At 38.3% G+C, this 576,716-nt stretch overlaps 2 protein-coding genes across 2 annotated transcripts; both read right to left on the reverse strand.

Moving 5' to 3' along the window:
* Positions 1-212,244: 212,244 nt before the first annotated feature.
* Kcnj2 (potassium inwardly rectifying channel subfamily J member 2) lies at positions 212,245-222,473 on the reverse strand. Its single transcript, XM_076870887.2, has 2 exons — positions 222,320-222,473; positions 212,245-217,268 (listed from the first exon to the last, which is right to left on the reverse strand). The coding sequence occupies exon 2, from the start codon at positions 217,052-217,054 to the stop codon at positions 215,771-215,773; it is 1,284 nt and encodes a 427-aa protein (XP_076727002.1). The 5' UTR covers positions 217,055-217,268; positions 222,320-222,473; the 3' UTR covers positions 212,245-215,770.
* Positions 222,474-253,564: 31,091 nt separating this feature from the next.
* On the reverse strand, positions 253,565-254,824 carry Kcnj16 (potassium inwardly rectifying channel subfamily J member 16). The gene has a single exon (XM_076871136.2). The coding sequence runs from the start codon at positions 254,822-254,824 to the stop codon at positions 253,565-253,567; it is 1,260 nt and encodes a 419-aa protein (XP_076727251.1).
* Positions 254,825-576,716: the final 321,892 nt, after the last annotated feature.

Below are 576,716 nucleotides of genomic sequence, written 5' to 3' on the forward strand. Positions count from 1 at the left end.
ACTCCCTGTTTGAGAAGGGATCTAATAACTGAAACCAAATTTCTGGATGAAATGAAGTCTCTCTCCTACAGAGTTACTATCTTACCTCTCTAGGTTTTATTTTGTTGTTATTGTTTCAACGTGATAGCAACACTGTATGTGAAATTTCCCAACATTTCCAAAACATCTTTTGACCTCCTTGCATCCAAGAGTATTCACATATCAAAACTAGTGTGGTATGGTGTTCTCGAACAATACAGAGAAGTTTGAAATCTAGAAGAATCTGTTTTATAGTCTAGTGAGAGCATTCTACCCCAATTCTATTGTTTGCATGTGAGAATGTTTCCAGATGTTGATTAAGCATGGCTCCTCTTAGTTGCTCTCATCCCAAGCCCTAAATGATTGAAAGAACAGACTCCTTCCACCTGGGGTTCAACTTGGCTCAATTTCAAAGTTACAGTGAAAAGTACAGGAGCCCCTTTGGACTGCCAGCTGAACCGAACCAGCCCATTATCCTGACATCCCCTCTGGTCCATTTGATTGTGAGTGAGCCCCATATGGGCACATATTTCCTTATTCCCAACCTGCTGGCTCAGTCAGTCCCCTGGATTTTTTGAAATCACGAAATTTCTGCGGATAATGTAACCATGTTGGTAATGTAGTTCTCTGTGTAGCTGGATTCTGTTAATTGTGCTTCCAAATGCAGCTTTTCTCCTGTGAATTTTGCCTCATTCTCAAGGACAAAGTGACAACATCAAGCACACATTCTCCCCCAGGTTTGGGCTGCCCTGTCTGAAATCCTAAATTTATTTCCTCAGTTATGAAGATTGGCCCAATCCAAACTCAGTTCAACCATGAACTTAGACTCTTTGTATTCATTCTCCTCTTCTCATACAGACTAACCCCTGTATTGTAGTCATACCATGTTATCAGTTCTGTCAGGTTCTACCTGACCAACGGAGCTGTGTTGTTATTCTGATATAATTTTGTTTCCAGAAATCCCTAACTTATAGGTCACTCTGTGCCACAAATAGCAAGCTATGGAAAATGAGATTTTTCTTGAAGCGTCTTACCAACAGAATATCTATCATGAGCTATACATATGTGGCTAATGTAAGAAAAAAAAAAGAACTTACTAAGACACTCATAGCTAAGAAAACCAGGTACCCCAAGTGGCTAATAACTAATGTAGGCAAGAAAAACAAGAATTGACCAAGATGGAAGGAATCATGGTCAAGACCACAACATAAGAACATTCTCATTAGGTGACTTCTGTGGGTACTACATGTATATTCCTGTCACCTTCAAATGCATGAGCCCACCACATCTGGATTCCCAAAGCTGCAGTCTTCACTGTACCTCTAACAATTCTCTGCCACTTTTGACATTACCACTATGAATAATGTTTAATCCTATGTGATTGAAGTGCTCCACTAATATTTAATACTCAGGATGGGTGTATCTAGTTGGCCTATGCCAAGGCTCAGGACAGGAGGCTGGTTCTTCTCTTTCTACCTCAGAAGGAAATGAGGTCCTCATGACACCTTGATTTGGGCCTAATTAGACTCTTACCACAGAACTATAAGCTAATGCATTTTACACTGTTTTAAGCATTGATTCTGTGCTTTTTAAAAAATAGCAGCAAGAGGAAAGGAACATGGGAGTCTTTATCTTTATGCTCTTTTAGAGCTAACCAAATTTTCTACCCTAGGTGGATTTTTTTTTTTTTTTTTACTCTGAACACCCATTAACTTTTTATGTTTCATTAACAAACAAGAACTTTAGTTATTTTGCTGTTGTGATTTTTCCCCCTCCTCAGAAGTATGGGAAAGGTTTCAGTTTTAAACACTTAATAAAAATATTCCTTAAAATAATATTTAATCAATGTATGGAAAGAGCTCATCACATTCCAAAAGCAGCTTCAGATGACAGTGATACCAACAGGCAAACAAGAGATTATTCCAAATACTCAGTACTAAATTACATATATTTGGGGGTATAGAGTGATGTTTGATAAATTGAATCAAAGTCATTAACATATGTATCATCTCATCTCTTTGTTTGCTTTTTGTGGTGAGAACTTTTAAGATCTACTCCTTAAGCAATTTTTAGATTTACTATATATCATTATTACTATTGCTACCATGCAAAGTATGTCACCCCTACACAATTCCACCACTCTAGCATGGATACATCCATATTCAATACACAAACATCCCAGCTACTGGGATTACAGGCATGTACCATTGAACCTAGATAGACATCATAATTTTTAATATTTCCCAGTGTGATTTTAAGTTCAACCCACGGTTAAAATCCCCTAGCTTAGAAAATTATCCTTATGTCTTAGTGAGCAATCACCAGACATATCTGGAGAGATACCGATACAGAGAAGAATTAAGTAAATTCCCAGCAACTCTTGCCATATATACTGATTCAGAATTTCTGAGAATGGGGTCAGGTAATATATATCATTTTTAAATGTTCTGTAGGAAACTTTAATGATGTACTATAATGTTTTAAAATACCATCTTAAAAGAAAGAAAATATGTAGCACTAATCATTTCTTCTTAACCATTTCTATATTTTTTTTTTGTATAAATAATAAATTTCTATAAGCACTGACAGTTTAAAAGAAAGACAAGTTGGAGGAGTTTTCTTAAGAATTTAAACATTCTAAATGTCCTTATATGGATCATGAAGGAGTATCAGGTGCATGGCTGAATACCCTGAATTACTTCCATGAAGTAAAAAGGATAAGGGTGAGCCCAGCTTTATTTAATGGAACATTCAGGGGGTTTGTAAGACAGTGACAGAGGACAGAGAATGGTACAGGTGAGAAGTGGAAGAGTTCTTTGGAATTTATGCTCCAATCTCCCTCGAGAAGATTTTAGGCAAACATTATCTTGCTGTGTGAACTCTCTTCAAACATATTGGTCTTTTTGTCAACTTTAACAGATGTTTCATTATGGGTATATATCTCATGTATTTGAGATTTATAGTTACAGAGCTTTTGTCTTTCAAAAAAATGGGATAATATTACTTATTTGTAAAGCCTGGAGACCAGGTCTTATTAATTTCTGAATACTAAGTTCTTAGAAAAGCTGCTAAAATCTAGTAGGCCTCAAAAAAAAAAAAAAAAAAAAAAAAAAAGACCATTGAATGAAGGAATATAGGGAGGAAGAAATTCTACACAGAGGGAAACATGCATTTTTTTGAATGAAAAAAATCCTGGAAGAATTTTAGAGGCTGGGCTGAGTCAATGGATATTTCTTTGTCCCAAAGTACAGGTTTGCAGACAAGTTCCACACAGGTTGTACTGTCTTTGAAGGAGCATGAACCTAACATCAGGTTACGTATATACAGCTGTATCATATGGTACCACCTTGAGATCCTCTGCAAATAATCTCCATTTCCTCCTTCCCACACCTTCAAAGATGAAAATCATGGATTCAGGATTGAGTGGGAAGAATTTTGCAGAGGACTTGATTGAATAATAGAGCATATTAAGTTACCTCCTGGAGCTTTTCTAAAACTAGTTAAAGCTCTCTTACCTTTGATCTGGAAGAGTAGCTCATTCTTATTTGGGTCTTGCAACATGGTGGAGAAACTGGCCCCTTTACAGAATTTTAGTGCCTTAGTTATTTATGGCTGCCTATAAACCCATTCTCCTTCACCTCCCTGGACAGCAATCACAAGCTCAGATGCCAAGCTGGGAAACGTATTTTTCCAGGAGCAGCTGGCTTCTTGGGAACACTTCTGGCATTGGCATGGTCCTCTTTGAAGTTGCCTAGTACTCAGATTGGTGTTTTTAAGATGCATGATGAACTGTTTGGGCTGCTGTGCTGTTGTACATGCAATTTTCCTTTTGACTCACCTCTTAAATGATGAGGAATTTATAACCACTTAATCCATTTGGAAAAAAGGCTACTGAGTACTACTGGAAAATAAGAAGGCCCATATATGGAATTTCCACAAATTTTAATCTTAATGCTGGAAGGCACAGACAGGCCACCTTATCCAACTTCCTACCAGTGCAGGAATTTCCTCCGTAATGACCTGAAGCAGAAGTAAGTCAACATCTGCTTAAAAGCTCTTGGTGACAGGGCGATTACTACTTCTTAAAACAAACCACTTTATCACTGAAGTTCTCCAATTGGTTAAAAGTTCATTCTATAACACTATGATGGGACTGGCCTTCCCAGATTTTTACATGAATCACAGCTCTGCTTTTGGAGTTTATGAGTCATCTTCCATTCAAGCATCTTTCAGATATTTCCCGCCAAACAATGTTCCATCTTCCAATGTCACTCTCTCTGGGTGTTCCATCCACTTCTATTCATTGGTCAGAAAACACTCCCACTGTATATCTTAATAGTTGTCATCTCTATTTTTCAGGATAGTTCATTAGAGTTTGCTCTGCTAGTTACTGGAACATTTTAATTCTATTAAATGAGACCTTGATTATTTGAATTTTTATGTTAGCAGCCACCCCACAACGTTGCCCCCCCAATTGATCAGGATCTGTGCTAATCCCTGCATGTCTTTGACTCCAGAAGATTTCCAATACCCTCAAGAGAAATACCATTAAAATTTTCAATTATATTTGAGGAAACTGAAGGTCAGAGAGATTAAGAAATTTGCTCAAGGCCACTTGACTAATTCTAATTGCAAAGCTCTCAATTAATAAGCTACATTTTCTCTCTTGAAATAAAGGTCAATTAAAAGTGAGTTAGTTTAAAAAATAGTTGCTCTCAGATCAGGATTTCTTTTTCCTTTTTTATCACTTGTTGTGTGGTTGTTTTTATTTTGCAACACAGTGACAATAATACAGTATATACTTTTATCACACTAATTAACTACCAAATGTAGTTAATTATTTCAACTCTTATAGCAAATCTGTGGGATTCACTTTTGTTTAACTCTATTTTACATGGTGAAAAGTTTACCCAAATGACATTGCTAGAAACTGGATTATCTCTGAGTTTGTTTCTATTGATCATTTTGTCTTTTGATTACAATATATGTTTTATTGCTTCTTTGAAATATACAGTCCCTTTTATTGCTAGTTGAATATTGTAGTAATATGTTACATAAACATAACCACTGGATTATGTTTTCTTCCCATAATTTTTAAATTTTATTTTGGTAGGCAGTTAAATTGATGATAAATCACCTTATCCTCTCATGTCTTCTTTTTAGACATTATTAAAAGTGATAGTTGGAGAATTAATATAGAAAATTGGCCATTCTCAAAAGTGTGGTTGAAGTCCCTACTATAGCTATGATTGAAGGTTATCTGTTCAGACTGCAGATCTCAGTGACATCTAGCCCTGCTCTCAGTCTTCCAGCAGATTTTCTCTGATGGCCTTGCTAATGTTGCCCCGAATGAACATGCACATGTATGGAGTGATCCAATTTGATCCTAGCTCCAGTATATTTGGTAGATATTCTTTATCAGATCGAGGAAGTTTCCTATCTATTTATAGTTTACCAAAAGATTTTATCATGAATGAGTGTTGGATTTTTCTTGAATGCTTTTTCTATAGTTATTGATATGCTTTTTCTATAGCTATTGATATGATCACGTTTTTATCTTTAGCCTGTTGATGTGATGGATTACAATAGTAGAATTTTTATACATTGAGCCAGCTCTTCATATCTGAAATAAATCCCACCTGATCAAATATATAATTATTCTTATAACATTGTCAGATTTTATTTCCTAATATTTTGTTGAGGAATTCTGTATCAATGTTCAAAAACTAATTCTTTTTACACCTCCAGAAATTAGTAAGTCTATCCCTAATAATAATTATGGAAAGTCAGGATAAAAGAGTCTGATAAGCAGAACATACTATGCATCTGTGTTTATTTAAGGAGGATAATTTCAGGCCCTTCGGGGAATGATAAGGAACTGCCCATGAAAGAGAAGTACACTCCATTAAAAAACAAAATCCAAGAAAAGAACCCAGAGAGTGCCAAAGGAAATTCAAACAATCTAAAAGGCAAGAGCTTTAGAAATAAAGTACAAAAGGGAATTCAATATGAGAATCTGAGAATAACATATTGATGAATCCAATCAATCAAGTGATTATTAATATAAATAACTCAGGAATGATAAAGAGTTGTTAATGAGTATCACAACCATTTAAACATAAACATTTTACAAACTAGAATTATAAGAAGAGAATATGAATGTACAAATCTTGAAAATATAAATTTAAATAACTCAGCCTGTTAAAACTTTTCATAGTGTTAACATTGGAGAGATTTTTTAAAAAATTCATCATTCTTGTGCTAAAGAAATATTTTCCTGAAGTTATCAAGTTCTTCATTTTACTTCTATTTTTCTGCTTCTATTGGATTCTAGAATACTAAATGTAATGCTTACTGTTGAAAATAACAAGTGTAGATTTTATTGGGTTCTCTTCCTTCTCTCTTGCTGTGCACCCTTCATCTTGTTCACTTCCTGAGACAGTGCGTCCTTGAAGGGGTACTGGGCTCCTCCACTGCTCCAAGGGAAATTTTGTTTAGTCTAAGCCATCATGGTGGTCTTATCTTTCTTGCCAAGTGCCAAGAAGAATCAATTCTGGAAAAGTCTGCTGAGAAAAACTCTGAGAATAGTTTCCATTCATTGAAAAATAACAACAGGTGGGAAATTCCATTTTCTCCCTCTAGAATTTAGAGCCCTATACTTGACTCAGCTTGGACATACTCTAAGTATAGAAACTTGGGTAAGCTGCAGTTGTTTATCATTTCTGCATTTGAGTTTCTTCAAAAGTTTACTTGGAATAGTAATAGGTAAAACAGACTTCTAGAGAGTGTAATGAGGATTACAACCCTTTAGAACAGGGCTTGGCAGACCCCAATTCAATGTGTTTGATATTATTTCTATTAAAATTATTACGAGGAGTCTAAGAAAATACTTTAATTAAAACAAATTAGCAATTACTATATCCTCACCTCAGGTGTTTCAAATTTCTCTCTGTACCTTGCATTTTATTTATCTATTGTTTTTTGCTTAAAGTGCCAAAAGTAAAATCCACTTCTGCCTGCTCTCTACCACTTGTGAGTTGGCACCAGTTTCTAATCAATGCCTGTAATGTCTTCTTATTTCTCTAAAGAACCTTCTAAATCTTTTAGGACTTCTTCTTGATTAAATTTAATCTCTACCCTTTCAATTTTGTCCTTTTTCATGTATGAGATCAGACTGTGCCTGGCATATTTTAAAAAATTGTGATGTATTTAACAACTATGATGAGCAATAATTCTGTCCTTAATTCATTTTCATTGGAATTATTTGTGACTTAAAAGTAAGAATCACATCTCTCTCTGTTAAAAAAAAAAAAAAAAAAAAAAGGATTTCTCTGCCATGGGATCATACTTATTTTTTCTCTATGAACATTTTGAAATCTGCTTTCCCAAAGCCAAGGTCACATTCAAATATGCCCAGCGAAGATAATTATGATTATAGGAAAAGCAGATGTCTGAGAAAATAGAAATAGTTTTAGGGAACTATCAATTTGTCTACTAAGCCACTGAGGGAAGGACATGTCGGCCAGTTTAATACTGTGTGCGGGTGGAAATTAGAGGATCAGTGGGGATTGATCTGATGACCTTCCAGGTTTTAAAAAAAAAGTGATTAAAAAAGAATGAATGAGTGAAAAACTTTAATTATTCTTTTTATTACAAGTTTCTTTAGCAAATACAGTTAGGAGCCCTGTTGAAATAAGAAGGGAGGGGTCTTGGGTGTGGTGGTAAAAAGCCTGTAATCAGAGTGACCAGGAGAGGCAGAGGCAGAGGCAAGAGGATTGTAAGCTTGAAACCAGTCTCAAGAATTCAGCCAGGTCCTCAACAACTTTAAGAGACCCTGTCTGAAAACAAAAATAAAACGGGATGGGGGAGTGGCTCAGCGGTAAAGTGCCCCTGGGTTCAGTTCCTTCCAAGCACTTAAAAAAAGGGGATGGGGGTAGGATTGGGGGTTGGGGAGTCTCTCTCTATTCAAATATATTTTACAAAGATGATTCCTCACCTGCAGAGTTGTGTGACAGGCAATGTACAGAGAGCTTTTATATTGATGGTTCATTCAAACCCTACTACAGGTGACCTTGAGAGAAGTTGAAAATCTTTTCAAGAGCAGGTGGCAGATCTGGAGCTGTGGGGTGGGAACTCAGCTATTCCAGCCTAGTGTTTGTGCTCTTCTCACTCATCACGTGCTTTATTAAAGGCTCATCTTAAGTGTACTTTCAAAAATGAAATCTTTGCTGGGATTGGTGGAAGAATGGAGACTGAGCACATCTTGGGCTTTCAAAATTTCATTTTATGTTTCTGACACCAAGTTTGAATTTTTCAGCATTGCTGGGTTCAACTCTGAGCACTTCATATGCAGTGAGTCCTGCTCATTAAATCCAGAATCAGTATAGCAAATGCAAAGAACAAGATCAAAGTTTCTAGTAAGAGAACACAATATAAAACATAAATTGCATGATTTTGAAAAATTACTATCATTAAAATTATGGGAAATGTCGGGCATTTTGCTTGTGGGGAATATGTTGGTATAAACTGGTGTACAAGTGTAAACAGTCATTTAAATTAGTGTAAAAACACAACATTAATATACTTTTAGAAATAAATAGCTCTGCTTTTGACCTTGGACATCCATGGCCAGAAAATTAAATCTCATTACAACTACCTGTATTTGCTGAGTGTTTGGATGTCCTTGGAAGAAGAAATCGGAAAAGCATTCATGGCAGAGAATTGGGTCTACATTTCACATTTTTATCTTAAGAATGAAGCTTGGTTTCCACTGTAGCTAGGCTTATTATATTTATCAGATTATATTTACACAAGCTCAACCACTGTTGTATAGCACACTATACCTAAGCAGGGAGTCAGGATGGGGAGAGAAAGAAAGAGAGATTTAGATAGGCAGAGAAAGAAAATAACATTATCTAATTTTAAAGTAGTGATACTGCTCTTTGGGCAGACAGAACAGGCTCCATCATTCCAATTGTCCTGAAATCTGGTTTTAGCGGAATGGCATTCTCTGTGCTAGACCATTTATTCAAGGATTTCTAGCCCAGCTTCTTCTGGCTGCTATAATGACTCACAGATAGGTGTCTGACACTTTGGATGATTGCAGAATTCATTGTGTAAAGTGGGACACTTTGGAGTGTAAACAGGGGGTGCTCTGGTTAACTAGATCAGGAGAACACATTCACCTAAAAAGACTTGGAAGAACAAGCATGCTCTCTTTTTTTTCACATAAAAGCAGAAGAAAAAACTATTTTATATTCTTTCTCATATTCACCTATCTTTATGTTTTGTGTGTGTTTCTGTAAATGACTATCTTTCCTTTTCTGTTTTGTACAAGGGATTGATCCCAGGGATGCTTAAGCACTGAGCCACATCTCCAGCCTTAAAAAATTATATATTTTTATTTTTTTAGACAGTGTCTCACTAAGTTGCTTAGGGCCTCACTAAGTTGCGGAGACTGGGGGGTTGAATATCTTTTGATATGTTTTAAGTGAACTGTTGTCACATGTCCAGTGCATGTAAAAATAGATAAACAGCCACCTCCAAATACAATGCATAGGTAATTTTTTCCTAAGCCTTAATTTAGCTAGTGGGCTGGAAAATGCCAGCATGCAAATGGTTAAAGAACAGCTGATGTCTAATGGAAACTTTGCAAAACATTCTATTTATAAACAATTCTATTTGGATATCACATTTTCTATAATGCTATTGGCTTGTTTTATTTTTATACCTTAGAAAGTTTCCATGAGAAGATACGGGCTGAGAGATATCTTTCTCTTAAAACGATTACCTATTTCTGCTTCCACAGTGAACTCCCGGGTTTATCTAGATTAGTTGCTCTAGAGGCTGAAATCTGTTGTCATGTGAATCACACAAGCTAGTTATAATATCACAATGAGGAACATCTGTGGAAATGTTGAATTCACATATCTATGTTATAGTTTTGACTAAGGTGTATCACATCAGGGCCATTTAAAAAATCCCAGGGATGTGATAGTAGATATGAATAATGATGGCTACCAATGAAGCTTCAAATATAAAGTATCATTCTCTACTCTGTGTGAATAATTAAGTACAATAAAAGCCAGAAAAATGAAATGTAACTTCCTAGGTAATGAAAACATCCCAGAATCTTAGAAGATTGCAAGGGCACTGATTATGTTTTCAATAAATTGGACAAATACAGTGATATCTTAAAAATGCATATTTCAGAATCCCTAAATGGGACTTTTTGAAGACTGGCAACCTATCATTTGAACGACACCCCTATATGAATATCATAACCCAAGTCCTGAACAGGTTTTAGGGTGTAATTGTCTATATGGTGGAACTGGCTCTTTGTTGTTTTAAGGAACTGAGGGGTAGAATCAACCTACCTTTGTTCACTGAAACCCCTGATTATTTTAAATTTGGGTCTGTAGTCTTATTTTCCACCACATCTCATATTCCAGTTTCTTCATACTCTTTTTGTCTCAAATTGTCTTTCTCATCTTGCTCTTTACCTCTCTTTGTGATGCTATTGCTGCAGGTGAAACTGGACTTCCCCTAAATGACACATACTTTCTCTCTCTAGGTCTTTGCTCAGCAAGTTTTTCTGCCAAGAAAAAAAAAAAATCTTACTGCCGGAAAATATCATTTCATCTCCTGCCATAATCTTCATGCGAAGATGTGTGGAATGATTTAGGTATCGCTCCTTCAGAAACCTTTTGGGGTCATAGCAGTTGACTTTCTCTAGGTTCATCTCCCTGACAGATGAGTCCTTAAGGGGAATTCAATGTGCGGAGATAATTATGTCAATAACGTAGAGAATGCTATTGAAAGCAACAGAGAGGAGAATTGAGTTGTTAAATATCTTTAAAAAATCAACTAGAGAGCAGGATCCACAGATTCCTTTGGTAACCAGAGAAAATGATCATCAGAAAAATTCAATGCTGAGAACTGACAAGATAGATCCAGCATATCAATTGAACATTTAAAAGAATAATTCCCCAAATTAAAAAATTGGAAATCTTTCAAAGAATCCTCTGAGGGAATATAATAGTCTTCCCCGCACTTCTGTTTTTCCTTCTCTGACACACTCAATCACACGCAAGTGCACATGTGTGTATACTCATACTCCTAAATGTTTTGAAGAACATATACTAATTTAAAAGAAAAAAAAACCCACAAAATTCTGGTTTATATTTTGACATCATCGAACCTTTGGGTATTATATTACTTATCTTCACTGTTTGTGAAGATACCTCACCTAAAGTTTTATGTTTTAATCCTTGATGTTCTTAACCAAAACCTCCAAGATTCAAATAATAAATATCAAGGGACTTTACTCTTCTTTTTTTCTGTTTTTGTTAGTACGGGTCATTTGTTTGGAAGGGAAGTTCTCTGAGCCAAATCCAGACCCCTTTCCTGGGGAGTTTAGTTCTTAAACCTTTTTCCCATGGTTCCATTATCACAGCCTAAAATTTATTCCTTAAAACGAAGTGATTCTTTGGGTATAGATTCTGTGTAAGGCCACTTTTCTTGCCACCAGGGTTGTCCTGTGCTTTGTGTGACTACGGTTTTCTCCCACGAGAGAGCCTGTATTGTTTGACACATTGTTCTTTTTGTTTTAGGTAGATTTCCCTTTTCTCAGGTTCCCAAGGGCTTAATTTAGGTTTGTAGGAACTGAATGAAAATTATCTGCCAAATATGTAAAAGAAAAGTACATGAAAAAATAAATGTGTTGCTTCCTGTCATAAATATTGTTCCTGCCTTCAAATACTCTCAGAATTCACCTTTATTCATCAAAGGCTATTTACTGTAAACACCTGTGAATTTTTGCCCCAGGGTTTATTTCTGGCGCAGGATATATGATCTGACTGTGTACAAGGTAAGGTGGAAGTTTCCAAAAGCAGCAATTAACCAGTGATTCACAGGGAATCGGTCCACTATATCCATATGCCTGTTCCAAGTTGGGAAAACTTGAAAGCGTGTCTGATATGTTTAGAAATACTCCCCAGAAGTACTCTTCTCCACTCTCCCCAGGTGGTGATAGGCTGAGAACACACCATTTATTGATTTTCTTCCCTTTCGGATTTGTATCCCCTCTCTCCCATCAGAGGTCCTTGGAACTAACTTACCTGTCCAATAATCTTTGCCTCAGGTTAGATTCTTAGGAAACCCAAACTATGACAGTGAATATTAGATATTGAGGTAGGATATAGTCCCTTAGGAGGGGATTCTGGAACTGTACCACTCAATAGAGGGCAGAGATGTGAACATCACAGAAATAACACTGTGGTTTCTCTGGGACACGGCAATCAGAGTCACAGGCGAAACCACTGGCACACCGGCACAAAGGTTGTATGAACAAAAGCAAAAGTCTTTTTGGTAATGTTTGCCAATGTTCATCATGTAGATAATCCTGTCAGGGCCAATGTCAAATTATCAACATGATGTCCTTCATAGAGCAGTTGGCAAGAGTTGCACACATTGGCTTTCACGAGACAGCACAAGTTCACCTCTAGCATATGACTGGGAAAACCATAGATCTCTGGAGCAAGGTCATGGCATATTCAGCAGAGAACTACTCGCTGGATAAAAAACAGTCACACAGCTTGTTCTGGCCCTTGCTAGGAACTGAACACCTAACTATGAAGCACCATGAGTCTGTAGTACAGGAACTATTCATTTTGAGAAGCTCAACAGGACACAAGATGTTTCAGACACCACAGAAACATATAGCAAGTTGAAGAGGCACATTCGGAATTGATACTGGGATATTCCAGAAGGCACAAATCAATTACATGAATAAGTTTCTCATGCCCCCATGTCACCTAAAGTTCTACACTAATGCCCCTACCTTGGCTCATCTCTATGACCTTGTTGATGGAGGAAGACAATTTAGATCTAACTAAACATGCTCTGGAAATAACCCAGTATGTAGACTTTATGAAAAACAGTGGTGAAGTGAAATCTTCCAAGCACACACACTTGAGATGCACACCTGGTCATTAATTTGGTATGGACCAACATCTGGCCTAAAGTAAGGACATATGTAGCTATCTGGGCACTGGCAAATGGCTTAGCTGCTTCAGTATGTGTCTGTAAGGTACAAAGTTAGAAAATTAAAGAAATGTTTGGAGTAAAGGCATGTGGATATGTGGATGAATCTCTTGGGTTGGGAAAAGAATGTGGAGTCCAGCTACAACAAATCAATGGCAACCAGGAGTGGTACTATAGGGCAGCAAATCCCTAACCTTGATTAGTTCAATACTTGCACAAATTGCTAAAAAAAAGCAATCACAGCAAGAGCAAGGACAAAGGCTATTTTCATAGCAATGTGATTTGTTTTCTTCTCACCAAGACTGATATTCTTACAGTTGCACAAATTGTTCATAGCTGCAATGTGGAATTGTGCCTTGGGGAGACCAACTTGCTACTAGAATCAATTCATATTTGTAGTTTTACATTCTAAGTTATAGGCACAAAAGGCAAACTCTCTTGTTTCCATAATTAATTGTTCAGCACTGTTATCTAGGGTACATAGAATATTCTATTTATATTTTGCTGCAGGCCAGCTGGCTGCAGCAAAATAAACGGGGGGGGGGGGGGGGGGGGGGGGGGGGAGGGGGGCGTGACGAACAACTTGTGTAGATTGATACAGTAGGAGTAGGAGCCGTTTATTGTAGGACAGGAGTGGTATTTATACATTCCACACAGCTTATCTTAATTAGCATAAAATAGATACAGCAGTCAACCAATAAGGAATCTCCACACTTAATGGCTCGCTTTTGTTACTTCACAAACCACTCCCTCTGGCATTTTGCCAGGCGCCATCCAGACTTGTTTACAGATTCAAACCATAATAACATCCATTTCCCTTCTATATACCATGCAGCCCAGAAGCTTCCAGTCAGATGTGAAGGACCACAATATGACTGTCCTAAGCTACCTCTGGGCACATTTTTCCCGGTTCAAATTTTAGAAACACTTAAATAGATGTGTACTTAATTATAATTATTTTGTTGATTTAAACTTGAATAGAATATAGACATTATTCAATGTTATGTATTCATTGTTATTATATTTATTTGTTTCTATTGATTTAAAAATATGTTAAAATTAAAACAGTTTTTGTAGCCCCTGTCTATTATGGTCCTGGACACTGTTGTGCATATGGTTAAATTGCACCTGTTGATGAGAATATAAGAATGGTCCCCGAAAGGAGCAGCTAAGGTCACTTATCAGTAAAAGGCAGTTTTACTTTTAAGGTACAGTTTTTTTTTTTTCTTTTAAAAACTGTCCTGTGTTTCTATGTCCCTGAAATCTGCAACACATAGAACTGGGAATCAAAGAGGCAGGTAGGAGTGAACTTTCTCCAATCCCAGTGATCCATAGTTCAGGTTACTTGTGTCTTTGGGCTGAAAAGGATGTTCCACCAACCTTGCTAATCCCCTGCCTCCTCCCTTTACCTTCCACCCCTCTTCCCTATCTAGAAGTCATCTATTTCTCCCATGATCCCCTTCCCTACCCCACAATGATGTTTTAGAGAATTCTAAAGCATCAGAGGGTCAGAGGGCTTTCAAGGTAATGAGAGAAATAAGTGGATGAGACACAGCCTAGCAATGGTGGGCTATTGCTACCATTCAGATCTGAAATGAGATAACCTAGTACTATGGCTCATGTTTGCTTGTTTGAATAAATTTCCTGAAGGGTATTCAGGAGCTCTGGAGTGACAGAAGAAACTTCAGATATCAATGGTATTCACTGATGAGAACTGAGAAGTCAATAAAACAAGTTATTGATCTATGTTTTAACAATGTGATATATTATCAAGTTTTAGCAACATCAAAGAAGAAGCAGAATTAAGAGGGTTGATAAGAGGATTCAAGGAGGCTGAGGATCACGGTGAGATGGGACCAGAGAGTGAGTGTTGAGAATAATAAGGAGGAAAGAGTAAGTATAGGTATAATGGATAGTGGAAATCAAGAAGCCATAAATAGAGGAGTTTGATATCATAACAACATCCAAATTGTGGCATAAAGAGAAAGTAACAGACTTAGCCTATATCTTAGCTGAGGTTCTTTTATTCCCTATTTGCAATACACAGAGATAAAGTTTATTTGTAAATATGAAAATTAAGGAAGTATGTGGCTAAATTATTAAAATGTTAGTTACATGAAATGCTCTGAGACGCTAAGGTTAGAAAATTATATTAAAATTGTAGTGAAGTTCATCCTCATTGATGGCTTAATTTGTCATTATAATTTGTCATTTAAGAACTCATGCATTGATCAAGAAACAATTGCTGATTCCTCTCAGGAAACTCTTCACTGAGCAAAGTTCCTCAGACCAAGTATTGCAAGGGGAGCCAAAAGATCTCTGTGCTATTTTTCAATACACAAATTCAGTTGTAGTTATTAGAAAACCAAGAATCAAATATTACACATATAGAGCATAGTTTTTTATATCTTTGTATATAAAGTATGTTCATGGAAATTAATGTCTTTATACGTGTACTTTTTTCATTACAATTCTTATTACACATATATACCACAATTTTTCATATCTCTGTATATAAAGTAGGTTGACACCCAATTCGTGTCTTCATACATGTACTTTGGATAATGATGTCCATCACAGTCCACCATCCTTGCTAATCCCCTGCCTCCTCCCTTTCCCTTCCACCTCTCTTCCCTATCTAGAATTCTATTTCTACCATGTTCCCCCTCCATACCCCACTATGAGTCAGCCTCCTTATATCAGAGAAAACATTTGGCATTTTTTTTGGGGGGGTGGGGATTGGCTAACTTCACTTAGCATTATATTCTCCAATGCCATCCATTTACCTGCAAATGCCATGATTTTGCTCATCGTCTCTAGCAATCAGAGAAATGCAAATCAAAACTACTCTAAGATATCTCACTCCAGTCAAAATAGCAGCTATTATGAAGACAAACAACAATAAGTGTTGGCGAGGATGTGGGGAAAAAGGTAAACTCATATACTGTTAGTGGGACTGCAATATGGTGTTGCCAATATGGAAAGCAGTACGGAGATTCCTTGGAAATCTGGGAATGGAGCCACTATTTGACCCAGCTATCCCTCTCCTTGGACTATACACAAAGGACTTAAAAAGAACATACTACAGGGACACAGCCACATCAATGTTTATAGAAGCACAATTCACAATAGCTGAACTGTGGAGCCAACCTAGATGCCCTTAAGTGTATGAATGGATAAAAAATGTGGCATATATATACAATGGAATATTGTAATTTTAGTCCCACCTGATATTCTGAAAAAGTTCCTTTGCTTCATATGTCAAACATACACCCCATTTAATTGGAAAACTTTGGAAGACAAGGGTCATTATTTCATGCATCTTTATGACAACTTCATCCTGGGCATTGAGCTGACCCATGATGTGTGCTCATAAGTGTCTGCTGAATTGATCAGCAGAGTTGAAGACCATTGGTCCAATTATCATGGAATGTCACAGAAATGGACTCAAGTGCAGATACTGTGTATGACCCTCATGGGAAAATGTAGCCACCCAGCTCTTGTGCCATGGTATAAGGATTCTTTGGCAAATGACTCGCTCCAGGAGCTCAGAGCTTTCTTGTAAAAAGGAAAGAAAAACAAACAAATAAATAAATAAAAAGAAATATCCTGGCCACTGGCTCCAGAAAAAAGTACATCAAACATTTTTTTCCAAAGAGCAACTTGGAATACAAAGATGGTCAAAAACAAATTCAGGGAGAGCAACTTGGTTCTGTGATAGCAAATATTAAGGTGGGATGTACAGACAAGTCAAACCCACAAGTTTATACTCTCTCCCTGATAAGAAGTCAAAATGGCTACTCAGCAGAACAACAATAAAGAATCAATTATTTGATGCTGTGTGTGTCGGGACAATAATTATACAACTTCCTCTACCTAAGGAAATGATAACAGCATACTGAGTATCTATATTTGTAATGGATGTGTTGCATGTAGTTACCATAGTTTATTTAACCAACCGTCTATATCAATGAACTTTTAGGTTGTTTGCAACTTTTTTTAAATATCAACAACTTTAATATACAAATAGCTTTTAATGGTTAAAAGTAAAGTCAAAAAGATTAATACTGAATAAATACTCTCATGATCATTTCCATCTACATATTTGAGCATCTGTTCTATTATGTCTTCAGGCAATTTTCTAGAAACTAGAGTGTGTGTTAAAGAATATTCGTAGTTTCCATTGTTAACTGCTGTCTAGTTACCCTCTTCTCCCACTCACACTCTGAACAAAACGTGTGTTTTTGTTTTTGTTTTTTTGCGTTTAAGATCTGAGGGACTAATCACAATGGTTCATTATTGTTACTTGTGTTAGTCACAGACAGAGTGACTACCCTGGTACAAGGTTCTTACTCAGGTGTAAGCTTTCAGATCTCCTCCTCAGAGATGCCTTCCCCAAATCTTCATCTAAAGAGCAGTCCCTTTGGTTTCGTCTCCCCCATCCCTCATTTTTGATGACAATGATCATGTGGAATTCCCTCAAGCCTTGTTGACAAAGGCAGATTGTTTGCATAGGATTTAACCACACCTATGTTACCTTGGATAATTATGGACCCACTTTGTGGATGACTTCCTACTCTATGTACTTTTGGAGTTATCCACCAAACAACCCTGGCGATGAGTACTGTCGCTATCTCCATGTAACAGAAGAGCGGGGAAACCTCTGCAAGATTAAGTGACTTGCCAGAAGATCACAGGGCGATGGTGCAATGCAGACACCACCTTAACCTCCTGTGCCGCAGTCTGGCTGGGCACAAATCACGAGCCACTCAAGCAGGAACAAACTTTATTTCCGAACTCCCCACAACGCCACCCACGCGGCCTTCTCCGGGACACACCACATATCAACCGGAACTCCCTCCACAGGAACTTCACCAACCCACTGGAACTCTTCAGGAATCCCCGCGAGAGCTCAACCGGAACTCAACGGGAACTCCGCGAGAACTCAAAAGTCATCATCTTAATGGCTCCCTGGCGTCACCTCTCAACCACTACTTCTGGCAAAAATGCCATGCGTCATCCCGACTCGGCTGTGGCCCTCAACACTGCTGCTCAGATAAGGTAAATTGCTTGTGAGGACACTCAGCTGGCTAGTTAAAGAACTGCCATTGAAATCCCAGTCTGGGTTCCTCACCTACAATTCAGCCCACTCAATGACTAATCATCATAATTTACCTGCAGATACCGCTTTTCTAGATGTCTTCACTTGATTTCAGAATCCAGTTCTGAAGAACGCTTTCCAAAATTCCCTATTCACTTTTCACCACAAGGGTATCTTCAGTTAAGAACTAATAATAGACTAGCAAAAAAGGGCCTGAATATTTTACTTAGCTGGTTATTTTCAGAGGTAAAGACTGGGAAAGGAGAGTTAGTGTATTCTACAAAGCTCTTCCTGTTGTAAATGATTTATATGCTACATTCAAGGTTACAAGGGGATTTTCAAAGAGAAAATAATCAACAGATCATAAATATGGCTTTCTCTAGTTTTTGATTTCCTTGTTCACTAACTGCTTCACTTCATTAAAAAAATAAGCCTGGGAAAAGAGTTTTGTTTTTATTGTTATTTTTTTTTAATTCCTATCAATCACAGTGTTAACCCTAGGGGTTAAAATAGATTATTTTGAAATGATTTTTTTTTTTTTTCCTAACAGGGAAGACTACAGGAGCCAGTAGGGCTTGGGTTTCCAAATGTTATCTCAACATCAAATGTCCATAAATCCTTTCCTTTGCTCTTTCCGTTTTTTTTTTTTTTTTTTCCTGTTTCCTCTTTAAAACACTGCCTATAACTTGCTTCAGTTACCATTCTGAAATTGTTTATATAAAGAAAATTCCATGTAATTGGTTTTCCCAAGTTGGTTTACGAGTGATTTCCTTGTCACCTGCCCAGCCCCAATAGCCTAAGAGTTCTTTACATTTAGGTCACACCATATCTCCTCCATGTACCTTCTCATATTACCTCAGAAGCACATGAAAATTCAGGTGGATAAAGAAACCTTCCTAGATTTTCATTGATCATCCACTTTTCAAAGCTTTATTTGCCTGGAATGACTGAGCTCATGCGACACTCTGAAAGCTTGGAAATCAGACTACTTTTACTTGCTGAGGGATGAGGGACAGTGTTACCTGTGTATCTCTGTAGATTGTCCTTGTCCATCCACCAGGGCCACAAAGAACTGCACACTCTCTGCACCACCTCTTCTTAATTCTACCCCCCTTCTTGCCCATGGAAGTCCCTTTCATAACTATTAGAAATAACTGAATGCCACACTCCAAGCCTTATGTAACTATAGACTGCACAGCATGGGCTTTCCAGGTAAGTGATAAAAATAATTTACATAATAAATCCCACAAACATAATTGAGCAGACCAGTAAAATTGTCTAAAACAAAAGTAGATGAAAATTTTGTCTCCAGTAGTGGAATTGCCCTAGTTTTAATATAGCACTACATGCTCCATATTCCAAAGTGTAATCCAGCATAATCTTAAAATTTATCAATGAGTAATTTCCATGAGTCAGTTCTCTGGATCTGGAAATGTCATTTGGTATGGTTTATACTTTAAGTCACCCAACATAGGATGAACAGCATTTCCACTAAGCCTCAAAATAATGTTGTTGTTTTTTTTTTTTTTTTTCCTTCATAGACTTTAAATTTAAAAGTGGAGTCATCCAAGAGTTTAAATAAATGAATTATCCAAACTGTGATGATTATAGACGTAGAGCTCAAATGATCACCTTACAACCTTTATATCCAGCTTGGATCAGTTCTACTGGGAACTATGAGGCCCAGTTCCAGTGATAAGCTGATTAAATGATAAGCATCTGCTGGCCTGTCTTTTCCTGACTTAAGAAAATACTGAGAAAAAAACCATTTCTACGAACATACTAATAACTGTGTTGCTGTTATTTCCCCTCCCTTTGCCTGTAACTCCAGACAAAAATGCCTCATTACCCTGAACCCTCCATCCAACTTCACTGGATTTTACACAATGACCGGCTCCCATTTAAATGTCTTTCTGACCTTCCAAAGCATTAAGCATTTGTTCATCTGTAAGTGAAGGTCTAATTATCTGAATCATTGCTGAATTCCCAGAGCACCTGCTTTTCTTCCTTTGATTGGCCGATTTGTGTGCTGATCTCTTCACTTTGACATCAGATGTCCCTGAGTCCTCTTGAACCCATATATTCAATTGGGATTCTATTTCTTCTTTCTCTGATTTTGTGCTGCCTGGATTTTTTTTTTTTCCTTTTGAAAAAATAATGCTATGACTTTCCTAGCCTGTTGAGCCCTAGTCAAGTGCACAGAAGAGCAATTGAATTTGAGAAAACTTAACCGAAATAGCAGACAGTACAGCTTCTTTCTTACTAAGAAAATGAGATTGACATTTATATGCTAATGTCTTTAAGTATGGCTTTGCCTCCTATCTATGTGATCTTGAACACGTTATTATTCTCTCTGCACTTTAGCTTCCTCATACCTAAAACAGGGTAATTAATTAACTATCACAGATCTGAGGGTGAAGCTCAGTTGTAGATGCTTACCTCACCTGCATGAGGCCCTAGGATCCACCCCCAGTACAGTGAAAATAAAATTATATGAAATAAAAAACAAACAAGTAGAAATAACTGTCTTGCAGAGTAACGGTGAGACACAGAAAGTCCACATTAATAACTTAGCACAGTTTTTTATACATCATACACTTTTTAAATGAATAATGATAGCATTTACAATGTATGGAAACATTGGGAAATGGTAAATTTCTCTGGTCTGTCATCTTTAACTTTGAATCTACTAAATATTTTCATGTACTGATTACTTGTAACATGTAAAGAAAACAAGTGGACTTCGCCTATATACTTGTCATTAGAAGTTTACAGTAGAAGATGATAAATCCATTAATGAGTTATTGAATTGATTATTTCAATATTCCTTTTTTTGTGTGTATATTACATGCAACTTAAGCCATTAAAAGTCAGAGTAGGAGACCCAAGGAATGTGTTTGAATATTAAATTGACTCACTAACAAGAAATCCATGACTGTGCCTTTTCATGTACTGTGGAATTCCAATAAATGCAACTAGGTGAAGAACTAGATGACTTTTAGAGAAAGTTCACTTTTTCCAATTTTTAGCAATCATTTTGGACCACACTGAATTTCTATAAGAGCCTAAAACACCAAATCCCATCTAGATTCGTATTTGGATTAATTTCATGATAGGCAAAATAACCACTGTTGAATTTAACACCCAGAAGATTGTAGAAAGGGCATGCCATTATTTATTACAGAAAGGAGAATACACTGTTCTCAGGAGTGTAGTGCTTTATTGAGGATACAGTTGTGAACACAGAATAATAAATATTAGTAATATCTCTACAGCTATTGTAATTTATAATCATCCAGTCACTAATACTGTGACTGTTCTTGCCTTTCAATGCCTAACAAACAGTCTTATTAATGTCAAAAGCAAAGTGTTCTCCACAAAAATACCTAGACAAGAGCTCGCCTAAAAGAAAATTTAAAATGAACCAAATATAAAATTTCTTCTGGCTAAATAATTGTGTTAAGATAAGGTTACTTAGGGTTGTAGAGAATTGAAGTTGGCATTGTTAAAATAATGCTGGTCTACTCTAAACAGGGAAATCTTCCTTGTTGTGTTGAATCACCTTGGACTCTCTACCTGTTTTTCATGGATATAATGATGCACATAGTAGTTTTCAAAAAACTGAAGATTTTATCAGTTTTTAGATAGGCACTGCTTTCTTAATATCTTGAAAATGTGCATATGCTATGAAATTTTGCCTTTGCCCACATTCTTTCTAATGTAAGGTGACTTTCTATGTCATTTATGTATCAAAAATTATTCTTCAATTTACTCAAGATACTTTGTATTTAAATTCTGATTTCCATCTATTGGTTGCTTGTTTTCCATGACCATTGGAATTCTGTTATTAACAAAAATATCTCTATTTGTCAAGTGATGACATAAAAACAATATAACGATCGTCATCTTTAATATATAAAAATCAGGTCCTTTGTCCTTTTTGCATAGAGAGCTTGCAATGACTCCAACGTCCATCTCCAAATAACACCAACACCTTGTGCTAATTGAGGAGGCCTCTAATTGAGTGAGGATTGTGAGGTCACAACCTTGTTGCTTCCTGTTTGCAAACACACAATGCAATCTAATGAGACTCCAGAGGAAATGTCGCCCAGGGAACATATTTGGAATCTGTGAAGGTGCTCAGACAACTCAAGGCTGTGATGAAAGAGTTGGTCTTGTTGTGTTACGTGATATACCTATTTTTATTTCCCTCCAAAGCTTTATGAAATAAATGAGGCTCCAACAAAGAATATGGACAACAGGGTGATTTCGGTTACATGCCCCAAGTATAAAGGAGATGAAATTTTCTGCGTAGAACACCTGCTCCATTGTGTATAACAAACAAAACTACCAAGTGCTATTAAAATGCATTCACTTTTAATTGCAATTGAGGGAACATGATCTGCAATGGTATTTGCCTTTGTAAAAAATTTTCTCCTTGTAATGATACTTAATCATTTTGGCATATAACATTTCAAGAGACATTAAATTACCATGGTGGAAGATTGACAATGGTTACTGAGTCACCCGATCAAGGACTGGAAAATATTCTTCAAGCTACCTTTTCACTCTGCTAATTAGAGAGAATTATAATCATCTCATATTATAAGGCATAGAGCCCACTAAAAATGTGTGAGTTGAACATCTCCTGTAATTATGTGGACTTCAAAGACCAGTACCTTCCTGGTAATGCGTGGTTTTGTGCCCCCAGGATACATGATTCAATGTGTAGGAAAGAAGTGAATAATTTTCAATCCACTGGACACAATTAATTCTTGGATGAAAAAATAGAATGCTGTTTCAAATGGACACCACAGTTCCATTGTACACAAGATTGGAAAGCCTCTAAGAACTTTTGTTACTCATCATTTTATCTACATATCATTTTGTCTACATATCATTTTATCTCCTATATGACAAATGATAGTGTATCAATATAGCAAACCACCTGTGTATAGAGTCTGCTTAGAATTCAGCATTGAAGTTTAATATTTGTTTGCTTTTCCAGATAACTATAAGGCATTGATTTTTATAAGTGACCGGTCTATTTTGATCTCTTAAAATTAATAGTAGAATTACATTTAAATCTTGTCTAGTTGGATCTGACAAATCAAGAAATCAATAAAAATTCAGAAAGTCTAGGTTAAAATTTACTTTTGCATTATATGTAGAGGAAACATTATTCAGTGGAAGTCAGGACCTACTATACAAAGACTTCTTAACTTTCCAAGTTGGCATTAACATTTTTTTCTCATCCATGCCAACAGTGAAGGTAATTTTTAAATTATTCTTATCTGAAGCAGGTCTGGCAAATAACACCTTAACAGTTACTGTATATATCAAATATTGTAGATTAGAAGTGAACTCATATTTTTTTTAAATGACAGTAATATGCAAACCAATTTAAAACAAACACACATGCATTTTAAGAGTAATTTATCTTCCACAGCTTGTTTTACATTAATTAATAGAAGCACATTTTCATGTTTTAGGGTAATATAAATTATCCATATCCAAAAGAATGGAAGTCAATGGTATGTCTTCTGGCCAAAATCACATTTCTTTAGTTCACGTCTTGGCTCCAACCTAGCTCAAAATGTAATTCTGACCATTCTCTGGAAGTCACCTTCCTAAACTGTAAAATGAAGGTAGTAATAATAGTATCTGTTTCATAATATTGCTATGAGGATTCTATCAATTAATACAGTCAGCCTTAGAAAAGGACCCAGAACATACTAATATGTGTGTTTGCTTTTGTGAATAACTGTCAGTAGTAAACATTAACAGAGAAAAGAAAAAGAACAGGGAAAGTAAGAGAAAGAATGGAAAGGCAGAAGAGAAAGCAAGAGAAGAAGACCTTTTTTTGAGTTGTTAACATTAATAAAAGCTTAGAGGAAGACCCATGTGTACTAGTGCCAGGATCGATACATTATTTTTGGAGTCAGTCTTAGTTTTCCATTTTATTTTGCTTTTAAGGAAGAAGTCCAGGTTTCCTTAAGGTGTGTCAGATTTCTGAGGATAGCAAATTAAAAGGGTCTGCTGGATTCTGTTTTAAATGGAATGTGTTTATTGAATCAGACCAATGGTGCATGACACATACTAATGGTGCTCTCATACATAAATAGATTATAGCTCTGATTCACCATCAGAAAGTAGATCTAATTTAAGGTGTGTGTGTGTTTGTGTGTGTATGCATGCGTGTAAACATTTGAGTGCATGCACACTGATCCCCTCACACTGTCACTCTTATATTCTCTCTTAGGAAACAACGACTGCATCTGAGAGATGTCCAGCAGGGGCAAAGGATGAGCCTTTTGTCAAAGAAGAGAACCAAGCTTGTGCTTGAACTGAACTTGCCACTTACCTGCATTGGTATGTTCCACTAGCCAATTGAGCTCAATGGCCACAGGCAACGAAATAGTCATTTGAGTTGCTTCAATTTATCTTAGGACGTCTGCCATGAGAGTGCACCAGTTAAAAAAACAACTTAATAATAGCTAATCACAAAATATGAAGCAAACCCTAATAATGCATTTTACTTACTAATTGTCTTCCCCCCGGATCTAGTTCAAATGGCACCGATGTGGTAAGTTTAAGCATCCATAAACTGACATAAAGCATTGCTTAACATGCAGTACCTTCTGTTTCTACAGCGCTTCATAAAAGAAAACAGAGAGGCAGCTATCTGGGCATACTGGATGGAGAAGCCCAGAATGATTGGCTTTTAGCTTTCATGTTGCTGAGAATATTTCCCATCCAGGGGTAGGGATTTAAATTCTAAAGCCTCCAAATGCAAACCTGCCTGAGGGTTCCTTTAGTCTTAGTATTCACAAATTAATAGTTGCTCAGGAGAGTCGAATATTCTTTATTCTTTCTAACCAACAGTGCCAACCAGAAATAGTTACAGGATCCAATAAAGAAAAATGAAATAATTAATAGCAATTATCCCTGCTGCTCTGACTTCTTTGTTTAATGCATTCATCTCCATTCCCCTTTCTACCACCTCTTGGTGTATATTTTGAATCCTCAACTTCCTATGTAGATAAATAAACATGAACCAATTTGTTGGCTGATACTTTTATTTAACCCTCTCTTGCATAGTTAAAACATAGGAATATTTTCCTATTATTTCCTATTTTTATTTTAACATCTGTATTTTCCTATTATTATCCTTAACTATAGGGAACAAATCTGTAAGCTAAGCAGCTAAATCCTTCTTGAACATTCTGGTGCATTCAGAAGTGTAAGAAGAAAAACTGGGATACCCATCAGTCTAACTGGCAGAATACTCATAATCAACCTATCATTTAATTTGCAACTTGAGAAAACAAACATGAGAGCAAAAACCCTCAGCTTTACCTAAGTTATTTTATTTTTTATTTTTTTGTTTCTCTGTGTACACATCTTCATCAAGACCTCAAAATTTTGGAAATAGTTCAAAACCCATTTATCCAAGAACAGGTTTACGTGTGCCCATAAAGTATGTCATTAATTTAGGCTTATTTAAACTTCTGGTGACACAAATAGCCTTGCAGAGAAAAGAGGCAAATGCAACATGCCACTGTGATTGCAGAAATCAATTTTTTAAAATAAGCAACCTTTGTGTAGTATGTTCAAACTTCCAAGCTCAGAGAATTTGAAAGACAGAGTCAATGTCATTTTGAGAAATCAGATGACTCTTTTATATCAAATGAAAAAATAAACTGTTTCCTGAATAAGCTCCCAGGCAAGGTACCAGAACCCTAATGCTCTAAATATTCAGTAAAATTCACATAATTATATGCAAATGTGATTTAAGTTTTAATTATATTTGTCCATGAGTTCTTTTTCTCCTAATATTTCTTAGTGAGAAGAAGAAATTATGAAAATTGATTTTACAAAATTGGCTTGTTGATCAAGGAGTTTGAACTGGATAAAATGGATAAGAATATATCTTAATATCAATGATTCCTGGACTAGTGCCTTTAGGGGAAACCACGTAACCTGGGGACAAAGATAAATGAAATCCCCTCCAAAGAACTGAAGATGTAGCTTGCAGATTTTGCTGTAATTGTGGTGGAGAATGTTGGTTGCTTACTCCTCCAAATTACTTCTGTGTCATTGTTATTGAGCTCTGTAAAAAAATAAATGATAATTCTTTATCTAATGCTTTTTGCTGGCATTGTAAGTTTAGCTACAACCCATAGATCACGTTGGATGGTTGTTTTCTTGGATATTGGGCTACATTTTACATAATTGGAAAACAAGCTCCTTCTCAAGGCATTAAATCAACTTATTCTCTGTTTTACTTGGAGTCTGAGTCATCCTCCATCAAGGGTTTTGCTTTAAGAAATGGCTAATGGCCAAAAAAAAAAAATTGACCCCAAAGCAATGATATATCTGCAGTTTGCACATGGTCGCAGCAGACATGATAGGACTCCAGGTTTAATCATTATTAATTTCAGAGCAAAATGCTGTGATTGCTAACCTCTGATCCAAAAATTTAAAGTATTAAGTCTAATTTTGGGTCTTAACCTTTGGGTCCTGGGTAAACAAGAGCTCTGTTTTACAAAGTTACCCAAAGTCCCAAGAATAAATAATGTTTCTTCTTCAAGAAGCCACTGCCTAGGGGTCTATTGGGCAATGATGTTACCCCAGGCATATTTAGCATGAACAGATAGATGGACATGCAATCCAATGAGCTCAAAATAAAACCAGCTAATGAGGACAGATTTTCAGGCCTGTGAGGGAGGATTTCAGCTTTGATTTTGGAGGATAGTTTTCTGGAAAATTATTTTAAATGTAGCTTGAACCAAGAGAACAATATTTCTTTTTAAATAAGGTAGAAATAAAGCAAAGCTATAAAACCTTTCTCTACATTGCCAGCACACAGAGCACCTTACATAATACTAATTATTCAATCCCACCATAAGATCCCAATATATTTAGCTGAGAGTACAATATGGGCATCAATGGCTGTTAACATATCCCCAGGTGATCCTAGCATGTAGTCAAGAATGAGAACTATTAAGATGAAGTGGGATCGGACATGACACACAAAGTAGAGAGAAGATAGATGGAGGAACTCATGGATTTAAGAAAAATGTTTCTAATAATGAAAGAAAAGCAAACTGGGACAAGTACTCATGTCCTTCAACAGCAAGTGGATTAATCAACTGAATTATATTCATAGGAATGCTATGCTGTTCAGTGGTGAAAAAATAAATGACTTTAGGTACACAAGTTTCATCAATAATCTTGCAAATGTAAAGTGGATTGGAAAAGAAACAAGAAAACAAAATTGCAGGAAACAATATTTAAAATGTTGTCATTCGTGTAAAGTAAAAAATTGGAAAATACCTGTCTCAGGGACACCTATATTTATGTGTAGGATATAAAGAAAAGTAATGTACTAATGAATGCAACATTTAGGATAGGGAAGACCTTTCAGAGAAGGATATTTGGGGGCTCCAAGACTCGTGGTAATATTCTATTTCTAAAGATAGGTGGAAAGTATAATCTTGAAAAGAGAATTAATCTAGAAAACTTGCTATAATTCTTTTGTGATCATTTTCCTTTGTCTTACCTTAAGAAAGTGTACTCATTGAAAGCATGAATTAACCTCACAGAAGGAAGAATAGCAAGGGGATTATAAACACGTGAAAGACAATCAAAACATCATGTAAGGTGAGAGATATGAATTAGAAAGTAGCTCTCATGAATTCTTGAGTGGTACTGTCCACTTAAATTACTGGGATAGCAGAAGAGAGAGAGACAGAAACAAAGAGAAAGAGAGAAAGAAATAGGAACAGGAAGGGAGAAAAGAAGGAAGAGAGTAAGATTGATATTTTAGTTTCTTCATTTCCAGTTGAAAATGAAAATGGATATTTCAGCTCTGAAGTGGCTGACTCTGGTGCTGGACCTTGTAGTTGAGTTGGAAAGCCTGGGTAGAGGTTGAAGCTCTCCAGGCCTTAGGTTTCCTTGTGTGTAAATGGCAACAATAATGGTTCAATAAATAGCAGTTATTATTTCTACTTTTCCCACTCAGATGTTATTTGGCTTCTCACCTGTCGACTCTTGTGTCCGTGATTCCCCACCCCTCCCAACCCAAGTCTGCTCAGACACATACTGAGAGACAGCCCCTAAGTTTTGCTGTGAAATCTTCACTGAATATATTGTATGAGCAACAGAGAAGAGTTTTCCATGGCAGACCTCAAATCAACAGCCTAAATTTCTTAGTTACCTATATAACACATGGGGCCTCCTTAATAACTATGGTGAGCATTACCCCAATTTTCTGACTTACATCTTTTCTAATATAACAGAACAAGTTAGACAAGAAAACTCACTCTCTTACCATGACTATCTCAAAAGTGCAGAGAAAATTAAATCCGTGACTTTCTCTCTATTTTTTTTTTAAATCTTTTATTGATTTTATTTTTTTAAAATGCACGGCAGCAGTGGAATGCATTACAATTCTTATTTCTCTAAAGTGGCTACTCAGTGTGGCACTTGGACTGGTAAAATCAGCATCACCTAGGAGTTTCTGAGAAATGAGAACTCTTAGGTATACCACCGCCATGTTGAATCAGAATGTGAATTTTTAACAAATCTCCAGATGTTCCCTATGCACTATAAACTTTGGAAAGCAGAGTTCTTCATCATTAAACAGGGTGGCCATATAGGTACATGAACTACTATTATTCCCCTTTGAATATTTCTCAGCTACATTTTTTTACTTTAATATGAGATAGTAGACTTAGACACAACCTTAAAAAACTAATCAAAATATTTTCAAACATAACTATAATCTGATTCCCAAGAGGACTTCAGAAAAACAAATCTCTCTCTTAATTTCATCATCATGAGATAAGCCTACTATAGAACCTGAAGCATTGGATAAAAGAAGAATTATGAATCACTCATTTTTCTTCTGTTTTGCTCTTCCTCCCGTTGACCCCATGTTATGATCCTAGCCAAGCAGGAAAGATAATCTTTAGATTTAGCAGCAGGTCAGAGGAGTAAACTCACTTTGCTCCCGCTGATTAAATCTGTTCAGCAGCTTACCCGGATCATCCCAATTGAGGTGACTTGAAGGTTGACCTGTTTAAGGTATAAATTTGATATTGAGAGGGAATGAAAGTAAAAGGGGTATTACTAATCTCCCTAGGGTAGAAAATCGTGTTTAAAGTGATGGTAAATCAACTTTTCTTTCCAGGAAGAAAAATTGATTTTGGAGCTTCCTTTCAGACAAGTGAATATTTATGCTTAACAACTTCATGGAATTTTACTTCTGATTAATCTTACCCTTTGGCTGCCTGTCAGTGCCAATTTTATCTCTCCTTATGCTGTTAGAAATAATAAAGGTAATCTGTGCCTCACCAAGAACACACTAAGGAATTTATCATTGTGCTATCTTAGATAGTACATGGAAAAAAAAGAAAAGAAAATTAAGTTGATTGAAGTTAATCATAAGAATAGTTTACTTTTATTAAAAATATGTGTACTTCTCCAATTTAATCTAGTTAAATGAGGATTTGGGGCTTTTTGCCTTTTTTTTTTTTTTTTTGGTATTATTCATTGGTTCTGAAAATTAGAGTAGAAAGGTTTTCAAGTAGACCCATCTTTTTAACAATATTTTTGCTCTTTTTTATCTAGTTCACTTTATGACCTTATGTCCATGAAACTCAAATTTACTTTCTGTATCTTGGAATTTGAAACCAGGTTATTCTTCTGCAACATCATTTCTCAAAGAAATCATGTAATTTCCAGCTCTGTGTTTCACAATAAGAGCAATTTGACCCCAAACCCTCAGAATATTATCTTAACTTTTGCAAAAATCTTTATTTTCATCCTCCTAGTCATAGAGACTAAGTGCTCAGTTTTTTTCATTTTTAAGCATGAATTAAATACATTTTCCCCCAAAAAACTTCATAAGTCTATTGAACATCCACTGTGTACCTGGTGCACTTGGTTCTTCCCAAAGGGAAATGTGCCTTTCCCACCCAGTTCATTCCTCTTGGCTGAGGCTTCTCATGGAAACTAATGGAAGGTGCACATGGCTAAATGTTCTCACCTTGGAGTGGAGCTGTTTTAATCTCTGAATGTTCTTTTCCTTCCCCTGACCTCCAAAGTTAAGGGCTGGTAGGAGACATACAAGGGAGGGAAGAGGGGAGGGCAGCTTGTAAAGTCCTCAGGATTCCAGGACTTAACATCTCCTAAATAAAGTGGGCTTTCAGCTCTAGACCTATTTAAAAATGAAAAAAAAAAAAAAATTCTTTGGCCGAGGAGACAGATGCCAGATGGAGACTGTTGTGCGGACTTTCTCCAAACAGGCCTGCAGCTGTTACTTCTTCCATGACTTTTTCCAGTGAAATTTTTAGGCTTCACCTGTTGACAGACATGACGGAATTCTGCTTCCTTCCCCCACCCCAGCTCTATTCCTTCCTCAACTTCCCTTTCAAAGGAGAGCAGTGAGCGTCCAGGAAGCCCCCTTCAGAGCGGCATCTCTGAACGCAGCCTGCTGTATCAGTTGCAGGTGAAGAAGGGGGAACCTGCCTTTGAGACGGAAGATGTTTCTTACAGCTTTGGTTCAGTGGGACCACTCTTCAGAGAGATGAACAAGCAGCAGAAAAGCTGACCAGGATCCTGCTGGTTGTATCTCTGTGTTGCTCTTTAAAAACACAAATATTCGGAACCTGGCTGAGGTTGTCCCAGGAGCTGGGGTAGAAGTCACCATTTCAGAATAACAGAAATAGACAGCAAATCTCAGGTTAGAAGATAACAGTAATACACAGGGGTATGAATCAGATCCATTTCAAAACACAGATTTTTTTTTTTCCCAACTGAAATTGACTTTAAGGAAAAAAAGAAATGGGGCAGGAAGAGTTTTCAGCAAGAGAAAAGAATCTTTGCCTTTCTCACTTAGACAAAATTGCTTTCGCCCCTGGCTTATATCACTGGGTATGGTTGCTTTTCTCTAAGATAATTAGTTCTATTGACACAGAATTTGACATTCAAATATGATCTCTTGATAGATCTCCAAGCATCTGCTATCATAGAGACATAAGTCAGGATTGGAAGACGGAGAGTTGAGAGATAACACATTGAAAATGAGCAATTCAATACAGTTAATTAAAACTCAATCAAATATTGGGGACAAGTTACGTAACATTCTGCAAGCCCTTCATGTAGCCTTCAATAATCTAATGTTTTTCATTATAAATTCCACTTAGATTTCTCTAGTTAACTCACTCCTTTGAATTTAAATGGCATTTAAAAATTTTTTTCATGCCTCTTAAATTAGCCAGCACTGCCCCCAGCCCCTCTACCCTGGGTGGATGATCTCACCTCCTACACCACAGGCAGAGCAGAAGCCAAAGCATGGAAAATCTCTGATTTTACTCCATGTGCCATGTAAGTCCACAGGCATGGTGAGCTCCCCTGTGCCAATCCAAGCCCCTTCTTCTAGCAAAGGGAAACACTAACTTCCTTTATACCTGTTATCCTGTTCACCCTCTACTTTCTAGTGACCTCAACTTACCAGTTCTCCCTTCCCCGAGTTGTATCATTACCCTCTCTGTCAGTGGGCTCATGTCCTCCTGCTTTGTGCATGATAATTTCTCTATTAAACAAGAGCAAATCTTTAATATCAACTTCCAGCTAATTACTCACATTGTTTTCTTATGGACATTTGAAACTGAGCATCTTAATCAATCTTATATATGTGTGTGTGACACATATATATGTATATAACATATATATATATATATAAACATATACGTGTATATACATATGTATGTATACATGTGTATATATGTATATCACATGTTTTATCAACCCATATATTTGTGTATATATATGTATATATATATACACACACATACACACACACATACACACACAAAAAAAACACACACACACACACAAAATTCTGTTAAAGGTCTTGAATATCTAATACCTCTTACTAAGAGCTCCACAAAGGTGAAGGATAGGCTTAGGAGATCATGCTAGGCATGCACAGCATGAAATGGAATAAAAGAACATAACTCCCTTCCACCAAGAAAAGACATAGGAAGATTAAATGCTTTCGAGCCTCAGAATATTCAAGAAGTGAAGACAGCCAGGGTGTTATCATGTACATGCCAGAAATATTGGACATCAACAGGCTGTAGGGGTAGAAACTGCAGAAGCCTCCCCAGCTGCTTGCTTTCAGGAATCCACAGGGCTGTTTTCCCTAGTTGAGCTGGCTGTGCTGCCGAGGGCAAGGCTCTGCTTCGTGGGATGTTTTACTGGGCTCTAGCTGACATAGAAACATGTGGAGCACCAGATACTGTGGCGGAGATCCAAAATTGCCTGCCTGTGGGAAGAAGCAAGGGCCATATCCCCAGGGAGACAGCATTCAGTATACCACCAGGACACCAGAGTGCTGGCTGGATGGAAAGGGGGAAAGGAAGCCCCAGCTACAAGCTATCAAGAGGGGCAGTTGGAACGGCCAAGCAGCTTTTCTGAGGATCAGAACCAACCTGAGTCCAATGCTCCTCTTCACAAATGTGGTTGATAATGATATTGCCTTACTTCTGGGATCATTAGTGGACACACACAGGTCACTTGGTGTCTGCCACTTATTAAATTCCAGCAGCATGATTTTATATAATTGGTGAATTAGGCAGGAAAACAGTGCACGTTTTATCAACCCTTTCCTACATACTGTACAGAGTGTCACAGTCCCACACATATACTGTATAGAGTGTCATAATTAGCAAAAGCAGGCAAGGGTCTCCCAGTGAGCTTTAACTTAACTCATGGAAATGAAGCAGTTGTCAGTTTGGCTGCATTGGGCAGGTATGGAAGTACAGGACATAGTCTTGGCTTCCAGGAGGCAAGACAAAGTTGTGAAGCAATAACTAATCATACAGGACAGCATAAGATTAAGCATAAAATAAACGTTAAAACCTTTTAAATGTAATAGGAATAAATAGAAGGGATATTCCTGGCCTATTATAAAGATTTAAGAGAGGAAGCAGGACTTAAATTTCGTTTGAGGGAGTGGGTAACAGATGAGGATAAAAAGGCTATTGGCTATGTATAGAATTATGAGGTCTCAGTTCCTGGCCATTGGGACAAATGAATTGTTTTTATCTATAATTATTTTGACTTCATGCTATTAAAACCCCAAATGGCACTATTGGCTTGACTAACTACCATGAGGTATGTCCTAGGTATCAGTTAATGAATACAATATTTGCAATGACAGGATTCTCATACAAATTATTCGAACCACAGAGATGGCAGGCCATGTGTATGTAATAAGCTTAATGTGTTTAGGAAAATCTTATTGGATTAAAAACCAGACATTTTTAATTTAATAGCTACATAGAAAGAGTCACAAATGACTCACCCAATCGCCTCTTCAGTGTGCCATGTTCATTTAATACCAATATTAAAATGGTAAAATATCGAACAAAGAATTTAATCTAAGTGCTTTACAAATGAGCATTAGAACAAGTTTTAAAGACGATACCAGGAGACATCATCGGAGAGATTATATAAACACTTTGGAGAAAATCAAAGCAGGACAAAGGGAAAGGGAATCACAACTAAAATGTAAACAATTAAATAGAGCAGTGCTCATTCGGGCATATGGGCTTAGATACCCTGCAGGTCCCTCTCCATCTGGATTTTTAATAAGCTTTGATTTATTGCCAATAAAATACCAACGAGGCCTCTTCCGGCATTCATGGGCATCTGCCCACATGGTTCAAACAGGCAGCTGATGGGTTACAGTTGCTGTCGAGGGCACTGTAGAGGAAGAGACCCACATTTCCAAGTGGACAGAGGTTTCACAAGCTATGCCTAGTCAGCTAGGCTTTTAGTTGACTCTACTCTCTATTAAAATTATTTGCTTGAGAATCACTTAAAGGAATTTTAAAGAACTTTGAATCCTCTCTCACATTTTCATATATATCTCCAATAGTGATGTACAGGCGAATATCAAGATGGAATGAAAATACTGATTTCAGGCATTTTTTGTTGGCAAAGAAAAGTTTAAATAGTATTTTCTGAGAAAGGTGTAAATTTTTTACAGTCTACAACATCAGATGTCATAATGACCTTTGAAATAAAGGCAAAGGAGACTTTAAAAAAAAATACATAGCATTTTAACCTAGTTTATCGTCTTTTGTATTAAATGATGATTCACATTCGTCAGGTTTGGGTTTTGAGTCTAGCTTTGAGTCTAGCTCTGTCATTCTTATGGTCTGTATATAAGATGTCCCCTGAAAGCTTTTGTGTTAATACAGCAATGTTCAGAGGTGAAATGATTAGATTATGAGAGCTGTTACCTAATCAGTGGATTTTTAATCCATTTGATGCCTTGATCATTTGAATGGATTAACTGAGGTGACAATAGGCAGGTGGGCTGTGGCTGGAGAACGTTAGATTACTGGGAGCAAGACCCCCAGGTTAATATCTTGTCTCCTAGGTTGCTCCTTCTCTTGTCTCTGCTTCCTGGTTGCCATCACCTGAGCCATTTCCCTTCACCTTGTCCTTCCACCATGAAGTGCTGCCTCATCTTAGGTCCAGAGCAATGGAGTCAGCTGACCTGGACTGAGACCTCTATAACCCTGAGCTCAAATAAACTTTTCCTCCTATAAATTGTTCTTGACAGGTATTTTGGTCACAGCAAGGAAAAGGTAACACAGTCACTCACTAATGAACTTATTTGTTTTTCAGGTTTACTCATCTGTACTGTGTAACACTGAAGGTGCTGAAATAACCAGATAACATCAGCTCTGCTCATATAAGGAAGACCAAGGTCATGTGCACAGAGTTCAGCCTGAACAAAGGCTTCCTTTCTGCCTATCCTTCTAAAAGTCTAACACGTTTATAAATTACACACATCTGTTTCTATTAACACACTGTCACATTTAAAAAAATACAATATTTATAATTACTTCATTTGTAAGTCAACTTTTTTTACTGATTTAATCCATATTATTTTGGAACCAATGTTTTATAGACATACTAAAATAGTTCTAAAAGATATTGGTTGGACCAGAAACTAGCACATGGGGAATAAAGGAAGGGAAAAAAGCCATGGCTTAAGGAAAAGTTGACCTAGTGAAGGCGAGTTATCTTTCAGTACTCAATGGGTTATTATATACAAAGTGAATTAGACTTGTTTTTGCTTCTAGAGATGGATGGATCTGAAGACAATAAAATCCATGTGAACAAAGTAGATTTATAGGAAGATTTGATGTAAATAAGGTATTTTTAAAGTGTATTTTCCAATCATATACTTCCTTTCCTTGAGGAAGATCAGGGAAAAGATGAAGGTGGGTGTTTGTTATCACATCTATGGGATTTGTTAAAGAAGTTTTTGGAAGATGAACTATTTATAGTAAAGACTAGATTTCCTTGTGGTGTAATCATCAATGATTTAATAAACAAGGGGGTATAAGTCCATCAGAAGTCTTCAAAGTGATGGAGGAGCTGATTATCTTTAAAGCCATAAGCCCTATTTGCAGAGGTAGCATGTGATCCCATTGACTACTTTTCTTTATTGTTAAGAACACATTGTTCGGGCTGGGGATGCAGCTCAAGCGGTAGCATGCTCACCTGGCATTCGTACAGCCCAGTTTCGTTCCTCAGCACCACATACAAACAAAGATGTTGTGTCTGCCGAAAACTGAAAAATAAATATTAAAAAATTTTCTCTCTCTCTCTCTCTCTTTAAAAAAATAAAAAGAACACATTGATAAAATGGATAGAAGGATTGACAGATGAACTTAAAAGCTCTAATAACTCAAGAATTAAACTTTAAAACTTCCATTGATATTTTATTTGACTGAGAAGAATGGAAACACAATTTTACCCATAAATTTAATGAAAAAGGAATTTTAAATAACTCATATCTGAAATTGGAAATCTAGTCTATTTCCTCATTCATTTGATACCTTCAAAAAGGATTTACTGCATTATGAATTGAATTGCATTCAATGCAACTTAGCATTCATGCTAAGTTCACATCTTGAAGTACTAACATTGAATACCTCCGACCTGGCCCTTGTTTAGACATAGGATTTTTGCAGAGATGATTTATTAGATTGGACACCAATCCAGTATGACTGGTGGTCTTATAAAAACGGATAATTTGGGTACAGAGGCACTCATGGTGAGAAGAAAACGTAAAAAGATGAGACGTGCAGAAAAGATGGCCATCCAGCCAAGGTAGAATACATCATTCCTTCCAACACCTTGAATTCAGATTCTGTCTTCCAAAGCTGTGAGAGGGTCAGTCTCAGTTATCTAGACCAATTTATAGTACTTTGTTTTGGTAGCCCTAGAAACACTGATAGAAACTTTAATATCCAATTCCTAGGATTCACTGTTAATTTAGAATTCACTTATAAATAAATAACTAGACATACTCACCAATGTCTACATATATTCACTTACTGAAATTTATCATTGTGAATAGTCAGTGGTTGGATCAAGAAGAATAAAATTTGGTCATTGAGTTTAACCCTAATTCTTCACTAAAATCTCAGAAAATTAAATGAGTGAGGAGGGCTATTTTTAGGCCCAATCATGTGGGAATTTGGATTCTTATAATGCAAATGGGGCCTGAAAGTGTTGCATGCAGGGTTTATAACACAGTGAGCTGTGTGTTTAGGAGGACCTCTGGACATACTTCAGTTGATATTCAGAATCTCAATTTCTTCCAGTTTATATACTTAATTGATAATATGTTCACTCTCATGATACAGTGAGGCAACATAATACCACTAAAAGTATCAGTTCTGGTTTAGGACATTATGAAGAATTTAGGATACTTACAAAAATAAAACAATAACCATAAACATTAAAAAAATATGAGCAAGTGTCTCTCAGAGGAGGCCATACAATCAATCAACAAGTACATGAAAAAATGCTCACCATCTCTAGCAGTCAGAGAAATGCAAATCAAAACCACCTTAAGATACCATCTCACTCCAGTAAGATTGACAGCCATTATGAAGTCAAACAATAACAAGTGCTGGCGAGGATGTGGGGAAAAGGGTACTCTTATACATTGCTGGTGGGACTGCAAAATGGTGAGGCCAATATGGAAAGCAGTATGGAGATTCCTGGGAAAGCTGGGAATGGAACCACCATTTGACCCAGCTATTGCCCTTCTCGGACTATTCCCTGAAGACCTCAAAAGAGCGTACTACAGGGATACTGCCACATCGATGTTCATAGCAGCACAATTCACAATAGCTAGACTGTGGAACCAACCCCGATGCCCCTCAATAGATGAATGGATAAAAAAAATGTGGCATTTATACACAATGGAGTACTACGCAGCACTAAGAAATGACAAAATCATGGAATTTGCAGGGAAATGGATGGCACTAGAGCAGATTATGCTAAGTGAAGCTAGCCAATCCCTAAAAAACAAATGCCAAATGTCTTCTTTGATATAATGAGAGCAACCAAGAATAGAGCAGGGAGGAAGAGCAGGAGGAAAAGATTAACATTAAGCAGAGTCATGAAGTGGGAGGGAAAGGGAGAGAAAAGGGAAATTGCTTGGAAATGGAAGGAGACCCTCATTGTTATACAAAATTACATATAAGAGTTTGTGAGGGGAATGGGAAAAAAATAAGGAGAGAAATGAATTACAGTAGATGGGGTAGAGAGAGAAGATGGGAGGGGAGGGGAGGGGGGATAGTAGAGGATAGGAAAGGTAGCAGAATACAACAGTTACTATTATGGTATTATGTAAAAATGTGGATGTGTAACCGATGTGATTCTGAAATCTTTGTAATGTTTTGAATAACCAATAAAAAAAAATATGAGCAAGTGTCTACACAAAAATAAGCAATTTGAAATTTGGAAAGAGCAATAGTTAAAATAAAAGACTTGGTAGATGGAATACTCTTAAAAAGATATTTCCAAAGAATGAATCAGAAAATAGTATGGATACATTTACCCACAATTCAGGACACATTTAACATAGGCATTTGTAAAATAAAAATCATGCAAGACACAAAATAATAATCAGAGTAGATATATGACAGGATTATATAAAAAGAAAATGAAGGGAATGGGGAGGGAAGGAAAACTCTAAAATAATTGCTAGAAATTTCCAATGAGACCATTGTTATAAAACGGGGGATCGTGAAGACTACAGAACTATCCAAAGACATTTAAATTTATTACTATTTTTATAAAAATAAAATAAAGGAACAAATTGGTAATACTTGATAAATTTGGCCAATGGAATTACTAGTTTTCAAAACCTTCAGGAAATATATTCCAGAAAACCTCACCCTAAATAGTATAGTAATAGTTCTTGAGTTTACATTTGTAGTATTCTAAATGTTAGTATCTTGGATTGACATGCATACTCAGCTATCCATAGAGGGCCTTATTTCATATAGAATCATCTGGTATGTTTTGAAACACTGCTGTGCTACAACAATGTAAAGGAGGGTCCTGTTATTAGCAGAGAAGCTCTGCAGGTATCCTAAACGTCTGGGGTCTAGGAGAGTTGATTTGCTAGAAGGAAACTAATAATAAAGACTTTCTCTCCTTTCTTTGCTCTCCTCCCACCTCTATTACATAACAGAGGAACTTTAAGCAGCTACTGGCCATGAACTCTGTGCAATAAAACAACTCTGAACTTTTGTTCCAGCTGTCTTCATTCATGAGAGTAATTTATGCTTGGTGCCACCAACATGAGTAGGGTTTTGAGATTTATAGATCGCAATTTACATCATATCAGTTCTATTTTTCCTTGAGACTAATTTTCTTTTTCTCATGAAAAGGAGCAAAGTCAGAGAAAGGGTAGAGTTTTAATAGGAAATTTGGGTCAACTCCAAATCCTTAAATGACCTTCTAAGTCAAAAGTATATTTCTTGAACCAATCATGGGTGGGTTTCCAAATTAAGTTAATTTTTTGCCATTCGTGAAGAACTGCTGATTTTATATACCCAAAATTCTGACTACGTGATACCTTTTGCATTTTTTTTCTTTATTTCCTAGAGTAATTAGCTGATGCTTGTTTCTGTAGTTCTACAGAACAGATGAAAGACCATATTTTTGTTCAAGTTCAGGATATTATCAAATTTTGTCTTTAAGATCTAGAGACTTACTAAACCCAAAATGTCTGCAGTCATAACCTATAACTACAGTTCAGAAGACTGAACCATACATACAAATTATTTAATTATTTTAAATAATTTAGAAAGTTCTTCTTTGAAAGGTATATGACAACCATGCCAATTTTGTAACTCTTTTCCCCCCAGAAAAAAAGAAAAGTGAAGAATGAAACAGGAAATGAACTTGGCTTAGAGTAAACTAATTTGAACACTGTGAGACACAAATTTTTAGTTGTAACTCTAAACATGAATTTTGAGTACTAAACCTGAAGAATGTGATTTTAATAATAACAAGAAGATTTACAGTGCCATAATCTTCCCAGAGTTCTTAATTTATGTTTTCCTTCTCAAATAAGATATATCCTAACTTTACATCTCTGGGAGAGGAACTTTTGGGCTCTGTACAATCCCTAGTACAGGCAACTCTCTATCTCTTTTAGGGCATTATTAGTTGAACAGAATCAGGAACATGGGTAAGATGGAAACTCACTGCATAATTGTCATTCTTACAATGCTGCAAAACATTACCTATAGGATTTACAGCAGCAAAGTTAAGCTCACTTATCAGATAAATCTGCATTTAAATGCTAATCAAGTGTGAAGACCTCCTCCCTACAGGTATAGTGGGAATATGAGATAACATGGATGGGTATAAGAATACCTACATAACTTACCAATATAAGTTATGTAAGTTAATTGCTAATTACAATTTGGATTTTACCCTTTTAATTTTGATGAATATTTTTTGAAGAAAAATTAATTTCAAAAGTATGCAAGGAATAATTTCCCTTAATATATAATTTGGATTAATTTAATAAAAATGTTCATTAGTTATTAAGTAGTTGTAAAATAATGAAAATTATTTTAAGTAAAATTTAAAACATAATTTTATATACTTTCATTACATATACATTTATTTTTAAGATTTTAAATCATATCTATCAATAGTATGCCTATTAGGGGAAGATACTCATTATGCATAACTAATTTCAGTAGAATAAAATCAATAAAATAAGTGGCATTAAAATATATAACTATTGATATATCACTATTATTCATTATTCATTCATTCAAAGACTGTTGAATATGAACTGAACACCATGAACAGTTATAAGTTAATTCACTCTTCTTTGGTATTTTGCCCACTTCCAGTTATAAAAAAGCTAAACCATTGAATACATCTTTCAATTTGTCATTATGAAGATACATTTGTCAAGAATAGAAGATAAAACAGATTTTATTTAACAGTTTGATATCTTGATATGTAACTTTTAAATATCTCACATATGGTATGTGGGCCTGGTTCTACTCTTGCTCCAGAATCTCCAAATGTTAAAAATTGAGCCTCATATTGAAGACTGAGAGAGTACATGAAAGGATCAATAGTTGGAAATCTATAAACTGGTATAACTATATAGAATGTGGCCAAGCAACTGGAAGGCATGCTAGTCTTTGCTTTATGTTCTATAATTTAGTTTATGCTAACTCAACTTTTACAAAAAAAAGTGAATTTGTTTTTTTCTCAAAAAACTTAATTAAAAGAAGGTTTGCAGTACATTCCAAAATATAATAGCAGGTTTCACATCTTAGTCACAATACAAATCTCCCAAGATTCTTTCTGTTTGGGGTATCCTATGTACCCTGAAGATCTACATGTTACCATTTATCCCACTTGCTGCGTGCGCTAGAAGCAGACCCATGCAGACTACGTGGATGAACTGTCATGTCCCCAGGCTTTAGGTTGGTTTTGATGATGGGAAGCATCAACAGGATGTGATAGTGGTGGGAGAGTGAGTTCCAGGTACTAAGTTCTCCTGCTTTCACCTGCCCTGTTCCTACCTGGTGGCTGCACACATTGACAGATGACCACAAGGGTTTTGAAGTATTCCATTGCTCTCCTCTCACATCCTGGTGATGGCTCCCTCCTTGTGCCCTTTAGTGCTTTGGTGTGTTTATGCGTCCCTAGTAACCCCAGAGTGCTGCATTAGCCTAAATTCTTTGTAAGTAGCCCCTTCTCCTATTTTTAATCATCTGCAATTACCTGATTTGCATGTGCCAACTATCTCCACCAGCACAGTGATTAATGTTCTTTCTACTAGCATACATGTAACTTTGATCATTATCCTTTAGTTTCTGAGCAGCATGCCCTTATTCCAAGTCATCAAACTTGTGTTCTACAGATAGATAATTTAGTAACAATAAAATAGAGTCTATCTTGGTAATGCATGCAACTTACACAGCCAAAGTCAGTTCTCTTTGGGGAGAATCTCTAGTTCACCATAGGCAGTAATTACTACATGAATATGGAATCAACAGGCAAAGACAAGACATGGCCTCCCAGGTCTGAAGGCAAAACTTGCATCGTTTCCAGCTTTGGTATCCTTCAGATACTTAAGTGTCTCCATGTCACCTTCTATCCTTATATGGACATGGGTGTTGGCGTCAATGTTCAAAAGAAAACCAGTCCAAGGGGAAGTTAGAAGCTTTTCAAATACATAATATCAAATTATTTGTGAAAGCCTGTCTTTGAGAGACCAGGACTTGAACATTATCTGACTGCCACACAATGGAGACTTCAAATAGAACAAATTATACTTTTCCTGGTCTTCCTACACCTTCATTAAAAATTAATGAGACGGATTTCCTTAGAGGAAAATGCATCTGCTGCCTACCTCTTTCTTTTATTGATTTTTCCATGTTAACTTTCATTTTTCAAGCTTAATATTATTGAATAGTTATACAATTATATAACATATTTCTCTTGAAAATAATTTAGTGCAAGCACATTTTTAAATGAAGTTACATTTCATGCTTATACATCTTAAAAACATTTTGCCAGTAGTGTTTTCATCATTCTTATTCCTAAAATTTATATATATTTAAGGATTACAGATATATTAAAAGAAGAAATAAAATTACCTTAGAAATATCATTTTTATAGTACTTAAGTCTTTAGTTTTTGATTTTCTATTTATGAATTTCTTCTTCCAATATTCTTCACCTCTTTCTTCTTTTTGAGCCAGTTCAGATAAATGTTTATGAATTGATTTTCATTTTATATGTAATTTTTCACAATGGAATGCTGGGAATTTTTAACCTTACCTATGGCTCACAGTATTCTAGTTGGTAATTACTAAATTGGTTATAATCACAGATTTTATTTTCTCAATGACATGAGAGTTATTTATAATTATTTTCTAATTCCTAAAAGGAAGAAGTTATTAGTTGCTTTAGACATTACATTTTATTCAGAAAACACTGGCTACATATTTGCTTTATAGATTATATTAACAGTTCTCTTCATCTTTAATCAATTGGTAAAATTCTATGGATATGGTTAAAGCTAGAATACACATTGTTGAGCTTTTTTAAATGCATTATTCAGATTAATTCTTTCTTCCCCTTAAAGAATGTGTGTGTGTGTGTGTGTGTGTGTGTGATGTGTGTTCCCTGCATCTGTTCTCCTATTACATGAAATTTTATTAGTATGATCTGGTGGGATCCCAAACCGATAGCTCAGTAGTTGCTAACCATACTATTCCCTTCAAGCTGCTTTACTTTCCTTATCATGCATCTCAAATACTATTAAAGTAATTTATATTAATATTTGTATTCTATATTTTGTCTTTAGAATGAACACAGTAGCTTGATTTTTCTTATCTCTGTTTCCGTAACTGCTAGTAACATTGAGTGGGTCACAAAAATACTCATTTTGTTCTGTCTTATTATTTGTTTTTAGTATTGCTTATTGTTAAATGAAAGAATGTGAGCCACTCAATATTCAACATATAAGTTTTGGTTGTTTCTTCAAGAGAATTCAGGTAATAGTCATACAAATTATTTTTAAAATTTGTTTTAATTAGTTGTACATGACAGTAGAATGCATTTATGCTCTTTGTTATATCATACATAGATGGGATATAATTTCTCATTTTTCTGAGTGTACATGTTGTAGAATCATATTAGTCATGCAGTCACATAATACATAATGTCACATATACATAATGTAATAATGTCTGTTTCATTCTGGTATCTTCCCTATCCCCACATCCTCTCCCCTGCCCCAACTTCCCTCTAAGGTAATGCTTTATTCTTCTCTAGTGCCCCCTACCTTATTTAAATTATCATTTGCATATTAGAGAAAACATTCGGCTTTTGGTTTTTCAGAAGTGGCTTATTTTACTTAGAATGGTATTCTCCAACTCCATTCACTTACTGGCAAATGCCATAATTCCATTCTTCAAAGCTGAGTAATATTTCGTTGAATATATATACCACATTTTCTTTATCCATTCATCTATTGAGGGACACCTAGGTTGGTTCAATAGTTTAGCTACTGTGAATTGAGCTGCATTACTGTAGTATGCTGATTTTTAAGTCCTTTGGGTATAAACCAAAGAGTGAGATAGCTGGGTCAAATGGTGGTTCCATTCCAAGTTTTCTTCAAACGGTACAAATTCTTTTTATAAGAGACAATGTCTAACCTAAATATTCTATTAAAAATTCTTTTCATGTATTTGGTTTGGTAAATGCCCATTTATTATATTCTTAATCCAATTCATTTAATAGAGCCTGAATTTATCTGACCTCTATTTATTTATTTATTTTATGCTGGGGATTGAACCCAGGGCAGCTTAACCACTGAGCAACATTCCTAGCCCTTTTTAAAAATTTTATTTAGATACAGGGTCTCACTGGGTTGCTTTGGGTCTCTCTAAGTTGCTGAGGCTGGATTTGAACTCGTGATCCTCCTGCCTCAGCCTCCAGAGCCCCTGGGATTACAGGCTTGGGCCATCACAGCCAACTTGACCTCATTTTTATTGCCTTGTTGACTTTGATATTCTTTATCCTTACAATGACTTCAATTTTTAATTCCTAGCTTCATCAAACCCTAAAACCTCTTCTTAACCCTGGCTCCTATCTTGTATACACAATATCCCAATCATTCATTGTAGAGAAGAACTGTAGTCATTTACCTGTCAAAAATCACTTCTCCATCCTTTTGATTATACTTGCATCCCCAGTTCTGAATCCATGCAACTAGGTGGAACCAGGCTGTACCATTCCTCCCACCCAAAGTTCTTAGAAGGAAATAATTTATCCAGACCTGACTAGTCAGTATATTATACATCATCATCTGTGATAATTGAGTAAGTGATGAATATATGATCCAAGTAATCCAATTGGGTATGAATCTGTAGGAACTGTCAGAAACATGGTGTTTTATGACACTATTATAGCAAAGGACATAGAACATAATTCTCCTATGAATGGGATTTTTTCTTAACTAGTGGAGAACAAATCTAATGAGGAGCAAACTCAAGTTTCTTAAAGAGATTGTGTGAACTTGCTCCTGGAATCACCATAGCTAAACTTTCCTCATAGATTATTCACTTATATAAGTTGATGTATTTCTTTTTTACTTAAGCGATCATAACTAGCAATGGAAAGTTCACACTTTGGAATTTATCATGATTTAGCCACTTTGGAGATCAGTGAAGGTATGACCACACCTGCTAAGGTCATCACATTCTATGCTGTCTGTGTTTGAACTGGTCCGAAAGAGCCAGTTTTTGTTTTTGCTTTTGTTTTGTCAATTTCCTCTCCACCACTGGGACTTATTTGATGCTCCAGAGCAGAATATTCAAAGCAGAGTTCACAGAACTTGTCACTCCATGGGAAACCCTTCCCGATTGGAACTGGATTCATTGTGCTTATGTGTCTCACCTTCATTCCTCAGAGGGAAAATTTTTTTAATGTATCTTGTGCACCTTCTCAAAAATGTTTTTATTGAACTCAAATTTAAGATGTCTCTAGCAGTGACCAATTAGTCTCTCAATTCTTAAATCATTTTAAAAATTCCTGTTTCACACTTTCTAATTTCTCCTACCTGCTCCCTAGGGTGACCCATTTGACTACATTTCCAAAATCAGTGGCTTGAGCCCTGCTTTGGAGGTTCCAGTAATTAGTAGGGGTCTTCCCAGAAAGCAGACTTTCAAGTGAAGATTCTGGAATTGTAGAACTTACTTATCAGAGGACAATGGAAACCCGACTGCTGGTGGTGGATAGAGAATCTTTTGGTAAGTGAGTGATTACAGTATCAAAGACTCTGACCTGCAGAGTGTATAAGTTTTCTATTGTGACCATAACACATTTCCACAAATGCAGCAGATAAAACTATACTAATGATATTATAGTCCTGTAGATCAGACGTCCATCAGGAAATCTCACCAGACTACAATCAAGGTATAGAAAAACCCCTGGTTCTTTCTGGAGTCTCCAGGGAAGAGTTTGCTATCTTGTTTAGATGAGCTAAAAGCAGAATTCCATCTCTTGCAGTTACAGGACCAAGGTCCCATCTTCTTGATGGCTAAACACAAAGGGCCAATTTCAGCTCCTAGAAATGCTGAATTCCTTGGATTGGGACTCCTTTCTCCTCCATCTTTGGAGCCACCAAGGTCAAGTTCTTCCAAGTCACACTTCTGTGACCCCTTCATTCATCATCACATCTCTCTCTGACCACAGCTGAAAAGGTTCCCTGCCTTAAGGGCTCCTAGCATTAAATTGGATCCCTTCTGGTGACCCAGAGTAATCTGTAGATCGCCTAAAACTTTAAGATTTAATCACAATTGCAAAGTCCCTCTTCTTAGAATGTAAGAATCTTTGGGGGAGGGACACTACTCTGCCTATCACAAGTAGATTGATGGAGGTGCACCTGAAGGTGAAATGTTGGGTTTATAGGATCACAACACCATGCACCCAGCACTTAGCACAGTAACTAAAGAACTCAAACATGGTGAAGATGATCACATGTTTAGGGAAGACTATGATTTTAAAAAAATCATTTACAGGGCTTCACTGTGAGTAGCAGAATTGCAAGGAGACTGAAAACCCAGGCTCAAGTCCTCTATGCTATGGTCAGAACCATATAAGAAGAAGAGTCGGAAGCTAAAAGTTCACAGAGGACATGTGGTCCTAGAGGGGGAGAATCACGAACCCCCACATTCTCCTGAATTCTTGCAGATAATGAAAGCAGACCTCTCTCCTATTATGTAAAAGAGCCAGTTCATTTTTAAATTCTAAAATTATTTTTTTGAATTCCTGTTTCACTTTTTATAGATTCTCACTCCTTGTTCCCTGGGGTGACTACACTGACTGCATGTAAAAATCAGTGGGTTGGTCCCTGCTTTGGAGGGAATCAGAGGTTCCAGTAATTAGCAGAGGTATTCCCAGAAAGAAGACTTTCAAGAGAAGATTCTGGAATGGTAGCACCCAGAAACAATGCAAGGACCTCATCTGAATAGGTTCCTTATAAACTCACACTTGCTGTCTATGAGGACTTTTTCTTCTTCATTCATCACCTCCAATAATTAGATGTGAGTGTTAGTGTAGCCTGAGAAGGGAAATTCAGCCCCTACATGAGGAGGCAATGCATTATACAATGAAAACATCACAGGATGTGGCTTACATGTATTCACATGGTCTAGGAGAACATTCGTGGGAATGGATTTTGAGGCTGATGGACAGAGAAAGGGCAGAATATAAGACTGGATAAGAGATAACTTATTAACACAGAAGCATATCCTGTGACTTTCAGTTTAACATTTTTGTCAAATATAGCTGGAGGCAATATTAAGTGGCTGTTAGAATGTCTCCTTGAACCTCAAACATTAGAGGGACAAATGTTAATGAGATGTAGATGGTACTATGGCTTTGGCAGGAAAAGGGGTCAAAAAGTTCAGCAACGTGGGGAAGTTAAAATATACTTACTATGTGAGAGGAAAGAATCCTCTCCCTAATATGTCCTCTGGTTGAACTCAAAGGACATCCACTTTACTGAGGCACTGGAGAGTGTACAAATAAGGGATCTCTGTATCTTTAAGACCCAGCTGATTGGGGATGGCCTCTTTTTAGAATGGGCAGTAGGAGATGCTAGGAATCTGGCCTCCTTGCTATTAATGAAGTTGTGAAATTTAATAGAGACAACATGACGTTATCAGTACAAGGGGCAACAAGAACAGAGGGGCAGTCGGGTTACCTTAACCCACAGGTATCTATGGCAGTGTCTAATAGATCGTGGAGTTCCAGGGTGAGATAGATGGATAGTTCACGATGAGTGGTATAACTGAAAAATCCTAGAAGCAATAAAGAAAAAGTCATAATGATATTTTTAGTTCATAGTCACTTCACAGACATTGAACCCATTGACTTGTCCCCTTAAAGGAGGACCATTTTAGACTTTTTAAAGTATCCATTGATTGCAACACTTGAATTGAACTTGATCGTGGGAGACTTGAAATCCCATCATAGTCCTTTTTATGTGCAAGCTTATGGAGAACAGAAAAATTATGTCCTTGATTTATTGGTGGATCAGTGGATCAAATGGGTCAGCAAACTCATCCTATGATGCTACTTAGGCTGTAACAAATCAAAGTCCTTGACTGTTTTGCTTCTTCCAACCAAGAGAGTAAATTATAATCAATGTCAGCACCACCCTCCAGGTATCAATAAAACAGGGTTGGTGTCCCCCATTGTATTCTAATACAATCTGTAATATTAGCCTTTTAGTAACCAAATGGTATGAATATGATTATAATGGACTACTACAAATTTAACCAAGCAAAAGAGTCAATCATAGTTTTGGTGGTTATGTTTACTAAACCAGATAAACACCTAGGATCCATCTTCTGACTTTGTGAATGTGTTTTTCACAGATCCCATAGTGATTCTGTTTTTTGTGGCATTGACTTCTGTGACCTTGGTCATCTTGGCATTCTGCAGACATCGCCCTGGCCATTATCATATGGACAAAGGCATGATGGTTAGAGCTGGTTAGCGGTAAGTGGAAATGGCCCTGGTATATATAACACATGTGCCAGTTTGTGAAAGGTAAAACTACAAATATCCAGCAAGCCACCTCATGGGTAAAATGCCTGAATCATGCCCAAACGGCCCTTGTCAACATTTCATGTAAATAACAAGTTGTTGTACCCTATGCTCTCTTACTAAAAACAGGAGGTACATGTGTTTACATACACATAAGGACACAAGCATGCACAAAAGGAATAGCTGACATTAAGATCTGAAGAGTGATTATTTTGATCCAATGGGAGTACTACCTTTATTTGGCCAATACCATGTGTTGAATATTCTGTTTTAGACAAGATAACAGAATAAAGTAGGAGACATTAAACAAAAAGAAGATGATAATATGTGATTTTCTCTTTCCTGTCAAATATTGTTTCTCATCATTAAAAATAAAATTACCTGATATTCCTATTTAAAATGGATTTTTGTCCAGGTGCAGTGTCACACACCTGAGATCCCAGCAACCCAGGAGGCTGAGACAGGAGGATCTCAAATTCAAAGCCAGCCTCAGCAACACCGAGGCTGCTAAGTAACTCAGTGAGCCCCGTTTCTAGATAAAAACAATACAAAACATATGACTGGGGAGGTGGCTCAGTGGTTGAGTGCCTTTGAATTTAATCCTCAGTACCACCTCAAGAATAAATTTTAAAAAACACATAAGTAAATAAATAAATAAATAAAATGTATTTTAATATCTGAATCATAATACCCATCATTCTTTCCATTTTTCTCATCCATGCTCTTGCAGTTAAACTCCTTTTTTGGTAACTTTATGTATTCTTATTAAGATTTTTCCTATTATGATTAAGATTATTTTACTTACTAAGATTTTTGTTTTGTAAAATGGATAATAATGTGTATGGTGCTATCATGCTTAGATGTCTATTTACATTTAATTGGAATTGAATATAATCCTTCAGTGGACAGCTTATAAATCTTCATGTTATATTCTTTTAAAAACCACTGAATGAAAGAGAACTTTTAATTGTATTTTCATGACTGCCAAATGACCAAAGTATAGAATTTTAATAATACCAATGATGAATTGTTTGTTCAAACTGTATTCAGACTGGTGAGAAATTTTCTTCGAGGTCTTCCAATACACACAGATTGGTTCCAGAACTCCTGTTAATGAGGTGCAAACTTTTTATGTATGGAGAGCATTGTTGTTCTGATCTTTATCCTGTTTAAGTCACACGTAGAAAACTTGGCCTCTAATTTCCTCCCTTCAAAAGGAATTGTTGTTGTAGTTTCAATTTTTAGCTAATTTCCTTTATTTATACTGCCTTTGTCATGAGTCGATAATGTTGACCAACTTTAGATATTTACAGATTTGAAACAGCTGCAAACATATAATTAGATCTTATCAACTTGGCCATATGTTTGTGAACAAAACTCTCTTCCCTCTGCCACCAAAGAGCTAAAAACACTTAGGAACTTGGCAAGTTTACAAACTTCCGTATTCTTAACTCTTCCTACTAGGATCTTAGATCTTAATGAGCTTCTTAAGTTTGATCTATGTAAAACGCTTTTCATTCAAGGAAGTCTAGGGATGATCTTTTCAGAATGATGTTACACAATTTAGGTAAATATTGTACTTAACCTTACCTAGTCATTTCCTCCATGTCAAATACTCTGCCTGGTGGCACTGTATTCATGACAGTGAGCATCCTCTGATGGGTTGAACTTTTCAGCAGCTATTTACCTCCTAGAAAAGGAGCAATTTATAGAAAATCACATACTTATTCATAGTTACCCATCATTCACTTTACAGGGAAAATTTCCCATTTCTGCCAACTACATGAACAGATCTGAGATTCTTTTCTCTTACTCCTGTTTGCCTTTGAAATTGAGCTTTGATTTTCATCAGTTATAATAGGACCATACATTTTCCTTTACTATTGTGAATATATGTAACATGTTTCAAGAGAATAGATTCTATGATGCTCACCTACTTAGTAAATTATATTTTATTCAGAAGCTACCATCTTCCTAACTACACCACTTACTAGTAGCTAACCACCGCGATTGTAATCAGCTTGCTTTGTTGGGTAAGTTTGTACTAACCGGTATGAGTCATTACTTTGTTGAGATTTTTATTCCTTTTTTCCTATTTCACAATCACTCCTTAGCAAAACTGAGTCAGTAATGAACTGCCTTTGAAAGCAGGGCAGAGACTTCCTACCTGCTTACTCTAACTCAGGTGCAATTCAAACTGCACAAGCAATGGAAATGAAGGAAAAGATTACAAAAAGTACAGGGCGATTTCAGAAACAAAGGCTTCACTCAAAATTAAAATATATATATTAAAATTTAAGTCAAAAATCTGCAATAAAGTAACCTGGAATAAATGCATAGGATTAAAATTATAGTTTTCATTAAAAAGTGGCATGCAATTTTGACCTGCGTAATGACTGTTAGAGGAAGATGGCGTTAGTTTGAATGAGGTGTTCTTTTCAAAAATCTATGAAAGAAGGAAGGGAGGAACAGTGTGAGGAAGTGTCAGTGAATCTTATCTATAGAATGTAGGAATACCAGGGTTGCAACAAATTTCTGGCCTTACTTGGGAAGATCAAGGAGCCATGGCTTTTAAAGAGTTTTAATAAATATTTGTGTTTAAATGTAACCCTCATATTAGTAGTTGATGAAGATATTAAGGAGGTCTACGAAGATTTCACGGCTCATTTTAATTTTAACCATGAATATATCCACACTGTCTTCCTCTCTTCCTGGGGTGTGGGTGGGATGGAGGATGGGGAGCAAAGACACTGACGGGGTGGAGGCCCACTTGAGCAAAGCTGAATTTAGCTTATATTCTAATTCACTTGTGTGGGTGCTCCTTTTTGGGAAGACAGAATCAAATGATCTGGGGAAATTTTAACCATAATGAAAGCAAGGCAAGATCTAGAACCAGCAGAATAAGTTGGACGCCTATAGCCCATTTCCAAGTGAACAGCTTGATCTGAGAGTATTCTCATTATTCACTTTGCCCCTTCGCTGCAGAATCCCTAAGTTAACAGTCCTTAATTAGATCCCCCACCTGCTTTAGGACTCAACTGAAGAGAGTTCCTTAAAGGAACAATCACTGGAAGATTGACGTGCTTTTTTCTCCTTTTATCTTTTCTTACAAATGATATCATGACATGTCTTGATTCCTCCTAAGCAGTCCCAGTACTTGTGACAGAAAACTGCCTTTGCAAATTCAGAATAGAGTATACATTGAAAGGAAACAGCAAACTTAAATTTTAAAAGAAAATCCCAAAGCGATAGAAAGTCGAGAGCTAATGTTTTATACAAAGAGCTTGTCCATCTTAGGTTTTCAGTCAGTAAACAGTGAAGAATCTGTGTATTGGAGGGACCTCTGCGGCTCAGGAAAGCCCAGGTTCTCGATCCCCTCTGTGTGCTCAGTCTCATGTTGAGCTCTGACCAATGGGTTGTGAGAGAAAGAGAAGGGTGTTCCTCCCAGGATGAGGCAGTGGAGAGCTGGCATGCTACCTGTCTTCCCCTAAACTGGTAACCCTGGAAGTCATGCATTTCAGTTGACAGAGCTACAAGCTGGCAACTGCCTCTTGTATGCACCTGCTTGGAAGAAAATACCCCAGAGAGCAGCTGGATCCCAAATGGCTTTACATAATTGAGGAATAAATGTTTCTGTGTAAAACCACTGATTTTCTATGGTTAGCACTTATCCCAGCATGACCCAATCCCTCATGATTTATTCAAAACATAAATACACAATTTTAAAATTCACAAATTCAGAAATATCATTACTAACCAACTATCCAATAGGACTTGTTAAAAATAGATGTGCAAATTAAAATAAAATATCTTAATTTATTACTTAACACCTTTTTTTTGAAGAATCACAGTAATCCTATATAATTACATGTGGTAAAATAGACTGTCATACATTCTTCCTGAAACCATAAGTAAAAGAAATATTTTCAGAATTTTTTCTCTAAAGGTATCAGAGCTTTGATTTAGCACATGCACATTAATGATTAAGATTAAAAAAATAGAGAAATCTTTATTTGAACAACTTTAATTCAGTGTAAATCACTGTAGTAAATAAAAAGAAATAATTTTAAATATGAAGTAATAGTATAATAAATCAATGTGCCAATGTGATTTATATGAATCAGCTATTGAAATAGATTTTCTGACAGTCATAAAGAATATACTTTTTAAAAATTATTATTTACCATTTCTTTCTGAGTAACAGTAACTGAAGGGTTGCTTTCTGGGAAAGCATGTTTACGATAAACCTAATTAAATTGCCCTGAACTAAAAAGGAGGAAGAGATGGAGATATGAATATCTGCCAGAAGGAAGGCAACGGATAACCTGAACATGGCCTGGGGTGAGGGCGAAGGAAGAGAAGAACTCCTGAGTGGCAGACAGGAGAGAAAATTAATGTGACGAAAATCCGAAGCATTCAAAAGGCAAAGTGCTACCTAAATCATCTTCTTCATTAACCAAGCAACACTGTCTTTCAATAATGCCACCTCTCTGCCTTTTACATGGATGGATTATTAGGGGAGTAGAGTAGTTTGGATGTTGAATGTCTTCTAAGGGCCATGTGTTAAAGAATTGATCTCTGGGTAGTACATTAGGGAAATGGTAGAACTTTTAGGAGGTAAGGCTTTGTGGAAGGTCCTTAGGTCATTTTGGACTTTCCCTTACAGGGGATTTTGTGACTGCAGCCCATTCAGCTGTTGCTTTGCTGGGTGGTTTGTGGTCAAAGTGGTTTGCTCCACCCATGCTCCCTACCCTTGCCATCCAGAGGCCCATAGCCATGGGTCTGCCCAGCCTTGGATTGGAAACTCCAAAACTAGGAGCCAAAATAAACATTTTATCTTCACAGGTTCATTTTCTCATATATTTTGTTATAGTGATAGAAAACAGAATCATACAGGGAAAAGGAAGGGAGAGATGCTGAAGTTTATGTTTAAATTGTACAGATGTGAAAACAGAGACAACATGCATAGGGTCTGCTTCCTGTAGCAGAAAACAAAATTGGAAAAAAAAAAGAATCAACATAAATCCCAGAAAAAATAAATAAAAAATATAAAAGTAGCATCAGAACTGTTTAGGGATTAGATCAGAACGAAATATACAAGCCAGAATGTAAATACCCTGCTTCCTCCTGGAGAACTAAATTGTCTCAGTAGGGACATACAGAAGGTTGAAACCTAGATGTTGTATGTAATCCTACTGAAAGAAATAGGAAAACAGATGACCTTGCAAAGAGAAGACAAAACTCGGCACAGGCAATTTCAGAGTTGAGAATGGAAGAGACTGAGCCTGTAGCCACATTGAAGGAATAGAAACACTAAAGAGAAAATAATCCCAGGTTAGGGATTGGTCTGGATGCGATTAGCTCAGGTAGGGCCGCTCAGACACAAGCAAGGACCTTATGGATTAAAAATTTTGCCACTGAGGGGAAGATATGAGGGACATACTGCTTGTTCTGGTGGAGCGGTATGAATAGCTATTTTTTTCTTCACTTCCACTTTTTTCATAGTTTTGCAAAATATAGTATTTGATAATAGAATGTAATTTTAATATTCAGGACCCAGTGAGGAGGGAGAGGGAGAATAAACCCAAAATTGAAAACGATAAAATTATGTTCACCTTTCCCACTCTCTTATTTTAGATACTGTCCTCAAATTTTTCCGGCTTCTAATCTCAGATGATCTCATCTGACCTTTGCCTTTAATAGTTTTATAGCCCAAGTATTTTCAAAAACAATTTTAACTGACAGGCACTAAATAGATATTTAAAGCAGGAGACAAAACAAACAGTTATTGATTGAGTTCAGCAACCATTAATGATCAGGGGGGCATAAAGATTTGCATGACTTCAGAGGTCACTCTGAAGTCCCTCCTTCTCTTCTAAAGTTCTTTTATCTTGGGAAGCAACACTTGAGTTGTTGCTGCGTCCTGTGTGACCTTGCAGTGACCATTTGCAACCTCTTGATCCAAGCTGGGTCAGTCTTTTTCTCTCTGCATAGAGTTTAGGCTTGGGACTGGAAGCTAGAATTAGGGTTGAGAACTGAAATTATAACAAGGTACAAGAAACGAGTGAAATGAGAGAGAGAGAGGCTAACTCAGGAATAGCAGCAAATTCCAGAAAGAACATTTCCTTCATGATATTTCTATTTTATATCCTTTGTTGAAGTCCAACACTAGACCCACAACTGAGTTTCCTGGTAAAAATCCTTTTACCTATTTTTTTTTTTCCATCAGAGGTTAATAAACCATGGTGAGAGAAAGAACTGTACCAGACACTGAAGAGAAAATGCTAATAAAATGCTAACTAATTAGGAAGCCTTTATAAGAGAGAAAAGCAATAGATTTTACATTCATATTTCATAAATAGTAACACAGAGGCTAAAATGAGTACAAAAATATAGAATAAGCTTATGATTTATTATCTTTGTATTTATTAACTAATACAAAAATTATAATGTAAATTTTCAAACATGAAATGCAGGATTTAAGTAATAATTTAACAAACACACAGAACAAACCAAAACATTTCTAGTGGTCTTCAGCAGGCAGTTTTAGAACTGGTTTCTGCCTTTTATAGCAGTCAAATGCTTTGTTTTGTCTACAAAATTGAAATTCAAAACATAATTTTTCTAAAGTACTAAATACTTTTCAAAAACCAAAAACAGATTTAAAAAACAAATTCAATGATTATCATTTTACTGAAATTATTAGGTAAGATCATTGGCAAAAAAGTTAAATATTTCAGTAGAAAAGAAGCAGAATTATTTCTTTAAAATACTGGTTAAGTAGAGAGTTTCATTTCCTGGGACAGTCTGAGTTTATTTTTATTTTACTTCTAAGGCCCTGATACTTTATCAGAATATTTCCATTTTATGGGAAAATGAATAAAATGCATTTTCCCTCATGGTATGTGACAAAAAATAGAGATAAATGATAACTTAAATTTGAATTACATCTGGTTCCTGTACCCTTCACATTTTTCCTTAGTCTCATCAGGCAGAGGGAAGAAAACATTTGTGAGAAGAAATTTCAGAGGACATTGTTAAAGACAGGGAAGATTTTAATCCTGGGATTAATTTGGAGTCTTCCTTTTGGAAATTGGACACTTTGTAAGCACTAATGTTTCAACTCTGAGATGCTGATGCTTTCTTTCCAAAAGTGTTTGGCACTTGAGCACCTTTTAGCATCTGAGCTAATGCATTAATGCATTCTCCTGCGTAAGGGAGCTGGAGCCTCTTTTTGTTTGTCTTGTAAGTTTAGTCTCCTGTTTATTACTAGTTGTTTCAGATCGACATTTGCTGGCTTTGCTTCTGGAATTTTTTTCTACTTTGTAATGAATTCTTCCCTCTCCCACCATGAAGTCTTCTACAAGCCATCATTTTATGGATTTGGCATAGAACATCTCGGTTTCCACTCTTTGCTCCTAAACCTGGATAACATTGGGCAGATTCTTTAATTCGCCTCTGATTGTTTAATTGCAAAATGAAGAGACTGATCAAACTTTTTTCATCAACTGTGTGGGGGTGAAATGAGAAAACACATAGATTGTCAAGTTTAGGGACACAATGTCAAAGAGCAAAGTGCACTTGCTCTTTGAATGTTGGCTGTTAACAGGCATAGACAGTGGTCAGAGACAGCTAATATCATCTACTGGTAATGGAGATCAAGGTCAAGGCAGAAACAAGTGGGGAATTTGATAAGAGTCTAAGAAAGAAGGATTTCAAAAGATACACGGAAGGGTTAAAAGAAACTCACAGGGAGGTGAAACACAGTGCTAACCACAGCGAAACCTGCTACCAGTGGAGGTCAAAGGGGTGTTTATGGAAAATTAGAGAGGACTGATGATCGGAGAGGATAGTATTAACTGACAGGAGCGAAAGCCTTTGGAACAGAAAACTAGTAACTGCCAGACTATGGTTTAGTAGGAGACACCAGGGAAGGAACAGCTGAGCTCACTTTCTTCTCACCCTCTGACTGCCAGCTAATGCCCCCATGGGCTGAACCAAGCTGGAAGTCAGAGAGTAAAGGAGACTTGGGAAGGTTACCAAAATCATCCTCCCAGGGCACAAACCCAGTGTGCAATGGAAAGAGTGAAACTGGAGGTGCCAAAGGACGTTCACTAGCCCATTCCTTTATCCATCCACTCTCCCCCTGTGGATTTCCCAACACAAAACATGTGACCTCGACAAGGAGAATCCACAGAATCCCTTCAATAATCACCATGAGCGTGATGGTTAATTTTTGTATCAACTAGACTGGGCTAAAGGCTTCCCATATAGGTGGTGAAGCAGTATTTTTAGATATGTCTGGGAGGGTATTTCTGGAAAAGACTGGCATTAGAATTGGTGAACTGCTCCATAAAAATGGCCTTCTTCAAGGTGAGTGGGCCTCACCCAATCCTTTCAGAGTCTAAATAAAATAAAGAGATGGAGGTAAAATTCTTTCTTTCTGCTTGAGCCAAGACATCCACCTTCTCTTGCCCCCAGACATGGTGGGTCCTGGTTCTCAGGCCTTTGACCTTGGATCAGCCTTGGATTCAGACCTGGTATTCTACCATCAGTTCTCAATTCTCAGATCTCAGTTCTCAGAATGAATGACATCACTGGCTTCCCTGGTTCTCCAGCTTGCAAGTTATAGATTGTGGGCTTTCTCATGCTCAATAACCATCAGAGCCAATGCCAATAATAAATCTCATAAATTTCTATACTCTGTCTACCTAGATCCTCTGTATCTCTATAATCCATATCTATATTTGCATCTTCTAATGGTTCTGTTTCTCTGGAGAGCTGTGGCTAATAAAATGGGTGATGTTAATTTGATTCAATCCCCTAAACACTACAGCTTTAGCAACTGCCAGTGTTATTGGTATAACATGGGGGGGGGGAGAAAAGAAACAACACAAAACACACCTGCTGGAGTTCCCATGTTTTCTAAGCATGGAACCAAAAATAATAATTCTATCAAGTGTTCCCAGCTGCTGTACTTTCCCTGATTTGGCCTGGGATCTACTCACTTCATTCTGCTACCATAACGAATTTGTACTGCTAATATGAATAATTTATTATAATGAAGATTAGTGATCACTGTGTAATGATTACCTCCCTAGATCCACCATCTATCTCTATCCATACCTATAAACTATGCATATATAAGATGATTACTACATCAACTTTAACATTCTTTACAGTTGTATGTTTTAGCATTACAATACCACAGGCTTTGCATTAGCCAGATGAAATGAGTTTTCCAAGTGGTGGTTTTCGGTGTTGTATGAGTACAAAATCTAATTAAGGATAAAAATAGTTTCTGATGCTTTCCAAATTATAGACCTCAGGCAGCCAACTGCACTTTCAGCTTAAGATCTGTTGAGACATTCTGAATGACACATAAGGTTTTATTTTATATTGAAAAGGTAACATATTTAGTGGTGTCTTTATTTGCAAAATCCTGGCCATCATATATCCCCTCTGTGAAATGGCAACTACTCCTCAGCAGGGGTTAGGGACTCCTTGACAAGAAGCACTTTTTTTCCTATTGAGCTCAAAGTTGAAGAAATTATATTTCTATTGTGTGCATGTACAAATATGTAACCACGGATCTCATTACTATATAAATTATAGTGCACCAATAAAAATATGAAAAAAGGAAAAGCTATAACCACCATCCTTATGATATATAGGAAGCCATCAATGCATACTTGTTGAAAATAGAGGTAGAATGACTAAACAAAAACACATAAATACAGGAGGATACTTGATAGGAAGTGACTGTGGTGGCATCCAGCTGAGTAATGCATACCCTGACCCTCAGTGTTCAAACACTCCTATTTTTATTTGTGAATCAAACAAAATATACCCATGGACCAAACCTGGCTAGTGGCTTATATACACATGACTCTACAGCAATATGACCAGGATCCTCCTTGGAGAGTGACCATGGGCATGCTTTATCACAATTGAAGCCCCAAACCTCTAAACAGTAAAATGGAACACAAGTAACACCTACATCATCAAGTTTATTAAAGGGTTCAATAACATTTAATACACTCCTAGCACAGAATTAGTGTCCAATAATGATAACCATAATAAGGCTAGCAATATGACTAACAGGTAATATTTGTGGGTCACTGATATATTTTAATCAATAATCTAGATTATTAGAGAAATATTAGTGTACTTAAATTGAAAGAACAAAACCAAAGTAGGATTGATGTGGGCCCAGGTTAAGAACTTGATCTCCTTACCACTATGATTAATATATAAAAAAAATAATTATCTGGATGATAACTTCTCCAAATGCACTCTGGTGACACATAGATATTCCAATAGTTTCTCCATTTGGGTTATGGGGAAGTTGGATCTCTCCTGAAAACTCTTGATTTGTGAAATATGTTTAAACAATACGTATACCTATAGGAAGAACCTCATTTGTGGAAGCAACTTGGGAGAATTCCTTGACCTCTTTTGGCCTTCTATGGAGCCACAAACACATCAAGTACAATGAAAGAGGAGGAGACAAGGGAAGAGGGGGAGAGAAAGGGAGGGAGAAAAGAAGGAAAAATGGGGCACACCAGGTCCCCTGTTCAGGTAGCGTCAATTGTCCCCTGGAGAGTGGTGGAACCTGCTGGCTGCTTCCTCCTCCGCTCCTGGGGCTGGTATTGAGCAGGTTAGTTTTCCTGAATCTAAGTATGTGCTGGAGCTTCACACTTGACCTGATGGCTGCTGTTATTCTGGCAAGGACACTAAAGTACTTTGGGAATTTTGATGCGAGACAATTAGGAGCCCAGAACACCATTAGCCAGACAGAGGAGCAAAACTCTTTTCCTGGCAGAAAGGGAGGCTGCAGAAGATGTTTATTGCCAGGCTTCTGCTTCTGTAATGAGGAGCTTCAGGCAGCTTTGCTCTGCAATTGAGATAGAGTGCACACGATGCCCAATTAGGAGCGAATGACTGCAGTCTTTAGTGGAAGTGATGAATTGGAATTCTCAGATGTAAACAGAAATGGGAGATTGATTATGATGTTTTGAAAAGGAATTTTGTATCATAGTATTATGAGTCTCAAAGCAAAAATTTCAATGAAAATGCTGCCTGTTCACTTCAGGGATTTTAAATTCACTTATGCAAAAGTAATAAATTAAAAAAAATCAAGCTACCTCATGTTTCAAAAGTTTCCTTGAGCTATAATGCAGTTCTCATAAGAGCTCCATTATATAAATAATTTGTTGTCGTGTATGTGAATTATGGACAGCATTAATTTTAAAACCAAGGAAAAGTCAAGAGATCTAATTATAATCTCTTAACCATAAACAATAAAATAATACTAGAAACTTCTACAGAGCTCATGTGGGGATTCAATGAGGTAACTCAAACATCCACTAAATATTTATGCAGCCTGCTCTGTATTAGTCTCTGTTTTAAGCACTTGGAATACATCAGTGAACAAAGATATTCCCTGTTCCCTCTTTTTAGTGAGGGCTCAATAACAATTAAAAGACAAATAAGTAAATAATTAAGCATATCAGAGGGGGGGTAAGTAATGTGATAAGTAGGGTAATAGGAAGAGAGTAAAGAGGATAATTCAATATTTAACAGTACTGGGCCTATTTGAAAAGGTAATACCTGACAAAACTGGCTCAAGGTGGCCAGAATGTGAGCAAGGTATTCCAGTGAGGAGACAGACAGCCAGTGTATGGGTCTTAGTGCAAGATGTGCCCCAGATGCTTTAGGTACATGGTGGAGACCAAGGTGTCTGGAGCCATGGAGGAAAGAGACTAGTGGGAAGGGATGGATCAAAGAGTGAATGGACAGTCATGTAGCTCATGAAGTCCTCACGAGCTGTGGAAAGGACTCCGAGTTTACCCAAGTGATAGAAGAAACAATCCATGTTCAGCAGAGGAAAGACATGATTTGATTTATGGCTTACAAGGATCCCTCCGATTCTTGGGTTGAAAGAGACTCAGAGACTAGAAGCAGGTATGTTGAGAGGTAGTGTAGTGAATCCAGCCAGAAATGCAGGTGATCCAGTCCAAGGTGGTAACAGAACCGAAACGAGAAGCCCAGTCAGAAATTCACACTCCATACGTCTCAGCTCTCAGTTACTATCATTTTAAGGAAGCAGTGATAAAAATGACACCCCCACGAGCCGCCTTTCCCAGAAAGGCTGGTACAGTTGTGAGTAATACAGAGACATTCTTGGACCACAGCATTCTTCTTCCCCTCTGAGATGTAGTTGACTTCAATTCTGAGTCTAATCAAAGTAAACGGTGTTTAGGATTTTTTTTCTCCTCTAACAACTTTATGATCACTAGATTTTATGACTCTACCATAAATTTCCAACCCAGGAGGCTGTATTTTTTTATGACCATTTGGCTCTAGACCATTGAAAATAATGTCTTAACTCCCATCCATATTTTTGGCCCCAACTAAGTTTTCCGATATCTTGCTTCTGCTAATTTACTACTCTTTCCATCTCCCCTTTTTCATTCTATTAGCTTTTTCATCATTCCTATCACATTAGAGATTTAAACTATTTTAATTCATTGAAACTATAACGTGGTATATTATCACTTAGTATCTTCCCTTTACATTAAATGATAGTAAATCTCTGTGACAGATGCTATCTCTCAACTCATTGTACCGATGACTTTAGGCATACATAAGGTGACACTTGCAAGCAGTGATCACTAGCTAACATGTACTAAAGTGGAACTTTAAGAAGGATTTTAAAAGTTGAAATGCGTGTGCTATTTTATACAGATATGTTTAACAGATGGATGAAGGAACACTAATTATTAAAATTTCCATCCTGGAAAAAAAATTATTGTGGCCAACTTTAAAAGGCAAAGACTTTGTTCTAGGCAGGTAATAGGAATTTGATAAATATGTACAGATCTGTAAGCTTCATGCATTTTCAAGGGGTCCGAAGAAGATGTCATGTTATACCCTAAATTCAAGTTATTTTCTTCATCTATTCACTTATTCATTTACAAACAATTACACATTGAATCCCTATTATTATGTTTCCGATTTTCTGGCAAAACACTAGCAATAAAATGTTTAACAAGTACTGAAATAGTTCTGCTTTCATAGAGTTTACAGTGTAGTGGAGGTGCTTGGGGTAGACATGTATAAAATAATCACTCTAATGGGCATGCCATTGTAAGTGGAGAAAAATGCTTCCAGAGGTGGAAAAAAGATCACCACCTTATGATAATAAAACATTTAAAAAATCCCTATTTGTGGATTCTTATTGGTTGGAACTTGGTTTTTAATGATGACTTACAAATATTTAAGAAACTGACAATGAGGAGTTCATTAACAATCTCCTTGCAAGTATTATGGTTGTTTGGGTATCAGGGCCCATGTGGAGACTCCCCACAATTGTATTTGTAATTTTTTTTTCTAAAAAGAAAGGACTCTGATAAGGGAAGAGCCAACTTTTGGGTTATGTAACGTCTATTCTGTTTGTGGGATTCCAAACCATTTGTCCATCTTGTTGACCATTTGCTAAGCTCTCACTCACAGAAACCTGTGAGACTCCCTCAGATTTCTGTTTTACCCCAATAGACAAAATATGTAAGAAAATTAAAATGTGCTTACTTCTGCCCAAAATGCCTTTAGCAAATCAAATGCTATTGTCTTTGGTAGTTTACTATGCTAGGTGGTGAGCAATGTCCTTAAAACTGAGGCAGCTAACTAAATAAAGTCCAAGAATCAGTGGTTCAGAGATATCCAAGGACTCCCCTATGGACTCACAGATCATAAGAAGGGGATCAGAAATTTCAACCTGAGGTTGGCTCCCTCTAAAGCTCCTGCATTTTCATATTTAACCTGATATCTTCATAATGAAGAGCACATATTCTTCCTTCCCAGGCCATAAGTATCTGTAAGGAGCACCTAGTTTACTATAATTAAAAATCAGAATTACCAAAAGCCAATAAGATGTACACCCTAAAGTTCACAATCCCTTTTATATTAAAAATATCTTGCTGACAAGTCACAGACCTTGTTTCAAAAGTGTTTATGCTCCTGTGGTGCCCCATGGAGCAAAAGAGAAGAACAAATATTTTGACTCAGGAAAGCCTCAAGGAAAAACTGGAAAATCATCGATGGTTTGGCCATATGCCCATCATTCATCCACTACATCTCTGCAATGTTCCCCTGCCCTCCTCTCCTCTTCTCTCCTTTCTTCCCGGCACAAGCGCTGGGCACTGGCTTCAACAGTGACCACCCACAACATAGCTTCAAAGACAGATTGTGAAAGGTATGAAATGAAACACACAAGAGAGTAGAGTGCAGTCAAATGTTGAGGCACAAATGAAAATGTATTCAAAAGTCTTGAGTGAAATCGATCAGAGAAGGAGAAGGTGAGAATTGGAGCAGACAGAGAAGGAAAGTCAATAAAGTTATCCAGGATCACACCTGAAGACAGTTGTGTGTGGGAAGACGTGAAGAGCATTCTCAGAGCAGGGAAGAAACTAAACTGAGAACATTAGTGTGGCTCATGGCATAGAAACATCAGATGTGCCCTCAAGGGAAATTAAGGCAACTGTACAATAAATGGAAAACTGTCAAAAGTTTTAGACGAAAATTATATGATGATCTTCTTTAATATCTGTTTGCATTATATAATTTCCACTGGGAAAGAGTGTCCCTATAATAGTAAAGGCAGTCCTCTTATAAAGAACCAGCACTGAAAGTGTACAAAATTCAATTATTGGAAATATTAGAGCAAGAGGGAAAAAAAAAACCTTTGGAAACTGTATAACACAAGCTCAAGTTGAAGTTTTCTTCATTACAGTTATGACTAAAGTGACCACATCATTAATTGGCAAATTAATAACTTTATCTGAGTTTAGACACGACTTATAAAAATTAAGTAAATGCCGGAACAAGATGTGAACATTCCAGCCTTGTTTTTAGGTCCCTTTTCTTTGTGAAGAAAGGAAAAAGAAAAAAGGGGCATTGCCTCTGGGTAGTATACCCTCCATAAGCAGAAACTGACTCTGCGTTTACCCAGGATTAGCACGGCATATAATTATGAGTTATTATATATATATAATTAAGGGAGTTGACTTATCAGCTGTTTGTTCCAAGTAAGGACATGTTTCAAGATGCTAAAAACTCTTATAAATTCTCTTCCCCTAAACTAAATATTTTCTTCTTCAACTAAAATCTAGGAATTATCGATGGGTAGAAAATGTACAGTGTTGGTCAACCAAGAAGAAATGTGTCAGGAAGGTTAACTCCAATCACTGTAGGGAAAAAAAAATACACACACACATACATACATACATATATGTCATTTCTGTAACATTCTGTTACTATAATTTACATCCTCTTTGAATATGTGCTAATCCTCCTTTGTCCAGGATCTTTTTCACAAGTAGCTCTACTTCTGCACTATCAATGGTAACTGGAACACTTAAACATTCATTCCCTAAGAGGGAATCCAGTGTTTTCTCCGTCTCTCTCTCTTTTTGTTGGGCTGGGGATTTAAACCCAAGGGTTCATACATGCTAGGATGTATCAGTGAGCTACATCCCTAACCCCAATTTGTCCACTAACTTCTTTGGAGAGAAGAGTCCTACCCAGGTTGTGATCCTACTTGGAAGTAATTTCTCCACTGCCTTAGCCCCATCATCATCTACCATGTCTTTTTTTTTTTTTCTTTTAACTACTTAATTATTGTGAAGAGCCAGATTCCAAGATGCATATTCATTGCCCTACATCATTTCAGCAACTGGCTTATATTTTTCTTCTGTGCCAAGTCCCTTGATATCGTCTACTGTGACATGAAGACCCACAACCATGAGCTATACTTGAAACTCCAAGTTCCTCAACACAACTCAATTCCCAAAATGTTAGTTCTGCTCTGAGTATAATATAGTACAGTAGTTAATAGCCCAGACCACACTCCCAGACTGTCTGGTGTGAAATCACCATTTTGTTAGTTATTAGTTGCACAATTTTGTGTTTGTTACTCACCTCCCTATGTGTTTTCTTTCCTTGCTGATTAAATGGGATAGTATTATTATAGGGCTGCTCTGGGAGCTAAATGAGTTACTATAGCATCCTCAAAGTTTGATTTGAAGACTCCTGGACATCCCAAGACCCTTTCAGGAAGTCCAAAAGATAAAGATATTTTCCTAAAATTACTGGGATATTTCTTGCCTTGCATACTGTGCTGATATCGGTATCCAGGATGAAATAGCCATGTGGGTATAATTGCTGACTTCTTAGCCCCAAATAAAGAAAAGGTACTAAATTTTTCTCCAGCCCTAGCCCTGCCACCTTCCCTTTCATTCAAGAGTATATCATCTGCTACAACACCTTTTAACTATTTGATTAATTTGAAGAGCCAGGTTCTAAGACATGGTTATCTCCCTCCTTCATTTCAGCAACTGACTCATGGTGAGTTCACAAGGGAGTTGATAGCAGGGGATTTGACACAGAAGGAAAAGAGGTACCAATTGTAATTTGAGTTTTACACATGCACACACAGCTTAAAAAATGCCAGTTTCATTTAAGAATATCCTTGAGGAATCAATGAAACTCATTAATGGTATTAAATTATCATTACCTGGTGTGCATATTTTTGGTTATTTTGCATAATGGAATGGGGCACATTTATAAGACACATCTGCCCCCTGAGAAAATACAGTGGTTGTTTTGTGCTTATGCAATTGTTTGAGTGGGAAGCTGAATGAACCCATTTTTTCCTGTGAGAATGCTTTTTTACTTGAAAGAAAAAACTGACAGGATGGTTATTCAGATATATATTTGATGAAATTTTATTATAAATGAACAGACTGAACCTTTTGGCTCAAGCCACTCAGCTGTCAGTATTTGTTATCAGTGATAAACTTTGAGCATTCACAAGATAATTGGAATTTTGGAAATCTCATAGCCACTATGAACCTTTAGTATCAAGATAGTTAAGCCTTTTGTGATTTTTGTTACTATCTCAAAAAAGAGTGATTTTATATTATTGAGTCAGGTATGTTAATACTGTAAGATCTGCATAGGTCAGAGAACCAATATTTCCTAATGACGAATGCATGATAATATTAAATTATGCAAAAATGAAGGATGCATTCAAAGTACAGGGTTGACTAAAAGATTTTTCTGTCCTGTGGCATACAACTGCCACTGTCAAGATTTACAACTCTACATTGCAAATAATCTTTAAGAGGTTACCACATGTCCACTGTTAGTTTGATAGGATTATCACAATTATCTTAAAGGTTATTAAAATTATTCTCCCCTTTTTAGCCACTTGTCAGTGTGATTGTCTTTGTGTTTGTCTATCAAAATGTATCACAGTTGACTGACAACAGAAGCTGGTAGGAGAATACACAAGTTTTCAATTAGGTCAGAAGTTACAGATTCACAAACGAGTGAGTAAGAGACTTTCGTCTCTTAATTTTTGTTGGAAAATATAGCTTATGCTCTAAAGCAAACATCAAAAAAACTTTCATTTCAATATTTTAAAAGATCATAATTTCTCACCTGCACTTGTGCACACTTACACACACACACACACACACACACACACACACACACAAAGATAGCTTAAGTGGGGGTAGTCATTTCACAATATATACAGAACCAAAACATCACATTGTACATTTTAAATATATATACTTATATCTGTCTTTTATATATCAATAATTCTAAAGGAAAAGAGGAAAGAAAAAGAATCTATAACTGACCATGTCCCCCAGAGCTCCAACCACAGTCCTTACACAGATCTGTGTAAGCATTTAAATGCATTTCTCTGGATAAAGGACATATGAAATGTGAAAAATACTTACAAAACAGTTCATATTTCTTATATAAAATATGGAAAATATAAAAAGAACCAAAAATATGATAGAGATTAAATATACCACTATGTCATGCAAAGAAAAGAGGTCCTGACAATTTGTGTCTCTTGTGCTTTTTTTCTCTACATCCTGCATATGATTGATATGCCATAAAGCTTTATGTTCTTATTTTAATAGTATAACATGAACATTATTATATAACAGAGTCTAAATAACCACCTTTACAATGGTAAGATAACATTTCAACTATCTAGTTGACAAACTTTACTTAATCATTATTGGCAGAATTTTTCTAAATACACTCACTTTCACTGAAAAATTTTCTATATATTTTACTGTTCTTAGGATATAGCTATAAAGCTTTTCTATAAGTGTGCCTATTTCAGCTCATTATACCCTCACCAATGGTGGCTGTTTATTACCTATCTCTCCCTTTTTTGTATTTTGGATAACTTGAGAGAATCAGAATAGGTTATTATTAATTAAATAACATTTATTTGAGTATTTACCTATATAAATATTTTAAAATTCATTTTTAATTCCTCTTAAAGAAAATATGCCTCTCTCCAGTGAATGGATACCCCATATCCTTTATCTTATTATCCACTGAATGTTCTTAATATTAATCTCTACATCCTCTTCACATATTATAAAAAATTGTTTTTGTCCTATATATGGGACATAATCCCCGCCCTTTTTATCATCTTAGATGATCAGTCTTTTCCTTTTCAGTGTAGAAAGCCATTCCTGATGAAGTAATTTGATAGACACTTGTTTATTGGAGTTTTAAAAATATTTAAAATCTTAAATTTAGAAGTCATGGTTGTCATTTGAAATTTATCAAGCTATATGATATCATCTGTCCAAATAGTTCCAATTGTTTTAACCCTTCTAAACAACAAACAAATTTTCCTAGAATACTATATGGAAAAAATCATTTTTCCCATTTTTTGACATTTTGTCTATTATATGCATTCTTCTGTTATGACACTGGTTTAAAATGATCAAGGAGTCATTCATGCATACTCACTGTGATCTTGGGACTCTTTTGAAGAGCTGAATTATTGCTGGCACAATTAAAGGTTATTGGAAGACTGAACCAAGCAGTTATTGGCCAGATTTATGGCAGTTGCTACTGAAATGCTGAAATTTCTTAGGGTTTCTAACACCACACTTCACAGTTTTCTTAGCGCGTATAATCTTCCTTGGGCACTATGTCTTCCTTGAGTAAAATCATTATTTATACTAGTGACTGTATTGAATACTCAGGACCCAACCCTCTTATGTCTCAGTTGTCACACATAGCACAGGCATTACCTCCAAAATTCTGATACAGAACAATTAATTTATTCATGTATCAACATCTAGTAAAATGAAATTATTAATATCAATCGCATTCTCCCACTGACAATGATTACAAAAGTTAGATAATATTTGAAAACAAAGTTATTTGATGGCTTTAGAAGGCAAACTAAAAAAAAAAAGGACTTGAGGGTCCATCCAAGACGCTGAGAGAGAAAATACATGGAGGTGAGCCTGACAGGCCCTGCCTTTGTTCCACCGGGGACTTGTCCATCACAGGCAAGGGGCTAAGGGCACAACAAAAATTGGGCTTAGATATTTCAGCAGTTTTGTAATAACCTACTTCAGTAAGTTATCACAATTATAAGAGAATACCACATTACAATGACAAGGACTAGAGTTAGAGGGTTATCTTGAGGGGCCCCGATCCCAAAGAAAGGGAAAATAAGACCAGACCCAGATGTCTGCAAAGACACCCTCCTTAGACACTTGCAAAAGGTGTGCAGTGGTGCAGCCTGAGAAGGCAAATGTGGAACTAAATAGCAAAGTAGCTGTTAACCATTATTTGGTGCTATGGAAATAGTCATCTGGGTTTAGGCCAACTTATAGCTGTGACCCCTCAGGGCCTTCAAACCAGAAGGTAGAGTAGTTTTGGAAATAGCCTCTCATAAATGCTAAAACTTGGGCTGCCATTAAAAGTTCATACTATTTGTAGAAGCAAATGTCCCTCAAATACTTAATAATTGTTCATACATAATAAGTGACATCCAATTGAAACCATGAAATATGTCATACAATAGGAGTGTGGGAAAAAAGCATAGAAATAGAGATTCAGGGTGACCTAGATTTTAGAATTTCCAGGTAGAAAATACAAGGCAATGGTGATTAATATTCAGAAGGCTAGAAATGGAAATTCCATGAATGGAAAAAAAATCAAAATTTAAATCAACACGTCAATAGATTTGGGCATAAAATGGAAGAGAGGGTGATTCAGTGAGATAATAGATAAAATACAAACTAAAACTCAGAAGCAAAAAGTAGAGGAAAGAACAGAAATGCTTGAAATATGGTGGAACAGTCAAAATTACACACAACCTGATACCTAGGATGACATGAAAGAGGATAGGTCAGCAATATTGGAGGGAACACTGGTCAATGATTTTCTCAAAAACAAAGAAATATATTAATCCAAACATTCAAACGTTAGCAAACACCAAGCAGGGTAAATAATAACAAACCATGCCTGGGCACAGTAAAGGGAAATGCTGAAAATCAAAGACAGAAAAACTTTTTAAATCACCTAAAGGAAAAAGAAAAATCTTCTCCAAAGGAAAAACAAAAAGATTGATACTTGACGTTCTTGAAAAAAAAAAAAATATGGTAGTCTGATGGCCCCCTTCCATATCCTAAAGTCCAAGTGAGTGAAGTTTATCAAACTGCAGATAAAATACAGATATATATATTTTTAAAAGCAAATATTGAGATAATTTGTCACCATCAGATCAACATTAAATTAAATATTAGGGGTTTTCTTTGAAAAGAAAGAATATGATCCCAGGTGAAAGCTCTAAAATTAAGAAATAAAGAGTGAACATTTTTAGATTCCAGGTCTGATTAATACTGTAAATAAACAGAAGGAACATTAGTAAGAGGAAGAGGAACAGGGGGAAAGAGGAGGGGAGTGAAAGGGGAAGTACGAGGACTGAAGCAGAGCAGGTTATATCCCATGCATGTATGATTACGTCAGAATGAGCCCCCAGGTTACCTATGACTATAATGTCTAATACAAACGCAAAAAAAAAAAAAAAACAGGGGCATTATGTATTTCTGTACCTGGATTATATTACTTAACAATATGATCCCCAGGTTCATTCATAATGCCGTAACTGATATCATTGTATAAAATAAAGATGAACAATTATTAAAAATAAAAAAATGGAGGAACCTAGAAGGACTGGAGAGAAGGGAGCCATTATGATGTTGTGAACAATGAAGCCTCATTATCCCTGCCATAGTCAGAGAAAGAGAGAGAGAGAGAGAGAGAGAGAGAATAAAGAGGCAAGAAGTATAATTATATGGATATAATATAAATACGTATTGACTTTAAATAACAATTATGCCATATAGGACTAGACTACTATGTGTATAATAAAACAAAAGTATGATAAAAGACCAAAGGAGAGCCAGTAGAGCCACTGTCACAAAGCCTTTGGGTCACGCAGAAGTAACAAAAGCGTTGCCAGTTGCAGATGTATGTCGTACTCTGAGTGGTGTTAACTAATCAACAAAATAGTGCACAGCGAATAAATAATAAATAGAAGAAGAAATAGGAAAAAGGGAACATGGGGGATGTACAATTACTAAGATTATATTTAAAAATATAAAATAACAATATCCCATACTTGAAATATAATATTTAACAATAAAATTAACTCAGTGTCAATCAATAATATAATGGTAATAAAATTGGATATATTGGTAGAATTTTACCCTACAATAAGAATGACAAGTTTATAATAAAGACAAATTATATAAATATAACATGGAGGAAAGTTGCCTAATCAAAAAGCTTTTACTTGTGTAAGATTTAAAAAAAAATAGGAAAAATTAAAATATGAGCTACTAATTAAAGAGATGATTGATTATAAAAGGAAGTAATTTTGTAAGGACAGGGGCCAGAGGGTATTGCTGGGGTGTTATTGAGATTTACATTTTGGTATGTCATGGTTCCATGTCTTCTCTTGTAAAATTTCATCAAATGGCACACTTATGATTTGTGCAACTTACAGAAACGATTTTATCTTTTAATTAAAATGCAAGAAATGCAACTGTTGGTGTATTTCTATGGATTTCAGATCCCACCAAAGATTACTGAAATTACTAAGAAATGATGCTGTAGATTGTATCTGTCCACAGTACACGCTGTTCCTGTTTCACCTGCTTATTTATTGTTTCGCCTGCTCCAGCTCTGTGACGTGATTTATTATCCAGTAGGCCAATAGTTCTTTAAGTCTTGAAATAATTAACAATAAATAACTTTGAAAAGTGTCTTTGCTAAGTAATAAAAAAAATCTAGATATATTTTAAAAGCTGGTAATTGGCTTATCTGAAAAGCTGGGACACACAGGTTGTTTATAGTGATGGTGGGATGAGACCTATATTTTGCTAATAACATTGATTGAGCACTTAGTTTACACCAGGCATTGTTCCAATCATTCCAATCATTCACTTGTTTTAGCTTTTTATCCTTGCAATAATCCTGTAATAGATGAATATGCTTCAAAAGATACCCAGAACCCTTTGCCAGTTTTATGTTAATTTAATGTACTTATGGAACAAAATAAAATAAAAAATTATAATACAGTTAGAAATTCTCTCTCACTCTCTCTCTCTCTGTGTGTGTGTGTGTGTGTGAAATTTTGCTATTAGGAAGAATATACTTTCAACCTTTCCATTTTCTGCTATGCTATTTCTTTTACTCAGCAGCGGCTTTAAAAAATATTCCAAATATAGCTTTTCATTGGCTCACCACTCTTTAGCTCATCTATTTCTTCCTGACTATGTTGTTTTCACTTTTGTTTTATGACTAAGGGAAATATTTGTACCTTGCAGGATTTTTTTTCATCATGTCTATAAGTTATGATATGGTTATGTTCTAAACCTCACTAAAATGTTTAAATAATAGTGTTTTGAGTCGCTCTATTGCTGAGAAGAACTACTACCTAACAAAAGTATTCACAGTGATCTCAATTTTATAATAACCTTTGCTCAAATACAATGTTTGCTCCCTGAGAGTTCTAAGGAATAAGCAAGAGCTTTTTATCGAAACATTAAACTTCGTATAATTAGATGTTTATGGTTCCCTGGTGTTGGAGACAGATGGGAGGACATCCATTAGTAAGCACAGGGCCATTACCACTAATCATTACCTCCTTTCTCTTGCCATTACCAATGGGAATTTCCTAATGGTAACTCTTTTCCATTTTACCTGCAGTTTGTCTTTCAATGTTCTGCTTTTATTTTCTTCCTGATACATTAAAAAAAAAAGAATATTTTTCTACCTTAGGAGCCCCTAAGGTCCTTTCCTTGCCCATTCCCTATGTCATGTATTAACTGACCTAGATCATGACCTGATTGCATCTATGACGAACCGCATTCTAGAAGCAAAGCCTTGCATCTGTGGTCAGCTCTTTCCTTAATCATTTGACTGCTTTTCATGAATGGTGCTCTTAATGGTTGTTAAGGAAACCAGGATTTACTACCTCATCAAGTAAGACTCACTTGTTAGTGTGCTACTGCTTCCTCCAGAATGTTTTCATTTGCTCTGTTTGTTTGAAGGTGGGGAAGAGGGAATGGCTGGACTTGGAAGCTATTTAATTATACCAGGAAAAGCAATCAAATATGTGCTCAGGGAGGTACTCTGCTGAAATATCCAGTTATAAAACTTCCTTCAGGTTACAGAACACCCAAGGAGCTGAATCCTTCAGGGTAGCCAGCTTGATGCATGTTGTGAATATGCTCAGAGGCTCATTTATACACCATTTATAAGAATTGGTATTGTAAAAATAAGAGATATAGGAAGACAATGTTACCTTCTAATTCCAAAAATATAGCTGTCTTGGTAAAATGAAGGTATGGCTTCTCAGGTCAAAGTAAATATTGATCGTAATAAGAGCCACTATTTTCTATTTACTATCAGACAGGCACTATGGTGAATAGTTTATGCACTTTATGTATGCAATCTTCCCAAAAGTTTTTGAGCATAAACCATTATTTTCCTAATTTTCTTGATTAGAGATCAAAGCCTTGAAAAAACTAGGTCTCTGGCTCCAGGCCACGCAATCAATGAAAGGCAGAAGGAGGTTTGGGTCCAGACATGTTTGATTCCAGAATCTACCGGTGACAGTGACTTTGCTCTGCCTCTTGCCTGAGAGTTTGAGACCCTGCTCCACCCATACCCAGATCCCTGTCACCATATTATAGAACTGCATTACCATTGGGCCCCAAGCTGATCTAGAGTTTCTAGTGTCATAGCTTTAAAGAGGAAGCTTGCCGCAGAGCTATGCTTATTTTGTTTTGTTTGTTATTGCCAGAAGCATAAGGGGTCTTGGGTTCAGGCTCAGAATTGGCAGACTTAGGATTAGTGTTTTTTTATGGGAAATAGAGAGACAAGGGACTTTTCAGGTCTTCGATGTTATCAGTGTGAGGAGAGAGGTTGGGGTTGCAGGTGAGGTGATAGAGAGATCCAGAGTTCTATATGTGGAGTGTGAAGGCACCAGGAACGTTGAAAGGCAAAGTAGAAAAGATAAAATTTTCCACTGAGGAAAAGGGAATAATTGGAAAACAGTCACCAAAAAAGCACAGCAGGTGGCATAATCTGATGGCTTTTCAGGATATTTGGAAAAAAAGGGAAAAGATACAGGGAATAGTGGTTAGGAGCAAAGCAAACACCCAAATCTTCTTAAGCTGTAATTGTACTTACAGAACAGATGGATGCACAACATCCATTTGAGAGGTGTGTGGGGAACTGTGTCCTCAAAGACCACTGGGTCTCAAAGTGTGGTCCCCAAACCAGCAGCGTCAATGTCAATGGCAAACTTGATGAGAATGAAAATTCTGTGTCTTTCCCACTGACTTGCTGAGTCAGAGATGAGCCTTCAGTCTGTGCTTGATCACTCAGGTGATTAGAGAACACTTAAATTTGGGAAGCACTTGTGTTTAAGCAAATAAAATGAAGGGGATTTTCAGAGAAAGAAAAGGTTGGGATACTGGGGTGTTTATTGATGATAGCATAGGATTTCAGAGTGGGAGTTTAAAGGATAACAGAGCCAGTGGAGATTAAGGCATGTACATATTCAGGTGGCAATGGTATTGGGGGCTTTTGGACCTCTGGTGGTGATTGGGGTTGATGTCATTCATCATCATGAACTCCCAGAGGAAGTCTATCATAACTATATTTGTGGGAGAAAAAAAAAAGAGCCCGTCTCGTAAGGAAGATGTGAAGCTCTGCGCACCTCCCTTGAATCTCACGACTTCTCTGACTTCCTGTGATCAAAGTAGAATGAGCTGGAGGCTTGTATAGTGAAGGGAAGGAAACATTGACGAAAGGAACTGAGACTTCTAAGTTCAATTACCCGCTTTGCATTGTGTGGATCCATTCATTGACACATCAATGAATGTCTATTTAACTATTTAGAAGGTGCAGAATATACTAACAGCTTTAGCCTAACATTCTTCAAATATCCCTCAAAGCTGATCCATAGTTTTTCTCTAAACTCTAAACTCTGATGTCTAAAATAGAATAAGAATAAATCAAATTTCCTCTGAAAAAGTAGAAGGAATGACTTTCAAAATCAGATGATTAAGAAATCTAGTTTTTCTTTCTTTCTTTCTTTCTTTCTTTCTTCTTCTTCTTCTTCTTTTTTTTTTTTTGTACCAGGAATTGAACCCATGGCTGCTTAACCACTGAATCATATCCCTAGCCATTTTTATATTCTATTTTGAGATGGGGTCTTGCTAATTGCTTAGGGCCTTGCTCAGTTGCTGAGGCTGGCTTTTGAACTTGCGATCTTCCTGCCTCAGCCTTCCAAGCTGCTGGGATTAAAGGAGTGCACCACCATGCCCAGTGGGAATCTAGCTTTTAGTGGAAGCCAGCGAACATCAATATTAATCAAAATGTTACATACACTGATCCTATCTCCAAATCTTCATAATCACTGATTCTTTATATCTGAGCAAAAACACAATGTCTATAGATGTGATCAATACATTGAAACAATACTTAATGACCCTAGAGGGAATGTGAACCTCTATTATATCATTTACTCTTCACCTGGCTGCAATCGCTGATGCAGACAGGAGCTAGCATTGCTCATCAGGGACTTCCTAAGTGTCTTTCAACTCTATACTATGCTAACACTTCCATCCTTATCAACCTATACAGTTTATTTTCCTAAAGACGAGAAATCCACAGTATATAAGAGAAACAAGTGATTGAAAACGTCAATAACGATCTTAAGCCAAATGCTGGGTTTTAAGCAAATTTTAATCAATAAAAGCTGAACATATTGTTTCTGTATTTAGTCTCTACCCATTCCAACTGGGAGTGCTCTGAAAGCTGTTATGTTCCCACACCATCTATCAGGACTACGTTTTCAAAGCCCACCTTCAGGTTTTCCCTTCTCAGTTGCCTGCTGAAGAGCTTATGCCTATAGATTCAGGAGTTCAAAGGATGTCCAGTCCTTGCCTTGCCCTTGGTTTTCTATGTGCACATGTTTGTCCATGTGTGCAAGTGTGCACATCACATGCAAACCCACTGGATTCACCATAACATTTGGAGCTTCTTAAAAACCATGCACTATCTAAGCACAGAGGGAGCACGTCCTCTAACAGAGATGCTGAGGTCTGAACATGCCCCACAAATCCATTCACTGGGAACTAAATCTCCTTTGTAACTCTACTGGGATGGTGGTATACAGCTTCATTCTAGATCTATCCCGTGCAGCTGTGATGAGAGTTTGAAGTGGTGGTTTGTTCTCTCCAGTGCTGTCCTGCAAGGATTCAGTGTCCGGTTCTTCCACCTTGCACAGTGAGGGTGCCGTAAGAAAGCCCTTATCATGTGCTGGCAATTTGAACTTGGGCTTCCTGGCTTCCAGAACTTTAAAAGATAAATTTATGCTCCTCATAAATCACTCAGTATCAGGTATCCTGTTGTAGCAGCACAAAACCAATTTAAAAAAGACGAAAAAAAAAAAAAAACCCACACATAAGTAGCAAGAATTACATGAAAAGTAGGCAAGCTAATATGAAGTCACGGTACCTCAATGGATCACAGTGTTTACATTTTCCCTTATTTTGGTGTATTCTTTATATCAGATACTACAATATGAATTTACACAAAAACTGATATTTATTTTTTTCAAAGCATTGTTTGCATTTAGCCAATTAAAAACAAAAACAAAGAGTAGGGACACTGGTGCATAGCTGTCATGCTAGTGACTCTGGAGGTCAGGGATGTTTTACCAACAAGCTACATCTCCAGTTCTTTTCAGGGATGTAGCTTGGTGGTAAAACATCCGTGGGTTCAATCCCCAGTACCCAAACAAACAAACCAACAGACAATAAGCAAAACAAAACAACAACAACAACAACAAAGAAGGCCCAGAGAACTTCTTAACTAATTACAGACAGAAAGGTAGGGATCAACTCTAATTGACCCCAGCAGCTAGCCATACTTCCTCTACTACACCAGACTAAAAAATGCACATGCCTCAGGGAAGAATCCACATCATCACTCTGGTTGAAATGTACTAAGAACTTTAATAGTTCTAAATGGCTTACATGCATTGATTCATTTAGACCCTGCGGCCACCAAAATCAAACTCTAGATCCATTTTACAGATGACAAAAATGACACATGGAGAAATAATTTGTCTAAGATCACATATCTGGACTAGAGATTAGCACTTCAACAACTAACATAGAACTGCCATCTGCAGTTGAATGCAAAGATTCTGAAGCCAAACCACTTCAGTTAGAACCAAGGCTGACGCCTTACAGCTCTGTGATCATAGGTCCAGTAATTAACCACTCTAAATATCAATTTCATCATCTATCAAAGCAGGCATAAGCCAGATGTGCTGTCAGTGCCTGTAATCCCAGTGACTTGGGAGGCTAAGTCAGGAGGATTGTAAGTGCCAAGGCCAGCCTCAGCAACTTAGAGAAGCTCTAAGCAATTTAGTGATACCCTGTCCACAAAATAAAACAAAAATAAAAAGAGCTGTTGATGGGGCTCATTGGTTGAGTGCCTCTGGGTTATATCCCTAATACCTCCCCACAAAAAAATTTAAAAAAAAACTTTAAACCCCAAGTGGCATAATAATTAGAGCCACTTTACTTGTGTAGTTGTGAAGTTATTTGAGCAGCAGAGAACCGCACTAGCATGTGATAAGTGCTGTACATGGATTAGTGATGTCACTATCATTATCTTAAAGACTAATTGGTTGGTGTGTCTCATTGATAGCAGTTGTGGCCCTTAAATGCAGAAGGCAAGACTCTTCAGAAATGCTCTTACCCCCAAAGACCTATTGATTATATGTGAGACCATGCCTATACACAGGTAGCCTCTTCTGTGTTCAAAGATCAATCAAATATTTTATTCTTGAAAAAAAAAAAAAAAACGGCAACTTTATTTGGAGAAAGCCAGAAGTTCCCTTTCTATCCCCCACCCCCATTACTTACGGCAATGATTTTCTTGTATATTTTCTCAGCCTCACACCGTTATTGACACGTCGGGCTGGATCATTCTTATTTATGGGGTGGAAGACTTGGAAGGGTATTCAACTACATCCTTGGCCTAGATTAAAAAAAACAAAAACAAAACAAAACAAAAAAACAACTCCAGTTCCTTTGTCTAGTTGCAATATCAAAAATGCCTCTAAACATTGCCCAATGACCCTTTCCCTTTTGAGAAGTATTGCAACAAATCTATATCCCTTCCTTGTTTGCGTTCCCCTAGTTTGATACAGTCTGTTTCAGAAGGGAGATCTACCAAGAGTTTTCAAGGTGCGATGGTTAACTTACCTAGGTATTTGCCATAAGGTCTAACCTGGTACCTGGGTATTTAGTATCCCACGATTGTTTAAATATCAGAATTGTGATTATTGCGCATCAGAAAAAAGTGTGTGACCATATCGATATTAAACTGGGAAGAACATATTTATGGACCACACTCAGGTGTTCAGATGAAGGATCAGATTAAACACAATAAGATCATAACAAGGGCCTAAAGGGATTCCTATTTGCAGTGCGGAACAGACAAATCTCTTAAGTCACTCTGGTTTCATATGAGGATTATTCTCCACCTGACCCAGAATTCTGGGTAGTGCTCACAATTCCATTTGGAAACCAGCCGTGATGAGGGGGTAGGAAAGCAGCCCTATGTATTTGTTTTTTTTTTTTTTTTTAAGAGAGAGTGAGAGAGGGGAGAGAGAGAGAGAGAGAGAGAGAGAGAGAGAGAGAGAGAGAGAATTTTTAATATTTATTTTTTAGTTATCGGCGGACACAACATCTTTGTTTGTATGTGGTGCTGAGGTGAGGATCGAACCGGGCCGCATGCATGCCAGGCGAGCGCGCTACCGATTGAGCCACATCCCCAGCCCCAGCCCTATGTATTTGAACAGCCATTCATACTTCTGAACAATAGTAGCAACGGGGAGGGAGAGAAGTTGGTTTAACAATTGTCACAGGTGTACATTTATTTCCTGCTCAGGGCTGTAACTCTGGTAGTCTACACCAACCTTGGTAGGTTTATTTTGTAACTATGCATTGTATCCATATTCCCAACTGGTTATACAGAGAACAAACTGGTGACATACACTGTGATGTCATTATGCTTTGCAATGGTGAATGCTGTTCTCCCATATTCTTGGAGGAGTTGGCTGTATTATGAGGAACTAAACCCAACTCTCCCTCCCCTTCCGCTCAAGAATTTTATGATACTTGAGTCAGAAAATGACAGAGTACATGATCGATTTTTACAGAGGCAGGAGGCGGAGGGAGAAAGACACTGCGTTTGTTATCATGAGTCACCCTTGATGTGAGCTCTGCTCTTTTTCAGCAGTTAAGAAATTAGAACTGCTTTTTTAAAAAAGAAGACAGGCTCAAACAGAGTGCTGCTTTTGAAAGGTAATTTAGCATTGCCAAGTGTACGACTTGTCAGAACTCAGTATAGCAATTGTGTTTATTTAATACAAAGATCAGAGAGTCGAGCAGATTTGGGTGAAATAATAACAGGAAGGGTCCCTGTCTCTAGAAAGAGATCTGCCAAACTTCGAAGCAATTTACATAAATGTTGAGATGAGCCCTTGCAACAAGCTTCCCCTACAAAGACAGTTCTCACAGGACTTGCTCAATCATGAAAAGGTTTCCGGGAAAGCAGAACTGAAGCTGAAAAGCAAGATAAATGATAACTTGACGTATGGTTTTAGGTTGAGGTCTCTTTGATAACTTCAAGGAAAAAAAAATCATAGCTTCAATTATGTCTCAGGATTCGGTTGTCAAAAGATTACAATTCTCATTAAATTGTTAAGTCAACTGAAATGCACAGAACGACAGTAATGTTTCCTAAGAGTGTAGACTGAATAAGAACACACACCCAATCCATAGACCTCACGTTGTGGACTTTGATTAGAAACTAAGTTCTTTAAATGGTAACTTCCAGTTATGTAACCAGGGTCATTTAGAAGCGCAAGTTCACCATCTCGTAGGCAAAGTCAATACCTTTTGCATTTGATATTTTTTTAAATAAATATGACTGCAGTTGCAAACAAATATGACTCTATTTGAAAATTTAAATTGGATTATCATACTATTATGATGCTTCAGTGTTACAGAGAGGAATTAAAGCCGTATTGCAAAAGACCAACCGGCCAGAGAGCAAATCATTGATTAGCCCCATGCTGTTTTCTTGTTCTGTCCCACCCCATCACACCCCCATGCCCACCCTTTTCTCTCTTGGACTCAAGGAGTCTATTCAGTGTGGCTCCCCATCCAAACTTGCCCTTTTCAAAGAGAACTTCTTGGTCTAGATCCTTCCCTCCCTCCTCCTCATCCCTCCTCACCCCAGTTACATTGATTCTAATTTGTGCATCAATTATTTTTGTACTTAAATATCACACCATTTATTAAGTACAACTAATAATTTAGTGAGTTTCCTTTTGTATTGGCATTTACTCTTTACTCAAAGACTCCTGGATGCCCCAGATCCTTAAATAACAGGCTACCTGAATTTGAATCCTGCTTTCCCTTGGTCACATTATTGGGTTTGCTGGGTCACTTTTTCCTTATCCTTGAAATAGGATATCAAAGATAAGGATGCCCTTATTGAAAGATAACAATTTTATAATAATCTTGTTTTGAAGATTCATTATGATTATTCATAGAAGTTATTTGCAATAGCAGTTGGACTGTAATCTACACCAAACAACATTATTTAGTCTTATAATCTGGAGGACTGGATCATTCACAATCAATGCTAGTCTGCACTCCAGACAACCAAGAGAGGTACTTCTTTGTAAAGCGGAGAATGTGTAACATGGTTAATGATAATTTTTATAGCTCTATTTGAGCATGGCCTTATGGATGCTCTCCAGAAACATATAGTAATAAAATTGGAATAAACTGGGTTCATTATTTAATCAAACAACCACACGGGGCTTCAGTGGTTATAATTCTAAGAGTAAGGATCATATAACACTACATGAATAGCAGTTTATAATCATGGTAAAGACAAATATCTAAAGACACATTAGATTACTATTGCTTTATATTGATCGATACACTAAACATGATGTGGGAAGGAAAAAGCCAAAGAGCATACATAAGTAAAACTAATGTTTCCCAGCATCTATTGGCCCAGCTTGTTTAAGACAATGAGGGGATGTTGATGGACCATTGATTGTGACAGATCCTGGTGATTTCCAGCAGCCATGGGCTACATTTAATTAATCAATTAACTAAGTTCACCTCTTCCACTTGAGGTGTTAGAGGTGGGTGTCATTTACCATCAATGTATTTTAAGCTTATGTTTCAATATGTTAGTTAGTAAAGTATAAATGAACAGAAAAAGCATCAGAATGGTGAAATAGCATTAAGAATTTCTAACCTTCATCCAAGTACCAGTACAGTCGTCCATCCAGTGGTATCCCCAAAAGGATTGATTTCAAGACCCCTCAGGATAATGAAATCCATGGATGCTTAAGTCTCTCATATAAAATGACATAGTATTTGCATATAATCTACACAATCCTTCTGTAGGCTTTAAATACCTCTAGATTATGTATAATACCTAATACAATGCAATTGTTCTGTAGATGGTTGTTATCCTCATTGTTCATGCAGAAACGATTAAAAAAAAAAAAAAAAAACCTTATGCATGTCTAATACACGTTCAATTTTTTTCCAAATACATTTAGTCAGTCCATTGGCTGGGGAGCCCACAGGTACAGAGGGCTGACCATATTAGCATTTGAGTGTTCAGTGTGTCCCTGGTGCTGGTCACACCTAAATTTGAATTTTAAAGTTGTGCATTCTTATTGGTCATCCAGCCTGCATTCTGGGTCACAGATTGAGCTCTCCAGAATAAATATAGGGTAAGTGGATTTTATGATGACTCAGCCACGTGAAAAGACAGAGAAGAGGCAGGACTGGAAAGAGGAAAAGGCCAAGATTGCGCTTCACTGGGAAGCAGAGGAGTGAGAGCCGCTGGTCTACCCGGCCATGGATGGCCGTTGGACAGATGCTGATGCAGCGTCACTGACCATGGGCGGGGTAGATGCCGAAGGAGCTGGTGGCCGAAGGGCTTTGCTAACAGTTCTCCCTGACACAGAGCAGCAAGTCCTTCTTTGAGGGCCATGTTGGTGGTGCCAGACTGACTCAGGTTGTCTATTAGTCAAATGGCACCTGTGAGGAGTCGATCCACCAAGATTGGAGTCTCTTGATCAATCTAAATATAACTGGCCGGTTTCAACAATAGGCTGTAATGTTCTCCCACCTATTGTTGAGATGTTTCTAAAAATAACCTCATCTTATGAAGCTCCACAACCAACTTTTAGAATTTAAGAATGAAGAAAGAAGCTATACCTCAACTTCTACACTTGGAGGATGCAGGGAAAAAAAATTCACTCTTTTCTATCTTTGGTAATATTTAATACTCATAGCATAGCCAGGTTATGATCTTAACTCATTCTGGGTTACCTCTCTTTCTATTTAGATCATCTAAATTGTGTGATGTCTTACCCAACAACTTTACTGAAACAGTCTTTGCAGTTTCTTCATATATCTAAAAATTATATATATCATGCTGATCTTTTATACCCAAGCATATATAATATATCCCTCTCTCACCACTTAGCATTGTTGTTTTGGGAGTAAGTTCCCAGTGTATGAATTTTGAGGGACACAATCAGACCATGTCTGGCTCCACTTCTTAATATTATTGCATTGGTGATTGGGTTTTGGCATGTAAATTCAGGGGGGACACAATCGTTCAGGCCTTAGATGTGGGAGTTTGTACTACACTGATAAAGGCTCCCTCCAACATCAGAATTCACTAGCACACCCCTGATAAGCCCCACTAGATCTCTGGCAGCAGTATGTGTGCCTCAGGACAGGCTAGGTACTTTCAATGACTTAACAATGAAAGTGTATTTCTCACTCCTATTATGAGAACCACATAAGGTGGTTTTACTCGCAGGAGCCTATTAGAGTGACACAGGTTGACAGAGACATTATCTTGTCACAAGCTTCTGTAAAGGAGGCTCTATCCAGAACTGAGTTGTGGCACTTCTTTTATTTAATTGACTAAATAAAGCAAGTCCTTGGCCACACCTAACATAAATGGAACAAGGAAATAAAATCCTACCATGTGCCTTAAAGACAGGTAAAGAAGAGCCATTTAAGAAATGACATCACTAGTGGCACTTGCAGCAGAGTGTGTTTAAGTAAGAGCAGGTCCTTGAGCAGATAAACTTAGACTCAGTGACACTTTCTCCTTTACCTGGTGTCTGACATTGGCCAATTGAGTTAATTTCTTTGTGCCTTCATCTCCTTAAACGCTACCATACATTGTTACATATTTAATTGGTATAATATGCATCAGTTATACTTCTCAATCCCTTCTATGTTTTGCAATACTGAAAAAAATATTGGTACTTCCACCAAACACTGGATAAAGGAGATGCTTCTATTTGTGGCCAGAGTCAATTTGCTTAGGTCATCTAGATTCCCTAGGACCAGAGCTTAATGTGCAGACACACTTGAAACTTACTCTAGGCCAGGTGCATAGAACAAACTCAATGCATCTTATATTTGCTACTATCATTATGTTTAAAATTAATGTTTAAAATTAATGGATAAGCAACATGAATACTGTGAGGTTGATCATATTGATCTCTCTTTATATTTAAAGAAACTGAAGGTCAGTGGGGTTCACATAACCCCATCCGCAGATATGTAGGAGGCTTCAACATCCTTCAATTTTGACATGTCTTCCACACTTTTCTACCAGTGAAAATGTGGTGACTGTGTTTCAAAAACTACTTTAGATTTTACAACCTGGCTACCCTGAACTATTCTAATCTTCTTACAGGACATTTGTATTCACCTTTATTTAAGCAAAATTTCAAAAATATTTCTAAAGCCAGAAGTAGTGGTATATGATTGTAGCAAATCAGGAGGCTGAGGCAAGAGGATGGCAAGCTCAAAGCCAGTCTCAGTAACTTATTGAGTACTTGAGCAACTTAGCAAGACCCTGTCTCAAAATAAAAATAAATAAATAAATAAAAAGATCTGGGGATGTGGCTCAGTGGTTAAGTACCTCTGGACTTCATCCCCTGTACCAAAAAAAAAAAAAAAAAAAAATCTAAAGTTAATGTGTAGACACTTGAAACTTATTCTAGGCCAGGTGCATAAAAAGAACTCAACACATTTAAAGTTTAAAATAACATTACATCTGGGTGCAGTGGCCCATTCCTGTAATCCCAGGGGCTCAGGAGGCTGAGACTGAAGGATCGTGAGTTCAAAGCCAGCCTCAACAAAAGTGAGGTGCTAAGTCACTCAGTGAGATCCTGTCTCTAAATAAAGTACTAAATAGGGCTGGGGATGTGACTCAGTAGTCGAGTCACATCCCCAGCCCTATTTAGTACTGAGTTCAATCCCACCCCCAAAAAATATCAGCATTACCTATATTTGGCCTGAAAAGATATGGAAAATGACCTTTCCCTTTCATATAGAATATTCTATGATGGGTCTTATTCAGGATTGTCCAATGTCTTAGAAAAACTTAAATGCACTCAGAAGAAACAGTGTTCTGTCTTAATTCATTCTATCCCTCAGTCTGAAAAGATACAGCAGGGTTTTTAAAAATCCATGCAACTCCATTTGCCAAATGCATCATTGGGGGATTACTTTCAAGTTTTCCTAAAAGAAAGAAAAATTCCACAATAAAAATTCATCCTGTTAAAAGAAAAATTATCCTGTTAAAAGAAGGAGGCAATTTATTAACCGGTTATATTTAACAAAGCCCAGCAGTTTCAATAACCTATAAGCTCAGCTACCAGGAAGTGATCTCACTGGTTGCCTGAGTGAGAATGAATTATGTTTGTTGTCCCAGGAGGCTTTGTATATTTTCCAGTGCAAGGAGCCATTATTTCTTTTTTCTTTTACTCAAGAAAATACAGAATGAAGAATTTTAATATTCTTCTGTTTCATTACCTTGATTGGCATAAAGATTAAACCTGTCTTTAGATCTGCTAAAATAACTGAAAGGCTGATTCCTTTTCTTCTTACCTCATCATAGCCTCAAATCTCAAGAGTAACAGGAAATAGGGACTCAAACAAAGTCTCTCTTCAAAGCCTTCAGCACCATATCTGTACCATGGGAAAGGAAACATTTGATAATGGAATTAAAACAGAAATCTTAATGGATTGGGGAAGGAGATGGGAAGTTTCAGTTCTGCCTGGGTACCTTACAAGGTCACACCGAGCTTTGCGAACTCCATGCAATCTGCAGCATTACCTTGCAAGTACAGGAATATGGTCTACCATTTCTTCACACTTAAAAATATGCAGGGTTCATTAAATAGAATTCTGGATTGCTTGTAAGGTGTCACTCAATAAAACTGATTTAAAATTTTTCAGGTTTTTTTTTCTTCCTCCACAAGACCTAGAGTTTTATTAGCATATATCTTATTAACACAGTCACATCTGATTCACAAAGAACAACCTTTAAACACCTCCATAAATGATTTAAACACATTGAAATGCATACTAATGACATTCACAACAGAATTCAATATATAAGAGCATAGTCATTTGACATCCATAGGAGGAATCTGTCAATAGTAGGCTGACATTAAGAAACCCAAGAAATAGGAGCCTTTTAAAGGTAACATTGTATGTATGCAAAGCTATCAGGGCAATCTTTAAAACTGCTTCAAAGGCATCACGTTGAACACCGTGTATGTGTGTGTGTGTGTGTGTGTGTGTGTGTGTGTGAGGGCACGCATGTGCATGCTTAGAACAGTGTGGCAGGTCTAAGGCAGATTAAAGTCCTCCCCAGAATATCCACACCCCAACCCTTGGAACCTGTCACCATGCCTTATGCCTTCTAATATGGCAAGGGAGAATCAAGGTTGCAGATGCCTTTAAGGTTGTTAATTAAGTGACTTTAAGATTGGAAGATAGTCATGGGTCATCCCAAGGAGCCAAGTACAATCACAAGAGTCCTTCAATGTGGAAGAAGGAGGCCCAAGAGTCAGTGTGACTGCCATAGTGCCTTGATCAGCCACAGCTGGCACTGAAGTTAGAAGAGTAATATCATCCACGTAATGCAGGAGATGTCGGAAAGTGGAGAAGGCAAGAAATGGTTCTCCCTAAGCCCAGTGAGACTGCTCATAGTATTTGGGCCTCCAGAACTATAAAATATAAATTTGATTTGTTTAAAACCATCAGGTCCCTGTCAACTTGTTACAGAAGCAATAAGAAACTAAGACAGTGGCTAACGAGAAAATAAGACTTCTGATATCGAATAAAGTAAGGTCCACGTGAGAATGATAAGTGGTAGCTGATGTGATTCCTTATGAATGGATCCTTAAGTGGGGAGAGGATATAACAGGAAATCCAATCTCAAAATCAAGACAGGTCTTCAAGAAATTAAGCTGCAGGGATAGCATTATGTCTCAACAGATCACAGAAATATGTTATGCACACGTAAGTATGTTAAGTTCCACTTCATAAGACACTAAATTGATCAGCTAACAGCTAAAAAGCTAAAAGCTCCAATTTATTGAGCATTTACATGTACCCTTTCCTTTACAGACCTGCTTAATATTTATCACAATTTTATCAGTTGAATACTATTATACTTATTTTATGTAATGAACAAAGAAATGTCAGAGAAATAGCTTGCCAAAAACAGTACTCAAAGTAAATGACAGATCTGAGATTCAAACCTGCCACTCAAAAGCTCTTGTTATTCTGATATTACATGCATGTGGTTTTCAAGGGTAGACCATCGATTCATATAAGTATTTATTTTGTGGTTACTCTATGCCAGGTGCTGTGCTACTATAGCTACAATGATAAGCTACAGATATATGTGTTCTGTGTGCACAAATTATTAAATAAGCAATAAAATATGATTAATGCAGCACTTGGGGAGTATGCAGGGTTCTGGGGCCATTGGAGGGGAGCTTGACGTGCTAGTAATGCAGAGTCATGGAGACTTCCTGAAGTCAAATCCAAGACGTGGACAATGGATTGGAGACGATCAAGCAAGAACAGAAGGGAAGGATGCAGCTGAAGAACAGACCAGAGAGTGAAAAGAATGTGCCCCAACAACAGTTGAGATCATATGCAGGAGAGAGGACAAGCGAGAGAAATAGCAAGAAACAGGACTGAAGTGGTGGAAGGTGGAGTCAGAAAATGAAGGCCTAGGGGCCCCTTATTGTCCTAAGGGCAATAGGCATGAGAACAGGGAATGGCATAGTCAGATTTTCAGCTGGGGTAGATGGTATCATTCGCCCACAAATGTCTATTCATAAAAGGCTTGGTCCATAGGGTAGCACTATGGGAAAATGGTGAAATTTTTAGGAGATGGGGCCTGGTGGGAGGGCCTTAGGTCACTGAGGGTGTGCCCTCAAAAGAACTGTGGGATTCCAGTCTCTTCCAGTTCTTGTCACTTTCTTTTCCTTCATGGCTCATAAGATGAGTGGTGTAGCTCTGCCATACCTGATCACCATGATGGGTTGCTTTGCCAGAGGCTCAAATCAGTAGGACACTCAAAGATGGGTGGGACATTCAAAATCATGAACCAAAATAAACCTCTTCTCTTTGTATGTTGCTTATCTCGGGTATTTTATTATAGCAACAGACAGCTGATTTATACAGTAGATCATCCTTACTGGCATGGGGGACCAATTGACAAACAGTAATACTGTTAGTTACATAGTTGCCACAGGTAGAACCATGCAGGTAGAAAGACAGTGTAATGTTGGAGAAAAGCTTGAGAAGCAGAATTAACATAGCTAAATTAAGGGGGAAATATGTCTTCAAAGAAAAGAAGTTGGAAAGTAGTCGTTTTCTGGTATAGTCAATTTATATAGAGTAATGAGCAGAAGTTTAAAAAGGGATGATAACAAATTCTTTTGGGGGCAAATGGAAGTTCGGATGCCTGTATGAGTTTAAAAGAAACAGGTGAAGTGACAAAAAGCCAACAGCAGGGGTCTGAGTCGCAAAACAGAGGTGTGACCTGCACATGGAGAGTTGGCTCCTGTTAGTTCAGGGAGAGTGATTAAACCCACGGAGTAGATGATGCAACCTGAGAGTTAAAGCAAGGAAGACGTAGGCTCAAGCACAGAACCCTGAGCATCAGCAACCATCAGGAGGTGCACAAAGGAGTGTTCAAAAGAAATGGAAGTAGAAAGAGAGAGGAAAAAGATGTGAAAAGGGAGAGGCCAGAGGAAGAAAGTTCATTAAGTTAAGAGAATGATGGCTAAAGCCTGAGGTTCAGGGAGAATGTGCGACTTCTTTACAGAATTATGTATGTCCAAGGTCTTTAAGCAGTAACAAAGTTAAATGCACACACTCAAGACTATATTGCCAGTTCCTAGCCATGTGACTGATGTGGAGCTCTTATGTCATCATGTGATTTTGCAAATTAAACAGAAAAACCCTTGGATGGTATGAATTGTCAATTTTCTCTACAGGATTTTGACTTTATCATTTCACTCTAAAGCACTGGAGAGAAAATGAGATCCCCATGAAATGAGCCCATTGATGATCTTTGCCCTACCTTTCCCCACCCAGTTTCAGTGAGGATCACAAGAGAGAAGAGACATGAAAGTGTTTATAAGCTATTAAAAACCAAAGTTCAAATTCTGTGCTCTGATCACCCCGACTGGTACCCAAAATACTCTCTGATCTGCCTCTGGGCTTACTGTTGGTATAGTTTTAATAACAGCTTCATATTCTCTTGTTTAAACAGCCATTCTCAGACTTGGACTGGAACAGGTGGATGCGGTAATTGCTTAATTGTATGTGTATAATAAGGCTTGGCAGTTTCAATAATATTCACCATGATAAAACGGTGGAGAAAGATAAGTCCCCTTGGGTACATCTAAAAGTCCAAAGCACTGTCAACAATTACCCAGTTTTTCTGGCTTTGGAGTGCCATACTATGTCTGAATAACAGTGGATGGAGACACTGCATCCAGGAACACTTGCTGTCTGTTTTGGATCGGAGTCTGATTACTTGGCATGATCTAAAGCCTCCAAGGATGCTCAGGTTGTTTATCATACATAATAACAGCATCCTGCTGGCATGGATACATGATGATCCTGTCTTGGTTGAAATATGCAACTTGAGTCATTTGTCTTTTTTAGAAGAGTTACTCCATAAGCAACTCATTATATCCCCAATTGTGAACTCCCTTGGTGGCAACAGCATGACTCTTTGAAATATTGGCTGCAGGTGAAATTAAATCTGTGACAATGGCTCTCATTTTGTCTGCATTGCCAACTCATTTCTAAGTGGCAGGGGCTGGCCAGTGCTTCTGCTTCATGCATACACGTACAGACATGGAGGGTTCAGTTATCACTCATGCCTAAGGGAAAAGGGAGAAGGAGATAAACATTATGCTGCAAGTTCAAGAGCTCTGCACCAGAGTCTGCCAACGTTTCCTGTCATGTGCTAGGAAAGGAGTTTCTTAAGTTTTGCAAGTTCGAAGTCTCCATCACAAACAGTCAACTCTGTCATCATAGGGCAGAAGAAGCCATACCCAATATCTCAGCAAATGACCGCAGTTTTGTCTTCTCATTAAACTTTATTTACAAAATCTGGCAATAGGCCAAGTTTTGCCCATGAACTTTGGTTTGCCAATCTTTTCTCCATAATCCTTCTGAAATGAGCATTTTATTAAAAAAAAAATAGTAGTGTATCTATGGCATCCGTGGATACAGAATCCTAGAGGACATAATATTACAAGTGTCCTTGACTGTTTTAAGTAAAATCAGAACATGCCTAAAGTTCAGCATCACATATTATCTCCCAAGCAAATCGTTTACCCAGAAGTATCACTTCATTTAAATGTACGTCTTGATTTTAATTTAGAAATTTGTCACTGAGTTGGGATGCTGAATTTGATTAACTCTTTTAAGAAAGTAAGATAAGGAGATTGTTTGAGATGTTGAATATTGAATTGAATAGGTAATTCATGAAAGATAACTAAGTCATTAAAATTACCTGTGCTTTTTTGCCTCCTTTTTTACTCTTTCCCTTTTACTCAGTAAGTTGCTTATCAATTAGTTTAGAAAATATAAATTCAAAATATTATAAAGTCTCTCAGTGGTCTCAGTGATATCTGCACATCTCTTCTCTGCAGGGAAACATCATTGCCATTTTGGCTGCTTGGAATTCACGGCTCCCACCTCCTTCTCTCATGAGTAAGCCACTTCTTGTAAAATCATTTGACTTTCATTAGGGAAAGGAAGTGAGTTCACGATTTTATGTCATTGACCCAAACCACTAGAAAGCTTCCATGACTATCAAACAGAGTCTCCAGGTTTTAAAATGAAGTACAATGATCCTGTAGATAAGGATGTAGATAAAAAAAAGAGACCTGCCTCTCTGTCCCTCTGTTCCATTATTTCCATTTCTGTTGCTCTATATTGCAACGGTAATGATTTCATAAAATAGCTGGGAATCTTAAAAGGGAAAAGGATCTACAAGAAAAGGCGGGGGGAAAGGTGTTAAACAGAAAATAGAGAGCACCGAGGAGAAGTCCCATCTATCCACTGCCCAGTGCCATAGATTCTTAGAACATCGTAGTAGGATCGTTTTCCCAATTCTTCCCAACATGATTAAAGCCTTCACGTTTCCATTTCAAGAGTTTTTTTCTTCTTCTTCTTCTTCTTGAAGGAAATTGGAGAATGGAAATAAGAGGGAGCCGAACTCTCTCCCCTTTGTACACAGGTCAGGCATGACTGGAGACAGATGCAAGGTAGGGTCTTTTTTATCATTGTGTTCAAGAAATCCAGCCAGGATCTCATTCAGCTTGAGCTGTGATGGGATACGGGCGAGTGCTGGTGCGGGCCCTCTGACCTGCCTGCCTGCAGTTCCCTTGTGAGATAACTTCCGTCTCTCTGACCTGACCCTGATTAAGAATGGCAGTGTCCTGAAACATCCACGCACTAAGGAAGGGGCGGTGCCTAAGCCATGTCCTGAACTCCTTGGCCTCATGTCATAAAATGCCTTGACAGTTACTTCTCCACCATGCTACAAGAATCATAGCTTTCTTACCCAGTTCGAGTCTGACCATAGATGGTCTATGATATAGATTAGATGGTCTATGGAATATTCTCTATTCTTCAGGAGAGGAAAAAACAATCCAAAATGAGTCGTGCATGGTGATGCACGCCTGTAAACTCAATAATTCAGGAGGCTGAGGCAGGAGGATTGCAAGTTCAAGGCCAGCCTCGAAACTTAACAACACCCTGTCTCAAAATAAATTTTTTTTAAAAAAAGAGGGTTCTGGGGATAGGGGATATAGTTCAGTGGTGGTTAGCCCCCCCCCCCATTTAATTAAAAAAAATATGTCTGGAATTAGTTAATTGTTTTGAAGTTTACCTAGGGAGAATGAACAATACAAAAGAAAACAAGAATTTAAAATAGAAACTGTGCATCCCCCTCCACCCTCCTTTTTCCTTGTAAACTCTTTCCTAGTTAACAGGGAGAACATGAACTTCCTAGAAGAAACAGACCTGGGCTGTTTCTGAGCCCTGACCTCTTTTTGGCATATGCCCCTTTGAATGCAAGTCACAGTACTAGTTAAATATTTTCTGGCTGCCATCACCCAAATCTCATGCTGTCTTTGTGTTGTGGATCACCAGGGATCTATATCTGGACACTATGTTCTTTTGTCCTTGGTTCTCACTGGAAACAGAGGCAGCAAAATTTGACGAAATCATTACCATTGCAAATGACCTTCAGTGACCACATGAGACGTGATTGTGAATGGCAGCAGAGGCAGTCCCAGGCAGCCACGTGATCAGGAAGTTACAGGTGAGCAAAAGGAACTAGTGGGGAAGACTAAATCTTGAAATTTATGATTATTTCAAAGGTACGTCTAAAAGCTTTCTGTCCACTTGACTCCATCCCTGATGTTCCATAAGTTTAGCAATGCATAGATTTAATTTAATCAAATCTTGTTATCTGATGTGATCACCTCATCTTCAAAGACTCTACATAATTGTCACGATATTTTAATTTTCTTTACCCCACAGATCCATTTTAATCTAATCCATTTAATCAAATAAACATTGATAAGAGCAGGTGTTTTTTCCATGACTGGGCAAATTGGCTACTAGTAAGAAAAATGCAAATCTAATGGCATGTTGCAGTGAAAGAGGCAGATTATGCTCCAAATTTTCCACCGAAGTAGATTTTGTTTCATGCTAATGTCAACAACTTGGACTAAACGCAAAAGGAATTATATAAAAATGCAAAGATATATTTCCTGTCGTCCTCCTTAAATGCAAATGTCACAAGCATGGTCATTATTTAAAATAACTTACCTCTTTATCTTTTTTTTTTTAGATTAGCACCCTCGGTGACCCTGATGGGGTCTCCTTTAAAAACAACTTGGGCACTACAATTGTTATCAACTATACTTCACTCCAGTATTCTGACCACAGGCAAACATAATCCACCAGCAGATGGAATATTTGCCTGATGTCAGATTCCTTATTAGTGTATCTTTGGCACAGGCACAGAAGTATTTTTAAAAGCAAGAGGATCACCGAGGACACAACATGAGTCTGGCTGTCCTGTTCTGGAAGAATAACTACAGTTGACCTACAAGCAGTTAAAAAAGCAGGAATGGCTGTCTGCAAGAATTCCTTATTAGACTTGGGTCTGCTAACATACTTATCTGAAAACCAGCATTACTCTCTCACTCATGTGGCAGTTCAAGCTTACATCTCTTCCTTTCCATATATTCATATCCCCCAACAGATATTAAGTGAAGGCTTAAACTTAGTTCTTATATTTTTTCCTGTAGTTGTTAATTATATAATATCCATATTTTCGTGCTCATTTGATTCATTTTATATCATTCCTTCTAAAATGATTTCTTTCATAATAATAGGTAATGGATAGCATCCATATTTAATAGGCTCAACACATTTTCATATAAATAAAAGTTAATCTATTATCTCTACTGAATTAAATACTTTGATTTCAAACAACAGATGATAAACAGATTTAAAGCTACTAGGAAAAAAAATGAATTCTCCATAAAAATTAGTTAAATTCAAATTGTATTTAGACTGCACTTAAACACAGTTGTGTCAAGAATTTTCAATCAACATTAAAATGGGATGTAAGAATGAAATGCTGGCTCTGAGCACCAGTTTCTCCTTCTGCAACACAGGAACTTTCTTCATTCAGAAATACACACCCACTAATGCCCCCCCACATGCTCCCCAACTTGTGTGTATACATTGCTCCTGATGGTCTTGCAGAGTTCCAACAGCTTTAAACCTACTGTATATTCACCTTAACAGGTCCAATGCTGGTGAAGACTCTAGGAATGACTAGATGACAGAGTAATTGAAATCCACAACCTGTAGTACCTAATCATAATTATGTTTCTGTGAAATACAGCCAAGGATACCACGTCACAAAGAATAAAACTAATTATTTTTATGGCATATACTCTAAAATATATTCTAAAACATTAAATACATTTTAAAACATTAAATTTGTAACATGGTTGAGTGTAGGATTATTACAATGATTTTCCAAATGGAGGCATATGGGACGTTCTTTTCATTTTGAAAAAAAATTGAAATTTATTCTCTACATGGTTAGTACAGTGGTATTTTTAACTGCAAGATTTGATAGGTGAGATTTCCTGCTTTCAATACCTTCTGGTTCCTAATTGCTTTCAAAATAAATCTCCAATTCCTGCAGTACAGAAGCCAAGGCACTTTACAAACTGATTTCACCATCTTTCTCTGGACTCACAGCTTGCCACAGTCTCTGCTCATCTTTGATCCCTTCTCTCACGGTGCAGCAGTGTCAAATGGTTTGCAACAATTCAAGCATGCCATGCAGTATGTATTATTTTCCTCATACATACGCACCCGTAAAAGACTTGTTGAGAATGCCCTGTATGCCTTATTCTGTAATAAGCATAAGACAGGGAAGAAAATACTGGACAGGAAACAGGAATCTTTCAGTTTGACTATGCTGTCCCCATGTTGCTTTGGCATGACTCAAAACACAAATTATCAGATTCTTTTATTTTTTGAGATCATACTTAGATCTGGGTAGAAGAGACTCTCCCTCTGTATTCCTGAGCTTCACTCATGGCCTTCACCACCACACTAGTATGAGGAAACAAGAGACAGCAAGGGACAGGGACATGGGTGGGGGTTTGGCTCCATCGAGATTCATTCACCACTTGTTTCTCAGTGCTCCCTTGGACCATTGCTTCAGCCATCAGTTAGAGACCATCTATTCATCCTCCAAGAATCCCTTTTACCTGGAATGATCAAGATCTCAATTTCTCTGGGTTGTTATTTAAAAATATAGGCTGTTCAACGAAGGATATTTGTTCTGTACTATAATTTACACTCTTAAGTTTAGAGTGACATTATTTAGGTCCTCTAAGATTTCAATAGTGTAGATGTACTTTATTTAATATTTTTAAGAGTTTATATATTAAATTCTGGAGACAGAATTGAAACCTTCTTAGAAACTAATTCAGTTTGAATAGGACCTTTGAAAATATCTCTTTCTCTCTTTTTAATTTATGAAAGTGATATATAATAAAAAGTTAATAAAAAGTTCAAACAATATTAAAGAAACAAAGTAACTGAAAATAATCTAAAACAGGAATGGAGTTAAAGATAGTGAAAAGATATGTTTTTTGTGTACATTATTTCACTACGAAAAGGGAATTTTTGCACATTGTTGTGGATATTGGGATGCATCCTGCTTTGAGTTCAGGAGAGTCACATATAATTGTGTGTTTTCACAATTAGGTCTCAATGGGGAGGTTTCAAAGCGCTATGAGAGAAAACGGCTCTTTTGTGGGAGAGGAAGGGAGTCAGAGTAGATTAAAGAATAACTAACTACTATGCTGTGGTTTGAAGGCTATTTATAAATTTACCAACAACTTGAGGAGGAAAGACATTCTGTGCAACAAGTTTGCAAAAACACAAAACAAAACAAAAAATATATGAAGTCTCCCCCATTTTAATGAGCCAAGAATGGTTTATGTAAATTGAGCACAATGCTTCATTAAGATCCAGATGAGATTTCTGGCAGTTCCAATTTATAAGTGTCCTGGGTTTCAATGGATTCAGACAGAAAAGCAAGACAGTGAATCTTATAAAAGTCAGCTACATTGTCAAACACTATTTACAGTATAAAATATCATTTAGGTAGGATGAAAAATAGCCCTGAGAAATACATATTATTTTGAGAAACCTGTGAATATATTACCTTCCACAGTGAAAGAGACTTTGCATATATGATTAAATGACCTTGAAAAATTGAGATGGTCCTGGATTAGGGTGGGAATGATGTAATCCCAAGAGTCCTTATCAGAGGGAGGCAGGAAAGTCAGAAGCAGAGAAGGTGAAGGTGAAGGCAGAGGCTGGGCAGAGTCCTTTGAGAATGAAGGAAGGCGTTACTAGTGAAGGAATATGGGTGGCTTTAAGACGCTGGACAAGGCCAGAAAACAGACTAGGAGAAATGTGGCTCTGTGGACACCTAAACTTTAGCCCCCAAAATTCATTTCGGACTTCTGAATTCAAGCAGTAAGAGAAATATGTGTTGTTTTATGTCATTAAGTTTGCAGTAATTTGTGGCAGGATCAGCAGGAAATTAATATACTCATCGTGTTGGATATCTTTTCTGTTTTTATTTTTTGTCTTTACATTAATATGTTTTGTGGAAGAGTTAATTAAAAAAAAATAAAGGTCCATGGAAAAAGTCCATAGTGTAATACTTAATGATTGCTAGTGTTCTCTCTTTCTCTCTCATTGTACTGGAGACCACACCCAGGACCTAGTACATGTTAGAAAAGTGCTCTGCTACAGAGCCACATCCCCAGCTCTTGCCAATGTCCTCCTTGAGTTCCCTTTGTGAAATGAGACACATCTATTTTTAAAAAATTATCTCCAAGAGCTTATAGTGATCAGTGATATAAGATCTTGAAACAGAGTAAACAACAATTGGAGATAGTTCAGACCACCTTAAATAGGTGGTCTTCACTGGTAAATTTGCTATTGGCTGCACAATTGTGTAGAAACTAGTAATAGAACACAGGTAGAGTTGTTAAAACATGAAGAACTGAACTATGCACAAATGGTTACTTCATAATTCCTCAGGCAGTATCCCTTTGAGGGTGGTAGAAGGCCAGAAATGGAACTGTCCATTCATAGTCTCTCTTCAAATGGATATCCCCTCAATTTTAATTCTTTGCTAGTCTTTGCTGCATTTTTCAATGTGACAGGGAGTCAATATTCTTAGAAATAATAAAGTCAGACTCTGCAATGTATATGTATCTTGAAATATCACACTGTACCTCATGAATATGCACAATTATTATGTTTTAATTAAAAATGAAACTAATTGGATTCCAATGTATAGGGCTAGAACCAAAATCATGAGGTACAGCACGTCCTATCCCATCCATTGGACGTGTTGTTAGTAAAGCCCAAAATAGCTCCAGTAGGGACTTGGCTAGGACACAAAGCAGAAATCTCATCAGACTAGGACTTGGCTTTGATTCAGCAGGCAGACAGATGACCATAACCCATGGAGGGAAGCCCTAATATCAGGTGTATCATAACATGATTCTAAAGAACTCCAGCTGGTAAGATAAAACTGTTGTGTCCTCTCTAGCTGAGAGAGACAGAATTTGCATATGGAACACCAGTAACTGTAGCTCCTTAGAAACATTCAATAATTTTAATATAGATTTTTAATTTTTAATTGGCAAATAGTAATTGTATAAATGTATAAATTTATATATAATGTATAAATTGAAAATGCATGAAGTACAGCCTGACATTTCAATGCATATATACAATGTGCAATGACTAGATCAGGATAATCAGCATAGATATTACTCCTGAAATTTGTTATTTCTTTGTATTGGGAACATTCAAAATCCTCTCTGCTAGCTATTTCCAGGAATTTAATTAATTATTGTCTACCATAATTTTCCTACTGTGATAAAGGACACCCTCCTACCCAACCGAATGTTGAAGAACAGGCCAACAGGATTATAATCGGAACTTAATGATCAAAGAACATTCATGAAGGAAAACTAGGAGAATCCCTTTCCCTCTTTGACTTATATTGCTCCTACATGGTAGATCTTTATAACCACATTGCAGGTAGTCCAAAGGTCACAGGTAAGAATTTGATTAATCACAGCACAGAGTGTAATACCTATTATAAACTTGCATACCCCATGGACGTTTCTACAAAACCTGAAATGAAGAGCTAGAACAACATTTCCCTCGGGTGGGACTGGCAATGGCCCAGAGGATGTGGGGATTCACTATAGGGGTTGGTACTCAGAAGCCAATAATGAATGAACTGTAATTAATAAGTCATGACATTGACCCACTACAGATTTGCTTGCAATTGATGGAATCTGGAATGATCTTTCTCTAGCCATGTTTCAGTTTATGAAATTGGAATAAAAAAAAAGAAAGAGATCAGGAATCAGAGATAAGAGAGAGAGGAGGTTCCAGGTTTAGAGGTCTGTGTCATTGAAGGTCAAGAGCATTGCAAGTCAGTAGTGGAAATTGTTGAAATAGCTGCCTCAGGAATCTGTGTGGAGGTGCAGATAGTGGAGTAGTGATTAGTGTAAGGCTTGAGTGCCAAGTTCCTCAGTATGTGTAACTGGACTGCCTGGACCCCAAAACTCATGGGAGTCAAGTCCCAGATATCTGAATCTTATTAAGTACTCAGAGGGTCTTTACTATAAACTGAGGCTTCAGGACCACCAGCCCACAAAAAATGGGAGTGGAAAAGTAAATAGAAGGCATGTGAATGGCAGGTAGCATTGAGCAGTGGAATTTGCAGGGAGGGATAATTGAAGCTGGCACATACTATTTGTCATACAAAACATTGTTTTGCAAATAAATGAAAAACATGCCCAGTTGCATATTTACAATCTGTTTTGCTTTGTAACTTCTGTCGGTGATAAGAATCCATAGTTTAGGTCAAATGAGGTATCACAAAGCATAATGAGTTTAAAATCAGTAGACCCAGATTCAAGTTCTGGATTGCCGTATACTGACTGCTTGTTCTCATCAAATCGTATAGCAGGTATCAAACATTAGTTATTGGTTATAAACTCAAGAAAACTCATAAGCAAGGGTTTCATGGATGATAAAAACAGGCACAATTATTCTTCTCTTGGTACTATCACATTTCTAACTAGTAATACATTATTTTGTAAACAGCAAATGTAGTCCTATACATTACAGGTTTGTGTTTCATTTTGTTCTCATTGGATTGCTGGAATATATTAGCAACAGCAGATATTTGAATCATTCAGTTTAGTCTCTATAATAAAAGCACATAAAATATAAAAATGTCAACACTCATTATTAACATTATTGTTACATATTTCACCAAAAAGTAAATAGAGTTTTCTTTTCTGAAAAAATAAATTAGAAGATATTTCCAATGATAGGGAAAGCACTCTAAATTCTGCATACAAGTATTTTCTGATCTTTGTATTTCTGCAGAATCAAGGCATTGGTGAGACCAGATAATTGGAGATATTTGGGGTATTACATGCTATATATTCTGAAGTCTAGTGCAGAACATTCTCCCTCCTCAGTAGCTCAGAGAGGCAACTCAGATGACTTCTGAAGCTCTCTCCAAGAGCTGATGGGCTGGGTGCCCAAGAGTCCCTCTGAATAATTGAGTGTCTATGGTCTATCTCCAGAAAGCACAATTATGTTCTCCAGAAAGGCACTCATTTGCCAAGTCTGGTTACACTCTCAAGAGTTATCCACTTCATTTAACAAGATTCCCTTAATGGAAAGGGAAAGAACATTCTAGTCATTTATCAGTAGATATTTGCTCAAATACCACCCCTGGCAATGGTTGCAATTTGGGATTGTGTGTGCTAGCTCAGATATTTTTAAATCATTTAGCTCCATATCTAACATCTCTTGTCATGGACATTTCAAGTAAGGCCTTCAACCCGCTTCTGTCTATTCCTCACCCCTGTCTCCTCTGGATTGGGGCTTCCCTATTGGAACCTTTCCAAATTCCTTTTAATTAAAAAAAAAAAGGGAAAAAAGGGAGAATGTCATAAGTCATAAGGATGTCATAAGGATGGAGACTGGAGAATTCAGAAGCTGCTGTCACAGATAGTACATCTTTGGGTGAATTATAATTTAACAGTAATGTTAATAAGTACTGATGTTCAGGTATTATGTGCTTAAATTTAGAGAAATTAGGTTGAATGATTTATACCTTCTGCTGCTAATATATTCTGGTAATCCAATGAAGTAAAAATGAGAAGCCAGCACAGAAAGTTACTGTAATGTGCTCCGATCCATTGGCAGTAAAGGACAGTCCGGATTTTAGCTCAGATGGTCAGGAGTCCAGAATAAATATTTGCCTATTTTATATACTTCCTACTGCTAATTACTTGGAATTACTTAGAATTCATGCAAAAACTGAATGTTATTCTTCTTTGTTGGTACAATTTGGCACTTGGGCAGCTGGTTCTCAAGGAGATGAATAGTCTGGTCAATCCAAATTAAACTGTGGGCTCAGTAATATTCTGTGATAATGTGGCATTTTTTTGAAGTGGGTATATGCTATACCTTATGTGTCTTGGCCCAGGGTGGTGAAAGAGAAAAAGAGACAGAACAGAAATGATTTCAGTTGTAGGAGTAAAATACTACTAATGACCAAGAAAATACCATTTCTATTATGTTTGCTCAAAGGGCACAGGCAAAATATAAAATGAACAAGTGGGTTGACAGGTGCTTTTGATTATTGGGGGTATAGTTAACACACGTTGTCTGGAATGGGAAGGGGAAGCGCCTTGGAACTTAATCCATTAAGAAAAAGACCATCTTGGCTATGCAGTTGAAGAGAACCTCACTCTACCTTTAGGTCATTGATGTTTGGGACACCATTTTTCTAGCATTTGGAGAGCTTTGTTTTTGCAGTCTTATCTAATAGCTATTGGCATTATCAAGGGCTTTCTTCGCTGCAGGCACTGTGCACAACACTTGCTTTGCCTTGTTTTAAGCTCTCAATAAGCCTGTTGGGTCCATTTCATAAATTAGGAAATGAAGGCCCAGTTATTAAGTGATTGGTTCAACTTCATATTACTAATAAGGGGCAGAACCAGGGTTCAATGCCAGGTCTCCCTAAGCTAGGTGTCTGCACTTACTGAGAATGTCACAGTGCCCCCTCTCATATCACAGTGTAGAGACATTCATTAGGAGTCAAGGAATCTAGGCTTTGGTCTCAAATCTGCCATCCACCATTCTGGAAATACCATGCACACCACCACCTCCCACATCCAGATACAGACAGCAACTGCCCTGCTTCTCCCACGGTTTACTTCCAATGCATGCCAGAGCTTCCTTACATGAAGCATCTGATAAGTAACTAGGATGGTTAGACAGTCAAAAATATTTTCCTATTAAACCAAATGAATTAATCTTGGACTTTATTAAACACGATCACACTGAAATTATATCTTATGGTAAAGAAGACTGCTTGGGTTCATAAAGATATATAGGGGAGAATATTCCAGAAAAGAGGTAGCAAGTTACCGAAAGTATACAGTTATTTTGTAGCCCTTTCCCTAGAACATTGAGTAAGCAGAGAGTTCAATGTGGTCATTCAATAAGTGACCAGCAAGCAAAGTGAAAACGTTGAAGATCCTTTAACATAAGGGGTGTGTCTTATGCAATTGCCCTTGCTTGTTTGTATTTTGTTGTTGTTTGTTTGCTTGTGTGGGTAGTGTTGTCTAAGATAAAATCAGAGAGGGGAAAAAGTGAAGCCAGGCACCAATAATCAGATGCTGCATCAGGTAAGGTCTGAGATGAGAAGCTGGAGAGATGGTACTAAGAGATGGAACAGTGGTGAGAGAAGACGTGGGCCCCAGGCAGATACTGGAGGCTGAAGAGCTACCCTAAGTATGAGGAAGGAGGAACAAAGAGGACTTGGGATTTCTGAGCCTGAGTGCCTGGGAAAAAAAACAGGCTAAATAGGAAATCCAGAATTTAAACTTCCACGAGGAAGAAAGACAATGGTGGGAACTAATTGTGCAGATGGCAAATGAGCAGTTGAACATGAAGAACCACTGCAGTGTAAAAGGCTCAGATCCCCGGGAAATGTGAAGCCACCTGGGCATCAGTGCCCTTGACAGTGAAGCCATACAGCAGCTGAGCGCCTAAGCCAGCCACAGAAATGGTGGGGTTAGGTGGGCAGCACGGTGTGTCTCTGTATTTAGGGGTTCAACAGGAAGTAAAGAAAAAGGGAGTCCTGGTGACAAAGATTCACAAATCAAAAATACATGATACAAAGACATGTGTGGCCAAGTATCAACTAGATCCTTATATTTTTATTGCTTTTGTCAGCACTTTTTTTGTTTGTTTGTTTTTCTTAAAATTTGAAGAGGGGCTACTTTCTAGACCCCCTATATGGACAGATTGTTAGAAATGGTCTTCCATGCCCCAATACATTTGTTTTTTCCCAATGGATAATTTCGTATTTTGGCAGTGTTCACTCCATAATTTCCCTCATCATCATCTCATTTCGCTTCCAGAAACATATTCTCAAGTGCCTGGCTACGTAATAAATACTCTCTATGGCTGCTGCCCAACCCCGGGTTATGTGCAGAATTGCTGAGCTGTAGTGCTGCTACCGACTCTAATATTTCTAATGCCTCTTGGAATCAGACCAGCATTAACCATTTATAAAATACCAACTGCCACTCAATATGTAGAAATGCGATTGCATTTCACTGTTTGCCAGAACAACAGGCCGCTCTGAGATCATTTTTCTTTTTTTGGTTTCCGGGAGAATACAATATTGAGATCCATGATCAGTTGCCAAGTGCAGGCTCGTGGTGGCTGTTTTTTCCTAAACTATTTTATTATATTGGGAATTTGCCTCAGGACAGAATGTTCTACAGAAACCCATATGTGCATAAATGTATTTTGGTATGGTGACCCTTCACCCCATTCCTTCTTCTATTGTTTAGGTAAAGTTAACCAAGACATAATGAGGAAATTTACAATTTCATTGAAAAGGCAAACAGCGGATCTATTTTTCACTTGGAAAATGCAAAATGAGATTTGAGTAATTGGTCCAAGTTCCTTCCCCCTTTTAAAGATTTTAAACCAGAATCAAAGATTGCTAATATCATTGTCTGCCATGGGTCACATAGTGACAGATGCTATCCTCAATGTCTCAGTTCAACCATTATTTTAGATAATACTCTGTAGAAAATGTCCTGAAACGTTGTCAGTTTACTTACTCAATGGTTGCTATCATTGGTCAGTGATTACACAGACCTACTTAGTAAGTACTAAGCTGAACATGATACTACTTTCTGGGGACATGAAATACCGCTGGAGTGCTTCTCATTCTCCAGCTGAGAGGAGTCAAGGAAAGTTCCTTGTGGAAGAATTTGAGCGCTTCCAAAGACAAGACTGATGAGAAATGGGAAGAAGCATGAAAATTCAAGAGAAAGGGAGTAGTTTGTGTACAGGTTTAGAAATTGCTCTCTTGTTCAATGTATTTGTTTATCTTATATACTAAAAGTCACAGGATAGAAATAGATTTAATTGGGAGTGTCACAAGAAAATATTAAAGAGACAGGTTCTAATATTTTAGCAGATCACTCAGGGTGAGATAAAGTAATTACCTCACTCATAAAATAATTATGTAAACAAAAAGACATTTAAACATGTTTTCCGGGAGAAATGTCTATCATGCAGAGAATGCACTACATTGCTCTGCCCCTCCTGCAAAACAGGATTTCAACAAAAGCTGTTAAGACAGCTATTTCTTCTAAGCCAGTAACCTCAACCTTGAAGTGGAGCGTCAAAATCCTGACACCTGTCACTTAACTCGGTACAAGTATGGTCAAGTTCATGGCATTTGCCTAAGGAGGGTCCTGTATCAGAAGGAATATCCTAGATTATTCTTTCAGTGAAAAAACAAACTCCTTTATAAAAATCGTCTGTTTGGGACGTAAAATTAAATATTTGAAGACACTCCTGAGCCACTAACTTGGCAATCTGAGTACCTTCTCAACCCTCTGGCCCTGAAATCCTGGGGTGGGTCTGATCAAGGCTACAGGACAACCTTGACAAGTCCCATTGGCCCTCTCACTACACAGGATTTTGACAGGGAAACAAAATACTGACATGCTGGGAAAAAAAATGCAACTCAGATAGGACCATGTGCCATTAACATCCTAAACAGACTTTATGAAACCACCTAGGTGAGCAGAATCGAGATTTGTCCAACATGCTTAAGATTTAATATGTTAAAAAGGAGCATTGCAAATGTAACAAAAGTGACAGGATTTGAGATGGAGGGATTATTCTGAAGTGCCTTGGTAGGTTTTTAAAACAGAAGAAGGCAGAGGGTGAGTCTAAACTGGCAGCCCAGAAGGATTGGGTGTCCCATTTGTGCTTTGAGACATCCGGGCCCCATGTAAAACCAGGAACCCTCAGAGAACCAAGGCGGTGGGGGTCTCCAGCCCATAGCCAGAAAGAAAATGTCAATTTCAGTCCAGCAATTGCCTGGAAATGAATCCTGCCAACACCTTATTGAACAAGAAAGGGGATTTGCCACTGGATCCTGGAGAAAGGGGTGTATCCCTGCAGATACCTCCCTCTTCACTGAGTAAGACCTGGGTCAGATTTTGTCTTAGAGCATTGTAAGATAATAAATCCATGTTGTTTTAAGCCACTAAGTTTATATGCTTTGTTATGACAGCCCAGGACACTAAAACACTCCTAAAATATGTTGCAAAACTAATTATTCTGTTGACATTTCAGAAGGGAGAGGGAAAGGTATAACCCGATTTAGGAGGGCACTGTGTCCTCCCCCAAGGGACCGCCACAAAGGACCTGGAGAGAGGCCTTTGACTAAAGCACATGGCTTGTGTGTGGAAGCAGTTGGATGAGAAATATGTGCTGGAGGGCTCTTCCTGCAAGATGAGAAATTTGAGCTATCAGAGGAAATTCTTTTACCAACCCACCCTAACAGAGCAGCTACTTGAGTTTCTCTACCACCCAACTAAGTGCTGACCTCACTGAAGCCTGCTGCCCTCCCACATGACTCTTCAGCAACATCAGGAGCCATGACCACAAAAACAAGAAGCAGCATCTATTGAGTGATTACCAAATACTATGCACTGCAAAATGAACCCTATTTTCATGATTTATACTGTAATCCTTACTGCAAATCCTGCATTCAAATGAACAAATTGAGGCTTAGAGAGATTTTATTGATTTGTACTAGGACAAAGAACTATCCAGTCGCAAACCTATGGTTCAAAATCCAGGCAGTGAAACTCAAGCACCTAGGATAATCAGACATGCATTTCATTTTTCCTGTTTAAAGAATATTGTATTAATGTATATTTTATTCGTCATCTCTAGGTACAGTAGAGATTGCCCACACTGATGTATGCATAATCAACTATGTGAAAAGTGAAACTGAAAAATAAAATACTTCCAGTTATTCAGTCAGCAGAAAGCCTTATAATGACCACAGCATGATTCATCCAAAAATTGTTAACATATTGTGGCCAAAAATTTCAGCTGACTACAAAGAAAAAAAAGTTTAGAGTCACATATAAACTTAAGCTAAGTTGCATCTGATTCTAAAAGAATGCTTGGCATTTATGCAGCTATAGAGCCTGCTATGCTCATTTTTATCTGTACTCAGGAACAGCTGGGACTCCCAGTATTTAATAGACTAATAGAAATATGTCTATGTTATTCTGCTTAAATGCCTTCTTGGGCTGCTATAATTTTCCGTACATTGTCATGACCAGCCCAGGAGATAAACTGAACTAGACTTAATTAGCATAGTACATAAGGGGAAAAATGAATGAAAGAATGAGTCTGTAACAATCATGCTGAGAACTGAGACCCAACATCTCTGCCTATTCCTGAAGTCCTCAAAGAAACACTAGCATTGATTTTGGCCCTAGGGTGTGCAGTATTTCAGATGATGCTTTGCTGAAATCCAGATACAAAGTTAAACTTTGTACATTACAAGTTTAAACTTTTGAGTGAGATCTAATTAAGCACAAATTAGTTAGTAGAATCATAAATGTCAGTGCATCTAAACGAAACCTGTCTATTCTTATTTGAAGGCAGAACACCATGACACATCCCAGAAGAATTAGAAGGTAATGAACAGATCATTGGATTGAATAGATTTTTAATGACAAAAATTAATTTGCAGAAAATGGAAAGAATGTGACTAATACTATTTCATCGATGACTTACAGAAAATGCAAGTCATTGCCTATCCACTTGAAAGCCACTGTCATTCCGGGAGAATAAATCTCCTTTGTTATTTTTGTTTTTGTTTGATTGGATTGGATTTTACTTTAAACTTGCTTTTGATTAGCTAATATAAACACATTATCAGAATGTTGAATGGTTAACCCGTCTGCCTCATTCTTGCTACTTAATTAATTTTCTCCTGGAGGTACTTGCTGTTCATTTGCACTCTTCAAGCTGGGTCAATATTGAGGGATCTACAAACATACATATCTGCATACTTAACTGTATATGTGGGGTTTATCACCGCAAAAGGTCATACTGAGAGACAATGGATAAAAGTGTGCTTTACCATAGCCAAACAGAGAATTTTGAAACATTAAAAAAAATTCTCTGTGGCTATTAGTGACAAAAATGCAAAGCGTGTGTGATTGTGATTCTTCAGTGTTTTTAGCTGGGAAAGAAGATTGTATGGCAAGTGAAACCAGGGATGGAAACAGGGTCCAACCATGAGCCTTGTGATCACTCTGTGCCTTGGTTGCTTCATGTGTAAAATGGGAATTCAAATAATGGCATTGCAGGTGGCATCCACTAAAGATGCTTTGCACAGTGTTTAGCAGGTGTTCAGAACTCAAGTTTGAGAGCAGGCATTAGAGATTGACTTGGAAGAGTAAAGAGCACTGATGGATGAGTGTGTATGTTTGTGTATGTGTGTGTGTGTGTGTGTGTGTGTGTGTGTGTGTACTTGAGCCTAGAGTGCTTTCAAAAAACTTTTTGAAATTAGCACTTGCTCTCAGAAAATGAGAATTAGCACTTGCTCTCAGAAAATGAGAATATTTACCTCACTTTTTTTTATCTCAAAGAGTATACAGAGATCATTGACTAATTTAGAATTTGAGATTTGAAACAATCCAATACAAAATTTCTTACTTTTGCCCAGGAGTGTGTTAAAGTACTAAGGCCATATGAGAGTTTTCATGTGTCCAAGACTTAGAATCTAAGTGATAAATAATATATATATATATATATATATATATATATATATATATATATATGATTTTCCATGATTCTAACTTTTATCCTAATAGGTCACTCAAGGTTATTACTACTTGTTTTATTTTTCTAGGATTCTGTTAGACTTCTTTGTATCTCCATTGAATTTCTTATCTGGCTCTCTTATACTTGACAATGGAGTATATTCTTTTAAAATACCCAGGCTTTTTATTCTCAACCACCACTTATCGAGAAATTTTAAAAAGCCGAGAATACAATACTCTCAATTGGAGCAAGCTGACATACAAGCACATGTATCCACCATCTCCGCCTCCCGGTATAACTCTGCTCTTTTGGCATTACCAAGTATACTGCAGGATATCAAAGGTTGGGAAGTGCTGACAGAGAGGTGGGAGAAACTTAACCTTTTGGCAAACAGTAGATGGATGTGAAAATAGAACCAAGCAGATATCTCCAGCTCCTCTCATCTCCCCTCAAAGGACTTCACTAAAGTCAATATCACCTTGGCTCCCATGACAACCCCCTGACCAAGATAAATAGGTGTCAAATATGCATCTGCTCTCAAGACCTCTGGGCGTTGGTACCCAACACAAATGCAAAATGCAGGCTGCGTTAATCTCCTGAGATAGCACTTCACGGAAAAAGCCACAGAGTGTGGGCTTGCCAACCAGCCTCAGCGGCTACTCTTGCCTCCGCAGCGCTGTCAGCACCCTCTGAAAAAGCAGGTTGATAAAATTAAGCAAGCAGTTTCTGTTGGCATTTTCACATTCTGTGCAGCACGTGCTCTGTTTATAAGGCAAACATGACTCTGGAGTTATTCCAGAGTTGAGGCCCAAAGTTTAAAACATGGCAGCCATTGACTTTTATTTCAAGAGACCTTTAGACAAATGTCTAGTATGTGAGCCAGGAAGTTGTCTCTTCGACAAACATCAGTCCTATCCCCCAAAACTCTCTAAAGTAAATTTGGATCCACTTGAGATTAACTCAGGTTCAACAGTCAAATCTTCGGTCAAATAGGGGGTTTGTGTTCTCTGGTGAGGAAAAGAAGCAAAAGTTACTTGGGAGGGGGGTGGGTTGTTAGGTACCAGGGATTGAACTCAGGGGTACTCAACCCCTGAGTCACATCCCCAGCCCTATTATTTATTTTATTTAGAGACAGGCTCTCACCAAGTTGCTTAGTGCCTCGCTGTTGCTGAGGCTGGCTTTGAACTGGCAATCCTGCTCCCTCAGCCTCCTGTGCCACTGGGATTATATGCATACGCCACCATGTCTAGCTGGGAGGTAGTTTTTGCTTTTACAAAATTTAGTAATGTCATAATGAATACAGACATTATTGTACTTAAGACAAAATTCCCACCAAGTACATGTGCTAGTTCTAGGCAGTGCTAGACACTAATTTAGCTCAGCTCTAAAATCTGTGGCCCTTGTCTATTGACCTCAACTTCTTCAACAGACGATAACAGATAACAGACGTTAAGTGTTGCACTCAGACATATAAGGGGTTAAAGATTAGCTCATCCATATAATAAAGTTCACCACACAAGACCAGACTCATTAAATACTCCATATATGCATTAGCGGTGTGTTCTCTGTCTTGAGTCTGTACTAACTTATCTTTTCTATATTCATGTATATGAATATAGCACACACTATATGAATATACATACTACATATGCTATATTACATACAGCAAAATTGCTCTCTTAGAAAGCAGAAACTCCAAGGAGAGGAACAAAAACAGATTACAAAACAGCAGGTTAGAGTTTCTGTGGAAGAAACAGGAGTGCAGTAGAGGAATTGGAAGGCTCAATATTCTGCTTCCTGGTGTGTCTGAACATTAGTACTTTTCTCTCCAGAAAGGAAATAAGCCTGAAGAGAAAAGAGCTGAGAACAGGTTGCTATTCATGTTAAATGGAGCTAAGAGAAGAAAGAGCTTATAAATCCTGCAACTCACAGTTCTCTCTCTGAGTCGAGATTCTTCTTCTACCCAAGTGGATGAGTCAAACATTTCCAACTCCTTTCTTGCTGCTTTAGGTGCTAACCTCAAGTCTCAAAATAATATTCTGACCCTCCCAGCACAGTTCTCTGATAGCAAAACATCACATAAAGGCAAGAGAGGAGAGCCAAGTCCTTGGGGGAGACTCTTCACTTTGTGGCTTTTTGTCCACGTGACATTCAACTCTCGATCCATAGCTTCCTCACTGAGCTTGGAGGTTTAGCTGATTGTGACTATTCATAACCAGGCACTTGGCTGTCTATATTAAAAAAGAAAGTAAAAATTAAAAAAAAATCTTTTCACTTTTTTAACATTGTTTTTCCTTCCAGGAAAGTCATTTTGTATTTACAAATGTCATCATATATAGATGAAAAATGACAACCAACCTGAAAGTGTGTGGAGGACATTCTGGACCTATTTGGGTTTTTTTAAAATTTTCTTACAGAATGGTAGACTCTATTGTTCCTTTCTTTTTTTATTTTCTTTCTTTTTTCTCCAATTTTACTGTTCATAGAATTTATTCAGAAAAGGACAAAGTATACATGTCTTATTCTTGCTCAAACCTCTCCTAAATTCATATGATAAGAAAGGAAATATTAAAATGTACAAATTGTGATTGCTGAGAGAGTGTCTGCTGTGGGAATTCTGCTGACAGCGCTGGCTTTGATGCCCCTTCACGGGGTCATACCTAAGGGCTGACTCCTGGAGGTCACTCTCTGATCAGCTGAACCTTCTCTGCTCACCTCCTGTCCACATTCTCTGTCTTCCTTTCTCTTCAAACATCACATCACGGAAACCTTACGAATCCACCTGCTCTGAAAGCCTGTTTCTGAGCCCCCCTGGCCTCTACTTGAATTTTATTACTTTAATGTACCCCTCACTCCCAAGTTTCAGTGACATAAAAATCAAATGGCCTCAAAGTGGCAGGTTTTAGGTTTCAAAGATTTAGATCCTCAAGCAGAAACTCTCTCGGCATCTTCTCAACGAGAAAGGCTGCAAGTGCTCTTTGCTTGTTTGTTTGAGAGCTTTCATTATCTTGATAAAAAAAAAGGATATCATAAAAACATCCAGGTAGAAAATAGTTTATTACGAGTTCCTGTTGTGTTATTTCAGGAAGAATACATGAACAGGATCCGACCACTGTCTTGTGGACGTGAAGTAACTTTTGAGTGATGTCGAACATGACAGCCAACCCACTTCCGTCAGCATACAGAGTCCCACGGACCCCTGGAATGCTTCCCACTGAACGTCCTTCTTCCCGACCCACCTCCTCTAGGTTACCGCTTTGCAGCAAAGTGGTATGTGGAGCTGTACAGGCATTTGCACTTGGCTTCCAGAGCATTCTGGGCTGGGCTGGGGGTGGAGAAGGTGATTCAGTGCCAACGCATAACTCAGCTGCCAGGTGCCCAGTACTGACAGCTGCCGCCTGGAGTTCTCCTCATCGACAGTTGCCTCCTATCAACCCTGGAAACACCAGGGAGAGGGCCACAGAGGTATGTGTCTTTGTAATTAATGCCTTGTCTTCTCCTGTCCACTCTTTGGTGCTCCCGATTTTCTGATTGAGACTTCAGATGGCTCTAATCGGTCCCATTCATGTGACACTTGATGCTCTCAATATGCAATTGGGTTTAACAATGGTGAGTTACACAGAATTAAATTGACCCAAGTCAGTGACTGTCAGGATAACACCCGACATCTGTGGGAGGGAAGAGGTTTTCATCTAATTAACTAATTCATGTAATTAGTTACTTAAAGAACAAGTGGGGTGTCCTGTGGATTTTCACATCATCTAGGCACCTCTGTGGGAGAGGAGACAAAGCCTCAAAGAACAGTGGTTCCCAAAAGAACAGTGGTCCTTTGGGAGAAATAGACCCCAGCTCTGGGACCTTCCTAGAAAAATATGCAGAAAGCATAGTTATAAACATTCTGCAAATAATTTCAGGTGTTTGAAGAATCTATGAGACCTCCTCTGTGGACCCCAGATTCAAGAAGTTGTGGAAAGATACTGGAAAATACAAAAGAAGAACTCAAGCAAAGCTTCCACACCAATGTAGCAATCCTGCCACCGGATAGGTGGCAACAACAGAGAAGCCCGATTTCTGAGGCCATAATGTTGTCTAGGCAGAAAAGACCCCTGCTGTGCTTCGAGTTCATTTTAGCTGACATAGCAAAAGCAAGGTTTTTGCTGTTTCTTGGTAAAGAAGATACTCCCTTCCCTTCCCTTCCCTTCCCCACTCCTAGGGCAGCTCACCAAAGGACTGTAATCCAGAGAATTTCAGAAACAGAGTTGGTACAAAACTCTGATTTCTTTGCTAAACTTGGGGTTACCTGAGGTATATCATATAGGCTAACTTGTCATGCCTTGGGTTTTAAACTGTGTTGAAATCTCCCTATTCTGTCTGTCCTTTCTGATGACAAACCTGATTTCAAGTGCCTCATGCAAAGTCCTAGCGGATACCTGCATAGCCTCATTTCTAAACATATCCTCTCTAACTTTCCTCTTGTCAGATTGCTTTAATCACTGATGTGCGGGAACACTTAGAAACTCTTGTGCATGGTGTGTGTGTGTGTGTGTGTGTGTGTGTGTGAGAGAGAGAGAGAGAGAGAGAGAGAGAGAGAGAGAGATTCATTTACCTTTTGGATGATTCCCTGGGCCTCAAACCTTATTTTTCCAAAATGGACTCTTTTCTATCAAGCCTAATTCTAACTCTTTATAAAGCCTCCCCAAAACACCTCATTCTGCTCAAAAAATGATCTTTCTGACCTCTAAATTTTCAAATTCATATTTCCTAAATTCATTTAGCAATTCATAAAACCAAAAGTAGATTATCTCTTCCATGATTGTCTTAGATTATTTTTTTTGAATATTTACTTTTTGATTGTTTTCTCAACTATGACTCAAACCCCTTCAAATAAGTAATAAGTGATAAATGTTCTTGTTAATTCTGCAGTACCTGGCAAAGCATCTAAACTTTTAATTTTTTATTTGTTTTTAAGTTTATTCATTTATTTATTTATTGAGTACTGGGGATTGAACCCAGGAGCACTTGACCACCAACCTACAACCCAGCTCTTTTGTTTGTTTGTTTTATTTTGTGTTTTTGAGACAAGGTCTCACTAAGCCATGTAAGGCCTTGCTAAATTGCTGAGGATGGCCCTGAGCTTGCAATCCTCCTGTCTTAGGCTCTCAAATAGATGAGATTATGGGCATGCACCACCACATCTGGCTGAAGTTTTTAATATATAATAATGCTTGCGGATTGTTTCCCTGCTTGGAAAATATTATACAGTAGTATTCAACACTCAGACTCCCTGAAAACGTAACACAAAGAATGTAAAAACATCCATATCATTGTCTGCAATTGAAATCAAGGTCAAACACCCTTGTTTTTGACATGCTGTAAACCATATTGCTATTAACAAATATTTCCACATAACTTTAGCTTTGAGAACCAAGGTCATGTACCCCAAATTCATGTTTGTCTTTTACAAATGAATATTATCCCTTGGTTTATGAGCTTTCACGAGTGCTGAGTAAATTCCCCACCACTATTAACAAATGCTTCCAACTCTTTTCTACTCCAAAATGGATTCAAATTCTTTCACTTCCTATAAATATTTTCTGAAAAGATCCAGATTCTATCAGTTGTCTAAAACACCTATCTAACCACCACCCTCAATGTAGTGGCTTCAAACAGTTACTGTTTGAGGAGCTCATGGTTCCACAGGTTGGTTTTCCAGGGCTCGGCTGGGGAAGCCCACCTTGTCTCGACATGCTGACAATGAATTTTGAATTCAACTTTTTTAATGGAGTGGTAGATGGAGTCTAGACTCGAGCTTCTAAAATGATTTCCTTCACACATCTGTTTCCTCAGGGGTGAGAACTGGAACCCTGAGTCCTTTCATATCTCCTGGTCTTCATCTTCCATGTCCTCCTTCCCCTGTGGTCTTTCACCCTGAAGGATGTCACTCTGTCCTTATGGCCTCCCTCCCTGGGTACTCAAAATTATTTACATGTCTGATCAAAACTCCAAGACGGCAAAGGTAAACTCCGCCAGGCCTCTTATGGCCATGGCACAGAAATGGTGTGTATAACATCCATTACCTCCCAGCAAGCAAAGTAGGTCATGACCAGGAAAGACTAAGGGGAAACGCTCTCCATCTTTGGATGGAAGATCCTCATCTGCATAGAGAGATGAAAAGATTGATTGAAGCCATCTTTGCAGGCAATTGAACATACACTTCACATCATAAGTTCTGGAAATGTAAATACAGGGGGGGAAATACATGTAGGATTTAGTATGTGTTAACTTATATGACTGAAATAACTGTAGAAGCTGATATATTTTATAAATTATGTAGAAGCCTTTGGTTATCTATTAGGGGAAAGAAATCTAGCTGCACTAAAAAATTCAATGCAACAAATAAAAAGAACCACAGGAATATCTTTTTATTTTTCAATGTAAATTGGAAGAGAATCTAAGCATAAAATAAAAATAAAATAGAGATTCAAAACTAATGGTTTAGGTCTCTCTCTCCGGAAATCAAAGCAAGCAAAAGAAAAGAAGAATAATACTAATAACAAGAATCAAAGGAAGACAAAATAGATATGGTAGCCCCCCCCCCAAAAAAAAGTCAATGAAACCAAAGAATTTTTTAAAGATAAAAAAAAAAAAAACCCAACTGATAAACATCTATCTATTCTGGTCAAAACCCCCCAAATAATAACTTATTCTTATCAGGATTGAAAGAGTATATATCAGTATAGACCCTAAAGATTTGGAAGGTTAATTTAGGCATTTTTTTAAGTTTGTTAGGAGTCTGATAATATAAATGAAATGGAAAATTATTTGAAAGATTACTATAAAAGCGTACGCATGAAGAAATAGCCCAGGCTCCATTAAAGAAATTAAATTCATAATTTAAAGTCCTCCCAGAGAGAAAACTCTAGACCCAGATAGTTGCAATATTACATTATACCAAACAGTTAAGGAAAACTTGATAGTAATAACACCAATTGTACAGCACATAAAAAGAAGGGAACATTCCCCAGCTTACTTTATGAGGTCCACATTCTTTGTTATCAAGACCAACCCAAGACATTACCAAAAAACAAAACAGAAAACACAAACCAACATTTTCTGGAACCATAAATCCTTTCCGAAATTTAAAATATCAAATCCATTGAAGTATGAAAAGAAATAACAAAGTAGGAAAAACTGATTTCAGGGAGGCAAACTGGCTCAACATTAAAAAAATATATATAATTAGTATACTAGACCTCTCAGAATCAGAAAGAAAAGCATGTCAATAGAGACAAAAAAAAAAAAAAGTATTTAGTGAAATTTAAAGTTCATTGTAAAAATTATCGGCCATCTGGAAATAAGCTGATATTTCTCAACTTAATGAATTACATCCATGAAAAACTTACAGGAAATGTCAAACTTACTGGTGAATGTGTGCAGTCCTCTTAAAATGGGGAATGGTCAGACATATCACCTCTCAACAATTTTATTTCTCATTATATTGCAGGTTCTAACAGTACAATAAGCAAGGAGAATATCTAGAGGCAACAGCTTAGAAATGAAGAAATAAAACACCTTCTTCAGAGGATATATTATAATTTACATAGAAAAACCTAAAGACTTGACAGAAGAGCTACCAGCACTATGAAATGAGTCAGGCAATGTTGGATGGTGAAAGTTCATACACTAAAATTCATATATAGCAATGACCAATGTAAAGAGAAGCCAGAATCACATCAAGAGCATCAGAGTCAGGAGATACTGGTAGAAATATGCTTGATGAGACATGTGCAAGATCTGAACATTGATGGGAGAGGCCAAATTTCAAATATGAAATGTGTAATGGGAAAAAAAAATTCCATATCCATTGATCAGAAAGGATATCAATATTCTCAACCTGTCATTTCTCTCCCATTTTGATCCATGGATTGAATACAGTTCCAACAGAAATCCTTCCAAGGTTTGATGTGTGTGCTTTATGTGGAAATTGACAAGCTGATTAAAAAAAAAATTGCATAGCGATGCAAAGAACCTAGAATAATTAAAACAATTTTGAAAAATGAAGAACACGCAATACCTCTATCAAGGCTTACCTCTAAATTCTGTAATTAAAACTATGTGGCATCAACAATGTAAGAGATGCAGATTGACAGAGCAGAGGGATCATGTTGTTAGTTATTTTGGGGTAATTTATTTTTCCACTTCTTAAAACAAAAATCATTTACACTCAGTTCAACCATTCATCCCAATTCTTCCTTATCACATCACGCAGCAGGTCTGGAAGCTACTCTCCTCCAGATGAGCTTAGCGGCTCCCCCTCTGTAGAAACTGCAGCTCTTCAGGCACTTTCCAAAGCTTTTTTTTTTTTTTTTTTTTTTCCAAACCCAAAGGCAGCCTTCTCTCTCAACTTATTTTCCCTGACTTCTCTGAGACAGGCCACCGAATTCCCCACTTCTTCCATGTTGAAACTCTCTTCCAGTCCGTTTTAATGTTGCATTTTTCTGATTCTCTTCTTCATCGTGGGCCTCCATCTCTTCCTGTCTCATTTGGTGACTCCCTTTCCTCCTCCCTACCCCAGCCTGGGTACCTTCCCAAGGTCAAGTGCTTAGCTGTGTGCTCATCTTTCCCCAAGTTCTTCCTTCTGACTTTTTTAAATCCTTTTGTCTTCGCCTCTGTGTTAACTGCTTGCAAATCTCCAAACTCAGCCCCAGCGGTGGGGCAGGGCTAGGGGGTGTGGGGATTTAATCCACATGTTCACCTTTCTGATGCCTATCACAGGACTCTTGGGAGATCCTGGAAAACAACAGCAGGTGGGAGAATTGTGAGCAAGTGGAAAGAGGGCCAGGCCCCTGAGTGGTTTTTGTTCTTTAATTTCCTTTCCTTTTTTTTTTTTTTTTTTTTTTTAAAGTTCTGTTTGTTCTCATGCAGGGCCCCATGGTGCCTTATTGATTTTCAATCATGAGAAGTGGGGCATTCATTTTTTTTTTCTCTCTAAATTTCACTACAAACTACCTGGCTTTCTTTTTCCTTTGCAAATTTGATACATGGTCCAATGTATTCCGATTCCCAATTATTGCTTTTCACACGAATGTTGTTGTTTTGTTTTTTTTTCTCGTACAGGTCATTGTTTAATCCTCAAAACTCTGCAGTTTCTCAGCGTTATTTCCTCTTTGGCTCGCAGTGGTAGAGAATGTTTCTTTTAAGTTCTCCCTTTAAGAGAAAAGCTGGAAAACCGTAAAATACCCTCTGGTGGTTTTTTTTTTTTTTTTTTTTTCTTTTCTTTTCTCCTCTTTACCTGAGGTAAATATTCCCTCAGAGAAGTAAGTATTGATCTGTTGTCGTCTTCCTTCCACAAGCTATCATTTCACAGACTTCAACTGAACTTAAAGAACACAAAAATCTTGCTAATTTGCCCTAATGGAGAGACAAAAGGAAACGAGTATTGCAAAGGTGTGTGCCAAGGTTCACATAATTTTTGACGTGGGAGACTGTTTTTGCAATCAAATGTAAATATATTTTGTGAGCCTTATATTGTACAATATAGCTCAAAATAAAATAATGAAGATGATTTCTGAATATTCACCAATTTGTGCTAAAAGCTGTCTGACCACCCACACCAATTTCCCTCCTCCACTAGAAAAAGGATAAAAATTTAGAGAAATTCAACTGATGTGTCAGTCCACAGGAATGAAGACCTACACTGTATTTAGGGGTTGTAACTGTTGAATTATTAGAGCTTCTGATTCCTGCAGGGTGAACACAGAATATAAATTTTGACCAAATAAATTATAGGCTCTCCAAAGAAGGTGCGATTCAGCAAACCTTTTCAGCTGTTATCAATACAATGAAAGGCATGCTTGACACAAATATTCCACCACAATATGCCTACAGAAATCCTGGTATTTTCTTCTAGTTGAACGATTCCTATCTCTGCCTTCCACTGCTTCCTCATTTGTTCAGGGTTTTAAAAAATATATAGTAAGAGAGTGTGCTTTGCTCCACTATCTGCTCACATACTTGATCTTGTGCTTAAAAAGTGTAGAATCCTGAGAGCATTTCAAGTTTTTTTTTTTTTTTTTTTTTTTAAAGGCAGACGCTCTGAAAACTAAATGTCATTTGTAGGTGCTATGGATTAGCACGTGGTGTTTGGTGAAGAGCTCAGGTTCCGAAGAAAAATATCTGTGAATCAGGTAAAGATTAGCCATTGACACACCCTAGGAAACAATCATGTTCTTCATCCACATGACAGGACTCCTGACAGTACCAAATAATTCCATCGTTGTGAGAATGAATTGAAATCACCATCTTAGCTGAGGAGTGAATGACATACAGTAAGTCATTTACTCAATGAGGTGAAGATGAAAGCAACTTTACTAAGGAAAGATGTCACCCAATTGCCGTTCTATTAAGTTTATAGCACCAGCATCTCTCCATTGTTAAGCACTTTTAAAAGTAATACAATATATCTCAGTTTCTGTGATGTTAAATCTGCCATGCAGAGGTAAGTATTGAAAGCTCAGACATTATTTTGCACTTAATGGAAGGGCATCAGTCCAGGAATTAGCATGGTTGATTGAGCTGTAATCCATCAACAGGTTTGTGAAGTACATTTGCGGCTACCAGAGCTAGATTTTGACAGATTGCACATGTGAAATTACAAGATATTGACTTAAGTAAAACACATTCCATACAGCCTCCCTTCAGAGCCTTGCTCTAAATGGCAGCACTTTGCAGTAGATTTAAGACTCTTGAGTAACTTCATTGGAAAAAGAGTAATTGGTTTCTGGGGGTCACATTGGAGGGAAGTAATAAGTTATAGGCTATAACACAGTGTTCCTAGCACTGATCAGTAAAAATTGCATCTGTGACTTGAATAAAATCAGATTTAGTCATCCTCTGGTATGTACAGGAATTGGTCTCTGCACCAAACCCCTTGAGTACCAAAATCCATGGATGTTCAAGTTCCTTATATAACCAGAAATAGGGGTTGCACACAATTTAGGCAGATTTTTAATAGTTTAAGTCATCTCTAGATTACTTGTACTGTCTAACACAATGTAAATGCTACGTCAATACTTATATTTACACAGTGATAATAAACATATTATTTAGGAAATAATGACAAGTCAGTACACAGCCAGTACAGATGCTTGTTTTTCCTAATATTGTCAATCCACAAATTGGTGAATCCATAAATGTATGATCCTGAATATGGAGGACCAGACCAAATGTACACAAACAGAACCCCTCGACTTCGTAAGACACAGAATTGGAGACGAGAGCCAACATAAGACATCATAGAATCAAAATCACAAACAATCCCACCAGACGGATGGAACGGGAACGTTTCAGAGAACAAATGTAAAGCACAAAATTCCAACTGAAAAAGTCACTGGACAGAGACAGTGAAGTCCATTTTCCCAAACAGAAAGCCAGGAAATACCACAGTTATCCTGGAAGATAATGCAAGAACCCCCCCTTCCCCTGCTGTACTTGGAAGAACTACCATAAAATGAACTACCATAAAATCACATTCCCTCCTTCTACCCATCATGCACTGTAGCGCTTCCTCCAACAGATAAATGATTGGGGTAAGTACAACAGGAAGCAGTTAGAAGGGGCCAAACACAAAGAGTAAACTGAAAGCAGGCGTCAGGAAGTTCCTCTACTCTAACTTCTGTCAATGGCTTCGGTGTTCAGCCACAGCTCCACCACCCTGATGCTTAGACTCCTCCCCAGTCCTTCCTCTCACCTTGCAATCTAATGATTTACAGAGTGAGGGATCAGCTTTCCTCCTGAGAACGCTTCTGCCCAAATGTTCCTTTGGGTTCCAATCCTCATTCTTTGAGTCTTTAACTGTCTGACTTCTCCTTCTGCCTCCGGCTCCCTCTGAATTCTCATTGCTACAGCTCTTCCTTCTGACATGAACAGAGGGTTCTAGCACTTTCTTGTTTGAAATTTCTTCTAAAATTAACTGTTATCTAGACAGTTAAGTTCCAAAGCTTCTACCTGCCATAGATTTGACCTCTGCATCTGTTGAGCCATCTACGTATGTTCTCCAACACCCTGAGCCTTTACAAGTCAGTGATCTTTCTTATTTTATCAAGCTTCAATTGGAAAAGCTAAAATCAATCTTTATGGGAAATTAGCAGTTTTTCCCCCCTACAATCTTTAGCCATGTACGTATATTTGGTCTGGCAGGTATTAGTTTATATGGCCTTTCCCCAGGCAGTGGTGAATGTTTGGCAGTTTTATGCCACAATGAGATAATCTCTGCCACTATAGAGTAACTGGCACTTCAGAGGCATCTAATAAAAATTCAAGAACTAAATGCATTAATTGATGGGATGGGTGGATCTGATAATTCAGACAAAGTGATTCATCAAGCCTAATTGTGAGATTTAGAGGTTATCTTTGATCAGATAATTTCCAATCTATAATTCTATGGAGTAATTATATTCATCTGTTTTGAGAAAACAAAATAAGACTCAGACACAATTTGGGGAAGGACTACTTTTTTATATGCTTTTCTTTTGGCATGTGATTATTTTTCCTAAATTTGTCAAGAAGTGTGCACTTAACTTCCACATTGGAAAGCCTTGACCTAATTTTGAGAAAATCCTAGAAGAAGCTGTAGTCATTCACTTTGGCACTGATGTTTCAGAAAGAAAAAAAAAAAACAAACTGATCAATACATGTATATACTGTCACACAGTAACAGGCTCGATTCCAAGGCAGAAATGAATATGGCCACAATTTCACCCACGAATTATTCCTATGCTTGGTGGAAAAGTGGCTAGGGAAATACTATTTTTAATTGGACAAGTGATTCATGTCTCTGGAGTACAGAACATGCATTTCTCATTGTACAAATAACCAGCTGGGGAAAGCTCAGAAAGTATGCTGGTTAGAATTTCTGTCAGCGCTAAGTGTCCTAGCCCTGAAGTGACATTGACTCAGCTGTTCTTAAGCAAATTTCTAGAAAACTCTCCAAAAGACATACAAATTGATTTGCTGCTGGAAAATGTTCTTCTGTGGGGCCTTATAATTTTAATTTCTTAAATGGAAATCTCTCAAGAAATGGATCATCTCACCCAATGAAGCAAAATGATGGAATTTTTTGGTTTCCAAAGATGCTGAAAAGAAGAAAGATTAATTTTGAATTGACAAGAGGTTTACCTGGAAATAATAGAAGATAAGTAAGATGAGGAGATCCCCAATGACTTGCATTCATTGAAGCAGCTCATTTAGATCATAAGATTATGTATTTGGAAGGCTGCTGATACCATGAGTTTTAGTATCATCGTATTTCTGTTTTTTCTTGGGATCATATTGAGAACTTTGTCTTTAAAAACCTGTTTTGTAGAGGCCTCACCTGTTAGAAAAAAGGAGTTCTAAGCTTCCATGGAGGAGGAGGCTAAAGTGGGGAAAATTATATGGCTTCCCATGCTGAGTTGTATGTTTGCCTACATAAATCCTGTGGCAGCAGCCATTTGTCCTGATGTAGAGCTGTCTGAAATACACTCCGAGGTAAACTCACACATACACGCACACACAAAGAGAAGAGGGAGGAGGAGGAGGAGAAAGAGGAGGAAGAGGAGGAGAAGGAGAAAAAGAAGAAGGAGGAGGAGGAGGAGTTGAGGAGGAGAAGGAAGAAGAGGAGGAGAAAGAGAAGGAGGAGGAGGAAGAAGAGGAAGAGGAGGAGGAGAAGAAGGAGGAAAATAAGGAGAAGAAAAAGGAGGTGGAGGAGGAGAAGAAGAGGAGGAGGAGGAGGAAGAGGAAGAGAAGAGGAGGAAGAGGAGAACTAGAATGAAGAAGAAATTTCTGCCCAGGCCCATTGAGTAAATTACCTTTGTGCTTTTCCATAACTTGTTCTTACCAGATGGAAGACTTGGCCCTGGAGACAGTGGCATTGGAACAGATTTTGGAGCAGGGAGGTTTTTGAAAATGATTTATTTTTTCCCTCCAAAGACAGTTACTCTGGCACAGATTCCTTCTCTGAATGATGAGCCCAGAGTGTTTTCCATCATATTTCACTGCTGTGAAAGTCTATCTGCTGTAGTTTTTCTATTTTTTTTCTGTGTATCCAAGCAATATGTAAGAAATTTTAGAATGAAGATCAAATTTTGGTACCTGGCGTGTCAAACTAAGGCCTTAGAGGATGGCTGTGTATTTCAACTGTGATAAGCTGGGATAACCCTTTTCTTTCCATCTCTGCTCCTACAATAGAACTTCATCTTCAGACAACCAATGTCAATAAGGAAAACACCCAAGTTAGGAAAGAATGGAAAGTTATAGCTGCATCTTTCCCTAGACTTACAATCAAGCTTGATTCCGTTATATGAATGCTTAGTGTGTACTACCAAACTTCCCAAGTCAACTGAATTTCAATTAGGAACACCATATTAATACAGAAAAAGAAATTATGATAAGAAAAATACTTGCATTAACTTAGCCTGGGTAATAATGTAGACAAGATTCTCAGCAGGTACCCAATTTTTGTGGAAAGAAGCCTCCCTTTGGAAAAACTCATCTTTTATTGAGAACCAAATGTACATCTCTATAAATTATCTCAGACATTGTGAATTCTTAACACCCGCTATGATTTGAATGTATGCCCCAAAGGTTAAAAGTTTGGTTCCCAGGGTGGCTGTACTGTGGAACTTTAAGAAAGGAGACTTTCTCAGGTCATTGATAAAATGCCTTCAAAGGAGATTGTGGAACCCCAACAGTCTCTTCTTTCTCATTTATGAAATGAATGGTCTGTACCAATGTACCCATGCTGCTGCCATCCACTGCCTTTATCGGAAGTCGAATGGGACCACCTAATCTTGTACTGGCACCTTCAGAATCATAAACTAAACTGACCTTTTCACTTTATAAAACATTTGCTTTAGGGATTCTGTTTTATTAAATAAAAAGCTGACTGATACAGCCTCACTTCATAAATAGCTAAACTGAAAATTAGAATGATTAAGTGACTTTCCTCAAGGTACTCCACTAGTTTGAAGGAAAGACAATAGATGAACGATAGTTTGTTTTTTGTTTTTTATCTCAGAGTTCTGCACTCTAGGTTAACGTACACCCTCTAATAAATCATATGTAGGACACAGCGATGAATGGTATTTTGGTGGGGAGAAGAGATAGGAGTGGTGCATTCCTTGATATCCCTTCACATAGAATGTTATGCTTAGCATTGAGAGTGGCTATGATGATGGAGAAAATAACAATGGTAATAGCAGGATAGGAATCCACTGCACCAAACTCAGTCCGAATTGAAGCCCATCACACATCAAAACACATCTAATTATGTGAAATATATTGATAAGAGAAGGATGATCATGGCATTTGTGTTTATTTTATTTCTAGTTAAAAGTTTACCATAATGAAACAAATGAATATATCCATCATCCATGTAGTTACCCATTGTTTTGTTTTGTTTTGTTTTTGTGTGTGTGTGTCAAGAGCAGCTACAATATATTGTTTTAACATGAAGTGCAAAAACAATGCAAATTTATTGCCATCGTCCTGTGGTCGTCCATTTGATCTCTAGACTTCCCCATTCTACTGCTTTGTTGCCCCTGACCTGTGTCTCCTCCCATTTCCTGTAAACTGCACCCCCTTGTTCTGCAGTGGGAACCATACTGGGTATTTATTTCATCAGTGATGACGATGCTGATTAAGGAATAAATCATAAAAGGTCACTGAGAAATAATGCATCAGAACTCAGGAAAGGGAAATGTCAATAATGGCCACAGAGACCTGGGAAACATCTTGGGATTAGGTGTTGGAGTTAAGATTTGATGAATCTAAGCTAAGATTTTGATGAATGAGTAGAGAAATGGACTCAGAAGGAGAGAGGACATGATTAAGGTATTAGGTATGCAGTCACATCCTGCTTCCAGAGGACTCAGTGTACAGAGGAGCTAGGCTCTGCATGTAGCCATAAATGTGTGAGGAAAGTGCTATGTGAACAGGGAGTGGGGAGGGAAACAGACTTCTCATCTGTGTAGGGGAATAGAAGGAAAACTAATAGTTCATCTGAGAGAGAGGTGTATGGGATTTACCTGAGGGAAGAGAGGGTAGGGGCAGAGTACTCCAGACAGAGGAAATAGCTCGTCAAAGGTCCTGAGGCACCCAGAGTGTGGCAATAGTAAGTAACTGAAAGATGACCATTCTGATCATGGGATGGATAAGAGAAGAGTGCTTAGTACCTTTGCATATGAACCTTTACCTCACTTTCTATTTGTTTATTTAGAACACATTGCTTAAAGTGAGACCATTGGAGTAAGTTATGTAGTATACAAAATTTTCCTGAAAAGGTAGAATTATTTTTCAGAAAGTTTACTCCAATTTACATCTCTATAATCTTCCAAAGAGATTTTTTTCTCTCTTACCTTGGCTTTAGAAATATTAAGTATCCCATGTTTTAAAAGATAAAACTGGTTGATCATGTTAGTCGTTATAGTGACAAAATAAGACTGTGGTTTTAAACTTAAATCCAGAAGATGTTTGCATTTCCTAAAGATTTTTCTTAATTAACTCTACTCATCTTAAACAGCTTCTTACGTTGTATTTTTCAAAGATTCCAATACTCATTTCTACTGCCTTATTTTGAAGTCTTAAATCTGATCCTCTGCCATTTTTTTGAACTTGCTTAATGTGCCCCCGTCCCTGGCATTAGATTCAAAGTCCTATAAGGGCAGTTTGGCACAATGCAATTCCACTAATAATTCTCAATTTCCTATTTTGTAAGAGGGATAATGCAAGGCATTAAGATAAGAACACCAAAATGCCCACTCTTTCCTATCAAAGAATTTGCAATTTAGGTGGATGAAGATAAAATGAGCCCAAATAGCAATGGCAAAAGGCAGACTCATCACTTATTTCATAAGTAGCCATACTATGAAGGAATAAATCATAAAATGAAACTGAGAAATAATGCACTGAAACTCCTAAAACAGAGAGTCTAATATTGGCCAGGGAAATCCAGGAGACTATTAGGGTCGCTGGTGCAAATATTCACAAGGGACACAGCTCGGTGTTCAAGCAAAGGTTTATTGGTTTATTGACAGAAAACGCCTTCCAGGCTGCCCTTCTGTGGCCATTGTCACTTGAATGGAAGTTTGCATGTCTTTTAGACAGGGAACAAGAGCAAGCTAGAATTGACCTTGGGTGCAGTGGGTGAGTTACACCAACAGAGTATCTTAAGTTTCTTTTTCTCAGCAGTTTATAAGTTTGGGTTTCAGGTCAAGATGGAGTTACTAATGTCTAGGAATCTAACAGAGACTTCTTTGGATCTGTTGTTTGAAGCAAAGTTTCCTGATTCAATAGAAAAAAAAAAAAAAAACAGGTGAAGAGCAAATGCCATTAACATTTGGAAATGGAAGTCGAGTTCAGCAAAACATAACCCAGCCTATCCTGTATGTCTGAATGAAGTTTATGGATCTTGCCTACCTCGGATTTATACAATGAATACTTAAAAATACGTGATTAATGGTTAACCACTGAAAGGTTTGGAACAGGAGGGAGATGGCTCCTATGAACAAAAGTCAATGGAATTTTTGTAATTATTGTGATAGTCATAGATTTAAAATATTTCAAAGGACATAACTAAATTCTCATTGCCACCCATCATATTCAAACACAGGCTATCTTTGTGACAAACAAGGATATAATAAATACTGAATTTCCTTATGATATGCCCTAAGGTCAACCTTTAACTGCTTCTAATAAGACAAAAAAAAATGTGTCATCTTCACTAGGGATGATTCTCAGTAAACAGGGATCTTCCACCAACCTTTGCTCCATACCTCAACAACCCTTGATATCTGTCATCTGTCATCAAGTTTTCTTCTAGTAGTTTTACAGCTTCGGGTCTTGTATTTACATCTTTAATAATTTTTGAGTTGGTTTTTTACAAGATGTGAGATGACAGCCTAATTTACTTCTTTTGGATGTGAATACCCAGTTTTTGTATTACCTTTCATTAACGAGATGTCCTTTCCCTGTTGTGTGTTCTTAAACGCTTTTGTTGAAAATCAATTGGCTGTAAGTACACAAGTATACTTCTGGGCTCTCTTCCCTGTTCTATTTGTCACTCTGTTTATTTTTTATGCCTGTACTGTGTTGTCTTGATTACTATCACTTTTATAATGTATTTTGAAATCTGGTAGCATGATATGTCCAGCTTTGTTCCTTTTGCTCAAGATTGTTTTGATTATTTGGGGTCTGTTGTGGATCCATATGAATTTAAGAATTGTTTCCATATTTGCAAAGAAAAAAAAAACGACACTAGAATCGTTATAGGGATTGCACTGACTCTATGTTGTTTTGGGTGGTATGGGCATTTTAATTGTACTTATTCTGCCAATCAATGAAAATGGGATAACATTTATTAATATCTACTTCATTTTTCTCATCAGTATTTTTTAGATTTTAATGTTTGGACCTTTCACCTCCTTAAGTGAATTTTTACCCAAATAAATTAGTAGCAACATTTTATGAGAAACAGTATGGAGCATCCTCAAAAAACTAAAAATATACCTATCATGTGCTCAAACAGTCTCATTTCTGTGTATATAGACAGGAAATTGAAATCAATACGCTGAAAAGATATCCATGCTGCCATGTTCACTGCAGTATTATTCAGAATGGCCAACATGTGGAACCAGTCTAAATGCCTGTCAATGGATGAATGAATACCAAGAAAGCATGGTATTTATACACAATAGAGTAACATTCAGCCATAAAAAGAACATTAAGTCATGTCATTTACATTGATGCATGTGAACCTAGAAAACTTAAGTAAAATAAGCCAGTCATTGAAAGAGAAATGCTTCTCTTAAGTGAGATCTTGGAAAATCAACTCAAACCCAAGAGAAAGACTCCCAGTAAAAAGGCTGGGGTGGGGAGCAAGAGAATAGTTGTTTATCAAAGGGCATTTATTAAGTTTCACTTAGATACCAAGTTTGGTGGGTCTAGCGAATAGCAGGATAACTTCAGTCAGGAATACTTCGCCATAGGTAGAATGGCAAATTTCCAAAGTCTTACTGTTTAGAACAAGTGAGGCAACAGACATGTTAATTGAACTTGGCTTAAATCATCCCATGTTGTATACATAGATCAAACATCACACTGTACCCCATAAATGTACACAACTATAATTTCCCAATGAAAGTATTAATTTCAAAAGTAAGTATAAAACAAAAGTCCATCTCTCCCTGTCAGCAGGTGGGTAGAACCGTGTCAAAAGAAAGAAAGAAAAGAAATAAAAAGAAAAGGAAAAAAAAGCAATGATTCATCTAATTTTGAACTCTCCTACTCATTGGTGGCAGCATTCACAAAAGAGTGAGGCAATTGGGCTGCTCACCCAGACATCTGCCGCATTGACAGCTCTCCATCATTTCCAACATAGGACAGTGTGATCTGACCAGCATGATTCGGAAAAAGATTTCTTAGGAGCAAGTGGGAAAATGAATATTATTACCTTAATGCATGTTCTTACAGAGGATTATGCCATCATTCAGAAATCTGTTCAACAAATATTTAAGAACTCTACAGAAAGGTATTTTGTAAGATACTGTGGTGAATCTATGGCAATCACTATGCAAATCTGCTCCTCCTTAATATCATACCCAAATAGAAGGAAATCTGTCCTTCAGAATTATCAAGTTTTAGACAGACTGATTCACATTAACTTAATGTTTCAGTCTGTAAAGTCTTTCTTTTCTTTTTTTTTTTTCCCCCACAAAATAGTCACAGAAGCGACCCCTCCCACCTTCTCTCTACTCTAATTGTCTATTTGGCCCCAGAGAGTGGAAAAACTAATTGACTTTTCCTCTGCCTCTCTGAGCAGATCAGGTTGATCTGGGTTGCAGCTGTAGTTTAATTTGTGAATGTGCAATTGAAATTGAAACATTTATTGGATTATGGTCTTGACCAACTGTTTGGCAAACTGACAGTGCAGGTCAAAAACATGGGGGTCATATAGTCATTAGACAAATGATTACAACTTCTACCAGGGTGTCCTGGTTACATCAGTGCAGGGATTTTGTTGTGACTTACTTAAATGCATCCTCAGACTCTTTTTAGGATGGAGTGAAACTAAGAATCTTCTGGGATTTGCTTTCTCTGGCACACTCATTTTCTCTATACATATACATGAAAGCGTCTCATAAATATTTTGTTTATGTAAATAGAGGTATAAAGCCAAATAAAAGGCAAATGGCAAAGAGTTCTCACTTTCCTACCCATTTGGGAATTGCAATATTTTCTCTTTCCATCAATCACCTTAGGAAGAAACTGAATTACAAACATCCATATGTCCCTGACCATCTAGTTTACCTCTCTAACTTGAAGAATAGATGTCTCAAAGAGACCGAATAGTTTATCATGTAAAAGGGTGCAGGCTGGCGTCCTTTTTCACATATTGAGTATTTCTATGTGAGTCAGAAGTTATTTTCCTTTCCTTTCTTTTCTTTGCCTTTCTTTCCTTTCTTTCTCTCTCTTGCTCTCCCCAATGCCCACCACCTCTCTCTCTTCCATGCATGGTCTGTGTTAATTATCATTATAATACTTTTGATGTTTCTAGTGGCCTTCCATTACTAAAACACTATCATATTGGCTACACTAAAGTTTCCCTCCTACCTTCATTTCTTCTTTCCTTCTTCCTCACTCCAGCTATCTGTGGATCATTATTACAACAGGCTGAATGTTCAAACTGAGAAGAACTTGATTGACAGGTGCCTCTTCTGTTCTCTCCTCCTGCAATATCCTTTGTATTTTCTCACCCCACATTTGCAGCACTAGCTAAAAGTCCTCACTCCAATTGTTCTTCTCATTCCAAACCTCTCCATGTTAAACTAATCACAGAAGGTTCCAAGAGGCACAAAAGAGAAACATGCAACTATAGAGGTAAGGAGACCCATAAGCCAAGTCCTAAATCTGTAGCATCTTAATCCTTGGAGGTCTTTGAAAGAAGACCCTGAATATTTTTACATTGCCTGGTCCACCAAAGGATTTAAAATAGCTTACAATAAAGTATGAAATATTATTTTAAAGCATATATTGCCTGTTTTGGTCAGCTTAGTTCTTAATGGGATTTAAAATTGTACATATTTTAAACTTACTTTAGAGACACTAGGTTAAACATATTTATTGCACTCCAATTTTCATGTTAATGGAAATCAAAGCAACCTTCTGATGAGAACGGTGTCAGACAGAGATGCCTAAAATGGAGAGAGAAAAATAAAATGTGTGTTTATACTGCAAATTGTACTTAAGCTACAACAAAGATGAATAAATTATCACGCATTTTACAAATCTGTGTTTCTAGAAATCTAAGAATATTGGGTTGATTAAGGGCATTTTTTGCTGTTGCATCTGTTTTGTTTGTTAGCAAATGTATACTAAAGACAGTAAGAAGCTGCGGGGTGGAGGGAGAGAGGGAGATGAAATAGGGATGAGGGAAAATTAATTTGAAGGTCAAATGACATATCCCAGTTACCCTGCCACTTATTTTAGCAGCTGATTCATGCCCAATACAGTCGGTTGTTCTCCCACACAACAGTGAGAAGTGAGAATAAAATAGTTTCACAAGCTGGCAGAGACAGATGAAGAGGGGTTATTAGGCAGGCAACTTTAAGAAACCTATACAGGTTTTTCATTCTGCACTGGGTAGATTCACCTGGGCAAGCACTTTCGTTTCTTTCTTTTTTTCTCTTCTCAAAAATAGTTTAAAGAGTTGCTAATAAGAGACATAGGTAAAAGAGGTAATATGATAAACATACATTTTATTAATGCTTATTTTTTGGCATTAAAAAACCCTGCCCCTGCTCTTATATTCTATAAAATGAGACAAATATGGGAGATATTTTAGTTAGTCTCATTTAATAACTTAGCAACCTCTGACAAAAAAAAAAAAAAGAAGTAAATTCCATCATAGTTTTTACAACATCACCCTTGGATCTAATATTGTAAGGTTTGGACCAGGGGATAAGAAACTGACTCTCTGCTGTTACAGGTATATCACCAGGAACATGGCATTTAAGAAAATAAGCTTGAGCCAACTTATAAAATATTCCATATACTAAAAATGACCATTTTAAATTAAGAAAGGGCAAAAAAAATACTTAAAGGATAATTAAGTCCTAATGAGGTATTTTACGTGTCAATGAAATCGGAGATCATAGAAAATCAAGAGGGGTGTAGACTGGAGATATGAGATATGATGAATCCATTTGGAATAAATCCAGGAATCAGATTCACTTCATCAAATAAATTACTTGGGTTGTAGCGATTGTTATCATTATGGGCTGTCTTCAACACCATCTCACTGTTTGTGAAGACTGAAGTGGAATGTGGGCTGGGAAGAGGTGGGGAATCTGACCTAGCCCCGTGAGAACAGGATTCTCGCATCTCAAGGTAAAACTTTTATTTCAAATTCAAAGGCAGTTGTCTGAAAGAGTCAGATAATACTTATAGTGCCTTAACTGTCTTCCTCCAAAGCTCTTTGTCATGATGGAACTTGAGCCCTTGCCATAGTGGACTTTCCTTTTTGTTACTTCCTCTCTTTCCTACCCCAACACTAGATTGTGAACTACTAAAAAGGCGGATCATATAGGAGTTGAGAGCGGAATGACTTATGGACACTGGAGCCTGGGAAGGGGAGGGTAGGAGGATAGAGAGTTATCTGGCACCAAAATACAGAGAGAGGAGAGGAAGCATTTCCAGCATTTCATAGCACAGTACAGGAATTATAGACTATATGATTAATTATCTATTTCACAATAACTAGAAGAGATGAGTTTATAGGTTCCCAATACATAGGAAGGATACTATTCGAGGAGATAGAAATTTTAATTACTCTGATTTATCATCAACCATTATATATATGTGCATACAACTATAATGCTTTTCCCCATAAAAAAGTACAAATATTATATGTCAATTTAAAATCTTTTAAATAGCACATCTTATTTCTCTTTGACCCACAACTCCTAGCAGGATACTGGTTTGTTGCAGATGCTCAATACCTAGTTTAGGGGAAAAATCCAATAAAATCTGGGAAATGAGTTCTATCTACTTCTTCAATGGATTTAGGCATGTCTGTGGTGACGCTGGTATAAATGCTAGCACAAATCGTTGAAAGCAATGAGAGCCATTTGCTTTCATGGTCACGGGCTCTCTGATATTGAGGAAGATCATCTGTGTTGTGAAAATGAACAATATCCATGCACCATGCACCGGTCCGTGTCAATTATCGTTATAATACTTTTGATGTCTCTAGTGGCCTTCCATTATTAAAACACTATCATATTGGCTCCACTGAAGTTATCAAAAATTGCCTATGTAGTAAATAATAAAACTGGAATTTAAGTCTGCTTTTAATATGTTGTTTCTACTCTTCCATGACATCACTCAAGGAAGGATGGCCAGTGGCAAAGCACTTTCCTTAACCCCAAGTACCAGATTTATCATTCTTATGTTGGTTAGTTGCCCGATGCCCACTTTGGGAACAGTTTGTGCACCTCAGCAATAATGGGCTTTGGATGGGAACTGTGAAGTTTGATTGATCCCCCTCCTTGTCTTTAGGGACACAGGTATGGCTTGCTCAGACTTCAGCAAGATCCTAGGAAACTTGTTTTTTTGTTTTGTTTTGTTTTGTTTACCCAAGGATGCTTGGGCTATTGCTTGCTATTGCTCACATTTCCTTGTGAGAGTTTATGAGAATTTTCAATACAACAAAGGCCAGAGTTCCTGTCCACAGAGGAGATTACAATCTATCAGTGTGAGAAGGACAATACAGCTGGTGTGGCACAAAATCAGGACTTGTTCATAAACACTTTGTTGGCCTCAGAGCACTTGTTACCGACAGCAGGGCATGTTTATACAGTTCCTTCCAAAAATAAAATGGAAGGGAAAAAAATCAGTAAATTCATAATGTCACACTTTCCCAAACTCAAAAACAGTGATATTTTTGTTTTGGATTTGGAAACGTTTCCCATTGAGAATTAAAGTCCTAGACACAAGAGAAACGAATGGATTCTGAGGACATTAAAACCCATGAACCACAAAAAGAAATAAGGTCTCTCCCATAGACAAAGAGAAGCTACCATGATGATTTCCTCCAGTTTATTTGATCTCCTTTATTCCATAAAGTGTGGGTACATGAGATGTAAAAACACATGAAACATCTTGACGTTAGATTTTCTTCTCATATTGATCTGAAAATGTAGGATTGACTTCTTTCTCTGCTCACGATTAAGGGAGGAAAACATTGATTCAAATCAGTTAAGCTCAAAGTCACTGTTGACTAATTGGTCAATACATTGATGTTCTCTCATATGTTTTACTCAACCCTAGACAGAAATAGAGTTCATTATTAAAAAGAAGAAGGTAAGTCAATAGCTTCCAATGCTCTGCACAAACTTCTCGAATCAGTTTCTGCTTTTCATTTTACTTGCCTTTATTTTTTCACAATTATTTTTAAATATAGAAATAAAAAATAAAACACAATAATATTTAACTATAATAACCAATTCTACTGACTTTAGCATAAGGAATTACTACTTTTAGTTTGGTATGAATCATTTCAAAAGTCTTCAGAAATACATGTTTTGTATTTTTAATGTCTGTATTTATATGATACATTATTCTATAGCTGGCTTTCATACACTTACCTTAGAAAAAGTCAATTCTTTTAAATGGTTGTTTGATAACCTATATTGTGAGAGTCTGGTTCAGTTCATCGTACCGTCTTCCTGGTAATTAACAGACTCTCAGTTGGCATTTAATTTTTGCTACTACTATTATTCCTGCAATAAATATTCTTGTGATAGTGTGTGTCATAAATTCACAGATAATCTGACCATTTAAATGTACTATAGGAAGTATCTATCATTAATTTTAACTGTAAGGCAGGCAAGAGTTATTATATGTAATAATCACAATAAAATTTCCTTAGTGCTGATTGTTCGCCAAATACTGTTTTAAGTTTTTTACATGTATTAACCAATGGGCTTTTAAATAACTTAATAAGATAATGCCCCTTACTAATACGTCTTATTCCACATATTGGGAAATTGAGTCATAGGAAGGTCAATCATGTTTGTTAAGTGTCAGGAAACTAGTAACGTGCAATAGAACGTCTGGACATTAGGCTGCACTGTCTCTCAGACAGAGTGTGTCAAAAATGATAAAAGTTGTTTGACACTCCCTTGGGGAGTTTCAGTGCCTGCAGTTGTTTTGGGATGGGGAGAGGGTATGGGGATGAAAGTTCAGTCTGCCTCCATGAACAAGATTTATGGAGTGGCCAAGAAAGAAGAATCTTAGAGATATTCATATGAACTCCGGTGACACAGTTTTATTCCTTACATGCGTGTCCTTGGATGGTACTTTATCAATCTTGCATTTTAAGCATGTGAAGAAAGTGTAGTGCATCCAGGAGGAAGAAAAATTAAAATCAGGATGGATGTAAGTACTAAGAATAAAAGTTAAAGAAGGAGCTAGGTTGCTCATTCACTCAGTGACTATCCATTGAGTACTGGCCATACACATGGCCCTGTGTGGATGCTGTGGCAGAAATTGAGTACTTTCACCCCTATTGCTCCAACACTGTGCTTGTTGTACATTGATGAAGATGAGGCTCAGGGAAAAATAATTGCAAGACAATGAGCAAGGTGAGTGGAGGAATGACAGGAGATATCTATGGCTTACTTGCTTTACACTGGGCATCATCCAGATTATCATCTCATCCAATTCCTACCAGGAGTCATTTCACAACTAAGAAAACAGATGCACTGAAGTTTTAAGCATGTGAAGAAAGTGTAGTGCATCCAGGAGAAATAAAATGTAAAATTGAGGAAGGGTGCAATACTAAGAATAAAAGCAAGGAAAGAGCAAGGTTGCTCATTCACTCAGTGACTGTCCATTGAGTACCGACCATACACAAGGCCCTGTGTGGATGCTGAATGTCTTAGCCCTGTATGCTAAGAAACGTGGATAGTCATTTTGATTCCAACTTAGGTCTGCCTCACTCTGAATATCAAGTGTTTCCCACTCCCACCCCTAGCATTCTTTAGAAAACAGATGATAAATGAGAGAAAAAAAAAATCACTCTTTTCAAGTAAATGGAGAGTTCTTATAAGAGGTCCACAGAGTGGATGGGTAAGTCAGAGAGTGTCCAGATGACTCTATGGAGACACTTTGTGTTAGATGAAAAGCACTATGTAGAGAGAAATCTTGTTCTCAAGAGAATGACTGTACCCAGGGCTGATATTTGGATGGACTCTTCTAGAAGGTTTGCAGGTCTTGCTAAAATGTTGAAATACATCAGACTCTTTGATACCTAACTGTTGTCCTGGATCTCATGACCGTCTCTCAATACCCCAGGTGCCCTTATCCCACGCGGGGCTCATTTTCATCCCTATCATTTTGAATACCTTCATCTGACCTTCAGTCTGAGAAATGTATCACCTTCTCCTTCCAGGTTCCTTTCACCTTTTCCATCAGATACAGCCAGAGACGTTCATTACTGTTGTTGTTGTTTCTAAACACAGGCATTTGTGGTGCCATTTTGTTATCCTTTCTGTGTCTGTTACCATGCTTGGAGAAGAGCCAGTATAGGTATCTTAATCTGTGAACTTTGAATCCTATGTAAGAGTGACCTAGATAGCACAAAAGAATCCACGATGGCCTCCATCTTGAACTATTCTCATTTTAATTTGAAATGTATGACAAACACCCAAGCCAAGACCAAAGCAGTAGATGTTGCCAGCAAACAGGGACAACTAGCTTCATGTGCACAACCAGTAGCAAATAGAACCAAATTAGCATTCTCAGTCAATATCTTTTAACCCAGTAATCAGAGGAAGGAGATAAGAAGGATTGACCTCTGAGTTTCTCAAGAAATACCCTACTAAGGATGATTTTCCCCATTAGATCATATCCGATACACAAGGATACGAGGAAGAAAAGAACAGATTAGTCTGAGTAGGCAATGTAGACCAAAGCCAGCCAGTGTCATCCCACGGGGGTTAATTTGTTCATCTGTCTTTCCTCTAAGGTCAAGAACCTTTTCTGTAATGCAGAGAGATAAATATTCCCAAAGAGATTGAGGAGGAGCAAGGCAAGTTGGCACGATGGAGCGAACTTCTTAACCACCCTGCAGACAGGACTTCTAGAGAATTCAAGAGGGTTTGCTGCAATGTGTTTGCATGTTCATGGAAACTTGTTGCAGGTGGTGAGTAGACCTATATGCTTTTGGAGTTAGAGAGATGCATGCAAATGAACTTGAACTTTGAAGGCCCCCTTGCTGTCTTTCTCACATCAAAGAAAATAAAACAGGACAAAATATGAAGTGCATTCCTGACACTATTTACCATGAATTCTGTCTTCCTTGGCCTTGCTGTTACAAAATAGTATATAACGGGACCTTTCATATCACTTCTCCCTCATTAGTTACTATCTCTCCCTGACTGAAAAGTGAGATACAGAAATTAAATTACTTCATCTAAGCCAAGTTTGAATGCCTGCTCCATTTACCCCAGGACATCTTGTACTTCCTCTTCCCTGCACTGCATGGAACCAACTACTTCCAACTTCTGACTGCCAACTTCCGCTTTCTTAGGCTGTTTAGCTGTCCTTTCTGTCAGCACTGAGACCTGTTCCTCCAACACTCTCACTCACACCCGCCCAACTGCAGAAGACTCTGACTATTACAGTCTAACCTCCTGCTGGCAGGACCTAGAAAAGAACCCTTTCCAAAGAGTGTGGGATTAACAAACACCCAGGTGTTACCATTCTTGATTTGAACCTTGAATTCAAATTATACATTAATTGGGTGAATTTGGTGAGTTATGTAACCTTTGTCTTCATTTAGAACAGCACAGTATAACTGTTTTTGCAGAGGCAATGTGAGAATTAAATAGGGTTATTTTAGGCACGAATTCTAGCACAATGCATGGTACATAAGAATATTCGATATGTACCTAGCCACCTAATACTATTGGTATTCTCCCATCAACAACAACAACAAAATTAAAATGAAGAAATTTTATTGACCACATAACTTCTCTGTAAGAGGAGACAAAAAAATCAAATATCAAGTTTAAAACTTTTAAAGGATTTGATTTCTAAAACAAACTCAGTTTCTGAAACAGAACAGAATCATAGAACATTTTAGCTGAATTATCACGTGGATATCCACTCATATTTTTTGAGATGAGGAAATGAGGCTAATATCTTGACTTCTATAATATTTTGGCTATTGCATAACCAAAATGATCCAGTGAGTCTTCATCACCAATGGAATGACCTGTAAGAAATGTTATATCCTCTATAGATACACTTGACTTCTAATAAAACATCAATGTCTTATCTTCTCAGAGCCACCCAACCCTGGCCAGTATATATCCAAAGAAATCAATCCTTTACTCTTTGCTAGAACAAGCCACAACTCAACAATGTAATGGTTTTTTAAATGAATACAAAAATATGGTTTTAAGTTTAATCTTTTTAAATTTAAATTTTAAGTGTTATTTATTACTTTGTATAGCATAATAAATTTGATTCTCTATGAAAGGTCTACCCATGCAGGTAAATTTTAGAATCCCAAATCATTTCTGAACTTAATGAAAGATGACCATCTGAGTTATTTTTAGTAGGAGAGACTGCAAGTCTTTGGCGCACACATATACACACGAACCCTTAGATTCACTAACAGAGCTCACACATATACTATTACACAAATATGTTTACATGTCATACACATACATGCCATCACACACACACATATTTAAACATATCCATTCACTCATATACACACATACACACACATTTATACATAGGTTGCTATTACTTCATGTTGAATATCCAAGAGCTACTAGATAACTTAGAACCAAATCTATGGTCCATGTCTACCTAAAAAATGATATGGTTTCCATTGTTTATGAGTCAAAATTACCCTTGGCTTTAGCTTCATATTTGATATTCTGGCCTTAGTCCCCCTAGTGTTTATTAATTTATATTATGCATAATTTTGGAGACTTCTGTAGTTCTCTGAAATAAGACCAAGAATGAACTAATAAATGTACATAGCAAGAATAAAGTTTAGCATATGCAATCAGTCAGTCTGCATTTAACGTTTATTCTTCTGGAAAGATCACTTAATTGGTAGCCACAGGTAGCAAAGAGAGAGAGACTGTGTTCACTAATATAGTTAGGGATTTTCAATTTATGGCATTTCCCCTTCCATTGGCTAATTCATCAGGACAATCACTCCTTCTGTTCAACAAACTGTCTTCAAAATTAAATATAACTTTTAAAACTTTAAAACACTATTTACAAAAGTGCTACAATGAAACCATTTGATTTAGGGAAGATACTGTTTGAAATGGAAAAATGAATGCATTTGACAATATATTTTTAAAATATGTGTGACCCACATATTGGACCTCAGCAGCCCAGGTTCAATAGCCTGCTTCTCCAAAGGGGCTGAGACCATAACTATGAGCCTTACCATGACACTGTCTCCCTGAAGCAGCCCAAGATGACAGATGCCACCAGTGCTGCCCCTGATGAGACCGACCTGGAGAATTACTAGTCCTCTCTTAACAAGACCAGTCAAGGCCCAGGTTCTAAGGGACTCAGATTGGCAGAACAATCTCCACCCTCTTTCCTCACTGCCAGTGTGTTTCCATCTGCCTTATAATGGGGGACCAGGAAGCCCGGTTCCCTGTCTCCACAGACTCACTGGGAATAGGGAGGAACCTTCATTCATTTTCTTTTGGTTTGTTATTTTTTTTGTTGTTGTTGTTATCATGAGAGTTTGCTTTCTCTGCATAAAGACCCATTCATGTAGAATAAAAGGAATTTGATGGATCTACTTTTAGAATCTGGAAAAAAAAAAAAGTTCAATATAATTAACATACCCACTAACTAACTGAGCAACTTTCAGCGAATCACCAGGACATTCTGGATCGTCATTTCTAAGGTTTAGTGATCCCCTAGCTAAGTTCGCCTAAGTTCCTTCCAGGTCTATTTAAAAATTTGTAACCGTATCCCGGTATCCTGCTTCTAATCCAGGCCTCTAGCCTGGAAATGAAGACAAAAATAATTTCTATAGAGAAAGCCACAGAAGCAACCGTCCTCTAGGAAGGACAGGGCCCTTCCCATTTGAAGTTCAATGCCTTTTGCCAATGCCTCGATGTACATTCACCAGCAAAAAGTACAGTGGGAGGAATTTTAATCAACCTTAGGGGTAGCTTCCTGAATCTGCTTGTTTCCCAGTGAGATTTTCGAGATGGTCCACGCTCTTTTAGGAGATAGCTTGAATGCAGGTCTGCAACAGAGTCAACAGAAGCGAGGAGGTGGGCTCGGTGACTAATGTTTCTCTATTTTTTTTCTTTATTTCCTTATCATTAAAAACAATTGCAAATGCTTCACATAATTGCGATTGTTATAAAGGAAGACTGCGGACTTCTGACATGCTGTAAGACACTGTGATCTGAGTCTGTTTGAAAAGTATTTTAAATCTCTTGCTCTTTGGGAGGAAAATTTGAGCTACACCTCTTATTGGCTGGGCGCCCAGAGTAAAGAACAATATAGATGATTCCTTACAAAGGAGAGAGAGAGCATACCTCTTAATGAACCCTCAAAAAGCACAGACTGAGCCTGAGGCTTGTTAAGTGGAAAGGGAGAGGCAGAGCTAGGTTATTCTAATCTTGAAAGGAAAGCAACTCCATTATTGCAACTGGAAGGAGCTTTGAGACCAGACGAACCCTTTATTCAAGGATGAGCTTAAGAGCCTTCTCATTCTCCTGCTCCCTGACTCTCATTTCCTCCTTATTATGTAAGATAAACCCTAAAGCTAAAGACGTGACATGAGACTCAGAAAGGAACTTGGAAACATATAGATTACAAAAGCCATGTTTACTCAGGAACTTGTGATTGTTTTATCAAAGTTGAACAGGTCTTTTCATGCATATTGGAACGAGTTTCACATTTCCAGAATGTCACCCATTCAAGCACCAGAATGCCTTCACCTACGCCATCTCTTGCTGCATATAGTGGTCTCCTGTTCAGCCTGATGAACAGGACAGTAGGGTGGACCACACACTGGGAAGAATGTGGCCAAAAGCTCGAATTTTGAGGCACAGGGACAGCAACTAGTCTGTGTGACCTGTTCATATGTGTCTACCACTGAATTCTTAGTCTGAGTATTAATCCTTCTGCGACTAGGAGAACTCTTTGCATTTCCAGGAACAAATACACTAAAATGGAAAACTGCCTACCCGACCAACTTGACCACATGACATAGACTTTCATAAAGTCCAATGTTTCTCTTCAGCTTTAACAACGACAAAATAATGAATGAACCCGTTCCTTTTTAGAGAGTAATACCCCATTTGTCATTGTTGGATATGGAAATACCTTTAACTCCTTAGATTCCTCCCCTATTTCCTCACCTCTTTCTAAAATCTCCCAGAGCCTCTTATTCCTTAATAAATATAAATCAAATTAGTCAAATTTTTAAAAAATGCTGTCAGTGTTAAAAATCATTAGGATTGCCCCACGCCAACAAAGCTGGGAATCAATAGTTCTGAGCAGGGATCAGCTGCTCAACCTACAGCACCTGCCATTTTATGTGTCTTATAAGAAAAGAAAGTTTTCCAATTTTAAGCAAAGTTTCAATTAAAAACGGAATACTTTTAATATGTAAAATTTATATGAAATTCAAATACCAATGTATAAAATAAAGTTTACTGAAACACTATCAGGTTCGTTTGTGTATGTCTGTTAATGGATGCTTTTTGACTCCAACAGCAGCTTGAGCAATTAAAACAGAGATCCTATGGACCACAAAGCATAAAAGATTTACAATCTTATTGTTAGGATTCTCCAGAGAGACAGAATCAACAGTAGACAGAATGATAGATGAGACAGATAGATGATAGTTAAATAGATATGAAGAGATTTACCATGAAGGATTGACTCATGTGGTTATGGAGGCTGAGAAATTCCACAACCTGTCATCTGCAAGCTGGAAGTCCAGGGAAGCCGCTGGTGCCATCCTAGTCCATGTCCCCAACACTGAAAGCCAAGGGACCCAATGCACTAAGTACAGGTCTGTGTCCTAGGGCTTTGAACCAGGAGTGCCAACTGCTGAAGGCAGAAGACAGATGTCCCAGTTTAAACAGAAATCTCATTGATCTTTCCTTCACCCCTTTGCTCTGCCACTCAAGATATGGTATCATGCCCACCACATTGGTGAGTGTGACATTCTTCATTCAGTCTGCCAATTCACAGGCTACCTTTCTCCAGAAACACTCTCACCAACATACCTAGAAATAATACTTAGCCAGCTCGCTCAGTAACCTTTAATCTGATCAAATTAATGCATGAAATGAACAACCACATTTGGTCTTTAGACAAAGGATTTGCTGGCCAATGGCTTATAAACTCAATTTTACTTAAGTGTTTAAATTTTGTAGGCCTTAGAAACAAGGATGTTAAGAACATGCAGATTCAGGGAAAGACACAGCCATCTTCAGCTATGGGATTCTCTCTTGTGTTGCTAAAAAGAAACACGGAATTCTTCGTTCGGAAACATACAATGCCAAAGGAGATGTTGAAAATTGGGAGAGCTGTTTTTATTATCTGCAGATGCCCAGAGTTAGATACAAAATGGATTCTACATATACTTGGAAGTCAGAATATCTTTGCTCTGAAAATCTGAGTAAATCTTCCATAGTGGAAGATACTTCAGTAGAGTGTGTGGATCTCTCTTTATGGCATGCACGTTCCCCTGAAAAATGTTATAACTTTTTTTTTTTTTTACAGTTCACATTGAATCACTTTTTTTACTGCATTTAATGATAATGTCCATGCAGAATAAAATCTCTGTACTGAAGTTTCCTCTTTTTTTCTTACTATAAACCATATGAGTTATCACATGTTGCAAAACAAATCATTTAGCTATTAAAACAGCCCACATTTGTTATGCCATGTCTCTGGGTCAGTGGTTATGCCTAGCTTAGACAGGTCCTCTGTTTCTAGATGTCAAAAGTCTCCAAACAAATAGCAGGTGGGAGCTGCCATTTACTCTCAGGGTTCCACTGGGGAAGGATCCTCTTCCACTTATGTGTGGTTGTTGGAAGAATTCATCTCTTTCTGGAGGGTGGAGTTCAGGTCTTGGTTGTATGGAGGCTACTGGCCAAAGGCCTCACTTACTTCTTTTCAGGGGGCAGATCACAACCATCAATCTGCCTAATCAATGCATGTAATAGGTAACCTCTTCCTACAATTTATAAACTCCTGTGCCGGGATTATGGATGTAATGTCCCACTACTTTTACTGTATTTTCTTCTATTTATTTTTTTTAGTAAGAAAATATACATATTTGTTTCATAACTTATATTTTTATATGTTTGTTAGTGCATAATAATTATACACGATATTGGGATTCATTTTGACATGATCATAAAGCACAGAATACAATTTGCTTCTCTTCAGCCCCCAGTACTTCCCTTTCCCTCCCCTCCTCCCTCCTCCTTTCTGCCTTCCTCTACTCTACTTCCTTCTATTTATTTGAAGTTTTTAAAATTAGTGTTTTATAGTGTACATAAAGGTACATGTCACTGTAGTATAGTCATATATATACACATAGCAGAGTTGGGTCATTTCATTCCACTCTCCTCCCATTTTTCCATCCCTCCTCTCTCCTCCTCAATCCCCTTCCCCTGCTCCAGTTACCTCTCTTCTATTTTCATGGAATTTTCCTCCCACACCCTTTATAATTTCCCCTTATTTAGATCTAGCTTTTGCAAATGGGAGAAAATATTTGACCCTTGATTTCCAGAGTCTGGCTTATTTCACTTAGCATGATGTTCTCCAGTTCCATCCATTTACCGGCAAATGTCGTAACTTTATTCTTCTTTATGACTGAGTAAAATTCCATTGTGTATATAAACCACATTTTCTTTATCTCATTCATCTGCTGACAGGCCCCTTGGCTGGTTCTATAGCTTAGCTATTGTGAATTGGGCTGCTAAAAACATTGTTTTGCCTGTGTCACTAGAGTATGGTGATTTTAGGTTTTTTGGGTGAATACTAAGGAGTGATAAAGCTGGATCATATGGTTCTCTCTCTCTCTCTCTCTCTCTCTCTCTCTCTCTCTCTATATATATATATATATATATATATATATATATATATATATATTTGGGGTGGGGTACCAGGATTGAACTCAGGGGCACTCAACCACTGAGCCACATCTCTAACCCTATTTTGTATTTTATTTAGGGACAGGGTCTCACTGAGTTGCTTAGTGCCTTGCTGTTGCTAAGGCTGGCTTTGAACTCACAATCCTCCTGTCTCAGCTTCCGAAAATGCTGGGATTACAGGCCTGTGCTACTCCACCTGGCTATATTGTTGATAATTGTTATTCTAACTGGAGTGAGATGAAATCTCGATGTTTTGATTTGCATTTTCCTGATTGCTGGGGATGTTGAATATATTTTTTTTTCATATATCTGTTGGCCATTTGTGTTTCTTCTTTTGTGAATTGTCTGTTTGGATTTTTTGCCCATTTATTAATTGGAGTTTTTTTGGGGGGATGTTAAACTTTTTGAGTTCTTTGTATATTCTGAATATTATCCCCTGTCGGATAAGAAAAGATCTTAGCAGTTGCCTAAGATCTTTTCCTATTCTATAGCTCTCTTCACATTCGTAATTGTTTTTTTGTGTTACACAGAAGTTTTTAATTTGATATCATCCTATTTACTGATTCTTGGTTTTATTTTTTGAGCTTTAGTGGTCTTGTTAAAGAAGTCACTGCCTGAACCATTATGTTGGAGTAGTAAGCCTGTATTTTATTATTTTAGTTACAAGCCAATGACAGGTTCCACCCACATTCATGGGAAGGGAGATCCAGGGGGTACAAATACCCAGTCTTTGAAACTGACCATAACATATACCTAAGTAATTTTTGTTTTGCAGATTAATCAGAGCTGACCTCAAGAAGAGGAACAAAAAATTGTAAGCATCATGAAAGAAGTCCCAAGGAGAACTATTGATTTTTATTTTCACTTTGATAAATTTGGTCTTTTTCAATTTTTAATAAGTAGAAAGACAAGATTTGTTTTATAATGTTGAAGCTTCCCTGGCTGACTCTAATTTCTCCTTCTTAGTTCTATCACCACACCCAGTGTGTCTTTCTACCCCAGCATTAAACACATGGACTGGTGAGTTTATCTGGCTCTCTCACCATATTCTGAGTTCCCTGAGGTCACAGACTTCAGTGTGATCATTCCAATCACGCCTGGAACAAATGAACCCTAAACAAATGCTTGCTGAATATGTAAGTGAAGAAACAAATGAATGAATTCAACTATCCTCGTGGCTTTTTCCTCTTGACCCAACTTTTGCAATAACTTAACATCCTTCATGTAAGTAATGATTTATTTACATATTTTTGTCATGTGAACGTCGTATAAATTAATATGTTTTGTTTTCCAAATACTGTTTACTTAAAACACACAATTTGTACCAGTTTCTCAGACCTGAAATTTAAATCTAGTGCTTTTGATTTAAATTCCTCACTTGGTTTTCTCCTAGAGCTCTGACCTGATTTTTGACCTTGATTTGAAATGCCCACCAATTCACCTTGATGACAAGCACACTGTATACATCAAGTCACGCATCCCCCACTATCGTGTGAGTTTAAAAAGTAAGGAAGGACCTTTAGTCAAAGAATTCTTCCAAGGAGATGGGGCCTGAGAAGGGTGGAAGCATATGTGTTTTTCGTAGTTAGAATCCAGAATGTTCTGAAATGATCCAAAAATAAATTTATTTTAGCAGCCCCTTTACTGGGGTATAAAACATCAGTTTTTAAGAAGAACTTGGGAGAGAATGTTTTGGTGAACTTGTATACCGCACCATAAATATTTTTGCTAAAATTATAGAATCGTCTGTTTCCTTTCAAATTGCCCCAGGACCAGGCAAGAACAATGAGTTTTTAATGTGGAAATTTCATGTGCATGCTTCAGTTTCTTCCTTTTCGTCTTCAACTTTGCCAACTCTCGTGTTATGTCTAGTGAAGACTGATTGATTGGTGCTTTTCTGGCCTACCCGGTGCATTATGCAACTCTACCAAAATCAGGGAAAGACTGCCCTCAGTTTACAAGCTTGCTTTGTTGAAGCTGAGAAGCACCTCATTAGATTCACACTGATTTATTTACTCTATGGAATGATTTTATATAGCCTAAAGCTTGGTCTTTCTCTTCCATTTCTTCTTTGAAATTAAAGAGAGAGAGAGAGAGAGAGAGAGAGAGAAAGAGAGAGAGAGTGAGATGGTGAAACTTAGTTTGTTCCTCAGGGTGCAGAATAAACACACTCTGTGTTCCACTGCTGCTTCAACAAAATGATAAAAATTGCTAGTTTAGAATGTGCAAGAAAGGAAGATCTTGAAATTTCACTTTTTTCCCTCCCCCCCAGAAAAATGACAATAAGGCAGAAAAGAGAACTTAAATGGACAACTTGCAAAAGTAATCAAGTTATTCTTACATAACAGCAGAAGAGGAAGATGTTGAGGAGCAAGGATGTATTTCAGGAGATACAAGGCTTTTGAACCAGGGTCACTCTGCCTGGCCTCCTCATCACAGAGAGACTTCAGGTAGGATGTCAGTTCCCAAGAGTGATGCTGACATACATGCACCCATGAGTGTGTCCACACCCAAACAGCGACATTGCCAAGAACGGACTCCAGCTCAGCACATCAGAATGAGCTTGCTCCAGTTTCTCAAGAAACGTACTTTTCGCTTCCTCTAAATGACAGGTCCCAAAAGAAGCATCTCCCATATACGTGGGCTTCCTGAGATAGCTGTTCAATGGTAATGTCCTTTCTTGGCCTCCTTATAAGGAGAGCTGCGTTGATAATGCAAGGTATTACCGCAGGTTCAATCACCCTTGTAGGGTGAGACAGGAAACTTCTACTGTCAGTGAAGACAAAATTCAAAGGTATGAATTCATGCATATAAGGCATACTTAGAGAGTGGCATGGGTTAAATTCCACCCCTCCATTCAAATGTTGAACTCTCAACAATCAGCAGCTTAGAAGGTGCTTATCTTGGAGACAGGGTTTTTCCAGAGGCAATTAAAGTTAACTAGGTCGGTGTGATGTGTCCTAATCCAATATGACAGGTGTCCTTAGTAGAAGAAGAAAAGAAGACAAAGAAAAAACACCAAAGGACAACCCAGGTGAAGTCACAGTGAAGACGTTGTCATCTGTCAGCTAAGCTGGGAGGCCTCAGAAGAAACTAATCCTCAGGACACATGGATCTCAAATCAGATTGATTCCAGGCTCCAGAATGGTGAGATAATAAATGTCTGCTTTGTTAAACACCCATCTCTACTTGTTCATTATGGAGGCCCTAGAAAATTTATACAGAAAGTTAGTCTTCTGATGAAGTTGCCCTTCTTAGGCAAGAGTTATATTTTTGGATGAAATTAAAGTTACCCCTTGTTGTGATATGGGGCTTTATTTTTCCTACAACTATCGGTTATCTGTTTGAGTGGTGTCACACATTCTCCCACCGGATTTCCCTTAGCTTTCTGCCATGTGTCATGGTATCAATACTCTAACTAACTCCTTGGTAGGTACTAGAAAGTATTCACAGAAGACTTAACAGTTGTCTTTGAAGAGGTTATAATGTTGGAATTAGGGACCACCCAGGGTGATAGAACCATTGCTCAGGCCTACATGGACAAGCTTAAATCACATTATCTGAAATCCATTTCCCTTAAGTAAAAATGGCTACTCAATATAATGCAAAAATATTAAAATGGAAGTAGATGATATATTTGAAACCTATTCAAATCTGTGAAATGCTATACAAACTCATTTGGATCTTTAGAATCACCTTGGGATGTAAGTGCGACTGGTATCATTGGCTTCATTTTTTGGCCAAGGAGACAAAGACTCAAAGTACTTAAGGGATTTGTAAAAGTTATGGTTTAGATGAGTGGACAGTGCAGGAATATTCAAAGGTGAAATGATTATATGATGAGTGTTATAACCTAATTGGTCCCATTAATCTACTTGATAAATTAATGATTTGAGAGGGCTACTGGATGGTAATTGTAGATAGGTAGGGTGGTAACTATGCACAGGATGGGAGAAATATGTCACTGGGCATGTCCTTGGTGTCTAGAGCTCTCTCTCTGCTTCCTGGCCACCATGAGCTGAGCCACCAGCCTCCACCATGTTCTTCCCTATGATGTTCTGCTTCACCTTTGACCCAGAGCAATGAAGCTGGCTGAGACCTCTGAAATCAGGAGCCCAAATAAGTTTTTCCTCCTTGAGGTTTTCCTTATCAGATATTTTGGTCACAGTGAAGAAAAGCTAACAAAGGAAATGATGTATTTGAACCTCAGTCTCAGGTCTTCCAATTTGAAAGTCTACGCATTTCCTATCTCTCGGAAATTGACTCTATATGCCTAGAATATCCAACTAGGACATGCATGAGCATCATGTAACATATGCTTGTCACAGAGTGAATGATCAGTAACTTTAGAAGAGATTAATATTGATATTATAGTAAAGGTCTGAATTAATAAGGAAGAGATTTGTGTCAGTTTTATTTCATTTACTACTTAACAAGGCATCTTAACTCATGTAAGTCTTCTGTTAGACCGTCTTGGTAAAAGTATTAGAAAAACTCATTAGTCTATTTTATTAAAGTATATAGTATTATATGTATAATTCTTTATTTTTTATATCTGTGACTCATGACATTATATTTTCATTTTACAGTCCCAAAGGTAGGATAGATCATTATAGAAAAGTTTGGAAGAGTCTTAACCGATTCTGATCTACAGTTTTACCTGTAATAAACATTTTGATTTAAGAAAACTGGCAAATTACTGTTTAGGCAATTTGTAGTCAACTAAATAGAGGGGTTTTACTTATTTTCATTTAATGGACTTGTATTGAAAACTTATTGTGTTCTTGGACTTATGACAAGCACCAGAAAACTGCATAAAATAATATTTGAGGAAGGTGAATGCAGGACAGTGAGAAATAACAAATGGGAGGAAAAGATAAGAAGAAACCATTATGAAGCCTTGTGTAATTCAGGTTTGACCTAAGTTTGGCCAAAATAATATCTAACATTTTACTAATTTTTCATGAAGTTCCAGAAACCTCACATTATTATGAAAAGTTATCCAAATTTTTATATAAAACAAAAGATTATGTCACCATGAAAGAGGAGTAGCAGCCTACCCAAGCTACCTGATTTTCTATGGAATATATTTGCATGTGATGGATCCTTTGCTATTGCTTATGTTGTTGATTCTGCACTGTCAAATATTAACTTGCAAAAGATTGATAAGGTGCAATGTTCTTTGGGAAAGAGAACCTCAAATGCTACCATTTTCTTCCCCTTTACATTAATTATTTCTGTATCTAACTTCGAAGCCTTACTTCACCTGATTTTCCTCAGTAAATTATTCACGAGTCTCTCTAATTCTCATTTGGACCAGCATCTTCCCAGGGGTTTTCTCATTAGTGAGCTAAGGAGATCTTGAACATTTTTCTGAGAGTTGTTATTATGTTTTGTAAACATGTATTATTTTGTCCAAACCTGGCTTTGCTGCTAATTGCCTCTTTCTCACAGGCTTGGGACACTTAAAGCAAATTTCCCAAATGCTATAGAATTAGTAGGTGATATAGTAGAACATTGTGGTAGATATCTATCATCTTTTCCTGAACAAAAGCTATGGTAGACCTTCTAATAACACAACCTGCATTTCTTATGGGGAAATTCCTTCAGCCTCTGTCAATCCATACTGTTGAATGAGACGAATCATACAGAGTACCACCCTCCCAAGCGACAAATTACAAAGTTTACACATCCACACAAATGAAGAACAATCTCAGCGTGCATCTCTGTGCCAAGTGTCTCCCAGCTACTTATGAAAGAACCCCAGAAATAGATCACATATGTAGTTGGATACTCTTTGAAAAACCCAGGCCAACTCTTCTCCATTCCTAGATGTTCTCAAAGCTGCATTTCTTATCAAGCAGTGGGATTCTGGGTTGCAGTAACTTTGCTGGATACCTACTCACATGTACTTGTGGTGAGCAGTTCCTTTTCTTTTTGATATTCACTGTTCTTACCATGGAAGCTTAAAACCCACCCAAAGAGACATTCAGCCTAAAACATCCCTCTCCTTCGACCATCACTGTGGTTCTCCTCTCTGCTCATTAATTAACCCAAACCAGAATCTCTTCCTCTGACCCTAAATAAAAGACTCAGCCAGACTGAAACTCTCTTTAAATTAAATAGGCCCTATTATTTCTGGCCTACAACGTATGTTTTTATGAGAGCTAATCAAGCATAACAAGACTAGTTCTCAAACACAGACATTATGTGAATAGTATTGATTTGGGTTCTTTGTCTTGTTAGTCTGAACTCTAAATTACCAAACACCATATTGACAGGGGGGATTATGTTACAGGGCACTGCAAGGACAAAGCCAGATAGCATGTGTTCTGAACTCAGGGACTGAGAAAGGATTCAGATCTTACCTCCCCCTTTTCCTATAGCTCCCTGAAGTTATGGTTACAGATCTATAGATGTGACAAGAGACACTGTTGACCTAGAGTGAGGCCAAAACCTGGCAGGCCAAAACCTGTTTGAATATTAATGCAGAGGAGTTTGATGTTCATTATCTACTGATATACATTGGTGGATAGAAACAAGTTTCAAGGGGCTTAAATGAATGTCTGGTCTCCAGGTTTGCTTCTTTGCCTATTATTTAACTCCTTGGCGCTCAGGATCATTAATTGACTAGCCCCTCCCCCTCCCATTAAGGAGCATCCTATCTTAGCCTATTGAACCCTCAACAAAGAGTCAAATGTATGAAAGATGATATGTCATGAGCTTTGTAATGTTTTGAACAACCAATAAAAAAAAAAAGAAAAAAAAGAATTAGAAAAAGGGTCAGGGTGGGTGGGAAGTGCAAAGACAAATTTGAGTAATTTATCTGGCAGATAAGAGAGAGAATAAAGACATGAAAGAAAAATAAGAATTTTCCTCCCTCCTTGGTGATTTTCAAAAGAATCTACACGAGATTTAGATATTTTTTCTTTATCTTTAGATATTTTTTCTTTATCCTTAGTTTCAACTTATCTTTGTGTGTGCTTGCATGCATGTACCCTTCTGTAAAATTTAATACATGTGGTAATAATTCATATAAATACCATGCCAATTAGGAAATAGAAGAGTTCCATCATTTTTAAAAAAAGAGGAAAGAAAACCCTTCATGCTCCCCTTTATACTTACATAATCCTCTCGCTCATTTCTCTAATCCCTGGAAACCACTGATCTATTATCTGTCACTATAGCTTTGCCTTATCAAGAATGTCCCATAATTGGAATCACAAAGTATATAACCTATAAAAATTGGGGACTCTCATGCAGAACAATTCTTTTGAGGTTTTTAATTTCAAGCAAGTTCTCAAGTGTAATAATTATTTATTTGTTTTTTTATTGCTTATTATGCTTCATTATATATATATTCTCATTTATAAACATATATCAGATTATTTATACATATATATATATCCATTATATCACATTCCATTATATGTGTATCAAATTATATATTTTGTATTTATATATATGTTTGTAAAAATCTGAAATATGTGTGTGTATGTGTAACCCTATTGAAGGACATTGTTTCTAGCTTGGGAAATTTATGAATAAGGTTTCTGTGAACACTTTTGTACAAATTCTGTGCATATATTTGTGAACCTAAGTTTTTATTTTTCCAGAATAAATACCCAGGGATTGGATTCTTGGGTTATATGATAAGGGTTTATTTAACTTTATAAGAAAAACTGAACTCTTCACTATCAGCATTACATCATTTTGTATCAGCACTAGCAGTGTAAGAGCTCAGGTTCCTCAACATCATCTTTGACTACAGGATTGTCAGCTCTTTGTTTTAACCAGCCTAAAAGACATGCAGTGGTTCCTCCTTATGGTTCTGATTTGTATTTTCCTGATGACTAATGATGATGGGCAGCCTTCCAGTGCTCATATGCCACCCTTATATCCTCTTCCATGGAGTTCATTTCTAAGCCTTTTGTCCAGTTTGTAGTAGGAAGGTTTGTTTTCCTACTATTAAGCATGGAGGTTTCTTTAAGTATTCAGAATATAAGCCCCCTGTCTGACATGTGACTTGCAAAGGCTTTCTACCTGTCTCTAGTTTGGTCTTTTCACGATCTTAACTATCAGTTCATGAAGCAAATATTTTTAATTCTGGTTAAGTCCAATTTATCAATTGTTTATTTTATGGACTGCACTTTTGGTGTGAAGTCTCGGAACTCTGCAAAATGCCATGTCATGAAATTTTTATGTTCTTTTAAAAGCTGTATAGCTCTGCACTTGACACTTAAATCTATGATCCACATTGAGTTTTTATTTTAATATGATGTTACATTGAGATTCATTTCTTACATATCAGAGTCCAGACATCTCATCATTGTTTGATGTAAATTCTATCAGTTCTCCACTGTAATTCTCTTGCAATTTTGCCAAAGATTTAGTAGCCATATTCACATGAGTCTCCAGGTGCCTCTGATCCATTGACCTATAAGCCCATCTTGTGACCATCCCTTATGAAATAGCACACTGCCTTGGTTACTATGACATTAGTAAGCCTTTCCTAGGTCTTCTTTCAATTCTAGCATGTTTTATTTCATGTATCTTGAAACCCTATAAGCGGGTATATACATTTAGGATTTTTATTCTACTACTAAATATTATTTTTTTCAGAAAATGCTTTTGTCCTAAAATCTATACTGCCTAATATTAATAAAGTCCCTCTAGCTTTCTCAGATTAGTATTTATATGCTGTATCTGTCTCCTTTTGCAGTATTAATGATCCCGCTCTGTGCTGAATTTTACGTCTTTTCTCAAGTTTTCACCATACCTGTCTTGTATTTTACATAAGCCATGTTTTATTGCCATTCTAAAACATGTACCTACCCTATTAGACACATTATTGGTAGAGTTTCTATTACCTAAAATATCTCAGGACCACAAGCTACCAAACACCACAATAAGCTAGCAATTATCTACCTCTCAGTTAGTTTTCTCTATGAAGTCAAAGTTGGTTGCTTCTGTAAAAACTTGCAATTATGATGAGTTTCAGAACTGAAATTACACTGAGACAACAGTAGCAGACAAGTGTGAATACATAAGCAAAGTAATTGAGTTTTAATTTATCAAGGTCAAAAGAGCATTTCTCTCTTTAAATGTACAGCTATTCCAGAATATAAAAAATGATTGTGAAAGACAAAGCTGAATGGATATAGAAAATCATAAATTTTTTCTCAGAGAAGGATTTTTTTTAAGTTTAATTAGCTTATTTAAAAGGAAAAAATGATAATTAAGTATTTACTGGGGAATATTATGTTAAAGAAAAATTCAAATTATTTTACCAAGCTAAAATGATTAATTGTGCTAAGTGAAATGAGTCAATCCCAAAGAACCAAAGGCCTAATGTTTTCTCTGATATGCAGATTCTAATTCACAATATGGGGGGCAGGGGATAGAGGCATTTTGGACTAGACACAAGAGAGTGAAGGAAGGGGAAGGGATATGGGTGTAGGAATGATAATAGAATCAGACATTATTACCCTAGATGCAAATATGATTACATGACCTGTGTAACTCTACATTATGTCCAGCCAGAAGAATGAGAAGTTATATTCCATTTATATATAATGTGTCAAAATACATTCTACTTTCATATATAAATAATTAGAACAAAAAAAATTTAAATGATAAAGTTTCCTTAGTTCTTTTACCAAAGTCTTGTAATAGGATTTTTTAATTATCCCTATAATCTGAAAAAAATTCATATTTTTTACATAATAATTGTGATTTCTGTTTACTTTATCAAGTCTTTAATTATCAGATAAATCAATAAAAATTTTAAAAAACCCTTGTTTGGGAAAAATTAATTCCTTACAATAGTGTTTCTTGCTACTTAGTTTTAAGGGTTTAGTAGCATTGTACTTGGATGAAATAGGTAACCAATTACCATCTCTCAGGTCTCTAGGGGTCTATTATAATCAAGTGACCAGTACCATGTGTTATCTCACTTAATTTTACCTTCCCATGTCAGGTCTGGAAATTGGAGACAAGAATCAGGAGTTTTATTACACCAAAAACATGTATGAAGATTTGAATCTGGTGTCAACATACCTTATTTACAAACCGAGATATGAAAAATTGTGGTATATATGTGTATTAAGAATTGTAATGCAAAAAAAAAGGAGTACGTGTATAATGGCATAATTTGGTGTGAACATACTTTATATAAAGAGTTACAAAAAATTGTGCTGTATATGGGTAATAATGAGTGTAACGCATTCCACTATTGTCATGTATTTAAAAAATAAATAAACAACAACCAAAGAAATGCCATCTCGTGATTTCTTGGTCAGGGGAACAGGAATATCACAACGATTTGGTTTTTTTTTTTTTCTTTTGTTGAAAAGGAAGATGCTTGCAAGAATTATGATTGCTTGGGATGGCGCATGCTTATTGAGTTTATCACTGCCATGAAAGCCACCTGGGAAGAACAAACAGTCAGATGAGAAGAATGTTTAGCTCTTCCTAGCTTAGTTTGAGGAAGGTAAAATGTGATTGTTACATATTTGTTTTTCCAGATATTGTACACTTTACCAAAATTCCATAGACTTTATTAAATGCCTTCACTCATCATAGTATGTTGTTATCTTCAAGGGAAATATTGACCAACATATTATGAACTCTATGCCAATAGAATTTTACTCTCAGCCATTATGCTTTGACTTAGTATAGCTAACCAATAACAATCTTTCCTTCTCATTATCAAACAAGTTTCTGTTATCCTCTGCACTTGCCTGAAGGCACTCTGATAAACCACTGGCTGGATTTCATGTCTTCAAAAAGAGACCTGTGGAATGGGTATCTAGACTTTGAATGCTTTCAAAGACAAGATATTGATACCAATTTCTGAGATGACATTGCTCAGATAACTTTCAGAAAGCTTTAGTGGACCAACAGGTCTGAGGATTTCTAGGACATTCTGAGGGTAGACCACCTGCCCCCCAGTATCCAGAACATGAACAATTTTACTTGTATATCATGAACTAATAAGAAAGAATCATATTGTAGTCCCTTGTTTACTTGAAACAAAGTTAGCACTTTTTACTTAGTGTTCATGGATATATGAAGAGATCCCCCTCTTTTTTTTTTTAATTTTTCTCTAAATAGTAATCTAGGAATCTATGCATTCATAAACTGAAATAAAATATTTCAAAGTGGTTTTACATCTCTGATTCTCAGACTTCAGGAGCAATTACATCTACCGAGTCTCATAAGGCATTTCCTGCTTTGTACCAGAATAAGATTGCACAAATCAATTGTGCAACTGAGACCAGACAGGAGCGTCCCGTTTGAGAATCCTTCTCAAGCAAGGAAGTCTAGCAAGACCGATATTTAGGAGTTAGGATTGATTTGATACTTGGGAACAAGGTTTACAAAATTCTTACAAGAACATGAGCCTGGTTCTGGCTTACAGGTGTCAAAGCTGTTTCTTTCTGTAACATCTGAAGCTTTAGCAAAATTTGTGGACCTAAAATTGTGGACCTAAAACTGAAATTCCTAAGATATGTGGGTGAGATTTGAGGAAACAAATGCCTGGGGCTAGGCTTCTTAGCCTCAGGAGAAAAAATCAAATGAAGGAGGCTTTTAAAATTCTGATCAAGATTCTTTGTGAAATTTTTCAGGCAGAAGTAAGTCTTCAACACTTCGGTTTGCTTGATACTGCATGTTTCTAGATTTTCAGGGAAAATTCAAGGAGGCTTATATGGTTTGTTTACACTTTTGCCAGGGCCAAAGTTAATAAGACCAGCCTTTCTTGGACAGAAGAATAAGCTCTGGATATTGTTTATGGTCACAGGAGCAGAGTGGGCAGGAAGCATTGGGGAAATGTTAGAAAAATAATCAAAATAATCAAAACTTTAGAACAGGTCAAACAGATCACTGGAAATTCTTTCACAGAAGCACTGGGCTTAATTTTTCTATTGTCTGACATTTTCATAACTCAATTCAGAAGGAAGCTGTAGATTTTTGTTCAGCATGAGGCAAATGATTTCTGACCAAGGAAACAGTAACCCCAACCAAAGAGGTGTGGCCACCTGTGGCATTAACCAGTTTTACATTGATACATCCATCTTCCTTAACTGTTTCCAATCAAATGCTGTATATCTTTGTGTGCACATACAGGCACACACAAATAAGATCTGATTATTGTTTGTATTCATTAGTTAATAATGAATTAATAGTCAATGAGTCCACATAAATTAAAATCCTTGATGTCTGTTTTTATTTGTATGAATGATATTAAAAAAAAACTGTAAGCATTATATAGTAAAATTCTGTTTTGATTACCACTATCATTAGTCTGAGTAGAGAGCAAGCTTCCACAGGTGAGGAAAAACAAAGAAAATGAACCCACACCCAGGTTTTCAAAAATGGAAGAGATCTAATAACTAATTACAGTTGACCTCAGGACCAAACACTGAAACTGAGAATTCTTTTTTTTGCTAAGAATTTTTCTTAAGTGGCCGTAGGACAAGTTTTTCATAGGTTAGAAGAACAAAGAGAATATTTCCACAAATATCTGTCCATCTTAGCTGTCACATGCCAGTGAGTGCCTACAATGTAGAGGAATTTTCATCTCTGCAGGCCATCATCAATTCCTTCCCCTCCACCATACTGTACCAATGGGCATTAAACTCAGGGGAGCTTAACTACTGCGCCACATCCCCACTCCTATTTATTTATTTAGAGACAGGATCTTGCTAAGTTGCATAAGGCCTTGCTAAATTTCTAAGGCTGGCTTCGAACTTGGAAACCTCTAGCCTCAGCTTCCTTAGTTGCTGGGATGCCTTCGCACCTGGCCATATGATAATTATAAAGTAACTTAAGTGATAAAGAATATTTTTTCTAAAGGTTTCAAGGTTAGTAAATGGAGGCATTGGAATTTGAATCCAGGCTTTCAATTGCAAAATCCATGAAATTAACCATCATGGTGTAGAGAAACTCACAAGGAAGAGATAGCATATCTTTGCAAACACAGACCACATTGTTTAATCCTTATTTGGTGAATGAAGGATGATTTCATGTCTACATAAACAGCCCACTCCTCTGAATATGAGCCTGACATTTTATTTTATTTTTTTCATGTCACAGCTTCCTTTACCTGTCAATAATATGAGCAAATTTTTTTTCTGCTGAATTAGATAACAGTTTTCAATTTCAAGAAAAATATATTCTCAAATGTTTTTGCTACTCATAGTAAACAGCTACAATAAAAATACATTTAAGTTTAATCTGCTTTATTAACATTTCTAACATCGCTCAAATCTAGACAATCTATAAAGCCATAAGTCAAACATTGATTTTTGTAACGCTTGCCGACTTCCTTGGCTGATTTAATGCTATCAGCCTAGTATCACTGAATGCAGGGTCATGAAGATGTGTGAAATAACACATATTTCCTTCCTGCCTGCCTACATCCATTCCTTCCTTTCCTCCTGCCTCCTGCCTCCCTCCTTTCCTTCCTTCCCTCCTTCCTCCCTGTATCTTTCTCATTTGAGATGACAAGCTAGTTTGTTTAGGGAGGTTGCAGTTGATTCTGTAGTACACATAATGTAATAATAGACATGCCTCGTGTTCAGTACATTTTTCTGCCCCCTTCATAACACATAACTGTTAGTTTACAGCTTTGTACTAGAAACGATGATTCTCTCTTCTGTAACCACCAATTTCATACTGAATGTGTGAGCATGAACAATTTCTCAGATAGATATTTTCAAAATGTTTTGTTCGCTGTAGAATAGAAGTCTATGACATTGATGAGTGGGTCTAGTTAGTATAGGAGTCTGTTACCAGGAAACAGATGAGAAGGAGGAACTCGAGGCAGGGATGGGACTCAGTACAGGCTCAAGTGGTTTGTTGGATGGCTTTGAAGAGAAAAGGAGTGATATGCTGATGGGTGAGCTGATGAGGAGATGGAAAGTGCTAGTGAAGATCAGTGGACACAAGAGGGGCAGAAAGAATTGCTGGGTATGAACAGAAATAGGGCAAGGTAAAAAGCATAGTGGTGAATTTTGAATGGAAGACTAAAATTATATGGAACAGTGGTAGAAGTGTACTGATATATAAATAGAAGATAAATTAATGGTAATACTGATTAAGTAAAACACTGACGGTCAGTTTGACAGTCCATGTTCTCTAGCCACTCAATATCACCCAAATAGAAAAGTGATAAAAACAGGAATTGTTTCTTTTCTTTGCAATGATGAACTAGAAAGATCTATAGCAGCTCATGGAACCAGGACCACCTTACATTTAAAGATGAGTTGTAGTAAGAGAATGCAAAGGTGAAGGAACTATAATCGGAAATATCAGGGTAAGACCTAAATATGGCAGATCCAGAGGTCAGCTGGCAAGAGAGGAAATCACTGGAAAAGTAAAGGTGAAGACATTTCAGGGTTTACAAAGCTGGCACCTGAGACATTGACACCTGAGACATTGACACCTGAGACATTAACACAGAGAGCCTCCCATCAACAAGAATAAAGTGGGGGCTTTATTAATAAAGAATTCAATAAAAATTTAAAGGGAAGTATCAAAAGAAGTCTACATGAATAATTTGCAGAATAAAGGAAAATACAGATTTTTGTTTGGTTTTGCTTTCCTTTTCTTTTTTTGATTGTTGGCTTTCAATAATAACATGTAATGTTGAAGAAGGTAGGACAAAAGAAGACTTACCCCGGTTTTGGACCATGTGTCCCATGTGTTGGTTGAAATGAGTAAGAACTCAGCACGAGTGAGATTCAACAGAAATGGTTTCTCACAAGAGGATTGGGCTTTGCTCTAAAAAAGCGTACAGGGCAGGTTATAAAGAAACAGAAATTACAATGTACTTTGTTTATATTCAAAGCAAGGACTTCAGAATTGAGGAAGTCCTCCACGTCACATGGTTTAAATCTTTCCTCTTCACTTACTAGCCAGTGAAAATGATATTTTCGTCTAGCCTTGTTGACCTATTCATATTAAAGGATGAAAATAACACTCCCTCCACGTGAAAGACTTTTCTGGTGCTAAATCCATGCTCTGTAACTGTTAGGTAATGTTTATCTCAGGTAAAGGAGGTCAGTGGGGAACTAAAAAAGCAATGTGCGGTGATATTGGGGAAGGAGCATAAAGGGGGGTTGGTGGCAAAAGCCTTCTGCACTGTGGAACAGAAGAATATTTTAGGGGGAGAGAGAGCATGGGCCAGAGGCGAGCAATTCCATTGAGAATGTGGTCCAGTAGGAGGTTGAAAGAAATATTTTGAAGACCGAAACAACAGGATTTGGCAAATGGTTTGGTGTGGGCAGTAGAGAGTGGGCATGGTGGAAGATGTCCAAGATTTGAGTCTCTGATATGGAGAGGTGAAGCCATTTTTAAAAGTCTTAAATTTGAAAGCAAGTTCAAGTCTGGAAAAAGGCATGGAGAACCAGGGTTCATTTCTGTTTAAAAGGTAACAACTCGTTAAGGCAAGTCCCACATTCAAGTGAAGATGACTTATAGGCAGTTGGAAAGGGGAGCCCAGAGCTTAAAGATGGTGGCAGAGATGCTAATGCTCATGGGTTCTATTGACTTCTCCTTGGTGCGCTGGGAGAGCACGTTCCTCATCATTCCTCACACCATTTGCAATTATGTGACCAGTTTGATATTGGAATGGGGGCAGAAGGGAGGTTTGTCATTTCTAGACCTACCATGAAAACTTGTGTACATCCACTCCTTTCTCTTTCCTGGCTGTTCCTAACTAGAAGTCAAGTGTATTGAGATGGCACAGTCAGACCCAGGAAGAGCCATCTTCATACTAGACTGTGGTCAAATAAAATGTACGAAATTTTACCACTTCCAGTCAATGATATTTGGAGGTTAATTTCTTCCTACTCCACTGGGACTAATGAATTGTCAAGACTAGAGATCGTACATGACCATCTTCTACTCGACTTCATTTGTTCCCACATAAAATCTATGTGTGAAGGTTGCATTTGACCGACCTAGGTAGAAAGGGCGGAGGGACTTTAAAAATGAGTATTCTTGGTTCCCAAACTAGACATGGTGATGTAGAAGCTTCAGTGAGGGGCCCCTGAAGTTTTATGTTTGAGAAGCAACTTGGTAATTTTAACCTAAGAAAATGACGAAAATCACTAACTGAACAAGAGTTATGAAGAAAGAGAATAGAATGTAGGAGTAAAGGTAGGGAATGAAGGTCAAGTTAAAGAGCTTGCAGAATACCTGCATTGATGCAATTGAATGAGAAAATGAACTAGAAATAAGTAAAAAGAAAAAAAAGAGGAGATAGTAAGCAAAGCGGATTGCTAGAGAAGAGAAATTTTTGACTACTCTTGGAGGGTCTACAATGTCAAATATCTTACATCAGTGTTTCTAAATCGTTAATGTGACTATCAATCATGTGGGTAAATAAATTCAGTAGGTCTGAGATGAGGCCAGAGATTCTGCATTTCTACCAAGCTTGAAGGTGATGAGAAAGCTTTTGGTCCACAAATCACATTTTGAGTAGAAAAGCTCTAGAGAAATTGATAAGAACAACAACAACAAAAAAAAGAATGAGCCATTGGATTTTTCTCCTTAAGATGTCCATGGTAACTTTTAGCAAACACATTTCTGAAGGCAGTAAAGGAGGAAGCCAGATGGCATGGGTTTTAAGTTTAAAGGAGTATGTAGGTAATGGAACAGAAGATTTACTATATCTATATTTTGTTAACAATTGAGACTAAAAAGCAAAGAAACAAGTAAAAAGCACACAAAGCTACCAAGTTTCTGATCCACAAATTTACTTAATGTAGAAAACACTGTGGATAAAATACAGTAGAACCTACCAATAAAACATGAAGTATGGTATACATTTACTTTCTGTGACTTGGAAAGTTATAGAATCAATTTTACTCTCCTTAACAAAGTTGAAGGTCAACTCCATGTATTATGAAAACCAAAAAAAAAAAAAAAAAAAACCGATCAGACTGGCATTGTCTGATGCCCATCTCTCATGTCATTGTGTTCCAGTATTCCATTTCTGCATTGTTTTCTCTGACCTAACAACTTAGTTCCTATTGCTGCCATATTATAAGCACATTTGTTGAGATTTACCTACACGTTTAGCAGTTTCTTTTCTCAGCATGCCTTCTGGATGATTAATTCTTTTCAGAGGGTACGATAGCCTTCTTTCTTCATAGTCTTGCTACTTGAATGTGGTGGTTGGACCAGTGGCATGGGCATCCCCTGGGGATCTGTGTGGTGATGTAAAATCAGGAGGCCTATACCAACTGTGTCCGAATCAGCAGATTAATGAGGTCACTAGTTAACTCGTAAACACTTTCAAGTTTGAGAAGTTCTGGGTAGGACCCCAGATGTCCATACTGCACACCAACCAGATAGTTCTGCTGGGATCCCATTCCCAGTCACACAACTTCCAGCATAGCTTGAGGCTCCTTTAGTAGCACCAGCTGGAAGCAAAAACTCTCAGGCCTTGAGGCTCTGAAAGTACTTATGTTGGTCTTGGAGCTACTGTTTAGTGGGTCAAGGTATTTGAAGTTGAGAGTGTTTTGTTTTTGTTTTTTTCTTTCATTTCAGAGTCCTGTTTTTTGTTGTGGTTCTTGAGACATTTCCTATTCATCTAAGTTCTCTGTAGGTAAACGGCCTTTCCTCCTTTTCTCTTTTAAACATCTGCTCTTTGTCTTGAGATGCATTGCTTCTTTGCTAATCATCTAATGGTGAAAATTTTATTTATATCATATAAATCTCTTCTGATTCCAAATCTAAAGAGTTAGAGTTTTAAACCTTTCTAAAATGTTTTATTTATTCTCTCTGTGAACGCCTAACCCGTCTTTTCCCTATCCTTTTCTTCTCGAGTTCCTTTTGAATATTTTTTTGTTCTTCTTTTTCAATTTCTCATGTCTATTAAGCTCTCTTTTCTATTTTCTAGATTTTGCCTCAATGTATTGCATTATAAATGTTCTTTTGAAATCTTCCAGTTTGCTAATTCCATCTTCCTTTGTGCTTAACATGTGTTTAACATTTCTACTGAGTAAAAAAATTATAAAGATATAATCTACATTTTCCATTCCATAATGTAAGAATGGATATAGATATATAAACACACCACACACACACACACACACACACACACACACACACACACACACACCATGATGGTATAATAAAAGCTCAATTAACAATAGCTAAACTATGGAATATATATACATATATATGTATGTGTGTGTGTGTGTATACATATATATTTATATATGGAATATTACTCAGCTTTAAAGAAGAATAAAAATCATGGCATTTTCCAGTAAATGGATGGAGTTGGAGAACATCATGCTAAGCAAAATAAGCCAATCCCCAAAACCCAAAGGCCAAGTGTTTCCTCTGATATGTGATGCTAATTCACAATAAGGTGGTGATAGAGAAGAATTGAGTTACTTTAGATTAGGTAAAGGAGAGTGAAAGGAGGGGAGGGGACATGGGAATAGGAAGTATAGTAAAATGAAATAGACATAATTACCTTATGCACAATAATGTGATTCTACAAGATGTACAATCAGAAAAATGAGAATTTATAGCCCATTTATGAATGATATATCAAAGTGAATAAATGCATTCTACTATTATGTATAACTAATTAAAACAAATAAAAAATTTATCATAAAAATCTAATACATATATTCTCAGATTTTTTTAATATTATCATATTTGTCTCATACATTTGGACTATTGTTTCTTGATCAAATTATTTCAAATGCATTTATGTTTTAGTCCACACCCAATAATTCTTCTCCTAAAGGTTTGTGGACATCTGATAATTGTCAGAGGGTGTTGCACGTGGTAAGTTATTTCCTTGAGTACTACTTCTTAAGCTTTAATGTATATTTGAATCAAATAAGCGTCTTGTAAAATGGCATGTTTGAATTCAACAGCCCTAGGGTAAATCCTGCCACTTTTTATTTCTAACATGTTCTCAAATTATGCTAATGCTGCTAGTCCACAGATCATTCTTTGAGTAGCAAGTTCTAAAGCATTTTTTAAAGTTTCCAGTTATTTACTTATACTTGAAAAGCATTTATGATTTATAAATGTTTGTGCCTGGAGTGAAAACCTTTCCAAGGAGTGAACTTCTGCCAGAGACATTAACCTGGCATTGCTGTGCATGCATTCAGGTGCACAGGCTGCGTTTTGGGCTTGTGGATTTGCAGGACCCTTCAAGTAGGATAAATTTGCATGCCTCTGTGTGAAGGTTGCATTGTAGTTATGACCTTCAGAGGAGAGCTTCATTCCACTTTTCTCTCCAAACCAGAACCAGTATGAGAAAAGTGATTTCTGTGTCATAGCTCTTCACTGGCAGTCAGACTTTCACAATTGAACTCCCTCACTGAGGTGGTAAGCCTTCCAAGATCCTTATTTCATTTGATGGGGTCAACACCAATTTCCCACACTGGATGGACCCAAGATCTTACCTTCTCTTCCAATTTATTCATTACAGTTGGATCCTCAGAAGACTTCAACAGTAAATGGCAGCCTCTCCATGATTTCCAAATTTCATTTTTTGATCACTGGAGATATTTCTCTTATTTTACCTAGCATTTCTACATGTTTCATACTGAAATGTATTACATTTCAAGACACCTACTAGGTAATGTCATTGAAATAAAAAAAAAATTGTTCAACATTTTAGAAGGATTTCCAAACACGATGACCAAATTTTTTTTAAGTATCAATTCTTAATATTAAAATCATGGGAATCTGAAAGGTCTCATTTCTAAAGTATTCCTAAATAGATGAAATTTTACATTATTTAGATTTTGGTCAACTAAACACCACAATTATTAAACTAAATTTTTCCTTTTTTTTTTTTTTTCACCAGTTGTGTTGGCGTAGTATAGACACAGCCTGAATCATTGTGAGAGATGAAAATTAGGTTTGAATCTATAAAAAGCCAAAAAATAATGAGATGTGATACCATGGATACCAATGATTTTTCCCTCCTCTCTCTTCTAGGGAAAGATTTAGAATCAAAGTAATGTGGAAATTTAATTTAATATCACTAAACCCAAGTACAGGTAGATCAACTATGAATATTTGCAAATTTATGTGGTTCAAAAAAAAAATAGAATAGTCTCCAAGAGGTTATTTCACCAGAGCTTTTTCCCAGTTTCATGACAGTGAACTGACCATGGAAATCAGGGTGTAAGTACACTTCATCACCTCTCATGTATTTTTTTTCTAAATTATTCTGCAAGATAAATGAACAGGAAAAACTCTAAGGTGGAAAGTTCCCCTGGATTGTATATATCTTGTGAAATCATGAGTTTAGAACATTCTAGAATCCAAGGACCACAAAAAAATGGCAGTGAAGCCCAGGAAGGAGCCTCATAAAGAAGTCCATGAGAGGCCGCCTGTCACGAGCCAGTGCCAGCCTTCCAGCCTCTGAGTGAGCTTTCCCAAAAGTGGACACTCCAGCTCCAGTCCCATCTTTGGATGACCAACAATACAGGGCCATTTCAATGCTGACCTCATGAGAGACCCTTCAAAATCGCCCAGACGACTCCTGAGTTCCTTATCCACCAGGACAGGGTGAGGTAAGTTTTTGTTGGTGTCTTAAGCTACTCGATTTCTGTTAATTCATTATGCAAAGATAGATGATACATCCATTTCCAGTTATACCAATATATCTGTTTAATAATCAAAAATTTATATTGCAACAAAAATCGCAGCCCTGAAGTTCAGTAGTAATTAAAATTTTGAATCTCATCAGAGTCGAGCCATAATGATATGGCATCCTGATGAGGAAAAATTAAAAATCACCATTTTTTTTCTTTCTGGATCCTGAGTAACAGACCACTTCATCATAGCCTGGTACAGCAAATCACTAAATATAAAACTGCTTCCACTATCCTGCTTGAAATCTCATATCACAATATATAAATGTGACCACAGGAGCCCCTTGCTGAAGTTACTAGCATTTTACATTTACCCCTGTCTTCAATGGTACTACCTTTTCTGTATAGTACTGTAGAATCATTTTCGTGAATGCTTAAGCTTCTCAGGGATATATACCTCTAATCTTGTCACACTCTTACAGCTTAGAAAAAGCCTACTGACTTGGTCTCCTTCATTTATCTTTTAATCTTTCTTCATCAATCAGTTGGTTCATCCTCCTTTCCTGGTTATTCCAGTTTTTGGAACTTATTCCAGTTGCGTAGGGAGAGCTTCCTACTGAGCAATGTGGTCTGACGATAATGGTGCCTCGGCACACACTGAGTATTTGTTCGGCATGCCTGTCATTCATTCTGCAAAAGGAAGTAAGTCCCAAGAATGGGAAATATTTGCCTTTTTAAAGTCATCACCTGTTGCGGAATGTGTGTGTTCCCGAAAAGTGATGGGGCAACCAACCATCCAACTATTGAAGAGTTTGCTCCAACCTAGAATTCAAGGTTGCTACTTTGGGACTGGTGACAATTTAAAAGTAAAAGGTGAAAAAAGGTAACAAGTTCCTTATGATTGCAAATTTTATTTTATAACATCTACTTTAAGGAGCATTTCATGCAAACATTGAGGAAAAGCTATCTTCCTTGACAAAAAAAAAAAAAAAAAGTAAAAATTCCTCCTGGTGTTTTTGTTAAAGATTCCAAGCACTTGGCCCATCTGCATTCATTCTTTCTGCATTACTCTACAAATGCATACTTTTAATGCATTTAACTTGATTTTGTTTGATATGGAGTATGATGGATACCTGGCAAAGGACTCAGGAAGTCAGGGGCTTTGAATTTTAGTATCTTCAATTCCACCAAGTAAATCTCTATCCTGGGGAATGTCATTAGCCTCTGTGCCTTCCAATACATTCATAACTAAAATGGAACCATCACTCACTCTTCCTTTCTGAAAGAATTGCTGTCAGGAGAACTGAACATATCTTTAAGGACTTTGAATCTCATAATAACTTCACAGTTTCCAAATACTCTAAACTAAGACAAGGCATATTGAAATGAAACCCAATTGCACTCTCAGATTCCGCCCGTTACAGTAGGCATCGTTGAGGTTAGAATCATATAAACTATTAAATCATAAACTAAAGATTAACACACATGTTCTGGAAAATTAGCCCCCTGTCATCATGGGCACAGTGTACTTTAGGCTATGAGAGTGGACAAAGTATCCCAAACTCATAACATTTTCCACAATCAAGAACTTAATTTCATGTAACAAGAGGAGCACCATGGCTATGGGTTGGGAGGAGACATCTTGGTGATGGCGAGTATCCCCTTCATTGCCATAGACCCGCACTGGTTGTAAAGACTTTGTTCCTCAAGTTAGAAGTCTCCCAGCCCCCATACAGTGGTGCTAACAAGTCACTTCTTATGCCAGCTGAGTTAGTGGTTTTGGGATGATCTGTGAGGCATGCAGACAGCACAGGAGATGTCTTCCATTTAGTGAGGGCTCGCAGTCCCCTAAAACGGTTTGCATTTTCTGGGCTCAATGTCTTTAGCAAGAGATGTAAGTCAAGCTATAGGCTAGATAAATAGTTGAACTGGTAATTCCATGAGACAGCACAGGCAAAGCCATATCTTGACTGGATCAGATTAAGGGCTCAATACAGAAGGATAATAAAAATTAATTTTCTCATATAGAGGCATGCTTCCTAGAAAAAGAGTATGATTTTTAATGGGACCAGTGTGCCCCTCCCAGTAGTACAATCTCTGTAATTAACCTTTAAAGTCACTTCTATCAACCACAAGAAGTCCCCTTTTTCCTCTTATGTACCTCACTTCCAAGAAAGAACATACATTTAGTATCCTTATAACCTCTGTATTATTTTTTAAATTCACATATTCAGTTTAGTTTGTCAAGAAGTTGCATAACCTACAAGTCTAAGAGAATGAGCAGATGAAACAAACGAAAAAAAAAAAAAAGCCAGCAGAAATTCTGGGACACAGGTAGATCTGTGCCTAAGGGGACAAGATGAAAGGAGAGCAGATGGCGGCTTCAAGCCTTTACTTAGTTCCACTGGGTGCAGCAAATAATCAGAAGTATTTCCTCGGTATTGGCCTTCTAATGGTTCTGTCTTCCATCAAAATATGAGTCTGATGGGGGAGTTCCGAATGCACCTTGTTTTGTCACCATCCTGTCCGAAGGGGACACGACCCAGCGCTGAAATGACCACATGAAAGAAGCTGGGTAAATATTTTCAAAAGAAGTCTGGAAATCTTACTGTCTCTTATCTCACTGTCTCTAAATCATCCACACAGAGAGAGGGAGGAGAGTTTCCTATTCAAACACATCTTGAAGCCCTAATGGGAGTATTGTTATGATTGATGGGCCAGAGTCTTTGTCTCCAGAGAAAGGAGCAAGAACATTTCATGGGATAGGAACTGACCAATATTTACATTGGAGAGGGAGCTACATTTTCTTCCATCTGAGGTCAAATATCACTGGATGTGAAATACATTCTTGAGATGCATTCTGCCTTCCCTTTGCTCCACCTGGTTGTCTGAGTTTCCCATGAACTCTTATAATCAATCTCCATTTGCAATCCTCCCAAGTTTCACAATTTAGCAACCAAGGAGGATTACTAGGCTGTTTAATTCTAGGGCACATGAACACTAAACTATAGGTAAGTAAACTTATAATTATATATATATACTATAAATGGCTTCCCATCTGCACAAATTAGTGCTGCCTGATTAAATGAAATGCTTTCCACATAAATTAAAAACTTGAGTTCACTATTTCAGACAGAAACAAAAGCCGTGTGCTGCTGCCAATGATTGTGACCAAAACATAACAATAAAGTGCATTCACACAGATAAATAGAAGATGATCTTATTATTTTACTTGGATATTTTGATATTAAGAATAGAGAAGTTTGCAACCTATAATTCGTCAGTGCCTTTTTTTGTTTGTTTGTTTTCTTTTTGTTTTGTGACAACTTCATTGAATTGAAGGGATGGGAACCCAGCAAACTTGAGATTCAATAGAAAGAGCATGCAGGCCAAGGCTTCAGAAGAGCCCGCAAGGGCAAATCCTGCCTTCAGCTTGTTTTTGATCTCTTTAAGTGAAAGACAAAGAGCTTCTCAGGAGTAATGACGCTGACCTGTTTGCGCCCAGATTGAATATCGGCATTTGAGAATCCTCTACAGATCTCCTTCATCACTTGCCACTTTTTCATAAATCTGCTCCAATCAGAATTTTGCCTTTGTGGCTCTTGTCCTAGTCACCAGTCACCTCTATTCTCAAAATTATGGGCAGTCATCTCCTTGGGTACAGCTAATCACTCCCTTCTCTTGGATTTCCAGGTCATTCAATTTACGCTGTTTTCTCCAAAATTTATGAAACTCTTCAATGGCCTCCGTCTCGCCAACCTCTAAATATCAGCAAACTCAACAGGCAGGTCTTCAGACCTCTTTTGTTTTCTCTCTGTATCTCCTGATACATCCCAGCTGAGACTTCTCCCTGGAAATCTCCACTTAAACTTCCACCTGCCAATAGAGAAGTCTAAACCTGAACTTCTGATCTATCCAAAATCTTTCCGTTAATGAGAATCCTCCCCCACTTCTAGTTACTCAGCTAAATACCTTGGGCTCTTCCTTGCTATTTCACCTTCTCTTATTTTTCACAACCAACAGCAAATCTCTTGGCTGCTAACCACAAGCTATTCTATCAATTCGGAGAGCTTGTGACCATCTTCATGAGAATCGCTGTGGCCATCTCCCATTATCTTTCCAATTTCTGCAACAGGCCCTGCTTCCTAATCTCCCTCCTTCCTCTTTGGTTCCTTGCAGTGTTTTCTACATAGCCATCCCAAACATCTGTGAACAACTTGTTCAACTGTGTTAGTTGCCTGCAAAGTTTTTAGTGCCTTTCCATTTCACTGAATAAAAGCTGAAATCCCTATTGGTACACCCTGTCTTCCTTCAGCTCTGCTCATTCCTGCTCACTCACCCTGTTACCCTGCTCTCTAAGCTGTAGCTAGAATATATCATGCATGGTTCATGGCTTGGGGCCTTTGCACTTGCTATTTCTTCTTCCTGGAAAACTCTTTTCCCAGTTGTTTCCAAGGCTTCCCCTCACCTATTTCAAGTTCTTTTCAAGAGACCCCTTTTTCCATAAGGCCTTTCCCGGGAAGTCTTTTCAGAATTTCACCCCAAATCCTCAAACCATCAATCTCATCCCATGTTCCTTATTGATGTTATTCAATTGCACTGATCTGACACTGAAATGTGGGTTAAATTTACTCTCTTCATTGTCTGATGGTATTTACTGAATAGATGAGGAAAAGTAAAACTGAGGGCTGATTAGTGAATGTTTCCCTTTTCCTTTTCTTTCAAAATCTGGTTCCCTACTACAATTGGTCACATGTCATACTCTCTTTCACCTACTGCCCTCATAGTCAAGGCTGGGCACTTCAACCTCTAACACACCTTAGCAGAAAGTCTCTCTGATTCTTTCCTTAACATCTTACAGTATCACCCTTCTTCCCCAGGGCTAAAAAGTCAATCCATGTTAATTTGTTATTAAGTAATGATAGATAACATATATAATCTTCCTGTGAAAATCCGTGTTGTTTAGAGTGATTCCTGGGTATTGAGTGGTCTGTAATCCAAAGTGTATATCTATAATTGAGAATGCAGTTCCTCTCCAAGAAAATGACAAGACAGACATCGTAAAGGGAAGAGTCAACAGAATTCTTGAAGTTGTCTGATGTTGAGAGCCACAGCCGAAGGGGCCCCAGCAAACTTTCAGCTGCCAGCAAACTTCCAGCTGCCAGCTGATGATTGGCTCACAGCGGCTCCAGCAAACTTCTAGCTGCCAACTGAGTGGCTCCTCTGCGGTGATGCTCATTGAGCTGTTTCCCCGCCCTTTCAGACCACGGAGCTGCTCATTGGGGGAATTTTTTTGGCTCTGCCCATGCGGCCCAGCCAATTGGCCTCAAGAGCAGGAGGATGGAGGGAGGTTGAGAGGCTTGTGGGAAGCTGGTGGTGGCAGTTGGGCTCTGAGGGTTTTTCCTGAGGAGCTGTGTGGTGTGGTGTGTGTGTTCTAAAAATAAAGTTCGTTTCTTTTGACAAGTGGCTCCTGAATTGTGCCCAGCCAGACTGCGGCAGTCTTACATTGATACGGTGAGCAGTGGAGACTTGGATTAGGTTCTATGGCAAAATACTAAATTTTAATATGGCATTTTAGTCAGATTTGCATGGTTATGAACAAAAGACCTAACAAGGAGAACCTACAGAAGAAAAAGTTTATTTGGGGTTCAAGGTCTCAGAGGTTTAGTCCATGGTCAGCCAACTCTGTACAGTAGGCCCAAGGTGAGGGCTGCTTTATTTTATTTCTCAATATATTTATCATAAAATTTTTATAAAATAAAGAAAAAGAAAAATTGCAGCCTGATTTCATAGGAACTACTCATTTAGAATATTTTCTTTAAACATGCATGGCATGAATTTTACCATCTTAAGCATTTCTGAGGGTAAAGTTCTATGGCATTAAGTACATTTGCAATGTGGTTCAACCATGAATACTCTGAATCTTCGTTATTTGCAACTGGAACTCTAATGCTCCATTGTTCCTTCCCAGCTCCTCTGGCAGCCACTGTTCTGCTTCTGTCTTCCTGAATTTGACTACTCCAGGAATCATGTAAGTGATGTCATGCATTTGTCCGTTGTGGAAGGCTTATTTCCCTTAGCACAATGTCTTCCAGGTCCATACATGGTGTACACATAACAGAATTCCTTTCCTTTTTAAAGTTGAATAATATTCCATTGTATGTACCTTCCACCTTTGTTTGTTCATCCATCTATGGATAGACACTTAATTTGGCTATTTTTAATAATGCTGCATTAATCACAAGTGTGCAGATACCTGTTCAAGTCCTTAATTTTATTTCTTTTGACTACATATCCAGAAGAAGAACTACTGGATGGTCTGAGTTAATTCTATTTTTAAAGTTTTGAGAATAAATTACCCTCATCTTTTCTTGCTTATTGTCTGACCAGCTGTGCAACTCACCTAGTACACTGCTCACCTCAATATTATATTTTACAATTCTAAGGTTTTCATACATTTTGTAACTTACATTTGAATACTGAGGCTTATATTTCTTCATGGTTTTCATATTTGCTTTCGAATTATTTAGCATATTTTAATTGTTCCTTATTTTCTAATTCTGTTGTTTAATTTCAGAGTCTGTTGGTGGAGCTTCTATGCATTTGTTAATTTATGTTTTTCAAAACATTTAAGGGAAAATTACGAAGGATACCTGCTAGACATATAGACACAAAGCTATTGAGGGCTTGGTTTTGTTCCCTCCTTGTGGAGTGATGATGTTCTGGTGAGGAGTTAATTTATATGGAAGTCAGTTTGATTGTTTAAGGCTCCTGTGAGTCTCCCTTAGAGTCTCCTGAACTTGCTCTTCTCTGAATAGGTGTCCTCCTCACAAATTAACTGAATGTCCACAATGTTCAAGAAGATTGTTTACCTTAGTTGGTAGGACATTAAAGTGTTTGTAGCTGTGTCTACTCCAAGTCACAACAGCACATAAATCCCAGTCATTATTCTTTACCTAGGCTCTTGGAGAAACACCTCACACATTTGAACTTGCTCTTCAACCAAATACTCAATAGGGCTTCTTTGACGATTTAGGAGCAGCTCTGAGCGCCATCTCTTCAATCCACCAGGACTGTTTATTTCTATTTTTATTTATTTATTTGTTTATTTATTTATTTATTTTGGTACCTGGGATGGAGCTCAGGGGCACTCAACCATTGAGCCACACCCCAGCCCTGTTTTGTATTTTATTTAGAAACAGGGTCTCACTGAGTTGCTTAGCACCTTGCCATTGCTGAGGTTGGCTTTGAACTCACAATCTTCCTGCCTCAGCCTCCCCAGGCACTGGGATTACAGGAGTGCAGCACCACCGCCAAGCCCAGCAAGACTGTTTATTTCTACTTGGGCTTCTTCTTCCTGCAGGGCAGTGAGAAAATTGCCCCCCCCCCCAGGAAGAAAACTGGATCCCTCATGGTGATCACCATCTCCCTTCCCTCAGGGGTCAGAGAACCATAACGGGAGCCAACATCTAAAAACAGTAACTCCACGCGTCTTGTCTGGTTTTATAGTTGGATTCAATGAGTGCAGCTGCTCCATCACCAGTGAAAGCCAGAATCTCTTCTTTTGTTTTTCATTTTCTGTTGTGAACTTTAAATTCTACCCTCATCTTAAATGTCCTCCTGCGTACTACCTTTGGCTTTCTCACTGATTCACTCTCTGGGACAGCCTCACACGTTCCTTATGGGTTCACTGACCATGAATATTCCAAGGACCCCTAAGCCTATACAGTCCACAGACTTTTTTCCTATTTTCCCAAACGTGATACTCAGTCACTCATTGGACATCAAACCTGATCTCTTGGAAGACCTAAAACATCAGCAAGGGAATGTTTTTTTCTTCTTTTATTTCTTATTGCCATGAACAGAGATTGCCCATTGAGCCTAAAGTTCAAAAAAAAAAAAAAACGAAGTTCACCTAGCCTCTGGTATCTCTCTAAGTCCTTACCTATAGTAAGTTCGCAAGGGTTAAAGATTCTACTTATTAAATAGTTCTCTAAATGGCTTCATCCTCTCTATCCTCACTACCCTGTCTTTTCCCAGACACTTCTAATTTCTCTCACACAGCACTGAAAATTCTCCTAAGGTCTAACTTCTACAGAGCACATACAATATGCCAGACACTGTTTAAACACTTCATAGACATGAACCTTCTAATCCTCATAATCCATGTCCAGCTTAAGTACTACTGTGATTACAGAAGAAAGGACCAGGGGGGCTTCTCCAAGGCTTTCCTAGCTATCACTTAGAAGAACCCGGGTTTAGATACAGGCAGTGTATCCCCAGAGTCTGTGGTCTCAGCCTCAGAGACAGTGTCTCCACCTGCCCTGACTTCTGTGCTGTTCCTTCTTTAACACTCACTTTTCTGAAGTGTGAATTCAATGGTTTCTCTTCTCTCATTATGATTTTTCCATATTTTCTCACCTTCAAGGTAAAATCCACAGGGTAAATTTTCCTGTGCACTTTTCTTATCCCTCAAACAAGAGGATATTCTTTTTTTTCTGCCCTTTTTTTCTTCACCAAGGTTAATTGCTTGTCCTCGTGAAGTCCCAGTTGACCTTTCCTTTTGGGCGACTATTTCCCCACAGCCTGTCCCTTGCCCGTGTCTGGGTCCCCAGATCACACACTGTGCTCCCGTAACACTACAGGCTTGTCGACATCCTGTGTATCTCGCTGCCTAAATCCTGAGCTCTCCAAGGACAGGGACAAAGTCTTTTTACCCATGTTCTGTACCGAAAGCTAACAGAGTACCTGACACATTGTAAGCACCCATTAAATATTGAAATCCATGACTGAAAGGATAGAAAAATAATAAAATTGAATTAACTTCAAAAGGCAGCTGCGTTCAAACTCAAACTTCTGTAAACATGTAATGAGCCGCTAAGAGCTGGAAAGAGTGAATACAGATTCCTTTTAATGAAAATGTAAATCACCTTTCATAGAGAATAGCTTCTAAAATTTAAAATGCCAGCATTCTAATCCTTAGTGTGTTTGAATGGCATGGCATCATTTTTTTTTAATCAAAAGATTTGTAATAACAGAAAACTTAAAAGAGATTCCATTAGCTTTTTTAGCAGTAAATCATCTCTAAAAAAATCAAGGAAGAGGAGGTGGCAGAGGTAGTGTGCAGAGGCCATGTATTGATTTCTTTTTGTTTATGGTGAGGTTTGGGAAGTAGCCACTAATGTATTTCCAGTAAAATATACATTATCTATCTTCATGAATAAAAGAAAGAAGGGAAGGAAGGAAGAATGGGCCCTGGTGAAGAGGCTAAGTAATGGACTAAATCTCAGCCTTAAATACAGCATGCAGCAGTGTAGTTTAGTTACACAGCTTCTCTGTTCTCTGGTACCCCACCCACTCCTTCCTGCCACCCCATAAGTTCAGCCTCAGGACTGCAGTATTCCCTTGTCCTCTCTCCATAGCCACATGTCTTGAAGGGTTTAGAAGCTGATCTACATGAAGATCTAGTGAATCTAAGGGTTTTTCAAATACTGGGTTTCTGGTCAGGTGCAATGGTGCACACCTGTAATCCCAGCAGCTCAGAAGGCTAAGGCAGGAAGATGGTGAGTTCAAAGTCAGCTTCAGAAAATTAGTGAAGACCTAAGAAAAATAAAAGACCCTGTCTCAACGTAAAATATTTTTTAAAAAGGGCTGGGGATATAGCTCAGTGGTAAAGTATCTCTGGGTTCAATCCCCAGTAACCCACTCCTAAGGCTGTGTTTCTTCCTTAGTAGGCAATATAAGATCCAACACAGTGCCATTGGTCATAGAGACCAGTGTGGTAAAATTAGCCAATAGGAGATTAAAAAAAAAAAAAAAAGAAGAAGGAAAGAAAGAGAAAAAAATGCTTCAGCTTAGCTGCTGCTTGATGATTTCTACTCCATCTCTACTAACTGAGTACAAAGAAGAGTGCCGGCACAGTGTCCACTTCTGTCTTTTACACACTGACTTTTGCTCTTTTCCATCTTTTATGGATACGGTGAAACATAAAACAGGTCATATCCACAGGAGCAGCTTTAAAAAAATAAGTTTGTAAATGAGGTATGGGCCAGGCGCACTCCAAGCCAGGTAGCTCTAAACCCAGTCAGCATCGTACTCGGCCACAGTCTCTCTTGCATACCTCCCAGAGGATGCCACGTGAGATGTGCGGGACCACATAGCCGTGTCCTCACCCACGCTTCAATGGAGCCAATCTTCTAGATGGGTCCTAACACCTTGCTGTGTCTATGGCTCTTATCTTTCTCTGTCTTTGTCTCTTTCTCATGCATGCGTGCACACACACATGCACATGCGCATGCACACGCACAACACACAGTCTCTCTTTTCCTCCACCATACGGAAGGCTTCATGTTAGGTCTCCCATCTGGCATGCACTAAACTTCTGCAAGTTTTCCTCCTTTTCCAAAAATTATAGAGAATGAGCACAGAAGAGAAGCTTTAAACAATAATTGTGAAGCTTGTTAAAAATAGTAAGACAAAGACCATCCCCCCTTCCATGATTCCATACATATAGCTTTTATTAACTTCACCTGCATTATCTCTGTCTTTAGAATGAAAATATTTTGTGGCCATCAACGGTTTGTACAGAACCTAATACATGACCACAAATGTGTAGAAACATGCCTTTGTTTTTTTCTTTTTTGACACTGGACAAATAGATATTCCACAAGAGGGCCGTGTCTTCTGAGATATTTTTAGTATAATGGCTATCTCAGAGAACACACTTACTAACTTTAATAAAGAAGCAGTTGTTGTAGCAGATGTTTTCCATTCTTTATTTGTCCTAGTAGAGCAAGTTTCCTCAGCAGTGGTAGGAACCCAGTTCATGTTTTAGAAAATTGCTCTTTAGCTCCAAAGCCTTACTGTGCTTTGACTGGTTTCCCGTGCATGTTATGCTTTAGGTTTGAAGCTATTCTGAGCTACTCATCTTAGAATGTCGGTCAACATTCTAGAACTAAATTACAAATTCCATGATTCATTTGTAGATGTTATATTTTACAGAGTGTATATGCACACACCCACCTCAAACAAAAGTCCTTGCTTAGAAGAGTCTTCATGTCTTTATTCACACCAGGCTGAGAGTCAGGAGTGCTGGAGGCCATATATATATATAAAATATGGTTTGTTGGAGCCATGAAGGCAGGAAGACCGCTCTTTTGGGAACACCTGAGTTAAATCTCCAGTTCGAGAATCCCCACATCATTCTGGCTCACAGCCTTAGGATCAAATTGCCTAAGATGGGTCTAGTATACCAAATGCCAAATAACTTGTTTACTGCAAGACCCCTGCCACACCGAGAAGCAAGAATGCAAACAAGACTCCTCCCACATTGAAACCATATACCTTCCAATATTTTTTGATTATACCATATAAATAAAGTAAGCACAGGGCTTCTTCTTTGCTAGAAGTCATACCTCTCCGGTTGACACAACTGACCATGCCCCTACTTTAAAAAATATTCTTACCTTTGTGTCTTTATTTCTGCTATATTGTTTTCATAGCTTTGATTTTGTAGCCAGCCCATCCCTCCAACCGGTACCCATTCCCTCGCTCACGTGAGACATGAGCAAGAAAAAAGAGCTGAGTTCCACTTTTATATTTTTTTAATGTAACAATGAGAAAATCCCTTAAATTTTTTAAGTGCATTGTATTCATCATAAGGTGAATATATTGGACTCCTGCTTCCTCTCCAGTGCCCAGATCCTTGTATATACAACCCATCCATAATTTGTCAAATGTTGGCATATGATATGTTTAAGGCACAGGTATCATGTGATATGCCTGAAGTGTATAATGCAGAAATATAATGCGTCCTAAGCTACTCAATACATTTTATTAAATGCTTAAAACAAAGTTTATCTAGACTCACCTTACTCCTACTTAAACCCATAATTATAGGATCACAAGGGGGTGGAACTAACACTCCCAGCCCTCGTTTTGGTCACAAGGTACAATCTAATCCTTCCAAATTGTGAAATACTGAAAATCACACAAAGGCTGAAAAATGTCAAAACAAACATTTACCAGGAGAAGCAGAAATAAAACGAATTTTTTTTTCCCAGCAAGTGATCCACTCTATCCAATATCAGTTGTGGTGGGGGTGGGGTGGCGGGGTGGGAGGGTCCTGTCCTGGTCTTTGATCATTGGATAGAACTACTTTACACAAATGAGAATTCTGAAGTGGCTGCGGGGAGCCTAGGAGACACGCAGTGGCATCCTCCCCGAGGTCCAGGCTGCAGCAGTGCTATGATCTCATCCATTCTTTTCCCACTTGCAGGTATTTCTTAAGATGCTTCCTGGACCACTCTGCCAGGTGACAGTCGACTTTCCCAGGGTCGAATGCCTGATCAGAAGAAGAGAATGCCAACATAATTTATTTTATTTTCTGGTCCATTTCTGACTCAATGAATGAGCTAGAAATGATTTGGTGCCTAAGCAACCAGGGGTGTTTTTGTGTGAGAATGTCCTTCAGTCAGGGAACAAACCTCAGACAGATGATCATTTTCCATGCGCTCCTGTGAGCATAGAGCACTCCATTGTATTCTAGATGTTAGCAGTGCATATTTTTCCAAGCATGTATTTGGAAAATTATTTTGGAGGAAAATACATTTGAATAAAGGCACTACATATGTAACTACATATGATATTAAATGTGTGAATATATTTGTATTCACATATAATACCAAGAAACTCCTCAATGAGCCTTGGATTCTGTCCGTATTCCGTTTATTCTATTGGTAGTGCACAGAACTTACTAGAATGTTGCTTTGCTGGTGTCCCAGGCCTCAGGCTCTTAGAGGCCATTTGCTTCTCTTCTCCCCCGATCCAGCCTCTCTATCTTGTACAGCTGGTACTCCTTTAGAGAATGCAAATTCATTTTAACACTAACATCATTTGGAAGGCAAAACTAACACCAAAAAGTATACACTGCATAAGTATGAGTGATTTTTGAATTGTTTTCCTTTTGAAATTTTCCCCAGTAGTGTTCTCCCTCCATTTATACTGGAAAATGATAAATGCTGAATATAAGTGCATGCACACATGTACGGGTTATGAAGATGGGCCACGTTGCTAGGGATTATGGGACTGGAAAAGCACATTTTAGTACTAGAGTAAGTATTTAAACCTACTGACTAAAATCCATCCTGGGAATGCCCTCTCCAGGGGAATTTACTCTTTTCCCAACTCTTCCACGTAAAAGGGTATTCCAAAGATACTGCTGAAATAACTTTTATAGGAGTCAATGATGAGTCAAATCAATGGTTGAATGAATGAATGCCATAGCAGTGGTTGAGAGACCGTGTTGGTGTTTAGCATCTAGAAAGCCTACCTGCAAAGCCCTGTTGTAGTGAAAGCTAATATCCCGAGGAGAATTCTGAGACACAGTTTGTTGACAATTTAACTGGTTCTTGCTGTTCAGAATATAAACAGTACAAATAGGCGACTAAATTGTCTCCTTCTGTTAGGAGAAAAGGAGAAGATGAGACATTGAGACTATGTGAAGCTTCCTTTGAACAGAAGCAATAATGCATTTGAAGTGAGAAATCGGAGAACCCACATTTGTACCTAGTATGTCATACATAAAATGCGATACGCTTATTTTTAATGGAAGTCGTTGTAACACTGGAAATCTAAGTTAGCCAAAACAAAGTGCTTTGAGCCTCAGATTAAGAGCATGCACATGAACCAGTTTCACGTTGGGTCTGCCTCTCTTCCAAATCTTAGATATCACTTTCAACATGTCATTCAGCTCTGAGGTGAGCTACTGAACCACATTAGAGCCTGCAGTTTCTAATCTTAAAATTCCAGAACACTAATGGTGATATTCTTAGAAAATACACAATGGTACTGTGTTTGAGACATGATCTTGCATTCAGCAGCTCCTGTGGGTTTTTTATTTTTTTTTACTTCCTGTCTGTGCTTCTGAAATATCAACTGTATAAATCAACACACACTTCACTTGCCAAATGGGAAGTTACCGAGTCAGAGGCTGGTATTCTTGTTTCCAGCAGAATACCTCATTCAGACTCAGGTCCCCTAAAGTGGCCAGGCAGGCTTTGTCCTGGCAGGCAATCAGAAACATCAGTGCCCCGTCTCTCCTGACTCTCTTAGGACATCCACTCTCAGGAAGAAAATAACAACACTCTTTGCAAAAGATTAAGATGCTCATTTTACTACATAAAACAGGTCTCTATGCCACTGCCCTTAGTCAATAGAAGTATATAGAAGACTGATACTGTCTTGTTTGTTCCATCAATTGAGCATTTGATGTCTGTTGATAAGAAGACTGGTGAGTGACGTCTATGCTAAACATTTGTTTTAACACTTACTGAGGGAAAGTTTTGTTTTATTTTAATTTTGTTCATTTCACTTTATCTCTTTCCATTGCTGGTAAGGAAATAAGCAATTGTTTTCTTTTAAAAAATTACATGTTTAACATGTCCACTCCATTAATTTCTTATAAATATCTTGTTTCTGGAAAAATCAGAACCAGTTTAATTTTAGCCAAGAACTGATAGCCTTGATGTGGGTCGGATGACTTTGGAGTCTGAAAATACATTTCCTTCTTAGTGCTTTTTAAAAAACTACTGAGTTGGAGGAATTGAAACTGTGTCATCACTGTTCAAGAGATTAACACAAATGGTTACAAGTCTGGAAGTATGATCAAGGGCTGCCAGCATTGGCACCGTACGCAAGAAGGAGCTGGGTGAAGTTTTCATCGTTGAATGAAAACAAGATCAAGGATTCTTAAAAATGTAACCCAGCACAATTGCCCATAGCCTTGTTTTGATAATTAAATAATGAATGATTTCTGTTATTACTTTTGTCACATATTTGATTTTACTAATAAGTAATGTGTATTTTGGAAGCCTCTTTTGGATAAGGACAAAGAAAGGTTTCCCACTTTGTATATGACAGTCAGCCTTTGTGACTCCAGCGGAGTTAGAGGGGTGACAAATGCACACATTGTGTGTATGACATGTATAACAATACAGAAGATGACATACAAACACCACTCAAGGGAAATGCCCTATTGTCCACATTTAATCAATGTGCTTGGGATTATATATCCAAACTACTCAAAGAGTTTCAGAACCAAATGTTAACTTTATAAATAAATATAGAGTTGCCAACCTCGGCGGAAGAATGACTCTACAGAGAACACATCACAGGCAAAAACTCAAAACTTTAGGAAAAAAATTCTTACTGTCCAACCTGCACTCAACCAAATGACTGATTTTTTTTTTTTTTTTGGAGTTGTATAGAAAGGCTGATTAAAACTTATGCAGTTTGGAATCTTACAAGAAAATAAACAGAGACCAAGTAAAAGCCCAGAATTGGCTCAAAACAAATTTTCTTGTCATTTGTACAAAAATAAGGCAAACTTCTTAAGTAACAGTATTTCATTTGTGTGTGGGGAGAACAGTATAACTATATTATTCAAGATTTTACATATTTATTCCATAATTCAAAAATGTATGCAGAAAAATTATTCATTGTGGTGACAATATTAAATAATTACAGTTGCTATGTCAAATAGTCAGAACAGATTGTTCCTTTTCTTAGTGCCTTTATTCTTAGTCATTCTAAACACTAGACAAATGCCAAAATTCAATTTCAGGCAGGTAGATGTACTCATAACTCATAAAAAAGCAAGTACTCTCAGATTAGTTACCATTGGTATCTAGATTTAAAAATACCAGCCATCAAAACCACCAATAAGAGAGCAACATGTGTAATTAAATTTATATATAAAGAAAAGCAGAAAAGTAGTAGGTATTAGTAATTGAAGGGCATGACAACTTTTCCATGGCTTATCCTAGATTGGATAAGATTGTACTGTCACTTAGTCGACACCAACAGAAATGCAAACACCAATCCTTCATCCCATAAGATTTTTTCAGTGGTCAATTCAATGAGATCAAATTGATAGTGTATACTGTAGACCACATTTACAAATGGCCCCAGATGGCTTGGATTAGGGATCTGAATTACTGAGAAGTTGCTCAGATACATGGGGTTGAAATGTAGGAAGGAGGGGTGATGTGTAACACCACACCCTGAGGGACTACAGAGAAGGCTAAGAGAACCAATGACATTTGGCGGAGTGCTCACAGATGTGTGCCACACTTCAGTGAATCACAGATAAAAGCAAGGAGTGACATGTGTCATATAAACCACAGTGGCTTCAACAAGCTGTTAATATGAGAGTCTCAATGCTCTTATTAAGAAAATATCTTGTGTAGGAGTTAAAGAATGGTTTTAAAGTCATCCAGGGTTACATTCAAATCTCAGCTCTGCATGTTTTAAGCAATGTGACTTTGGTCAAGTCACCGAAACTTCCTTTTATACAGATGGTCACAGTATCTGGTTCATGACTTCACCCTAGGGACTGAATGAGCCCTGTAAAGTACACACCACAGATTTAAGTGCTTTATAGATTGTACCTATCATGAGTTTTACTCCAAAAATTCCTGGAATAGAATATGGCTCGTGAAAATGAGTATTAGGAATAATCTCATCTTGTGGAATGTGAGAAATTGAGTTTTTACTTTATTTTGACTCATTGACATAAACACAGGTAATCGTGGACAACTTATCTGGGTATGTTGGAAGTGAGAAATGTGCTGGTTCATTCAATCCAACAAATTGTGCTTGGTATAAGTGGATACAAAAGGAAAAATGGTTTCCTCTGATTAAAGTTTTCATTTTATTTAGGATGAATCCCAGTAAACATATCTACTTAACAGTCTATTTTGCCTGCTAAATACTAATTATTAAAATAAGTTTAAAACCCAAAAGAATGCTGTCTAATTTTCGGATATCATCACAACCATTTTTAATGTAATTAGGAATTACTGCTATAATAATTTACATATGAAATCAAGGAAAACCTGACTTGCTTATCTCTGGGCTACTGGGTTTTTGTCATTTCATCCTTCATTTATTTATTTGCATTTTATCTGTTTGGTTAAACTAATCAATGCAATAATCCATTTGAATGGATTAATTGGGAGCTAACTAAAGGCAGGTAGCATGTGATTAGAGGAGGTGGGTCACTGGGGACATGAGTTTGGGGTATATATTTTATTCCTAGTGAGCAGAGTTCTCTCTGCTTCCTGATTGCTATGTCCTCAGTTGCTTTCTTCCTCGATGCTGAGAGCCATAGCCGAGTCCGAATGATGCATGGCATTTTTGCCAGAACGGAGTGGTTCAGAGGTGACGCCAGTAAGCCATTGAGATGATAATGGTTGTGTTAAGCTGTGTATATTAGACCCCTGCTGTCTGCCTTGGCCTGCTACTTTGGAGTTCTCCTACTACTTTGGAGTTCTAGCCGGGATTCCCAGAGAGTTCCCATTGCTTGGGGAAGTGCTGGAGGAGGGATTTCTGGTTGGTGGTTCCTGGAGGAGCCGCAGTGGCATTCGGGAGAATTCCCGGGGAGCGTGTGTGGAGTGTGCTGGTGGAGTTCAGAAATAAAGTTTGTTCCTGCTTCAGTGGCTCGTGATTTGTGCCCAGCCAGACTACGGCACCTCCACCTTATTCTTCCATGATGAACTACCTCACTCAGGCCCAGAGCAATGGAATCAGCCATCTATGGACTGAGACCTCTGAAACTATAAGCACCATTTTATATTTTAAAATTCCTCCTATAATATGGTTCTTATTAAGTCTGTTGGTCACAGTGGAGAAAAGAATTGACTAAAACGACTAGTTTTTCCAACTAGGTCCCAACCTTCTGTAGTTCATCCAGCTATCAAAGGATTTGTCCAACAAATGGATTAATTCACTGATGAGGTCAGAGCTTTCATGGTTTTCCCAAAACCCACACCTCTAGGCACATGAGACTTGGAGAAACAGTCCGGATCCAAACCATAGCTTTGCGTTCAGATATCAAAACTCAAATCTTACATTTCACTGTACCTTTATTTATGAAAATGGCATGCTATAATAATCTCTTATCCTCTCTCAGCATCCCCCATTCTACCTCTTATTTTTAGACACTGCCCCCCTTACTCTGAGACATGCTTTATATAAATGTTTGAGTCTTACTGAGATTCCTCTCCAGAAGAAAACAGCAACCTTCCCAGTCAGTACCTTTATGAGCTGTGAGGTCAATACGCAATCATCTGTGCAGCTTAAAGATTCTCTCCACATTGATACTGTTTTTTTCCCCAGCACACATAACTTCTGTATCCTCAGTATGATTCTATTAGAGTAAGAAGACTGGAGGAGCTTTCGTCAGACAATAGAGGATCATGGAAAGTGAAGACAGCCAAGAATAAACCCTGGGGATCTCCTCTCTGAAGGAGCACATCTATAGTGGAGGTTCACCTTGAAAAAAAAAAAACAATCTGACCTTTGGAACACCAGAATAAAGAAAAAGAGTCTAAACAAGACCACAGCTCATATCAAGATATACAGAGCATCTCCCCAAATTCAAGGACAGAGACTCTAAAGTGAATGAAGATGAACCCTAGCTGGTTTGGCCACGGCTGATATGTAGTCCACGACAATAAATTCAACAAATCCTTCACAAAAATAATTGCAAAACTCATGAACTGCTTGATTTGATGTTATTAGCTTTAAAATTTGACTCAAGTTATCATGAATTCCTATTCAATGGAATTCTAGCTGAGAGTTATATATTTTCTAATTTATACATTAAACACAAGTAGAAAAATATAATGGGATACTATGGAAGTAGGCATTTCAACAATAGAAGCACCTGAGTGGCACTGCCCTTAGATTTTAGGATGACAAGGCAGCTCTGTGCAAAGTTTATCCTGGGAGGATTCCCTAATGTCACTTGTGGGGTACACCCTTCCCCTGTGGAACAAGAAGGGTGCAAGGGGGCACGGTCTCCTGGAAATTTCATTTCCCTTCTAAACCAGGCTTCATGTGTCTAGAATCACGGAATCTATTGGCCAAAGAGTTTCAGCCTGATTTCTGGCCTTTCTTCCTGAGGCCTAAACCCACATGTATATTTCTAAATCCAAGGAGTACATAAAGGACCTATTTAGCAGACTGGAGATGCTGAGGAGAGAGGAAGGATCTTACTCACACCTCTGTGAATGTCTGCATGTCCCGTCATAGTACAGCTCAGAACCAGGAGCAGGGAGAGAAATAGACAGTAGCTTAGACCCAGGCCCTACAGACTGGTGCTTCCTTCCCTCCCTATGCCAGTGAGAACCACCCAAGAGTCTGAAAATTCTAAAGTCAAACTTGACTGTGCAGGTCATAAGGAAGCAGCATTCATCAAGATCATTTTGAGCTTGGTTTGTAAATTTAAACACTTGAACATATGGTACATATCTCCATTTTTACTCTTAACACCATATCCTTCAAATGGTAGGGAAATCTTTGTTTGCAGCTATTTGTGATCCAAGATGATTGATGGCTGATGTGTTCAAAGGGCTGTCAGACCTACCAAAGGGCTTCGAGGGGCTAGGATGAGCTAAGTGCTTGCCCATTTCTTTCAAATAGAGAAAGAAATGCTTACCATTTGAGGATACTTCTAAACACTGGATAGCAAAACTGTCTAGTCCTGAGTCTCTAGCTCAGAATGTCTGCTGAACATAAAAACATGTACTGATGGTGGGAATTCAAACAAATCTGTAGATTCTCAATGATTATTTTTTCATCTCATTTCTGAAAAATAGAGAGTGATATTTGTGTTGGTTTAGTCGTCACTGATTTAGTGCCAGAGTTCTTGAGTACTGGTTTATGTCGCTGAGTTTATTTTAATTTATGGGACCAAAAAATTGCCTTAAAGAGTTTGAGGGATACTTTCCCTGATTCTGAACATTATACCCAAACATTGCATAATGTGAGGTTAGATGTTAACATATCTTTCTCCCATAGGGTCCTGAAATCTGCATGACTGATGATAATTATTCTTGATGTCACTTTCTAAAATGAAGCAATGGAGTCAAGGGACATGTTATGACAATACTGATTAATGGTTTTTCCTCTGAGCTCTATGTCTTGTCTTCATGTTTGCTCTGGCAGGGAAAAATTTAATTGAACAGTTCAATTCCCTGCAATTGTTCTCAGTTTAGAATGAAAGTACCAACCCATAAACTTGCTGCACATCCATTAATATTTTCCTAACAGAGTTCCCTCCATTTGTGCTTTTTTTATTGCCTTATCAATGCACAGTACATCCCAGACTGGTATTGTTTATGAGACATGTTATCTACCCTCTGTTATGCAGCCCCTTAGAATAGTAGGCATTAATATTGTAGTGTGAAGAACAGAATCAACAATAGCTTTTGGAAATATTCCCATCACTCTGCTTCCATGGAGTTGAACAGATAATTTGGTTGTTCATAAAATCGCCATTTATGTTCATTCTGCTTCTTATCTCTCTGAAATTCAATGACAGAAACCTTATAAAGGAGCATATGACTCTTCAATGGTTGAGACAATAGTACTCACACCTCAGATTAATCTTTACCTCCTGGAACAAAATGTGGATTTTATGCTTATTGTCTTTGTTGAAAGTGAGCTTATTCTCTCTTCTTCATTAAAGTGAAGAGGCATTCTTGTTTTGATTATTCTGTTTGCCCCCAAAATGCAGCCAAGTTTTTATAAATATAGACTTCCAAAGCACAACCCCATCTGTGGAATAAATTGGGGAAAAAAATTCTCAAAAATCTTTATTTAAAGGAACATTGAACTATTTAAGGATTATTTAAAAATCAGCAATTTAACAATTTAATACTTTTATTGGTCTCAACTGGACTACTTTTGGGTTAAAATTTTTGTTTAGCTAATTTGGGCTAACTATTTTCCTAGCTTCTATATTTTTGTAAATTCTTGCTAATATTTATTGAATAAGTCATTAAGTTTTTCAGGGGCTGGGGATGTGGCTCAAGTGGTAGCGCGCTCGCCTGGCATGCGTGCAGCCCGGGTTCGATTCTCAGCACCACATACAAACAAAGATGTTGTGTCCGCCGATAACTAAAAAAAATAAATAAATATTAAAAAATTCTCTCTTTCTCTGTCTCTCTCCTCTCTCACTCTCTCTTAAAAAAAAGTTTTTCAGAAAATTGGTAGAAGCTGATCATCAATATCAGCTATTGACAAATGTCTACCTTAAGGGCCAGTCAGTAAATATTTTAGGTTTGTGAGTCACTATTGACATCTGTCACAGCTACTTAAGGACATTACTATAGCTCAAAAGTAGTTATCAACAATGTATAAATGAGTGAGTATAGGCTGTTTATCAGTGAAATGTTGTTTATGAAAATATGCAGTTTGTTTTGAATACCTTAGTTTCTAGATCCCTAATCCCTATACATACATGAAATTAGAAGGATGTATATTTCTGGGTTCTTGACAATCTCCTTATCATAAATTTGATAAGAATCTTTTAGAATAGTATCCTGTGGCACATGACATGCTCAACATTGTCCATTTAGGGAAATTACTTCAAGAAAATAAGCATGTGTTTCCATGGATTTTATCTAAAATATATAATCCATAAGGGTAATGGTTTCTCAGAAAGCAACACATTTTTCTGTAAAATGTTAAGTATAATTAATGTGTCAGTTTAGGTGCTGAGCTAAGTCCTTCCTAGGGCTATGTCTACTGGTACCAAACCAAAATCCCATTTTTTTTAATCTTTATTTTTATTTACTTATTTATTTTTATGTGGTGCTGAGGATGGAACCCAGGGTCTCATGCATGTGAGTCAAGGGCTCTACCACTGAGCCATAACCCCAGTCCCCCATTGTTCATTCCATTGTTAATGGCGTGCTACATTCTGACACCAGGAAACATCCAAGTGACAGGTGTGATTTCCTAGATTCTTTTAGCAAAAGCATTCCATTTGAAAATGAACAAAGTTAAAAGAGAAACTAAGAAGCTTTGCTCTGCATTATCACTGTATCTACTTGAGCATACAATTGAAAAAAAAAAAGATGTTGAAAATAAAGTGAAATTTGCAGGCACAAGACAGAGAGAAAGAGAAATTCATTTATCAACAAATTTATTTCCTGAAGGTATTTTAGGACAGGTGGTTGGAGGATAAAAACAATAGAGATAAGTAACTCTTCATACTGAAATCATTTTTATAAAGATTTACCATCAATGAAATTGTAGCTGGTATAGAATACTGGAGTTATTTGCAATGAATGCTACTGTGAAGCTACTTTTCATGTATCATATTAACATCATCTTAGCAATGTGGTTCGTGGAGACAGATTATTACATTCAGCAACACAAGAATGAAACCAGCGTGAAGAGAATTTTACTTAAATAAAACCACTGTGCTGTTCTAATGTGAGGACAAGCTGTCCAAAAATATTGAGAAAGTAACCCAAGATGTGTTATTCCATGGATTAGTACATGAGAAGACACTACTGGTTGCTGGGAGGTGAACTACACTGAATAGGTAGAACAAATATAAAATATTCCATGTGAATTATATGTTTATTTAGAGCCATGGTCATTTTAAATGGCCTTTGATCTCTAGGATTTAAGAGATCTGGGTGGATGCATCTTTTGAATTGACACCTACTGGCTGGTGAAGTACAAAATCATTTTCATAAAGAGATTTGTTCCATCCCTTCTTGAACATGAGAGGGAAAACATCATTGCAAAATTCCATTTGCTTCTTGGACATGACTGGTCTTCTTTACCTTCAGAGATAAGAAACCTTTACAATTCTTTTTTTTTTTTTTTTTTTTTTTTATTGGTTGTTCATCAAGTTTAACATTTTAAGTTCCTTCACCAGAGTAGAAAGTGGGCCATGCACTAACCCAGAATACACAGTGTCCAGCTCAATGCTTGCTTACTTTTCCTTTTGCCATGTTCCTCTCCTGGATGAAACTTCAAGCTTGACTTTTTAGAGGTGGGGAATTGCAGGCACCAGGAGCAATTGGGGAATAAAACGTCTGGTTCTGGGTGATGTACAAACACTAAAAAGAAAAGTGTCCCAGTAGGAAGAAAATAAAGAGCTCTATTATGGGCATTTCTATTTTAAAATAATGCCCCACTGTACCATTTGATGAAAGATCTTCAGAACACATGAAGTTAGTCATAATGGAAATTCTTTTAATTGAATGGCATGGAAAATGACCCGGGGCTATCAGAGAAGAGACACAATCACATGCTATCAGGAGTGCACCACTGTTGAGTTATCTGAAATCGAGGACACAGAGCCGACTTTAATTCTCATAAATTGTGTTGGAAAAACATATTCAGGAATCAGCACCAATCAACTTATTGGAATTAAAAACCCCACATTATTAAAAAAAATTGTTTAAAACACAATTAATGTTACAACACAAATATTGTTGTTGTTTGTCATGTCTTTATGGAGTCAGTTTCTTAGGGTAAGTGTTTATAAAAAAATGAACTCATACAAATGAATCCTGTTAAATAGATACAAATGCAAAATAGCTTTAGAGGAGTGATGAGATAGTCAGAAATTTGAATTAGCAGTTGGATACCTCTTGGAAGTTTAAATAGTTACCCAAAGTTTGATGATAATTTTAATTACCTTGTCATATTTCTGCACATTCTCTGAGCTTACATAGAATGCTGTCCTACCAGTGAAAGGAGCTATCATGCAAGTAGTGAGTCCCATCCTTAGAAGGCTTATGCTCCAGCAAAAGGAACAGGAAAATCTGTCACTTAATACACACATGCACAGTCATATCTATTCACAGGCTAGAACACAGACAATACAGCCAATTCCAGCACACATCTCTGAAGTGAAATGTATTGTTCATGTGGAAAGCTATGACATCCATAGAAAGCTTGCCATTCCTTAATGCTCATGGCAACAAGTGCTTCAATAATGAAGTATGGCAACGTATTTACTCATCTTGATAACGGACTGTTTAAGCGCCCTATGTATTGGGTCTTGAATTCCAGTTAAAGCAGGGATTTGGTCCACTGCACCTACAGCACTGCATTGATCCTTGCACTTCCTTCTTTCAACTGAATAAAATGAAGCAGCACTGGAGATGAGCTTTACACTGAGGCTATGAGAAGAAAGACTTAAGAATTCTGAAGATAAACGAAGGTTTCATGTGCTGAATCTGCCATGAGGATGATGTCTTCCAAAGTCTGCTGGGTTTTAAGGTGTACTTTGTAACTTACGTGGGAAGCGGGCACTGTCTGGAATGAGTGTGTGTGTGGACAGGGATGACTTCCAAAGGCTCCCAAAATTGCCAACCCAGAAATTGTGACCTTTATGATTGATCATAACATATAAAAACAAAACCCATGAACTCCAACAAACAGTTCACCAGTTCCTTGAATGTTACTGCATTTTTATTACCACAGTGACTTTCACCTTTCGCTGGAACATTTATCTAGATGATGCAATGGCTAATTCACTAATAGATGATTCACAACAATTCAGTTTAGCAATATCCTTATGAGCTCAGTCTCTACAGGGAGGCAGCCCCTTACAACACTTGTCTCAATCCTTTTTTTTGAGGCAAAGCCCTATATTCAGCTTTATCCATAACACATGGAAAAAGGATTTAATATCCCAATCCCCATACTTATAAAATGAGAATAAGGAATTAGTTACTTCAGGAAGCTCCTGTAAAGGTTAAATGTGTGGACAGGGGTGTAATGTACATGTAATGTACTCAAAATGATAGAAACAGGTTAACAATTATTTCTTGCATTATAGATAACAGCAGTGCCATCACCACCACCACCACCATTCGATTCAATGATTTTCATCTATGTACACCACTGAGTGCAGATAAGTTTTCTTATATTAAAATTGGATTCCTTGAAATTTCCTACTATTATTTGTCATTTAGTCCTTCCTGGTCTAAATAAATAGATAAGGTTAATTCTTCACGTGGTTGAATGCAGTTATTAACATATTCCCAATATAAGTGTTTCTGTTCTGCTCCTAAGCCACCTCTGAAATTTAAATATTGAAAGAGATAGAAGAAAAGGGAGAAAGAAAAGGAGGGTTGATAAGGTGAGAAGAGAAAAAGGCAGAGGTAATTTCTATTATTCTGAGTACTCGTCAAATACATCCATATTCTTCAAATAGTATAACTTCTACGCTATTCTGTTTACTAATTTCTAATGATATTTTGGTTTTTGTATATCTATTTAGTGTAGAACTACCTTTCGTGGAAAATTTTCCAGATGTTTAAAGTGTTTAGAAAATAATAGTGGAGGTGCAAGGAGTCTACAAAGAGAGGGATCCATTGTAAACCTGGTCACTGTTATCTAATCTGTAGAAATCTTTCTTTTCCATTTATTCTATTTGAGTGCTTTTTCCTTTAATTTTAAATTTTAAACTTATTTGCCATGGATGTTTATAAAATATACATATGAGTATATATTTAAAATATATGCAAAACATTTATCTTAACATACATTAAAGTTATGTTATATATAAATTATATATATGTAAGTTATATCAATGTTTTGTGCGTTTGTTCCATATTAAAGTTATATAATATATGTATAAATTATATCTATATATATGTAAGTTATATTAATGGTTTGTATGTTTGTTCAGTTTGTTTTTTCTTTTCTCTGAAGGATGAGAACTCCCTCCCCAGAAGGAAAAATCTTGAAATGCATGTGCATATAAGTAAGCAGGTAATGTGGATGAATCTTGTGAATACCAGATTTGATTGATAGATTTCCACATGTGTTTAAAGAGAAATAGCAAAGTCCCTGTAATATTTATTGTGTCAGGTCAGTAGTAGAGACATTATAGAATGATGTGGGGGATTAAAAAAAATGTTAGTTTCTGTGACTTAAGAGGAAAACTTGTTTTTTTTTTTTTAATTCAAAGCTGTTTTCATTTATTAGAATACAGAACATATTAGAGATACCAAATTAGGCCACACTAAATTTTGAGATTCCCATATACAAAGGAAATTTTGTGATATGATAATTCTTGAGTGGTTTTACACTCACTAACCTTAGCTCATTTTGACACTAAAGTTTAAAGGAGTATTCATAATAAGATTTAATTTTGTTTAAATTATCATTAATAATATATGATGAATAAGTGTGTATGTAGATTAAAAATTAGAGGTAGAGGAGTTCAGCAAACTATTAATTACATTTCTCTTTGAGAAGTTGTTTATAGAAATAAACAACTGTTTTTCTGTAATGTTTGTATATTATATGATGAATGTACAACACTTTTTTATTCAAGAGGATAAAACAGCTGAACTATGAAATGAATGATCAACTTGGATTTGTCAAACAGTGATTTTTTTATTTCATTTCATTCAGTACTCCTCAAAGGAATAGGATCGTAAAATTATGACTATATTATTGCCTACAGCCCAAACCTCTTAATCATGAAAATACATACATTTTATTGTACATGGTGGCTGATGGAAGTGGTGCTACTCTATCAGAAGAGAAATATCCCCCAAAAGATCATGGATTAGCGACAGCCTACATATTTTGGAACCTGTTTAATTCCCTCTAAATCAATTTGCCCAGGAAGGAAAAAGTCACCCCAACCTGTGGACTTTCAACTCTTGAGCTCTGTCCCAGGAAATATCCTGGGCAACCAAAAGATATAAGAATACCTAGTCTCCAAGCAACCTGGCTTCCATTTGCCACGTAGCTTCATAAAGCTTAATGAGAACTGGCAATCTCCTCCACTTCTGGAGAGAGTAGGTTCAGTGGGAACAGGGTGTTCTGGTTTTTGCACTATGAGAAGGAAGACATCATAAAGCCCTGTGGCTCTGAGTGGCTGCCCAAATTGAGCCCTGCCATTCAAAGAAACTTGTGTTCACTACCCTATATGGTTAGCTATATGGTTTAATGAATATTAAGAAGGCTGATATCCTATTAACTACTCTGAAACATTTTCATAGTTTGAAATTCTACCAATGAACATGCCCTGGAGACTTCCGTTCATTGGAGGAGCACAGCAGAGAGCTAAGTTAGCAAGTGCATAACCCCGAGACCTGGATTGTCCAGGTTCAAAGTCTTACTTGCCTGTGACCTCGAGCAAGTCACTGAGGCTCCCTGAATCTCAGTTTTCTCCCCTGGCAAGTAGGAAGAGTCATAGCACCTATTGCATGAGCTGTTGTAAAGATTAAATGAGAAAACTTAGAACTAGACAAATCAGAGGTGATTGAAGCTAGATTAATCACTTGGGATTTATTGCATGGTAATGAGCAGCCAATGAAGGTTTTATTAAGCAGAAGATGGCAGAAGCATATGTGTCTCCAAGAAAATAAATCTGGCAACCATGGAAAAACTGTGCTAGTTGGAACAAGATAAGAGGGCTCACAAACTTAAGAGAATGCTGTTGCAGAGAGAAATCAGAGCCAGGAACAAGAAAGAGACCATGGGAGTGAACAAGATGAGCAGCTTCTTAAGACAACATGGAGGTGAAGCTGAGAACCTGTCCTAACACTGCTGAAGAAGAAGAAAGAATCAAAGATGGATTGTGCTGTCATGGAAATCGGGGAGTCTCCAACAAACACCTCTATCTTCCTTCACAGTCTCTAGGTTTTCTATTAAAACATCAGTCCATCCCCAAGGTCACAGGCATATCTTTGGTTACCACCTTGAATAACTTTAACACAAAGTATAAAATGGTATTTTACACTATAATCTAATTTTATTAAAAATGATGAATTCATGATAAATGCATTGTGTGTATAGATTAAAGTTCAAACAACATCATATACACTGTTGATAAACATTCTCTCAACAGACAAAAACACATTTTGCTCAGTAGCTTCAGCTCTTTCTAAAGTGTGTTCTGAACATACAATTCCCTCTTGGCTCTGCCTTCTTACGCTGTGCTTCATCTTCCCCACTGCTGCGTATCATATATCTATTTTATTATATGTGCTTCTGTTGGTTGAAGAGCAGTCCACACCACTGACAAGTAACTTGGTGTTCTGATTGTGAAATGCAGGGTTTCAAATGGAGAGTAACTGTTAGTTACATTTCACCAATAACACCCTAGGTCTTTGTTTTCTTCTGATAATGTTCTCATGGTAATCATAAAATCTGGAAGATCAGGCTGGGGCTGTAGCTCAGTGGCAGAGTGCTTGCCTAGCATGTGTGAGGCAGTGGGTTCCATCCTTAGCACTACATAAAAATAAACAAATAAAAAAAGGCATTCTGTCCATCTACAACTACAAAAAAAAAAATTTTTAAATCTGGAAGATCCCCACAAGTTACATGATGAACACAAGATTATTTATACCTCATCACCGAGAGATTAGCATCATAAACATTTTGGTATGTTTTTAGAAGAATTCATACACATACACCCAAGATATATTATATTTTAATATATTAATTATAGTACTGACCCAGATCTAGGTGCACATTTTTGCTCATTTGAAGAGTTGTAAAGACATGTGAATTGTGTTTATGTTCCAAGCTACAGACTCTAAGACTGGTGAAATAATGTCGTAAATAGAGTTGGTTTTAAGAGGCAATGCAAGAGCCTGGCATGGTGGTGCACGCCTGTAGTTCCAGTGGCTCAAAGGACTGAGGCAGGAGGATGGCGAGTTCAAAGCCAGCCTCAGCAATGGCAAGGTGCTGAGCAACTCAGTGAGACCCTGTTTCTAAATAAAATACAAAAAAGGGTTGGGGATATAGCTCAATGATCGAGTGTCCCTGAGTTCAATCGCTGGTAACTGCTCACCCCCACCTCCTACAAAAAGAAAAATGCAAGAGTACTGCAATGCTATCTACATTTCATCTTCACCTCTGACTCTTCTTGGAATCTTCCTGGCACTGTGTTTAAAGGCAAAAGAGGCCGAAAAGAGTAGGAGATAACTGATGATACTGATGCTATCTGCTGAAGCAGAGTGACTTAAAAGATGAGGGGCTAGATAATAAGCACTCTATCTTCACAATCATGGTCTGCAAACTGAAAACTTAGGGGTTTTGTCCTATGTAATAAAGACACAGCTTTTTTATTGCATTTGACTTCTCACAAAAACCTAAATATGTGGATAGAGCTAGTGTCTTTTATTAACCATTGCAGAAGCAAAACTTTGCAGAATTTTAATTGTTGAAGCTTGAGATTTCCAGAGGACATGGAAAAGAAAATCAAGCTCTGCCTTTCATGCAAACACTGTGTTGATTAGAATTTACATAATAACATTTTTGAGTAGAAGAGAATCTTAGGGAAGACAAGAGGAAAGGACACATTGATATAATAAAGTGTATTGACATAATATACATTTTAATTTACAGGATATGCCTATGGTTTGTGTTGCATGAAAAGAGGTGATGGATTACTCTGCTTTGAATCAAAAATACTTTGCTTCTGGAAATTGGCACTTTTTCCATGCTAACTTCTTTAAAGGCAACATAGGATAAGTTGATTTTGTTTTTATTTCAGTAAATAAATAAATGTTTGTGCTCAAAGTTGAAGGAAAATCTCTTTGTGACTAAATTAGACACTGCAACAAACATGATTATCTCTGTAAGTTATAGGTGATCAGACTTTTAAAATGATATGTAAGTCTCATGGGAAAGAGTTGATGATGTAATATGTATTTAGTCATATAAATAAATTTTATCTTCCATTTAATAGGAACGAAGTCACGTGAGCTAGATTTTTGAGACAGACACAAGACACATGCTGAGGTATATGACAGAGCAGGACTTGGCAGGCCACTGGGGCCTTCCCAGCTACTCCATGGTGAATCTACCAAGGCTCTCCTACAGCCTCTTCCCCTGAACATCTCTTTATTAGGTAAAACAGAAGCACTGGCTATTTCCACTGTAAATCACATGAGACCCCATGGGGAAGTTTTAAGTTAGAAACTTTAAAGTTTGTGTAACTGGATTAGAAATCTAATAGTAAGCATTTGATTTTTCAAGAAACCGGAATACTTGCTTGGGGTAAGGCTACCGCGTGCCCTTCTTGCGACATTTCAGTGCTTCCAGTCTGCGGGTAAAACCAGGAACCATAGCCACATGCAAAAAACAGGGTAGAATAGAAAGAGAAGAACAAACAGAACGAAATTTCTGATCATCAAGGTAACTTCTTGCAAGGGCGTAGATAAGATATTCCAACGTGTTATGACTTTGCATAGTCCGGCGACCTCAACAAGAATATTTAAAAACTGTTAAATGTCTAATAAGGAATTGGACTCCAATTAGAGCAGTGAAAAGAGTTCTCATATTAGATTCAAAGTCATGTCCTCCTCTAAAGAGAAAGAGCCCTGCATCTTGCAGACATGATGAGAAACACAGCAACCTTTTTATTTTGGCCTTTCACAGAGTATTGACATGTGGATGCATGTCTGCTAAGGCTCGTGTGACCTAAGGACATTTTCTGACTGCTGAGGTTTACCATGGAACCGGGAAACACATAAGCCCTTCAGTTTCTGTAAAAGATCATTCTGAACAACAAGCAATAGTCTCCAGCACAGTTTGTACTCCCTGATCCCCATGCCCCCTGTCATCTATCATTTTCCCACTACATTATTTCTTAGGTGACTACACTCTTTTTATTATTTGATACTGAAAATTTTCACTAAGAAGAATTAAGCAATACCCCGTCACTGCTGGGGAGAATTCGCCCATCATAACCAAAACCTCTTTGCCGAGGGACTCAAGAAACTCATTTTAAAAGGGTCCAGAGCATCCCCGAGGGAACTTGCCCTATGTAAAAATCTGTTTTCTTAAGATATAATTTCCTTCAGGTCTGCAAGAGGTGAGGAAAGACAGGGTTCCACCAAAAATAAGAGTTGGTGTTTCCAGAGCTTCTGTTTGTGACAGTGTATATAAATAAGAAGAGATGGCATCCTCGAGTAGGACAAAAAGAGATATATATCTTTTCATAAGCTGGCTTTCTGAAAAGTGCAACTAGATGAAAAAAAAAAATGTGGGGGTGGAACCCAATATAAATGCAATGCCAGAACAAAAAAGAACCACCTACAAAAGTCTTTCCTTAAAAAGCACCCATTCCTAAAGAGGAGGCATCACATGCAGGCTGTCACAGAGATTTACTACCTACCTAAAGTGGCCTTCTGGCAATGGCTTCTTAGAGGGCGAATGTTTAACTCATGAGGTTAAAAGAGGAGAAGAAGAATCACTTGACATGAGTTTTTAGATATCTTTGCAACTCTAAATATTTAACACAAGTTGGGGTTGAGGTACATGTAATATTTACTGCCAAGGGTTGCATTTTTAGGCAATGGTTTGAGAATCAACATACTGAGCAACAAGATCAATCCCAAAGCAGATCAACTGTGGAAAACATATCCACTAACCTGTGTGTTTCTGATGATATTTTGAGATGGATATTGTTCACGTTATGCACACGCATATTAAATTTATACATGATCTAGACATCCCTATGCATGTGTATGCATATGAAGTATAGTAATGTGTTAAAATGCAAAAGGAGGCAAATTGGGTGGGATAGTTTTCCATTTGCAGGCTCCCAAGAATATTGTATGTAGTATTCATGGCTCCTTGGCATTAAATATTAAAAATACCCTTAAGCAGGCTGAGGTTGTGGCTCAGTGGTGGAACACTTGCTTAGCCAATGTGAGGCACTGGGTTTGAGTCTTAGATCCCAGATAAACACATAAATAAAATCAAAGTCCATTGATAACTAAAAAGATATATTTTTTAAAAATACCCTAAAGTATTGCAGCATCCAAAACATATTTCTGCACATGTTTCAACTGCCCCTGGAGAGGAGTTCTGCCCTTACCTCAGGAACTATTTCGTGAATGAGCCGATAAGCAAGGTACAGGCTCTTCCCTTTGATCTCAGGCAGCCTGCAGCTGACCTTAGTGGTGGCAACACTGAGGCCAAGGGCCACTTGCAGGGAGCTTCTTCCACCTTTGTGGATTGACTTGGCAAGAAACTGTCCTCCAGCCTTCGCAGCTTCGGGTGTGTGCCAGAAGCAGTGCCCAAAGTTGACCCATCTGTCCTCCAGTCTCTGACATTGACTAGTGAGCAGGAAGTAAGTACAGGAAGTGAGAGGGAAAAAAAAATAAACAATCAACTCTGGTCATTGTTGAATTTGGAAAACTAAAATAAAAATATACTACGTCTCCAATGTGGTTCATTTTCAGGCATTACTGTTGTTCTAAATTTAATGAGTTATTTTAAATATTTTAGAAATGTTTGATTTTATTTTCTCTACTTCATAACTTTTAAATGAATGTGACATTTTATAAAGGTCCTAAGAAAATATTAATAAATTAGGGTTCTGTCAAAAACAAAGAAAAGTAGACCCCTAAAATGTACCAAGAGTTATATCAGATGCTTCGCAAAACTTTTTCCTTTTTTGTAAATTTTTATACTATCCCTGCATGGCAGATATTTTTATCAACATTTTATACATGAGGAAACTGAATTAAAGAAAATTTAGAAAACTCTATAAAGTGTTAATAAGATACATATCCCTTTTAGAAGGCATGGGTTTAAAAGTTACTGTATTTCTAACTTCAGTACCACCCATAAAAATATTTTCTGACACTCATTGAAATAGAAAAACATATTCTTCTATCCTGTCCTGATGGCATTCAAAGATAGCCCCTCAGCTTAAATTAAATTTACTTCTGTTATTTTTAATGATTGCTCAAAGAAGTGTGAAAGAGAAATTATATCTGTTGATTATTCTAGAGCTTCTCAGGGGACTCAGACTATTGCTGTATGTCCTGCAAGTTAAAGATAGAACACAATGTACCGTTCTGGACCAGATGTAGATACGCCCAGAATATCACACTGGCTAGAAAAACCAAAAAAAGAGGCAAAGTGTGCATCTCTCTGTGGCAAGAGTGTAAACAAGGCAGTAAGAGTGTAAACATGCCACCGTCTGCTCTCCTCCTCCTCCCTTCTTCTTTGAGTCACCCAAGAATTATTTACTGAGTATATCATTCCCTTCTTATCCACAGGAAATACATTGCATTCCAAGACCCTCAGCAGAAACCTGAAACCATGGATAGTTCCCAAACCTATGTACATCATGCTTTTTTTCCCCTATAGGTACACACCTAGGATAAAAGTTAAATGAAAAATTAAACACAGTAAAGAGATTAACAACTGCAAATAACCATAAAATAGAATAATTGCAATAACAATAAAAGTTATTCATAATGTATGCTTTGTTCATTTCTGTAATTTTCCATTTAATATTTTGAGACTGAAGTTGACCACAGGTAACTGAAACAGCAGAAAACAAAATGGCAGATAAAGAGGACTCCTGTACCCATCAGTTATGGGCTTTGTGCCAGTGTAACTGAGAAACTAATGTGACTCCATTTTTGAGAAACCAGCCTCTACCTCAGAGCAAAACCTGTCCAAGGAAGGCAGAGTGACCCTTGTCCTTGGAAAAACCCCCAGAGCACTCCTAGGCACATACCCACCCTGCTGAGTTGTTTGTAAATAACAGGAGAAGTCTGAGGCGCCAGGTGTCCCTGACTCAGTTAGGCTAGGTGAGGACCCATAGCAACCCCCCTAGCAACCTCCAATCAGCATGAGACATGGAAAATACCTGGAATGCCAGATGACCCCCAAGTAGTTTATGGTGGTTGATAACATGTTGGGAAACCATGTAGTTTAGCACGTTCACCCCTCGTGGCCTAAACCAGTCAGTTCAAACGAATCCCCCTCTTGTACTAACCAATCACCCCTACCCAACTTGTTCCCACCAGTGAATGTGCTCATCAATGTTAAGAGTTGTTGTTTGACTTTCCCGCGGTATGGAATGATTTGCTGTGTGATGTTGTGACGCATAGAGTATCCCCCCAAAACCTATAAAATCTCACTGGACAAAGGATCGGGGACTCACTCCCTGGGACCGCTGCATCAGAAACGGTTGGGAGTCCAGGCTCCAGCTTGCAATAAAGACTCTTGTCTGATTGCATGGGATTCGGCTCCTGGAGGTCTATTGGGGTCCCATGAATCTGGCATAACATAACTTGCCCTCTCTCCCAGTCATTTTTTCTTATTCTGAACATTCTCACCCGATCAACTTGTCTCTGCTCTGGGAACGTGTCCTTCATGTCTCTGTTCTCCACCCTCTGGTCTGCCCATCACAAGTTCTCTGTTCCATAACCTTGTTACTCTGGCTTTGGGACCAACTACTGTGAAGATGATTGCTACTTTTCTTTCCCTTTTAGCTGCTCCCTCAAGGTTTTTCTCTAAATTAGGATGTTAAACTTGAAAAAATGGTCCAGTCTGCTTAGATGTCCAGTCTCCCTGCCTTCCTGGAACCCCATATCTCAAACTAAGAATCTTTAGCATCGAGTGAGTACATGATATTCTTCCTTGGCTAGTTCATGCACATTCATTATGGTTTTGCAAGAAAATGGTCATTGGTTGCACCTTTGATTTGGTCACTTTCAGAAAGCAAAAAGCCACACTGCTTAAAACCTATAGTTTTCTCATAACAGCCTTCCTCTGAATGACAGAATTTTCTTTGTGTTTGTCAAATGTTTATCACCATCACTATTGCAACTGTGGTCATTTCCTCGTTCAAAAATTGTGCAACATATTTCTTCTTTCTTGTTTGGATGTCTTTTGTGGAGGACTGCTGAGAGAAAGTGCTTTTACTCTGTCACCCAACAGGAAATACTGATTACCAGTTCAAAAGGGATAGAGTTATGTATTGCACTTAAATGTCACCCAAGGTAACCACTCCTCTGTCTGCTCACACACAGTGAAATAAACTTAATGGCTTAACTGCCACCTTGGAAGAGCCATGCTGTGCTGCATACAGCTATGAGAATTTTAAGTCTCCACCAAAGGATGTTAAGATTTCTGTGGCGAGCCAGCCATGAGCTAGCTGTGTATGTGTGAACTATGAGCATGAGTATATGAGAGGACTGAACTGACGCTACCTCTCTATCTGGGCTGTGCACCTATGTCCTTTCCAAACCTCTGCCTATGACCCCCCACATAGCACCTGAGATGGGTTTGGCTTTCCAAGATGTCAGTGAATCTGCTGACCACAGATATCAGGAAGCTAGACTCAACCCCCTGAAACCCAACCCCCCTCATTGGGGTGGAATTTTCTCAAGTGTCTTCCCCGCAGTTAAAAGGGGCTTCAGAACATACTTCCTCTTTTTTTTCTGCCTCTCTTGTGAGAGCTATAGCAGAGGAGCCATCGCTGAAGAATCTTAATAAAAAGGTGTTTTCCTCTGTCTCTGGTTATTTCCTACTAATCTAAATTCACCTGGAGTGACCCTGAATGCATCTCTCAATGTATTTCTAAAATCTTTTTTTTTTTAAGTCGTGCTGGGGATCAAACCTAGGGCCTTGTGCATGCAAGACAAGCACTCTACCAACTGAGCTATGTCCCCAGGCCCAGGATGTTAAGATTTAACTAAATGTATTTCCTGCCCTATACAACACAGAAAAAGAAATTATTTAAACTTTAGAAGAAAACATGTACAAAATAGCTCATGACACATTTCTTAAGGCTTATTAGCCTTTCAGTGATCAAAGGCAATTATTTTAAACTTCGTAAGTATCCTCTTGATCAGAACAGATAAACTATATATTGGAAATGCAATGCATGAGACATCTGTCCTTATAATATATAAGGTTCTTTGCTATGTGCTATGGGTTGTATAATTTATTCATTATTGAATGCTTTTTTTTTGTAGTAAGAATTGAACCCCGTGGTGCTTAACCCCTGAGCCGCATTCACAGCCCGTTTTTATCTTACTTTTAAAATTTTTAAGACAGGTTCTCACTTTAAGTTGCTCAGAGACTCAGAAAGATGCTGAGGCTGGCTTTGAACTTGTACTCCTCCTGCTCAGCCTCGTGAGTCACTGGAATTACAGGGGTATGCCACCATGCCTGGCTCATAATTAAATACTTCTAAATTTATTTTCGAAGAGTGGTTCCTGTACCTACTTGACTCTTTTGATTTAAACACATTATTGACAGTTGTGTAATTCATAGTTGCCACCAATCAATTTGAGGGCCAGACACATGCACATACGGAAAATGAGTTAGGATATAGGATGCAAGTTTGGTAATACAGATGTTTTTTTCCAAAAAAAAAAATTAGAATTTGTTAGGCAATAAGATCGGTAAGATCTTATTGTTTTTTTATATATATAAATATATAAAACTCAAATATAAATCAACATGAGCCCCAATTTCAAGTTAGAGAATATCAAGTCCCCTGTTTAATGTAGTCAAACAAGTTGTGGTTCCATATAGTATAATATATATAATGGCTAGGACAGATTGGAGTTAAGGCCTAAGTTAAAATCCTAACTCTGTCACTCAGTAACAGTTTAATTTTGAGCATGTCTCTGTCTCAGTTTCTTTGTGCAAAAAATTACAGTTGGTAATAACTATTTCAAAGTTTTTGTTAAGGATTAAATGAGGTTATATTATATGCAAAATGTTCATAATGTCATATGTCTGGGCTGGGGATATAGCTCATTGGTTAGTGCTTGCTTACCTTGTACAAGGCCCATGGTTCAGTCCCCAGCACCACACACATAAATAGCATATGGTACATAGCAAAGTTGTTTTTATTTTACTGTTTTCCTATTATGTTATAAAAGTCTTTTGATAAATATAAAAAAAATAAGAAAAAATTCTAATTACCAGTAAACTACACACACACACACACACACACACACACACACATATATATGGATGTATATAGTTGATGAATAAAGAAAGTGATGCTATTTATTAAAAATTCATGGAAGGGTAATCCCAGGAATTTAGGAGGCTGAGGCAGGAGGATCACAAGTTCAAAGCCAGCCTCAGCAACTGAGAGAGGGCCTAAGCAACTTAGTGAGACCCTGTCTCAAAATAAAAAGTATATAAAAGGACTGGGGTTGTAGTTCAGGGGTTAAGCACCTCTGCATTCAATGCCAAGTACAAAAAAAAAAAAAAAATGGAAGGATTAAATTCTGATTCCTTTTTATCATCTTTATTTAAATTTTTAAAAATTGATCTTAAGCAATTATTATAATTGAACTGACTGTGCATACAATTAACTTCATATTAAATAGTAGAACACAGTTTGGTCTTTACTGTAACATCAGTATTCATTTTGGACTTGTGTTGTTTTTACAAAAATGTCCAAATGATTCACTTCTCAGTGATTTTGCTATTTAAGAAAGAGAACATGGTCAAGGCTACCTAAAATTCAGAAGCAGGTTATTGACCTCAGTTTTCCAACACCACGGTGGCCCTTTTCAAAAGTAATGTTTTCGTTAACGTTTTCACGTGTTTCAAAGGTTCTCCAAAATTATCCTGAACAATTTAAGCTTTCCTGTAATTCTTTAAAAGGAAGACCTAAAGTTAACAACAAGATTGCCAAATGCCAGGTTGGTGGCCTTGAGAACTCATTTTCCATTTCATTAAAAATATTTATCTTAGTCACTAACACTAATTCATTATTTGGTATGCATGGACGAAGGCTATTTAGCTAATGCAAATCGTTATCCTGAATGTGATAAATTGTGTCACATGAAGCAGTTTAGATGAATTTATGTTAATTAACATAGGAATAATCCTTACTCCCGAGACCTAAGGAAAGGTCCACATTTCCCATTTGTTTCTGTATTAATGTAGGTTGTTTAAGAACGACTTTGAAGTTCTTAGGGAAATTCGATTATTCATTTTGGATCTTAAATGATAGTTAGGTTTAGTAGAAACCTTAGGTAATTTTATTCCATGTATAGAATCAACAGATTCCCTATTTTGTCCCCAGGGGAAAAGAATATGTAACAACACCCAGTATAGCCTTTTCATCTAAGATGGTCACAGGATAGAAGGTTACAGAGGAAATTGCAGGAGACACAGTGGAAACAACTTGGGTTGAAACAGAGCTAACTTTGGTGTGTGGGCTTTTGCATCTGTGGGAGTTGCTTCAAGCCTTGAGTCAGAGTGAAAAGTTAGGAAACCCAGTTGGTGATTCCCAGGAACACTTGGAGTAAAAAGGTTCTTAGGTACCAATGAACCTCTGTTCCCAAATTATCCCTCATAACCATTTTGATAGAATCTGAAGAGATGCTCTCATTGGGTCAGGAAGATGGCTGGGAACCTCTACAGTAAATCTAAAGTATTACTGGTGGCAGGATTTTAATTTTATTTCTTGAAAATTGTATCATTGCTGCTCAATTTCACAGTTTGGAAATGACAATTCCTAAGAGATGTTCCAGGTAAGTAAAACAAGAAGGAAGAAAGACTATAACTGGCCAGGTCTTATGTGGAAGAAAGAATAATTTCTAAAAAGCATTTTTCTCATTTTTAGGCCCCAGAGGACCTAATTTGTAACATATATCATTCTAAAAATCCCTTCCAGAATCCCAGGGAGACCTTTATCCATCCCTAAGTACAGATATTAAATAAACCAGGTACTCAGTCTTCTGAATCCTTTTAGAACAAAAATCTCAATCTCTTCCATGGCTTTTCAAAAACCCATATTTCCAAGGCTTTTTCTTTTTATCATCTGGCCCTTTATTACCTTTTATGATTACTTATTTCCATTAAACACAAAATCTTCAAAGGAATTCCAACTTAAAACAAGTCAGAGAAGCAGGGCTCATTCTAGAAAACCGACACAGGTGAAGCTCTTTCTCTCTGCTGCCTGTGAGCCATTCATCCAAAGTTGTTCATTGCTAGAAACTTCTGGAAAAGCAAATTCTGCAACTTGGACAAGAAAATGAAAGTGCTAAAAGGGCGATTAATAGACTGGCAGCAAGTCAAAAATTCCCAGGAGCTAAACTCTCCAGTTGTGAGGAAAAGATGTAAGTTGCTCTGCAGATGTAAGTTACTCAGATGAACAGTTTAAGGACAGTAAGTACCAAATCCATCCCTCTCAACAAAACCCAGTGAGTGTATCTCCTCCGGTATCTATTAGACCACTTAATTGGTTGACAGAAAGCTCAGAGGACAGAGGAAAAACCTTTGCTATTCAGAGTTAACTTGCCTTATTATGTTTGCTCTTTATATCAGAAATTCAGTTTGCATGAATTTGGTTGCAAATGAATACAGTTGCAATACATAGAATTCATGGCTTCTGTCATAGAATGATCTTGTGGAGCTGGAGGCCCAAGGAAACCCTGCAGAGGAGGCAAATGTGCTTGCATAAATCAGAAGGAATTAAATTAGCTATGCTTTTCTCTAACGAATACCATCAAGTGCCTGTTTCTGGCTGGTGTGGACATCAGCTGTAATAGTGATTAATTCCTGGCCTCCTCTGCTTCCGCTCATACCCCAGGAGGAGGAGGGGGAGAGTCTTTGCCCACCGTAAAGTAAAACATACATAATGAGGCTAAGGAAGCAGCATGGGTCAAGTTGGAGCAAGAGTGATGGTAAGTACATGGGAATGAGTCAATGCTGGATTAAAACAAAGAATGTAATTCATGGAAACCTCTCAAATGTACATGTCGGGATGTGCTGAACAGTGGACTTGGGTGGATCTGTAGCAGCATGCGGAGGATTTACATGAACGTGAACTCATGCCCAGAAAACAAATGTGGCTTGCTAATTTACAACCCTGGAATCAGAGCTGCTGAGCACAAAAGTAGAAACAACTGATAGTAAACAAAAACCATTAGTACCCTTGACTAATGTTAAACAGTTAGTGAACTCCCATTCTGAGCTGCCGGGAAGAGACAGGATGAGCTGGCCTCAGGGACTGAATTGCTGAAGAGTCAGGAGCACTCCCCCCGCCCTCCAAGACACACACCTGGAACTCAAAAGATCACTTTGCTGCAAGTGAGGGTGGTAACCTGGATCCAACTCAACTGGAAGAGTGGAGGAATGTAGACAGAAATACTAGGCTGAATCTACCTGCCTTCTTGTGACCTGCCTGGTGGGTCCACCTTTAAATGACCTGCCCACACCTCAGAACCAATATGCATTTCTCCCCTTAGACCAACCCTCTCTCCTGACTCTTGTGGCTCTGCAGTTGCTGAGTCCTGTGTACCCCTCTCCTGCAGTGCTCCATTAGCAGATGGCTTCCTGTCCTTTCTGAAGTTTAAGCACTTGTAACCTCTCACCTGAATGGGCGCTACAGGCTCTTAACCCGGCTACTCATCTCTGTCTTCATCACTTCCTCCTCCAATCAACTCCAGGCATCTGACACTTCATCTTCCTAAAGGGCACTATATCATATCTTTCCTTCAATCAAAGTACTTCAACGGTTGCTCAGAACCTTCTATTTCAAGTAAAATTTCATCATCTTAGTCCTTAAAACCCTTGAGTTACCTTTCTAATTTTATTCCCCATTAATGTCTCTAAGTAGCTACACTCTGGAACAGGGTTTCTCGGGTTCGGCACTATAGACGTGTTGGACTGGATAATTAATTCTTCATTGTAGGAGCCTGGGCAGTGTACATTGTAGGATGTTTAGTAATGTCTCTGATCACTAGATACCGGTAGCACCCTCTACCTAGATGTGACAAACATCACCATTGTCAAATGATCTCATGGAGTAAAATTCCTGCTCTGGACAAATTAACTGTCTTTGAGATAATCCTAAGGCTCCCTGCGTCTGTCTCTGTGTTGGTAGTGGGCCCCAGGATCGGGCTGTCTTCAGTGCCCTCTGTATTAAAACCATTAGTTCCGTTTTGTTTCAATAGCTCCCCGTTACCAATCACTTCTCTCATTGTTTTAACTAAGTATCCACAAATACAAGTATTTTCCTTCACTTTTGGATCACCATAGAACTTTAAATAATACTTAAGCCATTTATTTTAATTTTTGACATTTTCCATTTAATTTGGCTGCTAAAACAATAAACACAGAAGCAAATTTCTGGCCTGTTATTTAAAAGTCATGGCATGACTTAAGTAAACTGCTGTCTATTTATTTGAACTTTACTTCCTTTTTTTTTTAAACACTTTTAACAAATCTATTGCATCTTCTTGTATAAGATTTTTTTACTGACGTATAAATATTGAAAGTAATAGTTCTTATGCAATTATCACAAAAGTATCTCACTGATAAAGACAATAATGTGATACTGTCTTTTATCAAATGTGAAAAAAATATGAATTGCAGTACCTTTAGAGAGCAAATGAGACAGAAATAAGACAAAAAATCAAAACAGATAAAGGTAGACCTTAGAAACCATTGGGTCCTGCTTCTGTCCCTGTCCTTGAGGTCACTGGAATATTGGGAAGGTGAATGGCTTTCTGGAGCTGGTAGGTCTAGTCTGTGAAAGTTGGGGCAGGTACTCACAGCTTCTGCTTAGAACTTATTCAATAGACCTGTTGTTCCCCATGCGGGGACCTGGGCCCAGCATCATTTCCACTGCCTGGGAACTTAGTAAAAATTCAAGTCCTCAGGTCCCACCTCAGGCCTAGGAAAGGGAAACTCTGTGGAGGGGCCCATCTCTCTGGGTTTGGACTAGTGCAGATGTTCTCAAATTCTAGTTCATCCGAAGGACTTAGAGGATCTGTTCAAATACAGAGGGATTATTCACCACATGCAATATTGGATGAAGGTTAAGTTGTTGTGGGTTCTCAAAAACAGACAGAAAGGCAGCTGTGCTCAATATCAAATTAACAACCTGACCTATTTCCTGGAATTTACAACTTAATCCAGAGTTCCTCTGTTGACGCAGTAAAAAATTTTAATCTACTTTAATTACTGTAGTGTCTGTTTCATCTTAAGATAGCATAATGAATCTCTGTCCAATTTGAAACAAAAATCCTCTAAAATTCACTCAGTTTGATTTTTCTCATGTACTGCAGGGTGCACAAATTCCAAGAATGGAGACACAGGGCAAGGATAAGAAGTAAAAGCATGTGAAGTCCTTATCTTATTGAAAAAAATAGGTTTAAGTTCTAACAAGTTCTGAGATGGCATCTTCAGGATATGCTTTCAGTAATGTTGTAAATATGTATTAGGACAACTACCAAAATAAAAGAAAGATGAGGTTATTTATAAGCCAACACAAGAAAATGAGAAAAGATGAAAGAGAAAGCATGTCAGTGTTCACAGTAGTCATGCATATTCTTCTCAAATTTGGAATAAGAATCAGACGTATATAAATGAAAGGTGATAATGGAGGAAGATAAAAAGATATATGGGACCAATACCAAGAAATGAAAACAATATTGCTATATTAATACCTAACAAATATAATCTGAGGCAAAAACAAAAAGTGAGTTATTTGATAATGTTACAACATTACAATAAATTTTAACAATCATGGACATGGATGCGCCTAACAATATAGCTTTCAGATATCCAAGAAGCAGGTGCCAATGAAAATATAGATAAATAGACTATTCCACTGTCATGGCAGAGACTTAACTACAAATAGCCATGCCACTGGGATTCACATAGTAAAAAAGAGGTTAAACATGTAAAAAGTCTCAAGTATATTGACTATTCGAATGACATAATTAACAACCATACAAATACCTAAGGTGTGCACCCGAAGACTAAAGCTTTATTTCAAAGAGCTATAGCATATTTATAAAAATTGACTTTATGTTTTAAACAAGATAACATTCCATGTTTTGTGACCAAGGTCAATAAAATCAGTTACTATAAGCAAAATGAAAGAGATAAATAAATAAACATTCAACAGGGCATTTTGAAACCCCCCTTTAATAACATTTGGGCTACTGCAATCTACTTAGAAATTTGTAAAAAAAAAAAATTCATGAGAATTTAGCATATTAAAACACATGTATTCTGACAAAAATAGTTCTCAGATGAAATGTGACAGACTTTAATGCATTAATTTCAAAACAAAACAGGATGGGAAAAAGCAACTCCAGGTTCAAGGCAGCAATCTTGAATAAAACATAAATATGTTAGATATTTTCATAGTAGTAAACATGCAAACTATAAATCAATTATATGAAAGAAAGTTGGAATTATCTTATTATTTCATTTTCCTTTCCTATAGCTATGGATAACAGTTAAGAAGTTAAGTCAAATGCCTAAAATTGTGTGGTGCCTACAATTTCATGTCTGACTTGCTCCTCTGATTTCATTAATGTCATAAGAGAAATTCTTGAAGAGCAATGACTTAGAGAATCTAGATGGAGTGCATTTGGGTTCATGTATGTATGAACAGGTAGTGTGTGTGTGTGTGTGTGTGTGTGTGTGTGTGTGTGTGTGTGTTATGGTGGAGCCATGGACAAATGAACCTTCTCATACCTATTTGTCAGGAATCTGCTCTGCAAAAAACAAGGATAAGAACAGTGAAGGGAAGACATTCACCAAGATGAAAGAAGGAAGTCAACTCCTTAGAGTCCAATGAGGGGGAACCCCTTTGGGCTCCATCTAGGAGAGCAGATCTTCTCACATGTCAGATCCTGATAAAAACACCACCCAACCTCTGCCTTGCTGCAGGAACTCTCCAGCTGGGGTGGAAATTCTGGGAAGGGTCAACCTCTTGCTCTTGGTAAGCACTTGTGTTTTGGGACAGTAAGATCATTTTGTTCAGATAAGGCATCTAGAGCACCTACTAAGGCATTTCTTGTTTGGACATTGACCCTATTGGAATGTCTGCCAGAAGGTTGCAGTCTTCTCTCAGAAAGAATGAGAGCAAGAAATATCTAGCATGTCCAAACTAGCTGTGAAATTCTATCCTTCTTGCCCCCTGAATAGAGTCCATTGCCCCAAGATAAAGGAAATCCACTTTGTAATCTGATAGGCCTGTTACCCAGCACTTTGCTAAAATGAACGCCTTCCCTTCGAGGAGTGCCAGAGTCCAGGTGCATGGACTCCAACCGTAGAGACTAAAGCAAAAGAGAAAAGAAAGAAAACAAACCAACTTTGGCGTTTGATATAACATGACTATTAACACTAAGGATTCCCTCTGAAAGGGTGTGGAAGCATGCATACATATATTGCACACTTTATTGGAGGTCTTTTGACTTAATTGCTAAGGTCAGAGCACAAATATAGAAATCTAAAATTAGATTACTGTAATTTATGTTTGTCTCCCTCCCTCTACTGCAAGCTCTTCATAAAGAGTATCTTCAAATCCCCAATACCTAGCCTAGTTCTGGATACCCCATGCTTGGTAAATGTTTTAAAGACGAGTGTTCTTTGTGATTGATTTAAATGTTTGGAAGGTAAAAGCTATGGCAGAAAATGAGAATTTGCTACTTAAATGCAAAAATAACTAATACATAATAGTATATGATGCTTAAAGCATTTTATACAAACTACCACATTGGAGATCTCACATATTCTGTTTTTATTCTTATTTTCCAATGAGCCAGCCAAGGCTCAGAATTCTCAAGTAACTTGTGAAAGACAATTTTTTTTTTGCATCCATTTCTCTGTAGGAAATGAATCAGGTTACAAGTGACATTTCACTACATGGGGTTAAATACATCTCACACAGAAATTTTAAAAATAGGGGAGGAATCAAATCTGTTCCACAAAGCCTATCAGTGCTCCTTTGAGAATTCCTTAGAATTAAAGATTTCCTTAGGGGAAAATGTACACTAAATCATATGTATTGTGTGTGTGTGTGTGTGTGTATGCGCACATTAATATATGTTACATGTGATCATATCTCACATACATAATAATAATCACACTTTTTTTCCTCCAAAGTTGCTATTAAATATTTAACAAAAGAATATCAGAAGTCTAGCAGGCTGAGCTGGGAGGAAGGTAGAAAGCTGGAGAGGAGTTACATGCAAGAGCACAAGGAAGCCAAGATCCTGAAACCCAGAAAGGCAGATTTTCCTCTAGGAGTGAGGGCTGAATCAAGGAATGACGACTCAAAGCAGAGATATGTAAAGCTTTTAAAAAAGGAGAATGGAATCCCTAGAAAAGACAAATTTAATGTATAATCACAAAAACTGTTCAGGGATTTCCTGGAGCCAAATGTGGGGCTGAGGGGGAAGAATTTTCTAAAATAAGAGGACAGAATAAATTGAGCAGATTTTGAAATAGCGTGATGACTCTGGTGACAGTAATAAGAATGAATATGTTTATAAAAGTCATAGAAATGTACATTGAAGTTCATTTTCTTGGATGTAAAATACCCAATAAAAAAGATAATAATTAAAAAAAAATCACAGAACCAGAGATCCATTCCCAGACCTCATGAATTTATCTTCAAGTTTACCAGGTATATTCACTTCTCTAAGTAAGGAGAGTTTTAATGAGGGGATGACAGTGGGACAATACTGGGCTGCCTTGGAGGTATCTGAAACCCAACCCTCCCTACCCCCCTCTGGTAGGGATGCTGCTGATTCATGCCTTGCCCCAGGGGAGTCCTATCCAACTACTCAACTTGACCCTTCTCCAAGAGTCAGATCCCCAGTGGCAGCAGAGGTGAGATGCTGCCTTTGAAGGTTAACATCCCCAAATTAATTCCCATGACTTTTGCTTGTTCTGATCTCAAGCACTATGCAGAATTCACAGAAGGAAAGGAAACATGAAGTGGTGGCTTCTAGTTCCGATTCCCTCAACACTCATAGTTCTCACTGTAAATGAGTATTTCTAGTCCATATATCCATCTCCTGAGGCTGGTTAAGTCTTAAAGTGTGGATGGAATCAGACTTCGGAGGCTGTGAGACTGAAGCCAAATCTTACCTCATGGTAATTCAACTTTATTACTCTGTGCATCTTAGTGGTATAGTCATTGTGTAAAATAAAAAGAATCTAGGCAGTTATAAAGCTGGCCATTTCTATCAGTGAAGGTCTTGCAAACCACAGTCCCATTTGTTTTGCTCAACACTTAAATGGACTTCAGAAGGTAAGACGGGTCCATCTGACTGGGCGCTCTCAGTGGAGAGAGCAAAGAGAAATACCACCTGCAAGACAGGGTAGATATTCCCCCTGGAGTAAATGCTGAGAATCCCACTTTAATCTTTTTATTGGGTATTTTACTTCCAAGAAAATGAACTTCAATATACATTTCTATGACTTTTATAAACATTTTCTGAAAAGCTGAAATTGCTCCATAATGGATTTTTATAGTATTTTGGAAAACTCAGAAATGAATTGAGTTCTCCTTGCAGATTGACCTCAGGCAAACCAACAAATAAACACCAGAAGTAAATAGATAACAAAGAAAAAGTGCAGGAGGGTCCCAAGTTCGAATCCAGTGCAATTTAGTAAGACCCTCATTAACTTAGGGAGACCCTTACTCAAAATCACTATAGCTCAGTGGTCTAATTCCCTTGTGTTCAATCAATCCCTATCCAGAGCTAGGCCGAGCACACAGCTGACATTTAAGCTATATTTGTTATTAAACTCTAGTCATAAAGATATAAAAATTCTACATTCATTAAAATAAAAATTTCAACCTCAATCAAGGAAGTTCCTCAGTGCCCCCCCCATTTTTTTTCAAGCATTCGGCTGGTTTCAGTAGGCATTGAAGCAACATAACCAGCGTGTAGTTTTCCAAATAGCACTGGCTAAACAGGCTACATTTTTTACCTGTGGTCTGCCAACTTTCCTAAAGGGCAAAATCCTTTCATATTTTATTCATATGAAGGACTTATTTGCCTTGCAGAAAGACTAAGTTTAAGGCCCTCAGCTGTAGTTCTCCAAATCAAGAGATCAGACAAGGCACATTCACAAAGAGCAAACAGGCTTTATGCATGCGCAGCTGACACACCTTGTACCTTTGCATTTTCCTTTTTAAGTAAATTCTGTATTGCACACGATCTCATGCAAATCACTAGCAGGAAGGAGCAGCCTCAATACGTTTTGATTCATGCCAACTTGCAGGTCTGGGATTGCCTTGTTTCACTAGGAAGAAGAGGTGATTTTTGTTGTTGTTCCAGAAATTTTAATTCATCCATCCGCCTAGTAGAAGGTGGACAGAAGAGAGTGAGACCCTCTACATTCTGAGCATTTTCCTCTGGGTGAATATTGCAATAGGACAACTGTTTGGGGGTACTTATGTTACCCAGTAAATACCCCTATTATGAAATGAACCATTTATTGCAAGTAGTGACAGGATTTAAATTTTTTGTTGTTGTTGCTAGCCTTTTCCACTAATTGCTTTTTTGGCACTCTTTTGGCCACTTCTTTTTATTACCCTAAAAAATGATCACAAATCTACAGAATGTTCTACCGTAGTGACTGGTAGCAAGGCAATTCTAGTAAGCCTGGAGGATGCCCAATCTGAATATACACTGGAAATGGACCCTGTTATCAAAGATAGCACATGCAGATGCCCCGTGTAAGCCATGGAAAGGGAGAAATGGAGAAGAAACCCTTACTGCCTTATTTCCGTACATCTGGGCCTCACTTCAATTAAATAGCTAAGGAAAACTCTTGCACGAATAGTTCAAGTGTCTTCAAATGGAAGGGAGACTGGAACTGTAGATGGAGGCAAAGTACATACTGTATTTATAACAGAACACAGCTTTTTATATAATTACATCCTTGTGCACTTTTTATTTTTGGTTCTTGAATAAAGTTACTCAGATGAAATTAAAGAGAATGCAGGAGAAGGTGCTTCGATGCCTCTTCCAGTTTCTATGGCAACTCTGGGGCATCTTATTCAGCTGCCTCATTGACTGTGAGTGTGCCCAAGAGATGCTGGCTACAACTTTTAGCTCATTCTAGAAAAGGCTGGGAGAGGTGTTTCTTCTGGCCACCAAAAGAAGATATGAGAAGACTGAAGAAAACCTCCAACATGTTTAACCTACTTGCCTTCATTTGGTTATGAATGGTTGCCATCTGAGAGCGCTTTTGCCAAGAGTGTTTTGCTAGGGATGTGTATACACTTGCCTTTTTTACCATTTCTCTATTGGTAAATAATCTTTTTATAAGTAAGTTCTTGATGCAGCTATTTATATGTTTTTAAAGAAACTCATGTATTATTTAGTGAGACACTTTTAATGCAGGATCAAATAAAGAGTGGCTTAACAGGGATTTAGACAAAGAGCTATCTCAGCAAAAATGTGAAAAACAAAAGTCAAATAAAATTATCTACTGGGAGACTCGATTCATTTTCTTTATATAGGAGGGAACCAAATACTTATCCAAGGGATGTCTTTTGGCCCTTGTGTTGGGACTGGGGAGGTGCTGAGGCACAGAAGACTCACAGAACTACCCCAGACAGAATCTGGGGTCGGACCAACCACTCAGCACAGAGATGTGAGAGGGCAGTGTCCACCAGAGCAATGTCCTCATGCAACCAATTTAAAATTTAAGAACAGACACTTCCAAATGCTAGGTTGGATGTTACATTAAATAACCATGCTTTAATATTCAATAGTTTTATTGTAATCTTATTGCATGTTAAATATTACTGATAAGAGCAACAAGAAACATGGTATCAGGCCCATAATATTGACCTAAAAATGTGTGGAAGTAAGGATAATAAGGGTAGGAAACAGAGAAGAAGGGAGGGAGAAAGGGAAGGAAATCTGGAAGGAAGGGCAGGTTTGCTCTTTCTGAATGTCTCTGGTTTTGAGTCTCTCTGCCCTTAATTTTCTTAGGATTTTTAAACCAAGAAATCAAGGAACAATTTTGTCTTCCTATTCCATAATTATTGCATCAGTAGGAATTTGTGTGGGTGTGTATGTTTGTTGTCATATACAACACAGTTTATCAAAACCAAACCAGACACAGACAAATATTTAATTTTTCTTCGAGGGGAATGTTTGACATAAAATTTCAATTATTAGAGTCAAGACAAAATAAAACAGATTTCAGAGTAATGCATTTGTATCATGACTCTGTAAGTCGATGAAAGTATTTTGTTTACAAATAGTTGACTTTGACAATATTTTTTTAATATGACATACAATAAATTGATTCAAAGGAAGTGACTAGGAGAGGCTTGCAGGACAAGGAAATAATATTTATTATTATATTTTAAAGACTTTATTACATAGTCTAATATTTTTTTAGATATTTTCAGGTTGAGAAAAATAGGTTTATCTCACTAAACTTACATCAACATAAATGTCTCTTGATAATATTTATTGAAAACTTGAGGGTAAGAATCAAAAGCAAAGGTAAAAGTTATCATAGTAAATTAGAGGAGAAAGGTTTTTGTTTTTTGTTTGTTTGGTTTTTTTTTTTTACAAGGTCAGTTTATTTATACATGTGAGATGTCCTTTGAAGTCATAATATCAGAAGGTTGATTGCTTAATCTACTCTATCTCCTTGGTCAACATATTTTGCAAGGCCTCCTGGGCCATTTTGAGCCATTTCAAAATTGTCAACAATTCCACAACTAAATCATCTTATTACATGTTCTTTATAGTCAGGCACACATTGTCTATTTGGTGCAAAATGATATTTGCAATCTTGGTCATCCACCTTGTCACTTCAATGTGATTTTTATTCATTTCTGGATTTTTCCTAATAGTAAGGTTTAACATAAAGGTTAAAAAAAAAAAAGTAAAACACTTTAATGATGTGCAGACATCAATTCCCAATAAGTTGTTGTATATACATTTAAATTCATGGTGACAGCCCTGAAAAAAGATATGCATTCTCCAAGTAAATGTTTCTGCACATGGAGGACAATAACTGTATGTCTAATCTGCAGTGCCTAATAGGTCCTAATTTATCAATAACTGGTAATTCCTATTCCATATACACTGTTTCTTTCGAAAGCCTGCTTCTCCTAGTATTAAAGCAAAATGATCATATGACCATACCAACCAATTTCCGAAACATAACCCACTGATGACAAAGTCCATCCAGAAAACTTTGAGTACCAGCACAATATAATAATTCTCCAACAAAGTTTGGTTGAAATGAATAGAATCTCTTAGAAGTCAAACCTCTTAACAGCTTCAAATCCCCAGAATACCACTCAAACCTGAATTAATGAAAATAAATATTGTCCCCTGAAAACCCTATGCTCAAACCAGATCTTTTGGTATTCTGATGGAAGTCAACAGCATTATTTGATATTCCTGTCTGCTAATATATAACATTTATGATATGATGGTATATGATATGACATCTATGACAGGGTATTATACCATGGATTAAATTATCTATAACATGGTGTGTAGATCTGATTTTCTTGACACCATGGATCAGAAGCAAAAGCTAAATGGTGCTAGGGGACTTCTGGCAGTGGAGAAAATACAGCTGATGGTTTCATGATAAAGAAAACACTTTAAAACCCTTCACACCCGAAAGAGATGCTTCACAGTAACTTCAGTCACCCAAGGAAACACAGATCATATATATATATATATATATATATCCTCTTCTAACTAAAACAGAGAATGGTAATTTAAGAAAACCATTTCTCCAAAACAATGAATGCCCTTGAGGCAACAAGTTTCAGTTATTTGGAGAGAGCCTCTTATATGTAATTATTCACCATTATTATTCTCGGTATTTAGTAATACTCCAGTGCCAAAGCTTGGCTCACCTTGCTCCATCTCCTCCCTGCCACATTCTTCTGAACTGTCCCTCCTCCTCCTTCCCCCAACTTTTCTACTTCTCCAGCTTCCAAGGATAACTGGCTCCTCCCAGTCTGCCTAGAACTTTCTCAGTTTCAGTACTGCAAGTCGCACACCCTTCAGCCCAGGCAATGCAGGACAGTGGGACACCTTATTCCAGAGCCAGGACTCTCATAGTCTTCTTCCACCTGTATCTTGCAGAGATTGCCTTGTGGCCATGCAATTAAAAATATAAGTCATTATAACAACCCTCACTCAGTGACTCTAACCATCAGACCACTAGGGTCCTAGGGTCTGCACTTTTTGGGAAAAAAAAAAAAAAAGCTCTGAGGTCTTGAAATGTGCGAATCACAGACTTGATTCTTTATGTCATTAGCATGAAGCTAGACTTCCTTCTTTAAAGTGCTATGTGAGGAGCAGGTGCTTAGGAAGGTAAGAGCCTGGAAGGCTTGCTGGAGTGTCACTCAAAGAGGGGCCAAGCAGAGGACTCTAAAGTTCCTCTCCTGCGTGTGTGTGTGTGTGTGTGTGTGTGTGTGTGTGTGTTTGATAGAAATAATAAATAAAAATAGAGGTAAGGCCTATATAGCATTCAACTTCTACCTGGCTTATCGTGACATATCTTGTTTAAATCATTCCAATCCGGGAGGAGGATCCTTTTATACCTTTGTCTGTCTTCCAAAGAGGAAAGCAGGTAGTAGGCTGCCTGGAGCTGGATTAGTAATGGAGCTCTGTGGTTTTGCCTGGGGACAGGCCTAAGCAATTCCTAGTTCATTGAAGTTAATCTCAAATTTGAAATTTACCCACATCCTGCAACCAAGGCTGAGGTTTGTCATTGTTCTGCCCCTTGTATATTGTCCCCACTCTCCACATACTGAAGGAGGAACTGGGGAGCAGGTTAGAAATAAGGCAGGAAAATCCAGGGTTCTTGTGTCCTGTGTCGGGAAGAAAAGAAGAGTGCTTTTGTTCCTGAAACCAGAAACACAGATGCAGAGAGGTCTTAGGTTAGGTGGCTAAACAAAGTAGGCCACCAAAGTAAAAGCAGCATGGAGCAGTGAATGGGGTAGCTCAGGGTTGAGGGTAACTTTTGAATCAGCTCTGATATCAACTGGCTGAGTCCACAAGGGTCAAGGCCCTTCTCTGGACCTCAGGTTCCTCTAGTCTTAAATGGAAGCAATGGGCTTGGAGTGAGCTTAAATAACTTACTATTCAGCAAGATCTCAGAACGGTACTCCCAATAGTTCTGAGTACCTGTAAAAGGAAACGGAGAAGCACCTATTTCAGAATGCAAAATTCCTCTGTATTTCCAACTTTGAAAAGCACTTGAACTTGAACTTGCTGGAGGAAGTGGCATTTTCTCTGAGGCCACATATCCTTTGCAACTTCATATCCTGAAAAGATATTCAGCTTAGTGGAGTAAACCAGGCTTGGAGGCAGATAAAACTTGAATTCAAATCCTACTTCCATAATTCCTTAACTTTAAAATTTAGTTTCTTTATCTATTACTGAAGTCAAATCTATACAGAAGATTTAATAGGCCTCAAGTTAAATCTGCCTGCAGTTGTAAGTGAAGTTTTGTTCAAGTTCAACCATCTCATTTGTTTTCCTGTTATCTGAGATCCTTTTGGACTATAGGCTTAGTGGCTTCCTTGAGAAAAGACCCTCTTTGGTCCATGAAGCCAAAAATATTCACTCTCTGGCCCTTACAGCACCCTTTTCTAAGTCTTGATCTGCAGTAACAGAATGATAATACCCTGATTTATTTTTTGTAAGAATTAGATAAAATGATACACAAGGTAGAACTTACACATAGCTGAGGCTCAATGGAGAGTTAATTGATACTATTTAACAGAGAATCAAAATCTAAACCTTGTACTTTATTTTTGTGAGTCTTGTTTGCTCATTTTTTTTTTTTTTTTTGGTCTTTTCTACCTAGGTCATTCTGTACAAAAACAAAACATGAGCTTGACTTCCTTTAACCTGGATTAAAGTAATCTGCCCCTCTGGTGTACCTGTGTGTTCCGGCAATTTCTATGGCTCTATTCATGCAAACTATCAGGGTTTATGTCCTATTGTTTGTGAATATCTGAGCATTTCTACTGTGATCATAAGGAGGAACAACCATTCTTGCACAAATTTGTTTCAATTTTAAGTTTTTATTTAGAAATAATAAAATAAGACATAATATATAAAAATATGTACAACCCATGGTTTGTGCAGTACAATAGGAAGACTTTAGATACAAAAAGGATGGCAAATGGGAAAATAATAACTATCACGATTGTCAAAGGCCTGAATTGTTCAACTCTCTATAGCCGAGAACTGAAATCTAACATTGCCAGAAAAGAAATTCTAGTTGGCTGAAGGTCGTGGGCAGGGAGGTGACTGTGCAACACCAAGATTTGGGGTGGAGGAGCTAGGGATGAAAGGAACTGGTGAAAGAAAGAATGCATCAATAGAACTAAAAAAGAAGTCAAACAAATTTTCTCTAGGAATTTGGAAATGACTACAGTGCTAGAGTGACATCTTTAAAATGTCTGATTCAAGTATACTCTTAGAGGGATAGAAAACTATTCCTTTCTCAATAATCAAAATAGAATTCACTTTGTCTACCTTTTATTTAAAAATAGAATAACCAGGAAATCTATGCCTCCCCCCAAAAAATATAATGCCCATCCAGATATGGGCAGACATTCTTTAAAAGGGAATACATCCTAAGGAAATTCAATAGGGATTTGCTTGCAATAGAGAAGCAGCACGCATCTGGGAATCGACCCCAGATATTCACGGTGAGTCCCTTCCATCTGCGTTCTAGTGACAGGTATGCACTAGTTAAGGAGACCCAGTCAAAGGACAAATATTTTGAAGGTAAACTGCAACAATATATGTCGTGCATTACCTGTGTCTTGGCTCTTGACAAGAAAAAAATATATATATATGTATATATATATATAGCTACTTAAAGCTTGTAACTATTAAAATGCTAATAACTAGAAAAAGCTTTCAAATTGAACAGTCCATGCTGAAATAAATAACAGAAGAACATAGCAATACGAACCTTATAAGGCTGGTAAATATGTGCTAAAACCATGCTAACCGGTAGCATATAGGTACTAGCTCTCCGAAATTGCTGCACTGAAATTATACTTTCTATGGCAATTTTTTTTCCTTTACACACTTCTATTTACATTTGGCTTTAAATATGAAAATATCTGATAAACTTTATAAAATGTACACTTTAAAAACATAGCTTCTGCAAAATTTTCTTGAAAAAAAAAAAACAAACCTGTGCACCAGAAATTTTAGTTTTTTTTCTCTTTTTCAGAAATAAGTTGAAAGATGTCCCTCCCTCTTCCTTGTCCCCGTACCCACCCCCTTCAATTATCTCAAGTCTCTTTAAGTGGTAGCACTGTGTGTTTGGGGGTCCTTCTTTGAGGTCACCCCCATGCTCCACTGCATCTTCATTTAATTTACATATCACTAAATACTCTTTGGTTTGATTGTTTTCCTTTGCAAAACATCATGATAGCAGCAGCTGAAGCCCTCGATAGCCTCTCACTGTCAAAAGTCAAATTGTTCTCTTCTATTAAATCTCCCGTTCCCAAGTCCTCCAACTCTTAAAACAACTTCCCAAACCTGCCTTTGAATCTGGACTTAAATAACATCCACATGCTTAGCATCTCTTTCTCGGTTTCAATGAAAATATCACCACGGTTTTCAAACCCACCAACTTGGAAGGCTTGAAAACAGCAGAAACCGGCATAGTTTTGCAGGCACTGCGTTCAGATATGGCTGTTCAAGAACCAGAGACCATCACGAATGTCCATTTACAAAACATATGACTTTAGAACAAGCTGTATTTTAATGGCATACCAGAATATAATACCATAAGAGAGTTGATTTTGAGACTAATTAAAAAGAAAAGTCAGAAACCCCAGAATTCACAAATAGGGAACTTTAAACTGTAGAAGAGTTCTACTATTGGGCTAAATCAAGGAGGAAAACTTTTCTAGCAAGGCAGGCAGCCAGGGAGGAGAAACTTCTGGAAAACAATGTGTCCCTAGTAAACTGCTCTGGGCTCCAAAAGAGACAATGATGGGTTCACATTAATCATGAGAATGCACACAAAGAAGGACTTGACCCCTTTTAAACTATTATCTCCTTTCCCTGTGATTGTGTTGGATTTTTATGGCTCTTTTTGACCCTAAAATACTGGGATATTCTCATTCCTACTCTCTGCCATAAAAATAGGCAAATTTCCTCTCCCTCCTGAATACTGGAGCTGAAATGCTGCATCCAAGTGGTCTGTCCACCCCTTTCTGCACCCCCACTTTGGCAAGTGCAGCCCTGTCTGACTGTGCAGGATACACTCCAAACAGACTAATGGGAAGATCAAGCCTGGAGGACAGGCGTGGCATCTTTTCTAAGGTGACGATCAGCTGGAAATGTCCAGACAGTTGAGGAAATGAACTCAACTGAAAAGTTTAAGTCAATTTATTTTTGATACCAATGGCTGCATGGAGGGTGCCAGGATATGCGCCAAGTTTAATCAAGATCTCATCTTATGGAATAAATTTTGGAATGTGCAAAAAGGGGAAGTCCAGAAAAATCTAAGAGCATGTTTCCATCTCTCTCACTTGATGCATTAGTCTGGCAAGCATTATCTAGCAGGATAGAAAAGATGTTGATGTTCTTTGTGTGTATGCATATGTATGTGGACTGTACTTCCCCTTTGTTCTTCCTCTTCTACTTCCAACAGGAAGGGTACATGACAGAACAAAATTTAAAAAGCATTACACTTACTAGACTCCGTATTTGATGCTGTTTTGTGAATAAGGTGCAAAATGAACAGGCGGATTGAGGTCTTGCTGAGGTTCAAAGTTATTGTCTCTTGATTTCAAGGCAACCCATGGGGCTTTGTTTCCTTTTTAGTATAAGCTCCACTGTGCAAATATGTGCATTATCTTTGGTATTTATTTTAGGTAGTCTAACTTAAAATTTTAGATAACCCATTGACATCAGGAGAAAGGAAAAAAAAAACAAAAAACTCAGAGGCTACCATTTGGCTAGTGTTACATAATGCCCTTATGTAACGAGAGAGAGAGAGAGAGAGAGAGAGAGAGAAGAAAGAGAGAGAAAAGAGAGAGAGAGATCAGTTCTAGGAAACAGATTACTGGCCTCCAAAAAATCAGGCTCTCAATTTTGGCAGTTAATAGCCAAATACTTGCCACTTTGAAGCGCATCATGAGCTTTCAACAAAGTTCAACACTGACTTTTAAATTACATAAAAGAAAAACTACACTGCAACAAAAATACGATTTGTGTTCATGTAGTTAGCAGCTTTTCAAAAAAATTAAGGCAGAGTCTTGCCTTTGTTATGCCATTAAAAACACTCTTGTTCCCTAAAAGAAGCATTCTGGATAAGTCAGATACCCAACCAAGGCTTGCCTGCAAATTCAAGTTTTGTAAAAACACAAAACAACACATAAAAGCCCATAACTTATTCTACAACACGTATGTGCCATCGGGTCACGCAAAGGCCTGGTTAGTGCTTTCCATCAATCATGGAGCTTACAGTCTTTCTTTGAAACCATTGTGCTAGCCTCAGTCCCCGGTGGCCACTTGCCTTGACCCACCTCTTGACCAGTACCGTCGTCTGTTAACTGTTTCAGGCCTCTGACCAACAGACTGTGGAGTAAAGTAAGTATTCCAGAGCAGGAATCAGTCAGTCATATCTCGGATTCCCGACGTAAGGGCCTGGGCTCTAGAGGTACGCTGGCCTGGTTGTGGAGGTCTATGTCTGGGGGGGTGTCTGTACTAGTGCTTTCGGGAACTCCGTTTTCACTGTCTTCTTCCTCTTTGCTTGTGAGGGCGACTTCATTTTCATAGCAAAATGAATTAGCATTTGAGAGGATATATTTCTTCTCGGCTAAGTCTCTGGCACTACAAAGTGGAGTGTTGGGGACTTCGTAAGTCTTGTGGAACCTGGAGTAGTCCACCTTGTAGTAGTGCTTCTCCTCAAAGAGGACCGGCTCGTAGCGGTGGCCCCAGAGGATCTCATTGGCCAGGTAGGAGCTTCGGCACTGCGTGGTCATGGCAGTGGCCTCTACCATGCCTTCCAGTATGACGACAATTTCAAAGTCTGCGTTATCAATGTCCTGCTTACTCAGATCATATAAAGGACTGTCTTCGTCGATTTCATGGACGATAGTGATGGGGGACACTAGAAATATACGGTCAATCCCACTGTCAAACCCCACATTGATGTCTATCTGATCCAGGGGGATGTACTCCCCTTCGGAAGTAATTCTGGATTTGAGGAGCTGCGCCCGCACGTGCGCTTCCACCAAGTGGCTTTTGCGAAGATTGCCCACTCGCCACATCAAGCACAGCTTGCCGTCTCTCATGGCGATCACAGCATTGTGACTGAAGACGAGGGTCTCGTTTCTCTTCTTGGGCTTGGCCATCTTCGCCATGACCGCGCCGATGATGAAGGCGTCAATGATGCAGCCCACGATGGACTGGAACACCACCATGAAGACGGCGATGGGGCACTCATCCGTGACACACCTGAAGCCATAGCCTATGGTTGTCTGGGTCTCAATGGAGAAAAGGAAGGCGGCCGTGAAGCTGTTGACCTCAGACACACAAGCTTTGCTCTCCTTGGATGCATCCAGATCCCCATGGAGCAGAGCAATCAACCAAAACACACAGCCGAAAAACAGCCACGAGAGGACAAAAGCCAGGCAGAAGATAACCAGCATCCACCGCCAGCGAATGTCCACACACGTGGTGAAGATGTCCGCGAGGTACCGTTGTCCCTTCTCACCCACGTTGATGAACTGGACATTGCAGTGGCCATCCTTCTTCACAAAGCGGCTCCTGCACTGCTGTCGGGTGTGGACTTTGCTCTTCCCGTTCCCAAAGCCATTGGCAACCGCCATGGTGGCCAGCTTCATGCCGTCCTCTTCCGAAGAGACAATGCTGTAGCGGTTGGTTCGCACACTGCCCATCGCTTCTGCTGTGGACTCCAGTGCTTCTGCTTTGGAAAACAGTCTGAGTTTTTGCAAAACCCTTTGGAGAAACAGTTTTGAATGTTCGGTGAGGACACGTACACAAAAAATGAGGAGAGATGGGTGTCTCCAGGAGCCTTGGGGTACTACCAAGGTCTGTCAACTGACATGCAGAGGTACCTTAGTAACTCAGCAGATATCCAGGGAACATGTCCTGCAAGGAAAGAAAGACCATTCATTACAGAAGTCATTCTTAAGAGAGTCCTAAGGCAACAAACCCTGCCCTAAGAAAGCACTGAATTGCAGGCATTTTAATTTCTTTGTCCCCTAATTTTTGTTTTCAATTTTTATTTGAAAGCATAAACTCATCAAGTTATTTAGGACAGTAATTCCTACAGAATTTCAGGTTCATTTTCCTCTCACGTTTTTTGTTTTTTTTTTTTTTTGCCACTGAATTCTATCTTCTTTTTGCCTTCTCTACTTGCTAGGTTCTCAAGTCCTTACACAGAAGAAAGACTTTCTGGTGGCCAGGCTTGTTGCAAAGCTGTAAGAACCAGGACGTGTCTAGGGAACATTTTGTGAGTGCAGTCTTGATATTAATAGACTTGCATGTGCACTATGGGCTAGTATCCCAGCCCTTGACGGCAAGGTGGAAGTTGGGAGGTACAGACTATTTTGCCTAAATGATAAAACTGAGCAGACAGCCTTTAGGATCGTCTGAAATGGATCCTGGCTGCTGGGTACTGTTTGGGCTTGCTCCATCATTTCACACGCTGGAAGCAGCCACTGTGCAGAAATGCCTGATAACATCTCAGTTAGTGCAAGTGATTCTGACTTGAAGACACAGATTTGCTCCGGGGAATAGAGAGCGATTCTGTTGCCTAGCAATGAGAGTCCTGAAATTCTCCAGAGATGGGACTGCCATGTGTAATGACAGGCTAGGAAGTAAGCACCTTTGTGCCAAAGGACCAGGTCTTTAGCGGATTTAGATAAGGCAGGAACCCATTTCGTGTGGGTCCAGTGCTGTGTTCCCTCAAATAGAGACAACTCTGTAATCAAAGTGGCTCATAAATGCCAGTCGGCTGGCTTTCGCTTGGAGTGCTTCTGTTTGCAATAGGTTCCTATGGAGAAGGCACTCACCTTTACTTAACATGAGCAAATAGTAGTTTTCAGTTTTCTCCTATTGCCTCATTCTCTCCTAGGTAAAAGCTGCCTACTTGATTTGACATCCCATCTTGGCTCCAAAGAAACTGTGCTTTTCCTTGACTAACTATCAAAAGCCTAAGAGAAAGTCATTTTCCTTACCAAATACATGTAGGCAAAGCTAACAGAGCCTAGAACTAAAAAAATAACAGTGATTCTCAACCTCTGGAACAATCAAATCCATCTCCCGTGTCTAAGGGGGACAATGAACAATAATACATAGAAAGGATCAGAAATTTCTTGAAGCCCTGGTAACAAGGACTCCACTTTTTCTATGCCCCCCAACCCCCGCCCCAAAGCCACATTAAGATTAAGCAGTTAACAGAACCATTGGCAGCCAAACCAGGTGCAAACAAATCAGGCAAACCATTTCTCTTAGTTTTGGGCATCCCTTTAAAATGAGGCAAGGTGCATTGTCTTTGAAAATGTCTCCTTACAATCTTTTGACTTCTCCCTCCACATCCAAGTTATTATGCAAGAATGTGCCCCAACACATTTTTCCTGAGATTAGTCATCTGTGAAAATTGCAATGTGTGTTACATTTTGGCAGCTTTTGACACCTAAATGATGCCCGATTTGAAAGTGCCTTTGAATTACTTTATAAAAAGAAGTTACTGTGCCTTCCCAGATTTCCACCTGCTTCAATGTTTTGTCTGCTTCCCTGTGAAGTTAGCACTTGGACAAAAGAAAAAAAGAATCATATTCCTCAGGATTCAAGATCCTGGGCATGGGGGAAAGATTTTTTTTTTTTTTTTTAATACAGAGATTTCAGTTTCTTTGGCTCACATGGAATTGCCAAGCGTTTCTACGCAGAGACAGAAATATAACACTAAATGCAGGTGTACTTTTCCGAAAAAGGGGGAACAGAGACTTCCTTAAAGTGTGCTAGTATCTTTGAGTTCTGCTTGGCTTTAGGACCCTTTATTATAAACTGACACCAAGAAATGCCCTCTTCACAATTCAAAACAATCCTTCCATCCAAGTACCACTGGGGGACATGAGGAAGCAGATTCAAATTTCTGCAGACTTATTTCTGCACTCTTTTTGGATTAAAACATAACCATCATATGAAAACTAAAGGCTGCATTATGACTTCCCAAAAATCTTGACCCCAGGACATTTGTTTAAATTCCACAAATCATACAATACCAACTTCCTATGAATAGCTGCCCGCCTTCAGAACCTTGAAAATAGCCTGTATCAAGCGACTATTATTGTCTTATTTCCATTGCTAATGACAGAATTTGTTCCACATGTGGAGCATCATTTAGAAATTTTACCATTTCTTCCTGGAAAGGGGAAAAGAAGAGTTGGTTTCTTTTTCTTCTTCTTCTTCTTCTTTTTTTTTTTTTTTTTTTGCTTAAGGCAAAATGGGAACTTTGGTCACTTCAAACCCCCAAACAGATTTATGTGTATATATGTGTGCATTCGTATTGTATCTATTCAGAGTCTGAGGAGCTAATTACATAACAAAAGACTAAAACTTGCCAAAGTCTGATAGGGTAACTATCCTAGTAAGTCACCACAAAGATCCCCTTTACTGTTCACCTGCCCACATGTCCAAGTGGCTTTAGGCAAACAGAGACGTCTTTATCAGCTCCTCTGTCAAAGGAAATCACTAATTCATGAACATCTGGGAAAAGCTTTCATTTAAAACACAGGACTTTTATGCACCTTTATTCCATATGATGTTTTGAGAAAGAGTTGATTAGGAGTCTAGGGAACATTAAATGATTTGACTTCTTGATGGCTATAGTTCTGGAGAGTTGGTATTAGATTTGATGAACAATATATGAATTCCCCTATCAGCCCAAATACCTAAGGGGCCTGAAGTAAACTCAATGGACACAAATAATCATTTCATTCCAGCCATAACCAATGATGCAGAAAGTATTCCTGGGAAATTGAGAGGCCACATGTGGTGCTGTTCATGTTAAGACTATTTATAGGCTGAGCCAAAATTAAGCATAAGCAATGGAAAAAAATAGTTCAGCACTTCAATCTTAGGTAGATATTAAAGGAGAGAGGGCTATGGATAAATACAAGGTCAAGGAGTTACATGGTACAAATAGAGGGAATATAAGTTATTTTTGCCATAAAGGAAATAATTCCAACAGGCAGATAATAACCATGGAAAAGATAATCATGAGAGCAAATGAGAATAGTTCTGCCACATGGTCTTGGTGTACAGTGAATAAGAAAGTTTCTGACTAAGGACAGGACATAGACAGAAGAAAGTGTGCAGGGTTGAGAGAGAGAGAGAGAGAGAGAGAGAGAGAGAGTTGCTAATGAGTGTTCAGAGCAGCTATTCCCCAGCTGACGCCATATAGACCAGCCTGAGTGTGCTCTGGGCACAAGTTGCTACGTGAGCACAACTGCTAGCAAAGCAACCTCTTGGAAGCTCAGTAAACAGAAGGGAGGAGGAGGGGACCATGGGGGGGGGGCGTTGCAACAGTCCATCTATGTGAATGCCATCTCTGACATTTGTGCTGAACAATGCATGCTATATTGCTCAGCATTTGCATATGATGAAAAATACACAGATTTAGTAAACAAAAATAGACACATAAAACAAATTGAAATGGTCCAACTGTTTAGGTAAAGGCCACTCAAAAGTCATACAAGGACTCTAGAGCTAGCCAGCAATTCTTCAACTGGAGAGTCTAAAGGATATAGAAAGACCATGTTCTTACAGAAAGAAAAAAAAAGAAAATACCACATTCACAACGGTGTGAAATAAATATTCCTTATGGATACCAATAACAAAAAATTAAGTACCCCCCAACATATAAGGAGGAGGGGCAGAAAGCAAAATAAAATTATGTTGACCCTCAACTCTCACCCCTCCCACTGTCCTTGAAGTAACATCTCTCACTCCTTCTGTACATTAGGATTGCTCAGGATCATGGCAAAAACAAATATAATGCTTGGAAGTGAGCAAGAAGAAACTGATATGTGTAAAGGTAATGCACAGTGGATATAAAACATATTTATCAAGGGAAAACTTGACAATATATTGATTATTAATGTGAAAACAAATGGCAAAAGGCAATGTGCACTTTCTGCATACCCCTAAACAGGTTTTCAAATAATGCCCTATTTTGTAACAGGTACACTCTGAGTTTATGAAAATCTCCAGAATCCATGCCTCATCCTAGTAACCACACCGCTGACAGGCTTAGCCTGACACACGCAGCAAACTAACCACCCATTTCCTATCTCTATTTTTTTTCAACTGTCATGATGAATCCATGTTATGATGCAATATTTTTGCAGAATCAAGTCATTTTGATGGTTTTGCTTGCTTGAAACCACAGTATCTTCGAGCTAGGCATTTATACCATTATTAGTAAGAATAACAAATGGCTTAGGGCAGAGTGACATACAATGTGAAAGTTTTGCGGTTCTCAGGCTCAAATCCAACTCTGGCTCCTGCTCTCTTAACCCAGCAAAGCAACTTTGAGAAACTCACTCTGTTTGGAACTTGAAACTATACTTGAATCAACTAGGGGGAAAAAAAAAAGACATCGAAGCTATGCTTGAATTAACTAAGCGAAAAAAACAAAACAAACGAACAACAACAACAAAAAAGACTCCAAGGATAGAGAATAAATAGTGCTGTGTCCCCAGGTTTGCCAAGGTCTGAGACCAGGGCTTGAGTTTCACCTCTACCCCTCAGCCACCTTCTTTCCCCTATGATCACCCTTCTTAGAGGGAGAATCGAACACAGACTGTAGCCCTTGCCTCCAAACCCAGTATCTCACTACAGCTGGTGCATTGGAAGTTATGAGCACAAACAGATGCTGCAGAGAAATCTGTTTCTATTGCTCAACTGTTCCAAGCATGTCTCAGTATTTTTAGCTCCGAGGGTGTTCTGGTGCGCACACAAACTATATAGGCTTGAGCTGGGACTCCAAAGCGTGGGGGAGCACTACAGCAACGTGACAGCTGGGCACCTCTGGAGCCGCAGGGCAGGGTAGTTTAGGGCACGGTGGCCCGAGTCCATTTCCGAGGACACACAGCGAGAGAGAAGGAGTGAAGAAAACACATAGCAGCCCTTACCTGTTGCTGGCACAGGAGCATGGGGACATGGAGTGGAAGTGGGGGGTACAGAGGCATGTAAGATCCAGTGGTTTGTAAAATTGAGTGAGCCGAAGCAAACCAGAATTCCCAAGACCCAGCTTGCCGGCGCCGGGAAGGCTGCGCGCTGGCCAGGGCTCCAGTGCGCTCTGCAATATCCTGGGCTCTTTTGAGGCGGTACACGCGATACCGGCCCTTCTGACTCCGCCCCCCCGGCCGCTGCCGGCCAATCGCACGCGGTGGCCCCGGGAACCGCGGCGGGGAGGGGTGGATGCTACACCCGCGTCCCGCGGCGCAGCCAGCCAAGGGAACCTGCTGCCGCTTCCTCCCCCTCCACCCTCCCAGCCTGATCCGGGAGTCGGGCCCGGCTGGGGAGGAGGAAGTTGCGGCCCAGCTGGGACAGCAGCAGGTGGGAAGGTCCGCGTCCGGGCTTTTGCGGCTGCCTAATTGCAGCCTTGGGCAAAGCTTCCTACCCTTCTCCTAGCCCCACACTTTCCGCTTCGAAGGGCCTGCGCGGTGCCAGTGCTGGGGTGAGACGTTGCCGCCGTCTTCCTTTACCCTGCCTCCCACCCTAAGCCCTCAGTCTCTCCAAAACGGGACTTGCAGCGCACAGAGGAGCGGCCAATTAAGTGGGGAAAGGGGCTGGGACCCGCGCGCAGAACCCCACGGGATTTAGATGCGCACAAGTGTAGCGACTGCTAAGCTGCTGGGCTATTGCTTCTCCCGACTGTTGGAGAATTACTTACAAAGCGCCTAGACTTCCCTGGAGGATGGACTGCTCGTTCTCTCTCGCCTTGTCCGCCCTCAATCTCTTCCTCCACCACCGCCCGGCACGCTCTGCTGATCTAAAATCAGAACAATTAGAGAGTAATGAATTCTGTGGAACAGCAACTCCTACAGACACTCAGCTCTGCCCTCGCACCAGCGCCTCCCATCCCTCCTTCCCAGCAACCAGGCAAGAGCGTGTAGACCCTTAAAAATCAGCTCAGTGTTAACCGGGTCTAGAGTCTGGAAGTTTGCAAATTCATCAGTGTGCGTTTGTGTGTGTGTGTGTGTGTGTGTGTGTGTGTGTGTAAAAGTGAGCGCATATTTTCTCTGAGTTCTTCGGTGTCAAACGAAGCTTCGCTCTTAAAGGACACGCTATATTTAAAAGTCCTTTCCTTCCACTGTGTTTGCAATTCCTGTATATATATATATATATATATATATATATATATATATATATATTTTTTTTTTTCTGTTTATTTCCTAAAGCGATCAAATGCCGCTTTCAGGCGGCGTATGTAGACCTTTTAAGGGGCTCCTTGAGTCACCAGCTCCTTCGCCAAACTAGCTCTTATTCTGGACTGTCCAGCTCGGGTGAATTTTGGCGAGTAAGAGATGTGAAACGAACAATTCCAAGAAGGGCTCTGCGCGGGTACCCACCTCCTAGTCTCATATCCTCACGTGGCCCCTAGGAGGTGCTGGTGAAATGTGCTTCGGTTTTACAGCTACGTAGTTAATGCTGCGTTACCAAGTGTGCCTCGTTTTGTAGCTCTGAGCAAGACACTTAAATTAAAAGGGTATGGAATAGGTCACGCACGTGCTGTGACTGTTCTGATAACCAAATGGCGGTGCTGTTCCATTTAGTTTGTAGGGATTATGCGGTACACCCAGGCTTGATACTAACTCTTTTTTGTCTTTTAAAGCTTTGTACGTGGGAATACTGTCTCACACAAGGGAGGTCTACTTTAACATTTATTAAGTCACGTATTATTTAGAAATAGCTTGGATTATATTTGCTATTGTAAAAGGATGCATAAGAACCCAGGCCAACGCTCAAATGCTAAAAGAACCTGCCGGTAGACAAATAAATCCTGTATCAGCCAAAGGATAAAAAAATGAGTTAACACCTCCCTCCCACTTCCATAAAGCTTCTTCAAAAATGCCCCTTCTCTTAGATTTCTTCTTAGAAATGGTCTGGAGTCAGATAAATACCCTGAAATATATTAAGGCTAAATGGAAAAAGAAAATTAATCATTTATATATTTTCTCTTCTTTCCTATGATTCTGTGGTTGCACCTGCAGATTGCTATTAGTTTTCTGAACCAAATGCATTTAGAAAGGCAACACTTTTTTCTCTTTTTGACTCCAGGTAATGAGCTCTGTTTGAAAATCAATCATGCAGAAATAAATGCCAGTTTTCTGAAACTTGGGTTGAAATTTTTTTCCTTTAATAGTCTACTCTAAGTAAAATGAATAAACCACAGGGAAAGACAATTTGATACAAAAAAATCGTTACAGAAATGAGTACAAAGTTTTAAGATGATTGGCTGCATCTATTAAAGGCACATAATAAACATATCTCAGTCTTTCTCAACAATCATCAGCATCATCTTTATCCACCTCTCCCATGGACTGGATGACATACCGTAAAGATTACATCTGGTAAGAGAAAGTTGAAGAAATATTAATGTTTTGGGTAAGAAATTTGATTTTCAGAATAGAATCTTTACCTTAATTGTTTAGCTAAGTAAGGAAACATGAACAATCAATTTTTAAAACTCAAACTCCATAAATGTATGATAGCATTGCATACTCAAATGTTGCATTTTAAAAACAAAAGCATATAAATGAATTCTAATTAATAAGTGACTTTTCACTATATCCCTATTAGGAAAATTCAAGCGTGCCAAGCACTTGGGCAAATGTGCTTTTTTTGGAGCAATGTGTGATACTGATTTCTCTAGTCAATCTCTCTCTTTTGGCTGAGTCAGGCCTTATTTAGCAAAAATCCCCATTAGTTTTGGACACCATTGCAGATAGACGTTGGGATCCATCCGTGGATTAAATTTTTCCAGGGAAATGACAAATACGCTCTTCCTGAGAAGCTACCTATAACAGTAGAGTGAAATATTCGTTATGATCTAGATCTGCATTCAGGTTGTGAATGGGCATGTGACACACAGGGTAATTGTTTCACTAGCAGCACAGATCTTTCCTTTGCACTTATATAAGATATGATCCCCAACAATTAAACATGTTTTCAGACTTCTAATAACTGTATTAAACAGTTCAAGACCACAATAATAAGAAATGAGATGTTCCTGACATTTGTATCTATCAGGTATTAAGAACCACATATTAATCTTCTGAGTACTAATTGATGATAACAAATCATCATCAGATTAGCTAGAAAAGTAGTCAAGATGAATTTACAATCTGCTGCTTTGGTGACAGCCACAGTTTATGCTACTTTAAGGCATTAATTCTTATCTACTGGAAAATAGCTTTGGTTTAAAAAAATCATGCTGTTTCACTTATCACGTGGGTAATATTCATTTTCATATTACATTCAATGAATGCATTTGTTGAATAAGTATTTTGTGATTTGGCTATATGCTAGGTGGCACAGGGACAGGAAAGCCCTAGAAGGAGCAATTTCAGCCCTTAGGAGTTCACAACTTCTGATTGAGATAACAATACACATATGAAACATTCAAATGGCAGAAGATTTACTATGCGTGACATACTAGCATGAGTAGGAATATTAAGGATGCTGAGAACACACCAAAACCACAATTGCCTCCTCTTTCAGCTAATGTGCCAAACACTCATTATATCTGGATTGGCTTGTGTATTTGTAGTCATGTATAAAATTACAAGATGCTTCTAAGAATGGCCTGTTCTCATTCAGTGTCTCAGTCTACTGTCTACTCTAAGAAAATAGGATTTATTCCATAAGCGTTATTTGCTTCACAAAATGGCAATAATGCCATTTTTATCTGGCATACCTTGGAATGCATCATTTTATATAATAGTTTTCCTAAATGATTGAAATTTGTTTAGGTGGAAACTATTCTCTCTGCGTTATTGTATCTAGCTCTCTGATTGCTGTTAGATTGCTCTGTACCTATTTATAGTGTAGCATAATTTGTTCTTTTTTTTAAATGTTTGTTTCTACTTACCTATTGCAGACTTTGCAAAATCTATTGCAATGTCTTTTTTTATTTATATGTTCTTGTTGCCTTGCACTTGGCCAGGGACATCAGTCAGTCTCCATAAATGTCAACTGAATAATGAATTGAATAAATATTTTGAGTATAATTTGATTTGAATAATGACTCAGTATGAATATAATAAACATAGCAATTTCATTTTTACCTGCAATATGGTGGACCTATCAGTGTACAGAAGAGCCATTTCCTCTCCGTTAAATGACTCTAGACCAAACTTAATTAAGCCTTTCTGTGTGTTCTTCCTTCTCTGTTAGTATGAGTCTTCACATTTCTCCTTCTGACAGTGTGCTTTGAATCTGTCAGCCTGTCACCATGCTCTGTCTAATGTGTTGATTCTAATCTGCACTGGGCTGACAAATTATGTAACTACGGTTGTTAAAAATATATGTAAAATAAAACCAAATACGATCTAACACATCTAAAGATGTAATTTTGAAATAGTATGAACAGATGCTGGATTTGAAGTCATCTTCTCTTGGTCAGTTTTCTTTTTGGATAAAAGAGCTTCGGGATATGAATTTATGGCATCTATTTTAGATTTGCATAGTACTTACTTCCCTTAGTGCTTGTATTTGCTGTGTTATGAATAGTTGAAGAAGAGCTTTGGGTAAGGAAGTACCTGTGTGTTTGCAACTGTTTACATACACACACATATATATATATATACATATGTGTGTGTGTATGTGTGTGTGTGTGTATACAAAACCTCATATTATTCATTCAGTGATATTTCAGTGCTTCCTGTGTCCATTTATTATCATCATCTTTATTTTCCATCAAATCTGGTAAAAATCAAAAGCAGTCAGTGGGACTGCTTTTTTAAGGAACTCACACTTCTAGAGCAGGCAGGTAACTATTTAGTAAATTACCTCTTCTGTCATGCTCTGGAAGACTTCATTAATCTCATGTGGGTGAGACAATTATACTCTGAAAATATCATTTTCATCACAGTGCCAGCCCTTACATTAGTGTTCTTAACACAATGATTACAATGATTGTTTCATCTTTGTTATCTGTGGTGGTGGTGGGGGGTTTAGTTCTCTCAAAGGTCATGAGCCCTGCAGACTCAGTTCATCATCTCTTGCCAGGGATGACAGCTCTTTAGGCAAGATACTCCTGAACTAAGCATAGGTCATTCATTGGTCAGAAAAGGAGCCAGATGCCAATCATTATGCACACTCATCACTACCACAGGAGGAAGATGAGCCTTAATACTGTGGCTCAGCAGTCTTATCATTTAATAATAGTGATGAAATATTAATAAGAAGGCTAACAATAAGCCAGCACATACTGAAGGCTTTCCCGGAAGGAAGCAGGCATTGTTCTTGTTCTTTGCAGGACATGCTAAAGCTATGGTAATACATTGCATGAGACTTTTACAAAAGAAAATAATGCAAAAGAAGGGGAAAGGAGCAGACCCAAGGAAATAGTCTTTGGAAATCAGTGTTTCTAAAGGAGACAGGAGCATCTTCAGTAGCCACTGGGGAAGTAAGCCTGCCTCTGGCATCCATAGTGCCCTCCCTCGCCCAGTGGGAGATACCCCCAGTAAGATGTGCTACAATTGGTAACTGAGTCTGTTGTCTCAAGCACCTAGAAGAATGTCTCCCTGCTTTACTAATACCTCCTCAGAAGACCACAAGAGTCATGCAACTTGGCTTTATCTAAAGCTAAAAACAAAGAAAAAGACTTCAGACAGGAAAGGCTGGGTGCTTTTGCAGATATTTAAGAAATATGCCACAATCTATGAAGAAACATATTTTGAGTGATATCAATAATGCTGAAAGGATAGTTTGGGGAAAAAAAAAAGAGTATGTAACCTAAATGCCTGGGTTTGGGGATGTGGGCCTTGACAGTGTATAGTTTTTTAATTTTATTTTTAATGTATTTTAAGACTTTGTTTATTGTCAAAACAATGCATGCTCGTTGTGCAAAATGTAAAAGATTTTAAAAGCATTATAAAATGTAGAAGAATGTAGGAGAATATAGAAAATAGAATGAATCCACACCCCATTATTAGGAGAAAGCTATTATAAATAAATGCTTTGTAATACATATTCCCCTCTTCCCTATATTTCGATTTTTAAGTCATTTTTATTTTACAATTTTAAAGTCAACTGTATCACACTTTTTGATGAATGTCATATTTTTTTTATATTTATCTAAGTATTTGACGCAATTAAAATAGTTTGAAAGCATATATTCGAATAATCACCATATTTTATGTCTGTAATACATGTGAATGATAATCATTGTATTTTTAAATTTATTTTTATGTAGAATAATGATTTTCTTCATCTTTACTAATATCTTAGAATTCTAGGTGTAGAATTACTAGGTCAAAGTTTATGAACTCTTAATTTTTTTTCCTTGCTGCAGTTCTTTCACATCAAATACCGAAATATTGAATTTCAAGGATGTTCTTAATTATATAACTTTGATGTTGGAAGTGGCATTTCTCGGTGGGGAGGGGTGGAGATATGAGCGGCTATGGAATGTGTCTGCACTTCCATCTGCCCCTTACTAACTGTGAAAGATTGTTCCAGGGATTAGAAATCATCTATGCAAAATTCCTGAGACACAGTGATCACTCAAATAGTGGCAGTTATTTATACTCTAGCTGCCCCTGCTGTTGCTACTAAGGATGATAAAAATGGCAAGGTTAACAAGTTAGTTGGTGGAATAAGCCATTTCTACAATAAACCTGTAAGTAACAGAACTCTGTTGCAGTGCCTGACTCATCATAAATGAAGAGGAGCCTGAGGAATTGAGGAACAGAATCCAGGTGTACCTCTAAGTGCAGGCTGGTGTCAAACAGAGGAAAGCATTTTTTTTTTTTTTTCCCTACTTGGTCAGGATGCGAATAAACTTGGGAGTTTCTTAAGGAGATATTAGGATGGACCATTAAATCTGGGTCCAATTTTAGACTCAGGACAAGGATGGTGAGTTGACACTTCTTTCTTTATGCAGAGAGGAGGGATCTACAGCTAACTTAGGAGAAGAGTAGGAAATGGAAGCCGGCCAGTTGGAGCAGCCCTCAGTCTGGCATTTCTTCATCCTTCACGTCTGGCTACAGCCTGCCATGTTATCTTTCCTTCTGCTTTGTTTCTTAACGTGATAAGAAAGAGACATAGAAATTACACTTTCTAATAAATCTCCTCCTGCAAGTGGAGGCTATAGATATGGCTTCTAAGCCTACCCATCCAAAAGCCAGTATTTCTTCCTTTGCTCTCTGTAGAATATGATTTCTCTTAACATTCTGCTCAGACATGTCTGGAAACACACAATAAGCCCCTATGGTTTTCAGGGACGTTTACTAATTCCCCATAATTCTTTTTCTCTTCCCTGACTCTAAAATATATAAAGTTTGACTTTCTGCTCCTCCTGTAGGTCCCGGCTCTAAACGTTTGGTGCAATTTTCCTGCTTCCCCATGGGGAAGCTTCTTCCATTATAAAAATAAATTTGACTGGTATCTGAGTTGGTTTGAACTTTTCCCCTATCGTTGACTGGTTTCCCTTGTGCAGATGCATATCTTCAACTGATATTTAATTTCAGTCTTGATGAATCTTTGTTCTAATATTAAAAGTCTTCCTGTACAAGTTATGTACAAATAAACTGGTATTACAACTGGCAAAAATAAAATGCTCTGCCCAACTATCACCAATACCATTTGTGATGACTACTGACATATAAATGTTAATAAAAGCATGATTTTAAAGGGAACACAAGTTACATCATTCTCATTTTATTAGTGTTTTGTTAAATATTTTAATGTACTTACTAGGATCAAATCTGGATAATTCTTCTTTGGCTCTTGAATTTGAACTACATCCAGTCCATTTTAAGTGTTAATAAAAAATTCAAATTGATTTTCACTATCAATAAGTGTTTTTTGAAATTGTGTCTAGGGTTAGCAGTAAACTGAATTTAAACAAAAACAAATTCTTTGGCTAGTGTTTTAGCTTCTGATCTTTTTATCAGTAAAGATCTCGTTTCAAAATCTGTACTTTTACCAAAGTCTGCTCTTTTGTATGTTTTGCATAACTGACTCACCGAGTATTAGCAAGACAGGAACTGCACTATAAATAATGCCTTCTTTGCAATCTGATTGCCATTTCCCTGTGTGTAAACTGAAATACACAAAAACTCGTATTGTAACTGTTAAGTCAACTTGGGGGAAATAATCGGTAAGGGGAGCTACCTTTCACATTTACTGAGATTGAACCTGATTACATGTTAACACAGGCGATAATGCTTGCAAATCCCGAAAAATAATGATATATTTCCCACTTGGGCAAAGATCAAACCCCAAAACCTTTGCTTTTATTGTATATTAATTTTATAAAAGACTATGTGAAAGTTGACAGAAAGCAAATTCAAATATATAGAAACATGCATACACACATTTTATCTGTTGACCCAGTAGTGACACATTTAAACACCTCTTATAAGAGGGGGATGAGGATAAATTTTCATTTGCATTTATACACTCTGACAGAGGAGCTGCGGTCAGCTCTAAGATTCCTTCTCTCAGTAATTTGTTTTCATGATTCTGATTTTATGATGCTCAGAGACCAGATACATTTCACAATTTGCAATTTAAAAAATCTTCTACTCACCCTTTGCACGCACATTCCTATGCATTAAAAAATATGAAAAAAAATCAAAATAGATGCTGGCAACTCTCAGAATTTTTGGAAAGAAGAATCTTCTATGAGACTCTGAGGCTCAAGAGGCTCAACAGCTTCTGCAATACAGTAAAACACGAGAAAAGGATAGATAACTTAAGCAGTCCATTTTTTAGAGCAGAAGACAATAAAAATGCTCCTTTTATTTCCTTCCAGAAGTGATCTGAATATCTACTGGTCACAGCGTGATTTAACACAACAAGATTTAGTCACTAATGCAGTATGTGCAGTTTTGAATCCAGACAGTACAATGGAAATGTATGCAAGTTCCCTTAATCCTAGGCTCAATATGAATCAGTGCTCTTCTCTGAGTGAATTAAGCACAGGAATTAGTTTACTGCCTTCTGTGCTCTATCTTTTTTCCTCATTCATTCATGGTTTGCTTTTGCTCATTCATCCTCTCCCACGTCCATATTATTTCAAGTCCTACTAGAAGGGGATTAGGACTGCCACAGAGCTGCTGATCCAAGCCCAGTCCTCTCAATTATTTCACTACCATAACTTAGCACTTGATTCATCCATGAAAATGCAGCTCAAGACCTGCATGGTTACAGCTCCACATGCTTCATTCAGTAAAGTCACCTATCAAAGCCACATGCCAGAAAAGCACCCAAAATGCTTGATACCATAAAAGCCAGTCATAACTCACAGGTTGAGACAGTCCCACCAGAAAAAAAAGAAAAAAAATTTGGGGGGGAGTTATTTCTCCATAATAGAATGCGATTCTCCATGAGTTGACCTTCAGGCCATGCCATGAAACCAAAAAAAAAAAAAAAAAAAAAAAATTAAAGAAGAAGAAGAAGAAGAAAAAAGCAAACACTCTGGACATGGATAGATGGATGCTCTGTGCTTTCTCCTGTCTCCTAAATCCTAAACCCCTTCCAAGTCTCCATCAGAAGGTAGAATGACTTGCAGCCCATTTCACGCAACCTGGTAACGGTAACCGGAGATCTGTCCTACAAAAGGTTTTGTCCCTCACTCCATGGAAGATCCCTCAGAACAAGAAACATTTTTCTCACAGGAGAGTCTCAGAGAGTCTATGAATTCCTGTTGGATGAAAGTTTTCTAATTTCCTTTCTGCAAATACCAGGGCATTTGTTTCTCTTATGTAATTTCCAGGGAATCAATTGCATGACCCAATTGCTATTCTGTTGGTGGACCAAGGTGCCTTACCGTCAGTCGCCCTTGGTGAGAACGTACTCAAGGGCTGACACATGACTGCAGCGGAACTGGACAATTCCTGGAAGGAAAAGGGTTAAGAGCCAGTAAAAACAGCATAAATTTACACATGACCTAGTGTGATTACACTTTTATTCTCTTCCGTGCAAGGAACAACAACAATGACAACCTCCAGAACTCATGCTTCTGGTCCAGAAACCTCCCAAGTGGACATGTTTTCCCCCAGTTCAGATGATCTCAGCAACATTCTGGTTAAAAAGAGTCTGGAGGCAAAGACAAGCCCTCACCACTGAGCTCTTTCTCAAAAGAATCCAAAGGTTCCTACCATTATCGAAGTATCATCTCACCTGTTGGGCTCAAGGGAGCGGGTTTGTGAGACCGGGTTCGTGATGGTTTGAATTTGGCAGATAAGTTTCAGAATTGTTCAAGTTTGCCCACATCTTAACTGGCCAGGAAGGAGAGGATGGCTTGAGAAACCACGGATCTGGGCTCCAGAAAGAATGATGGGCAGATAAAAGATACTGCAGCAGCTTCAGTTAAAAAAACAAAAAAACAAAACAACAACCTGACCCAAGACTATTTCTTTTTCATCAAACCCAGTGCACTCCCTTTTTTTTTTTTTTTAATTTTTTTTTTTCTACAAAATACAGGAAAAAAATTGCGGAAGCAAGTGAAAAGAAGCTGTAACCAGATAGAGGACATGTATTTGTTTTCCTTTGTGGATGAGATCAAATGCATACAAAGTGAAGCCGATACCTTGATCCTCCTGGTCCTGGTGCCCCAGGGACCGTCAGGGACAGTGTCAGGTCCTATGTGACCAAGCTAGTTGTAAGCTGAGCCCCCAGTAGAGGATTCTATGAGGCCAGCAGGAAGTGGGCAGAGGTGGCCTGAAGCTTTTCTTTCTCTTCTACTGAGATCCCTTAAAAGACAATTCCTTCCCCCTAGTCGCAGTCCCTTTTCTTCTCTAGGAATTCATCCTGAGCTGGAGAGCAGGAGCTTCTGCTTCACACAGAGGGCAGCAGTTGTTTGCACTTCTACCTTTTGTCCTCAGTGCATCTGGATGATCTTGAATCTGCTTGTAAAGCCCTCAGTATGCCAGTGTGGCAATCCCCCTGCAATGGCACACTGTTCTCCCCACCCCACCCCCGCCCACCCATCTCCTCCCTCCAGTCTGCACATAAACTCCTTTAGGGAGAACTCCAGTGTTCTTCCTAATAATGGGGGCTCAGATATCTAGAATAGCAGCTGTCTTAATTATATTAGAAGTGTTGATAGAGAACTGAATTAAAACAAAAAAGGTAGAAACCTCCCCACCCGCCCCCCCCCCAAAAAAAGAAAAAGAAGAAAGAAAAGAAACATTGAGAAAAAGAGCATCCTAGGGATGATTTTGTCTTTTAAAAATCTACTCTTCAAAAAATACAATTATATGTGTAAACTGAGTTCACCCCTTTCTTTTTGCTCATGAAAAATTATATAGGATTGAGCATTATTGATGGATGAGAATCTTTGTCAGGAAAATGACCCAGCAACAAAGATGTATGTTTTACAGCAGAATAGCCTTATATGAGTAGACTCATAGAAAGTGAAAGCCTGGGTTTTGCTGAGATTTAGATCTGGGACACCCCACTTTTCATGATCCTAGATTAAAGGTCTGCAGCTATGCCCCAAGCGAAATTGTGCTTGCAGACCATGCTAAGTCAAGGATCTAAGAATTTTTCTTATTTCTAAGTTAGTAGAAAAATCAAAGGATACATTCTATTTTGTGACATTTGAAAATTTCATGAAATTTCTATTTCTGTGTTCATAAAGTTTTACTGGCCCATGGTCATGATAATTTGTTTACATATTGCCTCTGACTGATTTCAGGCTACCATGGCAGAGTTGAGGGAGGGAGTCAGAGACTCTGTGTGGCTCAGACACAGTCTAGAATATTTTCTACCTGGTTCTTGATAGAAAAAAAAAATCGACTAGCTGCTACCCTAGGGTGAATCCTTGGAGCATCAAGTTACACCCAGTAAAAAGGGCATGAAAGCTATTCCTCATGCTGATCTTGGAAGCTGAGGAAACTCAACTGAATAATTTATCTGTTGATACCTTTTCATTGAAGCAGAGATAAAATTCTCATAGATGTATTTTAGGATGAGCAATATAATGATTATAAAATAAGTATTCAAACAAGAACTGTTTTCAGACTCATTATAGTTGAAACATTTTGATCAAATACTCTTACATGTTAAAATTAAGAGGCTTCCAAGTGGGTTCATAAAATAGAACAGTTATTATTCATAACACTGATAAAAAGTTAATGAATGTGATCACTGATTCCATGGAGATGATGTTTTGGCCTACTTTCCGTAGCCATATCAGTTTCTAGATTCTCATAAATCTACGCCTTGACTGTATTGAGCTGGCTGTTGGAGAGAAATATGAGAGTCTGTGCAGTTTGAAGGCAAGTGTCTAACTTTGTGTTGTTTAGCTCGATGCATCTTGAATTTGATCTCATTAATGATAATTAACTATTGTTCTTAAGAATGTATGTGTGTGTATGTATGTATATATGACACATCTATCTATATATTAGGATTAGTTGGAGTTGCCTTTAATAGAAATAGTATTCCAGGGCTTGATGGTAATACCATGGCATTTTGGGTGGGTTGAGCCCCTAGACCTCTGCTATAACAGTATATTTCCATACACACATGCATACACACACACACACACACACACACACACACACACGTGTACATTCATATATAAATAATGACCTAATTTTATAATAAAGAACTCTTAAAAACCCATTTTAAGAGCATGGAGGTGATAGTATATGCCTGTAATCCCAGCAACTCCGGAGGCTGAGGTCGGGGGATCACATGTTCAAAGCCAGCCTCAGCAACTTAGTGATGCCCCAAGCAACTCAGTGAGATCCTGCCTCGAAATCAAAACTATGAAAGGACAGAGGGTGTGGCTCGGTGGTCAAGCAGCCCTGGTTCAATCCCTAGCACCAAGAAAGAAAGAAAGAAAGAAAAAAAAAGTTAACAGCAGACACCACTCCCTTTTCCTTTTTATGATGCCTAAGTTTGTCTTCTTGATCAATGTGGTGATGCGATTTTGATCTTTTGTTCACTGAGGGGCTACAAAACCACCGGATGAAAGCTGTTCCTATACACATAAATATGGATGTTGCTCTGAACATCTTTCTCTACTCAATTGCAGAAAAAAAAATATCTTTTATCCTTCTAGAGACACAGCTAAATTATTTATATGGTGTTTTGTTCTTTATTAATTGAGTGAATGCAGACACAGTTCTAGATCAATATGAATTCACTGAAGGGAGAGGCTCAAGGAAATTCCCTCCCTGGGTTTAATAAGGAAAAAGAAAGCATAGCAGCCACATTTTCAGCATCGTTCACATGTACCTTTTGCCACCATACCCCACAGAAGGCAAATGCTGGCTAACTGCCTGTAGAACTTGAGTGGAACATAGCCAAGACTAGAAATTTCTAGAATTAATAGGAGTTTGGTTCTCTTTTCCCTGAGTCTCATTCTATCTCCCTGTAAGTTGCCTTGAATCTCATGTAATAAGGGTCAAGTGGTCAGTTTTTTTAATATCAAAAACTCAAATAAGCAATAGTTTGGGACTTCTGCTGCTGTGACTGTTTTCTTTAAGAGCCAGAGAAATGAGAGTGCATCCCTTCATTAATTCCTCCAGTGTGCTTGCTATTGTTAATAGCATGAAACACTAAACCTACAGACATACTCTCAAAATATAGGGGAAATACTGATTTTCAATGAGATCGTTGGTTACCTAATGTTAATTTTTGGATTTTTCTCTGATAGTCACATGATGACTGTGCTTCCATGGAGAACAACTAGTCATTCAAGTCACATGACGTGTGTGGGTAATAAATTCAGAATTGCTTCTAGGAGACAAACAAAAGAGGGAAAAATCCAAATGAAGGTGGATGGGATTTTAAAAAATAATAAAATATTGCATGTCATGAGAAATTTTAGGTGGAAAGCTCATAAGACAGTAAGAGGAAACAAGACTAGCCAATTAATTTTGGAAGAATCTTGAGTTTCAGAAGCTATTCTCATAAAATGGAAACAGGATGCTAGTTCACTCAAACAGAATGGGATATCCCTAAATCCTTTACACTTATAGGATTAAATTGCATTAAAAAGGGGATTTAGTCATCTTTAAGGTTAAAAACACATAAACATTCATGCACAAATTCATTCATTTCTTGTAGCCTGTCTTTTTATTCTACAAACACAGGAAGAGGAATTGGACAAGTTCCCCCTTGAGGTTCCCTCCGGTGACATGTTGTGTGGTCTCTCTGGCACAACTGAAATGACAGAAACTTTCCCAACTGTGATTTGGTCCTCTTAAAAACTTGACCTAGGCTGGCATGGTGCACACCCATAGGAGCACACCTACAATCCCAGCATCTCAGGAGGCTGAGGGGCAGGGTGATCCCAAGTTCAAAGCCAGCCTCATCAACTTAGTGAGGCTCTAAACAAATTAGTAAGGCCCTATCTCACAATAAAAAAAATTTAAAAAATTAAAAGGGCCTGGGGATGTGGCTCAGTTGTTGAGTGCCCTGGGTTCAATACCCAATATGAAAGAAAAAATGATTTGACCTACTAGAAATACAGTTATTAAAATCAACTTTAAAACTTATATATAACTACAAGTCCTCTGAGAGTCATATAATTTAAATGATTATGATAGAAACAGTGTTTATTGTTATTTTCTTAGTTCTCTATGACCTGAGAGTTTCAGTCCTGACATTCCATGACATCACTATAGTCTTCCATTTGTTCACATGCTAACTTTCATGTGATCTCTCAAGTTTGATCCAAAAATGTTACTGTTCATACTGCCATCGTCGCCGTCGTCATCATCATCATTGTCAACATCATTGTAGTTTTCAGTACAGAGTATGCTGAACTAAAGATCCCTAAAAACCACCCTTTACACTGTTCATAGCCCATAAATACACATGAATGTGGAAAACCATTTTCTCTGTCTTTCCATACAATGTTCTTAACAGGAACATGGATTTCCCTCATACCGGCTCCTGAAAAAGCTAAATTGACTGGAAGCAATCAGTTTAAATAATCAGGAACAACCAAGAAGTTCAGTGTTAAGGGTGTTTCCTATGTAATATCTGTAAATAAGGGTATTCTAAAAGTTTTTGTGAGCTTCTCTTATTTGTATGATAGTCAACAAAAATCAGTGACTTATTGTAGCTATCTGAGAAACAGCAACTCTACTGTAGACTAAACATAAAGTCATCCCTCAGATGAATTTGTGACAACCAATCACAAAAATATGCTGAATCTGATATTTATTTATATTATGTAAGCCTGTTCTTCAATACTTTTAAAAATATTTAGCATTATTCATTGTCAGTATAGTAGCTGCAATGTAATTCCTAATATGTACCTAAATGCATCTATACAAAGACTTTATTTACTCAATTAAAAGTCCATTATCAGGGGCTAGGGATATAGCTCAGTTGGTAGAGTGCTTGCCTCATGTGCACAAGGCTCTAGGTTTGATACCCAGCCTGCCCCTCCCCAAAAAGAGAAAAGACCATTATCAGACTGGAATCCATTGTTCCCTCTTTTTAGTGTACTTTGCTTTAGTCTGTACGTGCTGGTAGATTGATTACAAATAGCCCTAATATAGTTCAACATTACTTAACCATGTGCTCTGTAGTAGTGAAATTTAAATTACGAAAAGTAGATTTAAAAATCAAAAATTTAAAATGATGCTTCCTAAAGGGATAGATATGTGTGTGTGTGTGTGTGTGTGTGTGTGTGTGTGTGTGTGTGTATATGTTAGTGTCTGTAAACAAGTCAAGATGGCGCCTGGCATTTTACCAGAGGGAGTGGTTTGTGAAGTAACGCCAGCGAGCCATTAAGTGTGGAGATTCCTTATTGGTTGACTGCTGTATCTAGTTTATGTTAATTAAGATAAGCTGTGTGAAATGTATATATACCCCTCCTGTCCTACAATAAATGGCTCCCACTCCTACTGTATCAATGTACACAAGTTGTTCGTCACCCCCCAGTTATTTTGCTGCAGCCGGACTGCGGTATATATATATATATATATATATACACACACACACACACATACACACACATATCCCAAATCAAGGCAGCCAAATCCATTAAGATTTGCTGTCTCCTGCCCTCCCAAAGTGGATACAGCAAAGGGTCCACTACTAGTAATTGACAGCAACAGAAGATTTGCAAGTAGGGGTGGGACTGGCTTTAACCATCAGAACCAGTTTTGACATTACACACAAATGTGTAAGAAAAGAATTAATCAAATCCATGAATGGGAAACCAGTAAGTCAAATTGTCATGAAGACAAGCAAATATTTGATTGACAACTTCATTGGTCAGTTGGCCGCCCTTCAGCTCCAGCATCAAGCTATGGTAGACAGGTGGCCGCCGTTCTTGAACAATTCTAGTTTAAACAGACTCATGGTTCTCAAGCTCATGTACTTGGCATTTAATCCCTTTTATTATGCTTTAGTATGATCCACAGAAGAGCTCATGAAATTGTATACAGAGCCATGAGCTTGGATAGATCTTTTTGACAGAATCTCAACACGCTTCTTCAGGTTTCCCTGTAGCGGGTGGTTGTAATATACAATCATGTACAAGAAGAGGTGCAGAGCAGGGTTGTGGCAGTCAGAGCTCCCTGCTCCTTGAGATCCTTAGGTTGTATGATATTCTCTTTGAGCCACATGATCACCTAGCTACTAGTTTCTGAATTCCCTGGATTAACATTTCACTAGCAGATCAGTTATCTCTTATTGAAATATAAATGTGTGTACTGTTCATAAAAATGAAACATGTTCATTTGAATAGCTGGATTCTTTCCCCCCAACTGATCAGTTCTTGGAAACCAACCTTTATAACAAATGTTGGCGATAAAGAAAAAACACAGCTGCGGTGGCTGGTGTTACTTTAAAAGCGTGATCCAAGCCTCGGAGGGACTTTGGGACTGCCTGGCAACCCTCGCTTATTCTATCCTGCTGTATTTCCCTAGTCTCTGGCCTGAGAATTTGAACTTTTCTGCCTCTACTCAAACCTCCGATAATAGCCTCCATCCTCATCTGTTACCCTGACTTCTCAATATACGAGGAACTGGAATTGGGATGGGGGATTCAGCTTGAACTCCAGTCCCCTCTCCCGTGACAGGAAGGACGTCCCACCTCTGTCTGCCAGTACTGTCCTGTTTGTTGTAGCTGAGATGACATGCCACCACCGCTCCCCTTACTTGGACTGGATGCCGTTCCCTTCTCCTGTGTTCGAGGCTCCGATGCTTTAATTATTCTCTCTCTCCTACATTATCTATTTTTTCCTTACAGAGGGATCATTCCCATCTGTTCACAAACATACTGAGTTCCCTCCCACTAACAAAAGGAAGAAGAACACAAAGAAAGGAAAAAGAAAAGCTTATTTTTACCCTTAGATTTCCCTCCAGCTGTGGCTTCATGCATCTTCTCTGCTCAGCCTCAGAACTTCTCACAAGTGGACTCTCTTCCCACCTCCTGTTCTCCACGGAGCCCCTTCCAGCAGGCTTCCACCCCGGGTGCTCTTTCCCAAGTCTTTGGAGCTCATTGCTACCACTGACGGCTCTTCCTCCTCCCCTCACACCACCTTCTGCGCTGGGCGCTGGCTTGTTCACAACTTGGGGTTGTTCCTCTTTTGCTTATCCAGCTCCTCGTGGTTCAGCTGCAAGGTGCTGCAGTCTCCTAGCTTTCTCGTGGTTCTGGGGTACCGGGATTCCCCGTGTCCATTCAACTCCTCAGAGATCTCATTCAGGTCTATATCTGCAAACACATACTTACCCCAGTTTACAGCTTTGGGGTCTGTTACAGTTTGGATGTGGAATCTCCCCCCAAACTTGGTCCTCAATGCAGATAAAGTCAGAGACAGGGATTTGGGAAAATGATTGGCTCCTGTGGATTCGAACCTCTTCAGTAGATGGACTAATGGGAGGTGGGGGAAACTGGAGAAGTAGAACCTAGATGAAGGGAACAGAACCTCAGAACCACTTATCCTTGGCTCTCCCCACTCCCTTCTCTTGTTTCCTGGATGCCATGAGGTAAGCAGCCTGCTCGGCCACATGTGTCCTTTAGTGATGTTTTGCCTTACCACAGGCCCAGGATAACAGAGCCAAGTGACTGAAACCTCTGAAACTGTGAGTCAAAATCAATCTTAACTCTTCAACACGGTTGATTTTCTCAGGTATTTTGTCACAATGATGGAAGCTGACTAATACAAAGTCTGACCTTCTCCCACAACTCCAAGTTCACATACAACTTGCAGATCGAGGAACTGGAAGTAGAACATAGCTATATGAAACGCATCCTGGCCCAATCGGAATTTCTGTCCCTCTCACCACACCACCATTTATTATAAAATTCTGCTTCGGGTCACTAGCAGGGAGGGAGGGAAGAAGGATAGAAGAAAGGAAAGGAGGCAGAAGGCAGGCAGACAAAATTCTAAAAGCCATGATTCAGAAGGCTTTTAATCATTTAATCATTGTTCATTACAAGGAGCTCCGTACAAAAAGTGGAGAGGTGGATGACCTTGATTCTGCTACTTATAATGTGTGGCTATAGCCATGGTAGTTTCTTGTTCTGCGTGATTCACTGATAAAGCATTTAGAAGAGGTACAGGAGTGATTCTGGTTTACACTTCCACAAGGCAGGTCTTCAATTTGCAGCAACCTTACACCTGGAAACAAGGGTGTATTAGAACACTTAATGAGGATAGGGATTGGAATGTTCAAAATACACACTTTTCTCACACAACAAAATAAATAAAGGCTACACATATTAGCCATATACTCTATCCATGCTTTGTGTTGTCTTAAGTGCTTTCGGTTGCAATGTGCCATTTAGTTGTCAAATGCAAAAGGAAGGCATTTAACCCCATTTAGCATATAAGAAAACTGAGGTTTATGTGTTTGAGGCGTTTTCCTGAGGCTATGTCGAGTAACCCACAGATGAGATTCAAATCTAGATCCATGCACCTCCTAGATTTTAGCCTGAATTAAATAAGAGAGTGAAAAAGACCCAAAGAGACAGAAACTGAGAGAGAAAAAAAAAACAGATCAAAATTTAGAGTGAGAATAAGACAGAAGAGGTACCGAAAGAAGATATTGGGGAAAATGTTAGATATAAAATATCAAAGAAACAGAAATGGAGAGCAGAGACTGAGAGATGGATGGAGAAGCATCAAATCAGTTCCTATGTGGAAGTACACCTGTGGTGGCACACTGAGCCTCCTGTGGATTCTCTCTCCCTCCATGTTGTCCTACACACACACACACACAACACACACACACACACAACACACACACACACACACACACACACACTACTTAAAATGAGAACATCACTAGACTTATTTTATTATTTTCTCATCTTTATATATATAAAGTATATATGTAAATATGCAATTTACATATATACTTTATATATACTTACATATAATAACAAATATTATGTGTGTGTGTATGTGTGTGTGTCCTGATCAAACAAGCTCCAAACAAGCTCTTATCCTGATGGTAAAAGATGGTGGCCATTGAATTTCTGAATTTGTTACAAAATATACTGTTTAGTCCTTAGCAGACAGGACTGTGTGGGAAGGTGGCCAATCCTATCTTTCTCTCTTCTTCACATCTGGATACTGACAAAAGTGGAATTTAGAAAACAGAGAAATCCTTTTAACAAATACTTTTTGAAAATCCCAAAATGTATGAGAGTAGATTCTACACATTTACAAAGCAAATCTTTACTGGTGTTATTAAGATTGTGTTTATTAAGCAATTTCCAGGTACACATTTACATGATTATTCTAATGTGAGATCGGTAATTGAGACCTAAATTCTGGCTGCTTTCTCTTGCAATAAATAGATTGCTGAATTATTTATTAGATCCTTAGTGGATCCTATCCAGACTTCCATGTCTATATTTGCAGATCCACAATGACAGCCTAAATAAACTCCCATTTCATTTTCTAAATATATAATGTATGTTGAGGTGGCAGACGGAAAATCTAATACAATACATTTAGACCATTTGCTTCTTTTCAGTGTATGCTATTTTCTGAGTTGAATTGTGCCCATTATATTTTGTTTACAGGTATTGTTGGAAACATACTTTCCAAATTATTCTTCCAAATATTATCCCATAGCAGTGAAGGAAAATAAGAACCTAACAGATTCAGTTCATGGGGAAAAAAAAAACACAAAAAACTATGTTCTCTTGTGACCACAAGGTGGCACAGTGAGGAACAAAATGTTCAACTTCCTAATAGAAATGCAATTACTGCAGGCATTTCCATAATTATTATTAATGCTGTTATGATGATAATGATATTTCAAAAGGCCAACATTAAAATAGCATCCTAGCCTTTGGCGTAAAGATAAAGGGCTTTTATTTATTTTTCGGTCTTCTTCCTTTTGCAAAATCACTAATATTTTGCATTCTTCCAATCCCTAATCCCCAAGAGGATGAGCAGGCCTGCAGACCTTTCTTTTTAATGTTTTTAATTGTCCAAAGTTTTTAAAACAATGACTGATAAATTGTACAGTAACATACATTTCTGGAGAAGGACAAACAAAATTTCGTATTGTTTGATGAATCCAGCGTTGTTCTCAACTCAGTTGTCATTCTGTGACTATTGTGACAATTATTTGTATTATTATAAGAACAAAAGAGCCATTCTGGAAAAGTCACCTTATAGTAACAGTGTGGTTTTCCTATTTGAAAATTACTATTTCTCTGGATTCATGCCAGATACCATATTGAAATACCCAGAGTATTCCAAGTGCTCTCCATTAATTTTATTATTGCCTTGCACTGGGAGCAGACTATTATTTCCTCATGCTACAGAGACCAGGAGGCCACTGATGCTTGCTAGTCTAAGTGCTATACTGGTAGTTACTTATGCTCATTGAGAAGGTGCAGAAGAGCAGAGCAAAGCTTCCTTCCCAAGTGGAAATGAAATGCAGAATGGCAGGTATAATTGTCTGTCATTATTTTGTCACAGAATAAGTTACTTCTTAATAATAACAACAAACATGGTTAATAACACCCTCAGATGAGTCCCCCCACCCCCGACCCAGCTTTCATAAATGAAAAGTTTGGTGTTTCACAGAGTTTAGCAGGTTTGAGGGCCTTTCCTGGCTCATGTGATATATGCTATGCTGTCTTCATCCGAATTCTGGTGGTCTGTCTCAGTTACTACAGTTGCTGGCTTCCTTCCATTGCAAGTGTAAAAGCCAGATTTCCTTCTTACAAAATATTCCTCCAAATATTATACCTTAGCAGTGGAGGAAAATAAGAACCTAACAGATTCAATTCATGGGGAAAAAACAAAACAAAACAAATCAGACCTTGTATTGTTTTTAAATCCCTTAAATGTTGCTGCTTAAAATAGGTCTGATTTTAGACAAGAGCTGTCATATCAGATCTGAAAACTAAAATCAGCAATTATTGTATCGGCCGTGGTCGATGTATTTTCACAAGAAATATACCACTTACTTCATAGCTACACATTAAAACAAGGTTTAAAGAGATGCAGAAAATAATGTGAAATCAAAACTTTTCAACTAAACCCAACTTGGGCAGGGATGATGAGGTGGACTTAGATGGATTACCTCTATCTTCACCTTGTTCAGGGTGCTGTAACAAAATATCATCAACCAGGTGACTTGTCAGCCATAGAGGGTTTTTGTTGTTGTTGTTGTTGTTGTTTTGTTTTGTTTTTTTTTTTTTTTTTTTTTTTTTTTAGTGATCTAAAGGTGGAAATGCATGCCAAGATGAAGGTAGATTCAGTGTTTGGTGAGATCCAGCTTCCAGTTCACAATGCCAGTCTCTGTGTCCACATGGCAAAAGGGTGAGGGGTCCTACAGGCTACTTCTGCAAGGGTGCTAATGCCACTTATGAGATCTCTACACTCAGGACCTAATGGCCTCAGCACCGCACCAGGGCCCACCTCTTAGGATGTTAAGATTTCAACAGATGAATTTTGTGGGATTGATGAATCCAATGTTGTTTTCAATTCTGTTGTAACATTGATTTGTAATATAAGCATAAAGGTGCCAATCTGGAAAGTTCATCTTATAATAACAGTTCAGATCTGACTGTAGCAATATGTTAATGAAAACAAGAATAAAAAACAGGTGGAAAAAAAGAAAATGAATGAATGAATCAGGGGTAGAACTTGAATGAGGAAATATCATTATGTTTTGTGGCTGCAGGGATCCATGAAGTAATTCAAAGAACATATGTGTCATAACTGTTTAAAAACGGTGGAGCAGAGAAGTTGAGTAATTCTCCCCAAACGCACAGCTCAATGGTAGTAGCACTGAGGTGAAAATCAATTTGTTTTGGGAGCAGGAATAGAAAAGATTTAGAAACATGATATCTACTCAGATATCCACTACCACATTGAGAGGAAATCATGGGTATTTAAAAAATAATTTTGTGATCGTTAGGGAAGCGCTACTATCCTATAGCTAATCATGCTTTTGCTTTCACAATTTTCTGTAATGCACTATTATTGATATATACTGAAGAAAATAAGCAATATTCCTTATTGATCAATTCTTATCTGCCAGATGATTATGTGTCCAGAGATTCCCATACACATGCATGCAGGTTTATATGCATGTGTAGGTATGGGCATGGTGATCTAGTGCTCACAATTAGCCCATGCTAGGGTTTGAATGTGTGTTCCCTCCAAAAATCACGTTGACATATTATTGCCCTGGTAACAGTATAAAGAGGTGGTACCTTTAAGAGGTGATTGGCCATGAGGTCTCCTCTCCCATGAATAGATCAAAGCCAATGCCATTATCCTAGGAACGGGTTCATTCCAAAAGGGTGATCCTGGTCCCCCTTTTTTTTTTTTTTCTATCTCACGCTTTCTGCCCTTCTGCTTTTTGTAGAATGACACAGCAGGGGGGTCCTTGACAGATGCCAGACCCTCAGTCTTGGACTTCCCAGTTCCCCAAATTGTGAGCCAATAAATTTCTTCATTATAACTTTCCCAGTATGTGGTATTCTGTCAGAGCAGCAGAAAGCAGATTAAGACAACCAACATGTAAATTCTATTAATGTTCCACTTACTCTTTTTTGTTGTTGTTGTTGTTGTTGTTGTTGTTGTTACTGGGATTGAACCCAGCAACACTTAACCACTGAGCCACATCCCCAACTGCTCCCCCCACTCCATATTTTGTATTTTATTTAGAGACAGGGTCTCACTGAGTTGCTTAGGGCCTCACTAAGTTGCTGAGGCTGGCTTTGAACTTGCAATCCTCCTGCCTGAGGATTTCCAGCCACTGGGATTACACATCTGAGCCAGGGTGTCTGACCCACAAGGTGAATTTTACTAATGCTCCATTTACAGTTTTTTTGTTTGTTTGTTTTTGTACTGGAGATTGCACCCTGGGACACTGAACCACTATGCCACATCTCCATCCCCTTTTTACTTTTATTTTGAGACAGCATCGTGCTAAGTTGCTTAGGGTCTCACTAAGTTGCTGAGGCTGGCCTTGAATTTGTGATCCTTTTACCTCAGGCTCCTGGGTCACTGTGATAATAGGCACACACCACCATGCCCAGCTCCATTTACACTCTTGAAGAAAAGGTCTCAGTGCCAACCAGAAAGTTGTCCACATGCACACAGCCAGCAAGGAACCCACCTGGAAGTTGAATCCACTTCTGTTTGATTTAACCATGATCCTCCTACCAAAGTATGTCATGCATCAGAGAAAAAAGAAACACCAAACAATTGTTCTCCCTCATCCCAAATGAGTTCAGCACACGCCTCTGTTCTAGTACTGAGAGTATGGCTCCAGGTCTCCTGGGTAGTTTGCAGATCCTAAGCCAGCGGGGTTCTCCAGGTTTACTAGCAGCAGCTTAAGTGGATTGTGAAAGGTCATTTGGGGATGATGAACCTGCTTTGCTCAGGATTCTTCCACTCACTGGAACATGTTGAACCGTTTGAGGATAACACGTTACCATAATATAAAGTAGTTAAACACTTTGGGAAGTGGCTTTAATTCAATGCCCACTTGGTACTTTGTGCAAGATTCTGCTCTCTTATGTGTAGTTTGATTTTTTTCCCTTGGTTTGGCAGTGCTCACTCTAAGCCTAATATGTGTGTGTCCGTAGAATTTTTACTCTCAAAGCCCATTTTACTGACCTCCGATGCGTCACACAATAGAGAGGAAGTAAGATTTCAGTGTTTTGGTAAGAATGTTCATTTGAATAGGGAATAACTTCTACCGAATGATTGCATAATTACTCCTTTTTCACTTTGTTTTGATTTTTGATTTAGGTCTATGATAAAATTAAACAATGTAAGTGGACGAAACACCAAATGAGATGAAGGATTTTCAGCTGTCAATAATACTAATAGCTTTTTTTTTTTTTTAATTAGCACTCATTATATGCCAGGTTTTTTTTTTTTTTTAATTTGTGGTAAATATTTTCTTGCTTAATTTTTATACCAGTTATGAAGTGAGTACCATTATTTTTCTTATTTCAAAGTTGAGGAAACTTAGGCATAGAAAAGTTAATTGCCCAAAGTTACAGAGTGAGAAAATACTGAAATAATAGTATTCAAACTAAGAATGTTGTTTCTTGAGCCTGCACCCTACCCTTAGTTGCAGCTTCATACACTAAGAACAGCTGTAAATAAGGAGAGTAAGGATCAGAGACTCCAACTAAGTTGATCCAGGTTGCACAGGTAGTAAGACAAGCAGTTGTTGCCAGTCCAGGTCTGTGCGACTATTTCAGGTTGGATTCCTTCTCCTGCTGTCCCCATCTAAAGAAGGAACAGCATGTACTTCATGGAAGGAAAATGCTGCTGCCCACTGTATTGGTTTATTCCCTAAGGCTGGCCCTGTCTGAGAACTCAGCATCCCTGCTTCCGAGGTGAGAGGCTTGGAGGCATGGACCAGTACACATGGGTGTGCTGTGCTGTACATGAGCATTTCCCTGAAAAGGTCTGAGCTGGGTTTTTTGTTGTTGTTGTTGTTTTTGTTTTGTTTTACTTAATTCCATCTGTTTTGTCTGCCTTTTGAAGACTGTCCTCATTCATCATGGCCTTAACATTCGTTTTCCATATTTCTTGGCCCAATCTCTCTAAATAATTAATGACTGATGAATAGAGTAGCACTCCTAGAAAACGTTGGGTTTCTATTCAGCAAAGGGTTTTGACGGCATCACATTTTCCACTGAACGATTATAACATGACGATATTTCAACCTTGGGTAGCATCCGGAGCGCTGGTGCCCTGGGGTGATGCAAAGAGCCCTGGGTCACTGGTGATCCGGTGTCCTCCCTCTGCTGTGTCCTTCCACGTCTGTGTCTCTTTGGGCAGATTAACTTCCCAGAGTCAAAGGTTTCCTCCAGTGCAAAATGGGATCTGATTAAATGAGCTGATATCCTAAAAACATTTGGGTTCTGGAACTGGCTGCTGACAGGGCCTAACTCTGTCTTCGCCCCCCACCCCCCGCCCCCCGCCCCTGTGGCCAGCCTCCCTTCCCCAGGCAAACTAATGTCAGAAAGAATCAACCAGCAGCACAATAACTAATTGATCTCCGACATGTGCTTCTAATTCTCATAAAGGGCGTTTGACCACAGTGAGCATTGCATGTGCTTAACGTATTTTATGTGGAAATTTGAAGGTTTCTGATAACTTTCTGTGAAGACGTTTTCACAGTGACTAAACCTCTTGGGGCTCTTTCTGTCTCAAGTTCAAGTTACTTAGATAGTGATTAAGGCTGTTTTATAGGCCCCTGTGGTAAATGATAACAGTAGAGAAAAAAGCATTCCTTAGCTCTGTAATTTAGCAGGACACTGTTTGGGTTTTCATCCACCGGCTTTGCTCAAATACTTTGAATAATTAACCTGCTTTCTCTGCAGCCTGAGGAGTCTCCAAAGTTTCCATCCAGGGCAGTGATGAGTGATCACCCTGCACGAGTGGCCTTATTTATTTAGAAGACTCTTTATCTCTGTCCAGCTGCTTTTTTTGGGGTTGACAGACAGGAGACCCAGTATCCGTTCACTTTATAATATTTATAAGAATAGAATAAATCAATGAGACCAAAGAGCAAAAGGCAATTGTTTATTTTATTTTCCGTATTAGGGCCCCTGCAACTGAGACAGAGCCTATTGAACATCAGCACCTTCCGGGGAGTTGAAATGAGTCTTTGGATTCTGCATAAAGGGTTCTAAACTGTAGGCAAGGACATTCCCAAGGACAGGCAGCCAGGAGAGGAGGAGGAGGAGGAGGCCAGAGGCAGCCTGTGCTTCAAAGACTCTCATGACCTAACCAAGAGGTCGGAGGAGGAACCTCTTAAGTCACTTTATAAACCAGCAGCAGTGACAGGAGCCCTTGGGAAGGTGAAGTTTTTCCTCCTGAAACAAAAGTTCCAGAGCAGTGCAGGCCAGAGATGGTGTCCCTTGAGGCCACATTGCCATTATGTCTTTTTTTTTTAGAAAAATGCCCTGTCAAGGGCTGTGCCTGCTTTCTGGCCCCAGTTTTATCCAAACTAAGTCTCAGTGGCTCGTTTTTTGTTTTCAGAGACCTCAGATCCAGGAGCATCTTGGCACAGAATTTGCCAAGAGCGTCCCTTCAGCTCACTCTGTGCTGGGCCCCCACCCCCCCAATTACGTTTTGTGGGGGGGGGTGCTCGCTTTTTATTGTCTTATTTTCTCCACGGAATGGGTCATCCTGCTCCTTTAAAAAGAACAGTGAGAGAGCAGGAGCCACACTGATTTTTAAGGTGGAGATGAGACAGGGCTTTGCAATTCATAGAGCTTCACCAGGGGTGGAGGCCTGGTGTCTAAGCAGCAGCCATGCTTACCTTAAAAAACACTGGGCTTGGGTTGGGGCTGGGGCTCAGTGGCAGAGCATTTGCCTAGCAATGTGTGAGGCACTAGGTTTGAGCCTTAGCACCACATATAAATAAGCAAATAGAATAAAGATATTCTGTCCATCTACAACCACACACAAAAAAAAAAATTCAAACAAAACAGAACAAAACTGGATTTGGCAATGTTCCTTGTAAGGGGTTCGAGACAGCAGTGTGCATGGCTGCAATGGAGGTGGCTTGCAGGATATTTTAAACTGGGTGGAATTCGGTGCCTAATCATTTAAAAAATGGCCGAGAGAATCTTTCATACACCGGATACCACTCATTTTCAGTGATGAATTCTGCTCCTTCGCACGATGAAGTATAACATTAGAGAAGCATGCCAAGGCAAGCATGTGAAGCAGGGTTTATTTAAAAAGGGGGTAACATAGGTTTCTCCAGGGAGGGAGAAGGGGGCCATACCTGGTATCCTGGTATCTCAAGAAGCAAGGCCTTCTGTCTTTTTTTTATATATCTTAGGTTTCCTTTGTTCTCCTGCTCTCTTCTCCTTATCTCTTTCCTTCCTGGTCCTGACCAGGCCCAGGAGATGCTCGGTGGGATGGCCAAAAGGTGAGAAGCAGATGGAAGAGGGGAAGGGCCTGGTTGGGAGGATGGAGCAGCCCTGGAGCCTGGAGTAGCCCAGGACATGGTAATCAACAACCTTAGAACTCTCTGTAGGGAGGAGCAATTCCTGGGACCGGTTACCTTAGCAACAGGTTGGAGCTGAGGCTGTTATCTTAGGATGGAGGAAGGGCTCTGAAGGCATTTCAGTCCCTTCAGGGGACAGTCTCCAACTTCCAGACTCACTCAAATTGGCCTCCTTGATCCGCCCTGACTCAATTTACCTATCTATACTATCTAATTCTGCCTTCATACCTATCCAAATCCCAACTCACAAGTCAGAAGAACAAGTAGGGGTGCAGGGCCCTTTTGTGTATGATCCTCCCCTCGAACACTCAAAATAAAAGCTGTTCCATCTCTCTGAGGTCTGCCGAGGTCGCATGAGCAGAGTCTTCTGTGCAGTTTGCTTCCGGCCCCTTCCCACCCCATCCCGCTGTGCAGTGCTTGCCTTGCCCCTGCCAGGCCTCCAGGGTCTCAGAGTGTCCGACCAAGTGAAAGTCCCACTGCGGCAGGGAATGTCTGCATTGCTGCTCTGGGGAAAAAAAAGAAAAAGGGCATCTCCACTGCAGGCCCTGCCACCAGGTCCCTTGGCCACCAGACTCAGAGGGATCTCCAGGCCCAGACCAAGTCCCTTGTGTTTGTTTTACACTAATAATGGCATTTCCTTGGCTTCCCAGAAAACATGCCCTTTCCACAGCGACTGGCTCCATCAAACATCATGCACAGTTGGACTTGGACCCTACATGGCTTTTTTTCTTCTTACCTGTTTTGTTTTCTTGATAATTCCCTTGGCACCTATTGCTTACTTACTCTGTCAGAGATCATAACTATTTGCACTCATGCAAAGGAAGTCTGGAGATACGGGATCTAGGGATGCAGTCTCTCTCTTGTCTTCCCATTTTTCCTTGAAGGAGGTGTCCTTGATTTGCCTCATCACAAGATGGCGGCAAGAGCATCAGCCATCAAGTCTGAGGTCCTCAGAGAGTGTAAGGGTGTATGTCAGCTAATTCAGCCCCTATAAAAAAAAGAGCTCTCATAAAGGCTACCCTGGGGAAATCTCTGCTGAGATTACATAGCTCAGAACAGTGCCATATAACACCCCTGCCCCACGTACTGCAATTTTTTTGTTAACCCGAGCACATTGTTTTTCCAATTAGCAATTTGTCAGGAAGAAGCATAGAATTGGGCATTTGAAGAAATGAAACTTAAAAATGTCCACCTCACTATTTTGTGGTGGAGACTAAGCCTATCTGTTTCAAGCATATCAGTGTTTGATGGAGTGGTAGCATATGAAAATAGGACTTGCTTCTGTCTCTCTGGGTTTATTCCCCCCTCAGGGCATTGTTCACAGACTGAGCACACCCTGCAACAATACCTGATACCACGATTTGTTCTCCATCTAATTAACTCCAATGCACCATTTCATTTTTAGGGAGAAGACGGATGGCATCAGAAAAAATATTCAACCTACTTATCTTCAATGGAGCATTTAAAACCAGAGCAGATATTTTGCACAGAACCTTTTTTTAACACTCACAGAAGCAACTAATTGTTATTTCAGACATAGCTGTCCACAAGCTGTTAAAAAAAAAACTACGAAAATGGTTGACGATACTGCCTATGTTATCATTATATAAGACAGCTTTCTTATTATCACCAAATAGAGTTTGCACTACAGAGAATAAAGTATCTGCACATTCATTTAGCATTATTTTAAGATCTTTATTATTAGCCTTGGGGAGTTTCCAAGTGTGTTAGAAATCAACACAGAAAATTAGAGACAACTCTTACACAGCAATGCTGATTTTACATTCTCTTCCATTTGAGGATTTGGTTATAGAGGCACACAGCACAGAAGAATGTATTTAACTGAATGTCAATACCCCTGATCTGATATTATCCAGGCAAACATCACCCAGGAAGCTAAATGAGGAAAGAAAACTAGACCTGGGGAAAGTAAACTAAAAAAAAAAAAAAAAAAAGTGAGGAGTGCTTTCTGATTATTGTCCTGATTATTCTTATTCTTTTTCTACCTTGGAGATTGTAATACTCTAATTTTGTCAATTATTGCTGCTATAAAATCCAAATTTTCCATGTGTGTGTGTGTGTGTGTGTGTGTGTGTGTGTGTAATTTAAAAAGAAAATGGAATTTGCATTCCTGAAGCAAGACATAAAAAAAATGTGCAAAATGTTCATCACTTAGATCTCTGATTGTTAAGGTCCAGGAGAGTTTTGCAACTTATGACCTAAGCAAATTTTTTATTTCACAAGTCAGCGGGAATGACAGATTTTTCATGTGTTCATTTAAAAAGTAACTTGCTTCTGGGCAGTAGAAAGAGGGGAAAGAAGCAATGAAGGAGAGAAGCCAGGCAGGAAGGGAAGAGAGGAAAGAAAGAAAAATGTGGGGGGAGAGAGAGAGAGAGAGAGAGAGAGAGAGAGAGAGAGAGATTGATTTTCCAGAAAGAAAAGAGAAACTGTGTGTATGTCTATAGAGATGTATATTTAAATAAAATAAACAAATAAAATCTGTGGCATACACTATTGCCAGAGCAGTAACAACAGAAAACACACACACACACAAATAATTTCAAATGTAACTAATAATGCCTCAATTGATAATTCTGAAATTGATTCTTCCCTCAAAGGTGATTGAATTTATGCCTAAAGTAATCATAATTTGATAGCTATTAACCTAGAAACAGAGTATATAAATTTATCCCATGTTCTAAAATGTAACTAGTCCCTTAACATTTAGATTCTTCATTTAATATATATTAAAATTGCCTTGTTTGTATTATACTTCACAAAATCATCCATAGGAATGCTTGCTCCAAGTTCAACAAAAGATTTTATTTTCAATTTCGAACTAGAGGCATTTATGTCTTATAAGGTGACCAAGATGTTTCTGGGCACAAATGAATATATCCTTCTCTCCTCACCTGCTCCAAGGAGCAGGGAGTGGGAGGGGGGGGAGGCTTCTATTCCTTGTATAGCAGCCCATACTGCAGGCTTTCAGGACAGAGGCAAAGTTCTCTCTCAAAGGGTCTGAGGATGTCCACAACTGTCTTTGAGAGAGTGACACTGCTCTAAATAGCAACGTCAACGTTTCTTCTGCCACAGGGTTAGTTGGCTCCAGAGCTCATTAGTCACCCAGGCAAGCGGCAGTGGGAAAAGTCCCAGAATTGGTGCACTGTCCAGTTTTTTTACAGCCTCTGTCTCTGCCTGCTGATACTGAGACACCGTGAGAGGCAGATTCGGTGACTCGATCTGGCCAATGATTTCACATTTATGTATCTCAACATGACGGTACTCAAGGCATGGCTTCTATGTCTTGGTTAGATGACAGGATGCTTTTTACAAGAAAGCACTCTCCGGTTATCATTTTCTATAGATTAAAAAAACTTACGCATTCTAGTTTTCCTGTCTTCCATTCTTTCCTGATTTCAGCACCTGGCCTTTATTCCCCATTACTGAAAATTGCTCCTCCAATTGAAGATACAAGTGAATGAGATAATGAAAGGAGATGAAACTTACTCTGTTAGTCTTCATAATAGATTTCTAAACCAAATTGGCTAGCAAAAAAAAAATAAATTTTAATGACATAAAGCTATGGAGTTTATATATTATTTTTTTACGAGTTTAACCTACTCTACGTACTACCATCACCAGAACACAGCTGTGACATTTTTTAAAGCCATGATTACAACTACTTGCCTTAGGTGATTGGCTGAAGATAAAGTGATCAAGTAGAAGCCCTGCCTGTGTGCAGGATTACATCTGGGACTCTATGGAGACTCGATTTAGAGTCAGGAGAGCTTTCCGATAGGGAGCTTCCTTACACTCCTCCTCGACGGAGGCGGTGGTCTCCTCTGGGTTTTCACAGCTGCTGACGATGGCAACTGCACTGAAGGACCTTCTTCTGACACTGGTGTCAGAGGTACAGGATTCTCGGACGGGTGATGACTTCCCCATGTTGTGTAGCTGCTGGTCTTTCCAGTCCAGCTGTTTGGCACTGCAAAAGGGGGCATACACCTCCACACTTCCCTCAAACTGCAAGCAATTCACTTTGTAATGCTTCCTCTTCACCTCCAAGACATCGTTAAACCTGTGGCCCCAGAGGATTTCTCGGGGCACGTAGGAGCTCCTCGATTGGTGAGAGGTCCCAGTAGAATCACCAGTGTAGATGAAGGTCACCAAGATCTCAAAGTTGTCTTTGGCCACGGCTTTGCGATCGAGGGCATACAGGGGACTCTCAGGGTCAATCTCGTGAACGATTGTGACTGGGGTCACGAGAATGATCTGGTCATTGACCAGCTTGAGGTCTTTAAACGCCATGGTCATCCGCCCTTCGCTGTCTTCTGTATAGCGGAGAAGCTGGGCTCTCACTGTCCCTTCTACCACGTGGTTTGGTCGGAAATCACCAATGCGCCACATGAGGCAAAGCTTCCCATCCCTCATGCCTATCAGAGCAAAATAGCTAAATCGGATGGTCTGGGCTCGCTTTCGGGCAGTTGCCATTTTGGCCAGGGCAGCTCCAATGATGAAGGTGTTGATGATGCAGCTCAAGATGGACTGCAGGATCACCGTGAGCACTGCCACCGAGCACTCCTCCGTGACACAGCGGTAACCGTACCCTATGGTGGTCTGGGTCTCCAGGGAGAATAAAAATGCCCCCGTGAAAGAGTGAACATTGTCGACACAAGGTGTGATGTCTGGGTCATTGAGCAGGTCTCCATGATGAAAGGCGATCAGCCAAAAGACGGAGCCAAAGATCAACCAGGAGAGAATGTAAGACAAAGAAAAGATCACAAACATGTGGCGCCATTTGGTGTCCACCAGAGTGGTGAAAATGTCCACCATGTAACTCCCCCATTCCCCAAAAATGTGCTTGAAGTACACGTTGCAGTTGCCGTCTTTGTGCAAGAGACGCCGTCTGGCCCTCCTCTTCTCAGCTATGATGTGCTCTGGGGGGTAGCCTGGGTATTTGGAGTCCACGTTTACAATTCGATAGCTGCTGCCGTAATAGCTCATTCTCTGTCGTGTCCTTAGAGCATTCAGTTGAGTTCTGTAGCAGTAATCGTTCTAGGTGTGTTAATGGTTCTTGATTTTTTTTTTTTCAGTTAAGACCTAAATAAATAAATAAATAAATAAGAAAATTAAACCCACTTAACTTTAGCTTTGGATTTCTACCTTCATAGCCATTGGACAAATCTGCAGCAATTATCTGCCATCTGAAATAGCTACGACTTCGTTTGAACCATAGAGACATTCAGTATTGATTTCTCGTTTCAGTTTAGAATTCAATAGAGTCGTGATAGCAACAAAATATGCAATTAGGGAAAATAACATTTTTTTTTCTATATGCGGAAAGCTTGAGTAAACACCATGATTATACCAAATGATGCCTCACTACTCTTTCGGACCTGAGGATAGAAAACATTTGCTTTTGTTTTTGTAGACTCTTCTTGCATGAGGGCATCTAGAAAATAAACTAATTCATAATAGGCAAAGGTAAACTATGATTTGGTTATTTGTTCAGCAGTCTTATAAGTGTTCCCAGTGCTGAATCCATACGGTTTTCCTTGGAGAACAACACAAGAAAGAGTTTCTACCTCCACTTAATGGAACTTACGTGCTGGTTGCTAATAAGTGGTCCTCACCTCCACTGCCTGCTGCTTTGTCTCTCTTCCCACACACACTTCTCTTCCTTGTGTGCTTCCCAGGATAGAGCAGAACCCCGGAGCATCTACTGCAGATTAAACACCTTCCCCCTAGCTCCACCCTTAGTTTTAACTGGAAAATACCTTTCTTAGCCCAGAGGAGTTAAAACCACTCCCAGGTAAGCTTTCGGTAAGGTGTAGAGTTGCTTCTGCCTTTGTCTCATAACATCCATCCTTTCTTTCATTCTTTTATCCGCCCCCCCCACCCCAGACATTGGCAGCTCTTCTCTTTCCCTCTGAATAGAAACCTAAAATTTGCCAAAGTTGCTAATCTTGTTCTCTCTTAAAGGGAGCCTACTGCCACACAGTTGGATCCTTCTCTCTAGCTCTTCATTGGTTTTCCGATGCCTTCACAACCAACTCCAGGCAAAGTATCATTGTTCTCCCTTTAAGCTCAGCTGTGACAAAGTTAAAGCACATCATATAGTTTTCAGTATCCTTGATACAGACCAATGGATTTCCCAGATCAAGTCTGAAAGTAAACTCTAAAAATACCAAGTCAAAAATCCTCTTAGTCACTTCTGTATGAAAATAAAACAGAGAAAGAACTAACTTTGGACCATTTTCATGATTTAGTGATTATTAAGAATGTGTGTTCTGCCTACTCCACTTATGCTAGATGGGAGAGAGGGAGTGCAGGAAGGGAGATTATACAAGAAGATCCTGCCATTCGGCTGCATAGAAAATGCAGTAAGAATAAATACTGTCCCTGACACTAAGATCCCCTGCTGCCAACCAGGGAAAAGAGTCACTAAATACTCACTCAACACCCATCCTCCCTGAAAAAGGGAAGAAAGAGTTAACTACTCCCACTGAAATTGAATCATTGTCCTCTCTCTGCTAGGGATCAGGCCCACTTACAATGAACTCTTTGTTTAGTGGACCACTTAGGAGGAGGCACTCTGCTCACCGCCCCAAAACACTGTTAGGCTCCAGTGGATTTCTCTGTCCACCTGCCTGCCTCTCAACTTGATCTGTTCTGAGTAGCCATGTCCTCTTGCCGGTCAGCACTGACAGCAGGGTTTGGGGAGGATGATTCTATAACTTCAGAACATGACCTGGGGCTGCCAAAATGCTTTCTGGAATATAGAACGTAAAATAGTGCCATAAACTTTGTCCGTAGCATAAATAAATAGAAAATTTGCCAAAATTTAGTTGCTTTAACAATCACCATCCATTGGCCCTTGGAGATTCCTGTCTCATTCACCATTAAATGACACTACAAATAGAAGTCACTATGGGATTCACTCTCTGCTCCTACTTGATCCAGGATGCCTGAGAATGGGATGAATTACAATCAGAGGCCCATATGATTTCAAATTAAAAAGCAGATGTGGAAATAGGATTTTTTGTTTTTATTACATGCTCCTACCCTGATTCCTTAAAGAAAACTGCATGTATCATGGGAGGCTGAAAGTTAGAAAGCACAGTTCATAAATTAAGAGCTACTGTGTAACTCTGCCCTTTCATGTTGCCAAAAGAGAAAAACACTTTTTATTTGAAATGGCATTTGGTTGGCATCCTTGTGAATTCCAGGGGTGCCAGCAACTGTTCTAAACAAGCCACTTTTAAAACACCTTCCAAAACACACTAATGGGTGCATGAATTTTCAATTAATTCAAGTTACCAGCGAGCAAATTCAATTATGTGGAAAATTTGTTGCTGAACAATGGAACAATTTTAGAAGTACAAGTTACAACTGTGAGAATTATGCGCCATCTTCTGATGTGGTTCATTATTGGGATCATTCATTGCAACTGATCTGGAGACAAGCTTTCAGATTCTACTAAGGTCCATAAACTGTATTCATTTATTCTTTGACTCTCTCTGATCATGGAATTGATGCATTTCTTATGACAAATGTCTTCAAGCTAAATGGAAGATGATAGCCAAATAAATCATATTACCTATTTCTCAGTGTACACTATGAGGAAAGAAGTTTATGGAAGCCCTTTGGTCAAAACAGCTAGATAAAATAAACATTAGCTAACCTCTTGGTTAGTACATTGTGTTAATTTGAACAACTGCTTCCCATCAACTAGCAAAGGAGAGCACCCGTGGATTGACTGGAATTCCATATTTAACATTGCGCTTCTTAGAATAAAACCCCAGCCTTATATTTGCCTAAATGTTTGCATAATCATCTTGCTGCCTTCAGTTCCATCATGAAAAAGCATTTGCAGTCTCCCTACTTCCGTATTTAATTTTGCATGTTGCTGTCTAGAAAGTGATGGTGACTGTTTTATTGGGTTTAAAATTCTTTCTTTTTAAAAAAAAATTGAGAAAGGAAATTAGATCAATTATAATTTCAAAATTATGGAACATGAAGTTCCAAGGTAAGTGCTGAGGCCCATTTTGCCAGACAGTTAACCACAAAGGTGGGGAGAGCCCTGAGATTCCTTGGTCACAAGCATGGACTCTTACAAATGAGACCAGAGTAAGGAGAGTTGCAAGGTCGGGATGTCAGAGCCTCAGCAGGTCATCAGAGCTTGTTAAAATGTCCAAAACACCAAGAAAAGCCCAAGAGGCCCCTTGACTTACTTGATGCCCCCGGAGGGAGTCGGGAGAGAAGAAGTTGGTGGGGTCAGACCACCCAATCCTGCTGGCCACTTTTCTCATCTAGCTTATCATATGAAATTCAGACATAAAAAAAAATGTTTCTTAATCAACTCGACTAGCAGGATATGCATCTAGTTCTTAACCTTCTAAGTCTTCAATGGATTAAAAAACAGTCAACTAATTCAGCACATTTCACATGGGACATCAACAGCAGGGAATATTTTTAACAAAGCCTACAAGTATCCAACATGTTTTTCTTCATTTCTTGATGTACAAAATTGCCTCAGTCAGACTCATAGATTTTTAAGCATTTTTTTCTGCCATTTTGCCACATTGTCTCATTCATTTATTGATTTTGCATACTATTGCAGATAGTCCTTCAAAAGTAAGCTTTTGGGGGGCTGAAGGACTAGGGATTGAATTCAGGGTTGATTTGCTACTGAGAAACATCCTCTCTCCTTTTTATTTTTTGAGATAGGATCTCACTAAATTTCTAAGGCTCTCCTCAAACTTGCAACCCTCTTGCCTCAGCCTCCAGAGTACTTGGAATTATAAGGGAGAGCCACTGCACCTGGTCCAAGGTAGACTTTTTGTTAGCATGCTGAGGGTACATACTGGTGCCACATTGATAATAAAATCTGATCTTGTCTCCAGCATCTACTTAACATAAATATATTCATTGCCTGGTTCGTTGTATAATTTGTGATGGGTTTAGACCCAAACAAATGGTCTAAAAATTCTTTGGTAAATTCAATTACTATTGTCCGTGCCCTTTGAGGTTAAAAGTACCCTCTTTCCCACATCAAAGACCAGAGAAGTCAATGCAAGTCATCAGTAGTAATCAAAGTACTCTCCTGGCAACTATTAGATAAGTTTTGGTGGAAATGTGAGAGCCGACTGGATAGAGAGTAGAAAAGATGGCCTAATTCCTCAAGCAGGTCGTTGGCCTTGAACACAGGCTTGTTTGGTGGAGCTCTGCAGGAAGCAGCAAAGACTGAAGGGGTGGGAGAACAGATCAGTCAGGGAATGCAGACAGGTGGTGGCACAGTGCGGGTGGGCACTCCTCACTGAGGAAGGGGAGAGAGGGGATGAGCTACGACAGACCCTACCCAGTCAGGCTGTTTTCCTACTTTGTTCAAAGCCTGTTCCACAGCTCCTTGCTTGGGGCAAGGGCCCTGTCTTGCTTGGAATTCTGATAAGACACACAGACACTTAGAGGGAGCTCTACATTCCGCCTCTGAATTCCTGCTTTACTCCGAACCTTCTAGGATACAGTCCAGACTTCTCCAAATCCCCCGATATCTGGCTTCAGTTTCCCCGTTGTTCATAAATCCCTGGCTTCCTTCACAGCTCCAGTTTGAGGCTGCAGTCGGGAATAGAAACACAAAGCATCACCAGTGACATTATCCCGAGGTCCTGTTTCCAGCCCCAGCTTTTCCTAAGGGGATATTTATATCCTCATCATAAATCCGTCCTCGCCCACATGCTGCTATGTTCTATAAGGAAGAAGAAATTTGGAGACCGGGATTTCGTTTTCCTCTGAATGTCAAGTTTGTATTAAAATCAGTTTGACCGTTACATATATGTATGTATCAAAATATCACCCTGTGTCCCATAAATATGGATACATGTTATGTTTAATTAAAAATAAAATAAATTGTAACAAAATATCATGAATTATGATTCCACATAATTTGGTTTAAAGGTCAAATTATTTTAATAAGAATTAGTCTCAGTGTTTTTTTTTTTTTTTCTTTTTTATATAATAGAGAAACCCTGAAAGAGAAAGCAGACCCTAGTGCCAGGTCTGTCCTCAACTTCAAGAGCACCTTTTTTAAGTTATTTTTCTCTAAACCTCAATATACTTATTCATGATATAGGGGCATAAGCCCTATGTTACTGAGTTACTGTTAGATATGAATGAAATAATGAATGAGGAGACACAATATCCTGTAATAAGCCCATAGAAGATGCTCACGAAGCATTATGTTGACCCAAAATTTTTAAGGACTCAGTTTCCGCCTTTGTAAAATTACTTTGCTTTTAGTGTCTCATAAGGCTTTCCACTGACAAGGATGGTATCAATGTTCCTTACCACCAAGCCATAAGGGCCACTTCTCTGTCCTTCCACTAGTTCCCCAAAGCCCCAGAAACTAGGTAATTTTTCTTTCTTATTCACAATGGTCCATTAAGAATGATTTCCTGTTCCTTGTTTTGCATACACGTGCAAGCGCACATGCACACATGCACAAACTCTCTCTCTCTCTCTCTCTCTCTCTCTCTCTCTCTCTCTCTCTCTCACACACACACACACACCTGTATTTCTAACTCAGTATGAAAATTTGATTAATTATTCTGAGGAACCAACTTAAGGAAACAAGCCTGACAAGCTTGGCACAGTTTACAGGTTAAAGAAATTCACAAGATGGTTATCCTGCTTATTCTTTGTCTTGAATTGTATGTGGATGATGGTTCTGATGGTTTCTCTTGTTCTTATCTTGCCAACAGGCCTGTCCATCCCTGTCCTGGTTGGATGCTAGCCCAACACGCTGTGATTTTCCCTGAAGCTGGATCTGGGTAGGTACAGAACTTAGGTGTGATAAGATCCCACTTAAAAGATATGATTCAATATTTCTTTGTTGTGCAAAGAAAGCGTTTCCCCAATGACCTCTAAATTCCCTACAGGAGAAATTGTTACTAATTATTTTCATTTTTTAAAAAAATCATATTTAAAAAAAACTGTATTCCTACTGTGTGCCACTCGCTTTCAGGCCCTGGAGAACAGAATTCCACCTATGTGAAGTTGCACATCAATAAACTGAAAGCAAGAATCTGAGACAGTAATAACTAACACAGAGAAAGTAAAATAAAGGGCCAGCGCGTGGAGAAGGGCCAGAAGCCAGGAGGAGGCTGCTGCTTATCAGAGACATCAGAGAAGGTTTGGCCCAGGACCTGAGAACTTGCTCTTCACACACACCTGGGGGAAGAATGCTCCCAGCTCAGACCCCATTCCCTCTCCTGTTTGTTTGTTTAAGACAGTCAACAAGTGGTTGTTAAGGCTCTCAGTATCTCTAGATGAAGCTTGGCTCCTGCTGGCCTGGTTCTGAGGCCTGGTTCTCATGAGAACCTGTCCTTATGGGAACTCATCTGCATCTTATCACTGAACTCAGATTTTCCTGATCTCTCACCTGTTCCACCTGTCTTACATAACAGCCTGCCTTCTGCCTCATCTCTCACCTCCCTCATCCAGAATGAAGATCTTAAACCTTGAATATTAATCTCCTTCTACCACAGGCTGCAGTACAAGCTACATACTATCCCTCTGCAGTATAGTGGATAAAGGGCAGGAGGGGAGACCAAAGACTTGGATTCTAGTTATGGCTCTAGCAGGTCTTAACTAACTGCTTGTTGTCATCGTTGTACAAGTATCTTTAAGCCCCATGGTATTTATTTAGAACATGGGAACAGTAGTTGATTAAGCTCAAAATGTTGTTTTTTTTTTTTTTTTTTTTTGTGTGTGTGTGTGTGTGTGGAATGAATGCTATGAGACTACAATGGCTAGCACCTTGAAGGTGTCTTTTTATAGTCACCCTTTAAACTTTAACATAAATAAATATTTTGCCTCTGATAGCTCCTCATAGTAGGTCCTAATTTAGTCTGAGAGAGATGAATGTTCAAGCTTTGGTATGAAGAATAAATAGGAATTAACCAAGGGAAGAAAAAAAACTGCTTCCTGGGCAGAGGAAAAAGTATTTTCCAAGGCCCTGTGACTCCGAGATGCATAGGGCATGCTTTCCAAAGAGCTGAATGTGGACAGGAGTGGAAGAAGAGAGAGACAAGGCTCGAAAAAAGGTCACAGCATAAAAGATTTATAGGTAGCATTAAAGTTTGGGGTCTGTCTCCCAAGAACAATGAGTGCTATTGAAATAGGGGTTTTGCATGATAATTTTTGCATTTTGAAAAGATCACTTCAGCTGTCCAGTAGAAAACTGGCCACAGAGCTCAAAGAGCAGACTAGGGAAGATAAGCCAGGAAGCTATTTCAATGACAGGGTAAAAGATGATTGTGACTGGGATTAATATGATACCCCTAGATGGGGCAGAAACCATCTCTCACTATAGTGTTTCTCCCTCTGCCTCCAGAGCAGGGTCACATGGCCCAGGTATAACCAATCAAGATTGTGTCTTGAGAAAAGGTGATAAATGCTCTTATGTCAGGCAACCACAAGGAATCAGGAAGCAATGTTGATATGATGCATATCTAAGTGCCCAGGGAAAAAGACACAAATCATAACTTTTTAGCAGACAATCCCTGAGATAATGTTTTCTTTTTACCTTTCCTTTTGCCAAAATTAGGTTCTCTCTCTCTATTTCCATAATTCCTTGGATGCTTTAAGTTACCAGATACATTTTCCATGACATTTTCTTCTGCTGTTTTAACTAGTGATAGTTTTGTTGTTGGAACAACAGAAGAAAATCAGTTAAAGATTTTTACATTTTTAAAATATACATACATTTTTAAAATATCTTCCATATGCAGGTGTACAATCTAATTCATTTCCTGGGTCCTATTATACAAATATCAGTAGGTCCTAATACATTGACCCACCTTCAAAGCAGTCACCTGGCTGCCCCTCACTCTTGGCAAAGCCACCCCGTCTTCAATAGACCACATCTTCAGTGGGCCACAGCAACACTTCCCAACATGTCTCTCATTTTTGCCATTGCTGCACTTTATTCTATTTTTAAAACAAAATAAAAACCTGCCCCTCTGTGCTCAAAATCCTCCAAAGTCTTCCCACTGCATCTAAAATACCTTGTGTAATCCGTACTCCTCGTGGGTTGTATGTATCTGACCTCCACCTGTCTGCCTTGAGTACATTCTCCCCTCTCCTCACTGTTTGGTGATGGATAGAGCTCTCCACTGCATCTTCTTTTTCATTGACCCGGGGGTTAGAAAATTGCAACCTGAAGGCCAAATGGGACTTGTACTGGTTATTTTGTAAATAAAGTTTTATTGGAATACCCTCCCATCAAAATTTGTCTATTGTCTGTGGCCATGTGTTATCACTAAAGAATTTCAGGAAATACCACTCCAAAGATGTCACTTTAGTATTCTGGAGACTTCAAACTGAGGGAACTTGTGGATGCAGACAGAAGCCCTCTGGGGTCCCCTGTATTTGCTCACAGATAGATCTTTCAAGAGAAAATCAAATGTCATCAATTCCTTCCCCAGGAGTTTTATCAGTCAGGGAAGATTAACTCATGTCACAAGGAAGAGACTGGAAGTCCACACCACACCCCACCAGCTTTGTCACAGAGGGTCACTTCTCCTAGGGACCTGCTCATCATTCACCCAAGTCATTTCCTCTCCCCTCAGATGCCTTCCACCCCCTCACTCCTCTCCTAGGAGCAAGTGTGTTTGTTTTCCCATCTCACTGGTTTTGCGGGTATTTCCCCTTCTTTCCCGTGGTGTCCAGTGCCCATTATACATTTGTATTCTTTTGTTTTGAAATAATCTCCCTGCTGTCTGTTTATTTCATAAGCTCAATTATTGAAACCACAGAGGATAAGGGGAAATCCTCTCTCCCTACATCATACATACCTACAGGTAGCGTAGCTATAACAAAGACCATGTGGTCCACGAATCCTAAAGTATATACTACCTTAAAACATTCTCTGCCTCTTCAGAGGAAAGTTTGACAAACCTGCTCTAACGTGCATGATTGATGAAATGATGACTTGTTCCGTGGAATAGATTGTCAGTACTGTGAGAAAAGGGTCACTCTTGTCTTACTACTATATCCATGCTGTTGATAAAGGTAATGTAATGGTAATATAATGTGTGGCATGTAGATGCTTCCTAATCATATTTTGAAGGAATGAAGGAATAAATGGTTGAATAATACAAAGACGATACTAATACTCAAGGGGAATCAGTTCCAGTAAGAGAATCAACATTCCAAATGCCAGCTCTCCCTTCCTTCATTTGTCCTGTCTTTTCCCACCTGTAGTTGCCAGTTTATAGATAGTTCAAAAAAAAAAAATTCATACTATCCGTTTTGATTTGGCAGCTTTGTAGAGACTGACTCAGTATAAGAATTGCATCCAACTATGCTGCAGACCTCTCTGGAAATGTGGAATTTAAGAAAATCATAATAATATGCATCTGGCACTACAAAGTGTTTACATTTGTTAAATCTATAACTGAATTATTAGAAATGTGACTTCTCAAATACAAATGCATGACATTAAAATTTCATTTAAGAATATTCAAATATATATATATATATATATATATATATATATATATATATATATATATATATACCTAATTTGAACTGTAGGAGATGCACATATTTAATTTGAAATATTTCTAAACATCAGTTAGTTATATGTGATAATAGTCTATGAATTTTGTATACCCGCAAATCCAGAAATTCCACTTGAAAAAAAAATTCTAAGAAAATATGAATGAGTGCAAAGTCTTGGCTACATTGGAAGGCTTTGACAAAATGTAGCTCTCAGCTAACCATCTAAGAAGTATTCTATTGGTTTATAGGTAATGGTATAATGGCATAATTACCCTGTAATCATCAAAAGTGAGGAAATGGAAGAATGACAGGAAAAATTTAAAACATTGGTTAGTGCAAATAAAAACATTACTATAAAACAGCTTGAAACTAAAACATTTTAAGTTTAAATATATTTAACCATGGAGAAAATGCAAATGATATACAACAAACTATTAATTATGGCCCTCTCAGATTGGTGTGGTTATTTTTTCCTCAGTTTTCTTCTATTTACATTTTTGATATATCTAAAATTTTACAATACACATACATGTCTTTTGCAATAACAAAACCAGGTATTTTCAGTTGATACTCTGAAGCATACTAATTCAGAGGCTGCGTAAAGAGAAAACAAACCAATAGCCATCTAAAAGCATTTATTAGACCTTTTAAAAGGCAGCTATAAATAGCCCAGAGAGGCAGACAGTCTTACAGACGTTGAAAGTCAGACATTGATGCTGTAATTTTTGCTGGAACAATTCACAGAAACAAATATAGTGACATTTAATTCATCTAAGTAAAACCAGATCTCATTTAAAACAAGGGGGTGGAGGAAAGTGGGAGCCCAGAGACGGATCAGATTTGGGCACTAGAGACCAATTGGGGAAATCATGAAAGCAGTTGGGAGCTAATCAGGGCTGTTGAATACGGAGCTAGAACTGTTTGGGCATCCTAGGGGTTTCCCCCCACAGGGCCTTCTCTTGTTCCTTCTTCATTCTAAATCATATTAAATGCTAACACTTTCACTTTGGGGCTTGGTACAGCAAAGTCTGTTTTAGGAACCTTACTTTTATCTTAATATTTTAATAACGTTGGAAAGAAAATGTTTAAAAAAACTGTGCTTTTATGCAATTGTAGGACGTGGGTCCTACACTGACAAACTTTTAACACCCAAGGTAAATGGTGCTTTAAATGGATGAACTCTGAGGAGGCAGTTGTGGAATTAGAGTACAGATGGGCTTAAATAGCTGCCCCTACCTACTTCTTAATAAATACATATTCATACTCTGCTACCTCACATAGATACGCCACAAGCAGTGCTTTTAAAATATCTCCTTCACCCTCCCTAATCTCTACTGTTCCTAATCTGTTAGTCGGGTGTGGGGTGGGCACACAGAATTAGCTTTCTTCCCCACCATAGGCAGAACTATCTGTCCTTGAACACATTTCCATCAAAAGAAGGAAATAATTTGGCCTGAAGATGGTACCAGAAGATCTCAGAAATTACTATCTCCCAAATTAACAAGTGAACTACAACTCTAGACCAAAAACTCAGAGAATGTAGCATTTGAATCACAGTCTCTGGGACAGGAGTTCCCCTGGGTTTCTCCTTTACTGGCAAAGCAATAAAACTTCTTGTTCTGTTTTCTCAATAAATAAATAAATAAAGCATAGCCTTCTAACAACTTCCTTCCAAGTCCTAGGGGAGCACAGGACGCTTGTGGATCTTTGGGCTTTATCTCTTTCATTCTGATTTGATGGTGTCATTTGACTCTTGTGCATCCTTAAGGTGGATATCTACTACCCTAAAATTTTAAGGATTGAGGCTGCATTCTGACAGGTGTGAGTTTGAGTTCAGAGGCTTGCTTGATCACTGGAAACACCCGGCATTTTGGCAAAAGTCATTCAGCCTCTTTGACCTTCTCTTTGCTCGTCTGAAAATGCACATCTATAGATGGATATGAGGATAACATGAACCTCCTTCACCATGCCTGGTATGTAGTAAAGATACAATCATAGTGCATGTTGATTTGAGTACATTCTCAACCAAATAATAATAGAAAGTGGAGTCATCTTCTGCAGGACTTGGGATTGCATTATCTAATCCATATGAAAGAGAGTTAACTTATCATTTTCCCCCCACTGTTAATTCTAAGGTTAGCAATTTCCCAGACCTTAGTATCTAATTGCCTTGACCTTCATAACCTACGGGAAGCTGCCTAGAAGAACTTCAAGTGCCATGAAACATAGAAATCAGGTACTGGCCACCCATGTTTATCTCAAGAGTGACAACAGTGCTCTTTGTGGTGGTTCTCAGTGCCAGGTTACCTACCACTGACCTTTACCAACTCCCATACAGTGCCTTTTGGGAGTGGCTTTGTTTGAACAGAACTGTTTGCTCCAAAACAATTGTGATTTATGGAAAGCATATGTGCCGTGACTTTTGACCTTCTCAGAGTTTGGTATTTGTGGCATTTCAACAGACGTCCAAAGCCTAGCTCTCTGTTGCTATTTTCCCATTTGTGAGAGCGGCCTACAAGTTGTCCTCTTTGGCAATGGACGGAGAGCCTATTTATTAGTCCGTCCCATCTGCCGGGAATCACTGAGCTCACAGATGTGATTTGCTCGCAGACCAGGAACTCCCTGGATAGTGTCTACAACTTCTTTGACCTTTAAATGATTCAGTTTCTGTTTTAAGCTGTCAGAATGAAAACCCAGGACATCTTTATTGGGGAGGAAAATAAAGCAAATGTTCTCAACTGCTGGCGCCATTCCCATATCCCCTGTAGATACAGATGAATTGAGAAGGCCTTCGAATGCAAGACAAAAGTTTCTCCTAGGAAGATTGCCTCTAAGGCAACACTTACAGCTGAACATTGCCTACCACGTGAGATGAGCTTTCTATTACTGTGCACATTCCCGAGACCCCTTGGTAAGGAAGCATTGCCACTTGCTACAGATAATAGGAGATTTAGGGAGCTAATAGGAGTTAGTGTGTTTGATAGATTCTTGAATTTCCATGCATTTAATTTCCTATGCTTTTTTCTACCAATTACACTTCTGTTTTCACTATGGTGCTGAAGAAAAAGAGTAAATCATACTGTTCTGATTTGGAAGGTTTGGATTTCATTTTCTATGATAATCTGTACAAACAGCGACAACCCAAGTCAGTAGTACCTTTCTTAAGGTACTACTGACTTGGGTCAGTAGTACCCATCCCAGAGTTTCTCAGACTTGAGTATTCTTTTTGAGGGGCAGTGGGGAATTGAGTTTGGGGATATTTTCCCTTCAATCTCATGTTGAGATATTTAAACCTTCCCAGTAAGAGTCTCTAAAGCACTGGGCACAGTGGATCCTAACTGTAATCCCAGTAAACTCTGGAGGCTGAGGCAGGAGGATCACAAGTTGGAAGCCAGCCTCAGCAACTTAAAGAGCCCCTGTCTCGAAATAAAATGACAAAGGCTTGGAGTGTAGCTCAGTAGTAATGGCCCCCTGGGTTCAAGCCCCAGTACCAAAATAATAATAATTATAATAATAACAACAACAACAGGAAAACAACCTTAAGAGTTTTTATATCATTTAACCAAATAAGCCAAATGCCTACAATGATCTAGAAAAGATCATGAAAATGGTTTATGCATATTCTTTAATTCAATCAATAGTTAACAATATCTGAGATATTTTGAGGATTGTGACTAAGGATTTTGAGGACTATTACTGTCCGTGAGAAGCTCACTCTTTCCAACTTGACCACAGACGCTCTGCCATGGCAGCCATCTGAGGAGGGTGACCTTTGTGTAGAATAGCACCAACGGCGATGGATGCTGCTAGATCTAAAGAATGGCAGCCGAGTTTGAGGCCCTTGCCAACATGTAAGAGTGGAAGGTGTTTCCCACCACTCTGCTTTTGTGGTTAATACCTATTTTCTAGGCCAATGAAGGAAATTCGGACCACAGATAAGCCATGAAAGATGGTAATGAGAAGTCCAATTGCATTTGGAATAAATCCTAGGTTTCAAAAAAATGTTCCATGAACATACATCCCAGGTTATTCGAAATAATTTTTTTCTTATCTGAATTCAAGCTCCAGATGCAACAGATGCAATCAAGAGGAATATTCTAGGTCATTGAATAAAAGGCAGTTGGGAAACTTAAAATAATTCCTTGGGTTAATTCATCCTGTGGACAATGACCCTATGAACATCTGAGTGGTATGTGACTTGAACAAACAGGTATCTCACATACAAAAACAAACTCTCCCTTAGTCAAGGACATACACTGTTAGCTAGGAAAGATGTCTAAAATACCTTGAAAATTTAATAATTTTTAACTACTGATTTTTAGAAGTTTATTTATAATAATCTTAACTATAAATCATGACCTGCTTGGATGATTGAAGAAGGGGAGACACAAATATTTCTCTGCTAATATGCTAATAAAGATATGACACAAATATTTCTCTGCTAATATGCTAATAAAATTATGTTTTGCTTCATGTTAATTGAAATGCCATCTTCCACCTGCATGTGGTAGATATTATTTATGAAATATTAATTCAACGGATGAGATTTGGGAGTCTAGTAGGCATTTTAAATATTTATGGAAAGATGATACTATGTACTAAAGGTTCATTTTCCATTTGTAGAATTTAGGACCAGGGGAAGTAATGTTGACTCTTTAATTTAGAAGGGTAAACTTCATGAGAATCCAAATTCCCAAATCTCATGTAAATTGCCGATGGAAAGATAGACTGGATGCCCTCATTGGAAAAAAAAAATTTAGAAACCAATCCTCCAAGACAGATTTTCAACCACTTGTGAGTGTTCCCATGCCAGCTCCCATATACAGAAACACTTTAGAGAAGAGACATAATAGGTTAAGGAAATACTTTCCCTGTTAGTCATTCATACTTGGCTAAATGGCAGCAAAATCTCATGAGAACCAAAGAAGCCCAAGGCCCAGGCCATTACCGTCCGATCCCCTCAGGCTTCCATTTGGTTCTGGAGCTTTTGGTCCAGGCTTGCCCAAGCATGGCAACAGCTTACATGTGCCAGTCACGCAGAGCAGGCCTCTACCTCCTCTCCCAATGCAACACTGGGAACTGTGACCTTGCCTGTCTGTGGGCAGAGTGCCCCAGTCCTTTTCCTAAGGAGATTTCACTTTCGGTTCAACAGAACAGCACTTATCAAAAAATCTGAGCTATCTAGGCCTTGACTGCCAGGAAGTCACAAAAGCACAGCCAAGTAGCAATATGGCATGACCGTGAAGGTCCAACCCAAGAGCTTTCGGGGATGCTCCCCGATCTTTCTCTACACATTCCCAGCTTCCACTTTTAGTGACACCCTCCCCCTCTCTGCCCAGATCCACCTCTTCTTTCAGGAGCTTGCTGCCATATCAATCTCCACTGATCGTAACAGCCATCCTGAACGGCAGGTTTTATCACATCTTTTATGTCTCGCAAATTAACAAGCCAGATTGCAGAGTATTTCACTTTATGCTCTAAGATTGCAACCCAGGTCCCTGAAACCAGATTGTAAGTGGTGCTTAACAGTCAATGCGCTTATCTTTTGTCTACAAGACTTTCACCAGGTTTCTAAAATCTAGGAGATTATATATTATGCCTCTAACTCCAGATACCAGGTTGTAGGGAGGTATTTCAACATTCTGGGGTGACTCTCCAGCTTTCCTGAGATGTGTCTTCTTTGTCTACTCATAAATTCAGCCCTTGATATACATGCCAGTGTACACAAGTACAGCTAACTGTCGAGCAGCAAAACCCACCAGATTAAACCATCTAGAATCTGCAATAGCAGCAAAGAAATAGACAGACCCAGAAGGGATTCTCTCCATGAGAGCTAACTGGGACCTGCCTTTTCATGGATAATGCTTCCAATCATGGCATTATATGGCCTGTGAGTGGACCAGTGGGAGGACCTTTTGTCTCTGGATACCCTTCGTAATTATCCCAGTAAGCTTTAACACATAGGGGAAAACAATTCAGCAGGTCCTCAGGAAATCAGGAAGAATAAGCTCAATCCTGCATGGGTCAAAGTACGCAGAATTATCTTGGTATTGATTCCTTTTGCAGTGAGAAGCTTTATGCTTAGGGAAGAATTAGCTGAATCATAAGGACTCAATGCTAGAAAGTAGAGTGTGCGCATGTGCCTGTGAGTGTGAATGTGTGTGTGTGTGGGGGGTATGTAAGCCGGGTTCCTGATCAGTGAGTTAAAGGGTCCACATTCCAGTCTCTGCTCTATACATGTCCTTGGTTGTTTGTGCATAGCCCAAGGTCATTTCCTCAGAGGTTTAAAAGAAAACTAGTTCACTCTTCTCCAGAGCTCTCTCAAATGGCCACCAGCATTTACCTGCTGATTATTGCAACTGTGATGGTAGATATGGGGAGGACGGGGACGATGGGGGTGGGCAACAATGAAAGCAACAACAACCAAAAAAAAAAAAAAAAAAACAAGAAAGAGAAAGAATTTCATGCCCTAACAGGTGAAGGAGGAGGGGCCTTTGTCAGGTAAAATCAGACATGAATGAATACCTGAGTTGGTGTCCTTCAAAAGATAAAAGTATTTCATTTAGAGAAATAAATTTATGAGATAAGAAGAGCCACTTCAAGAGATGTACTGTGCAGCTGAGTGATGATGAAAAAATGTGATTTACTCTTGAAAACTGCTAAGAAGGTAGATTTCGAGTTTTCTCATCATACACAAAAAAAGAAAGATGAAAACGTGAGGTGATGCCCTGCCACAGTGTATCATATTTCAAACAATAGATTATGCATGACAAATGTATAGTTCATGTGTCAATTAAAAATAAATATATAAGTAAAACCTGAAATTCATTCAGAACCTGAAAGAGCACATCTCCCTCCCATTTCCAAAGATATGCTACACTGTTAGAGCATCTGCTATGATTACAGGCCATAATTTTCAGGCACGTGGAGTGGCTTCACTTTGGAGAGATTGTCTCCTGACCTTGTAGATGGAAGACAAGCCTCACTTTGAGTCTCTCAGTCTGGAAAGACCTCCGCAGCACTGACCAGGATGCTGAAGGGAAGAAAGAGTGTCAGGACTCTGGTTAATCAGTTTAAAGGAATAAGGGACAAGAAGGAAGGAGAGATACAGAGTTGGGAATTGAGAAGTGAGTACGGCCAGCATGTCGGTAGGTGAGCACTGCATCCAAGAGGCTCGTCAAAAGGTTACTGGGCCCCGGGAATGCAGTTGGGGCTCAGGATGCTCAGACCAGGGAAGCATGAGTGTCAAACACAGTCCTCAGCCAAGAAGAAGGGTTTCCTAAATGCCAGGTACTTAACATCCAGGAATTTGCTTAATCCTCCTAGAATTCGGTGTCAATATTATCCCCATTATGTTTACAGTCAAAGAATTGGTGCTTAACTAGTTTGGTAAATTTCCTCAGGGTCACACAGCTTTTTTGCTCTTGTGACTAAAAAAACCCAACAAGAACAATTTTACAGGAGGAAAGTTTATTTGGTGGCTCACAGTTTCAGAGGGTCCATTGACAGCTGGCTTCATTCCTTTGGGCTTGAAGTGAGGCTGAACATCATGGTGGAAGATTATGGCAGAAGGAAGCAGCTCACAGGATCATTTGGACGTCCAGAGAGAGACTTCACTGTCCAGATGCAAAATATATAACCCAAAGCCCCGCCCCCAATGACCCACCTCCTCCAGTCACACTCTACCTGCCTACAGTTACCACTCAGTTAATCCCCACCCAAGGAATAATTCACTCATTGGGTTAAGACTCTCACAACCTGATCATTTCTCCTCTAAGTCTTTTTGCATTGTCTCACACAGGAGCTTTTGGAGGACACCTACATCCAAATCATAACAGGTAATAAATGTTGGGTGCAAAAGACTCTGAACAATTCATCTTGTTCCATTACTGAAGTTGGAAACCTTCTTCAGGGAAGAAGCTAGTGGAGGCAGAATCAGGGTGAAGGTTGGATTTGAGCTCAAGAGACCCTGGGACTGAGTCAAAATTACAGAACAGAGCCAGCTGCAAGAAATGCTGACTGAGGCCCCTGAGATGCGTTTTAGACCCACTTACTTAGGACTTGTAAGGACTTAGGAATGACCCTTCTCAGAATCTGGAGCAGCAAAGATTGCATGTGAGATCAAACGCCCTCAGATCCAGGGACTGGAGAAGCTCACGGGCAGAGAAATCTGGGCAACCCATGGTGCGAAATGTCAATTCATCTGTGTCCAACACAAAAGTCTAGCAAAGACAAACAGAGAAGGAGGGAGCACTGGAAGATGGGGTGAAAAGACATCTTTCCCAGAAAATCAAAGCAAAGGTTCAATGAAAATGGTTTCCCATCCACAGAGAATTTCAAATGAAAGTAATAAAACTTTGTTTAATTGGAGATATTTCAGATCTATAGGGTAATGGTTGATTCTGGATCTCTTATTTTTAAGAGAATTCACAGTAATGGTGAAGGAACAAAAGTAGTAGATTATACAATAAAAAGAACAGAAGAAGAAACTATTAAATATACAAACTTACATATTCTAAGCCTTTATTGAGCACCAACTATATTCCTTTTTCTGTGATATAGAGGTGCTGAGATAAATAAAACCTTTTTCTGGTTCTTTTCACAACTTGTTATTCCAAATATATTATTTAGGATTTTTGCCTCTTGCCTGACAAAATGGGACAACATAGATTCACATAATACAGACTGGGCCTTGCTTTGCAATGCCCAGAGGGTGGGACTATGTTCTGCTTACAGAATTTATGAGGATATAGATTTAATATCTGTATCACACGGATGTTTTTACCATTAGTGACTCAAATAACAGACCCAAAATATTGAAGATTGAGAACTTTCACCCAGTGAATTTGGATAATCAGCTTAAAGGATTTACAGAAGGGTTTTCAAAATCGTCAGGCAGTTGAACTCGATAACGCTGGAGTTCTCCTTTTGCACTGTAAGATGTTAAATGGTTCTATCTTACATTATTTTTCATTAACTAGTACACAGCATTTTCTCCAACATTTTGAGATGAATATCAGTGAAAGTCTGTCTAAGATTAAGAGTAAACCACTTTAGAAAGACTTCATCGTCTCATTAATGTCAAGACATTTGAATCTTCTAATTAAAAAAAATTTTAATTATGAGACATATCAGCCATGACAACAGGAAAATCGTCCCAATTGATATTTTGATGCTATGTGGGTTTTGGTTCATTATATTGACTTTTGTAATTTTAGCTAACTTATTTTCATTTTTATTTTGTAATTCTCGGTATAGCTAAAACTAAAAACAAACAAAAAGCACTTTGGATTGGATAGTGGATTTTCTGATCAATCATTAAAGAAAAACCTAGGGTACATTCCTGGGAAATCTCCAAGGGCAGTAGGTGTCTCTGGACCAGTGACTCTCAGAGTTCCAAGGTTCTACTGATCCCTCTGTGATGCGGGTAGTGTGGCCTTTTGAAGAAGAGCCAGATTCAGATTTTGAATATCTGCATCCTGTGAGGCCCTTTTTCTGGTTCTTCTCACAACTTGTTGCTCCAAATATATTATTTAGGATTTTTTGCAAACCAAATGATGCCTTTACCATAATCATTAAGACCTAATTGGTCTGTGAAATACAGACCAATATTGAATTTTGTCTCCACCATTTTATCTATGCAAACTCAGACTCTGAAAAAAAAATGAGGTGATTACGAGAAGTAAATCAGATAGCATTATAAAATAATAGATGACCTGTCTGTGTCTGTAGTTTTCACCTAAGCACTGGGACAAAGTGGAAACCTCTACCTTGGCTGACTTGGAGCAGAGACAGTGACAATGGTGGGTGAGACCACTGAACACTCTAGCACACTTTAAAGCACATGCTTGGATATGGCAGAATTTAAAAGATCAGAATGTGAAATGACTGATCTGTCCTTATTATATACTGTGTACACATAGCAGAATGTCCTTGGCCTTGACTCTTTTTGATCTCCATGGCCCTTCAAGCCAGCCCATCCTAACATGCCATCATCCCTGACATTGGCTGCAGACACAGTGCTCATCAGAGGATGAGGCCAGGGATGCCTTATGAATGTCAAAAAGCTAAAAGCTGGTTATTGCTGGCCAGGACACCAGAGCAGAAGCAGAGCTGGGCTGCTGTAAATAGCCAAAACTCCCTTGGATATTGCAACTCTATGCCACCTTCCTCATGACAAAATTGCAATTGGCTTGTATTTTCTTAAACTGGAGAACCAGACATGTGTTCCTTGGAACTGAGCCATCTGAGATATTACCCTGAGCCTGGCTATTAAACCACTTTTGCTCTCTATCAGAGTCTCCTTCCTCTCTAAAAAGGAGCTAATAAAAATGGTCTCCATTGAGTTTGTGCTCCCTGTGTGCCAGGTATCATATCAAAAGAGATTAAATAATATCTAAGAGACTGATTCTATTAAAGGCTGTTGTCAAGGAGGCAGAGAAAAGCTAAGTAACCGGGAAAGGTCACACTGCTCACGAGTGGCCCATTGGGCTCTACCTATTGCGCTTTCAGAAACTTTCAGAACTGGGGACACTGCTCCTAACTTCCTCTCAAGTTTATTCCAAGGCTCATTGGAAATAAAAGCAGGGCGTAAAGGGTCTTTTCAAAGGAAACAATTGCAGTTTTTCATAAGTGGGGCATTTAAGGTTAACCTTGGCCATGCGGTTACATGGAACTTAGAACTTCCAGAGACAAACTGGATTCCCCCCACCTGTGCCACCTCTGGTGAAATGGAAACCTGAAGGCGGTGGCTAGTGGCCAGTGCCATTTGCTCCTAAGCAACAGTCAAAGTTATAAGGTGAGAAGCTTACGGCTTTAATGAAGCTACCTTTCAGCAGGTGTTTTTATCATGCATCTTTTTAGTATCTCTCTTGGTCGTTTTAGTTATGAAGATGCAATTAATTACAAATCCATGGAAGCTCCCTTCACCACACAGCTTTAAATTCTCAATGGCCTTGGTTGTCACTTTGCAGAAATGGAAGAGCGACCCGGGCACGCAAGCAGACAGTTTCCACCGGGGGCTAAGGCTCCACCAAGCCCACGCTGCCCTGTGTCAGTCAGTCCTTCAGGTCCACCAGGCTAAGTCCTCACCCTTTCATCTCCTTCTCTGAACACTCATTCCCTAGACGGGTCAATCAGTGACACTCTCCTATTGAATCTGTTTGTTTCAGCTCCCTGGAGATGACACAAGAGAAAGAAAAACTTTCCCAGTCCGTGCAGCTGTAAAGCATGACGACAGAGCCCCAGGAAGCTCCATAAACATGCCTCTTAGCAGCACATCCACAGAAAGACCCAGCTCAAGAGAGCCCGTGAGTAATTAGTTCAGGATCGCCTGCCTTTGTGCTCCTGGCTCAGTCTTACCTTAGTGACAGATAACGAGCTTCGGATCCAAGCCCCGCGTCCTCTTCATCCTGTAAGAGCAGCGCAGCTCAGGGGGCTGGGGGTTCTTTCAGTGCCCCCTCTGAAGCTGTCAGCACCTACCGCCATGGAGATGAGAAACCGCACAGGAGAATCTCGCTCTTCTTTGCCTTTCCGGACACATTCACGGACAGACAAAGGCCACTGAGTTCTCCTCGGCTTCACTCCAGTGAATCGACACTTTCTTTAACTGGTTCCCATGCCTACTCACACTAGGTAGGCTTGCCAATGGTGGCTGAGGGCAATGAGGATTAGGGAGCACTCTCCTTCCTCCACACCTCTTTGTCTCTTGATCATACCTCTGTGAGCCTGTTCAATAGCAAGAATCTCCCACAAGAATCTCCAAGTGGCCGCAAATCGCCCCTAGACTTTCAACGACCCAGAAAGCTGGATCTTTCGCAAATACCTCCAGGGCTCGGGTGCTGCTTCCAAACTGTGTTCTTCTTAAGTTTAGGTGCTCTGTTACTGATACAGTAAAGATTTTTCTATGCAAACACACACCCTGTCTGACAATGTAATCTTACCCTGAAGGTAAACAGCATCTTGCCCAAGGGTGTTTCATTTGGGTTCCAAGGAAATGTGTGACCCTAGAAAGATCAGTCAACCCCCATAGTGATTCCAAGGGCAAAGTTTAGATGTTCTTGAGAAACTGATTTTGTTTTGCAGCTTTTTTGCTTACTTCCTCTGAGTTTGAGATGAGAGAGAGAGAATACATTACTCGTCCAATGTCCATTCTTTATGTACTTAGGAGGTCTTGCAGTTTGGAATGAACTAGACATGAAAATGTTGACATTTTTAAGGAGCTGGGTGAATGTTGGTGCCATTTACCAAGACAATGGGAAAGGGAGGAATTTGGCACAGAAGATTCATTAATTGATGTGTTGCAGTAGTACCTTTGGTAGGGTTTCTGAAAACCAAATGAAAATGTCGAGTTGACATCATATTAATCTGGGCTTCAGGGGAGAATCCCAGAATGGAGGTATGTGATTGCAAATTTTCAGTTACCTGTATGGAATTGGAAACCATGAACATAGAGGAGTTTATACAGTAACTAAAGCCTGGAGCAGCCCAGGTTGAGGTTGGAAAGATGAGACTGAGAGGGAGAATTGCTTACTCAAAGGCAAACTATGAGATGAGACATGAAATAAAGTGGAGTTGTACCAAAAAAGGAGTAATCACTGGATGTTGGATACTAGGATTATTAGTAAAAGAGAGAACCAAGACTTGACCATTTGATTTGGCAATGTGATGTTACTGGTGACCTTGATGAAAGATGTCACAACAGAGGTTTGGAAATGAATGACTAATTAGGCTGAGGGCAACTGAATAGTATAGAAGGAAGGGGATAGAGCATGCATCCAACATGCAGGGAGTTCTGCTGATACATGAAGTAGAAAACTGACAGAGGGAAAGGATGGGAGGATCCGGGGAAGCTTATTTTTCAGGGAAAGTGTTGCTTGTTTTGAATTAATGTGAGATGTTTTGGTGGGTCACACAAGGTGTTGCAAGCTGATTAACTTTTTAATGAAGTAAATGTCCTGAGATTACTCCTGTGTGTTATTTCTATTAAAAATAAGTATTTTAGGTAAACACACAGAGGGATCCCTTTTTAGTCTCCTGGTTTCATTGCAAAATCCTGGGGAAAGAGTAGACACTGTTATTGGAACAACTTCTAATGCTCTTTGTACATATGATGCCACTAACCACCAGATTCGAATAATTCTGTGAAGAATGAATAATTCAATTGATGATTTTCTATTTTTCTCTGATTTTTTTTCCCATACCATGGAAAAATTTCTTCTTAAATAAAACATTGTTTTTTATAATTATAGAAAACAATGAACTATAGAAAGTATACACCCTATAATAACTTTTCAGGAAATATTAATTAAAATATTTAATTAATATTTTATAATATTTAATTAATTAAAACATTTTTTAAAATAATTATGATATTAACCTAGTAACTAATCATAGCTTATCACTAAGCTACTAGTTCACCAAAAACATTGTTTGATGTACAACTTATGCCCAATACCTATTTCTTGGAAAGAAAAATATATGAATGAGTGAGGAATAGCATATCACTAAAGAGATCATTATCTATAAATATTTACCTTAAAAGTGCTATTCATATTAGGAATAATTTACAGACCTAAGTCCTTTATAAACCACAACAGAAAAATGAAACACAAAACAGATAAATTGAGTCTGTTTAATATAATACATGGACATAAACAATAGATGATAGGTGATATGATTGTGCATGCATAGAGCTTTCAGACAGCTTTGAGAGCCCTGTTTAAAGGGGCAGAAGCTGCCCTCCACAGAATCCATTTAAATGCACAGTATGTTAGACCTGTGCTTGCTGACCTTGGCATTTGGACCAGATAATTCTTGGTTGTATGAAGATGTCTTGTGCTTGCAGGATATTTGGCAGCCTTCCCATGTTATGTGAGCAGAACCCCCACATGTCCCCAGCAGTGACAGCCCAAACTATGATCAGACATTGCCAAATATCCCCTGATATGCAAAGTGGCCCCACCTTAAGAATCACTATTCTGGTAGGCAAGTTTTATTCTTGATGAGTGGTATCTGGACTAGCATATGGATTCTCAAAATGTACAAATGCAATTTCTTTCATAAAATACAGTCCTAAATAATTGGATTACTTGAATTAGTCTTATTATTTAGAATTTGGATTCTCTAAAAAGAGGATGTGTGTGTAAAATGCATGCCATGCTTGTGACATTGACTTTGCTGGGGATCTGTGGTTCCACTTATGAAGATGTATGCTCATGAGTAGAAGCTGTGTTCTGGGGAAAGAGGGAGAGTCAAAGCACATTTCCATGGAGGGAGTAGTGCAGACATTGTTTTTCCTGAGAATCCCATTAAATGTGTGGGATTAAATTGTCCTCATGTTGTCTTTAAAGTGTCCAGAGGTAGAGTGGTTTAGAGATGAGATAGGGTGTCACAGTGTCAGTTTGAACCCTGTCACTAGCCATTTTATTTAGTCATCTACGCCTCCATCCCCTAACCTGTAAAAGGGAAATAATAAAAATATCTATTTCATAGAGCTCTTAGCAGAAATATATTTGTAAAGCACTTAAAACAGCAGGAGGCCAAAATAAATGCCATCTATGTGTTTGTAGAATAAGTCCTAGTGAGAGAGCATGAAGAGAGATGCCTGCTGGCTGGTGGATGAGGATATAGGTTCTGAGAAGATGAAATGTAGGTGGCAGAGGAATGGACAAAGAGGTCTGAGGCCAGATTAAAGATGGGTAAAGGAAGCGCATTGATTTTGGAGGAAAACCATACAAAGTATTCTCCTGATAATCACATGATACACAAACAGACCAATTCAGTGAACTGACTTTCAATAGAGAGATGTGTGAAGATGTCTAGAGCTTGCAGGATATTTAGCAGGCTCCCTAACCTCTCAATAGAGAAGAGAGACCACTGACTTGTAATGCATAGAATTTTAAATTTTAGCCTGACTTTCCATCTCCAGTGAATATTGTTGACTTGCTCTAGACAGCCTCAGTAACTGCTGTGCCATGCCTTCAACTGGATCTAAACAAGCTCAGAAGATGCGGTGTATGCTTATCAGTAGATGGACTTTAGGGCTTCCTGTTTTTCTGTCTGGCTACCTTGGAATACAAAGGAAGCTTTTGAAGTCCTCACTAGTAAACAGTGTGTTCCTCCTGGAAGTCTCCTCCACTACTTAAGATCCTAAAGTTATTAGAATCTTTCTGACATCTCTTCCTTTCTTTGGCCAAACTGTGCTAAAGTAGATTATCCTAACAGATTTCAAAATCCAAAGCCATAAATAGATTGATAGTGAGTTCTTCTCAGATTAATGAAAATCATTTAATTTTGGAACAGAACAGTGAAGCATTATAGAAGTTTCTGTTTGAATTTTTTTTCTTCTGAATTTGAATGAATTATGTTTTCAGCTGCTTGTTGTACCTACTCTGCAACATACACACTGCCAGGCAAGTCCTTCTGAGAATTGCAAAAGGGACTGAATCAAGTAATGTTATGAGAAGATTCGACAGTGATCTGAATCATCAGAGGGAAGAATACGGCAACAGCGACTGTCTAATGCCCTCTCTAGCAGCATCCCTTCCAATGGCGCTCAGCTCTTTCCTGTCATTTTCTGCTTCATCATGAACCAGGACCTTAATGATCCCCATGCGATCTGTTCCTACTTTAGGATAACGCCACATAACCACAGAGGAAGTCTTTTCCTCAACTTAGATAAAAAATGTGCCTGTAGCTTTCACAAGACTTTTCCATACTCAAGCTGTCCCCTGAAGCTCTGCAAAACAAGTCTCATCCCACTCCCAACAGCCTCTTCTTCAGACAGAGAGAGGTGTGCTCAGTTGCCTTCTAACTCGGTCTTCACTTCTGCTGCTAAAAACTCCCCCAAGGCTGCAATTATTTCCAGGATACATAACAGTCTTTTAATCTGTCACTGTTGATAGTGGAAAGAGCAGGGCAAATGTAATAATTCTGAGTTAACAGGACCATACTACTCACCAGGACTGCTGGACACTTGGTCAAACTTATTCGTCAACAGTGGCCTGCTGATAACAACTCTCTTAGAAAGATATAAATGTCTGATTTGTAGAACCCCAATTCCTGTGGTGTCTGTTCCAATCATGGCTATTTCAAGCCACTGATGTGAGGTATCAGGGTGGTAAGAGTTGAGAGGTGTGCTCAGTTGGACCTTGTGAGCTGGTGCAGAGCAATTTGGCACAATGCTGTATTAAAAGTCATGCCTTAGAGTTTGCTCAATGTTCTGGTGGTTTCCTAAATGTCTCTTCTTAAGATGCAATATATCTTAATTTATAAGTAGTGAAGTGCTGCTTGACCAGTCCTGAGACAGTCCAGGTTCCACTTAAAATTCTACTTCAAAGTTTCTCTGAATGTAGTAAATCTGTAAGCATACAAAATAACAAGGAAGCCTCTCGCTTCTAATATTTGGGTCAGAAAAAAATTAAATTGTCCTTTGGTATCAGTGCTAGAAATAAAACTGGGTGGTCAATGCATCATTGTACATTCCCTCTAAATTATGTTTGGAAGCAACCACTGACTCATTATTGAAACTTTTGGTATAGAAGAAAAAAGAAACTGCATTTAAATAGATGACTTATTAAGAGTGATGCTGCAAAATGATTTATTGTAAAGTCTTAAAATGCTTTTATATAATCCGTAAGCACTTAAGCCCTTATCATGAATTGCAGAAACTCTAAAAATATTTAACTTAAAAGTCAACTAATGAGTAAGCCTCTTTTCATTCTAGCCTTTTCTACTCTCGGGCAGCCTCCTAGTTTCTTAGAAGCGTTGGACGTGTTTGTTTTTGTTCGCCAGCAAATTCGCTCTACAGTAGTTACTTGCTGAGTCACATTTTCCCCAAGGGTACAATTTACACCCTTGCTCTATTCCTGCTGAATGAAACTGGTGGAGGCCAACTGTGATACCACTGAAAACGAGTTAGCAGGAAAAATCAAAATGCATACTTGGCTCTATCTTGGGTTTGAGATGGGGAGACTAGGAGACAGAGCTAGCAGAGAACACCAAAATCATCATCGCAAAACATGTGGATTATTCTGAGGGACTGTGAAAGAGGCTTTGCCCAGGAGACTGACACCATCCGATTAGCATGAACCTATAGCATTCAAGATGGGCATTGAGGAATCGGGTTCTGCTAGTGAGAATGAATTGGCCAGAGGAGAGACAGGGAGGGTATTAAAGAGGTAAAGGACAGGAACCAATTCAAGAGTTACATGGGAGTCAGAATCTGCAATAATCTTCAATCCATTTGGGAAGAATGGGGTAAGGGAAGGAGATAGCAGAGCTGAGTGGAGAAAATGGGGAAGGACTGGGATGAGATGGAAAAAAGTCAAAGATGATTTCAAGAGAAGGATGGGTATGGATGCCATCGGGTCTGTAGGTCAAAGGGCAAGACGTTTCAGAAGTCAATTTGCTGTTATGTAGAAAGGGTAATGGGGAGAAGAGACAGGAGTAGAAACTTAAAGAGAATGGAAAATATTTGAGACAGTCACTGTCGGGACGTAGGAAAAAAAATGTTTCCATGGGGTGACGCTGAGGGCCTGGGCTTAGGAACAGTTCCTTAAGAGCCTAATGCAATAAGTGTATGTTGAGAAATCGTCCCAGGTGCTCCCTTCTCCATTATTATCTGCTCCTCTCCTTTCTGTTGGAGACCCACCAGACAAAATAAACACTTTTTGATTTAAGAATGTTAATAAGGTAACTTATTCCATTCTTGGTTTCCAGTTTGACCACTAAATGGCCTTCGTGACAAAAACAGTGAAATTCCCTCAAGACATTTGTTCTAGCAACATTTTCTGGAGACCTCCCGGAGCAGACCTCTGACATCAGTGAGGAGACAGGAGCACACTGGCTGTGCCACCTCGGCAGCGCTTTGTGGGGAGATCCGTAATTTAGTCAAAGGAAAGAATCCCCCACGCCCCCACCCACCCCAGTGAGCTCGCGTCTCCAGTGGCTAACTCTGTATCTGTGATCACATCAACGGAAGTCTACCCAAAAACACCCAGGAATTTTTCCTTTATTTTATTCAGAAATTAAATGTGCACACATCACATTTACCCAATAAGTATTTCACCATGTCTGATGGTCTCTTTGATTCTATTGGGATCGCCAAGAAAAGAGGGAGCATTAAATACATCAGGACACGCTGCTACCGCTACCTCTTGGCTCGGCTGAGTCTCCTATCTTTCCATGCTTCTAGAGTATTGTATTTTAAATATAGATTTGTCTACCCTCCAAAAAGTAAAATCCATGTCTGAAAACCTTGACCACGTTACCAGCTGTAATCTGCTCAACCAGTAGAAGCCACCAAGAAAGCTGAAGTCAAAACAGTCCTGATTGTCTGATACCAAACCCTGCGAGCTCTGAGAGGTTTGACTGCCAGCCCCGTGGATGGTTGCCAGCCCCTGAGTTATGCAGATAGAACCTAAATTTCCCTTGTCGCTTAATGCACATAGTTTCTTTTAGCTTATCTGATACCTAATAACATCTGAAAAAATTATCAAGTTACCAGCAATCTCCAAATCTTGGCTCTGAATGCTATGTTGTCAACAGCAAATGTACAAAAGATTTTTCATTTAAGAATGTAAACACTGATTTTGATGTAATAATAATAGTAGGTATTAGTCACTGAGAAACTAGTACACATGAGAACTTTCGTAACTGGTTTACAGGAATTATGTGTTTTAGTTCTTAAACAACCTATAAGGTATTAACCCCATCATAGCAGTTGGGGAGAGGAGCACCAGGGATTGAAGCCAGGGGTGCTTAACCACTGAGCCACATCCCCAGCTCTTTTTTTTTTTTTATTTTTAAATTTTGAGATAGGGTCTTGTCAAGTTCCTTGGGACCTCACTAAGTTGCTGAGTCTGGCTTTGAATTTGAGATCCTCCTGCCTCAGCTTCTCTCGAACTGCTGGGATTACAGATATGTGCCAACATACCTGGCCCATCATAGCAATTTTTAAACAAGCAAAATAATAATTAAACATGTTAATATGCTATTAAAAAGTCACATAATGAATAAAAGTTATTGGCAGGATTTGAATAGAAACCATCTAACATCAGAGAACACACAATTCTCAGTAGAGGTGAAACCGACTTTCTTAAAGAAACAGAGTCACTTTAATCTATCTACAGACAAATGTCATGTTACTTCTGATAGATCCACAAAGAGAATAGCCACCTCTATCAGAGTCATAGCAATGCAACTCTTGCTGGAATGACCTGGAAAGAGGACTGAGTAACATAGATACAAATCATCAGAAACCTGAGCTAGTTCAAAGAATCTTGACACTAGTTTGAACCAGTTGCAGCCATTTTTCTGGCTTTGCAAATCATAGTTGCCACAGGTGATAGTCGGTGGGTCTTACTGAGTTTCTTCTTCTGGCGGGACTACTCTTGCCATTTAATGGCATCGGTATAGAGAACATAATAAAGTCTTTGAGGAGAAGCAAAGACCACACAAATGAAAAACAGAGAGCTTATTAATTCAGACCTCAATTCAGCCAGGGAGCCAGGTAAGTTACTTTGATTTGTCAGAAACTGGAATGCAGGCAGAGGAGTGGAAACAACTTTACAGAGGCCAACCAGGAGCACTCAGGTGTGCTCTGATCAGAAGTGGCTTATGTGGGCAGCTGAAGTTGGGCTGACCAGAAGCAGGGCCTCTTATGTGTTGAGTTCAGAGAGCATGATTTCTTTCTCTGGTGGGTTCAGAGTTCGAAGTTGGGACCAAAATGAGGGAAGCTAACAATCACTGACCATGTTCTGACCACTTGAGGCTGAATGCTACCAAGGTTGTAGTTGGACTTCTCAGGAGATTGCTGCAGAGTTTATGCATCCATTTGTACATTCAGCTTCTCCAAGAAACAGCACAGTATGGTGCTTAATAGAGTTTAATAGACACATTACACAAATACATTTTCTGTATCTGTAATTTCCCTCCCGAAGACTTATAAATTGAGTTACTTGTGAATAAAGCAAACATACAAAAATGCAGAAATTATTTAGAAGCTTCCATAAGATGAGTCAAAAATACATTAAATAGTGCTTATTTTCGAGGCATCTTGGCTTTTTTAGAAATTTAATTACCAGCCAATATGTTAAAGCTTAATGAATTTAATTACAATTTAGTCTTTCTGCTCTTACAAAATCGATTGTAAAAAAGTACTCAATGATGCCAATTTGTCCCAGAGGGACACGTTCTCTGGTTCTGCAATAAAGAATCTGAAGAACAGTAGTCCCTGCCATTTCCCAGGACTACCAACCCCAGCACAGCAAATGTAAGCATGCCTTGCCCACTGTGCATTGACTTCCAAATGCGACTCTATGTCACTGTCCAAAATTGTTTTGTACCAGTGCAGGATAGTGGTATAATGAATACCAACCTCCTCGAATGTCCCAACTCAAACTCATTTTGATCTCAAAAGTTCGGTAAATGTATGTTGCCATTTCTCTCATTTTTCCTGGTGGCTGTATGTCTCCAGCTTCTTTCTTCGTTGACTCAGAAGTAGGTGCAATGGATGGTGGTGATCATTTAAATATTTCACCAGCCCATCCTTGCAATATGAAAAGCATCCCTATAAATACATAGGTCCACTCATTCTTAGCAGCTCAGGGTCTTTCAACTTCCTCATCTTTCTCAAATGGATAAATGTAACACTGACTGAGCAATTATCTTTCAACAGGTAGATACTTTCTCTTAGAGACAGATTTGATGGGCAGTTGCACCTTCCCAACTTCCCCACCGGGCACTGCCTGAAAATATTTCTCTTGCTACCATGAAAATGAGGACCAAAGCACAGCCTAGGCCAAAAGATTTGAGTCAGTAATTCCGTGCAGACGCGCCTTGAAGGTTACTTTTATTTTCACTTTGGTTTTTTCCAAAGTCTTAAGTAAATGCAAATGTTACTATTGTTATTTCTCTTTAGGCTTGAAAGTCTGGAAAATATAGAGAACCCGAGAGCTGTCTGGGGCTCAAGAAAAAGTTATGGAAGAAAATCTGAGTCATGAGCTTGTGCGTCAATACCCAGATCCCAATTTTCTCCCTCTTTATAGGATAACTATTTTGGAGAATGCTTCATGTCTCCTACCTTTCCCCCATCCACGGGTCATGGTTCCTTTTATTTCCCCTTTTGATTTGATCTTCCCCTTCCTCTTTTTGAAAGGTGTTCTTCCATTTAATTATCCCTACTAGGATGGCCGGCTGACACCTAATCAACTTCCGCTAGTTACAGAAATCACAGAAGCCCTGTCCAAAAGACGCATCTTAAAAAGGATGAAAGATCCAAACAGTAAGCAGAAAAATAAGTGCTTGCGTTCAGGATTATCTAACCACTTCATGATGGCTGAAATAAACTTAAAGTTCAACCATATTTTTTTAAGAGATTTTGTAAGACAACGAAAGCAAATTCTTCCTTCATCTTGCTGCATTTCTTGACTCTTTTCCAGGGATATTGTGGAGTCTCTCTTGGCTATCCCCATCTATGATGGGATGGATGGGGGTCCCCCTAACTTCTCGTACCCTGCGAATACGACCTTATTTGGGGGAAAAAATGTCTGTAGATGTGACTGAAGGAAATTGAAGTCATTAGAGTGGGCCCCAACCCAAGGGAGATCCTCAAAAAAAGAAGAGGAAATTTGGACCTAGATGCACACACTGGGATAAAGGTCAAATAAAGATGGAGGCAGAGCATGGAGAGTAGCTTCCAGAAGGCCAGAAACACAGGGGCCAGATGAAACAGGGAAAGGCAAGAAAAATTTCTTCCCCAGTGGATTCTGGGAGAGCATGGCCAGTGTCCTGTGGCTTGATCCAAATATCCAGCCTCCTGAGCAGTCAGAATACATTTCTGTTAGCCGGGGGCTGCTATGGTGCACATCTGTAGTCCCAGCAGCTTGAGAGGCTGAGGCACGAGGATTGCAAGTTTGAGGCCAGCCTCAGAACCCTTGCAAGACTCTCACTAATGTAGCGAGACCCTGTCTCAAAATAAAATATAAAGAGGGCTAGGGATGTGGCTCAGTGGTTTAACACCCATGAGTTCAACCCCTGGAACCAAAAAAAAAGAAAGAAAGAAAAGAAGAAGGAATTTCTGCTGTTTTAAGCCACTGAGTTTTTGGTGAAAATAATATAACATTCATACTTGTATTTTAGAGGTTAATTTACATCTCTATAGATTTTATTTCCTCTATTTCTTCCTTTCTGAAGAAATATTTTTTACTAGCTTTTGACCTTTACAAATTGATGGAGGTAATGGCTGATTCTGTGTAAGTCTGATTGGACTAAGAGGTGCCCAGCCAGTGAAACACAATTTCTGGGTTTGTCTGCCAGTGAGTTTCTGGAAGAGATTAGCGTTTGAATCAGTGGACTGAGTAAAGAAAGTTCCTTTAGATATCATCCAAACTGTTAAGAGCCCCCCCCAAAAAAAAAAAAGCCGCGGATGAAGGGAGGGCTTACTGTGCCTTCTGGAGCTGGGACATCCATCACTCCCGGCCAGACATCAGAGGTTCTGGCTTTCAGGTCTTCAGACTCGGTCTAACCCACATCATCAGGTCCTCTGGTCCTCAAGCCTTTGGGAGCCACCTGAATCGCACATATTCGTTCTCCAGCCACAGAAGGAATTCCCTGTGACCTCTGGACTCTGGGACTGCAAGGTCCATTTCCTAACACATATCCTCACAGACATCTACCCATCTACCCATCCCCTCGTTTTTGTTTCTCTGGAGAACTTGGTGATCACAAAGAGCTAGTAAGAATTTCAGTCATTTCCAACCATAAAATCAGCTACCTGATGACCTAAGCTATTTTCTGAGTTTGTTTCCAGAGATGTGCCATTAGAGATAACAAGTTTACTCTTGGGTTGCAACGCACCATATTTTCAAGAGATTACAGAAATTATAAAATCTTGCTTGCTGACATTCCACAGTATCAGCAGACTCAGAGCTGCATACTTCTTGTGGGGAGATAAATATGCATATATTCTTTACTCTATAATCAGGAATATGCAGGCTACAGGTAGCAGCCGCATATCTGAAAGACGTGAAGTTATTTTGATCCCATATGGAAACAAAGATTCATAAAATGATAAAAACAAAATGAAGACAATAACTCAGAGCATGCTATGGTTCACTTCAATGTGTTTTTAACGAGGTATTTTAGAATTCTGTTACTTATGGTGCAGGGCAAATTTTGGACCTTTAAGTGTTGCATAGCACTTGATTTCCTAGCTTATGAGAAAAACAAGGACAGCATTCCCCCAAAGTGTCTGACAGAACCTTGTGTAGCAGCAGCAGGAAACTGGAGACCAAATCAGGCTAAGAGCAGAGAACTAGGTCTTGCAACCCATAGAAGTAGAAGAGATGAAGCAGAAACATTATAAGGAGGGGTGTGTGTGTGTGTGTGTGTGTGTGTGTGTGTGTGTGTTGGGGGGGCACAGTGGGATGCTGAACTGAATGAGGGCTCAAAATAAATACTGCATACTTTCCACTTGTATGCAGCATATCTTGCCAAGGAGCAAATCCTATTATGTTTCATTCTTAAGTTCCTATTCTTTCCCCTCCCAAGTGCATGCTTTTCATTCATCTCCCCTGCCTACTGGGCTCTAGGAGAGTAATGTGTTTTTAACAAGAGGGTGATTTGTAAGATGTGATCCTCGCCCATTGAGAAGTTAGTTAGGCATTTAGAAGACCAGACAAAACAAAGAGGAAGCGAACTTATTTTTGTTGTGTCTTTACTTCAGTTCCATTTCAGTGAACAGTCAAATGAGTGGGAGGTGGCACAGGTGACCAGGAACAGTGCACCCCATGCTGGTTTAGTTCTTCTGGAATGATGCATGTTAAAGGTGGATTTGTCCAGAACTTTGAAAGATGTGCAGAGAGGCATAAGATTCTAGTGGGAAAGGACCTACATTCTCCAGATGAAATAAAGGAACAGGTATGTTTGTAAATAGAAAAAGAAAAGTGATGGCAGAGAAGACAAGATATTAAATCAAACTGGGAAAACTTCTCACCTGCCTTTAAATGACACAAGTATCCTAAGGACTGTGTTGAACAATGATACATGTTATATTTCTAGCAATTGAACCAAGCAAACTGGATGATATCTCCATTTTCAGGTACAGATTAAGCAAAATTATGCAACATTTAATATATTCATACTGAGCTGGATAGAAAAATGATAGAATAACAAAAAGAAACTGCAAAAACTACACAGCCTGGTAATTCAAAACAATAGCTATGGTGTTTTAAGTGTCTGTAGTGTGAGTCTTCTGAATATATCCACTAAATAGGCAACACGGTCTGGAAATAAGAATATGAGCCTAAACGAGGTCCATAATTCATGTCAGGAAAGCAAAAAGTACTTGGGAAAATAAAGTCTAAATGTCTTCATTGACCTCAATTACCCAAACAATGTGTGCAATTTTATCCAATGACGATGTGACAAGGATGACCTGTTTTCTGCTAAATAAAGACTTCTGAGATGGCAAATGATGTTTTTAGGTAAACCTTCCCACTTATCTCAGAGCTTTCAAAACTGAATTTTCTTTCAAGGTAAAACAAGACAAAACAAAACAACCAAAAATCAACCAGAACAATTACCCCATTCAATCCCAGAGTCACTGTCCTCAGCCTCTCTCCCACTAGCCTTTGGATAGAAGCAGAAACAGCAGGTTCTATCCAGATCAGCTGCCTTCTTTTACCAGCTCAAATACTTTGGCAGGAAGATAAGTGAGCGATTAAATCCAAAGTGGAGTCTAAAAAATAAATGTTTGAGCAAATGAATGCATGGCATTCTTCAAGGGCAATGAGACAGTGAAGGCCTGCTGGAAGTGGATTCTACCAGTTCTTTTGTGTACAGCACCTGAGAAAAATTTAGGGCAAGACCCAGGTGACACAAGCAGTCATTGCTAGGGATACCAAGTGGTTGTCTCCTATTCTGCCTCTATCTCGAGTGTGGTGTAACTGGAGATTCTAAACGCAGTCCGTCTGAGCTGTGTGTTCTCTCTAAATACTGGAGTAACTAACTTTCAACCTTTTTTTTTATCTACATGTAGATTTGATAAACAGAGATTGGAAAAAATGCTACATGTGGCTGAAGCCTAGTTTATGGGTAAATATTTTCCCTCCTTGTAACAAGTTAAGCTTATTTAATAGCATGCCCTCGGGTTGTAGACACCACCGTTATGGAAATGCTGTAGTTTTACACTTTGGCAACTTAGGACGTCATGTTTTTCTCACTGTTTCCCCTAAGTCAGGAATCCTGTTTTGGAGAATTACTGAAACAAATTTTAAAATAAATAAATAAAAGGGCTTCTGAGTGCTGTTTCTTTTCCAAATTCAGGAATCAGGGCACACTCATACTATTCCCTTCTTTGCTGGTAACAACTAGTCTTTAAATTACACAAGACTTAATCCCACCTGCGTAGCTTAGCTCCTTGCCCCCAATTCCTATAATAGGCCTCCCCCCTTTTGAAAAACAGCCACATAAATGAGGACGGAGTGGCCCCCAGCAAGCATCTAACATAGAGCTAAGTAGGTTCAGAAAGAAAATCAAAAAGAAAGAAAGGCAGGAGGGGGGGGGGAATCAGCTTGATTTTCTTGTTGGTACCTTGTATACTCCATCTAGCAGCTGGTTTCAGAATGAGAAAAGAAAAAAAAATTCATGTTTTGGTAGAAACAAAACTGAAAAAAAATATTTTTTAAGTTGAATTTAAAGAATTTTTAAACTGAGGTCTTTTAATCTACTTAGGTGTTTATATATATATATGTATATGGATATATGGATATATGATATATATATATAAAGTGATTCAAACCATGGAACTGAAATTGATCACTAGGCAAAGTTTTTATGATATGACAGACAAAATCATTTAAATAAGTGGGAAATAAACTAATCGTGACAAAGAAATAGGTCTTGGGCCATTTTCCTTCCTGTTTGTTTTCCTAAAGTCCCTACCTAGGTAGAGAAAAAAGTCGCAGGCCTTCATTTGCTTTCCTTTCAATGGCAGCCAGTAACCACTGAAAATACAGCCAGTAACTGTCCATAAGTTACCTAGGAGTCAGTCTTTACTTCTCTTCCCACAGAGGAACCAATGCAAGGAATAATTTTGGATTGACCCTTGCAAATAAGCTTCAGTGCCCTGGGGATATTATCCTGCTGTGGGTTGCTTCAAATCCCTTGGCACAGTTATCCTAGGGGCTCTATATTGTAGCTGTCATTGACCCAATTTAAAAAGAAAATGAATGCCATGGTGGTAAAGGGCCTCTGCTTATAGCACTGGTTTTCAGACTTGAACATGGAGCAGAATCACTTGGAGAGTTTGCTAGAACCCCATCACCAGGTGGGGTAGTAGGAATTTTCATTACTTACAAGTTCCCAAGCGATGCAGATGCTATAGATATAGATCAGATTTTAAGAACCACTAGCCTATATCACATGGCTTATAAGTAGCACAGCCTGGATTAAATCCTGTCTGATTTTAAAATGTGTGCTGTTATCATCCTGAGTAGGCATCTGTAATTGCCATAAGAGGGTTTTTGGTTTTTTTTCCTGTACCAGGGATTGAACCCAGGTACGCTTACCCACAGGAGCAACATTCCTAGACCTCTAATATATTTCATTTTGAGACAATGCCTCACTAAGTTGTGTAGGGCCTCACTAAATTGCTGAGGCTGGCTTTGTACTGGTGATTCTCCTGCCTCAGCCTCCGGAGCCACTGGGATTATTGGTGTGCACCAACACACACAGCCCGTAAGATTTCTTTACTGCAAAAGTAGAAGAGAAAAGAAAGCCAGAAAGTAGGTGGATGGCAAATGAAACAAGAAGGGATGCTGGGTTGAAACCCTGGAGCAGGGTTTCCCTCTGTCGCACCCAGAACATTACCCAATTTACCTGATCCTTGCTGTTTCCATCACTGCAATAAGAATTCTACTTCTATCTACTCTCTCTACTTTCACTGAGTTGGTTTAAAGATAGATAAAAATGATTAATTGGTATATTTTTTTTTCCCTAAGCTCCAAAATACCACCACAAATGTCACTTGTTATTTTCGTTAGGAATCCAATCAGCAAACAAATAAAGATGAACAAAACAAATGAAATAAAAGTAGAACCCCGAGTGATCTGATTTTTAGTTTAAAAGCTGAAACTACGCAAAAGGAAATGCCACACATAGCAAAGAAGTTTACTGGGACTTTGGAAAGCTAAGGCATCTTTAAGATAAATGCATTAAAGGTTTAAAAGGTAGGGAAACTGTCTAATCTTTCCCAACAGTATTTGCTTTCAACTCATAAAGTAAACATCCTAGTTTTTTCAAGATACATTGTTTTCAATGAATATTGAAAAATAATTCATAAACAATCATCTGAGTATAAGCATTTCTTGAACAGTAAGAATCCAATATTAACAGCTTTCTATCTCCATTACTGTAGTTTTCTTTCATTCAGAGAATACTGAAAATGTCCTACTTTTAAAAATGCATTTTTTCTGGGGGGGGGGAGGAGCCACATCCCTAACCCTTTTTTATGTTTTATTTTGAGACAGATTTTTGTTAAGATGCTTAGGACCTCACTAAGTTGCTGAAGCTGTTTTTGAACTTGTGATCCTCCTGTCTCATGCTCCCAAGACACTGGGATTATAGGCATGCCCCAATACACCCAGGCTAAAAATACAATTTTTTTTACAATGACTACTGATTTTTTTCTGATGTTCTTTCACAAAATGTAAGTCTGACTTTATTGGTAATATGTGCTTTCAAACAATGAAATACAGAATTTACTAGGCAAGAAATGGCGAACAATAAGTAGACAAGTGACTGCTATTACTCTCATTAACTAATTGCAATATAAAAGCAAAAAAAAAAATGTTTTCTTCTACTTTCTCATAAAAATTCTCATTGTACATAGTTCCATATCAAGAACAGTGATTTCCAATCAATAAATATACATATACTATTATCTTGGTATAATTTAAAGAAAGTTTTTATTCTAGTCTAAGAAATCTCTCCAGGACAACTGAGCTTTGTTTTTTAATCTACAGTTCTCTTCCAAACAAACAGCATCACAGTTCAATATTTTCTATTTAAGCTAACAGATTGTCCTATGCCATTAGGACTACAAAGACTGATTGCATTTTTTTCATCAATGAAATATCACTTCTCTTGCATTGGATAATATACTTGCTCAATGAAGTAAAATCCTTATTAGTTTATTCTGTTGAAATTTTGCTTGTGCTTGTTAGCTTTTGATGCAAATGACAAATCTCTGGGTTATCTGGGGCTATGCCCATTAAATAAAATAGTGATAATTTCTTTTCTATTACTCCTCTGCTTGTTCTTGTTCTTTAAATGCCTTGGTAGGCATCATAGCAATTTAGAGTTTGGTGTACAAAATAGAATACTTCAGTACAATTAATATGCATTGAGCAGGATTCAGGTGCTGGGATCTGATTCTATTTTATTGTCTCAGTGGCTAAGCATTTCTTATAACTTCTTTTTTGAGTTATGTATGAAGGTTTTTTGATAGGTGGGTACATAGTCCAAATGAGGTGTTAATGTAACTTAGCACCCCTAACAACCTCATAGATATGGCAAGTTGGATTCCTAACAGATTAGTTGTTGTAAGTACCAACTATAGAGAAAGACTGCCTAGTCCTAATCCAGCTGTGTCACTTACTGTGACAGCTGTGCAACCTTCAGAACGTTATAAGGCCTGTCTCTTCCACTTTCCTCATCTGTAAAAATCAAGTTAGTTGTGCAGATAGAAGGATGAATATATTTAAAGTAGTTAGAATGAAGCACAGCGTGTGTTTACTACTTTGTGACATAAAATTTTTAAAAAATTGAAAATGTGATGTCTGCTTCAAAATGGCATGCATTCCTTTGTTATCGACAGCTAAAGGTTCATACTCTCTCCATATCAACTTCTATCGTTCATGAAAGATTTAGAATTTTCTTTCATTTATTGGGTAAGAGAACACTTGGAACATGGAAAGAAATTATTCAAGGAAATCATAAGGTCACTTATTGAGACACCAACTTTAAGATATTTATAAAATATGGGGCCTATGAAATACACAAAATCTATCCAACTAGATAACATCTGGGGAAGAAACTGAGGCAGAGAGCTGGGAGCAGTGGCACATGCCTGTAAATCCCAGCAGCTCAGGAGGATGAAGCAGGAGGATCACAAGTTCAAGACCAGCCTCAGCAACTTAGGAAGGTCCTAAGCAAGACTCTGTCTCAAAAAGATAAGAAAGGGCTGGGGTTTTGGCTCAATGGTGAAATTCCCTGGATTCAATCCCCAGTACTGAAACAAACAAACAGATAAAAATAACTGAGGCAGAAAGTTAAGGTTAGAAATGTTGTTTAACCAAACAAAAACATGAGGGAAAATCTAAGAAGGTGGTGCTATGAGAAAGTCATTGTGCAGGTCTGGCCTAACATTTTGAGGGTCTGGCTCCTACCTCCAAAACATTTTTAAAAGTATCATGGTCAAGGAATTTTGCTAATGATCTATATGACCTGTCTGTTGTTTTCTCAGCTTCAGAGAGGAATAAGTTACACAAAAGCAGGACAAACACTTTGGATACAGGGTTGGAGCTTAGGAAAGAGGGTGCAGGGATGTGAACAAAGGGGTCCGAGTCACTGCAGGGACCCGGCTGCTATCCATCAGCACCACCACTCTAAGACCAAGACCTGGGGATCTTGGGTTAGGTTCCTCTGTTAGGAATGGTTCTAGTTCTTAAAAATCCTACCTCCAGCTGAACCAAGACTCCCCTATAACATAAGAAAACATCAATAATTACCTGCTTCTGACCCTTCTCTGTGCTCCACATTTCCTATGTAATTCTCCTCCATTTCCAGGATCAGTCTGAGGTAATGGGGAACAGTCTTAGAGGTGCCGTCCTTAGAGATTTGAGACAGGGAGGGGGACACTATAACCCTCCTCTCATGTAAGTTTCCACCTAGGTCTACCTCTGGATTCCATTTTTATACCACTGTGCCTCCATCCTCATAAAGAAACTTACTCTCTAGCCACACTGTGAGCCTAGCACTCCTTCCCAAGCCTGTCAAGATCTTTATAACAGGCAAATATGTTCTTTTCCTTCAAGCTAAAAGACAAGAAATATTTCTATACTCATGATTCCTATTTCCCCAGGAAACAGTATTCTGCCAGTATCTTTATTTGCTAGACTCTGATGTTCACAAAGGTAAGAAGCCCATGGATTTATCTTTGTGCACTAGTGTGCAATAGTTAGTCATCCTACACCTGCTCAGAAGAAAGGGGATGCCATATGCTCAACTACAAAAACCAAGGTGTATAAGATAAGTTTCTGTCTCCTGAACAGCAGGATGGTTACTGAATGCTATTATTTGCGTGTCTAAAATAACGAGGCCCACAATACTGTAATCCTGGCTCAGCAATTATCATGGTACCACTTTGTATGTAATTAGTATAGACACTTAATTTGCACATGTGTATTTGCACACATGAACTGTGCTGACTAAACAACTGAAGTCTCCAGGACACAATTTTGTAATTTCTCACCTGCCAGTTCTGTACTACTGTGATTCTGTTGCACAAGCTGTCCCAGCTGGTCACAACCAAACTCCATGCATACTTGGAAAAATGGTGCCAACTATTTGCATTTGCAAACATCAGGGTGAGTTGACACAATTGTATAGGAGAAAGGTGCAAAAAAAAAAAATGCAGCAATACATGCATAGAAACACTAGGTAAAGCACGGTGCGTTTGGTTTTGCTTGGGACTGCTTGTTCATGGTTTTGCGTTGCTCATTTTTTGTTTCTCTGAACATTTCTCCAGCATTTAAACTCCCAGTACAGATGGTGTAATCTTATCTCCAGCTCAGTATTGTTATATAATACAATAAGATTTTAGTCATAAGGAAATGAAAACACCTTCAATTCCCATAAAGCCCAAATTTAAATATGAGTAACACATAAGTCTTAGATAATTTGCTCAAATTAACCACACCACTCTCTCCTTGTCACCACCCACAAGTTGGCTCAATCTTGACCCAAACAAAAGGCAAGGTAAAGGTACAGATGGAGTTGGCTTTTAGATATGAGAAGCCTGGTGTATCAGTCATGGCCTCTAGTATTCAGGCACCTTCTCAAACTTCAGTTGCAGGTCCAGAAAAGATTTTATTGTGTCATCCATAAACAGAACTCTGCCATAAAAAGCAAGAGCATTAAAAGGTCAAGGATGACCTAACTAGTTCATCACAGATGGCCATGAGTCTTTCAGGTGCTAATTGGTGAAAGCTATCAAGCTCTTATCCTGCAGACCCTTGTGCTGCCTTCCATGTGGGAGAGCCCAGAATAGGTTCTCCTGAAGCATTTTGATTGGATTATTTCCCCATGCTGGACACAGAATGCCTGAACTCCCCATCATTTGGATAGGTCTCCCCTGAGATGAGAAGTACGCATAGTTGTTAAAAAAAATGGCCAAATTTCTGGGTGAGTAGATATTTTTCTGGGGCAGAGCCAACTAACTAATTAAGTAGTAATCAAACCCAAGAGTTTTTTTTTCATAAAAATCATGCTGTAAAAGTATTTCTCAATATTTTTCCATTAAATAATAAATATTTACAAAGTAGAAGAGAAATGTGTACATTATTCTTATCACTACCTATTATTCTTATCAGAATATACTGTGAGAAATAAAACCCAAAGGACTGGTCCCAAACTCAAAATATTCCAGTGTCTTTTGAACTTTTCTTTAAAGCCTATGCCAGCCCTGAATTTTATTTTATAAATATATATATATATATATATATATATATATATATATATATATATATATATAAAATTTTATTTTAATATATATAACTTTATTTTATTTTAATATATAAAATGAAATTTTATTTTATTTTATTTATATATAATGGTTCTAGTTCTTAAAAATCTTATATATACATATATATGTATACATATAAATTATATATTTATATGTATTATTTATTATATATTATATATATCATATATATAATCTCTTTTACACATACATATATATACATATATATATTCATACTTGAATTATCAAAATAATTATTTAAACTTCTTATCAGTTACATTACTTGAGTTCCCTTACTTCCCATCCAAATTCTTAAGGTAAATAAATGCTTCCAAATGTCATATCATATTTGTTGTGACTTCTAAGAACTCCTGCTATGCAGCTACCACTGTGGACAATTATTCAGAGATAGGATTCATACACATGAAAAGTAAATGGCATAAAATACAGAAGGGAGTGATAATAGCCAAAATACATGATATAGATCAAGAGTTTAATAGAGGAGGAAGCAATGCAATTAGAAGGATGGATTGTGGGTGTTTTTTTAAATAACTTCTTCTTTCCTTCAATTAAAACAAATTGTTTTCTCTTTTAATAAGTTGCATTATTTAAAAACTGTTTTAATTTTTTAAATAATTAACTGTATTAATTTTTTAAATAATAACTGTTTTAAATTAAATTATTAAATTATTAACTGTATTAAATTAATAGATGCTTCTCTGAGCAATAATGACATTTTTAGGCAGATCTATTTTATGGAATTTAAAAGATATATAACTAGTACAGTACAGTTTTGAACCTCTTTTAGAGACACTGAAACTTCAAACATAATGTCCCAGTAAACATTGCAAAATACAGTTGGTTGAAGGTGACCTACATTATTGTTACGATGAATTTAATTTTACTTGTCAACTTGCCCGGGCTATGGTACCCAGTTGTTTGATCAGACACCGGTCTGGATATGGCTCTGAAGATGTGTGAGAAGTGATGGACATTTACAAGCAATAAGTGGACTTTGAGTACATCAGGTTATCCTTCATAATGTGGGTGGGGCTCATCCAATCAGGTGAATGTATGAAGAGCCGGAAAAGGCTTCCTGAAGCAGAAGCTGCAATTTTCCCTCAACACTGTAGACTCCTGTCTGTGGGTCTATGCTGCAACTTTGAACTTTGACTACAACATTAACTCTTACTTGATTTCCAACCTACCAGCCTGGCCTACATAATTCAAACTTGCTATTCCCAGCCATGTGAACCAATTTCTTAAAATAAAGCCTCTTCCCCATCCACCTCTCCCTCTTCCACTTTCTCTTCCTCCACCTCCTCATTCCATATACCTTCTTCCTATACCTACTTCCCTAAAGAACTCTGACTAATACAGTATCCAAACTATAGGGGGAAAAGGACAATAATTATCAGAGAACTATTAGGGTGCTCTGGCAATGAAAAATCTTGCAATGGACTTCAGAATTGAAATAATATTTCAGTATTTTAAAAGTTTTGAATTCTAAAAGCACTCAGAGGATGCTGACCTGCCATGAACTTGGCCACAGCCTCTGGCTTTCCTAGAAGAGGTCAATTTGTTGATGTGCTATTCATACTTTATGTTATCCTGAGATTAAACCGTTGCCTTGCTCTTAAATATTTACAGATCTGCCTTTTTGACAGATTCAGAGCAAGGACCAGGTCTTTGTTATCTGGATATCAGATCAGCTCGTGCAATGGGCCCCAATGAATGATTGGAATGACTGATTGCATGGGAACATGGTTTGGATTTAAAATAGGATCTAATAAAAATTTTTAATTTTCCAAAATAAAATGTGTATTTTTTGTCATAATTGCTGGAACATACTTTTTTTTTCCTTTAAAAAGAAGAAGAAGAAGAAGAAAAGAGAAATGTCTGAATATTTGTTTTCAGTTAAAAAAAGAAAAAAAAATCTCATGAAATGTAACCTAAAGCCGTATAAGCATGATAAATCTTTAAAATCACATCAGTAAAATAAATTTAGGAATTGAAGTGATATTTCTGGAATATGTTAAGGTAAATACTCACCTTTCTGTGGAGTTGTTGGATAGACCTAATTCTTGGTGATTGACTTTTTTCAATTTTTCTTTGCACCTGTGGACAGTTTCAGATCTATTTTTGGGAGGGGGTGAATGTAGAGCCAAGGTAATTGGAAAAAGTTGAATTTAATAGTGAAATGTTGCTTTTAAAATGCTATATATGTTTTACATTTGAATCCTTGATTTTAAAGTAAGAAACCTGGAGAAAGAAAAGGAAAAAATTTGATCCCATTTTTTCACTTAAAAGTAGCTATATGGAAATCAGAGTCATCTGATTCTTACATCAAAGAGAGTAAAATAAATACAAAGTTCTGGATACATAGGACCCAAAGAACAATACTGAAAAGAATTCTATCAAGTCTGCAGAGGCTGACCAGCTAAGAAAACAGCATGTAACTGTCCTGCATAGGAAGCCTTCATGCAATGCATTTCAGAATATAGACAAATCACTTTCTCCCTGAAGCTTGGCCCTATAGCCTAGAACCTTTCATCAAAACCACCTTTTCAAGTTTATTTTAACTTAACACACATCTGCTTATATGGAGTTTCCAGTGAAGAGACCATTTGAAGATGCTGAAGCTGATGGATGTACTTACTGGTCATTACTCACTAAAAATGTAAGTAAAGAGCACATCCCAACCAGGAGAGAGACAATTGAGGAAAGTCTTTAGATTTTGTTTACCAAACTCAAGAAATCTGATTTTACTTTGCGTGTGCATGTCTATCTGCAAAGAGGGCCTGGCTTCCTTGTTAATGAGATTAGTGCATCCATACAAGCCTCATGGTGGTGACCATGACCTAGGCCTCCAAAGAGCCTTGGTGTTAAGATACCCCTCACTTACTCCACCGGGCCAGCTCGAGGAGCTGATCTTCATTTGCTTGCAAGCTCATAGCAAGTTGTTCATTCTCAATTCTGTATTTTGTTCATCTGTATCAGCTGCCTGATATCCACAAAAGTCTACTGTATCTCAACCTATTCAAATCAATTTCTAGCTTGAAGAATCCTTTCCATCTTGGAAGCAAACAAGACACATCTACAAAACCTGGTCCGCTAAGCAAACTCACTCTCTCAACTTTGCCTTGGCTGTTACTGGCCTCTTTGCTATCTCTTCAACAGGTCAGACACACTGTTGCCACAGGGCTGCTGCAGGGATCATAGGTGCTCTTCCACAAGGAATCCACATCGCTGACTTCCTTACCACCTCCAGGTCTCCACTCGAATACCAAGTTCTTCAGTGAAGCCTTCTTGGATAATCCCATGTATGAATGCAGCCCTGTGGCAGGCAGCTTTGATGGTGGCTCCCAACATTTTGCATCTCCTGGTATTCATACCCTTACTTAAATCCCTCCCTTGGAGGGTTAACAGTGCAAAGTGACTCACTTGTGATTAATAAGGTTCAACTGAAGGGATTTCACTTGAAAGATCATGTAAAGAAAAGGGCTCAGACTCCTGTCCTTCCTTCTCACTTGCTTGCTACAAAGGGAACCAGCTGCCATGTTGGGCCACGTGTTCCACTGTCAGGCACATGTGGCAAGCAACTGGAGAGAGGGCTCCAACCAACATTAGTGGCCTGCAACTGACCATGAAGGGGCCAAAGCCAGCCAAATACCAGCTAAGGGACCCTGGACAAAGGTCCTCCCAGCTGGCACTGGAGATATCTTCAGCCCCTGTGGACACTTGGACTAAACCAAGGATCCCTTCCACTAAAATAGAAGATTCATGAAGGCAGGATTTTCTGTCTTGTTCTTGTCATTGATATATTCTTAATATTTGATCAATGGCTGGCACAGAGAAGGCAATAAACAAATATTTGTTGAATGCATGAAATATGATATTAACTTATGGCAGATAATCTGTTTTTCTTCCTTTACTAGCAATAAATTCTTCACAAAAATGATATCATTGGAATCAACAACCTCCCACCCAATCCTGAGACTTTCAGATCTTTTTGTCAAATAATAAATATTTGCAGAAAGGATTAATCCATAAATAAATTAGTGGAAAATATGTGTTTCTAAGTGCAGAAACCAACCAAATCAAGAAAATGACCAGATAGCTCATTTTCTCAATTCCAGTATTTAAGACTATGGTGGGAAAGAAAAATCAGGATTCTAGAGTTTCTTTTTGCACAAGCAAAATGTAGGTATTGCCTTCTGTAAAATAATAATAATAATAATAATAATAATAATAATAATAACAACAACAACCTATTTTTTTAAACATAGTAACTCATAGGAAAAGCAAAAAGGCAGAGCATCTCGGTGGCCTGTGTTCCCAGTATATCCATGCACCATGATCCTGAGAGACCCTGTGAAGTCTTTCCTCTGTGCCCTTTGTATCAGCCTGATACCTCTCCAGGTCAGTTTCCGGCAGAGGTAGGAAATCAGGTGGTGGTGGTGAGCACATGCATTTTGAAGTGCAGCCAAGACTCAACCAGAAAGAAGAAAATCTAAGCTTCATTTGTAAAATAAACATGCTAGACCTTAAAGGGGATTCACTCAGGGCAGTTCTTAAGCCTCCAGAACTGGGTGAGCACTTAAAGACTCAGACCTCTCCTTACATAGAGATATTTATAGTCCCTGTGGAGCCTCTAAATGACAGAACGTTCCACCCACTATTTCTAAAATTAGGTTTGAGGTTACTTTCCCTAGGACTAGGAAGTCACATAGAATATTGAGTATAAACTTCTTATAGGACAAAAACTGAATGGCATGTTCAAGTGACGGGTCTCACCAGCTTGACAAAGAGAACCCATGGATTGTCAGGGTGCCCAATGCTTACCTTACGTGCCTTTTATCCATGTATCATTTCTGATAATTCTGCCAGTGGCTAATTCTTCCGTTAATTTATATCCATAGCTAGACTTGTGCTCATCATTAACCTCTACATAGTGAGAGAAATATATTTTTTTCAAAATCTTCTTCTCCCCCAAGTCAAAAATACTTATTTAGAAAAAACGAATGAAAAAAAAGCATATGGAGAAGGTTTTCATTTCTGTCTTTTCCTCCTGCTTCAAGTGTGGCCGTCGTCTTGTTTTGTAGGAGATCCACAACTTGGATTGATCACAATCATCGAATTTTAAAATGAAGTGTCAACAAGATTGTATCTATCACTCAAGCTCGCTCTCTCCCCCTCCCCCCACCCCATGGCTCCCTCCTGAGTTGAACTGAACTCTGGACCCAGTGCATTTTTAAACTTCTTTTGGGCATAATTTCAGCTCTTCCTGAAGTGTAATCTATAAAACAGCTGTGACTTTTTTAGAGACTTCATGGTATTTTGTTGGTTGAAATGGGGCAGAGAGAGAGGTTGGTCTTCCTCTTCCACGTTACGCTCTCAGATACAGGTACGTCTCTCCTTCTCTTCCTTCTCTTGTTAACACGCTGCCTCTCGTGGAGCTGAGAGGACGCCCAGCACAAGGGCTGCCCCCACTTTCCTCCAGCCCTTTCAGTCCACACGATCGCATGAGACCTTGCTGCACCCGACCAAAGCTCACCGGGTTTCTAGAAAAGGTGTTCACCACTGAAATCCACCCCCAACGGGGAAAACATTAAACTATATACGGTGCCAGAGAGCAAAGGCTTATAAGTCCATACTTTCCTGAATAAATCCTGAAGGACAAAAAGTTGTAGACTTTTAATCAGGAAAATGAAAAGAAAAAGAAGAGAAAATAAAGACAACTAAAGAAAGTAAAGCAGGAAGAACGAGAGAGAGAGAGAGAGAGAGAGAAAGCTATAGGGGAATTAAGATGAACCCTTTAAAAGAAAATTTCTTACTTGCAATCCACATCAGAATAAGCTAGAGAAATTCATGTTTTATCTCCTCTTGTGCTATTACATGTTTCTCTAAGAAACAGTTTGCCTACTTTTCTTGAAGCTTTTATGGGAGTGAATAAAAATGTCTGTTTTTCCAAGGTTTTCACATATATATATATATATATAGAGAGAGAGAGAGAGAGAGAATCCAATAATCTGGTTTTGACAGGAATCCTAGAATGTTCTATATGGTATAAATATGATGAAGCCACTTTAGATCACCATGGCACATAAGGTCTATTTAACAGACCCTGTAAACACCAATGTGAGATTGCTTTTATCCAAAGCTTCAAAATAAGCTAAAGAATATGACACCCACTTTGAACTCAATTTAAAGCATTTGGATAGGAAGTTAAGTTAGTTTGATTGCATTGACTCCAATATTGATATCTGCATAGGGGGACATAGCACACTGCTGCTGGCCAAAGAAGGCGGCCAGCAGGAGCAAAACCTGGGCTGCATGTCTATATGTAATAGCAAAAATAGAGTCATGCTTACCTTAGGTTCAAGCTCCCTGTGAGAAGTCCGTGAGCTGTGTGCTCTCAGCTGAGCTATGACAGGAATACTCTTTTAGTTAATAGTAACGGGGAAAAGCCCCAGACACCAAGAGTCTGGGTTAACCATTGACACTGGTTTGTTCCTACCCTGGGAATCTGCACAGGTAGCCTCTGGCATCTTATAAAGCAGGCGACAGCCAGTCAGCTGAGACAGCAATTACCTCACTGCCTCTGTGCCCGTGGAGCAGGTACAGTGTGAAGGTCACTGGAGTCTTCCACCAAGGGAAAACTCAAGTCAGGGATTCAAAGGAGGAAGATTTCCTGGGCCAGAAACACGTTCAACAATGCCAGTAAGTGACTCAAATATTTACCAACAGGGTTGTGGGGAGCTCCCCTAGAGGAACACTCGTGCTAGATTTCAGATTTGGTCCGAGGAGTGCAAAGACACCCTTCCCACCAGATCTCTTTGTCTACATCTCAGCAGGTGAGCTTGGCATTGCATGTGGGTGAAAACTGAGACGGAGGACGAGACAGGGGTCAGCCTCCGTGCAGTCCTCTGCTCGGCCTGCCTGTAAAGATTCTTTAGCCTGGGTAGCACAGATGATACAGCCGAAGACAGAGACTGGAGCTGGAGAGTTCTCTTTCCCCAACCCCAGCAATCAGAGCTTGAGAGACTGAGGGTAAATGCGAAACCAGCTGTAGCCGGGGTCCTAGTGAGTTAAAAGGTTGAGGAGGTCGGGTGGTCAATGGCTCACCAGAGGGCAGAACGTTGAGTGGTAAGAGACGAGGCAGTTTGTGAAATGCTGGCGTCAAGAGAAAATTCCAGAAAAGGTGACAGGCAGTCAGGAGGAACTAAGGCAACAATGGTCCCAAGCTCTTCAGAATCTGGGGCTGTCATGTCAAGGAAAGTCCAAGTAAGTTTCTTGCTCACCAGGTATTAGTATTTCCTTTGGCTCCAAAGGGCACTGGAGGGCAGGGGACTTTGAAGACCACTTAGGGTCTGGTTCATCAACTTTCAGGGACCTTTTCTAGGTTCTCTCCTTTAGTTACTGTTTGGGGGATGTTTGCTTTTGATTTCCATTTTTAGAAGCATGAATATTTGAGAAAGTAAGATTAGATTTCAGTGTTGGTGTTACTCACCGGCTGTGTGACATTGGGAAAGCGCTTGACCTTTCTATATGCAGTTTCCTCATCTGTGAAATGGAGATGATGAGAAAGATAATAGGAACGAGGGCAGCACCTACCTCAGGTAGAAGATCATCAGCGTTCCAGACTGCGAACCATCCCCAGGGTTTGGACGTTCTGATGGGAACGTGTGTTTTGCAGCCTGTTACCCAATACCTGTGGAAGAATCTGAACATTCCACGGGACTTAGCTTTTCAGTCACCCATGAATGTCAGGGAAGCAGTGGACCCGGAGGTTGCAGTTTCTGCAAAGAAATCTGAAGACTAGGTAAAGTTCTACATTTCCAGGCGGACTGGGGCGACTTTCACTACGAGGCCTTCATAGCAAGACTGGCTTGATGGTTTAGTGAGTGTCCTTATCGCACGACTTGTTTGAAAACTGAGACTCCATTTATTAGTGCCCCATCCATGGGACTGTCAAAATAAAAAAAGCTCAAGAGTACACTGTGCCCCCTCTGCTCTGGAGGGTCCGATTCAGGAAACGGGACTTAGGCAAGTGGACAGTGGAGAACAGGAACAGCACAGAGCAGAGCAGGACAGGAGGCAAAGATGGGGAAAGCTGGGGTCAGGTTCCAACCCCCACTTGGTCAGAGTATCCTGGTGAGGCTTCGTTCCTTTGTCTGAGGTAAATTCTAGAAATATCAGGCACACCCATGCTGACATGTGTTGAGGGCCACAGCCGAGTCGGGATGATGCATGGCATTTTTGCCAGAAGTAGTGGTTGAGAGGTGACGCCAGCTAGTTCTCGCAGAGTTCTCCTTGAGTTCCAGTTGAGCTCTCGCGGGGATTCCTGGAGAGTTCCCATTGGTTGGGGAAGTGCCGGAGGAGGGATATTTCCGGTTGCTGTTTCCTGGACGAACCACCATGGCGTTTGGCAGATTTCCAGGAGCGTGTGTGGAGTGTGCTGGTGGAGTTCAGAAATAAAGTTTGTTCCTGCTTCAGTGGCTCTTGATTTGTGCCCAGCCAGACTTCGGCAAACATGTCAGTCGAAAATGCACTTTCCAAAGCCAAATAAAAATGATATTTGGCTTCCTTCCTTCCTTCTTTCCTTCCTTCCTTCCTTCCTTCCTTCCTTCCTTCCTTCCTTTCTTCCTTCCTTCCTTCCGTCCTTCCTTTTTGGTGGAGCTGGGAATTGTGTATGCAAGGCAAACACTCAACCAACTGAGCCATACCCCCAGCCCAGACATCTGGATTTCCGGACTGGCTTTTCTGTGCTCTCAATCCATCTCCACTGAAAATGAACTTGCTTTGAAGCTCTGTTTTGGGGAACTGCAGTCTACTCCCTAATAGAGAGGAACTGAATAAATTCAAGGGCACATGTGTTCAATGGAGAAAGAATCCGTACCCTGAATGTAAGGACCTAAGGTGACAGATAATTCTCCCCTGGAATGACCTGCCCTTGTCTGCTGTTGGATGACATCAGTAATGGCCTGAGAGGAGGTTACACTATACATAGGGGTGGCTTATGGCATAGAATTTAGGCATCTGTCCTTTATTCGTGACAGTAACAGGCTCTTTCCTGCTTCCAATTTTTGTAAAGACTGAGATAAGCATAGCTTTTACATTCTTTTTTTTTAAAGTAATGAAAACAAAAGAAGAATATTTTTGTGACATGTAGAGATTATACAAAATTCAAATTTTAGGGTCCATAAAAAGTTTACTGGAACACAGCCTCATTCATTTTCATATTGTCAATGACAGCTTCATGCTACCATAGCAGAATTCAGGGGACTTTAAGTCTCAACAGAGGCTGTGCCATTTAAAGCCTAAAATATTTAACACCCTGGCCTTTAGAGAAAAATGTTCACCCAACTTCAATCACACTGAACTGTATAATTTACTGTCCCCCAAAGGCAGTGCTCTACTATTTTGATTAATTCATTTCCTCAAATGTTTAAGTTCAAGTAAATTTCTATGATTTAAAATCCTATTTTTCCAGGCACAGTGGCACACACCTACAATCCCAGTGGCTTGGGAGCCTGAGGCAGGAGGATTGCAAGTTCAAATTTAGCAAGACCCTAAGCAACTTAGTGTGACCCTGTCTCAAAATAAAAAAAATAAATAAAAGGGCTGCAAGTGTGGCTCAGTGGTTAGGTGCCCCTGGGTTCAATCCCCCAAAACGAAAAGAAATCTTACTATCAGGGTTTGGATCTTAAATGGCCACCAACGGCCCCTAAACCAAGCTTCATTGACAGATTATGGTGCTATTAGGAGATGAGGGAGCCTTCCAGAGATGGGGCCTCTTTGGAAGGGAGCTAGGTCATTGGGGGCATGTCCTTGAAGGGACTATTGGGACCCCAGTCCCTGTTTCCCATGCTGGCCACGAAGTGAGCAGCTTTGTTCCATGAGGGCTCCCTACCATGAAGTTCTGCCTCACCACAGGCCCCAAAACAACGGAGCCAACTGACCACGGATGGACACCGTGAGCCAAATTCATCTTTTCTTCTCTTTACATTGATTTTTCTTGAGTATTTTGTCTTTGCAATGGAAAAAAAATGACTAACACACCTATCTTCCCTTCAAGACTTCTTTCGTTAACTTCTTCTTTGTCTACTCTAAACATCAATTTATAGTTTAACAACAAAGAATAAAACTTTTTCAGGTACCATTTCTTTTGATCTATGTTTCATGGTACTTTGTTGAACTTCCTAGTTCCTTCACCAAATTTTAAATAGTATCAGCTAAGAACTAGCTGAATCTTGACTTTGAATACAATAAAATGTCAAAGAGAAAGCTAGGGCAGAATAGGTACTGAGGTTGGAATTGTGTGTCTCTTTATTTTGCTTTTCTGAATTTAGCAAGCCTGCCCGGTTTAGAATGGGACATTTACTTACTTATTTAGCCCCCTTGACTCTTTTCTTCAATTCAGTGTCTCATAAGCTTCCTTAACACCCCTGTCCATCGCTTCCACCTTTCTGGAAGCTCATGGCCCTCTTGCTGTACCCAGTGTCGCGATTGCTAGATTCTGCCCAGATTGTTTGCTCCCTTCAGTGTTGAACTCTGGAATTCTCCTTCACAGTGTCTCACCTCCACTAGAAGGGCTTGGTGTGTTTTCCTACATTCCCAGATCTCTAGAAAATAGACGGTAAGAAGCAGAGGGAAAAGGGAAAAGAGCCATCTTGAATTTCTTCTGCAAAGAACAGTCTAGTCCAGTGCTTCCTTGAGATGATGTCCACACTTCAACAATGATTTAAACAAAGACAATGAAATTCTCTGTATCATTTGAGATAATCTGATACATTAAATCATGCAAACAGATTAAAAGATACATGGTCTTTTGGGGCTGGGGAACGAGAGGCAGACCTTTAAAAATCTCTCCCAGATGTTAAAGGTGTACCTGTCTATAACAGATGATAACAACAAGAGTATAAAGAAGGCAACAAATATTGGTCTCAATCCTCAATTTCCCTTGGCAAACTCTTTCTCCAATTTTTTTTAAACATGAACTGGGATTTGATTAGATTTAACATTTTGAATCTTGTCTTAATGCAAAGGAACCCATTTCTAGCTGTGGGATTCTCAACACCAAGGAGAAGAGGGTCGAGTAGTATTTTTGGAGTGAATGTATTGGCTTCCTCGTCCTCTGCAGTCACAACAAGCTTATTGATATGCTTGATACATTGTGTGGGGATTAACTGAAAAGATACCCCAGGAGAGTTTTATAAACTGTCAAGCATGTACTTGATGACACCAACGTTTGAAGCACATGACCAAACATTAGGTGTTCTCTTCCTCTGCAAGATGTACTTGTAAATGGAAAGTTGTCACCTGCTTTACGGAAGCCTTCTGTGGGAATGAGAATTGCACCAAACACAGCAGATTTGACCTCAAAAGATGACCTCATTTTAAACACTAGTTTGCTATTATTAATTCTGAATTGGTCTATCCAAGGGAAGATTTCCAATCATTACATGCATGTTTCAGGTCCCAGTTCCTAACTTCCTCATCACACTGATGATTTCATTAGGTCACAAACGAGGGAAATTGATTTACCTGCATCACTGTCTCCCTGTTCTCCTTCTCTTTCCATATAGAGATATAATCGTTTCCTTCCCAACTCATGCTCTCTTGTGCTACTTCAGACTTCAGGAATGGAATGTAAAAAAAGAAAAGTCCTTGCTGCCTCTCTCTCTTCCAAGACATTTTTTTCCTAAAGCTTTCCTTCTCCACCAAATAAGAATTAAAAGTGGTATTTCTTTTGACAGCTGGTAACTAATCCTACTTTAGCAGGAAGGAGAACAGGAAGCCAGCAAAAGAATTTTCCATTCCTGTCTCTTTTAATTTTTTTTTTCCACATCAGGTACTTTTCAAAATCGAGACATTTCCAGTGAGTCTGTAGGTCTTCTTGTTTTGTCTACCAGGGTCACGTGTTGGTTAACTTCTCCTGAGCTGATGAGAAACCTGACTGAGTCTGTGTTTGTATCAGGAGTAGGGAGAACTTGAGAACTTTGGAATCTCCAAAGGGACCTTAGCTGAAATGTGATATTCCTGCGTGTGCAAACAGCCTTTTTCCTTTTGTGAAAACCAAGTTCACACAGCGAGTCCATCAGACCACAAATCAAATCGTCTCTGATGGTAACGAGAGCTATAACTTTACTCCCTGCTCAAAAGTCTTTTCTCTGCCTGCCTGACTTGCTCTTTCCACCTTCCCCCCTTCCCACCCTCTCTCCATTTCTTCATTTTCTTTCTGTTTAATTACTCAAGGGCTCTGTGTCTATCACTGTGCTCCCAACTCTCCAAAATGCATATGTTAAGATGCAGAGGAAGGGGTCAGAGGAACCCACTTACATCTGTTTGTCCAAGGATCAATCCACTCCAGTAATTTTATAAGACAATGTAACATATGTCAAAGAATAATGTTTTTTGCATTATGGTTTCCTAGAGTTGATTTACAAAATATCAGTTATGTATATAAGTAGATGACATTTCAAACGAAACAATATCTCCAATGACATCTACTACAATATTTTATATTCTGTATAAGTAACTAAGGCAGCACTCTAAAATTAAAGCCAACTTTTTCTGAAATGTGACCCTGGCCCCTATCAGGCCCGCATGAGAATGAGAAGGAACAAGGAATGATGGGTACTGAGAGTAGAAGAGAATTATAACAGCTCATAAAGCTAAAGCATGTGACAGAAAAGTCAAAGATAATTGTTTTCATTATCTAACTATGCAGAGAGAACTATTCTGAAGATTCTTCATTTTTTTATGAAAAAAGAATTCTTCAGTGATATGAACTCTGCAGAAGCAGATCAGTATAGGCACAAGACCTTTAAAGAAAAAGTCTGAAAACCAGATTCTACTTCTGGACTGGTCACTGATGAGAGCTGTGTGAGTCTTGTCAACACATTTACACCTTTGGATCTGAGTTTTCCAGTGTACAAAATGGAAGAGTTGGATGTCTGCTATTATCTCCTATAAATACACAATTTTATTATTGATTAAAAGTGAATTTCATAGATAAGGATAAAGACTGTGTCCACCCAACCCCCGCCTTATGTACTGCTTACTCAATGCTTAGTTTGTAATACATGCTCAGTAAATATTTCTTTAAGGGATGAATAGAGCTGGAGAAGATTGCATGTTTATATGAAAAAGTTCTGACCAATTCTAAATATCCAAGCTAGCTGTTTGGATATTTAGCATAGGTCTTTGAGTTGGGTTCATGTAGATAATCTATATGGCACCAAAAATTTGTAGTCACACCTACATAGTTACCTTTAAAGTCGTCTGCTATTGCTCACATGCAAATGCACTCAGCAATTCTTTCTTTAAAGCGGAAGACTTGGATACATTAACATTCATCTCTTACTCCCACTCTCATCTTTATAGATTGCTAACACTGTATTATATAAAATATAGATCCAGTCAGGCTAAAATAAAAAGAGTTCGTGTGAGATTTTACAAGCTCAGAAATCTTGCATTTGGTTTTGGATTTGTGTGGTGCTGCTTTGAGACATTATACATCTTTTGTTTTATTTTTTGCACCCAACAAACTGACTGACTAGATTTACAATGCTCAGTTGTTTCAATTTCTTGTATGCCACAGTCCAGTTTAATAAGTGACATTTTTTTTTCACATTTCAACTATTTGCTTTGATTTATACATAGGACAAAACAATGAATGAGCCAACATTTAACAGAATTGTGTAGCCAAACCACTCCACAGAAATTATTCCAAAGAGTTTATTTTGTATTCATGATTTGTTTTATCCTGATCTATGCCTTTTAAAAACATATTGCTAAATTCTTCTTATCTATTCATTTCCAAAAGTGTAATACATTCTCTTTCTTTTTCACACTCAAAAACACATGCACATGCACACACACACACACACACACAACATAATTCATACTAGTATTACTAGTATTTCAGTCATACACATACTGTTGATTGGTGGACTGATAAGAGATTTGGTGTATATATGTTCAATTCAATTAAAACATTTAAATTTCTGCAAATGTTTTGTTCTTATAATGCTAAAAAATCAGGCCAGCAAGTTAATACAAATATTATATATTTTTTACATGTTACTAAATGACTGAATAGTACTTCAGAAACAAAATACCAGCATGATAGATTATTGGCCTCTAATAAAGATGCTTGAACATTATGTCAAATAGATTATATCCTCTCTTATCCCAATCCCAACTCACTATCATTTTCTCTTCTTCTTTAAAAAACTTTTTTAAAAAAGTGAATTAGATAGTCGAGCAGTTCAATCTTTTATAGACTTAAGCCATATAGAAAAAAATAGTATCTTCAAAGATTATGTTTAACTTTATTCTAAACAAGTAAATATAGGTTATCTATTTTTAATAATTTATAAAAGAGTCTCATATTAAATTTTGATCAACTAAAAACAAAGATGTGATTGCACTATTTATCCTCAAGTATTTTTGAAAGTTTAGTGTTAGACAGCATTGCATTCTAATTGTAAATTTAGAATGCATTGAAAGGAACTCATACTTCCTCTGTGTAAACTGGTCTTTCTGGAGAGTAGGGCTGGTGGAAGAAAGAAATGTCTGAGTGTCTGTGAGTGGGACAGTTTGTTTGATGGAAAAGCTGAGGAACTACAGAGCTGGCACCCTGTGGGTTAAAGGAAGAGACTTCTGTGGAGCAGGTGGAGGGGTTAGGCTCTATGGAAAGCAGGACTCAGGCTTGTGACTGCAAGTCTGACTCCTGAGCCTGGGAGTTTCTCTTTGCCTGCCTCAGAGTGAAAAGGCACACTTTGTAAGAGCATTCCTGCTCCCTCCCTTTGGTCCAAGTTTTACAAAACAGAAGCCAGTGGAAAAAAATACCCAGGGCTCCCCCAGTTCATATTGAAAAGAAATCCATTTTTCACTCATCAGATAACAGCGATTAGTGACTTGGGTAACCCAACTTCCCTTCCCCGTGGCCTTCATAAGAAAAGCCCGGTTCATTGCATTAGGAAATCAGTGAGATGAATCGTAATGAAAAACCATGAAATTCTGCCAGGATTTAGCAAAGACCATGAATAGCCCAGCTTAAAAGTTGAATTTCTTGTTTTCCTTCCTGTGTGGCTCTCTTTGAAAAGGCAACAAAAATGGTACATTTTGGGCTTTTGGACAACCCATCACAGAGTAGGAGGCACTGCCAAGTGGTTAAGTTCATCCTAGGTAACCAAAGCTATGGGGGCATTAAGAATAAAATAACCAGAGGGCAGACCTGCAGAGGAAGACAAAGTAACATGTTTGGGCTTTCCAGCCACAGCAGTGAGGGTAGGGAAGAGAAACAGGAAGCACATCGGGCTCAGGGTCCAGGCAGAATCAGGCATGCAATCACCCACCCACCTACCCACAGTGAGCTATGCTGTTGGAGCTGCTGTAACATGACATTCATGTCCCCAAACTAACAATGCTATTCATGACTGACCCCAAAGACCAGAGAAGTTTCAGGAAAAATAGGGGCATAATGCTCAAAAACATTAATAGTTCATGAAAAAAACAGGAACCTAATAAAAAGGGTAGTAGCACAGATTCAACACATGTTCGGCGTCAAGGAATACACCGATACCACAGGAAATATGAGGACAGATTGCACTTTGCCTTGAGAAAACCTGAAGTTTACCTGTGGAAGTGGGCCTTGGAAGGGATATTTGTAGCTTGCAAATCTTCTTAGGGGGAAGTGGTGGAAGAAAGGTGATCTGGAATTTGGAATCTGGTGGAAGGGTGTACCTCCAGGTGCAGGTGAGCTCATGCCACAAAGGGTGTATTGGGGATGGTGATGAAGGTGGAAAGTTTCTGTGTGTTTTATTCATTTTTACACAGCTCAATTGAACTGGGTGCCTTTCTTTTTTTATTTCTTTATTGGTATTAAAAAACTAGATATCTCAGGTTCCAACTCTTTAACATCTAAACAAATAAAGAGTTAAGTGTTTTTGATCCTGCACGTATTTTCCAGATAGGTGTTTGGTGTTATGTAGATAAATCAACAATATTATGGTGATAATATTTCACCTGTTGCTAATGTTACTTTGTATCTTCTCAATGTAGAGGGCTATAAATACAGTAGTTAAAGAAATTGTTCAAGAGCTTCTTTTCTTCTTGCGGGATGGAGGGCCTTGTTGATTAGGTTAGATTATCCTTCCAACTCCTCTTCCAGCTTTTATCTTAGGCTCCTTGGCTTTTCATTTTTCCATGTGTTCCAGATCTTAATTGTGTTCTATAGCCTATCATCTTATTATTGTTATGTTCTGAAAGTTTATCTAGCAACTTGTTACCTTCCAAATGATCTTTCCTTGTTGTTCACTCAAAGTTGGAGTTTGTTATTCTCGTCTTGTGGGTTTTCTTTTTCCTCTCAAATCTTGAACATCAGTCGACTTATGTAAAATACACATAGCAAATGTTTTTTCAGTATATCTCATTTATCTCATTTGGTTTCTCCACATTGTTCAGAGTTCAGTATCTCCTCGGTATAGGAGTTCTACCCACTCTTTGGGAAGGATTTTACAAGAGTCCAAGGTAAATATGAAACAACAGGAAGACCCACACCATACTTGACCCCGTTTACATCATTTTTTAACTGGAATCAAACAAAACAACCTGCAAACATGCACAAACGTATGCACATCACAGATCTTCTTATAAACATCCCTTCTGTAATTAAATTGATTCCGGAGTAATTTGCTAAGACAACCAGTTCCAAAGGTCATTTCCCAAACTTCCTGCCCTTGAAAATGTTGCGTGCTCATACTATGCATCAGTTTTATCACCACATAAGAATATTCTTCTATTTCAAACCAGAAACAGAGAGCCAGTGAATGAAAATAAGCGGAAAAGCTCACCACCTTGGTAGAGGTAAGTGAACCCAGATTTCCAGAAATAAAAGAAAGCTGGGGTTTGAAGGATTTGTTAAAAGACTCCACTTCTTGCTATTTTGTTCCAAAGCCTACAGACAGCAACAGGAAGTTGTGCCATCCAGGGACAGAGGCCGTGGATTGATTAGGACGGGATGACAAATGAGTAACATGGGAAAGATCCAGGACCAGAATCGAAAACCAAAAACAAAAAACAAGTGGAGGAAAAGTGTTCTCCATGCTAATAAACTTGCCAAACAGATTGCTTTGTGATTTTTTTTTTTTTTTTCGGTATAAACGAACTTGGAAATTTTAGAGAAGTTTTAAAATTCTTTTACATTGTTTGGGAAAATATGTTTTTCTTAATTTCTTTAAAGTAAGTATCTACCAATCAGTCACTCTCAGGCCCTTCCTAAGGGATTCTGTACCACCACAAGAAGAGACTATATTAAAACAATATTTGAACCAAAAAAAAAAAAACAAAAAAACAAAAAACGATATTTAGTCTTTAGAACTAAAAGAAAACCTGTACATGCTTTATATGGGGGTGGGGATGAGGTGTGATTTCACTGAAGGTATTAAACCTCCTACCCATATTTCATGGAGGAGAAAGGTGGCCATTTCATATACAACTCCTCAGTTTATGATGAGGTTTTATGATGATAAATCCATCATAAATTGAAAATTCACTTAATATGCCTAATCTACCAAACATCAAAGTGCACCCAAATGTATCTCAGATGTGCCAGGAACATTCATATTAGCCTACAGTTGGCCCAAATCATCCAACGTAAAGCCTATTTTATGATAAAGAGTTGACCAGCTTGCATAATTTATTAAGTGTAGCGCACCGTGTGGCATAGTACCATAGAACCCTCATGGCTGCATGGCAGACTGGGAGCTGCCCTCTCCGCTGCTGCCCAGCATCATGAGGGAAGATCATACAGTGTCTTACCTCATGTCTTTGCCAGGAATAGATCCAACTTAAAGACTGGAAATGCAGTTTCTCCTGAATGTATATTGCTTTCATTCTGTTGTGAAGCCGAAAAGAATGATAAGTCGAACCATCCTACTTTGGGGACCATCTATATTTTGCTTTGTCAGAGCAACACAATTTAGTTTCATAAACCATAGATGGCTAGGGAGTCACTTTTCTTTTTTCTTTTTTCTGGAAATCAGAGACTGTCAAAGTCTGAAGTTTGATTGTTGTATAACTGTTCCAATTCTTCTAACATTGCTCTCTGAAGTTTTAAACAGGAAAGGGAAAAACTAAGTTCTTAAAAAATAAAATATAAAAAAATGGAAACTCAAATTATCAACAGCCTGCCCTTATTGGGTTACTGTTGTCATATAATTCTCATGTGATTTTAATTACCAGCATAACCAAGATATTAGAGTAGGGCATCATGGTCAGACTACAATATTGCCTAAGGTGATTTGTTAAAGGTGGGGGGACACTACAGATGAAGGAGCCATAGTTACACCAGAGGCAAGAGCTCTGAATTGTGTAGTGTATTTGATTTGGCAGCATGGTCTCACGCCCACTCATTTGAGCCAGTTCAGGTATCAGTAATTGGAGAAGAGCAGAGAACTGCGTAATCAGCTAAAACTTCTCATGTCTGCTTTGGTCTAAGCTTGTGACAGGTGATGTGTCATATAGACTCTTGGAGCAGAGTAGCTAAGAAATAAGAAGAGCCCTGTGGTGAAAAGCCAACTGAAATCCCCAAATGTCAGTACCAGTTATTTCAGTATGGGGTATGGGTGGGGCAGTTGGGAGAAAGAAAGAAAGAGAGGATAAAACTGTTGAAGTTACTTATACTCAGAAGTCCTCATCACGTCTGCTTTTATAGTTTGTTTGTTTAGACGTGTGTGTGTGTGTGTGTGTGTGTGTGTGTGTGTGTGTATATATATATATATATATATATATATATATATATATATTTTAAACATAAGAAATTTATTAGTTGCTCAAAACATTACATTGATCTTGACATATCATATATACCAGTTGCTCATTTTCCCACTCTCTCTTACCCTGGGTATCTGTATCTCTAATCCTCAAACTCCAGCTCCATCAAGTTCTTGGCTGGGAGCTGTAGGATCTTGAATGATTTGTTTGTTGGCAGGACCCAAACCCTGCTGATGCTCCACCTGTTCTTCTGGAACTTCAACACTTTCCAGATGAAGTGTGACTTTTTTCTCCACTTTTGGTCACCAAATTTTGGGTCAATGTAGCGTCTGCATAAGGTCCATCCTTTAACCAGATTAACTGCCCAATCCAAACCCATTTCTTATCTATGCTACCACGTGGGCTCATGAAAGGGAATACAGATCGAGTACCTGATACAGAGCCAGGACTTTGAATATATCAGTAAGTCATTGTGTTAATGAATTTGTTTGGCAAAGACAAATTCTTGAGTCATCTGAACATACGCATGGGATCCTGTTTGTGATAGCACCCATGCTCATGCACCGTGATAGACAGGGAGCAAACAGCTACTTTCTCTCCACAGTCCAGAGTAGACAGAGCAGCTTCCACTAATAACCATTTCCCCTGCTTGTTTCTGTGAGAAAGATGGTGCACAGAGGACCCTGGGGAATGTGATTCTGATATATGATCACGACTCATTCTACTTGAGTCAAGGAATGAGCTTTCCCATCATTCAGTTGTCCTAGAGCAAAATAAAAATGTATTTTTTTTAAATGTTCAGTTTTTAAAATTTGTATTTTTATATTGTATTTAATACATAATATTGAGGTTCATTTAGATGTAGTCATATATGCATGGAATACAGTTTGCTTCATTTCAGTTCACAATACTTTTTCTTTTTCCCTCCCTTTTCTCTCCTCCATTGCCCTTCCTCTATTCTACCCTAAACAGACACTTCTCAAAACAATGGCTGACAAATATATGAAAAAAAAATGTTCAACATTCCTAGCAATCAGGGAAATGCAAATCAAAACTACATGGAGATTTTATCTCACTCCAGATAGAATGGCAATCATCAAGAATACAAATAATAATAAATGCTGGTGAGAATGTGAGGAAAAGGCTTATGTTCATACATTGTTGGGAAGTTTGTACAATCACTTAGGAAAGCAATGGAGAGATTCCTCAAAAGAATAGGATTTAAGTATTTATCCTAATGAACTAAAAAATATTTTAATAATATTTTTGTGAAATATAAAAATGTAACTCTTGTTGGGATTAATTATGAAATAAAATAAAAGTAAGCTTTGGATCATTTCATTTAATCTCATTCAACAGCTGACACGTCTGTGTTTTAGGGAGTACCCATAGAAATTGACAGGAAATAACTGGTGTGGGAAAATAGTAGGTGCTTATTAAATTGGATTAGATTAGAGCAGATTAAATAATTAGTTAATGTAGAGGAGAACAGCAAATTAGATTATATATTTCAGAAAACACTGGTCTTAAAATTGAGAAATTCAGCATGTGGTCTCAAATTGTGACCTTGAAATGCCATTTAACTCCTCTTAGTGTCAATTTTTTAGTTATGAACTTAAAATAACTAAATCCAACCCAAGTTTTTATTTCAGCCTAGAAATTCCACCATTCTTACATGAGTCCTTGTTACATTCTAATAATTTATTTGCAATTTTTGTGTCTATGTGGCAAAGCTATGACTTTAAATGTCTCCTCCTCTTCCTTTCCTTTCTTTTAACCTGCAAATTATCATTTTTAGTTATCATTTTAATTTAGTGGATTTGAATGAAATAAGCCAAATTACTTTACCTTAAAGGTGACTATAAACTTCAATTCTGATTTTTAATGACATTGCTGACTTGTGATATTCTGACAATCCTGTCTCTAAAAATGAAGATAAAAATCTGCACTTGTTCAGCCTTAGAATTCTGCTCTCTGGCAGTTATTTAATGTACCTCTGAAGCCTTCCTCCGAAGGTGAAATCGGATGGAGATGGTGGCATACAGAATAATGAAAACTGTGAGCATTTATAAAAAAAAAAAGGAGCAAGAAACACCCTTATCCTGTCACCTAGATCACAGTAACTCTTTATTGTTGGTTGGGCTGATCAGTGGAGAGTGGGAGGCTTTTTCAAAATAATCGGGTGGAAAATTATAAGTTTAGTGAAACCTGAGAATGTGAACAAGTGTCCCAATGCCTGTTTGTAATGATGGCAAACAAGATGGAAATCCTCAAATTAAGAAACCATGTTGTTGGAACATGTTGGTGTGCACAGCTATATTTACCTATCTGTAGATAATGTTTACACACACACACACACACACACACACACACAGAATCTTGCATTCAAACACAGTACCTTCTTTGTATGTGTAAGAAATTAGAATAGAGGTACTTTAAGCCAGCAGTGCTGGACCTTGAAGATGAATAGAATAGAGTCACTAAACTTTGGACTCCTTTTCATCTCCTTTACTGGGAAGGCAGGAGGGAGCAGAGTATCCTTCAGATTATGCTAATCTAAAAATTATATGCTAATACAGCAAACAATGAATATTCCCCATGAAGTTTAGGAAATCAAGGAAGGCAACAGAGCCTACTCTGATTTCTTTGATCTTTACGATAGTTAGATGACCACTCAAAAGGAACCCTCCAATAATACATTTGAGTATCTTTTGTCATAAGTGTTTTTTAAGAAAAAAAAAATTGTCTTATGATAAGGAATAAAATTTATGTATGTTTTGTGTATCGTCATTTTTTTCCCAAATAGATTTTAAAACAATACAGCTAAAAAGAATTAGAAGAGAATCACAGGAGGAAAATGACCCGGGAGGGAACAATCATCTGGAGCTATTAATGGCAGCTGTGTTCTATGCGGCATCACTAAGGGTTAAGCAGTCTACGTCGTGCTCCATTGTTATCTTGTGCAATCCTTACAACCTTGTGAGTCAACACAAAGTTATTGCTCCCGTTTCACAAATAAAAATATAGAAGCCTGAAGTTGACTTCAAGGTCATATAGCCAATAAGGGTCCCGGTTCTCTTCATCAGTGACTTCCCTCCTGTTCAGTCTTTGACATAAGACACTTGGGAGGACTAGAAATATCTTTGCCAGTCCCTCCACTGTGAGAAGTTTCCTCTTGAATTAAAACTGGTCTGTTTTTCAGGTGTCCTGCAAGGAGGAAGAAACACATTAGCAGAGACCAGTTGATGGCCTGAATTTTGCAATTATCTGGAAAACAAACAGGAACCAAGGCACGTCACCTTCCTTTAGGGTCTCATCTTCACCTTGGATGGGCCGATATGCTATGTGGGTCATGTTTCTTCCTGGAGTTCTCACCGTTTCCTTAAGCCTTCTTTTCCTCTGCGTGTTGGAATAGGGATTCTGTTGTCATAGAAGTGATTTGCAAGGTCATCCTGAGGAAACACCCAGCTTTGTTGAATCAGGCACACTCCTGGAGGTCAGACGGGGCACTTCATTCATTTCCTGGAGTTCCTCTCAGCCCTTGAAACTGATCCTAATCTGGAAGTTCCTGGATATTCTGAACACCCCAACCACAGTGTCCTTGAGGAAAGCGTCACCAATTGGTTCCAGGGAATTATCCTAATGGGATTTTTCATTTGAAACTATAATGAGCAAGTTGAAATTCAGGAACTTGAGGAGATCTCACCAAAAACAAAGAGAAGGACATGAAGAGGATGATCTTACTCATTCAAAGTCTGCGCAAGGGGTAGTCCCAGCCATGCCATCCTTAACAAGACTTTAGTATCTACCAGTTCTTTACAGTGACTTCCCCAGAGGCTATTTCCATTCACGCAATATCTATGATAATTTCCAATTTCACTGGAATGTTTATTTTGCATTTAATTTTCAAAGCCATGCTATTTGATGTTACTGTATCTTAATAAAATAAATATACCTCACACCCCCTACACATGGCTTCCAACAGAATTTGTTTCTGATTTATGAATTGATTTGCAAATAAATCAAATCTAATTATCTTTTTTAATGAATTGTCTTTATTGAAAGGCATATCAGGGCATGTAGGCAAGCAACCATGGAAAATCTGATTTTATGGTCATGGGGCATCTTTACTAAGCATAAAGAAAAAGTAATAATCACTGCTCTAAAGACCCTTGAAGGCTTAGCAACCTCAATATCCTAATTAAGTAGGGTAGGGAGAGAGAAAGAGAGTGAGGAAGGGTGAGATAGATACATAGATAGATAGATAGATAGATAGAGGGAGAGAGAGAAAGAGAAAGTTAAGAAGGAAGGGAAATTGTGTTTTCATCCTTGAAGTAAGGAACACATTGCACATTTAAACTTTACATTAGAAGTCAAAGGAATTATTTGAGTTCAGTTAAAATATGCTAAGATTATCGTCATTATTAGTTACATTATTTTGAAATCCGTGCTTTGAGTTTACTTTATAAAATAGGAAGGTTCTCCTCTATTAACCTATTAATATGAGAGCCACTTAGAAATTAATTTCTTTGCAATTTTTGCTTATATAATCTACTATCTGCTATTCAGAATTATCCATGTGGAATGTCAGAAAGCCAAAGATAGAATTTTGTCCCAGTAAGACCGTTATAACCCAGTTTCACTCCAAATGCTTTTCAATTTTCTCCTCTACTTACTTCTAAACTTTGGCCAATGGTGTTCCAGGAAGATGGGCTCCACACATCATCAGGAACATTAACAACCTGAACAGAGGGAACAAGCCTGGAGCATCAAGAGGATAGAACATGCCCTGCACTAGAAAACCATCTGCCTCCTCCCTTTTCTTTATGTCTTTCTCCTTTCCCTGCCCAATGATCCCTTCTAAACTCCCCAGACTCCTGGCTGAGGTCTAGGTAGAACCAAACAACAACAAAACAACAACACACACACACACACACACACACACACAGGATAGTGGTCAGTGAGATGAGAACAACCATACCTTGAACTTCACAAAAACATTCATAACAAGAGGAGGATGTCATGGAAGAAAAAGAAACTTAATTAAACTGAGTTGGAGCCATCTCCAGAGGGCAAGCTTGGGTTCTTCTCACTCCCCACCCTCCGTCACTGAATCAAGTATTGACCCCACTGGAGACCAGAACTCACGAGGCCCTTGAAGCTTTGAGGTCTGTAGTCCCCTACTGTACCTTGATTTTACGTTTCCAGGTTGCACTACTCCTCCCTCCCTCCGACTCCTTTAAAATGGAAGGTCACTCCTACAGAGTGGGACAAATCCATGTATAAAAATATTGGAACAAACATTGTGTAAGAAATGGTGTAGCTCTTCCTCGTGAACTAGATTGTCCTGTGCCATTGAGAGAGTGTAAAGTCTGAAATAGTCAGGTTTTCTGCATGACCAACTTACTCTGCCCCTGCCTTTTTTGCCAGTCCCCTCTTTTTTCCATGGAAAGTGTGGGTTCTCATAGCAAATTGTTCAAGACTGTGTTATCATGTTTACATCTATAAATTCTGAGTACTTCATGTCTGCAGATCTCACTTACCACGAACTTCTCAAGACCCTGGCTCAATCACCTTGGTATCCACTACCCACCTTACTCTCTGTCTGTCACTCTTTGTGGGAACCAGGAGGAAGCAGGCATTCAATACAGTTACTTAAAGTAGAAGTGAATGAATGAAGGACCATTGGTTGTCCCTCAGGTGGATTAGTGCCTTGTTCCTAAGGAAGAATCTGGCACGTGTTATTTTACAGCTCCCCTTCTCCAGAAGGGAGGTAGACACCAGGAAATATGAGTCGCTTCCTCAGTCTGACCCTATTCAATCCTTCTTATTGATGATGAAGCAAAGCTGCAGGCTTCCTGTTTGTTGAAGACAGATCTGCTTGCCCTAGGCTGCTTTTTGTAGGCTGCCGCTGGGTCCTCCACAGCCCCCTCCCACAGACACAGCACTGGCTGTACTGCTGCAAGGCATTCTACCTTGTGGAGCCTACGACATGACCTTTCAGGAGCTGGAGATGTAGCTCGGTGGCACAGCATTTGCTTACCAGGTGTGAGGCCCTGGTTCAATCACCAGCATTGCAAAAAATAAAAGTAAGAAATAAAAACAAACGAACAAAATTAAAGATGACCTATTTCGCTTAATGAGCTAGACTCAGAGTGGGTTGAATATTTTCTCTCATATGAAGAAGCTAGGGCAAAATAAGGGGCTAAAAGCACCAGGGTTGGGGGGCTGGGGAGATTGGATATCCAAAGGATATAGGGATATAGGGAAGAGCACTGGAGTAGAAGAAGGAGATTGAGGGGGAGGGAGGAGTGACAGAAAGGGGAGGAAATGAAAAATGAATTTAACAAAATCATGATATATATATATATCTCACAGGGAATTCCATATATATATATGGAATTATAATTATAATTATATAATTCCACCTTTAATATATATATATACGTACATAAAGCCCCAGTCAAAAATAAATATATAAAGAGCAAAAGGAATACCAGTAGAGCAGAGAAAATAAAAACAGGGGGAGGGAAGAAGGGAGGGAAGCAAGGGGTAACACAAATGGAGTAAATCAAATTCCATGCATGTAAGGTTTTGTCAAAATGAACCCAACTAGCATGTGTATGTGTTATGTTCTAGTAAAAAAAAAAAAAAATGCATTCTAAAGAAAAGATGACTTTTATTTGTTATTTTTTTAAGTTGTAAATGGTCACAACATCTTTATTTTATTCATTTTTTTAATGTGATACTAAGGATTGAACCCAATGTCTCATGTGTGTGAGGCAAGTGCTCTACCACTAAGCCACAATCCCAGATCAGATCCCCCCTTTTCTTCTTTTTTATTCAAAAAATAAAAAAAAAATATTTGCAATTAATATGCTTTGAAATTGGTCCTGGGACTCAGAAAGAAGAGTACAATGACACCTAAAATGTTAGTTATTCATGGTAATTAAATACCCTCAGAGGCTTGTTTTTCCCCAAAAAAGACTAAATTTTCTTTAGAATGCAGGCTGATGTACCTGAATTGAAGTTTCCCACTGAAGCCATGACTTGTGTTAGGATTAAAATGATAAAATTAGATAGTTTGACTTTTTAAGGTCAATCAATCTCATTTTTACAAGAATGTCCTGAAAGGAAAAATACTTCAGAGGTCAGAGGGCTCCTGGTACAAGAGGAGTGACTACCATCCAGTTTAGAGATTCTCCTTGAGAAATTTATCACAAGAGACCAGCCCTGGGAAGAAACAGGCTTCCAGAGAGTTGGCACAAGTAGAGAAACAGAGTTACAAAATCAAACTGTCTTAATACTATTATGGCTGAAGTAACAACAACGTATTTTTAATTGTTTTGAAACATTAAACAGAAAGGTGTTACACTCCCCCCACCCCCCACCCCCACGTGGTGCTGGTGATTGAACCCAGGGCCTTGGGCATTCCAGGCAAGCACTCTACCAACTGAGCTATATAACCTAATTAATTAATTTGCAGCACTGAGAATTGAACCCTGAGCTGCATTCATCCCAGGCAAGCACTCTACCCACTGACTTCCATCACAACCTTTTTTGAATTTTAATTTGAGACAATTTCTCACTAAGATGCCCAACTGGCCTCAAACTTGAGATCCTCCTGCTTCCGAATGCCCAGTAGCTAGAATTATGCACATGTATCAACACACCGGGACTGTGAAGCTACACTTTTAATTTTCTCCAAATGTGAAGAAAAATTTAATGGCTGAAAGTCAAGGCTACAGTACTGCCAAAGGTGTATGGAAGTAATACAAAGAGTTGAGCTTCTGTATATGACCCAGCAGCTCCCACAGTGAAAACTTAGATTGCTTCAATTAATCTTACAGCTGAAGAAATTTGCCTCTGGGTGGGTACAGGCAAGTTGCCAGCTCACTGTCCTCTTGATGATGTCCTGCATTAAAGAAAAAAAAAAATCAAGGATTTGCCCATGTAGGTGAGTCCCCCAAACTGAGAGAGAGAGAGAGAGAGAGAGAGAGAGAGAGAGAGAGAGAGAGAGAGAGAAATGCCCATGTGCCCTGGATCTTACTGCTTCCAACTCAAAAAAAAAAGAAAAAGAAATTTTTTTTTTTTTTTTTTTTTTTTTGAAAAGTAAGGAACACTTAATGGTTTAGGAGAGGAGAACTATCTGAGCTCTGTTTCTTACCAGCACAAAAACATCACTGGTTCTTCTACAATATTAGGATAAAAATGAATCAGAACAAAGATTATTATGAAAGAGGCTTGGGGAAAACCCCCGATTTCATCACCTGGAGTGATTATAAATCTACAAAAACAACATGAAAAAACAAAACAGCTGTACAACCCTCTGGTCCTGGGTAGGTGTGTTGTCCTCTGACTCTGCAGATGCTAATCCATTCATCTCCTTTAAACCCTTCCTGCAACATTCATATGTAAGAGAGGGGATTAAAAATGCCACACTGTGAGCCTTCAGCATTTGTAGTAAGTACTCAGGGTGGAGATCTGATCGAGAATTTGCCCAATGTTATGGGAAGGATCTTTTGAAAAGTAGAATTTGAATGTTTAATTCTGTTTCTGTTGACTTAAGAAATTATCTAGAAATGCTTATTTACAAATGCATTTTCCTCCTGCTTTTTTAGCTTATTGCCTTAGGAATTAACTGTTTCAAACATTCTATTCTTCATAATGTCATACAGAGATTTATCTCTAATATGATTAATCAATCAACTTCACTGTGAAGTAGTAGCTATGAAAAAATATTAGAATCAGGGATTCAGCATCAAAGTCCAGGAATATTAAAGTATTATGGATGCATACTATATGTAATGATCTTATATTTCTAGAGATGTACCACTCTCACATTAGAACAATGTACCTCTCATGTTAACTAATAAAAATTTTAGTTGAAATCTCATCAGTCCTATCTAGCACGTAAGAAGTTTGGACGTTGACATTTTGTCCTCACGACTCAAAAAGTCAAACAAAATTAAAAATGAATGACTCCTAGATCCATAAGAGAAAGGAAGTCACAAGAGTAAACCATTGCCCCCAAATTGGATAGATCAAGAAGGTAAATAGTGAATGATTGTGCTTTTTGGTTTCAGTACAGTGTTCAATAAATTATATGAAATATTCAATTATTTATCAAAAGATAGGCTTTATTTTAGATGATTTCCCCAGCTATGGTTCATGCAAGCATTTCTGAGAATATTTAAGATAGACAGGGTGGTACATTAAATGCATGTTTGACTTAACATTATTCTCAAGGTGCACTGGGTTTGTCAGGATACAATTCCGTCATAAGTTGAGGAGCATCTGTACACTGGAGTGTTCTGTCCTTCTCAACAAGTTCTGTCCTTGGGAGAAACTACTTTAATCAGAACCTAAACTGTTAAGGTTTTATCACAATCAAACAACCCGAGGGAGGAGAAATCCTCAACACCAGTCCCCTCTAGTCATCCTGTTGCAGCTAAGGGAGGAAGTTAAGAAGCACATGTAATATTCACCTTCTGGAGGCACAGTGTCATGGTTTAGATATGAGTTGTCCCTCAAAAGCTCCTGGGGGTGGTGGTGAATAGACAGCCTACAGAATGGGAGAACATTTTTACCATATGCACATCAGATAGAACACTAATCTCCAGGATGTATAAAGAACTCAAAAATCTTAACACCAAAAAATAAATAACCCAATCAATAAATGGGCCAAGGAACTGAAGAGACACTCCTCAGAAGATAATATACAATAAATCAAACAATATATAAAAAAAGATCAACATCTCTAGAAATTAGAGAAATGCAAATCAACACTACTCTAAGATTTCATCTCACTCCAGTCAAAATGGCAGCTATTAAGAATATAAACAACAATAAGTGTTGGCAAGGCTCTGGGTAGAAAGGCACACTCATACATTGCTGGTAGGACTGCAAATTGTTGCAACCAATCTGGAAAGCAGTATGGAGATTCCTTGGAAAACTTGGAACAGAACCACCATTTGTCCCAGCTATCCCACTCCTTGGTTTACACCCAAAGGACTTAAAAAAAGCATACTATAGTGACATACTATAGTGACACAGCCACATCAATGTTTATAGCAGCACAATTCACAATAGCTAAATTGTGGAGCCAACCTAGATGCCCTTCAGTACATGATTGAATAAAGAAACTATGGTATATATACACAATGGAATATTACTAAGAATTAAAAAAAATAAAATAAAATCATATCATTTGAAAGTTAATGAATGGAGTTGGAGAATGTTATGCTAAGTGAAGTAAGCCAATTCCCCCCAAAACAAATGCCAAATGTATTCTCTGATATGAGGATGCTGATCATAATGGGGATGGGGGAGGGCATGGAGGAATGGAGGAACTTTAGATAGGGCAAAGCTGAGGGAGGGGAAGAAAGGGGGTAGGAAATATGATGGAATGAGGTGGACCTCATTACCCTAAGCACATGTATGAAGACACGAAAGGTGTGACCGTACTTTGTGTACACCCAGAGACATGAAAAATTGTGCTCTATATGTGTACTATGAATTGAAATGCATTTGGTTGCATTATTAGAATAAATAAATAAATAAATTAAAAAGCTCCCGTGGGTGACAATGCCAGGTAGCTTAGCATCGAAATGATTGGGTTAGGAGAACCTTGACTTAATCAATTCACTAATTCACTTAAATGGATTAACTGGGTGTGACTGGAGGAGGTGGCTCACTGGGGGTGTGCTTTTGGGTCTATGTTTTGTCCCTAGTGAGCAGAACTCTCTCTCCCTGCTTCCTAATTGTCATGCTCTGAGCTGCCTTCTTCAAGTATACACCCTTCCTCCATGATGTTCTGCCTCACCCTGGGGCCCAGAACAATGGGGTTGTGGTTGTTGACGGACTGATACCTCTGAAAGCTCAAGTGCCAAATAAGCTTTTCCTCCTCTAAAATTGTTCTTGTCAGGTCTTTTGGTCTCAGTGGTGAAAAGGATGACTAAACACATGCGCTCACTAAGACCAAAAGCTATACTTACTCCCCATCAACACATTTTCACCATGTTACTAAAGACTAATGTATGACATTTCCTGTTATTCAATATAATATATCCATCTACCAACACAAACAATAATAACAAAAGACAAAACACATTGATTGAAGAGAGAGAACAAGCATTACAACCAGACTCCAATATGGCAGGGAGGGTGGAAGTATCCAACAAGGAATTTAAAACCACTGTTTCTATATACACTGATAAAAACTTATACATAAGTCAAATGAATAACTCAAGGATATAAGGGACATGAGATGGGAATTAGGATACTTTATGTTATTATGACATCCTCTCACAACCCATGAAATAGAATAGTATTATTTGAAAGTAGTCTTGAATTAATTGCAAATGTATGTTGATGACTCTAGGACAACAACTTATCATATGAAAGGCTCAATTGAAACCTTCCAAAGGCAGAAAGAGTCAGAGACCAAAACAGGAGCAAAAAGCAAGGACAACAAATAGAAAATGTTAACAATTATGGTAGATGTTACTCAACTATACTAATAATCACTTTGAGTATCCATGGTTTAAGTAATCCAATTAAAAGACATGTCAAAGTGTATCAAAAGTAAGATCCCATTATATGTTGTCTATGGTTTAAGTAATCCAATTAAAAGACATGTCAAAGTGTATCAAAAGTAAGATCCCATTATATGTTGTCTATATATATATATATATATATATATATATAGAGAGAGAGAGAGAGAGAGAGAGAGATAGACAAAATGTAGACAGATAGAAGAAGATATATTACACTAACATAAAATCAATGTAGGAGTAGCAATATTAATTTCAGGCATAGTAGATTTGAGAGCACATAAAATTATCAGGGGTAGAGAAGGGCATTGCACAACCATGAAGGAATCAATAAGATTATAATAGTATGTATGTACCTAAAAACAAAGTGAAAAACATGTGAAGTAAAAATTGATAGAACTACAAGAGATTCAGGTAAACCCTTATTACAGCTAGAGACTTCAGCATTACCCTATCAGAAATGGACAGATTCAAAAAGCAGAAAATCATAAGGAGAATGTGATGGTTAATTTCAGGTGTTAATCTGGCTGGACTGAAGAATGCCTAGAGAGTTGACAGAACATCCTTCTGGGTGTGTCCATGAAGGTGTTTCCAGGGAAGAATGACATGTGTGTCAGGAAATTGTGTGAAACAGATTTGCCCTAAATGTAGGCAGCACAAACCAATAGACTGGAGTCCAGTTAGAACACAAAAGAAAAAGAGGAGGTTCACTCCCTCACTCTGCCCTCCATTCCCTGCAGATTCGTTTTTCTGCTGCTATTGCCCAGGGTCATCAGACTCCAGTTTCTTCAGTCTTTGAATGTTTGCATGGACATGCACACATTAGGCCTTGGCCAGGGACTTCACAATGGTCTCTCTCAACTATTCTGAGACTTCTAGCCTCTTAGACTGAGCAGCTCCCTGTTCCCCTGTCTTTCCAACCTGCAGATAACCTTTATGAGACCTTTCAGCCTCTGTAACCATACAAGCTAATCCAATAAATGTCCTCATATCATTGCATATTGGTTCTATGGGTTCTATTTCTCTTGTGAACACTGACACATTTTCATTCTAATATTGTAGATGACCAGGGGACATTTTCACACTGATAATTGTCAAATGGTTGAGGGGAAACTCAAATGAGAAGGAAGCGTTCAAGAAAAGTACTTAGTACTTGTGGTATTTCATCCCTGGCTGGCTCTGGAGATTCAGGCCTCTGTTGCCATCAAAGGCCAGAAACACTGGGACAGATGGAAAGCCTCCAGCTCACCAGGACTCCTCACAGTGAGCCTCTGGAATTAAAATAGGTCATTTGGGTAGAGCCCTTTGGTCATATGCTGGTGGCTTTATAAGTGGAGAAAGTGAGACCAGATGGAGAGAGAAAGAGAGAGAGAGAGAGAGAGAGAGAGAGACAGAGAGACAGAGAGAGAGAAAGGTACAACACTTCTTCCATGATGTGATGTAGCCAAGGAGAGACCCTTCCAGGGTCTGTGCCGTGCCATTTGGACTTTTAGTCTCCAAAACTATAGGCCAAAGAAACCACTTTTTTTTTCTTTATGACATTGTTGGCCTTCAATATTTTGTTATAGCAAATGAAAAATGGGCTAATATGTGAAAGGCCACATAATTGGAAAGTGGCACAATTATAGTATGAACCTGGGCTGTCTGATTCTAGAACCTGTGTTCTTAAATCTTTACAATCTAAAATGCATTTAATGAAATAAAATTGAAAAAGAAGCAAAAAAAAAAAAAAAGTAGTAAGAAAAACAAAAGGGTCAATATAAAAACACAGGTTTTGAAATAGAAGTAGAAAATGCTGATAAATGTGAAAAAAGTTTGAACATCTGTCATTCTTCACACACACAGGAATGAATATTCTGAGACACTGCAAAAAAAAAAAAAAAAATCAAAGTCTTTGCAGTGTTTTTGTTTGTTTGTTTTCCTTTCCAAATGATTGTACTTAGAACTGGTAAGATTTTGGGGAGGAATCACTTAGGCATTGCCAAAGTGCCTTCCAAAAATGACACACCAATTTACACTCCCAAGTGGCAAACAAATAAGAAGGCTTAAAAGTATTTATAGTTTTGACCTAGAAATTCTACTTCTAGGAATCTATTCTAAGGGCAATTTTGGATACACAAAAAAAACTGTAATCACAGAGATGTTTGTTGATTTTTTTTTTACTATAATAGAGAAATTTTTGGAACAATTTAAGTGCTCAAATACAGGAAAAATAATTAAATAAATCAATGCATACTTTTAAGAGATTCTCTTGTGTTATAGGATAGACCAGGGATTGGCAAATATAAATTGTAGGCCCAAGTTCAGTCCCCTGATGTTTATTTATTTTTTCCTACTTTGTTGTATAAAGTTTTACTAGAACATAGCTCTGTTCTTTCATTTGCATATGGCCCATGGTTGCTCCATAATGCCAAGGACAGAGTAGAATAGAATAGTTGCTGCAGGAAGAGTATGACCACAAAATCTAAATTATTTATTATCTGACATTTTACAGAGAAGTTTCCTGATCTCTATTTCAGGCAATTAAATTGTATTTATAAAGAAAGTTTAATGGCAAAGTCAAATGAGAAATTTGTAATTGTAAATGAAATAGGAGCAGGTATTAATTGTGATCTACTAACATATTTACCAAGTAATGATGATGCAAATAATAACAGTATGCTTGGTACCAAAACAGTGGCTTGGAATTTCACAATAGTGAATGGAATAACTCTACTTTATGGTTTTAGGCTCATTTACATTGAATTATCTTATTTTTTGTGTGAATTCTTTCCTAGTCCTAGTGATTTCTGCTGGGTGCATCATATCTCTTTGCCTCTACACAAACAGTCCTGCACAAACATTCATCTGTGATAATTTATGAAAGTTGAGTCTCCAAACAGCCAGCAAGGCTGCTGTCTATGATGATGTCATCTACTTACTCTTAAAGGGCAATGTTTCCCCTAGTTGACTTCCTGATCCAACGACTACACTTCTCATACTGCATGGAAATCTGAAATTAGCTGGCTGACCTATTGGGTAACTGATGCCTGGAAAATTAGGTCACTGTATTACTATGTCTGTTTTTAGGGTTTTAAGAAATTGCAAAGATGAGTATAGACCATCTTGAGCTGCCCCGCCTTTGAAAACAAACAGTGCCTGTCAGTTAATAAATCAGGAGGAAGGAGCTGACAGGACAGAGGTCTGCATTCACTTCTCTCAGTTGTTTTTGCCTGGTTCAGAAATCATTAGCACCTGATAGTGATTTCAATGCTTACCCACCAGGAAAGGCCAATTCCCAGGCCAGGTTTCCGTTAGATAGGAGATAATCTTTGCAGACCACACCTCAGAGGCAAGAAGGCTTGCAGAACTTCAGGAATGTACCCCAGTGTTTTGGCAGACTTGTCAACCTGTATTACATGTAGAAATGATACAATCACACAATGTCCCATAAGACTAACTAATTACTTCTTTTGTTTGATTTAACAAGGTAGGATCATATCACAGAGTAAGTAATGTAGTAACATTTCAGAGTTTGTATAAAAGAATTGCCTGGAAGTATATATAGATTTACAATTGCTTCCACTGATTGAACTAGAAAATGGAGAATTAAAATTAGGAACTTAAATACTGCTTTAGTACAAAATGCAGTCATCGTGTGTTGTTACCCACATAAGAAAGGTTGTATGTGCATAAAAAATGTACAGACATTATATTTGCTTAGACAACCAGTGTCTCAGAAGAGGTTCCTTTTTCAAAAGCAAAATGGACAATACTGAATGTTTACTTTGTTGTTATGATGGTTTGTTTTGTTAAAAGGATGTCTAATCTATCCTTTCTTGAAACGTTTTTGTATACATGGCATGCCACCGATATTCTGATATGTACAGTGAATGCAGAGAGACGAATGACAGTCTCATTTGTTGAGAAATTCAAAGTCCAAAGAACAAGTGACAGCGCAGGACAGTGAGAACATAGAGTGAAAACTAAAAGGAGAGGCAGGGATGATGTCACTCAGGTAACTTAAGGAGTTTCTGGAGGAGAAAGGAGAGTTTTCTGGGTAGACAGGATGAGAGAGGTCATTTTAGGTAGAGGAAAACCAGGCACAAGAGCGTAGGAGCATGAAATAGCTCAGAGTAGCCAGATTCTTTGTGGACAAAAGGAGAGGGAGAGGGAGAGGGAGAGGGAGGGGGAGGGGGAGAGGGAGAGGGAGAGGGAGAGGGAGAGGGAGAGGGAGAGGGAGGGGGAGGGGAGGGGGAGGGGAGGGGGAGGGGGAGGGAGAGTCTAGAGCATTACAAAACTTATGATCACAAGAACTCTGAGTGCCAAGATAAGGAGACTGAATTCATCTTCCAGCTAGCAGAAAGCCAATTAAAGGTTTCCCCCCGCCCCCCTAACATTTGAGTAGCATCAATCGGGCAACACTATAAAAGAGGGATTGATTCTTCAGAGGAGAATCAGGGACAGAGGCCACTAAGATACCCCAGCAGTAATAGAGCAGGGAGATGTTGAAGCCCATGAATGTGATGAGCAGAAAAGCAAAAGCAATAATGAGAGAAGTTTAAAACAGCACCGTCCAATAGACTTAATAATGAGATTCACATGAGTAAGTTTAAATTTCCTAGTAGCCAAGTTTTTAAAAGGAAAACAAAATCTGAAATTAATTGTAATAATGTATTTACCTAATTCAATACATCAAAAATATTGTCCTTTCAACATGTAATTCATGTTACAACCATTAAAGATGTATGTTAGATTCTTTGGGGCAAGCCAATGTGTATTTAAAAATGACAGCACATCTCAATTTTGACCAATCACATTTCGAGGGCTCAGTCGTCACATGTAGTAGTATTAGTGTCTGCCATCTTGGATGATACAGATTTGGAAAATAGAATCTGGAAGACACAATGATTAATTGGAATAATAATAATAATAATAATAATAATAATAATAATAATAATAGAAATATTATTACCAGTTATTGAATACTACATCTGAGGAAGAAATACTTACCATATAATATTTCATTTGTACTTACCCAATCAGATAAGGTAGGATTTTTTTTTTTCCTGGAAATAACAGGCTTAACTAACCTGACCCAAATCACATAGCTGACAAAATTTGGACGGGGTCTGTGGAATGGTATAGCTCAGACTCTTAACCATCTTATAATATTGACTTTAAAAAGAGGAAAAGGAATTAAGAGTGATCCTAGCCATTCTAGCATGGAAAGGCAGACTGAAGATGGTATTGATAATATTATCACTCATGGCTACTGCGGTTAAAAGAGAAGTCACAAATACGAAGAAGTAGCTAGTGAGTTATATTAATGTTATTGATGGGAAATTACAACTTCCCCCTACTATTTATTGTCTATCCTTCTTCATGTCAAACATGAAGATAAAGTCTCAAAGTAGAGCTATGTGTGTCTGTTTTGATCTTGCTGTATCTCCAGTACCTAGAACAGTGTCTGCAGGCATACCATGGGCACTCAATAGATATTAAATGGGTAGATGGAAGGACAGCCAGTAGACACAACTAATAAATCAAGGAGGTAAGAATTTCAGGCAGTGAATTTAGACACTGTTCTAGCCACTTGAGATAGCCATGTTTTTCAGGTGCCTATTGATTGAGCACCCGCATTAAAAACATGGATACTGAGAAGAAAACGAAAACCAGGAAGGATGATAATTTGAGTGGGTTTTGCTGGAAGAGAATAAAATCACAGGAAACAAACTAAGAAAAGTCAGAGTGATGTAAAGAAAGGAAAGAATTGTTCTGAGAAACTTAAGACAGATATGAGTTTCAGAAGTAAATATGCCCCACTGTCAAATAAAATATTGATCAACCACATATGGATTATGGTGAGTAATGGACTCATGGGTTTGGCAAAATGAAATTCAAAAACAGCAGAATACAAGCTTCACCATCTCCCTATCTCACTTCTTCATCTATGGGAACCCTTATAAGTCAGTGTCATACAGCGTCACAAAGGGCATGCCAGCTAATCCTTCCAAAACCCTGTCCAGCTACACTACTGAATATTAAGCAGGCAGAGAAATTGGCCTTTCAGTTTAAATGCAATGTAATTGAATGTTCTTTAAGACATATGCTATTGAAACATTATTAAAAAGTCTAAATGGTACAGATTTATTTTTATATTTCTGAAGCATCTTTAGGAATAGAAATGTTAAAAGTATGTAAACTTTGCTAACAATGATCATCTCTAGTAACTGATATTGTGGTTCTGCCTTCTCTTTTCCTCTCTAACCCTGGGATATCTATTCTATCACTCTTTTGTTTTCAAATTCTATATAATGTGCCTGCGTTGATTTTGTAATGGACAATCTTAGATTTTATTTTTCAAAGGAGGAGGGTGGGGGAGAGTGACAGGCAGTAGCAGACAAGAGGTGCAAGGTCAAAAGTGGGTTTATTTGGAATGGCAGAAATGTCTTCGTGTTTATAACTGAAAGGAAGAAGTCAGTAGAGAAGGGAAGCCTGAAGATATGGACAGAAGGGGTCCCCAGTGGGGCAAGGTCTCGAGGAAAGCAGAGGGAGGCAATCCAGGAGCAAGGGTACAATTGGAAAATTGCCGGGCTCCTGGAAAGAAACACTTTTTTTTTTTTTTTGTAGGAAGAAACATACATGCATATACCTGTCAGTTAGGGAGGAGCAGAAACAGAGCCAGTGAGAGGATGGAGGACATGTGAGAGCTCATCCTCCTGGGAATGGAGGCTGGTGTCTGCAGAGGGCTCGAGACAGGTGGTCCATGGTAGCTGGCATGCAAACAGAGGAGCTAATGAAAGGCAAAGGAAAGCACCGCTATCCAGCCCCAAGTGCCCACTGGAAGTAGAGACTCTACTTTTCAGAAGCACTAAGCTACCCATGTGCATAGTTTTCTCCAGCCCTGCTCAGAAACCCGAGTTCAGGAGCAGAGATACATTTAGGCTCCGCATTCTCAGTGCTAAAATAGCCAAAGGGAATGGGGGGCTTCACAAATTCATCAGCTGCCAAAAAAATGTATGTGAAAACACTGTAGGATGAAAAGCCAAGAAGCAGCTCAAAAATATTTGTGAGCTCTCCTCAATCACTGAGGGCTCCTTTCTCTGGGATCACGGAAGTGGCTTCAAACAACCATCCCCCCCCCTTTTTTTTTTCTAAATGATCTTCTCCAGGCAGCATGAATTCAGACCTTTGCATTCAAAGAAAGCAATCATCCTTTCTAGGAATTTTAGATGTTGGAGTGATCCATAAAGCAGTCATTGAAATACACCAGCATCTCGTTATTCTTAGTGTCCTTTCTCTCCACAGCAATGGAAAGACCTTCAGCTCAGGGTATGACCTTGCTAATCAGAATGAGCAATGTCTTCCTTTGCAGGGGATGCCATGGGGTCTTCCACTTTTTCCTGCGGCCTATTGTCCGCTGCACGTATCATAATCTCTCAACGATCCTGCCTGTCTGGTGATTGTTCCAGTTTTTATCTATCCAGTTCTTTAGCTTTTGTATATCTCCATTCCTTCTTGGAGCTGATCCAAAAAAAGGCTCCAGTCAAAAGGAATATTTACACCCAGCACCTTTCATCATTATCAAGGAAAAACAAACAGGCAGATATCACAGCGCCTTCCAGGGTAGTGAGGTGATCCTGATGACAAAGCAGCACCTTAAAGATACAAATGGATGAAGCAGGTTCAAGTTCAAGACCACTGTCTGCTTTCCTCTCATCATAGCAGGCCCTACTGAGAGATTAGTCATTCTGAAACTTTACATTCACATTTTACATTTCGGATTATTTACATCATTCTTTTCCCATTCAACGTTTTTTTAACTCACCTATCCCTATCCATCAAACTTCACAGTCTGCATTCCGATGTGGATTGTTCACCTGGCCCCTATTTTTAATTCCACTGCTCTCACCAATCCTTGGTGATGGCGGAGCAGGTTTACTTGTTATTTTTCATGCAGGCCACAAGCAGTACTGCCTCAGTGCCTTTGCTTATGCAGAATTGTTCTCCCCAGCCACATTCCACTTGCCCTCCAGTCCCAACACAAGCCCATTCATTCTGGGGTGCTGGTCGGGGGGGTGGACTCTGCAATTACAGAGCTTCTGTGATCACCACCTTCTCTGGACAATTCAAACTCAGAACCTTCTGGGGCTCTATAAAGGCTCCACACTCCAAAATGGGGGTTGACAGAGGCTGGGGGATGGTAAGTTAGGGAGATTTTGGTCAGAAGATACAAAATTTCATTAGAAGAGAAGAATCTATTGTACAGCACAGTGACTAAAATTAATATATATATATATATATATATATATATATATATGTGTGTGTGTGTGTGTGTGTGTGTGTGTGTGTGTGTATATATATATATATATATATTTTTTTTTTTTTTGGTAAAGGTTCAGCCGACCACTGATCCATATCCCCAGTCCTATTTTGTATTTTATTTAGAGACAGGGTCTCACTGAGTTGCTTAGTGCCTCACTTTTGCTGGCTTTGAACTTGATCCTCCTGCATCAGCCTCCCGAGCTGCTGGGATTACAGGCATGCATCCTTGAAAATTGCAAAGAGAGTAGGTATTAAATGCTCTTACTCTACAAAATGTTAAGTATCTAAGGTCATGCAAATGATCATCAGACATTTCACAATGTATACATTGTGGTACATAAAAAGCATATGCAATTTTTATTTGTTCATTAAAATAAATGAACAAATAAAACGAACAAGTAAAACCAAAAGTATCAATCATTACCATAAATAATGCACATGGGTAGAATCTCACACCAGAAGCTTATGATTCTCTTGTGCAGACTCAAGTTCAATGTGCACACGACCCCTCCGAGAGCATTACTCAATCCTTAGATTCTGGTTCAGTAGGTCTATGATAGAGCTGGCAATCCCACTTTGAGACCACACCAGGACCACACCGAGTAGGAAGGGTGTGTAGGACTGGGGAAGTTGTATTGTTATTATTTGCTGAACAATTTTGAGGCAACTTGCATAGGACCTAGTATACATTTAGGAACTACCATCCATTGTCCTTTTGGTGGCTAGCATGTGTTCTCAGGTATTACGGCATGCGTTTTTTCCATGATTGTGTTTGGCTTGTGTCCTCCACTAACTTATACATTAGAGAAAAGAGAGCACCAACAATGTACCCCTTTGCTCCGTTCAGCTGGCCATGTGCCTTGCAGTCAACACCCAAGACATACATATTAATGAAAGAAAAGAAGCGCTGTTCCTGCTTCAGTACGAAATTATCACAGAGAAAGAAATTCGAGGCTGCTGCAGCAATAAATACAGCATGAAAAGAGGAATGATATTAATTTTGGAGAGTTCCCTTGAATTTTAACATATGTAGTTCCAATTAACTATGACAGGATGCACATTAAAACCCACAGCTCTGCATCTCTGGTGCCAGTCACCTGAGGTTTCTCTGCTGCATTTATTATTCATGTGGCCAGGGATTCTTGCTAATTACCAGGTGTCTTGTTCCCTTCTGCCCACACCTGATTTCAGGATGTTGAGGTCAATGGCTCAGCTTTTCAAGTTCCCTGCATCACACTGCACCCTGGTTTGAACACCTGAAATGTATAAAATCTAAGGTTAACATGGATTTTATTTTGTCCTTTGGGGCAGGAAAATATAAAACCTGAGCTCCAGGAATGGCATATTTCCTGTTTTTATTGGTCATAAAACGTTCACAATGGGAGCAGGTGGCACAGACAGAGTCACAGAATCAACTAACCTCTAGCACGTTTCTTTCCTCTGGGAGGGCCCGCCTCCCTTTCCATACTGAAACCACATTTGAACACCTGCACAGAAAACCCACTGCAGTGCTCAGAACCACTGTAAGTGTGCAATTCAGTGATTTCTAGTAAATGCACATAGTTTTGCATTTGCCCCAGTGATCTAAATTCTTGCCATTTTGATTATGATTATTATTATATTTGTTAACGGTTAATTCCTAGACCCACAGAACCACTCATCAACTTTGTGTCTCTGTAGATTTGTATTCTCTGGACATTTCATATAAGTCAAGGTGTACTACCACATGACCTCCTGTCTTAGTTCACTTAACATGGTATGTTGAAGGCTCATTCGTATTACAATGTATTCTACTTTATGTTATTGCCAAGTAGTATCCCTTCCTGTGGAAACATCACATTTTATCTATCTCTTCAGTAGCTAATGGAAAGTTGAGTTATTCCTACTTTAGGTCTATTATGACTAGGGCTTCTACAAATGTGGTTATATGTGATTTTGTGTGGACCTTCACTTTATTTCTCTTGGGTAAAGCCTACAAGTGGAAAATCTGGGTTGTATAGTCAATTTGCATTCACCTTATAGGGAAAGTGACAAAGTATACCATTTTACGTCTGCTAGCCGTGTATGAAGAGGTGCTTCTGCTCTATATCTACAGAAAACATTGTTGTATATTTTATTATCACCACTATCTTCACGGGAACTGCATAGTATCTAACTGTGGCTTGCCCTTGCCTTTCCCTAATTACTAATGATACTGGCATTTTATATCTTCTGTGGTGCAATATTGCAGTTGGCTTAGTTTCTTTTTCATGTAAAACTTCCATAATGCTTCTTTCTCCAAACTGATCTCTCTTATATACATGACAACAATGTAAAACTTACCGAGACCCACCGCTCTGTGAGTAGAAAAGGACTTAATAATATTAATAGTGCATAGGGCAATAAATACATTTGGGGAAATTTATGTTTCATTTTACAGTGTACAATAAAACATATTTTATTAACCTGAAGGTTTTCCATTAATTAACTCACATTTCTGTTGGCATGGCTCACTTTTTTTTTTCTTTTTAACATTATGCTAAGCCATCACCCCACCCCCCATGATCCTAAACACATAGCAGCTATTACAGCAGGGGAGCAGATGGTGAAGGTTTCCATAAAAGAGAAAGGAAAACAGACTAGCCCAAAGAGAGGTGAGCAAACACAGCACATGAATGGTGAGAACTGAAATGGAGTGTCAAGTACAAATTAAAAATAGAAGCCATGACAACTAAACTTGTTTTGGGGTTGGGGGGGGGAATGTCTCTTTAGAATATGATTAATGAAAAGCGTGCACACATCAAGTATTATTTTTATTTGCTTTTGAAATGTCGCCATACAAAATTATTTGTTTTTGTTCTTGTACTTTTTTTTTATACAAAATTATTGAAGACAATAGTAAAATAGAGTATAAGAGATGATCAAGGGCTAGGGTTGTGGCTCAGTGGCAGAGCACTTGCCTAGCATATGTGAGGCACTGAGTTCGATTCTCAGCACACATATCAATAAATAAAGAAAAAAAAGATGATCAAGCTAATTTAATAACAGTCCAAAATTTTATAATGGAATACCTTTCTTCTTATTTTCTCTTTAGGAAAGTTAAAAAATATATATGTAATCAAACAAGGAGATAATTATTGTTTTCCCCAATTTTCTTTTTGTGTACAGTAACAACAGCTAAAGGGAGCCACCTGATATCCATTTTTCCATTTTCTCCCATTTCCTAAATTAATAAGATGAGATCTCTAGGACAGTCACCATCTTTACTCACCAGGTAGTTACTCCTCCAAGTTGAGCTGAAGACACCTCATTTATGTGTTGCTCTTGGCATTACTCTGGTTTCATTTTGTGTTTCTTATTTGTTTTCCTGATTTAGTATCCAAATTGGGATAAAAAGAAATACTTTCATTTTTTACTCAAAGTCTCATTTCCTCTTTGAAACCTGAAAAAAGAATCAACTCTTCTCTTTTTGATGGAAAAAAAATTTTTTTTAAATCTTTTTCATGTGTTGTTCTGTGCAGAACTACAATGTGACTCCACCTGTATGGATGCTCTTAATTACTCACAGTGACTGTGAGGTCAAAGAAAAGGCCAGAGGAAGAATGCCTGTTAGACTTGTGCCTGACTGTGCCTCTAATGTGTAGACCATGTCTCATATGTCATCAGAAATCTTCAGATATTTATTAAGTATGTGACTAAATTAGAGCTAAAGGTAAGTCACTCTTATTTTTTTTTTTAATTAGCACTTGCTTGATGAGAAGAACTGTAATTTTTATGTTTTTATAGTGCCTTATAGTTATACATAATACATATACATTATGTCAAAATATATAATAATTTTGTAATAATCATGCAAGCATGGAATATAATTTGTTCCACTTCAGTCCCCAGATCTTCCTCTTTTCCTCCTCTTCTCACCCTCTTACCCTTTATCTATTATTTTAAAAAATACATCACTGGAAGAAAATCAAGAGAATAACTATATATCTCAAATTTGAAATTTTAATGAAAATCATAGAAAACCTGTTGGATCTAATCCAGTTCTGAGCTGCGATTTGAAGCCCTTTGAATTACTGGTGACTCTTCATTGAACAACAGTTTTGCAAAAATATGTACATCACTACCTCCCCAACTTTACCTTGAACACAGCGGAGAACACAGTGGGCAATGCGTACTGGGAGGAAGACAGAAGAGAGAAAACTAACAAGTTTGAATTCTTCTGTATCTTCCAAGAATCCTATCCCATCTCCTCAAATCTACACCTACCTAAAATATCAATTTTTGCATGCAAACGAAAATGTCAAAGTGTGCATATTACTGCCTGCTGCCAAATAATAGATAATAATAACATATTTTTATCATCTAAATAACTCAGCAGTTATAAAATGCCCACTACTATTCTAAAGTTGATTTTCTAAAGTCTAGATTATCTAGTCAGCTACTCATATGCATCTTCTCTTTATTCATATAGCTCAGTATTTAACTGCTTTGTGAGTGGGAAGGACCAGGGACTCATTCTTATGGCAAATAATTTTTAATGACAATTTGGCCTTGGTTTTATTGCAAAATTTTTCTTTTGAACCCTATAAACCTCACTAAATAATTAGGTTATTTAATAATTAGGTTAATGTTAATAAGGAGCCCATAATTCATGTCAGAAAGAAAAAGATAAAAATATGATAAAAGAGTGATAGAAACAAGTTGTGCTTTTAGGATTCTTCTTTTTAATCACCAACTTGGATAATCACAGGCTGTGTAGAGCAACCCTACACCTGTGCCATGTGTGGACTGCACTAATGATGGTTATTATAAATAACACCAAATCTTTCCAATGTACAATACTCTCACGCAATTACCTGACATAATAACATATGTCTTGCAGTGTAATTATGGGAATCATTATACCCATTTACAGATTAGAAAATTGAGACTCACAGAACCAAACCAGACAAGAAAATATAACAGATGAGTGAGAAAGCCCCAACTTCAATCCTACCTTATCTGCTTCTAAACTCTTCACCCTTTTGAGATGTCCTTTTAGGTTCACAGCTAGAAGAGTTGTTAGGAGACTTTAGAATAATAAATCAATATTAGTGAGTCATTTTATCAATTTACATTACATAAAACAAATAAGTAGATCTATAAAAGGTTCCCATGGAGAAACAGTTTCTGCAGATATTTATATTCATTAAAATTTCTTAGCTGTTAGCAGAACACTTTGAAACTAATGTCTAAGAAAAAAAGTATGAGGCTTAATATTTTTGCATCCCCAAATCAATATGCCTAGTTCCAATTCCTATGTGTATGTCCATGTATTGTTTTCCTCTGGTAATAAGTAAACAAAAGGTGACTAGCTGGCACCCAGGAGACAGGGATGTGCAGTTTAAACTTGAGTCTCAGACATGGTATCAAGACCTTGCAATTCTACAGATTGGTTTATTTATTGTTCAACTTCATTCTTGGCCATACCACTTTCACCTGTGAGTTTGAACTACATAAACAGAGACTTCAGAACAAGCAAAATTTCTTGAGCAGATGTTGTCTCCACATTAGCCTGGAAGGACCAGTTCTAGATAATTGCTTTAAGTATTTCCCCATGGCAGCCAACAAAGAAAGTGAGGATCCCACAGTGACAGGTGAAAACATCTAGAAGTTCCTCAGGCTGACTCTGTGGTATGAGGCCAAGTCCACAAAACAATTTTCAGGTAAGATGGTGGACGGTACAGTTCATCACTGGTGCCTTGGAGCATCCAGATGGTGATGTGGCAGAGTGAGGTGAGCCCTTTGTGTGTACAATGTGAACATTTAAAATTTAGCATAAACATTTGGAATAAAATCCAGAGTTCTTATCAAGACCAGAATAAGCACAAGATGTAGACCCTGCTCACTTTCTTACATCATCTTCTACCACGCACCTTCTCTAGCTGAGCACCGTGCCTTCCCTGGAACAAGGATACTCTGAAGGACAACACATTGAAAGCCTTCTGCATCTGAAAAGTTCCACTCTCATTTATCCACAGATTCTCACTAGATCTACATCAGGCCTCAGGTGCCATAGCTTCTAATCTGAACAATGCCTCTGAAAATCCATTTATTTATTTATTCTTTATTTTTTTGTTGTTGTTGTTGTTTTATTATTAGTTGTTCAAAACATTACAAAGCTCTTGACATATCATATTTCATACATTTGATTCAAGCAGATAATGAACTCCCATTTTTATTTAAAATAGAAACTTCTGACGTTCTCAGCAATGCCTTATTCCTCTTCTAATTTTATGTTATCTAATGCAGTTTTAATGATTGGATATTACATATTTATATTAGAATATTTAATATAATATACTTATTTGTTCATTTGTTTGCCGTTTCCACCTATATTCTCTGTGCATCACCTTAATAAACCAGTAAGGGAAAAAAAAAAAAAAAACAAACACTCTTCTGCTCATTTCTCTATCTGTAGACTCAAGAACCAGGCCTTGCACAGAGAAGGTACTCAGAAAATATTTGTTGAGTGAATGAACCCACTCCTGCAACTCAGACTCAAAGCCAGGGAAAATGCATTTCAACAGGGTTAACCCACATGTTATGATGGGTATCAGGGAATTCCATGCATGTAATACATATTGTTAAGCCTTACTTGAAAGCAATTTCATGAAGTCAGGTCGATACAAGGGAATATGGTACCTTAAATTGGGCCTAGGGACCCTGGCACAAAGCTCACATTGTGTTTCCATGTTGAAGGCTTTCCTGTGGGTCACCAGCCTCTATGTTATCAGTTCCTAGGCGTCTACACCTTTTTCCTCTGAGTCACTTCCTCTGAGTTTGCACATTTGATTACAGTAATTAAAGAAAACGTCTTCCTATGTGAAGTAAGGTGTGAAAGAACAATCAAAACAATAAAATGGTGAGAACATTTCTCCAAGCAAAAGCAATTTCCCCTTTAAAAGAGCTCACCTATTATGATCTCTGTGGAAGCATCTATTTTCAGCTTATTACTTCTCCATGATGAAGAACAAACTCATCCCAGGGAACTAAAATACTAGGGTAAGTCACAACGACCACATTTCCATTCCTTGCCAATCAAAACTCATAAGGTATAATGTCATTAAATTAAGCTCAGAATAACAACTTCCAGGGTCTAATAAAGTGCCTTGGGAAGAAGGCTGTACTTAGTCCACCCTTTATTGTATTATATTAACAGCATAGCATATAAATAGATCTTCCAAGGTTCATGCTCTATTTCTTGGTGGAAGTCAGCTTATAAAATCCTGAGGACCGTATGTCCAGTATGTCCATAAACTCAAGTAATTCCCAAATGTTCATTTGTACTCATAATTATGTTCAGTCATTCAACATATGCTCTGAGCCCTCATTATATGCATGGCACTGTTTGTTATTAAATTTTAATTAATAGTGTTATGAATTATTTTTGAGAGACTTTGCATACAAATCACTATGTCAGGTACAGCTGGAGGGACAAACATCATCAAAGTATGCTTTCCTACTTCAAAGGGTACCCAACGTGAGAGGTTTGGACCATCAAAGTATGTTATTGAGATAGGGAGAAAGGATAATGAGACTATAGGAAGTAAAGATAGAAGTCAATGAATGTTCCAGAAACAATGAGCCAAAAAAGTAGGGGGAACAGGAGGAGATGTCATTTCAAACATTGGGTGGCTAAGTGGTTCATCTTGGTCATCGTCCCAATTGTGGGTGGAGAGAAAGAAATTCCTCTCACCCTTTGATCCCACTCAGCTCGCATTGGTGTAAACCATAAACTATCTAGCTATTATCTCTGGAGAGCTTTCTCATCTGACCACATCTTGTCTGGGGCATAAAAATGAGGCTACTCAACAATAGACACATGTGTGATGAATTCACTTTATAAGGCTTTGTACAGGAGGGACCTAGATGTTCTCAACCTTTGTAGCCCATCAACAAAGAAAGTGTCTATAAATAGACGCACTGCTGGAATATGAAGAGGGCCAGTCTTGGATCTAGTTAGCACTGACTTTTCACTCTGCTTGAAGGGCATAGACATATGCTTTGGGCCCGGGTTTTGTGCATAACACCATGTGTGGTTAAGTTTTAATTATAGTGTTGAAGGTAATTTAAAAGATAGGGATTATGCAATAGCTTGCCTCCATCCCCATTTTGCAGGGAAAGAAAAGGTGGGAGAGCACCAGATGCACTTGAAATCTTGAAGAGAGTTGGAATATTAAACCTGATTCCCCAGCATCAAACCACCCTTTTAATATGGGATAAAAACCTATGAGAAGTAAGACAGACATATTATTTATCATCTAAACCTGGATATATTTTAAAACAATGTGAGTGCTATTAGTCATTTCATCAGAATCACGTTTAACACTAGCCCTTATGGTCAATGAAATGGTGGATGGAGGTGAAATGATACCATCTTCTTTCAATCAAAGTTATTAACCTAGCATCTAATACACTTTGCCTGTTTCCCCTGGGAAGCTGGATATACCGCCTAGCTCAATTCATCAGATGCCTGTATTTGAGGCTTGGAGGGAAAAAAGGGGAATTTAAGTACAGAGTCAGAAGTTTTTCATTGTAACATGGGGATTCCAATGGCATAGCAGACGTACTCAGAGACAGCAGCATCTGGCACAGGAGTAGCTACTGTTCACAGGAGAAGGCACATCTGACAGCAAAATCAAAGGTCAACTGGTGAACAGCACCACTCTTAAGTCCATAGGGGACATCCTGGCTACACCTTTGTTTACTTGATTTCTCTTTGAGTCTTATTCTCTAACTAGACCTAAGTACAATGTTAACTCCTTAGATGGTGATGAAGACAGCAATTTTCTGTTGACTGTTTTAACCTGAGGACCTCAGCTATTAACTGGGGATGGCACTGAGAATATAATAGCATTCTGCAAAAAAATCTAATAACATCTTTTGATCTTAGAATACTTTTCTAAAAATAGCCAAGAATTTTGTAACACAACTCTCTTTTCTTTCCAATCTCTCACACTCACATATACATATGTACATAATCGATCAATAGAGGCATTCATATAAGTTCTATTTAAAAAGAGGCTGAGATATTTTAAGAAGTCACAGTTGAAAGAAAATATCCAAGGCTTTTGAAGCTCTTGTCAAATTATTTACCTTCAATTTTAGATGTAGCAGCTGATGTATTGAAGTAAACAAATATTCATCTGCAAGATTACAGATGGTGCATATTAATTGCTGCACACATCAACTTGTAATGGAGCTTTGTAATTATAGTTAATGGATTTCATAATTGCTAGAGGCATAGGGAAGGGGAGAAATGTAAAAGATGCAATAAGCCAAGGAAGATAAGTATTTGTTTGAATAGAGTTGATAAAATGCTCTTCAAATTTTTCTAATTTAGGAGAACATGAAAATAAAGCATATGTTCCCTGCCTGTGAAGTGTGAGTACTACAATAATAAATGCCACAATATTAAACCAGAAGGCAAGTGCCAGAATGCTACAGGTAAACTAGCAAGAATCAGAGCTTATTTCTATCAATCTGGTTTATGGACAATAAATAACTGAGAATCATCTGAGACTGCTCCAAAAGGCATACGGGAGGCTGGAAGAGGGTGAATGTCCTGATTTTAGACAGAAGAGCAAGAGCATAGATAAAGATAATAGAGCCCTAGATTTGGATTTGAACCACCTTAAGTTGCATCCTGCTCATTCAGGTGATGATAGGGGACCTAATTCAACCTCCTGTGAATGGTGACTGAAGATGAGACCGAGCAGCTACCAGGCCATGATGCCAGGTTAACAATTGACCATTTTTTTGCATTATGTGTCATGTACTGCTCACACACACAAAAAAAACTTGAATTATAAAATTGCTCTGGAATCAAGGATGGGAAACTAGGATGTAAGGAACATTGAGTACCACTTGCTCCTTCTCAATCCATTGAAGCTTCCTTTGGCTCAATCCATAAATAGATAAATAGTTTCTTTTGGTTTCTTTGGGTTTTTTTTTTGTTTGTTTGTTTGTTTGCTGGCCCTTGAGGGTGGGTTAAAAAATGGGGGAAAAAAGGACTTCTTACACACTTATTCCTCTAATTAAACTCCATTTGAAACAAAAACTCACAGGTTACTTCCTTATTGCATACATTTCTGGACACAATTAAGAGTGATAAAATTTAAATAGCTCCCATCTTTTCAGTCTTTCCAAAGAGTCAGAGGCAATGTGGTACGGCAGAAAGATCACTTGATCCTGCCTTACCTGGCCTCATCCTAACCAGATGGCCTCGGCTACCATCTTTCGTGCCTTCATTATTAGTTGCCATATTTATAAAATGAGGAGTTTAATTTTTTCAAAGTGCCTCCCAATGTCCTGCTTACCTTATGGAGAACAGCAAAGAGTTTTCCCCATGTATCTTACTTATTGGCATATTGCCACTGGACTATGACCAGTGGCAATTGTGTCAGAAATTGAGTCTGTTTTCCTCATCCCAGATTCAGTAGTTTTTATCAAGTATACAGGAGTCACTCAAATGAAATTAAATGAATGAATGGATTAAAGAATGAATATGTCCTCAATAGAAATGCATGTCCTTATCTTTGGAAATTACCATATCAACAGCATTTTTTCATGTTGGATTCTTCCAACATCTGACTCTGATACATGGATGTGATTTCAAGTAATTTATTTAAGGTGTGATGTCAGGACCTGCAGGCAGTGATGAAGTGAGTTAGGGGGAAAGAAGGCAGTAGAATGTCATCAAGAGCATTGCTACGGTGGGTGATCAGAGTTTGATTCAGTTGGGAAAGTATGGAAAACACTCTAGAGCACATACCAGTTGAAGAGCAAGGGAGTTGCAGTATTTGAACATTAATTCCTATCAGTTATTAGTAAATGGATGAATAATGAAGGTGATCAGTCAACACTCCCTTAGGTATAGAGATATTCTTGCATTTGGAAGATAGGCCACCCTGTATTAGTGCAGTAATACAAGTTTTCCCATTTACTAATCTTGATCCATCAGTGGCTTATAATCTCCATGAAGGCAGACAACATGGTATATTCAATACTGTACCACCAAGACCTACCACAGGATCTCATGCTTGTGGAATGAATTGTAAATCTATAATAAAGATACAATACTATGAATATTTTAAGGCTCCATCACTACCCAATCAAATAATGTAGATGAAAGTATATTAAGAAGTAAAAAGTTCTCTGTTAGTCTAATTTTTTGGTTTTTATAACAAAATACCAGAGACAGGTTTACTTTAAGAAAGAAAGGAGATTTGTTTACTTTATAGTTTTGGAGTCTAAAATTCTAAAATTGGACAGCCCCATTTATCTGGTCTCTAGTGAAGGTCTAATGGTAGATGACATAATGGCAAAGTATACATTTGAGTGAGAGATTCCATTGCAAGAAGGAAGCCAGAGGGAGAATTAGGGATTTGGATTACAATCACCATAATTTATTCTTGTGATAACTAAGTCAAAGTCCCATGAGAATTACCTTAATCCTTTCCAAGGGCCGCATCCTCAATGTCCTGAAGTTTCTTAGTAGTCACCACCCTTTAGAAGTCCCACCACCTCTCACATGACCACAATGAGATCTAAGCAGCCAACACATGAATTCCTTGAGAGACAAACCATATCCAAACATAGCAAATGCTACTCATGGATATGGATAAAATAGAGGAATTTGGATACCATGCCCAAAGTAACCATGCAAGATATGAGACTTCCATCTTGTATAACACCACATTTCCTTACTTAGCTTTAATATATGTGAATTTGGATGTATAATAGATGAATATTCCAAGGGAAATAATGACCAAGATGTGACCAGGTGTCAGCATGCTCAAGAAAAGAAGGAAACAAATATTTAAAAAATAACGAAAAGCTTCAGCCTGGTGGAATGTTTCTGGTTGGGAAATATATGAAAATTTGTAACCAAGACAATTACATCTTGATAACATTGGAGAGTTAACTTGGTTACAGGTAGGTAAGGAGAAAAAAATAAAGAAATTTTTATTTTGGGCATTTACCTTAAACAATCAACTCTCAATTTTAAAATGGCAAGAAGAAAATAAATCATAATGCTAAGGGAAGCTATGGCTCAGATGCTGTTTTGATCCTTAACAAGTTTATTTATGAAACCAGAGGCCAAAGAACAAGGTCAATGTTTTCCTCAGTGATATGAAAAGAATCATTTCCTAGTTTCCTTCTCTTTTTTTTTTTTTTTTTTTTTGACCACCAAGAATTGAATCCTTTCCATTTCCCACACCAGATTTTAAAAAGCTTCTCCATCTCTCATACCATTACAAACAAGCTAGAAGCCGATTACAAATGGTTTAGGAGAAGGGAACATACTGACAGACAGTAAGCTTTATACATAACAGTTTGCTGTACTAAGAGAAATTTGTGGGAAATTTGGGATGGAATTTTATGTACTTCATGCAAAATCCAGTCTGGTTACTTTAGATCAAAAACCAGAATTCTCCACTTGGTTTATGCGTGCTGAGAAAACAATAAAGAAACGTTGAGTCAGGGCTGTACTTCTGATGAGTGTGTCGGAGCTCCCAGTGTTACAATTCTTCAGTGAAGGAGCCCTTCCATTTTTTCTCTCGCCTTCTCCACCATTTCTTCAGAGTAAAAGCCTAATGCCCTAACGCTTGGTGTGCTGATTTGAGGTCACATCCAGTGTGTGGATCCAAAGATGATTCTCTGGTAAATATTTAACTGCCCTTCTAGGAGAAAAAATAGATGTAGGGCCATTTCTGTGGTGTAAATTCTCCTAAGCACGACTGACTCCAAACTACCAATGTAAAATCACTGAATATGAGAAGGGAAGTACACTACAGCCTCTTTGAGCAAATAGAAGCAGCTCCAATGCCCAAGGTTCACTGTCAACACCTTGCTCTCATTGTAGGTTTCTACTCCTAAATTACATCCTTTGTTCTTCTTGGAAATTCTGAAACCAGAGAGCCATTTCACCTTTCTTTGATAGTCAGCATTACTCCAGGTCATCTAGTTTGGTCCAACCTGTCGAGTTTCACTAACTGAGAATTTCAGAAAGGATTTAGTCCTCAATCCTTTTGTTCCCAGGGTATGTATATACCTGCGTTTCTCATGTACATTTTTCTTAGATTCTCCACCTAAAACAAACAGAAACACACACACACACACATACACACACACACACACACACACACAATATATATATATATATATAATACTTAAGCTTTCAAAAATTTTGAACTAGTCTATAGCAAAACATGACACAATTTTTTTTTTTATTCTTTGGAAGATTTTAAATAGGGAAGGTTTTAATCTCTCTAAGAGAGTTTAGGTGCATATTACCTTGATCAGATTGGGGATATGATTAAATGGCCTTATCCATGCCCTTTCTACCTTGGTTTCATTACTCAACTAGACAGCCACCTGCTGATGGGAACAGGGGAAGTTTCATAACCTTGAGACCTTCCGTAACCATTCTCTGGATATTTGTGGGTAATTCATATGATCTCATTTCTAGTAAACCAGAGAGAGCAGTACTTGCAGTTATTTTTCTGTAGCAAATACCACGTAATGAAGACCAACACTATAAAGGAGACTCCATTGAAAATAAGAATGATTGTAAGCAATGTCAGGTTAATAGAACTATTAACAGACCTATCCATACAAATAAACAAAAGAATTTATGGTAAAGAATGACAGGCTGTCAATGGAGCAAACTTGGGTTTTATATGGTTGGTATCACACAATGGAAGAATGTTTCCATTCTGCTTCCAATCACGTGTGTCTACCTGCAAAGGTAGAGGTTGTTTGGTTTGATTTGAGGTTGTGTATAATTGCTTTGGTTTTTGACAAAGGGCAATGCCCTTATTTATCCTCCCTATGGTATTGTTCTCATTTGCTCCAGCTCAAGGTAAACAAAGGATATATTACAGAAAACACAACCAGAATCAGTAACATGCCCTACATCAAAAGCATCCCGTCAATAAGACAGCCAGTAATGAAAAACTAAACTCGGAATTAACTAGCATGTTAGGAAAACTCAACCTGAAATGAATTTATCTTATTTCAAAATAATTTCCATTTGGGGTTCATTTTTATAGTGGACTGAAATTTTAAAAAAAACATTGCCAGTTGAATGAATAGCTTCTCCTGGAAAAGTTTCTTTCCTCTTTAGCTGAATGAAATTTTTCTGTATTTTTATCGGTGTGTTATAGTTTTACAAAACAGTGGGATTCATTGTTACACATTTGTAACATGCACATAACATATAACAATATAATTTGGCCAACGTCATTCTCCAATATTTCCTTTTCCCCTCCTCTCCTTCCTTTCCTGGGGTTGCTTTCCTCCACATTACTAATCTCCCTTTGATTTTCATGAGATTTGGCCCATCTTTCTGTTCCTTTATCCTCTCTGGCTTCCACATATGAGAGAAAACATAGGACCCTTGGCTTTCTGATTTTGATTTTGATGAAATTATAAGAAAAAAAAATTGTATTGGGAGAAGTCAGCATGGCTGCCCGTTGGTATTCAGCAGTCTGGGAAAGAATCAGATGCTTACCTCAGAAATCAAGTTGCCTGAATTAGGCTGGGACCCCCCTGTGTTCTTTCATCACCCTCCACTCCAGAGAGCCCTGGATGCTGGTGCTGGTGCAAGGGACCGTAGAGTCCTTTGAGTTTAAAATATTTTCTTTATCATCTTTGTGTAACACTTGGCTGTCCCTCAACCTTTCTCCCGTGTTCTCAGATGTTATTTAAGATTAAATCCGATGTGCTACAGATGGGCTTATACCCTCCAGACAGTAGAAAAGAAGTAATGCCTCAAATAACTTTGGAGATTGCAAGTTTTAAATGGCTTTCTTTTAAGAAATCTCCAAATTTCTTTATCGATTTATAAGATGTACTTAATAAGACAAAGTAAAACAGATGATTTTTTTTCACACACGCACACACACACACACACACACACACAAATAATACTGTTAAATGAGACAGAGTGCCTCTATTGTTTTCTGTCACTACACTGAGCTCTGCTTGCAAATGGGAAATCCAAATGAGAGATGTAATGCCAAGAAGGGCATTTTAAGGACTAACTACTATCTGCTACAGGCAACGAAAAGGGAGGTTGAAGCTGGAAATCCCTGGGTGTCCTTAAATCCCTTTAATTTGGGGTCAAGAGGATGCTAAGTACCCTGCATTCAGAAAACTGGTTATTTCTGCCAAGAATTACACATCGTGTCTGGCTCTCCTTCTTGGGGACAGTTAGGCAGACTGGTTGTTTTCTGCCTGATTCTGAACTGTTTAGGCTTTTTATTGCAGCATGTAAAGATTTATTGCCACCTCAGGATGCAAAAGAATGATACAGTTTCTACTGGATCAATGCATCACCAGATGGCCCTTCATTTTGCATTGCAGCACCAACCTAGGTGATAGGATAATGAGAAAGTCTTATCATTCAAGTTAAGGCCTTTTTTTTTTTTTTTTTTTTTTGGAAGTACTTTAAAATGATCTCTCAATCTCTGTTGTTTTAGAATGTGAACCAACCCAGACAGTTATAGAATGGGTTGGTCCAGACTGTTCTATGAATCTTTGGATGCCAGCTTAGCTCAGAATTCTTATTCCACTGTGAGGAAAACAATATCAGGTAGATTAGCCACCTTGTTCAAAGTCAAAAGCAAAATCCCAAATGCAATCACATTGTTCTTTTTCTGGCACCTATAAAATTTGAATGGGACAGGAGAGAGGGGAGCTGAAGATCATGGACCCCTATTGCCAGGTGTGGCATTTATCTTGCTCTGACCATTCTGTAGAATTTCTCAACATGAAAATCAGCTCCTCCTAGCTTCATGCTAATTTCCTCAATTCCCTCCTTCAGTGGGGGAAGAAACCAAAAAACACATGGTTCCTCAACTCAATTCTGAAAGTAGAAGCATAGTAAATAAAAAGAAATTTACACAATATGATCAAGATGCTATCAAGATCTCTGGCATGAATCCTTGCAGGTAGCGCCCTCAAAGACACAAATTCTGGGATAAGATCCGAGATGAGAGAAAAATATTTTATGAGAAGTTATTCTCCTGGAAGGTGTTATTAGAAAGACAAGTCATCAGGAAACTGTTCCAGAAAGCATCAGCTTTAAGAAACGAAGATTCAAATACATTTGCAGGAGAGGGCTGCTGTTATCTACCATAACTTACAAGATCTGCATGCAGTGATTTCAAAGCAGCCTATAGCTATGATTCTCTAGGCAAATCATAATTAAATTGTAAAGCATTTAATTTTAAAACTTGATGGGCAAAACTGATGTGAGGAAATTAATTCAAAGCTTGGTTAAAGTCAAGATAGATCACATCCATCTTATACCCTTCAGCAACCATGTCTGTCAATCAGTCTCAGAAGATCAGAATCATGCAGCTGCAGGAATTTTGAGCTGGCAGAGATTCCGACATTCATCTGGATGGTTTGAACTTATTCAGTGCAAAGAGACAAGGAAAATGTCATATCTGTCAATGGGGCTGCTGTTGAGCAGGGCTTGGGAATTACTGCACTAAGTTAGGGAACAAGGCAACTTTATAGAAGAGAATTAATTATGCCGTGATTCATAGTCACTGGCTGTACTATAAATACTTTTATGGAAGTGTTTTTCTTTTCCTTTTTCCTTCCCCTTTTTCCAGAGAGGCTGCGTGGATGAGCATTGCTTCCAGGACTCATATAATTGTACCTAATATCATAGAATGTTAGAGCTGGTGGAATCCTCACAGCTTGCCCAAGATCCTTCCCCCAGCATTTTACAGGTGAGGAAACTGGAGCCCACTTAGTTGAAGGAAGTTTCTGGAGGTCGTAGAGTTAGTATCTGGCAGGCTGTAAGCTGAATCTCTGAATCCCAGAGCAGGGCACATTCCACCACACCTTGTCATTTTCCAGTGTGGGCAAGAGAAGCGCCCTGGACAGAGCACTGTTTCCTACAATTAGACCTCAGCCCCAGAGCCCTGTGCAGCTGGAGGACCTGAAGAATTTCTCTTCCTGAAGTTCACTGGTATTTCGGATCATTACTTTAATGAGAAGGTATTTTTAGCTCTTCTTCTCCCATAAGCCTTCTTCCAACTCACTTTCTGGGATGCCAGCTTCAAGTCTACAGGCCAGAATAACTTCTTTCTTTTAACTTAAGGAATTATTTCGATAATCCTCATAGTGAATGCCTTTGATGCATTCAGCAGTGAACGGAGTGTTTTGTGGATATAGCTGGGAATAATATGGAATCCCTCTTTCTAAGTAGCCAAGAGGTTATTGTTACCTGGATAGTAGTGGGCTTTGTCCAAATGATATGGGAAACCAGAAAAATAAGACTTTTGCATCAGACCCTATTCAGAATCAGACAGACTCAGGTTAAAAGTGTTTCTTGACCACTCACTGGCTACAAGAACAATTTGCTGAAATGCTCTGTGCCTCGATACTTTTTATAAAGCAGGAAAATATAATCTGTGCCTTTAGGGTTGTCATGAAGATTAAATAAGGCATTGCACAAAAAGCACTAGCACAGGGCACACAATAAAAAATACAGTGAAGAGTTAGTGTTATTTATTATTTTTTTGCACATGTCCAGAAGATAGAATTATCAGAAAATGTACAAGCTGAGATTGTGGATCGGAGTAGAGGCAAAAATTGACTGACTATTGGAAGCTCTCAATGGAGGACATAACTTTGAATGACAGGACAGAGATGTGGGGTCAGACATTCTGAACTGATTCAACCTTGGTCCAGCACCGAATCAGGACTAGTAAGAATGCCTGGATCTCAGGACAGGAGAAGAGGAAGAAAAAGAAATGAGGTTGAAAAGGGAAGCCAGAGCTAGCATTTGAAGCCATAAAAAGTCTTTTCTGTGTCTGGGAACTTTTAACACAGTTATAAAGCTATACCTTCCGTCATTTCAACACTAAGGGTATCTAATCAAATCTGGATTATCTAGCATTCCCATTATATACACACAGGGAGCAAAACCTTGGCCCTTGTATCCTCATCCATAACCATGGGTGCTCTCAACGGGGACATCTTAAGGTTTACCAGTGTTTGGTCACTTGGGAGCCCAGGATTAAAAAAGATGCTACAAATGGTCAGAATCAAGAATTTCCAAGGAGATATGATAATTAAATGTAATATGGTGCCCCATATGGGATCCTTGACAAAAAAGGACATTGGAGAAAAACAAAAAAAAAAAATCAAGAAAAAGTATAGACTTTAGCCCAAACATAAACTGTCAATACCGACTTGTTAATTATGATGTTAAGAATAAGGTAACTGAGTGCAAGGTACCTAGGGACCCTTTGTACTACTTTCACAATTTTTCTGTAAATCTTAAATAGTTCTAAAATAATACTTTTTTAAAAAATAAAAGATATAGCATTTAAAAAGGGAAAAAATATTCCTGTACAGACTTATGGTTATTAATGCTAGCCTTGTGTATACTTACTAATGGAAGCATTAGGAAGTATTCTCTAAATGGTTCCATTTTAAGTGAGGAGCATTTTAACATGGAGAAGACACATAAAAAATATTTTTAAACCTACCTCACCGTAGCAAACTCTTGGAATGCTCTCTTTATACTTTTCTTCAGAGGATTCTTTTATTTAACTTCTCCTAATCACATCCAGTTGTGTTGGCCCTATCAAGTGGCTTTTAATGTCCTTGTAGTAAACAAAGCTGCAAGGAGATCATAGCGGGTACAGGGCACTGGGAGGAGGTGAAGGTTGTAAAGAGAGCTGCTCATACTCATGGGCCATTGGGACAGACCTGTGGGCCAGGGGACAGAGAAAAGAGCATCAAGAGGGAAAACACAATCACATGAGATCAGTGGTTCTCCATCTGGGTCACTGCCCAACCCTTGGGGATATTTGGCAACCTCTTGGAGACATTTTTGGTTGTTAAAACTTAGGGAGTCAAGGGAAGGTGAAACTGCTACAGGCATCTAGTAGTTAGTGACCTGATTTAGTCAGCCTTTTCATTGCAGTGACCAAAATGTCTGATAAGAACAACATAGAGGAGAAAAAGTTTACTGGCTTCAGAAGCCGAAGTCCATAGACATCCGACTACATGGTTGTGGGCCCAAGGTGAAGCTGAACACATGGTGGAAGGGTATGGTGCAGGAAAGCAGCCAAAGACATGGCAACAAGGAATCAGAGAGAACTCTGCTCACAAAGGATAAAATGTAAACCCCCAAGGCAAGGCCCCCAAGATCTATGTCCTCTAGCCTTGCCCTCTGCGCCTTCTGTTACCATCCACATACTCTATATCAGTGTACTATTGCACTGATTAGGTTAAGGTTCTCATCATCCAGTCATTTCACCTCTAAACTTTTCTGCATTGTCTCATGCATAAGCTTTTGGGGGAACACCTCATATCTAAAGTGTAACACAGGCAAACGTGAAAAACAATGTACAGGGCATGAGGTAGCCCAGCACCCAGACAGAGAATTCATACCTGGCCCACAATGTAGAGTGTGGAAGTTGAAAACTTGGTATAGATAGAAGCTGGGGAATAATGCATTGGCCTCTATTTCCAGTTCACTGTGTTAAATGAATCCTCCTGAATCTGTAAGCAATTGATGTGATTCTGAATCCTACTGCAGGAAGACTACTGATCCCTTGTTACTGTTAATCTGTTGTTATGGAAAATACTTGCAGATGATTCATCTTAAGCCTGATTTCATGCCCTCTTCTCCCATCTTTTATTAGGAGCACGGGCAGCCAGCTAAGGGCCCTGTAGTCTGACAGACTGTCTCATGCATAAGCTTCAGCTGCAATGAGAAAGGTCCTGGGGCTTATTCAGCCCAGTGGAAATCAACTTCACAATGTTCCTGTTAACTGGCTTTTCCTCTACCCCTGCGTCTTCTTCCCTAGCCCTTCATTCCTCCTATCTGAGAATACTTCCAAAAATAAACTACCCCCACACAGCCCTTGCCTCAGGCTCTGCCTTTTTGAGGAATCTAAGCTAAGAACTTGCTCTTTTAAGATTCTCAGAAAAGATTTTCCCTGTGAGTGGTAGATAAGGATCCTTCTTACGCAGTCTCTTGACTCTGGTTTCAGGTACTACTCAGCATCATAATAAATATTAACAATAGCAAAAGGAGTTATCCTGTTAGTCACCCTTATGGAAAAGGATGCCAAAGGTCAGAGAGGTTGAGATGTGCCTTAGCAGAGACCTGAGGTCCCAGTTTGCCTGAGCTCAAAATTTTTACCATATACACAGTTTCAACTTCTCCCCAAAGCAGTACAATGTCCAGCTGGAGTGTTGGAGAACAAAATATTTTATTCTGGAACTAAAACGAAAAAATCTTATTACCATATTCTAACCCACCGAACTTGTCCTGAATATAGTACAATGTCCAAGGGAACAAGGTCTTTAACATCATCATGTTGAAACTTCATACGTGGTACATCTTATATTAGCTAGCTATTGATTATGAGTGGATTATGTACAATTGCCATAGAGGACCAAAGTAGGACTAGGGAAACCGTGTATACAATGTGGTTCCCTCTGTGTGTGTGTGTGTGTGTGTGTGTGTGTGTGTATGTGCGCACGTGCGCAAGAGAGAGAAAGAAAGAGAAACAAGTCTGAACCTCAAGTCCTGAAATGAAAACCAAATTATAATTAGATTTTGCAGCTCATTGTTTTATATCTTCAAAACTGTCATCCTTCATGTGTGGACACTCCAGAGCTTCCTCCAGCTGCTGATTGCAAGACAGCTTCACAGTGAGTGAGATGGCACCAGAAGGGAAGTGGCTTTGCCTTGACATCATTCTGAGGTGTCATTACCCTGACTGCTTCTTTCTGTATTGTGAGGATAGCTGCCTACACATAGTGGTGCTAGGATTCTTGTTTCTTTTATTTTAAAATTTTCACTTAGATAACCACAGTTTAAAGGCTGCCAGGGAGCTCGTCTTTGAATCAGAAACTTCAGTTTAAGTTTCCTTAAGTGCTGAATAATAGTAATAGTGGGGTTGGTTGTAGTAGCTCGAGTGGTAATCATGGTAGTAATTAGAATAAACGTATGTTCATTGACCATGTATTATGTGCCAGTTATTCTGCTAAATGCCCTTAATGTGTTACCTCACTTAGGTTGGCTCAAAACCCTCTGTGCTAAATACTGTCATTATCACCATTTATTACGAGGCTTGTTAACTAAGGGTAGAGAGGTTAACTCATCCAAAGTGACAGGGCCAACATAGGGGATAGTTAGGACCACATCAGATGTCTCCAGATCCCTAACTCTTTTTCATCCTGCAACCAGACAGAGGCCTCTGAGCATCATCTTTTTTACCCATAAAATGGAGTTGGCAATACTTACTTGTTCCATATAGGTGTGGCAGTTGGGGACACTTGTTTTATGGAGGGCTGGGAGGGGAGAAGGATCCCAAGGTTCTTGACTGGAAACTGTTCCTTTGAATTCACAAGCCGCATTGGCATTTTGAACCATCATTTTTAACATCCAAAAATGTCAACATATGACACATATGAAGCAAGGTAGATTATGTTCAAATTAATAACCTCCTAGCTCTTTTCGATGACAATTTCATTTTCTAATATGGCATCAATTGCCTTCTCAGGGAGCAAGGTCATAACAAATCTTCTTGAGATATTAAAAATGATAATAAGTTGTGGACCTATGCTTTATATCTAAGGTCAGTACCCAGAGTGACTTTTAGAGGTGAAACACTTCCTTAAATCCATTTGACTCAATGGGACTTGGAACAAATACATACAGAAGTTTCTAATTTATTAATTAAGCTAATATGATGATTAAATTTATGCGTCAATTCTATGGGTTATTAGATTTCCAGATTTTTTTTTTTTTTTTTTTTTTTGGTTAAGCATCATTTTTTTTGGTTTTACCAGGAACCAGGAACAGTGGTGCAACCCTGGAATCCCAGTGGCTTTGGAGGCAGAGGCAGGAGGATTTTGATTTCAAAGCCAGCCTTGGCATCTTAGCAAGGCCCTAAGCAACTTAGTGAGACTGTCTCTAAATAAAACCTAAAAAAGGCTGGTGATGTTGCTCACTGGTTAAGTGCCTCTGGGTTCAACACCTAGTACCCAAACACACACACTAACAAATAAATAAGTTTGTTCTAGTAGATCCAGTAAAGCAGATTGTCCTCCCCAGTGTGGGTGGGCCTCTTCCAAATCCATCGAAGGTCTGAATAAAACAGAAGAGTGCTCTGCCCACCTGTCTTGGAGCTTGGACATCAGTCCTCCCTGCCTCTGGACTTGGACTGGACTTGTCGCATGAGCTCTCCTGCTTCTAAGGCCTTCAGAATCACACTAGAACATCACTATTGACACTCCTGTGTCTCCAGCAGGCAGATGGCAGCTCCTGGACTTCTCAGAGTCCATAACTCCATCAGCCAATTCCTTGTAAAGGTTTTTATGTGTAATATCTTTTATGTTGTTCATATTTATTATGATTTTTCTTGATACTAAGGACTTACCCCAGGGGTGCTTAATCTCTAAGACACATTCCCAATCCATTTAAAAAATAGATTTTATTTAGAGACAGGGTCTTGCTGAGTTACTTAGGAAGGCTTGCTAAGTAGCTGAGGCTGGTTTTGAAATTGCATCGTCCAGCCTCAGCCTCCTGAGCCACTGGGATTACAAGCATGGACCACCACACATAGACTACAATCTCCTACTTATTCTGTTTCTCTAGAGATTCCAGATTACATACTATGCCCTCTCCCTCCCTCCCTCCCTCCCTCCCTTCCTTCCTTCTTTCTTTCTTTGCTTTCTTCCTTTTGTAGCAGTGCCAGGGGTCAAACGTAGAACCTCGTACACACTAAGCAAGCACTCTACCACTGACCTAAACCCACAGCCCATTTATTTTATTTTGAGACAGGTTCTTGCCATGTTGCCCAGGCTGACCTTGAATGTGTGATCCTTCTGCTTCAATCACCAGAGTAGTTGGGTTACTGGAGGGACCATTGCACCTGGCTTCCATTTTTGAAATTATGATATAGTTCAAAAGTATAAAAAGAGGCATTCTGAACGTGTCACCGGATGCATGGAACGCTCAGCAAAGCCTTGGGGATTCTTGATAATATGCATCACCCTACTGCAATTATGGTAAAATGATAGACTACTCCAACTGTGGGACATTTGACAAAATATCTGACCATTGTCAGGTCATGAAAGGTGAGGGAGACTGAGGTCCTGTTGCAGACTGCAGGAGACTCGTGGGAAAGTACATTTAAGTGCAACTTGTGTTTCTAGTGAGATCATAGAGTAGGAAAGGACATTAGTGGAAGAACTGGGGTAATTCCAGTAACAACCCAGAAAGCCAATTTGCATTATACCATGATTTTTTTTTTCTTGGCCTTATAGGAACTGGTCCATGTTACACCAGTTACAAGGATTATATATATATATTCGTCTTTTTCTAAGACTAAGAAAGTATGAAGGACATAGATTTTAACAATTGCATGGTCAAGATGAAGAGTTTCTCACATTGTTAATTTTAAGTTCAGTTTTTGAGAAAAAAATATGCATTGTTTAAGATATAAATAATGTTCATATAATAGTTAAATATTTTGATCATCCCATAATTATTGAATTATTATATATACATATATTTTTTGCAGTGTAACCCCAGTGCCTTGTGCATACTAAGCTCATATTCTATGACTGAGCTATATTCACACTTTTGAATTATTTAAATGCCAATAATTATACTTGCATATTTAATATTAATATTCCTCTAAATTATATGTAAGTAAATAAATCTATTTTGAAAGGAATGGAATTTAGGATGGGGGGTATATCTAATAATCTACTGTTTTAATAGTTGTATATATAAAACTCTCAGGTCAAATATCTTTGTAAATGGATATACATGGGAAACACAACTTATTCATTTATCCTTCAGTCTGAATGAAAGTTGGGACACATTGGCTATGTGTTAGTCAGCTTTTCACCACTCTGACCAAAATACCTGACACAAACAATTTCAAGGAACATTGATTTACTTTGGCTAACAGCCTTGGTGACTTCAGCCCTGTGGTTGGTGGACTCCATTGCTGTGGCCAGACATGAGGCAGAACATCATGGTAGAAGGGTATGGCAGAGGAAAGTGCTCAGCTCATGGCATACAGGAAACAGGGAGAGAAAGGAAGAGACAGGAGACAAGATACTGCCCTTAGGGCACACCCCCAGTTACCTACTTCCTCCAGCCATATTGCACCTGCCTACAGTTCCTACCACCAGTCAGTAATTGACTTCATTACCAATGGAATTAATCCACTGGATTCATCCACGGATGAGATCAGAGCCCTCAGGATCCAATCACTTTCCCAAAGCCCCATCTCTGACCATTGCTGCTCTAACAGATCACAAGTTCAATTCTTATAAAACAGAGCTCTGAACAAATGCTAATTTTCTTCTGTTAAAAAGAAAATTGAGATTCAGTAAAAACTGCTTCACCGTAAGTTCCATCTCTTTTTTTAAATACACCAGGTCATACGTGTTCACTCTTTTCCTCCCACCCACCTCATTCCCCTTCTCTCTCCTTTTGAACTGCTGACCCGAGTTGGTAGCCAAACACAATAATGCTGTGTTTGATCCCCTGGAAACCCATAAAATTACAAACCAGCAACCACCAGGGTGTTGGCAGAATTTCTGTGGCAGCAACCAGTCTGGTGCTTTTTTTCTTTTCTTTTTAAATAAAGCAGCATTGCAATTATCGATACATTAGTAAGGAAGGTAACACCTGCCTTGTTCCTGCCCCCTCCTCAATCTTCTATCTACTTGAGCTAGGGAGAAAGAACTCACCTATCAGAATACTAACTAATGCCCTCTCTCTTTTTAACTTTCACTATTTAAAACTGCCTCCCTTTTTCGTTTTTAAATTCAATCTTTTTTTTTAAGCGCTGATGGGATTTTACAGGTCCGTGCCAAATACAAACATATAATAAAACATACCTCTACGTGTCTTCAAAAGATTAAATAAAATCTAATGACAACTCTAAGAGGAGAGTGGGGACTTTCTTCTTACTGCAACAGGAATATTTAATTCATCATATAGCTGGACTGAAATGAATAAAAGGGAATTTATCCAGGTTCCAGAAATAAAGAGACAACTGAAGTTAGAGAAATAAGCTTATACACTGATGCCCTTGAAAATAGAAACCAAGATCACGGCTAGGTCATAAAGACTAAGGGTTGATGTTTTAATTCATCTATGGGGATGAAAAACATCGCATGGAGCTGACTTTAGCTTGAGAACCAGAAGTGAGACCTTTATATAAGGATAGAATTAGTCTATCTTTGACCCTCTCAATTGAAGGAGGGCTAAATAAAACCCACTTAATTGTCTACGAATGTGTCAATAAGAATGTACATCTCTTCCCGTGCTTCTCTAAAGGTGAGGAGACAAAGAAGTCTTCCATTAGAAAAGAAACACCCAAACTTGCACCTTATATGGTTGGGACCAAAGTTTATGTTACCCACACGGTACTGGCATCCCTCACACTGAGAAATCAATGCGAACACAGGTCACAAGCCCTTGAGAGTCCTGCTAATGAGGACCCCACAATCAACAATGGCAGACTGCACAAGGAATTAATCCCCATGGTTGGATCAACAGGAGGATATGTATGCAACAGTTGAAATAATAGTCACGTAAAGTCTATGATATAAATATGTGTTAAAAAAATTAAGGACATGAAATAAAAATTGAAACATGAGAGGAAAGTAGATTTGGGGAGCAAAGGGGAAAGCCCAGGGTTAAAATATGTTATCAAAGAAAGAAAAGAGGTCATTGTGAAGACTAGATTGGTAATGAAATGAGAATCAGTAATTTGGAAAATCAAATTTAAGAAACTGAAAAAAATAAATACAATACACATTGAGTAGAAAGAGGGAAGTATTAAATGTATGGATGGATTTAATGAAATAGAGAAGAATTGACACAGCCAAAATATGGCTCTTTGAAAAGCATAATACTTAATAAACCTGTAGCTAACCATGTAGCTATTCAATAATAAATTTCCAACTAAAAATTTTCCCACATGAATATCTCCTTCTAGCATAGATGGTTTTAGTTGTCAATTCTGAATAGCAACTTATTCCATGTTCGTAGGTGGAATGATTCAATACTGTTAAAAGGGAAATTGTCCAATTTTCCACCCAATTAATTGTTAGATTTCAATAAAATTTGAACCTAAAAGCCAGTAAACTTTTCTGAAAAAGTGAAACAATGACTCTGAAATTTCTACGGGCATCGGAAGACCCAGAATAGAAAAAAAAAAATTCAAATATTAAAGTTCGAAGATGTAAATTACCTGATTTTGTCTTAATATAACACTATAATAATCCGGATAGTGTAGCATTGGTATAAGGACAGAAAAGAATAGATTAGCAAAAGAGAACAAAGACAGAAAGGAAAAAAGAATCACATCCACAGGTTTTCTAGAAAGGAACCAGGTAATTTATTAGAAGAAAAAAGAGGAGATGGGCTTCCCACATCATGTACTCTTGCAACCACTGAGTATTGGAAGAAAGAGAAAGGGAAGGCAACAAGGGAATGGGAGGAATGGCGGAAAAGAAAAGGAGGGAAGGGAAGGCGGGGGAGAGAAAGGGAAGGAGAGGAGGAGAAAGAACCCCTGGCCTTCCCTCATATCATACGCAAAATAACAAAATAGCTCAAAGTGGATGATGAACCCAAAAATTGAGAACCCAAACTAAACCTTCTGCAAGAACAGCTGTTCAACTCAGTGGCAAGTGCAGCGGTGCCTGATACAAATTTTTGGTGTCATTCTGAGTCCTGAAGTGTCGCACTGCACAATTCATCTTCCAAAACCCTTTTCCTTAATACGTGAACCATATTTTCATGTGCCTTGCTGAAGTCTTTTTTAAATAATCGATCCCTTGGGTGTTCTTGTTTTAAAAGTACTTCTCCATGAAGATGACCGTTCTTCACAGGTTTCTCTCTCTCCCCCCAATTTGGTGACCACTCCCTCATAAGACTCACAAGGTTTATGATGGCTGAATTCCAAATCCATTTTGGTCAACGGCCTATTGAGCATCTCCACCTGGAAGCCACGTAGACAAATAAGATTCTCCATGTCCCAGTCAATGTAAAAAGCCATGCTCTGTTATGCTCACCTCTTTTCTAGTTTGCTTAATGGCAGGATATTAGTTAGCTCATTAAGAAGCCCAGGAGGTCCCCAGGATACTTTCCTCCTTTTCACAACATTCAGAAAGTTATCAAATATTGCTAATTTCATCTTAAAAGACTTGTTTGAATATTTTTACCTCTTCTGTTTCTGCTGAAACCATTATATATATAGTATATATAATGATATATATATCACACCCTTGAAACATACCTTAAATGGTCTTCTCGGGCCATATCACCATCTACAGGAGTTGGAAATACACCCTCCATGCCACCATTAAAACTATCTTTTATCACAGTTCTCTCAGGACACCTCTACCTCATGTCTAACACCCCAGCCTTAGCAAAACCATAACCACCAGCATCAACTAAATATATATTTGTTGCCCAGGATCCTATTCCCTCTACTTAACAGCACATTGCTTCTTTTTACTACCAACCAAATACTAATCCAAGCTGTCATTTCCTGTTCGAATTTCTCCTTCATGAAAGCTTCCAAACTAAGAAAGAGAAGTCCGTTTATCGTTCTTCTAGAAGCATCACTCCTTCAGCACTTAAATGTTTCTTTACTATTAACATTGAAGATCAAACTCATGGAGATATTTTCGTGAAGGGAAGTCTACAGAACTTTATCTTGGGAAAGAGAAGGGAAGTGATATCTGTTTTACCTTTTCTAGACAAGTCACTATGTTAGATGATTTACATACTTGAACATACTCAATTCTAACAGCAATGTTTTCAGACAATGTTGGTTTCAGATAGTTAACTGAATCAATTAGATTACATTTGGTCACAAGTTAACGGAAAATACAACAGTGGCTGAAGCAATCATGGTGGACTCAAGGTCTTTGAATCTTGTTGTTCTGTCATCCTCTACACCATGGTCCACGATGATTATTCCAGCTCCCAAAGGAAGGAGAATAGAAGGAAGAAAGAATTTATCCCCTCCTTCTCGGAACTTATATCACTATTCTCATTTGTGTACCTCTGGCTAGAACTTTGTTATTAGCATACTAACTGCAAGAGAATCTTGGAAAGATCCTTGTTACTCCAAATATTCATACGTCTAATAGAACTTGGAGGATTACTACATGCATTGGTCTGGTGCAGTACAAATGCCTCAAGCCTTCGTTCCTTGGTGTCCCTGACCAGGCTTGCACACTCCGAGTAATCCCACTTTGTCAAGCCCATCCTAATTTCTCTTGAAGAGTAAATACTTATTTTTATCAACTTGTTTCATATCCCTTTATATTTAGCACATGAAAATATTCATGGGGTCAGAGATGAGAAAAACCTAAACTGTTTGATGCCTAAAATGCTCGAAATTAATTTTGCAACCAGTTTTCATCTTATTTAAAGTGTTAAATCTCTCTCTGCTAATGTTTCAGGTTCATGTTTATTTGATGTCACAAGATTAGAAGGATCTAACACTTTTTTAAAGCCTACAATTGGCTTCCTCCAGAATGAGAGAAACCGGTAGTTGGCTAAGAAACCCATTCTAAACTTAAGTAATTGATCTTTTATTAAGAAACTTTTATCATTCTTGGATTTCTTACAACCAAGTAGAATAGTAAGATGCTCATGATTCTTATTTGTGTTGTTCCAAACCACTACTTGGAAAAAAAATGGAAGTCATGAAGCTAAATCTGATCAAACCAGGAAATTTCACCAAGAGCCTGAAAACCAATGTTTCTACTCAAATTTGGAGCCTCTTGAAATTCTTGCAGAAAATGTGTTAGAAAGACCAGTTTTATCAGTGTCAACACAATAAAATTTAGATTTGCCTTAGATTTGCTCCCAGACGTGAATGGACCCCTACACAAATGGACTTTGAATGAGGGCAACGTGGACCATGGGGCCAGTGATTCTTGTTTGGGTGTTTGAGTTACTGAGGATGATCTGCCTGGGAAGGACAACAGAATGGATGAGTAACTTTAGGCTGTCTGCCCATTGGCTGGCTTACTTCCAGGGTGACCTACAGGGGAAGTGTCTACAGGACATATGGGATATAGTTCAAAAAAAAAAAGACCCTCATGAAGTGAGTTAACATTCAGACATTAGTTTCAACATTTCATCTGGTTAGTACTAAGATTTTTGAACAATTCTCTAGGCTATCACAATAGGAACAATTCTTCATAGAGTGGCTACCCCGGTGGTAGACAGAGTAATGTACCCCTAGCAATGTCCATATCTAAACGCTAAGAAGCAGTAGATACGTTACATTACCTGGCAAAGGGGACTTTAGATAGCAAATAGAATTAAGGTTTCTTATTAGCTAATCACCCTGGATAAACCAAGTGTGTTTGTATCTCAAAATGTGTTTGTAATCAACTGTAATCACAGTGTTTCTAAGTGTGGAGGAGGAGGGCAGAGGGATTGGCATCAGAGTGACATAATGTGGGACTGATGGGCCACTGCTGGGTTTGAATATAGAAGTGGGGAGGTGAACCAGGGAGCACACAGGCCTCTAGAAATGGAAAGGTTTGATTTAGTTCATTAAAACCCAGTTTGGACTTCTGACCTCCCGAACTGTGAGTTAATACATTTACCATGTATTTAGACACTAAGTTTGTGATCATGTGTTATTGAAGTCACAAGAAATTATGACGTTGCGTTAGTATTTCTATCAACTCCCGAACACACTCTTGTGTAAAACAGAAAGATTACGTCTTGTTACCGCAAAGTTCTAGAGAATTTCCAACTCCAAAATATATAGAATAGTTTTGCCTAGTTACGGAATTGCTAACTTGCTCAGTCATTCTTTCAGAGTTTGTTCAAAAAAGATCAGTCTCATCTTACTTAGTGTTCGAGGAGCTGATCAGCACCCCTTCTCATTTCCATGTATTATTTTCAAATGAACAAATTAGTTTTTGTGACCTAAAATTTTATACCTGAAGGAAAATATCAACTAGTTCCCCAAATTTCAACAGGCACAGGGTATTAGATCATCAAATTAATACTGTTTTTTCTTTCTTTTTTTGGATAGTGCCTTTTGATGCTTCCATAAGCAACTTTAATCTCTAGTTTAAATTCAGCCCAATTTGGAAGTTTTCTAAAGGGGACTTTAGATAGCAGACAGAATTAAGGTTTCTAATTAGCTAATTACCCTGGATAAACCAAGTGTGTTTGTAATCACCAAGTGTGTTTGTAATCAACTGTAATATAAATGAACAAGTCCAAGGTGAAGATCTGCAACTACTGAATGCTACATATACCAAAATAAAGCTCTTGGGTAGAGGGTGAACTCTACACAGTTAAGCTGAAGAATCCCCAGTGTCTGGAAAAACAATAGGAACATGGTGGACACTGAACACATATTTCCTGATATTTGGTAATTGATGCGTCTTCAATGAATGCACATGGCAAAGCAATTGGAGGTACTTACAGCATGTGCCACAGAAAGTAGGCAAGAGTGTCATGGACCAGTGCATATAAAAATGCCCCATCAAAATTTAGTGTCTCTCAGGCAGACGGACCTTAACAACAAAGCAGACCTATTGTTGCTCTGCTCTTCCTATCATCAACTTCTCTTCAGGAGTCACTGAAATGATTATTTACCTTATTTGTAGCTATTTTACAGGATTTAAACTCAAGTTGTGAAGAAATATTGTGGAAGAAATCTGTAGTATTTCCTTCTATATTTTTACTTTAAAATTTGCAAACACTAAAAGACTCTCTGTGGTGTGCAGTTCTATGGAATGTGTTGCAAACCGTTTCAGCACTCCCTGATCCCCCCACTGCTGCCCCTTTGTAGTTAACTCCCCCCCACACACATAACTCCAGGCAACCACTGATCTCTTCCCTTTTAATTTGCCTTTTCCAGAATGTCATATAAATTGGTTCATACAGTATGAATGTCGCCTTTGGGATCTGGCTTCTTTCACTTAGCAAAATGCATTTGGGATTCATCCCTGTTATTTAGTGAATCAATTTAATTGCATGGTTGTTTGATGGTTTGTTTATTCATTCAACAATTGAAAAGCATCTGAATTGTTTCCAAGTTTGGGCACAACCATTCATACATAGGTTTCTATGTGACCCTAAATTTTCTGTTTTCTTCAATAATTACCAAGGAATAAAACTGTTCGGTCATATGGCAAGTGTATGCTTGACCCTAGTAAGAAACTGACAGACTGTTTTTCAAGGTGATGACCATTCTGCATTTCCATGAGTAGAATGTGACACCTCCTTCTTGCTTCAGGTCCTCACCGTCCTTTGGTATCCTCAGTGTTTGTTTTGACTGTTCTAATTGGTGGATCATGATCAGGGTGTTTCTGTGGAGCATGCCAAAGGAAAGTGATTGAGCTGGTTCTCAGATTCCCTGCAAGATCATACAGGCTTAAGTTCTAAAGGAAAGCAAATCTCAACAGTATAACTCAAGTGTCCACTTATTGCTTTATCATAATGGTTGCAGCTTTATCCTAAACACGTTTCCAGGATCTGGGCCTTTATAAACATTCTTTAAGTGTCAGGTTCAAAGAGCACTTAACTAATCCCCAAGGTCAAGGGTGTGATTCTCTAATGGTCAAGAACTGTACTTAAAGAGGTGGCACTCACTCCCTGGTGCAGCCTGAACTCCCTGAATTCAAGTCACAATTTGCAAACATATTTATGGATGTGTGTGTGTGTGTGTGTGTATTTGTTTGTTTTGTTTTTGCAGTCAGAACTAGGGGTTGAAGCCAGAGGCACTCTAAACTGAGATACATCCCATCCCCCACCTCCCCGCCCTTTTTAATTTTTTTGGCATTAGGGATTGAACCCAGGAGCTCTTAACCACTGAGCCAGCCCTTCTCTCTATGATGCTTAGGGCCTCACTAAGTTGTCGAGGCTGACTTTGAACTCAGGCTCCTTCTGTCTCAGCCTTCCAAGTCCCTGGGATTACAGGCATGTGTCATTGTGCCAGCCACCTCAAATGTAATATATGTGGTATCCGAGACAGGCATCTGCCAATCATTGATGAGAAAATTTGTTCATTATTTACAAAAAATAAATTCCAAGCATTCTTTCTATTCACAGTGGTATCTTCTTAATACATGAAGAGAAGCAATATTCAGAAGGCGAATAAGGAAGACTCTAAGAAAATGGAGTACTTCTGAAGAGCCAAATATGATCACAGGATATTTAGGGCATTTAAATTTCCATCTGACACAATTCACTTAATACTACCCAGTCCACGCCACATGAATTAACCTTCTGTTCTTTTTCTTATGAGACTTATCTCAATTAAGTCATTTTTTCTCCTAGCTTTGAACTTTTAAGGCAAAAGAGAAAGATAAAAATCTGTGGGTTACTTTTGTAACAAGTTATGTTCTTTCTCAATGAAATTTCCATGACATATGTTTAGGAAAATCTCAAAATATACCAAAATGAGATAATGATGGGGTTTTATATTCATCAAAGGTTGCCATACCCCCATGCACAAATAAGCTAACTCCGCATTGCACGGAAGGACACTTTTGTGTGCCCAGAGGCACAGTCAGTGAAAGGAACTGGTTCTAATGAAAAAGTTGTCTGTGATTCCTCATGGACCTTGGCCTTTTTTGATATTTCTATCAATTTCATTTCCTTTTTGTTTTTGATATTTTCTTGCCTTAACCAGTTCTGCTGAGAGGTTGGACTTGAAAACACATTTTAAGACTATTTTTAATGGTAAGGACTTTTCAGAGGAGGATTCTCATAATTCAAAAAGGTGAATTGTTGTAGAGCCTATCACTAGAGTCAGAATGTGCTGAGACACTTTTTAAGAGTCAAACAGGCTGGGGATATAGCTTGGTGATAGTGTACTTGCTTAGCATTTATGGGGTCCTGGCTTCCATTCCCAGCACAGCAAAAAGTAAATAAATAAATAATTTGAAAATTCTTAAAAGTCCTAAGCCTAACACTGTTGGAATCAAAGAATTTTGATCAAATATGTACTTTGCAATCTAAATGCTTTCAAATACTACTTAATTGGTTTCTTTATAGTCTAATGATCTACAGATCTATAATCCTAGAAGTAAGATTATCAAGAAATATAAGATAAATCCATTTCCGTTTGTATGAGCACCATTGCAAGTGCAAGAAATTTTTATTTTAAACTTAAGATCTCCAGAAATACAAGTAGTACTGGCCATTGGTAACATTTTGAAACATGTCTATGCATTAGTTACCTCTTAACTGTACTTTTCACTATCATTGTTTCAGTTACCCATGATCAACCATGGTTCCAAAATATTACAAAGGAAAATTACAGAAATATACAATTCATAAATTTTTAATCATAGGCCATTTTGAGTAATGTGATAAAATCTTAGGTCATTCTGCCCTTTATCCAATGTGTCCATATAGTATATACTACCTACCCATCAGCCACTCAATAGCCAAATTGGTTATCAGATTAAATTCCATGGTATTTCACTGGCTATGTTCAAATCACTCTCTATTTTACTTCATAAAGGCCTCAAGGCAGATGAATAATGATGCTGGTGAATTCAATATTGTCAAATAGAAGCCATAAAGTACTTCCTTTAAGAGAAAAATTTGAAAATTGGTGACTTAATAAGGAAAGAAAATATTTGTGTGACAAGGTTGCAAAATAAACAATAAAAACACATCTTTTGTCCAGGGAATTGTAAAGAAAGGAGGAGAAATTTGTACTGGTTTCCTGTCACATTTAAAAATAACAAAGTTTTGGCCATAGTGTGTCAAGTGCTAAATTAAGACAAGAAGACATTAAATGTGTGTATGTGTGTCTGTATAGAAAAAAATAGTGTATATCAGGGTTTGGTGTTATCTGCAGCTTCAAGCGTGAATCAGATGTCTAGGAACAAGAGGACAACTGTATTTCTGTCCCTTCTACGATGAGACTATATCTAACAGTAAGTGCAGATTATATTATGACCAATTCCTTCTAAGGATGAAGTTCATTTTTAATCTCTTTCCACATTGTCAGTGAGGGTGTTCCCCAGGCACAGCTCTGTGTTTCTTTCTTTAATCCTCTGGGTGTTCTCATTTGCTCCTCATACTCCCTGTTCTCTTCCATTCTGGTGCTAATACATCTAAATCTATGACTCAAGTTGGACATTTCCTTTTCATTCTTCCTTGAATGCCCAACAGTTTTATTCAACTTTTGTGCCACTGTGATCTAAAGACCTGAAAAGAACAATTTTAGTGGAGGAAAAGTTTATCTGGGGCTCATGATTTCACAAATCTCAGTTGACAGACAGCCAACCCCATTGCTCTGGGCCCAAGATGAGACAGAAGATCATGCCACAAATATATACCCCAAAGGCACATCCCCAGTGACCTCAGTTCTCCAGTCACACCCTACTTTCCCACACTTACCACCCAGTTAATGCATGTCCATGGATTAATGCACTGATTAGGTGACACCTCTCATAACCTAATTATTTGGCTTCTGAATGTTCTTGCATTGATTTACACATGAGCTTTTGGGGGACACCACATGTCCAAACCATAACACTAATTCCTGTTGAGGTCACAGATCTGGGCCCCTAGAGCACTCCGATACTTATAAAAGTGAACTCTCTACCACCTGCCTAAACTTAACAGTGTCTCCTTGTGATTTACTTCTACCTGTTAGTGGTGTCCCATGGTTCCAGAGATTTTCTTACCCAACCTTAGAATTCTGATTTAATAGGTTAGGGGAATACCCAAGAATCTATCCTTTCAACAAATTTACCTAAGTCATTCTCATACAGAGAGTTTAGGGAACAAAAACCTTTGAAAATCAAGGTAAAGGCCTAAGATAAGAGATCATATCAAGTTTTCCCAGATGTCTTTTGTTGAAGGTTATTATTTCACTTTCATTGAAATTAATTTTATGGTTTGAATCTGAAATGTTTCCCTCAAAAGCTGATGTTTTGAAAGTGTGGTCCCCAATACTATAAGCCTCAGAAGTAGGACTCTTAGGCAATAACTGGATTGTGAGAGCTTTGATCTCATCAGTGGGTTAATTCATCTAATGGATTAATCCATTTACAAAGGAATAGATTTATTGGAAGTGGGAGTCTAGTTGGAAGAAGTAAGTCACTAGGGGCATGCCCTGGAAAGGGTTCATCTTTTCTCTAACTTCTCTCTCTCTCTCTCTCTCTCTCTCTCTCTCTCTCTGCTCTCTGGCTGTCATGAATTGAGCAGGGTTCCTCTACCACATACTTCTGCCATGTTTTGCCTTGGAGCCTACTGACTACGGGCTGAACCTCTGAAACCAGGAGCTCAAATAAACCTTTCCTTCTCTTAAGATTTTCCTGCCTGGTATTTTTGTTGAGTGACAAAAAGCTGGCTAACGTGGAAAACAAGCATTTTAATCATATTTGAGAAGGAGTATATTCACTCTCAGACAGCAGCCTGGTTTAGCATTTTGATTCTATCACTGTCTAGCTCTGTGGTCTTGGGCAAACCTTGTAATGTCTGTGCACATTTTCTAATATATAGAATACAGTAATAACAGAGGCCACCAAATCACATTCTTTTATCCTATAAGAAGTACTTGGGACAAAATCTAGTGCAGAGAAAATATTATATATTAGTTATTATTACATGACTATTTTTTGTTTTGTTTTATAAGTACCAGACATTGAACCCAGGGCTCTGAGTCACATCCCGGGGTCTATTTTATTTTCATTTTGTGGCAGGGTCTCACTAAGTTGCTTATAGCCACTAAGTTGCTTAGGGCCTCAAAGTTTCCGAGGCTGGCCTTGGACTTCCTATCCTCCTACTTCATCCTCCTGGGTCTGTGGGATTACAGATATGAGCCACCAAGCCTGGCATTGTTGTATGTCTTATCATGGTTCCTAGACAAAATTACTTTCTAAAGCTTTGGAGTTTTATCGTGGCTTGCCTTTTTACCTTCTGTTAAGCATCTCGCTTATTGGTGAACATGGCCTTTCTCTTTACTAGATTATAAATTCTTTAAAAATAATGATCATGCTTACAGAGTAAGCATTTTAGTAACTCTGCTATTTTGTTTATATCACCACACTTAACTATCTGAATAGAGCAAATGTGCAATAAATATTTTGAGATGATTGATTTGAAAGCTTAGTGAAAATGGGCCACTGGGCTTAACTGTATTATTGACAAATTCAAATCAAAGTATGCATTAGAGAATCTTAAAACTCTAAGGATCACAGCGGTTTTGAAAGAAGAGAAAAACATTTACTTTTTGACATGGACTTTTCAGAAGATGAAAATGAAACTCGGCAATAAAGATATCAAGAATCTACAGTCAGTTGGCAACAGAGATGGATCTGGAACACAAGTCTCTGGACTATGGGCTCAACACTTATCTACAGTACTTTCCTCATGGCTGCCACCACACCACTACCTGTGACTTCCACCAGGGTTCAAATATAGGAAAAACCAATGAGCAAATGGTCTCTGAAATTGTTCATAAACAAAGTGTGCTGTGTGCACACACAGCTCTGAATAATTAATAGTGTTCTGGTACAGGTAAACGGACACACGATTTTCTATAAAATGTCTTTGTGTTAGACAGCTTTGCGCTACTGTAACAAAATGCCCAGGACAATCAACATAATGAAAGACAAGGTTTATTTTGGCTCCTAGTTTCTGAGGTTTCAGTACATGGTCAGCTGGTCCTGCTGCTTTGGGCCTGTGGCAGCACAGCACATCATGAAAGGAGCGTGTGGCAAAAGAGGTATGTTCATTTCATGGCATCCCAGAATCAAAGAGGAAGAGGGAAAGGGGCCAGGTCCCAATATCCCCTACCTGGGTCTGTTCATAATGACCTAAGTTTCTCCCACTGGGCCCAACCTCCTAAAAATTCAACTACCTTCTAGGAGCAACACAGCCTAGGCACCAAGCCTTAACATGTGGGCCCTTGAGCATAGTTACCTGAACCACGGCATCCTTCATGGAAAAGTACATAAATCTAAGCACACAACATACAACTTAATACTAAGAATGCCTATCATGGCACCTGATCCAAGACCTTCCTCCCTCACAACTCTGATTTCTTTGCCCACAGAGAAGCAGAATTCTACTGTTGGCATCCTGGGCCCCACGTTTCCAGTAGCACAGGAAGAAGACCCAGGGAGAGAGACTCCAGGGCCCATGAGCTGGCAAACAAGCAAACACAATGACTCTATGTCTAGAAATGGGTTTCAGACTCCAGAATCCTCGATCCTTCCAGGATCTCTCATGTCTGTAATGTCACAACTAATAAGGGAAATAGACGGAGACAAAATCCAGAAGTCTGGCAGCTGCTTATTTCCTATTCGAAACCATGATAATTCATATCTGTGTGATTGATTTAGCAAATGTTCGGGAGATCACAGTGATATTGCATCCATCAGACACCCGTGAGCAAATATTGATACCAGAACACAATGAAATAGTCATAGAAACCAGCCATCCTGAGACTTCAACATCACTGACTTAATCCCACATAATTTCCCAATTTTCATCCACATGCAATGTTGGGTATCCTGCCAACTATCTTTTTAATTATCCTTAAAAGTCAAACCTTTTTGTGCTTCCTTGTGTGTTTATTTCGTAATGTGATGTAGTTTTAGATTTTCTTGATAGAATGCTTATTTTTAAGAGATTCTAGCTTTACTCCACGTTCATACATGTCTTTTTCTATCATGTTGTAGTGATTCTCCTTTAGTAGTATAACCTTTGCTTTGCATTGTCACTTCGTCCCCCACAACTGTGGGTTGTGACATTACATACAGAAACCAACACTGGAATCCTATTACAAATATGCATCTCTTGCCTTTTATTTATTTATTTCTCCAGACCTGTCTTCTGGCTAAGATTCAGAGGGAAAACAGAAAACTATGCTCTTCTAAATTCTGGAACAAGCAATATTTATAGTCTTGGACCTCTAGGAAGAAGACTCCAGGGAAGCCTTCTTATGAGAACTGCAGAAGACAGAGGAAACCCCTGAGGACTTTTGGAATATCGAGTGGCCACACTCCCAGGCCAAAGGTCAATTCTTTTCCTCATTCATTCCATGTTAATTATTTTTTATTATCCCTTATGCACAAACCTCCAAGCTCATATACCTGTAAGTTCTTTGTGTGATCTAGTTGTCAGGGTTTCGGCAAGGAAAAAAAAAAAAAAAAAGCACATTCAATTTACCAGTTTAATAAAGGAGCTGTCGGAAAGTTATGAGATGGGTTCAGAGAAATTGCAAAACAAAACAAAAAAACAGGATAGTGGGCCAGGACGAGTAACGTCCACATCGTCTTCATCCCTGGGCTGAAATAGACAAGAGGAGAGCAGTAACTGAGCATACAGAGAGCTTGCCGGGAGAAGAGGACAGTGTTCAGAGGAGACACAGGCCGACCCAGCGGACCTCCAAAAGGAGGAAATGGGATTTGGATGAGGTGACCTCCCTCCTCTCCTCCCTTCCATTGTGGCCCCCTATTGAGTGAACACAAATGGACCACAGGGGGCTTGGTAGCATGTTCAGGTCAGTCTTCCAGACACAGAGCAAGAAGAAAACTGTCGGACAGTAGATGTAGAAAGGTTATCACAAGAGACTTAGCTGGGTGACAAAACTCACTGTGACTGCCCCCACTGAAACCAAAGGAAATTTCATCTTGTTTGAGAATATAAGGTGGATAGACTTGAAGGAAGTCCTTGGGATCCCTGCTTCCAAGTGTCCACACCTGTGGGAAACGGGCTCCCCTTGAAGGTGGGCTGGACCTTCGACTTGCTTCCAACAAACAGCAATGGTAAAGATGATGATGTCACTCCTGTCATTACGCCACTTTTATCAGACAAAGGAACTGACATCATTTGTATGAACACACTATGTTATACAAAAATGGTCTGCTGGCAGGATCCTGCTCTAGGCTTTCTTTCTTGCTGGTTTTGTAGAATGAGCTGTTCTGAGGTGAGAGGCTTGAGGAGAAGATAACAGGGTGAGGAGCTTTGGGCTTCCTCTTGATGTTGAGAAGGGTCCCTTGTCAACAGCCGGCAACGGGAACGGAATCTCACCACAAAATGATGAATCTTGCTGACAACTTTAGTGGGTTTGGTAGTGGATTCATCTCCAGTCAAACTTCCAAAAGAGAACCTAGTCATGGCCAACATCTTTTTACTGCTACTGTTGTAATTTATTGTGATATTTCCAGCTTTATTGAGATAAAATTAACCAAAATGTATAAGGTATACCTTGCAATGATTTGTTATACCTATATACTGTAAAATGATCACCACAGTCACATTCATTACTTATGTAAGTATAGCTGGTGTGTGTGTGTGTGTGTGTGTGTGTGTGTGTGTCTGTGTGTATTAAGAACATTTCAAATCTATTGGGCTGGGGTTGTGGCTCTGTGGCAGAGTGCTTGGCTAGCATGTGTGAGGCACTGGGTTCAATCCTTAGCACCACATAAAAATGAACAAAAGGAACAAAATAAAGGCATTCTGTCCATGTACAACTATAATTTTTTACAAAAAATATTCTTAAAGCAAATTTCAAGTATGCGATGAAATATTATTAACTACCATCAGCATACTACACACTATATCCTCAGAACTCATTCATCACATATTTGAAAGTTTGTGCCCTTTGACCAACATCTCCCTTCTTATAGCCCTCAACCCTTGGAAACCACCCTTCTGCTCTGTTTTAATGAGTTTGATGTGTTTAGGTTTCTACATCTTAGTGAGATCACGTGGTATTTGGCTCTGTTTGACTTATTTCACTTAGCACAATGCCCTCAGGTTCACCCATGATGCTCACATGGCAGGCTTCCCTTCTTTTTAATCTGGTCGACATCTTGATACAGATGGATCCTTCCTGGGCAGGTCACTCCTGGACCTCTGCCTCATGAACCTGTAAAGTAATAAATGTATGTTATTGTTTTGAGTCATAAGTTTAGTGATAGTTTTTTTATGGCAATGATTTAAAAAAATCTAATACCAATGAGTATTTTATTTTTCCACACAGTGTTATTCGTTACCTCCTTACAATACTCTCCCATGCTCCCTACAATGAGTGGCGTCTTGTGACTCGGTCCTTATTGTGTTCAACATCTCTGAGAGTCTTTACTACTTATAAACTCTTTTTTGTAAATATTAAATCCACTGTTTATGGAGATGCACTGATGTTATTGGTCTCAGATAAGAGCGGGAGAGAGTGAAGGTGTGAAGCATCGATTGACTTATCCAAGGTTAACCAACTACTAAGTGGCAAATTTGGCTTTGGTCCCTCGACCTCTGGCTATAAATTCAGACAATTCTACTTCACCACATTGCCGTCCTTAATTTAGTCTTTAGAAAATGAAGACAAAGGGCAGATGATCCCCACTTTCTGCCTTGCAATGGCCAGTTACATTCATTCTGTCACCTAAAATAGCAAAGTGCCTTCCCTTTACCTCAAAACTAGGCATGTGACTGGCCCTGGGGTTAAAAACATGTGCCTGTAGGAAAAATCCCACGGAAAAACTCCAAGTCTTCCTTCTGCTCATTATGGTGCCCCAATAGCATGCTTATCAGAAACTGGGTTTTGAACCTCAGGGAGCATTATTATCGGCAGCACCAAAGGCATAAGGCCAACATCAAAAACAAGTTTTTTTTTACAAAGTCCACCCAGTCTTAATTTTTTGCTTCCTTAAAACAGCTGAAAATAAAAGGGCTTTGGCAAAACACTTCACAATTGAGGCCCAGACTCTAAACCCCATTAATAACCAGAGCAGATGGCAATATTAGCTAACAGCTTTTGTTTTTTTTCCTAAATATTGATCTCTGTTGAAAGAAATCATTGGAAGTGATGCAAAAGACTTAAAATTTACCTCCTATGAAGGACCAGTGGTGGAATTCTATCTGTGAGGTCTATCACTGGTCTGATCTAGAAGCCAGTGAATGGTGAAATGGTGCATGTAGCAATCTCTGCTGACATGAAGCAGAGCAGTTTTCTGCAAGGGAGATCAAAGGAGTCAGCACAAGTCATCAACCTGGGCACCTGTAAAAATATCAAGAGTGATTAATGTGGTCCCACCTTTGTGTTTCACATTAGTCCGTTTGAAGGGTTACCATGAACATCCCCCCCCGCAACATTTGTCTCTTAAACTTATTTCATTGAAGCTGCAAGAGCTTAAAAATAATTTTATAACAAATAAAGGATTGTAGGTTTGCCAAATATTTAATAAGCTTCTAGAAAATATTCTGTTTTAGTTCAACTAGAAATCTGGCCCACGATGAGAGAATTTGGTTGATTGTTGGTTACTTGTTTTTCCTGAACCTACATTTTAAATGACAGCAGGTTTGGAAATAAAGTCTGATCCTGTGATTCAACCTTGGAATGCTCTTGCTGTATGTCTGTGTGTCTTTTATCAGAGCCCTTGATTAGAAAGAGAAGAAAACGAAGCCCTTTTTTGTTTTCTATCTCCCTGTTATTATATTCATTCTGAAATTTTCCCTTTCTTTGTGCCAATTAGGATCTATCCCAATATGGCGGGCCCTCCAAAGTGCTACCTCTGCCTTCATGGAGGATTCTTTCCAGAAATAACTAGGTTGGAAACTCAGTCCTTTTTTATTTTAATAAGAAATACTGAATTCCAAAGCATATAATATTTAGAACTCGCATGACTTAAGAATTTATTATCAAGAGGAAATGAGATTGATTCTATTTTTACCTCTACCTAAACACACTCAGTTCGTGTTTGCTCTCCTGGCCCAGGGAAGCTTCAGGATGTTGACGAAGAGATTTTTCTCAAGGATGCGAATTCTAATCCTAACATCCATTTCCCAGCTTTGCAAATGTCTATACTCCATGCAATACCTTTTCCTCTATTTTTAATCATAAGACAGTAATAATAATCATGACCTCTTGTGGTTGTAAGAATTGAATGGAGGGCATCTACGGCCTTGCCTCACCATTTGGTATAGGAAGAGTCACTTAAAATAATTATTTCAGAACTGAAAACAGCATATTTTCTTCAAATTGCCTGGTTTTATTTTTAAAAAGATATAAAATTCATATATTCCTCCAGTTCCTTTGGTTTTCCCCATCGTCATTTGATTAGCCTCCGCCTCAACAGGTCAGAGCTTTATCTACAAAGTGAAGAACTAAAAAGCAACAGTTCATTAGAGTCAAAATTTTACTTTGGTAATCACCTTTACTTTTATTAATCCACGGTGGGGTTTAGGACATATTACCTTAAAATATGGCACCTTGCCATTTGAGAAAACCGTATGAGCAAGAAAGCCTCTCTTACCTCCTCCGACCCACCTCCCTGAAGCAGGTGGAAAGACCTAGGAGGAGTGGTCTCATTTTCGTTTTGCTTTGTTTTTGTTTTACCTTCCCTGGAAGCAGGTCCTAAGGTCCTGGCTAGTTCCCCCTGGTTTGTTAACATCACTTATCTACTTCATCAGAACTTGAAGACAAAACACTCAGGTTTACCCATTTCCTTGAGTCCTCGTTTCCTCCCAAAGATTATTGTGTCATTTAAAACTTTCATGAAGTAAGTTTTTGTTTTCCTCTTGTTACTCTTTTGTTATAAGGTCCTACTATAGGTTTTATTTTAAATGTCTCCTAAAGGCCTATGTATTGGAGGCTGGGTCCCTGGGTTGGTGTTAGGGGGAGGTGGCGGGACCTTTCTGATGTGGGGCCTAGAGGGAGGTCTTTTGGTCATTGTGGGTGTGCACTGAAGGGGACTGCGGGACCCCTGCCCACCTTTTTTGCTCCCTGGCTAGAAAATGAGGAGTTTCACTACTTCTACACACTCTGCCATGATCTGTGGTCTCATCACATGCCCCCAAAACACGGAGTCAATTAATCATGAACTAGAATTTCCAAACCTGTGAATAAAAATAAACCTTTCCTTTTTATAAGTTGGTTATCTCAGGTAATGTGTCATCATGACAGAAGTCCGAGTCCCACAGGGCCTCAGTCATGCACATAAGATGGGAAGGAAAGGCAGTTATCTCCCCTACCTATCACTACATTAAACTTTAAAAAGAATGTTGAGGGTATTTATGAAAATGGAGGAGTGATTTGGCAAAGAACTTTATTCATTCTTCAAGAGTGTTTCCGCCAACCACCTGGTACATACATAAAGCAATCAGTATCTAAAGTGAATGTTGTACATGAAATAAATCATTTAAATAATAGTGACATTTAATTATAAAATTGGACCTTTTATTAAAAGCCTGTTACAATTAATCATTTACCTTTAAATTAAATTCCTTTTTTAATTGTATTACTCAGATGAATTAAATGGACATATAAGGGCATTTTTGCTGTTATTGTTACGATGTAGGGGGAATTGACAACTCTATAATATTGTTTTTTATAAGAATGAACTTCTTACATCTTTCCATTCATTTGAGACTTCTTGCTCTTTCAATAAAGTTTTAAAATTCTCTCCTGTGTATTTTATTAAATTTGCTCTTGGGAAATTTAGATGGGGGGTGTTACATGATAAAATAATATTTTTTAAAGCACCTTTTTCTCTTGGGTTATTTTAGATTTACAGAAAAGTTGCAAAGATAGTACAAGAGTTTCCATATATCCTCAACTTCATTGCCCCCCAATCTTATTTTGCATTACTGTGGTCTATGTGTCAAAACTGAGAAACCAACACTGGAACACTACTATGAAGTAGACACCAAACTGCATTCAGAATTCAGCAGGTTTTTGTTTTGGTTTGTTTTCTATTAATAACTGATTCTGCTCCAGGACCTTGTCCAGGATGTCACGTCACATTTAGTTGTCATGTCCTCTTAGACGCTCCTGATGTGAGGTCCTTTCTTGGTTTTTGTTTGTTTGTTTTCCATGACCTTGATAGGATGCCCTTATATGTCCATTTACTCATCTAGAGTTTGGGTGTGTCTTGTGTTTTCTTTATGATTAGACACAGGCTATGGGTTTTGGAAAGAAAAACACAAAGATAAAGTATCCTGCATGCTGTCCACTACTGGCATTGTCAATCTTGATCACCTGCTCTAGAAAATGCCTCCACGTCTTTGCTATTACCACGTTAACATGTTTCTGTTTCCATTGGCGTTCTTTGGAAATAAGTCAGTGAGACTCATCTTTGGGGAGGAGAGCTTATCTACCTGTGATATTTAGAAGAGAAAGATTTGTCTCTTTTCCTCCATTTATTTTTTTAGTCATTACTTGAAATTTGCAAAGATTTAACTTATCATCTGTATATCCTTTGAAGATGTTCTGTTCCAGTGAGGTGCATATTTTCTAATCAAGTTTCTCTTTTTTAAATATTGATTTTGAGAGGTTTTGTTTTGTTTTGTTTTCAAATACAAGTCCTATGTTGATATTGTGATTTGCAAATACCTTATTCCACTCCTACGATTAACTTCAGGTTAACTTTTCATCTTTTCAACACAATCTTTTACTGAGCACAACTTTTTTAATTTTGATAAGTCTGATAGAGAGATTATTTTCTTTTATCCATTGTGCTTTTGTGTCATATTTAGGAATTCTTCATAGGTTTTTTTTCTTAGTGCCTTTTTTTTGTAGTTATACACTTTATATTTAAATCCATGACCCACTTTGAACTATTTTTTTCATAAAGGGCTTAGATTGAGACTAATTTTTATTTATTTTTACCTTAACACCATTTGCTGAAAAGAAAGTTCTTCCATTGAATTGTTTTTCTGCAACCAGGGAATATTGGTGTTGACAGTTCTGGGTTCTCTCTTTATTTATACAGATCTAGGTACAGATGCCTCTACCAATACTGCACTCCCTTGATTATTACAGCCATAAAAGTCTGACACAGGTAGAACCAGGTCTCCCACATTATTCTCTTGCATGTATATGTCAAAATACATGCTACTGTCAAATATCTAAAAAGGGCAAATTAAAAAAGAAAGAAATGAATGTTCAGAGATACCATAATTAGATTATGAAATTTACAACCTCATCAGTGGATTATTCCACTGATAAGTATTAACTGGGTGGTAACCATAGACAGGTAGGATGTAACTGGAGGAAATAGATCACTGGGGAAGTGCCTTTGGGGTTTATATTTCTTCCCCTGGTGAATGAAGCCCCGCCCCCCCCCACTTTCCTGGTTATAACCATTTTATCCATTTTTGTCTCAGCCTGAATGTCCCCAGAGAGTCTTGCCCTGACAACCCCACCCAAGTCCTCCTCTGCATTCGGTTCACTGTTTCTTCTCCCCTTAAATGTTTAATTTTATTTGTCATTCTTATTACTACATATATAATTATTTTTCTATTTATTAGTTGACTTTCCTATTGTCTCTCTCCCCTTAACCTATATAAAATAAAAGTTTTGTGAGAGTGAGAACAGTTTCTCTGGTTGACTGCTATATTGTGGCTTCTTTAGACAGTTCCTGATACATATTTAATGACCAAACATATTTGTCCAATGTTGAAAGAATGGATTTTCTTTAGTCAAGCAGGAAGACTGCATGGGTCTTATTCAATATAGGGGTTCTGGTGTGCTTGGCAGTTTTATGGAAATCCAAATGTTGAGGCATGGGTAAATAGGTCTGCCTTATTTTCCTATTTTCAGGAGGATTAGTCAAAAATCAGAGTTGGTGATTATGAAAGTGTCAATTAAGACCTTTAGATTCCCATGCCCTAAGGTTCAGAGGTAAAAGTGATGTCCTATTAAATACTCTACTCCTGTGTGGTTTCCCCAATTGGAAATGAGTATAAATAGGACACGTTTTAATCTTTGGAGTCTTCCTTCCTAACTTATCACCCAAAAAGTAAAAAGTACAAAGGCCATGGATGTTCATCTCCATGTATGCAATCTAAAAGCCCTTGGGAAACAAGAAAGGAAGGAAAAAATAAACATGGACCACCTTATTTTCCAAAAAAGAATTGGATTTTTTCCTAGCACATAATATCTTTCCATTGTGAAATCTATGATTAATATTATAAGCACCTGAACATAATTTGCCCTGTTAACCCTCTCCACGTATTCTGCTTCCCTTTATAGCTCATAGATATTTTAGGGGGGAATTAGTTCCAAGATAGGTGATGTGCCTTCAATTTTTGGAAAAAAATAATAAAGAATTACATTTGTAAATTTTAGAATTTTCACATAGTCTATATAAATATTACAGAACCCCACTTTGGCTGAAGTGGAAAAATAGCTTACATGGCAAACTTTCCATAATCAAACTTTTATGAGACCATCTATATAAGAAGCTTTGGTGAAAATTTTAATACTTGCTTGAAAACATACTATCAGAAATACGAAAAAAAATATATACACTGACTTTATTGGATGGTTATTTTCAGGTTCTGAAAACTTTGAACTATGCATTTTAACAGAAATTCCAATTTGTTAATAAAATGCAGTAAGAAATAAATTTAGAAACATCTGCTTCCTTAAATAAATTCTCCACCAAATAATTAATCTGCAGGCTGTATTCTTCTTTCACATAATTCCGATTTTAAATGTAAATTCAATATAACACTTGGGAGACTACAAAGAACAGAATTTGGCCCAGAGAAAACTGTAGCATTAAGTCAACATTCTTTCTTAGATTGAAACTTGGTCCACGTTCCTGAGTAAACACCCAGAATACCATAGGTCATCATGAGATTTCCTAAAATCGGAAGATCTTTTGCAGGGTACACTCTCCCAAAGTGAATAATGCCTGGCTTCCAAAGCCAGATTTTTTGAGGATGAGTTGTTGTAACACTTCATAGAAATGAAAACCCATCTTCTTACTTACCTCAAGTAACTGTCTTATCAGACTCTTGGCTTTGTTTTCAACAGATTGCTTTCCTGACTCTTTCTCTGAGTGAGCACTTTCATCAAGAGCAATATACCTATAGCATGAAGGAAGAAAAATAAGGTGTTAGCAGAGGAGGATGGAAAGTCTGTCCCCCTGAGACACTCGTTGGCTAGCTCTTGGAGACAGCTGCACGTAATATTGTACTACCAGCACATATGTTTAAAAACAGAGACGTGATCACACAAGAAAGCTGACCCAGCAACACACTCATCCCAAACCAAGACCAGAGATCCCCTGGGAGATGGGTACATGGCAAGAAATGCTCTCATCAGTAAAAACAGGCAGCCCACACACTAAAATAAGTGTTCGAAATACAGGCACCCGGGGCATGTCGCAAGAGTTACAAAACAGAGAAGATAACTAACGGCTCCAGCCCTGGAAGTATTATTATTTTGCAAGATTCACAGCAATAGTTCTCTACGAAGGGCAATTTGCCTCCCAGGGGCCATTTGGCAATGTCTGGAGACATTTTTGGTTGTAGTAATTGAGGTGGAGTCAGAGTGGGGTGGGGGAAGTTTGCTTTCATCTAGTGGAGAGAGGCCAAGGATGCTACCAAACAGTTGAAAATGCACAAGACCCTCTCTGGTCCATAAAGATTTTCTGGCTCAGAATGTCCATGAACCAAAGTTGGAGGAAAAAAAATGACTTAAAATTGTACAATGAGCAGACATCCAAATGAACTTTCAAAAAATCTTATGTGTATGACTGAGTTTACTTAAAGGAAAATATCAGGTAACAGCAATTGAGAAAAACAAACAAACAAACAAACAAACAAAAAACCTTTTTGCCACCTCATCTCCCTAACAGATCAGTAGATACATACATTCCAGGATTTTCATTGCCACATCATAAAAGATATGCTTGTTTATTTCAATTCCTGGATGATCAAGGATGAGAAAGTTGCAAGTCATCTCAATAATTTCCAGAGAACCTCAGCAAACAGAACATTATACCTCTCGGCTGAGAAAAATAAGCAAACATTTCAAGAAATTTCAATTTTTTGGCAAAACCGGAAGGCTACAAATGAACTCACTTTCAAACTGATATTTAAAGGCATTTTACAAGTCAGTTCTAAGAATGTCTCTCCAAGTCTTTAAGGAGTTGCAGGGTTGAAAAGCTGTAAATTTAGTTGCAATATAATAGGCATTATTTTTAATTACTTCCTCAGCATTATCACATAGATACAGATAAAAAGAGAAACATGGAAAAAATCAGTATTTACAGTTCCAATCTGTTTTCACACTATCATCAATCTATATTCTAAGGTGTCTCGGGATTGAAAGAAAAGGAATTGCAGAAATGCGAGGCAAGTAAAATAAAAGCTACCAGATGTTCTTGAATCCTCAGAACAAATAATTTGTATCCTTTGTAATGTCCTGTTTCTAGGTATTATACTATTATAGAAGACAAGACCAGAAGAGCTAGTCTCTAGGCTTCAGGGTCAGGGTTAACCTCACCACTCCCAGACATCTGAACATGGAGACTCCCAACAAAAAGAATTCGAGGAATTCATTCCATTCTATTTGCTTTCAAAGAATTAAAATTTGGATTATTAAGGGGGAAAAAAAAACCCTGAACATACCAATCCTTATAAATTAGCATGAAAAATATTAAAACCCACTTGACACTAAATATTTGTAAATGCTAAAATGAGTTCATCAATGATTTGGTCCAAATATCCCCACGGACGATGTGTTGTAGAGACACTCACTGACTAGGCTGATTCTTTCTGTCTATGCATTCTTTCTCCTGATTCCATCTAGACTTCTAGTACTCTACATGTATACTACACCTGTGAATTCTCTGTTATAATGATTGAACTCCACTTCTTGTTTTACTGACTCTGGACCAATGGAAATTGTATGAATGTTCCATGTTAATTTTCACCCATTTTAGTCACAATACTAATACTGAGGTCAGAATTCAGCTGCAAGGTAAGATTGTTTTTTTGCGGGGGAGGGAGGGTACTAGGAATTCAATTCAGGGGCACTCCACCACTGGGCCACATCCCCAGCCCTATTTTGTATTTTATTTAGAGACTGGGTCTCACTAAGTTGCTTGATGCCTGGCTGGCTTTGAACTCGCCATCCACCTGCCTCAGCCTTCTGAGGCAGCAATGTAAGAAATTTTACTGATACCAGAGGTTGTGGAACACAGAGATCCTTATCCATGACACAGAGGACCAGGTTGTCTGTGTTTCCCTGGACAAAACAAGAACTGTTACAAGACAATGATACAATGTATGTAAATTTAGTAAATAGTTTACTATGTCTTTGGCACTGCTCCTTCTCTTTCTATTTTTTAATGAAAATGACACCGTGTTCCTTGTTTTCTTCTCCCCAAAGTTTAGAATCCACCATACTCTGGGTGGTGCATAGACAATATCATATGTTGCTATATGTGAAAAACCTCTTACTGGGATTGGATTCTTCACATCTAGACTTCAATCCACAGCACCTAACAAGACTCCTTCAAAGTTCTGAACAAAGTTAGGTTTACTGTTGAAGATAAGATTTTTTTGTTGTTGTTTATTTATTTCTAAAACATAAAGGAATATAAAAGTGAATTTTGCTTTTAGAAAATGTTAATCATGGGGCTGGAGATGTCTGTCAGTCATCAGTAGAGCACCTGCCTAGCATGTGCAAGTGTCTGGATTTGATACCCAGTAGTGGGGGAAAAAAAAAGAAGGTAAAAAATTTAATCACAGAAAAGGTTATACTTACTATTGTTATTACTAGTTTATTTCTAGAGCAGGATCTTTCCTGTGTAATTTGTATCTTGGTTACTATTTTTAAACTGAAAAGTAATTAGACTTTTTTTTTTCACACTACCCATTAAGATTATTTCCCATCAGAGACCATGACTTTCTAGCTTGAACTCGATTCAAGAATGTGTTTACTTGACCCTATTATTCTACATGTCACCTGTGAAACCTCCCTTCAAAGCATCTCCAGACTCCAGGCACAGTCCTGAGAAGTACCAGGTAAATCATGGCAACAGTTCACCCTAAACACATTTCCAGTCCTGAAAACATAATCAAAACCACACACTATTCCCATTTGGAGGTCTGCTGTCATCTCTGTGGACATAAAACAGAACATTCAATCTAGTACCAAAACACATGTCGCAAAGAAAACCACTCTCTGTAGCAACACGCTAACTAGGATAGAAGAGATCAGGACTTGTGTGCAGTAACATGACAAGAGAAATAAGACCTGTTGGGACACACTCTGTTGTTTCAAAGATTTTGGAATGGAAGAATTCATGCATTTATTGGGTTGTGGAATGATGATAGGTAAAAATGCTTGTAATGAAGGATATTTAGAGGAGAATTATGCATGGCAATATCTCTATCTATTTCACAGGGAAATACCAAAACAGGGAAAAAAACATAGACACCAATTTCCTAATATTTCTTTGTTCATCATATGCTAAAAATGTAATGCAAAAAAAAAAGTACATGTAAAAGGCAAAAAAAGAATAGCATTCTCTTAGATTAGGTAGAGGGAAGTGAAAGGAGGGGAAGGCAGAGGATGTGGGGATAAAAAAGATAGTAGAATGAAACAGACATTATTACTCTATGTATCTATGTGACTGCAGGACCAATATGATTCTACAATATGTATACTCAGAAAAATGAGAAATTATATCCTATCTATGTATGATATATCAAAGTATATAAGTGCATTCTATTGTCATGTGTAACTAATTAAAACAAATAAAAATTAATTTAAAAAATGTATCATTCTTATTTAGTTATAATTAAATTTTCATTTTATTTTCCATACTGGGCTTGTACTGAGCATCTACTAGGTCCTAGGCACATTTGAATAACTGATCTCTCTCAATTGTCAGGGAGAAATTTGCCTCATCACATAAATGAGGAAGTCAAGGGAAGCAGCTTCAGTTGTCTAAGTCTCAAGTTATAAATACTTGGCCATTGCTCTTTCTACTCTTCTACATCTGCTTTTAAGCAGGTTAAAACTTACTTTTCTAAGTCCTTCGTATTTTAATGGAGGATAAAATTTCTGTGTGATTATTGAACTTGTTTGTGCATACAAAAATTACATTAATAAATTAAATGCCAAACTAACTCATACAAATAACAATGCCTAGTGTAAGATCACTAAAATTGCTGAATATCCTGGTAGATACTATATACCCAACATCCCTTTACTTTATTTCCCCATTTTAGAATGAGAGAGAGAGAGACAGAGAAAGAGAGAGAAAGAAAGAATATGTTTGGAGAGATTTCAAAATCTGTCAAAATTGAATCTGTTGAGTTGTACCCAGGTCTGCTTATTCTAAAGTCTGTTCTACACCACAACCTCTGCTTTGCAAAGTAGAAGAGGGAACCACTGACTCCAGGGTGCACTGCTCTGGTAGCACCCATAGCTCACATTAACACAGCCAACATGGGGCTATGGCGTTAGAGCTCAGATGCTTGCCCTCGTGCAGTGCACAGCAATAATCTGCACCCTGAAAATCTGACAACATATTCTCCAAATTACGGAAAGCCTGAGAATTTCAACACCTGAATTTCATTATTTCTTTTTTGTTAACTGGTGCATTATAACCATAGTGAAATTATACACCATACTGAAATTCACTGTGATATATTTGCATATGTACATGATATAATTTGGTCATTTTCATTGCCCATTATCTTCCCTTTCTTGCCCCTATTTCCTCCCCATGAATCTTCTTCCTCTACTCCTCTTGTCTCCCTTCTATTTTCATGAAAATACCTGTTTTCTCCTCCTTTCTCTCTAGCTTCCACACATAAGAGAAAAACAAAACAAAACATAAAACCCTTGATTTTCTGAATTTGGCTTATTTTATTTAATATCATGTTCTCTACTTCCATTCATTTACCTGAAAATGACATAATTTTATTCTTTAGGGCTAGGTGGAACTGCACTGTTTATATACACCACATTTTCTTTATCCATTTTTACATTGCCTGGTACCTGGGCTGGTTCCATGACTTGGCTATTTTGAGTGGCACTGCTACAACAGGGATATCCATGCATCACTTTTTCATGCTGGCTGAAGTCCTTTTGGATAAATGCCAAAGTACAGCTGAATCACACTGTGGTTCCTAGTCTTCTGAGAACATCCATACTGATTTTCACAATGGTTCTACCAGCTTATAATCCCACCAATAGTGTATAAGTACATCTTTTCCCTCACATCCTTGCCAGTGTTTATTATTATTATTTGTATTCTTAATAATTGTCATTTGAACACGGAGTGAGATGAAATCTCAGTGTAGTTATGATTTGCATTTCCTTAATTGCTAAGACTGTTGAGCATTTTTCATTTAATTTTGATACATTGTTATTATAAATTACTAACAAGAAACATAATCTCTTTACGATTTTCTTATAGGTTTTCCCCCCTTAAATTTAGTAATAGAACATACTCTTTCTCTGAGAAGTTCCCATCATACATTTGGTACTTGCTCTTTACCAGGGAGCATCCATTAAGGCAATGGAATGGGACTAAATGTCCTGTATGAAAAGTTCTGGAAGTGATGTCATTTCCTTGTTCAGATTCATATTTTTAAGACCATTTGAAACAAAAATTGTAAAAAAAAAATTCATTTTGTTGTGTTTTCTCAAGTGCAAGAGAGATAAAGACAACTATTTCAAGAGTCCAGCTAACCTGTGCCTGTAGTGATGCCTTGAAATTCTAATAGAAACAATTTCATCACTTCAAATAAGCTAATATAATATCATAAGTGTTTCTGATCCTAAATAAAAATAAAACTCTTCTAGAACAACTCCTCCCAGTATTAATAGTTCTTCTAAAACATTTTTAATTTTTTTCCGACGGACTGGTCACTTCCAAGAAAAAAGTATTCAGGAATTCCAAGTAATGAAGAATCAAGCTAGGTAAGTGCTACTCAGAGAATTTCAGAAAAACTACCAGGGGGAATGAAAAGTACTCTTGAATTTCAAGCACAAAAGTTTCTCTCCACCAACTCTGGCATACTTCATGGCCTTATAAGTGAAGTCATACAACTAAGTGGCCCATCAGAATAGAAGGTCACAAGGGCTATGCAGTATCTCTAGCTTTTTTATGACAATCTTAGCTAAAGCAAGGACAGGTGGCCATAAGAAAGACTAGCTTTTTGTACTGCTAATTTTTCATCAGACCTTGACCCTGTTACCTTGATGAGAATAAATACCCATGCGCTAAATTATGGCCTTCTCATTTATATTCTTAGAGAACAAAATGTGTCAGTTTTACAAGAAGAGATGATGCTCCTCTCTCATTCTCTATGATGAACTCAAATGTTAGAAATAAAAAAGCAATAGAAAATGTCGATCACAATAAAAATAATGGAATTCCTTATTTCCCAAACTGTTTTTCACCCTCCTCCATCCACATGTGAAATTGATGTCTTCACTACTAATAGGTATATCTGGTGGAGGTAAAACCGGAGGACTTTCCTTCATAACCCAAGATCATCTTAGAGAGGAGTCAGAACAGACATCCACTTGGCTCCAATGCCAAGGGTGAAGGCCACACCTGGGGTCTCTTTAAGAGGTAGACGATGGCTAGTTGGTGGAGTTATCTCAGATGTTACTGCACCCTCATCCTTCTCTGACTCTTTTTTTTCTTTTTGAAAGTCATCCAAATTTTTATTAACTTATTTTATATAAGAAAATATATTTCCATGTTAATTTCTTTATTTCTCAGGCTTTAGATAAGGGAATTAAAAGTGGTGATAAAATGCATACATAAAACTGATAATGGTTTCTGAGAAAAAGTGACTACATTTTGAAGATGTATATAGTATCAGTGGTATCATGCATATGTCTCAAAATGTGTTAAATTGTAATGAACATAATTATTTGATGAGATAAGAAACACCGTGAAAGAATGCACTGCAAAATTCTTAACAATGTGAATTCGAAAGATTGCTATAATAAAAAGGCCAGTTCCACCAGCAAGGTAGCCCTGTCTTTCCCTGTAAATCCTCATGGCTGATCACAGGATACTGCTAGGGTACACACAGGCTACTCAGGAAAGTTTTGCTTTCTAATCCTAGTACTTCAAGCTCTGCTGGACTAAAACTCTTGATTCCAGTAGGAATAATGCTTCTACTGGGAGACTCAAACTCATTCTATGAGGCTAATATCACCCTGATACCAAAACCAGACAAAAACACATCAAGGAAAGAAAAATTCAGACCAATATCCCTGATGAACATAGATGCAAAAATTCTCAATAAAATTCTGGCAAATTGCATACAAAAACATATTAAAAAGATAGTGCACCACGATCAAGTGGGATTCATCCCAGGGATGCAGGGTGGGTTCAACATACAGAAATCAATATACACAATTCTTTATATTAATAAACTTTAAAGCAAGAATCATATGATCACCTAAATAGATGCAGAAAAAGCATTTGACAAAATACAGCACACCTTCATGCTCAAAACACTAGAAAACCTAGAGATAGTAGAAACAAACCTCAACATTGTAAAAGCTACATGTACTAAACCCAAGGCCAGCATCATTCTAAATGGAGAAAAATTGAAAGCATTCCCACTAAAAACTGGAACAAGACAAGAATGTCCTCTTTCACCACTTATATTCAACGTCATCCTTGAAACTCTAGCCAGAGCAATTCAAAAAAAGAAAGAAACTAAAGGGATACAAATAGGTAAAGAAGAACTCAAACTACCACTAGTTGCTGATGACATGATTCTATCTCTAAAAGATCCAAAAAATTCCATCAGAAAACTTCTAGAACTGATAAATGAATTCAGCAAAGTAGTAGGATATAAAATCAACGCCCATAAATCAAACACATTCCTATACATCAGCGATGAATCCACTGAAAGAGAAATTAGGAAAACTACTCCTTTCACAATAGCCTCAAAAAAAAAAAAATACCTGGGAATCAATCTAACAAAAGAGAGGAAAGATCTCTACAATGAAAACTACAGAACCCTAAAGAAAGAAATCAAAGAAAACCTCAGAAGATGGAAATATCTCTCATGCTCCTGGATAGGCAGAATTAATATTGTCAAAATGGCCATACTACCAAAACCGTTATAGAGATTTAATGCAATTCCTATTAAAATCTCTGACTCTTTTTTAATGATTATGTTCTGTTCACTTCCATCTCGGTCAGATTTATAGGTTACTCTGTGACTTACTGGGGAATTGAGACTCTCCAAACCACAGCTGAAGAATTATAATTCCCTTCCTTGTGTATACAGCGAGAGAAAGGTAAAACATTAGCCTTTTCAATATATACTTCATCCTGCAATTCCACTTGCTACTACTTTCTAAAATTCCACTTACTCCTGTGTTCATGCAGATTGCTATCCCATATCTTTTTTAGAAATTAGGCGGTCCCCTGTAGAAATTCACAGGGCAGGAAAGAATAAAAGAGTTGTCAAATTTCTTGAAAAGCTAATTCCCAGTTTCTTTAAATGCATTACTGACAAATTTATCACAAGAACATCTCTAATCCCAATAAATCATTTTTTTTGAAGCAAGGAGAAACCATATGCATCTAGCCCATGGAAGCTAGTAAAATGGCACTATACTATTGTAAATTAATAAAGAGTTCCAGCTGATGCATGAGGATCTGGTGCCCAAATCCAAAGACTCTGGGTGGGATTCTTAGGTATATTTCAATCACTGTGACAAAATACCTGAGCAAATCAACTATAAGAAGAAAAAAATTCCTTTAACCCACAGTTTTAGTGCTTTCAATCTGTGATTGTTGGACCCCCATCATTCTGGATCTATGGCAGGAGTAGAATATCACAGAAGGGAGTGTGTGGTAGAGCAAAGCTACTCACCTCCTGGCAGCCAGGAAGGAAAGGCAGGAAGAAGTCAGGGTCCCAATACTTGCCAAGGGCATGTCACCAGTAGTCTAACTGCCTTCCACTAGGTTCTACCATTTCTCAGGGGCACCACAGGCTAGCAACTAAGCCTTTAGCTTGTAGCATTAGGGGGCATTTAATGTCCATACCATAATGATAGGACCTTAACAAATTGTGTCACTAGGGAAGGTATTTGTGGATTATAGTTCAGATATGGAGGACACATTCTAAACAGCAATAAAATCATTGAAAGATTTGCTAAAATATAGTGTTCTGTTTTAATCGAGCTCGATCCAAGAATGGTAATTTTCTCCTTTTATCTAAAGTCCTCAGATTAAATAGTAGCCTGGGTTTATTTCTTGAATAAGTTATTTGAGGCTTTTCATTTAATATACATGCACTGCAAAGAAAGCAAGGTGAGCCACTCTGGCTTATTTCTGGAACCTGAGTGTGATACTCAGGCACTACAATGAACACTAGAGAATATCAATTACCCAAGACGAGCAAGTCTTTTGTAGATTCCTTAACACCATAGGATGGGGAAATAGGTTTGTCCCTGAAATGTGAGGAAGCCTCTACTTGGAGCCATCTCCTGCACAGGAGGAGCCTTAGCATTGGAGGGCTGGTCCCACCCACATCTGTGCTCCCTGGTGCTCAGTTTGTTTTCAATGATGGATGTCATACAGGAGATAACAAATACGCTCTGGGAGATTTTTCCATTTTAATATCACCCCTGTTTTTACTTTTGTGCATCGTGTCCAGTCTTCTGGTAGAGCTGCTGAAGTACTTGCTAAGTGCCAGGCAACGCTTATGTGAGTCTCATGACAATGATATTACCTTCGTTTTGGAAAAAAGAGTTGGACAAACTTCCTCCAAAGTGACTAAAGCCACCAAGTCACAGAGCTGCGAGAGAAACAAGCTGTTTGGTTTCCTAGTCCTAACTTCTTTTTTTTTTTTTTAACTAGGAGAACACTATTTTTTTTTTTAATAAAAGGTCACACTGAACTTTATGATTCTGACAATTAGGTGGGCATATCCATTGTAGAAGATTTGGAATCTATGGAAAAACACAGCAAAGGGAAAATTCACATATAATTCTGCCAGATTTTCTCCTAGCTTTTTTTTTTTTAGTTCCATACTCTTAATGCTTAACTTACATAGTTATAAAATGTGGTATAAATGCAATCTTGTGTCCTATTTTTCCCCACTTAATGTCATATGATATTTTCCCACATTAGAGACTAGTCTGCTACCATTGCTTTAGTAGCACGATTGTCCTTGATAATAGATCTGTCCTAACTTCTTGACATTCTCTTAATGTAGGTATTGGACTATTTCGACATACCATGTGGAATTTTATATCTTTATAATACCCTAATGACTATTTAATTACTATCTAAGTACATATAGCTTTTACATAACTCTGTTGTTTGTGGGAATTTTTTTCCTCTATAGGCTATACTTTTGAGGATATATATATATATATATTTTTTTAATTGTGTGACCCTGAAGTAGGACATCTTCCATTGTCTCTGAGCTGGGATTTCAAAGCTGAAAATATACATGAGAATTAATTCTATTTTCTAGAGACTCCTGGTCATTATGTGTGACCTACAAACAGCTTATCAAAATCAAATTCAGCCCCTCTTAGCCCACCAGCTGCCTTCCTTATATAGCAATGCTCACTGAATATTCATGAAATATTCATTGGGAGGATTAATAAATCATTTTTCAAACAATTGCCAGCATTGGTCAGCATTCTCTCCCTCTGCTTTATGCTTTCTTAACCAGCCTCAGGCCAAGAGGGCACTCATATCTGAATGTGTGAGGAGTTTGCAAAACAGAGGCCTGCTCTCACCTGTGAGATTTAAAGGCCAGAGATTGGTTGGAAAACATCCTGGTGACTAAACATTGAAAGATAGTGGAGCCCATGTGGCTGCTACAAGGTGGTGACCCACCAGCCACTGGAAAGGTTCCCAGTGCCCTGTTTGCCCCCTGATGGCTGGGATAATGCAGCAAAATTACCCCAGAAGCACAAGTTCAGATGGACGCCATCTATAGGCACTGGGGCATTGGCTGAGTTACTGAGTTTCCCAAAGAACCATAAAGTGCCACAGCAGAAGATGAGTATTCAGGTATTTGCCTGACTCCGAGTTACAACTGCACCAACGAATAAATAATTACATCACCAATGAAGGGAAAAAATGACATCTTGAATAAGGCAAGAAGAATTGAATAATGACAGATAAGTAGTCAAGTAGCCAGTTCAGAAGTCCAGGGGACTTTTGTATTAGAGCTTCTCCTGGTTACCTGAGAGTGAGTTGATGGGGGTTTTGTCCAGTGGTGAAGGTAGACATTTCAACACAGAACTTTAACAGCTAATGTGTAAGAACATACAATTATTTCACAACAACCTAGCAGAACCTAGTTCACTCAGTTAATAAACACACATTTTTTTCACATTCCATTTGTGAACATTTTTTACCAATTTACAATTTCACTGAAAAAGGAGGAGAATCAATCCTATGCTGCTCTGGCTAGATTTTAAAATTCTCTTTTAAGGTTTCTTACAACTCAAAAGGTAAAGTAGAACCACAATTTAATATTTTCTTATCATTAGCATAATTAAATATTTTCATTAGAAAAACTATTACTTATATTTTATTACTTATAAATTGGTTATAACATTGACCAGTCAACCGCTTACTGAATTGTTTTCTTATAAATTTGGATGAGGTATTAAGAAGAGACGAACTAATTCCCTTATTTCATACAACTATCTATATAACCCCTCACTTGTTGCCTTTCAATATAAAACACTTTTTTTATAATGTAACATTTTAAAAATGTATTTAAATTCCAATTGTCAACTTTTTTCTTCTTAATTTTTAACCTTTGCGGGGGAAAACATCTCTGATGTTTTCCCTTTGTTCTTTTGTTAGGGGATTTCTCATGTTTAGTTTTTTGATTGTTTCTTCCATCTGGAATGTATTTACATAAGTTTCAGGATCTAAAAGCACAAGTTGAATATAACAAATTGCCTGGTTTTTAAAAAAAATCTGTTGTATCTATGTAGATATCAGTTTTTAATCAATTGCCATACTCTAGTTTAAAGCACAATTCTATTCACTCTCTACTAAAGGCCAAAGTGACTTTCAATAATAAATTTTCCTTACCACTCACCCTCCAAAATCAAAGGATTCCCCCTTTGGTATTATAAACCTGCCTGAGCTCAGCTGTCTTCTCTGCCGCAGCCCCTCCCTATCAGAATGCACACCCATCCCCTCTCGGGGACCCACACTGCTCTACAGTTGTGTGGATGACCAAGAAAGGCCATCACCTCTGAATCATTTTTTCCCCAAACATAAATCCTTGAGCCAGCACAGAAAAGTGGTATTTTTCCATCTCCATAATTCTTGTTATTTTAAGTCTATCCTTTCACCAAAGTGGCTTTGTGTTTCTTTTTCCTTGATAACTCACAGGTTCAAATGCAAAAATTTATTATTGTAAGGAGCAGTTATGAGGCTGAAAGCATACTGCGTGCATTCCACGCTTCTTGCTTGGGTACCGACCTACGGAATGAAATACTTGTGGTCGTCTACTCGCATGGAATGGGCAAGTTCCCATCGCCCCGTGGTAAGGGGCTGAATGAAGCTCTGCCTTCCTCAGACCCAATGGGGACCTCACCTCATGGGAGGTCGCCCAAGGGCCACACTGCAGCATCTCAAATACAAATGTGGACCACTTAGCTTATTCATTCCAGCTACTCTTCAACGTCAACAAGAGCAACCATCAAAGGGGGTGGAAATGGTTTTGCTGATTTTCTTCCTTTAAATGTTATTGTGGATTTTTAAGATTTTAAGATATCTTCCCCCAAACACGGAACTAGACAAACCACTGAACTTTTTGAACACCTCTGACATTTTGCTTTTTCAGTACAGCATGCTCAGCATTTTGAGAGCGCCCTACTGGTCAGATCTTCATTGTTTAATGAGATGGTACAAACACTTAGCAAAACAAAAATAAATAAAATGAGAAATAAGAGCAGAATATTCTTAATAATAGTTGATGATTTGATCACTGTCCCTGTTCACTTTCTATAAGACTAGGACAACATGGTTTCCTAGTCTGTGCTCCTATGTGATGTTTATAACTTATTATAGAACCCCAGATGTTGACTTTTATTTGCAAATGTGTTTTTCTCTTATGGAATACAGAGTTTTCTGAGATCAAGGGTTTATGCAATTGTTCTCTGGTTGCTTGGCACTTAACACCAAGCCCCTCAGATGGTGGGTTCTTAATTACACTAGATTTAATAGTTGACCTCTCACCTAACTAGTATGATTTGAATGCCTCAAGATTTTTGGATCATATGCACATTAATGCCATATTGTCAACAATTCTTTTGCTATTAAATGTTCAAGAACTATGAATAAAACTTAGAGCTCTAAGTAACATTATATAACATAGCTGGGTTTGGTGCATCCTTAAACTCAGTCCTGTGCTTTTTAGTATGACAGAGATTGCACATATCCACCCAAATCCATTAGCATTTCCCACTGGGAACACACACAAGGCTACATTTCCTATCGCCTTTGCAATTAGATATGCCATATGACTTAACTGTGTCCAATAAAAGGTGATTAGAAATGACATTCACCAGCATCAAGCCCAGTTCATAACAAAACCCCAAAGGTAATCCTTGCTCTCTTTCCCATCTCTGCATGAAATGAGAAAGATCTGAGAATCTGTAAGAAGGAACAGCTACAATATAGAAGCATCCTGAGTCCTTAAATGACCACATATATGGCAACCCAATCAGAAGTACTCACTGCAGACTATGATACCATCTTAAAATAAATCATGTAAGACTGAAGCTCTGAGACTGCAGGATTTGTTTGTTATAGTTGCAATATTACCCTAATTTTAAAATTGATATGTTGAAATGGAGTGCTAACAGAACAAACCAAAAATGTGTGGCATTGGCTTAATGGCAACAAGAAGTAGAAAAATGGATGATTAAGTCTGAAAAGATGAAAGACCAGTCCATGTTATTTCCATGGCAAAACATACAGTGGAACTATTAATACCGCAGATAGAAAGGCAGACAAAACCTCATGTCCATCAAGCCTATGGTTCTTGGACAAATGGTTAAGATGAGAATAACTTTCTATTTGCTCCTATTTGGCCACCTTTGGAAATATATTAAAAACATGTGACCCCTGACAAAAACTGGCTTGTTTTAAAGTAGAACTTAAGGTGGGTATGTGTTCAGAAATCAGTTTTTAAGGTTGATAAATCTGCTTCTGTACCCCCAGGTAACAGAGATCAATTAAAAAAGGCCCCGAATGACCACAAGCAAATTAAATTATCAGTAAAAGCAAAACCAAATTCAATATAAACATCAGATCAAGGTAATGGTCTTCAAAAATACTATTTTAGATGGCTTCAAGAGGTTGCAATTGGTTTGGAAGTGGGGAGGTGAGGTTGCAAAGAAATAAATCAGACTTGAGAATTACTGCTCTAAAAAACTTCAAAAGTGAGTCAATTATTGGCCTGTGAAATTGTATAGAAGTGAGGGATTAAAAGGCCTATTGATTTTAGAGAAAAGTGTATCCCTAAAATTACTATGAGAATAAAGCTTAGAAATCAGTGTTGTAGTGTTGGTTTCCCCAGCAGTGATTGTCAGCTTTCTGTTACTGTGACAAGATATCTGAGATAATTCACTTATCAAGGAGGAAAGATCTGGGTTAGCTCATAGTTTCAGAGATTTTATTCCATGATTGGTTGGCCCCATTGCTTTAAGCTCAGAGTGAGGCAGAACACTGTGGCAGGGAACATGTGGAAAAGCAAAGCTGCTTATCTCATGGTGGCCAGGAAGTAGAGAGAAAGATTGAGGAGGGGCTAGGCTCCAAGTATGTCTTCAAAAGCACACCTAAGTGACCTCATTTCCTTCCACTACCTAAAAGTTGCCCGCCTCCCAATAGCACCAGCAGCTGGGGATCAAGCCTTCAACATATGTGCCCCTGGGGTACATTTAAGGGCCAAACCCCAACACCAGTTTCACCAGGACTAAGCACCATATAACTTCTTGAGGGTCCTGCCAATGGAACACGAGTCAAAATGATCTTGATACTTGTAGGCTGCATAAACAGCACTCACAATAACTCACTCATATGTAAATGAGTGGAGAAAGTTATCAAACACAGTAGAAAGATAGATCCAGGAGATAGAAAGAGCCTAGGTCCCTTTGATGATCACTTCCAAGGCTGTTCTACTGATAACACCTAATACAAAAAGTGACTTTTTGCTTTGTTAAGCCTTGAGATTTATGGATTTTTCTATTATAGCCTGTGTTAGGCAGAATGATGTCACCACCTAAGGCTATGTACTCCCTAATCCCTGGAACCTGCCAATAGGGTGGGCTATAATGGCAGAGGAAAATTAAGGTTGCCAATGAAATTTGGTTTCCTTATCAGCTGACCTTAGTTTAGGGAGACTAATTACCTGGGGTTAATGTGATCATGGTGGTCCCTGAAATTGGAAAAGGGGGAAGAAGAAGACTACAGAGTGATAAAATACCAGGACTTGACCCACTGCTTCTGGCTTTGAGGATGGAGAAAGGAGCACACCAACCAAGGAATATGGGTGGCCTCTAGAAAACGGAAAAGACAAGGAAATAGATTCTCCTCAAAGCCTCTAGAAGGGAATACCAATCTGCCAACACTCGATTTTAGCCAAGGAAAAACACTACAGATTTCTAACCTGGAGAACTACAAGATAATAAATTTGTGTTATTTAAACCACTAAGAAAACTCATACCTACTCATTGATATTCTGTTATTAAATGTAATTTAATGGACTGGGGATGTGGCTCAAGCGGTAGTGCGCTTGCCTGGCATGCGCAGGGCGCTGGGTTCGATCCTCAGCACCACATAAAAATGAAATAAAGATGTTGTGTCCACCGAAAACTAAAAAAATAAATATTAAAATAAATATTAATAAATATTAAAAATAAATATTAAAAAATTCTCTCTCTCTCCCTCTCTCTCTTTTAAAAAAAAAATAAATGTAATTTAAATAGCATTTTTAAAATTCCTGATACACAGCTTCTTTATCTTACCAAAACGTATCTCCAGGTTGTTCATTTATGCTCTGTATACGTGTATAAAGAGCATAAAATGGATACCTTCCAGAAAGACTTGACCTTTCGAGGGGAACAAAATGTTATGGTTAATGCCTAAATCTTTACCAGATGGAAGTTCAGTCTAGTATAGACAGTGGGTGAATTATTACTCTGGCCAGCCAAAGGACATCATATAGTTTTCTTTAGTTGGCCTGCCAACATTCCAGAACCTCCCTTCATCTGATTTCAGATGACCGTTGTTCAAAAGCAAAGAAGCTACTAAAGTTGGGAAACTGAGCTGAAGGATAACTAAGTTACACCAGAGAGGAGCTACCTGACTCTGAAATAAAAAAAAAAAAAATGATTTCACCACTCTATCTGGGTCTCCTTCCTTCCAAGTGAAAGCAGATGCAGTTTGACTGACAGATCTTTCAGGTCCCTCCCTATTTTAAGTTGCTATAAGTCAAATGAGTCTATATTTCTTTAATAGCTTCCACAAAAAAATCATTCTATTAGTAAACACAAAGATTTGCATGTCTGACATTTTCCCATGATCATAGTTTTGAAGATTCATATGCAACTGAGAAGAAATATGACCATAGTGACGCATGTTAAATATTAAAGCTGTTCCCAGCAATTATCATGGGAATTAAAATGCTTTCTTCGCTTCATTAAGTGGTGAAGAGCAGAGTGATCACTTTTGATACAGGGAAAGCCTGAGCAGAGGGACTTAAGTATTTAAACATTGATTATCAGACATCAGAGTCAGTTACAATCATACCTAGGGTGACAAGAGTCACTCAGGGATGGGGACAGAATCAAGGAGAGGTCCTGGAAACGATATTGAAAAGCAAGGGAGACACAAAGTCATCACAACCAGGGAGGAGAATCATTTTTCTGTAGACTTGACTATTATAAAATTCTGAATGGGAATTCTGTTTCACAGCTGCTCAAGGGAGTGGAAAAGCAGCTGTGACCAATGATGGAGAAGCAGCTGTTCATTCATGGGCCACGTCTGAAATGGGTCACACAGGAGGGGTTGGCTTATCAGAGCAGTAAAAGGGGGCTAATTTTTTTTTTTAATTCCAAAATGGAAAGACATCTGACAGTGAAAAAGGAAATACCAAGAGATTGTGAACTCTACTTTTTCTAAGGGCTTGAAAATTGATAAAACTATCTCTGCCTGATACACTATCTGAGGGACAGAAGGAGTCCCAGGTTATCTGCTGCAAGCTTTGTGACCAACCGATCTGTTTTCTTACGACTTCCCTTTTCAGTCACTATTTCTCAGGTGTTACAGATGAATAAGGTCATACAAATGGAGGAAAGTCATGCAGGTCGAGAAAGATCTGCTCTTGGGAGAGGATTTCCTCATGAAATGCAAAAAGAGGGCTAGGCATACACAGCTTTTCAAATCACACCTTCAAAAGGATGCTGTTATCATAATATCTGGTTAAAACCCACTGAGCAAGTGCATGGCCATTGGACAGTTCTTGAGTGCTCTGCAGTGTCTGCACTCCAGGCCACGTAGATGGTAGGGCATTTTTCAAGTTAGCCGGTAGCTTATTGTGGTGATAGTGTCACTATGGTCCAGCAACTGTGGGAAGTTTCCTTCTTACATTGCTATGAACAAAAGACCCAACAAGAACAACAGAGAGGACGAAAAGTTTATTTTGGCTCAGAGTTTCAGAGGTCTCAGTCCATAGACAGCTGACCCCATAGCTCTGAGTCCAGGGTGAGGCAGAACATCATAGTGAAAGGATATGGAGAAGGAAAGCAGCTCAGGACATGGCAATCAGGAAGGGGAGAGAGAGAGAGGGGGGGGGGGCTCTCAGCTCACCAGGAGCAAAATAAAAACACCAAAGGCACACCCACAGAGACCCACCTCCTCCAGCCACATTCCACCTGCATATAGCTACCACACAGTTAATCCATCCGTGGGTCGATCCACTGACTAGGTTTACAACTCTCATAATCTGATCATTTTACCTCTGAATGTTCTTGCATCATCTCACACATGAGTTTTTGGGAGACACTACATTTTCAAACTACAGCAAAGTTTATTGCCAATCCTTGTCCTTTAGCTCTGTGACCACCTGCTTTGTTGTTTGCTTTCTATTCCAAGAAAGTATTTGGTCTCTGTCTAAATTCAAAAACCGAACCCAAAATCCAGGAGTTAAAGCAAGCCGTTCTGTAAACAGATAGGACAGGCACGGGAACACACTGGAAACATACTATTTAAATTCAGACTAGTTAAACAGGATGCCTTTCTGTCACTGACCAGATTGTCAAATTGGTGCCTTGGAGAGAGCCTTTTGTACTTCTCTGAAGATTCTCGGGATCCAAAGCTCTGTGGTATTAAAACAAACAGAGTAAATATTTTCCTTGCAGTTTACATCCCAGATCTAAATATTTCCAACCATGTCAAACTCACTTTCCTCCACCACTCCCTGCAGGGGCTGTGTAGACTCCTGCTGCCAAAGAACCTGGTTGAACTTGCCCTGGGAGGAGCTCCATCCCCAAAGACAGGCAAAGCTCAGAGCCACTGGCCAGCAGCAGTGGGGTGCAGCTGTGCGGCTCTGCTTGGCAGAACTCTCGCTGCAGCAGGTGTGTTATCTGCTGACCTCAACAGACAAGGAGAGGTGAACACACTGTCCTTGCCGTTTGCTCCCTAAGCTTGAATGTCTGCCACTACCTTTTACCTTTTTGCGGTCCAGTGCCTGCAACCTGCCCTGGAAACCTGCACTTCCCTTCGCTAGCTTTCCCTGTGTGCAAGTCAACTCTTCTGGCCTTGTGACCGTTTTTTCTACTTAAGCTAGTCCCATCCCTGAAGTAGCTGGATGCCCCTGAAGGACCCAGCTGAGAGGACTAGCAGACGCTTTCTTTTCCTCTGGTTCCAATCCGAAATGCAGAGAAGTTCTCTCAGAAAGAGAAAGCGCAGCATATAATTGAATATGACGCCATTTCAGGCAGTATTTCTCTAAACCATGTGTCTTGGGGACTTACTCCTAAAGTGCCCAAACACAACGGCAAAGGTAATGCTCTCCTGTTTTTTGTTTATTTGTGTTTGTTTTTTTGTTTTTAGTTTCTTTTGTAGTTACAGACAGCAAATTCTCAACCTGTCACTACATATTCAGTGTCAACTCAATGACACTGAAATGATAAGCACAAAAATGGGCATCAATTCCCTTATCTCTGGGCTTAGTGGCATAGTGTTGTACTCCAAAAGAAGTACCTCTATTTACTTCTATTTATTTACCTGGGGTCACCAGATGTGGGGGGCACTCACTGCTAAAGCACTAGAGCTTGATTTTGAAATAGCATTTCTGTTGCTCTGTGTCTCGTGGTAAAACTTTCAGACAACTCACAATGGGAAGTGGCAAAAAAACAGATTCCCATGAGTACATTTTTGTGAGATAGGCCATACCTGGGTTTCTGAGATTTAAACTTTCTCCATTCTAATTCCAAGGCATTGGCATGGAGACAGGGCACCCTAACCTTCTTCTGGCCGGACTGATTTGTGGGCTCAGGTCCTGCTGGTTTCTGCCAAAGCCAGGTCTTCCTCTCAAACATCTTACTTTTCCAGAGGTTTCCTCAATTGACCTTGACTTTCCTGGAATCCTCAGTGTCTCTATTTCTACTTCTACATTCTCCTCTCCGGTTTGTTCTCTTAGATTTTTATCATACCAGGGATCCTCCCTCTGCTACCTAGGTCTAACAGAATTTGTTCTGCCTGTGTACAAAATCACAGTCTAACCTGAAGGCCTTGAGAAAGTCATTCACTCCCACCCATCTTCAGGAGTCTTGTTTATAAAATGAGGATGCTAATTCTTGCCACCCATAGATGATAATGATGAAGGAACTGGCTTGATAGTGGGAGTCTCCTGGGAAGAAGTAAAGGCAAAACACAAACACAAAATCCTGGTGAAAATCACAATATAATTTAGTGATTGTTTGCCGTATGCTGGGCATTGGCAGTGTTCTATCATAATATTTAACCCTCCAGCAGAAATTCCAAGTGACAAGAAGTTGTGCTCCTTGTGACTTAAAAGTGTGACTTACCTTTGGGTGTTCTGACTTTATCCCAAATGTAATCTCAAACCAATTCCTGTCTATTCTTGGTCACTCTTCCTGCACCATATTTTTTTCTTCTATTCTTCCTCCTACCTAATCCTAAGTTAAGCCCAGTAGCTCATAACTCATCTAAAATGCTGCCCAATGTGTTTTCATGGTCATAATAGAATTTATCTGCACAGTTGAAGAAATGCTTCCAAATGAAGAAAAGCTTGGGGTAGGCAGTAAGAGACTATTAAGACAAGCTCTTATGATACAGAGGAAAGATAAGAATTAGATTTGAATGGCATCATGGAGCAGTGCTACCCCCAAAGACACAATATGAAACAGGATTGGTAGCATAGGGAGGACATCAAGTGGAGAAGGTGGTCCAAAACTAAATCAAAAGAGTAAAAACAAGGAGGACTAATAACAAGTATTTAAACACATATGAAAATTTAAGTTGGAACCATTTAAAAAGGGAAGAATATATGACATTTAAACATCATGTATCATGTTTATGAATCATGAAATTCACCCTTTTAAGTAGCACAATTCCGTGGTTTTTAGTCTAATCACAAACTTGTACAACCACCATCACGATTTAATTCCAGAATACTGTCATCACCACAAAAAAGACAACCACACCCATGAGAGTCACTTTCCACTTTCCCCTCACTCCAGCCCCAGGCAACAGGGATTCTACTTCCTGTCTCCATGGATTTTCCTATTCTGGACAACGTGCCTCGGCTTGGCATGGCTGACTTTGGCATTGTTCTATTGGATGCACCTAAATAGCCTGCAGTGTAATAGACACCTCCATTAACAAATGCCCCCTGTGTCTCCCTCTGAGCTTGCTACCTCCTGCATCAAGATTTAAACAGCCTCTCCCCTTCCATTCCTTTTCCCTGGGATAGCTGTATGCACAGTAGAGTCCAAACTCCTTCATTTGATGCTAAAGTCCTTCAGCATAAATACCATCTTGCCAGCCACTGTGCCCTCTCCACCTCCACCTCTGCAACCTTTAATGAGAATAACCATCATGTAAGACCAGATTCAATGCTGCCCACTCCAGTGGGTTTCCTTAGAACAGTCCCAGAGGGTAACTTCCTCTCCATGACCTCTGGCTTCTGGAGGATTCTGTACCACTCCATGGCACTTGGAATCGTGCATTTCAAGCTGTCTCCCCTGCTTGGTTATAGTTCTCTGATTAGTGGTGTCGGATCTTAGTGCCTGACACATTATGAGCATAGAATAAATGCTTACTGAATGAATATATGAAAGAAAAACAGATTTAGTGAACTGTCCAAAGCTTGGAGCCAAGTTCTTGAATTAAAGGACCAAATAGTACTATTTACTATATTATAAATACCATAATTCAACTAGATGCTTCTAAACTTATATATGTAAGATGATATAACACATATATTATATATAATAGATCACATAATATGTGTGATTATGTGTAACACAATATATGATATGCAATATATTATGATAATATAATCATATATGATAATTTTATGATAATATAGAGTGTACTACAAAGTATTGGAAATACACTTAAAAACACTTAATTTGATAGGAAACCTGTAACTTGAAACTAATAAAGATCATTGTTTTTAAAGCAAATGAGGACATTTTCTCTTGAAAATTCATATTGTTATCCTACTGAGATTTAGATGAAGATGAAAATTTTAATGAAGAATCTATACTTGATAATAATCTCTTTGAAGATCAGCCATCATCTTCAACATATTCCTCCACGTGAAAATAATAATGAATTGCACTATGCTTATTTCTGTATGCACAGGGAGAGGCACTTACAACCTTCATGATCCCCACACGGGTGCGGTTAGCCTGTCTTCCCAGCCAGCTTGGTTTGAAAGTGGAAAGTTTACTCAACCCAGCTTCTTTCCCTTGATGTACAATTGATATTATTTCACTAAGCAAACTAATTCATCAATCAATTCAATAAGCAAACACCTTTTGGAAGTCCTGACACATGCTAGGCACAATATTATACAAAAGGTTAACATGGTCCGATCACGAGTCCTGTGGTTTAGTACCGAACAAAGACCCAACATGAGATACAAAGAGATACATGCAGAATAAAGGGTTAGGTGAGCTGTTTGTGGATACAGAAAGTGCTTTGATGGTTAAACGTTGGGGCTGTATAGAAAAGTGTTTTTTTGACATGGTGGTTTTCATGTGATGAATCCTGTGAGTGTTGCATCTGATCATATTTTTCCGTTTTGGTTTCTGCAGGAAAGCTCAAAATCAGTGTCTGTGGTCCATTGTCAGCCATATTAACATTCCTCATACAGAATGATTTTGATGGAACCCTCAATTTCTGCTTATTCTTTTTCTATTTCTCCTTCATACACAACTTGGTTTTCATTTTAACTTTTTGTTTTATGTATTTGTTTAACCAATCTAATAAACATATTCTGACAGAATTATTTACTCATTCCCCTGAGGCCCTAGTAGTATATATGTGTGTAGATAGATAGATAGATAGATAGATAATGTTAGAGGGACATAAATACTAATCTAGAGGTCGTTGGTATAGTAATAATAACTGTAGTATTTCTTACACCTGTTCACTCTGAGCAATTATATTTTTTGTGTCATCATATCATTTAGCTGAAAAATTGTAAAGGCTGTTAATTATAGAGGAGACACTTTTATATATTTATTCATAGCATACTGATTCACACACCTATTTGAATTGTTTGGTATGATCATAACTAATTATAGGACCCGAAAGCACTACATATGTGATCTATGCTCACTTTAATCTGCCACTGGAATTACTTATATGTCTAAAGTTTAATTCATCTAATAAGGATAAAGGTAATCTACATAAAAGGATAAAGCAATATAAATATATGTAATCTATATTAATGCCTCTAGAATAGAAGAGAGAATCAATGAATGAAGGCAATTTTCTGGAAGGGCACTGGCTGTGGTTCCGGCTGTGGTTCCATACCCTCTTCACTGAGCCTCACACCAGCCTTAGAGGCACCGATCATTCCCCCATCCTACAGAGACTCAACTGAGTCATAAAGCAAATAACTAATAATGTCAGCACTGTTCTCAGGCTTTGCATGAATTAACTCAACAATCTTCTCCAAAAACCAATGTAGTAGGATCCATTTATCTTCTTCTTCACTACACAGTAATAAGGAAGAGATACACCATGAATTCCCCAGACTCAAGAGTGAGTGATGGTACTGGGGTTCAGACCCCAGAAGTCTGACTCCACAGTCTGTATTTTTAACCATGAAACTTAATAATTTCCTAAAATTATTTTGATAAACAAATGGCCTACATTTACATCTTACACTGAAGTCCATGTTCTTTAATTTATACCAGGCTGCCTTGGGATTCAGTTCAAACCACATTTACTGCATAGGTCCTTTCTGTTGTTCTCAGACAGAATTAGTGATAACCTTCTCTGGGTTCCCCTAGCAATAGACAGATGATTGATACAGAAGTCCATCACTTGATCAACTATAAGTATACATAAATAGTATTTCTTCTAAAACATATTTTAATATGTATATTTACCTTTTAAAATAAGATTTCTTTAAATGTAGGAATTACTTGACTTCTTCTTAATTAAATATATATTGAAAATCTACATTAGTCAGTGAGTAAATAAATGAAATCCCATAACACATACCACTACACTATTAAAATTTCATCAAGGACCTAAGTTCTTTAATTAAAGATGTGTTATTTTGGCTTCGATCTCCTTATCCCTTCAAAAGAAAAGATCCTGACAAATGTTGCTATGTCAATTCATATCTGTCTTTTATGTTTTGATAAAAACACAATTCTTAGACATTTTCCTGAGAACAGTTTTGATGGAGCAAAATACAGACAGAACAAAAACACACTGAGTCTTTGATAAAGTCCTTGGGGTAACCACTGAAGGAAATTAAGGACATTTGAGGGGAATACTAGAAAACTAATTCTGTAGAACTTTTTTTTTTTTTTTGTGGGGGGGGGGCTTGACTTTATTAATATTCCCAAAGCTCTTCCAAAGAAATACCATTTACAATTAAACCCTTCATTGAGAGAAGTAGGGGTGGCCATTTGGGATGTGAATTAGGTTAAAGTCAACAGACCCACAGGATATCAGGGCCATGTGGTCTGTGAAGGCCAAACCAGGCCTGGGAAGCAGAACCTGCTGGGGACATTGGAAAACTGTCTTACCTGTGCTTCCATCTTAACGGACTTCACAGGAACCCCGCCACATGATCCTGACATAAGAAGTCGGCAACAGGAAGCAGGTCTATTCTTACCAGCCCTGGTAAGGCCAAATGTCACCTACTCCAACTGACAGACTGCCCCATGTGGCTGGGGTGGACCAGTCCTGCAAACCCCCCTCCACTTTCACTATCAGTCCCAAGCCGTAGGCACCCATGGTAGTGGTCATGTGGGAGATTTGGCAGCAGCCAAATGGGCACCATGGGCATGGACCCTGGCTGTCACTCAGAGCCCCCACAGTTAGGATGGCCTGTGTTTGTTTGAATGTTCTGTTGTCACTTTTTAAAAATCCTTAATAATGTTCAAACAAAGGTCCACATTTGAATTTTGCACAGGGCTGTAATTATGTACCAGTCAAGGTTGGCCCTTACTGAATGTTAAGACATTAGGTGTAATATTGGTAGAAAATAATCTTACGCAAGTTCCTAAACTCTGATGAACTAGAGGGGAAATGCAGTAACTAGTTATGATGTCACCAAATGCCTAGAGGATTCCTAAACAAGTCAATTCACTTGGTGGGTGTATCTTGATCTTCAACAACAAAAGCAACCTCTAACACCACTTGTACTCAACCAGTTCTAGGACCATGGCAGAAACTGCTCTGTGTTCACCAAGACTCACTTCCTTTTATTCCTCCACACACAGCAAAACTATATTTCCCAGACTCCCTTGCAAATAGGTGTGGCCATGTGTAATACTTTGTTGGGATGGCTTTAACAAAGAACCACAGCCTGGGTGGCTTAAACAACAGAAGTCTATTTTCTCACAATTCTGGAGGCTAAACTTTCCAAGACAAGGTGTTGGTAGGGTTAGCTGGCTTTTTCCAAGGCCTCTCTCCTTGGATTGTGGACGACCATCTTCTTCCTGTGTCTTTTCATGGTCATCCATCTACATCCCTCTTGTAACCACAATTCTGCCTTTTATAAAGCATCAGTTATATTGGATAAACTCCCACTCTAATGACCTCATTTTAATATAATTCTTTCTTTGAAAATCCTGTCTCCAAATATAGTCACATTCTGAGACACTAGGTATTAGGATTTCAACATATGAATCTGGAATAACTTAACTCAGCACATAACTCCATCTGGTTTGACCAGTGAAATATGGCAGGAGTCACAGATGCCACTTCCATGTCAATTCCACGGACAGCTTGTACACGCAGTCTTCTGTTCCCTTTTCCCCTATTCCAGAAAACTGGAGGAGAGACCACCTCCAGGCAACCCTAGAAGCCAGGGGTTAAAGCCACAGGGTGGAACAATCCTGAGTCTCTGAGTCACCACTTAGAGAAGAAGCCCTCCACCAGAAATGTCCACACGGAAGAACAATGTGCACGAGAAGTGGCAAGCCAGTGCTCTCTCCCACTCCGCAACAGGAGGGTTTCTCTGTTAGAGCAGCTAGTGTCAATGGCTAAAATGATCACTTCACCAGGACTTAGAAACACTGAGATACCATGTTTGTTTTTTACTTCATTTAAGCAACTAATTAATACTAACTACATGGAGTTCAAAGCTGTGCTGGTGCTGTGGATCACAGAGAAATAAAAAGCATAAATCTCATGAAAATCAAAGGGAGATCAGTAGTATAAAAGAAAGAGATCAGGAGGAAGGAGAAAGAGAGGGAAAGAGAAATACTGGGCAATGATATTGAGCAAATTATATTTTTGTGTCAATGTATGAATATTTTATAGCAAACCCTGCCATTATGTACAACTATTATGTACAATAAAAATATGGAAAAAATAAACGAAAGAGAAGAAACCAAATCAATAAGTAGGCCAAAGAACCAAACAGAAATTTCTCAAAAGAAGAAATACAAATGGACAACTATCCTATGAAAAAATATTCAACGTCTCTAGCAATCAGGAAATGCAAATCAAATTACACTAATATTTCATCTCACTCCAGTCAAAATAACAATTATCAAGAGTATGAATAATAAAAATTCTGGCCAGGATGTGGGGGAAAAAGGTAAACTCATACATTGTTGGTGGAACAGCAAATTAGCACAACCACTCTGGAAAGTGGTGTGGAGATTCCTCTGAAAACTAGGAACAGAACCACCATATGACTCAGCTATCCCGTTCCTCGGTATTTATCCAAAATAAATAAAATCAGCATACCATAGTGATACAGCCACTGCAATGTTCACAGCAGCAATTCACAGTAAGCTAATTATGGAGTCAGTCCAGATGCCCATCAATAGATGAATGGATCAAGAGAAGGTGGTATATATACACAACATAGTTTTACTTAATCACACAGGAGAATGCAATAATGGCATTTGTCAGAAAATGGATGGAAATGGAGTACATCATGCAGAGTGAAAAAAAGCAGACTCAGAAGAATAAGTCAAAGGTCAAATGTTTTCCTTCATGGGTGGAAGCCAGATCAAAACAAGGGAAAGAAGGTGGTGGAGGAGGGGATCAGATATCATAAAGGTAGGGAGAAGATAGGTAGAGTTGACATAGGACAATGAGCAGGAGGGAGGACAAAGGGAAAGGGAAAGAAATAGGAATATATTAACAAAATCTTGTTATATACATATATATGTAAATATCCAAAGGGAATGTCACCCTTATGAATATGTAGAAAGTACCAATCAAAAATAAAGAAAGAAAGGAATGAAAAGAAGATTAGTGTGGAGTGGGCTAGGGTGAGGGAAAGGGGAGAAAAGTAGGGTGAGGGGAATGGGGATTGAAATAAAATTCTTGTATGTATAAATTTGGCAAAATGAACCAAAAACTATAGTATAATTTGTATAATTATAATGCTCTAATAAAAAAGAATAATAAGAAAAATAATGAACTGAGAATAAATTTTGTGAATGGTCTTTAAACATAAGTAAGTAAATACATAAATAAATATGTAAATAAATGTGTGGTGCCTGCCATCAGTATTGCTGATAAGGCAAGAACATCAGGACACCATTAAATGCTAAGGTGTAGAAAAATACCTCTGTGTTCTGGTTTGGGAAAGGCTGAAGGAGCTAATAAGATTTCAGTGAAAAAGCTGAGATTTTGATGGTGGCTTGAAGTCCAGGAGGAGTTTCGGTAAATGCAGGGTATCCAAGGAAGGAGGACCATCATGATAGAAAGTCCAGCGTTCACAGAAGCCAGGCATCAGAAGTTGTGAACAGTCTTCCCAACGGAAGCAGAGAATCCTGCTGGGGAGTGCTGGGTTAACAGAGAGCACTGATACCCAAGCCAGCCTTAGCAGAGCCCGGGAGCTACGCATTTTAAGCTGGGTTACTTCTGCACAGTCCAGTCTAACACTTGACTGGGAAAGTCTGTCCAAAATGCCTCCCTTGTGTCTTTTCTTTGAAAATCTACCTTTTACTTGGTCTCTTTTTCCATGATCACATTTTTCTAGAGCTTATAAATAGACACCAAGATAGACCTGGAATGCTCACCTGCCCTCACCCAATGGTTTATGATCTTGCTTTCCTTTCTTATAATCATGTGTAAGTCTTAATTCTCTCCTATGTTTTTGTCTTTGGGTTTTCATAAAACATCTTCTAATTAGAAAAGAATTCTTCCTTTCCTCAGACCTAGTGTAGCTGAGATTTAATGTTGGATTGTCACATAAAATATCACCCTCTTCCTTTTTTTAGAAACCCACACTACCATTCCTTGCTACCTTGATTTAACACTCTTCCTCAGCGTCTGCCCTCTTCCCTTGGCCATTTGTTACAAGATTCCAGCTAGTATTTCCTGCAGTGCTCAGTCATGCCACGGTAATAGTTTTTCCATTGAAAAATACCACAAGTACAATATTTCCAATGGAAATACCACGAGAACAGTGTTTCCACTGTGCTTACCACAAGGAGAGTGCTTTTGTGGTATCTAAATTCTGAGATGAACTTGTAATGTTCATCTTGGATTCATTATAAGTAGGGCCCCTACTTTCTGGAAAGCACTGAAACAGGGATGGAATTTTTATTTGTAGCTAAAAAAAATTCAATAAAAATAAAATTTAGAAGATGCCAAGACAATATTGCACTTGCTTTTGTGAGTAAAATATAAATAGATTTAGCAAGTCAAAGAAAAAGGAAAAACTTCATAAAACAATGTACAGAGTGTCTTAACAGCTGGAAAAGCAAGGGTGTGTGTGTGTAAGTGTGTGTGTGTGAGAGAGAGAGAGTGAGAGAGAGAGAGAGAGAGAGAGAGAGAGAGAGAGAGAGAGAGATCGCCAGCATGCATTTAAAGCAAAATAGCTTAGCATCTGGGAAGCGCAACAACCTGTGAAAACACTTAACATTTACAGCCACTCGGTGGCTGGAAAACCAACTTCTCATAAAATCGATTTAACATTTTGGTCACTGGTGAAGACATTTAATGCATGCATGTTTATATATCTGTGTTTATACTGTAGCCCCATGGATCTCAGTAGGTTTTAATCATTGTGAACTGAAAGATACCATCTGAAACTGTTGACGGTACACAAGAGTTTTGCACCATTGTCAAGAAACAGTTATCAGTGAATGAAGTTGTTTTTCAAGATATGCTGGAAAGGGTACCTGGAGTCTGATTAGTTATAGCCTCTTTGTTAACTTTGGTAATTGTACCATGTCACTGATCTGTAGTGTCCTACTTTCAAAAGTTTTTTTTTTTTTTTTTTAATTTCCAGTTGGAATCATTTTCTTATTTTCCAAGAGTTTAAGACTAAGCTTCTTAGACCCTGATCCGCCTGTAGTTTGGCAAACAAAGTTATCTGTCAGGACAGTCCAATATTTTCCATTTCCCTTGTTATGTCTTAAATCAGTTCAGTTGAAGAGGGTAACAATTTGCTATTTTTTTTTCTTTCAGTTGGTTTTGCTTTGGTTTTTTTCTGATTAGTTCCAGGTAATGAACTTGATTACCAACTAGTCAAAGAGAATTGCTTCTATTTTTTTTTGGAGGCAGGGGGCACGTGATTGAAAAAAATGAAGTGGGGGAATTGTTTTAAAAATTTTAACTCGTAATTCCTAAAGTCAAAAACACTGGAGTAAACTATATGGAAAAGATGCTCAATTGCTAACACCCAGACCACAGTTTTATAGATAAGCAGCCCAGGAAATGGGAATATCACATCAGAAAATCTGTGTCTATTAGTAAAATGCAGAAAGTCAAACCTGTGCTACTCTCATCTTTGGATAGTTTTGAGGCTCAAGTGATATAACAGGTAGGAATGTGTTTAGCTGATGGGAAAGCACTAGACATAGACATAAAATATTATTGTAAAACAATCATAAACTTGCAATTCTCAAGGTTTACTTATCGCAAACTTAAGCACGTTTTAAGTAAAAGATTAATGAAGTTATTATTATTCATGTTTCTAGATTCCCAATGAATGTTTATTTTTCTTTTTTCTTTTTTTGCCTTTTGGAGGATGAATGTTAATGAAACTGGGAAATCAAGGGGTGCAGCATACAGAGGGGCACGAAAGGGTCCACCCTCAGTTCAAGTGGTCATTTCCATTGGCCTCCCTGTCTGATGAGAGCCCAACCCCAAGCAGGTGCATTCACATGGACTGACACTCACCACACTGTGGTATCTTACTTAAGGTTTGAATTGTGTTTGTTTTTGTTTGGAAAAAGGAGCCATGGACATTTATATCTGTGTTTCTCAAAGCACTTTTGGAAGGGTTAGGATCCTAGACAATGGATGATTGTAACCTTTCACTATAGCAGAGGAAGTATAAAGTAGGCTCTCCTCCTCCTCCTCTTCCTCCTCCTCCTCCTCCTCCTGCTCCTCCTCCTCTTCTTCTCCCGCCCCTTCTCCTCTTACCTTCCCTTCCCCCTTCCCCTTTCCTTTTCCACCTCCTCTTTTTCCTTCTCCTTCCAAGGACAGAATCTAGAGAGAACATTTGCCTGAAAACAACTTTATCTTACAAGTCATTCTTGTGCCACAGAACCCAAATGGCACTCTTATATTTAGTGGCATGGTTTCAGCTATGGTTTGTCCCCTAAAAATAAACAGGAAACCCCTCAACAGACAAATACAGCAGAGAGTTGATATTTCAATTCTTCGTTTCCTCGATTTCTAGGCCACTGACTTGTCCAGATTAAAGACAAACACCAATAACTAATCAGTGCTTCAAATATAATAGACCACAAATCTCAAGCCTCTGATTCTAATCAGAAGCACCAAAGTCCATCCTTCTTGTTAATGACTTTATAGTTGAATTAGATTGAGGTGAGAATACAAACAAGACATGAAAAGGAAAATAAAACTTGTTAAGTATCAATCATTTGAGAGATCCTTCCCTATGGAAGCCTCCCTCTCTCTTAACAGAGTGGAGATCAAAGAAAGCAAGGATTTTGTTCTCACATAAAGATCCACACTTTGTGCTCAAGAACAGCATTGCATTTAAAACATCATGTCAGGAGACGATCCAACTTGAGGCCTGTATGCTTCAACCTTCTAGAAGACAGAGCCTCAGCTAGCAATACAGACACTCTCTACTCCTGCCTGAGGTCCAAGTCCCAGGCAGTGTTTTCACAGTGTTTTCCTGCTATCCTTTCCTCGGATGTCCAGATAGAGCGGGCCAGCACAGGGCCCTGGGTGCACCTATCCTTCTGTGCATAGGTGACAAGGCCTTTGACGGCAAAGAAATTTCACAGTTCAAATATTGTCAACAAGAAAAAATCAAGAGCTGCCATGGCTAACTCAGAAGAAGGAAATAGGAAGGAAGAGTCCTAGTCTAACTGGCCTTGGATTTTCCCTAATCTGCTATTCACCCCAACTTTTTGTAGACACTCTAATGCTTTGGGTAATGGGTTACTTACACTTGGTGAAGCTTCCCATATCTAGGCATTATAATATACTTTATTCTTGGAGGAATTAATTTTAGAAATAGAGGGATGTGGAAGAAGGCTGCTGTATCCTCTTATTCATACTTCTACAAGTTATGGGGAAATAAAACTCTCATGAGGGACAGGCGATAAGCCATCAATATTTGGTACTGAATTATAGTTGGTCCCACTCAAACTCATGCCATACAAGAAAGTCTATCTGGTAGATGAAATAATATTGAACAACACATGAAAAGTATCCATTTTGTTGGGTTACCTTCAATTTATAAATGTTTCTGCTGCTGGTCAAGAATTTTAGGAGAGGATACAAAAATGAAAAAAGATATAGGAGGGTAAGGAACAGTCAGAGGCTTCAGTAAAGATACAGTTGGATCTGGGAGGGGGAAAAAACTAAACTGAGAGGAGAAACTTCTGGAAAAAGATACTCTCTTGGCAAGATGAATGGAAAATAAAACTGCAGAATGAAAGACGGCTTAAAGAGCAGTCCCTAATCTTCTGCCAACACAGGCTAATTTGTATTTCTGGAACTCGCAGAAAGGATGTCAGCTGAAGCTCATGTTAGAGTCACCTTGCAGCAAATGTTCCACTGCACGTGTGCCGGCCAGAGGGAGTGGGATGAATTTAGGTTTTCTGGAGTAAAGAATGACTTCAGGAACTCCAAATATCCCATTCCTGAGCGTCCACCTCGGAACACATGCCCTGCTTCTAGACTTGCACATCGGAAAGAAAGAGAACAGGGTCTGGGTTGTCCGACCTAAATTTGGTTCCAAGTAAAGAGCCCTAATGTCCATCCAGCTGCAAATGCTTCTTTAACGAGGTATGAAGGACTCAATGGCACCAAGACAAATATTCTAGTGGAGAATGCTAAGAACTCAAAGAGAGATGAGCAAGCTCCCTGCGCCCCAATTGGCATTCTCCTCTTATTTGCTCTGGTTAGTGTGGAAAGTGTTCAGTTCATGCTGTCGTTTATCCACGTTTCTTTACAGGTCTTTCTGACAGTTATACGGCAGCTGCCTAGGAAATAGCCTGCCTTCAGTCTTTCCCTCTTCCTTTTCCTCTTTCCTTCCAGCTCTCTCCTCTCTTCTTCCTGTCCTTAGGGTTCTTCTCGCAAACCTAGTCAAAGGTACAGGAAAAAGTAAGCTTGTTCAATTTTTATGGATCCTGTAAGTATAATCCGCACCCAGATCACAACGTGGAAGGTGTTCTGGATGCCTTCATCCAGAGGTCAACACAGTTCTGTCCTAAAATCACAGAGATGAATTTCTCTGTGTGTGAACATTATGGAAGTACCATCCCAGAGTCTGATCTCTTTTGTGTTTGACTTCTCTTCATTTGTGTCCACTGTGATGCTGCATGACACGATCGATAGTTTGTTCATATCCGTTCTTTCTCTCTCACAGGGATTGGCCACAACTTTATTCATACACTCTTCTATCAGGAAACACTATTATGCATGTCCTTTGTGAACGTGGGTACACACAAGTTTGTGGCATCTACTTAGAGAAATGGAATTGCTGGCTTGCAAATATGATTGTCTCACATTTCATGACCATTTGGATATACTCCTTTGAAACTTATCATTCATACCTTTTGCCCATATTTTTTTCTATTGACTTTTTGTCCTTTTGTTCTCTTAATGATTTATTTAGAATGAATTGATTATTAATTTAAATAGGGCTGGGGATGTGACTCAGTGGTTGAGTGCCCCTGAGTTCAATCCCAAGTACCAAAAAAAAAAAAAAAAAAGGAAAAGATATATCAAATTGACTTAGCCCTCAGTATTGACAAAGCTACCCTTTCTGCCCTCTACAGAAGCCTCCCCTTTGTAATAAGTCAAACAATCACATGTGTGTGTTCTTTTTATAGGTTCCCTATTTTGTTCTATTTGTCTACTTGATGTCAGTGTCACAATTTCATAAATAGTGCAGCATCTTATGTCTTAACATCTGGAACTATGTGTCCCTCAACTTGTTTTTTCTTCCATGAGGTTTACTTGGGAATTTGTTCTTTGCCTTTCCAAATAAACATTTGAATCAGCTTGCCAGTTTCTAGAAAGCATTTCTAGTGACTTTATTTAATGTTTTGATCATTTACGGACAAAATGTAATCAGTAAACTATTGAATCTTACAAATATACATATAATACATTTATTCTTAATTTCTCTCACTAATGCTTTGCAGTTTTTGTATGCATATGTTCTGCATATATCATTAGACTTAATCTAATGATATTTTGTTTTGATTCAGTTTTAAATGGTATCTTTTTGTTCTGTTTATTGTATCCAAAGACCTTTTAAAGTGAATTATTATTGCAAATTCATTGCCTGTAGATTCTTACGAATAGTCTAGTAAAAAAATTTTGCCATCTGTGTATAAAAACCTTTTTTGTTCTCCTTTTAAATGTCTGTTGGGGGGAGATGTAAAAATACTTTTTGTTGGCAAAATGAAATTTAGTCCTACTGCAATAGTTCTTGGGTGATTTTTAAACTTATACTTTTCAGAGGCAAGATTTATTTAGTTATTTTGAATTTCCATAGTTTAGTCACCCTGACATTAGAAATAGAAGACCTAAATTCAAATCTGTTATACTTTTAGAAAGGGTAAGATTATAACTTTGATAAAATATACAATAAACATGTTAGTCAATTTTTAAACTCACAATCTATGAGTAAATCTATAAAATATTAAGACCAAATCAAAAGAAAATCTACACACAGATACAAGGACTAGCAATGATAAGTGCTAAAATAAATTTGCTAATAGATGCATAATAGATCAAAATCCAGTAGGAACAGAATGCAATGTTCAACTCACCTATTCTGCAGTGTAGACATCAGTTGTAAAACCACCAGACAAAATCCATTTGTATCTTAGCTCTGAAGAATCATTTGTGTTCCTCTCAGCTTTCTCTGGTTTACAGAGTTAGAAAATTGCTCAATCAATGAAAGTCTCAGCCCTATCTAAAAATGCAGCATTCCTTTGAGAGGACACTCAGAAATCAAATGCCACTTTAAAGTCTTCTGATACTGATAAATCTAAAGAGTATATGACTTAGGGTATTATGAGGATTCCGTTAGATGATGGTTATGATACATTTGCAAACTATTAAAGTTTATAAATGTAAAATAGAGAATCCATTCTTTAAATATACCATAATAGTCATCTCCTAAAAAGTCATTTATTTTAAGTGGTATAAATTTAAATTTGTTTTAGCACATTTAGTTTGCCACATATTCTTTACCACCTCTCTCTCAATGTGATGTTAGTTCTCCATTTGCAGGGTTTGGTTTTGAATTTCACTGTTCAAACTCTCTCAAGATTCCAGGATAAACACTTAAATTTGCAATCCTTGTTCTCTTCATCCACACTTATGTACTTTTGCATAATAAACTAAGGATACTCCCTAAGGAGTGAGGCTTGATGAATTAATGTATACTAAGAAGTGATTATGACTCAGGCATTGTGCTGGGATCCCTACGTGTGCTATCTAGTTTAATCCAATCCTTATAATAATCCTGGAAGATTAAACCATTAATTGAAAAGAAGAACAAAGATCAGAAAGTTTACATACAGGCTCTGAAATACTGAATAGGATGGCTGGGCTGTAAATTCTGGCTACTCATTGTCAAAGTTCATTTCATTTCTTTGTGCTTCATACAAGAAAACTAAAGAAAAGTGAGTTGGTAAACAATAAATGTCCCTGTATTCTTTCAAATACAACAAATAAAACATAAGTAACCTCTAGTTTTCATACCCTTGGAAAGAAGGTATATTGGTTGGCATCTCTATTAACTGTAGGTAGGTAATGACTTCAGTTGCAGTAAGGAGATTTTGTTGAGGTAAGTGGGCGCAGACTCTAACTTCCTTTGCCTGCTCATTGCCAGGAATGCAGCTGGTTCTCAACAAATATATTTCTGATGTAACTATTAAATTCAAGCAATATGTTTCTAATAGTTATTCACTAGTATGATCGCTGCCAACTTACTTTGTCAGTTTAAAGAGGAATTTTTTTCTAATAACATGTTAGCCAGGGAAGTTTATAAGAATAACATTTGAACTCTGATCAGTGTTTTAACCAAATATTCTTTTGTAATTCTTTATTATGATATTTCTGCTAATTTAGCTTATAATTACTCTGTAATGAATACTAGCAGATACTTTTTAAAATGAACATATAAATATATAGATGGATGGATGGAAGGATGGGTAGGGATGGATAAATGAGTGGACTTAGATACAGATATATATATACACATATATACACATTAACTATATATGACTATAGATTAGAATTCTCTAGAGTGCTTCCAATTCCTTCAATCATTATCAGCAGTTTTAATGAAAATTCTAAAAATCAAGTTAAGAGTTCTCATTTTGCTGAAGAGGAAAAAAAAGTAAATATAAAGTAACTTCCCCAATAGACTAACCAAATTACTTTCCAATTGAGGAACAGAAGGCAACTGATTAACTGGTATTGTCTCCACTGTTTAACTATGCTTGTGTTTCATAGTAACTGTGAAAGGGTCACAGTGTCTAACCCTAAAAGACACCATTACATATGAACATATTATACAAATTCCTTTATGTTTAGCATGGCTTCAGGACCATAGGAGCTGCACAGTCTGAAATGGATGCATTTGCAAAATGGTTTTATATGCCTTAATGGAGAGCATAAATCTTAACAATACTCCCTCCCCCCCCCCACACACACACACAATTCTCAGTCCTGGTTGCGGATTACAACAATTTAGAATAGTTAAATGTAAAGGACTGGTAATCAAACAATGTTTCCAGAAATTCCAATTCAATTGCTCTGCTCCTGGAATTAATTTTTTTTTAAGTTTCCAAGTAATTCCAATGTACAGCTAAGATTGAGGTTCACTTTCTGGTATGTCTTCTAATAAAAATCAGAAAAGATGAATAATTTTGAATAAGTCTAAAAACTCTCTTCCTCAAATTCTCTCCCAGTGACTCCAGGGAATTGCTACCAGCTTTTTAGAGGTGGGGCAGCTGTTCTGAACTAAAGAATTAAGAAAAGGTGGGGGTCATTAAGGTTGAAGAGAGTGGCAGGACAAGTTGATGCTTCTTTGTGCCCTAGAAACAGAAAACATGAATAGTGTTCTTTGCCCAGATTTCATGGCAGGGAATTAAAATTGATGTGCAATGATTCAAATCAAGCAGGAGTTGCAACACATTAATCCTGGGAACTGCTCGTTCAATGTGCAGTTCAATGTGCGGACTAGGATGGGCTCAATAATTTACAGGGTCAAGAGCACAGTAAAAATGAGGATCCCTTTGTTTAAAAAAAGTACTAAGAATTCAAGGCATCAACAGCAGAGCAATAGATAAATCAAGCACAGAGCTTTCAAAGTGCGGGGCCTCGTGAGACTGGACAGATCACACACCCAGAAAACTGGCCTTGGCCAGGAATGACAAGGGAAGGGTTTGCCTAGAGGTAGCCTGGAAGATATTCAGACTTTCAGTGCATGTTTGAACAGCCCTGGATGTGAAGGAAGAATCAAGGGCATTTGAAATCCCAATGATACTGGTGTTATGAACTGAACTAAAGATAATGATTTGGACTTTCTTTTATGTAAAGTTAAATTTATTTTACAATTTATTTATAGTGTAAATAAATTGTTTATAGTGTACAGTTCAGCTTTTCTATGAAGCACAGTTCTTACCTATAGGTTTTCCTAAATGCTCTGTATTGGTTTAAGGATTAGGTCTGATTTGCTGAGAGGTTGTTTTTTGTTTGCTTATTTTTCCTGATCAGAGACAAATGCCGAATTTTGTCAAACACTTTTCCTTTTACGTTTGGAGTGCACAATATGCATCTACCTTCAAGCAATGTGAATTATGCTTCAGGACAGCTTAGTTGTCTTCCAACTATGTATTCCTAATTCATCCCTCCCATCTGTTGTTTTGTGGTTGACGTGTGTTTTATATGCTGAAATCCAAAACACATTTGCACTGTTTTCTTTAGACAGTGGTTATCTCTTATACTAAATAAAAGAAACACACTGAATCTCATGCTTGCCTTCACTCATTTCTGGTTCACTTCTCTTCACTTCAGAGTTTCTCTTGGGTGCCACGTTCCTCCTGCCTATGGAACATCCATTAGCATCATCCATAACTCAGGTCTCCTGATAACTAAATCTCTCATTATTTTTGAGAAATATTTATTTCTCCTAAAATTAGAAAGACACATGTTCTAGGTAAAGAATTCTGGGTTGATGGGTTTGTTTATTTGTTGCCTGTCAAAACTTCAAAGATGCCACTCCATCGTCTTCTAACTTTCCTGGTTTCTGATGAGAAGTCTATATTAATAATTATATCTCTATCTCTGTAAAGTCTCATTTTTCTCTGAATGCTTTCATATTTAGGTGTTTGGTTTTTCTGTAGTTTGAATATGATATGGCTAGAGATGTGTGCATCTCTCCCTCTCTGTAAAAATTTATTCTGCTTGGTACACTCCAAGTGTCTTGGACATACATTTTGGTGTTTTTCATTTACATTTTAAAAAATCAGTAGCTATCATCTCTTCCTATGTTTCTTTCCCCATTTTTTTTTTTTTTTTGCCTTTTCTTTTGGGATTTCAGTGATGTGTATGTTTTACCATTGGACATTGTTACATAAATCTTTCATGTTGCATTCTGGATTTTTAAAATTCATATATGCATGGACTTGTGTCCCATCTGTTTTTTGTGATCTCAGTTTTGGAAAGTTCGGTCGACTGACTTGGCTCCATTCATTATTTCTGTTAGAATGTCGGGTCCCAGGGCAAACTCATCTATATTGGGTGGAAGAGTTCTTCCTTCCTTCAAAGTCATGTCCTTCCCACAACTTTGGAATCTGGTTTTATTTGGAAAAAGTGTTGTCACATATGTAATTAGGTCAAATGAAGTCACGCTAAAGTATTGGGGCTTTAATCTAGGGTGACCTGTAGACCTATAAGAAGAGAAGAAGAAACAGGTAAATGAAGGGAAGTGTCAAGTGGAGGCCCAGAAGAAACATGAGAGGATCGTCAGGTGACAGAGGCAGAGATTGGAGGTCAGCTTCCACAAGCCAAGGCACACCAGGCTCTGAGGTCCTGGGAGTATGGAGGCAGAGACTGGAGAGAGAGGTCTGCAAGTCAAAGAACACTAGGGCTGATAGCGGCCATCAGAGGCTGAAAGAGAGGCAAAAGTCGCTCTTCCCTGAGTCCTCAAGAAAGAACCAACCCTGCTGACAATGCTGTTTTAGAATTCTGGCCTCCAGAACAGTAAAAGGGTACATTCTTTTAATTATTTTAAGCCATTCGGTTTGTAATGTTTTGTTATCAGAGCTCTACAGAACTAACAAGACAGAGCTCATCTCTCTCACTGTTTTGCGTTTCTGGTATTTTAATTCGCTTCTTTCTTACGGTTTCCATCTCTGTAGGGAGATCATCCATCTAAACTTGCATTCCTCTTCCTCTTCTATTAACCGTAGTTACATTACATTGTATCGATTAGCTCCAACATCTGCATCATATCTGAGTCTGGTTCTGTTAATGGTGCTGTCTCTTGGCAGGGTGTTATGTGGGGTTTTGTTTTGCTTTTTTTAAATATGCCTTAGTAATTTTTCTTTAATGCCACACATTTTGTGTAGGGGGTAAACCATTTGTTATGCTTTCAAGGACTTGTCTGTCTCCTCCTGGGCCTTGAGTGTGACCCTGGAGTCAGTCTAGGAAAGGAGCTGAGTGGCTTTGGGCTTCGAGGTTGCTATGGCTCCCCTCAGTGAATCATGAGCATCAGCTGTCTCCAGCCCTACCTTGCATTTAGGGCGGTGGCTAGTTTGCCAGAGTTCTTTTTGTTTTTTTCTTCCTCAATTTCTGTTCCACCCTCAGCTTTGAGTCTTCCTTTTGCACCAGGTCTCAGTAAGTATCTCTCCACTCATTCTTGTGCCTCTCTTGCTATATTCCACTGCACTTCTGATTCAATGTTTTTTAGCCTCCCGGGGTAGGAGGAGCCATTCTTATTAGTTTGAATTCGCTTCAGACTTAGGCAGGTGCTATGTTCCTGGGTCTTGGGAATGTGACCTTCTCAGAGCTCCTGTCCCACCCACAACTCTTGTTCCCAGTTTAAATTCCTGTCCTTTCACCGAACATAGTTGGGTGTGTGTGGATGTGTGTGTGTGTGTGCACTATTTTTTTTGTTTTGTTTTGTTTTGTTTAGTTCCCTACCCCCACCTGCAATGGCATTTAACCAGTGACCAAATTCTGGAGGACTTCTTGTCCTGCTTTCTTACCCTGAAATAAGGCTCTTGTTGCAGGGTAGAAGGAGAGCTTCATACCCTTCTCACAGTAGTCACTGTAATCTCCCCCTCCAGATCCTAAATAATGAAGCATAGTGTCTCATTTTCACCATCCTTTTTTGGGAGTATCCTGTGAAGTCCATGGAGGAGAGCCTGCTAGTGTGTGCCAACTTTCCCCACAGAGGCAGCTCCAGGACCTCCATTTCCAGCCCACACCTGCCACGCCAGTGTGTGGACAGCTCCGGATTAACCCTTCTTACCTATGTAAGCAAGTACCTGAATCTCTTTCTCTCCACGGGCACCTGTCTGTATTGAGATCCTGGAATAGCACGTTGCTCTATAATTTCAGATCTCTGAAGAGTTTAAGAAAAATCACAAGATCAGATTGTCCAGCAAGTTTTGTCATTATTTTAAAGTAGGGAGGATGTTCTCTCCAGTTCATTTCCGAGTGGTAATCAAAAGTCAGAGAAGATGTTTTTGCTAGTGTTCTTATGACCTTCCTTACAACTAGGTTTTTTAAGTCCCTAGTTAATAAGAAGGTCATAACTTTGTCTTGAGACCCTGACAGTTCATATCAGAGATCATTCTTACTTTAAAGAGGACTTAGATATCATCCATTTTAATAGGACGAAGATCACTAGTGAATTCAATGAAAATGAATCTATCACTTCCAGGCACATCTGGTATCAATCACAGGCAATAAACAAAAGATCCCTGTCCTCCTGGAGCTTACATTTGAGTCATATCAAAGTGAATATATAACTTCAACATGAACGGAGAGCAGGAAGGCTACATCAAACTATTAGTGCTACTTTTTTAAAAAATCATTAAGATCTCATTTAAACACACATATTTTTAGCTAAGAATGTTGACATTCCCCATCACTAGGCTATAGCTGTTCTCTAGCTGCAGAATTGGTACTTGCACAGCTGTTGCCAGAACCCTTTCTTGGCAGTATTCTCTAAGTGTACTTGAAATGACTTCAGTGAATGGGGTAATTAGCATTATTTTTACTGTTCCTCAATTTTCATTTTAACACCTCTTCATGAGAAAAAAAGATTGAGCTTAAGCTGAATGACATGGTGTCACTATTATCCATGCATCTATTAAACACATCTACACTGTGTCCAGCCAAGTGCCTAACACTATTCTAGTCACAAAGACACAGCAGCAGGTCTTAATGTTGGAAGTGATCTTGAAAGCTATAGTAATAACTTAAGTATGTGCTGATTAAATACATGTAAAGCATTTAAAAAATATGTGACTTAATAGTGTAATGTGTTTTATAGAGAGTCAATGAATCAAAAGCCAAGTATGGTGGCACTCCTGTAATCCCAATGACTCTGGAACCTGAGGCAGGAAGATCACAAGTTTGAGGCCAGACTCAGCAACTTAGTGAGACCCTAAACAACTTAGTGAGACCCTGTCTAAAAATAAAAAAATAAAAAGGACTGGGAATGTGACACAGTGGTAAAGCACCTCTGGGTTTAATTCCCAGGAGCAAATAAATAAATAAGAGGAAAAGTATATGAGTCAAAACTGTTTTCTGAAACTTTTTCTGGAATATGTAATGGTCTTACTTATTGGTCCATAGAATCACCTACTCTGTTTAGTAGAAGTTTCCATTATAATGTCCATGCCCAGTAATTATATAATATTTGTGTGTGTTTGTGTATGTATGTGTGTCTGTGTGTGTGTGTGTGTGTGGTGTTGGATATGGAACCCAGGGCCTTACACATGTGAGTCAAGTGCTTTACCACTGTACTTCATTGTAGCCCCACAACTTATTCCTAAGCACCTTCAGTGTCAATAAGAAGTCCATTTCCTTCCAAATCATTACTATGCAACATTTGCAGATCTCAATTGGATATGGAATAATTTCTGATTTTACTCATAGTAACATGGCTGCATCCTGCATGGCCATTTATTCAGGTTCCCAGACTGGTCGGTGAAGGCTTTGAGAAAAGATGAACAGACACACACAAAAAAGAGAAAAAGCCAGGACCTGGTGGTTCAGCCAACTTCTGATGGAAGAAGACTGACCACAAGCAAGCTCAGCATGTTTATTATATAGGTTTTAACATCAAAGGGGTTTATTATGGGAAAATTACTTTAAAACAAACAGAACTGAGGTCAAAGGTACGAACAGCCCAATTATAGTTATCAGCTTGCACCCATAATTCTCTACCCCCGAGTGGCTGGCGTTTGAACCTCAGGTTATGAACTGATATATTCTGTGGCTGGCACAAAGTTCCCTTTGAACAGGGAGTCACCATAGCAACTGGGCAATCTTTGATTGGTGCCCTTACATGGAGAAATTCCTAAGAGAGGTATTGCCTCTGTCTGTGGGCAGTTCAAGACCCATAATTCATTCACCACTCCTGACAACACACAAAACCCTTTATTAATCCATACTGTAAGGAAATCTATAATCATTAAATTGTAATTGCTTATCTACATTTGCTTGTGCATAATTATTCGATAATTATGATGTTCCAATCTCGCACCTACTGTTGGCTCAAGCAAGCAGAACAAGCATTCAGCTACTCATCTTTTCACTTCAGCTGATACAGTTCCATCTGAGCAGAATTGTTAGAGATTTGGTTCTCCTCTCCACTAAAAAAACTAAGATGTGGGGGGAAAAAAATCAGAAATATTTTATTCCAAAAGACAACCACTTCTTTCTCATGACTTAATATCTGCTTTTCATATTTGAACATTCCATTGGGTTTTTCACTTTATATCCAACTACCTGATACATGTTTTGATGATTTTATAAGAATATCAGTTATTATCTTTCTTATCCTGTGGGTCAGTTTTCTTCCTCTATTTTTTTCGGTCAATAAAACTAAGCTTCCTTGATCCGGAAACCGGAGAGCTGTTGTGAGGTCAGCCTTGTCCCCTCAACACCCACGTTCCATGAATCATGGGCCTGGTTTTTCCACCTCCTGAGTACTTATCTAATTTTCATCTTTATTCTGTGCTGTTACCCCAAGCTTACATTGGACAACCACCAGCCAGATTGATTTATTTGCCTCTGACCTTGTCAACCTCAAAATTGTCTCCCACACTCTTCAGAGGTCACATCTAAAGGATGACTCTAGTAAGAACCTTTCTGTGTAACTTATAAAAGCATAAAATCCGAACTTCTTGGCATGAAATACCCATGGCTTTCTAGGTAGACCCTCTGCCTAGAATCCCCTCATGTCTCTGCTATTTCTTGGCTTGAATTTAAATTCTAAATACCAAGCAAATTTATTCCTTCCTGTTCCTCAGTACACAACCCTTCCCAAATACATTGGCCTGACAAACCCCTGCCTTTGCTTACATCACTTAATTGAAATACTTTCATGCTCCTTCACCTTCATGCATTCTCCCTCCAGGCTCAGGGTAGGTGTCATTTCCTCCAAAATACCTTCACTAGTTGTTCTATGTTGCTCAGCAAGCTTTCTCTGAATTCCTTAACATCTTAATAGTCATACTTCTGCCTCTTTCTCCATATTAAATATACTTCTCAAGAACAAAGATATTTCTAATTCTGCCTTTATCATTATAGAACCAACCACAGTTCTAAAAGTAAAACCAGAAGATTTGCATTATTGTCGAATGGAGCAACTTCTGCAGCCCCATAAATATTTCTAGGGTGGTCATTCTGCTTACCAGATGACATCATTCCCAATTCTGGTCTCTTCAATTCTCAGGTTTTTCCTGACCCCTCCTGCCTCCATTTGTCCCAGAGTGCCAGAGCCTAGTAGAAGTGCCCTTTCTCGTCTCCCAGTCTAGAATCATCTTCCTTCTCCATCTCTCAAGCATCCAGAAGTTTCTGAAACTCTGTGCTTTGTTTTTGATGATTTTTACCATTATCTCAATTTGTAACTGACACCCCAGAGCCAAGCACCACGGAGAGAAGCCCTGCATTTTTCAACCCCCAAGGTACTACCTCACAACTCCTGCTGAGCTTTGACCTTTTTTGTCCCTTATGCTTAACAGCATCGGAATGCTATTCATTCCTTGCTGACCCCTCCCCTTTATTCCCCACAACTTAGTTCTCCAAGACTGCTGTACACCTTACCCTGTTCTGCAGCACAGAGAGATATTTCTGGCCATCATGCCCATTCACACGCTTGTAGCTGCCTGTGTGAATAACTACATCTTCTGTACCTGTCATCAGCCAGACTTTTTCTAATTTAAAATCCGTGATAACTTTCAAAGACCTCTGCCTTCTCTGACTTCCCACAGAAAACCCTCAGCTTTGCCAAACAAATCTGCCTAAACCATAAATTACGTTTTACATTATCTACAGAGCGCTGGCGAAGTCAGCATGGGTAGGCAACTTGAAGCATGTTGGTTTCACATCTGGATTTGCTCTGGGATTATGGGCAGCTTTTTTGCAATCTGCTTGCATTCTACCTTTCCAAGTTTCAGTGGTGTAAAACTGTGGTCACTTTTACTGACTAGTTTATGTGGGTGGTAATTAGGCTTCCTGTGGGAAGTAGTTTCTCTGGCATCCAGTCTGGGTGAGAGATGAATTTCTAGTATTAATTATTCTCCTGAACATTCTTATTATGATATTATGACTCTCTAAAACTTTTATGAACCAATAGTTCATGTGTTAGCCAAATAACACCCTTTGGAACCAGTCTTTCTGCTACAAGATATATCCTAAAAGATGTATTGAAAATGTATTTATTCTCTAACTCCAAAATACCTGCAAAGAAATAATTTTGATTTTAATCCATATATAAATAGACTTTTTATTTAGTTTGGTATATGGTTGTATTTTTTCTGATTCTGAACCATCCAATAGTCAGTCAAAAAGTCTCTAATGAGATGTTCAGTGTTTTACACTTATTTGAGAAAGAAATATCTAACATAAACAATGGAAGATCAGCAGATTGCTTTTAACTGTTCTTCATTCCTTGTCTACCTGTAGCATGTTCTTTGGGGTAGCTGTAGCCCAAATTTCACATCATCATTAGTGACACAGACCCTAACAGGGAGACCAGCTTTCCCTACATGAAAACAAACACTCATAGCCCAAGTCACTAAAGGTTTGAAATAACAACAATTAAATATCAGCAGTGTCTGTGATTTTGCCAGACACCATGGGGTTTCACAGCTGTGAGAACGTCTCCAGGTCACCTGACAACTATCCATTGCTCAGATCAAGGCATTCAGGAAAATGAAGAGATTCATTCCATGAGTTGGTAGCTGAGCAGGAAATTCCTCTGATCTCCTGGCCCACATGTCTTCCTTAGAATGGATCTGCTTAATCCATTCAAAAATAAATATTCACTAAGTACTAAATGAGCACTCTCCTAGGCATGGGAAATGATGAACAGGAACGATGTAGCACCCCCCCACTACCACTTCATGGCACATGCATGCATCTGAGCTCAATGTACAGCATTCCTCCCACCAATCACAGGGAAATGTTGAGGTCCATGGTGCAGTGGATGAACTGTGAAGGCTACTTGCAGTACAGACAGGGGTGCCCTCCCAGAACGGTTGCCTCCTGGCAACACACTGCCCTTTCTCACCTCTGATTATGAATTCACACAAGACAAGGACTGCACAGCCTAGGTGTGAGCAGTCATGAAGAGCAGGCAAGGGTGTCTTCCCCAAGGATTGACATGCACTCCCTTTATACAGTGGTTCTCATTGGAGAGCTCTATTCCCTCCCAAGGTATATTGAAGCAATGTCTGGAGTCATGGGGTTCCCATAGCTAGGAAGGGACACTGTAGCCATCTTAAAGGGGAATGACAAGGAACACTGCTAACTACCCTATAAAAATGGCCCCACCTTGACACACACAAAGAATTAGTCTACCTGAGCCATCAGTTAAATCCAGATTGAGAAACTCTGGGCTACTCTTTTAGTGACCTCCTATTAAAGTTCTGTCAGGGGAATCGTGCAGTGTTCATCATACTGTGACTGGCTCACTTCACTTGGCACAGTGTCTCCAATTCCATCCGTGTTGTTGAAAATGGTAAGATTTCCTTTATCAAAAATTCCCAGACACAAAGAAGAAGAAAGCAGAAAAACGGTCACCAGGATTTGGGACAAGGGGAAATAGGAAGTCATTATTAAAGAGATATAAAGATTATTAAATAGATATAAAGATGTGTGGTACAACAATGTGCCTGTAGATAACAATATGGTACTGTGCAATTAGAAATGTGTGAAAAGGACAGCAAATCTCAGGGCCAGTCACAGTGGTGCATGCGTGGAATCCCAGTCAATCTGGAGGATCGTGAGTTCAAAACCAGCCTCAACAACTTAGTGAGACCCTGTATCCATATAAAAAATAAAAAGGTCTGGGGATGTGGCTTAGTGGTTAAGTGCCCCTGGGTTCAATCTCTGGTACCAAAAAAAAAAAAAAAATTAGAGGTAGATCTCATGGTGAGTATTCTTACTATACCCACAAGAAGATATTCTTATTATACCCACAGGAGAGATAGCAAGAAACCTTTGAGAGATGATGAATGTACCTTGGGGATATCATGAGCATTCAAACATATCCAAACTTCCTAATTTGTACATACTAAATGTGCAAATCTTCTTTGTCTATCAATTATACTTCAATAAGGATGTTTTTAAAAACTAGTAACTCATAACCTATGAAACACCACTGAGCATTCAGAGTCACTCAGAATAAATCCGTCTAATTATCTTCAATAGAATCAAATGTAAAACCTTGAGAGGATCTTCAGTCACCTTGATTTTTCTAGTTTCATCCTTAATAAGGACCTGGAATATGTCATTCCCCTCAAATACAGACTTGTATAAAATAAAGAACTCCAACCATTAATATGGGGTTTATGCACCATCATTAAATTTCCTGGAAGTCTTCAATAACATGAAACTACTATTAATATTAGCTACATTTTTGTTACACATAATAATAAATAAATTATAGGTTAAAATGCCAGTCAAAATAGAACAAAGATACTTTCCCCACAAACTTGGAAAAGAATACCATAAGAAACTAGAATTGACAAAGTGTGAATTCTTCCAGCAGAATTAAAATAATATCCTTTCAACATAGAAATTCTTAGATCATTCCAAGAAAACGTGACAGAGTGCAGTATTTGCTCTAAATATCATCATTTTAGTTTTTACTACTCAAAACCTTTATGCCCCGTTTGACAAAAATATGTACAAAATTGTGGTATCATGGCAATATGATTAATAAAAATAAGTTCCTTGAATGCAACGGCTGAGGCAGTAAATAACTGTTACATAAGCAGCTCACTCCATAAAAACCCTGATAGGAACAATCATAAATAACTATCCCTTACTGAAGTAACATCCTGTAGTACTCCACAGCCTTCTAAACCAAAGCTTATAGTCTGTGGTTTAATGACAAGAATATAGGCTTGAATAGACTGAATAAAGAGCCCCAGGCCATACAAAAGGAAAACCAAACCAAGCACAATCTAGGTCCAAGTCCAATACCACTTCCCCCACAGCTGAGTCTTGGGAACTTTGCCTTCAGGTGAAGTTATCTCTTGCTGTGAGGGTGCCCAGTGTATTCATCTTTCCTAGAACCTCAGGTTATTCTAAGAGTCTGCAGGCTACAGGAGAAGAACAGAAGTCTACCAAGGGCCAGCCACCTAATTGAGCTCAGCCACATTAATTCACCTACCATTGCTTAACTTTGAGTCCACCTTCTTCAGAATGGATGCCACCATCAGATTAGGCTTGCTGGCTGGGTCAGTCCCATTCAGCCAGTGACCTAGAATTGCCTTTGATCAGCAGCAAACATGGTTTGTGGAACTGACTGGTTTTCAATGCCAAAAAAACAAATACGAGGATTTTTTTTGGAGCTAGACAAACACTGGGAACGCTTACTAGTAACCACAAAGTTAGTGTATTTGATCTTCGATGCTTGACGTCAAGACAAGGTTTTTAAATATCCTCGTATTTGGCTTGCTCTCAGTTTAGCATTTGAGATGTTTATAGATATTGTAGTTAATAATATTGACACATACAAGGAGAGAGGATCATTTACAAGAAGAAACCATGATGTTTTCAATAACAAACTTGTATTTTATTTTTTTTTTGAGGCTCTGGGGATTGGAGCCAGTGCCTTGTATATCCTAGGTGATGTTCTACCTCTGAGCTGCACCCCCAGCCCAATAACAAACTCAGAGGAAGATCAGTACCTCTCAACCCTAAAGCATCATGACATAATAGAAATAGCTAAGGCATGTGAGTGCTGAGTCCTACCCAGGGCAAAATCCATCAGAATCTTTGGGGTGGGGAGGGAGCAGTGTAATGGGCTTTTTTTTTATAATGGGGAGCAAGTGTTGACAGTGATGTCCTGAGGGGGGGTCAAGACATTTCTCCATATATGTTCTCAACTCTGGTATTATCAATGGCATAAATTGACAAACCCATAAAGTTCTCTGACTTTCATTTTCCTCACCAATAAAGCAGCATAAATGGTACATACTGCTAGATGGCATCAGGATTAAGACAAAGTATGAAATGCAACTGTCACCTAATAAGGGATTCCTATCATTTTTACTCTGATTCCAACATTCCATTCACATTCTCCTAAGAGTTTCCCTCTGAAACCAGTGAGCAGACCATCTTCAAAGGTGCTGAGCCTAGTCATCCATCTTTGTTTTCTTTCTCTGTCTAAATGAACAATCAGAGAATCTACTCTGCTAACTGCTGATTTGAAATCAATTTGTTTGCTATTGAAGAACGATGGAGGAGGGGGCCAGGTCTGATGGCACCAATGTGCTTCTGGGCCAGAGGCTGGAACTTTGAGCATTCCCACACCATCACCTATGTTGATTCTTGCTGAGACCCTAAACAGCAGCTTTCCATTCACCACAGAATCAAGAAGGGTAACAAATGCATCCAAACATTTACTACAAAGTAATTGCTGAGCAATCAAGTTTGTGCAAAGAATTCTCTTGGGATGCATATTCATGTGCAGATATATATATATATATATATATATATATATATATATATATATATATATAGTTGTAGATGGACACAATATCTTCAATTTATTCATTTATCTCTTTATTTTATGTGGTGCTGAGGATCGAACCCAGTGCCTCCCACATGCTAGGAAAGTGCTCTACCACTGAGCTACAACTCCAGCTCCTAAAGCTTCATTTTTAATATTCATTTAAAATATTTCCAATATATAGTGTTTCTTTTTGATTTTCATTTAGGAATATGTTCCTAAAGGATATTTTATGGCTTTCATTTTTTTGGCTTAAACTTAATTCCTCTAAAATACAAGGGCCTAAAACAGATCTGCTGTTTGCTTTTGTAAATAGAGTTCTATTAGCACACAGTCCCCCCCCCCTATTTAGGTCATCTATACCTGCTTTTATGACTGCAGAGTTGAGTATCTGCAACAGAGGTCAGATGGCCAAGAAAAGCAGAAAATATTTCCTATCTGGCCCTTTAGAGTAAACGCTTGCCAACCCCTGTCCTAAGATGACTCTACTGCTAAATTTTGGCAAAAATGTGCACCACCAATTAATTTGGAAATACTTTCTATAGCTACCATCACTCGAGTTGCTCAGCTTCTGGGTTTCGGTGAGTATATGGAAAATGTATTTTATTCATGGAGGACACATCATACGTCGCTTCCTGAGGCAAACTTGTCAGATGCCTGCTTGGATGTATTATATCTTCTCCTTTTCCTATTTTCTGATCAGCTACACATTCAAAAACCAAGAGAAACAGGACTTTCTCTCACAGATGACCAAGCAAAGCAGGTGTTCCCCATGGAAACTGCAAGAAAAATGGAGAAAAAAAAATCTGAGGGATTTATCAATAACCCCTTTTAATTTATTTACTCTTAAAAGAAGTTAGTAAAGGCCCAGAGCTTTCCCTGTTGCCATATACTTTTCTAAAAAACTAAAATAAAATAATTGAGGAGAAGTGCCAACTGACATTAGTGGAGGTAACTCCTTCCAATTGCTGACTATTAGGAAAGTTGACCCACCTCTTCCTTCCAAACCCGTCATTATGTAAAGGAAATAGTTGCCACATTATGTCAAGCTCCTTTGGACCAGAGAGGGCTAAAGGGACACATCATCAAACCAGAGGAAAGAAGAAGAGATGAGTAAGATCAAGTGAAGTGACAGGAGGAGGCCAGAGGAAGGGGATGGCAAGAAGATCGTCAGCATTGGGAACTTGGAGGTTATGGATGAGCACCCCTCATGGGGTAGGCGCACCAGGGGGCCCAAGGCACCCTGCGAGTTGAATGAATGTGCTCAGTATAATAAAGTTGTATTACGATTCCAACCAGAAAAGCAATGCTAGGAGTTTCAAGAAAGAAAATAAAAACATTATTTTTACACATAATCATCCAGAATCATATGAATGATCTCTAAGTATTTTCGCACTAGGGAAAATAAAAGCCCCAAATTCCTCATTGGGAGCTCAGTTTCCTGGAAGAGCCAAAGGCCCGACCAGGTCTAGACTGCATTTTATGTGAAGACCTCTGCCAGCTCCTCTGGCATGGGCCGCTGGGTTCCAGGGACTGCTGTTGCTCTCTCCACACGGGCCTGGTGTGCTACAGACTTCTCCATCTGGTTCAACAGGAAGTGTGTACTGTTTGCAGGATGCTGTCGAGCTATTTTTAAGAGCTGAGCTACATACAGGTATTTATGACTCTAGATCTGATTGGGGGAAACAAAATATTTGCCAAGACAAGTACAGTGAACATTTTCAACAGCCAACCCTATGGCCTCAGGGTGGAAATGGTCAAGGTGAACCACTGGAACCAGGCAAAAGCCATCATTTCCTTTTACCCAGCTGCAGTGCCAAAGTCTGAGAAATGGTCATCTGCTGGCAGGAGTGGAGTGCTTCACTCTTACGTGGATTATGGGAATGGCCGTGATTTTTAAACCCTATGTTTTCATACAAGAGAGCTCCTGGAGATTGTATTGTTGCCTAGATCCCTTAACTGGAAATCCTGCAAGGTCTATATTAGAGTGCTCCAGAGAAACAGAAACAATGGATGTATGGGTTGGTGTTTCTGTGGGTATACAAAGAGATTTGTTATTATAAGGAATTATAAGAAATTGATTTACAGAATTAGTGGAGTCAAAAATCGGAAGACCAAATCGATTCAAATCCAAAGGCCTGAAGCTGTTGTCCAGAAAGAGCTGCTGTCCTAGTTCAAAGGCCACCAGGCAGTAGGAATTGAGGGAAGGAGGAAGCTGCTGATGTGCTATTCAGGCCTTTGACTGTTTAGATGAGGTCTACCCACCGTTAGGGAGGGAAGATAAGCTGCTTTACCCAGCCTACCAATTAAGTATTAATTTCATCTAAAAAAAACACCATCACAGAAACACTCAGGATAGTGTTTGACAAATACCTGGCCATTCTGTGTTCCAGTCAAGTTGACACAGAAAATGAACCATCACGGGGTTAATGCCAATTGAAACTGAGGTGCCAATTAAATCTTCTGGAACCAATGCTAAGTGATATCTAGTGATTAGTTAACCTTGGCAGTAACTCTGATTTTGTTTGTTTGTTTGTTATGGTCAATCCCTACTTTTGGAGTTACTCAAAACACTAAAAATCTGACAGTTTGAAAAACATTTTAGCGACTTTATGCTCCATTAGACAGCACAGAAGAGATAAATAGGATATATGGATATTTTCAGATGTTTTATTTTCCTGGAATTTTTTCTAAACCTTCGATAAAACTAAGCTTGAATAATTCAGTGTTCCCACACTCTGTAGGATATAGTATTTGTATAATTTTGCTTGCACTCTCCTTATAGAGAGTGTATTATCCTACCATCTCTAGTAAATTATTCATTTATTTGCCCATTTGAGTTTGTCCATTAAAATCTCTCTGAATCTCCCCTTAAAAAAAAATTCTGACTCACTTAACAAATCAAATATTGCATTTATACCTTTGTAATCCCACTTCTTTTTCTGTGGTTGCTTCTTTCTTTTTTTTTTAAATGTGTTTTTAATATCTAAATAGTCTAGAAGCAACGTGAGCATGAGGTAGTAGGAAACTAAAGAAATGTGTGAAATATCTTCATGCTGACAACAATAAAAATCCCAGATAAACCAAATGAGCCTATGGCTAAGTGAAGGGTGAGGGAGAACAGAAGCTTTGGTGAACTGAGTCCAGAGAGAAAGGACCCTTCCAGGAGTGAGTGACAGTCTATAGCAGCATCCATACCTGTAGGAGCCTCCTGGCTGAGCAACACACAGAGGAACAGGTCCACCTTAGACAGGGTGAAGAGGACTCAACTGAGCCTCACCAGACAGAGGGAGCCAGTGGCGGGGAGGGTCGGGGTGGAATGCAATCTGAAAGAACCCCAAACACAAAAACTAATCATGCCATATTTGACTTATGAATACTTGCCACACCAGATAAAAATTTTGTAAAAAAAAACATTAATGGAGGGTAGACAGAAGGTCGAAGAGATCGCAATGATCATGCACACTCCTACAGGGCTTGGTTTCTAAAGTCCTGCCTAAACTAAATCCAAAGGTAAGGTTTTACACCAAGCCTCTCCAAAAGGTGTAGTAATGGTGGCAGTTGAGGGGTGGGCTCATGGAAGATAAACTGAACTAATAAATCTATGACCTCCAGCTCACCTTTCAGAGGCTGGCTGGCCCTCACACACTCAAAGAGGAATGAAATATTTAATCTCCAAATGATTTTTAAAAGATTCTTTTGTCTTCATCATTCTTTTCCATAGAATATTTCACAGTCAGTAAAAAATTCATGATGCATGCAGAGAAACAACAAAACAGAAGCTTCAAGTTTAAGAAAGAAAGTCAAGTATCCCAGAGGCTTGGGAGGCTGAGGCAGGAGGATTGGGAGTTTGAAGCCAACCTCAGCAAAGGCGAGGTGCTAAGCAACGCAATGAGACCCTGTCTCTAAATAAAATACAAAAAAAAGAAGGGGCTGGGGATGTTGCTCAGTGGTCAGGTGCCCCCGAGTTCAATATCCAGCACTGCCTTCCCCACAAAAAGAAAGAAAGCCAATAGAATAAGAATCACATGTGTGACCCAGTTATTGAAATGAATGAATTGAAACCTTTTAAAAAATCTACTTTAAAGATACAAAAGAATTTATAGGAAAGATCAATGTAGTAGATAAAGAGGTGGAATATTTCAGGGAAGTTATGAAAACCCTAAAAATTAACAAAATGGAACTTCTAGAATTTAAAAATACATTTACATGAATGGACTTATTAGCAGGAGTGCTATAAATAAGAAAGCATCAACATAGTTGAAGACAAATCAATAGAAATGACCCAAAACTGAGGATGTGGGGGAAAGTTTCACCCATACATTGCTGGTGAGACTGAAAATTGGTGCAGCTACCATGGAAAGCAGTATAGAGATTCCTTAGAAAATTTAGAATGAAACCACGATGAGACCTTGTTATTCCACACCTCCATTTATATCCAGAGGACTTAAAAGTCAGCATACTACAGTGACATAGCCACATCAATGTTTACAGCAGCTCAATTCACAATAGCCAAGCTAAGGAAGCAACCTAGGTGCCCTTCAACAGATGAATGGATAAGGAAAATGTGGTACATATACACAATGAAATATTACTCAGCTATCAAGAAGAATGAAATTATGGCATTTGCTAGTAAATGAATGGATAATATCATTCTACATGAAATAAGCCAATCCCCCAAAAACCCACAAGGGTCAAATGTTTGATCTGCAGGGCAACTTGTAGCAATGATGACACTGTTTTTCATTTGAAGAAGGTGTGTCAGAAGATAGCAACACAATTTTAAAGTGCTGGGAGGGGAAAAAAAAAAGAGAGAGAGAAACGCAACAAAATTTGGTAGCTCTAGAATTCCAGGTCCAGCAAGGAGAGACTTCAAACCTGAGAATGTTTCACATAAATGAAGTTTGTGAGAATGTATCATCATCAGTTGATCTGCAGCATGCAAAGCATTGAAGGAGTTTCTTCAGGCTCAAGGAAGACCAGACCAGTGGACCACTGGATACTGTAAGTACTAAAGAGGTAGAAACATTTTTTTTTTAAAGTTGGGTTTCATTTTCTCTAAATTTTCTTGAAAGGTTATTTGGCTATTAATGAGACAAAAAAAATAGTAAGTAGCAATGCATTGCCACAAAGAAGGTAAATTAAGAACATATGTGAATTATGTCAATAAAAATTAAATTAGGCTGGGTTGTGGCTCAGTGGTAGAGCCCAGCATGTACGAGGCACTGGGTTCAATTCTCAGCACCATATATAAATAAATAAAGTAAAGGTCCATTGATTTAAAAAATATTTTTAAAAAGTAAATTAATGAATTCATGAGCACAGTAGCCCAGTGGACAGAGGCAAGGTAAATGGTGGCACAGTGCTGTGGTTTGACAAAGTACAGAGATCAGGATAAATTATGCATGAATTATGCATCTTATCATTCTGACAATGTGAGAAAGAAAGAAAAGAAGAAAGAGGAGAAAGAAGAAAGAAAGGAGTAAGGAAGAAAAGGAGGAGGGAGGGAAGGGAAAGAGACAGGCAGACAAGAGAAAAATGTGCGGCAGAAATTTGAAGCAAAGAAAGCAGAGAAGATAAAATAGAGAAGATAAAACGGAAGACCAGAAATGCACGATTAATCCCAATGCAGAACGTGAGCATATTAGTTTCTAACTAGTATTGTGGCTATAGAAATTTCATGCAACTGAAATTGAAATTTATATAGGTACAATATACAATTGAAATTTATACCCAATTTATCAAAAATATTATTTAGTAATTCACTAGGGAAAAAAAAAGTCTTTTGACTTCTTGGGATTTCCTGAGGCACAAAAATAATGTGTTAATTCTGTTTTGTATCCTAAAAGATACACACTGTCTACTAGTTCATGTCCTTCTAATCTTAGAAAATGGAAGTGACTGTGTGGACAGGTGACCCCTCTGAAGACCCATTAATGACACTTCTCAAAGAAACATATCTCATCATGGTCTTGCCCTCTTCCCATATGGTATATCAGAAGGGGTGGGGGGGGGGACAAGATTTTCATTATTTTTCTTTGATTTGCTCTTTGGGAGGGCAACAGTATCTCATTCCCAGAAAATGGATAAAATACATCCAGCTCTCTGCATTTTTTTTTCCTGCATAAATTGAATTGTGGCTTATTTGATTTACGAAGTTTTTAAAGGGGAAAAAAAAAAGCAATCCTACTGTAGCTACAAAATTAGTTTTTAAAGGATTGGAGGCAAATAGCCTCAGAATAACCCTGCATGTTCCTTTGATGATGCATTCCCAAGGAAATTTTTTTAAAAAATAAATAATTGTATATGTATTGGGTTAGTGTAAAAGCTGATTGTCTTTTCAGACACCCTTCTTGATGTGGTTGGAAATTGGAACAAGTTTGGAAAGCAATTTGACATTTTATAGCTTAGATATTTCTTCCTCTGCTTTCTACTTTCAGAAATGGAACACTTCGTGATAGAGGAAGCAGCCAACGGCATGAAATTCAACCGGGAATAAATATTAGAAACTACAGGTAGCCTGTGCGCTTGTGAATTATATGCCTTCATGTGTTTTCCGCATTTTCTTCCTTTGCCGTTTCATCCAATTTCCTTTGAAAGCTGCAGCAAGACACAATGGAGAAATGTCTCCCAATAAATATTTCCAAATATACCAGGAAGAAATATGCTTTGTATATTCATTCCTGTATATATATATTTTGGTTGAACCTGGAAAATTACGTTGGGTTGGATGATTTTTCTGTTTTGTTTTGGTACAAAATGAGTCTTTCCAAATGGGACTGGAGGAGATGAAAGAAAATGATATTCTATGAACATATTACGACTTTAAATGACCATCGGAAGAAATGTCTCAAGTGCTTGAGGGGAAGTGGAAATTGCACCCCACGCTGCTGAGGGTTTTACGCGCCAGAAGGGTTTAACTTACTTACCGCCCCATTCAGACACCAAACAGGAACCGGTGGAAAATGTTCAACTTCCACAAGGGGAAAGTAAATTTCACTGATGGAATGGGCCAGGGACTTGTCCAGTTTTTGTTACTGCAACCAAAATGTACTGCAGATGTGTCCTTTTTATGTTAGCAAGGCCTTTCTTTCTAGTACTTGAGCAGACTTCACTGAGCCATGAAGCTCTTTCCAGGATTTCTTTCCATCAAATTTCACAGTCTCTTCGTGAAGAGCAAGAGTGGCGTGCTTACATTCTACTGTGACCCCAGCACGCATCTCCCCTTCCAAGAACCCGCCAAATCATCTCTTCCCATCTTCTCACACCTTCCCCAACCTAGGCTCTTTAAGAAGAAAAGAACAAAATTGGGCTATCACCCATTAAAGAATGCCTAAAAAAATGAGAGCACATTCATTATCCAAAATTGTCCCATTGAGCTAGCTCTTCCTCACATTGCATTAAAGTAATAATATAATAAGAATAACCACCTTCTTATATCCCTTCTGTATTCCAGAAATCGAACCAACTCTACATAGGTTTGTTCTGTCTCTCTTACACCCCCACCATTTTACAGAGAATTTAATGAGATCTTACAGAGGTGAAGCATCCTGCCCAAGCCTATTCCTAAGGAGCAAAGCCTGGCTGGCCTCTCAGTTTGTTGGATTCCAAAGTCTATGTTCTAACTGAAATTTAATGCAGAAACTCCAATCACCTTGATATATGCTTTCTCTCTTTGGAGACTAACAGCCTGTTTAGATTAGGACATAGCATCAAATATCACCAGATAGAATTTCCATTTGCCCATGGGAAAAAAAAAATCAAAGGATTTTTAACTTATGGAATTTCCCGCCTTAATTGCATCTGATTCTGATTGTTCCTTTATTCTGTCCCAACTTTGTGTAAATTTACCCATTCTGTACTGCAATGAAATCATATTAATTCAGACCCAACTCATTTGGAATTTTTGTGATAATTTAACTGAGACTGGATGCATTTGAATTAACTTTTCTATTATCTACAAAGGAAGAATCTTTGAAGAGAGGTAACACTATTAAAATGATTTCCCAGAGTTTAATCTACCAAAGAAAATACAGAAATTCTCAGCACCTACAATTTGCATATAAATGATTTATTTTAAAATATCTCATATGCAGTTATGAAAGATGTTCCCAGAACTCAAAAGCACTTACATATTACTTCCAGTTACTCTAAAGAACTTACAAAAAAAATTAAAGAGACTATCTATAATAGTATAAGCTGTCCTTTCCCCCAGTTATTTTCAGCAGGTAAAGTTTTACTATTTCACTTGTTCTACATGCTGTCTGTTTTTCAAGTCATTTTATTGGTGAATTTTTTTTTTTTAGATCAGTGTGTATATAGCCTTTAAAGGGCAGGAATTATATACTTCATGATGATTTTATTTGTTTCCATGTGTTTTTACCTGAGTGTTCCACTGAGAGAGGAATATTCTAAATGTGTTCTTTGATTCAGTTGGAATTTGGAAGAGTTGTTTTATCTCTGAACCTATTTCCAATAAAAACAGGGAGAGTACCCTAGTTGCACGTGGTAGTGAAAATTAAATAATGTAAAGCAAATGGTGGCATCTAACATTGGGTCGGGCACATAGTAACAGCAAAACAAATGAGGTACTTCTGTTCAAGCTTTCCATGTACCCTACTGCCCATTCTCAGTATCCTTGCACAAGTAATATTCTGTGTGCGCAAATGACCATGTCCACCTGACTCCTCCCCCAACTCATGTCCTACCTTATCCCTTCCCCTCTCCCTCACACACACTCTGAGAAAGACTCTTGGAGACTCTCTAGGGTCTCATAGTGGTAGACAAAGAACAAATCATAGGCTTTAGGACCAAACTATAATAAATTTTTAAAAACAATAATATCCTTGAAGAGTGTCTTATAAAGCTGTTGTACTATTCTGAAGTTTGGGCTCCAGGTTCCATAGAAAAAAATAGGATGGGAAAGACTCAGACTCAACCACTTCCAGGGCTGAGATACAAACATATCTTTCCTCTCGATGCAGGATGAAATTAGGGCTGGTGACATCCTAGGCATTTACACCCTGCCAACCAACACATCAGAGGCCCAGAATGAGGACCACTTAGCAATCTTGTTAAACAGATACTTCCAGATTCTGCTAAGTGTTCTTTGAGCCATGGTTATCAAAGTGTGTTTCCTTTTTACCAAATTCATAAAGAAGTTTAAGAGCAAAGAGGCAAACTTGCGACTGACTTGTGCTTTGAATTCCGGGATGAATGGATTGATGGATGGATAAACACACATGTTAGGATGAGACAGGGAGAGGATATTCTCATGCCAATTTGAAGATTAGGGAACTTATCACTGATGCTAAAATGCTGCTCCTGTCCAGAGTCAATGTAGCCAGTAGGAAGAGGGGGAAGGGGAACACACTAGAAATCATGTGTATAGGGCTTCATTCACACCAAATGTTGCAATCAAAGTAATAACACCAAAGTGGGTATTGTCATGATCACCATCTTCTTCACCTTTCCCCTCCAGACACTATTGTCATCCATGATCTACAGAGAAATGGGGAGACTTTGAGACGCTGGATGATGTGCCTAGATGCTATAAGTCACAGGTTCAAATTTCAGCACACGGCATTGTAGAGACGGCTGCTGTAAGACAGCAGAGCTGGCCTTCACCTCCACTTCTGCCTGTTGCCATCCACGTGTGGGAGGACGAGATTCTCTTCCACAACATCAATATCCCCGGCAAAAAAAGAGGGTCGAGTGTGATAATGAAAACACAGGACTAGACTTGTGTCTGACAAAGATACCCAAAGATATGAGAAATGTCACTGTGGCTCACCCCCATCTACTGACTGTCTCTAATGTCTTCCAACTAACAGAAGAATCCTGAAATAAGAATTGGCAGCACACTGGCGCATTGCTGCCAGCTCTGGAAGTTTGGAGGACCATTCTTCCTCCTTAAAATACTCAAGAAAGAAAGGACTATATAAACAGGTCTGATTTTCCTGTCTTTTGCTGCACTTCTAAAGTTCACCACTAAATAAAAGTCCTGAAGCCGGTGCAGCTCGAGACCGCTTTCTGATCTCTGATCCAGTACAAACACAGGAATCAAATTATATTTCCAACCCATCCATCCAGGTCTTCGGAAAAGGAAAAGCATTTTCCTAGACTGACAAATGAAACTCGAGTTAAAAGAGAACCCTTCACATTCACAGGTGGGCCAAGGAATGCACAAACCACAAGACGGGGGCAAGAGTACCTACCCTCGGGATAACCCTGACTCTGCTCTCAAAGCAAGAGACGAAAAATACAGTACAGCGCTCCCAAAGAGCAATCTCAAGGCACCCTTCATAAGGGGCTGAGTACCTACAGACACCTTTAAATAAAAACATCAGGATCTCGAGAAACATAATTTATCTTATCCATTTTTATCTGTGAAAAGACTTTCCTGGAGGTCGGCCATAAAATCAACATATTCACATCGCTTGGGATCTATTAATCTGACGAAATGTCAGCAATACAGAATGATTTAGGGCAGATATTTGGCAGCAAATATAAATGTCTCCAGACTAACGTGTGGGGCTGGGGGTGGTGTAAAGGAAGATTGTGTCGGGATCTTTATGTGCTCAAGAATCATCCAATGTGGCCACCTTCAGAGGGATGAAATTAGGAGGACTAGTGGTAGGAAGAGGACACGATGCTCATCTTCCTTCTTTTTTAATTTTGTGTAAGCCAAAATATTACATAATGATTACAGTAAAATCACTAAGTAAAAATATCCAAAAATAAAATAAAAGAGCTTATTATAGTTCCATCAATGCAAAAGAGACAACTACTATCATTTTGGTATATATATCCTTCCAGAAAATTGTATACTCATAGGTAACTAGATCTTGTTGCTTATTGCTGTAAGTCACTACATTTGTTCTGCAGAAATGGAAGCTTAATATACATACTCAGTTTTTGAACAAGCCACCAAGACTATCAGAAAACAAAGAAACTTTGAACAAGCAAAAAGGAAAAAGTTTTTAATCTTGCAGTTCTCCAGAACTTGATATCTATTTTCTCTAATAATTTTATGCCCTTTTATACACTGAATAGAAATATTCTTGTATGTGTGTAACTATTCTATAGACTTATTTAGCTACTTGATGTCCTTATTAACCCTGAACAGTTTTTCATATAAAAAAATATGGGCATGCAACATCATGGTGGGTGGACTGCTAGTCTATCTTTGAATATTCTTTGTATTTTAAGAAAAGAAAGTTCCACGTCCAAAGGTATGTAATTTATTTCTCCTCTCCAAAGCACAGTAAGATGGTAACCACTTTCCATAACCTAGCCAGCATTCATTTTCATGTTGATTATTTCATACAAGAAAGACACTATGCTATGTGTTTGCTAAATAAATCAAAACTCACCTTGAAAGATGTTCGTATGTTTAACATATATATGTATGTTCTTCACTGTGTGCCAGGCAGTGTCTTGAGTACTCAATAGCTATTAATTAATTTAGCTCATTGAACATCCCTATAAGACAGGTACTACTATGATCTCCCCCATTCCACAGATGGGGAGATTGAAAAATGAGGAGGAAGAGTAAGGAGGATAGAAAGAGATAACTAGTAGGCAAGGGAGCTGGAAATCAGAACAGACAGGTAGAAGATGCACAGAGCAGAGACGATTAGGATGACTAAGTTTGGGTTCTGACACAATGACTTATCCACTGGGACTTGGAGCAAAATTCAAGGTAAAGACCAACTAAAGGTGCCTGACACCCTGGGCCTCTGTGCTCGGGATCAGCACCTGCAGGTGCACATCTTCTCTTTGCCTGTGTGGCAACAATAGCAAGAGTAGACAGTGGAATCCAACAGAAAGTCCAAGGAAATGGACTTTCACAGCCAGAGAAGATCATATCAAATCCCTTGTTCCAGTCCTGGGAAGAACAGGAATGGGCCTGATTTTTCACTACAAGCCATTTCTGTCCTGTGTTTGTAATATTCCAGGTGCAGGGATGGGGTTTCACAGAGGGTGGGGAGCCTGAGAAAGGGCAGGTGAACATGCAAGTCTGTGCCACCCCACAAGTGGCCCTATACCCACTCGAAAGGCATTGTGTCCTGCAGGTTCAGCTAGACGGAAAGCATGACCAAGAATCAGAATCGATGTAGATTGCTCAAGGATGACCCTCAGCATCTTAAGTTTGGCTGACAGTGGGAGAAAACGTTCAGTTATCTAAGAGTGAGAATTCGACTATTCAAGGCACAGGTTAAGATCTTGGGTCTTGATCAGAGAGGATAAAGGAGGGGAAGAGAGCTCAGAGCAGGAAAAGAATCTCATGTCCAAGAAAAGGTGCGTGGACACACTAATGTAGACCAGCAGCTATGTACTCACCACCCTACACTGCCCAGAACCAGAGATGGCTGACCAGTGTGAGCTCCTCTGCAGAGCAGGTCTGGGCTCTTCAGGTGGGCAAAGGGGCTCCTCTCCAGGGAATGCTCATGGTTCTTACTCAGTAGCCACTGCACACATGCCCTTTCGGAGGCTTCTGTGGATTAAAGAGCTGGGTAGACTTATGCAGATGAGTCTGCTTTTTCAAAGCTGTGAGCTGGAAACCACTCCAGTGCTCTTTTTATTTTCACTCTCGTTCTCTCAGTCCTATATAAAACCCAATCTCATTAAGTTATATTTTTATGCAAGCTGCAATTTAGTGCTCAAAGCCCCATGGAGTTTTCTTCATTTTAACCTGTAAAGAATTGGAGCCACGCAGATGAATGAAGTGATAAGCCTCTTTCTCCAACCATACATCATTAAACCTGCATAGTGAAAAGAAGGAGGAGGAAGAGGAGGAGGAGGAGGTAAGGATCTCTATCCCGGAGTCAGGAGGATAATCATAACCTAGGAAGATGCACGCACACACATGCATACAAGCATGCACACACGCATGTATACCCAAAGGCATGCACATACACATGTATGTGTGCACAAATACACATGCACACACTTGCTAATTTAAGCCAGCCGTGGAGCGTATCTTCTGAGTATAGCCCATCCTTCCATACTTTTCTTCTAACCTTTAAAGGATCAGAATATGTTTCTTATTGGAAAATGTAAAAATAATTCCATAGAAAGGTCCCCCATGATTGAAAACAGAAGCTGGCCATTAAGACGGTTTCATTGGAAAAAAAAAAAAAAAAGAAAAAAAAAAACTAATGGAAAGTCAAATGAAATGAAACACCACCCAATGCATTTTATCAACTTCATGTCAAGAAACCACACCCAACACATTTTATCAAAGGAATGACAGACTCGCTGGACTGCTAATTACCTACAGGTTTCTCTTCTAAATTTATACCCCTCCTGGGACAAAGGCTGAAGAAGGACTATGCAGGCTATGGAGAGAAGGAAGGTGGGTTTGCCAGGGACTCAGAAACCCACAGACCTCCATATCTTCATTTCTAAATTGTGACAATTCAGTTGAGCCAGAGAACAACGAGCCTATGCAGATTGGAGTTGGCACCATATTGGTAAGGTTACTTCCTACCATCAGAACAACCTGATATCAGCCCTGAACTTGGGTTGTTTTTGTTGCTTTGCATCCAGTTTGAAAAATAAAACAACAACAACAAAAAAAAAAAAAAGACAGAGGAGAAAGAAGCCATGAAAATTCAGAGTAGTCTTATGAGAGCCACACATAGATTATTATTTTCTACTTTATTCTCTATTCCAGGATTCATCCTGGTTCCAGAGCATCTCACGGGAGGCATTCCTTTGTTGTCCCCACCCCACCTCCTGAATTTCCAGCTGCCCAGAGATCATCAAAATATGAAAAATCAAGATAACATGGTTAACAGTCACTTAGGATATTTATTTTTCATTGATAATGATAAGGGGATATCTCTGATGGAGTGAACAACACTGTGACCTTTGCCAACAGGAGCTGGCTGCGGATTTGGGAAAGAGTGAGGCTGAGAGCTGACCAAAGGGAAGAGCCTTTATGCACGTAGGTGCGTTAAGGCCTGGGGAGAAGGTGACACACAAGTTCCCTTGATCGCTGCTGGGGATCTGTCCTTAGTATTCATTTAAATAACAGAGTTTAAGAGAAACCCAAAGGAGACTGGAGCTCTGCTCTGTGAACACCCCCTTATCCACAGTGGTTCCTGTTCTTACCAAGGTACATCCAGAAATTCCTTGTGCATCCAATAACGGCCATCACAAGGAAGTCTGAACCGTCAATTTTTATACGAAACCACGGCACACTTCATTTTTCTCTCCTTCTGGGAGAAAGGAAGAGACACACGGAATTAAGTTTCTCAGGATGTGTGGAACTTTTTTTTTTTTTTCCTCCTGTGAAAGCATCTCTCAGCGCCCCTCTGTCTACACTTCTCCTAGGAAGGGGAGGCTCCCCATGTGCTCAGCCCTGTCTGAGACAGAGGGTTTATCAGGTTGGCCTCTTCTTGGAGCAGTGGGAGTGGGGAGCTGGGCTTTGTGGGATGGAAGCAGGAAGGGAGTAGCCAACAACAACAACGGATCTCTGTGTCAACACTGTCCTGCCCGATGTGAATGAAATATAAATATTGCACAATGAGCCATTTAAAAAAAATTCTCCAAAATATTATGCTCTTGCATTACGGGGGCTAAGAGACAGCAGTGACCTTCTGCTTCATCCCAGTAGAAGCTAATAGCAGCCCAGGAGCTGGAAAACCAACTTCAGAAACACTTAATATTTAGATCCACTTAGTGGTTGGAAAAAACAACTTTTTTTTCTTTTCTTTTTTTTTTCTTTAATGTTTAAGAGCTGCTCCAGCAAGTGGAAACAGCAATTCCTTGTAAACAAACCTTTAACATGAAGATAGTTCTCAGTGATGGAAAACCTAACTTCATAAAGTCAGATTGCTGAGATTTTTTTCAGCTCCTCAGAGACTACAAAAGTAACCGCATTCTGTCAGTTGATGCATCAAATAAACAAATGCGAACAAGAGATTTTCCATATCGCATGTCAACCGAGTATGTGTCTGATAAAGTACATGCAAACCTTGGATGCATGTTAACTGTGGAGAAAATCAGGGTGGAAATGGAGCCTGCTTTCAGCTCCATTAGCTACTCTAGGAGGGACAGTCAAGACAGTTTTAGGTGTTTGCGATTTGGGGCGGTTTCCAGATATATTTCTCTCTTTCTAGCTACCATAGTGGTTCTAATGAATTATGTCAGCTCTGAGTCCTGCGTCCAACTCTGAGATGAAAATCCTCTGTTCCTTCCATACCCTGACCCAGCTGCCCAGGATAATATCGAGGGCAGTTCAGCACCCATGTAGGAAGCCAGGTCCCTAATCTGAGGATTGCTTCTATCTCTTTGCAGAATAGAAACAACTCAAATGTGTGCATCGAATGGTGCTAGGAAAGAGTTCTATGTCCAAACTTCATTGCAAATCTACAACTAGAAGTCAAGACTACTCTCTTGCACCAAAGGACCCCTCTTTAAGAGCAAATATCCATAGCAAAGGCTTCATGTGTTGAATTACTTGTTTTATCAGTATCTAAGTTTTGCCAGTTTCCTCCAGGTAAACTTGAGCAGGTTATTTGATATAACTGTGCCTCAGTGTCTGTATCCCCAAGATGGCATAATTACACAGGTTGCACAGAATAAATACTTTAGAGTGCAAATAATAATTAATATTAATGTATGTGAAAATTGTTAGGGGCACTGATATGTCAGTGCTCAATAAAAGAAAAATAATGCTTTCACAAACTTATGAATCAGTTATTTTTAGAGCACAGCTAAGTTCTGCTCTCAAAGAAAACATATATTTTTCTGGGAAATGGGACACTATTTAGGAGGGAGCTAGAGAGAGGCCAGCCTTAAGCTTGGTAAAAAAGTGGTGTCCATCCTGGTGAGCCCAGGTTAGAACTTCCATTCCATTGTATCTGAGTTTGCATTTCCATCTTGTATATGATTTATAATGTTCTAAAAGTTTGCATAGTATTGTCTGTATAGATTATATAAGTCAGTAAAACTTTAAAATACGTATTGAGTGCTTTTTTTCTTCTGATGGGAGCAAGGTGTTTGGAGATGAGTCATCCAGCTAGCCCACTACTGAGACTTGGTGCTTGGAAACATAAAGCAAAGAGAGAAGGAGGCACTGAGATAAAATGTGGAAAGACAACCCTAGAATCCAAAGAAAGAAACGAGTTCAAAATGGACTCACTGGACATTCAATATGGGGAAGGGTATTCAGGAGCTTTTTTCTCTGCACCCATGGATCTAAAAACTTCCAAGTTCTAGGTGAGAGAAGTGATGCATTAGAGATCGTCCAAGTGTAAGTAGGTGTTCTGAATTCCATTCCACAGCTCTGTTTCATTAGTGGTCCCTCAGTATATGCAGGGAATTCCTTCCAGGATACACTGTGAATATGAAAGTCTAAGGATGCCCTAGTTCCTTGTATAAAACAAATGGCACAGTGTTTGCATCTGACCTATGCAACACTCCCAGTACCTGAAATCATCTTTAGTTTGTTTATAATAGCTAGGATACTGTAAATACTATATAACTGCTGTTGTATGTATTATATAAGAAATAATTGTATGAAAAACATCTCTGTATTTCAGTACAGAGGCGATTTTTGTTTTCTGAATATTTTAAACCTGCATTTAGTTGAATCTCAGGAATCCAAGGACACAGAGCCTGGTTCTCCCTTGACACTCTTTGGCCTAGAACTGTTTTATAAACCAGCTGAAATAAGGCAATGGTTCTTGAATTTGAGATGGTATCAGAATCACTTCTTGGGCCTGTTAAAACACTGCTAGAACCTTCCCCAGTATTTCTGATTCAGTGGATTAGGAGTAGGGTTCAAAAATTTGTGCTTCTACCAAGTTGGCAGGGGAAGCTATCACATTTGTCTAGGGACCCCCACTGCCATAATCACTGGCGTGGCGCTGGGCATGTGACTTCCTGTCACTGGTCACAGGTTTTTGAAATTGAAATAATTCTTATTCAATTATATCAGAATTATATTAAATTAAATAAGATGTTTGAGGTGGAGAAAATGTATTCATGATGGGAAAGAGAAAGGAATCAATAAATGTTGGATATGTCACATAGGTTGGGGACTTTATGGGAGCTGCAACAGCTACATGAGGGGACAAATTGACTCTTCATCTGTTGTGAAAGGCTCAATAAACATTATAAATAAGTAAATCATAAAATACATGGTGTTGTTATGTATTAGGCAGGAAGACACTGGTACAGGGAGTGGGCATGCAACTTGAATTTTCTGGTGACTCAAAGATGGAATAATAGTTGAAGGTATGGAGAGGCTGTCCCGTGGGTATCAGGGTGAACCCTGTTCCAGGTGGAAGAAACAGACACAAAGGCCATGAAGCAGGAGCGAGCCTGCTGTGCCTGAGGGACACACAGCCCACCCTGTGGCCGCAGGAGCATGAGGTCGTCTGAACACTGAGATGAAGTGGAGAAGATATAGAGAAAGGGTTGTGGGTGGCATGCAGGGAGGTCACCGGCATCCTGAAGGCCATTGTAAGAACTTTGATTCTAAAGAGGAAAACCCATGGAGATATTTAACAGGGTCTCTCTGGCTACCTGTCTGAGAACAGACTCAAGGGCCAGGGAAAGACAGCCTCTGTTGGAAGACCACTGCAGCCATCCAGGTGAGATGGCGTCTTGAACCTTGGTGTCAGTGACAGATTCTGCATATTCGTGGAATACAGAACCAGTGGGTTATGCTGTCTTATAGGTCACAGGGCGTAATAAGAAGAGAGGAAGCAAGGCCCAACACTAATGTTTGGTCCCAAGGGAGCAGAACCAAAGAGGTACCATTTCCTGAGATGAGCCGAGATGAACACAGCACCCAAGGCATATCTTGGGCAAATAATGTGAAACAAATAAGTCTCGGTTTTAAGGGTGAAGATCCCGAAGCTCACAGAGCTGAATTTATGTGCTCATAAAAGTTGCTTCCTGACTAGATGGCTAAGTGAGGATGAAAACCCAGGCCCATCTGGCCCAGAGGCCCAGGATTTCTCCACAGAGTCATCACCAGTGTTCCCAAAGAAGGGAACGTGGACAGGAGGGGAAACCAACAGACTCTGTGGTTTCCATTCTGCACATTTCTTCACGCCTCTCGCCCCAAGCTGATTGGGCTCTGACCTAGGGGTCACAAAGCCAGTGACCTGCTAGCCCAATGAGTCCTGCTCCATGTTTTGCTTGGCTCTTGAATCTTTTCTGGAAACAATTCACATTTGAATGCCTTTAGGCTGGGATTGTACCTTCCAGTTCAACCACAGTGCAAACCACTCCCTCAGCTCAGGGCAGTGGCTTTCACATCTTACTTACCTGGTCCCAGAGGACATTTGATTTTGCAAAGGGTGATTCAAACTAACAAGCCAACGGTGACTTAGCCAGAAAGCAATGTGTGTGCTAAAAAGAAGACCATGGAGCCAGAAAGACACCGACTCACACTCCAGCCCTGACTTCTCCTAACCTCTATCAGGTGGAGAGAGCAGCATCCATGTCGAGCTACTGTTGAGAGACGCGAATGAGGGAAGACATATAACGTGCAGTGGAGATAGCACTAAAAGTGTGGTCATTGCTATGGAGCAGGGAACACTTGTTCTGAAAGGGCCAGGTATTTTAGGCTTTGTGGGATAGATGGTCTCTGTCATGACCACCCAGCTCTGCCTGGGCACGTGAAAGCAGCCACAGAAAGCACATGAGTAAATAGGCATGGTCAATAAAATCCCAATAAAATAACATTCACAAACACAGGTGGGGGATGCATTTGGCCATGGTACTACAGTTTACTAGTCCCTGTTATTAGGTGTTGTGATCTAATTGTGTCTCTTCCCCACAAGTTCACATGTGGAAATCCTGCCTCCCCAAGGGGATAGCATTTGGAGGTGGGAGCCATTCAGAGGTGATCAGGTCATGGGGAAGAGTGCTCATAAATGGGATTAGTGCCTTTATACAAAGAGGCCCAGAAAATCCCTTGCTTCTTCTGCACTCTACGGTTACAGTGAGGAAGGACCATCCATTGGGAAACAGACCCTCCCCTGACACTGAATCTGCTTGTACCTCCATTGGGACTTCCCCGTGTCCAGAACTATGAGAAATGAGTTCATGTTGTTTTTAAGTCCTCCACTCTATGATGTTTTTGTCATAGCAGCTCAAACAGACTAAGACATGGGGCCTTTGCTATGCTACTCCCAAAACATACTCCTCATTTTACTCTGACACTTCCCTCAATTCCTGCCCACCAGCTCCCCACCACCAAACAACAACAACAACAACAACAACAACAACAAATCTATGGTTACAGAACAAGGACTATTTCATATTCTTTTCTTATAAGCTCTCAAGTGACATCACCATGGTGCTAGTTGCTACTTTCAAGTGTCCCCATCAGAATGGAGGAAAAAGAAAAAACTGTCCATGGCCTTATGAAATAAAAGAGGAACCCTTGAGAGTGATTTTCCTTGAAATTGAGGCCTCCCCAGCATGGCAGGGCTGCCTTTGGTCGGATGTCTAACAAGTGCAGCGTGGACAGCGTTCATCCTCGGTCTGGAATCTCGGGGAGTCAAAGACTCCCAGAGGGAAAATGCTTCTCCCCTGCAGGTTCAAGGACTGAGACAGATTGAGGTCTCAGGAGTGAAGCCAGCCTGTGGCTCCATACCACCCACTGAGGGCAAAGGAAGGTCTACCCTGGGCATCAGAAGCCTTTGAACAGCTTTGCGGCCACATTTCCCATCCTTTGACCTAAGTGTGGCTTTGATTTGCAGGTCGTGAGGGAGAGGCTGCAGGGTTGTTCCCATTGAGCTATTTTTAGGACCTGGCATCAGAGGGGAAGAGAATCAGCAGTCGGGACCACAGGGCAGTGCTGAGCAGGCCTCTGCGTAAGCCCTGTAGTAAACTTAGGTCATTTCCTCTTACAAATCTCCAGAGCTGGGCAGCACCAGAAACTCTGGATGGTGCAGATACGGAAGGAGCTGACGTCTTCACCTTCCTCTAGAAACATATTTTTTTTCTTTCCACTCACTTTCATCTTCAAGTACCTAAAATGAAAAAAAAAAAAGAAAAAAAAGAAAAAAAAAACTTTTTTTTTTTTGCCTGTTTTGAGAAGAATAAAACAGAGGCCAAAAGAATAGACAAAAGGACAGAATTTCAGAGGGATTAGAACTACTGAACAACTCCTTTTTTAATTTTTACATAGATATTAGCAGAGTTTGTTTCTAATCCATGAAGAATGAGCAAAGCTCAGCAAACATATTCTACCATGTCCATTCCACTCTATTGACAGTTATCCTAAATATGCAGTGATGGGTGCAGGAGGTAAAAAAGAGGACATATAAAAAGAGTTGCCATGTAACACTGGCCTATACTTTTGTAGAAGCCTCCACCTGATGTTCCTCTTTGGGGCTGCCTTGCTCACTGTACAACCTGGCAATATCACAGGGTCCTTGAGCTTCAAAGGGCGTTGTGTTGGTCAGCTTTCCACCACTGTGACAAAATACCTGAGAAAATCAACTTAAAAGAAGGAAAGATGTATTTGGGCTCACAGTTTCAGAGGTTTGGGTCCATGGCTCCACTGGTTTAGAACATGATGGTGGGAGCACATGGCAGAGCAAAGCTGCTGACCTCATGGCACCTGAGAAGCAAGAAGAGAGAGGATCCCTGATATCTTCTTCAAGTGTATACCCCCAACTAGGCCCAACTAGGCCTCTACTTCCAAACAGACATGTCGTCAGCTAAGGACTAAGCCTTCAACCCATAAGCCTTTGGGGACCCTTCAGATCAGATGAGATCAGATCCTAGCGGACTCTGTGCTTGGTTTCATGCTCAGCTGTCACCATCTTGAAAGTCTTAATCATATTTAAAGAAGGGGTCTCATAATTGGCCCAGCCAATTATGTAGCCAGTCTGCTCTTATTCTTCCAAGATGGTGTTTCCCCACCATGTTTTTATTCACCATTATCATCCTCCCTAGGAGCCTTTTTAAACATTTTTTTAAACTAATTAATCCCCCAATGAAATTGTAATATGGATATACTATATTTATGCTCATGTACTTTTTGTGTATCTGTGTACTAAAAGAGTAAGATTTTTAGCCCCGAAACAACCAAATATTCTCCCTCTAGGGAGAATGCATGTTTGAGACCCATAGAACCACATCTCAACCACAGGCATCTTCATAGGAACAGGAGTAAAAGTAATAATGGTAATAGTAGGGGTGTATTATTCATCCAGGAACCATTCTAAGCATGTCACTTGTATTAACTCATGTAATGTTCTAAAAAGAATTCTGTCTAGTACTGTTCTGCAAATTAGGAAACTGAGGCATGAAGAGTTTAAACAACTTGCCCAAACCCAGCCACACAGTTAAGAAATGGCAAGGTGGAATTTGAACATGGTCTCCTGGTTCTGCAACCCCATGAGAAGTGCAGGTTCAGCTGCTGAGTATCTACACTTGATCTTCACTAGATCTGAAAGGTGCACATTTTCCCATGTGCCATTGGTAGGTGGTGACCCTGTTAATAAACACAAATCATTAGCCTAGATTGGCAACTCTTCAACTGGACCAGACCTTTTGCAGGACAGGCCTCAAGGTGCACAGTTTCCATGATGGCTCCTAATATTTGAAAAATCTTTTCCTGGAGAAGATAGGTAATACCTAATAAAATGCATTTCCAGATACTCTTCCGGTTTGTAAAGTGGAAAATTCCTCTTCTGTTCTCCTATAGTGCGTGAGCAGGAAGAATCACCTGTGTGGGGTTCTAACCACTTGGGTGAACCTGGTCAAGTCCCTCTGTAAATGAGGTAAATTAATGATCTTCTCTAATACTCCAACTCAGATACTATTCTACCTTCTGAAAAACATAGGCAGAATTGACAAAAACTGACATAAAAATTGGCAAAATGGTTGTGATGAAATAATTTCAGAAAGCACTGCTATGACTTGTAATGCTTTGAAGAGAAGTTGGGCCCTCCCTCCAGTGAGAGGAAATGAGCAGAGCTACAGAAGAAGCCCATGGGGAAGGAACAGGGCCTCTAGGACCTCAGAGCAGCCTGCAGCCTGCAGCCAGCATAGAGCTGAGAGCTGGAAAGAGATCAATTCTCCCAGCAACCTCGTTGTGCTTAGAAGTTTCCTTCTCCACGGAGTACATCCTGGAGAGACCCTCAGGAGACCCTGCTAAGCCACACCCGGTCTCCTGAGCCATGGAAACTCTGAGATAATAGGTGTGCCATATTTTAAGCTGCTGACTACATGATGAGTTGTTATGCCCTGGTACAAAATTAGTACAGCAACCTATTCAACATTTCAAAAGCACTGCTCAGGACAAACCAACCTGAATGGGGTATGTGGCATGTGAGCAGCCATCAAATGACCTGTGATTAGGTAGGGCCTATAAGATGCTTGAGATATTAGTCATTATGAGAGAAAAAAAATGGCCTATGAGAGAAAGAGAGAGAGAGAATATCACAGTTCATCCCATTTTGACAAATGAAGGATCCCACAACGTGTAAAAACAGTGGACCCCCAGGGAGACAGGCATCACAATCTAACATGTCCAAAGGAAATTAATTCAACCACAAAAGAGATACCTGCACACCCATGCACATCCCAATGTTAGTCACAATAGTTAAGATATTGAATCAGCTTAGGTGCCTGTCAATGAATGAAAGGATAAAGAAAATCTCATCTGTATATACAATGGAGTGCTACTGAGTCACAAAGAAGAACGAAATTCTGTTATGTGCCCCCCCCCCAAAAAAAAAAAGATGGAATTGGAGGGCATCACATCAAGCGAAATAAGCCAGACACAGAAAATCATGTATCACAGATTTTCTCTCATATATGAAAGCTTAAAAAAAAAAAAAGAAAGAAAAAGATGCATTGAAAGTAGGAGAAGGAATTTTAGGGACTGGAAATGAGGGTGGGGAGAAAAGAAATAGGGACGAGGAAGAGGATAAAATGAAGGTGGAGGAATATGATCAACACGGGACCTATGTTTGGATGGAAATGTCACAGTGAACCCCATTAATTTGTGCAATTAATGTGTGTTGATAATTATAAAAAATGAACTCAACCCTCAGAAAAGCAGGATCCCCATCTCAGTATCTGACCTGCAAACTTGGGATAACTGTCTCCTCTCCCCCCTCTCTGTCTTCGGGTGGCTCCGTCGGTACTTTGTTCTAAAATATTCTCATCAATGATTTCCAATTTTCTTAAAAATAGATGAAGGTGTCACTTTTGAGCCCAAATGATAAGAGAACTAAGCTTGCCTTTTAAAATACCATGCTATTTCCATATTCTTTGAATTTGGTTGTCAAGTATGAATGTTAGAATTTCCCTAGATCCGAGGTTCCACGTGATGGGGAAAGAAGTGAGAACTGAGCAAATAAGACAGTTTGAAAGGGTACCCCAAATTCATGTGTTGGAAACTGGACCCCTCGTGCTGCAGTGGTCCCTCTTGGGAGGTATTTGGTGTCCAGGGCTCTGGTTTCATGAATGGACAAATGCCACTAGAACAAGGAATTTCAGGAGTGAATTTTTCTGTTCTTTTGCCCTGTAAGAACACAGAGTTTGTTCTTTCTGACTTTTTCGGCTTCTGTCATGTGAGGACAATAAGGGCCTCACCAGACCAAAGCCAGTACCTTGATGTTGGACTCTGCAGTCTCCAGAATTATGAGAAATAAATTTCTCTTGTTCATAAATTTCCCAACCTTCAGTATTCTGTTATATCAGCACAGAACAGACCAAGACAGTGAAAAAACAGGCAATTTTAGTCATATTCCCTAAATGTGTATGCAGCCAACATTGACCATGGCACTGAGATCTCTGGAAAACCGGGGCCAAACTTGGATGTTATAAATTGTAAAAAAAACCCATACAAATATTCTAGACCCCAATGACCTCACCTAATGACCTCTCACCTGATCTCAAAAAGCAGCACCAAAACCAGAACAGGCCAAACCACCAAATTGTCCTCCATCTTTCTCCCCTTATTTCCCCCAATAGCTTCTCAAAACATCAGCCAGAGTGATATTCTTAACACGTAATTTAGATCATAGTGTCCAGTGGCTTCCTATCATTCTCAGATTAAAATCTCCCCTCCTGACCTCTCATTCTCGAATACTTCCCCTCCATTGCTAGGTTCCAGTCTTACTTTCTCTCTGCTCGTTGAACATGTTCCATTCTTTCCTACCTTGAGAACTCTGTACACAATGCACCCTCTGCCTGGTTCTCCTCCCCCAGGTCTCCCACAGACCATCTGCCGCCCGCCCCATCCAGATCTCTGCTCAAGTGTCAGCTCCTTGGAGAAGCCTGGCTGGACCCCGAATCCCATATCTCACCTCAAGCCTCTTCTCTTTCCCATTCGTTTATTCTGCTTTATTTTTTTAATAAAAATTACAGCATCGCACAATCAAATGTCAGCCCTGACAATCAGCTTGCAGGCACCGGGGTAAGAGTATGTAGATGAATGTTTCTATTCCACTTGGAAAATAGCTGCTTCCCTGAATCCCACCACCACATAATACCCTCTGGAATTCCCTGATCTTGCCAAGATCCCACGTCTAAATTGTTACCCCTGGAAAGAACAGAAACCCCCTATTTCTGCTCAGGGACTATGGCCATTATCCATTCATAGTGGTGGGTACCTGAGCAACACACTGGTTGTTACCCCTGATGGTAAGGGTGTTAATGTTGAAATAAGATGGCATGAGGGGGTACCTAGGAACCAACCATAAGAAGAGAGGACGAGAAAGGGATAAAAGAAAAGACATTTTAAAAAGCTTCCCGAAGCCAAGAGCAGCTATCTTTCGACGTGGTGGAATAAAACTTGCCCTGTCATTTTGTTTGGGGAACAATAAAGGAGAAATCTGGAAAATAAATACAAAGCACACACTTGCTCTTTGCACTACCAATACCACATGAAGAGCCGAGTAATTATGTATTCGAATATCATTGCTGGGAAAAACTCAGCGTGACCCAAAGTTCAATACTCAAATACATTGGTTCCAGGCGAGATTGCCTTTCATGGTGGTATACCCTTTCTCCTCTGCTGCCTTGCTTCCAAAGGAAATTAGATCCCACTCCTATTTACCGGAATGGGATCTAATAAGGGCGTCTTCTTGATTACAGAGCAATGAGGATCAGCCCTTTCTCTCTTGCTCATAAGAAACCACATAAAAGGAAACAGCAAAAACCTGAAAGTATGCCCCCAACTAATGGTCCTGGCCCAGTGTCCCCTGCATGACTGGAAGCTAGTATCTAGAGGAGAGTGACCAAAGTGATGTGAAATGATGTCAGCACCATCGTGAGTTTCCTTCCTGCTGCCCCTCACAGGTCTGGATGGATCCAGAGCGGCTTACGAGTTGGCCCAGCCTCTGAAATCACTTTACCAACTTGGCCAACAGCACCCACTTTTCTCTAGGGAGATGGAGGAGAGTATCAAAAACAAACCAATGTTCTCACATCCAGAATCTGGTGGACCACAAAAGTCTAGACCTCTATACTGGGTTCCTTCTCCTACTTTCTTCTCTGAGTCTCCTTTATCAAGTAAACATGTCTCCAGTGTTCCAAAGGGATGATTTGGGTCCCTTTGGAGGTTCTACCTTCTCTCCAACTTACAAAATTCCTCAGGCTTTTCCTATTCCAGGCTCTGATACTGATTTTTAGCCTTGAGTCAGTTCTAAGCAAATCCCATTTATCCCTATGAATGAAGATCTTGTTTTACTCCTTAGGTCTTATAATTGGGGGGGTCCTATTACTGGACATGGATTTGCCAATTCCCTTAAAAGGGATTAAAAAAAATCAATTTCAGATTTCCCATACCTCCACGTTTCACACACGTAGACTGCCCACAAATCGTCTCTATCATTCTGAGTGGACTTTCTGATGTGACTCACTGGATCATAATTTGATCTCTTTGTCCTCTGAAGCTTGGACCTTGGGGTGCCTTGCCTCACTGCTGCTACTAGGATCAATCTCTGCAAGAACCCTTTAGCCCCATCTCATCTACCTTTTCCTAAGTTCATGAGCTCCTCATCTGCCCCTTCTCCCTAAAACACCAACATATGTTGTCCTCCACTCCCTTCACACTGTACCTTTGGTCATTCAGTCTACTCAAGTTGATATACACCTTGAGAATTTTTACCAATGGGGAGAGTACAAAATTGTTCATGATTTTACTACTCATCCCTGAAAACCAAACCAGCAGATATGCCCTCCCTCCTAAGTGCAGCCCAAGTACAGGCTGTTCACTTCTCAGCAGCTCAGATTTAAGTTTTCACTTGCTCCATCTTGTTACAATAAAATGTGACTCTTGAGCATTTTGTTTTCAAATATATTTATTTAAGAGGATTTTGCTCCATTATGTAAAATAAAACAAAAAGGACCAGTTGGGGGAAAATGTAATGTAAGTCCATCATTTAGTAAGCTTTTCCAATTATATCTATTTGATTCTGACTTTCTGCCCAGATGCAAATGGAAAGTTTTATTTTTCCATTTAAAAAGCAAATATCTTTCATTGAAAATAGCACAAACCAAAAGTGTACCTTTTTTTTCCTTTTTGTCTCGCCATATTTGCAATCCTTATCTCATAATGACCTTTCCTCCAACATATTTTTCTGTTTATCTTTAGTGCCCAGTTTCTAAAAATAAGGTGGCCAGTGGGTCTTTGCATGTAGGGATAATATTTTTATTTCAACTGGTATATACAATCAGGAAACATATTTCTGTTTATACTCTTAAAATCAGTTGAACGTTGAGGATGAAGCCACGTTCTGTCAGCACATTTTTTTTTTCAAACCTGGAAAATGTAACAAAATCCAAAGCAGCTGTAGGAAGCCCCGTGTACACTCCATTTGCTCTCAGCAAGAGGAAAGGCAAGGGAGGTAACAGAATAGTTTCCACGTGAAAAAGTCACCAAGAATTTAACCTGTAATGAAAACTCTGATAATCTCCAGGAATGGAAGATCCTGGAGTGATGGGCTTGGGGGATTTTATGAGTTCAAATGATCTTGTTTTCCATATAAATGGTACACGGGAATAGGAGACATCCATGTGGTCATTGTTATGTCTGATAGCCAACAAAAGTTCAGACGTCATCTTTAAGCCATTAAACAGTCACTGGATGTATTTTTAGACATGGGTTAGGCTGCTCATACCTATATTTCTGAAGAACATCAAAAACAGACTCTCATTAGCTTATTTATCACCTTATGCCCCCAGATAGAAACTGCAACGTGCAATTGTTAATTTAAAATTAGTTTCCTTTGCGGTTCAATAAGTGAAGATCGACAGATACAAGGTACTCAAACTTGGACCTGCACAGTAAGAACCCTGGGCTGTGTGTAATATGGGTTCTGATTCTATATGTCTGAGGGCTTGGAAGCTGACGTTCTGCATTCCTTCAAACTCTCCAGCAGTAGAATGGTGCCAAACCCTCGGCTGCCATTGAAGTGACAAGAGTTTATGTAAATTTGCTCTTGAGCTGAACTGGGCTTCCAGGGAAGGCTCAGAATTAGTGAATTAACATCTCTCGATCCTAGTTTCACCTTGTAGCATCTACACCTAATTTTTTCTAGATTCATATTAGTTTGATGCTTTTGAAGTGGCAAGAGAACCCTTTCCTCACAAGGAAGCTGGGTGCCATCTATATTGTGAGCTGCCGTTGGAGAGGCCAACTTAACAAGGAACCTGTGTCCCCAGCCAGTAGAGACTGAGGACCCACACTTGCTGACAGTTAGGCTAGTGACATTGGAAGTGGACCATCCTCCCTGTAAAGCCTGGAGACAACTGAAGCCCTTGCCAATTCTTTGTTTGCAACATCAAGAAAAATCCTGAGCCAGAGGAATGCAAAGCCAGGCCCAGACATATAACACACAGAAACAGAGACATAATCAATGCTAAATATTGGAATCATATGCTATGCAGAAACAGATAACTGACACAGCATCATTCATGAACTGTTAATTCCGTAAGTCAAGTCTTAGAAAAAACCTGGCCTTAGTGAACATCTTATTAGCCATTTTCTAAGAGCCAAGTTTTTTGGATGCTCAAAATCCACTCTGGCTGTCACCCTATTCCTGAAGATACCCTGTACACTGGGGTCATGGTGCAATGGAGATTGGGATTTATAGGGTCTCTTTATTTTGGAATTCAAGCCAGCTTAGAGCTGACTCAGGGAAAGTAGTTCCAGAAACTTTTAAGATTTAGTAATTCTGATTTCTTGAGGATGGCTTAAAGATAAAAACCTATGGCCCTCTAGCCTCGCAACCTCGATATCTGGTTTTCTAGAACTTTGGACAGAAGGAGCAAAGTCATTCTGCTATGAGAAAGATCATACATATTTACAGAAGAGGCAGGGCTGAAGAGTTCAGCGTAAACCAGATACCGCTGTTTTAACAAGATATTGCCTCACGGTCTCACTTTTGATTCTGCTCTTGGGTAGGTAGGTGCCCACCCATTCATCCTCATTTGTGCTCACTGGCCCGGGCTCCCCATGAGGACTCCTTTTCAGGAAACTCACATTTCTTGATCCTCACTTCAACTTGTGGTACCTGCACTTCATATTTTCTATCTTCATATTTTCATCTTTCTTTAGTGCAACAGGATTTCTTAAAGGAGGGAAATATCAAAGAAAGAAAGAAAGAGGGATCAGGAAATTTCAGGCAAAAATCTGAAATTTTGACGGTGTCAAAGGTTCAATGTACGTAGGCTTAAGTTTAAAAATATGTTCAAGTAACTCTAGTCCCTTCCTTGCCCAGGGAGGTGAAAGCGACTCAAGTGTCACCTCAGCCAGACTTAACTGCTCTCACGGTTTCTTGTCTCTTGATCCCCTGAACCGCGGTGTCACTCTTCTGCAGCCCTCAAGTTGGACAGTGACATATGCTCATAGCATCAAGCCCGCCACCACCTGACTGTAGAGTCCGAATGTCCCTCTCCGCCCTTGTTCTTGTACTTGCCCTTCCAGCATCCCATCTCTCCTTTCCTCCCACATCACAGAGTATCTGCGGCCATCTAGGTCTACATCAGATTCCGTCCTCTCCCGGGTCACAATCTCTCCCACCCTGACAAAGGTGTTAGCATGCAGCCCGCTCATTTATAAACTGCCTTCATCCCCATTTCTATTTCTGTAGGCATCTTTCATTTCCACCTTGGACCATGGCTCACCCCAATTATCATGTATTCTTTTTTTATTTAAAAAAAGATGGACCCAATACTTTTATTCATTTGTTTGTTTATTATGTGGTGCTGAGGATTGTACCCCATGCCTCACACATGCTAGGCAAGTGCTGTACCGCTGAGCCACAACCCCAGGTCTCACGTACTCTTATATTATCATATCAGCATTCACATGTTTCTTCCAGAAAGAAATTGTTATTTCACTGAAGGCAGCCTGTATTGACATCATTTACTTATTTATTAAACATTTAATTTTTTAATTGTAGATTACTATTGAACTGATGCTTAATCAATATGTGGATCTAATATAATCCACTTTTCCAAATGGTTTGAGCCTATCAGAAAACTTGTAGGAAACCACACACACACACACACACACACACACACACACACCAAAAACCCCCCACAATTAGTGAATCAATGACTAATTAAGAACAAGAAGTTGCTGATTATGTAGATCACTCTAGCCAAACCACAACCGAGGTCCTCGTTCTCTCTGCCTGCTCACTGGAGCTACCCCACTAGATTTTTTTGAATTTGTTATGTGTGGGCTCATCTTATAGATTTCAACCTGCCTTATCCACAGAGGACGCAGCCAGGTTTGTGGAGAACAAACTCTCTCACATTCTGAAAACACTGCTTTAGAACTCACCCTCATGTGTTCCCCAAACAGACAATGACCCACAGGGCAGGATTTCCCAGATCCTGATCTCACTGAAGATGATAATGGAAGTAGAAATTGAGAAGTCCCACAGATATGCAGTATAGGGCGTGGCCCCTCGATCCCCAGCCAGACCCCTCTCCCTTTGTGGGCCGCAGGCACCGCACGCACCGTGGTCCCGGAACTCCAGAAAAATAGCTTGTGATCTTTTTAAGGAGATTTTAATTTGTCATTACCAAGAAAGAAGACAGGCACCCATTCCACAGTGAAGATTCTGTCCCGCTCTTTTACACACCTAGGCCACCACTTCACAATGTGCTGTGTGAGAAAATCAGTTCTGAAGAAGAAAAAAAATCATGTATCCCAGAAAAAGTACACAAGCCCCGGAAAGGCAGAATATATGACAGTGGTCAGAATACATGACAGACATGGAAATCTGAGACACTATGGCCCAAATAGGAAATGAAATCCTATTAGATAAATTTATTTTTTTGGGGGGGTGCCGGGAATTGAACTCGGGGGCTCTCCACCACTGAGCCACATCCCCAGCCTGATGTTGTATTTTATTTAGAGACAGGGTCTCACTGAGTTTCTTAGTGCCTCACTTTTCCTGAGGCTGGCTTTGAACTCGCAATTCTCCTGCCCCAGCCTCCTGAGCTGCTGGGATTACAGGTGCGCGCCACCATGCCCAGCTTGAAACACTATTCTTTCTTGGAAATTTTGGGGGATGGGAATCAGGCATACATAGCACTCACACAAGAGATGAACAGGTTTTTAAAGTTCATGTCACAAAGAGGTTTCTGGTGTTGGTATGTCCCACTAGCATGATTAATGTTTGATATTTGGGATAATTTAATGTTTCTGTGAATTTTGTGACTTTCTCTATCTCTGGGATAGACTACTCATTCACTACTTGAGGCACTCAGAATTTGCGCGCGCGCACACACACACACACACACACACACATACATACAAATGCCTCCAAACTGGAATTAAACTGTCTGAATGATTCCCTAATGAAATCTACGTGAGAGGTCACCAACACACATGTAAGGAGAATGACAGCAGTGTCCTGGATACTGTCATTCAGCTATCCTCAAGACCTAAGGGTCAGTCCATGTTGATTCACGAAATTGTTTTATTTAATACCCTTTCTTTTTTGTTAAAGGGAGAAGAAGAAAGAAAAACCTTCTTCCTCAACTCAAGGATTTCAAAAGATAAAACTCTGCAACTTTGCCTAATAAATTATTAGAGATACCAAGTTACACTCTGGACTGCCACCAATAAGCAAGCAGGCACACCGTAACCCTGTCGCAGGGCTGTGTGTGTGTGTGCGTCCATGCCTGTGAAGGAGTGTGTATGTGAATGTGTGTGCATATGAATGTGCAGGGGTGTGCGTGTGTGTGTGTGTGTGTGTGTGTGTGTGCGTACGCGCGTTAGAGAAATCTCCCAGAGAAGAAAATGAGAATTGCTGGCTGAGATAGGACCTAAAAATAAAAACTTAACATGGAAAAATTATTTTGTTAAACATAAGCAGTTTACTCTATGTTGCTTTGCTCCAAGAGTTTTTGCCACAAAGGTTCCTTGGTGGTATTGAAGAATATCATTTGCTCTCAGCACTATGAGAATATGAACGATGGTAGACAGGAGGTTTCAGTCATTTCTGTCTTGTCCTCCAAGTCTGGGGCATTTGATGATAATGTGTATGACCTGGAAGGTGGAAATTAGTTCATTTATATTCATATTGGAAAGTGTACCCATAAAAACTCCCGTCTGACTTCCAGCTTGTGTTTTTCCTCAGCAGTACGTACCATTATGCTTATTCTATAAAGGTGGTGGCTAAGGGGCAAAGTGATTTGTCTGGGAAAACACACTTATTTTAGGTGCAGAACACAATATTTGGATAAAAGGCTCTGGGTTAAAATCTTGGCTTCACCACTTACTAACTCTGTAATCTGTATCAAGATGGTTAACTCCCCCAGCCTCAGTTTCCTCTCTCCAAAAAATGCAGCTGACAGAATGTGTAAATAACTTACAACATTATTATGACTACAAAATGCACTCAAGCATGAAAATGATGAAAGCAGAGCTTGGCACAGAGTAAGCCTTCAATAAAAGTTCATGCTGATTATTATTATTATAAGTTAGGACTAGCAGTAGGATCTTTGGTTCCTGATCCTATATCCTTCATATTGAAAACATTAACACTGCAACCTACAAAGATAGTTGTTTTCAGAGTAAAAAATGCAACCATCTGACATTCAACAAGAATGCATTGAGGGTCTCCCGATAGCTTGAGCCATCGTACTCATACCCTCTAAGAAACTGATTTGGCCCCATTTGAAGAGAGCAATGGTCAGTACTTTGGAATTTTATGATATCACTCTTCAATATCAACATCAAGTATGTGCTTTAAGGACAACGGGGTAATGTTCAACGTCTTCTTTCTAAATCACTGAAACTACGTAAAGAAAGTGCAAGTTGAGCCCAGGAAAGGCAAGGCAGCAAATATTGCTTGGAGTTGTCAATCTCTCAAAACCCTTTCACCACTTTCCAAGGTCCTTATGCAGCTAACCAAAACCTTCAAAGAGAAAATGTGGTCCCCCAAAGAGATATAAGTCGACCTTTCTGGAGATTTACTGCTCTTTGCTGTAAAGATCACAAAAAATAAAAAAAGGAATGAAAATAAAACCCTTTTGGATCAAGATGAAATAGTCCAGCAATATGAACCGGAGGGAAGAACCTAAGTCAGTCATAAGAACTTTTTGTCGTTTAGAACAATGCTTTTTTTTTTTTTTTTTTGCTGGGTAACAATCTATCACTGAGTGCTAAGATGCTGTTTCATATCAAGATTTCAAAAGCCATCGCAAGCTGCATAGGTATTGGAGGCTCAACCAGATGTGACGAAGTTTCCATTGTTTTACTTAGTGCATGGAAAATATGACTAATGACTGGTGTCAGGGGAGGCTTAACTGACCCCAATTGGCCAAACTCATCTGGGCGCCTGTCTTTAAGTCAGACCCTTTAAATACTCTCTCTTGTTATTTCACAACCTCGCTCCCACTTTACAAGATGTTTGACTATATAAGGCTCATTTTAGGCAAAGGGGAAATTCCATGACTGCATGAACAGGTGGGCTGGGGACCTGGAAGAGAGGTGGGATATCTTCCATGGAGACTGAGTTTTATTTACAGCTAATTCTTGATAATCCTTAGACATTTGGGGCAAAGTCAAACACAACGAAGAAATGAAAGTCTGAAAAATTCCATTCAGTCTCTTTCCCTGCCATTAACTTCACAAAAACCACTAACAGTAACAGCATTTACAAGTCTAATTGAGTAAAATTTCCCCTCCTGACATTTTTTCCTCTTGACCCTCTCTAGTGCATAAACTGAGAGGCAACAAAGTGGTCAGACAAGAAAAAATGTCCTTTGAAAACTTAACCAGGGTTGACTTTTGATTTTTGCTTTTAATGTATGGTTTCTGTTTCAAATTTCAAATTTATATTGATAACGATCCATGTCAGAAGAATACTTGAAATTCCACTTTTATAATACACCACAGTTACCAAAACAATACAGTTCTTGCTGTAAGCACTGACCTGTTCTTTCTCTTTTCTTTTTTTTTTTTTGTAATTTAAAAGGTTTCAGGATTTCTTCATGTTTTGCCTCTACAGTTTTCATTTCAAGTTTCCTTCCCCCTTCTGTAAGTTTAACACTGTCTCCAAAAATGAGTTCACCAAGCTCTACAGCTAGATTTTAATCCAGAGGAAAAAGTGTCCATGTCTTTCTGAACATCACGTGCCTGCATCTGAACCTTCCTTGTTGGCAATACAGGAGAAAATCTCCTGACCAATAACTTGCCTGCAAAGGTTTCTGGTGTTTAAAATTTAGCCTTGAAATCCTAAACTGAAAAATGTTCAAGGCGATATAAGGTTACTATCATTCAGAAATGAACAATCTTTTAGTAATCTGCATTTATCAGATTGTTTTTTCCTTCATGTGCTACTTGTTAAACAGGATTTTTTTGTATATCCTGGAGATGAATGCTTCATCTGAGGTGCTGGTGGTAAAGGTTTTCTCCCATTCTGCAAGCTCTCTGTTCATGTCTTTGATTGTCTCCTTTGCAGTGAAGAAGCTTTTTAATTTGACACCATCACACTTATTATCGATTTTTCATCACACTTATTATCGATTTTTCATCACACTTATTATCGATTTTTCATCACACTTATTATCGATTTTTCATCACACTTATTATCGATTTTTCATCACACTTATTATCGATTTTCCATCACACTTATTATCGATTTTTCGATTTGACTTCTTGCTCTCCAGGAGTCTTGTGGAGGAAGTCAGTTACTAAGCTGACACGATGGACAGTTGGGACTACATTTTCTTCTAGTAGGTGCAGAATTTCTGGTCTAGTGCTTAGGTCCTTGATCCACTTTGAATTTTGTGAAGGGCAAGAGATAGAGGTTCAGTTTCATTCTGCTCCCTATGGATTTCTAGTTTTCCCAGGACCGTTTGTGGAAGAGGCTATCTTTTCTCCAGTGAATGTTTATGGCATCTTTTTCTAGTACATGAGGTAATTGTATTTATGTTGCTATGACTCTGCGTCTTCTATTCTGTTCCATTGGTCTCCATGTCTGTTTTTGTGGTAACACCATGATTCTTTGTTACTGTGGTTCTGTAGTATGATTTAAGGTCTGCTATTGTGGATGCCTCCTGAATCGCTTTTCTCACTAAGGTTGGCTTTGGCAATTCTGGGCCTCTTGTTTCTCCAAATGAACTTCATGATTGCCTTTTCTATTTCTATGAAGAATGTCATTGGGATTTTAATAGGAATTGCATTAAATCTGTATAACACTTTCGGTAGCATGGCCATTTTGACAATATTAACTCTACCTCTCCAAGAACACGGAAGGTCTTTCCATCTTCTAAGGTCTTCAATTTATTTCTGTAGTGTTCTTTGGTTTTCATTGTAGAGGTCTTTCATCTCTTTTGTTAGATTTTTTTCCAAAATATTTTATTTTTTTGAGACTATTGTGAATAGGATAGTTTTCCTGATTTCTCTCTTAGTTGATTTGTCATTAGTGTATAATCTCCAGGATATACAAAGAACTCAAAAAACCTAACACCAATAAATAAATAAATAACCTAATCAATAAATAGGCTAAGAAGCTGAGTACCTCACAGAAGAAGAAATATGAATGGTCATAAATATATGAAAAAAATGTTCAATATCTCTAGCAATTAGAAAAAGCAAATCAAAACTACACTGAGATTCCATCTCACCCCCCATTAGAATGGCAATTATCAAAAATACAAATAAATGTTGACAAGGATGTTGGGGAAAAGGTTCACTCTACATTGCTGGTGGGTTGGTAAACTGGTGGAACCACTCTGGAAACAGTATGAAGATTCCTTAGAAAACTTGAAATGGAACCACCATTTGACCCAGTTATCCAATTTATAACCAAAAGACTTAAAATCAGCCAATTCACAATAACCATGCTATGGAACCGACCTGGGTACCCTTGAATAAATAGATGAATATATAAAAAAATGTGGTACATAAACACAATGGAATATTACTCAGCCATAAAGAAGAATGAAATTAGGGCATTTGCCCAGTAAATGGAGGAACTAGAGAATATCATGCTAAGTGAAATAAGCCAGTCCCCAAAAATCAAAGGCAGAATGTTCTCTCTGATATGTGGATGCTAACCCACAACAAGGGAAAGGCAGAGTAGAAATTCCTTGGACCAGACAAAGTGGAATAAAGGGAAGGGAAGAAGGATGGGAATAGAAAAATAAAATAGTAGATGAATAGGACATATCTTTCCTGTCCTTATATATGAATACCTATGTAACTCCACATCATATGTAACCACAATAATTGGATCCTAATCAGAACAAATTATACTTATTCTATTTATGTAAATTATACCAAAATACATTCTATTTCATGAATATCTACAAAAAAACCAAGTAAATTAAGAAAAAAATACAAGATTTTGATGAAGTGGTTCTGAGTTCTGAAAACTTCTTACAACCATTAACTAGTGGTCCATGCTCTTTCCTTTACAAAAAAAAAAAAAAAAATCAAACCTCAAATATGCCTGTTTTCTGGATGCTCATTTCAAAATATAAAAGTATCATTAATCAAAAGCAAAATCCTTTCAGGTTGAGTTAAAGCTCAATTAAAAACATCTCACTGTGCATAAAATGTGCCTACTTTTGAGTGCAGTTGATAGATTTTCATTGCCATCTAAGTTGCTTCTGTTAATGATGCAGGTCCCTGGCAAATGGGCATGTGCTGCCAAACGGGGTAGTTAGTTGGAGGTTTGCCTCAATATTATGAAAACCGATAGAACTGAAAAGAAGGAACAAGACAGGGTGTCCACCCAGAGAGAACCAGGATCAAGCTGCAAACATCCAGCGTCATCCCAGCGGTTGGTCTGAATTCCACTGGGTCCTCCAGCCTTATTTTTAAATGATCCTGAAAACCAAGGTCTCTGAACAGGCTTCAACACTCAGAGCCTGGAATAAATTTAAAACTTCAGGGTCCAAATGAGTGTTGAGTGAAGGAAAGTCTTACTCTCCATGTACCACGAGCAATTCCCAGGGCGTGCCGTTCTCAAAATTCACTGTAGGAATATGATGGAATTTCTAATTTGCTTTAATTAGAAGAAAGTAAACAGTGCCCTCAGCACGTCGTCGTGTTTATATAGGAGACCAACCAGCTGATTTTCTCCTGGCATGGCCCTGGAACCACTCGATTAAATCGCAGGGCATGATTGCTTTTTATGAATGAAATACCATTAGGATGAAGCCAGAGGATTTTCTTGGTTTTCATCCGCTTCATTGGCTGTGACTCTAGGAGGACAAGTGACCAAGCACAGCTCATTCTAATTTTAAATTAAGCAATGATAATTTCCAAGACTAGATTATTTAGAGTCCTTCTTTTTAAAGCACTGACTTCTTCGTTTGAAAACGGTCCACTTCCTAAGACTAAAGGGACAAAAAATTTTATTTCTAGCATACAATGCAAACAGACAGGAGAAAAGAATTAAAATAAGCCAGTCCCCCAAAACAAAGGCAGAATGTTCTCTCTAAACTTCCTAAACTGGCGAAGAGAGATCCTAAGGACTAGAATATTGCTTGAATTTTTGTGAAACTGGAAGGAAACTTGGAAGTTTCCTTCATGTTACAGATTAGACAACAGAGGCCTAATAAAGCCATTATTGAAGATATTAATTTTTTAAGTAGCTCCGATTCTACCGTACAAGTTTGTTTTACATCCATGGAGCATGAATCATGGTTTGAAAAATTAGAATTTTTTAAATTTTTGTTGTTGTTTAAGTGGCTTGGGAATAAATAATACTACCCAGTATTTATGTATTCATTTCATGAATTATGGATGAGAATGTGGCAAAGAGTCCTCCTATGCTGGCTGGATCGAGGTGATATTGTAATGAACTACAATAAAAAGTCTGTTGCTCTATTAATACAAAAGGAAGCAATAGTAATTCTTGGTCACAAAGTCCCCCACACAGCTGCACGCTGTCAGCCACGCAGCAGGAAAGGGATCTAATTCTGGAAAGCTCTGGAGACTTTTTCTCCAACTGATCAGCTTCCTATCAGTTGCAACCCCAAGGTGAATGCAGCTGTATTATGTGTCCCTGGGGAGAGCCTGTGCTTGGAACGCCCAAGGTTCAGCCATTCGGATTCCCTAAACACATGTGAACTAGAGACACGCTTGGGGTTTAGAAAGGCTCTCAGCCAACACCTCTGGCATCAAAGCGGAGTCCTATCCAAGAGCCAGAGGTAGTTGTCTTTTCAGATTGTCCTTTGCCTAGTTAATTTTAGGACTTCCACAAGTCACAACCTTCCATATCTTCCTTTTTAATTTTTTTTTTTAAATATGAGGGATAGTTACATTTTCCTTATGTACAATGCTGTTGCAGCTCAAAATTCCATACGAGGGCCTGCACTTTTTAATATAGTCACTCACTGCATGACCACATTCTCTTGGATGAAGGACCCCAGGTATCACCGTGGTTCATAAAACTAGATTGCCTGTGGTGTCACCATTGTCTTACTTTAAACTCCCTCTGCAATGTTCACACATCAACATTGCCTGAAGTCGTGTTTCTCAGAAACCGCCCCCATCTGAATGACCCCTGACTATTATTTGTATAGTTTGAGGTTTCTAATGGTCCTAGTGGAGAGACCAGATCGGGGCTAAAAACAGCTGGGCCCACCAAAGTCACAAAGAGGAATGAAAGACATGCAGATGAGCATCCCTCTAGGAGACCCCAAGTAATATTCATGGTGCGGTTCACACACTCGCCCGAGGGTCTCTCCCATACAGGCGTAACTGAGCTATGTCCACTGGCCATTTCCAAACGCAAGATGGACTTAAAAGATTCAGAACTCAAGTTTACCTAGAATAAGTGAGAAAAATAAGACAGTGGTGTGGCTTCCACAGCGGCCTACGTATAAAACGAAAGAGAAAGTCCTACTGACCTCACAAACATATACAAGTGCACATACACCTTATTTTAGCCCGCGTTATTCAAAATGTATTTTGCCTCCTATATTGAGCCTTCAATTCTTTTACCTTTAAAAAATGAAATCTTTGCTAATTTTACTGCAGAGTTCATTGTATGCAAGGCAAAGTACAAAACCCATTAGGATTAGACTTCATTCCTCTTGATCATGAAGCACATCACCCCCTACAGTATCATGATAGTAAGATCTCAAAAGGGCAGTTTGCAAAACTTTCCCTGAATCACCCGTCCCCTCAGACATCTTCAGATCTCTTGCCATGGAGGAGAGGCTCCTAAGACATCTATCCAGATTAATCAGTATGGAAATACAGAATCAGACTACATTTTTAATCTTTGGATCAAATGATCAGGATAAATTGGGAAGAAAGTGAGTATCTGATACACCTAGAACCATTTGTGTGTGGAAAAAAGTGTGGGCCTGCATCTCACACCAATACTGCTGTCCACTGTTCATCTCAGAGGTCACTCTATCGTAATTGGGGAATTCAATGTCTCCTGAAAGTCCACGTGTTTAAGCCTGGGTCTTCAGTTTGGCACCATTGAAAGGTGGTAGACACTTTTAAAAATGGGCCTACAGAGAGGAAGTTAGGTCATTGGAGAAGTGCTCTTGAAAGAGGTATTGGGACCCCAACTTCCTCCTTTTTCTCTCTTTGCTTCCCTGCCTCTAGGTGGTGAGCATCTTGCTTCACAATACACCCACCGCCATACCATGCCACAGGCCCAAAAGCAAAAGAGCCAATAGATTGAAACCTCCCAAACTGTAAGCCAAAATAAACCTTTTTGCTTCATAAACTGCTTATCTCAGTGTATGTTACAGTAATGGGAAACAGATACTTCATATGAGGGTTTGATACCAGATTTTCCTGGGAACCTAAGCATTAGCTCCAGTTCAACATGTTCACCGAAACATGTTCATCTAAAACATCTAACCTCTATACTTCTCCAACATCCCTCATCTGTCTCCAACATTGGTTCAATGTTTCAAGCCAAATACCCAGTAGATATCTTGACACCCCTGACTCCATTTTTATACTCAATTAATGACCAACATTTTGTGTTTCTTTCCCTGAATAGCTATCATGTTTGTCCAACTCTGTCTATTGACTATTTCATAATAGTTCAGACCATCATTTTCTTTCCTCCATGTTGAAGTGTTTTCCACTTCAGTGCCCTGTAAATAAGTGACCCTACATCCTACTTTGTCCAGACAAATAGCTTTGTACCTATCACTGCAACATAATTAGCAATTGTATCCCTTTTCATTTTCAAAAATTTCCCCATAAGGATAATAAAGTTTAGGATCACTACACATACAAGCAGAGTTTCATTTCAAAACTGGAAATCTAATTATGCCATTTCCTGTCTAAATCCCTTTAATGGTTTCTCCCGGTCCTTGGAAAAAAGATCTAAAATCCTTGACCTGATTTTTAAACCCTGCAAAATCTGGGTTCTGTCTTACTTGCCAGGCTTATGTTGGGTACATCTTCTAGCTGCCTCACTTTCTAGGATCCTGCTGTCCCTCTATAATCATCCTAATCTCAGTTTATTGCCACTTCTGGGTTGTTTACCCTGTACAGTTTAGACTCCGTATGCACAGACAATGCCCCCTCGCTTATCATTGCACTCCCTATACATAGGGAGTATCAGTCACTCAAATATTGCACTCCTACCAGAAAAGAGCACTTACCTTGTACCCCAGCAAGAGCCTCAGCAACCTGATCCCATTTTATCAAAGCCGGCTGACAGAGGGTGCCTTTTACAGGCAGAAAGGCAGGAAGCTGCGAATGTAAATGAGCTCCAACATGAAGTAAAAATGAAGGCATCATTATGAACTTTCCCCTTTATTATTTTGTAGTCACATCATTATTTTGTCATCAGTAGGTAGAAATTAAGCCCAGTCTTCTGTCAGTTATTCCTAGGCAACATTCAGTTCCACAAATATCCCACCACTCAGTCTTCCAGACTTAGAAGACATGATTTCAAGTTATGCAAACTGTGAGAAAACACAACTAACGAAGAGAAACTCCTGCTGAAGTAGTTGTATATTCAAATGCATTTTAAGGTCAGATAGGAATTTTTCTTCTTTTCTTGGAGATCAAACAAACAAAATAGCATAGAGGCATTAAAAATGCTACTGCAAATTATATGTGCTGTGAGCAATACCCCTTCCAACACATTCTACTGTGACAGATGATTTTCACAAATGCATACTTTGAAAACACAGATAAAGAGACAGCTGTCTCTGACCTGATGAGATCACAATGCTCTCCTCTTTGGGCAGAACTCCAGACTTCACCTTGGATGGCTAGAGCGCTCTACCCTACCAATGAGCTAATACCCAAATCTCCTTGCCCAGTAGCTAATCAGGATCCTGAACAAAGAGAGTCAGTACTACATGGAAACCCAGATGTTTCTAGTTCCAAAAACAAATATGGTAGATAAGAGAACATTAGCAAAACAAAAAAAGCAAGGTGAAGATTTTCTTTCTGCCAGCTTTTTCATGGCCCCTCAGAGGCTCGATCTTAAGAAATAACAGTACAGGATGCATAAATGTAGCTTTATAACCAATGTGATCCTGCAGTCTGTACACGTGGGAATAATAAGAATTCATACCCCATTTGAATCAAATGTATGATATATGATATGTCAAGATCAATGTAATGTTTTGAGCAACTAATAAATTTCTGATGTTTAAGAAAAAGAAAATAACTTTAAAAAAAAAAAAGAAATAACAGTACAGGGATCCCTGTAGCACTTTCCTTTAACACTACTCCTCTACAAGCTTTTGAATATCTTTCACACCCAATAACCTAGAATGCCCAGAAAGAAGACAGTGCACGGTAAGTAGCGTTACCAACCAAAACTCATTGTAACCTTCCTCTTTAATATCTGTCCCATGGGAACCGAGACACTAACAACCTAATTGTTCTTGGAGGCATTGTGACAAAAAAGAATCCTATATTAATAGGAATAACAATAGTGTTAACCGAAACCATGTGAAAAAAAAAAAAAAATCTCTCTTCCTTTCAAACCCTAAAGCTTTTGAGTCACTGGGAAACTCAATTTTTTTTTTTTTTTAAGATCTAATTCACATGCCATACTATTCACCAATTAGAGTATGCATTGCAGTGCTTTTAAATATACTAACAAAATTGTACAGCTGTCACTAATACCTACTTCTGGAATATTCCTATCACCCCACAAAATTCCACTCTGCCAGTGAGCACATGTCCCCCTCCTCAGCCCCGTAAATACATTAATCCACTTTGTATCTCAGTGAATCAGCTTATTCTGGACATTTTGCATGGCTGCACTGATACACAACCGCCCTCCAGAGTTTGGCTTCTTTCATCCAGTGTAAGGTTTCCAAAGTGTAGCCATGTTGCATGACGTATCGGTACAGCACTCTTCCAGTGACTAACCATGCTCCATTGTGTGGACTTACATTTGGTTTATTCATTCATCCGTTGCTAAGTGGTTGCATTTATTCTTTCACCATCGTTGCTATTATGAATAATACTGCTATAAACATTCATGTATAAGTTTTCAGGCAAAAATATTTTCAGTCCTCTTGAGTCTACACCTAGGAGAGACGTTGTTGAGTCATATGGTAATTGTGTGGCCAAGTGTTTGAGGGGTCACTACTGTTTCCTGCAACAGCTATATCATTCTGTGTTCCCACCATCTGCATATAAATGGGTTCTGATTTCTCCATTATCTCCTTCAATATAAAGTGATTTTCAGTTTTTAGATTTATTTATGCTCATCCTGGTGGGTTTAGGTACCATGTTATTGTGTTTTTGATTTTCCTTTCCCTAACATTCAACATTTTTATGTGCCATTTATGTGCCTTCTTTGTCAACATGTGTGTTCAAATTCTTTGTTCATTTTATATATTTTAATTTGGGATTCTTATCTTCTTCCTCTTGAGTTTCATTAGCCTTTTCTTTATATATACTGGATATTTGCCCTTTTTTGTATATGTGCTTGCAAATATTTTCATCTGTTCTGTGGGTTGCCATTTCACTTTTTTGAAGATCTTCTTTAAAACACAAAATATTTAATTTTAATGAAGTCCAAATTATCAATTTGTTGTTGTCTTATAGTTTTGTGTCATATCTCAGAATTATGACTGCCAAATCAAAGGTCAAAAAGATTATGCTCATCTTTTCATCCAAGAGATTTATAGTTTAAATTTTCAAAATTAGATCTTTGATTCATATTGGTAGAATTTTTCTATATAGTATCAAGTAGGAGATTTCACTCTACTTTGTCTTATGTGCATACCCAGTTGACCCAGCAATACTTTGAAAAGACCACTCTTCCCCCAGTGAATTATTTTGCTACCTTTCTCAAAAATCAGCTGAATATAAATGTGAGGGATTATTCTTAGACTCTAAATTCTATTGCATTGATCTATATGTCTATCTTGATAGTGGTGTCAGACTATCTTTATTGTAGCTTTGAAATTGGGAAGTTTGATTCCTGTAACTTTGTTCTTCTGTCTCAAGATTCTTTGGCACTTGGAGTCCCTTGTTTTCCCTATGAATTACAGGATTCACTTCTCAATTTTTGCAGTGACAGATGGTGTTTTTATAATGCTTGCTTTTTGATCTACAGATCAATTTGAGGACTACTGGCATGTTACCATCTATGAACACAAGATGTCTTTCTAAGCAATTAGGTATCAGCAAATTTCTTTCAAGATTTTTTAAATAGTTTTCATTATGCATGTCTTGCTAAATTTATTTCTAATTATTTTTACTCTTTTGGAGGCTATTATAAATGGATTTGTTCTCTTAATTTCATTTTAAATTATTCATTGCTATTAAATGGAAATCCAGTTGATCTTTGTATACCAATACCTGCAAAATTCTCAAACTCATTTGTTATCACTAATAATGTTTTGGTGAATATCTTAGAATTTTCTATATAGATGATCAGCTCATTTGCAGACAGAAATAATTTTATTTCTCCTTTCCAACATGGATGCCTTTTCTTTCTTGTTCTTGCTTATTTGCCCTCACTACTAAGCAGTGTGTTAATGGAAGAGGCAAGAGTGGACATCCTTGTCTTGTTCCCAATTGTGGGAGAAAGACTTTACTCATTAAGTAGAACGTTAACTGGGACTTTAAGATACCCTTTATCAGGCTGACAAAATTTCTTACTATTCCTATTTTGTGGAATTTTTTTATTTGTTTGTTCTGTTTTGTTTTCAGAGAATATATGTTGGATTTTGTCAAGCTTTCTTTTCTTGTGATACCTTTGTATGGGTTTGGTAATAATAATGATGCTGCAAAGACAGCAAGAATTTGGCAATGTTCCCTTCTCTTCTAGGTATGCCCTCTCAAATTTTATTTCACCACACTCCATAGGAGTCATTTTGTCCATAGAGATGGGAGTTCTTGTTTTCTATTTCATCTAACTTAGAGCTTGGTGCATACTGGGTATCAGGAGTGGTTGGCTGAACAAAGGATTGCAAGTCAATTCAGAAAGCATGGATGGAGACCTTGATAATTGCAGCCAATGTTCTGAGATGAGGCACAAGATGAGTTTAGAGTCCTGCTAATGCAAATAAATACTTAAAATGAATAAATGACATATATAAGTAGCAGGCAAGTAGTGCTGATTACTGTAAAAAAAAATAATAAAATTTTATAGCAGAGAAATAGAGAGTTACTGGAGTTACAGCTTCTCTAGCCAGGGCAGTTAGAGCCAGTGTCTGTGAGCTGAGAGAAGACAAATATATGATTTCAGGCAAGATTCATCCAGGCAGAGGGAGAAACAATTGCAAAGATTCAGAATTAAACCTGTTTCTGTGCCACATCCAACATGGTCTTTCTTCCTAGAATTAGAGAAAAGGAGATAATCCTTAGATGATGTATTTTGTTAATTGTTTTAATTTAAATTTTCTGCTCCTAAAAAAGAAGTTCTCAGATTACAGGTTATTGCAATAGGACGAAAATAACTTTGCTTCTGGAAAATTCTCTTAGTTCTCCTGGTGGGAGGTACTGGAAAAACTATATAATTGAGAGTCCCTTTGGGATCATAAAATTAAAAAAGCAATTTAGCAATAGAATCATATTTATATGATCTTCATAGATTCATTTAGTCGCATTTTATTTTAAGGTTAATTTAGCTGAGGAAGCTCTTAGTTAAGCAGAAATATTTACCCACGTTCATTAATAATATATGTTCTTTTAAGTTTCTTTTATTTCCTCTTTTCTTTTCCTACCAAGTACACTCTAATTAAGATGTAGTTAATGTTAGGTATTGAAAAATGTAAAGCTATTGCTTGTACCAAAATTCCTCTAAAAGAGTGCAAAAGAGCATGCTTCTAACTGTTCTATATTAGGCCATAACTATTCAAAATTCTGACCCAAATAAGTCCTTCAGGGGTTGAAGCTCATTTCTGTTTCATAAAATGCAACTTCCTACTTCTAGGGAATAAAAGACTGAAAGTCAAGAGGACATGGCTCCAAAGGCATGCAAGACATCAAATAGCTTTAACAAATCCTGCTTGATGAATCAAGTTTAAAGGAATCGGAAGCATATGGATTACATTTCCCTTAAAATGCACATAGGTTTCATAGAGAAGAGGGAAAAAAATAGCTGATCCAGCGTGGTTCAGGATTTTGCAAAAGTAAAGCTTTTGGAAAATAGTTCAAGATGGTTAACGAACCCCAAAGCAGGTCCTCTCTGCCTTTCTTACAGTAGGAGGAATGGGCTGGATTTCAATTCAGAGCTAGGGGATTTCTGTTGGGTTATGGACTACTCTATCACATCAATGGCATCTCCTAGGGATTGAGAAAGACAGAATATAAAGGGTCTAAAGAACGGGCGAGCTCAGACTTGTCTGAGCAGTACAGAACATTGTGGATGCCATTTTCAGAAGGTTCATGTTTCTTGGTCCTAATGGCTGGCAGCAGGAGCCCTCTGATGCAGTCATTTTAAGTCACAGTGATGGAAAGCCATCCTACCCCCCATCCACCCCCCCAAAAAAGGAAAAAAAATATCAACATTTCTAACTGTCCAGTAAGGGCTTGTTAGAATTTGAAGTCATTTAGGAAATGAGGAGGTTGCATAAATTGCATTCCCAAGCTTAAATTACCATGTCATTCTTGGTGATACAATGAACCCTTTCACCTAGCATTGTGTCTTAGGAAATTACGATTCCCTGCATTGAATGGTCCTGTTAGAGAATAAGCTGGAGCACGGGTTCCCAAACAGAGGGTCAGTCGCCAAACATTACTCAGAAGAGATCCGGAGTCTGTGAGTCAGCACTTCTGGCTGGGGTCGGAAGCAATCCTGACCCTTTAGGCCCAGGTCTCCTTAGGCACACTCATATGGGGGAGCTGCCAAAAACTGGGGGGAAAAAAAAAACTGTCTGCAGGTCAGTCCAGAGGACAGTGCCCACCTCTCCTGCTGCAGGCCAGAGTTTCCCTGAGGTTCTTCTGCACATCAGCCCTCCTTCTGATGTTTGTTTTAGAGGAAATGTCAGAGTGCATGCTCTTCTTTCTTCGACCTCTAAAATGCTTCCTTTTAAGGTTATCGTTGACTTTGAATTTTCAGGACCACAACCTGATTCTCACCCATCACGTGCATGCACCTGGGTTTAGGCTCCAAGCACCAGACCAATCAGATCACCTTCCAATAACCCCTTCTTGCAAACATCCAGGCACATAATGACCTATCCATCAGATCCCCATGGAAATGGACAAGAGATATTGAAATTGAGGTAAACCTTTGCATTTTCAATTGCAGAAGGTGACCAGAACCAACCTACAGCGAATCGTCATGTAAATGATGGTGTGCGTTGGTGCTGCAGCAGACTGAGCTCAGGTTACTCCCTGCCTGGCTGCTGCAGGACTTTTAGAAGTAAGAGATCAGTGGCAGAATATTCAGTGCTGCTTGTCTTCCTGGGCTGATTTAACCTTGGAGTCCACGCTTCTGACTTCTTGGTTTTCTACTTGGAAATCAGCTACTGGGACAATAGATAGCTTCTTGTATTTTTCAAGATTATGGAAAAAATATCCTACAGTTTACTAAAGTCACCTGCTCATCTCCAATCAACATTCAAGACTGGAGTTTTCCTAATTAACTAATCTTTGCTCCATTCATCTCCATCCTGATCTATGATTTTTTTCCTGATCCCCACACCTTCAAGCCCATGCCCTCCGTGACTTGGCATATGCTGTTCCTTCTGTCATTCACACTTTTCCTAGTGCTACTTGCTGTGTTTGGGCCCCATCTCTTCCCTCTGTGCAGAAAGCAGTTTGCAAGGCCAGCCTCCCTTGCTGGATATTTCTTTCCTGAATTTACTGCCACCTAACATCTTATTGACAGATCAATTATTTATTATATCACTTGTCCTGTTCTCAAGAACCAAAAATTCCCTTAACACAAGGTTCTCTTGCTTTTTTTCCCCTTGTTTTGTCATCAACACTCAATGGCAGAAAAACCCAAACTCAGACTGATGTGTGATTCCTTTTGACATCTCACAGACTAAGTAGATCATACTGAACCTGCAGAGATAATATGTAATTTACAAATGTACAACACACACTCTAAAATACCTTCCTTCAATTAACACCATGGTGGACATGTGGGTGGACATATTGTGTGTTATTGTCTATCTCCCTCCAACCAAAGCAGAAACTTTTTAGGTGCTGTGAATCAGTCTATTTCATTGACTTCTGCTTTCACAGCTTCTAGGATAGGAGTATGTTTCTCAAATGAATAAATGAAATTCATTCTTCCATGGGAGATCCTACTGCACAATAAATTCTTTTCTTTTCTTTTTTTCTTTTTTTTTTGAGAGAGAGAGAGAGAGAGAGAATTTTAATATTTATTTTTCAGTTTTCGGTGGACACAACATCTTTGTTTGTATGTGGTGCTGAGGATCAAACCCGGGCTGCACGCATGCCAGGAGAGCATGCTACTGCTTGAGTCACATCCCCAGCCCAACAATAAATTCTTTTACATCTTTGACCTTGCTACTCTGTACCTCTCCATCTTGCTGAGGAAACTAGGACCTGATCCTCCTGAGAGCATCCAGACTGGCTTGTCAGTTGGGGGTGAGGCTTCTTTTGCCTTTGAAATTCCTACCATTTGGCTCTTCTCTGCTCTAACATATTGCTATCCTCAATCAACCCCAGTCTCCCCTCCTCATTCATCAAGACCTTTGGCATAGGGCTTTTCCATCCTTGTATCCACCCCAGGTCTTGCCATCAGTCTAAGAGCACAAGGTGATGCCCCTTACAGCCTGTGCTCTTGGTTCCTGAGAGCCCTCACCTTCAGAGACCCTTCCCTGTTTCTCTAGCTCATCATTCTCATAACCCCATGTAGCTCTCATTACATTAAGAGCCTTTTTACCTCTCTGTCACAGCCTCCTAAACTTACAGCTCCTTTATTCAAGAGTCTCCTCTTTCCTGACTTCCCTTCCATAAAAAGCACCAAGTCTTAGAACCCCAATGGACACCCATCACCAAGCCCATTCCCCTTCATTGGATCCACGGTGCAGCTTGCTGTTCAACAGCTCAGGTCTTCTTGGCTGGTACATTTTCCTCCATTGCTTTCATATCTTTCTGTGACAGCCACCCAGATAAATCCAAATATGTCCCCTTTCTCCATGCTTGCAAAAATCAGACATTTACAGACTGAAAACATCACGTAGCGCCTAACATCAAGGCATACCTGATGTTGTCAAACTATGTTTTGAGTTTTTTTTGTTCAGCTCTCATTCTCCATAGGAATTATTTAAAATATTCTTAAACTCTTCAATATTTGAACCCTGTCACTTGTCCCAACATACTACAGACCATGCTGTCTCATATTTCACTCAGGTTACCAGTCGGCACCCAGCAGCTCCTAACTTCCTCCCAGGTCTACAAATTAGCCCAAATGGAATTCTTCATCCCATTCCCAAGGAGTAAGGATCCTTCTATCTACATTTGAAACCTGGGTCCTTGCTTTTTCTCATGGGCTTGACATTCTTGACTGATTATTTCATTTCTCTTCTAGGTCATCAACCCACCTTCTATGTTGGCTTCTTTTCAGTAGAATTTGAACAAGGGTAAGAGTTTTCCACCCAAGACAAAATAAACACCTTCACACCCACATCATCTGCTACCCACCTTTTATCTCTGCTCCCCTTCATTGATCTATGTCCTTAAAGAGAGCCACTTGTAGTCTCCCCCTCCCCACATGGGACCACTTCTTCCTCATGGACCTCTCTCTCTCCTTGCAGACTCCAAGTATGTCACCTCCTTCCCTAGCTTGCCCCCTCCATCTCCTCTGGGGCTGTCCTTCTACATTTCTTTAGGATGCTGTACCTCAGGGCACCACTGTACCAAGGATGCATCTCTTGGCATCCACCAGTCATCTCAGGGCCACCTTGATGATTCTAAAATGCCCCTTACTTTATATAGAGCTCATTACAGTGAACATTTTTTATCAATAGCAGATACTATGTTAAGCAACCAGAGATGAAGAAAGCAACAGAGATGAAGAAAACACATTCTTTGCCTTCAAAATACTCAGAGTCTAGCAGAAGAGGCAAAAGTGTATACATTCAAATTAATGCAGACATAATATTGTTATAGGATGACTTCCCAGTCATCTAAATTACAGGGTAATCATGCAGATTAACTGATCTTATTGCCACATTTAAAGAATCAATTTACAGAATACTCTTTTATACAATTCCTAGGAAATAAAGCTCAAATAAAGAATTATTTCTAGCTTCAAAAGTTATTTTACTCAGAGCATATTGCAGTAATGAAAATATAATTTATTTTACATATGACAAAAAGATCAACATATATTCTGAAATTAAACATATTTCACAGCTCTATTTTGTAATCAGAACCAAATAACTGAACAAATTTAGAAACTAGTTGGATAGCAAACTAATTAATTAACCTATTTCCTAGATTGTCAAGCTTATCTTGCAAATCTTTGCTACATATGTTTCAGCATAACATGTGCATACAATCATACCTAAGTTGGCCTATCTACAAATGACAGCATGTGCTAAAAATAGTATGGCTTTCACAAATTGTATTTCTGAGAAAACTTAAAAAAAAAACCACACCTTTTTTCCTGAAGAAGCCAAGAAATGAAACATAGAAAATAAAATATTTACAAACATAAGCACTAACAATGTTGGATTTTTATAATGGAATTATTTTCCAATTCTATTATTAGCTAGCTACTCTAAGCAAGCCATTGAACTAAACTGTCCAGTTTCATCATTTTTCCGTCTTTGAAAAGACATCTTTTCTGCTCATGGAATCCTCATTTTTTGCACTCTGATATCAAAGAGCTTATCAAGTAGTCAGACATATTGTGTCCTCTTGAAAGCACAGAACCCCACAGACCGTAGGCAGCCTAGAAGAAGATAGTCCAACAGGTGGTCACCTCTAATATGCAGTGTGGGAGCTTTAAAGAAAGATCTTATCTCAATATATTTCCTCCCCACACACTTTCCAGCCTGCCACAATACATAGCAAGTTAGGAACATACGTGTCTTTTGTCCAAAAAATAAATCTTAGGCTTTCTGAATTCCACATTAAAGATGGTGTAAATGCTAAATAGGAAAAAGAGAATGATGGCTTTTCCCTCTCAAGAATAAATCCAAGTAATAATAATCATAAATATCAGTACTTATGGTGCCAAATAGAGAAAATAAAGAGGAGAAAAAACACAGAAAAAGAAGTTTTGATGTAGATCAACACAGAAATGTCTATATGTTAATGGATATCCACACATACACAAATAGCACACATATAAATACATTCTGTAGGTTAGGATTCTTAGGGCACCAAGAGACCAACTAGCCTAGAGTCATACCACACTACACTTAACCATGTATTGTGGTGCTAGTATTTAAACCTAGGAATCCTGGTTTCAGAATTCACTCTAAAATCACTTCTTCAGGACTGTTCATGTTCCTTGAATATTTTAAAGATTATAATATCCCTAGGTTTTATGTTCAGATTTTTTTTTATCAAATATTAGGGCAAACCAAACTAGTAGAAATCCACTTGTCAGTATCAGGTAACTGTGTTTCTATTTTCAGTTTAGTTGTGCTTGTTTATTTATTTAGTATGATAATGATGATGGTGTGTGTGTGTGTGTGATTGACAGTAATGGGTTTTCTATGGATCAAAAGAACTTTATAGCGGGTCTCATCTGCCTAGGTTTTTTTATAATACAGAGAGGATCCCTAGTAATATGATCTAGTGTCAGATCTTTTAATGAATTTGAAAAATTAATGTAACAGAAAATTGTTAAGATCTCTCTGTCTTTCCACCCTGACTTCTCATGTTTGATGTTTGAGTGGCCATAGGCATTTTGGTACTGCAAGTGAGACGTTATAATCAAAATACAAGTAACCTTCCAGTGGGGTACATACACAGATGATTCACAGACACATCCATGTATAATTAAATGACTGTTGGGCTTCCCTGTACAGGAATGTGTTCCAGGAAAATCCCTATAGCCCACTCTGCTTCTTACACAATGTGGTCACACAAAGATCAAGGGCAGAGATTCAAGAAGAGCAGAGCCAGAAGAAAGGCGGTGGAAAGGACTTCCAAATTACTTCACTCATATATGAGAGAAAACTGGATGGAAATTTGCTTGATGTCACATCAAGCCTGAAAGTGTACGTGCATCGTTAACAATTAGCTAAGTACTGAAATAAACTGTTCCAAATAATCAGTGAAACAATGTAAAAGTTTGTCTTCTAGGTGGAATGTAGTATATACTGGCAAATTCTTGCTCCAGCTGTGACAATCGGGGAGGAAAAAAGGTAGATTAAAAACTATATTTTTTAAAGGCATCAGGAAATGAGGGAAGCAACAAAGGCTAGATGAGCTAAAATTCCAGAGAAGAGCTGGCAACCAGTGGCCGTTTCTTCTGTGAGGACACTAGATGGTCTGGCAAAGACTGAGGACCAGGCGCAGGTGGAGCGGCTCCTCAGCAGAAGACTCACAGGGTGTGTTAGTCAGCTTTTCATTACTCAGGCTAATACCTGAGAAAAATGACTCAGAGAAGGAAGATGTGCTTTGGTTCGTGGTTTCAGAGGTCTCAGTCCATGGTCAGTGGACTCCATTGCTTTGAGCCTAAGGTGAGACAGAACATCATGGCGGAAGGGAGTATCAGAGGAAAGCTACTCAGCTCATGGCAAACCCCAAAGCCGAGAGGAGAGGAAGGGTCCAGGGACAAGTACCATTCCAGGGCACTCTCCTAGTGACCCACTTCCTCCAACTGGGCCCCAAACCCTACGGTTTCCATCACACTGATTATCAATCCACTGATGACCCCAGAGCTCTCAGGATCCCTTTTCAAAAGCTTAACCCCTGAACACTTCTGTACTGGGGACCAAGCCTTCAACACAATGACCCTTGGGGAGATGAAGCCCAAGCACTTGACCCCGTAGGACATTTTTTTGAGTGCTAAGACAGTGCAGGAAGTGACATTTTTTACTTGTTTGAGGTGCCTTGGAGACAAAGTTCTTCAATGAGCACAAAGTATTTGTCAGGTTTTGAACTTTTTTTGTGCTGGGAGATGGTACAGCTTAATTTAAAGCATCTGAAAGGAATAGATTTTAGTGGAGAAGAAGCAAAGTTTCATTTAATCATTTCCCTCAAAAACTTGGTAGGGTTAGAGTCAAAAAGGAAGGCTAAGGCTAAAAGGGAAAGTGAAATTTCAGATTTCTGGCACTTAGGATAAAAGTCCAGTATCTATTAAGTTCATCACTGATCTCTCCCTCAAATGTTTATCAGGTATTAAAGTTTCATATGGCTGCAAACTACACAGCTATGCTCAAACTAATTGAAGTGGAATGCTTCAGGGCTAAGGAGAGAGATATGCACCAAGATTTCAGGCAAAGATCAGTGACATAAGGGGTGGGAGAATCTAGCTAAAATTACAGGCCAACACTGACCAAGCCCAATTTCTGATTAAATTGAGATGACCTCTTCTCATATTTTCTGCCTAACTAAAGAAAGGAGGGATAGCGTTATCTATAGTTAATTTGTTTTGTTTTGTTTTAAAGTTTAGCATACAAAATTCAAAAGGGAAAGAAACAGATACCTTATCTAATAACCAAGAGAAAAATTAAGCAAGAGAAGCTTCCCCACATCACCCAAACACTACAATTTGTAGGTAAGAAAATTAAAATATAATTACAAATATATTAAAATAGAGGGAAATGGTCAAACTAAATAAATGGGTAGAAAGAGAAAATTTTAAAAAAATGATTTTAATCCATAAAAAGAATCAGAGGTACATTCTATAAGCGAAGAACGCAATATCTGAAATGAAGAACCTATGAGAACAGTCTAGACAGTGGGGTGGGGGAGGTTAGTGTACTCAAAGCAAAAATAATACAGGAATATACAGACTGAAGAACTAGCGTGTGGAATTAGAGAACATCAAAAATTTTTAAAAAAAGGGAAGAAAATACATGGATGACACATTAAAATTATAGAATCAACCGCTGTCCGCCCCAGTATCACCATTGCTGTGCCTGATTCCGCTGCTGCCAGCCTGAGGTCGCCTGGAGGTCTTCTTTCTGGGCTGCCACAAAAGCCACTGCCATGCCCAGAGTTCTTTTCCCTGGGAATGGCCTCAGTTACCTCGAACATGAATTCCTTTGCTACCTCTGTGGTCACTGCCACTGAACCGGAGGCCTCCTGCCAATCAACCTCTGCCTGCACTGCTGAGCCATGGCTGCTGCCTCCGATTCCGCTGTTGCCAGCCGGAGGTCTTCTTTCTGGGCGCTGCTGCCACAGCAGAAACCACTGCCCTGGGTGCAACTGAAGCTGACACTGCTGCTGACCTGCGGAGATAGCCTGGTGACACTGCCCCCACAGCTGCAGTTGTAGCTGCTGCATACACTGCTACTGCTGACCCACTGCCTGCTGCCAATAACCACCCACTGCTGCTGCTACCCTGCTGCTACCACAGCCTAGAGGACTGCTTCGGGGGAGACTCCAGGTTTGGTTGCACATGGCTGCACCCATTTTGGAACACCAGCCAGAGCTGGGGGCCCAGGGTGCCAGCAGGTTTACCACCACAAGAGCCTCTGTCTGGGGACTCCAGCTGGGACCTGCAGGTGCAGGTCTGGAGGAGCCTGGGGTCTTCCTGCTGAGAGTGCTGTTGGCCCTTGTCTTGCTGCTGCATCTCGGGGTTGCTTGCACGCATGAGTGTGTCCCTGGTGGTCTCTCTGCAAGTAGGAGCAGCACTGAGATCTTGTAACAGCAGCGTGGTCGATTCTGAGATACCTAAGGCCCAGATCAGTGGAAGAGAGTCTAGGTTTGCAAGGGCTGATCTGGATTTGGTGATTCCAAGAGATGTCGGAGACAGGGCCGAGAAACTGTTGAACACTGACAGAGACAGTTTGACTCTCCAGCAAGACTTATTTTATTTTTTGATTCACTAATCTCTCTACCATATTTGTAACAGGATGTTTATGCATCAGTGTGTGGAGGACAATGATATATGAGTGGTGTTTTGCATTTTTGTTGTATTCTTATGTCTTTAATTTTTTTATCTTTGTTCGTATTTTTCCTCTCTCTTGTCTATTTTTTTGGATTTTCTTTCCAACTTTTCTCAAACCAACAGCCAATCTCTGTCAGATACTCTTCCACCCTTCCTGAGAATTTTTACCTCTAGCTTCTATCTTCCTCCTTCGTGAATATTGCATACTACCCTACCTCTCTTTTCTCATCCAGCATTTCAAAGTGCAAATCATTTTAACAAATATTCTCTGTGTACTACAGATAGTTATTAAACTCATCATTTTGGTTCAATGTGAGAAAGCAGTAGACCCCATAGTGGGAGCTATTAGGTTGAAGGCTATATATTGTATACACCTGGTACTGTTGATATTGGTCTCACCAGTAAAGTAGAAGTGCTGGAAACCTTCAGGGACACCATAGGTCTACAGGGTAGAATTTAGCCTGCCTTAGTTCCATAATTTTAGATAGGAAAACACACTAACAACATGAAAAAAACAAGGAAAAAGTGCCCCAAACAAACCAAGACGCTTCACCAAGAGAAGCCACTGATAACACAGTAGAAGAAATGTCCAAGAAGGAGTTAAGATTGTATATAGTTAAACTAATATGTGAAGTAAAGAATAGTATAAGGAGTGAAATCAAAGAAAAAATACAGGAAGTGAAAGAGTACTTCAATAAAGAGAGAGCGTGAAAAAAAAAATAAGCAGAAATCTTCAAATGAAGAAATCAGTAAACCAAATTATAAATTCAGTAGAAAGCATCACCAATAGACTAGACCACTTGGAAGACAGAACCTCAGACAATAAAGACAAAATATATAATCTTGAAAGTAGAGTTGAATATTCAGAGAAGATGATAAGAAGCCATAAACAGAACATCCAAGAATTATGAGATAACATGAAAAGACCAAATTTAAGAGTTATCAGAATAGATGAAGGAGCAGAGATACAACCAAAGTAATGCAAAATCTTTTCAATGATATAATAGCATAAAAGTTCCCAAACTAAAGGATGGAATGGAAAATCAAATACAAGAGGCTTACAGGACCCCAAATGTATGAAACTACAGCAGACCCACACCAAGACACATTATAATGAGAATGACTAACACAGAGAGTAAAGACAAAATCTTAAAGGCTGTGAGAGGAAAAAAAATCAAATCACATAGAGGAGGAAACCAATTTAGATCTCAACTGATTTCTCAGCCCAGACCCTCAAAGGTCCTGGAATAATATACTTCAAGTTCTGAAACAAAACGGATGCCAACCAAGAATTTTGTATCCAGCAAAATTAAGTTTCAGATTTGAAGATGAAATTTAAACATTCCATGATAAACAAAAATTAAAAGAATTAACAACTAGAAAGCCTACACTATAGAACATTCTCAACAAAATATTCCATGAGGATGAAGTGAAAACCAGCAAAGAGAGGATCTACACTAAAGGGACATTCAAACAAATAAGAAACTAAGACAAATTAGAAAACCAGAAATAAATCAAAATGACATGGAATACAAATCATATCTCAATAATAACCTTGAATGTTAATGGCCTAAACTCATCAATCAAAAGACATAAACTGGCAGATTGGAATGAAAAGCAAGGCCCAACAATATTTTGTCTTCAAGAGACTCACCTCATGGACAAAGACATCCACAGGCTGAGGGTGAAAGATTGGGAAAAAATACTTACCACTCATATGGATTATGTAAACAAGCAGGGGTTTCCATTCTCATTTCAGATAAAGTAGACTTCAAACCAAAGTTAATCAGAGAAGAGACAAAGAAGGAAATTTTATACTTCTTGAGGGGAGTATTTATAAGCATGACATAACAATTATAAATATTTATGCCTCAAACAATGGAGCATCTGTGTACATCAAACAAACCCTTCTCAATTTCAAGAGTCAAATAGGCCACATTACAATAATACCGGGTGACTTTAACACACCTCTCTCACTACTGGACAGATCTTCCAAACGAAAACTATAGAACTAAATAATACAATCAATATTTTAGACTTAACAGACATTTAAAGTATATTTCATCCATCAATGAGCAAATATACTTTTTTCTCATTAGCACATGGTTCCTTCTCTAAAATAGACCATATCTTATGCCACAAAGTAACTCTTAGTAAATATAAAAAACAGAGATAATACCCTGCATTCTATCAGACCACAATGGAATGAAATTAGAAATCGATGATAAAATAAAAAATAGGAGCTACTATAACAAATGGAGACTAAATAATACACAATTGAATGCTGAATAGAGAGTAGAAGAAATCAAAGATGAAATTAAAAAATTCTTAGAAGTAAATGAGAACACTAATACAATATATCAAAATATCTGGGACACTATGAAGGCAGTACTAAGAGGAAAGTTTACTGCATTGAGTGCTTTATTAAAAGAATAAAAAGTCAACAAATAAATAACCTAACACTAAATCTCAAAGCCCTAGAAAAAGAAAAACAAATCAACACCAAAAACAGTAGAAGATGGAAAATAATTAAAATCAGAGCTGAAATTAATGAATTTGAAACAAAAGAATTGAAAAACTTGACCAAACAAAAAGTTGGTGCTTTGAAAAAAATAAATAAAATAGAAAAACCCGTGGCTATGCTAATGAAGAGAAAAAGAGAAAAAACTCAAATGACTAAAAATACAAGATGAAGAAAGAAATATCACAGTGGACACATCTGAAATACAAAAGATATTAGAAACTATTTTGAAAATTTAAACTCTAATAAAATAGAAAATGTAGAAGACATTGACAAATTTCTAGAGACATATGACCAACCCAAACTGAATGAGAAGGTCATACATGATTTAAATAGATTAATTTCAAGTAATAAAATAGAAAATGCCATCAAAAGACTACCAACCAAGAAAATTCCAGGACCAGATGGATTCTCAGCTGAGTTCTACAAGACTTTCAAAGAAGAATTAACACCAATACTCCTCAAAGTATTCCATGAAACTGAAAAGGAGGGAACCCTTTCAAACTCATTCTATGAGGCTAATATCACCCTGATAGCAAAACAGACAAAGACACATCAAGGAAAGAAAATTCAGACCAATATCCCTGATGAACATAGATGCAAAAATTCTGCAAATCACATACAGAAACATATTAAAAAGATAGTGCACCACGATCAAGTGGAATTCATCCCAGGGATGCAGGGTGGGTTCAACATATGAAAATAAATATACACAATTCTTCATATTAATAGACTTAAAAACAGGAATCATATGATTATCTCAATAGATGCAGAAAAAGCATTTGACAAAGTACAACACACCTTAATGTTCAAAACACTAAAAAAACCTAAGGATAGTGGAAACATACCTCAACATTGTAAAAGCTATATATGCTAAACCTAAGACCAGCATCATTCTAAATGGAGAAAAACTGAAAATATTCCCACTAAAAATTGGAACAAGACAAGGATGTCCTCTTTCACCACTTCTACTCAACATCATCCTTGAAACTCTAGCCAGAGCATTTAGACAAAAGAAAGAAATTAAAGGGATACAAAAGGTAAAGAAGAACTCAAACTATCACTAGTTGCTGATGACATGATTCTATATCTAGAAGATCCAAAAAATTCCACCAGAAAACTTCTAGAACTAATAAATAAATTCAGCAAAGTAACAGGATAAAAAATCAACACCCATAAATCAAATGCATTCCTATACATCAGCAATGAATTCACTGAAAGAGAAATTAAGAATACTACTCCATTCACAATAGCCTCAAAAAATAATAAAATAAAATACCTGGGAATCAATCTAACAAAAGAGGTGAAAGACCTCTACAATTAAAACTACAGAACACTAAAGAAAGAAATTGAAGAAAACCTCAGAATATGGAAATATCTACCATGTTCCTGGATAGGCAGAATTAATATTGTCAAAATGGCCATACTACCAAAAGTGTTATACAAATTTTATGCAATTCCTATTAAAATCCCAATGATATTCTTCATAGAAATAGAAAAAGCAATCATGAAATTTATTTGTAAAAATAAGAGACCTAGAATAGCTAAAGCAATCCTTAGCAAGAAAAGCGAAGCAGGAGGCATCACAAAACCAGACCTTAAACTGTACTACAGAGCTATAGTAACAAAAATGGCATGGTATTGGCCCCAAAGTAGACTTATAGATTAATTGTACAGAATAGAGGTCACAGAGACAAACCCACATATATATAGTTATGTCATACTAGACAAAGGTGCCAAAAGAATTCACTGGAAAAAAAGATAGCCTACTCAACAAATGGTACTGGCAAAAGTAGAAATCCAAATGTAGCAAACTGATATTAAATCTTTATCTCTCACCCTGCACAAAAATCAACTCAGCGTGGTCAAAGACTTAGGCACTAGAACAGAGATCCTGCACCTAACAGAAGAAAAATAAGCCCAAATCTTCCCCGAGTCGGCCTAGAATCCAACTTCCTTAACAAGACTCCTAAAACACAAAAAGTAAAGTCAAGAATTAATAATGGGGTGAATTCAAATTAAAAAGCTTTTTCTCAGAAAAGGAAACAACTAATAATGTGAGCAGAGAGCCTACAGATTGGGAGAAAATCTTCACCACAGGCACCTCCAATAAAGCATTAATCTCTAGGATATATAAAGAACTCAAAAACTTAACACCAAAAAACAAATAACCCAATCAATAAATGGGCTAAGGAACTGAACAGATACTTCACAGAGAAATACAATTGATCAACAAATACATTAAAAAGTGTTCAAGAACTCTAACATTTATAGAAATGCAAATGAGAGATTTCATCTCACTCCTGAAACTCTAGCCAGAGCAATTAGGCAAAAGAAATAAATTAAAGGAATGGTAATCATCAAGAATACAGGCAACAATAAATATTGGCGAGGATGTGGTAAAAAAGGTACATTCATACATTGCTGGTGGGACTGCAAATTGGTGCAACCACTATGGAAAGCAGTATGGAGATTGCTCAGAAAATTGGGAATGGAATCACCATTTAACCCAGCTATCCCACTCCCTGGTTTTACCCAAAGGACTTAAAATCAGCATACTACAGTGATGCAGCCACATCAACGTTTATAGCAGCTCAATTCACAATAGCTAGACTAAGGAACCAACCTAGGTATACCTCAATAGATGAAAGGATAAAGAAAATGTGGTATATATACTTTTTACTCAGCTTTAAAGAAGACTAAAATTATGGCATTTGCCAGTAAATGGTTGGAGTTGCAATATCATGCTAAGCAAAATAAGCCAATCCCCAAAAAACCAAAGGCTGAATGTTTTCTCTGATATGCAGATACTAATTCACAATAAGGTGGGGGCCACCAGAGAAGAATAGCATTACTTTAGATTAGGTAGAAAGAATTGATGGGAGGGGACAGGAGGGGATGTGGGGATAGGAAAGATAGTAGAATGAAACAGACATTATTCCTGTATGTATATATGTGAATTTATATCTCCAATATGATTCTGCAACATGTACACTCAGAAAAATGAGAAATTATACCCCATATATGTATATGAAAGTGCATAAATGCATCCTACTGTCATGTATAACTAATTAAAAATAAATTTAAAAATTGTTTTCTAATTGCTATTACAGATAGATTGAGGAGGAATTTGAATTGAGTAGAATTTAATGCAAATGCTGGAAAAGTTTTTGAGGCTGATTAAAAGTATTAAGTTATACAATGGTAAATTCCACAAATCCCAGAAAGAAAAATATTTTTAAATATATTCTCTCTCTCTCTCTCTCTCTCTCTCTCTCTCTCTCTCTCTCTCACACACACACACACACACACACACACACACACACACACACACACAGATACACCCCTTAGGCAATCTTCTGCTAAAAAACAAAGACAAGCCAGGCATGGTGTTGCACTCCTGTTATCCCAGCTATTCAGGAGGCTGAGGCAGGAGTATCACAAGCTTGAGACGAGCCTGGGCAACTTAGCAAGAGTCTTTCTCAAAATATAAACTAAAAAGGCCTGGGGAAAGTTTAGTGGTAGAGCACCATTGAATTCAATCCTCAGTACTGCCAAAAATAAATAAATAAATAAATAAGAAATGGATAGTAAATATAATGGAGCAAAGACTATTTTCAACAAAATGCAAAACTCAGAGCATAATGATAAGGAGTTTATAAAGTGTTAAAAGAAAAAAGTTCTGAGCTGTGTGCAGTTGAACACTTATATAACCCAGCAGGGTCAGGAAGTTGAGGCAGGAGAATTATAAGTTCAAATCCAGCTTCAGCAACTTAGTAAATCCCTAAGCAACTTTATAAGATCTTGTCTCAAATTTTAAAAATAAATAAATTTTATTTGGCTCAGTGGTTAAGAACCCCGGTTCAATATCCAGTAAAAAAAAAAAAAAAAAAAAAAAAAAAAAAAATCCGCAAATTCCAAATTTTATACACAATAAAAATATAAAGACTTCTCAGAAAAACAATAATTGAAATAAATGCATTTTTTTAAAAAACCTACACTGTACCTCATACTGAAAGAATTTCTTCCCTCCAAAGGAAAATGACCCACAATTAAAGAGAAAGAAAGAATGAAGAAAATAAGAAAAATGATTACTTAGATATGTACAAAAGGTGCTTGACTGTTTGAAACAGCAAAAATGCTGTCTTCTGAGGTCTACGACATGCAGAAGTAAAATATGGCAAAACAGCACCACAGACAGGAAAGGTGAGGAAAACAGAGCTCTTACATTGTTTGGAAAGTAGCAAAAGCATTCATTGGAGGAAAAGTGTCATGAAAGCACAGTTGTGCATTTTAACCTCTAGGGCAATGTTTAAAAATACAAAGATGTCTAGCAAGTAAAGACCACCAAAAGAAATATTAAGAAATACTACATAAATCCAAAAACAACAGAAAAAAGAAGAATGAAACAAAGCCCAGAAAGAATAAATAAAGCCAAATTGTAACACAGATATTTAATGAAATATATCAGCAGTTATGTTATATATAAGTGGCTAAATATTCCAAGTCAAGAATTAATATTGCAAAAAAAAATCATTTGCTCTTACAAGTGACATATTTTAGCTATAAAAGCCCAAAATTCATAAACTTAAAACTATTTAACAAATATGCTCCACAGGACTGATAAGACAAACAAACAAAACCCAATCTTCCTGTTCTAGTATCCGACAAAGTAGAATTTAATGCAAAAAAACTTATAACAAGCTTCTCTCTCATTCATACACACACACACACACACACACACACACACACACACTGTTAATAATTAAAAGGTAAATTCAACAAGAAAATATAAAAGTCCTAAACTTTGTATAGCATACTTCAGGTAAATAAAGAAAATATCAGAGGGATTTAAAAGAGAAATAAAACCAAGCCTCCATATATAGTTAGTTTAACATACGTCTTTCAGTAACCATTTTGAAATAAGGGAAAAAAATCATCTGGAAGTTTAAGTTAATTGATACATGAAATGATACAGTCAACAGCTACAGAATTATAGTTTTTTCCCCTCAAGTGCATCTAAAATATTTAACAAAATACATGGAATTTTGAGCAGAGAATCAAATCTAAACAAATATCAAATAAAGAAATTCAAACAGAAATTTTCTAAACATTGATAATAATATATAAATTAATAACAGAAAAATGTTTTGAAAATACTCAGGTATTTTAAAAATAAGAAATAAAATCAAAGTAACTCATGAATCCAGAAAGTAAAAATTGAAGTTTGGAAAGTATTTTAACCAAATAACAATAAAAATATATCAAAACATATGTGGTTAAGCAAAAGCAATACACAGAAGGAAATTTATAACTATAAATAAATATACTAGAAAAAAGAAAAAAAATCAATTATTTAAGATTACCATGAAACTAAAAAAAAAAAGAAAACAAAGGAATTAAAAATATAAGCAGAAAATGATGATTAAATGCAAACAAAGTAGAGGAAATCTCTAAACCAAAAATTTTGCCTTTGAAAATATTAAAATATTACTAAAATTGACAAAATATTTACAAGTCTAATCAGGGTAAATAATAAGACACATAAACTACCAATATCAAGAATGTAAAAAGGAGCATTACTACAGATCATACAGCTATTAAAAAAATAACAAAAGGATAATTGTGACCAGCAAAATTAGTAATATATAAAAATTCAGAACTTAAAATCATGAACTTACTATATCTAACAATAGAAGAAATAAAATTTCTGATTTGAATACATAATGGTAAAATCTTTCTGCAAAAAAAAAAAAATATCTGGACCTAGGGCATTTTACTGGTAAATTCATCCAAACAGTTATGGAAAAATAAGCCAGTCTTATTCAAACTTGTTCAAAAACATGGAGGACAGAAATACTTCCTAATTCTTTTTGGGCTAGGAGTAAAACTTTGATTCCAAACTCTAACAAGAAAATTACAAAAAAAAAAAGGTGAGGGGGATTATGGGTTAATCTTACTCATGAGTTTAGGGGCACAAAATCTATAAAAAAATGTCAGCAATTTGAATCTGGTAATATGTATGGTGAGTAATATCCTGAATTGAAATGAAGTTTATTCCATATAGGCAAGAGTGTGGTAATATTCAAAACTCATATGATTTATCACATTAAGAGAAAGAAGACATCATAATGAATACAGGAAAAAATATGTGACAAAATTTATCACCTTAGGAAATCAGGAACAGCAGAAAACAGCATTTTTCTAAACTGATTAACATGTCTACCAAAACCCCATCATATTTAATGATAAAATATAAAAATGTTTCCCAAGTAGCAAAAATGAAACATAATAGTAAACATTATTAATATTCAGCATTGAAATGGAGATCTTGCTTATTTCAAGAAAGCTAAAAATAAAGAAAATAAAAAGACTCAAAAGACGTGCTATAAAGCCACAGTAAGACAATGTAGTACGGACACAAATATAATTGCTAAATTCACAGAACGGCCTTGGTAGAGACCCACTTCACCAAAGAGTGCTGGGTCAGTTGGATAGCCACATGGACAAAATGAGTCATCCCCGAGCACTGGGAAGCGTGGGCTGTTGTGACCTGCCTTGTTATTGTTACAGCAGCCAAGTCCATTGCATAGTCCCAACCACCCAGTGTCTCCAGCTTACGTGATCACATGTGTCAAGAGTCATTATTTTATTTTATGTTCTTTGCATCAGGATGAACAGAGAGTAATCTTTTCCCTACTCTTAAGTATCAAATACCGAATTTGACCACCCCTAAGCCAATCAGCCACAGACTTGTACTCAGAATCATTCCCAAACTTGCCTGCCTACCTACAGTCTTCAATTATAAATTTGGATTGAGAAAGCAAAAGGAAGGACATTGCATCAAACAGATACACACAAAATGAGTAATATTTGTCTCTCCAGCATAGACTTCACAGTGAAAGCAAGGGGGGCGGGAGGAAATTTGTTGAATTTCCATGAGTTTGGATTCAATCTGAACCATATGTAGCTCCAGATTAGGTCATATTCTCATGATAAAATTACTAATTTTGTCTTCAATTCTGTCTGCTACTCAGTATTTCCATGATCTCTTATTAGCTGATCTCATTCATCATTTATTTGGTCTGTATCACTCAGATGATAAGGGACTTCGACTGAAGCCCTGAAGTTTCAATACTCAGTTACTAAGCTGTCCACGGGAAGGTAAGAGGGTGGGTACAAGGGCACACAGACTCTAGAACCTAGATGCAAGTTCTCCTTCCTTGCTAGAACTGTGCTCTTTGGCAAGTGACTCCCTCTCTCAATGCCTCAGTTTTCTTCTGAGTAAAATGGGATTAACATTAGTAGCTACTTCATTAGTTTGTGGTAAAGAGTTTAGGTCTGTGGCGCTTCCTATATATGGCATGCCACATACTTGGTACTAAAAATATCAGTTACTATTTTTAGAGGGTAAATACCATACATAAATTTCTTACCTTCTAAATATGAGCTTTTGCCAATTGCTTATGAACCTGGGTGTCCTATAACTTGTGATAATTTGGAACAAAGTGCTGTTTTCCTGTTTCAAAGCTTAGTTTTCCTGCTGATAAAAGGCAAATGTGCCTTACTAGTTTTCTATCAGAACGCAGCTGACCGAGAAATAGAAGTAAAACAGAATGGTAAAGTACTTGGGGTTTCGAATCAGTGGCTCTGGCTTAAAAACTCTCCCCTGTTGGTTTCCAGCTATGCAAACTTTCCCATCTTTAAAATAGGACATAAAACTGTCAACTTCGTAAGATGATCAAGAGAATTAAATAAGAAAATTGAAATCATTTACAGATAGCAATGGTCCCTATTGTCTTATCATTGTATTACTTTTCATAGATCGCAACATAGAAATGCCTTGGGTTCACTGGTGAAAAAGCATTTTAAGAATCCAAAGTACTCCATCGTCTTTTAATTTTCCATAGCAGAGACTTTGCTTCTCTGGAGCATGGTGCTGGTCATATACCAGACACTTGTGCCCAAAATACTCCTTGGAGGATCTTTGAGATTCCTTATTGACACCAGGAATATACAAGCAGTAGGAATCTATCTATTTAAATATCAGATATGATTCTTAAAATGTGCATGTAATCTAAACTCTGTTTCAAAATGCAAGATGGGGCTCACTTGCCCCATAATTTATGAACTGTTCTTAAGGAGAATCATGGGGTTGGTGGTGCACACAGTGCTAGAAAACATGTTAGACATGTGTGAGGACCTAGATTCAATCCCCAGCAACAGGAGAAGGAAAAAAGTTAATCTCATGACTGATTTTAGACTGTCTTTAACTGGCATCACTTGATTATTTATCCAGGATTCTCCTAACACTAATGGCCCAGTGTTACCACCACTCAACTATGAAAAAAAGAAAAAACAGAAAAAAAAAGATAAAAACAAACATATCACAGAGCTGTGTTTTCTTGACTGATTATGCTGAGGATGCCTAGGAAAGAGAGAGAAGAACAAAATATGTGGAGAAAAGGTTTCCCAATTACAAATGGAGTCCATTAGTAATGCGAGGGTCAATGGAATGGAATGGGATGGAAAGTCAACTGGACTCACCAACAGCTACCCTAAGAAAGGTGTCCAAGCATCACGGAGCTTCTCTCCAACTCGTCTCTGGATGGTTGTTAGCACCCGATTCCCTGTAGGAGCAGATCATGCGGGTCATCAGTAAGACCAGAAGTTATGCAGACAGTTATAAATTATGAAAAGGGAGATTTACTTGAAAGAGTAAGCCAGAAAGGCCTCCAGGAACTTATGAAACATCACACGGAGGCAGGCAGTGAAATCTGGTTGTTAGTAACATACAAAGGGCCTGAAGCAAACTAATCAGGGACAAAATTATAAGGTAGTGGGTATATTGGCTCAGACCCAGTAACATAAGACATTCATTATACCAAGACATTGTAAATCTCTGAACACTCCTTAAATCTCTCGGCCATTTAATATGAGATGAGAGTAAATGTGCAGGTCCATAAAATTATCGGCTATTTCCATATCCAAAAAGTAGAAAAGGTTCACCAGTGGAAAAATGTAGAGGTTAGCAAGGAACGTTTTCAATAAACAATGTGGCCAGTGTCACTCTGTGCATGGGCCTCCATTACCAGCAAGAACTGACCCCCTGGGTGAGCCATGGGCCCCAGTTTCCAGGCCAGCTGCCGGCCTTCTTGCAGGTTAAGTGTCAGCCACCACTTGCGGAGAGCCTATTTGAAGGCTGACTGTTGTATAACCACAGACTGAGGCTCGAAAGCCAATTTCAGTTAAGCCTGATAATAGTTTTTGACTTTCACAGACATTTTAGTCTTCTCAAACTCTTAAGTAGTTGAACTGCTTGCCTGAATTTTTTGTTTCCGTAGCAACTGGAGATTTTAAAGTGTTAATCTTAGTTGACCTGTGTCATCCTTTTTTATTTTGACTGTTTCCTGAAAATTCACTCCAGGGTTCAATAATTTTTTTTTTCTCTAGTCTCAGTTAAGTGTTCATCTTGCAATATTACAATGGTCTCCTGGGTGGGCTTCTTGCACACCGAGCATCCAAGGTCATGTATTATAGGTATTATATTAGAACTTCTATTTATATTTAATTTCATGTTTATATACTCAGAAAGCGACTTTGAGCACGCTCCTTAATCTCAGTGTGTATTAGTCACTCTTTGTCAATCACAGGTGTCATATGAGACTCTAATGCCAAATGCAGTAATAGTGAGGCAAATTAAATTAGCAAAGCCCATAAGGTACAGTCAACACTTTCAAAAATTAGCTTTCATCAGTATCCTTCTAATAAGGGCAAAAATGCTGATAATCTAATGATATGTAATCTAAAATTAGCAGTACTAATTGTGATGTGTGTTCCTATCCTTTATCATTAGCCTCTTGCTATGTGACTTTGACATATGTAGCATGTATATGTATGTTTGTGTGTTCATAAAAGAGAATATATTAAGTGTAAGGAACAAAAAACATCCCTACAATTTTCTCAGCATTTTTAACGTCATGTAATACAAAATACAAACTATGCCACATCTCATTAAAATCGGTAATGAATGTTTTGCAAGAATCACATTTGAAACTTTTTATCGAATGGCAAAGGGAAAAACAGTTATATTCCATGGGAATGTAGGTGCTGCTCCTAATAAGGTAAAACTAGATAAAATAACTCATGGAAACTATGTTTCAACAAAAAATCCTTTTGACACACATGAAGAAATTTTGCTAAATCTTTGAAGAATTAGCCATTAAATTACTGTTAAAAAAGAGTCACTCTAGATTGGAAAGACACTTTTAACATGTGTTTGCTAAACATGTAATTGTTAGATTATATTTCAATAATGGAACCCACAGTTCGAACCAATAAAAGGTAAGATGTAACTGAGTATATTCTCAAAGACAAATGACTACTTAATGTAAAAGAAAAAGTTTATTAGAATGCTTCAGAATTTCCTCTGAAGAGGAGGATGCTTTGAATGAAAGAAAAGATGACAGAGTAGATTCACAAAGACAGCGCGCCGTCTAAAATAGATTTGCAGCAAAGAAATTGGAGTCAAAAGGCTACAAAGCGGGACCAGATGTCACCAATGTGCTTATTTCTTAGATGTAATACTTCTAAAACATAACACTTCTAAACTACAAATTGTTTATCATACCGAGTTTTTCTAATTATTTTTAGTCAAATTTAAAATATCTGCCAAACTTAAATTTATTATGGGATTTTAATTTTCTTTTACAACGATCTCTGTGCTTTCCTAGGGTGGTAAAGCTGCATCTCCTACCGCGAAGGGGCACATACTCAAACATACGTGCTTCATTGCTCAGTCAAAACCGTTAGAGACCAAAATTGTTGAGATAACCATGGGAATTCTGATTTTAATAGACTTAATTCATAAGAAACTTAATTTTTCTCCAGGGAGTTTGTAACAATGCTCCAAAACTTGTTTCAGTATTTAACATTCGCTAGATAAAAGATATTTTTCATATCAATCTTAAATATCTTGAGCTATATTTCAAATCCATTTTTTTCAGCCTAGACTTTTTTAAAAAAGTTATATACACAATCTTCATTAAGAAAATAATTACATACATCAGGAGATACTCTCCTCCATTGAAATGTTTTTCTGGACTTCATAAAAAAGGGATCACATTGGACCAAAATACTGAGTTTTGACTTTAAAGCTAGAAAGTCAGTGTGCACAGTGAGAGGAGCTGGCATTGGGGGAGCCATGGACTCGGGGTCTGCTGGAGAAGCTGCCTGTGCTGCTGGATAAGTTGGTAGCGTCCTTGGGATTTGGAGCCCAAGCCAACTGAACATGCCAGCATTCTGGCAGCAGACCACATGAGCTTCCACGTGTTGGCAGAGAACCTTGAAAGTAGGTAGCTTTAGCTTTTTCTAGAAGAAAGGGGGATGGTTGGAATAGGAGAAGAAAAAAAGCAGTGTAATTTGAATTGCTGAGTTTTGAAAAGTAAACTGAAGGAAAGATATTCAAATAAACAATAAGTACACGAAAAGATGCAGACCCAAATCACAATGAGATAGCACCTCATAGCCATTCGATGGCTAAAATAAAGAACATGTGCTGTGAGAAAGAGAAAGAATCAGAAGCCTGACCTAAGTTGGTGGGAATACAAAATGGTTCAGCCATTATGGAAGAAAATATGGCATAACATAGGATAGTAGTTCCTTTGAAAACTAAAAATAGAACTGCAATATGATTAAGTAATTGCACTTCTGGATACAGAAAGAAGAGAACTAAAAGGGCTTCATCTTTGAGCTCTCTATGCAGCCATGTTACAGAAGCACCATTCACAGTAGCCAAATACTGGAAGGAACATGGCTGTCCAAGGAAAATGAAATATGCATACATATGTAGCAAAATACTATGCAGCTTCAAAAGGAAGAAAATCCTGACACATTCTGCCACATGAATTGACCATACCAATATGCTAAGTGAAATAAGCTCATCTGTCCGATTCCACTTGGATGAACGCATGAACTTTGTCAAATTCATAGAGCATAAACTTAGATTTCCATGTGTTAGAGAACTTAGAGCACCAAAAGTGCTTTCATTGAAGACAAATACAATTCTAAAGATGAGTAATGGTAATGACTACACAATGATGTGAATGTATTTAATGTCATTGAATTTAAAATGGTTTAAATATAGTTTAAAATAATATTAAATAATTAAAACAGTATTAATATAATCATTTTAAACTACAATTGTGTACAAGTATGTAGGTATATATATGTATGGTATGTGGTGTGTGTATGTACATATATGTGTGTATATTGGCCAGAAAACTGGCATGGTTTTCTTCTACCTGGTTTTGCTATACCATGGGTCATGCATTAGAGAACAATTTCAGATTCATACAATGGTTCCATCAGTTCATTCACTGAAAAAAAAAAAAAAGGGCATTCGATGAACCCTTTATTAAGGATAAGGAACAGAGCTGGATATTAAAAATTTGATGAACACATACTCTCCAGTGACAAGAGAAAGTGAAAAGGAAATGAAAAAAAGTTTCTAATACTTACGGATTCAGACTTGCTGCATGGCATTTTATATGTGTTGTTTCTTTTTGTTTTCATAGCAATATTCATAGCTCAGAGGTAAATATTATTACACCCTTTAGGTCATGAACTGAAGCTCAGGAAAGTCCAATGACCTACTAAGGTCATACAACTAATATGAAACAGAGCCAGGATTGACGGTTGGGCCCCCTCTTGACTCTCTGCCCTTCTACCACACCCAGACCCATTAAAGTCACCCTTGACCCTCTCCCTCCTTGGTAAGGTACCCTGGACATATGTACTAGATCCCTTCAAACTTTGGGGGCAATGCCTTCTTCTTATTTTAGGTTTACCTTCAAAAATAAATTACTTAAGGTTAAGAACCTCTAGACTTCTTACTTTCACCTTATTTCTAAAATCAAGACCCAAGGAATAGGTTCCTTACTTGAGAGTCATTCAAGATATTCCATATTGGATCTCATTCACATTCATCTTCAGGTATATTCAGGATCTTGTGTTCATTCATTCATTCAAAAGAATTGTCATTTTTTCTAATTTCTCCAAATATCATAATCTGAAGCTGACTCTTTATTAAAATGTATGTGGCATGGGGTCTAGCAAGCACAATGTTCTGTGTCCTTAAGTGTAGAGTATCTTGCTCAGTGAATGGTAATTATTTATAAAATCCACAATCACCCAAGATGCACACATACTGACATGCTTTTAAAAAGATTTCTTTTTATAGGTACTTGATTACACACTCATTTATCTTAACCAGACTCATCAAAATGCATTAATGAATTTTGCATTCATAATTCAGAAGACAGGTTTATCTCAATTCAAACTTCCATCATCTGTGTCACCCCGTTCAAGTCAGAATTCGGTTGCCTAATTGTCACATGCTTTTGCTATCAAGGTCACTGTTAAAGTATTTCTTAAATTCTGAATGATGGTTAATCCCAATAGAGATCCTCAGGCTTAAGTAACAATACTTCAAGAAGCCAAAATGTTGCATTCCAACAATTTCCTCTCACTTTACATCAATCTGAGGACTTGGAGAAAAAAAAAAAAAAAATCAGGATGCTAACCTTAATAACCAGTACTAAAAGCAAGAAAACAACTAATGGAACTTGTGGTGAAATAGCAGAAAACATTCTGATAAAATAACCAACAGAGAGGAAAATGAATTTTCTTTATCCTTTGATCTTCTGGCTGTATGGGGAGACGTTCTCAGAGTAAACAGTTGGGATGCATTCATTATTAAGTATTATTAAATACTGCAAACGTTTTTCTAAAGTGACGTCTGAGTCCACTGTGAATGAGAGGGTCCAGTAGCCTTCCTAGGTTTTTAGTGACTGGTGCAGAACTAGCTAGCCAGAGGCACAGACGGTCAGCTGTAAGCCATTTTTGGACTAAATAATTGGCTTTGGAGTTTGCTTCCCTTGGATGTTTCAAAGGAGGAAACTCAGACGCAGTACTGCATGAGACCACTGGAGTTGGCTCCTCTGAGAGGAACACTGAGGATGAAGCTTGACAGCAAACTGTTGATGTCACTCTTGACTCCCCAGCATGGAGTCCACGTACCTAGGGCCAACTTGCATGGAATTTCTGAGATATAGACTCCTCCTCGGCAAGGGTGCAATAGCTCGGTGACCTTGGATCACATACTTCACATTTTTGATCCTTGGTTGTCTCATTTGCTAAGTAGGGCTATTCATGGAAGGTTCCTGGCTTGTATAATTGATGGGAAAATTAAATGAGATGATGTATGCAAAAGTCATAGAAAATGCTTAGCAAATAGTCACAACAACGCTTTTCTTACACATACAAGAGAACTGGCACAAACCTGAAGGGAGCTTTGACATCATCTGTGAGGAAATTACAACTATTTTCTACTCCATAGAATAACTGTAAAAATAAAGATGTTACTATATATCAAGCATTTGGAGCAGTCCTGAGCACATGGAAGATTCTTGGAAAATGGGATAATAACATCGGATCTATCTTATGGGTTTGTTACAAAGGACACAGAAAGTAACATATAGCTCTAAGATGCCTTGAAAATTCAGAAAGATATCCAGACCATCTAACCCACATGTTAGTTTTGAGGCTGTTGCTGGGTGCCTTATATTCTCCTTGCTTTTGGGGGGCAGGGGGTATGAGGGATTGACCTCAGGAGCACTCGACCACTGAACCACATCCCCAGCCCTACTTTGTATTTTATTTAGAGACAGGGTCTCACTGACTTACTTAGCACCTCACTTTTGCTAACGCTGGCTTTGAATTTGTGATCCTCCTGCCTCAGCCTCCTGAGTCACTGGGGTTACAGGCATGTGCCATCACACCCGGGGTTCCCATTACTTTTTAAAGTCTCTCTTGACCAACAAATCTGTTTTAAAATGATGTTATCAGTGAGAATTTACAGATATGTGTTTTTCTTAACATCTGTAGCTGCCAAAGAGGAGGCTATTGTGGGGTTTATCCATTAACCACATGCTGCAGTAAGGCTGCGTAACAAACATGAACACAAAGTTAGTGGTCAGCAATAATGAACACTTATTTAGCTCCTGCATCTGTGATCAACTGTGGGAGTGGCCAGCCTCAACCAGGTTCAGGTGGATGGCTCTGTGATCTTGGATATGGTCCTTCTTGCTTCCAGTGTTAGCCACGAATCGGATTCTCAGAACTGGGCTCCCCATGAGATGTTTGGCTAGGTCAGCTCTGCTCCACAGGTGGCTCATCTTTCTTCTGGGTGATCCTGGGCCTCATGTTCTTCTCATGATGATAAAGCACACAGAAGTGAGCTTTCTAAACCTTTAGTCATGTTATGCCCACTAACATTCCATTGGCCCAAATGATCCCATGGACAATAGAGTTGTAGGAAAATACTCTCCACTTCTTTGTGGGAGAAACTTCAAAGCCACATGGAAAGAACAATGAATCAAAGCAGAGAGCAGAACAGGGAGCATCAACAACAGGCTAACCTTGACATGCTCCCAACTCTGTTTTTCCATTTATGTATTTTCCTGATGGACATGTACTGACAAGATTTTAATTCAGTAAAGAATACCTCAGCTAAAAAAAAAAAAAAAAAAAAAAAAAGATTTGCACACAGTTCATATACTATTTGGACACTACGGAATGGGTACCAGGAAAGTATAAGCTTTGATAATGGGGACCTCACCATGTTAGTGGGATGTACTAGTTTTGGCTAGTGTGGGGGTTGTTGGAAAGTTAAAGAAAATGCAGAAAACCAGGGTACTGGGCATCGGGTCATCAGATAGGGCATGGCATCTACTGGGAGGATGACAGTATTCTGAGAGAAGAGAGAGAGAGGGAAGTGGGAGTGGTGAGGTGGCAAATGGGGAAAAAAAATTCAAAAATTTGCCCAAAGAGAACCCTATGGGCAATCTACTGTGAAACCTATCTGGCCATCTGATGTCATTAAAATAGAAGTGCCAGTGACATTCTCAAAGAAGAAAATTTCTTCATGAGATAAATAGCTCCCTGCAACAGCTGAATTTCATTAAGGAAGTTCCTAAAATGGAAGCTTACCTTTCAAGTCAGCTTGCTGGAGTTTACTCATTTTCTCCATTGGGCCCCTAGACAAATAAAGACCAAGAAAGTCAAAACAAATGATAAAATTAAAAAAAAAAAAAATGGGCAAGCAAACTTTTCTTCATTCAGATTCAGTAAAAAATCTCTTGAACTGGTTTCTAAATATTTGATTCAGAAAAACCTAAACTCTGTTTGTCAACTGCATAATTTTTCTCATTAAATAAAAAAGGAAAACAGCCTCCCATGAGTATAATGGTAGAAATTCAACCCGTATGTTTTCTGATTCATTTACACTTAGATCATCAAAATATTTTGTAAGAGCTGAGCTCTTTGGTGGCCAAGGATGCTTTGTGGTCCTTTTCCTTTGAAACAGAAAAAAAAATGTGGTTTATCATCAGCTTACACAAATTTGAAAGAAGGCTGAAGAACACTTTTCGAATTTATTATCTCACAAGGTCGGAGGGAGTTTTCAGTGAGCCTGTTTGCTGCAGCTGGCTCCCTGTGTCTCCTGATTTATAACAATATTCCAGTCCTACCTGTCGGGGGCTGACCTCATCCTCACCACTCACGTTAGCATCACGGCTCCTGCTGATAAGGGCAGACCAAACTAAACTGGATCAAAGTCTCTGAAGGGATCCAGGATAGGAAAGAGGATGGATGCCTTGGACAAAAAGTTCCAAGAAATTTTGGAGGAATATGAATGTTTTAGAGTGTAGTATAATTCTTTAGTCTGATTTCAAAGATAAAGAGTATTGTCTTCTATTCATCAAAACTGGAAAGAAATGGCTGGATTTCTCATGACATTTCAGGGCCCAGACTTAATGCCAAGACCTATGTCATATTGATCCAAAGAATAAGAGAAACTTTTCCTTTGTTTTATGTAACTGATCTGTGGCAGTGTCCAGAGAGGTGAGACGCTTCTACTGACCAGTCAGGAGAGACAGATTCTAGTGGAGCCCAAACAAAACCAGAATAGAAATCACCCGCACATAGAACGCTGAAGTCATTAACAGAACAGTGGCACATTTGCCATGAACTTGATTTTATATTAAATCAATATAGCCAACTTTTTGCAAATTAAATTGATATGTTTATTCACTCACTTATATCAATGGCTTATTTTATGAGTCACTTAAAGTTGGAAGATCTTCATAAGTAAACATAATCAATAGTAATGAAATTCTCGACATGTCATGTTATCTATACAATGGTAGGAAATGCACTTTGTCCTATAGTCTCAGAAGTCACATATTCTCTGATCCCTAGTTGACACTTTTCATTATTTGCAGGCCTGATGCTATATGCAAGTCCTCAACACACATCTTCATTAGATGAAAGGGTCATTTTGAGTTTTACCACATAAATAAAAGCAGTCCTTTCCAAAGCCAGTAAGTGACTTGCTCTTTCCCACAAATTCTGCTTGCTCCAATGACAGGTACCGCACAGACCAAAGGTTTCCTTTAAAGGACTAGAATAGAGCTCATCTAATCCTCTCCTCCCAGGTACCTTTCTCAACTTAGAGAAGAGCACTGGAGACGTCAGGTTTCTGATCTTTTTGAAAACATCATCCACATGGACATCAGACTCCGGAGCCACAAATCCATCAGAATGCTAGTACTTTTTGCTTTGTTCTGTGGCATCCAGAATGACATTGGAGCTCCTGGTAGAGATGCAACTCTACTTGTTATACAAGTGAATTAATCCTAGGAGAAGTTCCAAGAGATCCAAGTCCCCACAGGGTCTCAGAGTCCAGACCTACACCCCAGCATTTAGCCAGGAGTTCCCAGAAGTTGGTGCTCCCCCCTCCTCCTTGGTGTTAAATAGCAATGAAGCCTTGATCACTCCACGCCAGTTTAGCTACGCTCTTCCAGGGCTGTGCTTTGGACCTTGTTGTCATCCCTAATTCTTTCACCTTCATAATCCTCATCCATAAGCTCCTTGTCTTCCATCTTGCTTTCCCCTCATTCCCATGCCCTTGTATTTTGACATTATTTTTCTTCCCTTCCTTCTTGAATAACTCTCTTCCCTGGACGGCTACGCCAGACCCTCTCTTGGTTTTCTTTCTACCCACTTAGCCTTACACCCCTCCCATACTTCTTCTGCAAGCTCACTTTTAGCTATTACTATTCGGGTTCCTTAAGGCTTAGCCCATGTTCCTCCTTAGTTCACTCTCTCCTTATCAAGTTCACAGTTTCACCTACAACTTACATGCAGATAACTCTCAAAGATTCACCTCCGATTCCCCTAAGCCCATTTCTGAATACACAACTGCTTTCTGGACATCTCCATGTGGGGTTTCAAAGGCACCTCAACATCTACATGTTCAAACTCAACCCTGTTTTTGTTTTTCCAAAGTCCCTATGTACCATAAGTCACAACAATACTAAGCTAATTAAACCTGATACCTAGAAAGCACTCGGACACCACCCTCTTGCTTACTTACCACAATCATTCCACCATATGTCCTAACTGGATTTCAAATCCAATTATTTCCATCTATAAATATTAGTAAAGTGACTGCTATGGTCCCACAAGTTATTAGCATCAGGAATTTGGACTACTGTAAAATTCAAACCATACTGGCCTTTGAATTATTTGAATTTTCCACATCAAGGCATTTTAAATTTCATTTCTTTGCCTGAAAACCTTTCCACCGCCAAAACCTCTTTCTGCTACTCCTGCTTTGCTTTAATCAGTTAATTAATGCCTATCTTCCTTCAGATCTCAGCTTCCTCATAAAAGCTTTCCCTAAAGTCCAAGGCAAGATCAAATCTCATTCACTTTAATCTTCAAAAGTACATGTGCCCCTCTGCTGCTCTGCTGTAGGGTTTATCACAGTTACACATTTCAAACCAAATGCAATGGGTTCTCCTCTTGGTGAGTGCTGATAAGTACTTCCATAGATAAGAAGGAAGAATGGTTTATTCAAGTAAGCAAAGCAAGGACAGCACTGGGGATCATTCCCAGAGAAGTGTGTCTCTGTGAGTGAACACCGCAAGGGGCTTTCATTGGAGGAACCCAGACCTATTCACACCAGAGAGACTCAGTATCACGGGTAGAGCTGGACACATACCTGAGCATGCTCAGTTCACCACCACACCTCTTCAAATCTTGCAAGTGCAAAAAAAAAAAAAAAAAAGGAGGACAGGAACACCCCTGAGTGGAGAATTTAGTAGTATTATGATGAGCAAAGTTCACTTCTAGGTCACCTAATAGGGTGGGACAGGATGACTCTGAAGGTTACATAGATTTCAGTCATAGGTCACTTTGGAAGTTTCTCTGGCTAGGCTTGTCTGCAACGAAAAGTAACTTTAGAGACAGACTGATGGTCATTTAAAGGAGTGACAGCATTTTTCCTACAAGTTTAGGTTGTCCCTAAACTTCTGTCTAGAAGGAAATTTCTGGTCTAGCAGCTACACTTTTACATATATTTATGTGGTTCTTAGGTTAATGTTATCCACTCTCTCTAAATACTAAATTATATATTCCATAAGAGCAAAGACTTCTTTTTTTTTCTCTCAACAGTTCATCAAAATGCCAGCCACAAAATAGTCAATAAACAATTGTCAAATAAATGAATGAGTGAACAGTTGAATGTGTTCTGGATTGAGGAGAGGCCTATGGTTCTCCTCCTGGAGTCAAACTTTTAATTGCTGCACTCCCTCACGTCTCTACTCTTTTATACATAGTCTTCTACCATGAGCTATTGGTATTAGAACTTTTCTGTTTCTTGACTTTCCTAAGCATTGCTTCTCTCGGGTGATGCATGGGCATCACAAATCCTTCCTTGCCACTGCCTTTTCTTCAGCGGAATTGATGATGCATAGAAAGAACAGAGGGACTGAAAAGATGAGAAAAGTAATTAGCTCACTTGATCCAAAACATGGTTTTCAAAGCAAAGGCCAGGCTAGCTTCCAAATGTCAGACCCACAGACATTGCAAGTGCAGTAGATTTTTAGCAATCCTGTAGCCACCCACTTCATTTCCAGACTAGACGCAGAAACCCAAAGACAGGGATAAAGCCTACACAGCTGGCAACCCAGTATGAGCTTCTGCATTATTCAAAGTTTATCTTCCAAAAACAAAGATGAAAACTTTTTCCTTCTAGACATAATTCTTTTACAAGTTGAGGAAAATAAAACCAGGCAAGCAGGCATGTTCAGCAGATGGACTAAATTGGGTTTTCTAAACCACTCAGGTTTCCCTGAAAGCTTTGGGTTTATATAAAAAGAAATGTGTTTGATCTGGTAGTGGATGATGGACAGGCCCAAATGCAGGTACCTGTTACTTTGAATATTTGTTTTTGCCTGTCTCTCATCAACAGTTGAAGTCAAATACAGGGTATTCCTATTGAGGTAATAGTTGTAATTCCGCATGCGTACGAATACTATGCACCTGAATCTTCCCAGTGGGAAGATGGATCCTATGGAAGGCACTAGAGCCTTTATTTAAAATACTTTAGTGAGATGCTCTTATTTGGTCTCATTCTCTCTAAGTATGGATCCCACATTCAACATAAGTTCCATCAATTTAGAAATTCACCTGTGGAGGAAGAGCGAGTGTTGAAGACATCTGCTCGGCCACAATCTTGCCACTCAAAGGTGGCTCTGTGCCACCATCTAGCGACATCGGCTCTCCTGGGAGTTTGTCAGAAATATGGCCTAGAGATCTGGATGGAAGAAACTCTTCAGGCACTTCTCATGTGCGCTGAAGTTTCAAGAACTCTGTATCTTAAAACAGGTTTCTATGAGATCAATTCGCTAGTACATCTGGAAGCCGCGCTGGATGATAAGCGTTTTTTCCTAGTAATAACGTGAATTAAAAAAAATGGCGAAAGGAGATCCAGAAATTTTAGTAGAAAGGGAAAAGTATCCTCAACTAGAAGCAGAAGAAACACTGACAGCTTTATTTTCGAAAAAAATCAAAACTGAAGTCTGCATTTAAGGTCTTCTCCTCAAAAAGGGCTCGCTATGGCTTTGCCTGGCTTTTTACCCCTAGTCACTACGGTTTCTCCTGTGCGCACCCTTGAAGCAAGGGCCACTGACCCGAGCTCCTCTTGCATTTGTACTGCCATCCTGCCTGGAAGTCAGCATTTCCCTCTACCTACTCTTGGAGTTCTTGGAAGAGACTCCAGACCTGCCGAGCCTCCATGCCAGAGTCCAGGCTGTCTCCTCAAGTGTCAGTCACTGTTCTGTTCAGTTGTGGACATAAACTTGCCTTGGCTTTATGTGCTCTGCCATATCCCCTAAAAGTGTTCTTATGTTTGATGCTTAATTTTGTCTCTTCAATACATTAAGTTCATTTCCTTTGAATATCTACCAAATTTTACTGACAATAAGCTTTTTTTAATAAATTTTCTTTAAGAAAATATACATCTTTCCTCTTTTAATGAACATAGTATTTCATCTATAACAATAAACTAGTTTAATAAAAAATCAGATCTTACTCTTCTACTGGATAGTGGCATAGAGTTAATAGCTACAATAACAAATAAGAGTTCAAATAAATACTACAGTCAAGTGTGTACATATATGTACTATACCTTACCTGATAAAAAAAACCTTTGGGATTTGTCCCAAAGGCTCTTAACACTGGTGTGAGGTTTAATAGTCACTTTGATATTTTATGTTTTGAGACATTCAGAAATGTGCAGCTATTTTTTTCTTTCATTTTGATATTTGCAAACATGTAGACATCACTGAAAATATATTTAATACAGAAACCAATGTCATCACTAAATCAGTTAGTGATTCCTGTTAATAAATTGGCATTATGGACAACATAGAACTTACAAATTGTGTACCTCAGGTTAAAAAAATCCAATTGGAGCCAAAATAGAAATGAAAATGACATTCAATATTACATTTGAGTCATTCAAAATCATTCAAGGAAAACTATTAGTTATTTGGATCTCACCCACTAAAAAATAAAAGTTAAATTTCCTCAAAAATTACTTGTTTCCAGCGAGTACCTATAATCTATCTTTTAAATTTTTTAAATTTTTAAACTGAAAAAAGTATACATGTTATTCTTATGGTTTGGATATGAAGTATTTCCCCAAAACACATGAAACATGATGTTTAATGTAGCAATGTTCAGAGATGAAATATTAGATTAGGTAAATGATGAGAATGATAACCTCAACAAAGGATTAATCCACTTGATGGATGAATAATCCAAAAGGATTAATTGGAGGTAGTGGGATCTGTAGGTAAGTGGAATGGCATCAGAGTGTGCTCTTGAAAATATATCTTGTCCCCCTTCTTCTTTCTCTGTTTCCTTTATCCATTCACCAACTGATGCACCCTGAGGTTGTTTCTATATCATGGCTGTTATGAATAATGCTGCGATGTACATAGGAGTATGGATGGATCTTCAATATATTGAGTTTATTTCCTTTGGGGACACACTCAATAGTCAGACTGTTAGATCATATGGTAACTCTATTTTCAATTGTATGAGGAACATCCCTACCATTTCCCATAATACATTAATTAACATTCCTGCCAAGAGTATGCAAGAGTTCCCTCTTCTTCACTTCCACCTGACTTTTGTGTTTGTGATAATAGCCATTCTAAGAGGCATGAGTGATAACTCATTGTATATTAATTTACATTTCTCCAATGATGTGACCTTGAGCATTTTTTCATATATCTGTTCACCATTGTATGTCTTCTTATGGGAAATATTTATTCAGGTCCATTGCTTATTATTTTAATTGGATTATTTGTTTTCTTGCTATTAAGGTGTTTGGGTTCCTAATATGGGGTGCTAATCTCTTAAATTTGCAAACACATTTTTCTAATCTATAAGATGTCTCATTTTCCTGCTACTCTTTCCTTTGCTGTGAGCTTTGTAGTTTGAAGCAATCCTATTTGTGTACTTTCACATTGTTGCCTGTGCTTTTTGGGCCATGTTCTGAAATTATTGCCCAGACCAATGTCATGGAGCCTGTAAGGTGTTCTGTTAGTAATTTCACAATTTTATATCACACATTGAAACTTCAATCTACTTTGGGTTGATTTTCATATATGATGTTAGAGAAGGGTCCAATTTCATTTTTCTTCACGGAATACTCACTTTCACCAGACTACTTATTGAAAAGACTGTCCTACATACACCACCCTGTGTTCTTGGCATCTGTGTCAAAATTCAAGTGACTGTAAATGTGATTTATTTCTGGACTTTCTACTCTCTTCTATTAGTATATATGTCTTACCTTCTTTTTTTATTTTTTAAGGCAAGTGGCATATGGTAATGATTACTATAAATTTGTAATATATTTTGAAATTCAGTAGTGTGTTGTTTCCTGCTTTCTTTTTTTAAACTCAAGATTGCCTTGGCTTTTTGGGGCATTATATGGTTCCATATGAATTTGCAGATTTTTTTATTCTGCTTTTGTGAAAATATCATAGGAATTTTGATAGAGATTGCATTGACTCTGTCAATTGATTTGCACTGAATCTATTGATTGCTTAAAATTAATATTTTAATAATATTAATTTTTTCAATCCATAAACACAAGATATCCTTCCACTTATTTGAGTCTTCCTCAACTTCTTCCATTAATATGTTGTAGTTTTCAATATACAGGTCTATCACTCCTTGGTTAATCTATTCATAAGTATTTTTATCTATTATAATTATTATTAATGGGATTGTTTTCTTCATTTCTTTTTCAGGTAGTTGGTGGTCATTGTATAGAAACATTACCAATTTTTATATGTTGATGTCACATCCTGCAATGTTACTGAATTCATTTATTAGTTTTAATAGGTTTTGTTGAGGTGGGGGGTGGTGAGAGAGAGAAAGTGAAAAAGAGAGAGGAGTCTTTAAGGTGTGTTTTTATATATAAGTTTATGTGTAACCGATGTGATTCTGCAATCTGTATACGGGGTAAAAATGGGAGTTCATAACCCACTTGAATCAAATGTATGAAATATGATATGTCAAGAGCTTTGTAATGTTTTGAACAACCAATAAAAAATGAAAATAAACAAACAAACAAAAAAAGATTATGTTTTCTACAAAGAGGAAAAGTTTCTCACCTTTCTTTCCAATCTGGATGCCCTTCATTTCCTTTTCTTTTCTAATTGCTTTGGCTAGGATGTCTAATACTATATTGAAGAGATGAGAGTGATGAAAGTGGGTAAGAGTGGTGAGAGTTTTAAGTGGTGAGTACTGAAGTGGTGAGAGTGGGCATCCTTGTTTTGAGTGTTTTCACAGGAGAAGGATGTTGAATTTTGTTAAATGCTTTTTATGAATATGTTGATACATTTTGCTGCATTCTGTTAAAATGTTGTATCGCACTGACAGATTCATGGATGTCAAAACACCTTGCATCCAAGGGGTAAATGTAAATCCTACTTGGTCATAGTGAATTCATAGTGCTATTGAATTCCATTTGTTAGCCTTTATCTTTACTTTTATTTTTATTTTTTGGTATCAGGGATTGAACCCAACGGTACTAAACACTGAGCCATATACCAAGCCTTAGGACCTCACTAAATTGCGGAGGCTGGCTTTGAACTCATGATCCTCCTATGTCAGACTCCTGAGTCACTGAGATTACAGGTGTGCTACACCATACCTGGCTAATTTATTAGCATTTTGTTGAGCATTTTTTAATCTGTTTTTATCACAGATGTTAATTTATAATTTTCTTATAGCATCAGTGTTTTTTTTCTGAGTTCGATATCAGGGTAATAATTTTGGCCTTGTAAAATTAGTTTGGAAATATTCTTTCTTCAATTTCTTGGATGAGTTTGATGTTTTGTTATTAGTCTCTTCATAAATATTTGGTAGACTTCAACAGTGAAGCCAGTAAATCCTGGACTTTTCTTTGATGGGAGACTTTGCATTGCTGATTCAATCTCTTTCTCATTGTTCAGATTATATATTTATTCATGATTTAGTTTCGGTAGGTCATGGGTGCCTAAAAATTCATCTTTTTTTCCCTACATTATCTGATATAATGAGACACAATTTTCACAATAGTCTCTTATGATCCTTTGTAATTCTGTGTTATCAGTCATAATGTCTTACTTTCATTTCTGATTTTATTCATCTTAGTATTCTCCCCTTTATTCTTAGGTTTGTCAATTTTGTTTATTTTTTCAAAGAACCTACTCAGTTTCCTTGATCTTTTCACAATGTTTCTAACATCTATTTTGTTTTGATCTTTATTATTTTCTTTCTTCTACTAACTTTGGAATTCGTCATTCTTTTTTTTTTTTTAATTCTTTCAAGTGTAACATTAGATTGTTTGAGATCTTTCTTCTTTTTGTAGTATAGACATTTATTGCCAAATCATTGTCTCTTAGAATCGCTTTTGCTTCATCACATAAGTTTTGCTGTCTTCCGTTTAAATTTGTTTTCAAGATATTTTCGATTTCCTTTTGAATATCTTTGTTGGCCTATTGGTTATTGTTTAATTTCCATGTATTTGTGAATTTTCTGAAAATCCTTCAGTTCTTGATTTCCACTTTTATATTATTGTGGTTTGAAAAGATAAGTCTTATATCTTCACTCTTCCTCTGGTTCTGAAGAGGGCCTAGAGCCCCGAGTTTGCAGAGATAAACCTGGAGTCTCAGTTGCTGGAGGTTAGTCTGGCAGTGGAGTTTCTTGGGATAGGCCTAGAACTTGAGTCTTCTGGGGTGTGGAACCAGAGGAGCCGGCCTGGAGGGCAGTACTGCAAGGAACAACCTGCCAATAGAAAGACTTGGTGCCTGTGTTCAAACGAAACCTACACGTATCTGGGGTTGAAGGTACCAGCCTAGCCTGGTGTAGGCCTGAAGTCTGGGACTATATGGAACAATCCGATTTGGAGTTGGTCTGGGACTAAGATGGGCCTGGAGCCTGTATCCACAGGAGCTAAACTGGATTCTGAGGCAAGGGTGTTAGCCTATTGACTGAAGCTTCAGGATCTGACCTGCTACTGGGAGAAATATGGAGTCCAGGGTAACTGAAGCCAGCTTAGCCCTTGAGTGGGTATGGAATATGGAGTCTATAGGTGCTAACTGGTGATGGGGGGGCTGGAAACCTGGTCCTAGTCCTATTGCTCCTTTCAGACAATGGGGTGAGCTTGGAGACTCATTCTGTAGTAATTGTCTGAAGTCTGGGACCATAGACACCTTCCCAGAACTGGGTTTTACTGTGCTGGGTCAGGTATTAGGGCCTGAGGCAAAATTCAGTGTCCATTTTCCTCTTTGTCTCATGTGGAGGGTATCTCTCCCCATGCTGTGCTGTCTAGGATTGGAGCTGGGCTGATTCCAGTATTGTAAAACTATCCTTCCTATTCTCTCCAATGCATCTTTTATTGCTGAGCACACCCAGGTTGTGATCTTTCCCCTGGGATCCTGAGCTCTTGAGAAAGTATGCTTGATAAATGGTTGCCCAAATTGATATTTCTGTGGAAGACAAGCACTGAATAATCCTATTCTGCGGTCTCACTAATGTCAGGCTTTGCCATGGCTCTCATCAATGTAATCAAACTACATTTTGCTTTCTGGCTCTGAATTCACACAATTTTTAAATATTCACTTTGCAGTTAGACTTACAAACTTTTAAAATAGAAAATACTTTTCTTGTTTTGTAAATCAACTTCAAACTCTAATTCCCCCCCCCCCCAAGTTTCTACTCTCAGCCAAGCCAACCACCTACACGTTAGGATTCTGAAATCGGGGAAAGTGCACACCATATTTATTTTATTCCGTTTAAATGACGTCTTACAAAAAGACACCTGACCACTTCTCACAATCACTGGACATTACTCAATAAAGACCTGAGAAATACATCTTGTGTCTCTTGGAGAGGATGTAATACAGCAAGGTTGTGAGATAAGTTTTTGGGTTGGCCTTCTTTTCTAATTTCTAATTTCTAATCTATCCAGGATAATCAAATGTATAGGATATGCATCAGAAAAATTTACTTGAAAAATGAAAGAACTAAATCATAATAGATCTAACATGACGCAGAAAAAAATACAGATTCATAGAACTAAGAAATGATTTTGTTGAAGGCAATTTGGAGGCCTCTAGATGAAGAAGTCCCTGGAACATTCTCTTTATAAATGTTTCTGACAGATAGTCACCCAATACCTTCTTGCAAACAAACATTGTGACTATTTTTGTGAGATGGTATATTTGGGGTAAGCTTCATTTCATAAATAATTCCTTGTTTTGAATCAAAAAATACTCTCCTGGGCTTCCCATCATCCATCCTAACATTAGTGGTCTACAGTATCACAAAGAAGGGTCTTTCCTTCACACATTGTTTTACATATTTGAAATATGTAAATTTTCCTCAACCTTCAAAATTTTCAGCTATCCATTGTTGATTTTTTTCCCCACTAAAAATGGGGTCTAGATATCACCATCTTAAGCCCTTTTCTGAATGCACTCCAATTTAAAGCCAATGTACTTCTCAAGATCCAGTCCCTAGAAATACACATTAAACTGAAGTTATGGTCTTTCTGACAGGAATTGTAGAGTCTGTTACCTCCTTCTTCTAGACAGTAAATTTCTATCCATTCTATTTAGTTTGGTATTAGCCATTTTTTAATTAACCATTCTATGGTACCATCCGCAAGTGAGTTATGGTTATCTAAAACCTTCAGGATTATAGCTGAATTATTAAAAGTTATTGCTATGCTATTAATATTCTGATACTGTGTAAGTTAACAGCAGTTTATATACTATTAGGGATAGTGAGACCACCCATTAAATACATTAAAAAACATATTTTATTCTGATTCTCTTCCTCTTTTCCTCTTGGAAGAGCAGCAACATAACATGGTTCTGTTTTTCTCATTACTTAATTATTGAATGCAAATTACTTTACCTACAGTGATATCATGTGATATTTATAGAAATGCTTGTATAAATAAATATTATAATATTTTCTCAATCTATCACTGTGTATTAATTGAAAGAAAAGGAAAGAAGGAAGGACACAGGGAGGGAGGAAGAGAAGAAAGGAAGGAAAGAGAGACAGAAAGGAAAGAATAGGTGGCAAGTTTGAAAAAAAATGGAGCTTAGTAAACTCTGGACAGCCCCTAAAAAGCCTGTTTTATTTTCTAAGTATTCATTAATCAGAAAAAATAAATAAATAAAACCAGCAAAACAAAACTAAACAAAACCCACAAAGAAACCAAATAAACAAAGAGCTAGAAATTTTTTTTACATAGCATCTTGTTTACCTATCTATACCATTGGTTAAAAACTTTGGATTCTTGTTTACTTTCAATTTTATATATTGTTTCTGATAAAAGGAGATAAAAATCACAGACAGATATGAACCTCTTAGAATCAACACATGCAAAAGAAAACCAAGACCTCCCTTGCCCTAAATCCTGTTGGCCTCCATTTCTGGATGTGGAGTTGAACTAAAGGGACGTCTTATATCACACCAAGTGGAAATCCATCAGACTGAAGGATGTTCACACATTGCAGAGAGCACATTTATTTGTATTCTGAAGGGCACTCTCTGAATGAGAACAATCACAGAAGCCTAACTCTTTCTTGACAATCTAAACGAATCCCCAACCCAGGCAAAAATTTCACATGATACTTGTAATTTTATTTCTCAAGTGAAATTTTAACACAATACTTAGTATAATTTAGAAGTGTTAAGGGGATAGAGGTCAGTGAAATTACATCTCATAACTCATCCCATTCCACATTTTATTCTTCAACAGCTGAGCTTTACCATCAATGTGTGGAAAATATTTCATACTCAGCTGAGCAAATTTTACTTTGAATCTTCTCATGGAAAAATACAGTTAAGGGTCACACAGGCATGAGAAATTGGATGGTAGTCAAGAAAGCTGTCGAACCTTTACAATTATACATTGTGTTAACTTAGGTGAATTGAAAAATAGCAAATACAGAGCTTATGTGCATTATTATATCATAATAGTGGCTAACAATGTGTACTATAACATTAGACCATTTAGTTTAAATCAAAGCCCCATTACTTTCTCTGATATTGAACAGGTTATTTAAAAATCTCTGTGTCTGAGTATTCTCATCTGCATAATGATAAGGCTGTCCTCCTCATGCTGTTGGGTGGGGACTATAATGAATTAATGCACAGAATGCATTTTGACAGTGCCCAGAGTATCAGAAATACTCAGTAAGCATAAGCTGTACTTATACAATTTGAATTATGTAACTTGTGTTGAAAAGAATAGGAGAACAGATATCCAAACCAGGGTACAATGGTCTACCAAGATTTATGCAATTAGTCACAACTGTTTATTCCATGGCTCTCCGTGATTGTTTCTAGGATGAGCTCATGTTACTCTGATAATTGGGCAGAGTTGGTGTGACTTTGGAGAAAGTCTTTCGGTCATCCTCCTTTACTTCGGGATACCTATGTCTTAAGATGATATTTAATGACCAGCCTTGCCAGTGTGGCAATCAGGCACAACAACGAAAATGTCCAGCTGATGCAACTCAAACTCACATGAGACTGATTTGTGTCAAAGGACCAACAGAGTAATTTATGAGGCCCTCACTGCCAAGCACAGTGATGTTCACGTTGGCTGGGCCACACATTCTCTCCCTCACAGAGGAATCCACTCTGGAAATGAAATGACGGTCAAGCTGCCCAGTAAGTAAGAACCAGAAAGAAAAAAAAAATCTATAGAAACAGCCCCACAAATGCAGTCAGACACCCTTTGAGTTGGTCAGGTTGGTCTCTTCCCTGAAGGGCAGTGGAGACATCCCTGCCCCCAGTCCTTTCCAGCTTCTCTATTCAGCTCTTGCATAATGTTGACATCAAAGTTTCCTGTTTATTTCAAAGAAAGAGGCTCTAATAAGTACAGTGTCTTCAAATTGCAATTGACTTCCAATCAAGAAAGCTCTCTCTCTCAAAGGGAAAAGTACTAATGGAACCCTTTGTTATTTATCACTTCCAAAGAGTCAAGATAGTATTCCCAAAGGAAGTAGCTTAATCCTGTTAACTCTTTGCTACACCATGCTGTAACATTTCAATAAATGACTTTATACATAATCACAGAGAAACAGAGAATCAAAGACACCTCTAAAGAAGGTGTGCAGAGGAACATACATGTGGATGCTCAGGAACCATAAAATTCAACAACAGTTCTCAGCATGTTGAAGCATCTGCATTGTGTTCAAAAGCTCTGCTAATCTTAAATTCTACAGGTGCTTAAAGTTATCCTACAATGAAGAGGTATTGAATTCAACTCACAAACCCACCCTTCATTCATCCTTCTGAGTAGCTCACCTCTCTGAGATAGAAAAATCTAGAAGTCTACACACTTATCATGAGAAGGGTATAATGGATATGCATGAAAAAAAATGGACTCACAAATTCATTAGTTGATCTACAGTAGGAGGAAAGAGAAGTTAACACTGACCCAGTGAGGCTCCATCCTCAATAGGCTGTCACTGTGTACTGAAATATTACGTGTGGCCCATGCTGAATCGTGAGAAAAAGAAAAGATATTATTTTGACTGTGACTCATTAAAAAAATTACAGGCACAGAAAATTCTGGAGAATCAATAAAATGTTTTGCATGTTTATAAATATTTTCCAAAATATTACCAATCTCTAGGATGTGTTGTTTCCTTATTCTTGATTTGGTTAAATATGCCAGCCATATTTCAACCAAAACATGTTTGCTTATTATACAAATAAATCTTAATATGCCATATTTCCTTGCATTTGAAAAAAAAAATCTCCAAATGTCAAATGAAACCAACTGTTAAATAACAAATCATAATATTTGTTAACAAACTTTGAATTTGAGCTGCTGTTTTCTCCCTCGAAGCTCAGTGATTTCTCTGTGTCATTGTTTTGCAAAAGTTTGAGGAACACATTGTGTAATGGCTTAAAAATGTGGCTGAAGGTTTTGAAGTCCTTAATTTTTAAAAATAGTGCCACCACTTGAGAAATAAACATGATGTCTAGGAATGGGTTCTTTTTACAAATATGCGGAAGACTTTTCAATTGCCTTAAATGATTCAAAAATCTCAACTTATATAACACCAACCACTTTGAAAAGAGTTCAGGAAACATAACACATCCAATTTGGAGACAATTCACAACAAAGGTTCAAAGACAGATCCCCTCACACCAAATTGATGAATGCAGGTGTTTTATTTTCCATAGATCACAGTACAGTTCTTGGAGCCCAAAGGGAAACAAATGGACCAGGGGAGATTTCTCTGCCCAATTTGGAGGCAAATACCTCCAAGGATCTTCATGCCAACCTCCATACTGGATGAATATTTGTTCTCTGAGGCTCCCACAAGAATTATTTTCCCAGCAAAATAAAAAAATATTTTTGCATTTACAGCCTGCATTTTCCACCTCTCCTTCACCACCACCACCGCCCGCCATGCTTCACTTCATTTCTTATTCATGTTGGTATCTTGATAGATCTTCTTCCTTTACTCTGGAAACTCCTTCCTTCCTCACCTTCCTTTACCGTTCTTCATGCATAATATCTACTCTAGCACTTTCTGTGTTTATGGTAATTTGTTTGTGTTTCTGTCTCCCTGTCAAAAAGTTGTGAGCTCAATGATGATCGAAACTGAATGGAACACTGTTCATCTTTGCCTAGGGTTGTCACAGGAGAATGGGGGACCTGAAGCTCCAAACCTCCGTTATTATGTCTGGATGGAAGAAAATTTAAAGCCACCCACAAAAGGTCAAGCAAGAGAATTTTGCTGCGTGTTGAAAGCAAAGTGAGGCTCAAGCAAAGAACACTCTCGAGAGAGTGAAAGTCTCTGAGCAGAGAATGACAGAGGACACCATGCAGCTTCCAAATTTATTGCAGCCTGATGTTTACCAGGAGAACTGGGGTCCCCCTTCTGCAGTCTTTACCAATCAGATGTTGAACTCCTCCTCTGTGTTGGACAGGAGAGTTTTTGACCCTAGTTGGTCCTCTCTGGAACTGTTAGGAAAGCCACCCTATCCATAAGATCCTCACTTGTAAGTGAATCCTATATTAATGCAGGTTCTGGGGTCAATGACTGGGCAGAATTCATCTTCATGTGGCTGTTCTATTAATGAATTTTCCCCTCTGAAATACATTGAGAAACCTATGACTATAAATCCTAACTTTATAATGACCCCAGTAGACCCTGCCAGAGGATAACCCCATTGATCTTTCTTTCTTGACATATTTTTTAATTGATTCCATTTATTTCTCCCTGTTTTTTCTCAGGGTTAGTACACCTGTTGTTGTTCTATAAGTTACTTGACTGTTCATTCAAGGCAATTTCAAAGAAACCCTGTGACCCTGCCATGTTATCGGTTCACATTTCACTACTCATTTCTACTACCTAAGGGTGACCTATACTGCTCAGTTAATAAAAATTATGAATTATAGTGGTTAAAAATCAGGTTCCAGATCAGACTATGATTATTGGGAAAATTTCGTTTAAAAAGTGTGTATGTATATGTACAGTATATATATAATGGTAAACACACAATGGTTGTTAGTCATTCATACTTCTATGAAATGAAATTCAATTGCATAACCTTTACCAAATCACCCATACACTCTATAATTCCATATCCTTAATTTTAAAAAGTGGTAGACCATTAAATAATTATTTTCAGTCTATTATTAAAAATGAAATGCTTTTAGCCAGAAAGCTACATTAGCTACTCAAAAATTAATACATTTAAAATATTTTGTTTTCTAAATATTTTAATTCAAACAAACTATTTTCCATCACTTCAAACTCACCTTAAAATTTAGGAAGACAGGGGAAAAAGGCATTGAAACAAACAAAAATAACATGAAAGTGCATTCTAAAGCTCTAGGTTAGATTTCTGTTTTCATCCATAATAAAATAACAGGCTTTGAACCAACCCCCCTTCCCATTAGAGGAAACTAGAAAACAGGGCAAAATATTTTTAAATGGTTATCAAACATTGGGCAACTAGGAGAAAAGGATTGTGATCTCTGTGGAAAGAGAATCAAATGAGGCAATTTATTTTATCATCCTGACTTTCTGACCAGAGGGCCTTCCTGAAGGCCAGCACATGGCAGAGGTTTCTAGGAATCCCATTGCCAAGGAGCTGGAATGAAATGGAGGTGGGGGAGAAGGAGAAACAGAGATGGCGACAGAGAGATGGGTTCCTGCAAAAGCCTACTATCATTTGTGGAGCTGAGCTCTTGAGAAGAGGGAGCTATTCAAAGAAAAAGCTCCAGAAATCCACATAGGAATTCCCGTAAGTTCTTTGGCTGAACTTCAGCTTGCAGGTGCAAAGGGTAAATCTCCATAAAATCATATCAAAACAGCCACTTGGAAAAGAAGACCTGTTTCTGGAGCTAACCAAGTAGAAGAGATTTTCATTCTGACCAATCAATGTTAAGAAACTATGTAGTGAAAAAGGCACACTCATACACTGCTGGTGGGAATGCAAATTGGTGCAGCCGATATGGAAAGCAGTATGGAGATTTCTTGGAAAATTGTGAATGGAACCACCATTTGACCCAGCTATCCCTTTCCTTGGTCTATACCCAAAGGACTTAAAAACAGCATACTACAGGGACACAGCCACATCAGTGTTTATAGAAGCATAATTCACAATAGCTAAACTGTGGAACCAACCTAGATGCCCCTAGATGAATGGATAAAAAAAATGTGGCATATATACACAATGGAATTTTACTCAGCAATAAAAGAAAATAAAATCATGGCATTTGCAAGTAAATGGACATTGGAGAAAATAATGCTAAGAGAAGTTAGCCAATCCCCCCAAAAACAAATGCCAAATGTTTTCTTTGATATAAGGAGGCTGATTCACAGTGGGATAGGGAGCGGGAGCATGGGAGGAATAGATGAACTCTAGATAGGGCAGAGGGGTTGGAGGGGAAGGGAGGGGGCATGGGGTAATTAATTATGGTGGAATGTGATGATCATTATTATCCAAAGTACAGGTATGAAGACATGAACTGATGTGAATATACTATGTGTACAACCAGAGATATGAAAAATTGTGCTCTATATATAAGAATTATAATGCATTCCACTGTCATAAATAAAAAATAAAAATAAATTTAAAAAAAAAGAAACTGTTGGTCACTCGGTGTTTTCTATGGAGACCTAGGAAGGTCATACAAGGGATGTCAGATTCAACTGTCATTCAACTCTATATAAAGTAGACACAGAGCATAGGAGTAATAGAGGAGGAACAGGTTGAAGTAGGAGGAGTAAGGGAATCATAAGGTAAAGTGGTAATCAAGTTTATAGGGGAGTATTGCAAAACTTCTAGAAGACATACAGAAAAATCTGCAGACTTGGATAGGAAAAGATTTCTTAGGATACCAAATCAATGAACCATAAAGTACAAATGTACATTAATAGGACTTCATTCAAATTTTAAAATTCTGTTCTTCAGAAGACACTATAAAGAAAGCAAAACAGCAAGTTAAAGACCAGAATAATATTCAGCACATCTGAGAGACTGAGCAGATAGATAGATACATATACAGTGATCTCCACAGGCTAAGCACGGGGCAAGTCACTTTACCTCCCTAAGACTCTGTCTTCTCATCTGTAAGAGGTAGATAATAGGATCTCATAGAATTTTCCTTAAATTACAGTGAAAATGCCTGGAAAGCATTAAGCACAATTCATACATAGGAGTACTACTACTTATTTACCATTGTTATCAATATCATTATTGATGATTTCCTCATAGCAATATTTCAGAAGAATTCATTTATAAATAAGCATATATATTAAGTGCATTTGTAAAGCCAACAGAATTCTTGAACTTATAAAGATGGAAAACTCAACAATCACTCATAATGTCATTTTTTTAATCCCATTGAAATTTTATGCAGAAAGAACACAGATTTTGATTTTCAAATATACCAGAATTGCTCAGCAGCTCAATCTAGCAAAACACAGAGTTCCTGATTGCAGCCTCCCAGTGGAGGAGGACATCTCTACCCAGAGTTAGCCTTTTCACAGCCTCAACACCCAAGAGTCTCAGTAGGCCCTTCTTCCATCGTTGTATTACCCAGCTTAGCTGCTGGGTAAAGGGACTAGAAAAATATTGTCTAAGGCAATGTTCTTAAGCATGGGAGTCTACGGATCCCTGGAGTCCTCAGGAGTTCTGTTCACTACCTAAAACAGTAATCAAAATGGGGACAAATGGGTGTGCGACCATACTGACGGGAAGTGATTATAAATCAGAGCTTTAGAAGAGCAAAGATGTACCCAGCAAAGATGTACCCAGCAAAGATGAAAAAAAGAATAAGGTCTGATAAGTAAACACATAGCATCCCTACAGCTTCTCCAGAAAAGATCCAGGATAACGACTCAAAGACCTTCACGTACGTTTTCATAGTAAAGAATTAGAATTCCATTTGCTATAGTGTAGGGTTTGGAAACTCCCTTGATGCTGGTGACACCAGACAAGTCCATGTGACTGGAGTGCTCACGTGAAGGGTAGCCACAGATGAAAAGCACGGCGTACAACACGCTGATGGGAAATGAATTATATTTTTAGCCTTTAGCTTTGTCATATGTTTTATTTTCCCTGTGGTTAAGAATGGCCTGTTGCCAGTATCCTCTGAGGATGACTCGCTGGGGAAAATTAAGGATTCACTTCCCACTGCTGATCCCAACAAAGGCAGAAAAAAAATGGGAAGCCCTGGCACGAGACACTTTATTATCAATATTGCCATTTTATTTCATTAGTTGTTAGGTGCTGAAGGGAAAAGTCTGTTTTTGAAACACAGAAGAGGAAAACAGAAGCAAATTGTCCTACAAATTTACGAACTCCAGATCCCCAACAGGCCTGATGGTAGGTGGTCTTCTCGGGGTTGAAGGTGCTTTTGAAGGGTGCCTTGGCATGCCCCAGGCCCCTGGACTCCTGCAAAGATTAAGAATGAGATGGGCTCCTGAATCTTCAAAGGGTTTCTCTGCCACCTTTGAAGTGAATCTAGCTTACCATGACCTCCAAGAGATTTTCCACTTCCTGCCCATCAGTTCAATATCACCCATAAACATGACCCTGTGTGACAGTCTGCAAAATATCCAGGTGATCCAGATCCCTTCAGATTTTGTCCTAATCAATGAAAGAAAATTAATTAAGGAAGGAGCTAGACTATAAATATTTACTGGTTTTGATTGCATACAAATTTAAAACTGTTTCTTGTTGTCCCTCCTAAGAAGGATGGAAAAAAGTAAATTCAGTAAGTCAATGGTCACATACCATGTACTTGAGGCCATGTTAGTCTACTCTAACAAGGACACCATATCTGACACACAGCAGCAATGGGGGCTACTATTTGATTGATTTCATAATATTATGCTCTCATTCTTTAGGGTCTGTCTACATCGGGGAGGCCCCAGCCTGGTAATTAAATGGAAATATGAAGAGGATCATCGTTCTTGCATATTTTAAGTCTTTAGAGGTAACTCTTCTTTTTCCCCCTTGAAATGCAGGATTATTATTTTTCATTTATATATATAAAAATATTCACTAATCTGATGGAGAGTTCTGAGTTTTATACACAGAGATTCTTGTAACCAAAACCACAGATGGAATACAGAACAGTTCCAACACTCCAAAGAATTTCCTTGTGCTGCCCCTTTTATTCCAATCCCCCCTGCACATAATGCAATCCCCCACACACATTCACACACACACACACACACACACACACACACACACACACACATCCAGTGCCTAAGCCCTGGCCACCTCGGCTCTGTTCTCTCTTTCCATTTCCAGAATATCATATAAAAATAATCACACACAAGTAACTTGAGATTAGATACTTTCACGTAATACAATACTTAGAAATTAAAACAAGTGCGCCTGAGGAACTTCCAGATGCTATGGCCTAAACATGGAAGACTGAGGAACTTCTGGATCTGAGGGCCCAAAGATGGAAGTGCACCTGAGGAACTTCCAGATCTGGGGGCCTAAATATGGATGTGTGCCTCAAGAACTTCCAGATCTGGGAGCCTAAACATGGATGCCTGAGGCATTCCAGATCCTGGGGCCTAAACATGGATGCCTGAGGCACTTCCTGATCCTAGAGCCTAACCATGGGTGCCTGAGGAACTTCCGCATCCTGGGGCTTAAACATGGGTGTGCCCATGAGGAACTTCCAGATCCTAGAGCCTAAACATGGACATACACCTGAGGTACTTCTGGAACTAACCCTAACCCTAAACAAGGATGTGCGCCCAAGGAACTTCCTGATCTGGGCGCCTAAACATGGACGTGAACCTTTGAAATTTCTGGATCCGGGGCCCTAAACAAGGATGTCTGAGCAACTTCCGGATCCGGGGGCTTAAACATGGATGTGTGCCTGAGGAAGTTCCAGTTGCTATGGCATAAACATGGAGGACTGATGAACTTCTGGATCCGGGGGCTTAAACATGGACGTTTGCCTGAGGAATTTCCGCATCCGAGGGCCTAAACATGGACTCCTGAGGCACTTCCAGATCCTAGAACCTAAACATGGATGCTGGGGAATTTCTGGACCCCAGGGATTAAACATGGACATGCACCTGAGGAACCTCCGGATGCGTGGGCCTAAACATGGACACCTGAGGAACTTCCGGATCCTAGAGCCTAAACGTGGACATGCACCTGAGGCACTTCTGGATGCTACGGCCTAAACATGGATGTGCGCCCGAGGAACTTCCGGATCCGGGCACCTAAACATGGATGTGCACCTTTGAAACTTCTGGATCGGGATCCGGGGCCCTGAACATGGATGTCTGAGCAACTTCCGGATCCGGGGGCTTAAACATGGATGTCTGAGGAACTTCCAGATCCGGGGGCCTAAACAGGGACGTTCCCTGGAACTTCTGGGCCCTTGTGCCTATAAAGGGCAAGGTGTGACTCTCAGAAGGGACGTGGCCCATGAAGGGGAGTGGAGTATGGGGCCTGCTGGGGGGGGGGGGTAGACTGAGCTGTTGCACCCTGAACTTGAATGTGACGGTGGCCTCATTTCCCAGCCTTCCCCTGGGTGTCACTTCCTCCCCTTCCAGGCGGTGCCGGGGAGGAAGTGAGATCAGGAGTAGGGGCCAGGCCCTGAGGGGGGATACCATCTTTCTCCTTGCTTAGCCAGGCAACCGGCCTGGCTGGGGACAGGGACGTCTTATGACATAGCTGCCTCCTACATCCCTGCCCCAGGACCTCAGAGACCACAGGCGGGGAGTCGTTGACATGATTCTCCCCTGGCCGCTGACCCTCAGCCCCGGGGTCTGCCCAGAGAGAGCTCTATCTCCCAGAGGGTCAGGGGGCCCCTGTGACCTGCTGCTCCTTACCCATTGTCATCCTGGGCAGTACAGGTCAGCACACCAGACGCTACTGAGAGTGACAGCTCCTGGGTGGGCGGCTGGGACTTGGCCTCTGTCTCCAGGCCTCAGACACCAGATGATCCCTCCCAGAGACAGAAAATAACCCCACATTGCCCAAGACTTATTTTTAAGCTTTGGATTCTGAAATTTTCCTGCTGCCTGCCACCTTCTTTGTGAAGCCAGTTTTTCAACAGAGACAATATTCCAGGGGGGGAAAAAAATATGGAGTCAATCAAACCAAGCTGACACATCTGGTCCTCCAAGAGAAATCTGGATTGGAGGGAGAACAGCCATTCTCAACTGGTGAAATAGTGAAGTTCCCTTGTCCTTATTCTGTGTAAGCAAAATAAATACTCTGATGTTAACTCATCAAATTATTTTTGATGAGTGCTTGGCTCATAGGAAAGCTGATTCTGTTTTATGGAATGAAGTGTTACCTGAATTTAAAATTAAAAATGAAACCAATTAGGATTGTTAAAAAAATAAAAATAAAATGAAAGCTCTCATTATATATTCAGAGAGATAAGTGAAGACATCCTATGACTGAGGATGTAGTTCAGTGGTTCAGTGCACACTCCACATGCACAGGGCCAAGGTTCAACTCCTAGCACTAAAAAGAAAAAAATTAAAAAGCAAATATTCCAAGCATGAAACAAAAATAAGTTGCTATATGAAAAAGGGAACATTCAGAGAATAAAAAGTTCTTCAAAATTCAATAGATTATAATAGACATTAAAACTCCTACAGTAACCAATCTGGAAAGCAGTATGGAGATTCCTTGGAAAACTTGGAATGGAATCCTAATTTGACCCAGATATCCCACTCCTCGGTTTATACCTAAAGGACTTAAAAACAGCATACTCCAGTGACGCAGCCACATCAATGTTTATAGCAGCACAACTCACAACAGCTAAATTGTGGAACCAATCTAGATGCCCCTCAATAGAGGAATGGATAAAGAATATGGTATATATACACAATGGAATATTACTCAGCATTAAAAAGAGAATAAAATCATGACATTTGCAGGTAAATGGATGGAGTTGGAGAATATTGTGCTAAGTGAAGTTAGCCAATCCAAAGGCCGAATGTTTTCTCTGATAAGTGGATACTGATCCATAATGGGAGGAATGGAGGAACTTTGGATAGGGCAAAGGGGAGGGAGGGCAAGGGAGAGGGCATGGGGAAAGATGGTGGAATGTGATGAACATCATTACCCTAGGTACATGCATGAAGACATGAATGGTGTGACTCTACTTTGTGTACAACCAGAGAAATGAAAAATTGTGTTCCATATGTGTACTATGAATTGAAATGCATATCATGTATATCAAATTAGAATAAATAAATTTAAAAAAAAGAAATTAAAACAAGTTGTATCAGTCTTTTTTTAAAGAGAGAGAGAGAAGTTTTTAATACTTATTTTTTTTTTTTTTTTTAGTTTTCAGTGGACACAACATCTTTATTTTATTTTTATGTGGTGCTGAGGATCAAACCCAGCACCCCGCACATGCCAGGCAAGCATGCTACGGCTTGAGCCACATCCCCAGCCCAATATATCAATCTTTTAAATTGCTGAGTAATTTTCTGCTGTGAAGCTGTATCACAGTTCATTTCTTCATCTACTAAAGATTGTTTGGGTTGTTTCTAGTTTGGGAAAACTATAAATAAAGCTGGTATAAGTATCTATGTACTTTTTTATGTAAATATATATAGTTTTAGGATAACATATTCACTATTTATTGCTATGGAACAAATTAGCAAATTTGTTAGCAAATCAAAACAATACACATTGATCATCTCATTATGAGGAGTCAGGAGTATAGACATGGGGTAGCTAGATTCTCCACTTGGAATCTCTCCCAGGATGCAATCAAGGTGCCACCTGGTCTAGGGAAGAACCCAAGTCTAAGGTCCTAGAGTGGTTAGCAGGGTACACTCAATGTGAGCTTTGGGGCTGAAGGCCTCAGTTCTTACTTGGCTGTGGTCATGGGAGCATCTTTAATAAGACAGCTTGCTTCATGTGAGCCGAGAAGACAATAAAGAAAATCTGCAAAAAGATGAAGGTCGCAATCCTTTATATGATAATCACAGATGTATCATTCCATCATCTTTTCCACATTCCGTAATTTAGAATTAAATCACTAGGCTCAGCTTACTTTCAAGGAGTCACCCAAGGGTGAATACAAAAAGAGAGGACTCTTTAGGGGCTTACATATCTACATATCAGAGGTTAATATCCATGAAAAGTAGGCTACTTCTGCAGGTCCAAGGAGATCTGGGGATTCAAGACCTTCAGCCTTCACCTGCATCAGACCAGATATAACTAATCCAAGTTTTAGGGTCCCAGTTTTTATAATTACTTCACCCTGCCCACAACATCTACAATGGCTTAAAAAAAAAAAAAAAAAAAAACTCTCACTAAGCATTCACTGACTTTCCATCACCATGCTTCCTGGGACCACTTAGTGCCCATGTATTTTCTTTTTTTTTTAATATTTATTTTTCAGTTTTTGGTGGACAACTTTATTTTATTTTATGTGGTGCTGAGGATCGAACCCAGCGCCCTGCACATGCCAAGCGAGCACGTTAGCGCTTGAGCCACATCCCCAGCTACCCCCCATGTATTTTCTATACCAGCTCTCATAGGTCAGGTTCCCTGGGAAATAGACATGGAGATTCTGAGTTCTACATTCTGCACGTTCATTAGGGAGTATTCCTGGAGTGAGGAAAGCAGGACTAGGGAGAGGGAGAAGTTTAACTGGGATGCAAAGTAACAGATGCCTCAACCAAGCCAGTGGGAATTTGGAGGGCTCCTTAAGTGAGGCCCAGCCTCTCTTCACAAACCCTGCAGAAGAATAAACATTACAGAGAGGAAAGAAATTGAAGGGCATGAAGTTGGAATTGTAGAATGTGTTTCAGGAACAATATGTCCAATACCTTGGACAATATGGTCCCAAGATTAATAGTGAAAGCACTGAAATAAAATTTATTTGAATCCATTTCTTTCTTTCTTTCTTTTTTGTTTTTTTTTTTTGCTACAACTGGCTGGTTTTAGAACTCATAAAAGTTCCCTAATCTCTCTATATTTTTGCTTTTTTATCAGGAAAATGAGCACAATAATTTTATCCCCTTGAGGTTCATATGAGAATTATAAATGATCATCAATATTAATAGTAGGGGATCATCCCATGGAGGATGTTCAATACATGTTAACTATTATTACCACTGGGCAGAGGAGGAGAAAATAAAATAAAAAAGAATCCTTGCTATTCATGGAGGAAAATTTTTAAAAAATTATATATATATATATAATTAAATGGTCAATAAACGTAAGTCATCACAGGTTTCAGTGATAGGAAATCTAAAAGGTAGGAGGAATTCAAGTGGTCAGGATTTCAGAAGCATGATGTTTGGTCATATAATTGGGGAAAAAAACAGGAAATAAGAGATCCTTCATCACATACTATAGGTCATTCAGGAAAAATCACTGTAGAAGACCACAGAGAACCAATAACATTGATTACATCTAAACTTGTGTTCTAATTACTACTGTAAGTAGTTTCATATACTGTCTTACAAGAGAAGAGAATTGGGTTGTAAGTATAGCGATTTAATGAAAATGAGTATTCTCTATAAAATAACTATTAACTTGGTGAGATTTCTCTGTGACCTTGGTTGCCTGCGGTGCATGAAGAGCTGAAATTTAATTAGTAAATGAGGCAGAGAAAAAGCCATGTACTGATTTTCATTTCCACATATGCTCAAAAGTTAGTAGAAGAAAAAAAAAAAACCAAAAGAATGGCAGCCCTCTAATGGAGAGCCAGACTGCTCAGTCTTGCTCTATGGAGCAGCAGCCCATGGCACAGAGTGGGCAGGCTGCCATCACAAAATCTCAACAATTCCTGGGCACAGAAAAAAAAAAAGGGAGGGGGGGGATCTCTTAAAGGCAAAAATGCACACCCAGCCATTGAAGAAGATGGAAACAAAACATAAATAGATTCACAAGTTCGGTATTTTGATGGCTGGAGTTTAGGAAATGTGGAAAATAAGGAAATGAGATGAAATAAGAACGGAATCTAATTATCCTTTTTAATTTATCCACAAACAGAAATTAGATGCTGGTGGACTCCCAGAGAAAGTTCAGATTCCCACAAATGATTCAGAGCTGGATTTTAAGCAGCAGCACATAAAAAAAAAAAAAAAAAAAAAAAAAAAAAAAAAATGGAGCCATGTAGCTATTTTGGTGTTCATGGCTAAGGGATGCTTCAGGGCTGGAAGCAGACCAGTTCTTGAACCACTTTAAAATAAATAGTAGAAAACGGCTTTACCAACTTGCCCAAGCCTGTGGATATTATTTCAGAATTCCTTAAATATTCCTCCATTTAAAAAAAAGAATCTCTTGTGAAGGCTTAATGTGCTGCTCTTAATAGCATTAGTTATTTTATTTTATTTTTTTTTATTAAAGTGCCCATAGACTTTGATGGCCTGTGAAATCCAAAGACTTAGAATGGGTATAGTTTCAGTACAATTAAGAAAATCACTATTTTAAGAAGTTGGCTTTTTCCTCCCTCCAAAATGCATGTGTATTAATTTGAATGTGTTGAAACTTGAGGAACATTGATAACACTGCATAAAGGAAGATATGCCAATGATCTTGCTGTTTTAACTATTTGCCACCTCTAAACAGAAACACGTGGAAACTCACCTGGCACATACACTCACAGAACCGGAATGAGGGTATTTACAAAAGAAATTTCCTATGAAAATCCGGGACTTACCACACAAAAAATGCAGAAAAGAAAATGGAATTTTTTTCAAGTGTATGTCAAGAAGAAAGTGCTGAGTACACCAAGCTAGCTGTTCAAGAAATGGTTTTAACATGATTTCAATGGAGATTTCAAGAGCCAAAACCTCACCTCTAGAACTATAAGATCCTCCAGTAAAGTACACTGGAATTAGGCTACTGTTTTCTCTTCCATCTTGAGGAGTATGGAGGAAGTACAAGTTATTCCATAAGTCCCTGACGAAGTGCCCATATGTTTAAGGAAACATCTTTAGGCACTCTTCCCCAAGACATAAGAACTTTTCATGGGTGTCTCTTCTCCCCTCTCTTAATGGATCCATTTGGAAATGATTGAAAACACACCATAAACTTGCTTCTGACCTTGGTGTATCTAAGTTGAGGCATCCGTCCCTTGAACAAGAGCCTCCGCAATGGGCAAACCAGCTGTCCATGTCACTGTGTGTGTACGTTATGTAACACTGATCTATGGGAACCAGATGAGCAGGCAGACGGACGATCACAACGGGAGGTGCTTCTTGGAAATAATGACTTCATAAAGAATATGCGAAAGAAATATTCCCAACAGGACAACAACATTTTCACTTCAGAAAGACGATGTCAATCAGCCTTAATTGGATCAAGACTCAGATATGTTTCAATGAATGAACATGTCTTATTATGACATTAGACTTGCTTTAAACCTAGTGAAACATTCCTTCAATAAAAACCCCAGGGCCAGTTTGAGACACTGAAAGGTTCAGAATACATCCAAAGTCAGCTTTCGCAGTGGGACATATAACAGCCATCTGTATTATTTCCTGTCAACCTAGTTCCTTATAAACATTGGAACATTAATTGAGACTCAGAAGAAATGGAAAACAATATCAAAATGTAAGACTACTGGCTATGACCTAGAAACACCAGATCAAAAGCACAAAGATAGATCACCAGCTGTGAAATCAATCTTTCTTTAAATATAAAGTCAACATTTTACTTCGCCTGTTTTCATTTAGTCACCAAGCTCACCGAGCCTTATGGAAATTTTGCTTACATATTTACTAGATCCCCTATTCAATTATATTGACTCTCAAGTATTTTTCTGAAGGCCAGCACAACAATGGATGATTCAAATATTTTTAATTATTACAGTGATTGAGTCTGGTTGATAACATGCAATAATGACTGTATGCATGAATGCAAAGCTTCTTTTTTCTGCACCCATCAAAAAACTACCCATCTCCCAACTTACTGTGTCTGGGCAAAGACTTGTGAAATGAGAATCTCAGTTGAAATTGAACATACTTTTCCCTTCCAAACAATAGTCCTCTGCCAAACTCAGAGGAAAGTGCATCTTATTCTTCTGCTATAGTCTCCAAAGGCAGCCACAAGATTATAGTTCTGAATGCAGACAGAACGGAGAGCACAGTGTTGGCTTTCTTGTTCTCTTCGTAATTGCAGCAACAGGAATGGTTATCAGTGGGAAGTAGCTGGACAATCAAATGATAGTAATCATAGAGAGTAAACAAGTCAAGAAAGGCAGGAGGACGGGGAAGAAAAGAGGAGGCTGTGGATATTTTCTTTTAGGGGGTTCCTGCCTTCTTTGAACATACCCATATTCAAACATTTTCATGTCTCGAAAATAAGTGGATGGTCAGGTCATCAACGGTAAACGCCTGAAGATTAGGAGAGTCTCAAAAATAAAAAAAATCAAGTCACACACTGATAAAATAATTGAAGTATCTAGTGAAAAAATAGATAAGAAAGAAGATAAATAAGACAAATATATAAAGAGAGAGGCCTCAACACCATATTTACATGATTTTGTTTCACCAAACTTTTTTGCCATCTTTCTTCTGTGAAGTGTTGAAATGAGAGTTCTGATTTAGATATGAGGTATCCCCCAAAAGTTCATGTACGAGACAGAGGCAAAATGATTAGATTATGAGAAGTGTGACTAAATCAGTGGATTAATCCTCTGATATGGATTAACTGAGTTGTAACTGTATGAGGAAGTAGGTCACTTAGGATGTAACTTTGGGGTTTATATTTTGTCCCTGGTGAAGAGAGCTCTCTCTCTCTGCTTCCTGGTTGCCACATTCTGTGCTGTGTTTCTCCTCCAAGTCCTTCTGCCATGATGTTCTGCCTCACCTAAGGCCTAGAGCTATGGAGTCAATCCACCATGGGTGGAACCTCTGAAACCATGAGCCAGAATAAACTTTTTCTGTTCTACATTGTTCTTGTCAGGACTTTCTGTCACAGAGACAATAAAATGAACTAAAACAACAAGTATCATATTTTCATCACTGAATAAATGATTTGCAAAGAAAATTGGATCTTAATATTAAAATCAATTAGGGACATAATAATTTCTTGAGTATCAAAATGACTTTTGCTAAAATGAGAAAGATTGCATATTTTCATTTTCACATAGCTACCAAAGAAACATGTGGATGATTATGAAAGAAACAAGAGTATCCAAGAAAAGTAATAAACAATTTTGCAGAAGAGCACAAGGAAATCCTGAGACCTCATCTAAAAATTCTATATCTTACTCTGTGATTGTGGGTACTTTTAAAGATCCCATGGCTGTCCTCTATAGAATAGCACAGCAACAGGGTTCACTTGCATTTTAAATGATTCAAAATTACATTTCAACAAAGAAAACCATCAAGAAAGAAAATGCAACATGGAGAATGAGCAAAAAGAATTATAAACCAAATACCAGATATCCTGTAAGTAGATATAGACAAAATCTATTTTATGAGAAAGATAAAAAATGTCAAAAGATATATTAAAAAATGCAGATCCAAACCACAAGGAGATGTCATTTCACACCTGTCCAGATGACTCTTATCAATAAAACAAAAGACTATCAGTGCTGACAAGGATGTATATAGAGTGGAACCCCTGCTCACAGCTGGAGGGAATTTTTCTGAAAGCATATGTATATTTGAGTTTTAATTTAAAAAAACTCACATCAATCATTGGGACTCACGAAGGTCTTATGATTCTTCTGTTTTTTATATATATATATATATATAACACACATATATGCACACACATTTATATATATTACAGAATATATATAGTAATATATATATATTACAGAATATATATATGTGTGTATATAATATAGGGAAATATTTATTTATTTATTTATTTATTTATTTATATATTATATAATATATATAAATATATATAAATATATATATATATATATATATATATATATATATATATATATTCCACTATCATATATAGGGCTTAATGAGCTTTAAGCCCTTTGGTTATAGCATTCTTTTAATTTTTTACTTAGTTGCATGAGGTTTTAGATACAAGCTACTGACTCTATAATATCCCATTTTCATCAAATATATAATTACTAATTTAAATATATATACCAAATTACATATTAGCATTATATAATACTTCTACCTTGTGGTATCATTATTTTGATGGTTCTTATAATGGAAGCAATCTATCTCTTAAACCATAGCACCTCACTTTGTAGATATTTTTGCTTTATAGCAACTGAAAAAGTATCTAATATCAGTAGCAACTCGTTTTATTTGCATCTCTTTCTCTGTCTTCCCCTCCCTCCCCCTCCCCCTCCCCCTCCCGTCTCCCTCTCCCTTCCACTCCTTTCTTCCCCCTCTTTCTTCCAGTGCCAATGTTACTTTCAGAAAGTGAATTTTTCTTGTATTTCAATCTTACGAGACATTATACACTCTAGTAATGAGTTTACATTTAATAACACTCTTTAGCCCTTCATCCTGCTCATTGCATTAATCAACATTAATTAAATCATTAAGAGATAATAGCAGTCAAGGCACTGGAGAGACAGAAATTTTAAAAAGATATTACTGCCCTTCCAGGAGCTTACAATAGACCTCAAGCACGTGCATTCAAGAGAAGACTTTGCAGAGTGCCACTCCCTTACCTGCATCATGGTTGACACATTGTATTTCTAAATATATAATCAGACACTTCATGGTATTTATAGGAGGTTAGAGTCACATGAGGACTCATTTTGACCCTCACATTCACATTACTTTTGTCCCTCTGCCCACAATGTGGTGTGCACGCTCTCAAGTTATTGTACCTCGTACATGTTAGATGTAGTGGCAAGGTCTGAAGTTCAGAGTCAGATATTTTCAAATCCTATTTTCATCTTTCTTTTACGTAGTGTATGTATTGACTTTAAAAGAAACCATCAGTACTTCCTTGTGCCTTATTGTCCAGTTCTATACTCACAAGCAAACAAAATCCGTTTGCTACCTGATCACATCTGATGTTCAACCAATCAAAAGTCTTTTCAATCTCAAGAAATATTCCATGGCTTCTAACCTCCAAGGCTTTGCACTCATGGGCTCCCTGACTACACAGCCTTCTACTCATGCATGCCTAGTCCTTATCACTCATTGTATAAAGTGAGGACAAGATGTCACCCAAATCCTTCTTTATTCCTACAGGCTGACTTCAGCACACTCTCTGTATACTCTAATGGCCACTACTAATTCTTCATCATTGCAGGTTGAATAAGTTTTGCCTCCTTGGTGCCTAGCAGCAAATCTGACTTAAAAGGGTGCTCAAAATTCATTAGCTTATTAATTCTAAATCAAATTGCCACAGCATTAAATAGACTTGTGTGTTCCTAATCTCCATACGTTTTATTTATAAGATAAAAGGAAGAAACTGATTTTCACATGAATTCATTTTTTTAACAGAACAACATCAATGTAAGGGCTACATCATTATACACTAAAAAAAAGGGGGGGGTTCTACTGAATAGTCTTCCATTTCAGTTGTCCCTATTCTTGGCTCCACCCCAAAATGAAACTGGGAACTTTAAAAAAAAAATGAATTCTTGGACTACATCCCAGACCTACAAAATCAACATGTCTAGAGCTCAGACACCAACGTTGATATTATTTTAAAAGATCCTGTGTGTATTCTTAGAGAGCTTTCACAGCCTCAGTCACTGGACTAGCACTGGGAACTACTTCTATTTGAGACAGACAGGTTTGGACATACAGTCCCAGAAATAAATATGCTTTAAATTATGCAATATACAATGTGAAACAGTCAGAATGAGAAAGATCTACCAAAATGGTAGCAAGGAAGGTGGAAATAAGAAATAGGCATCTTTTAGATGGTGAAACATAGACCTTTCTACTTTCAGTAAGGTCTTACTTACATGAATGAAGTGAGAAAACTCTCAGAGGTGTCTTGAGAGGATGCAATACTATTGTAGACTGGAAGTTACATGAATGTTTTGATGCTAAGTTTGCTTCAACTGACAAGAGCAACGGAGGACGGAATAAAACTCAGTGCTTATTTTATTACTTTGTATTAAAAATGAAAGCAGGATTATTGGCATGTTGGGGCTTGCTTCCAATTCTCAATTGATATTCACCAAAATCACTATAAACAAATTCATCCTCAGAAAGTTTTTGAACAAAGGAAAAACAATGGAAACTTCACTCACACAGAAAGCCACTCTTCCAGATTACCCACAGGCTATTCATTTCAGTGTAAGAGGCAATGAATCATCAGAACGCCAGCACCTTCTGCTCTTTAGACTTACGACGATTGTGCTTGCTTTCAGTTCTTGTTATTACACAGCACTAATATTATTTAGATATGTTCTAACACTCAAAGCCATTTCTGAACCTTTCCTCAGCAATCATTCTCATCTGTGGCTAAGCTATTTGTTTTGAAAGAAAGGGTGGGTTCATTTTCTGAGAGGTAAAAGTCTACACCACTTGTCTACATTTACATTGTGAATTTCATCCAAAGGTAACAAGTGATGACTACAACTCTTCAGCTTAATGAAAAAAAAGGCTGGAGGATCTGTCTAGACATGTCAGGCAAATGCAGCTAAGTGTTTTTCTGAACTTATTTTATCCATTCCACAGTGCATACAGGTTATCAGTTTGACTTACAATGAAATTAGTTGATAGGATATCAGGATGTTGATCATTAATCAAACAACCAAGCTCCCAAAATGAGAACCTGCTTGTATTGGTAATCTTGGGTTGCCATTACGAAATGCCATCAAATGGATAGCTTTAAAATAGGAGGAGGCTATTTTTCTCAGAGATCTGGAGGCTAGAAGACTGGGATCAGGGAGCCAACAAGGTTGGGATCTGGTGAAGACCCTCTTTCTGGCTTGGTGTAACAGGGTGACAGCCACCTTCTTGCTGTGTCCTTAGAAGGCAGTAGGAGAGGGAGAGAGAAAACAAGCTCTTTGCTCTCTCTTCTTATAAGGACACTAATCTCATCATGAGGGCCCCACCTTCAGGACCTCATTTAACTCTAATTACCTTCCAAAGGCTTTATCTCCTAATGACATTCCATTGGCAGTCAAAGATTCAACAATGAATTTGGGGGTAACACAAACATTCAGTCTATAACTGTCCTATATGTCATCAAGGCCACTCAGTTTTAGGTTATTGGGCAGAAAGACTGGGGCTACTAAGAATAGGGATTTAGGATTAAATATAAGGATTTATATTTAACAGCTTTAGACCAGTAAAGCCATATTTCTGAGGAATATGATTGACAGATGCCAAACAATGTGACGTATCAGGGGTTTTAACAGGTGTCTCCCTGCCTTGTCTAGATAATTATTGTATAGGAAAGTCAAACTCAGTGATCAAGTTAGAGGTAGAAAAATACAGCTTGTCTTGTCATTTTTAATAACAGGAAAAAAAAGGTGGCTAGTAACCAGCAGAGACTATTAGATGAAAGCAAAGCTTTCCAAAGAACATGCTTAATAAATACCAGGAATTCAATATAGTCCTTGAACAAGTTAATAAGCAAAGATTAAAAATGCTTTAGTGGTTAATAAGTGCCCTGAAGCAAGGAATGGGTATATATAAGACAAAGAAGACTAACAAAATGGATTCCAAAAATCTGAAAGAAAATATCAGTTCTGGTTTGAACAGTTTCTGTAGTGTCCAACAAAGGAAAGCACAGGACCAGATGGACTCTCAGACAAGTTCTACCAGACCTTTCAAGAACAAAGTCCAGTCTTTCTCAAATTATTCCATGAAAGAGAAATGGAGAAAAAATTTCCACATCTATTCTTTAAAGCTGTTTTAACCCTGATATCAAAACCAGACAAAGACACAACAGGGAAAGAAAACTACAAGACAACCTCCCTGGTGAACATAGAAGTGAAAATTATTTCTAAAATATTAGCAAACCACATTCCAAAACACGTTAAGAAAAGAATACACCATGTTCACATGTGTTTCATCCCAGGGATGCAAGGTTGTCTCAATAGCCACAAATCAATAAATGTAATTCACCACATAAATGGAATTAAGGACAAAAATCATATGATAGTCTCAACAGATGCAGAAAAGGCTTTGATAAAATCCAGTACCCATTTATGTTAAAAATGCTAGAGAAACTAAGAATTGAAGGAACTTATCTCAACATTATAAGACTATATAAACCCAAGACCAATAGCCTACTGAACAGAGAAAACCTGAAAACATTTCCTCTGCAGCAAGGAACAAGACAAGGATGCCCACTTTCATCACTCCTATTCAATACAGTTCTTGAAACTCTAGCCAGAGCAGTCTAGCAGGAGAAGGATCTGGTGAACCCTTCCTATTAGAGTCAATGTTCTGGATTAACCAAGCAAGCAGATAACCTTCCTTGTAAGTGGTTTTCTTTTTCTTTTTCTAGCCAAACATTTACAAGTACTCAAAATAAAAAAAAAAAGTTAACAGTAATGATGATTAGGGTGAAAAAAATGCTAATAATTCTAATATAAAAGAATTAGAAACATTAACACTGATGATTCAGAAGTGACAGGTGCCAATGGCCTGTGACAGAGATGTTTGGAATTCTGGTATGCAGATTAGTAGCTGTATGGAGACAGAATTGAGCCAACATTCTCAAATATCTTCAGGGCTCAATAGTCTCAGTGCCCAGGATTGCTCCAAGGCACCTCTAGGTCAAAAGAAATAACCTAATAATTCCATGCTTTAAATAGTTAGGTCCAAATGACTTAGAAGCAGTCATCTACATCACATCCAACAAATATTGTTGTTATTCTAGAAAAATTAAATAACATAACCACGGAAATTTGCTACAGTACTCCAGGGTGTCTCTGCACACAGAGTGGGAACCACAGGCATTTTCTATGGGTTAACTCAGGCTCCTGAACCATAGTTCAATCCCGACTCCACTGATGATTAAATATGTAACTTGTGCAACTTGTAGTTCACCTTTTCATACCTTAGTTCACTCAATTATAGATTGAATTTGATAATAATACCTCATAAAGTTGTTATCATGAGGCTTCAGTTAAGAAAATTTATGTAAAAATCTTTCTTATGTACAGTTTTTGTAAAAATCTATGATCATGATTATTGAGAATATATCATACAATATTCCACTTCTATTGCTTTCATTCAGCATCTGACTTACAGAGTTGTGTGTGTAGGTGTGAGAACACCCTTTCCCAGCTACCTTATTTGTAACAAGCTGGAATATGAAGTTCTGAAGAGTCTTATGAAGAGATTCCTCCCAGGATACCCCATAAGCAGAACTAGGTCTTCCATGTCATCTTTCTTTAAAACAAAATCCTTGTTTTAATTAAGGCTTAGTCATGCAACTCATTGCAATTTCCAAGAAAATAATGTCTCTATATCTTTAGTGTCCAATGAAATACAAAAAGAAATGCAAGAAGTTAGCCAAGCTTTTGATTGTGGACATGAAGAGTTTCCAACCCACTCAGGGGAAACTGGCATTCCACTCCTGCACATTTATCAACAGGAAAAGGTAGTGAGCTTATGATAACTTCTAAAGAAGAAAAATTGCTGAAAAAGGAAAGCAGCAAATGTAGGGAGATTTTACAGATCTAAATCGAGCTCAGTACATTCATTTTGTTTTGCTGAACCACTCCATTGGTTTTTAGTTGAAGGATATGATTTTATAGGAGGATATAAAGCACGGAACTTCAAGGGTGGTCATTGTCCAGCTCTGTTTTAATACAAACATGATCCTTTTAGACAATTTTATGGTGATGTTAGCTATGTATTTCTAGCCATTACCATTATTATCTTCTTAGGCTTTGACAACTGGTTCGTAAACCTCTTCATAGTAAAAGCCCATAACATTTGTGACAACTTCAGCATCCATATTATCAACCACGGTGAATTGCACTATTTGTTACCAACTTTCCCTGTAAGGAAAAGAGGTTTCTCCTGGACCATAGATTTTGGGGTCATCTGAGTGGCTTGATTTGGCTGATGGCATGTGAATGAATAGGAGGCACATACACGGTAGGCTGAATCTTGAAGTACACCCTCATCTAGACCACTTATGCTACCAACTCCCCAGGGAATAATCCTACCGTTGCTTCTCTCTGCTTCTCTATTCTAACCCACCCTGGAAAAAATCCACACATGCCCTTCTATGAGTGGTGTCTATTCTAGTTACTGTCACTGTGTAGCATCCCCTCCCAAACTAGTGGTTTAAAACAACAACCACTTCATTATGTATTGGATTCTTCAGATCAGGGTCGGGTAGGGCTCAGAGTTAGGTGCCTTCATAGAGTTGTCTAGTTTATTGATTGCAAAAGACATATAACCCAGCCCAGATGCAAGAGATGAGGAATTATATTCAAGCTTTTCATGGAAGGATGACAAGATCACATATTAAAATTCTATCAAAAATGGAAAATATTGTTGCAGACATCTTTTAAAAAATATATCATCTGCCACAAAGCCATTCTAGACCACCACAAGGGGATAAATGGCCTCAATGAATTTGAATGATAATACTATGCTCACAATCTCACAGTTACATCAGATTTACTATATTTCTACTTTTGAAATTTATTCTTCTCATATTTTACTTATAAGCTCACTTCCCAATGAAATTTAAGTGAGCCAAGGTGTTTAAGTGTTATCAGAATAAACAGAATTCCTTTGTTTTCTAGAAACCCACAGGGGCACTGGTCTTCAGATCAGTATACCTGAATTAGAGTAAGTAGACCTGAATCTAAATTTTAAATATCAAAGAAAACATTCATCAGGTACCATTACTTCTATGTTGTCTCTCATATTAGAATCAATTGTGGAGTTCAATAATACAGCATGCTTTCTTGTAGACCTGTATTTATTCCCTTACGTGTGTCACTGTTACATACATTTTATATGATGCCAATCAGTTTCACACACTCCATTTCATTTAGTGCTCAAGTAGTTTGATAAGCTGTGGTTAAAATAGGGCATGTGGTCACACAGTTAATCAACAGGAAAGATTTTTAAAAACACCTTTGTTTCTCTAATCCCAGTGTATGGTCCACAAATAAAAGATCAGCCAGAGGAAGAAGTAGACAAGGTTACCTAAGTAACCTAGAGAGTAGCAAAGTTCTGTGCAACAACAGAAACCATAGGTGCCAGGGGACAGATTATCTCATTGCAGAACAAAGAGAGATTTCTGGATCAAGGGGTTCCACAGTGAAAACAGGGTAACTTGTTGATAAGCCAGCCTTGTCATAAGGCTGTGCCGATCTGGTCTGCCCCAACAGTGAAGGTTGGTGCATATTGTCCACCCTCATCAACACAGAGTAGAATAAATGATGTTCTAATACTGGTCAATCTGCCTGAAAAAAATGTATTTAATTTTATTTGTAGTCAGTTGGTTATTAATGGTTATATGCATCATATATATATATACACACACACACGTGTGTGTGTGTGTGTGTGTGTAAATCATGTGGATCTCTGTTTTATGCATGTACACTTCATCCTTTCTTATGCTCCAGTATAAGTATAGTTGCCCCTTGGAATATAGTATAGTTTCCCCTTGGAATCCATGGGAGTTAGTTCCCAAACCTCATCATAGATACTAAAACCAGAGGATGCTGGAGTCCCTTATATAAGATGGTACAGTATTTGCATATAACCTAAGCCTATCATCCTAAATACATCTAGTGATCTCTAGATTACTTATAATATCTAATACAATGTAAATGCTATGCGAATACTTGTTACACTACATTATTTGACAATGGAAAAAAAGTCTACTTATGTACAGCTCAAGCAAAAATATATACTTGATACTTCACACTTTACCAGGTTCGATTCCATGATGTAGCATTTTAATCACTGCTTTGTGAACACCATCAGCAACCACTTCTGTTGGGAGTCGCCCCGGCACCAAAGACCTACTTCCCCATCCCCTGAGAGAGTCGCCCAATGGTGAGCCCTGCTGACCCTCACGATCCTTACCCACCAATCAGAAAGTATTCCGTGCCAACTGTTAAACTGTTAAACCATTGAACTGTCATAACCGTCAAACCGCCCCGGGCTCTATAAATATGCAGAGCTGTTCTTCAATAAAGGGGCATTTTCTCCAAGGATGAGTCTTGCTCGTTCTTTCAATTTCCTTCTCCCTCTGCCATACCCAGCTAGGAAAACCCCACACTGTTTAAACTGAAGTATCTATTCCATATTTATACTCATGTAGTTTTACATTACCAAGCCACATGATTTAGTCTCCATTTCATAATACATATCTTACATGAGAACTTAATACTAATGGAAAATTGATATGGTTTAGATGTAAGGTGTCTCCCTAAAGTTCATTTGTGAGACTTTGGGTTATGAGAACCTTCAGCCAATCAGTGAATTAATCACCTGATAGGGATTAACTGGACAGTAACTGTGGAGAGAAGTAGTGTGTGGCTGGAGGAGGTGGGTTCCTGGGGTCGAGCCTTTGGGGTATATATTTTGTCTTTGTTAAGCAGAGACCATCCTCTCACTCTCCCCCCCCACCCCGCCAGCCCTCTCTCTGTTCTTCATGGGTGGCCATGTCTTGAGCTTCTTTCTTTCCCCACACCCTTCCACCATGATGTTCAAACTCACCTTCTGCCTAGAGGAATGGAGATGGCCATCTATGAACTGAGATCTCTGAAACCATGATTTCCAAATAAACTTTTTCCCCCTGTTTGGTTACAGTAGATAGTGAAGAAGCTGACTGCAGCACCTTGTCTGAGTGGACACCACCCACCACACTCCTGGGCACTGCAACGTCTTCTACAGCCTAACTTTCCAGTTATTTTCTGAATCCCATTTTCTTTTGCCTTATGCATGCAAGAATGGGCCTCCTTGATTTTAACCTACCTTTTTGCATTTTTAATTTCTTTCTCTACATGGGGTCAATTCCATCAGAATACAAAGTTAGAATGTTCCTTTCTGAAATGTTTCTTACATCTCCCTCCCTCCACTGCCACGTTTTCTCTCCCCTGCAAAGTAAAACTTTCTGAAAGAATTGTCCATGTGGTGCTCACTTCCTCACGTCTGTGCTTTGCTCCATCCATTAGGACCAGACTGTAACTCCCACCACTATACTGAAACTGTCTTTCTGAAGGCCTCCAGGGATATCTGTGTTGCCAAATCCAGTGGTCACTTTGCTGTCTTCATTTTGCTCAGACCACAACAGGATTCAACACACTTCCCTCATCTTTAGCAACTAAACACCATCTCATCTTGGCTTCGGGTGCTTACCCTCCTGCTCCCACTCATCCCTCACTGATCCTCCTGCTTAGTTTCCTCTGTGGGTTGCCTTTTCTCTACCCAGTCTGGCAAACTTAGGTGCTCCAGAGACTCGTCCTAAGACTCCACAATTCTCTTTCTACGCTTTCTCCCAACGTTTTTGCCTCCAGTTCAAATCTTAATACTACCTACATACAGATGACTTCCAAAGTATTTCCCTGAACTCCAAGTTTGGAAGTTCAGCTACTTCGTGTGTATATACACACGTGTCTAAGAGGCACTTCAAGTTTAACATGATATAAATAAAATCCTTTATCTAAACATCCATTCCACAAAACTCTTTCTTGCTCTGACTTCTCCTTGGATTGCTGAAAGATACGCTGACTGACCTCCCTGTACTTAACTCTTGTCCTCGCATCTCACCACAGTCCATAGAGCAGCCAGGACTGTTCTTTGCAATCCTAGCACGAAACCTACAGGAGGCTTCCCAGTATAGTAAGACTTTAGTTCCTGGCATCTTACAGTGAGTCCAGTGCTTCACAAGACATGCGCCTTCATCCATATCACTTGGTGCCCTCCCGATTTCCATGGAAGGCAAACTAGGCTTTCTGGCTCTCTTGCTATTCTTTGAATGTGCCAATAACTTTCCTGCCTTAAAAACTTTGCATTTGCTTTCTCCGCTAACTGTAATGCTCTACCATTTATTTTTATATATCAGCAAATATTTTAACATTTGTTTGTCAGCTCAGTCATTCTCTTGTCATTAAAGTTTTCCTGTCACTCCAACTAGATGGGTCACCAATCACTTTTTAGAGCATCACCCTGCACCATTGCTGTTGTAACATTTATAATTTGAATAGATTGTGTGTTTGTTAGCTTACTTATGATCGGTCTCTTGCTTCTGAAAATGTAAGAAAAAGTTTCTTGTTCTCTCATCCCCCCAAATCTCCTGTGCCCAAGCCAAAGCCTGCCATTGTGTATACATGCTTGTTGACTGAGTAGACAATGAATGAATGAATGAATGAATGGATTCTATTTCTAGAAATTGATCTTAACACAAGATAAGCAATCTACACCTACCAGGATATCTATCACAGTACTATTCAAATAACAAAAAATTGGAAGCAACCTGGCTTGAGCAACACATGAACTAAGAAAAATAAATAAAAGAACAAAAACAAGAATCAAGTAATAGATTTATATTTATTAACTTGGAAAAATGTCAAGTAGATATGATTGGCTGAATGAAAAAGGTTGTGTAACCAAACAAAGCCTAAAATCCGTACCTACTTACATTAAAACTCTGTATACATAAAATCATATCCACAGTATCTGTACACAGGTACACACTGAATGGAGCCTGGAATTGTTCAAAAAGCAGTAATGATTATCACAAGACATCTTGGAATGATACTTATTGTTTTCCTACACTTTTCTGAATCACTTAAGTTTTCATATAATCATGCATTCTACTCATACTAGCTTTGGCCCATCAAATAGATAATCTTAAGATTTTTTTTTAAAGTAACTTTTTGAAGGAAAAAAAAGGGAATATTTCAGTACAAAACAATGCCCCATTTGAATTTCATTGGTCTTTTCCCTCTCTTGTGTTTCCTTATTGCTACTTGAAATGTAGAAACACAGCATTGCAAAAATTTTTAAAAAAATAAGATAAAGGCAAAAAAAAAATTAGGTTAAGCTTTTCAAAGTGCGTTTTAATATAGCATCAAGCATGTTCGCATTTTTATTACTGATTATAATGTTCAACAGCCTGTGACACAACAATTCAGACTTTTTGGCAGACAGACCCCAGTTTCCATTTCTTTCAGTACGAGATGTAGGGTGTGGAAACTTTCTACTTCCTTGGAAGCTCCTCTGAAAATGGGTTTTCACTCAATTCAGGCTCTAAGTGTTTAAGAGGTGACTGAATTTCTGAAAGTGGTCTGACTGTTTTAATGCTGCTGGCAACGGCTGTAACTTTCACACTATGTGAAAGGGGGAAAAATCCATATGATTAAAAATTTGCCCTAGATCTCTTTCCCATTTCCTATTTTTTTTTTCATAAAGAGGCCAAAATATTGGGATAATTTTTCTATGGAAACATTTAGACTCAGTATCAAAATATTTACTTATATGACTACATGTAACACTGAATAATAATGACAATATTAATAACATTACTATTGAGAAGGCATGTCCAAAGAAAAGAAATACCTAAATTCCATGCAGTTTTGTCTCTTTTTTTCTTTTTTTTTTTTTGGCCACTAAATTGCCAAATGAAGTACTCATTTTTATTCAACTTCCTGAATGAGGATCAACAGGATGCCTAAATTCCATATGACTTTTATGGAAGAAAACAAAAATGCTACCTCTATTTAATTCCTTAACTATGAAAATGTAATGGATTTCTTCAATGGAAACAGCCTCTCTGAGTTCCTATCTTTCAGCAGTAGGTTGATATTTTAATCCGTTCAGGTTGCTATAACAAAATACTAGAAACTGGATATTTTATCAACATCAGACACTTATTTTAGTTCTAAAGGCTGATAAATCCACAATAAAGGCAGGGCCCGTTTTCTGGCTCATAGTGTGTGCCTTCTAACTTCTCTTCACATGGTTATTTTAAAATATAAATTTGAATGGGGAAGGGAGAAATGCAGGTTCTCAAACTACAGAATTTGGTGTCTTAGACAAAATCCTAAAAATGGACCACTTTTATGTCCGATCTGTAGGTCGCCATTTGCTTTTAGTAATTAACAAGTTCATGTTCTAACTTCCTAGCGAGTCCCTTTGCATTCTCTGCCAATGCAATACAATAGAAAAGTGACCATAAAATTTGGGGGCTACTATCTGTTTCCATAGCTGTCTTTCCCACTGTCAGGAGCAGGGGGCAGGGAAAGGATAGACTGGTAAAAGACTGGTGTATCTTCAGAAGATCAACTTTAGATTTCCCAAAGCCCCAGTTAGTCACTGATTTCCTTTAAACATTACTGAATCTCAACAATTCCCATGACTTTGATTATCAATTATCACTGATATACTGATAACCTCTAAATTTTCAGCTCCATGGATGAACTTGAGGGCCCTGTGGGTACATGCCTTCTTGCAAACTCAACACAACACAGAATTGATTCCATCAGGATCCCCCAAAACCGGGTCCTTCATTTGACTTTTCTGCATTGGTTGGTATCTATCACTGACTATCTTTCAATGCTGATGTCTAAAATTGAAATTTAAAAGTCATGGTCATCTCTTTCTTTCTTTCGACTTTACAGATCATCCATTTGACTTTCTGTAAATTCCAGCTCAGCAATGGGTCTGGAATCTATTCCTATCTTTCTAATCTGAGTGTCATTTTCCCAATCAAGTGCCTATCATCTCTTGTTTGGATGTTGGATCGGCAAACCACTGCCCACAGGCCAAATCCAGCCCATCATTGGTCTTTGTAAATCAAATTTTATTGGATTCTCTGTGGCTATTTTCATACCACAAAGTTGGAGTGGAGTGGTTGCAATGAGGATTATGACACATGCATTCTGAAATATTTACTATTTGGTTATTTATAAAAGAAGTTTGCTAGTTTCATTATCTAAAACATAGTGTTACTCTCCTTGAAGTTTATATTGCTTAAGCAATATACTCAGTGGAGAAGAGTTAATGTATATTAACAAAGGAAAGGAAATAAACATAATTACAATGTTTTAGCCCTGAATGACAACCCTTAGAAACCTTTTTTATAGGGGTTTGGTTGTGGCTCAGTGGTAGATTGCTCTCCTAGCAAATGTGAGGCACTGGGTTTGATCCTCAGCATCATATAAAAATAAATAAATAAAATAAGGTACTGTGTCCAACTACAAATATAAATATATATATATATATGATTTTTTTAAAGAAACTTTATTATACCTTTTATGAATACACATATTCATACTATTTCTTCCACTAATTGAATAATATTATAGATTCCACTAATTGAATCATATTATAGATTCCATTAATCTGTTTTCTTTTACTATAATGATACACCTGAGACTTGGTACTTTATAAAGAAAAGAGGATTATTTAATTTACAGTTCTGGAGGTATGAGGGGAAGGCACCAGCATCAGCTTGGCACTGTGAGGAGCTCATGGCAGAAGGCATCATGGGGAGAATGTATAAGAGAACAATTGTGTTGTAAGAAGGGAAGCCAGAGAGTAAAGAGCAGTTCTTTCATAACTACTCACTTTCACAAGAGGTAACTCAGGGTCCCATGAGAATTACCTTAATCTCTGAGGGCAGCCTCCCCAGGATCCAGCCAACTCCTGCTGAGCCCCTCCTCTTAAAATTCTCAGCACTACTTGACATCTCCAAACCCAGGACCAAGCTTCCAACACAAGAACCCTTGGGGTCACACTCAAACTATAGCATACGTATTATTCTTCATAAAGGGTCTCATATTTTTGGTGGTTTTAGTTTTTTTTGATCTTATTGAGACAATCTCACTATATTGTCCAGGCTGGTCTTGAACTCCTGAAATCAAGTGATCCTCCCACCTCCACCTCCTGAGTAACTGAGACCACAGGTATGAACCACCACACCCAACAGAGTGCTGCCTTTTAGTGATAGTCAGTGAAGACTTTTATAAGTATTTATGTTTATGCAACATATAATATTACAATATTATGAGATCTTTCCAATTTAGATGTATTAACATAAACATTGTATACATTTATAGAGTACAATGTGATAATTTGACACATGTATAAAATACAAAATGATCAAATCAGGATAATTAGCATTTCTATCTCCATGAATATTTATCATTCCTTTATCTGGGGAAACTTCAAACTCCTCTCTTTTAGTTCCTTATAAAATGTGTAAGTTGTCATTATATAGAGATCCTATTATGTTGTAGAACCTCAAAACCTATACCTACTGTAACTATATTTTGACGCCCAGGACACTCTCCTCCCTACCCCTTCTAACCTCTAGTGATCACAGTTCTAATGTCTGCTTCTATGAAATCAACTTTTAAACTTCCAACATAGGAGTGAGAACATGCAGTGTTTATCTATTTTTGTCTGATGCTTATGCTATGCAGGGTTTTGATGCATACTTTCTAGTTGGCTTCTGGATAGATGATAATTTCACATCCCCACCGAGATTGGAATTTGAAGCTGAAACAGATTTTAAACTCCCCCACTCCCATTCTAACCAAAGACAGACATCACTTCTTTTTATGACATGATAACACAGTACTCTTTTCACCTCTGTTCCTGTGATTAACACCAAAAGAGAATATGTTGTACCATGTTTAATAACCATTTGTATTTCTCATTGTGTGACTTGATAAGGTTAGTATTTTCTACTTGAAGGTTTCATTTAGCATCTTTCTTTTAACTACTTGCTAGTATTTCTAATAAAACGTAATATCCAGTAGCTCTGACATCAGGATTTATGGTGCAGTTCTTTACTCAAAGACTTAAGAACTGAAAAAACAGATTGTCTTGTCTGCATGCACATGACCTAATAGTAACTGTTAATAAAGCAATACTAATATCATAAGCGCCTTACATATATTAACTTGCTTTCAGCTACACAACAGTCCCAAGAACTCTTAGTATCCCTCCTTAATACATAAGAACACTGAGGCACCAGGAAGTGAAGGGAGCCCAACAGCTGGCTTGGTGTCAGCCTCAGTCCTCTTGACATAATGCTGTGCAGCCTCTCACAATGACCATTAAGGCAGAAATGCAGTGTGTCATCAGACTAGAATATTTTAGACAGTTACCCTTAACTTTTGTCGTATTCATGTTTGCAGGACATTTTTATTTTTTTAATTTTAACTTTTTTTATTAGTTCAAAACATTACAAAGCTCTTGACATATCATATTTCATACATTTGATTCAAATGTAGAAACTTCCTATTAATTCGTAGCTGCCTTTTATATTTATTTCTTTCCTTTACCACTGCATTCAGAAAGAATCACCTGCACGTAATTTACTGATATTTCTTTTACTTGGCCACAACCGTGTCTTTATTAGATATTGCCAATTGTAGAAAACTCCATTTTGTCAATTCTAAATCATTTCTCACAGAGCTGTCTGACGCTTAGTCTTAAAAATCACCATCTAATCCTGCAACACAGCTTCCCAAACATCTTTAGTTATATCCCAGCTCCTATGGGGGGGAAAGATGATAATCTCTATTTGTGGTTCAAGATCTTGTAGGATCTAGTTGCAATTAATTCATTCCTCACTGTGTTTTCATTTCAGCTAGAGGAGACATTCTCAGTTTCCAGAGGCACCTCCTACTTCATATTCTCCTACTGTCTCCGAGTACCTCTTCCATGCCTATAGACTGAAAGCCCAAACTGAACACATTATTTGCCCTCCAGAACAATTACTGCACTTCCCCTGACCTTCTGAGTCCTTCACTGGGAGTTCTCTCTAGGCTGTTGTTCTATGGTGCATATTATTATTATGTCAATGACACACACGATTATAATGCCCACCCCACAATCCCACAGACATTTACAGCCTCCTAAAGGGCAAGGACCAAATCATATTCAGATGTGTTTCCCTCCCAGAGCTCAGCAAATGAGCAAATGGTTGATAAAAATATTAATTAAATCAAAGGGAATGAAAGAATATTCAGCACTAATTTACCCACTTGTCTGTAACACAGTTTTTCATCTCTCCTATTTCTTCTCTTCTTTATTCACATTCTTTTTGTACCATATGTGAAATCATCTGTTGCATTGTAATGCATTATTCATATCCTAGAGCTTTTCCATGGAATGACTAATTTGAGGAATTTAATATTTGGAAGTTTTCAGCTCTTTTCTCTCTTAATCAATGTTGTAACTAAAATGTGAGTAGTTATTAACTGCAGGACCCTTAATGATAATGATATTTTATAAATGTGAATAGACTATAGTCTAGACATCCTGGGGAAAATATGCTAAAAAAAAACTAACTTTTCTCAACTAGATCAGTTTTTTAAAAACCCACAGTAACATAGATCAACATAAATATTTGCAAGTTGAAAACTACACCTCCATGAAAATTCAAAATAAGAAACATCAATGTGTTTTTCAAATACCTAACATCATGGCGTTGCTTCTCTTATCATATAATCTCTTAACAGAGTTTGTTCCACGATGGGTATAGGAGTTGTATTAAACTTCCTGAATTGAAATGCTCTGGTAAAAATTGTACTTTACAATTAAGATTCAAACGCATTCATATAATAAACCAGAGACAGTCTTACTTGAAAATACAGTTTATGCCTCCCCGCAAAGAGGATTTCCTTTAAAACAAAACATACGCAATGGACGCACAACAGCTAATTGGAGAGAACCACATAGGAATACTGAGAAGAACACAAGGGAACATTTCACAGTCAGAGTTCAACTAAGATGAATTTAAAATCATCACTGACAACCATCACCCTTTCCCCACTACAGCAATAGATATTTAAAGTAGTAAGAGTACACAGGGAAAAGTGAGAGCCGAGGGAAGTGTTGTAGTCAGCTTTTCCACTGCTGTGACTTAAAGGACTCAACCAGAACTACTGTAGGGAAGGAAATGTTTACCTGGGGGCTCACAGTTGGAGGGGGGTCTCAGTCCACAGACAGCTGACTCCATTCTTCGGGGCTCAAGGTGAGGCTGAACACTATGGAGGAAGAGTGTGGCAGAGGGAAGCAGCTCACATGATAATCAGGAAGTAGAGAGAGGTTTCTACTTGCCAAATATAAATATATACCCCAAAGCCATGCCCCAAGAGGGGGCCTCCTGTAGCCACACCCCACCTGCCTTCAGTTACCATCCAATTAATCCCATCAGGGGATTAGTTCACTGAGTTCTCAATCAGTTTTCCTCTGAACCTCTTGCATGAGCTTTTGGGGGATACTTCACCTCCCAATCAGAACAAGGAGTAAGCAGCAGGAATTGACATTTCTGTACTGTACTGTGCTGTGATTGACACTCTGGCTCGGGACCCCGACTCCTTCCTCTCATCATCTAGTGACCATTCATCCTGTAGCCTTTATGTACCCACATCAGCATGGATCACTTTTCTATTTGCTGCAACATCTTTTTGGACTAAAAGGGCCCGAGACAAAATTAAGAGAAAATTTTTGACCACTGAATGTTCAGTGCAGGAAAGAGGCTGAGAGCTGCTAACACCGTGGGGTTTTCATTGTAAATGATAGATTACTCAGGGAGCGGAGCCATAAACCATGGAGAATCATTACTAGGGTAAATAATTAAACCCTAATCAAGGAAGTCATGAGTGTGTCCAGGGGGATTTCAGAGTTTCAGTGGACCAGCAACTAACATGCATGTTCCATTTTCTTCCTTTGTCAAAAAATGTCTATGGCAGTTATCCCATGCCAGCACTACCATTGTGTGGTGAGTGTGTGGGAAGCAGATAGCTTGTCTTATTGATTCAAAGGTCTTCAGATTGGAAAGAAAAAGTCCATATTAGAGGGTTTATATTCAAAGAACCACAAGGTGCCTCATGCACTTGTACTTAAGGCACTCGGATCTGATTTAGATCATGGGATCCCAGACCATGGACGTGAGCCAGATGCCATCAGGGAGGAGATTTGAGGAGGTCTGGGGAGGAGAGAAACTAATTTTGCATGTGAAAGTGGTATGAATTCTGAAATCATAAGGCAAAATATCCACACCAGTACTTCCAATCCAGAGCCAGTACACAAAGAGCCTTTGTAACAACCTCAAAGAGTAGAATTCGATGGAAATAATGATACATGACATCTAGTCTAGGTCATAAAAAAAATATGCAGCTTCCCTTTGACTTTGTCTGAAAATACTTGCCCTGACAGGCCAGCCACCATATTGTGAAGGAGTCCAAGGCATGTGAAGAGGCCACAGAGTGTTTCCCAGCCATCAGTCCTTGATAATTTCTCAGTTGACAGCCAGCCTCGATTGCCAGACATGTAAATGAGCAAAACTGCTCCCCGTAGTAGCTAATTGCCCTTAAAAAGTCATCACTATAGACTTATTGCTTTTGAAAAGCTTTTCCTATTCCACACTGACAGGGATTTTCCTCCTGAAGATCCCTAGCATCCTGTGCCATTTCTAGTAGTCTGAATCCAACTGTCCATCAACGGTTAGCATCTATCCATCTTCCCCATTAGAGGTCTTGGTCTTGATAATAGTATCTGCCCTACTTATCTTAGATGTTCAGCAATTAGTAAAATGAACAGGGCGTAGTTAAACAAAGGTAAATGAATATGTTGATCAACGGTAATAAATTTAAAGTAGAACTTGTATAAAATAATAGGGTTGATTGGTTAAGAGAGGTCACGGAGGAAATCAGCAGACTGTTAAATTTGTTTGTAATGGATACAGAGGCTAAGAGCTCTCTGCAAATAGACATAAACACTAACACTGAAGTCTGTGGTGCAGATGAAAGAGGAATTCCAAAATGAACAACTTGGTCTGAAGCCAGAATGACAATGAAAGGACCAAAGTACCTTGACCAGGACCACAGAAGAGACATTCCAGAGCAGGAGGGATTCTAAAATATGTTGATGCCAGGACACCCTTAAAACTCACTGAGGTTTCCAGAGAGCTTTTGTTCATGTGTTTAATTCATCAATGTTTTATTTACCATGTTAAACATTAATGCTCATCATTTCTAAATACATTTATTTATTTATTCAATTTTTAATAAAAACTAATTATATGTTAATGTTAGTATAAAAAAGGTTTTTCATTATAAATAAATATTAGCTTTGCATATTCGCTTAATGCCTAGCAGAGGAGAGATGGCTGAATTTCCAAGGCTGCTTTTGGATTCCATGTTGTTTATTTTCTCTCATCCTTAGTACTTCTCATCCTTCCCCCTTCTACCTACCATGTCGTGGTCCATTGTTTTGGTTGACACATGTGAAAAAAATAAATAAAACACCCACAAAGAGGTGTGTGGGTAGGAAAGAAGTATCTTAGTAACAATTTCATATAGTTGTGAATATTTGTCTTTGCTATTTTGCTAAAATTTAACAAGTGAACATTTTCTGAAGGGTAGTTTTGATGTGTAATCTGTTAAATAAATTTTGATTCTCAGTTACATTAACATCCCTCGGTGCATATTGCACTTTGAATGTCTCATTTAGTCAGCTATGATTTTGTATCAGCATACATTGATTATTTCACTAACTTTTACAGGTTTTCCAAATCTTAACAGATTCTATAATTCAATATCAAAACTTCACATAGGTAATATCACCTCTAATTTTAATAGCTAAGTATTTAAGTACTAGGAACAGGTCATTCATGTACTAACAGGCATGGTTTTTAAAAAAATTCTAATTTTGCTCAAAAACCTGAATTTTATCATTAGCAAAACATACTGTCAGTTGTTTCCTGTGATGATATAAAATTGTTTTGTTCATTTTTAAGAAAATATCTCCCAAATACCAAAATCTGAATATCCCCAGTTTATCAGTTACTCTTTCAAGTAAAAAATTGTGTTCTGTGAGAGAAACAAGAAAAGCTAGTCTAGCTGATAATTCAATCATTCATGTGCTTCTCTTGAGACACCCATCATTCTTCAGAATGTAGCAAATGTGCTTTATCTGAATTTCCCATTTTAACATGGAATATTAGAAAGAAAAACAAAGGTGGTCAAATTTGGGTTGTAATGAGATTAACCATTATTACAACTCTTCCTTCCTTCCTGTCTTTCTTCTCACTGCAACTGCATGGTCCTGAGATTCCAGTGAGTTCCGGTCCACTTTGGAACCCCTGCCTTGATCTGCAAGGCACCAGCAGTGTAACGCACCATTGCTTTTGTAACACCAAGAAAAATATCAACAGAGCTCAAAAGACAAATATCACTTCTGTATTATGAAAATCATTTTTACTTCATAAATCCCATGCAAAGTGTCTGGGGGAAATAGTACTTCTCACCCTTCCCCTTTCTACCTAGTGCTCTAGGGAACTCACTTTGAGAACCACCATACTATGTGTACCCAGTCCTCATTAAGGGCTTTAGTTTACCACTGTGTGGGGGGAAAATAAAAAGAGTGAATTTCAGAAATACCACATAGCTATGTCTAGTGCTTGATAATAATTCAATGTACCTTCATTATTTTCAGAGCAATATTCACATGAATCTGTTAGCAGAAATTGACATGTGTATCTCAACTAACTCACTCAATGTAAGGGTAATATGTCCCACAAATACAAAAGAGAAACAGGATAGAAAGAAGAAGAAAAATCTAGGACTTTGGAAACAATAAAGAAATTTAATACTGAAAACTTTTTATTTTTTACTTTTAGGAAAAATAACCTAGTTATTCTCAGATACAAGCATGATTATACCTATATAAATATGCACGAGGATAAGTCTCATGCATATACATATAGGTATATCTACACTGAAGTTTACACACTAAGTTGCACCCAGCTCCTTCCACACGTGAGCTCAGTTCTGTTCCAGTGGACTCTTTCTGGCCTTTATTCAGTTGCAATGTAAAGTGTCTGAATTGAATTATGTTCCACCAAATTCCCATGAATTATATTCCTAATTCACAAAACTTCAGAATGTGACTCCGTAGTTAAAGGTTTTTAAAGAGATCAATAAAGTTAAATTAGGTCATTGGGTGTTCCCTAATCCAAAGCTACTATGTACTCATAAGAAGAGCTTAGGGTAGATACATAGAGAGAAGACCACAAGAAGACAGAGGAAGAAGGCAGCCAACTACAAACCAAAGAGAAAGATCTCAGGAGAAAAAAAAATCAACTCCTCTGACCGCTTGATCTCAGATTTCTAGCCTCCAGAATTGAGAGAAAAGAAATGTCCATAGTTAAAGTCATCCAGTCTAGGGTATCTGGTATGTCATCTCTAGGAAACACAGTATCCTTCAAATCAGCTAGGTAAAAATTGTTAAATGAACAGACAAAATAGATTTCATTATGCTCTTTGTGTTCTCATGAAGAAAGCCAACGATGCTCAGAATCAGTGGACTTCCAAACTCTGAAACTTCCAAATTCCAAACTTCAGTTGTAACTTCTCCAGCATGGAAACCTCTTCTTTGGGGGGGGGGGGTGGGAAGCAAGTCGTTCTCATACATACCATTACCCCAGTAACTCTATTCTGTTCAACCATGAGGGAAAATTTTATCCAGAAACATGCTATGGCTTTCTATCTTTCATAGTTTCTCTTCTATCTTCAATGTTATCATTTATTTTTAATGAACCAATTAGTGTAAACATGCTCTGCCCCACGAGTCATCAACTTGTAGATTCATTTACCTTCTTACTCAATGAATAGATGGACAGACACATCTCGACAACAAATTAGAAGTACAGAATTATCTTATAGCCTAGCAATATACATTCACACAACACCCTCAGGGAGCCTGTCATCTATTAAGGGAGGCACACAAGATGGAAGCATAAACATCCGTGTTGTTGATAATATGTCAGGTACTTATATTCTATGAAGAAAAATAAGCTGTGGATATGATGAAAGTGCTGAGTTTAATAAACAGCAATGTGTGTATCAATGAATTTCTCCCATACTTCTCACCAGGCAAATTTGGAAGTATGAGCTCAGAGAAAGTGGGAGAGGAGAACATGTCAGGTTCTCCTAAGTGAAAAGTGAGACATCGTGGATTTATTTAGAGAGGCCTCTGATAGAATTAGAGTCAGGATCAATCTGAAAGTGAAGGTACAGTTCTCTCTATAAGAATTGCATTCTAAAGGGAAGAAAAAATACAAAGGCCCCGAGGTGGGATTTGCAAAGAAAGTCCTATATGCCTGGAAGAACTAGAGAAGAACTAGAGAAAGGTTAAGAAGTTGGGAGATGCCCTGGAGGTTATTCTGAAGAACACTTGACTTTTATTCTCAGTGAGAGAGGAAATCATAATGCAGAAGAATAATCTAACCTAGCCTTTTATTAGGGTTCCTTGACTGCTGTTCAAGGAACTGACCTGAGCTGAAGCTAGATAGAGTCGTCTTGAGTCTTTTTGAAAACACATTCCTGATGTCCTTCTTTTAAAACTTTGATTTAATGATAACATATTTATACATCTATCAAAATACCATACAGTACCCTATAAATGTATAGACTATTCATCAATTTAAAAATATAGAACTTGTAACATTCAAAAAATAATTCTGATGCAATCAGTGTCTACAAAAAGCTTTCAGTAAGTTAGGAATAATGATTCTAAAGAATGTGATAATGAAGGAAGTGAAGAGGGAAGCTGGCCATTTCCCTTATCTCCAATTTTCAGGTGAGAACCAAAGCAGAGGGAACTTGGTTGGAAAGTAAACTAATGCATTCATAAAACATCTGGATAAATCCACCTGCACGGCAGGCAGGCACTCTATTCTATACATCCCCTGTGCTATAGGTACAGTACAGTCCTCCAATGCCTGCTGGCCTGCCCCATTGGGGAGTGTATGGCTAATAAAATTTCCAAAATCTCTCCACTGAGTCTTTTGGTCTGTTTCAGAAGAAGGTTCTGGGTATGTGACAAAGAACAAAGCCAAGATTGACTCCCACAACCAGGGCTATTATTAGAGAGCAGAGCACCAAGAATGTATTTTCTCCTGATAGAGTAAATATTGGAGGATCCCCTTCAAAGACTACCTGAAAGTCTACCTAAAACTCTCACTATTTTCTTGAACTGCCTTCCAGTCCTCTAGACCTAGAGGTTTGCACCGACTCCTGCCCCACACTGTCTATCCCACTCACCCAGCTGATGGGCCCCGCAAGAAGCATCAGCCAGTGAAAGGCTGAGGAGTTTGTTGGATGAGGGTGAAACCTTGCATCTGATAGCTTCCAATAACTAGTACGCATTCTTAAAAGCAGCAATTGTCAAATTAAGCGGTGTTTAGTAGAAAAATCTTCCAGCTTTTTAAAAAATACGGACTCTCTTTTTCCAACTGTGAATCAAGACACGTATAAACAGGATGATGGATAATGGTTGCCAACTTGACTGGGTTAAGAGATATCCAGATAAAACATTGTTTCTGGCTGTTTGTGAGGTGTTTCCAGAAAAGATTAGCATTTGAACCAGTAGGCCAAGTAAAAAAAAGATTTGCCTTCTATCTATCTGGCACTGGGTCAAAGGCCTACACCCCCAGCTCCTTAGAAACTGAGGCAGGAGGATCATCAGTTCAAAGCTAGCCTGGGAAAATGTATAATAAAAGGTTGGGGATGTGACTCAGCGGTAACGCACTTGCCTAGCATGGTTGAGGCCCCGGGGTTCAATGCCCAATACAGAAAAAAGGAAAACGTTGCCCTCAGCCATATGGATGACTACCATGTAGCCTATTGAGAGATCAAATAGATTAAAAATAAAAGCAGAGGGAAAGACAATAAATGTTGTCTCTCTCCTCTTGAGCTGGGCCTCCACTTTTTCTTGCCCTCAGTCACCAGATCTTCATACACTTGGGCCTAGAGATTCTGGGACTTACTTCATTGGCCCCACTCATTCTTGGCCTTTGACTTTGGATTAAAACTTACACTATTGGCTTCCTGGTTCCCAGGCTGAATCTCCATGGATCCTTTACTTCAGATGGAATTACACCAGTGGCTTTTACAGGTTTTCAGCTTTCCGATGGAAGACCAAGACTCCATAATTGTGTGAATCAATTCCCATGATAAATCTCTCTCTGATATAGTCACATATAGCCTATCGGTTCTGTTTTTCTGGAGAACCATGACTAATACAAGCAATAACAAGCACAAATTGCTTCACACTTTACCTCTGAGTAACCTTCTTTATGTAACAAAAGCCTGACTAACAGGATAGTTAAACAAATAATTCTTTTTCCCATAGGAAATATCTAAAATTCTTCTAACCCCAAAGAAAGAAATCTTAAATTGGATGTGATTTAAATAACAGATTTTATGAGATGAGTCATGTTTTTCTAGTGAGAAAAAGTAAACTTATCCATTACTACTTTGGTGTATCTTCTTTACAGGAAGGTGTCTCTTATTTTGTTTTCCCTGGTATCTTTCCTTACAATGGCCAGCGCCATTTACAACATCTCAAGAGCTGACTTTACTAATGCAAGTCACACTTAGTAGTATCACTTGTACATACAATGTTTTTTCATTTTCCTTAACTTATAGAAAATAAGGGGGGGATGCTGTTAGCCAGAAATCATAATCAAATTTCAGATGAATTTTACTCTGTAAGAAGCAAATGTTAAAATTAAGGCAGAGAATATTCTGAAATGGGTTGGTGACATTATGTGATGAGGGGATTGCAGCTTTGTATTGTCATATGCCTAGATTCAGATTCATACTTTATTGCAGGAGTAGCTAGAGACAGACCGGCAGTACTTTAGTCCTCTTTTTTCTTCCATTACACTTGGCAATCTCATCCATTTTCTTTTTAGCAAATGCTGCTAAGTTGTCACAGTTAGCACTTGATCATGTCATTGATTCTAGAATCAAGGAATCCAAAATTTACTATAACATTCTCCAACTTCAGCACCATCTCCTTAACGTTTGTTACACCCAAAGGCACTGGATGGTAGTAGAGAAGTATCCATTCCTCACAAAGTCAGAAGAATCGCCCTTCCTGGCTAACTCCCTGTCCAGCTCTTTTCATGGGGATTGTTTCTTCAAGATGCATGAACTAACAACATACAGTCAAACCAACCTCAGCCCTGCCTTCCAGAAGCATCTATTCCATTTCTTTGTTCAACAAACACGAAACACTTTTTGTATGCTAAGCCATTTCCTGCACCTTGAGGACCAGATGGTACACAAGATATAAATTTGCTACCCTTGCAGAATTGTTGGGAAGATGGAATACTCACAAGTAAAAATGAACAAATAATGTAATTCCAACTGCTGATGTGTGATATAACAAAAGTAAAACAGGATCCTGAAACAGAAAAGTCTTTGGTGAAAAAAATGGTGAAATGTGAGTAAAATCTTCATTTTAGCTAATAGAATTCAGTTTGTGATCATTTTGTGATGGTGATGCAGGAGGTTAGCATTAGGTGAAGTGGGATAAGAGGTTCAGGGGTGGGGGACCTTTTTGTATTATTTTCCCAACTTTTCTCCAAGTCTAAAACCAGTTCAAAATGGAAATGGAAATGAAAATAAACAAACCAGAATAAGATAAGAAGAAAAAAAGAGTAACCTGAAGGGGAAGTTTTAAGTAGGATGGCCAGAGACCACTTTATAGAGATCACATGTACATGGGCGTCTACACATAAAGATTGAGGAGGACAGGGTTCCAGGGAGAAAGAAGAGCCTGAGCAATCACTGAGAGGTAAGAATGAGCTTTGCAGATTGAAGAAAGAGAAGTAGGTCACTCTTGCTGGAGTCAAGGGAACAAGCAGGGAACTAGTCGTAAACTGGGCAAATGATCCTTTCTGGCCAGCATACACTGAACCAAATAGGCTATTGGTGCTAAAAGCCACCAGAAGTTTTCAAGGAAGGGAATAACATAGCATGATTTAAATCAGATGGGGGTAGAATGGAGGGAAACTAGAGCAGAAACTAGGAAATTTGGTGGAGGGGTAATGCAAAATTCCACATATTACTTGGAGAGAAGTTCCGACTAAGGGTTCTGGAGCAGACGGAGTAGATTCTCAGGGTCAGTGTTGACGGAAGAGGCTGCAGGACTTACTGAGTGTTTGGATGTTGGATCTGAAGAATAGCGGGGAGATAAGTCTGCCTCCCCTAGATATCTGGCTTGACCTTTACTGTGTGAAACCTGGCACATAGTGGGCACTTTCAAGTACACTCTGAAAGGTATATTTGGTTTATGTTCAATACTATAGAACACTGAAGAAGAGAGCACAACAATACATTGGTTTGGCTATAAATATTGTGTTTCCTTTTCCATCCTGTGGTAATTACATAATCAAATTACATAGACTACAAACTCCCCTACATCATAAAACTTATACAGTTTACCAATCAGCTTTCCCAACAGGCAACCTGATTCTCACATCACCCCTGCCATAAAGTGGGGTTTGACACTTCCTCATGTGCACTATAAAGAATCCATTCCCACCAGACGTCACAGGTAATACAGAGTGGAGTTACGATTTTAAAGAGAAAGTGGAGAAGAAAGTTCGTGTTATAAATTGCACCTCAGCAAAAAGCCCTCTACTTCATTGTGAAATCCGCGCTCCTTGCCAAGTCTTTTCTGCCCCATAACTGAATGTCTTTCTTCTCCCTTTTCTTTGTAAAATATTCTCTCTGCTCCACTTTGCCAAGAAATTTTACTCTGTCTCTAGAAGTTCCCAGTCCACTCAGAGAAGAAAACATCTTTCATTAATCAGACCACCCTTCCTGGAGAAAATCAGGGTGGCCACAGGATTACTTGAGCCTGCTTTTTGAGAGTCCCGCTCAGCCACAGCCACTTATCAAAGTGTTCCTTTCTACTTCCTAGGACATTGTTCCTTAGGGCAATTCTGATAGACAGTTATTATTGTCACAATATGGTGCCCAGATAACTCTGCTGGACCATGAAGGAGGGTGGAATGTCATGACTTTCTTAAGAAAAGAGTCCAGGTTTATATACAGACATCAAAAGAATATTCACATTTTTGTTTTACTTTCCAAGATAATTGTATGCTAGGAGAGATATTCTCCAGTTGATCATCATTATATTCTACACTGCAGGAAGTCTGCGACGTAGTCCATGTTCTTGTACAGGGGCTCGCAATGCATTTTTCAACTTGCAGAAGATCAGAACTCATTAAGGAATGTTTTTTCTTCCTACAAGATCTCAGTGAAAGTGGTGACGGCATGGGCATATGTGGGCTACCTTGAGCCATAAGGGAGCTGAATTCTGGAGTGAAAAGCGCAAGACAAACTACATCTGCCACGTGAAGAAAGCACCAACAGGACCACAAATAGCTCTCACCCTTCCCGTGAGTCAGACACCATGCTCTGAACTCCAAGTGTCTCCTTCAATCATCCCAACAACTCCAGGAGGCTGAGGCTCCCTGTCCAAATGCTGTTATAATCGTTCAGTTATATGAGGAATGAGGGTTTTCCAGAGTGTCTGTGGACAGGGATGGGAAGTGGACAGGGAAGGATTTTAAAGAAAGAAACAAAAGACAAATATAAACACTGCCAGAAAAACATTTAGGACTGATAAATGAAATCAGCAAAGTATCAGGATATAAAATCAATACCTATAAATCAAATGCATTTCTATACCTCAGTGATGAATGCACTGCAAGAGAAATTGGGAAAACTACCCTATCACAATAGCCTCCAAAAATAAATAAATAAATAAAATACTTGGGAATCAACCTAACAAAAGAGGTGAAAAACTTTTACAATGAAAACTACAGAACACTAAAGAAAGAAATTTAAGAAGACCTTAGAAAATGGAAAGACCTTCCATGCTCTTTCATAGGCAGAATTAATATTGTCAAAACGACCATACTATCAAAAGCATTATACAGATTTAATGCAATTCCCATTAAAATCCCAATGACTTTCTTCATAGAACAAGAAAAAGCAATCATGAAATTCATTTGGAAAAAAAAAAGAAAGAAAAGAGACTCAGCATAGCCTGAGAAATCCTTAGCAAGAAGAGTGAAGCAACAGGTGTCATAATACTGGAACTTAAACTATACTACAGAGCCATAGTAACAAAAACAGCATGGAATTGGCACCAAAAAAGACACATAGACAAGTGATACAGAAGAGAAGATACAGAGACAAATTCACATAAATACAGTTATCTCATACTAGACAAACCCACCAAAAACATTCATTAGACAAAGATTAGCCTCTGCAAAAAAATGGTGCTGGGGAAAATGGAAATCCATAGGTAAAGCAAACTGAAATTAAACCTCTTATCTGTAACCCTACACAAAACTCAACTCAGAGTGGATCAAAGACTTAGGCAGTAGAACAGAGACCCTGCACCCAGTAGAAGAAAAAGTAGGCTCAAATCTTCACCATGTCAGTTTAGGACATGACTTCCTTAACCAGATTCCTAAGGTGAAGAAGTAAAATCAAGAATCATGTATAACTGATTAGGACTAATAAAAAATAAAATTAAAAAATCAAGAATCAATAAATGGGATGGGCTCAAACTGAAAAACTTCTTCTCAGCAAAGGAAACAATCAATAACATGAAGAGAAAACCTACAGAATTGGAGAAAATCTTTATCCCAAGCACCTCTGACAGAGCATTATCTCCAGAATACATAAAGAGCTCAAAAACCTTAACACCAAATAACCAAATCAATAAATGGGCTAAGGAACTGAAAAGACACTTCACAGAAGAAGAAATACAACTGATCAACAAATATATGAAAAAAAAATGTTCAACATCTCTAGCAATTAGAGAAATGCAAGCCAAAACTAAGATTTCATCTTGCACCAGATAATGACAATTATCCAGAATACAAGCAATGATGTATATTGGTGAGGACGTGGGGGAAAAGGTCCACTTATACATTGCTGCTGGGACTGCAAATTGGTATAACCACTCTGGAAAGCAGTATGGAGATTCCTCAGAAAACTTGAAATGGAACCATCATTTGACCCAGCTATCCCACTCCTCAGTTTATACCTAATGGACTTAAAATCAGCATACTACAGTGACACAGCCACATCAATGTTTACAGCTGTTCAATTCACAATAGCTAAACTATGGAGCCAACTTAGATGCACTTCAAAAGATGAATAGATAAAGAAAATATGGTTTACATGCACAATGAAATCAGCTGTAAGGGGAATGAAATTATGGCATTTTCTGGTAAATGGATGGAGCTGGAGAATAACATGCTAAGTGAAATGAGCCAATCCCCAGAAACCCAAAGGCCAAATGTTTGCTCTGATATGTGGATGCTAATTCACAATAGGGGGACGGCTAGGGAAGAACAGAAGTACTTTGGATTAGGCAGAGAGGAGTAAAGGGAGGTGAGGTGATATGGGGTTAGGAAGAATAGTAGAATGAATAGGTCATTAATATCCCATGTGTATATATGATTACCCAACCTGTGTGATCCTACACCATGTAAAACAAGAAGAATGAGAAGTTATACTGCATTTATGCATGATGTATCAGACTGCATTTTTCTGTCATGCATAATTAATTAGAAAAAAATTTTTAAAAATACTTGCAGCCAAAAAATAAATAAATAACATTTAGAATTGGGAGGCTCAATGTGTGGAATTCTACTAGAGCTAGAGATACTGAGGAAAAAAAGGTTCCTCGTAATATTTCTGAACACTGTGTTGGGTAAGTGGCCACATGGGAGAATTGACAACAGAGACATCCTAGAGAAACCAGATGCAAAAAATGGATACTGATGACATCTTTTGAGCCTAAATCAAGTGATGTAATAAGGAGGTCTCAGCCCTGTACAAATAATCCCTTTTGGTTTAAACTCCCTGATGTAGACTTTTCTATCACTTGTGAGGAAAAGAAACCAAGAGTTCAGGATTCCCAAGATGGCACCAATGTAAATCATCCATTATCACTGGCCTCCTGAAAAGCCAGTTATCTCTGTGGTCACAGTGAGTACAGGTATGTCCTACAGTCACCTGTATTGGAATAAGGTCATTTGCAATCAATGACTCCAGGAACCTCAAAAAAGGGTTGTCTTGGAAATGAAAAATCCTTGAAGGGCATTATAAAGCCATTAAAGACGAATTTTGCCTGACTCAAATGTTTCTGTGGAGCCAACACTGTGTGATAATTTAATCCAAACTGTTGAGGGAAATCATTACTATAAAAAAAAAAAGTTCTTAATAGCAAATGGTGACTATGTGACATCATAAGATCTGGTCCTGTCTGTTTAATGGGCTCACAGCCCAAATGAATCAAATAATTGGAGCATGTCCCTACTTTAGCTGAAAAACCAGTGAACTTGAAAAATTATACCTCCCAAGTACAGTATAACTGGATTTGCTAACATTTGAAACACCCTAGCATAAACAGTATTAATTGCTGACAGTGCCCGTTCTAAATAAAGGCATAATTAAAGCATTAGAATCTCAGAAAAGTCAAAAGCATTTCATTATATTTGTGGTCTGAGGTAAGCGATTTGAAATAGCATCTTGGCAATGAAATAGAAAATCAGTAAAACACTGATCCCAGGAAGCACAGTGCTGTGACAAGACAGCATACGTGGATCAAGAAAAAGCTGGAACATAGGCTACAAAAGAAAAAGTGGCTCAACTTGAGGACATTTCTTGTTACAGATGTCAAAACAAAATTTTAGTGTGGTACATTGTCTCCAAAATGTTGGTCATGAATTCCTTCTCTTCCCCTACTTACATGCTGTACCACCTCAAGTCTGTTCCATCCATCTCCTTGTGTCTGCTCAGGCCTCAGTGACTGGTTTTTCAATAGAATAAGGTAGAAGTGATGTTGCAGGATGTCTGAGAATAGGTCATAAGAAGTCTTGCTGTTTCCACCAAGGCTGTCAGTCCTCTCTACAGTGGAAGGATCTTTCTGGGAGAAGTCAGGCATCATTTAAGTCTACCTACCAGATACTACCATGTTGTGAGAAAGCTCCAGCCAGCTGTGTAAAAGTCACATGGAGGGGACCAGGAGAGGGAAGGAGAAGGGAAGAAAAGGGAAGAAGAATGAGAGGGGGAGAGAAGGAGAGAAGTGAAGGGGGAAGACCTGTCTGAGCAGCCCTACACATTCCATCCCAAGCTCCAGATAAAGTAGTAAGATGACATCTTGGACAATCAAGCCCAGAAGATATGCTATGGAGAACGAAGAAAGCAACCCACAGCCCATACAAGGTCCCAGTCTAGCCATCCCAGCAACTCTAGCCTTTACAGCCACCTACCTGAGTTCCCACTCATCATGGAGCAGAGATCAACAATCCTGCTGTGTCCTGTTCCAATTCCAGAGAACAAAACAGTGAGCATGATACAGTGATGGATGTTTCATGCCACTAAGGCTTTCATTGATTTGCTCTGCAGTATTAGAGAGCTAGAAAGAGCAACTGCAATCCGAAGTGTATGTGTGTGTGTGTGTATGTATGTATATATATACACACACACACACACACATAATTTTTTTTTGGTCTGAAACGAGTGGTTTCAAAATGAATAGGGTATCAGCAACCCAAATCTGCAACAGAAAGTAGGATATCTATGTTCTGCAGAGACAAAGTGAAACTGAAGAATCAGGCTTTTTCGATTGTCATATTGTGCAGAAGAGCACATATTTGTATTTCCTAGAACATTTGAAGGGATAAACAAATAGAAGCAATACCTGTAAAGTGCATCTCTGAGACCCAGGCTGGAAATGTTGAAGATAATCAGAATCATGTGATCAGCAATTGATCATTTAGGGAACAAAAGCCTCTCACCATCTGTTTTAGTTAATTTGGTCAACTTCACACATCTGAAATGAAGCAGTTTTGCCAACACAGACTGTGTTTCTGATTTTCTAAACTTATACTACCTTTGACCTTTATGATTAAAATCTAATTAAAAATGTGGTTATTTTTAAAAGGTAGAGATGGTGTAATTGTCTCAACTATTGAAGTTATGACTAATGGCTAACCTTCTTAACTGGCTGATTCACTGCCATGCCTTTCATTTCAACCTTTTTCAAAGTAAAGTCCAAGAAATTCAGATTGCAAAACAAATTCTGCTGAAAAAAAATGCAATTCACTTTCATTGCATGATCAAAACAACTTGAAAGATTTTTACAAATACGCACGTCTAACCTATTAGAATTTTGAACTAACAATATTTGACTCAATTATTCAACATTTTAAGTTACATTAGTTATACAAGAAATATATTTTGGTGAGTGCTATGTACCCATCCCAATTCTACATGTCATGAAGGAATATAAAAAATTATAAAGCATGACCCATAACTGCAATCCAGTTGGGTAAAATAAAACTGTTAATACCAATACACTGTCAACCTAAGAGAAATCTGCTTCTTTCCAGGAACAGAACTTATCCAAAGATGGAAGAACAAAGTCCTAAATGCAAATGGTAATCGTCAAATTCACTAAAGACCATAAGGATTTTTCCAGTCTTCCACCTGGATACTGGGTAAAACTTCCCTGTAAGGTGCAGAAGAATCCTTAGCAATTTTTAAATAAATACCTCTCTGCTGCTACCCTGGATCATAAAATCACCTGCATGAATAACAACCACCACAGATATTCCAACATTTCAGATTTCATTGCGAGACTTTAGATGTGGGGCTCCTGTTTGGACCCTCCATGTCCTCTGTCCATGGTCCTCAGTTTAAATCTCACATCTGCTCTGAAGAGTCAGCAAGCTCTCTTATCAGTCTTGGTTTCTATCTCCTCCAAGGGGGAATTCAATATTTCTTTGATGTATTTCCCAGGGAGTCTCTAAAGTTAATTATTTTATGCCACATAACTATATTAGAAGTGAGATCGATGCAAATGTGCCATGCAAATTTGGAAAAGCACTTCACAGCCACACTTACATAAAGCATTGGCAAATGCAGTTTTACTTACAGAAAATATGTGAAACATTTAAAAATGAGTAAGCATATACGAAGTGTATTTGGCTTCCAAAAAGAATTAGGAAAAATTGTGTATTATCTTTTAAAATAATGTTTTCATTTTAAGTGTAAATGCTTTCAGGAAAAAAATTAAGTGGAGGTCAAAGTAAAACAGATAAATTAGTATTGCTTTGATGCCCTTTGAAATGCCATCTACTTTGTCTCCAATTCCTTTGCTCAGGAGATCTATGCACAGAAATCCAATGTAACCGTGTAATCCCCAGAACTGCCCAAACCACCCTGGACCCCTGTCAACACCACATTTTCACACTACACACACACACAAACACATACACATACGTGCTGAATTATTTCTTTTTCTTTTCAAATAACCAGAAAGATTCCTCCCTCCAGAGAAAGAAGATTGACAGGTTAAGAATGTCAAAAGTCTGTGCTGAATGTCTTTGTTATTTTTTTTTATGCAAGTACTTACAAAGTATGTCAGGATTAAATGTTCCAAAGCCAAGATCACCTCTCTCTATCCACAAAAAAGGAAATGAGGACGTGAGTCCTTTAACAGCATCTATAAACTTACAGAAAAGTTACTTGATGTTTTTCTCATTTTTCTGATCCCAAATTTTGCAATGTAGACTCTAGGTTTATGGAAGAAAGTTCATATTTTGAGACTGTACCCCCACCTTACACATTTAGTCCCCTCATGCAGACACTGGGTGGAGTGAAAACATTTTATCTGAAGCCCAGGGTTTTAATTCTTTGACTTGATTTGAAGTATATTTCCCTCTTACTTTCCCCTTACTTCCCTTTCAGCCTCTGGCTACATCAAAATGTCAACAGTCCAATCTTTCGTGATTCTGGGCAAGCACAGATCAAGTGTACCTATCCATCATCCCACACCTGCAAGTTTACCCGTGTCTCTTCACTCACTTAGGTAAAGAACCAAATTAAGGTTCATGAGCATCGTTGATTGCTCTTTGTGTGGCTCTCCTGTCTTGTGTACCTCAGACTAGCTATGCTGTGATATCTGAGATGTTTTTCTTCTTCAAAGTTAAACTGGGTTTTTTAAAAGAAACTGAGATCTTTGTAGGGAAAAAAAAAAAAATCTATGGTCCCCAGAATGGGTAAACATTCCAGAGAGGTTCTTGTTTTTCCCCCAACAGGTCTGCCCATCCCTACAAATTGCATTCTTGTCAGAATAGTCCCAAAGTGAGTCACAACAACAAAGAAAACAGAGAGTTTCCCAACGTGACACGGGAAGAATTTTTTTATTTGAATTTGCATGTTGTTTGTATTTTTAAACAGGAAACTAGAAGAAAGGGGTTTCACTCTCACTGAGCATATCCCGTCATGAGTTCCTTTTAAGCCTTGCTTTTTGCCCAATTCCCCTTAGCAGTGAATATTTGGAATGGGGGGACTATGACTCAATTTCCCTTCCTTTCATCTCTTTCTTCTTTCATCCATCTTTTCCAACATGCCACGAGTGGATTCTTTGCCAGTGTTAATTCCAGACTTCAGTTCTAACCACATCACTCCACCAATCCCTCCCCATCTTGGGAAGTCCAAGTTTCCATCTTTCCAAAGCTCTTCATAACCCTTCCTCATTCTCGGCTCACATATCGCCCTCTGGTACTTCCCTGCACGTTACTGCCTCAGCTAACCTCTCTGTGTGCCCCCCACCTCTCTCTCTTTCTGTGTTTCTCACTTAAAACAATATATTTTTTTAAAAGTATCTCATTGCTTTCTCCTTCAATATGTGCTCACCAGGTCTATAAATATAAATAACTATTCCACATTTCACCTGGAATCACTCTTAGAAGGATGCCTTTGCCCTCAATCACCAGAGTTTGCACCCTATTCACTGTAACATTCTGCCATTTATATATCATCATCCGAAAAATCCTTGAATTAAAATAGGAGTAAGTCATGTTTGCCTTCTTTCTGCCAGCTTTATTAACAATCATGCTTCCTTGAGCCAAGGATAACGAGAGCTCTGATCCTTGTTTGGTCCTGTCCTGCTGCCAAGATCCATGATGAATGCATTTGACATATTATGGCAAGGCGTGGCTGTGATGTAGCCAGGAGAGAATGGGGTAAGCTGGTCAGACATGTGGGTGAAGGAGGGAATAGATGGTAGAAAGAGAGGCAGGGGAACAGCATGATGCCCAAATCCAAAATTCTCATAATTTCCAGTCTCATTTCAGTCAAGTGATCCATATGAGAGTTGTGTGGTGAAAACAGGAAGGTATATCCCAACATGTCAGGAATCCTGGTGAGTTATCAGGCCCTGAGCTCTGTTAATGGAAGAGAGGAACTTCAGCATTGAGTAGAATGGAGGAAAATCCAGGTCACTCCAAACAGAAAACTTGAGGAAGCCTCATAGGTCATGTTAGGGTGTGTGGGATTGGAACTGACATTTATTTAAATAGTTCTTGGACCAGTATTAGTCAGGGATATAGATGGAGACTGGCCCTAAGTCTCTCTTTTTTTTTTTTTTCTTCTTGGAACTAAGAAACAGAGGGAAGAAAAGTGAGAGTAAAAGTAGTCAGTGGCTGTTCCAAATTCCTTCCACGATGGGAGGACTGTTTTTGCCCTCTGGAAGTCATTGTGATTAAGGTGTTGTATTCCTACGCTTCCATTTCTCAAATCTGTAAAGTGGAGACTGCAGTGTTTGCCCTTTCACCAAGCTGGATCGTTTTGAAATTCAAATGCAATGGATGGGAAAAGCCACTGAAAGGCAGAAGATAAATTATTATTGTTGCTATTGTTTTCTCTATTTGGGATTGAAAGTTTCCATTAGTTCAGTCTACAAGTTAACATACCACCGAACATTATTGCATAAGACTTTAAAGGACAATCAACTTGACAGGGCTTATTTTTAAAGCTACTTTTGGAAGATTAGGCTAGCGTGCTTAAGACCTCTGTGATATTATAGGAGAGGTACAGTCACCACAATAAAAACACTGGGTCCCATGTGCCAGGCAATGTGCACATTTCTTTCAAATCCTCACAAAAGCCCTGGTTTGTGGTTATTTTAATATGTGGTTTTCAAGATAGAAAGGTCATTTTAATCATTACAGTCCATTTCATAGATAATGCTGGGCCCACTAACACAAGTCCTCTCAAAATTCCATTTTTTAATTTTTTTATGGAAAACTTTTTAAAAGAAATGCTTCACAGAAATCCAATATGGAAAAACGGAATTGAACCTTCAGGAGGGATGATGGGATAGAGAGATCCCTACTTACCTGTCTTCCCCAGACCCTGCACCCCACTAACACTATCTCCCCAGAACACCTCCATGGGTCCCTTGGAGCTCCCAATACAGAGTTTGGAAATATGTATTTCACTCTGCATTCTTTTCCGTTTTCGATGTAATCTGTCCACCTAAGACTGAAATATAATTGCATTCCTTTTGAGCAGGAGGGTCACATGTTTTAAGGAGCTAAAGTGCTCTTTAGCACTGCAGCAGTGGGTTAAAATAATCATGCTACTTTCTATGTCGGCTCCAGTGGCATTCTCTGCAGGTCACGTAAGAAGATTTGCTGGGTACCTGTCACAGGCAAAGCACAGAATCAGGCTGGTTATTGCTCTTGGGCATTTCCTAAGAAATGAGTGAAAGAGGACAAAACTGATGTGTGGTATAGTTGAAAGAGCCAGAGTCCAGTAATTCAGGCCCTGGTTGGCACTGACAGGCTGTCTATCTGTAGGAAAATTACCACTATGAGACCTAGTTTTCTCTTGTGAAATGAGGTTGTTGGACCACGTATTCTCCAAGGATTTTCCAACTTCTAGATCTCAGAAGAACCTCTCCAGTCTCACTTAACTATACTCCTCAACCCAATCCTCTGTTCCAGCCACAGTGCACTAATGCCTACACTGGTTTTGTTCTTTCTTCTCCCTGTTCTGTTATACGTGTTCCTGCCTATTGTATGCTGAGAAACACTTAATGAAGGTCTAAGTGAAAGTGCTTCTCAATTCCCATGATGTAAATATCACTGCTGTAGCCAATGTCCAGCCATCTGAGAGAGATCACTAACTGCAGAGTTCACATCATTAATAGTATTCACACCTCCTGTAAATGATAGGCATAAGTAACCTCAAGAGCATAGCTCATAGTAAACTGTAGCAAAATAATTAGAAAATAAGAAGTTTTGAGTATTTTTTACCTTTAACATCATCAATGGAACTACATAAAATTTAACTTTTAATACTGACGGGGCTAATCAACCTTTCTATTATACCTGAGATGATCAATCCAGTAATAGAAATGGCTTATTTTGGCTCATGGTTTCTAGGTTCTAGTCTGTGATCTATACTTTTATACCTGTAGTTCCACATCACGGCAGGAGCTCATGGAGAAAAAAAAAATTCATTCATGGCCTTTGAGCAAAAAAAAAAAAAAAAAGAGAGAGAGAAACAGAAAGAGACTGAGATCCCACTATACCCTTTAAGGGAACCTTGCCAATGAGCTAAAGTTCTCCTCCTAGGCCCACCGCTTAGAGTGCCCACCACCTCCCTATAGCAAGCTGGGGACCAAGACCTTAACGCATGGGTCTCTATGAGATATTCCAGACCCAAACTACTGCATTCACATATTCTCTCTCTCTTACATTCTCTTCTCTCCTCTACTCTTCTCTACCCCTTCCTTCCCTTCCCTTTGCTTTGCTTCTTTCTGGGTTCCGATGAGTGACCTATTCCAAGCCTTAACTAAAGTCCAATGTTTTTACACAAAATTATAATATAAAGTCAGAAATATTAGAAAAGTCACTCATAGTGGAAAGCAATTGGTTCATCAAGTTAGACAAATGGAAGACCTGCAGCTCCATCCACGCAGTTTCAAAGTTCCATGATACTCTATGATTTGACAGAAAATTAATTTGTGCCCCAAACTACCACTAGAAAAACACTGGCCATACCTGTGCTGGCTCTATTCCATTAAAATAAAGATGAGACAACAAAGAAGGGTATTTGGGGCCTTTCTGCATTCCTGACCATTTTCTAATAATTTATGCAGCTGCCTTCTGAATAGAACAAATGTATTTGAGAAAGTAAGTATTATGAATTAAAAGAGAAATAAAGAAATGTAGAGGTGGTGACAGACACATTGTTGTGACATCTTGCTCACATTTTCATTTTTTTGTTGTTGTTGGACGCAATTAGGATACAAGTATACTCAAAGTTAAATAAGTGTGCAACATGGAAAGCCACTTAGATGAAAATCAGGCTCATAAGGGGAAAGGAAATAGAAAGCATTCAAAATAACACTCTGACCTCTAAAGAACATGTTGCGGAAAATACATACGTCTAAGAAGTAATGCCATTACCGCACATTCAGTCATTCTACATAATTGAAACTGTTTAAGAAATTTCACTTGGAAAAAATGCAACTGTTGGCCATATTTTCTTCTATTGTAATTCATATGGACAATACGGGGTGTCCAAAATTGCAGTACAGTTTGAACAACAGCAAATATATTACAAAACTCCTGACAATCCACATTTGCAAATATATCTATAGCATAGTTCTGAATGAATGAGCAACCCCTCACAACCAACTCAGACACTTCAAGATACGCATCTGATAAAGAACCATGGTTCCAAAAATAAATGATAATTATGTAATACTCTTTAAGAGGCTGCAAATAGCAACAGAGGCCCACAGGAAATGTACCCTGACTATATTGATAAATATTCTTTACTTCACTAAAAGACTAAAACCTTTTTCTTGGAACTTAGAATAAAGCATGTGTGTTTATTTCAGTAAACTGCCTAAGGTTTCTGTGGATTCTGTCTGTTTTGAGTGACTTTCTGGTTGCAGTGCCCCGAGAGGAGGTGGCTGTGAAAGTTCCCAGCGGTGGCACCTCCCAGGAGAAGGAGGGAGGCAGACGGGGTGCTGCACAGACAGCCCGGGATTTCTCTTCTTCTAAGTAAAATGAAACCTGACAAGAGGAAGGACTCTGACAAAAACATGATTTTAAGAAATTATATTTAGAATATAAAATAGGACTCTCTGAAGAGATGGGAAAAGGCCAACACATGGAAGACTTCAGCAAGTCAGATTATTAGTGAGGCAGGTGTGTACCACAGCAGAGGGTCTGGGAATCAGTCGGGCTTAGATTCAGGGCACCAGCACCCTCAATTACTAACTGGATGACCTTGGGTAGTTGACTCACCTTTCCTGCCCTCAGCTCTCTCCTCTCCCAAACAGGCATTTAATGTCACCTACATCACCAGACAACAATGAGAAATTGATGCACTCATAATTACAAATTTCCTAGAAATTGAACCTGAACAGGATAAAAGGAGGTTGTATAACAATCTCCCACTGGCGCTTTTTGCAAAGTCCACGGGTATGATGCAGCCACCCTGGAATTAGATTGAAAAAATATTTGAGCTAGATTGTATACAGTACTGTGTCATTCTGTAAAGAATGGGATAGTTGAAAGTGGTTAAAAGCAATAGTCTGGAACTAAAAATGGAAAGATTGGGCAAGATATTAAAAACAAACCAGCCACAGCAACCTCCCAAGTCGTAACAAGAATTGGGCAATAGGAGGGTGGCCTGAGTCACCATGAAGAAGAGGACTCAGAGATAGGTTAGCGAGTAGATGAAACCACTCTGGAATGACTACAGATGGAGACTGCTTGAGGTTGATGATATGAAATGGTTTTTCCAATCCCAATCCGGTTTATTTTTGTCTTCCTCATGAAATGTAAAATAATTCACATGACCATTTGATTGAGACCTTATGGGTACCATTTCTATTGTGCAAGACAGGAACATTTAGGCTAGGGAGCTTTTGCCAAATGGTAACAGAAGAGGGCCAATGGGAGCGAGAGCAGAGCAGAGGGTTGAGCAACAACTCAGTGAATCTGGGAGAAGAGGCCACCGGTGTAGACGGTCCCAATCAAAATGTTTCATTGTCATCATCTGAGTCCCCTCTCATCTCTGTCATTCAGGGACTTAATGAAGGAGGAAGTAATAAAAATCCCAAAGACAGAACCTTTGATCAACATCTTCTGGGATTATCACCCTCCTGGGAGTATCTGTTCATGTCAGAACAAAGCCCTGGGCAGCTCTCAGATGCCCCAAAGTCCTGTTTCTATAGCAGTTCCTGAAATCTACAGAGAACTGCAACACAGGTCTACATGGGGTTAGCCATCAACTACCTGTACATCCTTCAGGATGACGACATGCTATCTGCAGTGATCTAGGTGAGATTTTTTTAATGTGTAGGGCTGGAGGTGTGTCTTAGTGGTAGAGTGCTTGCCTATCTTGTTCGAGTCCCTGGGTTCAACTCCCACCACCACCACCACCACCACCACAATAAGAAAATCTCTAAAAAGTCTAAAAATCAATGTAGACCCAGTATTAGACAATCTGCTCCTAATTTGATTTTGTCTAGAATGACTGTTAAGTGTTTTAGAAAATGATTGCCATTTCAATGCTGGCCGGCTCAGGCAGTTTAAGTCTCCAATGTATGGTAGAGAGTGAGAATCATTAAGAGTTATGACAAACCAGGCCGTCCCATTCATTCCCAGGTACAGGCTGTACTCTTGTCGGGCAGCTTCATAATCTCATTTAAACATCTGTGTTTGTTTAATATTTGAGTGTGCTTGGATGTGCTTTTACAAATTGTTATCTATAAATTCCCATCCATTGGGTAGCCTGCACTTTTACAAAGGGATCCAAAGATCTAATGAAAAAAACATTTTGATAACAATTCTCTGTTTATAGAGTGCCTCCCCTCACCCCCTCTAAAGAGTTCCAAGTACTTTTCATTAAAACATAACATCATGTCTATAAGGCAGGTAGTTGGTTGGAATCAGTAGCCAAGTGTTTTACAGATGAGCAGTTGAGCCTCTGGCCAGCTGAGAAAGTCCTTAGGGGACAGGACCCCAAACTGCCAGGCCAGCTAAGTTCACTTGCTCTCCACAGACTCATTTTCTAGTGCACAAGCCAAATAAAATTTGAATTTAGATCAACTGCAGAGAAATGAGTACTCTAGTTTTTCTATTATGTTTCCTTCTCTTATGTTTTCAAAGCTATTCTAATAACAGTATCATAGAGTGCATCTTACTTCTCAAAAAGAGATATATGTCTTTATATGTGACTGAGAAATTAATCTCAAAAATATGAGAATAACAAAAAAAATTCCCAAATTCACATTTTAAAGGAAGATAATTGTAAGATGCATTTTGCAGAGTATATCTGATAATGTTCACAATAGTACGTAAACGTGTGTGTTAGGTATAAGGTAAAATGGCTTAAGATAAAGTAAAATAATACTTCTGTTTAACTCCCCCCCCCAAAAAAAACCATTTTGAATAACAAAATGAAAATTTCTAGAACAATTTACCAAGGAAGATCTTGGTAAATGACATTTGCAGGGTCTGGAGTAATAGTACAAATTAAGCTTTATTTTAATATTCTATCACCCAATTTTGACATAAGACCTCCAAAATGACAAGATAAGAACTGTGTAACATTATGGTTGTCATAAGACTGAGAAGTGACCAAATATCTAGGAGGACTGAGTAGTGACTAAAGAATTAAATCATAAAATGCAATTTTATTCAAAGCATATGAACTTGAACATACTTTAATTTAAAAATAGAAAACTAAATGTGAAATATAAAAATTATGTCCATAAAGTCATTTTTCATATAATAATTCAAAATTATTTGTTAATTTTTTTAATTTTTAAAACAAACTATTTATAATTTCTATATTTGGGGTCTATTAATATTGTAAAGAATTGCACAACATACAGGTTATATGCATATTTATAAATTTAAGGTAGTATTGATTCTAAAATATTCCTTAGCTTATAAATCCTTCACTAATTTTTGGGTTCTTCCAGAAGCCTCACAAACATATACACACAGACACACACAAACAGAGAGACAAAAATAAACAAGAAAAAAACATGAGAAGAAAGAAAATTAATGCTTGGCACTGTTGGAATCACATTTTGTTAGGCAAGAATCTACTGTATTCATACTTATAATAATGTATGACACTATTTGATAAGTTCATTGATTTGTCTTTCTTCTAACTTAAGGCATTCCATGGTCTCAATCTTCCCTGCTGAGACACTGTCCACCTCTGATATCAGCAAAGCCGTGGGTGTGATCCACAAATCTTCATTGCATTTGTACATGGTGGCTTTTGCTTTGAGAGCACATAGTAGGAAATACAAAAGCGCTTTCCTCTGGGGCTACAATTTTAGTTACAAAAATAGATGTCTATGGTCATTAGATACACCAAATGCTTAATCCCTAATGACAAGAAATACTGCGTATTGTTTAACAAATTGTGTGTGTGTGTGTATGTGAGACAGAGAGAGAGAGAGAGAGAGAGAGAGAGAGAGAGAGAGAGAGAGAGGGAGGGAGGGAGGGATGAGTCTCTAATGTTCAGAATCTAGAAGAAATCTTTGCATAGGTGTGAGGGCACTATTGGCTAGAAGGTCTTAGAACCCTCCATAATTGCAAGAATCTTTTTGAGCCATAACTGACTCAACTGAGATTGTCCAAGGGAAAACAGAATGCCCACACATGAAGAACTCATCTATTTTTTGTACTTGTAACTGAATATGTGGACAATGTTATCTCTGATCTACCAACCAGATTGTAGTACTAATCCATTTTCACACAGTTCAGATAAGGATCTTCTTAAGTTTGGAAAAAGTGCAGGGTGAAGTGCTCTAGTTCAATAGTAGCAAAAGAGAATTTCTGTTTTACTTTAATTGGTAAAATTATAAACCAGGATAAAGGTATACATCCAAATGTGAGTCTCTGCAGACCCACCAATCACCACGCAGATCAACAAGCAGAGCCAGTAACGTGGATCACAGCCCATGCCTCTGGCACGATGACTACCAGGCACACATGATGCTGACTGACTCCAGTTTTCCTATAAGTTGGCAAAGATCTACTGAAATCATGAGTGAGGGATCCTGAGCCATGATGGAGCAAAGATCCAGGTGGAGACTGTGAGATAAAGAAGAGCGTGCGATGGGATCCAAGTGGTGGGATCACACACAGACAGGAACCTGTCCTGAGTGAAGTAATACCGAGAACAGATCTGAGACCAGAGGAGTCGGACCTCCGGCGCTGGAGCTTGAAAATGTTTAGTGCCAGCGATGGCCCTGCTGGGAAGGCAGAAAACTTTTAAGGGAAAGGGAGGCACGTGAGCGGGAAAGGCTTGGTGTTTCCATCAGGAGACCAGAAGAAGGAAGGTGGTAGACATTTTGGGTTCTGGTCTAATGAAAAGCATACAAATAGAGTAACATGCTGTCTTGGTGGGATGGGTTACCAAGTGACTTTTAAGCAAATGGGTAAGAAAATATTCCAGGAAAATCAAGTGGACCTAAGTGTCCAGGGCTGCTACTGCGCCGGGCTGTACCTACAGCAGACTCACTACCGTGGTGTTGAAGAGGAACCCTGCTTTATTTTCTCCTTTACCCACCAACTTTGGGGATATTAGAAATTAAAAAGATGCTTCTGAACAGATGAGTTGATAGGAAGTTGAAGTATTCATGCAATAATTGCCGTCGCTTCATATTAAAGGGACAACAGGAACAGGCGAACCTGATGTAGTCTAGGTTGGTTGGTTTGTCTGCTTTATTGAGAAAAGCAAAAAAGTTCGTGGAGCAAATAATCTGACAGTTATATTTTTAAATCAAATTGTCTGCTGTTTTCTAAACCAAATCACCATTGTCTGTGATGATGACCTCAGTATTCCGCTGATAAAGAAAATAAAACACTTTGGACTGAAGTTCTTTCCCTCTTAGGAGAAAGAAATATGTTTTCCAAATACTGCCAAATTGATGTTGACCCAAAATCAAAGAGAAGAAGAAAACCCAATGTACTTGGAGTATTTTGAAAAGATATTTCTACTAACTTCTACCCACCCTGCCACTTGCAAAAGCAAACCCATTTGAAAAAAAAAAAAATCATGAGAACAAAAAGCCCTGGCAGGTTATACAAATTGCTCCTGGATACATAGTGCCTAGAATTCTGTGTTCTTTTAACAGATGTTTGACTTCCAGAAGGTTCTGGTTTGCCAAATCTTGG

This window comes from Callospermophilus lateralis, chromosome 11, assembly GCF_048772815.1.
Source record: "Callospermophilus lateralis isolate mCalLat2 chromosome 11, mCalLat2.hap1, whole genome shotgun sequence".
In the NCBI taxonomy this organism is placed as follows: domain Eukaryota; kingdom Metazoa; phylum Chordata; class Mammalia; order Rodentia; family Sciuridae; genus Callospermophilus; species Callospermophilus lateralis.

Bases quoted from the DNA above. Each gene is read 5' to 3' on its own strand.
- Kcnj2 (XM_076870887.2), bottom strand. From the start codon at position 217,054: ATGGGCAGTGTGCGAACCAACCGCTACAGCATTGTCTCTTCGGAAGAG.
- Kcnj16 (XM_076871136.2), bottom strand. From the start codon at position 254,824: ATGAGCTATTACGGCAGCAGCTATCGAATTGTAAACGTGGACTCCAAA.